General features: G+C 35.5%; 1 protein-coding gene across 3 annotated transcripts; it reads right to left on the bottom strand.

Moving 5' to 3' along the window:
* Positions 1-76,467: 76,467 nt before the first annotated feature.
* DCX-EMAP (Doublecortin-domain-containing echinoderm-microtubule-associated protein) lies at positions 76,468-462,791 on the bottom strand. 3 transcript variants are annotated; one of them, XM_081740217.1, is made up of 19 exons: positions 461,682-462,791; positions 332,820-333,023; positions 321,292-321,408; positions 256,089-256,278; positions 252,236-252,389; positions 248,750-248,899; positions 224,045-224,216; positions 172,465-172,491; positions 157,306-157,401; positions 119,536-119,673; positions 116,969-117,100; positions 111,008-111,136; positions 108,031-108,159; positions 106,489-106,617; positions 100,446-100,608; positions 96,576-96,758; positions 91,962-92,057; positions 80,746-80,860; positions 76,468-77,739 (listed from the first exon to the last, which is right to left on the bottom strand). In XM_081740217.1, the coding sequence occupies exons 1-19, from the start codon at positions 462,531-462,533 to the stop codon at positions 77,586-77,588; spliced, it is 3,330 nt and encodes a 1,109-aa protein (XP_081596343.1). In that variant the 5' UTR covers positions 462,534-462,791; the 3' UTR covers positions 76,468-77,585. The 3 variants fall into 3 exon arrangements, with proteins under 3 accessions (XP_081596343.1, XP_081596344.1, XP_081596345.1); XM_081740218.1 differs by lacking the exon at positions 172,465-172,491 and having other exon boundaries at positions 157,306-157,413; XM_081740219.1 differs by lacking the exon at positions 172,465-172,491.
* Positions 462,792-533,218: the final 70,427 nt, after the last annotated feature.

Genomic DNA, 533,218 nt, shown 5'->3' with positions numbered 1-533,218 from the left:
GTGCAAGAAAAAGTAGGAGAATTGAAATTTTGCAGTAAATTCTTTCTTAGTGTTAACGATTGTTTAGCTTAAATATTGAGTTTTAACAGCTTCGGGCAATAAAAAAGTTTTCGAAACTTGCTCCTATGGATGACCAAAAGACATTTCAGTAAACATATGTTTATCGGCATGAAAACTTGTAACATTTCTGTGTATACAGTCAAATTTCAATTTAACGAACGTCACCGTAACAAAATCTTTAGGAATGCGGAAATTCCCTTCCCGTATTTAATGTATATTAAAATTTTCATTTTAATGAATTCGAACTTTTAGTGTAACGAATAAAAATTTCGTCTTTTTGCCTATACAGTTCACCCTGTTTGGTAGTACAGATATTTTTTAATACAATATTTTATTGAGATGATACGGTAGCCATTTTTCATAACGTACGGGATCGGTTAAATAAGATTGCAATTTGAAAATAATTCATGACGGTTAGTCCATTAAATAAGGTTTTCTCATTTTTAAATGTAAGAAATAAGGAACTAAGTCGTAGCCAACATAGGTTCTGTCTTATTGTAAATATTCAAAATTAACTGCAGTTACATTTTAAGGATTCATTTTAACTTTATACAGTGAAACCTCTCTAAAGCGGACAGCCGCGGGGAATCAAAAATTGTCCGCTATAGAGAGGTGTCCGCCTTCAAGAGGTTTCAGTATTTTTTATGTAAATTAGTGAGCAAGATAATATACAATTAGAAAAAATATTTTTGCATGAATCAGGTATTTACGAATATTACATGCATTATTCTCTCTGTCATCCAATACTCTATGTTCGAGGCACAACATGGAAATAACATATTATAGTTCTCTGCACTTTACACTTATCAGTACTTCCTTCGTTTTCAGTATGGCGCTTTAATTTGTGGGATAATTGGAGTCCTGAAGTGTTCTTTTTGAGACAATATACATACCTGAGGGCAAAAAGTACTAACTTGTCTTCTGGTTGGTTAGAGACTCCAACGGGACAGTAGCATAATGTGTCATCCCTAACGGCGGGCAACTGCCAATCACTTTTGTGTCTAAAACAGCTTGGGTGGGAGTGGGATGCAAGCAAAGGACATAAGAGTGTTGTTAAACAGAGACGCTTCGTCTGGGTTGCTGAGCTGACAGTTGAGGGGGCAAAATGTTGTCACAATGCTTCCTTGGTGATACATGTATGAATTACTAAAAATGTATTTTTACTACACTTTTCAACTTATTTCTAGAGAAAGTGTCCGTAATACGGAGGTAAATAATACCTATAAAAGACAGAAAAGACTGTCCGTGTCCGTACTAGAGAGTGTCCGCTTTAGAGAGGTTTGTCAATATGCTTTTTCCTATTCCAGTTTTTGGGGAATAAAATATGTCCGTTAAGGGAGGTGTCCGCTTTATAGAGGTGTCCGTTAGTAGAGGTTTCACTGTATATGCTTATTTTAACGTAACCTTCTCCCTTAAGAAGTGTTTAACACGTTCTTTTATTTAAAACAAACAGTTGCATAATGAATGGATTTATAAATGCTGCGAGACTATACTTCATGCTGCTGTATTTAAACGCTTTTATTGTTTATCTAATTATCCATATATGTATAATTTGTTTTTATCAGTAAATTCATGTTGAAATAATGTAGTTCCTACAGTGAATATAACAACAAGTGAGTTCTTGAGAATTCGCTTACTTCAGTATAATGAAATTACACTATAACAAATTCTACTATTCAAAGGTCTCCAAGATTTCGTTGTACTCGCACTTTACTTTATAGAGTATGATTATCCGAAGATTGCGCTTTGTTATTAATATTTAGTTAAATTTTTGAGAGGTCAGCTCCTCCTTTTATATACATAAAGGTACAATCTTAGGTAATGTGAGAATGAAACCGTATACAGAGGACATCTATTTCTATCTAGTAGCTAAATCTTTTCATTACAAAAGTCCCGAGAATCGTAGATAATTTCTTTTCACTCGTTCTGTGTGAGTAACTTGTGAAATAGTAAAGCGTCGTGGAAAATCGTTCGCTCGTCCTATATAAATATCCTATCCGCTGTTTGTCACCGAGGTTGAAACAACTTGGAGAAACTGAATTTTTAACAGCAGAGAGAAATAAATCCTGTTTAATTTTTTTTTTTTAATAAGATGGACGCATTGCGTATGCCATTTGATCTTCATTAATCCATTTTAGTGTATTATCGTTCAGACACCAGTATATAATAATTGTCATATACAGAGTAAAATGAGATATTTTAGTACCATTAATGTTACAATAATTTTACTTAACATTGCTTCAGTATGTTTTAACATCATAATATATTTTATTAGACAAGAACTTGAGAAATTCCTTTTTGAATATCTTTTAGGTACGTCGACAACTTATTGTATAGCTTGTGGATATCTAAAGAACACTTGTTTTTCTCTCAGGTAGAAGTATAGTTTTGATGCACCATGTACTGTACAAGTTGTACTATATGCAAGGTTTCAGAACAAAGAATGCCTGGATTTCTAGAAATGCACAGAACACCCACACGACTCTGTCCCTTGTCAACAGACCATAAATATAACAAAACAATAGGTAACCCATGGTTAGAAAGAGGAAAGGAAGTTGCCAAACTATTCCTTTTCTGCATATTTCTTTTATTTAATTTATCACAAAAAGTAATAATAATATGTCTTTATTTCTCACTTGTTTTCCTTTCATTTTATTTTTCTTGTTTCTTCTTTTACTAAATGACATCGGACATCTGGCAACATCCACCAATCATTGTTCTAACAAGGATTGAGTTGCCCCTTTCAAGGCTCTTATGTTTTGAAATGGACAATACATATTGTCTTGTATTATATGAGTGTTATTATTAACATGAGTAAAAGAACTTCCAGAACTTTTTAACATATCGGTATATTATAATTTTGTATTATAATAAACAAGGGGCTGTTAAAATTGTGTTTGATTCAAAAATAATTTGTCAGGATGCTATTACCGAAAGATTAAAAGTGTTTTTTATTCCCTTCTTTTGTAAGCGAAAAAACACTAATACTAAGATACAAAGCATATTAAATAGTTTAAATGACTCACCTTTAATCTCCTTTAAATGTGGGAAAGTTGTATACAGTTCCGATGATCCACTGTTACCATCTTGGTTGTGGTGTGAAGAAAGAAAGAAAGAAAGAAAGAAAAAACTACGCTGCTTAAGTAATTGAATTATGAAGTTGCTACGGACTTTTAGAAAACGAATGTCCATGTAGAAGGGAATGAAAAGTTGTCTATGGAACACTATGTACAAGAGAGAACTGTGCTTTCTGGATTCTTTGAACTGCAGTCAGTGGTTACGAGATCATGTTGGTTACGTCTGATAAAAGAAAACGGCATTGGAAAACATCAATCATTATCAAACTTCCATTAATACAAAGGAGTACTCACGCTGGAAACAATGGTTTCTTATGCCAACAATATTTGTTTTTCTTTTTTTTCTTATTACTACAAATGCGTGAGAACGACGTAGATTTTCTGACTTCTCTGAAGTAAAACATTACAATTCGAAGTGAGCAGAAATCTTCAACTGTTTTGGACAAACGCATGGGAATATACAGTTCGAAGGAACTTCATAATGTAATCACTTAAGGAATGTAAAGGCGCTATTCCGTCAAAACATCATTTGGCCAACATGAAGCATTTGATATTCAACTGAGAGAATACTGTGCTTTATATAGCATGCGACAGTGTGGCATACTACATGTCGTAACCTGTCGGGTCCACAAACTTGGAGCATGCTGCAAAAATCTGCTTGTCGAACAGTTTCGGCCCGGATCCAGCAAGACATGGATCGGTGCAGCAATTTCCGTTTGTCAAAATAAAATGATACATTGAAAAAACAATAAAGTTTATCGAAGATTACCACAATGCTCTGGAATTATGGAATGGTACTGTGATTGTAAATACAATAGAGTGAAGGTACATTGAAACGGCTTGTCAGTAAATATAATCGTAATGTTGAGAATCTGAAAGGGAAAAAAGGCGTTCAGCTTTCCATCGAGAGTGCAAAAGAATTGAGAAAATAAAAAGTAGTCTGCTTCTACAATGAAAGGAAAATCGTTGTTTGGGTATGACCTATTGATCTTTCTACTTGACACCGGCATTTCCAGGAAAAACACTTGGGCGACAGATAACATTGAATAACTAGAAGTACTTAATTTTAAATCATTGAATTAAGTACTTACTATTATTTTTGAAATCATATTTTTATTTAATATCTTTATTTTTATGGTTTAGTGGTAATTTGTGAACTACAAACAGGTTAAGGATGCGGGGTGCATTGAAACATTCACCATTTTAAAAATAATAATATTAGCCAATAGCTTGCTGGACTTAACCACAAAACTGTTGCCTTAGTGAAATTAAGTTCTCTAATTTGCCACAAGTCTCCACAATAGCACATGCTACACATGACAACACGTGTAGCATGCCACACGCTTTGTCCTCATGTTAACAAGCCACGTGCCACACGTAGAAACGTATATTGCCTGCTTCATGCTACATGTCGGCCATTGCCACACCGGTGTAATAGCACCTTAAGTTTTTTTTTCATACCGCACCGAAGATGATTGGATCTCGAAACTGTACGCAATTTCTATACATTTAAAGGACGGTTAAAGGTGAGTCTTTCCAAATAAATCCTGATTAAATTCATCGTTGTTTATAAGCTGTTTATAGTGAGGGAACTATGAATCAAAGTCGGTTGAGCGAGTGAGCAACAAACTGTCGTACATCGGAAAAAGGTATAACGACCATTGAAAATAAACATCAGAGTACTTTAGTGGCGTCTGTTACAGAAAAAACAACAGCAATGAGACGACGACTTCTCCATTTGTCTAGTGGCTAGTACACACCGTCAGTACATGAAGTCCCGGCTTCTGAGCGGATGAGCATTGAACGAACGCATTACGATCGTTTTGATTCCACGCCAAACTATAGGTCCGTATTTCATATAGTCTTCGTGCTAAGAAGGGACGCTAATCTTCAATAAACAATCAATGACGCGAATTGATTGTAAACTGATGAATTTCAGTAGAATTCACTCTTTCCAGTGTTAAAATTTCAGTCGCTACACATTGTTTTAGCATCCTCGCCTCTTATCTCTAGTTCACAGGTTACTCATAAGTAAAGAATGGTAGTTGAGGCAAAATGAAACACTAAAAATTGCAGAGTATATTTTAAAATGGTACTTTATATAGTATAAATGAATACATTCATTTTATTTTTGTCATTAATTTACCAAAAACTCACATTGAATGCGGTAATCTACATTAAGGATTGTAAATAGTACTAATTAATAAGTACAACTGAAAATATCAATAATCAGCACGTATCAAAATGAAGAAAAAGAAAGAAAATTACTAATGATGGAAGTATTAAAATCATAAACATAAAACTGCAGAGAAAATATGGCAATGAATACCGTAGCGGAAAAAAAAGTACGTAGTAAGTAAACCCTATTTTGGTACTTTGATAAAGCTGCAATTTCAACACAACATAACAAATTCAACAACACATAATTGGCGTCTGATTGCACAATATCATAAGCATTTTCTTTAGGTTCATGACACGAGTTATGTCGTCTGTCCGTTAAGATGCGTTTTAGGCAAGAAGACGATCGTTCACCATCTACCGATGTGACAGGATCATATTTGAAGCATCTCACAACCTTAGAATTCTTAGTAACATAAAACGTTCTTTTTATGAGTTTGCTTGGTCAAGAATATATCTCCTCCGGTAGCGAGTATTGAATTATATATCTCACAGGTGAGTTGCGTTTCACGATAATTGCGAGCCATGGGACATTTCCGAAAATGCATTACTTTAAATATGCCTAAAATCCTATTATTAAGACAAAACTAAGGTGCGTTGCAAAATGATACGAACGACACAAGATATTTTTATATTATGTAATTGTAAAGGAAACGGAATATGTAAGTGAGGGTGAATGATAGTGTTGTATTTATGCTACAAGAAAACAGGTAGTGGAGAAGTAGACATATATAGACGACAGGGTGAAATGAAAATGTAAAAAAAACAGCCCAAAAGACGTGTTTCAGAATGATACAAACACAGACACGTTTAGCAAATAAACAGATAGCTAAGTCGCTGCTACTGAACAGAGAGCACTGGATTAGAAGGTGAGATGTATAGCAGATGAGTGATACAAGTGTAAAATAGTGTGCTACGGTGAGGACATCTGTGTGAGGAGACGAGTAAGAGAAGCATAATGGAACGTGGCAAAGTATTGTCTGAATGCGAAAAGGGGCAAATTATGACATATAAAAAAGGTGTGTCTGTTAATGAAATTGCACGTAGAATTAGACAGACTGCTTGTGTAGTGAACAATTTTCTTAAACTTGAGATGCGGTATAGAATAAGAAAATCAGGAAGGTCGCGTAAACTAACGTCACAACAGGAAAGATAGGTTATTCCAAAGTTAAGTTGTGGTGAAATGTTTCTTATGCAGTTGGCACGAGACCTTAACATTCGTGTACATAAATCTACCCTATCAAGAGCTATGAAACGGTGCAATCATCTCCGATATAAGAAGCGCAAGCGTCAGCCACGACTCCACGCACAACACAAGGAGCGACGAGTAATCTGGGCAGACACATGTGACCTAGAAGCAAAACTGGCGCCGCGTAATCTTCAGTAGCAAAAGAAATTTAATTTGGATAGTCCCGATGACTGGCGATACTATTGGCTAGATCTGCGGGAGGAGGAACAGTTGTTCTCTAAGCGACAGCAAGGAGGACAGTCTGTATTGGTGTGGGGAGGGCTATGGTTATTATGGTAGAAGAAACCTCACATTTCCTATATGTCGTTTGACATCAACCACGTACCAAACAATACTTGTAGACAATTTATTGCCGTTTCCATGCGAATTTCTGGTCCCAAATAGATATTCCAACAGGACAATGCCAGTATCCACGTTACTGGAACCACCAGGGATTGGTTTCGGGAGAAAGACGTAATTGTCCTTGATTGGCGTTCCAATTCCCCAGACATAAACCCGATGGAAAATTATGGAAAATATTGTGTTGCTCGGTGTACGCTAACATTACCCAGTACTACAATATCCGTGAGTTCAGAATGCCATCATCGCTGCATGGGATCAAATTGATGTGACTTGATTGCAAACGCTGGTAGACAGCATGTTTGATCGAGTGTTCAAGTTGGTGTTACGCAGTGGCTCATTTGTTGGCTATTAGAACTGGCTTTTTTGTTGCATTCGCATCATTTCGCAACAGTCTTTTTTTTCTTTTTTCAGTTTGCCTAGAATTGTAAATTACTGAACTATCCATGGTCTGTACACATATACTGTTTGTGCATCTCTACATATCGTGTATCCCCAGGCCCGTAGCCAGCCCAAAAATTTAGGGGGGGCCCGGTAGAAGTTAGGGGGGCCCGACCCAATCATATTATACTTAATCACCATATTATAGTTCATTTGCAAGCCTACCGTGAAACCTTTAGGGGCCAGCCAAAATTTAGGGGGGGCCCGCCCCCCCTAGCCCCCCGTGGATACGGGCCTGTGTATCCCATCCATTGCGTGCATTTTCTACAGTTATGTCACATACTTGGATCATTCGTATTATTTTGCAACATACCTTAATTACTACTTGGCATTCTATATATGTATTATAATATTTACCTAGAAAGCAGTTCTCTTCTTTCACTGGTAACACTTCTATATGCAGCAACGCTTTTTATCACAGTCACACAATAACTAATCACCGTGTGAAGAAATTCGTACAGTGACAATTGAATCATTCATTAGTTCAGAACAATAGCTACAATCACAATGCTATAAAATATCAAATAATCAACTTTCAACAAATTACGTTAAAGTAACAACTGGGGGAAACTATTAATAGGTTAGATTTTTTTTAAAAAAGGTTATTCTCTAAGGGGATACAAAATCATTTTTGTAATGAGTCAAAACTTATTTTTTTAAAAAATACTAGTGATTTAATTTTCAGTGGACTATCACTTGAACACCTCAAAACCCAATCAGACGAAAATCAGCTAAAATCCGAAAGGGACAAACATTGAAAACACGAATAAATAGAGAGTCGTGGGTTTCTAAAATTTTTCTCACAAGCGAATGTAGACGGCTTTGAGCCGTACTACCTCAAAACCAAATGATGAATCAAGAGCATTCATAATGCGGAGCAAGAGGGGGTAGTCACCCCTTCCTTGGCACTAGAAAATTTTTTAGAAGTATTCCATTAACACAGGAAATTTAAAACGCTTTAAAATACTGTACATGTAGGAAATAAACATTTATTCTTTCACTGTATTTATTCTTTCATATAAAAATCTCCATTAATGTGAGCTGTTTCAGTCCCAGGGTTTCAGGATTTACAGCCGAAACGAAATTTATATAGAAATGAATTACTTTCCAGTCCGTAAATGTGGTAACAGATATTTTAATGGAAAAAAGAACACAGAAATATGCTTCAGTTTTTAGCATTTATTCTCAGATTGTCACAAATGGACAAGGAGGTGCATTTCCCCCCTGCAAACTACTTTAAGAGCACATTGTGTATCAAATAGACTTTTGTACTACATGTTAAATCGTGCAGAAAGGAGGGTGTCTACCACACGGAAAAGTCAAGAAATTAAGTCGCTGGTCACAGAAAGATATTACTGAATAGTGATAAGCAACTTACTTTCCAATTTTTGTTGAGTGTTTTTTTACACAGTGCTTCACTAAGCTTTTTTTCTTTTCTTTTTAATGAATAATTTATACAATGAAGAGTATCAAGAATGTTTCAAGTGAGAGCCAACTAAAGTCTGTTCCAGGCAACCTGATAGGAAACTCCCCTACCTCCCACAACTTACCACTGCAGAAGGGGGAAGCAAGTCGCTGACCTTCACAGGGAGGGAAACTTTTTTAATAAACAGAATCGTGTAAACTCTTAAATTCGTATGTCAATTCGCTCGCATCTAATGTTGAGAAAGCACTGCTGTTCCTTTTAGCTATCAATCCCGAGTAACAAACAATTAGTTTTAAATTTTTGTCTTGTAGGTATTATTTATGTACTAAAGTTTACCCCACTGTAAAACATTTTGTCTTAATAAATATCGAAAACATTAAAATCAATAAGAGCTCAATCTGCCCAATTTTGTATGAATGTGGAAGTTGATCCATAACACTAATACAAGAACGGGAACTGCATGGTTTCGAAAATAAAATTTTGATAAAAATATTTGGAGCGAAAGAGGCAAACATTCAGGTGAATTAAAACGCTATACATACAAGCTTTTATTTCACAACTACAGGTCACCCAGTACTATAGAAATAGCAAAGTTAATACGTATAAGATAAGCATGGCACGTTGCTTGTATGGGAAATACGCACTAAGTCCTATTCAAAAAGCCTAGGAGAAAGATACGATTAACTGGGCGAAAGAGAAGGCTCCCGGACAATGTAAAGCAGGATCTTTGAAGGATGGTTGATAACAAACATGGTACTTTTCGCAGGTTAAAATCTAATGGAAATGTTTGTTTCTGCTACGATGAGCCTTTGAGTTCTTTAAGCCAAAGCGTGCGTTATTTTTATATAATTGAACGAACTCATATTTATCGTTACTTTTTCTTTCTTATATAATAATTAACTCTTGTTACAACCTTAGACTCTCCTGCACGCCTAAGGCCGCGGTGGCTTAGTGGTAGAGCTTTCACCTGTGGTGCATGGGGTCCCTGGTTCGATCCCAACTCGCGCCAAGTGAACTTTGTAGTGGATAAACACCGCGTGCGTGGGTTTCCTCGGGGATCTCCCTTTTCCTCCCACCTCCTTCATTTTACCATTTCATTAATTTCTCATCACCGCTTCCTTTAGTCTAGCCAACATAACCGTGTGACGTAAGATTTAATTTTCGGTTTTCGATTTTATATTATGAAATCATTGTATCAATAAGTAAATACCCATTGAATTACCAACCCTGCTATTCCAACATTTTGTCACAAGCCCGATTGTGAAAAAGAAGGAAAATAAACAATACAACTGTTCAGTAAAATTTCTGTTAGAATAACACGTTACTTACCTCACTAATACAGATAAAGGTAATTAAGTGGCTTAAAACACGTAGTGTTGTCATGAAAGTTGTAATTTATTATTTAGACATATTTAGATACACTCTAAACTTCCGTGTGCGGGGGCTGATGGTGGAAGACGGAACACTAACATTCACCTGTACTTGAGCGTGGTGAGGGGGGAAAACATTCTTTTTCCTATCAGGTTACGTGAAACAGATTATAGTGTTTACAAAAGATATTAAATAAAATAAACGATTCCAGACCTTTTCTTACAGACTAGAAATTTGGATGCACGGTTTATGACGTCATAATTGCTGAGCATCTACATTTATACACTATACGAAAGATCCTCAAAACAATTGTTAGTTTGTATAAAAACGGTTTGAAGATACTATGTGTCTCACTTTCTACATTTTTAGCTTTATTATTCAACAGTATTTTGTAGATACTATCTGGCTCACTTCCTACTACTGGCTACTTCCTATCTGGCTACTTTTAGGTCTGTTATTTCCGATAATTAGAAGCACTACCACCACCGTTCCCGCTAACAACGCGCAACTTAGTGTTTTTGCTTCACTGGTTTGTTTTTCTTTCAGCCTGCAACACTTCACCACGAACCTTGCATTGTACACGGTGGTCCGGAAGTTGGTGTACCCCCCCCCCTTTAGTTTAACCAGTATAGTGTTAGTTATAGTAGATTGTCTGTACAACGTTACCTTGAAGTCTTAAAGAGTCATAAACATCGGTATGATCACCATCCATGTCGTAACACAGCTGAATTCTGTGCCAAGTTTTCGCAGATGTTTCGCGGAGATACTCCATAGTCACGAGTATGAAGGCGTGTTCTACAGCTGCTCGTAATTCCCACGTTGTGTGATATCGAGTGTTTCTTACTTGTTGCTTTATTAAACCCAGAGAGCATTGTCTGGTGTCGTCAGATCGTGACTTCTTGGAGGCTAGGCAAAGGGAGCTGGTGAAGATGCACAACCTCTTCCAATCCAGCGGCCAGGAAACGTCAGCGAGAACTTGGCGCAGATTTCAGCTGTGTTACGACATGGATGGTGATATACCGATGTTTATGACTCTTACGACTTCAAGGTAACTGTGTACAGACATTCTATCATCACTAACACTATACTGTTGAAACTAAAGGGGATTACGCCCACCCTGTATATACGTATTCTTTGTTGCCATCACTCCACACTGACACCCATCCTTTCACGCAAAACTGATCACGGGAGCTCATACAACACACAACCACTCCGACGAGGTAGTCCATACAAAGTGAATTGGAAGTTATCGTTTCGGATTTTCCCCAAGAGAGATTTTATATTAATGATTGACCAAGTGATTTTCTTCCCGTAGTTAATAGTTTCCAGAGATCTTAATACGCTTAATAAGTCTGAGCAAATACATCTTCTTGTTAATAAGGCCTCTTCTTCGTAACTGCATCTAGATATTCTATCCTTGGTCTTCCTCTTCCTGGTTTTCCTTCTGCCTTTCCCTTTATCAGCACAGTGATCCAATCGGAGTGTCGAATAAGATGGCCAAGCATGCTGTTTCTTCTTTTTCCTATTATCTTCATGATCTGTCTCCTTCATTAGCTTCCTTTAGTACGTCTTCATTCCTTTTCCTTTCGGTCCATGATATGCGCAGCATTCTGCTCCAACACCACATTTCAAATGCTTCCAGCTCGGATATTTCAGCTTTTCTCAATGTCCACGTCTCTGATCCGTACAGCGCCACACTCCATACCAGAGTCTGTGAGCGTGTGGCCCCCCTCACTCCCATTCCATTTTAAATTTCCCAGTTACTCTTGGCTGAATTGGAATGAGGCTTCATGTACTGTTCGTCGACGCAAACTGTGTTTTGGTTTTATCTTTGTATAAGTTGGCAATTCTGTGAGTGATGACTCGTGCTTCCTGTCCACCGAATAAAGGAGGTGTAAAGTGGTTATGACAATCGAAAATATAGTCCCTTGAATTCAAATGCCATCGTAATATACCTTCACTGTTTTTAACACTTTAATTGTTTTGTGTTAATTGCAAACTTATTTAACGCTCTTTGATATTTGTATTTCTGATGAAGAATAGTTATTATGAATATTTATAAAATTTTTTCTGGTGTGCTCAGCGTAAAGATATTGACGCTGAGGCAAAAAAAGCCGCGAAAGGTACTCTAAGTGGTTATGGTGGTCTAGATTGGTTCTACTACAGTGATGCCCGAGAAAAATATCAAAGTTTTGCCTCGCAATCATTGAAGATTTATTAAGTTTGATAATAAAAAGAGTAAGCTAAATCTGCGCAGGTATATAAATATAAATTTAACACAAAAAATATGTTCGTATACCAAGACAACGTTTAATATGTGAAATCACGTAAGTAACGAGGCATGAGCAAAGAACTCGTACAAGGAAAAGGGTGAATTCCGCTTGGAATTGAAAAGTAATTATTTCCATGGAAGCTAAATAATGACTGATCAACGAGGAACAAGAAGCATGAAGAAATCTTCTTCGTAAGAATAATTACATGATCCCCCCCCCCCAAAATCCATCAATTTATAGTGTGGTTAAGTGTGATGCCGAAATAGCGTGTGTTTAATACTGGTGCATCGCGTAATATAAAATTTAGCCGGCATTCGTAGTGCGTCTTCTTCCTTAAAGAAAGAAAGAGAATAACATAAAAAATATATAATAATTTCTTCGCATAAATTACACATTAATAAAGTTTTGGGCTTATGGTGTGTTGGTACATGTTAAATGAATCACTAATAAAATGCTGTAATGTTGTAAACGTAAGTATTATAAACCTGTGTTAAGCGAATAAAATTTACACACTATTTATTTCTTTATGTGCAATTACCTTTACAGTATTTCTGCACAATCACTACAGAGTGGCTGGATGATATGTCTAATGACTTACACTTATTCCGCCGATACTAGCAGGCGTGGTAAGGATGGTGGGCACTCGCAGTCGCAACCTCAATGAAATAGTATTTTGGTTCGAGATCCAACTTAAAGGTTTGCGCACTTTCTGTTGTAGTATCATTATTTGTATTGCAAATGTCTTCTTCACGCCAATTGCTAAAAGCCACCACAGGCAAGCCGTATTGAACAAAAGTTGTTTCCAGCGGAGTTATAAAAATTGGTTATCCCGAATGGGATCAGGTAAGAATCAAACTCTTCCGGTCATAAGAATAACTGCCCTGAACAGGAACCGAACCCAACACAATCCAATTGTGTTACAAAAATGGCGCCCGAACAGGGACAGAACTCCTTTACCGTACATGTAAAAAGTAGTGATTTATGTGTAGAAACGTAAAGGTATAAAGTATCTGACTCGTACTTAGAAATTTTTTTGCAATTGTGAAAAATGGATGCAAGTAACGTTAAGTCACTTTTAGAAGCAATTAAAGCTGAAATGCAAACTTTGCACGAGTCGTTAGAAACTAAAAGTGTTGCTTCTAATAAAGAAATGCAAAATTTACGTGAATCTTTAGAAAACAAAATTGAAAAAGTTAATGAGTCTTTAGAAAGCAAAATTGTTGAGATCAATGATTCCTTAGAAAACAAGATGTTAGAAATTTCAGAGGCAACAAAACAGCAGATCGACGATAAACTTGAGGTGCAATTAGAAATATTCAAAAAAATGCGTAGGTAGATATGAACAAATATCTAAAGAAATAGATGAGAAATATGAAAAAGTTAATGATAAATGTGAGAAAATATGGGGAAAAACAGTTCAGAATTATCAGGAACTCGAGAACATTACGGTCGATTTGGGTAAATGTGAAGAAAAGGCGGACCGAGCTTTTGAGAAAATTGAAGCAATCGAGGGGTCAGTAAATAAGATTGAAGATAATTTAGAAAATAAAGAAAAAATGCTAGTGGGATTAAGTGATACGACCCACAAGTTAGAAAGAAATGTTGTTGTATTGCACAGTAGGGTTGACACTTTGTCACAGAACACTATCCCTCCCGGTATTGATATCATTAGCATGAACCAAAATATTGCTTTGATAGGTGACAGGTTGTCAGGGTTAGAAATCAAGGTAGATGAAACCCAAACGAAGTTAACCTCACTGACTGAACATGCTAGCAGAGAGGGGAGTGAACGTAACTGGCGTAGATTAAGTACATCCGGTGATGATAGGAGTAGCCATAAGTCAAAATACAGCAGTAAGGAAGAAATTAGTAGTGACAACCAAACAGATTGTAGTTCTTCGACAGCTAGTGAGACAACAAAACTAAAGAAGCGTATTAAAGTAAGAAAATCAGATAGGGGTGACGTAAAAAGGGCTAAACGACGAATATTGCGTCACGGTGACATCGAAATGTTCCCGAAATTTTCTGGTTTAGAAGATGATGAGTCACCAACTTCGTTTTTAGAGCAGTTTAAGATCGCAGCGCACGCTGTAGACGTACCTGAATCACAATATTTAGATGTATTAGGGTTTATTTTTACCGGTAACGCTCGTGAGTGGTACAAGTCAAAACTAGGTACATTTCGTTCATTTAAAGATTTCACTAAAGAATTCAAAGCTCAATTTGGTTCTGAACAAGTCATCGCAAGCAAACTCTCAGTGTTGCAATCGCAAGCGTTCAATCCGAAAACTGATGGTACGGTTACGGATTTCGTTCACAAAAGGTTCAATAAGATACGGGGTTTGTCACCTAATATACCGGATACTTTCATCGTAAATACGATTAAACAGTTGATCCCTATTTCTTACCGACGACAATTAGCGTTGTTCCCAAATTTAGATTTCAGTTCATTTTTAACAGCCATACAAAATCTTGAAGCACTATATTATGACAGCAGAAATACTAACGATAGAAACAACTTTCATGGTAGAACTGTACGTGTCAATCAGGTAGACGAAGTGCAAGGGAATTACGAGAATTTTAATAAGAGGGGAAATTATGGTAATGAAAACCACAAAAACTCAGGTAAAGGTAAGTTTGACGGATTCAGAAGAAAGGGAACTCCGAACAAGAGAAAGTTCCATTGGAACAAAGGTAAGAATAATTACAGAAGGAATAATGATCGCAATGAAGGTCAGGGTAATAATCGTAGTAATTACGAAGATGATCACGAGTATGAAAATTCAAATCAAAACGAAAGAGTGAGTTTTGTAAATAGTAACCATGATGAAGGTATGAACCGAACACAGCCAATGTCTACATATACTCAATCTGCACCACAATTTCCGTATTATGGCCCAAGAGTTATGTTTCCACAAAACAAAGATCAACATTTAAACTAAAGTTGCTCTCCAACGCGAGTGCGGTTGGCAGAGTTGGTAATGTAAATGGTAAGTTTGGTACTGAAAGTCAAAATGCACTCAATGATTCGCAATGCGAGCTTATTGTAATTGGAAAAAATGTAGTAAATGTAGTAAGCTGGGACACTGATTCATCTGAAAGTAGTGATGAAGAACAGAAATTTAATAGCCAAGCTAGGTCAGCTGAAATAAAAGTACATATTTTAAATCAACCAGTAGTAGCCTTGTGTGACTCTGGAGCTTCGGTTAGTATTTTGTCGTTAGAGACATGGAAACGTATAGCGTCAATAATATCACACCCTCACTTGCGACCAGCTCCACATATTTTGTTGGTGGATTTTTCAGGTAAGAAAAAGAAACAGGTGCAAGGTGAAACAATATTGTGTATTGAAATAGGGAAAGTTAGTTTTGACGTACGTGTGCTAGTTGTCTCTGATTTGAATACTGAATGCTTATTGGGTAGAAATTTTCTCACACAATCCAAGGCAAAGATAGATTTTGGTGATAATTCTATTACGGTTGAAAAGGAAGGAGAAATTGTTAACGTACCTATGCTAGGTGGTCAAGCTGACAACATGAAAGTTACAAAAATTCTGACTAAAGGTGATGTACAGAAGAAGGTAAATTTTGTATCTCAAGTGGGTATTGAAGCTAAAATGAATGTTACTAGCGACAGCGATGATGAATCAGAAATTTTATTTGAGATTGGAAAAGTTAATGTAGAGTGTCCCATAGTAAATAATTTGGTCAGTGAAAAACAAAAATTAGAAAAAGAATGGGTTAATCACGTTGTTCTTTCTGATCAAGCTTATAATAAAGTTCGTAATTCTTGTGGTAATGAAAAAGAAATGAAAGTGTTAAATCTAGAAGTTGCTAACGAAGATAAATTTTTGTTTGATTACTATTCACAGCAAATTTCAGAAATAGATTGTGAGATCGAAAAATCGCATTGTAAATCGTTAGATAGAGCTGCAGTTTGTAATACATTTGATAGTAAAATTGAAAGTGAATTTGTTCCAATTTCAGAAATACGGGAAAGGGTTATGGAAGCACAATTGTCTGATTTTGAGAAAGAGAAATTGTTCAAATTGTTGTTGAAACATAGAAAAATTTTTAAAAATATTCCCGGACGTTGTACCAAATTTGAATATGAAATTAAGGTAGACACTGATCAACCTTTGGTTAAAAGGCAGTATACATTACCATATAAATTCAAAGAACATATTGATTCGCAAATCGATGAGTGGTTACAATGTGGCGTAATAGAATCTTGTGTGTCAATCCACTCACACCCAATCTTTTGCGTCCCAAAGAAAAACACTAGTAAAATGCGAGTAGTGGTAGATTTAACTGTTTTGAACAAGCATGTAAAAATAAAACAATTAAAGGTAAATAAAATTGATGATCTGTTGTTAAAGTTTCAGGGCGCTAAATACGTATCAAACATTGATTTAGTAGGAAGTTATACACAAGTTCCAATTTCTGAAAATTGTAGAGATTATACGGCATTCTCGTGGAATGGCAAAATGTATAGATTTACATCTATCCCTTTTGGATATGCAAATGGAGGTGTAGGATTAATGGCTTGTCTTTTGGTTGTTTTAGGTCATGCATTGTTTGATAAATTAGTTACGTACATCGATGATATTTCTGTACCAACATTTTCTTTTGATGAACAGTTAGAAATTTTAAATTTGTTGTTTACAAAATTAGAAGAAGCCAATATGACTGTAAATTTAAAGAAATCTTCATTTTGCAATACGAGTTTTCAATTTCTTGGTTTCGTAGTCACACCTGAAGGCGTGAAAAAGGATCCGTCGTATGTAGAAACAATTCGAACATTGCCTCGTCCCAAAAATGTAAAGGAACTTAAGCGAGTGTTAGGTTTGTTCGAGTGGTGTTCTAAATTTGTATATCATTTCGCTCATTTAGCCAATCCATTGTTTGAACTTCTGAAAAAGAATAAAAAATGGGTTTGGACTGACGAATGTGAGCAAAGTTTTACTCAGTTAAAAGCATCGTTAGCTGAAGAAGTGTTGTTAAATCATCCGCTGTTAGATCACGATTTTTGTTTAGTGACAGACAGTTCCTTGGTAGCAGTGGGGAGTATATTATTTCAAGAAGTTAACGGTGAAAAACACATACTTGGTTTCTACAGTAAAACTTTGAATAGTGCACAGCGAAATTTCACTATTACAGAATTAGAGGCGTATGCAATCGTTACAGCCGTACGTAAATGGGGACATTTATTATATGGCCATCACGTGAAAGTTTACACAGACCATAACTCGTTAGTGTTTTTGAATAAAATTCGCCATTGGAACTCTCGTTTGGCTCGGTGGAGTCTTGAACTACAGGGATTTGATTTAGAAATAACGCACATTTCAGGTAGTGAAAATGTGGCTAGTGATGCATTGTCCAGGATAGTTTTAGCTCCTCCTAGTGAAATTTTGGACATAAACAATTTGGAAGTACTTCCATCATTCTTCAGAAATCTCACACCAGGAGAGTTAACCGAAAAACAAAAGGAACATCCTGAGTACAGTAAAATCATTAAATTCCTAGAGAAACCAAATGATCCCTATAGTAAGATGCAAAACAGAAATGTAGAAAAATTTTACAAACTAGAAAATGGTATATTGTTGTATAAGAACTTTCACTTTCCTAATAGTTGGAGAATTTGCATCCCACCATCTTTAGTAAATCTGGTTATTGAAGAAATGCATAATAACCGTGGACATTTCGGGTGCGAAAGAACAGTAAGTTTCATCAGTGAGATTTGTTATTGGAAATCTATGCGGCGAGACGTAATGAACTATATTAACGATTGTCTCGAGTGTAAACGAACTAAAGTCGATACTCGACCCCCGGCGAGACCTTTAGAAACCATACAGGTGAAAGGCCCTAGGAGATTAATTTCGATTGACATTATCGGACCTCTTGTGCCATCTCCCTCAAAGTGTAAATTTATACTCTCAGTTTTGGATGTCTTTACTCGTTACCTTGTTCTTTATCCGATCCGGAACGCTACTACGAAGTGCGTAGTTAAATGTTTGGAGACATTGTACTTTGTGCACTTGGGAATACCTTCAGCTATATTGGCGGACAATGGTAGTTGTTTTATCTCTAAAAACTTCAAACAGAAAATGGAGGAATATGGTGTTAAGATATTTTATTCAACGCCTTACCATCCGGCGTCGAACGCAGTGGAGAGAATCCATCGGGAGACGAACAGGCTGTTTAGACTATTTTGTAAAGATGATCATGGTTCTTGGGAGAAATTTATACCACAAGTCGTTGTGTTGCTGAACTATTCTATATCTAGCAGTCTTGGCGCGAGTCCAGCTAGTTTACATTTGAACATACAGGCTGAAAAACCTATCTTCGAACATTTTGGCATTTTTACGAATGATACGAACGAAAACGATAATGAAAGTTGGGACAATAAATTGGTAATGGCAGATTTTAAAAGAAAAGAAGTGATCCGAAAGCGAAATGAAAGGTATAACTCACAACAGGAGAGTAAACACAAAATACAGGTGAATGATTTGGTTTTTTTGAAACAGACAAACTTAAGTTCCGCAACAGACAAGAAAATTTCCAAGTTTTTCAATGTGTTCAAAGGACCCTATCTTTGTGTTAACAAACCCTCCAATTCAGAAAAGGTGTTCGAATTGTTAGATCCTTTAACTGGTAAATCAATTGGTTCACATTCAGTGGATAGACTTAAGGTGTGGAAACCTACGAAACAAACTCGTAAAATCTGGTTAGATTTAGCAGTAAAACATAGTTCTGAGAAATACCATGATGTAATTTCTAACGAATTTAGAAATTCAGATCTAGAAAGCAGTGTTGAAACTGTTCTTTGCAATGCATTAACTACAACACCAGTATGTTTATCTCAAAGTGTTCAATCCAGAAGTAATAACCAACGAATACATAAAATATTGGAGAAATTGCTAGATATTGATAAGTATTTGAATTTTCTGTACTGTAAAAATTTATGCTCATCTGATGTATTGGAATTTGCGTTAGTAAATCTACAGAATCCTTATGTGGCACTAAATGAACAAGTGCAAGGAATGTAAAAAAAAAAAAAAAAAAAAAAAAAAGAAGTCGTTTCATATGATATATGCAGGCATCTGTGACCCGCTATGCGACTTCCAGATGGCCGTTGATATTTCTTTTCCAAAGCAATGGAAAAACCAGCAAAGAAATATGCCAAGTCATGGAGATGAGGTCTCCCCCCCCTTATGTATATTGGGTAATGTAACATGTTTTTAACGCTCGGAGTAAGCTATTTTGGTAAATCCCATTCTTTATTATTTTAAGTTTTTAACCTTGTATTCTTTAATTCGGCCTCATCTCGGGGAGGTAGAACAAATAATTCATTGTGGGTAGGTTCCTTCGAAATTTAGCCAGGCAGATCCCGTCGAGTGATCAGAGAGAGTCATAACTAAATTATTACGTTGTAAAAATTTAGCTGTGAATCTTTAAGGCGCCGATAAATTTAATTAAATCTCGACAAAACGTATATTACTCAATAGTGTGTGAAATAAAGTTTTTAATATGTAATATGTTTTAAATATTTGTTTACGAATGAGAGATTTCATTTCATATATTCGTGTTATTGTATTATTGTATTGTGTTTAAAGTTAATTAACTAATTAATAGTGCTGTTTAAATGTTATATTTTAAAGGTTTGAAGAATGGAAATATTACATTATTAGGAGTTATTCTGAGAATTAGTTATAAGGAAGCATATATTGATGAAAAGGTTATTTTTGCATTTCGTGTGTTATTTTTCTCAAAATATTGAAAATTTTATGTGTTTAGTATGATAAGAATATTTAGTGTAAGGAGTAATACTACGAGTCAGATACTTACAAAAAAAAAAAAAAGATTGAAATCTTATAATTTAAGTAATGGTGTAAGAAATATATTAGTTGATGTTAGTAAATAGAATATGAATAGTATATAATATAAAATGAAAATATAATAGATAATCAATATTATTCAACTTATATTGAAATCTTGTCTTATAAAAACAAATGTAATTTTATATTTTCGCATATACACACACACATACAAAAAAAGAGAAAGAAAGCCCATTTAAAATAAATAGCCCATAAAATAAAAGCCCATCTACGTTTGTGGAAAGTGTTAGTGAATCATAATGAATCAAATGTTAATAATGGAAGAAACAAGAGGAATAATAACCGGAAAAATAAATTTAAGAAGAGGAAACGCAAGATCCCAGGGTTCTGATAATCTTCAAAGAAGATCATCGTCCATATCGCACGCCATATGTGAGCGTGTGGCCCCCCTCACTCCCATTCCATTTTAAATTTCCCAGTTACTCTTGGCTGAATTGGAATGAGGCTTCATGTACTGTTCGTCGACGCAAACTGTGTTTTGGTTTTATCTTTGTATAAGTTGGCAATTCTGTGAGTGATGACTCGTGCTTCCTGTCCACCGAATAAAGGAGGTGTAAAGTGGTTATGACAATCGAAAATATAGTCCCTTGAATTCAAATGCCATCGTAATATACCTTCACTGTTTTTAACACTTTAATTGTTTTGTGTTAATTGCAAACTTATTTAACGCTCTTTGATATTTGTATTTCTGATGAAGAATAGTTATTATGAATATTTATAAAATTTTTTCTGGTGTGCTCAGCGTAAAGATATTGACGCTGAGGCAAAAAAAGCCGCGAAAGGTACTCTAAGTGGTTATGGTGGTCTAGATTGGTTCTACTACAGTGATGCCCGAGAAAAATATCAAAGTTTTGCCTCGCAATCATTGAAGATTTATTAAGTTTGATAATAAAAAGAGTAAGCTAAATCTGCGCAGGTATATAAATATAAATTTAACACAAAAAATATGTTCGTATACCAAGACAACGTTTAATATGTGAAATCACGTAAGTAACGAGGCATGAGCAAAGAACTCGTACAAGGAAAAGGGTGAATTCCGCTTGGAATTGAAAAGTAATTATTTCCATGGAAGCTAAATAATGACTGATCAACGAGGAACAAGAAGCATGAAGAAATCTTCTTCGTAAGAATAATTACATGATTCCCCCCCCCCCCAAAATCCATCAATTTATAGTGTGGTTAAGTGTGATGCCGAAATAGCGTGTGTTTAATACTGGTGCATCGCGTAATATAAAATTTAGCCGGCATTCGTAGTGCGTCTTCTTCCTTAAAGAAAGAAAGAGAATAACATAAAAAATATATAATAATTTCTTCGCATAAATTACACATTAATAAAGTTTTGGGCTTATGGTGTGTTGGTACATGTTAAATGAATCACTAATAAAATGCTGTAATGTTGTAAACGTAAGTATTATAAACCTGTGTTAAGCGAATAAAATTTACACACTATTTATTTCTTTATGTGCAATTACCTTTACAGTATTTCTGCACAATCACTACAGAGTGGCTGGATGATATGTCTAATGACTTACACTTATTCCGCCGATACTAGCAGGCGTGGTAAGGATGGTGGGCACTCGCAGTCGCAACCTCAATGAAATAGTATTTTGGTTCGAGATCCAACTTAAAGGTTTGCGCACTTTCTGTTGTAGTATCATTATTTGTATTGCAAATGTCTTCTTCACGCCAATTGCTAAAAGCCACCACAGGCAAGCCGTATTGAACAAAAGTTGTTTCCAGCGGAGTTATAAAAATTGGTTATCCCGAATGGGATCAGGTAAGAATCAAACTCTTCCGGTCATAAGAATAACTGCCCTGAACAGGAACCGAACCCAACACAATCCAATTGTGTTACAAGTCTTAATAAATCGTTTACGAACGTCCAGCGACACATTTCTTGATGTTAGTAGTCCTCTTTTCCTATTGAATACTTGTTTAGCCTGTGCTATTCTGGAACTTACGTCTTTTTCATTTCTAGATACAAATTGATTTTTTTTTTCTTATGTGATCAACAATGCTTGTCGAATAGGAATTGCTTTACCGTCGAAAATTGGTGAATATGACAGTAATTTAAATTGTTCCCTGGTGTTTTCTTGTGGTATATATACCGCTGCACCTAATGGTAAGCCTTGACTATTGGGCACATTGGCGAAAATGAAAGTAGTGTTACTTGGCAATTTATGTATGCTATCTAATCAATCAACCGAATAAAAAACTGAGGGAACATATGATTTGAACATAGAGGATGGGTATTTTGCATTATAATGTTTACTATTTGGAGGTTGGTAAGATAGTGAATTTTTGAGTACAGTTTGTCAATTTAAATTCTTTTAATAAGATATGCATATCCATGAAAGTTTGTTAATTCACTTATATTAACTTTCCTATTAGTGTTACTGTATATTATACTTCCTAAATTGTGTAGACATTTTAATTATAATTGCATGGACGCATGGGGGGATATTTAAAATTAACAAAAAATTTGCTACTTACCAATGAATCCTCCTTTGAAAAATTTAAAGGTTTTGACGTTTCGGAACTCTCAGCTGGTTCCTTTCTCAGTGGCAAGGTAAAAAGGATTAAAACGGAAAAGAGGGAAAAAAGGAGTAAAACCAGTTGAGTTGAGTTGAGTTTGAGTTTAACGTCCCGTTCAGCAGCGAGGCTATATGAGACGTGGTCCTACTGATTAACGTGGAATCCGAACCACATGAGCTCCCGCCGGGAATCGAACCCGGGCCTCCCACGCCAAAGGCCCGTACGCTAAGGAGTAAAACCAGGAATACATACCACTATATAAAAGTAACGAACAAAAAAAATCCTGAGAAGAACAGAGTGATAAAAGAATGAACTGAATATATAAAAAAAAGAACGACGTTCTTTTTTTTATTCAGTTCATTTTTTTTCACTCTGCTCTTTTCATCTCAGGATCTCTTTTTTTTGTACGTTACTTTTATATAGTGGTATGTATTCCTGGTTTTACTCCTTTTATCTACTTTCCGTTTTAATCCTTTTTACCTTGCCACTGAGGAAGGAACCAGCTGAGAGTTCCGAAACCTCAAAACCTTTAAATTTTTCAAGGGAGGATTCATTGGTAAGTAGCCAATTTTTTGTTAATTTGTTAATTGTGTAGGCATTTGTTTATTGTTGATGACCTGACCTAAAAACGAGATACAGTAGTAAGTATTATGAAGCCATTTTTGGAATTGTTTGGTCTGTAGGTGTTATACTAACTTCTAGTAATGCAATACATGAAGTACATTTAGGTTGCGATTTTTTTTGCGTGTGTGTGTGTGTTTGTTTGTTTGTTTAAGGTTTGAAATACAATTATTCGTCACCTTTTTTGGGGATTATGAGCGGGTGCCGGAAATTTAATATTTCAGAGTTGGCAACCCTTCTCATAAGCTGCACCCGAACTAGATCCGAAGCTAAGGGGTGGTCAGGGGAGTTCAGTCTGTTCTGTGGCCACCTTCAGCATCGCTGAAACTATCAATTGTTTGTTATTATGTATGTATGAAGGTAAAGTGAACTTAAGTCCCCCAAAATGATCTCGGCCCCTTTAATGTTCTGGGCACGGCACGGGCGTGAACCGAACACTGGGTCTACAGATTACTTAGTTATGAATACTGGCTACAAGGCCTTTCAAAGGAATCATATTCGTTAGCGTCATCAGTTGAGTGACGCCACTGGATTTTAAACCTCGTTGAACAATTTAACGTTTTCTAACATACAAATATCCAATAATATAAACAAATAAGGTGGTGTTGGATGAACTTGAGTTTAATAATTTATTTTTATCTGTTAGCTTAATTGTTTTGCTGTTACTCTGGTTTACGCTTCCAGTATGAGTTAAACATTATTCGGTACATTCATTGAAGCATTGGAATCCAATATTGCAAGGATGTAGTATTTTCCTGAATGAAATTGTACTTACAAAAGCAGATGCTATGTAAAATGACAGCAGAATAAATTAGTTTAAAAATAAACTTGAAGACATAGTGACTTAAGTGGTAGTGAGCTCACTCTAGTGCGCGGGGTCCTTGGTTCGATCCCCGACCAAGTAAGTTTGTGGTGGACAACAACGTGTTCGTGGGTTTTATCGGGTACTTCCTATTTCCGCCCCACATTATCATTCCACCAATTACTCTTATCATCATGTACTTACCTTAATCATCATCTCCCTTAACCTAGGATGTTAAACTGAAATATTTCATTTAAAAATAAATTTTCCTAACACCGTTTTATACATATATAAAGAGTTTTAACGAACTAGAGCGTGAAAGTGTAAGAGATGGTTCCTCACATCAAAATGAGAGAAAAAGAAGTTCGTATGGACCGGTAGAAAAAATTGCACAATTTTGGAACTGGAACAATCTGCAGCTGAAATATGCTGAAATACGTTTTTTTTTCTTTGCACGGTTCTAGATCTGAAACGATGCACTTTTCCTAACAGGTCAATATAGACATTATTATTATTATTATTATTATTATTATTATTATTATTATTATTATTATTATTATTATTATTATTATTATTATTATTTCTGATATAGGAAATGATCTCTTGCAGTTCGTTGGTATAATTCATTAACATCCTTTCTATATATAATATAACAAGAAAATGAAATGAAATATTTCAGTTTTACGTCCCATGATTATGCCAGTGTAGGCTAAGGCAGACGGTGATGATGAGAAATGAATGAAATGGTGCAATGAAGAAAGTGAGAGGAAGCGGAACAGCCCCGAGAAAAAAAGTGTTTGTCCACCATAAAGACCACTTGGCGCAAACTAGAATCGAACAAAGGACCCCACGTATCTTATGTGAACGCTCTACCACTGAACCAACGCTGCTCCTAACATCAAAAAGATACAGCATAATTTTATTTAGCTAAGCTATAAAATAGATTACAGGAAAATGTTATTGTTTTATTTCTTCTCCTACTTTGAGAAATACATTTCATTTTAATTTTCTGCTATCAAATGGGTTAAGGATCGTCACTACAGCGAAATTAAACTACCGCTAATTTTAGAATTTTTCTGCAGTATCTTCAAAACAAATAAAAATATTGGAAAAGCAGAGACGTAGTGAACTAGACAATACGATTTTGCATGTGATACCGTTATCATAATTCACCTATCTGTTTTTGGTATACCGCTATTTACAGAACCCGCAAAAAATGCTAAATCTATCTCCAGTTCCAAATCGAAAACAGATAGGTGAGTTGTGATAATGGTATCACATGCAAAATCGTATTGTCTAGTTCACTACGTTTCTGCTTTTCGAATATTGTTCTTTGTTTTGAAGATACTGCAGAAAAACTCTAAAATTAGCGGTAGTTTAATTTCGCTGTAGTGAAGACACTTAACATCAAATTTTGCACTTTTGGCACAATCTTCCACTTAATACAAATAACTGCATTGAATCTGTATTTCAAGTTCATGGTTACAACCTTAAAGGATGATTAATACAAGCAAGTAAGCGCTCCTTCGTGGTTAAGCGGTTACCGTGTGTGCCTTTGGCGTGGAAAGCACGGGTTCGAACCCGACGAAAGCTCAATGTAGTTCGGATTCCACTTTAATCAGTAGGTTCACGTCTCACATAGCCTCGCTGCCCAATGGGACATTAAATATATGGGCAAATCATTCGATATTTATTAAGTCTTTCATAAATATTTTTCTCCTAGCAACAAAATGTAACAATACCAGAGCAAAAATTAGAAATCTCTTCAACAATATTTTGAAGTATAATGTTAAATGTTTTTCTACGACGTCCGCGATTCTTACATATAAAACTTTGATTCTAGTATTCCATATCATTTTAATAACCGGCTGATTGCAGGCTGGTTCTGCCGTTTAACATATCATTCAAAATTTCCCAATGGAATTTTATCTACATAAGAATTGTTTGGAGCTCGAGAGCGTCGACGAACTGTGTCATCTACAAGTACAGCTACTCCTACTTTTATTGCATAACATAAAAAAGAAACTCATCATAATCAACCATTTAATAACAACCACTTAACGGAACCACAACTGATTCGATAAGTGCAACCATTTAAAAGTGCTCTTACAAGCCTAATGCTCCTACTACAAGAAAGAAGCAACATCACGATCTAGTTACTATCACTCCTGGGATGATAAAATCTATTTACGGATGGATCTATTTACTAATGTTGTGTTCTTCTAAGCCAACTGCTTCTACTGCAAGAAAGAAGAAATCAGGATCTAGTTACTATCACTCCTGGGATGATGAAGTCTATGTATGGATGGATCCATTGACTAATGATGTGTTCTTCCAAGCAAACTGCTCCTACTCCAAGAAAAAATTCACGATCTAGTAAATACCACTGCTGGGATGATGAAATCTATATACAGATGGATCTATTTACTAATCTAGCTATTATCACTCCTGGGATGATGAAATCTATATACAGATGGATCCATTGACTAATGATGTGTTCTTCCAAGCAAACTGCTCCTACTGCAAGAAAGAAAAAATCAGGATCTAGTTACTATCACTCCTGGGATGATGAAATCTATGTATGGATGGATTCATTGACTAAGGATGTGTTCTTCCAAGCAAACTGCTCCTACCGCAAGAAAAAAAATCACGATCTAGTAACTACCACTGCTGGGATGATGAAATCTATATACAGATGGATCCATTACCTAATTATGCCTTCTTACAATCCAACTGCTCCTGCTGCAAGAAAGAAATCACGATCTAGTAAATATCACTGCTGGGATGATGAAATCTATATACGGATGAATCTATCTACTAATGTTGTGTTCTTCCAAGCAATCTGCTCCTACTGCAAAAAAGAAGAAATCACGATCTAGTTACTATCACTCTTGGGATGGTGAAATCTATGTACGGATGGATCTATTTACTAATGTTGTGTTCTTCCAAGCCAACTGCTGCTACTGCAAGAAAGAAACAAAGATGATGAGAGAACATCAAATCTAGTTTCTACCATTCCTGGGATTATGAAATCTATGTATGGATGGATCCATTAACTAATTATGCGTTCTTACAATCCAACTGCTCCTACTGCAAGGAAGAAACAAAAATCACGATCTAGTAACTACCACTGCTGCGATGATGAAATCTATGTACGGATGGATATATTTACTAATGTTGTGTTCTTCCAAGCAAACTGCTCCTACTGCAAGGAAGAAGAAATCAGGATCTAGTTACTATCACTCCTGGGATGATGAAATCTATGTATGGATGGATTCATTGACTAATGTTGTGTTCTTCCAAGTAAACTGCTCCTGCTGCAAGAAAAAAGAAATGAAGATCTAGTTACTATCACTCATGGGATGATGAAATCTATGTACGGATGGATCCATTTACTAATGATGTGTTCTTCCAAGCAAACTGCTCCTACTGCAAGAAAAAAATCACGATCTAGTAACTACCACTGCTGAGATGATGAAATCTATATACAAATGGATCTATTTACTAAAGTTGTGTTCTTCCAAGCCAACTGCTCCTACTGCAAGAAAAATCACGATCTAGTTCCTATCAATGCCGGGATGATGAAATCTATATACAGATGGATCTATTTACTAATGTTGTGTTCTTCCAAGCAAACTGCTCCTACTGCAAGGAAGAAGAAATCAGGATCTAGTTACTACGACTCCTGGGATGATGAAATGTATATACAGATGAATCTTTTTACTAATGTTGTGTTCTTCCAAGCAAACTGCTCCTGCTGCAAGAAAAAAATCACGATCTAGTAACTACCACTCATGGGATGATGAAATCTATGTACGGATGGATCCATTTACTAATGATGTGTTCTTCCAAGCAAACTGCTCCTACTGCAAGAAAAAAATCACGATCTAGTAACAACCATTGCTGAGATGATGAAATCTATATACAAATGGATCTATTTACTAAAGTTGTGTTCTTCCAAGCCAACTGCTCCTACTGCAAGAAAAATCACGATCTAGTTCCTATCAATGCCGGGATGATGAAATCTATATACAGATGGATCTATTTACTAATGTTGTGTTCTTCCAAGCCAAGTGCTCCTACTGCAAGAAAAAATCACGATCTAATAATTATCAATGCTGGGATGATGAAATCTATATACAGATGGATCTATTTACTAATGTTGTGTTCTTCCAAGCCAACTGCTCCTACTGCAAGGAAGAAGAAATCAGGATCTAGTTACTACGACTCCTGGGATGATGAAATCTATATACAGATGGATCTATTTATTAATGTTGTGGTCTTCCAAGCCAAGTGCTCCTACTGCAAGAAAGAAGAAATCAGGATCTAGTTACTATCACTCATGGGATGATGAAGTCTATGTACGGATGGATCCATTTACTAATGATGTGTTCTTCCAAGCAAACTGCTCCTACTGCAAGAAAAATCACGATCTAGTTCCTATCAATGCCGGGATGATGAAATCTATATACAGATGGATCTATTTACTAATGTTGTGTTCTTCCAAGCCAAGTGCTCCTACTGCAAGAAAAAAAAATCACGATCTAGTAATTATCAATACTGGGATGATGAAATCTATATACAGATGGATCTATTTACTAATGTTGTGTTCTTCCAAGCCAACTGCTCCTACTGCAAGGAAGAAGAAATCAGGATCTAGTTACCACGACTCCTGGGATGATGAAATGTATATACAAATGGATCTTTTTACTAATGTTGTGTTCTTCCAAGCAAACTGCTGCTGCTGCAAGAAAAAAGAAATCAGGATCTAGTTACTACGACTCCTGGGATGATGAAATCTATATACAGATGGATCTATTTACTAATGTTGTGTTGTTCCAAGCCAAGAGCTCCTACTGCAAGAAAAAAATCACGATCTAGTAATTATCAATGCTGGGATGATGTAATCTATATACAGATGGATCCATTTGCTATTGATGTGTTCTTCCAAGCAAACTGCTCCTACTGGAAGAAAGAAGAAATCAGGATCTAGTTGCTATCACTACTGAGATGAAGAAATCTATGTATGGATGGATCTATTTACTAATGTTGTGTTTTTCCAAGCACACTGCTCCTACTGGAAGAAAGAACAAATGAGGATCTAGTTACTACGACTTCTTGGATGATGAAATCTATGTATGAATGGATCCATTGACTAATTATACGTTCTTACAATTCAACTGCTCCTGCTGCAATAAAAAAAATCTTGATCTAGTAACTACCACTGCTGGGATAATGAAATCTATGTACGGATGGATCTATTTACTAATGTTGTGTTCTTCCAAGCAAACTGCTCCTACTGGAAGAAAGAAGAAATCAGGATCTAGTTACTACGACTCCTGGGATGATGATATCTATATACAGATGTATCTATTTACTAATGTAGTGTTCTTCCAAGCCAAGTGCTCCTACTGCAAGAATAAAAAAAGGAATCAGGATCTAGTTACTACGACTCCTGGGATGATGAAATCTATGTATGAATGGATCCATTGACTAATTATGCGTTCTTACAATTCAGCTGCTCCTACTGCAATAAGAAAAAATCTTGATCTAGTAACTACCACTGCTGGGATGATGAAATCTATGTACGGATGGATCCATTTGCTAATGATGTGTTCTTCTAAGCTAACTGCACCTACTGCAAGAAAGAAGAAATCAGGATCTAGTTACTACGACTCCTGGGATGATGAAATCTATATACAGATGGATCTATTTACTAATGTTGTGTTCTTCCAAGCAAATTGCCCCTACTGCAAGAAGAAAATCACGATCTAGTAACTACCACTTTTGGGGTGATGAAATCTATGTATAGATGGATCTATTTACTAATGTTGTGTTCTTCCAAGCCAACTGCTCCTACTGCAAGAAAGAAGAAATCAGGATCTAGTTACTGTTACTGCTGGGATTATGAAATCTATGTATGTATGAATCTATTTACTAATGATGTGTTCTTCTAAGCTAAGTGCTACTACCATAAAAAAGAAAAAGGATGAGGAGAGTACATCACGATCTAGTTACTACTGAAGATTACGAGAAAATGGATAGATGAATTCATGTAGCTATCTACTCGTAAATTGGATCTTGTTTTGCTAAAAAGGATTGGAAATTAATTTATCCTTTTGCATGGAACAGCTAGGTCAGGAGAAAATGGATAGATGGATTCATGTAGCTATTTACTCGTATATGGTATCTTCTACTGCTAAAAATGATTGGAAATTAATATACAGTACTCTGTTACAAGGAACAGCTAGACAACGAGAAAATGGATAGATGGATTCATGTAGCTATTTACTCGTATATGGTATCTTCTACTGCTAAAAATGATTGGAAATTAATATACAGTACTCTGTTACAAGGAACAGCTAGACAACGAGAAAATAGATAGATGGATTCATGTAGCTATTTACTCGTATATGGTATCTTCTACTGCTAAAAATGATTGGAAATTAATATACAGTACTCTGTTACAAGGAACAGCTAGACAACGAGAAAATGGATAGATGGATTCATGTAGCTATTTACTCGTATATGGTATCTTCTACTGCTAAAAATGATTGGAAATTAATATACAGTACTCTGTTAAAAGGAACAGCTAGACCACGAGAAAATGGATAAATGGATTCATGTAGCTATTTACTCGTATATGTTATCTTCTAAGTCATCTGCTTGTACAGTACTCTTACTCCTGTAACTTATTAATAAATAAGTGTTGGTCTAATATATGTGGGTTTATTGATTGAATTTTTTTCTCATGTAGTATAGGTTGCATGTTGTAAACAAGAAAACTGTTAACTACTTTCTAGGTTGTTGTAGCATTCTGCTTGATGTACTGTGTATAAACTCACATATTTATTGTGCAACTCAATGATAATAGAAATGATGATGATATCATATTTCCATATTACTGTGGACAAAGAGTTAGCAGGAAGCGGGGCCTCACGTTTACAACTAATTTTCATCAAGATCTGTAGAACCTATATATACAGGGTGGTCGTGCATCAATGACGGAAAATTCGGGAGATGATTCTACAGGTAAAAACAAGCAAAAAATGACATATGAACATTGGGTGAATGCGGCTTCGTTTGGACGCTAGAGGCGTCTGAAATGTCACCTTCCGAGGCGGCAATTTGCAATATCGCAAGAACGGAGAGAAACACGAATGTCGGGTCGAAAGATATCAAAGGAAATCCCATCCGAAGAATCCAATTATGCAAAATTGATTGCGAAACAGTGGCGGCGCTAGAGGGGGGAACAAAGAAAGTGAATGAAACATGGAGAAAAGTGAACAATTTACACTGAAAAATTGTAGGAGGGGATGTTACTTGGAACATGCAGCAACAAACTTAATGAACAAAGGCAACAATGGCTACGCTGTAGGGACACTATGGGAGGCGGAATGTAGGAATACAGTATCTTTGTAACAGAAAGAAATAGCAGTGTCGGATCAAAAGATGTCAAAGGAAACCCCCTCCAAAGAATTAAGTTATGCATAAATGATGGCGAAACAGTGGCGGCACCAGGGGGCACAAACGAAGTGAATGCAACGCGGAGAAAACTGAACAATTTACACTGACAAACTGTAGGAGGGGATGTTACGTGGAACATCAGCAACAAATGTTAATGAACAAAGTCAACAATGGGAGGCGGACACAATGGGAGGTGGAATGTAGGAATACAGTATCTGTATAACGGAGAGAAATAGGAATGTCGGGTAAGAAAATTTCAAAGGAACACCCATCCCAAGAATTCAATTATGCATAAGTGGTGGCAAAGCAATGGCGGCCCAAGAAGCACAAAGAAAGTGAACGAAACGCAGAGAAAAGCTCTAGCACAGATGTTCTCGGATGAAGCATTCATATGGGATGGCATCACAAATATCCGCAATGATCATCGATGGACACCCAACAACCCGCATGCAATTGTAGAGACGAAGCATGATCAGAGTTTCCAATTCCATGTGTTGGCTGGTATTATTGATGACGACGTTGTGAAATAACACTTCTTACCACAGCGATTGAACTCAAACAATATCGCATCTCCAGTTTCTGACCTAGGGCCTACCTATTCTACTTAAAGACGTGCCACTGAGGACACGACAGTGTATGTGGCTTATAATTGATCCCTCCCTTCCCATTCATGTCCCACTATTCGTGCATATCTGAACGAAATATTTCCACGCAGGTAGATAGATAGTGGAAGCAAAGGAGTATGGCCCCCACGTTCACCCGATCTGAATACCCTAGACTTTTTCCTGTAGGGTTATGTGAAGAGTCTCGTGTATACACGGCCCGTGCATGGCATTCAAGATCTTCGCTAGCGTGTATGAGCTACATTTTCCACACTACGGCAAACTCCAGCATTATTGCCAAAAGTCAGAGAATCCTTACGCCAACGTGTAACTGTCTGTCTAGAAGAACAAGAAGGACATATTGAACACCAGGACATATGTTCCGCAGTACGTGCGCATAATTGGATTCCTCGGATGGGGTTTCCTTTGATATCTTTTGACTCGACATTCCTATTCCTCTCCGTTACAAAGATACTTTATTCCTACATTCCGCTTCCCATAGTGTCCCTACAGCGTAGACATTGTTGCCTTTGTTCATTAACATTTGTTGCTGATGTTCCACGTAACATCCCCTCCTACAGTTTGTCAGTGTAAATTGTTCAGTTTTCTCCGCGTTGCATTCACTTCGTTTGTGCCCCCTGGTGCCGCCACTGTTTCGCCATCATTTATGTATAACTTAATTCTTTGGATAGGGTTTCCTTTGACATCTTTTGATCCTACACTGCTATTTCTTTTCGTTACAAAGGTACTGTATTCCTACATTCCGCCTCCCATAGTGTCCCTACAGCGTAGCCATTGTTGCCTTTGTTCATTAACATTTGTTGCTGCATGTTCCAAGTAACATCCCCTCCTACAATTTTTTAGTGTAAATTGTTCACTTTTCTTCATGTTTCATTCACTTTCTTTGTGCCCCCCTCTAGCGCCGCCACTGTTTCGCAATCAATTATGCATAATTGGATTCTTCGGATGGGATTTTCTTTGATATATTTCGACCCGGCATTCGTATTTCTCTCCGTTCTTGCGATATTGCAAATTGCCTCCTCGGAAGGTGACATTTCAGACGCCTCTAGCGTCCAAACGAAGCCGCATTCACCCAATGTTCATATGACATTTTTTGCTTGTTTTTACCTGTAGATTCATGTCCCGAATTTTCCGTCATTGATGCACGACCATCCTGTATCTATCTATCTATCTATCTATCTATCTATCTATCTATCTATCTATCTATATATATATATATATATATATATATATATATATATATATATATATATATATATATATATATATATATATATATATACTATGTGATCAAAAATATCCGGACACCTGGCTCAAATGACTTACAAGTTCGTGGCGCCTTCCATCGGTACTGCTGGAATTCAATATGGTGTTGGCCCACCCTTAGCCTTGATGACAGCTTCCACTCTCGCAGGCATACTTTCAATCAGGTGCTGGAAGGTTTCTTGGGGAATGGCAGCCCATTCTTCACGGAGTGCTAAACTGAGGAGAGGTATCGATGTAGGTCGGTGAGGCCTGGCACGAAGTCGGCGTTCCAAAACATCCGAAAGTTGTTCTATAGGAATCAAGTCAGGACTCTGTGCAGGCCAGTCCATTAAGGGGTGTTATGATAGTGTAACCACTCCGCTACAGGCCGTGCAGTATGAACAGGTGCTCGATCATGTTGAAAGATGCAATCGCCATCCCCGAATTGCTCTTCAACAGTGGGAAGCAAGAAGATGCTTAAAACATCAATGTATGCCTGCGCTGTGAGAGTGCTACACAAAACAAAACGGGGTGCAAGTTCCCTCCAAGAAAAACACGACCACACCATAACACCACCACCTGCGAATTTTACTGTTGGCATTACACGCTGACAGATGTTCACCGAGCATTTGCCATACCCACACCCTGCCATCCGATCGCCACATTGTGTACCGTGATTCGTCACTCTACACAACGTTTTTCCACTGTTTAATCGTCCAATCTTTACACTCCTTACACCAAGCGAGGCGTCGTTTGGCATTTACCTGCGTGATGTGTGGCTTATGAGCAGCCGCTCGACCATGAAATCCAAGTTTTCTCACCTCACACTTAACTGTCATAGTACTTGGAGTGGATCCTGATGCAGTCTGAATTCCTGTGTGATGGCCTGGATAGATGACTGCCTATTACAGTTTACGACCCTCTTCAACTGTTGGCGGTCTCTGTCAGTCAACAGACAAGGTCGGCCTGTACGCTTTTGTGCTGTACGTGTCCCTTCGCGTTTCCATTTCACTATCACATCAGACACAGTGGACCTAGGGATGTTTAGAAGTGTGGAGATCTCGCGTACAGACTTCTGACACAAGTGACACCCACGACCTAACCACGTTCGAAGTCCGTGAGTGCCGCGGAGCGCCCGATTCTGATTTCTCTCGGTGTCTAATGACTACTGAGATCGCTGATAATGAGCACCTTGCAATAGGTGGCAGCACAATGCACCTAATATGAAAAAACGTATGTTTTGGGGGTGTCAGGATACTTCTGATCACATAGTATATATATATATATATAGCGCTCTCCCCGCTGGCTTTGTGGCCTAGTGGTCATACTCATTTCCCTTTATAAAGTTTTTCCGTCTGCAAAATATTCTGGTGAAAATTCTCACCCTGTTCATTGCTTATAGCAGCTACTTTAAAAAAAAAAAAATAAAAAATAAAATAACTCAAATAATACAGACAGCGAATGAAGTTTAAAATACATATTTCACCCTTGTGCCTCGCAATTTTTCAAGAAGGTTCTGTATCAGTATTTCATAGTTTTCTTTTCTTACAAGTAAATCTATCGATGTCGAAATCTAGTTTCTTGAACAACTTGGCAGAGAAATGTAGAATATCAAGACACAAGCGCAAGCAAAATTTAAAGTGCTTCTGTCCATATCGCAGTATCGAAAACCTGATTGATCAGAATAAGACATAACAATGTGTTTTAAATTTGAAAATTTCATTTTATTTGTAAAACGGGTAAAGGGATGAAAAACAATAACACATTAACCGACACGGGAAGAAATAGATATCTATTTGATGGTGTGCTTATCATGGCAGCCATCTTGAGATCGGCCATTTTGTATCTCGCTCGAGTTATATAAATAGGAAAGGGGTCATGTAATATATCAAATTGTGCTAGAATTTTACGAAAAATACAATGGCAAAGTCTATGTTTCCATGAATTTATATTTGTAAGACATAATGAAATGCACATTGATATGAATTCGTTGGTTCAAAGATTTCTAAACAGCTGTGTCTTTTTGAAAAGAATTCAAGTCAGGAAAACCTAGTGTACGCTAGTGAGAACATCGTAGGTAGCTACTTATGAAAGGTATAATCACCTTCAAATCGACATCGACTGCAGACAAAATGAAATGGTGATGAGATGATTACAAACTTAAGGAACTGATAGCAGATGAATGACATATTTTCCATTGGATTCTTCGAGTTAGAAGACAAACCTTCATAAGCAGCCACCAATTCAGTAAGCACTAGTATACAATCGGTTTTTCTGACTTCATTTAAAAAAAAAATATCCACAAGATTTTTCGCAGGAGAGGGCAAAGTTTGTCCTATGGTTTTGCATTTTTAATATAGCTATAAGAGAAAGGATATGCAAAGAAGTCGCACTGAGGCCAATTATTTGATACCATCTCGGTAGTATCACATTACGTAATCAGTAAAAACGCCAGGAACTTTTACTTAGTGCGATGTTCAAAATAAAAGAGAGTGTGCACCCAGAATAATGATATACTTTTTTTACACAAACTCAAAGAAAACAATATTTTTACGCCCAGGGGTGTATGTGAGAAAATTTAGGGGAGTGTTAGGGGTGTTCGGGTGTGCAGGATACTCCCTGAACATAATATCTATTTTTACAACAGAAGTTGTAAACATAAAAAAAACTAAAGAAACTACTGCAGCATTAAATTCAGAAAATATTTGCTTATGCAAGGAACTTAATACAAACTATTCATTTACTTGTTAGGGGGAGGTCATACCCTCCCTTGTGGAGTCCATGGATATACCTGTATTGTAATATGCTATTGTGTATACTTGACAACCGAGAGTAGCAGAACCATCTTAACGCTATCATAGTCACTTGACTGGGGGCTTCGCGAATAGAATGGCATGTATTAATTACATGTATTATGAGCAAAATTTAGTCATAGGGACTACAACACACTTTTTTGCTTTGGGCCTAATATTCTGTTAAAACGGCACTGGGGAGGAGATTAGACTGGACAGTAGAGTAGACTACTCTAACGCGGGGCCCGATTGAGAGCAATGGGTCCAATCGGCTTAAGGCCGGCCCTGGCAGGAGGGGTCAGTTGTCTGGACTAGGTTAAGTCTATACGCGTTCAGATAACAAACACTTCGCGCACGTTACTCCAGTGCAATGTTGAAAGGAAGACTCAAATACAAACCTGGATTAGAACTTAAGACAAAGCTTTGGCTTAACCTCGGTCGTTGAATCTCACAGCTATTAAAATGTTAAAGAAGCACTTGTTTGCATCTTCAATGATAAGGAACTTGTTTGTGACAAAGACAAGACTAGTTTTCATATCAAAACTATGATAACTAACTTAATGGTAGAGGTGTTCGCTACTGTTTGAGAATTGAGTTCGATTTGACAACAATCAAACAATTCAGGCTGGAATTTGTTCTCCCATTTGCTTTAACACCAGCCGCGTAACAACATTTCAAATATAGGAGGGGGCAAGTCTTTTTGTTGCGCCCCTCTCCCAACAGCGCCCCCTTCCCACATCATAGCGCGTAATTTCCACTAATCTTTACAGTATTACTGTTATGTATTTTTTCTCGTGTGTGCGAAAAAATTATTGTAATTTACGAAAACAGCTATGCATTTAAAAAATTAAAATATTAGACTTACTTGAAGTAAAGACAGCTTCTTCACCCACCCAATGCTTTCATTCAACACAAGAGTCGTACATTAGTAAGATTAATAGACCTCATTTGATTTGCGTCGGGATACGTATGAAGTACAGTTTACTATTAATTAATCACTAAATAGTACGACATGATTGTTCCGTATACGTTCGGCACTAAAGTCACATTCTCACTCTCCAGAGGCTGAAGACATATCACAAACACATTTTTTTTCTAAAGTGATCAACAGATTCTCACAATACACCTACACACACACACTTTACTTATTTTACTTTCACACCACATTAATCTTCAAATGTTTCAGTACATAGATTGAACTGCACTTTGTATTGATATACCGGACTAGAGATGCAAAATTGCCGGATTTTTGAGACGTGCTTTATTTTCATTTTAAAAAACGGCTTTAGGAAAGAAAACGGAAATTTTCACTCTTTTGACACAACTAGGATCTCGTAAGTCCCACGTTGGTGGCCTAACCATGATATCAAGCTCTTAAAATTTATACATCTTGAAATGTGTTGTTTGGGTTGCTTCCAGTCAAACTGGCAGACAATCACCGCTGTTCCAGAAACACTATTGTTTCAGATACTCTTCAATCTTATATATAAAAGAGAACGCACAAATCCTTTGTTCCCTCATCACGCTAATACGGCTGAACCAATTTCTTTCATTTTTGGGGGGTTATTAGGATTTGGACCCTAGATGGTTTTTATCATATCACTTTAATTTTTAATTACCAGTGTCTTGAGATAATTGACCATTCAAGTGTCCATAACGTACAAATCCTTTGTTAGTTCATCATAGGTAAAAATAAACGTATTTATATGCAACCCGCATGACCGTGTCACTCGGCGGGTTAACATAAATGACAGGCGATATAATGTTAACATTTACTGCAATCTACTATGGTTTTTATCATATCACTTGAAAGCGAAAAAGTAAAAATTATCTAAGTAACAAAGTTTATTGCGTTCCGGGGTGACCGCAGCGAAGCGGGGCGGGTTAACATAAATGACAGGCGATATAATGTTAACATTTACTGCAATCTTCTATGGTTTTTATCATATCACTTGAAAGCGAAAAAGTAAAAATTATCTAAGTAACAAAGTTTATTGCGTTCCGGGGTGACCGCAGCGAAGCGGGGTGAACGCTGCTAGTACCTAATATTAGAGCCGAAAAGGTTTCATAATTTTGTTCATATTTCAGAAGAAAATGTTTCACTAATAGCAGCAGCATAACATGATTTATACATTATTCGGTGTAAGCTCTAAACTGCGATAAACAAAGCCACATGAAACTAAATCTCGCTGATTTGCTGTTGTCCTACCAACGCTTGTACTCCTCCGCAAAATAGTTCATGTGATTGCATTATTACTTTTACTCTGAAGCTTCATATAAAACTACAGTATTATTATAAACTAGCAGCGTTCACCCCGCTTCGCTGCGGTCACCCCGGAACGCAATAAACTTTGTTACTTAGATAATTTTTACTTTTTCGCTTTCAAGTGATATGATAAAAACCATAGAAGATTGCAGTAAATGTTAACATTATATCGCCTGTCATTTATGTTAACCCGCCCCGCTTCGCTGCGGTCACCCCGGAACGCAATAAACGTTGTTACTTAGATAATTTTTACTTTTTCGCTTTCAAGTGATATGATAAAAACCATAGTAGATTGCAGTAAATGTTAACATTATATCGCCTGTCATTTATGTTAACCCGCCGAGTGACACGGTCATGCGGGTTGCATATAAATACGTTTATTTTTACCTATGATGAACTAACAAAGGATTTGTACGTTATGGACACTTGAATGGTCAATTATCTCAAGACACTGGTAATTAAAAATTAAAGTGATATGATAAAAACCATCTAGGGTCCAAATCCTAATAACCCCCCAAAAATGAAAGAAATTGGTTCAGCCGTATTAGCGTGATGAGGGAACAAAGGATTTGTGCGTTCTCTTTTATATATAAGATGACAAAAATATAATACGGATTATCTAATAATACTGCAATCGAGTGTGGCTAATGAAACAATAGAAATAAGCAGTAAGCATGCGCAGTAATTATGGCGCCAACTCAACTTGGACGGGTCTTCTGCTTTTAAAGTCTGAAAAGCATGAATCCCAGTTCCGCGAGTGTTGTGGTGAAACACCAACAAGGCAAACCTATCCTCACTAAGCAACAATTGTTTACCAGCGAAATTCAAATACTTTTTTCTTTTTTGATCTTTCGAGTTTATTTTCTTTCTTTTCTGCTGCTGCTGTAAGTATCTGGACAACACGAGACAGTATTGTCAAAATGCACGTGTATAATTTGCTCCTCCCTGTGGGGAGTGGGAGTGATACATCACTAGCCAATCGTATTTGTGACAAGCGGAAGGATACAAATATTTTGTTTATCGGAGTTTAGAGCTTACGCTGAACAATGTTTAATTAAAAGCAACCATGCATTTATTTCATTTCAGTTTCGAGGACTACTGTATCTAGGTTAGAACATTCATTTTCCTGCTTATTTTCCTATCTGTGGACACTACGACTCCTTCCTCCATGCCAGTTGACGGTTATTTTCAAAAATTTCCAAATAACTGACGTCACATCTAATGTTAGTTCCTTTGTCACAAGTAAGAGGATCAGTGTTGAATTCAGACATTTTCACCCGGGGCAGGGATGTCAACTCCTCGGAGGGAGTTGTTTTTCTGTATTTTTGCAAGAAAGCAGCATATTTAACAATTCCATTCACATCTTACCTAATATTGAGACTAATTGCTGATAAATATTCAATGTGAGATTATAATTAAAAAGAAAACAATTGTTTAATTTTATCTAAAACATTAAATAAAGACTGGCAAAAATATTTTAGACTAAACTTTAACTGCTATTTACAGTAGCTATTTTTGTTATTATATTCAGTAGTTATTGTTTGTTACTAATGTAGAAGTGTTTAAAAAGATTTAAATTAACTCAAATATTTTTTGTCCTAAAACAAACATACATAGGAATATCTTAACAAAAAGTTATCATTCTTTCTCACACTTCTGATTCTAAATCAAGCATATTAGCCTTGGTTTCTGCACTGCAATAGTTTAGTTTATGAAATCTTCAGTAGGATTAGTGCCGTGTGGAAAATCAGCGCTTGGCGCGAGAGTATACAACGGCACCCCCGTATCTATGAGTGAGGTCGACAGACCAGCCGCGAAAAGTGAGATAATTTTAAAAAGTAAACCCTGCTTTTCCTTGATTTTGAGCACTTTTCATTACTTTCTTTCCTTTCATTTTATATATGTACACATGTGTTTCATTCCTCTGTTTTTCTTTCCTTCTTTTCTTTTATTTTTTCCTCCTGAATTTTGCGCCCCTTATTTCGGCGCCCGGGGCCGTCGCCCCGCTTGCCCCTCCCCCATGGCACGGCACTGAGAAGTATCTTCATCACCTTCAATGGCAATCTTTCACTTATATACTACTGTCATATTGATAAATTCTATATAAATCTCTTACCCAGGAGGGATAACTGTTCCTCCCTGATCCCTCTAAATGACACCCTCTGAATCTCACCCTTTAATTAAATTATTTTTAGTTAAAGAAAGGTGTGTTTACTTTAACAATCGTGAAACACATTTACGTCTGTTACTTCCGATGCGAGAAATGGGATTTAGGCGCTCTATTTCAAATAATGCAAGAACTATACATTTTCAAGAACTGAAGTCTCCTGGCATCAGAGATCATATGGAATGATCGAAAGATCTTCCCTATCTTTCCTTTCCTATCTCAATCTGTGCTAGTGCTACCTACTAATATATAATATAGGGCGAGAGTATAGTACCTACTAAAATACAAACCTTTCTTCAACAGTTAACAATTTCATGTTCTGCCAAACTCGGTCATAGCGTTAAGAACTACAAGTTTTATTGACTATTTGGTATTCTATCTTAGATGTTACATGTTTAATATTTATATAGAATGGGTCTGCGTCATTTATATGTATATTGAGAGATCGGATTTCGTCTGCACTGCACGGAAAGAAAGCAAATAATTGGTTGAAGTAATTTCTACATTTTGTGACTGAAATTGTTTGTGTTTCTCCGGGAGGGAATGAATTTTCTTCGGGGGGGAGATTTCCCCCCGGGCTACTCCCTGGATTCAACCCTGAAGAGGATCCTGTTTACTGATCACTTGAGATTTCAAGGTAAGTTTATTGATATCTATAGTTTAGAATAGTGCTGTCGAATTTTTGTGACATTTGCGGTTTACGGTTTTTTGAGAAAACCGGTTTCCTGAAAACCGAAAACCGCAAACGCGGTTTTCAAAACCGACATTTCGGTTTTATGAAATTTCACTTTTTTTCAAAAACCGGTTTTCGGTTTTTCAAAAACCGATTTCGACAGCACTAGTTTAGAAGCCTAAAATGATGGAAGCTCTAGACTAGCTCTGGATTCAACAGACAGCTGATAAATTATATGGGCTTAGGGTTAAATATTCAACTATATTTTCAATTCATTGTGGTAAATACGTTTTATACGTGCTTACTTGGAAATATCCGTTTTCGTTGTCTGAACAACATGTTCAGACTTGACATCTAAGGTCTTAATGTCTGTTATTGGTGTATTAATAGGTTCTTTCTTTTTCTCTGTCACGTCTTCAGCTTCTGAAATATAAAAAGGATTATTTTATTACCTTCATAGAGCATGTATACACTATTTTCGACAAAATTTCAAGTAAAAAAATATCTTAACTAGGATCGATTGTGAATTTTATTCTTGTCTTAGTCATTTTTCTTGGTTTGTCTTTTTCTGCCTCATGGTGACAATATAAAATATGTGAATATGAAGAATAGGGAAATCTACTGTATAAGTGAAAATGGCAGTAATGTTCCAATCTAAATTTTAAGTTATAGCCGATACTAATAGTACGTCTGGTACGTAAAAATATACTGCACTTTTTGATTACAATTATGCCACTTCCAGGGTTTCTAGATTATATTAAAAGCAAACTTTTCAGATAGGGAGCCACTTCAAAATCTGTGTAGAACACCAAAATGGCGCCTATTCAAGATGGCCGCCATCAACTTTTTAAAATTCACTATATCTCATGTTCTATACTTCCGATTTCAATTTTCTTTTTTTTTTTTTTTTATTTAAAAGCTTATAAGAAGTGGGAACCTTTTTGTCATTACACATTTTTTCCTAAACCTTAAGGTTTCCACACAATTTTCAAAAAACTAAAAAAAATCACTTTCTTCACAAAACATATTGTTTAATAACTATTTTATAATTTGGAATTTCACTTTTCGACCTCAGTAGACAAAGAATAACCACTGTAGCAGCTTTCCATCGAAGGCATGCAAGTTCCACTTCGTTGTCAAACTTCCTGGATAATCGTCGTTTAATAGGCGTTTACTTACGTATAAGCGATCGAGGCATTTTCTAGTGAAATTCGACGATGTCTTATTTTAAAGATTTTTGTGCGTATTTTTATTGAACCCTTTTAAGTTCAATTAATGTTATTATTATTTGACACTATTAATATAACACTGATTAATTATACGTGAAAAACTTTATTAATTATACGTGAAAAACTTTGAAGCTTAGGTTTTCCTTGTAGTCCGACACATCTTCATCGTGTGACTCACTGCTGGACATAGCTATTATTCTTTGATAAACAATTAAATGCTTGTAATGAACGATCGTAAGAATGTCAGTGAAATTCATAGCTCTTGTTGTAAGGTTTTCCACATTGTTGGCCCTCATTACAGTTTGCGCAAAGTAGTGTGCAAGGAACTTTGGTCTTTAAACAAGAGCATCAAACGCGGCATGACACAGCACATCTGCACTTGACCAGTTCTGTACATGCTTCCCAAATAGAAGGCAGAGATGACCAAATTGGCGTCAATTCTCCATCAACCATAGTCCATCCTCATCCTTCCGGTCCTGGAATGTTGGCTCCGACTGAGCAGGCCCGACCCCAGACTTGTCCTGCCTGATATGCTGAACGGAGACAATGTTGTCTTAGTGCCTCTTTAGTTGGTGGTAAGCTTTGAAGAGGATTTTGGCTACCTTTTGAAGTAAAGAGGATTTTTCTCACACGGTTAACTGATAAGTCTTCGCCTTCTTTGTAGTACAACAAAACAAGGAACTTCTCCAGAAGTGATAAAGTTTCTTCAGATATAGAATCTTCCGGAACAGAGGTAGCATGAAAGGCTTTAGTAGCCTCTGGAAATGAATTCCATACATTCCAGAAAGCCTGTTTCCCTTTCATAGCAAACGATTAAGTTACATCTGATCCGGTAAATGCATGGAATCTTTGCAAGGCAGCAGCTTTATCTTTACCAATACTTTCAAAGATAGCGTTAATACTGATGAATCTTTGAGACTTACCAACTCCAAAAAGAAGCCATAAGTCCTCAAGAGCAGCACTTTTCAGATTAATGAAAAATGAGATTGCCAAAACAACTACATCGGTACCTACTGTGTAAATTAATATTTTCTTTGCACCATGCAGAACACTATCTTGAGCGTGCAGAAATATCCTTCCATCTGCTTCTGTTTGTTGTCTGCATTCGACTCCATCGAGTAATGTTTCTTCCAATCTAGATGAACGAATGATGCCATCAATCTAAGTGATTACGTCAGTCCAGCTAAACTTCAAAAGTGCTTGTTCTCCAAGTAACTTAATAATTCTGTATTGTTCTGTCTGCATGAAAAAAAGTTATTCAATTTCTTGGGTAGCATGTTTCCTGGTGCTACTTGGCGACGAATTCCAGTATCTCTCTACTCTCTAACAAACTTCTTTAGGCAAACTGTTGAGTAAGAATACCATGATATATGTACTCTATTTGCTTGGAACTTTGCAACATCATTAAAAATTCTGTTTCTGAACTCCATACCACAGTATTCTCCGAAAGTGCTTTGGGTGGAAGTATGTACTAGTGCTGAGCCCTCGTAAATAATTGTGTCACAAAAACCTTCAAACTGTGGGGCCTCAGTACTTTCTTCTAATATCTTGGTTAGCATAGATTTTTGACATGCTTGCAAAACTCCATTTGAGGAAAGAGAGAATGGAGCAGAAGTGTTCTCATATTCAAAAATACTTTTCCAAATCTAACTCTCTGTTTTGGCTTACAATGAAAGCTCTAGAAAAAAGTTCAACATCATTTCGCAAGTCAGAAATAATTGCTGAGGAAATATTTTTCTGAACATATCCGAATATCTTTGTTCCAATCTTGCGCAGTGGAGCATATATACTAACATTTGCCTCTGTAGACAAACGTTCTTTCACATAATTGCTATATACAGGTAATTCTAAAGCAGTTTCCTCGCATCAACTAGAACTTTCACTCTCTCTGTATCCATCACAACCTTTGTGTCCCAAACTACAAAATCGGAAGCGTTTAATTTAAAAGGGTTTCCGAAATCAAGGAAGCTTTCTTTTAAGGCTTGTTTCTTGTACTGAAACTTTCTCTGGTAAGCAGCATATTGTTCATGGTGAGTCTTACGGTCGGTAATGTTCGTTTTGTTCTGGGCCTCAAACTCATTTACGATTGTAACTAATTCTGGTCCAACAAGCATCCACCTTGTTAACATTGCTGTGTCTTGCAATAGACCTATGGCACCACCATCGCCTTTTATTACAGCATTAATTTGCTCATGAGCTTGGTCTACAGCGAGTGCAGAAAAGGGATTGTTTCTTTTGTGAATCACAAACTGACCATTACAAAAGTATTTGTGTATAATGGGTGCTGTGCCTTTCAGCTCTTTCAAGTCTTTTATATGGACTGGCAACCAACGTATATACAGTAAACCCACGTTAACACGAATTCCAAGGGACTGAAAAATCAGGAGTTCGTGTTAAAAAAATTCGTGTTAACCGGGGACTCAAATTTTATTATTCGAATACATTTTCTCCATACATACGCACTACAGCACACAGACTATTATATATATATATATATATATATATATATATATATATATATATATATATATATATATATATATATATACATCTAAAGTATATTATGTATGTCATAGAAAACACTAGAGGTGGTATCGAGACGAGACTGAGTAATCTTGGTCTCCTCTCGGTTCCAAATTCGAGACGAGACCAAGACTCTTCTCCGTCTTGATACCATCCACAGAATTGTATCGAGACGAGGTTGAGAGTTTCGGTCTCGTCTCGATTTCGAAAAGCACGGCTCGGTCTCAAATACGAGTTAAGATCGAGATCGAGACTAGTTTCGGTCTCAGTACTGTCCTCTGAAAAGTGAGAACACTACAGTAAGCTTATTATCCTATCTTCGAAGATTAAAAAAAAAAAAAAAAAATCCAGGCAGAAAATCCAGATCAAGTTATAAAATTGATAACTCCGCTAGCAGGTTGGGTAACGCTAGTAACGGAAAGGTATTTATGACTGCTGTCACCAGTTTGGAGTTACAGGGGAGAGAAGATGTTTTGTCTCGAGCTGTCGCCAGCAGCTCGTCTGCCAAGCTCCTGCATGTTCAGCGCTTGACGGAGGACAGAATCAACACCTCATAAGAGAGGAAAGATACCTGTTTCTAGTTTTTCTCTTATTTACAAGGCAATTTTCGTCTGTATAAATACTGTATGACAAAAACTGATCTGGAGTGAAATCTGAAATAAGAAAAATGATCTAAAAAAAAAAAAAAACAACAAAGGATTGAAAGTTCGTGTTAAATCAAAACCTTTACTGACTCAAGGGACTAAAAATTAGTTCGTAATTCGTGCTAACCGAAATTCGTGTTAACCGATAAAACTTCCTACAAGATAACGTACATCGATGTCGGGACCAAAATTTTGTTCATCCTAACCGAGTGTTCGGCTTAAGCGAGTTCGTGTTAACGAGGTTATACTGTAGTTGTAATGGCCCATCAAGAAAAAACAAGGTGTTATCTTCTTTAGTGTTTGGATGAAAAGTTTATAGTTTCTTTGCCTAATCGACCTAACGAAACACAAGAGGAGTATCTCCAAGTTTATAACTAAGATCCAGAATCGGAACGTTGGCCACCTGGAACGTTTTTCTTCAGTCCATTGTTCAAATGCGACCTCTGGGTTTTCGTGTGCAAATGCATCCTTCAGTAGACTGTACAAAACAGCAGCTGTAATTTGATGAATTGTTCTTGCCTTTGTTACGTGAATAACTTTAAGAGTTGCTTCTGATACGGCTTCTGTCTTGATTCCAGAGTTTACCACTACATTAGTCCAGCCACTACCCTGGAGAATGTCCTAGCACTTTTAGAAATGCCTGTTCTATATGGAACTGTGCAAACATGACTACAAGCTTCGATTCACCATATGACTACAAGCTTCGATTCATCGATTTCTCTCTTATGAAGCGTGCAACAGAAGCAAATGCCATGCTTTCGCATACAGAGCTGACCGCAACTTCTCTTATTGTGCTTGGTGTTCGTAGACAGTTTGTCAGATTTGTATAGCATTTTCTGTGGTATTTCGCTTCTTTAGCAACTAAATCACTACATTCAAGGAATGCTTTTAGTTCTATGTTATTGGAGACTTCTGCATTTCTCTTCAGTTTTTCGTCTTGAAGGGAAGCAACCTTAAAAAGAGATCTACGAATTCCACCAGTTTGCTTGCATATAAAACATATTTCATCTTCCATTTGAATAGAAACACTAGTGGAACGGCTAGACCGGGCTATGTCTTCATCAGTCTCAGAAGGAGTACATGGACTCTCTGATCATTTCCGTTTCTTAGCAGCTCTGTTAAGTTTAGTTTTATTGAATTTAAGAGCACACTTTTTATGCCACTTCGCTTTGTTTTTTTCTTAATGTTTCCTCAATTCCATCCCTGTCATCTAACTTCTCTAAATCCAAATCAAGAGGCACCTCTCCTATCATCTGGAATTCGATTAAATTTGCTGCAAGAGTCTTGTAGCCAGCACCAATAAGTGGTTTTGTCTTGTGCAACGCTGAACAAACCAAGTCTTCATCTGTAGCATTCTGACAAATGCAACATTTCGTTCAGTCTATAGCTCCGTGAGTTTGATGTTCTAAGCTAATATCTGCCAGCTGTAGTAGTCTTGAAACCATCTCAAATTAATTTAACCTGTTAAGAATCAAGAAAAAATGATGTAAGTCGTATGAGTGGGTAAAATATTAAAGAAATAAAAATATGAGAATACATAGGAAGAAATATTCAATCATATTTCAAGAAATTATAAAATATAATCCACAAAAAATGACTTCAGATTACTTTCATGACAGGGAACATTCAAAATTAAATAAACTTTATATTAAAGAAAAGAATGTAGATTAAAGAGAATTTTCAAAGAATAATAAAATCTTCAAAATAAGACTTCCGCGAACTTCACTAGAAAATGCCTCGATCGCTTATACGTAAGTAAACGCCTATTAAACAATGATTATCCAGGAAGTTTGGCAACGAAGTGGAACTTGCATGCCTTCGATGGAAAGCTGATACAGTGGTTATTCTTTGTCTACTGAAGTCGAAAAGTGAAATTCCGAGTTATAAAATAGTTATTAAACAATATGTTTTGTGAAGAAAGTGATTTTTTTTAGTTTTTTGAAAATTGTGTGGAAACCTTAAGGTTTAGGAAAAAATGTGTTATGACAAAAAGGTTTCCACATTTTATAAGCTTTTAAATAAAAAAAAAAGAAAATTGAAATCGGAAGTATAGAACCTGAGATACAGTGAATTTTAAAAAGTTGATGGCGGCCATCTTGAAAAGTCGCCATTTTGGTGTTCTACACAGATTTTGAAGTGGCTCCCTATCTGAAAAGTTTGCTTTTAATATAATCTAGAAACCCTGGAAGTGGCATATTGTAATCAAAAAGTGCAGCTTTTAGGCTGTATTTGGCACGTACCAGACGTACTATAAATGGAACATGCAAACTAAAAAATTGGATACTCATGCTTGGCGAACTAAAATTTGTTTGTGAGCGAGCTCTCTAGGAAGTTCCAAGTAATATGAAAAGTATTGTTCAGTTCATTAACTTTACAAATAGGTTCACTGGTATAAATTAAACTGTAATCGTACCAGGGGCGGACTGACCAGGGCCGCTAGGTCGCAATCGGGACCTAGGCCCTGTCAAATAAATATTAATGAAAACAATAAAGAAAGAAAGAGAAAGAGAGAAAAGTTAAAACGGAAGAAAGCTAAAAAAAAAAAAAAAAAATCGATAGATTACTGGTTATTATGCTGGCAATATACACCCCTCCTCCATCCTTCCATCAGTAAGTTAACTTTTTCAATAGGGTCCTTTTGTTACTGAATTTGTGGCCTTTCACTATGTTTTTTTTATTATTGGAAACTGTGATTTAGTTTGTGCCTTTGGGTCTTTCTTTCAGTATATTGGACAGATGTTGCCCTTCCTTCATTACATTGCAGTTGGGGCCCTGGGCCCTCTTTCATTATATTGGACAGTTGGGGCCCTTCTTTAATTACATTGAGCAGTTGGGGCCCTGGGACTTTTATTATGTTGGGCAGTTGGGGTCCTGAGCCCTTTTTCATTATATTGGGCAGTTGAGGTACTGGGCCCTTTTTCATTATGTTGAACAGTTGCGGTCCTTTCATCGTTGAAAACTGGAGTTTGGTTTATAGTTGGGCCCATATTTAACCACAGGCTGATATGTCCTTTATGGATGTTAATACATCTTGTAAGTCTATATTTGATAATTTAAAAACGGAAAACAGCGCATTTTTAAAAATATTTATTTTTTGCCTAGTCCAAATGTCAAGTTTATTTAGAACACAAAACATGCTTCTTTTTTGGAATCATCCATAGGAACTTATGCTACAGTGTTGACATAAAAACGTTTCGCCAACATAAATACCATAATTCTATCTAGCTCTGGAATAAAAGTGTTCTACTACAATCATGTGCATAGGCGATAATGCCAATGAAGTAAGAGATTGAAAATAATGGTGTGAGTAATTACTACAGTAGACCCAAAATAACGTGATTGCAATCAGAGGATAGTGCACGACGTTTTACAGTAGGACCTGTTCAGAATAGACGAAATCCTGCAGTGAGCAATGCCTCTTTCTTAGCTTCTAAGTTATTATTTTTGGGTCTACTGTATGAGGTTGATTCACATTTCGTCACAGAGGTGTTTTGATCATGATAAAACCATCCAAGGTACATCAGCAGCATTTGTAGAACTTTACACAGGGTACCTCAAACAATGTAAACAAATGACGTCATTGTAGTCTCAGTGAAATTTTTCTATCGATCTTGGAGTATTCGATCAATATTTGAAGGCTGACACAAGAGGGAATGTTTCAAAGTTAAGGGAAACAAAGGTCGTACTTTGATCATTGTCGTCATTTGTTTACATCGCGTGGAGGTAACCTGTATAAAGTTCTCAAAGTTGGAACGAGGAGGGGTGTAGCCAGCAGGTTTGTGTAGGGGGGCCCGTCGGTATATATCCGGTTCTTTGAAGATATCTCTTGTGTCTTATATGGTTGATGATATAAGACTTCGTGGGTTAAACTAAAAAAAAAAAAAAAAAAAAGTATTATATTTCGTTAGTCAGTCACCTTTTACTATTAGTAAAGCGCTCTCTGATATCGATCATTTTCGATTATTTTTATATTTCTCTCCCCTCTTTCTCCCCAAGTTGCGGGGCTGAATTTGGATTTAAACGTCATCAGAAATGTCACTGTTCGTCTCAGACACGCCGAAAACTATGGATTCGGCACTAATATCGGTCATTTTCAATAAACTTATATATCTCCTCCTCTCCCATGTTGCGAGGCACGGCATCGGAAGTGTCATTGTTCATCCCAATGGCCTCGATAACCATGAGTTCGACATTGATAATGGTCATTTTCGATAATTTTTATATATCTCCTTCTTCCCCCAAGTTGCGGTGCTGAATTGGCATTTAAACGGAATAGGAAGTATCACTGTTCACCTTAGCGACGCCGAAAACTATGGATTCGACATTAATATTTGATCATTTTTATCATTATTATGTATCTCCCTCTCCCCCAAGTTACGAGGCTGAATTTGGTCGTAAACGGTATCGGAAGGTCAGTATTCACCTCAGCGATCTCGAAAACTATGGATTCGACACTAATATGAGTGATTTTCGATCATTTTTATATCGCTTCTCTTCCCTCCGCTAAGCTACGGGGCTCAATTTGAATTTAAACAGCATCGGAATTGTCACTGTTTAGCTCAGCGACCCCCCAAAACTATAGATTTCATTTTAATATCGGTCATTTTGAATCATTTTTAAATATCTCTCCCCTTCCCGCCCCTAAGCTGCATTGTCAAAGTGACATGACAGAAACCATCTCCGGTCCGATCCCCATCTATGTTGAAAATGAGATCGAGTTCAGTCGGGTGGTTCAAGAGTTATTAAATTTTATTTATTTTTTTACATTTTCCATTCCCTTCCCCTCCCCTACGTTCTATCGTCAAAGTGATTTGATAAAAAGCACAACCTCATCTATGTTGAAAATTTTATTGAGATCGATCGGCTGGATCAAGAGTGATGAAGTCACAATGACAGTCACTTATATTTTTAGTTTTTTACATATATCTCCCTCCTTTCCGTCCCCTACGTTGCACCATCAAAGTAAAATTATAAAAATCGCTCCAGGCTTCAACTTCATCTATGTTGAACATTTGATCAAGATCGGTCGGGCCTTTCATATATATCCCCCTCACATCCTCCTCCCCTACATTCTACAATCAAAATGAAACAAACTGTGAAAAACTTTCCAGGACCGAACCTCATGCATGTTAAAAATTTGATTGAGATCGGTTCAAGAGTTATTAAGTCACAAACTTAGTAACTTTTATATTTGTTCATATTGATTTTTATACATCTCCCCCTCCTCCCCTACGTTGCTCCGTCAAAGTGAACTGACAGATAACATTCCAGGCTTGAACCTCACCTATGTTAAAAAAATGATCGAGATAGGTCGTTTGGTTCAAGGGTTATTAAGCTTTATTTATTATTTTATAACTCCCCCTTCTCCCCTCCCCTAAGTTTTACCGTGAAAGTGAAATGATGAAAATACTCCCAGGCCCAAACCTTATCTATGTTGAAAATTTGATCGAGATCGGTCGGGTGTTTCAAAAGATATTAAGTTTTTTTTTTTTTATTTTATAACTCCCTTTCCTCTCCCCTAAGTTTTACCGTCAAAGTGAAATGATGAGAAGACTCCCAGGCCCAAACCTGATCTATGCTGAAAATTTGATCGAGATCGGTCGGGTGGTTCAAGAGATTAGTAGTTACAAAAATAGTCACTTTCAGTTTTATAATATAGATTTATTGTAGTATATTATATCGCTCAATCCTCGATGGGCCGTATACCTGAGGAGGCTAAAAGTTATATTAATAAACAATTATTCAACGTACAAGCATCCGTCCATGAAATCAAACTTGCGATTACATGTACTAAGTTTTCGTCAACGTCATGAAAATGTTATTTCGATATTAATTTTATGAGGACACGTTAAAAATTTCCAACGAATGCTTGAGTCTCGGAGCCAAGGCCATACCTATGTAGTCGACCCTATGGTATACGATATTACCGATATTCAATACTACATTTCTCTTCAATTTTGGAAGAAGAACACCACTAATATGCTTTGAAATGAAATGAAGTATCTAGTTTAAAGTCCCACGATTATGCACCAAGGCTAAGGGAGACAGTGCTGATGAGAAATGACTGAAACGGTGAAATGAAGAAAGTAGGAGGAAACGGGAAAAGGCCGAGAAAATCCACGTACACAGTGTTTGTCTACCGAGAAAGCTCACATGGCGCAAGATGACACCTGTGTAGTTTGAAAAAGAGCAATATCTACAGAAAACGAGAACAACCAATTTAGAAAACGACATACTGTAGTTATATGCTACAGGGGCAGATCGACTCACACGGATTGCATAAACTACTGGGAACACATTCACTCCAGCGGTATTTTTACTGAAGCCAAGAACTTCAAGTGAAAGATGTAATTAATGACTTTTCCCCTTTTTTTTACATTCTATAAAATAGTTCAAGTTGAACCGGTACTTGTGCAAGACTCTTGCGCAAGAGTCTTGGTCTTGCATCAAGATTCCTGGTCTTGGTCTTGGTCTTGCATGCAAGACTCTTGCAAAAAGTGCAAGACCAAGACTCTTGCGCTCATCACTAGAGTGATCTTTTATCGATTAAGGACAACACCAGTCTTTGAGTAATAAAATTATTTTTTCCCCCTTTTACATCTCTTGGACGGTCCGGACACACACGCATTCGTATTTACATTTTCTTTAACATTCTCAACTGGGTTTTCCTCTTCATTACTGAACGCAGTTTCCATCATAACGGCTTGGAGTTCTGAGCACTTTAGCACATAGAGCATTCTCCATCTCCAACAAGGATTGTTTAATAGAGGAGGTTAATCACCTTCGCGGCGCAATGCTCCAGAATGGATACTCAATGCGAGATATAAATATGGCCCTGAAAAGGACCAGAACGAAGGACACTGACAACAAGGACAAAAGTGCAAAAGAAACTGTGAATGAAGAACGGAAGAACACAATCTGCCTCCCATACACCGGGAACACTTCTGGAAAGCTCAGCAGACTATTTGCCAGGTGCAACATCAGGACAATACATAATTACCTCCAGCAAAAATAACCAACCAAAGACGACCTGGGCCTCCGAACTCCTGGAGTTTACCGCATTCCATGTGAATGTGGTAAATCATATATTGGACAAACCGGACGAACCATTGAAGCCAGATGCAAAGAACACAACAGTTACATCAGACTAAACCAACCAGAAAAATCCGGACTGACTGAACATAGTATCAAACATCAACATAAGAATTTGTTCACAGATGCCGAAATAATAGCAAAACGCAAGAGTTTGGGACAGGAAGATAAAAGAAGCCGTTGCAACCACACAAGAAAATACGAACCTTAACAGAGACACAGGATTCCAACTGAGTAAAACATGGACACCAATCATATCCCGCCATTTCAAGAACCAATCAGAAGCCGCCATTTCAACCACCAATCAGAAGAGTCCAATCATACATACATGAGTATATATATTCCATATACTCCATTGCACCATCCATACTGACTCAAGCTTTCGAGCGATCCACACTGATTAATGGTAGCAAGCTTAGTAACGCTAATAATAGATAGCACACTATCCAAACGTGTCATTGGAGAGACAGTGTAGAGAAGAATATCTCGGTACATCACCGCGTCCCAAATTACGAGATTTTCCCGGTCTTTTGCACAGACTCAACAAAAAACAAGACTTAACGACAGTTCTGTCCTTTTTAGAGCTTAACTGTCATTACTTCTAAGAGCCACTTGACTTGATCCCCGGTGTCAGCACCGTTCGCTGTCACCACCCTCGGGCCTTCTTAGAGCCACAAGAGCTAAATTATATTACTCCCTCCCCGACAGTGTTGACAGTTGACGCACTTGAAGGAATAGTTATAACTATCTGTTTTCCTGGCCCTCTTGAGTATCCGAGCTTTGAGTAGGAACTCTCGTATGTACAGGATTTGCCGACAGCCGGGAAGCGGGTAGGGGTAGCTAGTCCCGAAGGGACAGCATCATAGTTAGACCACCTCACAAACACACGCACTCACAAACAATATAGCAATCACTGATACCTTGCGGTGCTATACGAAAGGATTGCCAACACTCAACACACATATACAGACACCTTTCACCCCCTCACCCCCCACATACCTCTCTCCTAGGAGTTCTACTTCAAGCAATCAAGAAGACATGAAAACCGCACAGGACTCCCGCACAACTCTTTCCAACATGAAGCCTCCAGGAAGAAAAACAAAGGATTCAACTTCCGTACGCAAGCCTGATCAGACGCTGAGTCAGCAAAAAACAAGCTGAAATAGATCAAGCCACAACAACTCGCCAACTTCGCAGTGATACCACACGGAATCGAGAGTTTTCCTGGGGATCATCAGAAGAAAGTCCAACTATTGAGGCAGTTCACTCATCACCACCGCCATTCGTCTCTCAAGACAGCCCTTTCAAAGCATCTGATTTCCCTGCAACAATCTCCAAAGACTGTGACGCAACTGCTTTAAATAACCAAGATCTAGGGTTTCAGCTCAATCATATTTGGTCGACCCTTTTTAGGAACAGAACAAAATATTCAGCAAGGTCATTTCCTGTAGCCACAACAATAGCCAATCAAAAGCCAGCATCCCTCAACCAATCAGAATTTAACATTTACCTCAGGCAATCACAAGCCGCATTCATAGCTCCGCCCCCTAAATAGTCACAATATATACATGCCCACATTCCGGTCTCATTATTCATCAATTCACAATCATTCATCGATAACGGAACTTGAAGCTTGTGTGCAAGTGCTCCACGGACTAAGAGAAGCAAGTTGCCCAGTCTACGCGCCGCGAATATAATTTTCGTACAAGGCACACAGGACAATTATGAGACTTTGGAAACTAGGCAGCAGCAGGATAAGAAGTTCGTGATATTGATGTTAATCTGAATAGCAGCTTTAAATTGAGAAGAGAAAACAATGGATAGTACCGCTCTTTTTAGAGTAGTGCTATCCGGTTCTTATTAGAGCCACACTAAAGTTTCCTGAAGAAGTAAACCAGACTCTCTGCTTTACATATGGATTGTGCCGCTCCTCTTAGAGCAGCGCCTTCTGGCTCTTATTAGAGCCACTTTACAGACCTACCGCAGACATGTGACTACCACTCAGACCAAAAACAGACTTAACGAAAGGATTGTACGACTCTTTTCAGAGCAGTACCTTCCGGCTCTTTTCAGGGCCAACGACGAGATAAATTATTATTTCTCCCTCCTCGACATAGTTGACGACTTACACACCGAAAGGATTAATTTGGACTATCAGCACTCCTGTCCCTCTTGAGTGTCCGAGCATAGAGTAGGCACTCTCGGATGTACAGGCATTGCCGACAGTCGGAGAGCGAATAGGCTAAACTGATCCCAACGGGACGTTTTTGTAGGAACCTCACACTAATACACACATGCACACACACAACACAGTAACTCTGGATACCTTGCGGTGTTACACAAAGGAGCCACTTAAAACACAACAAACCAATTCATACATACACCCTACTCCCCACCCCGTCCCCCTAACTGAAAGCAAAGCAAACACACGTTGAGTGACTGCCTACTCCAAAAAAGAAACAAAATGAAGCCACTCAGGAACACTAGTAGCAGAAGCAAGGCGAGCAAGGAAATCTCCAAAGATGACCATCATCCAGCAAGAAGACAAGAACGAAATCCCACACAGACTACGCCGGAGAGGAACATCCAAAACACACCGGAGCGAGGCCCGCCGTCGGATGATGACATTCCACCGGAAGCTACTTTCTCTCCTGCAACGGGATCACCTAACTCCAGCTACTCGGAAGCAGTGAAATCTCCCAGCTCACCATCGGAACACACACACTCACCTTCCAATAAACCTAGACGCACAAATACCAAAAGTGAGTACAACTGCAGCTTCATGGACATGCCTATAACAGCCCACGCGCGGTGCCGCCCCACTGCTAACTGCAACCAAGATGGAAGAAAGACCAGCGAGTTGATGCAACATGACAATCACATAGAAACACGAGAACCACAACTGGAGACAAGAGGAAACACAACCAGACGAACCGAGAAGAGCATGAACACTCACCATCTGGGAGATGGACCTTCTAGCACGTGTGTCAACGAGAAAAACAAACCTAGCAGCCAGCAGAAACCTCAAAGCACACAGAACTGTGGACACAACTCATATGAGCAAAGGATCTTCTCTATCGCTATATTCAATCCTAACCCTCGCAAGACGAACCCGATAACTCTAAAGAAAAAGTTTGCTGAAATCAAACCAGCCATTAAAGCCACTATATACAACCTCAATAGAAACAACGGTGTGAAAATTATCTTCAATACTAAAGAAGACAAGACAAAATTTCTGGATGGATTTACAGTAAAGGACTTTGGAGCTAATGCACAGTGGAACACTAATGACTACACGAAACGGACCAACCTACCACCACAGACGCCACAAGCCACCTTCACATGCGTAGTACGAGAAGTCCCTGTTCATTTAGACATCGCAGAAATTAAAGAAGATATGAAGGAACAACGAATAAACTTTACCAATGTGACACGAATGAAATCTGAAAGGGGACCGATTCCAGTTCTGCGGATTTTCTCTAGAGATTCCGAGACTATTAAGTCACTTATTACTAGCGGGATCAATATTGGGATCGCAAGATATAAAGTAGAGAACTCGAAAACCACTGGACACCCCACACCGTGCACACGCTGCTTCTCATATGGGTACCTCGCAACCAGATGCAACAACGAGGTAACGTGCTACAAATGCAGGAAGAAGCACTCACCAAGAACATGCAACACAGAAGCCTCGAAGTCATTCTGCGCTACATGTACCTCTAAAGAACACAGAACCGGAAGTAGCAACTGCCCAGCAAGGCCGTACCAGAATGAAGACAAACAAATAAAGAAAGTAATTACATTGTCCAACCAACAAGACTTGAGCAAGGAAAACAGAAATAATGAAGAACATAGCGACCCCACGGACGAAGAAACGCCACACCAACACACTACACTGGAGGAACTGAAAAACCAGATATTGCAAGTTCAAGATAACATTCTCACATGGGTGAGCAGTACCCTCACTTTAATTCACAAAGATGAACCCAAAGAACTAATAGACATCCTTAGAAGAACGACAGAAGATATATTCAGCTAGAAAATAAACATTATGACTTTCCGAGAAGGCTTTTTGTACGTTGGAAAACAGTACTACCACCGAAATAAAAAACAAAAACCCCACTACACCAAGGATTACTACACAAACCCATCAGAACCATCCGATGACGAACAATAAAAAAGAAAAAATCAGCAGCAAGCTCCGAATGATGCTCTTCAACATCGAGGGGCTCGCCAAAAAACTGCAGAACTAACTGAATACGTGAAGGACCATAACATTCACATTATCATATTAAATGAGACGATACTCCGAAGAAACCACTCACTCTACATCCCGGGCTACAACACAGTTTGAAACGACAAAGCACAAGCAATCAAAGCCAATGGAGGCACTGCCATATTAGTAAAACATGGCATCAATTACACGGAATATCCCATACCATCAGAAATAAAGTGTGACTCCCAAACCCCCATCCTGATCCAAATCCACACAGAAAATCTTTTCTACCTAGCCACATTCTATAACTCACCAAACCTAAACGTAGACAACTCCTTCTCCATCCTCAACTACCTCTCCCAGTTCAGAAGAATTGTCGTAGCCACGGACATCAACAGTCAGCATCAACTAATAGAAGACCTCATAACTAATAACAATGGAAGAAAGCTGATCGAATACTTAGCCATGACCACACGGATGAATGTCAGAATCCCAGGACCTACGAGGAAAGCGCGCAGATTTAACGAAATAGACACCAAGCCCGACAAAATCCTCACATCACCACAAATGTTAACAAAAACGGAGAGCCACGCTCCTGACTTCGCCACAGGATCAGATCACGCCATAATACCCTTCACAATCCATGGGACACACATAGAAGCAATAAATACCAAAACGATCTACAAATATGACAAAACGAATTGGGAAAACTACAGAAACGCTATTAGTGACAAAATAGCCGACATACAAATAGACGCATCCCCGGAGTCAATTGAAGCAGCCAACCAACGTCTCACTGAAGCAATACAACTAGCAATAGAAAAACACATCCCAAAACATGTATTAACCCGCAAGAAGAAAGACTACCAGAAGCCATCATAATAAAAATCAAAGAAAGAAGAGAACTACATCGTATACACTAGATTCACCCAAACCCAAACACCAAAAATGCCATCAACAGACTACAAAGAGAAATTAAAGAAGACATCATGAAACAGAAAGAACCCAAAATAAACAGGATATGCAGCCACCTAGAAGAACTACAAAAATGCAATCCGAGGAAGTTTTGGAAAACCCTTAAAATGAGGTACAACCGGCGCACAGCAAAGCCGAACCCGCACAGAATCGATAACAGAGACGTACCAACTGTCAATGAGAAAATACAACTCTTCGAAGACATCATGAGAAGAAAATATGCACGAGCAACCAATGAAACCACACAACAAAGAGACATAGAGAACCGAGCACGACTTATTACTAACATTATAAACCACCACCACAACCTGTTAGAAGCTGACAAGCTTGACAACCACCCAGGTGACCATAACATACTGCTAAAAGAGATCACTCATGAAGAGGTAAGAAACGCGCTAAGGAAGAAAAAAATGCACTGCTCCAGGTCCGGATAGGATCACCGCACTCCATATCAAGAAATCTCCGGAAATTCTCTCACGCAAACTTGCAGAACTTTACAATGCCATGCTAATCACCGGATATATACCAACAGCTTGGAAGCAAGCGCACACCATACTTATTCTCAAACCAGGGAAACCACCCACCCTCTCCAAAAGCTATAGACCAATCACTCTAACGCCCACTTTCTCTAAGCTAATAGAGAAAATAATAGTAAACAGGATCCACGAATACATGGCCGAGAGCAAACAACTGAATAAACATCAGGCAGGGTTCAGACCAACATACAATACAATTCAACACACCATAAGAATCTTCAATGACGCACAGGAAGCCTTCAAACGGAAACACAAATTAGGAGCCATGTTCTTTGACCTGAGCAGTGCATTCGACACCGTGTGGCATGACGGGCTGTTATACAAGCTTACCAACCTCAACATCCCAACAACAATAATAAGATGGATCTTCTTCTTTCTAAGGAATCGGGAAACAAGACTCAAGTTCCAAGATAAGCTGTCAAACCCCATACCAATAGAGAGAGGCGTTCCCCAGGGATCCACTCTTGCACCACTCCTATATATTATATATGTTAACGATACACCAAACAATGATAACAATCAGTTGGCACTATATGCAGATGACACGGCCTATTGGACCACATCCCGCATAACTAAAAACATACTAACAAAGCTAGAAAAGCAAGCAAACAGTTTCTCCAAGTGGTGTACAGAGTGGCATCTGGAGATAAACTCAACAAAAACTCAACTCCTCATCCTGTATCCAACAGCCAAAGGCACGAGGAAAAATAAGCACAGATCCATCAAAATCTACAACACATGGATCAAGCCACAAAAAAGTGCCACATACTTAGGCATCACAGTTAACAACAGACTAAGTCTTCACCAACACATCCAGAAACTGAAAAGTAAAGCAATCAAAATAATGCATATACTTAAACCATTACTGAAAAACGGAAACAACACAACTTACGTTAACTCCAGAATTTACAAAACAATAATCAGATCAAATCTCACTTACGGCTCTCCGCTCTTTACGAACCAGGACGTCGAAAGACTTAAACGAACGGAAAGGTACTGGCTAAAAATAACAATGGGAGAAACTCAGACAGAAGAGGCATATCGTATATACAAACTCAACAAGCTCAACGAATTCATATCATACCTCAACAGAAAGTTCGCCAACAGACTAATAGTATCTAACTTTTTCAAAGACCACTACGAATCAATTAGAAAAATGCAGAAAACCCCAGCACTGTTATCGAAACACTAGTAAACATCACTAAATCCTTTTAAAAAAAATCACACAAATAAAATGTTTTTGCACTAAATACCGGCACTTGTGTCTTGAGCGCTTCAAGATTGGATGACGGCCAAGCTGTATCACCAGAACCAACAACAAGCAATGTAAAGATAAGTGCTTGCTTTCAGTAGAATTTATAAACCATCAAACACAACCCCCACCACATACCAAAATCCTAGGCCTTCTAACTCACAACACACAAACAGCTCATAAGAAACACCATGGACAAAGTAGCCCTGATGGCTAGACGTCCCTCCCTCCTGGGGAAAACAGACTTTGACTTTGACTTTGGTCTCATTATTCAATCGTCTTATACTTTAAACGAATGCAACTCTCCACGAATTAAGTGAGGCTAGTGTTGTAAAATTTCCGGAAATTTTGAACCCGTTGGTAAAAAACCGTTTTTTCGGTTTCTTTCCGGAAAAATTGGAAAAATAACAAAATATTTGTATTAAGTTAATTTTACTAGTAATGGAACAGTTTGTTTTTTTTTTTATCCAATGTGTGATAGTGTAAGTTGAGAAACTTCAATATTGCGCATTTCTAAAAAAGAAGCAAACGAAAATAAAACTGCTGTAATTATTTTTGAAAATTAATAGTTTGCATTCATTTCCTTTATATGCCTTTTAGTCATTTATTCGTGGTTGTGCATTAATTACAGGACTTTAACAGCTACATACACATCTACCATCATGAAGCGTTTCTGTTGCAACAAATAGAACTCTTGAATGAAACTGAGCTCTTTGATCTGGTGAAGTTTTGTTAATTTTAACCAAATTACTTCTTAAAAGAGACAGCAGTAGGCAAATTTCACTAATACTCATGCACTAAAACATATAATTACTATTATTTAATATTCTAATATATACTTTTATATAAACTTTATGCACAAAATTTTGTATGTAAACAAACCTGTTTTCTACTGCGACAAATTATATAAAAACGAAACTGACTATATTTGTAACGTAACAAGTTTTGAACCACCAGACCGATCTCGATAAAATTTTCAACATAGATGTGGTTCGGGCCTAGGATAATTTTTATCATTTCACTTTGAAGGTGTAACTTGGATGAAGAAAGGGGGATATATATTGAAAATGACCGATATTAGTGTCGAATCCATAATTTTCGACGTTGCTGAGATGAACAGTGACGCTTCCGATGCCGCTTAAATCCAAATTCAGCACTGCAACTTTTGGAAATGGGAGAGAACATATATATATAATGATCGAAAATGACTGTTGAATCCATAGTTTTCGGCGTTGCTGAGATGAACAGGACACTTCCAATGCAGTTTAAATAAAAAAAAAACTCAGGCCCGCAACTTAAGGAAGGGGGAAGGGGAGGTATATATAAAAATGATTGAAAATAGTCGATATTAGTGCCGAATCCATAGTTTTCGGGGTCGCTGAGGTGAACAGTGACACTTTTGATTCCAATTTAAATTCAAATTCATTCCCGCAAATTGGGGAAAGGGTAGATATATAAAAATCATGGAAATTGATCGATATTAGTGTCGAATCCATAGTTTCGGGGCCACTGAGATAAACAGTGACACTTTCGATGCCATTTAAATCCAAATTCAGACACGCAACTTTAGGGAGGAAAAGGTATATAAAAATGATTGAAAATGGCCGATATTAGTGTCAAATCCATAATTTCCGGGATCGCTGAGATGAACAGTGACACTTTCGATGCTGTTTAAATTCAAATTCATACCGGCAAGTTGGGGGAAGAGTATATATATATATATATATATATATTTTTTTTAAAAATGATCAAAAATGACCGATATTAGTGTCGAATCCACAGTTTTTGGAGTCCGTTGAGATGAACCATGACACTTCCGATTCCGTTTAATTCCAAATTCAGCCCCCTCAGTACTCCTAAACGGGGAAGGTGACGTAAAAGTAATTGAAAATGACTGATACTACTGTTGAATTAATAGTTTTTGGGATACCAATTCATTGGTAACAGTTTTGGTGCCATTTATGTTTTTAAATTTTCCGAGTTTTGCCGCTATTTCCGAAAGATTTTTTTAATGGGTTCAAAATTTCCGGAAATTTTATACAACACAAGTAAGATACGTATCTCCATAAAATATATATTTGATTTTAACATACCAGTATTAACTAGAATGATTTTGGCCCTGTTATTTGAACACTTCCCTGCCACAAAGCGGGAACTTCATAAGATTGCTTAAGATAATGAAACTATCTTTAATTGTATTTTAGTATCTTTTGCACCCATAACATAACATTAAAGGAATGGTGCACATATATTTGTTGATACAAATTTTTCCTATTCGAATACAACAAACATAATCACTCAATAATCTTAACTGTGAACTAGTAAACATAAAATATTTTTCATTTTAAAAGCATAATGTAGCAAAATATTCGAAAATTTCAATTCTTCCCAAATTTCCGTGTTTTTCCAAGCTCGGGGAAAAAACGGTAAAAAACTGTTTTTTAACCCAAAATTTCCGGGCCTTCACAACACTAAGAGAGACAAGTGCAGTCCACGCTAAATTTGAACACCAGTGCACAGGACCAAAAATGAGTTTTTGGAAGAGGCAGTGGACAGATGGTTCGCACTAAGCACAGTATTAATTACCAACGATCGGTTAGGTTATGTATCTAAGACTACAGGTTTGCTGGTTTTTATTAAGACCAGAATTAGACTCGAACGAAGGGTCGTTCTGTTTTTCTACGAACAGTGCTTATCCGGCTCTTTTCAGAGCCAAGAGCTAACGTATTTCTTCTCTCCTCGACGGTGCTGACATTTGGTAAGATTCGTTCTGTTTTTCTAAGAAAAGTACTTATCTGTCTGTATTCACAGCCAAGAACCAGTGCTAATTGCCAGCGTTCGGTTAGGTTATATGACTAAGACGGTCTTTATTAAGACCAGACTTAGAATCGAACAAAGGATTGTTCTGTTCTTCTAAGAAGAGTACTTATTTGGCTCTTTCTAGAGCCAAGAGCTAACGTATTTCTTCCCTCCCCGAAGGTATGGTATTCAGGATACACAAATATATTAAGGGTAGTGAACAACTGAGGTCGATAGAACTTGGTATTTCTCGTGTGTAGTGAGCGAAGAGATGCTGACATAGAGAAGCGGATCTGAAATAGTAGCAGAAATAGAAGAAAGATTGCCGCACATGCAGATATCGCTGTGAAAAGCACAACCAGGGAGAAGCTCGTCATGATTGTGGATATCCAGCGGTGTTATACCAAGCAATCATAGATTAGAGCCGCCGCTTGCAGTAGAAGACGCCAGAGACTTAAGTGATAACACACAGCATAGTCTTTTGAGATAATTCTGTGTGTCTTTCAAGAGAGATTTTGTGAATAATAAAAATTGATCACACAACACTCACCGCTTCCTGAGGAAATGGACATTGTTTTCCGTCGGCTCGACTCCCTTTTGTGGACCAAGATTCGCACTGGCCATGTAGGTTGAACAGCCCTTGGCGACAGTCAGCTGACGGGAACGCAATACTATCTCTTTGGGATAGCATTAGCGAAGTATATATACACACATTTAAAGACATCTATCCTTGGCCCTTATCAGGACCAAATCCAAGTACTACATTTTATAGCTCAAAATCCGGCCCTGTTTAGAGCCATGCCCTGTGCACAAAAAAACGCCTGCCACGAAGCAAGCTATTGAGGGAGCAGCTAACAGGCACACCAAGAGAGGACAATACGAACCCAGCAGGCAACCCTACGCTGATGAAGACGACGCCAGGGGTGAAACGATGGAGTTCCAGGAGCAAAACCGTGGACACAACGTTAGATGCCGATGCGTCGCTGGAGCTGTCAGTGCCACCGATGCCCATCCAGAATGTTAGCACCAGATTCTCCGAACAAGACGTAAATGCCATTATAGGAGAGAGGGCAAACCCCCAGGGAATTCAGTGCAGTTGACGAGAAGGACTACTTCGGGGTGTTCTTCAAGGCAGCAACACCACGAAAAATCTTTCTCAAGATCTTCAGCGCTACTGAATTTGGTTTCCGTGCTCTTCTACGAGCGAGGAAAGAGGCCAAGACGGAGCGGGATCACAAACGCCTACCACACCAAACCAGCATCGTCACACAAAAGAAAGACCGGGTTTCTGGGCCTTATAAGGACCACCATGCCACAGCCTCAGAACTATCTCATGCAGAAGAAGGCCTGCACGCAGAACAGCATGAACCTACCCAACCAGAGATCACAAACGAGAAAACTGATAAAGAAGATGACCACTTCCAGGTAGTCGAACGCAGAGGGAGAAAAAATAAGTCAGTAAGAAAAGGCAACAGAAGTCGCGGCACAAAATCTCACACAGGAGGGAACCAAACTCTCAAAAGAGAAAACCAAACACACACAGGTGGAAACCGGATACACAGAGGTGAAAACCAATCTAACTCAGGTGGAGAATGAGACAAGCACAGAACAGAAAATCAGCCCCTTCCCAGGACCAAAACAAAAACTCAACTACCAATCAGAAGTCCACAATTAGCAGCCAATCTGAAGCCAACCGGGATGGAGGAAGGAACCAGTCACAGAAAACAAACCAGAGGCAGAAGAAAATCCACATGTAATTTGTAATTAAAGCTACAACTTTCGGCTCCACGTCAGTTATCCTGGAAGAACACGATGATAAGCAACACGAAACTGCAAAATCTCCAGATCCTCAACAAGAAGACACCACACAGCCAGAGAAACCAGCACCCACACCGGTGAGAAAACCACACTCTGGCTCTTATGAGGGCCACACAAACATACAGGTGAAAAACCAACCAAGTCAAGTGTCGAAGCCACACACAGTAGAGAAATCCGGCTCTTATGAGGACCACAGAGAATCCACACCAGAGAAGAAACCAGCACAAGAAGAAGACAACAACCACCAAGACAACTCTTCCCAACGTGAAGAAGCTCAGAAAGAAGTACAAAATGACCAGACGGAGGAGGGCGATTTCCAATTAGTGAAGAAGAAAAGTAGAAGAAAACCCAATGCTACTACCAAGGAGTCAGAAAAGAAGCCACAACGAGAAACAACATATACTTGCGTGATCAAAGGGATTCCCATCACAAACAGCATTGAACCAATCAGAACAGCACTCACGGAGCAGAATATTAAATTCACCAACCTTATTGGTGTCCAAACGAAAACTGGCCCAGCACCTATGCTGAGACTATTCTCAAACAGTGCAGCTGACGTAGACAAACTAATAACGCATGGACTAACAGTCCAAAATAGACGCTATAAGGTGGAAAACTCCAAACTACAACCAAGACCGATGCCCTGCTGGAACTGTTACCAGTATGGGCATCGCCGCAATCAGTGTACAACACAGCAAGTATGTTTCCGTTGTGGAGAATCTCACACAGAGGACTGTAGAAAACCTATTAACAAGAACTTCTGCGCTACTTGCAAAGAAGCCAACCATAGAACTGGAAGTAGCATCTGCCCCAAGAAACCGAAGACACATAAACAAAACAAACTTACCAATTTCTCAATAGAAGAGACAACTATCGCAACTGGCCCTTTTCAGGACCAGAACACGCAGAAACCGTCATCGTCCAGCGAACCTCAACATCACATTCCAATTGAAGAAACAATTAACTCAGCAATAGATTCTGCAACCAACGACATCATTATGTGGGTAACTACAGTCCTAACATTAACAACACCGCAAAACGAACGACATAGGATACTAGACGCCATACAAATAGCAACGAAGAAAGTATTCTTGAAAACTATAAATGCACTAACAACAACATCCGGTAAGCTCCATATCACTAGGCCCACCTATGCTGAGAAAATAAAAGAACAACGAAAACGTACTAGCACTGATGTTTCAGAAGTCAAGGCCACCAACAGGAATAAGGAAATCCAGCCTCCTCAAAAGTCACGCAGTAGTAACAGCAGAAGGAAAAGATAGAAGAAGACGAAATAAGCTGCAGCCTGCAACCCGATGACAACAACAGCACAGACATGGACTACGATACGGATATTTTTGCATGTTAAAAAATAACAGATGTCCCACTAACAAAACACTCCCCATTACAGACAACACAGATTTTTATAAACATTTAACAGATGTAAGATAGGTTTGCATTTAAACAGATAAGTTATTGATTTAATACTACAGACATGTTTACATGGATTTTCACCACCCTTCTTATGTGGTTTTGCCATGTAAATACTTATGCATGCAGCATGACCGATATAGGGGGTTTTCCCTGGTTTCCAGGTTTTTTGTCCCTCTCTCAAAACATAATAAGCCTTCTCTCGCGCTTTCCTATCATCTATTTTACCCTTCTTTCCTTCTATTTCTACACATTTAGATTCGCGTGTAAATGTCTCCGTTAAAGATAGAAGCCGCGACATACACTCCCATCCGACAGATACTTTAGTTTACTAATTGCATGTGAGGAGAGGCATGTAGACAGATGGTTGATGCCTTACTCTCTGTCAGGACGCGGGCTTTCCTGAGGGGCGTCCTTAATCATAATTTTTCTGTTTTCTGTTTTCTAGGTAATTAAAGGCTTCCCCATAAACAAGGAACTGAAAAACCTAGAACTACAGAAATAAAACATACAGTTTAACAGCCTAATCAGGATTCAATCAAAAGATGGCCCAACTCCACTAGCAAGGATGTTCATAACACACCCAGAAGACGTGAAGAAGCTGATTACACAAGGGCTGCAGACAGAATCAAAGATTTATAGGGTAGAACAATCGAGAAGTCAACCTCGCCTGTCACCCTGTTGGAACTGCTATGCATACGGACATCGCAAGTATCAGTGTATCAGCAAGAGAGTGTGCCACAGGTGTGGCCAAACACATACAGACCGATGTAACTTGGCAGTAAACAGGAACTGTTTTGCAACATGCAAAGTAACTGGTCACAGAACAGGAAGTAGTGAATGTCCTGTAAGACCAAAGACTTCAACTCAAATCACTAAGCCAAGACTAATCACAGAAAAGAACTTTACAAAAAAAAAAAAAAAAAAAAAAAGGCCCTTATCAGGGACAGGCGAAAACCACAAACAATGAAGCAGAGAAAGATGCACCAGAGAAAGAAAATGAAACCCACAACTACATAACATCTGAAGCAATAGACGAAGCCATAAACAAAGCGACACAACAAATAGTAACTTGGGTTACCTCAATACTAACTATGACTACACTACCAGCAAACAGGCCTAGACTTCCAGATGCAATAGCTACAGCAACAAAAAAAAAAAAAAAAAAAATTCCACTTGACAATAAACATAATGTCAACAACAACCGGCCAACTGTATGTCACCAAACCTCAGCCATTAGAAGCAACCAGAAAGGGAGAAGCAGCGCCAGAGGGGTAGGAGTGACGTTGAGAAACTCAACCACTGATGACCGACAACGACCAAGCGAGGCCAAGGACCGACTTGCAAGCTTAAAAATAACACAATGCGCCATTAACCAAGCTTACCCACCAAACTACAGACAACTAACAATTTAGATTAACTCACACCCAGCTTTTTAAGTTAGATAAATACAGACAGTAAAATAATTATTTTACATGGGTTTTCTCCACCCCTTCTTAGTGTGGTTTACCGTGTAAATAACCTGAGCGTGGACATAACAGATGAAGGGTTTTTTTCCTGGACTCCAAGTGTTTCCGGGTTTTCCCTCCTACTACCCAAGATAATGGTGAGGTGAAAAAACTTCACGCGCTTTCCTACCTTCTATTTTACCCTTCTTTCTTTCTCTAACACACACTGCCCAGTAAATATCTAAGAATAAAAACCACGGCGCGACACATTCGATATGCTGCTTTAGATCTCTAACTGCATGTAGGAGGTGCACTTAGATATAGGTTGGTGCATCACTCAAGGGGGCGAGCTTTCTTGCTAAGGGGTCTCTTTATCTCTAATTTATTTTCCATTTTCCGACCAACTGAACAAAATTCAGGCAGCTTTCAGACCTACGTACAACACCATACAACACGTCATCTGAATATGCAATGACAAACACATTGCTATCAATTTGGAAACATAAACTAGGAGCCCTTTTGTTTAAAAAAAATGAAATCTTTAAGTTTAACGTCCCACAGTTATGCCGGTTAGGCTAAAGGAGACGGTGATAATGAGAAATGAGTGAAATGGTGGGATGAACAAAGTGGGAGGAAACAGGGGAACCCCGAGAAAACCCACGAGCACGGTGTTTGTCCACCACAAAGTCCACACGGCGCGAGCTGGGATCGAACCAGGAACCCCAAGCACCGGAGGTGAACGCTCTACCACTGAGCCACCGCGCCCCCAACCCTTTTCTTTGCCTTAAACAGTCCATTTAATATCACATGGCATGATGGATTAATTCACAAGCTGGCCAACCTCAATCTATCAACTACAATCATCAGGTAGATTTATTCTTACTGCAGAGAGAAACCGATTGAAATTCAACGAAGTATCAAACGCAATCTCCAACGAAAGGTCGCACCTCTGGGAAACTCAGGAGTATACTTGCCTTGTCAGACATGTTATAAGAGTTATTCGTAAATCTCCCCAATATCAGATCATTACACAAATCAGTGAAAGACGACCTTCACTTGCGCACTCCTGATGTATATCGTATACCATGTGAATGTGGCAGTTCACACTTAAGACAAACTAGATGTACAATAGAACAACGATGCAGAGAACACAGAATTGATTCTCCAAACTCCATCAACAGCTGTGCTGAAGCAATAAACTCCCCAACACAAACCATATATAAGTAAAGGACTGGAACAAGAAGAACAAATGTTTCTTCGTAGAAATACCAGTCACAATTCTCAAACGAAAAATATCGGAAACAGAGAATCACCAACATGAGGAAAAAGGCAAAGATAGAGATACAGTCAGAGAGCAAGTATCCTAACGAGACGACACTTTAGTTACAACCACAAACAACTACACGGACACACACCTACAACATCGTAGCTCTGGGAATCTTGAAGTGTTATACCAACGGACTGCTTACCAAGGAGGAAAACAAAGGAAGCATTTCCAGCTATCACCAGAGAAGTCGACACAAAACACTCCTGAAAGGAACCCACCTTGTGAAGAAGACTTGCTCCCAGAAGCTACCTTCTCTCCACATACGGGATCATCTAACTCCGTCTATAGCTATTCTGATGCCGCGAAATAACGTACCTTACGGGATCTAAACAACTGCTCACTCATGAGAAGACGAAGAAATACTCAAAAAATAGCTGAGAAAAACTGCTGCTGCACAAATATGCCCATAAAGTCATACTCACGTAGATCGCATAACCAAGACAAGATCCAAGAAAAGGATGGATAAATATAAAGATGAACAGGAATGAAACAGACAGAAAGGAAAAGAAAACTATGCTATAGAGAGAAACGGAGTGCTATCCAGGGAAGCAACTACACATCATAATCAGAAGAAAACTCAGCAATCAACAGACAATAATAGTCACAAAAAAATAAAAAATAAAAAAAAAAAAATAAATAAAAATAAAATAAATAAAAAATAAAAAATGTTATTTCGCAGTGCTCATTTTTAGAAGACAGAACTGGCCCTGTAAAGAGTGATTAAACAACCACTTCCCAACGCAAAAGTGACTATATATCACCTAAACCACAATAATGGACTGGAAATAGTCTTTGAAAGCAAGACGGACAAGGGAAGATTTATAGATGCCTTCCAAGCACCATATTTTGGAAAGATGCACAATAGAATAAAAATGACTGTGAAAATCAACAACCATAACACACTGCTCAATGTGCTAACCCACAGAGGACTAACTGAGGTACTCAAAAAGAAAAGATGCACTCCTCCAGACCCAGACAAAATCACTGCCATACACAAAGAGATCACATGAGAATTTTACCCATAAACACACACAACTCTATAATGCAAGCCTGAGGACAAGATTCATACCTTCGTCTTGGAAACAGGCTTACATCATTTTGTTTCTCAAAACTGGAAAACTTTTCTAACCAATAGATAGAGGCCTATCACCTTAACAGCTACATTCTCCAAGCTCGTGGAAAAAACATGGCGAAAAGGATGCATGAATATATTAAAGGTAGTGAGCAACTGAATAAAATTCCGGCAGGCTTCAGACCTACGTACAACACCATATAACACATCATCTGAATATAGAGGACGAACAAATTGATATCAATTGGAAATATTAACTATGAGCCCTTTTGTTTGGCTTAAGCAGTGCATTTCATACCACTTGGCATGAAGGATTAATTCACAAGCTGGCCAACCTCAATCTACTGACTACAATCATCAGGTGGATTTGTTCTTACTGCAGAGAGAAACCGATTGAAATTCAGCGAAGTATCAAACGCAATCTCCAACGAAATGTCACACCTCTGACAAACTCAGGAGTATACTTGCCTTGTCAGACATATTATGAGAATTATTCGTAAATCCCCATCCAATATCAGATCATTACACAAATCAGTGAAATACGACTTTCACTTGCGCACTTCTGATGTATATCGTATACCATGTGAATGTGGCAGATCACACTTTAGACAAACTGGATGTACAATAGAACAACGGTGCAGAGAACACAGAATTGATTTTACAAATACCACCACAGTAGTCAAGTATGCAGAAATTTTTGGCATAGAATAATAAAGAAAGCTATTGTTATCTTACATGAAAAGAACAGTCTCAATAGAGACAATAGGTTTCAACGGAACCTTTCTGGTCGGCCCTTTTGAGAAACAAAAGAGATATTCAACAAAGTCATTTCTCTTAGCCACAATGGCAATCAATCAGGAGCTGGCATCCTTCAGCCAATCACAAGCCTCCATTCATAGCTCCGCCCGTAAATAGTCACCATACATACATGCCCACATTCCGGTCTCACTATCATTCAATCATCTCATACTTCAAGCAAATGCAACTCTAAACGAATTAAAGTCAATGCTGAAAAGTGTGAAGCCATACAGTTTACTAAGAAATACAAACGAAAACCAAACAATCAACTAACTTTATATAACACACCAATAGAATGGAAAGCATAAGTTAAATATTTGGGAGTAATACTAGATAAAAGGCTTACCCTTAGATACCACATGAACTCCCAAAGAAATAAGGCTAGTGCTAGACTACGAACCCTAGCCGGACTTTTCCGCTCACCTGCCCTCAATACGCAGAGCAAAGTTATATTATATAAAATGCTAGTTAGGCCAATAGTCACATACGCTGTGCCAGCATGGGCTTTCTCCGCACCTTGTTATATGCGGGCTCTGCAGAGACTTCAGAACAACGCTGTGCGCATAATAACAAATTCTTCCCGATATTTGCCTGTTCTGCGCCTACAGCAGCGTCTAGGGTTGACTCTGATTGAAGATCACATACAGTATTTAGTAAGGAACTTCTATCAATCTGTGAAAACAATAGACAACGACCTTGTGAGCTCTCTGGGTAGCTACACAATTCCAGAAAGCTACTACAAATACAAACGCCCGCTTCATGCGCTAAAATAGAAACAAATTCAAAACACTTTTGAGAAGAATAAGAAAAAAAATGTAAATATGTACATAAAAAAGGTATGACGAGGCCTATTAGGGAGAAACATAACTAATACATCTTACTTAAATTACTGATATATCACTAGTATTAACAAAATTGACAAGTCCAATAGGATACTAATATCAATCATATCCCAGATACTATAATATAACTAAATACTACATAATCGTATATATGTATATATCTTAGTCTCATTTTAGATTGACGCAGTCCAAGGATGAAGAAGACGAGAGACTTGCATGAAAAAAAATAACAAAAATCCCACTAACAAAGCTTGTCCACCAAACTACAGACAACTTAACCCAATAGTATCCTTTTTAAGTTACGGAATCAATACAGACAGTAAAGATGCTTTTACATGGATTTTACCACCCCTTCTTAGTGTGGTTTTGCCATGTAAATACTTGAGCACGAGCATGACCGATAAAGGGGGTTTTCCTGGACTCCATGTGTTTCTAGGTTTTTCCTCCTACTACCCAAGCCAATGGTGAGGCGAAAAATCTTCTCGCGCTTTCTTATCTTCTATTTTACCCTTCTTTCTTTCTCTAATACACACTGTCCGGTAAATGTCTTTGGATAAAAACCGTGACGCGACACAACACTCAACATGCTGCTTTAGATCTCTAACTGCATGTAGGAGGTGCACGTAGATATAGGTTGGTGCATCACTCAAGGGGGCGAGCTGTCTTGCTAAGGGGCCCTCTTTATCTCTAATTTAATTCCGTATTTCCAAAAAACGAATTAAAAGAGGCAAGTACAGTCCACGCTAAATTTGAACACCAGTGCAGAGGACCGAAAGTGAGTTTTTGGAAGAGGCAGTGGACGGATAGTTCGCGCTAAGCATAGTATTAATTACCAACGATCGGTTAGGTTATGTATTTAAGACTACAGGCTTTGCCGGTCTTTATTAAGACCAGACTTAGACTCGAACAAAGGATCATTCCGTTCTTCTACGAACAGTACTTACCGGTTCTTTTTAGAGCCAAGAGCTAACGTATTTCTTCCCTCCTCGATGGTGCAGACGTTTGACAGGATCGTTCTGTTCTTCTAAGAAGAGTACTTATCCGGCTCTTTTTAGAGCCAAGAACCAGTGTTAATTACCAACGTTCGGTTAGGTTATATAACTAAGACGGTCTTTATTAAGACTAGACTTACACTGGAACAAAGGATCGTTCTGTTCTTCTAAAAGTACTTATTCTGCTTTTTTTTTAGAGCCAAGAGCTAACGTATTTCTTCCCTCCTCGACATTGTTGACGTTTGACAAACCGAAAGGAGGAGTTTAAACTATCCGCACTCCTGTCCCTCTTGAGTGACCGAGCACAGAGTAGGCACTCATGTATGTACAGGCATTGCCGACAGTCGAAGTGCAAATAGGATAAACTTATCCCAACGGGACGATTCATCCGAATTGCACACAAGAACACACAAATACACACACACATATATCCAACATCGCAACTCTGGATACTTAGCGCTGTTATACCAAGGAGTTGCTTACACATACTTTTTATATTACTAAATATACTATTATATTGTTTTTAGTTTCAAAGAAAGTCCATTTTTTGTTTCTGTTTAAAGCATTACATGACGGGAAATTAGTTAACAACAGTTGTCAACATTGCACGCTCGAATCCTCTTTTGAACATCGGGAAATCGCTGTGCCTTGCTGTTCTTCTGTACTTCTCGCAGAATAGTCCATCACGTTTGCAGCTCTGTTGTGAACGCGGTGTGATGATTGAACGTTTATAAGCAAGGGGAAAAGCAAACGGAGGGTATGTGTAATATTTAAAGAACATTTCTGGTGACTAATTTGTTACAGAAAAGAACAGGAAATATATAAGAAAGAACTGACACTTATAATATTCTAGGTATTAACATACATCTTTAGTTAACTACAAAAAAATTACAATACTTGGTAGTTCACATAATCATGTGAACTGGATAAGGCGACGCAACTGACTAGTCGTTATCTTTCTCGAATTTCTTTCTGTTCTTTTCAAAGTCAAAAGTAGTATAAATGATTCGAAAACAGAAGGCTTTTATTTGTTGAAGTTTAAACTCACCGTACTTGAGGATATACATTTATGATGTGTTTAAGAAACAGTTGTAAACAGTGCTGACTGATTAGTGAAGAAAATAAGAAGTAGAATAAACTGAATGAGTGAAACTGAAAGAGTTCACTCATATTTACAATTGTTAACAGATTATGTTATTAATATATACAAGCAGATTACGCGCTAAAATAAGTACTTGAAGGTTTATCAATTCTAAACCTACTGACCTATCTGTTTCGCTCTCTCAGATGATCTCAAACTAAAAGCATAAATAGACACGAGTGCAAAAACAATAAAAAAAAAAAGGGAAATACTTTATTTTGTGTACATGTGTATCTTCGCTGAATTAAATTAATATGGAATTAGGAAGGTGCTCTTATGGCAATTGATTATCAGTCACAACTACTAGCAAATCACTAGGCACCATTTCTATATCTGTTCCTGAAGGTCTTTGTCCTTCTTACAGATACCGGAAGACGGAGTTACTTTGCACTAGAATTAAGGAATTTTAAAGGAAATCGCATGTAACTTACAAACGTAATGATTTAGAACGCTGTATTTTAAACTTATAATAGCTAGATATATAGGAAAACATTTGTGTAAGTACATTAGTAAACATTCAATATGACCATAGTTATTGAAATATAAACTTTGATGCAAAGTAACCCTATAGGTGGGGATCTTTGCACAACATACAGAAAAGTATGTTTAACATACGAACATAATGTTTCTGTGCAATGTTTTTCTTTCAGTATTTACACATTTCACTTCCTACACAAACTGCATGCAGTCTACAAATATTGATATTAGAATGATGATACTGGTACTAGTACTTAGTATGAATTATCGATATTTGTAAAGAAAATTATGTATTTTCTGGTACCGGAACAGGAACCACATTCTGATAGTTTAGCATATGCCCCACAAAATTCCAAATCAGGAACAGAAAAAATCTCCATGAACTGATTTGTCTTGGTTGCTCTTTATGTCTGAGAATATCATCCCAAATGTAATCAATGGAATGTTTACGGGGTTTGGGACTTTCAGGCTGAAGCCCACCCAATTTGCTTGATTTCTTTTCTTTTTTTCTTTTCTTTTTTTTTTTTTTTAATCTAATGTTAGTCATTCCTATGCGTATAAGCTTCAAGTTCCCCCACCCAAAAAAAGTCTAGTGATTTCTAAAAATAATCTAAGCTTTTCTGACAAGTGAGTGAAGCCCCTCTCAAACTAATTTTCTGAATCCGCCATTGTTCGTAATTTGTTTTGCAACAAAAAATCCATTGCGGCAGCTACGTAAATAGAAAATTTACCTAAAATTAGAAGGCAGGAGGGTACCAGCAGTAATAATTTCCTCTAAGGGGTTACATTGGACCAGTGCAAAGTAACCCCGATTAGAGGTTGAAACCTCCTTCTCCCAGTTTTATCTTTTTTATGACTTTGAAAGGTTTCACACTTCAATTTCCACTATTGTTTCAAAGTCCCATTATACACAGTAGTATTCTACGAAACTGACTAAACTTTGACGGAAATTCTTGTAGGTGATATCTTTCAAATTTTGCCGGCATTTACAGTGACTGCTTTCCATACCTCTACAACAAACCCTCCGGGTAATTAGAACTGATATTAACCGCCAACATTATAGCCAAAATACAGTTAGATATTCTATCTTATGGTGGCAGTTGAAACTTTCTCTTTACAGTCCATGGTTTTACCGACAGAGGACAGTGCAATTTTTTTCATATTTTGTGCAAAGTAACTCCTGATGTGCAAAGTCTTACGGTATTCAAACTGTTAATTTACATATATTCATTTTCAGGCACGATTTAGTTGTTCATTCTGGCTGGTAATTAATATGCTTATGGTAATTGCTGTAAAGTATGTCTTTTCTTGAATATTTGAAATAATTTGTTATAGTTATTTGAAATAAACATGCATATGAAATAGATAATCGATGCAATTGGCATTTTTGTTTTTTGTCAACAAATCCTGCACAATGTACAGTCAGCGACAAAAGTTCCTTCTGTTTGATGAAATTAGTTTCGAAAATAACTTCAGAAAGGAAGGACAATTTGATACAGTTTCCAGTAAATTAAAAAGAATGTAATTTTCTGTACGTTCCAGCTTTGAAACTCGGTGAAACTGTGTACGATCCACCGTTATTCCCAAAATAAATTTTACCAAACAGAAAGAACTTTTGTCGTTGACTGTACATATCATTTATGTATGTTTAAATGTAAGAGCAGAAACACTCTCAGATCTACTATTTCCTTCTGATAAGATTGTTAGACAGAATGAGTATTAGGCCAGATGCCAACTCACACTTCGTTTAAAATGTGGATGTGTATTTTTTTTTTTTATTTCGTCTGATAAAGTGTTAGGCGAAGCGAGAATTATTGAAATAACGAATTAACATATTGTTATGTTCCGTGAAGATTTTCTTTTCCATTAACCATAAGGAAATCTTTTGAGGAATCCTTAGCACCAGTCATCTTTCTTGAGTATCTTTTTCCTCCTTTTAAAGTTAAAAATAAGTAAATGAGTATAAAGCAGAATACTTCCATTGTTGTGTTCTGTTAAGATTTTACTTTCCGTTCGTTAAAAATACTGTGCACCAACACATGTATTACGAAATGCTTTTCAATCTTAGAAAAGCAATAGTGAGATAAGGATATTTCAAACATATTGCATTTTCCATTATTCAGAGTTAGACATCTTTCTCTTCGACCTTTGTGCAGGGTTTCGTTCAATACAGGTTTTATTACGTGAATTATGTACGCCAATTGACGGAAAAGTATATTTGTTTCATTAAGCAAAACCATCCGCTAAAAACAAGCTTCATTTCACTATATGTTCTTATACTATTTTTAGTGAGTACTATATCTTAATTTTCATACATATTAGATGAATGGGTAAATATAATATTTTGAAATCAAACGTTGTCTACTGTTTATTTCACAATAATATAGTATAAAATTTATACATGAATTATGTATTTTTTTTAAACACATTCAATTCTTAACTTCGTCCCGATTCTGACAATTGAATTCGCTAGACTCAGCTTAAGATACATTTATACATCGGTAACAGTAATCTATAATAAATAAAAACAATATACTTATTATAAGTTTTCTCTTTGTTTTGTAATAAACAACAAATAATGAATATATATAGATATGTTCTATGTATCTAAACATTAACTGTACAATTAAAATAATAATCTAAAATGCTTCACAACTACGTCACGGTATACATTCATGTGAAGCAGAATAATTTCATTAAAGCTACAAATAAAGATATTCTTACAATATCTACAAATATATCTTTTTGAATGTAATTAAATGTCTATTGCATTTTTCTTTCTTTACTTTTTAATCGAAGACATTAGAAAACGAAATCACTTAATTACGAAAGTCAAGAGATCTTGTCACTTGTGTATCATAATCAAAACGTCACTTGTTAAATTCACTTCACTTGTTTGCCAATAATTCACAAGAAACCGCTAGGCTTCCTTCACTTTCTTTCGTTATTAATTCAAAGTCCACTCCTAGCTTCTTGTCACTGGCTCACTAGTAACCAAAACGTTTGCAACTAGATATTTGTCACTGATGCGCTAATAATCTGAAAAATCCACTAAATTCTTGTCATTTGTCTAACAATGTTCAAATAAATCACTGCGGCAGAACTATAGACGGGAAAGAAAACATCCCACAGGACCGCACTTTATAAGGAGCTTATATTCACGAAATATTTCCAAGAAGTTTAAACATTCATCACTTTCGTTTTCTTATTATTTTCTCTAACACTATACATACGTTTCTGTCTCAGGACAGTCAGTCTTCGAGTTTCTCTTTTCCTTTTCCCGTATTCTAACAGTATGTAGATATACATCAAAGTTTAGGAAGATATATTTCTTTGTCTTATGTTTATAAGAAAATAAAATTTTTCGACGAATCTACACGAATAAAGCATAACTGTTTATTTACAAATACAACATTTGTTTGTTTTTAAATTATACACAATTGGTCCTCATACATGCATGTTAAGTAGAAACTAATCATCCACAACTTCCCACAGCATAAGACCAGCATCTGTACCACCAACGGTAACTAAACATTTGTCATGGAACATGAATCGTGCCGTTGCTATATGGGAACTGTATACTTTATCTTCATTGTATTCAGATTTAGGACTTATACATGGATACCTGAAAAGATATTGAGAAGGTCAATTAAGATTTTAGAACAGCATCAACTTAGCCAGAAGACTTTAATTTAACCAATTTACGTGCATACATATAACACGCTATGCTAACAAAGTAAATGTTTATATATTATGAGATGAGATTATATATTATGAGATTATATATTATATATTATGAGGCCCGTATTTATATATTGTGTGCCTCTGTGCTTCAAACAATTTGCTGCCCCTTCCCCCGCACGAACTTGTCTCAAACAAGAGAACAAGCCATGATTTTGCAAACATACCAGCTCTTGTTGAGTAGCAGTTTAGGCATTACAAGTTACAAAAGTTACAACGTAAATTTAAATGGTCTAATTCTCTCAATGATGATTATGATGTGGTGTTCTTCCCGAAGGTAGGTGTTTGACCCAAAGGTCCCTGGGCAAGGTGAACTCATGGTAGTTTGTCATTGCCTTCCGTAGGGGAAAGATGACGCACTACGGACGGGACCTACAGCTTAACTTGGGATCCGAACCACTTGTATCTTCCCCCCGGACCTTCCTTGATTACAAGGCAGAGAGCTTAACCATTCATCCAATGGGGACACATTCTCTAAATACTGGCATGTAATTTAATCAGATAAGCTAGCTAATTAGTAACTACTGTAATTAGTGTGAATTAAACATATTAATATATTTTCTCGCGCTTGGTGGGATTCTTTTAAAAAATTCCAAAATGTTGTCGATCCCAAAATTCTGCTGCCTTGTGCTCGAGCACAGAATAGCACTTACCTAAATATGGACCTTATATATATATATATATATATATATATATATATATTGACTAGTAGAATAGTGCTCTGTAGTAGTTCGTGGGCGTCACTCGAAGAGGTGATTCCTCACGTCGAAATATGAGAAAAAGTTAATTTGATCGTATGGGGAAAAGTGCAAAGTTTCAGAGCTAGGGCTATCCAAAATCACGAAAAAGCTAAATTTAAACAAGCCTTATTTCGAATTTGAGAAACTATTGATGATGGTATTATCAGGTTAAAGGGAGTTACGCATTTGCAATCCAATAATGCATATTTCATCAATGTTCAATGGGTGTACAGAGTATTCCCTGCAGGATGTAATTCCCATGAGTGTCGTTGTCAATCGAATTTTCAGATGTGTTCTAACTTTATGTTTGATCCAAAATAGGCAAACGATAAGCTTCGACAGTAGTGAACAGAAATCCTTTCGCGAGATGTCGGAGGTGTTAAGGACCATCAGCAGCATGATCTCTGGTATTCGTGAAAAGGCGTGCTGCGATGTTTTCTTTCACACTTATATGTGCCAAAATACGTAAAATATACTGTGACGAATTACATCCAAACACACATTATTCCGAACACAAACAATCATAGAGCTGCCGGTTCGTGAAACTTCCGACTTCCTTCCGAAGCATTGGGTGGCCATTGTTGTCAAGTTTTACATCTTGCCTATTTGGATCCACCTTGTAATCAGGGCATATCTGAAAACACTGTTGAGAGCATGTTTGAGAATAGCACCCTGTAGAGAATACCCTGCACACCCATTGAACATTGATGAAATATGCATTTTTGGATTGCGTATGTGTGGCTTCCCTTACGTTGATAAGGACCACCATCCACAGTTTCTCGAATTCGAAATAGGGCCTGTTGAAATTTAGCTTTTCCGCGATTTTGGACAGCCCTAACTATGCTCTTTTCCCCATGGGTCCATATGAAGTTTTTCTCTTTTATGATGTGAGGAATCACCTCTCACAATTTGTCGGTATAGTTCATTAACACCCTGTATATATATATATATATATATTGAGAGAGAGAGAGACCGGCAGATATAGATCTAGATAAAAGACGGACATATCAATACATCACGCTAATTTTCAATAGTAAGTGGTGATGCTAACAGGTGTCACTAGGTACACCACTTGTCTGCTTGATACCACTAGATGTCGCTAGCATGTGGGCAATTTGCAGATTTAAAACTATTTGTGACGATTCAATTACAACTTGAAAACTTCATTGTTTCAACTTAACTAATTCAAAAAGACAAAGGCTGTAACTTTATTTAGATTTGAGCATTAGTATAGGTGCAACCGCGAGTTAAGTAGTGGACAAACTAAAAATAAAATTTAAATGTAAGCAATTAGAGCTCCTAATTGACATAGTTCTAACCTATAGCGTAGAGTGCAACAAATAATAAAAATAACGAACACCATATATATTTCAAAAGATATGCATACTTTGTCCGAAACCACTAATGTCAATCTTCCTTTAAAAAAAAAAAAAAAAAAAGTGTACTGAATGATATTTAATGTGAATTATCCGGATCCTGAAAAAAAAGCTATTTTGTGATTGAACTAAAGAGAAAAGTACTGCCATATAATTATGAAAATTACATAGGTTTCGCTTCTTCTGATTTTTCTACATTCCTAATAACAAATTTCTGATTACATAATAATAATACAATTGTTGCGATGAGAAGTAATGTTTTAGAAAGTTGGCTAAACATGTTTTGTGAATAGGATTGATATCTATGCTGCATAAGAGTTAGAAAAGGAAGCTAAGATAAATGTGCTGTTGTTATTAATATAAGTCTATGTTGAAAAGAGATACCATCTGTGAAATCGACATCCTATTTTTTTTACTGTATAATAGTATATTCTTGTTAATGGATTTTACATAATAAACTACAAACATGCATATGGTGACAAGCTTACGTAATGTTTTATATACGACGTACTATTTGGTTTTATATTACAAAGTATATTTAAAGTACGGATAATTAATTAACGATGTTTAACACATAACTGTTGGCATAAATATAGTTGAAGACACGCATACAATATTCATATTAAAATAAATAATATAATCAGAAAAGAAGCATCTACAAAACTCAATAATAATAAAAATAATTATTAGTCAAAGTTGAGAAGAGTCGACTAATGATTCAAAATAATTCAGCACTATATTATTAGTTGCTAATTATATACAATGATTCTCTACCTGAAGAGTCGCAAATGGCCGTCCGAATCACCAGAAACGAGCAATTCGTGTGACGTGGACCTATGTGCTGTTACAATCGCTGATGTCATTGGGTAAAATCTGTTGTTCCACATTCCTGCAAGAAAACAATATTTATTAGAAACAACTCATTTTTGATTGATGATTTAGTATATTGTTTATTGTAAATTTTTGCTCAACCATAACTTATTTTTGAAGTTGAAAAAATAACTTATTATTATTATTATTATTAACTGCTTCTATCTTATATTTATTCTTAGGTCATATCTAGGTTAAAAGATTTACCTTCTTCTGTAAAACTTCAACAAGGTTTTCCAGTAAAATCAAGGAGTCAGTATCAAAACATTCACTTTTTTTACTTATTGCCGGCATTTGTTAGTAATATATCCAGAATAATTAATTACAGTTAGAGTGAAATGTACATTTTGAATAATTAGCAAAAATTCTCTTTGGAAACAACTGGAAATATTGACCTAGAAGAGGACTTCGCTCTTTTAGTTCTTAATTTGAAGAAACAATATTTTTTCTTTAATTTTTCTATTCTATTATTCTCGCAATTAATCTATTATAGAAATGTTATACGATAGACTTAGATATCATCGTTAATGGTGTAATATGTCAAAAAACAGCAATTTTTCAATTTTTTGTAATTCTGTTGTCAAAATCTCCGGGAACAGCTTCACGAAAGAAATCGTAGATACCGGACCGATAACAAAACAGTTATTTGCACTCTAGCAGTACAAGCAATGTCAAGGGACTTCGAATTTGGTTACAACAACATGTCATATGCTACACCAAGAGCCCGCAAGCCGGAAACGTCCATTTTAAGCTGCTGCTTTCCATTATTGACAGATTCCTGGTAAGTGAGCATTAATTTGTAATCCTTTTGTGTATCAATTAAAGACGAAATAGACTTAGAAGAAAATGAAACAGTTGTAACAAATCAGAAGATTATTGGACATAGCAACTGGAGAGAGTTACGTTAACTTTGATGCCGGGAAGAAGAAAAGAAAAAAGAAAGGAGAGGGCAAACCAATGGAGTGGAAGAGATCAAAGAATGCTCATTCACAACTGCAAAGGAAAGCTTACATTGGCTTTCAAAAAAAAAAAAAAAAAAAAAAAAAAATCTCCAAACAATATGAAGAGATTGCTAAGAGGGAAGCAAGAGTAATGTCGCATAGATGTAATGGTCATTCAGCAACAGGGAAAGTTCCAGACAAAAAATTTCAGTTTCAAGATACTTAAAAATATCATCAAGAAGTTTTTATCGAATTTTGGAACCTCAAATCATGGTAAGAAAAATGTCTGTATCTGGACAAGCACTACAAGGTCCGTCAAAATATAGACGAAATATCACCCAAAGTGAACTTTCAAGGAAACAATTATGTTTTAGATGCTTTTTAAGTGTAAACTTGAATCTAAATGAGTGAGTGAAGAAAACAAGTCAACAAAAACATGATCCTGGCAACAGTATCGATGAGAAATAAGAAGCAATCCTCCATTACAGGCTGTAAATGAGAGAGAGAAAATTGATTTAGAGTCTGTTTGCTCAAAGAATGTATAAGAATTTCCAGAAAAACTGGTGAAGGTTGTCACATTATTGCAGGTCATCAAGCAAAATCTTTATCTGAAACCTGTTTGAGTCAGCTATAGACACTGTCCTTTAATATTCCCGATAGGAAAACAAAAGGGCAGCATCATGGAGAACCTCCATGAAAATGTTTAGAAACATGAACTTGGACATTTTTACACCAAAGACCAATGTATTCAATGCATCATGCATTGTAAGGATCCCCACATCATGACAAAAGCACATGTCAACACAATATGTGTAATTGCTTGTAAATAAGCCTAGCAGACGAGAATCCGACACGGAAGACACCGAGGAACGCCGAAAGAAGACGGACCTCACGAAAAGACCCGAAGAGGACAGATAAAAGCTCAACCACCGAGGGACCTGGTATCAGTCGACCAACTGATAACTTAACCATTACCTTCCTATGTCGCTGTGGACTAGGAGCACCTCTTCCTTACCCTATGTCGCACTGGACTAGGGGTTCCATCTTAAACTTATAATCCTAATTTAACCTACAACCTGCTAATTGTTCTGGAAAATGCCATGAGTGGAAGGGGCACCCGACAAAACATCTAATATCCCTTCACTTGGTCATTGAGGAAGAGACATTGAGTTAGAAACATTTGTATTCATTGTATTTTGTAATAAAATTTGGTGAAGGGAAAAAAGTCGCCCGGACTCTACCTATAAAATCATTGCGATATGAACGGGAGTATGAACGTAGGGAGACTACCAACGACATCGTCAGAAAAAGGACCCAGCATGAGCAGAAAGAGAAAGCAATAAAATTGAAGTGGCTCAGGGACGTGTAGTGCATATTACCGCTGTTACCGGTGGTAACAGTAAAAAAGTGTTCTTATATATCTTTACATTTCATTATCAACATGGGACAATATTTGTTTTCTTTTTTGTCTTTCTTTTCTTTCTTTCTTTCTTTTTTTTTTTATTAAGTTTGCATGGCCAATGCCGCATATATAATGTAAACGAACGTAACACGCCAACGCCAAATAGGAACACTGTGTTGTTGGTACCACGGATCTCATAGGTAACGCGAACCCCGATAGCGGTCATCCACTCCAGAAGCAATCTTCAGGCGCGCTAGCTGGAAGCACGCTGCTCTCTCGTATTTAGATTTTCGGAACGGCCCATATGTTACCGTTCGGCTGCGTGGAACAGGAAAAAATAGGAACGAGCCCTGCCAAAATAAGGAGAATCTAGAATTTCATCAGCGTGCATTTTCTGTTATTGTGTTTCAGTTGCTTCCCTATTTCAGGGGTGGAAACTCAGTAGTGTTTACCCTATTCATATGGTAATTTCATTGTCTTTACAGTATACAGTCTCGGGCAAATATAAGTAACAGGTACTTCATAGTAATAACATTAAACACCTGCTACTGCAAGACTGTACATTCCAGAATGCGTTATTTATATGTTGGCATATTATATTTACCCGACTTTATATATTAATATGTTATCTTTAAATTTGAATAATACAACGGAGAATAAGGAGAAATAAAAATGAAATCTTTCAGTTTAACGCCCCTCGAATATTTTTTTTTTTTTTTTTTTTTAGGCTAAGGGAGACGAAGAGAATCAGAATATATAGCACAGGCTATTGTTTAAAAAAAATTAGGTTTACTCTGATTGAAAACACATTTTCTCACTGATTTAATTCGAGTAATATGTTCCTTTTTTAAAAAATTGAAATTTTAATCCTATTCAAATAGTAAAATATATATGCCTAGAAGAGCAAACATATCAGTATCTGAAGTGCGTCATAAAATATTTATCAACAACATTCATTGTGTTGTATGGGAAATGGTTGAAGAACAAGGGAGAACCACGTTGTTGATTAAAGAAAAGTAGAAATATTTTCCGCGCCCACCATTCATATGTGAACTTATTATTATAGGATGAATGGTAATTATGTTGATAAAAGCTGATTTTTTTAAATTTATTTTTTTAAAAAATTTCAAATAAGTTTCCAACTCTAGCCGCTAGCCTATTAGTTAAATTTACACTTTGCTGCAATTTAATGCGTGAAAGAAAGGAGCGTGCAATCGTCTTTCGTACCGTGTGTGAGTGTGTGTTTAAAATACTTATGTTCGTGGGTGTTATAGTGCTTGTGCAGTAAGTGTGACAATGACTTAAGAAGAAACAAGACTAGAAAAAAAAAAACTAGAAGGAACAAGACTTTTTTTTAAAAAAAAAAAATCCTCAATGGCATTGACTAACGAGTGCAACTGTTCTATAGAAAGTATTTTGAAACAATCTTTTGGTGCGCGTTCGTTTGCGGAAAAAAGTGAAATAATTTCCGGAGGCAGACCAACACCACATTTAAACAATTTAAAATCGAAAGCATCGGGGGGGTATGTGCGTCATTTTAACGCACAATGGTATGCACAATATCCATGGCTGTCTGGGTGTTTAAAGATAACGAAACTTTTCTGTTGGCCATGCCTATTGTTTGGGAGTGACAAAAATGCATGGAATTCTCATGGCGTGGATAACATGGAAAACTTCAGAATCATGCGAAGTCGACATGAAAATTCCAAACAACACATTGCATCCATGTGTTCCTTGGCTACTTTCGGGAAAACAAGAATTGACTTTTCATTAAGTAAAGCATTTGAACTTAACATTGCCAACTATAATGAAAATGTCAAAAGGAACAGATATGTTATGGAACGCTTAATTAGTGCCACTTGCTTCTTAGCTTTACAGGAACTACCATTCAGAGGTAACGACGAATCCTCCGCATCTACGAACAAAGGTAACTTCCTAGAACTATTAAATCTGCTTGCAGAAACTGACGATAAATTATATCATCATTTAAAGACATCTACTGTTTTTTCAGGTACTTCAAATGTGATTCAGAACGACATAATTGATTGTATCTCTGTGCATATAATTAATGAAATTAAAAGAGAAATGACGGGTTCGAGTTTTGTTGCCTTGATTATAGACGAAACCACTGACATAACGAACAAATCACAGTTCTCAACAATTTTTCGCTATGTTACCGAGGAAGGAAATGTACAAGAGAGATTTGTAGGTTTTACAGAGATCAGTGGCGACCGCACCGCAGTTCGGCTGTCCCAAATTGTGTTTGAGTATCTGACTGATTTTCAGTGTGGGAAAAAACTTGTTGCTCAAACATACGATGGGGCTCCAGTTATGGCTGGTGAACTTGGGGGGCTGCAGGTTCTTGTTAAACAAAGATACACACAAGTGCTATTTGTTCATTGCTTTGCTCATAGGCTTAATTTAATTTTAGAAAAGTCCGTTGACAGTATAAAAGAGTGTAAGGTGTTTTTTCAAACAGTGTCGGGACTTTCTTCTTTTTTCTCGAAGTCTTCAAAACGAACAAGTGCTCTGGATTCTGTAGTTAACAAACGAATTCCAACAGCGTCAAACACAAGGTGGAACTATAAAAGTAGGATCATTGATGTGCTGTACAGCTTTAAAGATGAACTGTTAGAACTCTTTAAATCCATGATGGATAAAACCGACGAATGGGATCCTGAAACCAGAGTTTGCGCAGCAGGATATTATCAAAACCTTCAAAGTTTCGACTTCAATTTCCTACTCCAAGTATTTTATGTTGTATTATCAAGATCAGAAATCTTGTTCAACATCTTACAAAAGAAAATCAATGATGTTGGTTACTGCAGAAAGAAAATAAATGAGTTCGAGGAATATCTAAGATCATTAAGAGATAGTTTCGATGATATTTGGTTGAAAATGGAAAGCCTTGGAGAACCTGAAGAGGCACGCTGTTCAAAGAGGCCAAGACCAAATGAAGTGGGATTTAATAGAAAGGATCGTTGCCGACGACTATATTTTGAAATTGTTGATACTCTGAAAGAACAAGTGAGCACTAAATTTTCTGATATTGAGAAATTGGAGTTCCTTGCATTGCTTGACTGTGAAAAGTATGAAATTTATAAAGAGACCTTTCCCGAAAAAGCATTTCAAGTTCTACTCAGCAACTATGGACATTTTTTCAATATTGTGCGTTTGAAAAACGAGCTTGTTTACATATATTCCTCACCTCAATTCACTAATAAAGCTGTTTATGAGTTGAATGTGGAATTGCGATTGGTCGGACTTGCGCAGGCATTACCGGAAGTGACAAAATTATGCTCTTTAATACTAACAATTCCTGCGACAAACGCTTCTGCAGAGCGTTCTTTTTCTGCTCTTCGGCGTATCCATACATACAAACGGAACACGCAAGGGCAGAGTAGAATGAGTGGACTGTCTCTCATATCAATAGAGAAAGAATTACTACGAAAACAGAAGACAAAGCCCGAGTTTTATGACGACATATTAGGTCTGTTCATGAAGAAGAATCGCCGAATTGAATTGAAGTACAAGTAGCCGAGAATGCCGGTGTAAGTTTATTTAAACTTATTTATTGGTTTTAAAACTTAGCGTAGTTTTACTTACAAGGGAACATCTTATATTGATAGTAGCATTGCCCAATTAAACAATGTGCAATCGATAGAGGAGTGAAGAAAAGTGAGAAATCCAAAGTTTTACGGGCCGACACCCAAAAACACAGGAGATACAGAGGAGAGAAGAATCTAGAATTATGTGAAGATAGCAATGCAAAAGATACACTGACACAGAAAGAACTTCAAAATCATTAAAGCTACTATCAATATACGATGTTCCCTTGTTAGTGTAGTATAATATAGTTTTACGAATTTTTACATTTTATTATTATTTTAAAAATTACATAAAGGACCTGCCTTCATTAAGGCACAGGGTGACCACAAAAAGTCCAACATTTAAAAAGCGAATAAAACAAAAAGTATTTCAGATAGAAACTTGTTTATTAAAAAATATAAAATGGTACTGTAAACAGTTTGTAATTTCTTTATTCTGATTTGAATTACTGTGTTCTGTTGTGTGTCGAAATTATATAACAATTGACAATACAATTATTATCAATAATACTCAATGAAACCTCCCATTTTTTGATCATCAGTAGTGCTGTTAGTGGAGGGAACAGAGGAGTAAAAGTCGTCCTTCCGCTCAACACCCTCCTGCTGTTTTCAGTTGCCATTATGATTTGATTAGGAGCTCGTTGCGCGTAAGTAGTGATGCAGAAGCAGCACTGAATCAAGAATTTCCGATCAGCGGGTTTTGCATTGAAAATAAAAGCCATCTGGTCAATCGAAAAGTGCTCGTTCGGCTATGAGACAGTATTTAGCAGACGACGCAAATTTTTGCAGCGAAACATGGAACATTGGGCTTCCTAGCGAGAGTGTAAGATGAATTTTACAAGAAGACCTGCAGTTTCACATAAACTGTTTTAAATGACAAATTTTATTTTTAAATCAACAAGTTTCTTTCTGTAATACTGTTTCTTTTATTAGCCTTTAAAATGTGTGAGTTTGGGGGGGGGGTCACACCGTATTTTCAAAACATAGCAGTTTGAAAATTGATGTTTTAAATATTCGTAGTATGAAGAACGGTAACAATCATCAAAGAGCCACGCCACGCCACTGAAGTGGCTGGAGATAGTGAAGTATATAGTTGATGTCTATCTTGTTTTGTTTTTTTTTTTTTTTTTTTTTTTTAATTCCAAGTTTAAAATGTTTCTGCTAGTTATTTAAAGCAAAACTGAAACTAAGCAGTCTGACAGTTTAATCTCCATTTGAAAGATGTGATTTGTTTCATATGGCACGAAGAGAATGCGGACTGTATTTAAATTGCTCCAAAGTTTATTAAGAGTGAGTCCATTTAAATAACATGGGAAATTTCTTCATCTCCCCTTTAGACCCCCTAAAAATTAAAAATATTCACTTTTGGCATTTTTTCTGTCGGTTAGTCCCGAAAAGCTACAATCATGTCAAATTTAATCATTGTAGCCCTACAGGAGGTGCCCAATAATTTGGGGGTGTAAAAGATATCCCATGTAAATAACATGGAAAAGATTTTTCAGTTACCCATAAAACCACTCTAAAGATGGAAATTTTTATTTTTACTTATTTAGGGCCATTCCACGCGAAAGTGAACCTGAACCCAAATTTTCGAAAACTGTCGAAACCAATGCATTTTTACGTATATATCAAGTAAATAGAACGAAATTTACTTTTTCACAAAGAAAAAATTATTTATACTTAGAATTCACGTAAAATTTTAAGTCTAAGTTGTGAATTTGTAATATGTCAGCTGCGACGAAATTTTTTATTCTTGTTATCGGCAAAATTTTACGGTATATTGTGCTAGTTTGGCTGAAGTAACTTCGAGCTATTCAAGATGCTTCTTTTTGCTACAAGCTGCAGTTGAAAAAGTGTTTACAGGATAAAAATTGTTTATAATATCATTAAAGATATAAACGTCAACTTGAGTGTCCTGCCCGTGACAGAAAACTACCAAAAGTTATTGTACTGAATTACTAAATTTGAAAATGTGATTCGTACTTAGTAGAAGTAACAATTTGCACGTGTACTTCACATTTACCAAATTCTGGACTAATACTAATAATATATTTCGATTTATTTCAATTTGAAAACTTGTCCTGCCCGTGACAGTGGGCATGCAACTGGTGGGAAAGTTTGTGTACATTGGTTATTCATGATAGAAAATGATTCCATGTGTACTAAAATAAAATTTTCTAAGCATTAACATTATTTACTTAAATAGAGGATTATCTATTACTGTCAGTATGATGTTTTAACTTAAAATAAGTGTCATATAAATATTATCATTAGCTCCACCTTTTTGTTGGTTTCAAGGGAGCAGTGGATAGGATTGGAGTACGTACAAAAAGGCCAGTATGGAACTTTGTGAAACAAAAGAAAGTAATTGTAGAATGTGCTGCTGATTTCGTAGCAGCTTTAAGCTCTTTGTTTCAAAATATATATGTTTTACTACTATCATCACCAGAAATTACACACACACACACACACACATACACACACAAAAAAAAAAAAAAAAACGCTTGGAATAAAAGACGGGAAAATGCTCTTGTCAATTGGTTGTCAATTGTTGCTGTCTCCAATCAAAACAGTTTTTTTCCTGCAATTTGACAGCGAAAATTTGGTAGTTCGTCAAACTTTTAAATCAGAGCTTAATCTATGTAAAATCTTTAAATTTCTAACAGACTTTTATTCAGATTCTGAAAATGATGATTTCGAAAGCCATGAAGCTATCTTGAGCGACGACTTAGGTTTGCATGTTAACAAGAATTGTGTTAGACCAGCTGTTGAAGATATAACAGAAGGAACATTTTTGCAGATGAAATTTTTCTCTAGTGGACAGAAAAAGAAAACATAGACATGCAACTATCGCACAAAGCCCAGTGGAAGAGGACGAAGAAGTCAAAGAAATTCTAATGGAGACCGTAAGCGATTGCGGTAAAATTTTAAAGACAGTGTGTTTAACGATGTTTAAATTTTAAAGATGTGTTTTACGTGCATTTCGATCAAATAATAACTGTGATACTAGCAGTGCCGCGCCGTGGGCGGAAGTAGCGAGCGGGGTGACGGCCTCGGGCGTCAAAGTAAGGGGGCGCAAAATTCAGGAGGAGAAATAAAAGATATATATATAAAATGGAAGAAGAAAGTATTAAAATGTGCTCAAAATCAAGGAAAAGGAGGGCTTATTTTTGAAAATTTTCCTACACGTCGCGCCAACCATGGTGACGCTTTGCGGCTGGTCTGTCGACCTCACTCACATTTACGGAAACGCCGTCGTGACGCGTCGTATACTCTCGCCCCGGGCACTGATTTTCCACGAAACGGGCACTGGATACCAACACCTATTTTATATACTGTTAGACAGTGTTTTGTAAGAATTTCTCTACAAGATGGGTGTAAATGGTCAAATAAAATCATTTCCTAAAGTGTAAGTGGTGAGAAATAAGTGTAAGACACATTATTAATTTTATGTGATAAAAGCGAGCCTCGATTAAATTAAATAGAATTATTTGTGTACAATGCTATAGCAGAACAGCAGAAATTGACTTATTTTTGATTTTATTTCATTTTTGAAATCATTCTTATTGAGATTTTGTGTGTTGATTCACACGGTGTCCTGCCCGTGACAACCATGTGTTCTGCCCGTGACACAGTAAAGTTTAGTTTATTTATTAATATAATTATTTGGCAAATTTCTCTTATGTGAAGTTTGTTTAAAAATTTCATCATTTACACATTTCCGTTTAAATAAAAACATTTTGAGCTAAGAATTCACAGAGTTTTGTAACATTCACTTGGTGTGTCGAAAGTCACTTCTCTTTTTTGTCCCCGCCCGTGACAGACGTTTAAGAATTAATATTTTCTACTCTAAACAGAAAAAAATACTGAAAACATCAGCTACATATACTCCTAAGTATGTACTGCTCATATATCATACAATTAGCAGAATTTATGTTGTACTTTTAGAAATATACAACTTTAAAGCATCAAAAATGTAGTGTGAATGTCCTGCCCGTGACGATGGAATGGCCCTTTACTTAGTTAACGCTAACGAAAACGTACAAGCATACCGAAATTCAAGTTTTTATTCCAATTCCAAGTACCTAAAACATGAGATTATATGTCCAAAAAACACCCATTTAAATAAGATGGGGGAAATTCTTCATCCCTCCTTTAGACCCCCTAAAAATTAAAAATATTCAGTTTTGGCAATTTTCCTGTCGGTTAGTTTCGGAAAGCTACAATCATGCCAAATTTCAACTTTCCACGTCAACCGGAAGTACCCCCTTAATTTATGTCAGTTCATGTAGTTTTATATATAGTTGAGAAAGATTAAGATATATAATGGATTTCAATATATGTAATGAGTATTATTGATAGCATTGAAATTTTGTGTGTTTCTAATGATATCCCAAAGTTAGTTTGCTATACTCAAAATACAATTGTGTATCTATATGCATCTTTCTCCTTATCATTGGACGAATCTTATACGCAAGAATTTGTGCAAGTATATGATCATAGTACGAATTACAATGAATTGAATAAACATACTACAATCTACTTATAAGCAGTTCCAGAATTAGATTTATATTTTTCTATCTGAAAGAAAACTTTAAGTTACTCTAAAACGAATATACTCTAAATATTGTAGAATTGGCGTCTTTACATTATAAAATCAGACTAGGTTATATCGAAGGAGTGCAAGTGGATATTTGGGTAATGTACAAATTTGCTCAGTCCTTATACGTGTACTTCTAATTCTAATACCCAATCTATCCTATTGTGCTAATTTTTAGTTTTCAGTTTCCCATATGGTGTTTTGATCCGAAAGGGAGAAATGCCTATCCTAATTCTACTCTGCTTGATTTAGTGGCCTAGTTGTATTACTTATATAAGTTGAACGGAATGTGTACTCAGGCAGAGGATTCAGATAGACATTCGAAACAACAATACAGTTTAATAATAAATATCGTAAATTGGAAGTAGCTTGTTGATTTTCAATTCCATTATGTTTTTTGAGCTAATAAATAAATAATTACACGAAATACTGATTGAATGAAATGACGATTCATTTTCAAAATCAACGCTCTGTAGAAAACAGTGAAAGTAGAAAATATACGAGTACTAAAATTTATGCATTCATGGAATTTGTGTACGTGACATTCCAATATGAGTTTTTACACTTACCCGCTACTAGATATCCAAGAGTACATGTCTGTGTATACCACTTGACGTCCTTCATTGCTATGGCACTCTTCTCCGATGAAAGTGTCCTCACGTCCCCTAGAAATTAAAATATCAAAATTTTCATCTAGAAGGGAATAATTTCTTTAAATTCTAACAAACATCTGAGATTTCAAATGCATTACTGTAAATGTTATATAGATATCTACATTCAGATACTTATGAATATGAATATATATATATATATATATATATATATATATATATATATATATATATAACATTTTAAAACTACTTTCATAAGGGTACTGAAATGTGTTATAAGAATGAGTGTATTAACAGCCAAAACATTATGATTTTGTCAAAGGAGCGTTAAATTAAATATAAGATTTCACATAACAACATATAAAAGAGCTTGGGGAACATCTTTGACTGTAACGGGAGAGCATGTGGTTCGGATTCCACGTTAATCAGTAGATCCCATCTTATATAGTCTCGCTGCTGAAAGGGGCGTTAAACTCAAAATCAACTTACATTTTATATTTTTCTTTGCTTCCTTTCTTGAGTAACATGATCACAGATAGAAAATCATTTAAAATGTTTGTGCATATCCTACTAGTTAACTTGAATAGAACTATGTAACTGCCTTATTTTTCGTTTTTTATACATATTAAGAACAAAGTAAAATAATTGTATATTTCAGAAAAAGAAAAACAATATATGTATAAACAAAGAAATAACGATCTGCACTAATCTTTCTGACAGTATAACAGTAAAAATAACAGTTGCTGGAAAGAAGAAAAGTGAAAGTATTGGTTGGTAAGTACCTAGTCAGTTAGCCATGAATGCTACAGTTACAGTGAAGGTATTTTATTGAATATGTCAAATGGCCATGACAAATCACGGAAATTCACTTTGAATTACAAGGAGTAATAAATATTAAGAAATTAAATTACATTCATAAAATGTGATAGAAGAGGAGAAAACAACATGCCTATACAATAATAATAATAATAGAAGAAGAAGAAAACAACAACAACGACAACAACTTGAAATATTAAAGAAGAAAAAAATCGGTAATCAAGAAAATGAAACGGAAGAACGGAATTGATAAGATGGCAGAATTAAATAAATTATAAATTCTATTGTACAATGTTTAGACTGATGTCATATTTAAGTAGTTTTTTTTTCTGCCTGGCTGTGTGACAACTTACTAAGAACCAGGGATGTAATGGGTTCGAAAACCGGCAAACATTTATTTAATAAAGGTTTTACACAGCTTTTTTTTGCTTTGTTTCTTAAAATCAGAAAAATAAACACACTACTGAACAAGACTGCACTTATTTAATATAAAAACACATTTACATGTGACGTACGTCTGATGAGGATCTTGGCTAGAAGATCGAAACGTCACGTGTAAATGTGTTTTTATATTAAATAAGTGCAGTCTTGTTCAGCAGTGTGTTTATTTTTCTGATTTTATTCGCAAGACGTTGACTATGATTGTGTGTCAGTTCTTAAAATCAATATTAATAAAGAAATAACGGTACGTTCCATCTCTCTTTTCCCATTATAACACGAAAATAACATTTAATTACTTTACTCTAAACAAAAAATTATGAAAATGTACAAGAATCGAAGAAAATCAGGTCATTGATAGAAAAGAAAAAAGGAAAATCGACAGATGGAGTGGGTTCTTTAGTTGCAACGAATTGTATGTAAAGCTATTATAGTAAAGGTCAAAGACAAAAATATTTTTAAGTAAAATGATTAATAGCTGTACTGAAAATGTAACAGTTAGATTTTGTTCCAAGGACCTGATAGAACTGATTTGAATATATAAATGAACTTCAGTATCCCGCGTGAGAGCTCATGTGATTCGGATCCCACGTTAAGCTGTAGGGCCACGTGTCACATAGCTTCAGTGCTAAAAAGGGAGGCTAAGCTTCAAACCAAAACAAAACTTTCAGTTCAATATAGTCTTAGTAGCTAAAGACATATATATTTGAGCATAAGCTCAGAGGCTTTCCACTACCATAGGCATTTGTAGAGGTCATTAAAATTCAAAGAGGAAGAAGATAGAAATATTATCTCCAAATTTTCTATTTAAAATACATTCGCACGGACATATCAGTAAAAATAGAAAAAAAAAAAAATGTGTGAATAATTAACTTTACTACACTGTTAAACTAACATGCTTAAAACTGCCGTTCAAGCTTTAATTTTGCAACTTGATTTCACATTACATTCTTTCAATCTAGAATATCTGAAAGTCACAATAAAATTCTTTCCGAACTAAATGTGGCAAAAACAAAAAACGTCAAATTGTTTGTTCATTATAGTATTTTCTTGCCAGCCAGTTTCAATTTAGGAGAGCCAAAAATACATATGACAGGATGTATTTTTCAGGTACTAATGAGCTAATTAGGCAACTGAAACGACTTATTGGCAGACAATGCAATGCTGTTTGAAAACCAACAAAGAACATAGGAGTCCTGGATTAAACATAGGAGTCACAAGTACTGTATGTTGGAAAGATACTTTCAGAATCCACCACAGAAAAGTAAAGGTGGTGATTATATGAGAAAATTATAAGAGGCTCAAAAAGTGACAATTTCCGTTTTTTTGAAATAGAAACCTCCATTTAAAAAATTGTATCTTACTAAAGACCAAAATAGATCCGAAGAACCGGACAGAGCTGAGGTAAACTGTTAAATTTCATGGAAACTTTAATTCAGTTATACTGTGGTCACTAGACGGTGTAAAAATACAGGTGTTTGAAAAAGAACCCCCTAGTTTTAATGTGTCCTAGAATCTGTACAAAGTGACGTACACTATTCTAGTTTGTGGTGTTTGATTCATCAACTCTCCACGTTTGGCTCTCCTGCAGTTGGCAGGTCTGCTTGACCTTGGAACGGCACCAGTGCTGTTTTCTTTTTCCTCTGTTTCCTCAATTCAGTCCAGGCAGGCGTGCAGTGCAGAGCAACTCAGCAACAATGTGTACTCCGCAAAAAGAAAGCGCAGTGTGTTATTTGGCTTGTGAAAACTGAGTCAGTTATAACAGTGCAATGTAGTTTTAGACGTCAGTATGGTGGTGAACCACCTACAGCAAAACTATCCGTCATTGGCTAAAGTCTTTCAAGGAAACCGGTAGTGTGTTAAAAGCAAAATCACCAGGTAGACCGAGAACGTTTAAAGATGTTGTTGAACAGATCCGTGTTTCTTGTGTTCGGAGCCCGAAGAAGTCATTGGCCAGACGTAGTATACAATTAGGAGTGCCTAAAAGTCCTGTGTATGATGTTGTGCGTAAAAGATTTAAGTTGCGCGGCTACAAATTGCAACTGTTACATAAAATTAAACCTACTGATAAAATCGAAAGGTATGAGTTTAATGCTGACTTTCTACACAGAATTGATGATGATGTCATTTTTTAAAAAAAGATTCTCTTCTCTGATGAGGCTACATTTCATGTCAGTGGAACAGTTAATCGTCATAACTGCAGAATTTGGGGTGCAGAACATCCACATGAAGTTATTCAGCATCAACGTGACTCTCCCAAACTTAATGTCTAGTGCGGTTTTATGGAAGATCGTGTGATTGGCCCTTTAATTTTTGTAGAAAAAACAATAAACGGGGACCTTTACTATGACATGCTGACAGAATACGTCTTTCCCCAAATGGACAACATTGAGGCAGAAAAGGGGCTTGTGTTTTTCCAACAAGATGGCGCCTCACCTCATTATAGTAACCATGTGCGTGCGGCTCTTGACAATCCTTTTCAAGGAGGTGGATAGGCAGGGCTGGCCCAATACCTTGGCTACCACGAAGCCCAGACTTAACCCCACTGGACTTTTTCTTTTGGGCCCACATAAAAAATGTTGTGTACAGTGAAAAGATCAGAGACATCAATCATTTACGGGAAAGAATCGTCACGGCGGTTGGGACAGTTACACCTGAAATGTTAATGAATGTGGCGAGAAGTGGAATATCATCTCGACGTGTGCAGGGCCACAAGTGGATCCCACGTTGAAGTCTACCAACATTAAACAAAACTTGAAGGAATTCTCTTTCATGATATGTACTCATTGATATAAGTTTTCATTCATTTCCATATTAAATTTATACTTAAAACTAGGGAGTTCTATTTCAAACACCCTGTATAATAATATGACCGTCCCTTGCTACAGAAATTGATCAAATTTGGTTAGAATGTGTTGTACATACAAAGAAACGTTTCTCGTACCTTTATTTAAAAAAAAGAAAAATATATATCGTGTAACGCAATAATTTAATGCAATAAACTAGAAAACATATATAGTACATACGCATCTCATGAGGGTGGATTTATTTTTATTTTTATATAATTTTAGATAGGAGATACTAATATAAAACCACATCAGATGATTATCTCTGTATCTTTAAAATGTACAAAATACAGATACTCTTCATTTTCCCCGTGTTTTCCATTTTTTTAGAAATTGTAATTATTCCTTGGCATGAAATTTAGTATATAGTCACCCTCGTAAACATTAATTTTATACTTGCTGCATTTTTATCCACTCATACGCACATTGACAATACAAACTTAACAAACTTTTACGTATTTTTATTACTTACAGTATGTGAGGTCGTAGTCGGAAGTCACTGTCTGAAGGAAGTTACCATCTGTGCTCCAATCGAGATGAGTCAGTGGCTGAGACCCTCTCATTTTATTGAATTTCTTGTAGTTAAATCCGTCTCGACTGACACGGAACAAATACACGCTGCCATTTTGAGATCCAATTGCTATCATGTCTCCCACTGAAATGTAGATATACCAGAATTATATAGAACTGTTTTTATTTAATTTAAGAACGGTTTGTTTTTAAGTGTTACATTTTCTGTAACATTTACACTTTTTGTAGTCGTTAATATATTTAATTTATTAAGGTTCAACAGAATAATTTAAGTTCTCCCTCCGTCTTATGATGAAATTTCCAGGAACTAATAAAAAAATCAGATGCGATTGAGGTATGGCATTTCTCCTTAATGAAGGTAAATCTAATGTGAATTCACTTTCTTATATATATATATATATATATGATTTTTTTCTACCTTTGTTTATCGCTTCTCTTATTCCCTCTATATTTTATTTTCATTTCAAGTTAGTTCACTCGTTCCCATCTTCTTATATTGTAAATATTAGAATCTTGTGTTGTGAAGATCACGATCTTCTTTTCTCTTTTAAAACACGTTTATATTATCTAAGTTTATATTCCAACAGAACGAAAGGAGGAAGATTAACTGAAAGAAAATAGATGTTATTCATGAAAAAAGATGTTGAGTGTAAAGCGTTGGTTAGAAAGCCTCTCGGTCTAGGTCTTTGAGAGGCCGAGGCGAGGATGTAAGGATAATATAAAGAATGATCTTAACCCTCTCAGTATTATTGTCCATTCCGATGGATATGTTTTCTCATGCTTACAATGAGATGTTTGGTATCTTAGATAGAGACCAGACGTTACTGTCAATAGGATAACTTCACATCTAATGACACTATAGTGAGCTATAAGAGTCTTGAAATGAAACAGAATAGAATAATAAAAATAGAATTTTGCTACCATAAAGGAATGGAGAAAAAGCGAATTGAAGGTTTCCTTATTTCTTGTGTTCTTTGTATAAATTATGAAATCATTTTGAATGTTTTACCTTGTTAAATAATCAAGCAGGATCCTTTAAACGTTTGCTTTAAGTAGTATTATAGTATAATTGCAGCTACTAGATGCTAATTAGCACCAAGTTGACAACGCCAGAAATTTTCAAAGATAATGACTAAAGAAAACTTTGTATTTCTTTAAAACTAATTGAATTATAGCTTGTGTTCTATTGTATGTCTAAGACTTTTCTATAATTCAAATAGAAGTATTTTTTTTTTACTTTCTTTAAGTATCTTTACTTATGTTGTAATAAATCTTTATATTGGCAACTTTATCATTATCATTTATTATATTTCAGGTGCTGATACAGTCAGAAATGGCCAGGATATGTACGTCATGAAAAGAATATTATTAGTGACGAAGGAGCAGCAGCAGTGGCTTTACGTCCGAAACTACAAATAATAAGCTAGTTGAATTAAGATTTTATGAAAAAAAAAAAAAAAAAAAAAAAAAAAACTGAGAAAACCATTCCGCCAGATGACAGGTATTCAGTTCAATTAACAGTTTCCATGCCCTACAGTCAAGTAAATCATCCAAATATACAAGTAAGGCAGAGAACTTTGTTTCATGACAAATTGTCCGAATTATCCAAATATCTCGTGACTGAACCAATCATTTTTTAGAATTTGATGAAAAGAAAGAAGTATCTCGATACAAAGTGACTGAATACAGGAAGAAAACACTCATTTATTGCTAAAAATGCTTTGTACACTTGTGTTTTGTTGGAAAGCAATATTGCGTCAAGAACTTCCATAAGTAAGAATTCATCTCCTGAGTGCATTTGTCTATTGGAATGGACATCCTGTAAAATGTAAATAAAAAATACTTTTGAATAATGTTCTTTCTACTCTGTGTCATTTGCATCCCTTTTACCTCCCTTATTGCAGGATTCTTTTTAACGATTAGAAAAAAACAGGTTTGAAAAGGGTTATGAAAATGGAAAATAATCCTCGCTAAATTAGCTTAACACTCAGTAGTAACTCTAGCGATCCCGTTACCTGTAGCATGAAATCTTTGGAATTCTTAAGACAAATAATTAAAAGGAATTAAGTTGTAGTTGTTTAAACGCAGATAATAGTAATGCGTCTTTCAGTTTCAGCCATATTTGATTCAATTCACATTTTTACTGAGGTACCTTTTCATGTTACCATTACTATCATTCAATTACTTGTACCTAATCTTGTCTTTGTACTCGAAGCTCACAGGCCAATGTTACTTCGGAACATCACTTGCTCTCAAAACTTGCTAATAATGCTTCTGTTATATACCAAATAAAGATTAAAATACTTTATTGTTCTAATTGCAGGCTATAGTAATATGCCTATTTTAATATTTACTGAATTACTTTCGTATGGCCCTATTTGTTCGGTTCTCATGAACTAATTGAATTCTAGTTAGGTAGTTCCAGATTATATATAGAATAGTTCCAGAATATATGAGATAGAAACTAATCTAATTAAAACTTCAGGGAGAAATTTGGGCCTTTATATTCTTAAAAATGTATTGAATGAAAAGTATAGTGATCTTTATTATGAACTAATTTTGAGGATGTTTATTTTATTTTATGCATTGGACTTAAAGAAGTGCATTTCGTTTAATTTTCCGTTTTCTTTTATTTTACATCATAATGCACTCTTTATTCACGTTTGAACCTCACCCGTGAGAACTATTATAATAGCGTATTCTCACATACCATTCTTATACATCATGATAATGCTCCAGCCAATGAAAATACATGTGCAGACTAAATGAATAAAAATTCATATGTTATGAGGGTTTGAGTCTTCATTTTATGCCTAGATTCTAGACCCATGGGCAGGGCCTCGTGACAGAGGTGGGAAGAACAATTTTCTGTTCTTTAAGATGGAGGTTAACGTATAGACCTGCGTTATGTATACTGATCAATTCTTCTGTTATTCGCATTTTTTTCATTCATTTTTTTAAAAATCTTGTGTAAGTATGTAGAAAGCTAAGAATATCGATAATATAAGTATGATAAATTGAACCATGTGCGTATTTGATTCAAGATTTTTCCTCTATACTTGTTGCGTGCTTGCGTGCATAGTTCGTTGTAGTATGTTTTAGCTATCATTACTTAATCCATAACTTCTAATATAGTGATTTATTGGGGTTGTTTGTGATGAGGTTGGAATAAGACTTCGTTTTGTTTGAATCGCATCACAGTTTGCAGGAAAATAGCATTTGTGTACAGATAGCTTTGTATGCATTCAGATTGACATTAGCGCAGCTATCAATGCACGGGTGCTGAACAGATTCCAAGTTTGATTCCCAAGCTTGGTTATCACGTTGGTTTATTTTGCCATTCATCGTAATCATTATAAAAGTTATATATATTTTTTATTTTTCCTAGTAATTATCTTCGCATGTTCATCAAATAAGGATCAATTATTATATAATAATAGTACTTAGGTTAGACTTCGCGTAGATTCCTGTATATACCTTGGCAGTTAACTTTGCTTTAATTAGAGTTACACATAAGAAATATTTGAACTCCATTAGTTTAAAATTATTGTACCTAAAAGTATGTTGTATGTTGAAGTGTTTGTCTCACACCATATCTAATATACAATTAAGTATTAAGTACTCCTTCGAGCTTTGCCTTGTACCTATATTAAGATATAGATAGAAACCACTGTTGGTTGACACAGATTATTAACTGCATGTTTAGTAGATGAACTCGTGGAATACCAACGGACCACGAGGTCAAAAGAGAATGCAAACACTTGTATCCTTTTGATAGAAATGGATGATAAATGTAAGAAAATACTCTTACCTGGGTTATAACTCATACAACTAAGGGGAGATCCACATACTCTTATTGTGGCCACATGTGCTCCACTGTCGGTGTTCAATACAACAAGATGTCCTTCATTTGTGCCAACAGCCACCACTGTTCCGAACGGATTGAAACAAATAGACACGCATTCAAATTGAAGCTGCAAGGAAACAAAGGAATTTTATGCTTTTATAAAGCAAAATAAATTATTAGTACACGAATATAAATTTAGAGTATTGAATTTATGTTGCTAGTCAGTTCTCTTCTGTAAAAGAAAGATGCCTTTCTTCTTTGCTTTCGAACCATTTTGTATAATAATAATACAACTTTATTTTTTCTGTTAGTTTTTAGATTAACACATTTATCTCAGAAATGTTTAAATTTTTCTCTGAATCTAGAGAAAATCATTCTTTTCGAACAATGCTTTACTGCGCTTGCGATACATATCAATATTTAAGAACGAGTTTCTGCATGGAAGTGCTCTTTAACTTTTGAAAAATTCGAAAAACACTGACAAATACTTTTGTAAACTTCATAATTTTTTCGCTTTGAATTCTACTTTGGCAATAGCAGACTTTCAATGAAAGAACGTTACCATAGAAAAGGTGGTCTTGAGTAAATTTTCCATGTTTTTAAAATTAATTACGCAATTTACAAATCAATTTACGTAATAGGCAATTATTTGTGTGTACATATAGACGTAGAAACTTACATTAATATGTAAATTAAATATATGTTTTAACTTTCAAATAAGCCTGATTAAAGAAAAATAATCATCCATTCATTGCCGTTAAAATAATTCGTTTATTGAATCATATATTAGTGTTTTAGTAATTGGTTTATTATTTAAATACAGTAGGAGCAACTCAGTTACTGCAGTTGTCTGCTGCATTTTACTTTTAAAAACTTGTAAATTTTCGTTCAAGATATCGTTTGTCATTCTAACTTTTCTCACTGGCATATGTGGAATACATCAAATTCAGATTTAATTGTAAATTTAATAAATGTTGTATGTTGCACACATTTTACGAGTTGATGTACTAACAGTATTTACGTTTGAAAAAAAAAAAAAAAAAAAAAAAACTATAAAGAGTTTTTGGACTATCTCTTTCGCGCATTTTCACTCAAGTTCCCTAGTAGCTATTTGGTTAGTGTATGCGCCTTGGGTGCGGGAAACGCGAGTTGGAGTTCCACACACTACATCAATTCCCGGTGGGAGTTCATGTGGGTGGAATCTCATCTTATAGGATATATGCATAACTCATATAGTATCAGTGCGTAAAGAGACAAATTCTAGATCTACTAACCAATATCATGCAATAAGAATATTTCATTCATTTGATTAGTACTTAATTAGAGTGTAAAAATTTCAAATCAGCAACTTTATTTTGCTTGTAATTGATGTAATTCAAATTTTTGGTCTCTAGCACATTTACTGATTCCATTACAACGAATGTTCACATGTTACTATCGAATTTGGAATTCCAACTAATTAGTTGCGAAGTTATATTTTTACGAAGATAACGTTGAAGTATATAGTTATCATGGTTTATTATATCCTTGTTTTGAGTTGACTGAACATAATGAAAAATACAATTAATTTGTTTTATGCTGATATTCAATTACATAATATGGAAAAGCTTTAAGTAAATAAATCAATGAGGTAGAAACATTTCTGTATTAAATTGCTGTGATTATTTAATGCTTTGTTACCTAAATTGCAAATATATTTTATGTAACAACTAAATCATACTATTATCTTACTATATAATATTTTGCGTTCTAAAGTTTGTACTTTAGAGATTAATAATGTAGCAGCAATATATGGGAAACAAATAATTCACATGCAGTAACTTCGTGATAAACACCTTACTCTATGATTAGTGTTTGACTACGAAGCTTGTAGGAAGAGAAATAGTCCAAAATGTAGGAAGTACTCTAATAATAATTTGTAATAGTTTCCATAAAACAAAACAATGTTGATAGTAAATAATATAAATATCAAATACTCATGAGAAATACTGGGATAACGAAGAATACGAATAAGTAATATCAAGTAATTATGTAATGATATGAAGTATGTATATAGAAGTAATAGAAGTATGAAAATAAATAGTATATAGAAGACATAATGAAAATATTAACAAATGGTAAAAATAAATACATAAGAGAGTAATAATCATAATGTGTGCTCTAATGGATAGTATCTAGATTAACCTAAAACTTCAATACAAGGAATTGGGTTGCTGAGGTATACTTTTAAGTAGTACTAAGCTGACTTGTTAATCATCCAGAAACTGGTTTCGTTAAACATTTTTTTTAAAATCGATTTTTGACTTCGCCTTTGCTATGATTATATGTTTCGCTATATATTTAGCATAATTCGTTTATAGACAAAAAGTTTCAATAATTAGATGAATATATTTAGTTATTATTGTTAATAATTTATTTATATAGAATCATAACTAGCACGTAATTGTAGCGAAGAAAGTGGGCACGGAAAGGAAATTACCTAGCAGAAAATAACTATTTACTTTAATAATAATATTAATATTGTATGTTATTGTAGCTGAAATCGATATTAATGATTTCCTCAAATTATCTCATTATTCGTTTTGTTATTATACGTTTATATATGCTTACAATTATGATACAATTATGTTTAATATTATAACTATTTTGTCACAATAACATGTTTTGTGAAATGAGATACAACACTTGTAGTGTTAACCTGAGCTGATGTAGTACATGACTGAAGCCTGGAGAATCATAAAAGTCTTTGGAGTACAGCCTAAGTTGATGGAATAGGTGTGTGAACCCGGAAGAGTCATAGTGCATACTAGTTTGAACTGATGGAATAGGTGGATGAACCCTGGAGAGTCATAAAAATCTTTATTGTGCCATAAGTTGGTGAAAAAGACATATATGTTAATTAAAATATGAAATTTCTACAACTTCATGACAACCAACAATTCTACTTAGGGAAGCTCCTTTGTGGCAAAATAAATTTCACCAGAGGAAAGAAAGAAAGAAAAGGAAAAGAGCACGGTAGATCTTATAATCGAATTGCAGCTACCCTTGAGTTTTACTCCCTGACTAGGTAAATCGTTGAACCTCTTTAAGAAAACCACCTCTCTAGACGACCGATTTGAATTTGAAAATTTTGGGAAGACATCTTAAAAAATCTTCACTATATGCAGATTTATATATATGTAATAGAGTTTTCATTCTTTCAAACTTGATTTCTAACGAAATAATTTAGATAATAAACATGAGATAGCTACTAACAAAAAACACTGAAACAATCCTGGTTTTAGACATTAAGGACGATCGTTGTGAATCGTTTCAGATAAATCAATACATTTTAGTCTTTAACACCGCATTCATGTAGTTACCTTTATCCCAATAATCATTTCACTGTCCTTATTTTCAGAACATGGGAAGCATGTTAACATCTATAGTTAAGTTTTTATACGTTGTATATTAAGAGTCTATTTGAGATGCTCTACTGAAGATGCTGTTGGAATGAAAGTAGTTAAGTAAAGACAACATTAAATTCTAAATGTATAATGATTTATCTAAAGTTCTCGTATTTATTAAAATATTTTTTAACAAAACCATATTTGTAATCTTATTTCGCGTTAAATATTAACTAGCAAATATAACGTTTATTTTATTTATGAGTGATTAGGGTTACTTTGCTTTTTCATTTTATTTATGTATTTATTTAGCATAAAGTTTATGCATAACGTAGTCTATATTATTGTTATATGTAGTGGGAGGAATGAATTGCTAAAATGGATTTTAATTAAAGTATTTATATTTTCACTTATTTATTATATGAGTTTTAAACATGGGTAATATTATTTCGTATATACTATCAATTTGACTTAACCTAGGTAATAATGTTGAATTGATTTTACTTACTATGAGTCACTTTGGAGTAACTATTGTTGATGTTGCAGGAGTTCTGTTGACATACCAAGTTATGCATAATTGTAAATATTCTAAACAAGCTACAGTTATTTATGGATATGAATTGAATTAAATTATTCTCAATCTTTAGTAAAGATTCACTGTAGTATAAACTGTGTCTTATTTAATATTCTAAAAAGTAATATGAAAGTTAATTTTATTGTAGTCATTGCCAAAAGAGTTTCTTGAGTTTGAGTTTTCGTGTTTTGCGTCCAGATGTAACAGCGAGGGTATGAAAATGAAGCCTACTATTAACATGGGCTTCAAACACGACCGAGCCTTGAATTCAATACAATTGAAGAGTGCACGGATCATCATATATAATAAACTCTCATAGTACGGTATATGCTATTCTCTAGCACACTATCTGGCTTCCAACAGAGTTGAATTACAGGATCACGCCATCGACTCCAGCACATCGACAGAAAAAATCATAATAATTAAACTCCATGGTTCTGAATAATCACAATATTTTAAAACACATTTTTTATGTAGAATATTATATTTTCTTTTAGGTTAAAGTGAACATCACAATGTAACAATCCGTCTTATTTGTAAGATACCTTTGAAAAGTAATATCAAATTAAGTAAGTACTCAAACGATTAATGATTTGACACTGTTTTGTTGATCTCAATAATTGGTGAAAATTTATTTAAGCTTTCACGACAAATATTCATTTTGAGATAGTATTTAAGTTTTATATATAAAGGTAACCAACATAGTTCTGTCTCACCCACCATCTTCCAATATAGATATGTCCCTAAGACGAACCTGGAAGATCAAAAATAGTCCATATCAGCATCGACGACCTTCTGCCAACGTTCTGAGAGGCCATGGATTCGATCGCGGTAGAATTTGTGAGCCGTGAAGTGAAGAAGGTTTCAAGTGCGTTTTGCACTTCTACTAGGGATTTGAACTGGCGTCCTCTAAGGTGATGTTCAAGGTGATAATCGGAGTGTGCAATGTCCGGGGAGTATGGCAGATGCAATAGTATTTCCCATCCAAGGCGCAGAATGGTCATCCTAGCCACGTGAGGCTTAATGTTGTCCTGTAACAGGAGAACCCCTTTGTGATTCAGAAGTGTTGGCTCCAGAATTTCGAGATTTTCTTGAACACGGCTCAACTGCTGACAGTACACAGTTGCATTGATGCTCTGACCAGCTCGTATCAGTTCTCGATGCACGATCCGCGAGCAGTCCACCAAACACACAGGAGGACCTTCTTCTGGTGCAGTGCTGGTTTCGGCTGCTTTGGAACCGGTTCATGGGATGCTAACCAAAGATGACGACACCGTGGAGTTTCGTACAGGACCCATTTCTCATCACATGTCAACACCCTGTCCAGAAATGGCTCCTTCATCCAATGTTCCAGACGAGACAGCAAAGAAACACAGGTGTCTGCTCGCATTGCCTTCTGGCCCGGAGTCAAATTATGTGGGACCCATCGACCCAACTTGCGTGCTTTCCAAGTTGATGGAGGTGCTGCCGAATGTTTTCTCCACTCACACTGAATTGTAGTCCCAGTTCCTCACATGTCTGGTCACTGTTTGCCTCAATTGTTGCCTGAAGATCTTTATTTCGTGCATATGTTGGTCTTTCGGCACGTGGTGCGTCTGTTTCGTCACCGTTCTTAAACTTGTTGAACCACCCCTGCATTACCTGCGTAGTTACGATACCCTCCCCAAAGGCCTGGCATATCTTCGCCCCGCTGCATCGGCGTTTGACCCCAGTTTGAACTCGTACAGCATAAGCGCCCTTATGACGCTCTGTGGAGGTCCCATGTTCACTCTTTCCTTACGTAAGTTTACAGTGTAACTGAACTGCCGCAACCAGGTATGTTGGATATATTCACACCAACAACTGACCTTCGTCTTATCTCCTTTCACGTTCAACTCACGGTGTGAGGGCCAATTGAATACAGACCTCCACAAACAGAACTTTCTTGGTTACCTCTGCATATAGGTTTTAATGAATATTCAACTATGAAGTTGAATTTGAACCTAATTCACTAAACGTGTCATAAGTACGAGTACGAGTAAGTACGAGTAAAATACTTATAGTTTACCTGTGTGTTCCAGATCAATTTACGTCGTCTCCACAAAGCAACATATTTGTCATGACCACCTGTTGCAAATATTTCATCATCTGGATGAACAGCAAGACCCCACAGTTGCTTCGTGTGGCCGAAGACGATCTGCAAAAACAAAGCATAAGGTTAATTCCAACAAAAGGAAATAACATTATTAAGATTAATAGAATTATGTAAACATATTCTTTGGTTTGAGAAATTGTGTAAATGGTCAAAATAAATAAATACGATAGTAAGATTAATAGTCATGATTCCTTATTTATAAACTAAATTTTAACGTTTCTAAATACAACACTCAAATCATTGAGGTAGAGTATTATTAAAAAGAAACTTCAATATTTCGTTGACACTTGTTTAGTAGAGAAAAAAGGATTACTTGGAGTTTATTATATTTCAAACATTCTTTTTTGTAAGGAGAACGAGGTTTCAGAACTTAATAAATAAATCCATTCGTATTTCTTCATTATTCATATTTGAAACAATTAATTATCAAGGCATGAAATATTATACTTCAACTTTCTTATTGCCTTTAGAAATATTATGAAAGAAATTGCTATAGAAATATTATTCAGTATCTATGCTCGTGTTTTGAATATAGAATAAAGGGCTTTCTACTTTTACACTTAATTAATTTATAACATAAAGTAGGAGATTGTTCGTTCTTCGCACGGGGAGAATACGTTTCATTTTGAACATAAAGTTCAGTGGGGGCTTAATTTGGGTTTAAACGGCACCGAAAGTATTACTGTTCACCTCAATCACCCCAGAAACAATGGATTCGACACTAATATAGGTCATTTTCGATCATTTTTAAATATCTCCCCTTCTCTTCTCCTAGGCTGTACCGTTAAAGCAAAATGACAGAAACCATCCCAGGCCCAAACATTATCTATGTTGAAAATTTGATCGAGATCGGTCAGATGGTTCAAGAGTTATTAAGTCATAAAGATAGTCACTTTCATTTTATTTTTTATTTATATCCCTCCTTCCCAACCTTTACGTTGCTCCGTCAAAGTGAAATGATATAAACCATCAGGCCCGAACTTCATCTATGTTGAAAATATGGTCGAGATCGGTCGGGTGGTTCAACAGTTAATCAGTTATTAAGTTTTATTTATTTTTATATATCTTCGTTTTTATCTGGGAACTATTTAAAGGAACGGGTCTAACGTCACAAACCACGAAATGTAGAGCAGTTGACGGGAAACATTGTGACCCCTACTGCTGAAATCACTCCTGTTATGCTGTGAAAGATATTTTCTAATCTGAATTCACCTCTGTGAGGCACAGCAAAGGATCATTTCCAACATTTACTATGAGTTTTTTCTCTTTGTAAGTATTCTGATAATAAATTTATTATCCGAACTTGTTGGGTATACTGACTTTCAGTCCATTCTATAGTTATATATAATCCATTTATAGCTGAGATTCATACGATAGATATATATTGGTGTGTATGTTTTTCCTTCTTACCTAACTCAAGTTTACGCACAAACTTGAATAGATTAAGAAACTAACCTGGTTGAAACGACGTTGTAAAGAACCTTCCAGAATGTTATTTTTCGTTGTTCCAACATAAATATTTCCGTCATTTCTTCCTGGACGTTGGGGATAAATAGTTCGAATCCCACCGGCAGCTTCAGGTAACTGAAAAAAAAGAAAAATAATATTTATTTATTAAATGCTTATAATTTTATTTACTTTTATTTATTTTTTTTAGTTCTAGTATACTTTAGCCTTAATGGTAGAATCCTTATATAAGATTAAATAGTAAAGTTGAATAATAAATATTGCAAGAAAGAAAGTCAAACAATGACAGATGTAAAAGATATTTAAATAAAATATATGCATATTAAATGTAATCAGTAAAATACTGTATAATTATTACATTTTATGTTTGGTTATTTTAACTTTAAAGTTAACTAACTAGCTAACTCTATGGCCTATGAAACCCAGAGGTTCAATGCTTAAAATATGGAAATGCTTATAACACTCATGTGCTGTATTTACAAAACTCTCCATAGACTTCTGTCCTTAGCCAAGCAGATCTAGTTTCTACTTTGTATTTCCATTACTGTCAGACCCATCCTAATATTGTCTTCCTATGTACGTCTAGGTTTTTTTTTTAATTCTCTTTTTCCGATTGGGTTTTTCAGTTAAATTTTTGAAAGCGTTCATATTTCCTTTCATCCTTACTACATGACGTGCCCACATGAGCCTCCTATACTTGATAACAATAACAAAATTTGGTAAATTGTATAAATTATGCAGTTCCTTGTTACGAAGTTTCCGCCATTACTCATTCCCCTCTATCTCTTGGGTGTGAATATTTCCCTCAGGATTCATTGCTCAAATACTTTCAGTTTTCGTTCTTCCCTCAAAGTAAGCGACCATGTTTCGCAACTATATAGCACAACAGGTATAATTATGGTTTTTATTTTTTAAGCTTCAAATTTTTCTACAGATTTCGCGAAGACAAAAGATTTTGGACTAAATAATAACATAAATTCCCAGCTTTCAGTCGACATTTAATTTCTTCATGGATATGGTTTTGGTCTATTAATGTTAGTCCTCTTTATCGAAAGTATTACTTGCTATTTTAATGCATCCATAATTTCCAATTCTCTGAATTTACTTCTAAACCCATGTTCTGCAGGCGTTTAATAAAATCTCTTTACTTCTATTGTTCTCATATCACCACCTAGCAGATTTACATCATCACCACTCGCCATAATCTAATGAATACAATACAGCTCTAGGCCGTGGTTGCTACCTTTGATTTTCTTTATTGCATATTCCAGATAAAAATTGAATAATATCACGACTGTATCTACTTATTTCAGAACATATTCAACTCGAAATCTCATGGAAAAGTATTTTCTACTCGAACTTTAGAGTTCATTCCAACACATCTTAATTAATGTAACTAGCTTTTTGGTATACCAAATTCAGTAAGAATGTTACACAATGTTTCCCTCTTAACCGAGTCTAGGTCTTTCTGATATCAATAAATAATTGTTATACTAGGGTGTTTTATCCCTATTTTTTTTTCGAGTACTTAACAAATGGTGAATATCAGGTCGATAGTTGACCAATTTTCCCTAAATCCGTACTGATAGTCTCCAATGATTTCATTAGCAGATGGGATCAATCTTGCTAACAGAATGTTCGAGATTATTTTATAGCACAAGTAGCATCAGATAATAAAGAACTTTAAATAGTCTTTTGTATTACTAAACGAACTCCTGAAGAAAGGATATAAAATGAAAATAAACAAGATGAAAACAAAGGTCATGACACGTACAACGGCAGGAAAAGACGAGTGGAAAGTAAGTTTAAAAGAAGAGAAAATTGAAGATACTGAAACATTCCCGTACTTGGAAATATAAATATCTCAGACAAATATAATGCAAGAGATGTGACGACATCACGAGTAGCTTAGGGGAAGGAAGCATTTTGCAGAGAGACAGTTATTATCTTTCAAAAACATCTCGATCAAGCAAAATAAATGTTTTATCATGACCTTTATTTATCGGATCAGAGACATGGAAATTGAGAAAAATGGAAACGAAAAATCTGAAAGTTTTGAATGCTGTCTATCCCGTACATATAAGTAAGGAAAATGAAGATATTTTGATATAGATAAATGAAAAAAAGTAAATTATGACAACCAGTCGTTTAGGTGGACCGAAATACATCGGAACGCCTCTCCGAAAAATATTTTTCTGAAAATGTTGGAATCCAGTATGAGACCATATAGAGTTTGCTAAATTCGTAAAGTAAGTTTCGGTATTTTTTTTTCAATTAAATCAGTAATGACAACAATAGAAATAGGAAGGAACTCGATGATTACTCATGTAGTGCGACATTAGAAATGGATTGAAGTTATAATTGCAAGGAATATATAAGAGAAAATGGGATGATAGTACATAGATGAATGGCCGTAATGCCGACCACTAACCAAAAGCTTTGAGGAGGGAAGAAAAAGAAGATAAATACTTATGGCTTTATTTTAAAGAAAATGTAAGAGTTTCATGTCTGATGGTTTGATATATTTTTGTCTTTCAAACAATAGTTGATCGTAAATGACACTTAGAATTTTTCTTGTGTCAAATCCATCTAGAGAAGAGCTCGACCTAACACCTTATAAGACACATTTTTTCTTTCTTTCTTTCTTTTCTTTTTTTCATACATCAAAATATCAAGTTGTATTCCAAATTTATGTCTGTCATCATAGGATCTGCTTAGGCAATTCCCTCATAAATAAGTTTCTTCTATCTAATTTCTACATGCCGTACACAGAAAATTCTTGTGTCCCGACTTCCTTTTTCCCATACAATGCATCTGAGCTCCAACAGAACGAAGCAAGTTAACATAATATTATCAGACGTATGATGAAGTACAACTAAATTTTTATAGAAAAATACCACTCAGCTTTTTGAACAACTTCAAGCACCATCTACTTACAGACTTTTAACTTTAATTTTAAACTTACCTTAGTTTCTGTAATTTTCTTGTAGTTCTGAAGAGAATCCCACGCAATAATTTTTCTGTCCCTTTCTCCGCCTGACAGCAGCGTACCTTCTGACAACATAACCAAAGAACTAATGCCTTTGTTATGAGCCTGAAATGGGCAAAATAATATTTACTTTATATATAGTATATATAGTATAGTATATATATATATCAAAGAATGTAATGTATTAAAATATATGGTTAAAACCTCCATTAATGATATATAGAACTTATAGTAACACAAGCAGATTCCTTAACTGATATTGAGATTCCATTTTTAGAGTATTTATCGTGTATTTAAGAAGCAAGAAGAAATTGTTTTCCAACACAATCTTTGCTTCATAGCAAGATATTTAAGATTATTTAAGTAATGACAAAGACGTATTGCTAAAAATCACTTAGGTAAAATAATTCTTACGTGTATATAGTAAATATGATTTTGTGAATCAGGATTAACAGTATATTCTTGGTGCAGCCTGGAGACAGCCCGACAACTATATCAAGTTATTCTTAAAACTCTACTTGTCTTTATAATTTATGTTATTATTTATGTCCTAGCTTCCATCTACTCTTTGCGAGGTATATGCACTTGGGACTTGACGGAAATTTTCGGAAGGATGGATTGGGATAAATAAGAAATTTTCCTGCTTTTTTCTCACTGTGTGACGCGCCTTGACATCTATTTAATAACTCAAATTAGTGAGTTTCAGATTTCATAGAGACAAAAATATTAATATTTGAAAAAAATTAAATCTTTGAGTTTTACGTCCCACGATTATGCCGGTTAGGCTAAAGAAGACGGTGATGATGAGTAATGAATGAAATGGTAGAATAAAGAAAGTGGTAGGAAACGGGAGAACCCCGAGAAAACCCACGCACACGGTGTTTGTCCCCCACAAAGTTCACTTCGCGGGGGCTGGGATCGAACCCGGGACCCCTAGCATCAGAGGTGAACGCTCTACCACTGAGCCACCGCGGCCCCAATATTAACATTTGTTCTATGCAATATTTGCAATATTTACAACATAATTTTATCCAATATTCAATACTACTATTTAAAAGTAACAATATGATACAGAGTACAAATTGAAACCAAACTTCGATATGAATTGAAAATGTTTCTCTCTTTTATCTTGATATCCTCATTTTTATAGTGCTATTTCATTTTTGGCTGTCCGTTGTTCTAATAAAGCCTCATGCTTTCCGTATATTGAGTCTGTTCTCTTCTAACAAAGTGCAGAAGGATTACAAGTTACTGTTAGGATCATGCGTGTTGCTGTTACTATCTGCTGGTTAATGATATATTTTCTTTAGTATGTAGACATATATAAATAATCTGTTCCAACAGAATTAAAAAGAAAGAAAAAAACTGAAACACACTTTTAGCGCCATAAAAATTCATTTTTCTTGATTTTTGTAGAGAATTGCGCATGAAAATTTACTGTCGAGCATATAATTTTGTTGATATATATATATATATATATAAAATCTTTGGACAGTATTGTAATTAAATAATAAATAAAAGTTTTAGAGTTAATCATAATTTTAGGCTATATCTCCTTAGCCTTACGGTGTACTGTAGCCTTTGTTAGTGTTTTAATGAAAAACAATGAAAAACATAAGGACTGTATACTTTAGTATTAGTTTCATGTTAATAGATGGCGTGGTTATCGTATAATTATTCATTTATAGGTTCACAGAAACAAATCGTTCTTTTTGATTTCCTCGAAAACTACGCATGAGTATTTACACTCACCAAATCATTTTGTTCAACACAATGATATTTATCGATTGGTATATCTCATCTTTGGACATAATATTGTAAGAATTTATTCCAGCTGATACGTTTTTCTTCTTCTCCTCTTCCTTCTCCTCCTCTTAGGAGGGCACGGTGGCTCAGTAGTAGAGCTCTTACTTGGGGTGCGTGGGGTCCGTGATTGGATCCTCAGCCAATTAAGTTTGTGGTGGACAATATCGTGTCCGTTGGTTTTCTCAGGATACTCCCGTTTCCTCAAACTTTCTCATTCTACTAACTCTTCCATCATCATTCACATGCCTTAATCATCCGTTTCCCTTAGCCTAAACGGCATAAACGGCATAATCATTAAAAGTAATCTGTTATCATTGACAGGTCATCTGCAGCAAATTGAGAAACTTTCATGCGACATAACCTTGAGTTAATATCTTTCGCTTCATCTAGAAGTTTTATGCTTTTGAAATATCGACCATCAATTGTAGTTTTTAACCATCTGGAGACGGGTGTGGCATGTAAACACACGTCCGATCGTTCCATTAAGAACGAGTGTGGTATATAAACACACCATCTGAATGGAGAGAACAGATGTGATTTATAAGCTTTATTTACGTTTAATTTATCAAATAAGTCATTCAATACTCAACCCTAAGCTTGGCTAGCTTTCAGAGAGTCTATTTTTCTTTACGTCTCTGAAGAAAAACCGACATCCGTCTCTAAAGGGTTAATCCAGGTTTCTAATTTCTCTTCTGCCATGTTCTTGTATCACGTCTTTTAGATTACGGTTTTTCTCAAACATTGTAGCGTATTTCTTTTCCCCTCTTTAATTATCTTCAATAATATTCTTTTTCACCTCCTTCTCCAACGGTTTTATGTTGGTCCTGTTAATTTTCTCCCTTTTCCCTTGCACTCACATTTCGAAAGTCTGTAGTCGTTTTACATCGCTTTTATAGTGTTCATGTTTTGTCGCACAGATTACAATACTCCACATCAAACATGTAATTATTATTTTACTTAATTTCATTCAAAGATCTATAAAATATACATATTTTCTTCCTAAATTCCTATTTCGACATTCCTATCGGTGCTTTTACTTCACTTCATACTTCACGTTCTCTCTAATTATATTATACTATATAGCGACAAAGAATTAGTTTCACGCTCTAAATTACGTAGATTTCTAAATGTGGTAAAAAGTAAATTCTATTATTCTGTTATCCTCCCGTCTTCTTATTTACTTTTGGTAATATATACATTACATTACGATATTTGTGGTTAAAAAAGGAATTCAGAAACGGAAAAGGATAAGTAATTATCAGAAGAAAAATGGTATACTATAAGCATTTTCGCTAAATGACTTATCAGATAAAAGGTTAAAAAAATACGGGAGGAGTAGAGGAAAGCATGAGGATTGAAATAGCAGGAAAGCAGTTATGAAGTGTTCATGTGATTGCTCCCTCTCTACGAGCCATTTAGAGAAAATGTATGTTACACTATTTTTTGTTGTCTCTGATTATGTTTTCTCTTTTGTCATGTAGTCATCAACTTACAACTTATCGGATTTACGACAATGTTGTATAAGTTAAGTTAGGGGGTTATTATTATCAAGGACTTTAATAATAATAATAGGGAAATATAAGACCAGATAGTCACTTGATAGTGTTTCTAGGTTGTAAGGTGAGCTTCATTGCAATAGAGAACCAGGTGGACACGTGATAGTGCTTTCAAGTTAATAGAGAAAATTTAACGAAGAAAGATAAAACTAATGTAACGGATAAGTCGCATGAGGTGAGGGAGAGAAGAATAATAATAGTAAATAAACCAAAATAAGAAATGTGTGGAAATAATAACAATAATAATAATGAGAAGAAGAAGAAGAAGAAGACGAAGAAGAAATTTACAATGATAAATAAGAAGTTAGATGGGGAATTTAAGCTCTGCAGGAGTAGGGATTGTTTATGCGAACCAAAAGGACAATTAGTTAATGTATAAATTAATAATAATAATTTGTAATTATTATTATTATTTTATTCCTTTCATTATATTTTTCCATTTTTCTATTCTTTTTCCATATATTATACAAGTATTTTTCCTCATTTTTCTTCTTTTCGTTTCTCTTATTTATCCCTTTGCTCTCATGCACTCCTATCGATCTTCAGTTTCATCTTTCTCCAATAAACTCCGTCTAGTTATAGCCTGGTAACATTATCACGTGGCTGTGTGATCCTGCATCCCAACATGACGCCTATCTGGATGCTTCTCAGCTTTTCAGTTCTTTAATTCTTTTCTGTTCTCTCTACTTCTGCCCCTCTGTGTTTGACAAACCGTTATAGCTGAAACCTCTCATACGCTTACAGTGTACCTCTTTAGTGTTTTGATTACGCCTTTCCTATTTACTATTTACTATTTACGAGGCATAGATAGTTTTGTACTTTTAAATAATAAATTTAAGTCTTGTTACTCGTACATGTATATTTTTAACTATATTTGGTATAATTCATACAAGGTTTCATACAAAATGAACGAGGATAATAAAAGTCAACAATGTTGAGTGTGTAAAACTTGTATACGGAAGGGTTCTCTATTTTTTAATATGGTATTATTATCAGGTCTTCTTTATTTAAAATCACAGAAATGTTTGTAAAAAAGAAGAAACACACAGGAGATTTGATAAAAAAATGAAGAGAAAGTGAGAACCGAAATAAACGTGAATTTTATATTGATCTACAATAAATAAAGAAAGAAAGAACAAGCAAATTTATTAATTTTTACTTGTTTTATGTTGAACGTGTTGTTCAATGTGAATAATACTTTCTCTTAATTTGTCTACAATTTACTAATTTCTTATCATGTCTTTTTTCTGACTTCTTTTTTCCTTTTTAGCTAATTTAAAGTAAAGGAAAACTATAATAACACCGTATTAAAAAAACATTAAGGAGATATTTCTTATGGATAAAATAGTTGAAGCAAAGGAATTCTGAAGGAGGAATAGAAGATAAATTACTCATAAAAAATAATAATTAAGACATAAACACACGCAAAAAACAAGCATTTTCGCTAAAATGCTTCATGAGATGGGAGGAAAATTCATTGGATTCGAATTTAGTGTCCCTTTCAGCACCAAAACTATATGGAACGTGGACTTACAGTTTAATGTGGAATTCGAACTACTGCAATGCGTTCAGATTTCAAGCCTTTTCCACTAAGAATCGAATGCAAAACCGCGTGCATCAGGCCCCCGTATTATCCACTAGACCAGAGGAGAGGGCAGATAGAAATATTTTTGTAGTTTACAAATCTAGTAAAGTTAAAGTAATAAGTTTCAGGGTGTCTACTTATGCTGGAAATACTTTAAATAGTAAAAGCTGCAGGAAAATTGGACTTATACTTGAAATATTGAAAAACACTAAAGAAATGTAAAAATATCCTCTTGAAACCCTTCAATATGACAGCCCAATGACTTGGGTGTAAGTACTGATAGGGCTAATTGGCTAATCTTTAAAAACTAGCTAATTCGAGAAAGAAAATGCATAGTGTTTATAATATAAGTATTTACAAAATGTTAATTTTTAATTTATTTTGTATACAGTTTGTGTTCATTTAATATTTATGAAATGTCAAAGCAGTAACACATCTGAATATGTAAGCATGAACGTTAAGCATGTTTCTCTTTCATATTTGTAATTAATTGTTCTTCTACTTGAGAGTATTTCTGTACCAAATATAATACGAATGTTAAAAAATAGTAAGTATATGTAATATGGTGAACTAGATGAGGAAAAGATTGGCCGTGAGAAGTGAGTGGAGGCCAACACACACGATAAAAAGTGAATGTGGATTACGATAGGCACTCTGAAAGAAATAAAGTCGAGAATACACTTACTCTTCTGGTTCTTTCTTTCTTTGATTTTAACCTACTAGTTTCTGTGCATTTTTGTCTTTTAGAATATTAAAGAAGACTTTGCTTTGTCAACGTATTTTACAGGATGTTAAATATCGTAACATCCTGTGGCACTCAGTTTTTTTTTTTTTTTTTTTTTTTTAAGTTCACCGTAGTATACTGGAATTTTTCCATCATGACACTGAAAATATCCAAATTAACTCCAGTAGACACCCTATTTTAGCATTCTCTATAAGATAAAAAAAAAGTAACAATCTCATTATAGAATGTAAATCCATGTTTATTACCTCAAATTCCATTCTAACGTAGTAAGCACCGTCACTATCGACGGAGTAAATCGTGATGAATCCGTCACTGTCGGCAGTCACTACGTCGCCATCTTGCTCGAACTGCAAACTTGTTATGTGAGTCCGAGAAGCCTGTTCACAAACACAAAAGAAAAAAGTTTTTAGGGTCATAAATATATATATAATTCAAAGATTAAGAGCAATAAATCACTTATTACTTTGTTGAAAGTAAAAAAGTAAACGGATCGTAAAAGTTTACAATGTTAAAATATAAAGATAATAGTACGGAACTCCTATAAATTATCAAATTAAGATAAATTTAGATAAAGCAGGAAAAAGGTTTCACTCTTGAAGGCTATATGGCGCCATTATAGATTCAATATATAAAGTTATTTTCTTCAATTTCTTTCAATGAAAACAACAGATTACAATTAATTTGTTGATTATTGATTTTTTAAAATATTAATGTTCTTCTTCAAGAATTAAATTATTTAATTTGCATAAAGATAACTAATACCGTTCATAATAAAACCCATAAATCTAACAGTATTATACAAGAAGAAAGTATCAATTCATTCCGTGATATTTTCAGCCTAACGTTATTTTTAGTCATGAACCCGACATGATGTTACATACGGCAAGCTATGTTGTGTGACACATTTTGAAACGTGCAAACAAGCCAAATCAACAACTGTTTTTATACAGAGTAGTATATATTTATTGTTTATTCAAATGCGTTTAGTTGTTGTACGTACATTATTCTTGCACGGAAACAGTTTGAATTATTTGTCTTTTGTGTTCAACATTCCAATTCAGTAGAGGTTTTATGACACTTGATCTTCAGTTTAACATAAAATCCAAATCACATAGGCTACCACCGGGAATTGAACCCAATTTCTGACATCGAAGGAAAAAGAGATCATTTTAAATAAATTACTCCAGTAATAGAGAATTTGCAAGGTTACTGTGGCCTTGTATCGTTGTCCTCTGAAAATTAGTTGTTAACTTGCAAAAAATATCATATCGAGGATTCCCGAAAACAGTTTGCAGAAAGTATTTTGTACATCAAACACCTAGTTTCCAAAGAACGAAATTTCTTTGAATTTGATATGGTAACCTTAAAGATGCTTGCTGAAGCAAAAGATTGTTTGTATGTAACATTCAAATCAATATTGCGCTTGTTAAATTATCCTTGTTAAATTAAATTTGCACATGCAAGCTAATATCAAGCTTAAATTATTTTTGCAACACAAGCTTGCTTCTTCAATTCAAACTAAGGAAGATGCAAACTTGCCGTAAGCATTTAACCATTCATTATAGATCCTTTCCGTCATAATCAGTACTCCGTTCCATCTTTACGTTAAATACAAACGGGGGAAAAAGTCATCAATAAATGGCTCGATTGGTTCGCTAGTTCTTATTGGCATATTTTCAACTAGACACACTGTATGTTAGTAGTCGGTATACACGAAAATAATCAAAACTATCCTCTGCAAAGAGTTACATTCAGGAGCGATTTTTGACTTATGTTTGAGGATTATCCCACAATTAATACGGAATATATTCAAAAATTTAGTTTGAAAACAAAACTTCCATAAAATGTGTAATATTAAGGGGAAGATCCTTTGGAAATTTACTGTAGTAGCTGCATGAAGATTTATCGATTTTATCCTCTAAATTTCCAGAAAACTTGCAGCTACAAGCTCTTATGCGAAGTAATGTTTCGTAACAGAAAATATATAGTACATTTCGCCTACGGATGTGCATTTTTATGCTAAACATCTTAATTTAGCGACAGTTAAGCCAGCTTACTCTTAGCAACATTCAGCCTGAAAAATCGTACTTTACTAGCATACACAATGACCCGGAAAGAAAATCTGTTAAAACTATAATTGCTAAATTTTATTCTAAGTATGTCTACCCACTATCATGTTTGTCCTGCCTATGTCTCTCTTTGTCTTTCAAAATTATTGCGTTTTCGAAATCTATAAATACCTATTCCTTCGTCTAGTGCTCAACTGCAAGTCACAGAAACCCTTGAGGTCTGCATGGGCCGGAATTTCTAGCCGTAGCCCGGCCCGGCCCGGCCCGTGAATTTATAATGTGAGGCCCGACCTGAGTTCGAAATATGCTTTAGCATTTAGGCCCGAGCCCGGCCCGAGTTCGTGTGATAATCAAATGAGCCCGAAATAAGCCCGAATGACAGAAACTTAATAATTAGCGCAAAATTGTATTTGTATTTACAGCAATTACAAGTTTAATTTTGCAGTTGTGCTTTGAAAGTTTTCCAGAAAGAACGGTCCAATAAATATCATCGTTCAGTATATTTACAAACTTAGACCCGAAAAAGCCCGATAAATATGGTTGTATATTTCAAAATTTACGGCCCGGGCCCGAAGTGATATATGCTTTATAGGCCCCGAGTCTGGCCCGCGGGCCGGGTCGGGCTTAAGCCCACGAGCTCGGCCCCAGCCCGTGCAAATTTCTATTGTATGTCTACAAATTACATCTTATATTTAATAAAATTCACGAGTGAAGGTAAAATCGATGCAACTGATTTTACTTACCGGTTTGACTATGTCCGTTCTTTCAAAGAATCCGTCTTTTCTTCTCGTCCAAAAGGTCAAATGGCCTTTCCCATGCGTGATGATTAAGTTGTCGTCGAGAGGATGGAAGGCAGCGCCAGTCATCTCGTCTTGGTGAGTCTATGAGAAAAAATAGCAACCATAGAGGTTACTACTACGTCTGAAATTTGATGGTGGCATTGGGAAATAATGCAACTGAAAATGTACAAGATGGCTCAAGTTATTCACATAATAGAAGTTAAAAGATATGTATATTTACATTCAAATAGAAGACACTTTACTTAAATGTTTTAATTGTTGCATACGAGAATCGGATGAACATATTTCTTCTCTTAGTTTGTAGCAATAAATGATATTTTTTACCAATATTACTTTCCTCAAGAACCATTACTGTTTGCTTTAAATATTACTAGTAATTTTAAGTCGGCAAATTGCCTGCATGTTTTCAACACGCGATGGCGCAGGTAGCGACATCTATTCGTCTAACTGTTTATTATTAGTATTAGCGTGACGCACAGACCCAGATATTTATCTTTTGTTATTAGGACTATTTGGCTTAAATTTGAATTGTTTCAGAAACCAATTCTTATTGAATTTAAAACTGAATCTGTGAAAAATAAACCATTATACAAGTTTCTTTACTTATGTTTTTATTAAATACTCTAAATTATTAAGTACTGGAGTATCACATTTCTTAACATGTAATGGCCTCTGTTTAATTGAAAAGTATATCTGTGAAGCCATATAAATGCAACGATCTATTGGTATCTTGTAAGTATTTCACTAAGAACCTATAATGTGGTGTAAGCAGTTTCTTCTGAAGATATTCGCAACCGATAGTTTGGTTTTGGGAGTAAGTTTTGTCACATGAGTTTCCGCCGGGAATTGAATTGGGTCTCCCACGTCAAAAAACATCCGAGTCTCCTTAGGCGCCTTTGGTGTGGAAGATTCAGTTCAATTCTCGATGGGAGATCATGTGGTTTGGATCGTTAAGCTGTAGGTCTATGTTTCATATAGCCTCGCTGCTGAAAGGGACGCTAAACTCAAAAAATTAAATCTTATTTTCGGACGGTTTCCTCAAAAACTTCTCAGCCGATTTTGTTCATATTTCATAAATAACCCTATAATGTGGTGTGTGTCGTTTCTTCTGATAATATTCTCAAGGTGTTGTTTAGATGATTAAAAAAAAAAAAAAAAGACGATTTTGCTCATATTTTATTAATAAACACAATAACAACCCTCCTATTGTGACAAATGTCATTTTAGGTGAAAAATCAACAAGAAGTAGCTTAACTATGGAGGTAAGTTTTCTTCAAATTTATCGAAAACGCCTATTATAATTTTGTTAATATTTCATAAATAAACGTTTTAGTAGTAACTGCAACATAATTTAATTTAATAAATGTAAAGGAGAAAGCTTAGTACGGTGGTCCTTATCTTTTATTTCGTTTCTCTTTAAATATGCATTTTTAAATAAAATTCTCGGATATCGTTAGTTAAATAGTTTTAAACATTAAAGACTATTATGCATACTTAATCTAATCTATTCTAATGTAGCTTCAAATTAAATCATTAAATTAGTAAGAATACTATTAAGAGCTTCCTACATTTAGTTTGTCCACATTAAGGATAAAACAGTTTACTGATACCTTGAGTGAAAGAAATTGTGGCAAAACTAAGTAAATAAATGAAAGGTTGATAAAGAAAATTAATAGTTCCATTACGCTGCTAAAATCCTGAATTACTTCTTCAAATATACTTCAATAAATAGAATTTCATTATATGAAGTCTCTCAGAAATTTCCACGTTAGTTTTTGTACAGGTTAATAAATGTTTTGAAATATTCATTATTATTATTATTATTATTATTATTATTATTATTATTATTATTATTATTTTTATTATTATTATTATTATTATTATTATTATTATTATTATTATTATTATTATTATTTAAATATTAGTATTATTATTATTATAGTAGGTATCTTCAGTGAAGATATAAAATTAAAATTGTAGTTACCACGCATACAAAATCTCAGTAATTATTGATATAGAGCGGTTTAAAATTTTTAATGACTTGTGCCTCCCCAAACATACTTATGCCCCCTCGGCTGTTGCGGGCCTGCATGAATATCTGAGAGATAAGAACTGAGGCTATCTCGTATGGAAAAAATGTATTGAAAGTGAATTCTCGTCTTGAAAAGCAGCACATCTGTTTCTCTTGGAAGAGCTCTGTCCCATCTTGTCTGTTGGGCAACCCTGATCCTCTGTTTCCAATATTTCCTTCGAATCGGCGCCTATGAACAATGGTACTTTGAATATATATATATAAATGGCGCCCACGGACTACAGAGTACTATTCTACAAGTCAAAATAAAGCGATATATATGCAATGTATGCAATTATAATTGCATACATTTCGGGTTCTCGTCTGGAGGAGCGAATTGCACTATGTGGCAACGTCGCAGATGGAGAACCGCAAAGAAGATCTACCAATCTATCAAATAGTTACATTAATTCTTTCCAGATGGAAGTTGAAGTCGATATACGTTGACATTAGCATCACTTATTAGCATAACAATCGATGTAACTGCTTGATGGATTTGTAGAGCAATGCTATTGGTTCCAGGTTAATCTGCAACGTTGCTATATAGTGAAATTTTGATTCCGTATAACGGCTGAAGAAGGCTCTGAAAGATACGGCATTATATATGGCATATGGCATTATATATGGTTTTCAGTTTATTTTGATCTAAAAATTAGCAGTCTGTCGTTCGTGTGCGCCATTTTTAGAATAGCCGATATATATAGGGTATATATTGGAAAAAATGAAATGAAACCTTTAAGTTTTACGTCCCATGCTTATGCCGGCTAGGCTAAAGAAGACGGTAATGATGAGAAATGAATTAAATGGTGGAATGAAGAAAATGGAAGGAAACGGGAAAATCCGGAGAAAACCCACGCATACGATGTTTGTCCACCATAAAGTTCACTTGGTGCGAGCTGGGATCGACCCAAGGACCCTATGCATCAGAGGTGACGCTCTACCACTGAACCATCATGGCCTCAGAATATATATTGGGTATATATTGTAGCTTCTTTATATGAGGTATTCATAACCAGTAATTTATCTTCTAGTTAAGAGCTATTAACATATTTATATACGAATAAACTAAACATGTTTTTTAGTCCTTAAAGGAGTCACTCGATGTTATTGCTCGAAAAAAATAAGCGCTCATTGATTGGTGGAAATAATTTAGATTATTACACGAAGATAACAAAGACAAAAGAAGGTTTACTTTATACATAAGTTAAGAGCTCTTAACTGGAAGAGATACCTCATATAAGAAAGCTCCATATTTTACAAAGTATCACTATTAGTTGTGACATCTATGTAAAGATCTGCATAGGAAAATAATTTAAACGCTGTAATCTGAAAAAAAAAAAAAGTTGTCTGCTAGAGCAAGTGAAATATTTGCTGAAAAACACGCATTAGAGCAGCGTTTCCCAACCTTTTTCAACTTGCGGCACACTACGGGTGTTACTTGGATTCTCGCGGCACACTTATAGATATTATTATTTGTAAATATAAAACACAGTGGTATTTTTTCTGTTATTGTTGATCTCCTCACAGAGAAGAAAGCTCGATCACTGGTTTTCCCCCGTGGTAAATAATTATGCTTATTTTTCATTCAAATTTAAAAATAGAAAACAAATGCAATGAAAAATTGGACTCAGGTTTTTAGAAATACGCTTTCTTTTTAAAAACTGTATCCAACCTTTTTACTAAGAAGGAAGGTCACTAAATATCTCTTATTTTTAAAACACAAATGTAGGTAATTTTTTTTGAAAGGATTGAATGATATTTTAAATTTTCAAGTTACGAAATAGTCTGCAACGGCATGATGTAACATCTAAGGCATATATAGCATCTAGGATGCATCTAGGCAGTGCATATATAGCATAAGGATAGCGTATGCCTCGTACTGATTCCTGTAGTAAGCAAGAGGTTTCCGTATATTTGTACAATATATCGCTGTCTGGAGAATGGATTTTTCTCAGTATATGAAACTTAAAATTGTAGATTCATAGTAGAGGTTCATAGTAATGTGAAATACAAATATACATTTTTCTCTACGTTTTGCAATTTGATTGCTATAAAATTAATAATTTTGTTTCGATTTCTCGCGGCACACCAGCGGCCCATTCACGGCACACCAGTGTGCCGCGGCACACCGGTTGGGAAACGCTGCATTAGAGGAACATTACAGGTGAGTCATTATTTTATTGCAAATGTATTACACGCGTTCAATAATTAATTTTCGAGAATTGTTTAGTTTCTAACTGGTTTAAATGCCTGCTTCTGGTTCCCACCTAAAATTTTAGTGACGCATTTTTCGTCTTCATTTCTCTCCCTTTTAAACCATTAACCAAACAAACTTTAATACCTTGCATCCCTTTCTGTTTTTTTTTTTTTTTTTTTTTTTAAGTTTGTTTAACTCACGATAGCCTCTGTTGGATTCCCTGTTAGTGCATTCAGATGTGTGTGTTTTGTTTAAATTACAAGTAATCTTGAAACGGACTAAAGACTGAAGTGTTTGCATACACCCATAAATTATTTCAAGTAGGGCATGAAATTCGTCTGTGGAAACATGAATGTAAAAGCAATGTATTAGTGAAGTTAATTCAGAAGTTTCTTCTTCTTCTGTTTGCGTGCTTATCTTCTCATCATCAGGACATAATTCTTAAGAAGAAGAAGAAAGAAGGGAATCCGTGAATTGAACATCGGTTTTACCGGAAACAAAATACAAAAGAACCGAATGCTGGTAAAACTATCAGAAAATGAAAATATTATTAGTTTTGTTTTGTATAAAAGGAGTGGAATGTATTCGTATTTCCATTTCCATTAAGACTGAAAGTAGTTGTAGTATTGGTAGTATTTTTTTCGATGTTGACTCACTCGACCTTGGTGTTGAACACGCAGTTGAAACGTCTTGTAAGATGTTATCAAAGCACTTGACACGAAAACAGAGAGAAAAGCCTACTTGATATCTTGTGTGAAGTGGATATAGATTTGATTAGTAGTCTTGGAAGAAAAATCAATAACATGTTACAAAGGTTTTGCTTGCAACAATATCATTCAAGAAGCTACTAAACAATATATGATTTTAAATAAATATTAAACAATATTATTCTAAAGGTTAGTATACGATATATATGGCGCTAAATTCGTTGTACAAAAGCAAAGGAGTGATTCCTGAGAGTAAAACAAACAAAAAAGTTCCAATAAACATAGGGCAAAATCCCCATCGTTTACGTGTTATGGGCTGCCGAAAACATGAAAAAATGAATTCTAAAGGTCCATAGCTCCAAAACTATGGGAACTACTGTAGTCGGGTCAAGACTTCACTTAGGAACTAGTATGTGCTTTATCCAAAAATACATGTTTTAGAATCCTAAGGTACTCACGCAACATTTTTTATGGAGATAGTTGGAGAGTACTTTATATCATAGGTCCGTAGTCAAACTCCCTATAAAAAATTGTTGTGGAAGCACCTCAGGATTCTGAAACACACATTTTTGGATAGGGCACGTACTAGTTCCTAAGTAATGTCTTGACCCGACAACGGTACGTCCTATAGTTTTGGAGCTATGAACCTTTAAAATTCATTCTTTCATGTTTTTGGCAGCCTATAACACGTAAACGATGGGGTTTTCGCCCTATGTTTATTGGAACTTTTTTGTTTTACTCTCAGGAATCACTCCTCTGCTTTTGTACAATGAATTTAGCGCCATACAGTGGCGTATTTAGGGGGGTTGCTTCCGGGCTTAAGCCCCCCCGAAATCTTACTTAGTATAGTAAAGTAAATGAAATATCTTGCAGAATTTTCACATTTCCAGGCAAAGCCCCTCCCGAAACAAAATCGTAAATACGCCACTGTATATATATATATATATATATATATATATATATATATATATATATATAAGATTTAAGGTAGACTTAAAAGCCCGGATTTCCAAGAAAGAAAGAACAATAAATTTACCTCTTACGTAACTCTATATGATTTTACAAGTAGTTTATGCATAAACAAGTATATGTTTTAACGTTACTAAAAACAAACAATAAAATCTTTACTCAACAGTGTAATTTACTATACGAGGGACACTCAAAAAGTTCCCGGAGTGTTGTTCTACTTTTGGCATTTGTGATTCAATCACAATCAGTCTTGTACAGTAAAGTCCTTAGATTGCCTAATTATGAATTTGACAAGTATTAACACATCATAACAGGTAATGTACGAGTAATGTAGCTGAACGAAGGGTGTGTGGTGATCAGTTGGTGAAATTTCACAGATCGAGCAACACGCAAACATCAAGTGCATGTGCAAATTGGAAATAATTTGCTTCAGACTTTGATAGTCTTGAAAACAGTGTAGCACCATCGGATGTTTGGCTCTATCCAAAGCTAAAAATAGGCCTTTTCTCGTTTCGCCAGTGCAGAAGACATGAAAACCAACGCGACGCCTAAACTTCGGAAGATACCAAAGAGGACTTTCGTCAGTGTTCTCAGCAATCGCAGTAGCGGTGGAACAAGTGCGTATGTGTGTTCCGAAGATTCCAATTTTAAAAGTGATTAAGTAAATGTGTACTTATATTGTGATAATAAAGAACTACAACAGAATACTGGGAACTTTTTGATTGTCCCTCGTATATAGGTACCTATATCATGTTTTCTTCCAGAAAAAAAAAACATAACAATTATTATTGGCAACGAAAGACATGTTTTTAGCATATTATTATTATTATTATTATTATTATTATTATTATTATTATTATTATTATTATAGCAACAATTATGTTATTTTGTACAGCTCGATATGACCTAGCGACTAATATACGAGGACTATTTTTTAAGTACACGTTGATCGTCAATAGAAAGAAAACTAGTAACTATAGCACCATACATTTTTGATTATTTCCTCTGTACACATTAAGCTACTTTTTCTACATAGTTACCATGATTGTTTAAATATTTATCATAACATTGGACAAGTTTGTGTATACCTAAGTCGTAAAAATCATTTGTCTACAACCACAGTCAATCTTCAATCGCTGTTTTCACTTCTTCATTGGTATCAAACCGCTGACCGCCGAGAAACTGCTTCAAGTAGGGGAAGAAACGATGATCACTCGGCGCAGGTTCGAGCTGTACGGCTGTCAAAAATCGAATCACAGACCTTATTTCATACTTGGTAGGTGCTCAATTTGACGAAACATTTCAACTATCTATACTGAACCATACATACTGGCGCTACAACTGCAACTGGCAACTGATGTCGTCTCATGCCGAAGTCATGCTGGGAAAACAGCGCGGGCCCACATTTCGACAGAAACAACAAACATAGCCAATGACCGCAGTGAAAACAACGTTTGAAGATTAGCTTTTGTACAGACAACGTGGGCATATAAAATCTTGTCGAACGCCATGATAAGTGATTGAACAAACATGGCAGAATAATAGCTTAATGTAATCAAAATAATCAAAAAATAGTATTGGCGAGAGGAAATAATCAAAAATATGTGACACTATCTTTACTAAGTTTGCTTCTCTATTGACAATCGGACCTTACTTAAAAATAGCCCTCGTATGTGTTATCTTTGGACAATATTTTAGTTATCAGAAATTAAACCTTAAGAGATAATTATACTTTAAAGCTATCCCATTAATCGTACCATATACGTATTGTCGTTGTGTTAATTTCAAAATGGAGTTTGATGAACATGTATTTCAGGATGTTTCACCTTAGTAAATGGCATGGCGGTAATAATTTTACGTACAGTAATAATTTTAAGCTTCACATAATAATTTTAAGCTATGGCGTACACCTACATCTAATTTTTGGAAAATATCGTATAGCCACCTAAAATTTAGGAAGTACGCGGGTATACACTACATTCAATCAATAGTATACTACCTTCATTCGAGCAAACAACAACTGCTTTTCATGTAATGTATTTCAAAACAAAAATTCTCAGTAAACAGTTCGTTCGTCGTCAGGCTGTTGCCGCGAATAATATCTAAATTCTTTTAAAATGTTTGTGTTTTCGGAGTGTGGGAATCGAGTTTTCCGAGAATCCCTTCTGTAATAAAGAACAGCACTCTGAACCTGCAGTGGTTTTTCCTCAAGACGTCAGATGCGATCCCTAAAGATCGGTGTAGAACTCTTTCGTTTCTAAAGATCAGTGGGAGATAGAGTTGCGAGTGAGGAGTAGGGCTTATATTCATATGGTGACATAGAAATTTTCCTGATTTGACATAGGAATGACCACAGTTTTCACGCCTTCTTTGATCCAAATTCAAAGTCTGTCAATTGGCTACAATTTTAGTGAGACAATACGGGATGAAACAAGCTCCTTTCTAATCGCGGAAGGAGGTTCCGAAACAATGTGGTCTTTACTTTAGTTCAAAGCTTAAGAGAAAATTAAATGAATATATTTACGCCCAGAAATCGTTGACTTCCACAAAAATTACAACACATGTGAACTATTGTCGATCTAGTTTGAAGCATTTACTGTCGTTTCCAATATCATCAACTACAACAGCGAACTTTGGATTAGTACTGTTTATTTGTAGCCGCAATTGACATCAAAGAAAGCGAAAATTTATTTCTATAAATACTCGGCAGCTAATACTCTAGTAGTTTTCTGGCAACCTAATGAGCAAAAGAAAAAAGGAAAGACTTGTAGCGTATGAGCATCATACTGCAATCTTTGATCATTACAGCTGTTACTTCGAAAATATTTGCTTAGAAGTGTTTAAACTTTCTTTGTGGGTTGACGAATTAAGAGTTGCTTCGCAGTTTGTAAGATGTCCAAGAAGGTGCTAGAAAATTGGTTCAAAAAGAAAAGAGACAATACTTTTATAAATTCCGTTGATGAAAATATAAAAGCAAAGACAGTGAGAAGTAGCGAAGAAAAATCCAAAGAATATATTAATTCGCCAACTACTACTTCAGAGAAAGACGTAAGCATATTCATTTATTTATTTCCTATAACGTACATACGAAGGTGACACATACGGATTTTTTTTTATCTCAACGCAAGCAGCTTTCATCACACGTCACAACATCTTATAGTGCTAAACACCTTGATCTACAGAGCAGTCTCCATAAATGACCAGTGAAGTTTACAAGATGAATTCAATCATCTTCGTTCCACTCTAAGAGAGAATGGCTACAGTCTTATAGATATCAACATGGCCATAAAAAGGGCCGTTACTTCTCAACACAAAGTGATGAAAAAAGTTAAGAGTGAGGATTATCTCTACTACCGTATTGCCTTTCATCGGCCACACCTCTGGCAAACTCAACAGAATACTTGCCTTGTCAGACATTGTATAAAAGTTATTCATAAACAGCTAGCAAATTGATTTTACAAATACAACCATAATAGTCAAGTGCAGCAATTTTTGGGACAGAATAATAAAGAAAGCCATAGTTATCTCACATGAAAGGAACAGTTTCAATAGACATAATAGGCTTCAACTAAGCCCTATCTGGCGGTCATTTTCAGAAACAAAAAAGACATTACGCAACAACACACACATCCGACATCGCAACTCTGGATACGTAGTCGTGATATACCAAGAAGTTGCTTACACATACAAATCACACACACTACAACCTATTCCCTTATCTTTAAAAGATGAGTCATTAGGAAGCAGGATTTGACAAGAATAGATGTTCATTCGTAGAAATCAGAATCAGATTTCGCAAACGAAGAATACCGAAAACAGCCAAACAACGATACCGAAAAAATCAAACTCAAAATACGTCACCACCTCAACTTGATTGAAACTGATAAAGCAGATATACACCCAGGGGGCCATGAGATACTGCTCAATGAGATAACCCACAGGGAACTAACTGAGGTACTCAAAAGAAAAAGATGCACTGCCATACACAAAGGAACCACCTGAAAATTTTACCCACAAGCTCACAGAACTCTATAATGGTAGCCTATGAACATTCCAGAACGCCGACAATAACCAAAAACGTCATCACAGAAAAAAACCTTACCAAAAAATCAAACACAATACATCATCACTTCAACCTGATCGAAACTGATATAGGAAATACAGACTCAGGGGACCAACACATACTTCTCAATGAGATAACCCATATACAACTAACTGAAGTACTCAAAATGAAAAGATGCTGGCCCAGGCCCAGACAAGATCACTGCCATACACAAAGAAGTCACCTGAAAAATTTACCAACAAACTCACCTGAAATCTACAATCAAGGCTGAGAACATTCCAGAACGCTGACAATCAGACCCAAAGGTCATCACACCAGAAAAACTTACCGAAAAAATCAAACTCATAATACACCACCATCTGAACCTGATCGAAGCTTAGATAGCAGATATATACGCAGGGAATTATGACATACTGCTCAATGAGATAAGCCACAGTATCTCAAATATTCAAAAGGAAAGGATGCGCTGTCCCAGGCCCAGATAAGGTCACTGCCATACACAAAGAAATAACCTGAAAATTTTACCAACAATCTCACAGAAATCTACAATGCGAGCCCGAGAACAGGATACATATCTCCGCTCTGGAAACAGACATACAACAATTTATATTCTCAAACCTGGAAAGCTTTCCAAGTAATCTTAAGCTTACAGACCCATCTCTTTAACATCTACATTCTCCAAGCTAATTAAAAAAATGTTAAACAGGATATATGAATGTCTGAAGGGAGTGGACAACTGAATAAAAATCAGGCAGGTTTCAGACCTACGTACACCATACAACACAGCATCAGAATATACAACGACAAAGAAATTACCATCAAAGTGATACATAAACTAGGAGCCCTTTTGTTTGAATATAGCAGTGCATTTGATACCGTGTGGAATGATGGATTAATTCATAAGCTAGGCAACCGCAGTCTACTGACTACAATCATCAGGTGGATTTGTTTCTTCTTACTACAGAGAAGAAGTCCACTGAAATTCAACGAAGAAATATAAAACTCAATCCCCATCCAAAGGCAGCACCTCTTGCAAATTTAACAGAATACTTCTCTTGTCAGACATGGTATAAGATTTATTCCTAAACCTCCAGTCAACATCAGATCATTACTCAAATCAGTGAAAGATAACCTTCACTTGTGCACTCTTGGTGTATATCGTATCATACTTCGGGCAAACTGGACGTACAATGGAACAACGATGCAAAGAACACAACAGATATATGACTTCAGAAACCAGAAAAGTCAGGTGGACAGAATTGATTTTTCAAATACCACTATAACAGTCAAATAAAACAATGTTTGGGACAGAATAATAAAGAAAGCCATAATTATCTCACGTGAAAGGAATAGTTTCAATAGAGACAAAGAGGACCCTTTTCAGGAGCAAAAAAATATCCAATAAAGCCATTTCTCGTGGCCACAACCATAGCCAATCAGGAGCCAGCATCCCTAAGCCAACGAGAAACCAGCATTTCCCTCAGCCAATCATAGGCCCCCATTCATAGCTCCGCCTCTAAATAGTCACTATATATACATGCCTACATCTACGATTTCATCAGATCGTCAGGCGAAGGAAACTCTCCATGCATTAAGAGAGGGAAGTAAAGTCCGAGAGAAATTTTGAACAACAGTGCACAGGGCAAAAAATATTTTATGGAACATGCAGTCGGCAGATAGTTCGCGTTTACTACAGTGTTAATTACCAACGTACGGTTACGTTACTAATTTTCACTGTAAATTACCAACGTTCACTTATGTTATATGACTAAGATTACAAACTTTGCCGGTCTTTATTAAGACCAACTTGGACCAAAACAACCGATCATTCTGTTCTTCTAAGAAAGGTATTTATCAGGCTCTTTTCATAGTCATATTCGACCATGTTGAAGTTTGACAAAGATCGTTCTGGTTTTATCTAAGAAGAGTACTTATCCGGCTATTTTTAGAGCCAAGAGCTAACGTATTTCTTCCCTCCCTGACAGTGTTGACGTTTGACAAACCGAAAGTGAAGTTTAAACTATTTGCACTCCTGTTCCTCTTGAGTGACTGAGCACGGAGTAGGCACTCATGTATGTACAGGCATTGCCGACAGTCGGAGCGCAAATATTCAGAGCATAGGGGAAAAAACCGAAGTGCTGAAGAAGTTATTAAGAAAAGGTGGTGTGAAGACTTATAGAAAAGGAGGAGAAACTTTGTTGAAGTGCATAAGGAAGAAAAGAAAAAGGAAGGAAAATCATATAGAGGAGCAGGAAGAAGGAGTAATATATGAAGTGAAGTGTAGTGAGTGTGACATGAAATACATAGGGGAGACGGGGAAAAGGCTTATGGACAGATTAAAACAACATAAGGATGATGTTAGACTGAAAAGATAATAACGCTATATACAAACATGTAAAGGAAACGGGACATAAAATAGACTGGGAGGGGGCTAGGAGTTTAGAGAGAGAGAACAGGAAGATTATTAGAAAGTGGAAAGAGGCTAGAAGAATAAAGAGAGAACAAGAGGAGAACTTAATGAATTGGACAAGCGGTATGAATATACACGAGCAATGGGAGAAATTGTTGGATGTGATAGAAAAGGAACAAGAAAAGTACATATAGGCTATTAATATTTATTTAAAGTATATATATATATATATATATATATATATATTTCTTATTTAATATTTTCTATTTATTCACTTTTCTTCGTATGTCATCTGTTTAAAGAACTGTTAGAAAAAGTGAAAGGGCTCATTATATTTTTCTGTTTCCGCGGAATTGCCTTTCTCCTCATTGGTTCCCTCCGACCAATGAGAGAGAAGAAAGGGCGTGGCCTTTCACTTTCTAGTGTATATAAGATCTGCTGTCACCTGTCTTTTTTCAGTGTTTGTGTCTGATGAAGAGGACGTTAGGTCCTTGAAACTGTAACATATTGTAAGTATAGTTTTTAATATATTTCATTCTGCTCTGGTCAGAACTGTGTTTTATTTGTTACTCTACTTATCCAGAGCCATGGAGTTTGTTCATTAGGATAAACTTATCCTAGCGGGACGATTCGTCTGCACTTTACACAATAAACACACATATCTAACATCGCAGCTCTGGATACCCAGCGGTGTTATACCAAGGAGTTGCTTACACATACAAATCACACACACTACAACCTATTTCCTTATCTTTAATAGGTGAACCATTAGGAAGCAGGACTTGACAAGAATAGATGTTTCTTCGTAGAAATCAGAATCAGAATTCGTAAACGAAGAATACCGAAAACAGCCAAACAACGATACCGAAAATATCAAACTCATAATACACCACCACCTCAACTTGATCGAAACTGATAAAGCAGATATACACCCAGGGGGCCATGAGATACTCACAGAGAACTATCGAGGTACTCAAAAGAAAAGGATGCACTGCCATACACAAAGAAACCACCTGAAAATTTTACCCATAAGCTCACAGAACCCTACAATGGTAGCCTATGAACACTCCAGAACGCCGACAATCACAAAAAAGCGCCATGACACCAGAAAAAACCTTACCGATAAAATCAAACATAATACAAATAAGGCAGGCTTCAGACCTACGTACACCATACAACACATCAGAATATACAATGACAAAGAAATTGCCATTAAAGTGAAACATAAACTAGGAGCCCTTTTGTTTGAATATAGCAGTGTATTGATACCGTGTGGAATGATGGATTAATTCACAAACTGGCCAACCTCAGTCTACCAACCACAATCCTCAGGTGGATTTGTTTGTTCTTACTATAGAGAGGGAGCCCACTGAAATTCAACGAAGAAATAGCAAACTCAATCCCCATAAAAAGGCAGCACTTCTTACAAATTTAACAAAATACTTCTCTTGTCAGACATGGTATAAGATTTATTCCTAAACATCCAGCCAACATCAGATCATTAATCAAATTACTGCATTTGCGCACTCTTGGTGTATATCGTATCATACTTCGGACAAACTGGACGTACAATAGAACAACGATGTAATGAATACAACAGCTAGGCCTATATAAGACTTCAGAAATCCGAAGCGTCAGGTGAACACAGAATTTATTTTTCAAATACCTCCATAATAGTCAAATACTTCCATAATAGTCAATATTTGGGACACAATAATAAAGGAACCCATAGTCATCTCACGTGAAAGGAATAATTTCGATAGAGACTAAAAGGACTCTTTTCAGGAACAAAAAAGAACATTCAATAAAGCCATTTCTTGTAGCCACAACAATAGCCAATCAGGAGCCAGCATCCCTAAGCCAACGAGAAGCCAGTATTTCCCTCAGCCAACCATAAGCCCCCATTCATAGTTCCGCCTCTAAATAGTCACTATATATATATATATATATATATATATATATATATATATATATATATACCTACATCTATGGTTTCATTAGATCATCAGATCGTCTCTACGAATTAAGAGAGGGAAGTACAGTCCGAGCGAAATTTTGAACAACAGTGCACAGGATAAAAGATAATTTCTGGAACATGCAGTCGGCGGATAGTTGGCGTTACGTACAGTGTTATTACCAACATACGGTTAGGTTACTATTAATCACTGTTGATTACCAACGTTCAGTTATGTTATATGACTAATACCACAGGCTTTGGCGGTCTTTATTAAGACCAACTTGGACTAAAACAAAGGATCGTTTTGTTCCTATAAGAACAGTACTATTTCGGATATTTTGAGAGCCAACCTAGACCGTGTTGATGTTTGACATGTTTCGTTCTGTTTCTTGTAAGAGCAGTACTTATCCGGGTGTTTTCGGAGCCATCCCCGATGGTGTTGACTTTAACAAGGATCGTTCTGTTCTTCTAAGAGTAGTGTCACTGTTCATTTCAGCGACCCTGAAAATTATGGATTCGACGCTAATATCTGCCGTTTTCCCCTCTCCCCTTCCTTCAAGTTGGAGAGTCCTTCAAGTCCTTTATGGCTAAGCGGTTAGCGTACGCGCCTCTGGCGTGGGAGACCCGGGTTCGATTCCAAATACGAGCTTATGTGATTCGGATTCCACGTTAATCAGTAGGTCCACGTCTCATATAGCCTCGCTTCAGAACGGAACGTTAAACTCAAGGTCAACCTACACTCGGGTTGATTTGTTCTCCTGCAGTTATCTGGTCGGATTGTGGTTGGTCGAATACCGCGAAAAACCCTCAGTGTGTTCACAACTCAATTGATAGCTAATAATGCTACCCACCGAACTACTTTGAGTTAGATAAAAATATGTTTCCACTTTTTACTTTAAATAACTAAATTATCCACTAATAATTCTGTACTCTCAAATTGCCCGTTCATGTAAGTATTGATGTAGTTAATTGAGGTGGATCTAAACTACTGGAATTCTTAAATGCACCTGAAAGCAGGAGAAAGAACTCACAATTGGAAGGAACTCACAACTTCTATTCGCAGATCCTCTCCAATGAGTCGGGAGACCAACCATTTGCCCTTCTTTAAAAGGAAAACTTAGAGAGGAAGATTTGCAAATAAGTAGGCGAGGCAGAAGAGTTTGAAATTAAGAGTGAATGTAAGATAGCAACAGAGAGTGAAACAAAGACAAATAAGACTGAGGGAGGGAATCCTTCGGAGTGAAAAGAATGATGGGAGAGGAAGTTCTTATCGCCTTACTTATGGACACCTTGCATGCGAGGGTTCAAGACGAGAAGCATGCAACGTGGTGATTACCCTACCAACCTCGGTCCCACTCGTAAAATCTAGCACGTGACCAAAAATTAAAATAAAAGAAAGAAGAAAAGGTTGTTTTTCTATTGTGGCGATGAGGGAGGGAGGGGGACAGAGGTCACTGTTACACTTACTGTCCTTCGAAAGGCCAAAAGCGCTTTACCATTCACACTATTAGAGTAAGAATTAAGCTATCTTTAGTTCTAAAACAACTATTCATAACAAATTTGTGTATTCATATTTTAGTATTTGTTTGAGTCAGAGGTCACTTGATCAACTAGGAACAAGAATCAATGAAAAAAATGTCTTCTGCTTAAGAATTAATACAAGATGGATTGCTGCAATTTTCATCTTTACTTGAAATCTAAAACAAACGATGAAAGTGAACTTCAGAGTTCATTAATATCTTTCATTGTTTAAGAAAAAATCAATAATTACTATTTCAGTTAAATTCAGGGATGTCCAAAGAGGGGATTTAGGGCGCAGGTTGCGACCACAAGAATATTAAGGGAGACCATTCTTCACTGAAAATGATGCAATGAAACAGGAGAAAGGTAATTTTTGGGGGAGGAGAGAATGATAAACTTGGGGAGTTATGCCCGAGTGCTTTGAGGGGGTGATGAGCACCCTCTACCTAAATTGATTGATTTATTTTGTACGTTATGTCCTAATGCAACTCCGAGGTTATGAAGGACATAACCTACTACGGTAATTCTACACTTACGTAACTAATGCGTTCCGTAAATATTCACGTAATTTGAATTTTAAGTAAGGCGTATCTGTAAATTGGTTAAGTGTAACTTCGTAAGAAACTGCAGTACTCATTAGTACTGTGCTATACATATGTATAGTATTCATATTAGTATTCATCATTATGTATATTATTAAAGGATATTAATTTATAAGTGAAACATCATGCAGCACAATTCACTGGATATAAATTATAAAAATATGACAAATATACAAGTTATAATATATCATATAAAGGTTCTTATATATACAGGGCGTTCATTTATTATGTAGCCTAAGTCCACTGGTGAAATCTTCACACCTAAAAAAAAAAAACGTACGTTCTTCATCATGACGATGTAGAAAAGACAGAGAGTGGTACTAACCAGTAACTTCATCACCTCTCAATACCGAGGTTATGGAAGGGTAAAGCCATACTTCATACCGATTGTGGGCAAAGCCGAGTGGAGAATGCACCTGTACCACTAATTTAATAAAGATTACGTTCATAATATCTTGTAAATGTAGAAAAGTCTGTTAACAATGAACTAACTTAACTTTTAAAAATCGTTTAATTTTTTAAAGATTCTTTTTACCTCTTTTATAGGTTAGCTTTCATTTTTAAAAATAAATATTAATATACAGTTTGTCTTATGTTTTAGATGTAAAGTGCTGCTGGCATTTTGGTAGTTCAAACCACTTCTCTGGCTCAATCTGATGCTCTTCCTCATTCCACGATCTTGGCCTATCTTATTTTAGAATACGTGTTCCTACGTTGGGAGTTGAGATCTTGTGTGTTCGCTTCACAAAATTAACTTTACGAATGTATTGACAATATGCTTTTTGAGTACATACGTAAAATGGTTGGAAAGAGAATAAAATGTTAAATCCACTTCAAAATTGTTTATCTTTTAAAAAATACTTGCTATATATCAAGTAATAAGAATTGATATTTGCTCCCCACCTTTCTGTTTCGTGTGTACTGTAATGTCCCACGTGATGTGTATAAACAATTCCATATGCCAGTGTTTACAAACACCACCACGTGGTTTGGCAAGAGGATTTCACACCAGATGGATTAACAATCACTTACAAACGACGGCTTCTAGCCCCTCCCACGGAGGTAGACGACCACGGAGCAGCAGCGCCACCGCCACCCAAAGAACCCTTTAAATTGGCTGGACGACGGCAATTCTGTACCAGTTTTCTGGTGACCCTCCTATTGTTTGCCACGGAACATTAGGAGTAACCTAACCCCAGGCCTCTAGTCTGCTACGGGACTACGCCTATCCTATCTCCTGGCTTCTGCTACGGGGCTCTGTCTGGGAATCTTAACCTCAGCCGCTTAGCCTGCTACGGGGCTCTGTTGGCCACTTAACCCGCCTTTGCTTGCTACGGAGTATTGGATCCTTAATACACCTCTGCTTAGCCTGCTACGGGGCTCTGTAGAGATCCTGTCTGTGACCTTATGGTCAAAGACTACCTATAAATAACCTTATATACTAGAGAGATTATTTGTACAGTATTTTGTAAAAATACTTTTATAGCGAAACTTTTATAATAAAAGCCGGTAGTGGGAGTCGATTCCGGACACTCTTTTTATTAACGCTTTACCTATACCTATATGGGACAAAGTTTTATAGTGCGCCTATGATTGCGGCCATCGAAGAACAATCGTACCACTACCTTACATACAACTTAACAATGCAACTAATTGTTAGTAGAGAAAATTTCAGTAATATTTTTGTCGATATTTGACATGAGACAGATACTTTCGAGACTAAACTTGGTCTCGTCTCAAATCACAAGTGTCTGTCTCTGTTTTCATCTCAAGCAAGTCTCGATACGTTAAGGGCGGATCCAGGACGTACTTCTGGGGGGGGGGCGGTGGGTTGTAATTAGGGATGGCCAGAACCAGTTCCTAGTGGAACCGGTTTTCGGGTCTGAACGGATCCGGTTCTAGAAGATCCGGTTCCGGAACCGGTTCTTCGGATCCAGGTCTGGAACCGGTTCTTCGGATTTAGGTCTAGAACCGGTTCTTCGGATCCAGGTCTGGAACCGGATCCAGAACCGGTTCCTCGTGGAACCGGTTCCGCTGGAACCGAAACTTTATGGCCATCCCTACGCTAAACCCGATCTGCTGGCAGGCTGTGAACAGTATGCTAGATGAAATGGTGGAAGCGACTGGCAGGCGCCCAGGCGGCGGCAGCTTGTCTCATTTGGCTAAATAAACTGGGTAACTGGCAAACTCATTGGCTAAACAGGCAAACTGGCCAACTCATTTGGCCAAACACCCACTGGTGGACCAAAATTTTTTTTCTGGGGGCACAAGCGGGTCTGAGCGGAGAAGGCACAAGCGCATGGTCCTCTTTGCATTTCTTTTGAAGGTAAACTTTGTGTCTCCTTTACGGGTTTGTGGGGGCTTTCGGATCCAGGTCTGGAACCGGTTCCTAAGATCCGGTTCTAGAACCGGGTTTTCAGATCCAGATTTGAAACCGGTTCTTAAGATTCGGTTCTGGAACCGGGTTTTCAGATCCAGATTTGGAACCGGTTCTTAAGATCCGGTTCTGGAACCGGTTCCTAAGATCCGGTTCTGGAACCGGGTTTTCGGATCCAGGTCTGGAACCGGTTCCAGAACCGGTTCTAAAATCCGGATCTCCGAGAACCGGTTACTCACGGACCCGGAACTCTGTGGCCATCCCTAGTTGTAATGTTGCTACTTGAAACTACTTTCAATAGCTCCAAACTCTGGAATGGGCTTTATATATATATATATAAGAAAGTTTCATCTTGTTCGGGGAGGGGGCAATTGCCCCGATCGCCCCCTCTGAATGCGCCACTGCGATACGTTGAGTCTCGGTTTCGTCTCGGCTTACAAACACCCGTCTTGATCTCGCTCTCGTCACAAAGTCAAGACTACTTAACTACTCGTCGCTCTCGCTACTAATAACAGTACATTATTATGAATAGTACAGAAACAAATATAATTCACAATAACTAACAAGGCATGTATTTGTCATATGTATTACGATCTCTGGTGAGCCTTATAATGTTGTAATATTAATACATCCATCCGTTGGTTACTCCACACGATAACGAGTAATGAAAACAAATTTTTCAGTTCCCGGGTGAAGGTCGTTATCGGGGTACACAGTGGCTTAGTGACTGAATGTGAACTTGCTCTGGTACGTGCGGTTCCTGGTTCGATCCCCGACCAAGTGTTTGTGGTGGTCAACACCGTGTCCGTGGGTTTTCTCGGGGTATTAACGTCTCCTCCCAATTCCTCATCCTACCAATTTTTCCATTATCATTCAATTGCCTTAATCATCGTGTCGCTTAGCCTAAAGGGCATAATCGTTAGACATTAAACTGAAAGATTTCATTTCACTTCAAATTGAAGATGGTTATCTATATCCTATATATGAGAATATGTGCGGAGTCTAATTTTTTTAAAGTCAAAAGTTAAATATTTTTGACGTTAAATTTGTTTTAAAGTCAAAAGTGTTTTTGAGGCTAAAAGTTTTTTTTTATTTTGTTAAGTATCAAAAAATACTGAGGCTAAAACTTCACATACTTAGGTATTAGAAATCATATAAAGCCTAGAGTATTGTTGTTTAAACTGATGCCAAACATATATGCTTCCCAGAAGTTAAAAGGTTTTCGGCTAAACATAAAAAAGTATTGATAATGTTACAACCTGACATACTTGGAGTATGAGAAACTATATCTTCACATATTTGGGCTATGAGAGAGTACAATATAAAGCCTAGAGTATTGTTGTTGTTTGGCATCAGTTTAATCTCAAATATAAGGCTTTTTGATTAAACCTCAAAAAGTGTTCGCGAGGTTAAAACTTTATAAACTTGGAATCTAAGAGGGTATGTTGTACTGACTGCTTTGATTACCAGCATAAATCCATTCATAAATATAATTTTCACGATTTCCTCTTTACAGTTTTTTCCAGCAGTGGTGGGGCCTAGGCCCTCTAGTTTTCTGAGCGGTAAAAATAATTTAAGCTATTATTTATATATTTTTCAAAGTTTATAGTAAACTCAAGATATATCTATCATAGTCTGCGTTCTGGCTGGCCCACCCAGATTTTGCCTTCTAAATCCGCCACTGTTTTCCAGAGTTAATTCTAACTAGTTATGCTTCCTTTTTACGTTTAGGTTGTTCTTTTTCCAACTTCTTCCCATTTTCCTGTGGGGACGTTGTGCCTCCAACTTCAGTGTGTCCCTAAACACGTGCACAATCAGTGGCGGATCTAGCACGGGGCCGGGGGGCCTAGGTCCCCCAGTTTTTTGAATGACAAAAATAATTAAAGGTATTATTTATATATTTTAGAAAGTTTATAGTAAACTCATGATATACCTATCATAGTCTAGGTTCTGGTTGGTACCCCAGTTTTTAGCTCCTCCACCTCTGTGCACAATGTATCCAGTTTATAAAAAACGGACCTGGGAATACGTACAGGGCGTTTTAAAACAACACCGTCAAAGTTTGAGAAGTGATTTCTGACACCAAGATAGGACAAAAAGTATAGACCAACCTGGGTGCAGAAATCTGTCATTTCAGAGTTATAGGCTGCCTAAAACATATAGGAAGTTGTTTGCAGAGGGAGACATAATTTGAAGTAGTCATCAACTCCTATAAAAATTGTTGCAGAAGTACCGCAGGATTCTGAAATATAGATATTTGGATAGCACACATACTAGTTCCTAAGTGTAGTCTTGGCCCGACGACAGTAGGTACCATAGTTTTGGAATTATGGACCTTTAAAGTTCATTTTTTAAAATGTTTTCGGCAGCCTATAACTCCGAAATGACAGATTTCTGCACCCCGGTTAGTCTATACTTTTTATCTTATCTTAGTGTCAAGAATTACCTCCTAAACGTTGTAGGCGTTCTTTTGAAACACCTTGTATAATACTGACCGCTTCGATTGTCAGCATAGATTCATTCATCAATATAGTTTTCACGTGTTCCTTGTACTGGCTTTTTCAGAAATTATTGTAACTTTAGTCACGGTTCCTTTTTACGTTTAGTTTTTTTTAAACATCTTTCCTGCAGGGCCGTTGCCCCTCTTAACTTCAGTGCGCCCCTGGGCACGTGCACAATTTATCTATTTATAAAAGCGGAGCTAGAAATAAGTACGTATTAAAACCATCAGTGCAAATAAAAGCATTTAATTCTCATTGAATGGAATAACGGAAAGTCAGTTAACAACAATGATACATAAACTTTAAACTATTAAAAATGATTAGGGGATAAACGGAACTCTTAAACGAATACATTTTTGTAGAGAATACAATTTTTCAAGTGTTGTATGATATTTACTTTAATATGTATCTACAATTGTTTTCGATTATGTTCGTTGAAAAGCTACATCTTAATACTACGATAGGGTTATGTACACTTTATTCACGCTATGCATGTTTATTCAACATAAAATAAATCATATTGTGTTAGATAAAGTGCGGTAGCTAGAAATCAGCAGATATGGAATAAAAAAGTGTCGTTTTTTTAAAGTATGCATCACATTAATATATTAAATGATCATCTTTTATGCAGGAGGTGCGATAACTTCTGTAGTGTGTGGGCCTACGTATGTTTTATGGTCTCGAGACTATTCTAGCTACCGTAGAGATATTCAAATCTGTACCAATATTTTGTTATAACATATGTGTATCCGCTTATTTTAGGACATATTCGTTATTCAGAGGGTCAAAAGAGAAGAAAATAGTAACGAAAGTTATAGTCACATCAGGGAATAAAAATGTATGTTGAATTAATGATTGAAATGACCTTGATCTTTTTAAAGTCAGTTTTCTTACATTCTGAAACTACAGTAGACTTCCGAATTATTATTATTATTATTATTATTATTATTATTATTATTATTATTATTATTATTATTATTATTATTATTATTATTATTAATATTATTAAGTATTCTGCCTTTTGGCAGGTCTCGGGACTAATTAGATTTTTTTTCAATTTTAATTTTAGGTTTGGATCTGGAAATGTTTCTTCCACGTTTCTCGATCTTCAACTTACTCTGTGAATTCCCAATATTTTCTTCTATTTTTCAAATCATCGATCAGTGTTCTTCTTCTTTCTGTTCCTCGCTTTCCTTCCATCTTTCCTTCTATGGCGGTATGAAGAAGACAATGTGTCCAATCCAATTGACTTTCCTTCGAAGGATGCGGCCTAGAAGTGTCCTTTTCTCTCCTATCCGTTTCAAAACATCCACATTTATTGCTCTCTCAGTCCATTTAATCTTTTCCATCTTACTCCATCACCACGTTTCGAAGCTCTTTAAATATTTCTTCTCTAACTTCCGTAATGTCCAAGTCCCTGAACAATAAAGTCCAATGGTCCATATATAGCACTTGACCAACTTCTTTTTTAGTTCAATATTAAGTCTGCTAGATAAGAGTGATCTTTTCTTATTAAATTCTTCTTTGGCTATGGCAATTCCAGACCTTATCTCTTTGGTACAGTAAGGATCTTTCGTCAAAATACTTCCCTCATATTTGCAGTAATCCACCTCTTCAAGTTCTCTTTGTCCTACTTTCATCCGTAACGGCTCGTCTGCACGGGATATTCTCATGACTTTTGATTTTTCGATGTTGATTTCCATTCCATACAGTTTCCTTGTGTTAACTATTTTGTCAATCATTTCTTGTAGTCCTTCTTCGGTTGTAGCTATAATAACCGTATCATCTGCATACTTGATCTTGTTAACGATCTGCCCTATAATCTTGAAATCTCCAATTCCCATTAATGCTTCCTTCATTAAACATTCACTGTAAATATTGAATAATTTGGGGCGACATACTACATCCTTGTCTGACTCCTCTTCCAATCTCAACACTATTAGTTTCTCCTTTATTTAAAGGCCTAATATTCTATCCGGAATTGATATTTTATCAGTTTCGGATCAGAAGGTGTATTAGGGAAAGTGTTAACGTGATTTGATTTGATTTGATTTGATTTTTTTCAGTTTAGCGTCCCTTTCAGCAGCGAGGCTATATAAGACATGGACCTACAGCTTAACGTGGGATCCGAGCCACATGAAGTGTTGTACACGTGAAAAGACGGAAAGAGAAATAAGTTTATCTCGTAACGTTTCGACTCTTGAAGAATTCTTTCTCGCCCCGTCTCGTATGGATTTTTTTTTTTTTTGCATCTCGGATTGTAATTATTATCCAACATTAACAGTGAATATTTTACGAAAGAAGCATTAATGGAAATTGGAGATTTCAAGATTGGAAGGCAGATCATTAACTAGATCAGGTATGCAGATTGACACAGTTATTATAGCTAGAACCGGAGAAGGACTACAAGAAATGATTAACAAAATGGTTGACACCGGAAAACTATGTGGAATGGAAATCGACATCGAAAAATCGAAGGTCACGAGAATACCCCGTGAAAACAGGCCCTTACGAATCAGAGTAGAACTCAAGAAGTCGATAATTTCAAGTATCTGGGAAGTATTTTGACGAAAGATGCCTACTGCACCAGAGAGATCAGGTCAAAAAATTACCATAGCCAAAAATACATTCAACAAGAAAAGATCACTTTTAACTAACAGGCTTAACTGGACTAAGGAAAAAGCTGGTTAAGTGCTATATATGGAGTATTTGCACTATATGCTTCAGAGACTTGGACACATCTTCTGAAGAAATTGTCTTCTTCATACCGCCATAGAGGGAAAAATGAAAGGAAAGCGAGGAGCAAAAAGAAGAACACAACTGATCGATTATTTGAAAAATAGAAGAAAATATTGGGAGTTCACGGAGGAAGCTGAAGATCGAGAAAATGGAACAAACCTAAAATTAAAATATAAGAAAAAATCCTCATTACTTCCAGGACCTGCCAAATTAATAATAATAGTAATATCCTCGTATATCATATTCAAGGTTCGAAATATCCCAGGCGCCAGGTCTCCATGGCGACTAGAAATACAAGTCTAGCGCCTAGTTAATTTAAGTCTAAAACATTTAGGCCTATACATCAAATTGGATATATATTATTATGGCGCCTAGTTTTCAGGATTGGCCCCTAGGTTGAAAGAAAACTTTACGAGCACTGGTCTTCATTTTGCAATTATTGGCAGGTCACTTGCGACAAACTGGAAACTTCCATGCTCAATGGTCCTCAATTGACTTGTCCTCATTTACGTAAATATTTTCTTATTTAATACCGTCGATCAATTGTAGGCTCTTTCGTCTCGTCCTCTTTTATCTGCCACCGTATCTTCTATCACGTCCGTCATGATACGGTTTCTTTTCAACCAATTTTTATTCCTCTTCTTAATTACATTCTTTGGTGCGGGAGACCCGGGTTCGATTTTCGGTAGGAGCTCATGTGGTTTGAATCTCACTTTAAGCTTTAGGTCCAGGGACTTAAAAGGGACGCTAAACTAAAAATCGAAACAAATTAAATTTAATTACATTTAAACTTACCTATTTATTTTCTGCCCTCTATTTTTAACTTTCTCATTCGTTTTCTGTTCAACCCAGTTCATTTTCTGTACTTTTATCGAAGCCTACATTACAAAAGCCTCCACTATTTGACCAGTTTTGTGTAGTGTCAATGTCTGTTGCCTCGTAGAGTACAACAGTCTACATGAAACATTTTATGAGTCTTTTTTTCTTTAACTTTCTTTTCAAGGATTAGTAGATAGGGGAGCAGGTCATAACTCCCACAGCCAAAACTCCCGCAGGTAGGCGGTCATAACCCCCAACGGTCATAACTCCCACACAAAGCAACGGTCACAATCCCCACATAAATGGTCAAATCTGCCACAAATGGACAAAACTCCCACACGCAGAAATTGTCACAACCACCACACAAATGGACAAAATTCCCACAGAAAAAACGACCACAAAATCGGTCATAATTCCCACACAAATTGACAAATCTCCTAAATGCACGAACGATCAAAACACAATTGTACTTCTTTTTATTATTTTTAGCATGTGAAACTTACAAGACGTGCAACCAGGATCATTTAAAAGTGTGAGAAATTTATCCGATTGTGTGGGAGTTTTGTCCATTTGTGTGGCGGTTGTGACAATTTCTACGTGTGGAAGTTTTGTCCATTTGTGTGAGAGTTTTGTCCATTTATGTGGGGATTGTGACCGTTGCTATGTGTGGGTGTTTTGTCCATTTGTGTGGGTGTTATGACCGATTCTGTTGGCGATTTGACATTTCTTGAGTGTGGGGGTTTTGGCTGTGGGAGTTATGACCGTTCGTGCATTTGCGAGATTTCTCCGTTTGTGTGGGAGTTATGACCGGCGTTTTGACATTTTTTGAGTGTGGGAGTTTTCGCTGAACCTAGACCCGTAGATAGATGGTTGCTTAGAAAGTACTATAAGGTATTTTAAAAAGCTTTTTATGTTATTGTGTTGAGTGTGTATATAGACGACGACGAATAAGAAATTGTTAATAGAAAAAACGCGTTTCTCTGCTGCTTCAGAATTAGTAAAATATTACCACAATTATAGTGGTGTTTGTGGTTCTAATATTTTCGGCAAGCTATTCATAATCCCAAAGAAATTCTAAAAGAACACTGTTAAAAATACTTTCTTAAATGTGAGAAACTGTTTCTTATCTGTGCACCGAGGACATCTTTTCTTAGAAACAAGAATTTGAAATTCTCATTAATGAGAAATGAAGAAAAGTAGATGAGGTTGTATAAAGTGAAACGAGAAAATATAGAGCTAGTTCTTTCCTTATAAATGAGAACTGCCAAATCTCATTTCTAAGAAAATATTGTCTCGGTGTACAAATAAGAAATGGTTTCTCAAATTTAAGAAATTACTTTTTACAGTGAAGTGCGGATGTTCAGCGATGATGTTGGCTGAAAGTTTCTTTTCTTTTTTTTTAATGAAAATGCAGACATTGTATTGCAACGTTTTGTTTTGAGAAAAGGTCCTTTTTTTCTTTGCATGTGGATTTGTGAAGAAAATTTTTAATTAATGTATAACTGCTTGTAAGTAGTTGTTGCGTGCACCCACATACACCAATTTTTGTGAAGCGATATACGAATCATCCTGGAGGTAACGTAGCTCAGAGGTATAGCTCTCTAATCTGGTACTAGTGGTTCTTGGTTTAAATTCAGATCATGTTAATCTGTGGTAGACAACATTGTGTCTGTGAGTTCTTCGGGATCTTTCTGTTTTCTTCTACATTCTCATTTTACCGATTCTTCTGTAATCAATCATTTCTTCCATCACCAGTCTCTTTTAGCCTGAAAGTCATAAATGTGTCACATTAAATTAAAGTTTTCATTTTTACAAGCCACCCTGTATATGGGCATCTAAATAGTCTAAAATTTGTATCTAGAGATCCGAATATAATAATAATCTTCAATTTAATACTCATAAAGATATTACTTTCAATTATATTTTAAGATGAAGATTACTAAAAGAAACAAATAAATAAATAAATAAATAAATAAATAATAAGGTACCTTATGCAAGCCACTATGTACAACCTTCCTAAGAAAGTACATTTAAGTATATTATAGGTTAATTATTCGCCCTATTTATAATTTTATTTGCTCTAATATATCAGAGCCATCTAGTGATAAAATTGGTTTTGTGTTTTACCGCCATAAGTTATAAAAGGTAAAGAAAAGTTCTTCCGGGTCTATTTGCATTTAGATGTTGAATATGTAACCGCACAAGAGTAAAAAAGAAAACAAAAAGTGTTCTCATTTCAGTTGTTATGGTTACCAAGAACCAATAAAAGGTAGGCGAGTGGTATCTTATACCCCTGACCTCGATTTCAATCAGAAAACATTTGAAAAGCTCTTTCAACGACCCTATCGCTACGGAAGTATGTTTTCCTCCTCCCCTTTGTTTTCCACTGTGATATTTCTTTTCTCGTCTGCTAAATTAGTTTCTGAAAATTTTAGGTCATCTGTTATTGCTTACTTAAGTATGTAAAGTTATAATTAAAACCATATTGTTGTTATTAAGAGAAGACTCACTCATTTCACAGCCTAACCTATTTGGTGATTGTTACACATCTACATATTTGCATATACACTTATACCTACACTCACATACTATGTATTGCAGACATAAATTTGGTTTCTTTACTTCCATCAACGCACCACTGCTTTAAAGTTTACGTTGGAAAGCGCGAGAAAGATTTTTATTTCCGCATGCAAATGCTACACTACGTCACAGCACGCTTACTCCACTTTTCACGGCTTGTTGCATCGTATAGGAAGTGGAATGCTGATGTGACAGCCCTACCACAATTCCTGTGCTGTGACCATCATTCTCTCTATATATAAACACAAAATGGGCTATCAGAATATTTTAAAATTTATTACTGACAACGTAGAGATCAGATTGATTTAATTTATTTGGCAACATTGACGACAACATTTTGAATAATATTCTCATCTTTTATAACATAAAGCACGAATCATAATGTTTCTACATTCTTTACTTTAGATTTTGCAAAAAGATTTTATTGATCTGTGATTGGAATCAAGACGAGGGAAGTTGCGCTTGATGTATTGCCGACATTTGACCTATTTTGTGACTAAATGTACAATACACATGTGAATTAATGTGCATTGCTCTATTATACTTTTATTTTGTCTAGTAAAAAAAAAAAAAAAAACTTTTAAAAAATATGTGTATATTCTTAGGCAATTTTCTATTTCCTCGCCAGGAATGTAATACTCTCTATTCTTGTTAATTTATCAGTAATGACTCATGGCCTGTAAAAGCAGTAGTTGCAATATCAAAGGTATGTGCGCACACGCGGGAACGCTCCCTGCTTCCACGTCTTACTTCAATACTTAGAAATTACGAACACAAAATATCATCTCATCAATTTAAGTTTGCGTCACTATTATTACTACATTATTCAGTTACTGTTCACTTTCAATCACAATGAATATTTACTGGTCAGTGTAACTTTAAAACTACTATATCAATATTACTAACGCGAAATGCAGCATGTACTGTAAAGCATAAAGTATATTTTAATAATCACATAACTTCCATTCTATTTATAGAATTAAACGTACTATCACATTCTCCAGGCATAATTGCAATAAAATTAGATAACACTATATGGTGCTTAATTTTTTTTATACAATGGTTAAAATCAGGCTCGAAGCATTGTCCTTGATCTCAAGAACTGTCCTTGAGGAAATAATTAAAATTCAACAATAGTATGCACCACTTTGACGCTCATAGTTCACATGTGAAGCGTGTTTAGATTCTCTCCTTTCTTCACACTCATTTGTCTTGCCAACAAGGATTTTTTTTTTTAAAGTTGAATCAAGCAGTGCTAAGTGGAGAAATTCGTAAATATTAAAGACGTACACTGCTGGTGGGTGTCTAATGTCTGCAACCACTTTTCGACAATACGAGAAGATGCAGGTGTAAAAGTTGTTTTCTGTGCTAAGAAATAGAAATTCCCTGCCATATGCTCAATCTTACTGGATGCTGTTGCAGCGCTCAGGTTTTACAAATGTAAGGTCTTTTTTTAAAATTATTTTAGATGCATCTTTGAGGGGTGCATCAATATTATCTTACACTGAAGAACAAAGTTTAATTTTTATCCAAACACAACTTCAACGTTTAAAAAAAAAAAAAAAACATTTGATATTAAAAAATGGGTAGTTGCACAACCATGAAACTTATAGGGGCAGACGGGTCTAATTAAACTGAACTCTTTGGTTTTACGTCCAGGTCAGAGACAGGGTTTTAGTTCACTGAAGTATTCTCAACCTTTCCCCTGAATTATTTCTTGAAGAATTTTATATATTTATTTTGAGCATGAATTTCGATAAGAAAAGTTTCTTCTGCTATTTACAATAATGATCAAAGCTGATAGACATGAAATGTTGTCGGAAAATATCTGACGAAGTTGTAAGAGATAAAAGAGCACAATAAAGTACAAAAACATTCCAGAATTGTCGCGTTTAAATGCTGGTGGCGAAAACATTGGAAAGGTGAATTAAACGGCAGGACACATGTAATTAAACAAACCTTTATAGCAGATGCTCAAAAGAGCGACCACCAACACCAGACGGCGCACAGTGGAGCATTTACTCTTGAAACCCGGTCAAAAATATTTACCATTTAGTATCATAAAATAATTGATAAATTAATTTGTGGTTATCTACAGTTTTAAAAAACACATTATAGCCAAAATCTGGTCATGCAGTTTTGAAAAGTCAGGAAAATCAGAGAAATTATATTACATTATCTTAATTATTTTTTCAGTGCTTTAAACTGTTTATGGTAAATACTTTAAAACATTTTAAGAGAAAATTCTTAGTTATGCTATTAATTAACATTTGCTACATCAAATAATGGATATAAAGTAACATAAACATAAAATAGAAATAGCAATCCACTTTGTTTTAGATATACTGTACAGGGTATGGCCAAAAGTCTGGACCGGGCTAAATATTTAAGAAACTGTAAATGTAGTCGATCCGAAATCAATTGGGATCAAGGTTGGCGGTATGGAGAAACATTACGACGTGGTTAAGGTTGTCGTCCGCCATCTTAGTGGTCACCATATTGGAATCAACTTGTTTATTTTAAATGGCAATATGGTCATGTGACATATTAAACAACATCCCCGTTTGAAGAGAAACCCAACGGTAAAGTTATTTGTCCAAAATCTGCAATGATTTTGAAGTTGTAAATGAATTTAGGATTGGTAATATTACCTTCCCGACTTAAATTTTGTTATGTGTGAAGCATTGTATGGGCGGAAACTGACTGTCTCTATTTTTATTTCTTGTAGGTAGGATGGGATGTTAACTCGAAAGGAAAGAATCGAAATTATCCTTTTGGCTGGAGGACACTATTAGGATGTCGTTCATTGAATACGGCTGTTAATATTGCTGAACTGCGTCCCCTAAGTCCACATGTTTGTTTCTAGCCTCAGCTTCCTTTTCTCAGAGTTGCTCAATAGGCAAAATAGCATGTTTTATGATTGCTGGGCCATGAATTAAAACTTTGTGTAGGGCAGGAGTCATCGGGTACTAATTATATAGTTTCACATAAAGTTCTGCAGTAGCAGTAGCGATGTTCTGAAATTCTCCACGTCTATTTCATGGCCACTAGAAATTGCCTACAGAATAATCTTGATTTTTTAAAAATCATGTTTAAATCCACACCAGTTATTCGGGCAGCAGTTTCGTGGTCAGCAAAACACCTCACTGAAGTGTTCTCATGGTTCGTATTGCCATGGCCTCGCTTAGGGACGTCCATTCACAAACCCATTTCTTCTCTGAAACTGGTTTGAATTTCTTTTCTTCGTCTCTTTAACTATGGTTTTCCCTTCTGATGTCCCTTGCCATTGTTTAATAGGCTAAGTGTAATATTGATTCGAAAAATCTGATCCTTGTATGAAGGACAGACAATCTAAACAAGGACAGACAACAAATTTCATGAGTCATAATTCATAGTGCAGTTTATGAACTTAAAAGTTTCAGTAAATGTCATTTATTATAGAATTAATTGCATGAAACCCTGCTCGAATAAATTCATTCTACTTTTCTGTATAAACTCAATTAACTAAAGATTGAACTCATAGGTTTATGTCAGGAAACTGCTGTAAGGCCTTCTGAACTCATGTAAAAACCAAATTAGATATAATTTATAAATATATTTTTATCTTTATGGGGCAATTTCGGGCAAAATTTTGTTCTTGGAATACGTTAACAAAAGATTGAACTTTTAAATGCAAAAGGAATCATTGATCAACTAGATTCAGAACATAAACAAAAACAATTATTAACTTGTAAATCATATTTTTTTCTTGCAAAAAGCTCTTGACATTTCATTACATATTTAATTAGCCACCAAGACTTAGAGCTAAAATGTTAATACAGTAGAGCGTCGATTATCCGAAGTAATTGGGGGACATGGGTGTTCGGAAAACTGGTTTGTTCGGATAATCAAACTGTACATGTTTATTTGCCAAAAAGAAGTACTGTACAGTAAATTTATTCATAAAAACAGGCATCTCTTTAAGTATTATAAAGTAACGTACAAAGGCAACTTTTATAGTATGTGGTACAGTATATTAAACAAAAATATGTACATATTACATACGCATTTTGCATGAACTGTTGAAACACAGCGACTGGCGGCTTGGCCGGTCAGCAGCGCCTTATGAAGGCCCCATTAGAAGCAATGTTCCGCCAGCGGTGGCTCAGTGCGGCGACTACTGTGGGAAACTTGGTTTGGGAGTGAGGGGGATGATGGACGGTAGGGTGGGAGAGTAACAGATGCGAGCGAGTATACAGTTCGGTTAAGCGGTCGTTCGGTTTACTGACGTTCGGATAATCGACGCTCTACTGTATATCATAAAATTAAAACTACTATGAATGCCCTTTAAAACAATACAGCTTTTGTTGATAATGATCTTAGTACAATTACTAAAATTAATACCTCAAAAATTGTACGCGCGGCCATACTAATTTAAATTCGCATGGCCAGAAAAATTGAATGACTTCATCAATTTCATTTTTGTTCATTTCATATTTAAATAATGGAATTTATGTTTACAAGATCCGCCAATTATCGAAGAACAAGAAATAAACTTTACTTCATGCATTTTTCAAATTTTATTTCTTCGACTTTTGTCCGGATTTTAGGGTCAAATACTGCACTGTGCGGCGCATGAATGCCCGTAAATGATTTAAAAAATTCAAGTATGTCTCAAATGTTGTTTGCTTATTGAAGTTTAGCTTCCCTTTTAACATCGAGGCTATAACACGTGGACCTATAGATGGAATCCGATTCACCATAATGTGCTCAGTGCTCTTATACTAGGAATTGAACCCGGACACTCGTGCCTCAAAGGTTAGCCATTACATCGACTCTTAGCCATTACCTATGTCTCTAACATCCTCATCTGCAGCAGCGAATCTGGCGACGAGATCTAGCTCGAAGTCAATGGAAGTATTGGACGTGACATTCTTCAAGTACCTTCACAAGAAAAAATCGCCTGGTTAGCTGCTGCACCTAGGAAGGTTTGAAACATACCTAGAATTTTTTGAGCATACACAGACATCCATGAGCTGACGACGTGAGGCTTGCATTCGTATTGGTAGTCGCTCTTTTGAGCATAAGAACAAGATGAAATAAAAGATTTGTTACATTGCATGTGATCTGTCCTTGACTTCACCTTTCCCATCTGTCTTCACCAGCAGTTAAACTTGGCACTTCCGGATTCACATTCTATGGTAGTAAATTTTTATTTCGGTACCCTCTATCATCCCTTGCCGATAGCCCTCGAAGTCCTAAAGTCAGTCAGGAGACTCTTAATTGGTTGGTGAACACAAGGATGCCTACGATACTAGAGTCGAGGCTGTCTAATCTCAAACAGGTGTCGTGAAAGTGGTGTCTCGTGCCGCAAAGTGTGACTGTTTCTATTGGAATTGGGCTGTCTCGTCTCGTATCTTCCTTACAAAAATTCTATCTCGTTTCGTGGGCAACCCTACTTGTGCGGTTATTGCGTGACTCCAATTACTGATAATTTTAACTCTTTTACCGGTTTTCACGTAACTTCCCAGCTACTTCACGACAATGAACCAACATAGTTCTCGAAATTTATTGTTTATGGTTCGTTGGTTGGATTTGAACGTTTTCTTTTCAGCATCAAGGTTATATGAGATAGATCTACTGCTTAAGGTCGAATCCGAATTACTATAGAGATTTGTATTCGAGGGAGGTCCCTTATCGGGAAGCGAATGTGGGAGGAAACTTAAAGAAAGCAAGCCTACGTAGCAACTCAGCTATGAAGGAGAGCGTGTAAATAAAGTCAACATAATTTTTCCCCCAGAGTTAAAACTTAATTTTTTTCATGTTAAAGAGTTTTAAAGTAATAGTAACGTAGAAATACGTTTCTGCATCTTAATTGGGCGACCCAGGATTCGAACATGTGGCCAGTCATCTTGAGGAAATTTTCTAATATCTTTTAGTCATCTAGGCGAACACCAAAATGAGATATTTTAATGTATACATTATTGTTATTATTTTAGTCTAAAATGACAACACAAATTGGAACACTGTTACTAAACAGAATAGACAGGAAAATATCGGTTGTTTCGAGAGTTAAATCCGTGGAAAACGATTGATTGGCATTGGGGCTGGTATATAAGAAGTTTTGTAGGTCAAGAAATAAGCTGTAATATCTCCTCTCAAATAGTTGTTGCTGTTGCTATTATGCGTGTACTGAATGACCTTGTCCTTTCTTAATCCACATCTGATGCAACCATTGACATCAATTCATGCATTTCTTTGTTGCAGGTTATAGGTGATTTAATGAAGTGTCAAGCCGAGAAACGTAAGTAGCGAGAGGACAGTCTGTCTAAAAGTGGTATGCTGGTTTTCATGAAGGAAGAAACCAGTATGAATGACGCTTCACAATCTGGACAGGAGTCCGAATTTGACGAGGATCATTTGAACGCCTTAATTTTCACGTATACACACAAAGTGACACAGATATTGGCATGAAGATAGCATATGATCACACAATCATCGGTAACCACCTGCACGCCATAGGGAAGGTTCAGAAACTTGAATCAACTTCTCATTTGCTCAGTAACCACAACAAATATCAACGTGTAGCCATCTGTCACAATCTGTACCTTCTTGTTTGTTTGTTATTGCTCCGCTTACAACATTATTTTTTCATGATGCATCTACATCAACGTCTACACGGGAAACAATGACTCAGTGCAAACGAAAAGAGGACATCTCGTGTGAAGAGTGACCCCTTCATCGGCTGGTATACTTTCCACATATACGCGGATAATACAGTGCCTATACTTTGTCTTACTTCCGCTTACTTTTAATATTTCCTCTACAGTTCTAATCCAGTGTTTCAAATTCATTGATCTACTGGCTAACGCGCAGACATCCCGGATTCGATTTCCAGTAGGGAAATTGCAGTGGTTCAGATTCTACTCCAAACTGTAGGTTTCATCTGTCATAACCTCGCTAATGACAAAGGATGTCAATACAGATCAATGGATCCAGTGCTTTAAATTGCCCTCGGTACACATTGCTTTATCATCTTTCTAACCGACATAGATAGGGCTTCTGGATCATTTACCGTCTCCCAAAACTGACCTAATCTTCAAATGTTCCTGTTTTTCTACAGAACGTAAGTTAATATCAATCGCAAGATTATTAAAAAAAATACCGCGTTTTAATAGTCATTGATGCTTAAGTAATGGCAATAATCTACTCTCTGTCACTTGATGACTGTTGATCTATAATTAATTTTGATATTTAAGCAAAAAAAAATAGGTGCATAACTATGATTATACTGTAATGGTGCGTCAGAACACCATTTTTAGGGTGTCCTAGCTTTTACTGCAAATTTTCATAGGGTGTCCTGGTTCATTACACATGCTTCATTACACCTCTTCTCTTACTTTTGCTGTTATTACATCCATGACTTTTTGTAATACAGAGGGACCTCAATAACTCGAAGCTGAAGAGAATAGACAAAAATTCGAGTTATCGAGTTTTTCAAGTAAACAAAGTTCGAGTATCAAGCTTACCACAACAAAAATTCGAGATACCGAGGTTCCGCGTTCCTCATTAAAAGTGATTATATAACCTCTATAACCCGAATTTTTATTCGTTCAACCTCTTAGAACTCGAAGTTGTGAAAGTTCCTTAAATTAAATAAGATGACTGGTAAAAATAAAATACTGTGTATGTATTGTTTTGGAGGGGGTTTCATGGCTAATCATGAGTAAAACATAATGACAGGACTAACAACAATGACAATTAAAGACTTTGAGTCAAAACCCCGTCAAGTCCAAAAAGTGAAAGTGTAAAGGAGATAGTTTCACAAGGGTTTCTCTTTATGTGATATTCTTCAAACTTGGCACATATATAGTAGACCGAAAATAAATCGGCACGTATTTTTTTTGTTTCTTTCGGAAAATAGGTTAAGAAGGGAAAAGGACCCCTTTTCAAAAAAACGGTCCTCTTGATTAAAAGAGCCACATTAAAGAAAAGAAACTTTGCCGATGCAAAGATGATTTCAAAGTAGGAAATACGTGTTTTGTCGTTTTTGCGAGGAAAGGGTTGTAGGGGACAATGCCCCCTTCGAAATGACAAAGGACCCACACAATCCTTACGTAAATTGGATTTCGGTGGAATTGCTTGAAACCGTGATGTGTGGTAGATATTGTGATCTTAAAAAATCTCAATAGGCACAATGACCAATCGCTTATCGTTTGGCCACTACAGGGCCACGGTTTTGAAAACAATGAAGGTAACTGTATTCTGGATTTCGGTGGAATTGCTTGAAATTATGATATGTTGTTATTGTGATCCTGAGAAAAAGTCTCAATGGACCACGCATCACTGAACGTTTCACCGCTTCAGGACCACGTTTTCTGGCAGCATTTCGTATTCTGGATTTAAATGTAATTGCTTGAAATCGTAATATGTTGTAGATATTATGACCTTGAGAAAATGTCTCAATGGGCACAACCACCAATCACTGACCACCTGGCAACTACGGCACCACATTTTTTAAGACAGCAGAAGGTAAGGTTTTTTAAAATTTTGGTGGAATTGTATGAAACCCTGAAAACTCCTATCCTAACCTGGAAAAGGGATGGGGAGAGTAGCGGCCAACATCGTTTATTCATAGACAACATTCCGATGTTCATCTTGCGGGACAAAGGAAAACCCTGAAAAGCCCTAGACAACTTTTCTCAGGATCACGACATCTACAAGATATTACAGTTTCATTCATTTACACCGAAATCAAAAATATCGTTCTATTCGGCTGTTTTCAAAAATCTGGACTTGTGGCCAAAAGGTCAATAATTGATGGTTGTGTCTATTAAGACTTTTTTTCACGATGAGAAGATCTACAACATATCACAATTTTACTCATTCCCACCGAAATCCAGAACATCGTTATACTCGGCTGTTTTCAAGAGAATAGCCCTGTAGCGACCAAACGATTAGTTGTTGTTTTCATTGAGACATTTTCTCAGGGTGACAATATTTACAACATATCACGGTTTCAAGGAACTACACCGAAATCCAGAATACCGTTACCTTCCGCTCGTTTTGTTTTTTAAAAGTAGCTCTATAGTGGCCAAACGGTCAATGATGGGTGGTTGTGGCTCTTGAGAGTTTTTATCAGGATCACAATATCTACCACATATCACGGTTTCAGTCATTTTCTTCGAAATCCAGAATATCACTAGTTCGGCTGCTTTCATAAAAGTGGCTTCGTAGTGGCCAAACGATCAGTGATTGGTGATTATGCCCATTAAGACTTTTCTTAGGATTAAAATATCTAGAATATATAACGATTTCAGTCATTTTTACCGAAATCTTGAATATCGTTATCTTCGGCTGTTTTCAAATAGGTGGTTCTGTAGTGGCCAAACTGTGAGTGATTTGTGATTGTGACCATTAGGCTTTTTCTCAAGAACACAATATCTGCAACATATCACGGTTTCAAGCAATTCCACCGAAATCAAGTTTCCTAAGGATTGTGTGGGTCCTTTGTCAATTCGAAGGGGGCCATTGCCCCTTGCAACCCTTTCTCGAAAAAGCGACAAAACACATATTTCCTACTTTGAAGTCATCTTTGCATCGGCAAAATTTCGTTTACTTAATGTGGCCCTTTTAATCAAGGGAACCCTTTTCTGAAAAGGGACCCTTTGCCCTCCTTAACCTATTTTCCGAAACAAACAAACAAAAAAATACATGTTGATTTATTTTCGGTCTACTATATATGTGCCAAGTTTGAAGAAAATCTAATGATGAGAAACCTTTGTGAAGCTATCTCTTTTACACTTTCACTTTTTGGACTTGACGGGTTTTGCCTCAAAGTCTTCAATTACGTAAAACCATAGAGCTATAACTTTGAGTTATCGAGGTCACATCAGGAAAAATTTGAATTATAGACATAAACTTCGATTTGTAGAGGTTCGCAGATATGAAAGTTTGAGTTACCGAGGTTTTTAAATGTGATTATGAAACCCTTAAAATTCGACTGATAGAGGTTTAATTTTTAAACATTCGACTAAGAGAGGTTATTTTAACATTAAATGTTATGGAGAGTTCAAAGGAATGTAAAAAATTCGAATTATCTAGGAATTCGAGTTACCAAAATCCAACTCGTAGTTGTGTGAAATGGAAAATACAAACAGTAGTACGAATACGATAATTACACATTAAACATGTTTCTAACTCAGAAATATATGAACTTACCGCGACTTTCCCCAATAGATGTCCCCACTGCCACTGCCACACGGAGAGAATCCGCTCTCTGCCGCCGTCCACAGCCAAGATGTAACTTCCGCCGTTCTGGAAAGGAAACTTCAATCTTTCAGTGTTAACTTCTGACAGAAGGCGCTGAAATTGTGCTGCACAATTCTAATAAATCTCGCCCCAAAACAAAATGAGATTAAAATGTCATTTATTTGCACAACTATGCTAACTTAAACCACGATTTCTGCCTCTACTGTCATTTTGTATAGCATAGAAAAAATATCAGAAATGTTCTGCAAACAATTGAAGCATTCCACAGAATAACGCTGTATGGGACTTTTCAGGAAAACGGAGAAAACCTGTAGCATGTTCTTGGACTACAGACTTGTTTAGCCTAGACACTACTAATACCATCACTTGGGCAGAAGAGAAACAAGTCTATCAGTATATGTCAGTCATGTTCCGTAATACGACACTCGACTCCACTGGCAACTCAGCACAATCCAAAATGTACCATACAACATTATTTAGTAGGATGCTCCAATTTCAAAAATATTAAACCAAAACGGTATGCTATTTTATTATTTTTGTATACAAGAAAAGCATTGTAAATATGAAATAAATGATTCAAGCACTAATATGATTCGTGTGATATTGTCTAAAGTGTTTTTTTTAAATGGAATATTTAGTTTCACTTTGAGTGCTTATGTCCTTGAGGTCAAAGGATATATATTATGAAAGTGATCAATTGTGGAGGAAGCATGGTAGCTAAATGCTAAAGCATTCACCTCTGTTGCTGGATATCCCAAGTTTGATGCGAAGACTTATTATTTGTAGTAGACCACATCATGTCTGGAGTTTTCTGATTCCACTATTCTTTTATAATCATTTACATTGACACATTCTTTTCTCTAACGAACCTAACCATGTGGCATAAAACAAACAAAAACAAAATGATTCATTATGGAAGATCACGTGAAATGAAAAACTGAAACCGATGAAATCGAAGAATCCAGAAAAAACTCTCAGTGTACCTCAAACTTACGTGGACTGCGGTCTAATCAAGGGCCTCTTTCTTCAGAGATAAGGGGTCAACCAATGAGCCACCATGTCCTGTTTTGCCGTTTAGTTTTGACTTCAGTGATACATTTAGTGAGAAAAACTGAAGAAACACATAACGCTTAGAAATATGAATGAATAACAAACTATGATCGACCTAAATGAAATTGATATAATGAAGTGTATGAAGTACAGGACTGTGCAGATTTAAAATATCGCATCTACAATATTTCTAACTGTATCCACATCTTTATCTGCAACATCCCTGTCTACATCAACATCTGCGGGTAATAAGATAACAGACACATACAACTAATTTTGTGCCATTTTCTATCATAATAATTGTAAATATTTTGCTTGCAGTTTTGTGAATCCTATGATTTGGCGCCAGTCAAATCTATATGTAGAAGCTAATATGAGTTGTTTGTTACCTAGGGTTGCCAAATCTTACGTTTTTTCCATCCACTTTTATGTTTTTTTTAGCTCATTTTGCGTTACATGTTTTTATTTTTCTCATGAAACAATTTCCTCCATTTTTAATACATAAAAGAACTTTTAAAACGTTTTTATATGTTAGTGTGACTTTTTTTTTTTTTTTTTTTTAGGGGGGACTGATTTTTCACACACACATAAACACTGTTAACAACGCATCTCAACGATGCAACTTAGAGTAATATTCAAAGAAAAATGTAACAAGTTGAAGTTTACATTCTACCTAACCGGTACCCGACCTTATGTCTTGATGAATCTTATGGCCATTATGTCTTAGCCATAATGAAAATATATGGTTTTCCTCGCAAACAATTAGTGTGTATGTAATTATATACAAAGCAAAGCTTCTACTTATGGAAAATATCACAACTGATAAAACACTTCAAAACATACTTGCGCTGCTCTCAAGCGCGCACCTGCCATTTTCTTATCTAACTAACCGTTCTGATTGTACCGACATCTGTTGAGCGAAAAACCATACTACAGCATCTTAAATTTCAGAACAATTGTTAATGTCAGTATCCTGATATAGGATGACATTTTTCTGGCGGACTCTTGTAAAGAAAAAATGGTATGATTGAACACATTTATCATGAAAAATGCAGTAATTATGCTTTTAGATGTAGAGGAAGTGGTAAAAGAGAAAAATATCCAGCGGAAGGTTGAAATGTATGTACCAAATAATAAAATCAACAGGGAAGAAAAGCTAACTAACTAACTAACTATTATTGTCTACCTTAACTATTTTTGTTTATGCAATGTTGTGTCTTGAACAAACTTACTTACAGTAATATTAGTGTTATTAACAAAAAAGTGATTAAATGAGAATACTTCAATAATTTTATTATATAATATTAAATATTACATTGTTCGGATGATGCTGAACTACTTTCAACAACTAAATATTAGTTCATGTTTTGAGTTATCAAATGCGTTTAATGTAATTATATGTAGCTTAGAAGCGCCTTTGATGTACGCATGCATTACTTTATTACGTAGCTGCCAATATTTGAAAGAGTGAATTTGCACTTCAATAGATTTCAGAACTATTTCATGCTACTTAAATTAAAAGTTTGGCCCAGGTTACAATGACTTCAACTGACAAAATAAAGAGAAATTAAAGCACAATAAATTGCTAATTTGGTTTTTACCTATTTATAAAACGTACTGTGTATATTTCATGACTACATGCAGCACACTTACGTATCTGGTAGTTAACTTGTCCAAAATACAGACAGAATGTCTAATGTAATAGTGACGCATATCATTGCATAAAATCCTCACTTTCGCACTTTTTTATTTTGTATGTATAGTAGGATGTATCAAAAAAAACTTTTTTGATATGTTAAGGTGAGTAGTGCGGAAAAGTTACCATTTGTGACCAAACAGAAGTCTGATATTTTAGATTTTTTAAGAGGTCGTTTGGGTGGCGCGCATCGATATTGAAATTTTGATACTGATTTAAGTATGCAACACGCACAAAAATTTGATTAAAAAGTCACTCTTTTTCTATTTTATGTATTTTTTTTTTTGCATTATGGTCAATTATTGTTTTGTTTGTGTGACAAATATGTTAAATTTGTACCTCAGAGGTGGTTTCCTATGCTGTTTACTTATAATTCTAGTCAAAAATATCAATTTTTGTGTTGCAGAGGACCAAAATTTCAGTCCACAACATTGTATTTTACGAGCTCCTCAAGTTAGGACGACGAAACTCTGTAGGCCTAAATAAATTCTAGTTAAGCAGCGGACACATATTTCAGAGTTTCCAAAGTTCCGATTTCAAGCGGAAGGGGGTAGAGGCAATTTATATAATGGTTTTCCCCACATTGAGATCAACTTTATCTATTTTTGTGATCGTATGATGGGAAACCGCTGACCTATCACGGGAAAACCGCTGACCTGGTCGATATAACTTTTGGAACAAATTAGTATGTACTTCAAGCTGAGTTTTTATTATATTACTTTAATTAAAAGACATCCTGACCCTCAAGAGTGTCGTAAGGGAACAGGGAGTTCAAAATGTAGGCCAAAATAGAATATCTTATGAATTTTTGTCATTATGGTTTCATCGAGAAAAGTAACCAATGCGGGGATCGGAATTCAGCTCCATAAATCTATTCCTCGTGCGGAGAACTGTAATTTCAGCTAGTGCATTGTAAAGGATCATTAAATTGCAAAGGAATTGTAGGATTGTATTAACGTTTCAATAAAAAGTTATATTTATATCAATAATAGGATATTGAATATTTTCACTCAGTTTTTTAAAGCATATCACGTCAAACGTCTTCATATGGAGAACAGTGCTTTAAAACTTACAATACTTGATTTGAAGTGAAAGTAATGATAGAGCAGAGCTATCACATTTTCATAACAGTTTACTGGTAAGAATGCAATGAAAAAGCAAATAAATCTCTTTCCTTTTGTTGAAGATAAATGAAAACTAAAAGAGGAGATTTGAACGTATATTTCTAAAGAATTTCACAGTCCAAACATTAATATTTTTCTTCAATTTGTCGCAATATTACTTCATTTTACGATGTTTGTTATCAGGATACTACAGTCATCCAATATCTATTCCTTCCAGTGGGCAGTGATGATTTCAGGAGGTGGCACGGAAAAAATCCACACCCAGAGCCACGAAATACCTCCGGTGCATTATATCCTATGTGCTCAATGTGAATTTCCAGTATTTTCGTAATACTATTTATCACCCCCAGCAGATTGAAAGTCCCTCCACGAGAAAATCTAAAATAATCATTGGTTTCTTCTAAAATTGATACATATAATTTATTATTTGGATGTTTTGGTCATCTCTGTACCTAAAAAAAAAAATGACTGACTTAACCAGAATATAGAGCAGAGCAAGAGAAGCCCACTTTGTCTACCACTATAGGACAAGATATCTCTACTATCTTAATATAAGTTGTGAACTCCCTCGTGGATAAGCGGTTAGTGTACGCGTCTTTGGCGTGGGGGACCCGGGTTCGATTCCTAACAGGAGTTCATGCAATTCGGATCCCATGTTAAGCTGTAGATGCACGTCTCGTACAGCCCCGCTGCTGAAAGGGACACTAAACTAAACTAAAATCAAATCAAATCAAATTAATACAAGTTGCCCATGAGATTTTCATACTCTACCTGAACGCAAGCAAGAAATTATTTCCAATAACAAGAAGCGGATCAAATGTGAAAGAATGGTGGGATTTCGTAGGGTTGCCTTGCAGGACTGATGACACATGTGAGGTTGAACAACACAGGACAAGTCAAAATGATGGCCCCGATTTCAGAAATGTATTCTGTGAAATCTAATCAACATATGTTATTGTGAGTCAAACGCTTCGAAAGGTTAAGTTTAATGTGCATGCAGTGTTTTCACTGTCTAGTTCTAAGAGTCAGCAACGAGCAATTAAGGAAAATGGCGTTGATTGGAGAAAATATCTTCCTGTGTGCTTGATAATCATGTAAACAAGTCTGTGATTAGTGTGCAACGGCATTTCCGTACAAATATCGGAGAAACCCACCTACGAGGAAGGCCATTTGTAAGTGTTATCAATATTTCAACATTTCAGAGATTCGGGCTGCATCTGTAAATGAAAATTGACATTTTGATATTGATCGCAACACGCTACAAAAGGTTTGGCAGGAGATGGACCACCGGCTTGATGTATGTCGTGTCACACAAGGTGCTCACATTGAACACTTTTGTTATGTTTGAAGAAATCTTTATCAATTTACCTTTCTTAACACATGAACGTATGTTCATTAGATTTCAAAGAATACATTTCTGAAATCCGATCTATCATTTTGACTTGCCCTGTACACTGTTTTATTTGGAAACTCAAATAGTGTATTGTGCGCAAGAATTAATACAGTGCTGCCAGATCCCGCTATACTATGACAAAAAACGTGTATAGCATTAAATGCGTTTGGATGTGTGTACACGATTCACAGTAGAACACAGGTCCACGAGTCAACAGCTGCTTTTACATTCCTGTAACATTGTCTTCCAGCATAACGAGTAACTCCTTCACGTTGCTCGTATTGTTTTACATACTTTGGATGTTCGTTTTGGAAATCGATGAATCGGAAATTAAGGACCCATTCCTTTACCTCACATCATCAACCTACATCCTTGATTTTTTGTGTGGAGCTTTCGCAAGGACACTGTGTATCATATCAAAGTCGATAATGTGAACCATGTGAAAACAACAATCAACGAGAAATCGGCAAACTTACACCAGACATACTCTACAGGGTCTGATGTGAAATTGATTATTGCCTGAACCTGTGGTATGCTGTGAATGATGCTCAGATAGAAATATACTGATATGCACATGCACTTTATAATATTTCTTTGTCACAGTATGGTGGTTTCTGATAGCACTGCATTTGTTTTCGTTTTGAATAAACTATTTGAATTACCAGACAGACCAGTGCAACATTTAACAATCCTAGTTCCGTTATCTCTTGCGTCGGGACCGTAATACGGCAAATTGTGGAGGCGTTAAAATATTAAATAATACTTTTGATAAAGTGGATACTTTCAAATATTTAGGATCAATATTAACAGACGAAAATCATATTCACGAAGAAATTAAATGTCGACTAAAAGCAGGGAATTCGTGTTACTATTCGGTTCAAAATCTCTTGTCGTCGCGAATTCTGTCAAGGAATTTGAAGCTTAAAATATATAAAACGATAATTATGCCTGTTGTTCTGTATGGTTGCGAAACATGGTCGCTTACTCTGAGGGAAGAACATAGACTGAAAGTATTTGAGAACAGGATCCTGAGAAGAATATTCGGGCCCAAGAGGAACGAGAATGGGGAATGGCGGAAGCTTCATAACGAGGAACTACATAGTTTATACGGTTTACCCAACATTGTTAGGGTCGTCAAGTCTAGGAGGCTTAGGTGGGCAGGTCATGTAGCTAGAATGGAAGAAAGTAGAAACGCTTTCAAAGTCTTGACTGGTAGACCCATAGGAAAACGACCATTAGGAAGACCTAGGCGCAGATGGGAGGATAATATTAAGATGGATCTCGCAGAGATAGGAATACAAAGTAGAAACTGGATCCAATTAGTTAAGGATAGAAGTCAGTGGAGAGCTTTTGTGAACGCGGCACTGAACCTCCGGGTTCCATAGGCCATAGAGTTAGTTAATTAGTTAGTTAGTTCCGTTATCTCTTAACAACAGTCCTAGAAAACACCAAATTCTTTCTCGATGATCCTGCACAGTGTGTTCAATTCGAATTAATTGATCTTATTTGATTTGATTTGAATTTAGCATCTTTTTGAACAGCAAGGCTATATGAGACGTGAGCCTACAGATTAATGTGGGTTCCAAACAACATGAGCTCTCGCCGGGAATCGAACGCCATGCCAAAGACAGGAATCGAACACCATGTGCTAACCGCTTAGTACTTCAAGTTAAAATTTTACGTGAAGATGCGTACAATTTATCTGTTGAAGTTAAGAAAAACATTTAATTCGTAAGCACGATTTAGCAGCAATTTGGATCTTTAGGCGCATTATGGTGTCATTGAATGCTTTTTTATTACGTATATTCGGAAATGAAATCAAGTGTGCAAGCCAAAAAAGAAAAAAGATCAAAAATCTTTAAAGAATGAAATTATGAAGTCTTGCAACTCCTTTCATAGTTGCTTTAAAATAATTATTTTTAAATGAAAAGTAATTCGATGTTATGACGTTATTGAATATTTAAAAAAGCATACACTTCATTCGAATACCATTGTGGGTCATTGCTCAATCTCTTTCTACCGGAAACTTTCCCTTTTCAGAATTTCATTGTTTCTTTCCTATAACCTATCAAATTTTATATACAAAGTATAAAGGTGAATGCTTGTATGTGTGTTCTTTATAAAAATACATATCTTTGGTTTGCTTTACTTCTAGCTTCGCTTTCTTGAGACAACTAAGAAAAAGACCATATGCTATTTAAGACGTTAAGGAAGAGGAATATCAAAATCTATACCAGAAGCCCCTCAAGTTATACAACCCAAACGTCCACAAAGTGTTGCAAGTTGTATAATATTCAGTCACATGTCGAAGGGCACACCTGCTAGTAATCTTAATCTCAATGTCTCATGCTTACTTCTCGTATGCAGAAGGAAACGAAAAGCTATTAAGTCGTCAATTTAACTGTATGATACTTTAAAATATTTTATAGAACATGGCTATTGTATTTTTAGAGAAGTCGGAAGCTTTATCGCTTATATTTGCAAGAACATATGTCAAGAACTGGACGATATCACTATAACTTACAAGAATATGTTTCAGGCATTAGCTAGATATATACTTTATATTAAAGTAAAGAAATATACTTAATATGCAGGTAAATTTAACTTTTCCTGAAACTGTACGCTTTGAAAGATTAGGGAATTTTAGTAAATAGATTCACTACGACAATGCTTGTCTCTATGAATTAGGAAATCCAATTCAAAACCATATTAATCCAGTTTAGTAAAGAGGGAGTGGTACTTATAACAGATTTCTACTAATTTTGATCTTTTTTAGTGGCTTGTAACATTAGTTTCTTAGAAAATTTAGTATCATAAAATCTAGCAATATTTTTTAGATATGTAACATTCAATGGTCCTTAACAAAATCATTCATAGTAAATCTGGAAGTAGGTTTCGTACTTAACATCCAGATTCTCAGAAGAAGGTTTACTATTAAAATTGTACGTCATTAGAAGCAACCAAAAAATAAGAGCTAAAAATATACTAGTTTTTATGCAAGAAAATAGATTTCAGTGAACAAAATAAATGACGCAATAATCTTCGTGCTCTCCTACCTAGCAGAAGCTCTTCTTTGGTCATTCTAATCCTACTCTACAAACGTATTTAATACTAATGTATAGATGTTAAATTCTACATTAAATCTGATATGTTTGTAATTAAACTTTCCAAATAATAACAAACATCGACGTTTTGTCACAGATATCGCTAATTTACAAATTTAAAGTTGTCTAAAATAAGCTATTGTAAATATACGATACTATTGTATTTTTCTGATCCCAACAGTTTATCGATCCCTTGAGCCAATACGGTACGTTTTGATATTAAAAATGCCTATTCTGGAGACTTTGAACATACTATATATTGTATATAAACATGACTAAAGAACTAAAGTAAAATCATGTATATGTATCTAATATCATAAAAGAATGTCGCTTTTGGTGCTTAGAGCATAAAGTGGGCTTTTATTTATGGTGGACAAACACCATGTGCATGAGTTTTCTTAGGGTTCTATCATTTTTCATTTCACTTTCTTCATTTTACTATTTCATTCATAATCATCATCATTTGTCTCCTTTAGCTTCGAGTATAATTAAAAAAGTGATAGAAGTATGTGCGAATGCCTGTTTTTTTACACTTACTTTTTACTTTACTATCTTTGAGAAAAACACTGTGTATAATTTTAAGTCTCTTCGTTTAACATCTATGTTGATTGAAATGCGTTTTTCAACTGGTACGGAACATGGGACAGAAAAACTAGTTGACTCTTCTCACTATTTTGAGGCAATTACCATTGATTAGCTCCAACTAGTTTGAGCTGAAGACAAAGTAAAGTTAAAATCTCAAATCAACGTATAGTGGATGTTAAAAAAGAAAGACAACGTTAGATGCTGATAAGTGGAAGTGAAACTCAAGGAACCAACGGAAAATATTATAAATCAGTGGTTAATAAAAATAATGTATTTCCTGAGCATCAGGGGTAAAAGTGGATCTGAAAAGATAGGGGGATGCATGACGTCACGCCGTCCCTTGCCTATCTTTGCACATTGTAATTTTTTAGGAAGTGAAGGACGCCGTATATATATTTTTTGAAGTGGGAGGATGATGTCATATTTGCTTCTGCTGAACATTATATCTGAAGTGGCTATTAAGCCAGTAAGGTAGGATTAGAGTGAGTGGATCGAAATCCAATCCAATTCCTTTCCCCTGGGTTAGAGTGGATCGAAAATATACATTAAAAACTATAGAAGTATAGGAACTGAGATGAAAGAATTGGTTGCATTTATGATATCACATACAAAAGAAGAATGTAATTGTGACCTTATTACACAGGATTCATTTACTCACGTCAATTAATGTTCCTCTTGTATAAAAGTATATATATACACAGTGGACATTTAATCTGAAACTTTCGTCCAACTTTTAAACTGGACATGACAAAAACGCCGAAATTTTATATGATGCAAATATCGATAAGAAGACATTGTTTTCCATACTTTGTAATACCACCAGATTAACGGTGTTGTCAACTCAATATAAAGTTGAGCTCATCCGTGGCTAAGCGGTTAGCGTACGGGTTCGATTCACGGCAGGAGCTCATGTGGTTCGGATTCCACGTTAATCAGTAGGTCCACGTCTCATATAGCCTCGCTGCTGAAAAGGGACGTTATACTCAAAATGAAATCAATATAAAGTTATATATACAGGGTAGGAGATTTTGTATAGTACACAGCCATTGTTAAATATAGCATATATGATGCCTGTTCAGTTACCATGGTGCGATGGTCAGAGGAGTAACGCATATTACAAAAAAATGATAGCTGTGAAGCTGCACGGCAAGAATTTCGACCTCATTTTCAACTGCTACAGCTCACACCACGAGAATATCGATCATCTCTTTACGAGACTTGTTTGAAAAGCGTACCATGTCAAGAAATGGCGATATGAACTGGCCTGCAAAATCACCAGATTGAGTGCGTGTGATTTCTTTTTATGGGACTATTTAAAGGATCGTGTGTTTGCTACTGGTCCTCATACACTGGACAAACTCAAAGCTGCAATATGTGAAGAGATTCGATCCATTACTACGGACGTACTGCAGAAAGTTATGGGAAACGTCCATTAGCGAATGCAGAGTTGTTATCTCAGAGAGGGATGTCATTTAGAGTACATGATTTTTAAAACGTGAGTTGTTTTTGTTTTTATATAAATGGCGTACACAACGTACTTTCTTCTGTTCAGAATTACGTAAGAATATATGTAATATTACTGTGCATTATAGCATTTTCAAACTTCCCATTTCCGCGCTCCACCCTGTATATATCAAATAGCTCTACATTACAGTATTACATTTCAAATGTACATAATTAACCGGAACATACAATACTACATTTACTATTCAGTGTTACAAAGAATGAACGCTACAGTATCGCCATTTGGAGGCATCTACTGCAGTAACAACACAACAGTATGGAGCAAAGTACATCCAAAATACCATGGTTTCAAATACTGTAGCCATAATATAACGTACTTCTATTGAATAGAAACAAAGTTGCAAGGAATTGAAAATTTGACTTCTTTTCAAAAGACTTCAACACAGTGGCTCATTGGTAGAAGGCTTAGCTCTGGAGATTGCGGTCCTTGGTTCGATTTCCGGCCAAGTGAGTTTGTGGTGGACAACATCGTGTCCGTGGGTTTTCTTGGAATATTCCCATTTCCTTCCACTTTCTCATTCTACCAATTCTTCCATCATCATTCACTTGCTCTAATCATCGTCTCCTTTAGCCGAAAGGGTATAATTGTGGGACGTTACACTGAACGATTTCATTTTAATAGACTTCATTTCGAAAATGTGCTTAGAAAAGTATTATATCCAATCAACAATATTGTTTTCAAAAGGTTATAATGCAGTTTATAACAATATATAAAATTTAAACAGTTATGCAGATAAAAAAATATGGATAGAGATTGCTATATTGCTTAAAGTAATGGATTTGTGTTAATTTTTTATAATGGTTTTTGCTCCGGTTTTATTACATTACAGCAACATTTTTGGTAGTTGTAATTACAACAAATTCTCGGATTTACAAAATTTTAAGGGGTGTTATAAAGTTTACTAATGTTTATCATATCCCAGCACGGTTTCAGATATCAAATTGCTGTAAACTACGTTGTGATCTTTAAGTCTATTAAAAACAGACTCTGTGGAAAAGGTGTAACCGATTTTTCACGTTAGCCATCCTGAGTGGGGCTTTTCTTGGGTTTTCCTCATCCACACCAGACAAATGCTGGGATGGTACCTAACATATAGGTCCTAGGCTTCTTCCCTTCTCCCTCCCTTTCCCGGATAATATGCTCGTTGAGAGATGTCATTTTTCATACGTGACGGGCTTAGGACGCAGGTGCCGGTAATGATCAGAAATATGTATTAGTATACAATTAAAATAAAATCATTTATGTAATTGGGTATGACGCTTGTTTAAGCGTTTTTTAAATATTTGAACATTTTAAATTTTCAGTCCCTTGTAACTTTTGTTCCTACTTATTTGAAATACGTCGCATTGTTGTCATAGCATTCGATAATTAGGTACTTCGGATGTGCATTACTTTCGATATACATATTACATTATTACTGCCCTACCTAAGTAGAAGTTTACAAAGCTGGGATTTTGTGACATTGCAACGTCCTTAATTTGGAACATTGAATAAGAAATGTGATATAATAAAATTTTGTTTGATATATGGATTTTTACAAATGTAATAATCTGATGTAGTAGCGTGTGAGAAGTATAACTTTATCTTCAATTGATAACATTAATAAACTGGTGGTATTGTCCAGTATTATCAAACAATTCCCCCTTCTCAATATTTCTTTGGTACAAAATTGGATCGTTTTTAAATCTATGAGTTTAAAAGTTAGAAAAGCGTTTCAAGATAAATGATTCACCCTGTATATGTATTGCAGGTAATATTGACTATACTGCGAGTAGTTAGATGCCTAAAATAGTGGGACACATGACTTTCATGAGAAGTACGAACAAAGCGCGTAGTGTGTTATTTGGAAAGTGCCTTTGATTACTGTAGGTGGAGAAGCAGATGGAAGACTAATGTAAAACATCTGAAGAGGTGTAGATTGAAATGAACTCCTAATACTATTGGATTAGCACAGGTACGTTTCTTTTAGCAGCATTAAACCTACTGGTTCCATAAGCCATATGATCAGTCAATGTATAAATTCAAATACATACTTATAATCGAATTACAACTAAAGTTCGTGGTACATAGAAAAGATGAGATTTCCTGTCAACTTTCTGCTCAAACAAAATGGAGAAAACGGTAACACTGAAGAAAATCATAGTAACCTATACCGCTACTAGATAAGTGTTAATGTCGTTCATCTGTCTCTGAGTTCTTGTAATACTATGTGCATGAGGAAGCTAACGAGATAAAAGAAGTACTATGTGCTTCAACTCGTGTAAAAGATACTATTGCTTAGAACCATATACATATACAGTTTCATTGTTTAAAAAATAAATTACTAATAACACATTAAAAAAACATAGTCCAGCAGGTTTGATGTGATCATATCTTACATTAAAAAAATGTAGGTTCACATATCATAAACCACAGTATTGAAATATTTGAACATTTTAAGTTTTCAATCCTTTGTAACTTTTGTTCCTACTTATTTGAAATACGTCGCATTGTTGTCATAGCATTTGATAATTAGGTACTTCGGATGTGCATTACTTTCGATATACATATTACGTTATTACTGCTCTACCTAAGTAGAAGTTTACGAAGTTGGGATTTTGTGACATTGTAACGTCCTTAATTTGTAACACCGAATAAGAAATGTGATATAATAAAGTTATATAAATGTAATATAATAAGTCCAGCAGATTTGATGTGATCATATCTTACATTAAAAAAATGTAGGTTCACATATCATAAACCACAGTATTGAAATATTTGAACATTTTAAGTTTTCAATCCTTTGTAACTTTTGCTCCTACTTATTTGAAATACGTCGCATTGTTGTCATAGCATTCGATAATTAGGTACTTTGGGCCTGTAACGCAATTCACCCGACCGCCTACTATGGATTTTGATAACGCACATACCTTTAACCTTAGCGTGAACCGGAATGATACTTGACTTACATAAGGAAACAATTCTTTCTTAATTTAATAGAAGAGTAAGTTATGAGATATTTATAGACAAATTTAAAAGGTTAGAACAGCTTAACATGACATCCATGTATATAGTAAGGGTGAGATACTATCTTATATATTTAGCCATCTTGTATTAGGAAATAATTACAACCTATAAACGTAAGATATCTTAATTTCATATAAATAACCAAATGAGAATATTCAGAGACACCTCACACATTTACCTTCGGTACTAAAACAAAACAAAACAAAACAAAACAAAACAAAACAAAACAAAACAAAACAAAACAAAACAAAACAAAACATAACAAAACAAAACAATGTAAACTCATCAAATAGGTCTTTTATTAAAACGTCATTACTTCTACACAATTTAGCATCCACCACGCTAAAGTGGTAAAGGATAAATAAAATAATACAGTAGAGTCTCGAAAACTCGGCCTAATGTGGGCCGAAGGGTGGCCAAGTTTGTGAAAATGCCGGGTAATCGGGAATAACTTAAAAGAGAAGTACGAGTGTTTCCTCAGAAAATACAGTATATATTGGTATGTATTGGTTGCTTGAGAATACAACAGAGAATAAACTGCCAAATTACCCTTAGACAAAGTAAAAGTACATACTTTATGAAGGCATAGAGGTTTTACTATACCCGCAAATGAAAATTAATGAATACTCACTATACAGTAATTTGCCTGATAAGGCAGACCCCAGAAAAATACTTGAACGAGTCTGCGCTCGGGGTTTATCACCCTGCCAGAGTGTGACCAAGTTATCCGGACTGCTGGGTTATGGACTGCCGAATTTTAGGGACTCTACTACATCTAGATTAAGCATTTAACGTGTCAGTGATACAGTGATCTATTTCAAAAAGTATTTTAAATTAGGACCACCTCTACATCACTACATGAATAATACTATCACGTAGATTTATAAATGAAACCTCTTCTATGGCTATTTTTTGATACTCGTTCTACTAATAAATACAATAAACTATTCATTAGTCTAATCATCTGAATCATTTTACATAAACACCCGACAATCTAACTAGTGATTGGATCATTTAAGCTCTCGGAATATATTAATTAACATAACACATCAGGCTCAAACTGTACTCTCTGCAATATTCGTCACTCAATAGTGTTTAAGAACCTAAACTGACTTTTTAGAAATTAATTTAAACAGTTTCTTTATAACTGGAAGGAACTTTTATTTCAGTTTTATCATTCTTAATTAATTAGGGTTCAATGTTCCTCTTCAACACTCAGGCTATATGAGACGGAACATCTTGCTTAAGTTCGGCATACTATATGTCATTACTATTCCGGTATCCGAGGTAAGTACTCCTCTCAGTTAGTCATTAGTGTAAGAGATACAAGCATTCTTCTTGCAAGACAGAAACAATTCATTATCATTTCTGACATTTCAGTGCTTACATTAGTGCAGCATGAAGACTGTAGTGAAAAGAAAATAATTAATCCACTTGTAAGTGGTGGTGTTTTTACATTGAAGTATTTAGTGATTCACATGTGAAAACAAAACATGAATTAAAACCATTGTGCTGTGAAAAATACTGATGCTATCTCCAAAAATACAGTGTAACAGAAAAAAGTACAAACACAATGCTTGTTAGAAAAAGTTTAATGTGTCAAGTTAGGTTTTCGGTTTACATACCTGAGTTAAAATATTTTCCATAGCCGGCTAAAGAAGAAGAAGATAAACTCAACATAAGATTTTTTGTTAGGTTTAAATCAATTAGATTCTTAAGTGTGTTTCAGTTAATTTTAAATTCTCAGATTAAATTTAATAGCTAATAATATAAGTTTTCTGAAATTAATGACATACATTAAAGTCTCTTATTGAAATATATCATTTTTATTTTATGCTCCTGTAATATTATATTCATTGATTCTCCCAGTTTAAATTTAATGGTTATATACATTTTAATTAACTTTAATGTAATATTTCCAGTTATTTCTGATGCATTTAGTCTTACATTTTAGCGACTAAACATAAATTTATCTTCATTTCAATTATAGTACAAAATATCACTTTACTTTTCGGTAAGATTTAGATTTTATTTTATTTAACAAGTGATTTTATGAAATGTTTTATTAAATTGTCCCAGTGTCAATTTCGTAAATTATTTAAATGTTAATGCGTGAAAAGAATACATAACTTCTATCGATATAAATGTTTTTTTTTTAAATAAATATCCAAAATTAACATTAAACAAAATACCCTGCATTCTTAACGCAAGAAAATACTATTGTTAATAAATTGATTTTCGTGAATATTATTGCTGACTTACATGTTTTTATATTCGCATAATTGTACAAAAATGCCATAGTAAAGAAAATTACCAAATTTATCGAGAAAGAGTTTCGTCGTAGAGATATGAAATAATAATTAAAATAATTTAATAGCTATATTATTTATGTTTCCTAGAGTATTAATAATATTTTGTGTAATAATTCCATTTACTATTTATTAATTGAAAATAGTAAGTGTATGTTACTGAAAAAATGAATATTAATATAATGTTAGATATTTTATTTTAAATTTGATCAACTACTACATCTTTGAAACAATAGGATTGTTTTGACTGACTAAGGATTGGACAGAAAAACGAACTGTAACATTTTATTTATTTATTTTTAAGTTCATAAAGTTCTCTGCTTTAATTCTTTTTATATCCTTGGTAAAGGTACAAGTTGTTTGGTTATTATAAGCTCATGTATTTTAGGTGGTACTTTCAATAGAATTTAATAGGATTACAGTTGTTAGTAATATAGAGTGAAAACAGACATTTAATTTTACGTTAAAGAAAATATAATATAATTATATCATATATTGGGTAGTCATATATATATATATATATATATATATATATATATATATATATATATATATATATATATATATATATGGTCTAGGAATTAATTCGTGCGGTTTTTAATAAAAATTGAAGCTTTATTTCAAAAACAAAGTAAATGAATACGTTAACAAAAATATTGTCCATCGCTAGCCACTACTTTCTCCCATCTTTCAGGCAATTTACGGATTCAGTGTCGAAAGAATTCCTCATCTTTTGACGCAATCTAATCAAAGATCCATTTTTCGATATTTTCTGAAGAAGTGAACCGCTGTCCAATTCATGCAATCGATCAAGTAGTAGTCAGACGGAGCAGTGTCTGGTGAATATGGCGGGTGGAGTAACACTTTCCATCCGACATTTTCCAAATAGGTTTTGACCGGTTTTGCGACATGTGGTCGAGCGTTATCATCTTGATAAATAAGTTTATTATGCCTGTTATTCCATTCTGGTCGTTTTCAGGCCAGAGCTTGCTTCAAACGCATTAATTGTAGTCGATAGCGGTGTCCATTAATAGTTTCACCAAGTTTCAGAAGTTCATAGTACACCACACGTTTCAAATCCCACCATATATACAGCATAACCTTTGCACAATGAATATCTCGTTTCGGTTGTGAAGGACCTGGTTCACCTTGCTTCACCCAGGCCTTTTTTCGTTTAGGATTCTCGTAATGAATCCACTTCTCATCACCAGTTACAATTCGATGCAAAAATCCCTTCCTTTTCTGTCTTTGAAGCAGCAATTCGCAAACGGTTTTTCTTCTTTCAACGTCTTTCTTTTCAATTCATGTGAAACCCAATAAGACATCTTTTGAATCATTCCTATGGCTTTGAGACGTTTGGAAACTGTTGTTTGCTCAACTCCAAATGCTTCTGCAAGTTCGTCCTGCGTTTGACACGAATCCTGATCAAGCAATGCTCTCAATTCTTCATCTTCAAATTCTTTTGGCTGTCCAAATTGCTTTTGGTCTTCCAAGCTGAAATCACCACCTTTAAACCGTGCAAACCACTTCTGACACGTTCGCTCAGCTAGAGCATGGTCACCAAACACTTCCACTAAAATATGATGACTTGCGGTAGCACTTTTCTTCATGTTAAAGCAATGAAGAATAACTCCCCGCACAAACACTTCATCAGGCACAAAATGCGCCATTTTCAGTTGAAGAAAAAATGTTGTTTCCGCTTCAAGCAACTGACATATACTAAACAAGATGCTCAATGACAGTAGTTTTCAACGCATGTTTGGATCAACGAAACTATGGGACAATAAGCTAGTTACGCCATCTTTTGTAAAAACGCACGAATTAATTCCTAGACCAAATATATATATATATATATATATATATATATATATATATTCGTTTGAATTTTAGTGTGATTGTAAGTTGATGTAAGCTTTTCCAATTTTGTCTTTATTGGGGACACTTCGTCCATAGGTACTTCATCCAAATGACATTTAGTCTAGAAACAAGTAGCCCAGAAGCAATTCGTCTAAGGTCTTAAGGATATTTCATCCGAAAGATATTGCATCCAATAAACATTTGGTCCAAAATATAATCTGTCCATAAGACATTTAGTCAAAAGGATAATTCGTTCAAAAGACATTTAGTCCTGAGTACAATTCCTCCATAAGACATTTGGTCCAAAGTACAATTCGTAAAAAAAAAAAAAAAAAAAAAAAAAGTTAAAAGTATAATTTATCTATTGGATATTCCGTTCAAAGGACGTTCGGCCAAAAGCATTTGGCCCAAAGGACATATGCATTTTGCACAAACACATTTGCCCGAAAGTACATTTCAACTGAAGACATTTTTAGTATTTGAATTTTGTAATTATTGTTGTAGAATTTACAATGGAGTTGTAGATCGGAAATAGTGGTTTAACATGGTTACTTGTTTTCCCTACCAGGTGCAAATAACACAACTTCTTGTTTTCACTAGCAGATAAAATGACATTTTGTTTCCCTTCTGTTCTACTAAAGGAAAAGAAGAAGCAAAAATTATATGGTTTCCACCTACAGCTGAAATGAACACATTTAGTACTTAGGATTTAGATTTCTGGGCTTTCAGCGTTTATGGCCATTCTAGCCTGTCACGTATGAGACATGACGTCCCTTGGCGATCACACTATCCGGGGAAAGGGAAGAAAGAAAGGATTGGGGAAGGAAGGAAGCGGCCTGGGTCTTATATGTTAGGTACCGCCCCGGTGTGAATGAAGAAAACCCAGGAAAACCTTATTCTGGATGGCTGGCCTGAAAAAGTTTTCTTTACACATTTTCGACCGAGTGCCCCCACCGGGAATCGAACCCGGGACAGCTTGCACCGAAGGCGAGAGCGTTAGCGAATATGAACACATTGCGTTACTTATTGTAAACATAACGAAAGTAAACATAACGTGAACACAAGGAATCAATTTATTTTCACCTGCGGTAATAAGGAGTAATTATGCTGGACCACTATTTCCGATTTATAACTGCTTGTGAAAGCAACCAGTTAGGTTATTTGCACCTACTGGTGCATGTAACTACTTTGGCTGGTGATTTCATTCATTGTGCACAATGCAAAATAGGATTATACTATATTGGGTACCTTTGCATAAATATTTTTGTCACAAACATTTCATATAAAAGAAATAGCATCCGTTAGTGTTCCATTAGAGATTGGGTTCGAGACTGTAAAGAACTGTTACAAGAAACGATGTTGTAACTAGAAAAAAAAAAAAAAAAAAAAAAACACGAACTGTTCACAAGTAATTAATTTTTACCGTCAACACCTTCAAATGCTTCTCTCTTCAAATTTATATACATAGATGAACCCTATTTTCATTTCCTGAACATATACAGTATTCAAGTTTTATTGATTAAATATCAAAGTACATTTCAAAATTCGATATGTCATTGAGAAGACATCTCGGAAGTGTGTTTCTTGTTATTTGTTTTGTTACGTAGATATTTAGTATTTTTAAGCAACACATCGGTTCAGTAATACATCAGTTTTCATTCCAAATACTAATACCAAATACCAGTGGCGTATTTACGATTTTGTTTCTGGGTTTTTTTTGTTAACTTTCGTGGGGGGGGGGGGTTGCCTGAAAATGTGAAAATTCTGCAAGAAATTTCATATACTTTACTATAGTAAGTAAGATTTCGGGGGAGCTTAAGCCCGGAAGCCCCCCCTAAATATGCCACTGCGAAATACTATGTATTTTGGCGAAATGTAGTTGGACAAAATAAAATTTGAACCAAATGTCCAATGGAAGAAATGTCCTTTGCACGGAATGTTCAATGAACAAATCGTTGTTTGAATCAAATGTTTGTGGGCAAATTGTGCTTTGAACAAAACGTCTTATGGGCGACTGTATTTTGGACAAAATATCTGTTGGATGCAATGTCACTGGACCACCAAATGTTACCAGACCGAATGTCTCCGGAAGATGTTTGGACTAAATATGTTTGGACGAAATGGGTTGTCACCCTTTATTATAATTCCATTTGTTTTTTTAAAAAAAGTATTCCAGTCTTTATATTCATTCTAGTTTGATATTGTTACTAATGATATAGGTATTTTCCTTGTATAAATTGTGTATAAGTGGTTGTGATAGAGAATGCTATAAAAGCCTTAACTCAGATAGCAAATAAGGAATAAAGATAGAAAAAGCATTTAAGAAGGATATCTTCAATCTAACGTATTGAACGGCACACCTGAAATCAACAAACTAGTGACCTGAATAACTTGTATCTCTTCACATAAAACAGTCTCAATGTTTCGTATCATCTCCTACAAACATTTGCTGTTATCACTTTTATTTTGAACGTTGATAGCTCCAGCCTTTATATAAAACTTCAAAATCATTCTCTCAAAGGAGCTATCCTCATTAACTACGCACCACCTTGCAAAGATGGTACGTAAGGTTAGAATAGTATAATTTTCTTGGAAGGAGTTTACAATATTTAGCCAGATTGCGAGAATTGGGGGTTTCTCGTTCTACAGTATCAAGGGTATGGCGAGGGTACACAGAGAGCGGTAAAAGAAAGAGTAATTGGGTAAACTACAACGAACAATGATCGTGATCGTGATCTTTGAAGACTGAGCCGTATTGTTCATAACCAGTGCCAATGAATCCTAGTCAACTTGATCACTCAACTCAACCAGAGGTCCACTCGTTCAGTCGGTATATGAACTGCAAACTGAGCCGCCATATTCTACGTGTGCATTGCTCACTTCATCATAGGGGCTTCAGAAGTCGATGATCTGCGAAGCACCACTTCTCACTGTACAACACTACACCTAGTGTCCTGCATGGGTGAAAGAACATTGTGACTGGACATCCGACGATTGGAAAAGAGTAGCATGGAGCAATGAACTTCGATTCCGACTGTATCATGCAGGAAGTAGACTACGAATATGGCTCGAGCCCCATAAAGCCTGGATCCAGAGTGTCAGGTTGGAACTGTACAAATTTATGGTGGTTGCGTGGTGGCAATATTTGAGATATTTGGTACATGCACAACGCAACCTTGCTACACCCAAGTGTAGAACTGCTAGACGACGTCTCATATAGCCTCGCTGCTGAACGGGACGTTAAACTCAAAATCAAATCAAATCAAAGAACTGCTAGACGATCACTTGTATCCCTTCATGTCCCTTTGCTATATGGAGTATACCAGCAGAACAACTGCTCCTGTTACAGCTTTAGGTTGCCTAGCACCTCATTCAAGGAACATTTCACTGACTTCTTCCGACGGAAACGGCCATCAAGAACCCCAGATTTAAGTCCAACTGAATTCAGTTTGAATACTTTGAAAGTGTGCTAACACATCATCAACCATCGATGTTTACTGATTTATGGGAAATTCGGGAAGATGTTTGGCAGGCTATACCTTCAGACCAGTTCCTAGACTTCTTGAACTCACTATCAAGGCAGCTGTTATCACGGTTAAAAGAGCAGTATCTCGTTACTTTGTCTGATATCTCTAATTCAGTAATACTTTTAGTGTATATACTATGTGTTTCAGATAACATAGTCAATGCTTATAAATAACAAACCGTTGGAGATAAAAGGATTAAACAAAAAAAAAGAAAAGAAAAGAAAAAGAAATAGAAAAAACGTTAGTTAAATTGATTTTGAGTTTAACGTCCCGGGCATATGAGGGCAGCTATATGAGACGGGGCCTACTGATTAAGGTGGAATCCGAACCACATGAGCTCCTACCAGGAGTCGAACGCGGGTCTTCCACGCCAAAGGTACATACGCTAACCGCTTAGCCACGAAGGAGCTTGAAGAAATGTTAGAGGGCTCATCAAACGGATGCTTTCATTGCCCCACATAGATCCCTATCCGGGACCATCCGAAAATTTCAAATAGTAAAGTTTGTAACGTAATTGAACACATTGTGGAAAAACAAGCAACTTTTGTATAAAAATAAAATTAAAATATTACTTAGTGATATACATTTTGGGGCTTCCTTCACTCGCTATGGCCAACGAAAAATGTACATTGACTGTGAATAAATTCATATCAGTACCGCTAGGAGAGGATTGAATTGAACTTTGAGAATAAATGTTGCCATTCTGTATCAAAATTGGATTATTTTTACGAAAATTGTGGTGGAAATTTATTTCCTTATTATATTTATAAGAAGAAGCTTTCAAATTGGGGTGAGTTTATTCTTTCTATCTCTGTTATCCCCAACTGATTTTACTCGAATGAAGAGTATGCACTAAATTGTGTCAAACTGTATTTTTACTACAGTTTATACTGGAAAATTATTTTATTATCACATGTATGCAGGGGTGTACTCATGGCAGGCAAATGAGACCCGCTTCTTAAACGACTTTCTGTCCTTCCCCCCAAACGAAGTTCGACTATTAAGTATTTATTTAAACATATTTACTAAAGTATATGACGAATGTTTATAATAGAGTAAATAGAAATACCCATTCTTCACATGGGAAGAATAAGGTTTAAATGAATATAAAACCAGAAATTTGAATATTGTAAAAATGAGTCCCTATTTTTCCATTTAGCAGCAGAGTTGTTAAAAAACACTCCAAAACGTGTTTATTCATGTTTGATGATGAGTTTATATGTATTTCCTGTTCAAGTGTTATTTTTCTAGCTATAATAGTATTATATTTATGTTAATGAGTGAATAGTTTTTCCAGATAATAGTATTGGTATAAAAGAAGTCTAAACCATGTCAACACATTATAATAATGAACTTCCCCAATAAAATAATTAGTGCAATAATGATCAATGACACAGCCAGGAACCGACCATGGAGCATAGTATCGCCATAACGAAGAAATGCGCTCTCTCTCTCACACACACACACAAACACACAATCACATATACCAAGCATTATGTGACATCATTCAAGCATTATTGTGTGAAATGTGGGTCATATGATCAGCCAGAGTACTTCATGGGTTCTTGTAACACGGAATTTAGTATTTTATTTCAGTAAACAGAGGTGAGGCGAATTTCAAGTGAGACAGGTAAGAAAGAAATTACGTTCTTTTCAGTGTTCTTTAGTTACACAGTATTGAAATAGTGGCGAAGTTTGCTAACAAGTATTAAATTAAACTTCCTGACGCTACAGGTATGAAAAACTATGGCCAGCCAGATGGCTCACGTTCAACTGGATGATGAGTGGTCAGCGCGTCAGTTCCCAGATGCCATTATTTCAGGCTTTCTGGATCAGAAACCTTGAATTTTTTCAGTTTAACGTCCCACGATTATGCCCTTTACGGGAGTATCCTGAAAAATCCACAGACACGATGTTGTTCACCATAAATTTATTTATCCTGGAATCGAACCAAGGATCCCACGCTGTAGAGATAATCGCTCTACCACTGACCACCGTCCTCCTTTCTGGATAAGAGAAAGTTTACTACTTGTTAATTCAGATAGCTTTCCAACTGCCTCATGATACTGTGTCAATATCAGAAAATTTTAGTGCTACCAGCGAGAATAAAACCAGGAACCATGCACACTGAGGCAGTGCACGCTAACAATGCGGCTACACCGGGGTTACATAAGAATAACAAAATTTTAACATTTACTTTCATTTTTAATTCTCTCTACCGCACTCACAAATGGTAAATTATGATGCCTATGGTAACGAGAAAGAATTGAAAAAGATTAACAGTACAGCATATAACCAATCTGCTGGAATCTTATATGGGTTAAGCATAGAGCTTATGTAAAGTAAGTTTTTCTTTAAACAAGTTTGTGTGAAGCTTTTTTGCCGTGACAAATTATCAATATAAATGAGTGGTAATGTATCTATATTAAAGAGTCACAAGGTGAACACACTACATAAAAGCACAATCCATTTCAGTGTCACTGTACTAAGGGGAAGGGGGAAAGAGGATTAAGCCGAGTAAGCGCCCTGCCTATGCCGTTGATACTGATTAATTACCAACTTTGTTACTCTCATTTACCTAACTGAATGTACACAGTTGCTATTTTATTAACCCACTATACTATTACATAACTGTCTAAGAATAATCTTATTTTTATTTCGAATTTTCTCTATTTTTACCATTTATAATTTCGAGTGACGATAGGAGAGAAGAAAGTGTGGGAACGTGAAACAAACAAAAACGAATTCGATATTTCAGTTGACTTACACATTACATGGCGAGATACAGATTTTTTATTGTCTGTTCATCAGTTCGTTCGTCCCGATGCACAGATGTTCACTTACCTAGAGGCCATAGCGTTTAAGATATCGAAACTAAATTTAAAACAAACATGTAAGTCTTTATAAGACTCCTAGGGGTGTTATTTGACCTAAAAATAAAGACAGTTTACTGAGGAGTAAACATTAAAATTTGCTATTTTCTCAAAATCGGCTATTTCATAAATCAGTGTTCACTGAGAGCCCCATAATACGATAGAAGTCAATTTTCTAGGAAAAATCCAGAAGGGCTAATTTATTCTTGGCTGTGTGTTTTCCATATTATTTTCTCAAAAATAACACAGGCAATTTTGTTCATATCTTGTAAGTAAATATTTCATTAATAACCTGACAATATTACATAACTCGTTTGTCTCGGAAAAAATCTGTGGTAGTTTATTCGTTTATCCTGAGGGTGAGCTATTCTCAAAAACAAGACTGAGATGATTTTGTTCTGTATCATTAATAATTCAGCTGCCATGAAAATATTTACAGGGATAGTTTCCTTATTATTATTATTATTATTATTATTATTATTATTATTATTATTATTATTATTATTATTATTATTATTATTATTATTATTATTATTATTTATTTATTTATTTCCTCAAATGCGATTCATGCTATTTTGTTGATACCTCATAAACAAATATTTCATAAATAACTCTAATACATGATAGTCATTTGTCATTAGAAAGTCCACAAATGGTAGTTTACTTTTGACGCTAGGTTATCTTCGAATGAAATTTCCGTAAAATACAATTTTGTTCGTATTTTATAAATAGACCTTTCAGTAATAACAGCAGCATAGCACGATTTACTTGAAGAAATTAGAGCGAGAAAGTTCAGTGCGGTGGTTCTATATCTTTTATTTACACACATAAAGGCAAAGTCAAACAAATGGACTTCCTAAAATATTTTTTCCTTTTCCTTTGAATAATTGGTACATTTTCTACAATGTGTCATTCTAATTTTGACCAGTATCAAAGTCCATGTACAAACAATAATAATAATAATAATAATAATAATAATAATAATAATAATAATAATAATAATAATAATAATAATAATAATAATAATAATAATAATATGAGTAATGTATATTAATATGTAGTCTACGCACATATTCTTAAACAAGATTTTCGGTTCTCTTTTAAAATGTAAAAGTCCGGCCCCTCTGTAAAAGTCTTGTGCTCCTCGAGATAAACTTGCTGGGTATAACCCTGCATGTATGTTTGCAAACTTTCAACATGGAGTTAATTTTACTTTCTTTTACCTACATATTCTTGGGTTATTTCAACCCCAAATAACCTTCTTATATTTTTAGGTTACAGGAATAAACATATACCAAGCTTCATTATATCCGAAAAAAAAAAATACGTAAGAGATAGGGAGGCATATATGCAAATACCTGTTGCATTGAATAGAAGAAACTTGCTTCAACTATTTGATGAACAAGATGACAGTATTCAGAATTTTTAGTGTCAAAATTACTCAAGTGTATCATATTTCTGAAAAATGAAAGTCTTCACAAGTGTAAATTTCCCAATTGAGGGAAAAATCTCAATTGATCTTTTAAGCAAATCTTCATTAAAATTGTTTTGCGAAAATTTAATTCAATCCACACCGCACAATTCATGGCCTATAACTCGGAAAGCAAAAGTCTGTACGCCATAATATTTCACACGCTTAAATAGGAGATCAAGGTCTACAACAATACCAAGTTTGATCCAAATCGGAAGAATTCGGATGAACTTTTGTACGATGTATATTGCCCTTGATTTTCAGGAAAGAAATTAACCGACGATTTTTTTTCTATAAGTTATTTTCATTGGAATTTTGTCAAGTCTGAAGTAGAATTCTATTACAAATATAATAATTACTTCCAAAACCCAAATTGAGGATCAATTTGAGCACACTACAATATAAACATTGCAACTGTCACAAACAGTATAGTGTAGTAGTAAAAAAATACATTAAATATTTAATTTAAGGTTCCACGATTTTGTTCTTCAGGTTAAAGGACACAAATGATTTTGAAAGATTTAGTGGAATGAGAATGTAGGAGAATACTAGAGAATATCACAGAAACTTGTAGACACAATGTTGTTTACCACAAACTTACATGACCTGGAAATCTAGGTAATATTGCTTATGTATATATGTTTTTGTATAAATGAATGAATTCAAATATTAGATAGAGCTCTGTTATTAGTTTTCAATAATTAGTTGAATCACATATATACAGTATAAATTGAAAGAGTAATCCATTGTCAGTACATTAGTGTGCCACTCAATTATCCAAATAAAAATTATTTTTATTTAATTTTTAGCACATATAGAGTTTTGACAATATAGTCAAAATAATCTATTAATTTTCGGGTCAGGAGCGCGATGGCTCAGTGGTAGAGCGTTCACCTCCGGTGCTTGGGGTCCTTGGTTGGATCCCAGCTCGCGCCGTGTAGACTTTATGGTGGACAAATACCGTGCTCGTGGGTTTTCTCGGGGTTCTCCCCTTTCCTCCCACTTTCTTCATTCCACCATTTGACTCATTTCTCATTATCACCGTCTCCTTTAGCCTAACCGGCATAACCGTGGAACGTTAAACTTAAGTACTTCATTTTTTAATTTTCGGGACAACTAAGACGAAAACATATTCTGTAAAAATACTTTTAATATAATAGAAGTGAACCTAACATAATTTTGCATCTCTAAATGTTCCCTTTTTTGTAAATACCCGATTTCTTTTGAATCTATTCTTTTGGACCAACAGGTTATACTATATTCTTTTTTAATTCTCAAACCATTCTTAGGGTTATTATTTGATGAACATGCAATGTGTAACGTGTTCCTTAGATTTCAGATTGCGTTTCATTCAAAATAACCCGGAAATAATCAATTAATGAATTATTAACATTAGAAAAGAAAGAAAAGAATCTGCTCATTTCTGGACTAGTTAAAATGAAGAATATTCTGCAAATATGTTTTATTATTCTAGTAAATTAAAACTAATCTAAATTTCTCTTCAATGTTAATAACTAGTTTCCTTGAGACCTAATATTTTGTATGGCTATATTCTTGTCCAATTCTTATTTCCATTCTTATGGTGTTATTCGGTGAACATGGAATGGTTTGCTTATAGACTGAGTTTGAATAAAAAATACGCAATTAACGAATTTTTCACGTTTTTGAAAAGAAAAGTGAATAGACTCTTAAAATGTTAAGAGAAGAATTTAGTTAAAGCTTAAAGAAACTCAATTGACAGCCACATATCTCGTAGAAAAGCTGTATGAACTGGAAGCTCATATTATGAAGGATAACATTTGTGGTTGTCATGGTAACCTATTTCCTGTTGCTTTGAGCCTGCGCTAATTCTTATTCTCCGCCCGGAGAACCACGTGATAACATTTAGCTTCAGAGTTTCGCCAGGGACAATGGATAGGCTTGCCAAGACACGCCTAGCTTTATGTCTTTATCAGTAGAACAAGATATCATGAGAACAAGACGAAGCTGTCATTTTGTATTGAACTTGCATTAACTCCTGGATAAAATTATTCTACGTATATATAGAACAACTCTTATTTAACGAATTGTTTGGGGATTTTTTTCTTTATTTCTTAAATAAGGGTTTGATATAGAAGAGAGCGCATCATAAAGAAAAGTTTCATTAAGATGTTTCATATGAGATATTAATGGTTTAATACATTGTGTGTTTTTAAAACATTGGATCTGAATGATTTTGATTTATAGCTTTAAGGATTGCACATTCAAAAAGATTACAAAGTAATAATATTAAAAATTGAAAAGCTTAAAACAGATTGTTATAAGTCAAATCACTGAATTCAACCAAATGCCTTCAATATATATATATACACTGTCAGTGTTTTCACCCTCTCAAATCAGAAAAATATCATACTCAAATCCAGAGTGAAAACGATCGAAAACATAAAAGTAAAGCTACCAAAAACCTGAAGAAAATTTTGGTTTGATTTTCAGTTAAGCGCCCCTTTCAGCAGTGAGGCTATATGAGACATAAACCTACAGCTTAATCCGAACTACATGAACTCCTGCCGAGAATCGAACCCGGGTCTCCCAGGCCAAAGGCACGTATGGTAACCGCTTAGAAACGGGAAGCTCTTCTGAAGGAAAAGAATTGCTAATATGAACATTATTGTTACTTATTGACAAAACAAAAATATCGAAGTATTGACTCTAGTTTTGTAGATTGTTATGGAAATAATTATATACAAGTAGGCTTAACGGTTTTAGTAAATATGGTATACAGTGAGCGATTTTTAGACTTCCAAACTATGCTATCCATAAGTGTGTCAGAAGACTTATAGAATGGCCACATTCGTCTGTCCACCTGTCTGTCATAAGATATCTGAACAAATACGGTAAGAGACATCGAGATGCGAATTTTTGCAATTGATTTTGCATCCTCAGTATAGGCTCTATCTCCTTCGCTAACTTTTTTTTGAAACCTTAAGTGGCAAAAATAATTAAATTGTTTCCGGTTTCAACGTTGATGCCATAGAACAGAAACGATAATAGATAGCGAAAAGTAGTTTTCGAATCGATTCATCGTTCCAAGAAAACATATCATAAACACCCGTAATACTCCCACCAAAACCGGAACTGGTTTAAATTTACAAGTATTTACGGTTTTAATACTGATTTCCATAGAACAAAAACGAGGAGAGATAGCGAGAACTGGTTTTCCTAAATTGATTCTGCGTCCCAAGAGTAGATTTCATCTCCTCCCTTTACTCTCAAACCGGGAGTACTAGAATCAACCGTTTTCGGTTTTAACTTTAGTAGTCACAGAACAAGAACTATAAATGCGAAAAGCGATGTTTTGGATATCATCTTCGTTGGTAGCACCTTACTAAAACCGGAATTGGTAGAACTTCACTAGTACTTCCGGTTTCAATATTGATCTTCACTGCATTAAAACGACAATAGATGTCGAGAACCAGTTTTTCGGAATAGATTCACTATCCGATGAATAGGTTTCATCTTTTTCGTTGACCCTCTATTCAAAGCGGGAGTGATACAAACTATCCATTTCCGTTTTCAACTTTTACCTCCATACAACAAAAACGGCAATAGGTAACAACAAAAGGTTTCTTCGAATAGATTCCCGAATTAAGAAAAGATTCCATCTTCTCATCTCTCTACTAAGACCGCAGAAGATAGACATTTAGATCCTTATGCAAAGTTGTTTTGACGCGTGATTAGTGCCATACTAAAGAGCTCCACTACCATATGTTTTCTGCAATAGCCAGGCCTTTAGTATGACGCTAATCATAAGTCAAAACGACTCTGCATAGGGCCTTTAGTATTTAACAGGTTTCACCTCTTACTATTCCTCTATTCCAGTCGGAAGCTGTAGATCTGAAAATGAAATTTTTGAGTTTTACGTCCCACACTTATGCCGGTGAGGCTAAAGGAGACGGTAATGATTAATAATGAATGAAATGGTGGAATGAAGAAAGTGGGAGGAAACGGGAGAACCCTGAGAAAACCCACGCACATGGTGTTTGTCCACCACAAAGTTCAGTTGGCGGGGGCTGGGATCGAACCCGGGACCCCAATCACCAGAAATGAACGCTCTACCACTGAGCCACCGCGGCTCCGCTGTAGATCTGTTTTAATATTGAATACATCCGTAGTTTCACAACAGTGAAACGGAACTAACTTGTTTATCAATTATATTTCCCACTAACTAATGAAATTTATTCCGCTTTATTTTTCTTTCAATGCAGGGGGTTTCTAATGTGGTCTTTCTTAAATGTGGATTTCAATGCATTATGTGTATAACATTATTTTCAGGACCAAACAAATATTTCGTTAAATACTGGAACGTAAAAGCGAGGGTCTGCTATATCGCTTTAAGATTTCAACATTTTTTTTTTTTGAACGCGAGAAAATGATAATATATGAACATTGATAATAAAATTTTATTCTGTATAAATTCATAAATACTCAAGATTTTACGGGAGAGTAGTTTTCTTCTAGCCTAAAAATTAACCGATTTCTACCCATTTCATCATATCTTTCAAGGCAACCACGACTTTTCTGAAAGTTAAAATGCAGTTTCATTACAGTTTATAACTCACATATACTAGGTATATATTAATGTTATTTGTAAAATAAATTGACAAAATATTATTGGAAATTGATTTTTAATAATAATGTTAACTGAAGTACCTATTCTTTACAAATGAAGAATATATTTATGGAGAAATATTTGCAAGGTATATTTCCCTCCTCTTTCCCCTTTTGGGACACTATTTAATTCAAAATCATAAAAACTTAGCTCCACCCAAGTGCTATATGTGTTCAAAAATTCATTTTAAGTAATGCAATCATTATCCTTTGTGAAAACTTTAATCTCCTTTATGCCAAACTTAATCTCACTTTAGTTTATATACCAAGCTTCATCTCCCTAGCTTGAGGAGCTAATGGGATACTCTGTTTTTGACCTATACTCTCATATCAATTTAAGAGAATATTAATTTCGAAAAGTAATCCTTAAGTTATGTTGATCCTGTGAATGCCAGACCTCAGGGTGGCACGTCTGCCTGAAATGTGGTAGGTATCATCCCGTTATGCGGTACAGGTGTCCTCTTTGACTGTGATAACACAATGAACGGCCGTAGCGGGAGAAACACATAATCAGACTGTTGTGGTTCATGGTGTGTGCGGTGCATATCGGTCATAATGAACGTGTCCTAGGAACAGACGATGGCCGAGATAAGTGACGTAATGCGCAATTGGATCATCGGTAAATTATAAATGTTGCAAAGTCAACAGGATGTGGTTAGGGACACAGTCAAAATCTCGCGGACTCAAAACTTGAGGCCCAAAACCTTGCCTATATTCCCGCCGCTCAAACCCTAACTACCGAAAACTTCCCTTGGCCAGAACCTTACGGGACGAAGTCTCCCTTGGCCAAAATCTCGCCTCGCCTCGCTTCTTGGGTTCTAGAAATGCTTACTACCAAATTAGAAGCGTAAAAAAGAAATGGGTTCAAATTCAAAATGAAAGGATATACAATCCCTTAAAAAAGAATAAAACAAATTTTATTCTTCGAATCTAGTTTTGTCCTTCATTTATTTTTTCCTGAAAAATTATACACATTATACATTGTGCAAGATCAACCGAACTGACCCGATCAGGATCAAAGTTAATATGATGATAGACCTTGACCTTCTATACTAGAGTATGATACATAATGATGCGCACGCTTACAGTTTCCTATAGCTGTAGGTGGTCAAATTCTGCGTCATGTATTTCATAACAAAAATCCATACATCAAACTCATCCGATTGGGATCAAACTTGGCATGGTGCCAAACCTTGATCTGTGTGATAGCGTGTGAAATATTACGTAGTGCAGATTTTGAGTTTCTGAGTTATGCAAAGCGATTTCTAAATCACTGGATATAAGAAAACTTTAAAAAAAAAGTCATTTAAATAGCAATCATAGGTCAGTCTTGGAGAGTAAAAATAAAAATCTATGTGTATTTCACATGTTATATAATTATCTATGTATTGCCTTTTAAGTTTGTAGATATAGCGATATACACACTACACTAAAAATGATTTTTTGTGGGGTAAGAATTGGGAATAGATTTCTGGGTTTTCGGCATCAATGGCCATGTTAACCCGATACGTATAAGGGATGATGTCCCTTGGCGATCACACAGCCCGGGGATTTGATACGAATAAAGGAAGCGGCCTGGGACTCATATGTTAGGTATCATCCCGGCATTCGCTTGGTGTGAATGAGGAAAACCCAGGAAAACCTCACTCAGGCGGTGACTGGCCTGAAAAAGCTTTTCACACTATTTCGACCGAGTGTCTCCACCAGGAATCGAAGAACTCCTTGTGGTAAGGTTTTGTACTGACGGGTCTCATTCCTAGGTGAGATTACGTCCAGTCAGGTTCTAATCAGGCGAGATTTTCTTTCGTAATATTTTGGACAGCGAAGTGTAGGTTACACGAAATTTTGGACAGGCGAATATTTTCTTTCTTTTGGTGTCGCATTACTATACCACTATAGTTTAGGCGTTTCACTCAGCTAACCACCATTTTTGAAAAAAAAATCTTAGTAAAGAATTTAAAGACAACGAAGAAATAACAAAAATGGAACGTAAGCCAGGTAAATAATATCTGCAAAATGCTATTACATTAACTAATACTGGTTTCCAACCTTTTAGTATGATATATAAATTACGGTACCGAGCCATTATGAAGTCATAAATCGCACATCCAAATTTCTGGTCTGTAAGTAAATGTCTCAAACCGTTATTAACCCCTTGCGTCCCATCCGTCAATTCGCTATGTGCGTGCTGAAATATTGGTTTCATTTACTGCTAAAAGACTGTCTAGACCGTTATAAAGGTCATAGTTATTGTGCGCGCATGAGAGCATTCGCATTACTGATAAAAACAATTATACGTATTGTGCAACATTTGGACTAAAAAAGAAAAATTCTGATGTTCTGAAGGGATTTGTGTTGCTTCAGGCTGGCAACACTGACCGGAGATCGAAGACAAAGGATTTCCTTTCCCGATCTCGAAATAGGTTCGAAGTTGCTAATTTTTGTCGTCAAAACAAATGTAATCGAATTAGGTCTGCCACCTACTGAGACAACACGTTTTTTGTCTTTTCTGTCAGTAAGGTGCTGTCACCTAGGAAGCAATAGCAGAACTAAGCCTTGCCTTTACTGCCACTAACAAATTTCAACAGCTCCAGGATTAATAAGACCCATAATAAGGGATACATTTTCATAACATCCACATGGTTGTCACTGGTATGCAAGGGATTAATTTATTTAATATTGTTTCTGTAGTTACTATCTGTCTCACTTTGTACATTTTTCATATTTTTCATTGACTTCAAGTTAATCACTAAAATTTCAAAAAGTGGAAGTAAGCTTAGCGAAGACCCGTAACATGAGGCAATATTCTCTACACATTCTGTATACCCTTGTAGATTAGGGATGACCAATTCTGGAATTTTTACTTTTCGGAATCCGGAAAGTAAAATCGGAAAATTCCGGATTTTGGAAAAATTCCGATATCGGAAACATTCCGGATTTCGGAAAAATTATGGAATTTTTCTGAATTCTGGAATTTTCTAAATTCCGGATATTTTTTGAATTCCGGAATTTTTCCGAAATCCAGAAAGAAAAATGTCCGATTCCGGAAAAATAAATGTTAAGGAATCCGCATTCCGGAAAATTTTGGCTATCCCTATTCTAGATATGTCTTTTCTTTCTATTGATTTTTGTAAAAATAAACACTTATTATTTCTCTCCTGTGATAATGCTAGTTACACCCCTTGCCCAGACATACATATAAAACCGCAATAGCCTATTATTGGGTGTTTCTCTCCTTAGGGCAGGTCACATGGTTAGAAAAAAAAATGGGAGTGGTTTGGATAATGATCTGTCTGATATGCACTTTGTAGACACATTTTTCCCTATTCTTTCCAATGCGCTGTTCGAAAGCTCTAACAAGGTACTAATGTAACAAGAATCGAGGTTTTAGTCTGTAATTTATTCACGTAAATTGCACCAATTAGCTATTAAAAAAAAACTTTTCTCCGTGACCTAATGTCTCAGTTAAAATCTTAAAGGCAAGTGACCTGTACATAATTTTCACAATTGATTGTGCAGATAGTATTTCAGTCGTCTCCCCCTCCCCCTTCCGTCCTACTGCACTTTCTTACATTCTTCTTGGCTTTTCAACATGTCTTGCGAGACTGCACATCAATAAATCTATGTTCAATATATTTTCTTGAATCTTTTTTTTTCTTTCCTGAAAAATCTTATTCGTTTTGCGTTGGGTATATGGATAAGAAGGAGCTAAAGGTAGCTCAGATCTTTATCTGCCCCACTTGAGAGGGTCATGCAATATTCATGAGTACGTTGCATGTTGAGGTTGGGTTTAGGGGGCGAGAGCAGGAAGCAATGAGTGGAATGGTGACCATACATTACATCGTTTGCACGTGCATTGAGGGCTATGACGTCAGAAAGAGGAATGTTTTAGTGGTCAGTTATATGGACACATCCACAGTTTATAATAGGAAGAGGAGGTTCCCCAGCAGGCACGGAATGCTCACCATTTCTCTTGTAACATGTATGAATATGTATGCGTTGCAATAAATGATTAATGACGCGTTATGAGCCATTGACTGATTGCAGAGCAGAAATATGTCATAAATGAATACTATCAAGAAATATAGAAATGAAATCTTTATAAGCAAGTAAATGACTCAACGTTACAATACTGATTTGTAACTGAAAAATCGAGGTTGTACTAACGAAAAAAGATGTTTCATTGTCAGCGGGATTTCTTTATAAAAATTCTCAGGACCATCCTTTTCTTTCCATGTCTCTTGGATGACCAAGGGACGTTAGTCCTGGGATTTCAGGATGTCCATAGAAACTCAGATATCCAGTTAGGTCTCGGAACGGGACTTCCTACGTGATTCCTGTAGGATATTTCTATGTTGTTTACAGGATAATCAAAGGGCATCCAAATATTGTTTCGCGACGGGTAAACCCCATTGAAATCCAAGTGAAATCCCAGGACATCCGCATTATCCTTAAATGAAATGAAATGTTTGAGTTTTACGTCCCACGTTATGCCGGTTAGGTTAAAGGAGACGGTGATGATGAGAAATGTATGAAATGGTGGAGTGAAGAAAGTGGGAGAAAACGGGAGAACCCCAAGGAAACCCATGCACCTAGTTTTTGTCCACCACAAAGTTCACTTGGCGCAAGCTGGGATCGAACCAGTGACCCCGTGTGCATTATCCCTAAAGTTTTTACTGAATATACCAGGACAGGTATGAGAACTGAGTCGTACTTCGGACATGTGCTATGTGTGTTATCATTATAAGAATTCTATCATTACTGGCGTGGATTCTAGAATTACTTTGTTTCAACTGTACTGTATATGGTTTTGTTAGAAAAATGTGATTCTAAATTTAACTTAAACTTTTACCAGTAAATGCGCTTTTAAGTACAGTACATACAGTAATGCCGTTTTATTACGCATTTACACTCAATCTAACCGTCCCCACATTTTTTTTTTTTTTTTTTTTTACAAAATTATATCCAGTAGTTCAACATTGATCGGCGCTCCCTGTACCAACATCATTAAATCTGTTTCTAACTAAATATATTTATTTTAAATAATATAGTCGACAGGTTTTGCCACCCCGTGCAAATGCACGTGTTGCACATATGGTAGAGGCGGCTCTAATTATCACTTTCGGCTTCAATGTGTTATATAACTACTTTCACAATGTGAAGTGAAACTCATATACCATTATTGTATTTGGTATGTGAGTATCTAATTACACTGTTCAAACAATCTAGTTTGTGTAAAAGATAAGTTCCAGATAGAAGTTTATAGGGGCTCACCCACCGGGTTTGGACCCACAAAACTTTGTGACACTTTTAAAATTAATATAGCCGACTTTGGACTCCCTCAACAATAATTTGTCGGTACACGTCTGGAACTTCACTTAAACGTATCACTTAATTTAGAATAATATGAAAAAAAAAAAAAACATATAAAAACTTATTGATAGGCTGTGTGTAATCCTATCTTGATTCCTGGATTTTTCCTATTTTTCTTTTTTTTCTTAAGGTTTAATGAAGGACAAAATTTCCGCTTTCTTTTCTTATGCACATACCAAATACGAACTTTTGAATGAAAACAGATGTTTCAGCTAGTTAAATGATTGAATGATAAGTTTTTTTTTTGAAAAATTAATCAGAAGTTAGATACGTTACATGTAATTTTCTACTCTATTAAATAAACTTATTTGTTTGTTTTATTAATTGGAATAAACTACTATTTCTTTTTCTAGTTAGTAAAGTCGTTAGTGGCTTAATCACAACTGCTTGAGTAAAATACATTCACTAACTGGCTTCAGGACTTTGAAAACAGTTACAGAAAAATGCCGTTGTGACAGAAGTCAGTATAACGAAATGTTAAGAATTTTGAAGTTATTTTTTTTAGGCTTCTTCTCTTTTTCCTGTTTAATGGGTATTAAAATTTTTATTTTAACGAATTTCGAACTTTCAGTAGAACGAATGGAAATTTCGTCTTTTGCCTATATTTAACTTTATTTTTTGAAAATATAATTCACACTTATCCTACTTTATACACATTTGTTATGTACTGGTAGAGGAAGTGTCTCAAAGTAATAGGCAGAGCTTGACGACTCTTGTGCAGACAATAAACATGGCACGTAATCTCCAAGAGTTTCTTCTCTTACAAAGGGGTGGACCAAAACCTGTGTTAAATTCATGTGCGGTGGTTTGTGACTATCTTGAACCATGTTTTGTATCTAGGAGTGTTCAGAAGGAAATCAGACTCTTTTCTCTGAAAACAAAAGTCCAGAGCATTGTGTACGTACAATGTAAACATTTGTTGTGCTGGAAAGGATAGAAATAACATTTCCAATTACTGTACATCACACTACTTCGTATATATATATATATATATATATATATATATATATATATATATATATATATATATATATATATATATTTCTAATTTTTCTCTTATCTAATAAATGTTAAGCTTCTGTGTTGTAAATTCATGTTGACATAATTACAGTGGATATAACAGCAGGTGAGTTATTGAAAGTTGACTTATATCAGTATAACAAAATCTCACAATAACAAATGTTTTGGGTGTCCCTAAAAATTTCGTTATACTGGTATTTTACTGTATTCACAGATTTTCATTCAGACATTCATACGCGTCTCCTCTTAATTCTTCCATTTCCCGTGTTAGTTTGCATTATATATATAGGCTGGTCATAAATAACATAATCAAAATTTGAGAAATGATTCCTTCGGAGAAAAGCAAACAATACATAGAACATGCTAACATGGGTGTACAAATGCGTTATTTTGGAATAATAGGGCAAAAATTTATCATAATGATACAAAAAGTGCCATAACTCAAGAACGACATACTGGATCAAAAACTTCTTGATTATTAATGCACCAGTGGATGTGAAGCAGGGACAGGAAAAAAAAAGGAATAGTTTGAAATGGAATAAATAAATTCATAAAGTATTATACAGAAGAATAATCTGATACACACATCAGATTCACTGGTATATCATTAAATGGAATCTACGGTTCAAAATAAATTAAGAAGTTGTTGTTTTAACTCAATCTTGTCCATGGTCGTGTGAGGAATTTTCCTCAACGTTTGAAAGTGCTGTTTCCGGACACCCTGTACATATATACAAACTAACGGTGAAAACATAAACGTTTGTTACTAGTATAATAGAAGAAATCAAGAAAAATTACAAACTATTACCATTAACAAATTTGATCTAGTGAATATTGTTTTGAATAATATTCATTATTTTATTTTATCAGGAAAAGTAATCAGTAAAAGTAAAAAGTAATCTTACAGACGCTATTGATCTCAAGTATATTAGAGTCCACCTTAAAAATATAGTAATCGTTAATACTATGCCTTACATTAGAAAACGTGTTCAAGAAAACATAACTGATCTTTTCAGGATCACAATACATTTTAAAGGAAACTAGTAAACATTTTATTTTCATTTCATTATACTTAAATGATAAGCAATTGGTATCTTAAAAGGAATTATAAAAAATGTAATTTATCTTATGTTCATGCAATTGTTACTTTTCTATTATGTTTGAAAGATTGAAGATCGAAAAAAAAAAAAAAACTATTTCTAATTGAAAAAATAATCTCAAATCGCGTAGAGTGTAAGTGAAGAAAAACTTCATTTCAGTTGAACCCTGAAGTATTTAAAGTGGCTAGCATGCGTGCTTTCCGTGCGTATGGTCTTGGGTTCGACTTCTGGGAGGGCCTATAAGGTTTGGGTCCATGCTGTTTCATCAAGTAATGACGCTGAAACGGGAAAGTAAACTCCATGAAACGAAATCAATAAGATACATTTACTTAAGTTCTATGATCTGTGAATTTGAGTATTAGATTAGTTAATTGTATGTTATTGTTAATTGTTAATAAAGTACGAGTTCTGAGTTTATACGAGTTCTTTTAAAGGGCATTTAATCAATCTTAGTAATAACACATTTTTTAGGTTTGAGACATGTGCCTAGTAAGAAGAACCTCACACTGTCACCGATTCAGTCAGCTTGGATGAGATTGAAACATTTCTAATTTTTTAGAGTGGTAGTATGTTTAAGGCACCAATGAAATCCAACCTACTCTATGCATATGGATCTGTCCGTTTGTCTATTGACAGCAGCAAAATGGTAAGAGATTTTTTAAAAAAAGTATGGAGTCAACGTCTCAATAATATCTTCGTCCTTATTATTCTGTTTAAACAGGGAGTGGTCTACTGTAACACCTGTCTCACTGGGCTAGTGACTAGCGAATGCTTCTTTGACGCTAAGATCACGGGTTCGACTCTCGTTGGGAGAGCATGGAACACATTACGATAATTAAAATTTCAGTTTAAACTATAGGTCTTACCCAATATAATCTCGCTGCTAACACATGAATACGTAAACCCAAATCAACCCATCTTACCACAATTTATGGTTTCAACATCGATCTTCACAGAGAGAAAAACATATACGAGGGTCATCCAGGAAATAAAGACCGTTTACTTATACAAAATGAAAAATATGTCATTTCTCCAAACGATAGCTTACACCACTGCCCTTTAACTCTCTATTGAAACTGGAAGTGGTGTAATTCAATTCCTTCCGAATTTAACAATAATCCCCAAATACGCAAAGGAAAAAGAGATAAGAAGAAATGGTATCTTATAGTGGATTCAATGTTCCGAGACATGTTTTATCTCCACCCTTATCTCTTATCTCTCTATAGAAACCAGAAGAGATAGATATCTTACTTTCATTTCTAATATTCGGCCTCTACAGTTTGGAAGTCTACTGTAGTTTGAGATATTAAACCTTCTTTAAATTGCAACAAAGTAAGTAATTTATCAAGAGACTGTCAAAGTAGTGGTGATAGCAATGATAAGGAGTTGGCTGCTAACTTGTTTGATCCACGTTTGTGTATAAGTTTCTTCGATTCTCTCAGATTATTTTTTAGTATAATTTTGTTTGTTATTACCATAACTATTCATTTGTTATCTATTGTTCTTTAAAACGTTATATTTATGATACTTAAAACAAAATTAGTTACAGTATTTTTAATTTAATAGTTTTTAGTATTGGAAACAAAACACAAATAAAATTTGAATATAATGTAGCATTGATTAATCACAAAATTAATATTAATTATGAAATAAAATATTAATACAAATTTTAAAAAATGTTACACTAATTCACAAATCCTGGGGGAGTATAAGTTCCTACTGATTTGATACAGTTAGAAGGACGGGTATCCAGACAAATAAATATGCAGTAAGTTCAGCCCTTTAGACATGGGTGTGGCATATAAACACATAACTAACCCTTCCATTAAACACAAATGTTGTACATAAGAACATAATATGAACGGAGATAACAGATGTGGCTCATAAAGCACATTTGCATTAAATTTATCAAAAGTCAATTCTATGCCTTCCAGTATAATAAAAATTCAGTTTGAAACTTGTTTATTTTTCCAGTTATTTTGCGTCTCCGAAGAAAGACTGATTTTAAATAGTTAATCAGTGCACGTCTATTGATCATAATCTGGTCACCTATTATTTTTGTTATCAGATAGGTATTCATGTGCTGAAATAAACACCGACATGATTATTGCCCTACTGTCGTCATACAGTACTGAAGAGGGCTCCGGTGTTAGATTCTGACAATTTATACCACTCAAAATAAGCATTGAGAACTGAGCACTAGAAGTCACCTGAAAGGTTCCCCATGAGTTAACCTCACAGGCCCGTAGCCAGCCCGAAAACGTACGGGGGGCCCGGTGGAAGTTAGGGGGACCGGATCCAAAAATATTAGTTCATCCCATATTATAGTTCGTTTGCAAGCCTACCGTGAAAATTTTAGAGGGGTCCAGTAAAAATTATGGGGGCTTCCCCCTAGACCCCCCTGGATAAGGGGCTGTAACCTCATAACAATCTTGCTCCATTGATTCAAAATCCTTCTTTAGGGTCTGTACTCTGACCAGATGTGGCTGACAGGGCCATCAATATTCATTAACAATGGTTCTCAAAATGTCATCAGTAAATACTGTCATCACACAAACAATTCCATAATATTTCATATCACAGGCCACTTCTAGTCAGTCAGAAAATTAGGCAGTGTGGTAGTCTATATATTATTACATAAACTCTTGAGTGCACATCTTTCGTTCTTAGATTTCCAATCAGTGGCGTATCTTACATTCTCGTAGACCCCACGTTGCGAATGAAAATTGTGTGCTGAGGCTTGGGAGGATGAGAACAGAAAACGTTCGGTGCTTACTGGGATAGGTAGTAGAATTGAGGCTGGATAGACGGCCGAGTCAGCAAAAAATTATCTTGTTTTCCTAGAATTCTGTGTCATTTCCTGGAATTGGTAGGCAAGTTTCGACAAGCCTTTGGTTGCTATGTTCATAGCCTTTTACGGCTACCAGAGAAGTGCGTGGGAAAATTTTGGTTTATCTGAACCTGTATGAGAACAGTTTGTTGTTATGGTGATAGTCTTGGATGGGTTCATCGTCTTGGGTGGTCATACTCTTGGAGGGATCATAGTCCTATCAGTTATCATGATCGAAGTTTTCCAATTGATTGATTGATTTTTGCTTTTCGTTAGCTAGATGCTCTTGGCCTTCATAGTCTTGGATGTTCATACTGATGGCCGGATCAGAGTCCTATCAGTTATCATGATCGAAGCTTCCCAATTGATTGATTGATTTTTGTCTTTTCGTTATGAATTTGAACCCCTAAACCCCTCCACTTCCTCCTGCGAAGAACGTAAGGGAACGTTGTTACTATGCTCATACTCTTGGACGGCGAAGCTTCCCAATTGGTTGATTGATTGATTTTTGCTTTTCGCTATGTATTGAATAGCTAAATGCTCTTGGACGGCTGAAAGTTCTATTAGTTATCATGATCGAAGCTTCCCAATGGATTGATTGATTGATTTTTGTCTTTTCATTATGGATTTGAACCTCCCAAACCCCCTCCACACCACTCCCTCCTGCGAAGAACGTAAGCGAACGTTGTTACTATGCTCATACTCTTGGCCGGCTATCGAATCTTGATGAGAGTTCTTCCAGTTATCACGTTCGAAGTTTCCCAATTGATTGATTGATTTTCGTCTTTTCGTTATGTATTGAATAGCGAAGAGCATACTTAATGTCTTAAAATATTCAATGCTTTCTCATCGAGAATCGAACCTGTACACTAAACGCAAGATCAGTGCTTCACGATTTAGAGTTGAATTAATTCTTGCATGAAAAAAAAAAAAAAAAAGAATTTCATGTATTGGTTTTAGCGTAGCATATGATATGTACATTGTTCGAAGCTCTTCATTTCGAAGCACTATAACACTTTCAAGTGTTCAATGCCCCCTTTCTCTCTCTTTTTATCATCGAGAATCGAACCCGGACCAAAGTGGTATTAAAACATAAATAACAACCATAAAAATAAATTTAAAAAATACATCATTACATTATTATTATTATTATTTTGGGAGTGAAAGTGAAGCAGACAACTAACCTTGATTGTAGCTTCGTTAACTTATGAAATAAAGATTGTACATCGGAATCGAACGCGAGACCAGTACTTCACGATTTAGAGTTGAATTAATCCTCGCATGAAAAAAAAAAAAAGAATTTCACGGAGTAATCCAACTTGAGGTGGGCACTCTATCACTGAACGTCAGTGCCTCGCATATAGATTAGATTTTATTAAAAAAACTTTTCGTCCTATTTTTTTTCTAGTCGTCTTGTATTGGGTAGCTAGATTCCCCCCCTCACCCCCGCAGACCTATCTTGTAATGCTAAGAATAGAAGTTCCCAGATTTTCTGCGAAGAGTTTGAGAAGTTTCTTACGAAACGTCTGGAAAATTTTCGTCTGGAACCTTCTCAGGAAATTGAGTTGATAAGATGATTGATGTAGTTCATGGATGTTTTTTAAAGGTATTGGTAGCGGAAGCACTTCTCATAGCATATCATAATGTTTTAAAACGTAGGATGAAAAAATGTGTATGCTCAAATCAGCAGGGTTGATTGTATTGCATGTGAAAAGTATTATATGAATATTCACATGATGTTATCTGCTATGACAAGTAATTAAAATCACTTAAGTTGAAGCCGTGATGAAATATTGCGCTATAACATTCCCATAGCACAAAAGATTACGCCCCACGAAATGTCTGTAGGTTATGAACTATTTACGTTATCTAATTTGGTCTTGGGATTCTCACGAATTCACTTGTAAGTGTTCATGGGAATAGAATTTGTTTGCAGACTGTTCTTTGATCGAATAGACCTTAGTTGCTCAGGGGAATATCGCATTGCATGAATCGTGAATATCGTATTTTCAAACGTATACAGCATTTGAGATTACATGTATGTTTGTTGTCGTCTTCACATACGAACATACTCACGTGCGACTGAAGATAGTGTAATCTGAATGCGAAAACGCTGAGTTTGTGTAATGAAAAATAAGTCTGTTAATAGATAAGATTTACTAAAGATGATATTTTGATACATCTATCAAATAATGTGTGTGAATAAGGAAATGAAATTGAATAAGGATATTAAATGTAGCAGGGGAGAGGTGGGGAGATTTTATTCGTTTGGAAAAGCTCATATGTTTCTTGAAAACAGTTATCATAATAAACTTGCTTTATTTTTGACTTCCAATGCTCTCCCATCCGTAAATCGAACTCAGGATCACGTTCACCACATGTCCGTGTTAGCTATTAGAACAGCTGGAGGTGGTGAAAAGATGAGCAGAAGGCACAGCGGCAAAGCGCTTACATTTGGTATATGATGGTCCCTAGCTCGACTACCGAATATATTAGCTCATGATGCCTTAGCATAATGGGCATAATCGTAGGACATTAAATAAATAAATTTGTGATGGACAACATCGTGTTCGTTGATTCTCATGTGGTATTTCCGCTTCATCTCATAATATCATTTCATTTAAAATACCTTAATCATCCTTTCATCTTAGCCTAAAATAGATATTCGTGGGGCGTTAAACTGAAAGATTTCATCTTTATCGTTGCACACAATTGTTTTCCCGATCATCATGTGTAACATTCTACATTTAGTCGTGTTTCTGTTCTTATGGCTAGGTTTGGAGATTTACATTTTAATAAAAAATAAAAGAAACGAAAAATCGTCTTAGACGTTCCTTAAGTAGAATTACTTTGAACAAGAAATCTTAATTCTGTGGCGAAGGGTACGTCCCTCATGATATAGTTCATTCTCGAGACGAGATAGAATACATCGAGAAGCAAGATCGACGATACTTTTACAAAAATTTATGATGAGATCCAATGTCGGACAGAACTCCTTATAAAAGTCATAGAAAAAGGATTCATTCTGTTTTCACTGTTGTAAATTAAGGCTTTAATTGGAAGATATCCGTTAAATCGTGTAATATGGCAACTCGACTTGGAAGTACAAGACATCACATACAAATTTTGCCTTCATGTGTTACTAGACTAGATGCTCAGTATAATAATAAGGGCGTCAACGCTTCTCTCTCTCTGTTTCAGACCAATCTCAAAGTTCGTGAAGAAAAATTTATTACTTTTAGATTCATTTAAATATATGTTAATTAGTTTAAATAACTTTTTTCGGTATTCCAAATTTTGTTTCCCACATATTCGAGTCGTAGGCCTTTCTCAAGTTAATAAATAATTGATATGTATGGATATAGCATTAGCCCTTGTTTAGTTGTAAAATTAGTGTAATAAATCTTTTGCGCCCATGATAAGTAAATTCTCTCATTACACTATTCGTTAACTTACTTAGTTGCAAATTTCATTATTTATACAATTCAGCTTATTTCGTTTACGATTTACTTCCTATGTGATCAAAGAAATGATCTTTGTTCGTGGGATTTCTTAAGACATCATGTTCTCACACAATGTTAAGGAAAATCGATGAGCTTGAAAATTTTCAATCCTGTGTGAATGTATTAAGTTTTGTGTCTCACGCAGGAGAGTCCTTTATTATTATTATTTCCATCGAGAGATAAGAAAGGTATCCTGTGATTTCTTAAGATAATGAGGACAAGGTGATTTAATGGTCATACATATAGAATACGTCTTCGAGAGTGAACATATTATTCATTAGTTAAAGGTGGCATCAACGACAATGGTGACTAAGAGAGAGTGTTTGCTGTTAAGTGTCCAATATGGACTTAGTTCAATGAAAACAAAATTAATTTGTATTGGATTGGATAGTGATACATTTGAGCCAGTGATCCGTATTGGTAAAGGAATTATTTTTGGAGTCGAGTTAAATTTGTCGGAGTGGGGAAAACTTGTACATTTGATCCCATTTGTTTCGGATTATTTAAATTCGCAAGTTGAAAGTACATCTATAAATTCTCTTGGACGAAATAATGAACTGCTGTTGCGAAACTTGATGGGTGAGAAAATAGTTATAATAGAGAAAAAAGGTACACTTCATGCTCCTCGAAACAGTGTATACTTAAATTCAAGCGAATGGTTTCATTTTTTGGAAATATTACCATGTATTGAGCATGCTGTAAAAAAAAGTAAACTTTGCATTGAGGTGGTACGTGAATATTTTCAATTGTGTACAGTGACTATTCGCAATCATGTAGAATCGCAATGTCTTGCATGTACTGGACTTGAGGCAATTCATACGTGTGTAAATGAACAAAATATTATTAGTGAAATGAACAATAGTTTTCCGAATGTATCTTCGGCTTTGAAGAAGGACGGTGATATAAACATTGATGATGAAAGATTAAAATTGGAAATGAAAGTATTATGTAAACAAAAAATTATAGAAGCAATCAGGGATGAATTATTTGACACAATTCAAACACAATCATGGTGGGGGGAAACTGATACTCAACCTGTGGATGACATCGATGAGATGGATATGTGTTGATAAAAAAAAGAAGAAAAAAATATTTTTCAGTGTAGTGGTTTTAGTGAAAAGTGATATATATTTTTATGACGTAAATTGAGTGACAAGAGGATATCTAACTGTCTGAAAATTATATACATTATCAAATTTATTATACGAATAGTGAAATGAAACACGCAAAGAAAGAAAACATATGTTTCAGTCTAGTGATTTTATTAAAGTGATATATTTTATACATTTCTGAAAAATGTATCATTCATTAGTGAGTAACATTTTACGTTGTATGCAAAAATCGTATTTGAATTCATTATTATGAAAAGAAAAAAATATGTTTTTCAGTGTAGTGATTTTAGTGAAAGTGATATATTTTATACATTTCCGATTATGTATCATTCATTAGTTCACTAATATTTTACGTTGTATTAAAAATCGTATTTGAATTCATTCACCAATAAAAAACTAATTGAAGATAGAAAGAGAGAGAGAGAGAGAGAGAGAGCTAATAGGTTTAGATTTAATCTTGTACATTTGTTTGGAAGTTTTACATTTTAATAAAAGTAAAAGAAACGAAAAATCATCTTAGACGTTCCTTAGGTAGAATCACTTAGAGCAGGAAATCTTAATTTTGTGAAAAGTTATGTACTAAATTCACCGTTCGATTATTATTATTATTATTATTATTATTATTATTATTAATAATTTGGGGAGTAGATTCGTTTGATATAAATCGACAAGTACATTTTTTTCAAATTCGAAATGAAACAGAAACATCCGAGTCTCATAGACAATACTAGTTCACTCAAGTTTTAGCCCTCAGACACTGTTTTAATGTTACATGTGGCATATATCAGTTGATTTTGAGTTTAACGTACCGTTTGGCAGTGAGGCTATATGAGACGTGGCCCTACTGATTAACGTGGAATCCGAATCACATAAGCTCCCGACGGGAATCGAACCCGTACCTCCCACGCGAAAGGACTGAGAGTTGATCATTCCTTAATGTCAGTTCAGAAAGAAGCAGAATACAGGGAGAGCTAATCTTTGATATCGCGGAATCTTTCTTTGAATTCATTTTTCCAATGCTGAAGCTTCTTGGTATGTATCCTGTACAAAGCAAGTGTCTTGTACTTGTTCCATACTTAACACAAATTGGTAAATGTATGAAGCCTTCGTTTTGTAACAGTTTCTCCCAGAGCTGCAACTTGTGTTCTAACGTTTTATTTACGTAATGTTTGCAGTAATTATGTTTTTTCCTTAAAGTTTCAAATTAAAATGTGACAAATATTTCGTAATATCATCTGCCATGAAAGAAACATATTGTAACCATAAAGAATCCGTCAGTAAGTTTGTGCTTTGTTCTTTGATTTGAAGAAAATTGCTAATTTCATCTCTCAAGTTCTAGGAACTTTTCAGACCCGTGGAGCACAGGATACCCAGCACACTTCTCTGCGATAGGGAAACCTAGAATATTTATGCAAAATCTCCCAAGAAAACAGCAAATTGACGCTGGTTTAAGCCATATGAAGTTGATTTAAGAACATTGTCTATGTGAACTATCTTTGAACGTATCACAAAGTGACCCAAAGTAGGTATACATACCTGCATTGATCAAGTATGACATTATATGCTTCGGTCTATTCCGAGTTTAGGCATAAGTGAAAAGGAATTAAGAGCAAATAATGGAGAAGCTAAGTCAATATACTGCAATGCAATAAGTAAATGAAAATTCCATGAGCTGATCAGTACGGGGATGTATATATACTTTTGGGCCATTATATATATATATACGACTACTTCTTTCTTGTTTTCTGAAGGTGAACCAATGGTCACAAAGAAATGATTCAAGGGCCACATGCAACTCACAAGTTTGAAATACTTGTTCTACAGTTACAGGTTAATTCTGTTACCGGAAAAATGGCAGATCATTTGTATTTGAAGTTTCATTGCGTTATTTTCAAATCACAAGTGTATTCTCAAATTTTGAACTTCAAAGGACAATGCTTTTCAGACAACTGATATAGATCTACCAAAATTTAGTTTTTATTAAGTAAGGAATATTTTAAGAAGATATTAGTAGAATAAATTATTAACATTCCAGTTCATTTCAAAGAAGAAAGAAAAATAAATCCTCTATAAGTCAATGGACAAAAAAAGAAGATGACACACAACACGCAACATTATCCAACATTTCTCAAATTGGGTTAAATTTCCATTATATGGACTGAAGTTGAGGATTTTGAAAGACTTTGAGGCTCAATATGAACCAATTATATACAGACTTGATGCCACAAAGAAAAAAACTATGTAGCGTACGTAAAATCGTAGGTTACATGCGTAAATCTTAGGGATAGGCGTAAGTCGAGTCAAATGTAATTTTCTCGAGTTGAGTTTCGAGTCGAGTTACTGTTTTCAGGTCGAGTTTCGAGTCGAGTCGAGTTTCATAAATGGCTCGCTCCTTCAGCTCATTTTAAGTCGTTTTGGAATCATGGCCTTATTAGACTGGAAAAGGAAAACCATGAGAAATATAAGCAATAATGTGAAATACTTTTAGTGTTTCTCACGACTTTTTTTTTATTAAATCCGTGTTGATAGAGAGAAAGGCAGAAGGACGACCAAACATAGAATATCTAGATCTTTGATAACGTCACAGGTTGTAATTCCTCTTTGTAAAATAATTCATCCAGTGGTTCCTTTGTTCCTATCTTCACTGTCTGACAAAATATGACACGATTCGAGAAACTTTTCGGTACGAAAAAGAGATAAGTCGCAAATCGACAAGTACATTTTTTTTTCAAATTCGAAATGAAACAGAAACATCCGAGACTCATAGACAATACTAGTTCACTGAAGTTTTAGTCCTCAGACACTGTTTTAATGTCACATGTGGTATATATAAAAGCTTTAAATTGATATAGTAATTGCACGAACACGATGTATTTTCAAACTCAAGACAAAACAGAAACATCCGAGATTTATGAGCATTACTAATTCACACACATCCGAGACTTATGAACAATACTAGTTCGCCCAAGTTTTTGATGAGGAAGATGCCCACATTAGACAAAATTTACAGAAAATTCGGAATATTAAGGAATGTTGGTGATCTGACCTAGAACATACCTTTTCATTACAGTAAACAAAGAACAGGAATGAACATGAATTGTACCTCAAATGAAGTGTACGGGTTCGATTTTAATCACAGTTCCCATGAAGTGAACTTTGTAGTGTACAAACATCGTGTGTGCGTGAGTAGAGTTTATGTTTCTAACTTCTTATTCAAAGATTCACAAGATAGGTTATTTCTTATTTAAATGCTTCTTTCAATATTCCTACTCTATCTTTGTTTTTAAATCACGTTCACATTTTATGTTTTATCTAATAACTACAGAGATATAAAAGTAGAAACAAAATGTACAAATGAAGGGGGATTGAAAGATTTATTATGAAGATCTAACGCTGAAACCTCAAAATACTATTACTATGGTAACTAGTATTGCCAACAAAACGAGAGAAACTTCTCGATACAAAAAGAGGCAAGTCTCAATTCAATAAGTACATTTTCAAATTCGAGATGATACAAAAACATAGGTACGTTCAAAAAAGTTTGTGATAACTTGATCCAAGATCCAATATATTTTAGAAAAAACGATATCGAAATTAGAAATTTGTACACGCAAGCCCATTATCAGCGATGATTTTTTATTTATATTACACCTGTTAGCAGTGACTTTCGGGAATTGCTAGAGTTAGGAGGATATAGATATTTTTTTATCCGTAGTGTCATCACTTATCAAAACTTGTTGACCATTACGTGATGCAACTTTTTTTCGCATTAAAGATTCATCTGAAAATTTCAGATTTGTGCAATTTTTCGAAGTGTAAGTGACCAGTTACAGTTACAGAATTGATTAACCGAATATAAGTCTAGGTACATCTTTAATAGCGTAATTCAAATTGTGGACCTGATGTCAACATGTGCAGAGTTATGTAAAATGCATCATGTATTATATCACAGAATACTACATTGCTAGATCTAATCACTTTCTCAGATTTGTTCAAAAAACGTAACACAAGACTATTGTAATTCGTCATCTGAATTACCTTTTCTTATTTGTCTTAAAAAGCAATACATCTTCGCGGATAAACATTTAGTGCCCATACAGGCAGTTGAGAAAATTTCTTTTCCTACTTCAGTACCGACTTGACAAGTTATCAAATTATAACTATTCCAAAGATAACGTGAAAACAGATTAATTCATTTGTTCACGAATTAGTGCGAAAAAGAAAATTTGTCAACTGAAGAATACTTTCTTTTTCGTGTATACAGGAAGATTATATGGCTATACGTAATAATGATGCTACTGTATCTCCAACAAATATAGATCAAAACTTATTGGTCATTACGTGATGCAACCTTTTTCGCTAGTAATTCAAATTGTGGACCTGATGACGGCATGTGCAGAGTTACATAAAAATGCATCATGTATTATGTCGCAGAATATTACATTGCTACTCCTTCTGTATATAGGATAGGTCAGTGTTTCTTTCTTTAGATATATGCTATCTTTTGCTGTTCAGCATTACGTCAGAACATCACGTTAACACTTCTCAGTTTTGTTGATGAATGTCTTGGTTTAATATTTATCTTCACACGTATGTAGTTCATTTTTTTTTTTAAAGTAAACTTGCGATGTTTAAAGATGATGATGGTGAACATGTACAATAGATTTCAATCTTTTAATGAAGTCATTCGATTCATTTTTATTGTTAGACATTCGTTTTGAAAAGTAATTAATTTTCTAAGAAACGATTACATGTTACTCTTGTGTACATCACATCTTTGCAAATACTATCTATTGTAACCACTATCGTTTTGAATCAGGTCCAGTTGGAACAAAATTTTCTAAAAGGGAGCATGGACATACCAATTTTTGGTTGCTAATCATGGCTCACATGTTCGCCAAATATTAGTAATTTTAAGCATTACCTCATTAGCCTCCTGTCTCCTTGGTATTATCACAATGGAAAGTTCGCTGACGGTATTCGTAACTTTTTGTAAAAGAGTGATGAGTAATCACAATTTAATTTTTTAACGGCCATGATGGATCAATGGTTGAGTCCCATTGGTAGATTGGCAGCAGTCAGTCCCAAATGTAGGGAGATGGGCAGTAGAAGTTAGGAAAGACCCAATTCAATCATATTTTAGTTCATTTGCAAGTCTACCGTGATAATTTTAGGGGCGCTCGTCATCCCTGTGGATAAGGGCATGGGTAAAGTGAATACTTCTGGTGCTTGTGGTTCCTGTCTCAATCCGAGTTCATGTTAATAGGTAATTGTGGTAAACAAAAAAAACTGTGAGTATTAGTTCTCCTGTTTACTTCTACTTTGTTATTTTTCTAAAGCAATTATGTCAGGTTAGAAGAACATGTATCTTTTCTTTCTAGTACGTGTATTGTTCTTCTACTCATAAATTCAATGGATTTCAGGATGCATGATGTCTCAGTGATATAACGTTTATTCACATTGTCATTCTATCAACTAATATTTTTTCGTCTTAATCATATGTCCTTTTACCGAGAAAGGGTATATTTGTGGGGGTATCTTTATTTCTCCGGGGGGTTTGAGGAGCGTGCTGGCTCAGTGGTAAAGGATTTACAACCAGTACTTCGTTTTTCATATGCTGAAGCTTCTTGATATGCATCCTGTACAAAGCAAAGCAAGTGCTGGAACTTAATGGCGATCCGTGCCTCATTTTGTCAATCATCACACCTTCAGTTAATTACTTTAAAAAAAGAAAGATAACGAGTTCGGAATTTGCTATAACTTAGTAGAATGAGAATGTATGAGTAGATCATGAAAACTCACGGACATCATGTTCGGAGATGAAACTAGGGACTGCATGCACTTTGCTACAGTGCACGACAATTAGTAATAAATTATGCTCATTATGTTGAGGAAGACGAATGATTAAGACAAATGAATGAATGAATGAATACTTAGTAAAATAAAAATATATAAGTAGACCATGAAAACTCACGGACACTATGTTCGAAAGTCGACCACACTGGGCGGCAATTAGTAATAAAAAATTATAAGCTTATTTGATCGGAGATCGAGCTAGGGACCGCATGCATTGGGTTGCGGAACAATGCTCCACTATACTAAGTATTCATCTGAAAGAATAAGTCATTGCTTTATCACTGAACCACACACAAACTTTCACATATTTCTTACGTTCGAAACGTAAGAAAATATTTCAGTTTAACGTACCACGATTATACTCATCATACAGATAGACAGACAGAAAGATATACACTTAGATAGTACTTATTGTCTTTTCGAGTGTAGAATAATACGCGTTCAATACTACACAGATACTTGTAGTGTTTGAGCCTCGTCGCCCAAAGCTTGGACCTCTCCCAACAAAAAATTTCTTGATGTACGCCTGTGTACATAGCTAGTATACGAATTCTATGACGGGGGTTCTGAGCATTTTAAAAGAAATTGATGATAATAATAGGGAATATTTTAACTACTTTTGTCCTTTTAAAGTAATATCACATACAGCTTAGACTATAATATAGAGAAAACTATACAAAGTTCAACTTCCTAGATCAACTTAAAGAAATAGAGAAATGTTCTCTTATTTGAGAATAGACAATTGTTTTAACTTGAAGATTTGTGCCCCATGTTGAAATCGTGGGGTGCTGTGGATCAGTGGTAAAGTGTTCACCTTCTGTGATTGGGGTCCCTGGTTCGATCCTAACTCTAGCCGTGTGAACTTTGTGGTGCATATAGCCTCGCTGCTGAACGGAACGTTAAACTCAAAAATCAATCAACATCATGTGTACATAGGTAACGACATCCGAGATGTATAAGCAACACTAGTTTTGTCAAGTATTAGATCTCAAACACTGTTTTAATATTACCTAAAACACACACACATACATATCTTCGCTTCGTGTTGTCTGAAACCATGACCTAAGATAATGTTGACGCGACAGCTGGAGAATAACATTGAAATACAAAACATGTTCTGTTATCTTATTTTTCTGCTCTTTGCAAGTAGACATTGCAGATACAGAAACTCTCTCAGTTCGTTGACTTATGTATATGTATTTAACGTTAGATTTCACTCTTATTAACATTAGAAAATTATGAAATTAACTTGAGTGACTCAGTGGTAGAGTGTTTACCTCTGGTGCATGAGGTCCCGTGTTCAAATCACGTCTTTTTTTTCTATATACTTGTCATTAATTTTAGTGACCACAAATCCCCTGCTTCCTTTACAACTTAACGAAAAGATGCTATTGACCGTCCCCGGAAAACCGTCCTTATCATTTCATTTTTACGTTCCAGAGGGCACGGTGGGCTCAGTGGTAGAGCGTTCACCTCAAGTGCTTGGGTCCATGATTCGATCCCAGTTCGTGCCCTATGAACTTTGTGGTGGACAAACATCGTATGCGTGGATTTCCCTTCGGAGTTCACCAGTTTCCTTCCACTTTCTTCATTACATCATTTCATTCATTTTTTTTCATTATCACCTCTCCTTCATTAGCCTAGTAGACGTAAACGTAGGACGTAAAACTCACTTTTCACTTGTCCCATCGCCGTCACTCAGCCTAACCGGCATAATCGTGGGACGTTATACTCAAAGATTTCATTTCATTTTTTTTTCGTTCCAGAGGGCAGGGTGGATCAATGGTAGAGCGTTCACCTTAAGTGCTTGGGGGTCCCTCGTTCGTTTTCCATTAGCATAGTACACATAGCCTAACCGGCATAATCGTGGGGCGTTAAACTCAAAGATTTCATTTCATTTTTTTCGTTCCATGGGGAACGGTGGCTCAATGATAAAGCGTTCACCTTAAGTGCTTGGGGTCCCTCGTTCGATCCCAGTTCGTACCCTATGAACTTTGTGGTGGACAAACATCGTATGCGTGGATTTCCCTTCGGAGTTCACCAGTTTCCTTCCACTTTCTTCATTACATCATTTCATTCATTTTTTTCATTATCACCTCTCCTTCATTAGCCTAGTAGACGTAAACGTAGGGCGTAAAACTCACTTTTCACTTGTCCCATCCACACAGATTATACTATTTTCATTTGCTAAAACGCACATATCTTCGCTTCGTCTGGACTCTACGTACTAAAGATACATAGACAAACGGAGAAACAAGTAGACATATTATCAAAAATTTAAGACACACAAGCTATGATTATTATTACATCACTCACATCATAAAGTTCCGTCTTTCAAAATCATTAGTTTAACAGTCATAATCGTGGAACGTAAAACTCACTTTGTGTGTTAGACAACATTGTATCTATGAGTTTTCTCTTTGGCTCTCTTGTCAAACTATGATTTGACCTCTCTCTCTCTCTCTCTCTCTCTCATCACAGGTGGGGGACCCTAGTGAATCAATGGTACAGCGATAATCTTTGATGTATGGTGTATCCAGATTGTAATCCAGCCTAGACAAGTGAATTTTCTGGTAGACAAAATTACTAGTTTAACAGACATAAAAATTGGACGTAAAACTATGATTTGACTCGAACGAATATTTCTGATGTATTGGGATCCCTAATTCGATCCTAGCTAACAACAAGTGAAATTTCTGGTGAACAAGAGCGTTCATCTTTTGTGCATAGGTCCTTGAGTTGAGCATGAAGCCCTCCTTCCCCCGTGTTCAACTTTTGCTTTCAACAAATGAATTTTAAGGTAGACAAACACCGTATGCGTGGATTTTCTTCGGAGTACTTTCGTTTCCTCCCACTTTTTGAGTGTACGTTGATTGAATGGTACAGCGTTCACCTCCGGTGTTTGAGGGGGGGGGGGCCTGGTTTCAAACCCCTGCTCCCTCCGTCAAGTGAACTTTCTGTGTTGGACAAACAACACGTGCGTAGGTTTTTTTCGGTGTACTTTCGTTTCCTCCCACTTTCTTTATTCTAACATTTCACTCATTTCTCATCATCACCGTCTTCTTCAGTCTAGTCAATATATTCATGAAACTTAAAATTGGAAGTTATTATTATTATTATTATTATTATTATTATTATTATTATTATTATTGTTATTATTATTATTATTATTATTATTATTATTATTATTATTATTATTATTACTAAAAATAAACCAAGAAGTTCCGTTACTAGTGATATACATATATCCTAATTACCAGTCTTATGGCGGCTCCCTTTCCTAAATTTAGGGGGACACAATGACTCATTGGTCTATTCATCTTCCTAGCATATGCTACAGACAGACAGACAGACAAACGTCAGCCGGTGTTCGCTGACATTTTGTCACTTCAATGCAACGTTTTCTTATCATCGCTTGGTTAATAAAGCGGTAGGTAGGTCAGTGTTTTGCTTTCCGATAAGCTAATCTTCTCTTCTCTTGAATACGAAGCAACAGACAAAGAAAAAAAAAGATACTGGGAAAACACATTTCTTTGACGCTGTATATATGTATGACTGTCTGTGTCTGTAGAATCTGGTTTCTTTATCACACACGAAACAACTATGAATAAATACACTTTATAACTTTATTCTTTTTTTTTAAAGACAAAGACTAAAAAATAAAGACAAATATATTATTTTACTCTAGTTCGATTCTTAGTGAAAGAGCATTAAATAGTTTTATCTTGTTTATTCATGTACCATACACTTACGAAAGACCACGATCGTTTGGGATCCGGGTTCTATTCTCGATGAGAAAGCATTCTTTTTTTTTCTTCGCAGAAAATCTGGGAACTTCTATTCTTAGCATTACAAGATAGGTCTGCGGGGGTGAGGGGGGGAATCTAGCTACCCAATACAAGACGACTAGAAAAAAAATAGGACGAAAAGTTTTTTTAATAAAATCTAATCTATATGCGAGGCACTGACGTTCAGTGATAGAGTGCCCACCTCAAGTTGGATTACTCCGTGAAATTCTTTTTTTTTTTTCATGCGAGGATTAATTCAACTCTAAATCGTGAAGTACTGGTCTCGCGTTCGATTCCGATGTACAATCTTTATTTCATAAGTTAACGAAGCTACAATCAAGGTTAGTTGTCTGCTTCACTTTCACTCCCAAAATAATAATAATAATAATGTAATGATGTATTTTTTAAATTTATTTTTATGGTTGTTATTTATGTTTTAATACCACTTTGGTCCGGGTTCGATTCTCGATGATAAAAAGAGAGAGAAAGGGGGCATTGAACACTTGAAAGTGTTATAGTGCTTCGAAATGAAGAGCTTCGAACAATGTACATATCATATGCTACGCTAAAACCAATACATGAAATTCTTTTTTTTTTTTTTTTTCATGCAAGAATTAATTCAACTCTAAATCGTGAAGCACTGATCTTGCGTTTAGTGTACAGGTTCGATTCTCGATGAGAAAGCATTGAATATTTTAAGACATTAAGTATGCTCTTCGCTATTCAATACATAACGAAAAGACGAAAATCAATCAATCAATTGGGAAACTTCGAACGTGATAACTGGAAGAACTCTCATCAAGATTCGATAGCCGGCCAAGAGTATGAGCATAGTAACAACGTTCGCTTACGTTCTTCGCAGGAGGGAGTGGTGTGGAGGGGGTTTGGGAGGTTCAAATCCATAATGAAAAGACAAAAATCAATCAATCAATCCATTGGGAAGCTTCGATCATGATAACTAATAGAACTTTCAGCCGTCCAAGAGCATTTAGCTATTCAATACATAGCGAAAAGCAAAAATCAATCAATCAACCAATTGGGAAGCTTCGCCGTCCAAGAGTATGAGCATAGTAACAACGTTCCCTTACGTTCTTCGCAGGAGGAAGTGGAGGGGTTTAGGGGTTCAAATTCATAACGAAAAGACAAAAATCAATCAATCAATTGGGAAGCTTCGATCATGATAACTGATAGGACTCTGATCCGGCCATCAGTATGAACATCCAAGACTATGAAGGCCAAGAGCATCTAGCTAACGAAAAGCAAAAATCAATCAATCAATTGGAAAACTTCGATCATGATAACTGATAGGACTATGATCCCTCCAAGAGTATGACCACCCAAGACGATGAACCCATCCAAGACTATCACCATAACAACAAACTGTTCTCATACAGGTTCAGATAAACCAAAATTTTCCCACGCACTTCTCTGGTAGCCGTAAAAGGCTATGAACATAGCAACCAAAGGCTTGTCGAAACTTGCCTACCAATTCCAGGAAATGACACAGAATTCTAGGAAAACAAGATAATTTTTTGCTGACTCGGCCGTCTATCCAGCCTCAATTCTACTTAGGTGTATTAATGGAAGAGGTCCAGATTATATTTTTCACTGTCGTTCAAGTTTTAAAAAATCCACCAATGCTTTCAACGGATTTCTAGCGCACTTTTTGCTTAACAGAATATTTGACGGCATGAAGAGCTTCAAAAATTGTATCAAAATATCCTATCTCGGAGTTAGTTTTTCAGTCTATATCGTCAAGGAATATAGTCATTGGCGGAACACCATATATGATCAGTGGTAATTATAGCAATTCCAGTTCTAATCCCTTCCAGTTCTACAGTTAATTTCAGCCGCCAACAAAATTCACTTAGGTTAGCTTACGCGCCTTTGGAAGGTCCGGGTTGGATTCCCAACGGAAGCTTATGTAGTTCGGATCCCACGTTAAGCTATAGGTCAACGTCTTATATAGTCTTGCTGCTGAAAGGGACGATAAACTGAAAATCAAATTAAATCAAATCAAACTACACTTAGTATGGAATATTGTAGCTTCTATTGTAAGAGAATGACGATAGAAAGACGAATATTTATCGCTATGAGCTTTATTCTCACTCTGATAGGAGCTGAAAAATGATAATAACAATGGAGTAAAGTTTTTTTTAAAATCATGACTTGAATCCGGATTCACTAATTAAGAAATCAGTTCTTTTACCCTTTTCCGACGTTACTGCTGCATAAGTTTAACAGTCTCTTTATAGATTATACTTTAAGAGGTAATTTAAAGAAGCTTTCATACCTCACAAATGGAGATAATTGGTGCCTCAAATCACGTAGCATTTTAATCAATTAGAAATTTGTTTTAATCTCATTAAAGCATAATTTAATCTGTGATATAGTTACAGTGCGTGACACCTTCTTCTAAGTGGCATGTCTCAAAAGCTCTCGTGGACTTTTATTTTGGTAGCACAGGTGAACAAAAAGTGCATTCGTCAGGTATAAACATGGGTGACAAATAAATATAGCTAGAAGCATTTATTGCTACCAAGTTGCGTAGAGTGAAATTGCTGTCCTAAAATACCGAAACAGGAGCTTTGTACAGAAAAACGTTCTTCACAGAAGCTTGCTGTAAAACACTGGGAATGTGGACTCAACGTGTGGTGAAATTTCACTGTGGTTTCTGGGATTACATTAAACTGAATACCTGGTCCCAAGAGACAAACCTCCGAGGGTGCCATCTCGACGGTCGTGGCTTTGAAGGAGAAAAGAGAGAAAAATGGTAACATTTAAGGATATTTACTAGCACCTTTGTGTTTATAATGAAATTTGTGTAGATTAGATATATAATATATTCACGAAGCTTAATTAGCCTTATCCAATAGTGATTTACCCCTGACACATTTTATTTTACCAATAACTTCTAAATTAGTGAGCCAATTTCAGTCTCGTCTTAGATATCATAAAAGAGAAAACCACTTTAATTTCACAAAAGGTCTATGTTTAGTCAATCCATTCAGAAGTTATTGACAAAATATACTAAAAATAGGGGAATCAAAGTTTCAACATAAACATGTGTATTTAGAATATAGAATAATTTTCATTTCCCTGAATTCAGACATATGAAATGTGCCACATCGTTAATTGTATACGAGGAGCAGTCAGAAAGTTCCCGGGGTTTCCTTTAATTGTTTGTTACCACAATATAAGTACACAAGTTATTCAATCATCTTCAAAATAGACTCCTTGAAAAAGCACGAACTTGTTCGATCGTTCCTGCCATTGCTGGAAGCAATGCTGAACGTCGTGTTTTGGTATGTTCCGAAGTTCAGCCATCGCGTTGGATTGAATGTGTTGTACGGTGGCAAAATGGCTCGTAAGAACGAACATTCCCCTCCTCTACCAGCCTCCCTACTCACCATATTTAGCACCAGCATATTTCTGGCTCTTCCCCAAGATCAAAAAGGGCCTCAAAGGTAACCGTTTTGCCACCGTCAAAACCAAGGCCACCGCTGAACTTCGGAACATACTAAAACAAGACTTTCAGTTTGCTTCCAGCAATGACAGGAGCGGTAGAACACGTGCATGCGTTCTCAGGGAGCCTATTTTGAAGTCGATTACGTAATTTGTGTGCCTATATTGTGGTAATAATTAGTTACAATGAAACTCCGGAAACTTTTTGACTGTTCCTCGTATTTTCAATAAATTCTTATAGTACTTAATGTATTTGTTTTTAATTTGAATTATGTTATGACAAAATCCTAATGAGTTCACTGTTAGGTTTTACAACGTTAGAATAATAAGAAAGCAAATAATTGTATATGAAAGTAATCAAGAACAGAGATTTACATTGTATGAATGAAAATGGTTATACTTTCTAAGACTCTACTTTCAGCTTAGAAACACGTCTTTATACTATGACGTCAGAAACTTACCGTGTCATTTTTTTTTAGCTGAAATTATGATATCAAAAGCTATTATAGATAAATTTTACAGAACGCTTCCTATGTTATAAGGCGTCATGTCCTCTATGACTGTTGTTTAACAATTCTTGTAAGAAGAAAATGGGAGTGGCGAGAAGTTTAGGACAATGTGAACTAACTCTTTGAGGTCTTCACTAAGATTCTCCTTACTTTATGTCAGGGCGCAAAATTTCCGGTCACCAGGTCGCCATTGGCGACTAGAAACTTAGAGCTGGCGACCTGTGTTCAGTAGGAATGATTTCTGCTTAAACTCACAGGGCTGCGCAATTTCTGTTTCGCACGAAAATGATTGTCACTGAGTGACAGAAAACACGGAATGTGAATGTTGTAATTCACCCCTCCCTTCCCACCTTACAGTGAAAACTTCATTACGAGATTCCCAAATTTGCTTCCAATTGTCACATTTTGTGCAGTTCTACCCGTGAGTACTGTTTTATGTGAGAGAGGCTTCAGAATTCTCAACAAAATTAAGACTGCCTACAGGAATCCATTGAAGATTGACATACTGGATGATTTGCTGACAATTTCCATCAATGGCCCTTCACTTACGGACTTTGATCCAAAAACTGCAATCGACAACTGGTATTTTAGTGCAGAAAGAGAGAGTTACACAAATGTGAAGTCTTAAGGTAAGATATTTTTTTAACATGTATACGAATTGTTCAATTCAAAATTGATTATCCTGAATCTAATTGGTTTTGAAATCTTATGCCCTGATGTAATCTCTTTCTTTGTCAAAGCAAAGGTCGTAGGGGGAAGGGGGGCCTCTTATAATTTATACGTGAGAGAGACTGGCGACCGTCATTTTTGGATTGGCGAGTGTGTCTGACATTGAAATTTTGCGCCCTGCTTTATGTTATGCTTTTGAAAATAATTCAGTAAAAATGGGTAATATTATCATTTTGAAAAGTGGGTTATTATATTACTTAGAAATAAAATGAAATCTTTAATTTAACATGTTCTTTTTAGTCGAAAGGAGATAAATGATTAATGAAAGGATTATGATAGAATTGGTGGAATGAGAATGCGGGAAGGGACGAAGGATCCCAAAAAACCCACGGATATGATATTGTCCACCACAAATTCACACCGTCTGAGTCGAATTAGGTATTTCTCGTGCTAGAGGCCCATTGAGCTACCATGGTTCAATATAATACTTGGAAAATGTTATTAAATGAATTATTTTTGTTACGACCTCTCATTAATTACGAAAATTTGATTGCTCAACATTTACATCATAAACTGCGTATTAAAATTTCTAGACTGTGGGAAAATACTTTTAATACATTGACTAGTTCATTTAATGGCATATTGCAGATATTATCTGGCTGACTTTATGAATTTTCCACATTTTTAATAGTCTTTAAGTTACTAAATACATTAAAATAATAATTAATGGGAAGAGTAAGGAAGGCATTTAATCCTCCTAATGAAATTCACGTCGTTTCGCATTCTTTTTCAAAATACATGTAAAACAAATGCCAATATAGTATTACAATTGGAGAAACAAAGCGGTCTACAACATAATAAATCCTATAAAAACAGAGTAGTAGCTACTACTGTATTTTCAGCATTTGAGGACATGATAATATTATGATGATAATTTTATGTAGTCATAATATTTTCATGTCATGTTTGTCAGATAGAAATACCATCTCCAAAGGTTTTACCAATCTATTTCAAAGGACTACTATGCTGCAAACCATTTTTTACCGAAGTTTTAACATTTTCTTACGCTTTACAGTACTTTAAAAAAAATAAAAGGGGGGAGAATGCTGATTCTTACCGTGTCAATAGAACTCATAGATGTTCTATAAACACATCATATCTTACAAGTTTGAATACGAAGTGATTTCACTTTCATTTTGCGTTTAAATATTCGTTCTACAGGCAGGAGTTCTCACAGCATTTGCTAAAGAGGGGTCAAAATTTTGTGCGTAATGAAACGCATAACAGACACAAATTATCAGAAGTAGGTTTCAAGTGTAGCCTGATAGCAGCAACCTATCTTAGTCGTGGTATGGAATGGTAAAGGCAAAGGACTTACCCATTTTTTTTATCGGCAATGCAGAATGGCAAGGACTTACCCAAATGCAGAATGGCAATTGTTTTGTATAATATTTTGTCATTATGAATACATTTTGCATGCATCAAGCTGGTTAAGTAGTAGTAGGCCTACACCAAGAACAACAAACAATAAAGAACCCATGAATTATGTAAGATATGTTGCATAAAATAAAGGAAAGGAAGAGCTTGAAACAGAATAATAGAAAAAGCCAAAAATATGTTCAAAAAACATTATCAAGGAAAATAGAAAGAGCAAGAGAAGAATTTTATAAAAATGTAAGGATGTTGAGAAATAGAAAGAATTGAGAAAAATGAGAAAATGTACAGAAATATTTGTGCAAATTCAGAGAAAACATAGGCGCATGATCTTTGGTAGGGATGAACTATGTAATTTATATTTTGAAGACGAAAATGCAGTAACTAATGAAGACAAAGGGTTTACAAGACAGCGGGATGAGTATTAGGAAGCAATATCCGAAACGAGGTCGGGAGTGGCAAGTGAGATGGGCAATATGCCGATTGAATTCATTAAGAATACAGAGGAGAAGGGAAAGGGAGAATTGTTTCGACCCTGTCATAAAATATATTATCTTTACTAATCAGAACGGGAGATATGATCGAAAGATTCAAGACGACAATTGAATTAGTTCATGCAAAAAGGGCTTCAGTCACTAAAATGGCGAAATTGAGTTAACATCGGATTTTTGTTCCTATTGGGGACACGTATGTTTCTATGCATAAAGAGCTTCAATTTCATTGGTCTAACATTTTATAAACAGATGTCAACTTCCATTATTCTAGGCAACGTGGGCTTGAGTCAGTGACTGAAGCCCTTTCTGCACAGGGAATTATATTTCTTTTATGTTAGTGGCAATAGCTACTGATTTCGTCCAATTCAGTTGGCAGACCTAAAACGTCTAAAACCTGGCAAAACAAGCCTTAATACAGTTTTGTGTCAAAAAGTACAACAAATTAAAAAGTAAATAAAATTACATGCGTACAGGACACCATCTATAATTTATATGCAAGAAGGGCTGCAGTCCACAGCGGAAACCATTTTATTTTACCATGGAAATGAGCATTAAAATGGTTTCCCTATACAGCATTCGCTTAATGTAATTTTTATCTACACAAAAATTGGTTCATCTTGATTTTATAGTTTCAAAATTGCAATGGTTTTCTTATTTTTCTGAAAACTAAGTTTGTTTGATTGAAGCCCTTTTTGTGTTAGCTGATTCAATTATGCCATTGGCAAAATAACGAAACTGAAAAGATGTGAGGACTACAGAATCATTAGGGAACAGAAACCTGTACACAAGAACAAATGAGGAAATAGGATAAAAACGTTTTGGATTTACAATGGGTCACAGCAAGGGAGATAATATTTGCTTATTAAGAGTGATCAGTGAAACTTTATAGAATAAGAGGACGAAGTGTATGCTGTTTATTAACGTAGAGGGTCTTCGACCGAAAGGAGTTTTACAGACAGTTGGGCTGGAATGAATGTACCATAAACTCATCAGAAACTGCATATGAACCAAGAAGTGAAAGTTACAATACGGAGAGAAATCAAAGATGAAAGGGTTCATGCAGCATCTTACAAAGTTATTTAATATCTACTTGAGGAAGACAAAGCAAATGGGGATACTTTGACAAAAAAGGTATTTCGAAACGAGATAGAAGAATAAGCACACATGATTTGCAGATAATGGAGTTCTTATCGCATGATGTAAGAGGAAAAAAAATATTATAATGTTAGGAAATTTGAAAAAAAAATAAACCTAGAACAATATCGGATAAAATAAACGCTGGAAAGTTAAAGGTTACGGTGGTTAGAAGGAAGTAGTCTGTATCAAATATAGAAGTAGTAGGAGATAAATTAAAACAGGCGAGTAACTTTTATATTATTAGATTTATAATCAATGCTATGCATAAATGTTGGAAGTTTTATAGAACGACTTTGTCCGTCCGTCCGTCTGTCGACAAGTATTACAGCAAAACCGATCGAGATGTGTTTTCTTGCAATCGCTCTTGCAATCAATGCACCTAGATAATGTCACACTGTAATATGTGTTTAGCTGCTCTTCTATGCATGTTTTCATCGAACTCGCTCCATATTGCGTCTCATTATCCACAATGTGTTTTGTTGCCAGTGCCCCCTACTCCCCCTCATAACTGCGAAAGGGTTGCAATCGAGGGTTTTTTCCCGCCTATGGATCTTCTTGTTCACTAATACAAATCGATTGATCATAGTTTCGTTCCACATTTCGTGTGACACCAGGAAAAGTTTCCTTGTAAGGAGAAAATAATAATACTTGAAGTATGAGAGATTGCTTACAACATGTTTGAGGAAGAAATGTATCTTAAGAAATTTGGTGAACGGGAAGTAGGAAATAGGACAAAGATGCAGGACAATTTCAGCATCAAGGCGAAGAGAATAGCTGAAGACCATGGTAAATGAAAGCTTCTAAGAAAAGTGACCAATCTATGATGACAGAATATCGATAATCATTATGAGTGAAGTTACCTCTGTGGACCTTTGTGGAGTAAACGTAGATTGGGTTGAGGCGACCATTGAAACGATTTCTTCCTTTTTTTCCCCCTTCGAGCGTAGTTCTGCTATTTCGTCCACTGTTTTCCAAATTATGCATAAACATAACTTAAGGATATATACTGTATTTACCGGCATATATTTATCCTGTTGATTCATGTTGAGAAGTATCTTCTTTTCCTTGGAATCAACTTGAACCTTTTGTTTGATCTTACTGTTTGCTTCTTTAAAGCTATTTATGTATCTCTTGCTTTGTGAAAATTAAATTTTATGACGTACCCTTTTAATAACCATAAATAAAATTTAGTTTACTTGTAATATTAAATTTACATTCGGGAATGCAAATACAGTTTGTCAAAATAAAGGATATTCAGTTAGGTTTAAAGAACAAATTAGTATAAATCAAAAAATAAAAATCGACTTTCACGTGAAAGGAAAGAGTATACTTTCGCATGTAAATCAATAAACTAAAAAAGAAAAAAAGAAGAAAAACTATAAGGACGCAAGTACCGATCATCCTTAATGACACGACACTGCCATAAGAATTATTTCGAAGTAAAGAATGTTACAGATTTCCATAGGATAATGGAGAAATTTTAAAGTAATGTTTTAGTCATTTTCTTAGAATACTGGAGTTATTGTAATGCATTTAATAAAATAATCCTGTATAGTGCATCGTTCCTAGTTTATATATATATATATATATATATATATATATATATATATATATATATATATATATATATATGGTGTTCTAAAAATGTTACCCACTGACCACAGAGCACTATTCTACAGGTCAAAATAAAGCGAAAATGTTAAATGATTTTATACCCTTCGGGCCTGCGAAATCAAATTTTCAGATTAACAATACTCTACGAATCTATCATGCAGTTACATCGATTGCTACACTAATAAATGGTGCTAGTGTCAATCTATATCGACTTCAACTGCCATCTGGAAGGAATTGATGTAACTACTCGATAGATTGGTAGACCTACTTACTGATTCTTTATCTGCTACGTTGCCATACAGTGCAATTCACTTCTTTAGACGAGGACCCGAAATATATATATATATTTCTAGCTTTATTTTGACTTCCGTATATATATGCAAGAGGACTATTCCCTTCGCTTGACTCAGAAATTTAATTTTTACGTAATTCCTTGTTGTTTGTCCCTGTCAAACCAATTTAAGAAGCCACCTTAAGATGTCAGAATGTGCATACATGAGATAAAAAATGATTGACATGCAAATGAATTTTTAGTAATGAAGCCATCTTGTATTCGAAGTATCCCTAATACTCAATCTGTCCTTTCATTCCAGTTCCGTATTTTTCAGTTTTCTACACAAAAACTTATTGTCAACTGATCACTCTGCTCGTGCTTGATTAGTTTGGTAGCCCCTGGCGTGATAAATAGGTAAGAACCAGCTGTCGTGCAAAACACTCAGTTAACCCAAGACAACCATATGTACAGAAAAGTGGAAATTAAAAGTTCTGTAACACAGAACAAAGACTAATGGATGGATACCTTTTAGCTTCTGCCGTATGCATACGAGATGTTTATAGCTTCACTCCAGGTATGTGAGTGTGTTTATGTATGTGTGTATGTGGTATTTTACTTCCCAGAAACTACTCGCTGGATTTACACCAAATTTGGAGGGAAAGTAGTCCATAGTCCAAGGAATAAAGATCGCTTTATTTGGCAGCCGGGTTTGATCAGGGACAGGCTCGGCTTGTGTGTGTTACTTTATTTATCTGTAACTACTGGCGAGATCTGAACAAAATTTGGTGCGAGAGTAGTCCATCGTCTAAGGAATAAGGATTTGTATATTTGGTGGCCGAGTTCGCCAGGGTCAGGCTCGGCTCCACTTGTATGTGGCACTTTATTTCTCGGTAACTATTGGCCGGATTTGAGCCAAACTTTGGTGGCCAACTAGTCCATCATTTAAATAATTAAACTCGCTATATTTAGTGGCTTACCTCGCTCAGGGACAGGCTTTGCTTCCTTGGCTCTGAGTTTCGTTCACTGACTTCCCTAACCACTTGCCCTATTTTTCGATTGATGAATTTTTTTGTGTACTCAAGATAATTGACCTCAGGATTCCAATCTGAATTTGGATTTGGAATTTGGAAATACTTGAGTGGTTGACACGCTTCTTGCTTCACATCATAAACCTGGGTTCATACCTCGATTGGACACACATGTTTCGGATTCCGTATTTCAGTTTTCCTCTCACACAGTGGCTTCTTGTGAAAGCAGTCGCATTATTAAACATAATAGTTTTATCGCTTCAAACAAAGAGAAGAAAACTTATGCATACAAGAATTAAAACATTAGGTAAGTTTCTTTACATTAGTTCGAAGCTACTGAAAGAGAAAAACGTATGTGGCGCACGTAGAAACATAGGTTACATGCGTAAATCCTGTAGTTTTTGGACTTAAAGTACAACTATATATAACATCTGCAGCAATCGTATAACTGAAAACATGTTTTATAATATTGTCTGTATAATTGTTCCATCTATACATACTTTCCGTATGACTGTATATAGGAGGTAAGATTCTCATATACAGATGGACGTATATAACATATATCTGACGTATGTAACATACGTATATGTATGTAATATGCAGAAGACTGTTAAATGTTAGACATCCCGCAGCTGCATAATGTAGCATTTACGCGGGAAAAAGGCAGTACGTATGTAGCATATGGATAATGTATGGTCCGTACAGATTTTCGTAGTAAACATATGTATGAAGTATATTTGTCCGATTAACTGATTTTTCTCAATATATAAAACTTTTACTTTTACCAATGTGACTTCCTTTACAAGCCGCCTCTGTTCTTATATGACCTAGGTTTTGCAGATAGATGTTAAAATCTTTTAAAAAATCCAATCTTGGACATTTCGATTCTCTCGGAAAATAACAAGTGTCTCCCTATGCCTGTTTTAATTAGAAGGATCATCTCATAACTATATGATATCCATATTCCGTTTCTTGACCCTGGACACTCTAGGACGCTCTAGGTATAACTCCAATCTTTGTTAGCATAACAATAAAAAAAAAAAAAGATAGTAAAGATTATGGATGAGAAGAAATAAGTAATAAAATAAAACAAACTGATCAAATGTCATTGAATTTAACTGGGGCTTCTACTGGTTTAAAATGTGTTACTATGAAAGGATTCGCATGCATTATCTTGTCTTTGCTATGTGTATACGTGTATCTCAAGAAATTTTATAGCTTTATCTAGTTCTCAAATTCTACAAGTGACTCGGCGAACTCATTCAAACGCATTGATCTGTAAAGCGACGCCCCTTCTACTACCACGATGACTTACCAACTGTGAGAATGCGACAGCCGAGACGCCCACTTCGAACTCCCCCATTCCGAACACGTAGAGCGTCTGAAGGGAATCGGTGCTCCAGATACGGACATGCGCCTGCGTCTTCCGATTGCGGCCTGCCCGCTGCCCGGTTGCTACCATATCCCTCGAAGGATGGAGGTCTAAACTGCAAGAAGAAAAAAAACACTATTGTCAATGTACTGCAAGAAATTGGCATCACCATTTACTGAAAAGAAAATATGTATACAAGGAAAAATATATTCTCGAACAGTAATGTGAAAACAATCCTTACGTTACAACATACGTTCAAAATACTTAAAATTTTATGTAATATTACATGCAGTCGACAACAAAAGTGCATATCTCTGTTAAGCTAACCAAAAAATGCTCATTCTTCACCCAGAGAGAATATTTTTGTTTGAAGTATTTGAACTCTCTTCTCCGTTAGAATACATATTTCAATCCAAGCGTAATCACAAAACCAATATGACATTTCCTTTTTGACATACATTTTGAACCAATATCCACCCTAGGACCAATATCCACGCTTTAATAAAGGTGACATAACAAAAATTTAGTATGAAGTAGATACTATGATCACAGATTCATTTCAAACGAGCTATCACTTTTCCCATAATGCGAACACAAACAACAGAAAACGTCGATTTTAGTGTGACGAAAAATAGTATAAATTCCTCCTTTCACCTTTTTAAAACAGAAATTTTCAAGACCACTGGATGTGTCCAGTTATTTTTTTTCAATGAGGAGATTATAAACCGAGTTTCATCTTCCAAGTTTTATGGGCTCGTTAAGATACTCAATTTCTTGGATAAATTTTGACCTTTTCCCCTTGAAATACACATTTTAATCAAAATAACACGATAAAAACTCAGTTTGAGATAGATTACACTGTACAACATGGAAATATATGCATGAGAAAATCAAATTTGTAATTACTTTTTATGCATCACATACCAATTTTGAGCAAAAATCAAATGTTTGAAATTTTGTGCTGTAAAATACCGTATTTTTAAAGATGATGAAATAAGATTAATGTTTCGCTTGCTTATTGAAATTTAGGGTACCTTTTCAACATCGAGGATATATGAGACTTGGGCCTACAATTTAAGGTGGAATCTGAGCCACTGTGTCATTCAATTCTCCTACCGAGAATCGAACCCGAGACCCCGTGTATCGAAGGCGCGCGTGCTACCCACTAGACCAGCGGGGAGGGCAGAAATGTGCTTAAGATAAAAATTGTTGCACATGTAATATACCTTATAATATACGTTCATTTAAACATCATCCAACCGAGAATTTTTCTTCTTTACTGAAGGAATACGCTGTTTAAAGAGGGATTCTCCTCATCCCCTCAATTTTCTCCTACTGCGTAAGAGTTTTTCTGCGTTATAATAAGGAACACTAGTTTTTCATGATTCTCCTCACTCTTTATCTTCATTTCAGTTAGTAGCGCATTAACATCTAGTAATAAGCGAGTTCATATTTGTGTTGCCTATTTCTGTGAAATATGTTCTAGCATTTGAGTAATTTTTTGTTCGATTTTATTATTTACTGAGTGGTGTTTCGTTGGGAGTGGTCGGATTTGCCGTGTTGTATCTTTTTGTGGTAGTGTGTGCTGTGTATCTGGGTTTCAAGAAAGTTCTGAATAAACGTTTAGCTACATGCAATGGAGTGTAATGTCCCGTACGTGTAAAAATAAACCTGACTTATTTTGTTATATGCGTGGTAAACATATTTAAAACTCAAGAAAGAGCCTTACACCTTCAGTTGAAAAGGCTTATGAACTGTACTTTGGCTGTAGGGTTGGAGACCAGGATAAGTCTTGGCCCACTCGCACCCTTACTACAAAAGTGCCACAACTCAAAAATTGTCAATTTTAAGTTATGCATATATTCGGATTAGTGAGCATGCTGTCTATCTGGCAATATAAGAATCATGGCCCTAGCTTCTCTAGAAGCTGCACGAGAGCGCAAGTTTCACTAATGTATTACCAAAGTATTTCATTAAAGTGAATGTATTACCAACACTTTCAAATGCGATTTACTCAAAACTAACTTTTTTGAGTTGTGGCACTTTTGTAGTAAGGGTGCGAATGTTGCATTACGTGTTCCAGGAATTTGAGAAACTGGCAACAAGGAAAACGTAGTTCTATGAAATTTGCTGTTCCTATGATTTGGCACGAACAAATAAATAGATCACGTAACTGACTGCTACTTTTGCTTGACAGATTTAAAAGGCTTTTCCTCTAAATCTAAACATCAGATTCAGTACCCTAATTTAAAGTCAGCTATTCGACCAGTTTCCCACAGTGAAGATCTTTCTGTACCTAAAGCTGCGAAACATTACACTATTGATTTAGAAGAAGATACCTCAGACGTTCCAAGCAACAGGGAAGATGTAGACTTTCTGCCGTTTACATTCCAATCAACGTCACCTCATTTGATCACACAAGAAGAGCTTAACAATCTTGTACGTGACTCAAATCTTCCTAAAGGAAAAGAGGAATTGTTGGGTACCAGACTTTAAGGTTGGAATCTCTTAGTTCAAGATGTTAAAATAAGTTTGTTTAAAAAAATGATAGTCATTTTGAGGACTATTTAGTTGAAAATGGAGGCATTGTTTATTGCAGAGATGTAGATGGCTTGTCCCATTTGGCAGAGTATATCTGCAAGAAGTCAGTACAGAGAAGAAAATATAATGCTCGAGGTGTTAAAAACTGACTTACGTCTTGAAATAGACTACTATATTCCTAACGTCCATCGAGCTATTTTGTTTAACAGTAGAGTCTTTTTAGTTCTATATATGACCTTGTGGCTTTAATCCTTTTGGGCACTATACAGAGTCGTTTTTAGCGCTGTATTAAGACCTTGACTAATGCATGATGCTAACTTACATATTTATAAACACGTTAGTGAAGGTAACGACGATTTATATTGAAAAAGGCCAGTCACGACTTTCCCGCAGAGTTATCCAAACACAGGAGGAGCAATATACATAAGACAGACCTATTCTCTAACTTAAGCGGTTTGGTTTGGTCATTGACCAATCAATCAGCCAATCAGGGCTTCTTATTTTATATACAGTATGGCGCTAAATTCGTTGCACAAAAACAGAGGAGTGATTCCTGAGAATACAAGAAACAAAAAAGTTCCTATAAACATAGGGCGAAAACTCCATCGTTTACGTGTTATAGGCTGCCGAAAACATGAAAAAATGATTTCTAAAGGTCCATAGCTCCAAAACTATGGGTCCTACTGTAGTCGGGTCAAGACTTCACTTAGGAACTAGTATGTGCTCTATCCAAAAATACATGTTTTAGAATCCTAAGGTACTCACGCAACAATTTTTATGGAGGTAGTTGGAGAGTACTTTATATCATAGGCCCGTAGTCAAACTCGCTCAATAAAAAGTGTTGTGGAAGCACCTCAGGATTCTGAAACACGCATTTTTGGATAGGACACACACTAGTTTCTAAGTGAAGTCTTGACCCGACCAAGGAGGTCCCATAGTTTTGGAGCTATGAATTTTTAAAATTCCTTTTTTCATGATTTCGGCAGCCTATAACACGTAAACGATGGGGTTTTTGCCCTATGTTTATTGGAACTTTTTTGTCTGTTTTACTCTCAGGAATCACTCCTGTGCTTTTGTACAACGAATTTAGCGCCATACTGTATACAAGACTGATTTATTGATATGTATTGTACACGTAGACAGTAACAAAGTGAAACATTAACCGTTTGCAGATCACACAACAAAGCATGGAGAGATTTGTTAGGAATCACTACAAAGACAGGAAAAGAATCAAATGGATCAGAAATATGACTGAAATGTCAGCTATCATCATGAAAATAAATGCATTGAAGTTGCAGTGTGTTGGACGAATGACCAAGGAAACTTCCTTATACAAGGTGCTGTGACAAAAATAAATAAATAAATAAAATGAAAAATAAGATTGCGGAATAACCTGAAAAAGAATTGCCTAAAGATGACTGTGGAGAAAAATAGGAGAGACATGCATCCAAGAAACCAATCTATCATGTCATATAGTGTTAGTATTTCAAATCCAGAAACAATTTCTATAGGTTGTAGTATAAACGAAAAATAAACATAATCTCTATTAAACACGTACGTCGAACTAATGTTCTGAGAGAACATTTTCGCTTCCGAAGTGTTGGTTTTCTCCGTATCAAGAAGAGAGAAATCAAATCACGAATAGCCAGACTTCTGTATTTCTAAGAAGGTTTCCAGAAAATAAAGTAATATGATTGCCCAATCTCTTTATTGTTTGCTTGATTAAGTTTTACATTCAAAGGTTATTTTGTATAGGCTAAGAAGTAGGTAGGAAGTTAGGAAGTGATTTTAGAAGGACTGATCCAATGAGAATTTGCGAGAAAATGAAAATATCCACCGTAAAACAAAAACAAGAACAAGTGCAATAGATACAATGTTCTTCATCACAAACTGTCGCAGATCTAAAGTGGGATCCCTTGCTATAAGATGTACACTATCACTGAGTTACCAGGTATTCCTTTCGCTCCATCCATGTAGCGGACAACAGATTGTTTGCAACGTATGGGGGCTGATGGCGCATAAAAGCTACAATACTGGTCAAAGATGGAGTGGGTCAGTGGGTCAGTGGGTCGTGGATCAACAGCATGTGACCCACTGTGACCCACCACCCATCATGACCCACTGCGGCCCACCGACTATCTATTGCTCCATCCATTGCTCCATCTATCTATTGTTCTATCCATTGCACCCGATATATATGATTCACGTATTCCTGGACATTACTGTATGTGAGAAATGGGACGGGGTTCCGTCATGTTGGAACCAAATGCCTTGACGAAGTTCTAGCGTAATCTCCTTCAAGAATTCTGGTAAAGCGTTTGCTAAGAAATAAAGATAAAACTATCCATTTACTAGAGTTGGTAAAAGATATGGACCAATAAGATAATCTCCCAAAATACCAGACCAAGTATTTACTGTGAACATGTATTAGTGACCGAAAGGATTATGGTATTCGAATTTCCCTTGTCCCATACATGACTATTCCGGCTATTCAATACAATATCTTTTATAAAGCACGCTTCATTACTGAAGAGTATCTCCGTTGAAAATACAGGATTATGCTCACACATTCGATGAAACCACTCACAGAAGTTCACACGTGGACCGTAATCATTGTCTAGTAGAGGCTGTACTTTTAGTAAATGATACATACTTAACTACTTTTCTCGTAATATTTGCCATACAGTGATATGATTTGTTCCTTGCGCTCGCGCATAAGCTACTGTACTACTGTTTTTGGTACACACTCTTCCAAAACAGGTGTAAACACCGGTGTCGCACACCGGTAGCATAGACCCAGTTCCGCGTAGCCGCGCTAAGACATTCTCAAACATGGCATGATAAGGTGTTTGTCTCGCGAGGCATCTTGCTTGATATAATCTGGCTGCCTCTCGCCCACAACGACCAAACTCAATTTGAAAGTTGATCATTTTAATCCTACCACTCAACAGTCCTGATGTGGTTGAATAATGTGCTGACTGAAAATAACTAATAGGGTTGAAAATGGAACGTACACAAAACTACCTGCTGCTGACATCTCGTGGATTTTGGACATACGAATTCAATGGCATAGAAGGACTATCACTTTTGTACCTTACAGCATGATAGCAGGACGTCATTTGGGGAGAGCAGGGGGCAACTACCCCGTTCTGATTTTGAGAAATACATATACTTTCATCACTTGTCTACCAATATATCAATCACAAATTTGAAAACCTTATTAGCTGGGGGACCTTGCCTCTAAGCAAAATATGAAATGACGCCACTGCATGATAGTCAGAAAAGAAGAGGCGTAACAGCCAACACAATTATTCCACTTTACCTTGAAACACTACATGTTGTGAGAACACTGAAATGCAAAAGGTGTTCCCCCCCAAAAGAAATTTCACACTTATTATCAGCCATTTCAGCATGCTCCATGACAGCTGCATTCAATATGACCAACATGGCGAGGAAAGAGGCCAACTACTGTCTCGATTTTCGTATGTTAGTTACTGTATTCGTTATGTTACGGTTTTTATCATCTTTCTCAGTACCCACACCACTACAAATAAGGTCATGACCTACCATTGGCCTCGATACTTCCATTTTCTCGCAAATCCTCATTGGATCATTTTTTCAAAAATCATTACGTATTACTGTCTCCTTTAGCACACAAATCATGATTGTGGGTCATGAACCTGCAGATGTAAAAAATTCATGATTTATTTTCATTTAATTTCATCACGATTTCATTTAATATCCTTTTATCCACTACATTCAGTCCCAACTGTAGGGCAATATACCAAAGTCGCCATTTTAAATTTGGTCAAAACATAGATGGTCTATCAATGACTCTTTGTTACTTGGTGGAATGTTGTTCCCTCTGTCATGAATCGGACCCATCTATCCTAACGGAATGTCCGAGACGCCCCACTTCCTGTGGGGAACTCCCTTGCGCCGCCACTGAATGATTCAGAATCATACATTTTTGGATAGAGCAGATCACAAGTCTAAGACAATAACATGCCGCCTCAGCTCGATAGCTAATAGTTTTGGAGATATTAGCCCCCAAAGTCCATTTTTCCAAGGTTTTGGGCAGTCCTAGCTTTGAAACTATGCACTTTTGACCACGGGTCCATATGGACTTTTTCCTTATTTTAATGTGAGGAATCACCTTTTTCAGCTTGTCGGTCTAGTTCATTAACACCCTATATATATAATACAAGAGTACCTTTATTAAACTCTTGGGGGCACGGTGGCTCAGTGGTAGAGCGTTCACCTCCCGTGCTTGGGGTCACTGGTTCGATCCCAGCTCGCGCCGTGTGGATTTTGCGGTGGACAAACACCGTGCTCATGGGTTTTCTCGGGGTTCTCCCGTTTCCTCCCACTTTCTTCATTCCACCATTTCACTCATTTCTCATTATCACCGTCTCCTTTAGCCTAGTCGCCATAATCGTGGGACGTTAAACTTAACGATTTTATTTCATTTTTATTGAACTCTAACTTGAGGTTACATGCACGGACTCTAAATCACTGCTATAATTTTAAAAATATTTTTGCCATTATTAAACAAGAAAAATAAAATAATTTCACGCCATTAGCAGTTGATAAACTTAGTTTTTGAAATTTGAATATTAAGACTATAATTGGAGTTTTTGATATTTTTTTCAAACTTGAGGCCCTTTGTTCGAACTGGAGATAAAATATAGGAAGTTTTTCAATATTTTCCCTTTATTAGGATTCGAATACCTAACTTTTCCGCACTATTCGAATTCGATATTCCAAAATTTACCTTTTTCAACCCACCTGACTATCTAATTGAAAATATCTCACCTTCAAATATGGCCATGTTCAGATAGTAATTTAATGTCTTTTTTTCACCACTCTCATTTCTGGAATGAAGACATCTGCTTTTAGAAGGTGCTGGTTCGTTATATTCCAATTTTAGTAATCTTCGAAATAATTCAAACGTTTTATCACTTTCTTAACTGATTTTTAATACTCAACCATGAGAAGCGTACATAATCAACTTTCTGCATATTCAACAAGATGTCTACATACACACATTTTTAGAAGGTGCTGGTTCGTTATATTCCAATTTTAGTAATCTTCGAAATAATTCAAACGTGTTATCACTTTCTTAACTGATTTTTAATACTCAACCATGAGAAGCGTACATAATCAACTTTCTGCATATTCAACAAGATGTCTACATACATACACACTTATTTACTACGTTGCCATAGCAACAACTCTCTTTTTAGTTAACGATTACAAAATAATCTCTCGATATCTCTACGTGTCTTTCTTTTCTTTACATATAATACTGCTCAAATAATTCGCCTCTGATCCCTTTTTATAAGCTGGCACAGATTGCTAATATTATATACAACGTTATCGTTGTAGATGTCATCCGGACGGGACTTCCATAATAGTTCTACTATGAAGGAAAGAACCCTGGGTTAAAGATTATAAAGCACCTACCTTTTGAATAGCCCTCGTATATACTTAATATCACCTTTAGTACAAATATTTTACTCTTCCATTTATATATAATATATTATAACATTACACATTTTTATATTTATCAATATATATCAATACTAAAAACGTCGATTTACAATTATCATGGATGAGGCTATTCAAAAATTAAACCTAACTGATAGTTTCCTTCATGCTCAAATTACAAATAAAGATCTTTATAATATTAAATATTAGTAGGGTCAGAAGGCAACAAAATTAGAACATATAAACACATTGAGGATTATCATTTAACACATTAATAAACTTTGAAAAATTAAGAGATTCGATATTCATTATTCTTATTCTTTCCATATAATAAGTTGCATCTATTTTATATATCTGTCATTACCTTCATACGTTTACATTAAAATTATGATCTTTTATTTTTAAATATTTATAATATTCATATAAGTAATTATGAGAGAACTTTGCAAAAGACATGAAACATAAATTAACATTTCCTCAATTAATGTTATAAAAGGAAATTGCAACAAAACTATAAGGAGCAAATTCAATATTTTCAGTTGACTGCCATAAATTAACTTCGTTAATGTTCCGTAAATGATTTGCTTTTTACATATTTAACAAGATATGTCATAATTACATATGCTTTCAACGTACATTTTAATAATAAATCGACTGAAGAACATATTAACCATAGACGTAAGCAAAGGTCAATTTAATACAAATCCATTGGACGCCTCTTTGATAGTTCAAGTTATACGTTCGAAGGGTTCATTTAATCAACATTGTATAGCACAATCTTGTGTACGTTCTTGTCTTTCATAGGATGTTACCCTATTTTGATTCCTATTTACAAAATTCCTGCCATCTGCAAATTGATTTTGTGAAAATCGACGATAATTATTACTTCTACTGAAATTCCTGTTGCTATTTCTAAAATTCCTAGCTCCATTTCTATGATTAGGTTGCGTTTGATTACCTGTACCATTATAGCTATTCATTCTATTATTAAAACTATGCACATTAGAATTACTTCCAGATTGTACATTTATATTACGAACAGAAGCATATTGTGTCTGATTACGTGCATAATTACCCTGACCTCTATCATGCATTTTATTGTTATTCTATATCGCCGACTGACTTTCATAATTCTGAATAAGCATAATTAAATGGTTGAAGTTAATGCACTGCGCCGACATTAACAACTGTTGTAGTCGAAATGGTAGATACTACAATTTCTGTAATACTCCTGTGTAATTTTAGATTAAAATGTTTCGTTCGCAAGACGGCATCTCTATTCGCTATCATAAAATCATTTTCATAATTTGATAGAAGAGCATTCTTAAAATCTGAATATGTACGAAGACTACCCCTGATAGCTTTGAACCATGTTAAGCAGGGTGGTAATAAGATATGCGGCAATAATTTTAAAAACTGAGACTCATCTACACCCATGAGCTCACATTCATCCTGAAATTTTTCAAGAAATGCCCTAGCGGGGATATCTTCCGGCACACCACTAAATTTAGTAAGCGACTTAACTTCGCTGAATCGCAACGGTTTACCTGTATTTGTCTTCATACCTCTATTGGAGATGTGTTTACGCTTGGATGTTTGCCTCACTCTTCTTTCTCTTTCAGTACTCTCTTCACAACTCGAAGATCCGTCAAGTTCCAAAATTGGTCTGGGAGGACGATTAGGTACCCAACCTGTAGATGTAGGATGATTCCTGTATCTATTATCCTGAAATGGAGTTCCAGGAATACATCTCTCCTTGATAAAGTTTACTTCGTCTTGCAGTAATTTGATGTGATTATCACGAGCATTAATCGTTGACTCTAGAACATCTATTGACTCTTGAACTTCCGTGCTTCTTTGTGTTACTTTTTCCATTTTTTCATCGTACTGCTCAAATTTTTCTACTACCTGTTGGTTCATCTGACTCAATTGACGTTGAACAAGATCCCATCTGCTTTCATTGCATTGTTCCAACCTCGCTATCTATTCATCAAAATCCTTAGCTAGCTGGGTTATCTTCTGGTCCAATTTTTCATCAAAGTGTTGAATTTGCTCTGACTGGGTCCTAATTTGTTGGACTAATTCATCACCTTTTCGTACTTGGTCATTAATCTGCTCAGACTGGTTCCTTATTTGCTCAGACTGGTTCCTTATTTGTTGGGCTAAGTCTTTTAAAATGTCAGTCAAATTTTCATTAAAATTCATTTCTGGACACACACTCTGATCACCGGTTATATTACTACTTGTTGTACTCATAGCCATATTTCGGTGAATCACTTTGCCACTTCTCAATAAAGTAACACTAATGTCACGTTGAAGATTTGCCGTTTTTACTAATCTTCAAAACGACACTTTTATATCTCCCGGAGTTGAGGCACCAATTTTTAGAAGGTGCTGGTTCGTGATATTCCAATTTTAGTAATCTTCGAAATAATTCAAACGTGTTATCACTTTCTTAACTGATTTTTAATACTCAACCATGAGAAGCGTACATAATCAACTTTCTGCATATTCAACAAGATGTCTATATACATACACACTTATTTACTACGTTGCCATAGCAACAACTCTCTTTTTAGTTAACGATTACAAAATAATCTCTCGATATCTCTATGTGTCTTTCTTTTCTTTACATATAATACTGCTCAAATAATTCGCCTCTGATCCCTTTTTATAAGCTGGCACAGATTGCTAATATTATATACAACGTTATTGTTGTACTTTAACATGTTTCATTCTTTGTTTTGATGTATCCGAGAATATTAAAATACAATTTGATGGTAGTTTGTCCACAAATGAGTTCCAAATGTGATCATAAATGTTATCACAGTTTTTCTTCTTGTTTATGTCTCTGTATGTTATTTAGAATTGGTTATTTGTGAGAGTTAAATTCGTATCGTAGTCACACGCTTATGTTAATGAGGGAAATTTGTATATTTGTTTTTCAACTGCTTCCAAATGATTGTATGCCTTTTTTATCTAAGGGAGTTTGTTTTCATAGGAAATAGTTCATTCCAGTAGTACTTTTTCTATTAAAAATAACTTTCTGATTTATGGTTTGAAAATCTGGATAGTAATAGTTTATTATTATTATTATTATTATTATTATTATTATTATTATTATTATTATTATTATTATTATTATTATTAATATTATTATTATTATTATTATTATTTGCTAGCCATCTATAGATAGTAGTGTCAGGTCTCACCATCTCACTTCTTATCTTTTTTTAATCCTAAGTTGAGATTTTATATCTTCGAATGCATAGATAGGAACCAGTCACCTGTATCACTGAGTTTAGTTATAAGTACTTTTTTTAATTTAGTAATTTTAATGTAAAAAGGAATGAAAATGATAGCAGTTGAAGGAAGATGCCGGATTAATCTCGGGTCCCCACTTTCTTGTTTCTGCACCTCATATGCACTAATTGTTGTATATAGCTTTCGGCAGCTGTATTAGGCTTTTTAATTTTAGCTTGTAGCAATAGTATTTAGATGTCCTTCCGATGGGTTTTTCCTCAAGAGCCGCCGCAGTTAAGGTATTAATATAAATTAATGAAAGTCATAGTAACCAAAAAAGCTTTCTGTCGCCTTTTCACCCACCATCTTCGAACATCGATATGTCACTTAAGACGTACCTGGAAGTAGAGGTCTGCACGTGCCGGAATTTTTAGCCCGGGCCCGGCCCGGCCCCGGCCAGGCCCGTGAATTTACAATGTGAGGCCCGACAAGAGTCCGAGCTCGTGTGATAATCAAATGAGCCCGAAATAAGCCCGAATTATAGAAACTCAATAATCAACGCAAAATTGTACTTTGGTTTACAGCAATTAGAGGTTTAATTTTGCAGTTGTACTTTAAAAGTTGTTCAGAAAGAACGGTGCAATATATCGTTGTACAGTATTTACAAAGTTAGGCCCGAAAGGGCCCGAGAAATATGATGTACATTTTAAAAATTCACGGTCAGGGGTCGCCCCGGACCCGAAGTGATATATGCTTTGTAGATCCGAGCCCGTGCAGACCTCTACCTGGAAGATAAAAAGAGGAAACATAAGCATCGATGACCTTCTGCCAACGTTCTAGAAGGGTATGGATTCCATCGCGGAAGAACTTCGTAGGCTGTGAAGCGAACGAGGTATCAAGTGAATTTTGCACCTCTACATGGGATTTGAACTGGCGCCCTCTAAGGTAATCGTCCAAGAAATTGACAAGGCGATACTCGGACGGTGCAATGTCCGTGGAATATGGTTATGTAATAGTGTTTCCCATCAAAGGCGTAGAATGGTGTCAAGGGTCATCCTAGCTACGTGAGGCTCAGCATTGTCCTGTAACAGGAAGATCCCTTCGCGATTCATAAGTGCTGGCTCCAGAGCTTTTAGTTTTTCTTGAGCACTGCTCAACTGCTGAGAGTACACAGTTAATTTAATGCTCTGACCGGTTCATGGGATGCTAACCAATAATGACGGTGCCATGAAGCTTTGTACACAACCTACTTCTCATCATATGTCAACACCCTGTTCAGAAATGACTCCTTACTCAGACGAGGCAGCAAAGAAACACAGATGTCTGCTTGCGTTGCCTTCTGGCCCAGAGTCAAATCATGTGGGACCATCGACCCAACTTGAAGTGCTTCCCAAGTTGATGGAGCTGCTGCCGAGTGGTTTTTCCACTTACACTGAATTGTAATCTCAGTTCTTCACATGTCTGGACACTGTTCGCCTTAATTGCTGCCTGAAGATCTTCATTTTGTACATGTGTTGGTGTTCTGGCACGTGATGCGTCTTTGAGTGTTTCGTCACCGCTGCACTGTCTGCGTAGTCACGACATCCTCACCACAGGCCTGGCATATCTTTCGCCCCGCTGCAGCGGCATTTGACAACAGTTTGAACTCGTACGGCATACATGCCCTTTTGACGCTGTTTGCAGGTCCCATGTTCACCCTGTCCTAGTGCTCTCAAACGGGTCGGGTTACGGGTCGGGTCGGGTCAGGTCAACTCGGGTCGGGTCAGTCGGGTCGGATTGTCGGGTCAGGCTACTCGGGTCGTGTTGTCGGATCGGGTCAGTCAGGTCATCTCGAGTCGGGTTGTCGGGTCGGGTCGGTCGGGTCAGCTCGGGTCGGGTTGTCGGGTCGGGTCAGTTGGGTCAGTTCACTTTGGTCAACTGAGTTTAGGTTGAGCTTAAACTTGGCTGGAGTCGAAAGCTGCTGTTTTTCACTAGATGCCTAATTAAAAATAGCAATTTTCAATTGATTTTATAGAAACCATAAATCTATTTTGAACACTTGCAGCTAGTGTCTTTATGGTAAATGCTTATTTTTGTACTTGTGTGTACTTTAATTTTCAAATGTGGAAGATTGATTTTACCAATCGACTGTAATATTAATATCTACGCCAATATGGAGTCTGGATTTAGAACAGCGTTTCCCAACTGGTGTGCCGCGAGGAAATGAAAACAAAATTCTTAATTATATAGCAACCAAATTGCGCACATAGATTGTATTTCGAAAACATAATTTTATTAATGTTGAAAAAATGTATTTATTATCATTGTTATGACCATTGTTGCTTATTTATTGTTAAAGGTTATTTCGTAACTTGAAATTTTAAAATCTCATTCTATCCTTTCGACAAAGAAACACTCATACAAATTACCGCCATCTATTTTAAAAGTACAAGAGATTTGTTCGTCGTTTGTTATTTAGTGATCTTCCTTAGTGAATTATTGGATACGGTCTTCGAAAAAGAAAGTGTATTTTTAAAAGACTGAGTCCTATATTTCATTGGAATTGTTTTCTATTTTTGAATTTGAATGGAAAATAAGCATAATGCTTTACGATGGACGAAAATCAGTGATCGAGCTTTATTCTCTATGACACAGTGTTGCCACAATCCTAGCTCTGGAGCGGGCTGAAAAATAGTACCAAATTGGAACAAAAAGGGCTGAATTCATTATTTTATATCAGTGTAATACATGGCTCTATAACACGAAACTAAAAGAGGTACAGTTCTAGAACATTCCCCCTTCTCTTCCAAGAGTATAAATCAAGAAACTACTTTTTTAAAATTACTTTTCAAAGACATCCAAAAAGTAGGGCCTCGAAAAACCGTGGAAATAAATGAAACTTTTCTCACATGTAGGAAATATAACAGAGGCTGCAAATTAAAAGGGAAAACGCAGTGGCGGATCTACCTAGGTAGAAGGTAAAAACGGGGGCCAGGCAGAACCCAGGCTATGATAAATAGTTATATCATGAGTTTACTATAAACTTTCAAAAATATATATGTAATAGCTTAAATTATTTTTGTCACCTAAAAAAGTGGGGGGGGGGGGGATAGGCCCCTGGCACCAGGCTAGATCCTCCACTGGGAAAACGGTTATCATCTTCGGTATGTATTGTCAGAAAATCAATCGCGCCTTTATTTCAAAGTGAAATAAACCAAAACGGCATTCTGGCCATATATGAAAAAATATATATAAAACGAGGAACAAATCAATCATCTCCGAGTTCGTGTGTAAACAGTACGTTAATAAAAAATAACAAAGTATAATTATCCATCTTATTCTCGCTTATTTCAAGACCGAAGGAGGATAATAGACTGTAAGGAGAATATAAGGTAAGTAAACTGACATTTGTAGAAAATGTAAAACCAACCCAGAGTCCTGGAACCTTCCCTGAAACACATCACAACACATTATTAATAATTTTAAGTCACAATAGTATGAGTAACGTGAGGGTAGGAAAAGTCTTACTGACACTTTTGAAAATGTGACAAGTACCGGTATATGTTAAATGGTGCTGAATTGAGTAGAATTGTACCAACTTTTTGACAAAAAGGGCTGAAAATGCCAGCATGGTACCAACGGGCCGATGAATGACAAAAAGGGCTGAATTTGGTACAATTGTACCAAGTGTGGCAACACTACTGTGACAAGGTCAGTAATCACAGAAAAAAAAACACGACGGTCTATTTACAAATAATAATAATAATAATAATAATAATAATAATAATAATAATAATAATAATAATAATAATAATAATAATAATAATAATAATAATAATAATAATATCTATGAGTGTGCCGCGAGAATTCAAGTTACATCCGTAGTGTGCCGCAAGTTGAAAAGGGTTGGGAAACGCTGATTTAGAACAAAACTAGAAGTTGTTTAAGCAAGGCCAAAAGATAGATTGGATATGGACGACCAAGCCCAAGCAGGGCCGCGGTGGATCAGTGGTAGAGAATTCATCTCTAGTGCATGGTGTCCATGGTTCGATACCAGCTTGTGCTAAGTGGGCTTTGTAGTGGAGAAACGCCGTGTAGTGGGTTTTCTAGGAGTTCTCCTGTTTCCTCCCAGTTTCTTCATTCCACCATTTCATTCATTTCTCATGGTCACCATATCCCTTAGCCTCGGTGCAGAATCGAGGAACCTTAAACTGAATATTTCATTTTATTTCACCAAGCCCAAGGACATCGATACAAGAACAAGATAAAGATTGGATATGCAAGACGAAGTGCATAGAAATCTTGCTCTTGGCCTTGTTTTGGTGATCACCAAGTAGCGATGAGCGTATTTTCTTGCTTTCCGTATAGTATGAAAGACCATAATCAAAATCACACTTGGTCTTCATTTGTACCGATGAGGCGAGCATTCTTGGCTCTTGTATAGCATGAAAGACCACCAAGACTACGAAATGCACTACCAAGACTAGACTGTGCAAGACAAATAATAAGACGCAGTATTGATGACCAAGACCCAGGGTGCAAATTGTTTGAATTTCAATTGTTGGGCTGAAAGTGATGAAATAAAATTAGTACTTTATAATTAATTATCATACTGTACTTTTAAATTTCAAATGACAAAATTCATATTATGTATCTTCTTACTTGCAACTATATATACTGTAAAATACGTTTTAATTACCGAGAAAGAAAAATCAAAGTGGCACGGGTCCCGGAATCATAAGAACCTATTTTGGAATGAAAGTTGAAGGGTTGGAAAAAATCACAGGTGCTCTCCTGTTTCCTCAAACCTTATCATTGTAGTTAAACGGTTTCCTTTTGTCTCCGCCAAGAGACTCTTGCTACTGCCTTCCGAGAAGACTCCCTGCCATTCGAGCAGGTGAGAACACCGACCTTGCAGAAAAATTTCGTCACATAGAACTAACTAACTAACTAACTCTATGGCCTATGGAACCCGGAGGTTCAGTGCCGCGTTCACAAAAGCTCTCCACTGACTTCTATCCTTAGCTAATTGGATCCAGTTTCTACTTTGTATTCCTATCTCTGCGAGATCCATCTTAATATTATCCTCCCATCTGCGCCTAGGTCTTCCTAATGGTCGTTTTCCTATGGGTCTACCAGTCAAGACTTTGAAAGCGTTTCTACTTTCTTCCATTCTAGCTACATGACCTGCCCACCTAAGCCTCCTAGACTTGACGACCCTAACAATGTTGGGTAAACCGTATAAACTATGTAGTTCCTCGTTATGAAGCTTCCGCCATTCCCCATTCTCGTTCCTCTTGGATCCGAATATTCTTCTCAGGATCCTGTTCTCAAATACTTTCAGTCTATGTTCTTCCCTCAGAGTAAGCGACCATGTTTCGCAACCATACAGAACAACAGGCATGATTATCGTTTTATATATTTTAAGCTTCAAATTCCTCGACACATAGAACTAAAGCAAGAAAAAAAAAATTCTCCCACGTCGGACATTGGTATCAGTTATAAAAAGAAATAACCAAACCTCAAAAGTGCTAAATATTCATTAAGATTCATATACAAATCCTCCGCTTGATCTAGCTAATGGTTAAAGTGTAAGACTTCGGTACAAGTGGTCTGGGTTTAATTCCCAATGGGAGTGCATTTTGGCGTTCACCCAGTGTCGTGACCATAGTGCTCTCAAACGGGTCGGGTCAGTCGGGTCATCTCGGGTCGGGTTGTCGGGTCAGGCTACTCGGGTCTGGTTGTCGGATCGGGTCAGTCAGGTCATCTCGCGTCGGGTTGTCGGGTCGGTTCAATCGGGTCAGCTCGGGTCGGGTTGTCGGGTCGGGTCAATCGGGTCAGCTCGGGTCGGGTTGTCGGGTGAGATCAATCAGGTCGGATCACGGTTCGGGTCAGTCGGGTCGGGTCGGGTCAGTCAATTCGGGTCACGGGTCGGGTCGAGTCGGTCTTCAACCCGATACGACCCGACCCGTTGAGAGCACTACTGTCCTTACTCAAGTTCATGTTGTTACTGAACTGCCACAACCAAGTAGTATGTTGGATATACCCACACCAACAACTGACCTCCTTATCTCAATTCGCATTCAACTCACGGTGTGAGGGACAATTGAACACAAACCTCCACAAAAAGCGACAGAACTTTCTTGGTTACCTTTATATGAGTTATTTGCTGTATAATTGTTTTAGATTAGTAATTTTATAATTAATTAGTTTTTTATTAATCCTTTGTGATTAGTTAAGCAGTGTAGATATGAAGTTGATGGAATGACGCTTTTAAAAAGTAATTATTTCATTTCCCATGATACTTTTTCTCTGAGTTTCTTCCATGTTCACAGTCCTCTCCACCCTGAAATCATCAAATCTAACGGTAAAATATGACAGAGCAATCGTGTAAATAGTAAAGATATCACAAAACAATTACATGACACATGCAGTATATTTTGAAGCATACATTGTCAATCAAATTAGAATAATATTGTGTTCTGGAATGACAGTACTCTACTATGCCATGATTTCTAAGAATTTGTCGAGCTCCCTCGTGGCTAAACGGTTAGCGCACTCGCATTTGGCGTAGGAGACCCGGGTTCTTTTTCCGGCAGGTCATATGGTTCGGATCCCACTTAAGCTGTAGGTTCATGTTTCATATACCCTCCCTGGTTAAAGGGATGCTTAGCTGAAAATCAAATCTAAGACTTTGTCCAATCAGTTCAATCATATTTATAAATAGAGTAACCGGAGACTACTAGTAAAAGTAATATGAGAGAACTGGTCTAGAGGTATAGAATATTATTATGCGCAATTCATCACACAGCAAATTGTTTCATCCAACCCGGGTATTACTTATCCACATCGTACCGATACATCCGACTTATTTCTTCTTCATTTAATTAGTTTTTATTTATTTCCTGATTCTTCACCGTTACAGAAAACTGCAATGGTGTAGCCATTTGGACAATTGTTTAACCCCCATTGAAGGCAGAATTTATTCTAGTTCCATTCTTTTTTTCAGTAATGCAGCTCCGTGGTTCATTCAACTTGTAGAAAAAAAGGTATCTACAGCCTGGTTCTGACCAGATCATCACACGTACTTTTGTGTGTCAGTACAACAGAAGACATTGCTCGTTTTATAACCCTAGTTATCGAGAACAAACGATGAACTGTTGTAAACCTTATAAGATTTTTTCATGGTACTATCGAAATAAGTGTGACAGATCACTTGCGGTTACCCGATTCATGTTAAATTTCCTGACAGCTTGATAAAGAGAAAACAGAGAAGACCTGCATAATAACTACCAATCGTCATCTAAGAAGCAAGTGTGCAATCAATGCTGACAAGGAACTGCATCAATGTTGCCAATTTGGGGTACAATTTGCTAAATCTAGGGGATTCGACTTCCAGAATAACGACAAAAAACAATATTTCCGATTAGCAACTTTTTTGGTGATTTTTAAATGACGATTTGTCTACTTATTTACAAACCTAGCGACTTTTGTATTGTGAACAAACCAAACACTGTTACTCGGAAGCACTTTTAATACGCCATTTTCCTTCTACTTATTTGAATCAGCCCAAGCTTCAATGAATTCGGCAAATATACAGCCTATATTGTGTGTGAAATCTCCAAAATCCCGATATATATATATATATATATATATATATATATATATATATATATATATATATATATATATATATATATATATATATATATATAAAGGGAAAGACGGAGTATCACGAATAATTTCTAGCGACTTTTCACCCAGATTAGGATCATTTCATCTTCTATTTAGTGACTTTTTTGTGTCAACTTTTTGGCAATACTGAACTGCATGTTAGTCTGTGTGCCTAAAAACTACACTGAATTGAAGTCCAGGCCGAGGATCGGAGACAACGTTAATAGTAAGTCCCGCACTTCATAAATTCATGTTGCATAAGGATTTTTTTGAAGGGAAGTAAGTAGTCAGCATTTATTTCTTGAACAAGATCATATCTATGGCACATATTTAGGATTTAATTACAATCCTAGTTTACTCCCATTTTGTAAAAGTTCTTTATTTTGCTTACTTTTGTGTACATTCTTTGTATACATTTCATCTAACCAATAACTGTACAGTATATCCAGAAAGAGTTCATTCACTCTGTGAGTTTTTATGATGAAAGTCAATGTTCGAGAAATGATAACGCATTTCAATTTAATAATAATTAACAATAATAAACAGCCATGGAGTTCTTTTTACGAAAACAAAATTTTCTCCTTTTAAGCGTTATACAAAGGGGATATCCATGAACACGTAAAGTGAAAGATTTTGTGATAACTGAAAATTGATTTGAGACCCCGATAGAACTTAATCTTTCCTTCAAGCCCTTTATATTCCTGTGCGTTGTTGTCAACTGAGGTTTCATGTTTTCTAATATTATCGTTGGTACCAAACGCCCACACTCGCACTGTTAATTTGCACGCTATTCTCGAAGGTCACTACCACCCTCTCTTCCCCTTCACTGCTACGAGTCGAATGACCTTCGGGGACTTCAGGAAAATTTTCTTAGTCAACCGATAGCATGGGACAACGACTGATTAATAAGTTTCTCATATTCTGCTTTAGAAACGAGTTAATAAATAACAAGTAGGAACATGATCTCTATCTTAATTTGTAGAAGAACGGATACCTTTCCTTGAATTAACACTTGAAACAATGGAGTGTTGAGATAAGCTTAATAAATAAAGTAATTCAAACGTTCTAATTGCGACACGAGTTAGTGGTAAAACATTCATTTCTGGTGTTAGGGGTTCCTGATTCGATCTCAGGTCAAGTAAGTTTGTGGTAAACATTGCGTCCATGCGTTCTCTTGTTTTCTCCAATTTTCTCATTCCACCAATTCTTACATCATTCACTTTCATTAGTGACCTGTCTCTTTTAGCCTAAGGGGTCATCTACATATTACGTAACGCAGCAAGGGGGATGGAGGGAATCTGCCTTGTGTTACGAAGTATGACAAGGGGGAGCAGATGGTTTACTTTTTCGTTGTGTAATGTATGTTTTTCTTTGTTGTAATACTTATTTTCATTCTCAAATTTAGATGCAATCTTTTAAACAAATAATTTTATTAAGTTTTTTTTGTTTTTATAAGTAAATAAATATTTCTATTGTTTCTAAATAAAATGAATCGTGCAGAAGAGATTCGAAGACGCTACTAGACATCAGCATAACTGGTGAAATCTACGTGTATTCAGTGTTGCCAGACGAGTCAGTTGGAAAAGCAGGAGATTCGAAGATAAGAAACAGAAGAAAGCAGTAGACACATACAGTGGTGGCGTTTGAATGTGAATCCGGGGGGGGGGGTAATAACATTTGCCATTATTAAGAGGGCAGTAGTCAAAACAAGCAGTCCAGAATTCATTTCCGATGAACTACATTGAGCAAATAAAAGGGAAAAGTCCCGATTTATATTAATATTATTTGATACACACATGTGTGAAGTAAAACGTAGTGAAAGAGCAAAGTGGAGTGGGAAAATGACTTTTCATGCACGTAGCGATAACGTAGCTACATGGTGTAGTCACACGTGATCACGGCGTAAAACGATTTCTTGCTGACGATCGTGGAGAAACGATCTAAGCCACTCTTCCAACCCAAGTCCCAATCTAAACAACGCTTATTTGTAAATCTTACAGAAAGTCATAAAAACGCTAACCATAATGCATATAGAAGATGACGTACAGTTGTATTCTTTGGATTCATATATACAGTAAAGCTCTATAGAGCTTTGTGTAACAGAGAAATTTCGTCTTTTTATGTGAGGTAACATTGAAAATTCAATATTATTAGTAATATATTTTTTCAACTTCTCGAAGTAAGGAAAAAGCAGGAGATTGTTAACTTTTCATTTTCTTTCGCAGTAGATCAGTAGAACGTAGAAAAAGCAGGAGATCTCCTGCAAAATCAGTAGATCTGGCAACACTGCGTGTATTGCAATGCAATAAAAACCCGTTTTGTGATTATCCGCACATTGTATTTAACACTTTCGATCCTGGGCTAATCTAACCTTGTTTATTCTAGTATCCTGGGGTTTTTAGGATTTTTTTTTAAAAAAATATAGCACATTGCTAAATAATAATAGACGCACTAAAAGCATTGCAAACAAGTTTTTGGACTTTAGATTTTATTATGAATATGTAATTTGGTGATGTCAGAAGGGGTAGTTCGCTACACTGTTGTTTGAAATATGTACTTTTTGAACAAACGAAAAAAAAAATTACAATAGAAAAATAATACTCCCCCTGCGTGTGAAGTGTGAGCAGTGACAATGGTGTGTAATAAGGAGCGGGAAATATACGGGAACTGACTGCTGAGTTCCGTTACTGTGAAGCGACGATTCTGCATGATGTTTTCCCGAACAAAGTTCACAAGATCGTCTGTGATGATGGTTGACCTCCAACTGTGCTCCTCATCATGCACATTTTAGCGTCCTGCTGCAAAATGTCTACACCAGTAACGCACGATCTGCTTGCTCATGACATTAGGTCCATAGATCTGACACAACTGACGATGGATTTCAATCGGCACTATGCCCTGTGCATTCAAAAACTTGATAACTGCTCGCACTTCACATGCGGCGGGAGCTGGAATAGGAACCCATTTCCATCTTCAACCACTGCCATGACGCTTCTGAAAGCACTAAGAAGTTCCTCTGGAGCATACGCCAAGCTAAGACCTTATTCTCTTACGTCAAGACAGTCGCTGCGCGCCACATACGGTTTCCTAGCTATGGGACGCATGGCAAAGTTACTTTCTGAATGGGCCTCGTACAAATATGTTCATATGGGTGTTCTCATGTACAGTATCGTGATGTTGGGGGCGAGCGAGGCGACGGCCCCGGGCGCCGAAGTATGAGGGCGCAAAATTCAGGAGGAAAAAGAGAATTTATATATATAAAATGGAAGGAAAAAGTAATAAAGAGTGCTCAAAATGAAGGAAAAGCAGGGTTTATTTTTGAAATTTTTCTTGCGCTTCGCAGTTAGTCTGTCGACTTCACTCATATATACGGGTAGGGCGCAGTTGTATACTCTCGCCCCGGGCGATTAATTTCCATGGCACGGCACTGCACTGTTTGTGTACTAGTCTGCTCTTTAAATTTCAAAATCAGGATCTAAATCTGAATCATCAATTTCACCTTCCGAACGAAATCTAAACTGTACTCTTCTAAAATCTACATTTCTTCTATATTCATTTTAGTTACATCAAAACGATAACTTCTGTAAAGTTAAATAGTTTTCGAAACAAAATATTCCATGGATATTATGATAAAAAGGCCTTGTGTCCATCTTAAACACAAACTAAATACAACTTTCTTACAAGGCTGTCTATAATCGTTATTAAATTTAACTAGAAATGTTACAGTTTCGGAAGTATATCACTTCCTTCTTCAGACTACTACTCCAACTGAAATTTTGATTCTCCATGTACATTTCTCTATTTAAATCAGAAATGCTAGAAACTTATTACTACATCTAGTTTCAATATTGATTTCCATTGAGTAAAAATGGTAAGAAATAGTGAGTAGAAGCTTTCTTTAATCGATTTAGCGACTCAACAATATGTTCCATCTACTGGATTAACCTTCTAGCCAAAGCAAAAATAGAATTAATCTTCTAGTTTCAACATTGATCGTCATAGAACAAAAACGGTAAGAGATAGCGAGAAGTGCTCTTGAGGAATCGAATAGTTAGCTCTCTATTTAAACTAGAAGTAGTAGAGATTAACAATTTCTCGTTTCAATGGTGACCACATTAACAAATATGGTAATACATTGTGTACACTTTTTTTTATATAAGGAGTTTATGTAACAATTTTCACCTTCCTAATATGATAGACTCATGAGATATTCTATTTTTCGCATACCTTTTAAATCCTTCTTCCTTATCTAATTTTAATGAAAGTGACGGCATAAATACCCGGGTCGAACCAAGTGTTAACTACGTTTAATAATTCTCTGGAAACAGTTAAGCCGTTTTCTCGTGACGACGAGACATAGAATCTCGACGACATTTTTATATCTTGAGAAAATATAGAAATTGAACTCATCCCGTCTCCCACCGAAAAGTTGAATTTTGAAAAGCTCTGAGTAATATGTCCATTTATTTTTAAAGAGGATTTTATATACAGTGTTTCAGCTCCCTAACTTTCAAGCTTTCTCGGATACTGTATTTTTTTAAACATACATTTTGACCTTCCTCTTCGCCCTTAGGATAAGCATTTTAGTAAAAGTCATGTGATAAAAACTCAATTCAAGGTAGATTTAACCATATTCAAAAATTAATTTCAAACCGTTCATCCGTTTTTCCGTGATGATAAGACATATATGTTGATCCCACTTTTAGTATATAGCGTAAGTTCTCGTTCTTCACACAGCAAGAATCAGGTTTAACTATTACATTTATACTCTGATGTGTGTGACTCTTTTAGGCACATTTCATGCATTATCGACAAACTTCTGCCTGGCTGAGCGATTGAAGATGGCAGCGAGGCACGAGCTCTACCAGTTCCCACCCCTTTGTCTCTCTTTCTATGTCCAATATCAAGAAACAAAGAAGCGTGTCCTTAATTATTATAAATGATAACTCTAAATAACAAATTTCATTTCTCTAAACCGAAGGGATTCCGAGATATGAACATTACACATTATATAGAAATTGTACAATCCCATTTCACCCAAGTAAAGGTGTCTAACTCGATATCCATTAAATTTAGAGACATGAAGTTCTTTGTTTTGCCTTTTTATTTTAAGTAAACGAAAGACTGTTTCAGCATATTTTAATGTTCGACCCATATTAGTAAGCTATCTTACCTGCTTTCCTCACTTCTACATCAAATATGAAAAATCACTTGATTACTTTAAATGACAAGTCCAAATATTAATTTTATTGTCTCTAAACTTATGAGATCTCGAGATATGGACATCTTATTATAACAGTTGCCACTCTTGTTTTCTCTCCTTCCTCGTCAAATTTTCGAAGATACTTTCTTAGTGGTATTTTACGTCACGAATTCTATGTATTTGCCAAATTTCAAGATTCTAGCTTAAGCAGTTTAACCTACACATTAATAAGTCAGTCAATTAGGACGTCTTCTTTCATGTATTGTATAGAGGTTAGGTAATGACAATTTTTCTACTGCAGGCATTGCAGATTTCTTTTCCTAGTAAGCTTTCTGAGACCAATTTTGTGTTTGGAATGAAATTACCTAGTTTTATTTCAGGAACATACAATACAACAGGTTTTTCGCGTAAGCACAAGCATTATATGACAAAAAGAAGGGTTTTAATACAGTTCTAACCTAATTAGATATTGTTAATATACAATAAATTTATAGTAGAAAAATATTGTCTCTACTCACCATTGGATGTCTTCGGTGTGTCCTAAGTAATGCCTCTGAAGTTCTTCGTCTCTATCGTACAAGACTACTACAGCAGCTACGTAGTACATTAACTCTCCGGTTGGCAGTACCCACAGATTCTTTTTCGTGTCGACGCCCCTATAACCGAATCTGTTACACAGAGTTAAGGAAACAATGCATGTACTAGTTGATGAATTAATTAGTAATCAATCAATGGGAAAGTAGAGGGAAAAAGAGAAGAGAGAGAATGAATAGGGAAGACAATTGAAAACAGAATAGAAAATGGTTCAGATCTTGAGAAATAAACTACATAATTTCAGAACTGGATTGGAAGTATTCTGATAGGGAAATGAGCAAGAAAAGACAAATCCAAAATAAAACTACTTAGGGCGATCTTAAATAGAACAGTTACTTCAAGACAAAAACTATTTCATAGTGCATGTGAGCTTATGAAGTACGAGACAAATTAGCTATCAGTGAAATTTTATTATTCTTATATATTATTTATATTTCCTAGCCACACAGACAGTAGATTATCCAAATGCCAACGCTGGCCATATGTTGTGATTAGCAGCTTTGCCGAGTATTTGTCAACCAACTCAATTGCTAACATAACTTATGAAAAAAGTGAAATTGCAATTGGGAATGCGAGATCAAAACTGTTGGATAAATGAAGGCAAACTGTTGCTGGGCTAACATGCACTTTAAACTACATTAATCAAAATATTGTTATACTTTTTTTTTTTTTTTTTTTTTTTTTTTGCAATTACCAATTTCCAAACACGACGACCATTAGCCTACGTGGAGTCTTCCAAATGTGCTGCTAGGATGATGTTTGTCAACTACCATTCTGATGATTACTTGCGAAGGAAAGGTCACATCAGAACCATAATACCAACTATGAAATTACTCTCAACGGGAATAAGGCAATTCAGAACTGCAATACCAACTGTGAGATTACTTGCGAAGGAATTCGGGCACGTCAGAACTATAATACCAACTATGAAATTACTTGTAAAGGAAATGGGACACTTCAGCACTATAACACCAACTGTGAGTCTACTTGTAAAGAAAATATGAATTGCAATACAATCTATCACAGAAGTGCTCAATACAGTATAATAGGAATTCAAATTCGGTATATTTGTTTCAAGAGGACACTTTCATATATGTCAAGTTCGAAGAACTATGTTGGAAATTGGACGGACTCCTTGGCTGCAAGTACACACTGTTTTTTAAAAAGTCACCACTCTATGAAAATTAGTTGTCAGAAAAGAAATGAAAACCGTTTATTAATTTTCTAATGTGTTTTTCTTTCTAAAAAAATAAAATGAATATTTAATACTTTATTTATACTATTCTTATATTCTGATTATTCTGTCTTATGCAGTGCTATAACTTAAGGTTTATAGAGTACAGCTGTATTAATTGATGTTGCTATCCGATTATTATGTCTTCTGTGAGTCTAGGGAGGCCTGTACGATACAGTTCCAAAACAATCTCAATCCTGGTTTTTATTATTCTTACTATCTATTTGTTTGTCGTATTGTACTAAATGTATCTGTATATATTATGTGTTATGTTCATTATTAATATATATATGAGTGTGTGTGCTTATGATTGGAGCGTAATCTTGGTCTTTTCAATGTGTGGTTTTTCAATTATTTTTCTATAAATACTTAATATTATTATATTAATCCTGATGTTTGCATGGTCAAGTGGGAGACAAGGCATGATTAGCCTTAACTTCGCCATGTAAAATAAGACTAAATAAATAAATAACAGTAATTGATATGCTTTTCAAAACCAATTAAATTATCCAATCTGCAATCTTAAATCGAGACTATATTGCGAAAGTACTTACGTTGTACTTTCCGACTTTAACAGAAAGCCACATGCAACTGCAGGTAGGCAATACCTTGATATTGCAAATTTTTCTATAGGTAACTGATATTTATGACAAATAAGAATATAGAAATATTTAAGATATACAAATATCGTAAAATTTCTCTTCAAAAGAGAAAATTATGTATGGGTATTTTATGAGAGGCTACGATATGAAGAATATGTGTTGCTTCGTCCGTTATTCGTTTTCTAGAAGTTTTATCGTAGAGTTCAAGTTTGACACAAAAGTATTGATAGAATTAGTTCAAACATTAGCTGAAAGCTTGAAATAAGGATTGATCTGCGAATTTACATGTCTGGTTCATAACACAAATTGGTGGTGGTTGAAAACAATCTTTTAAGTTTTGAAAAGATTTTTAAAACTAACTGCTAAACAAATTAAAGACAAAGTATTTGTTAAGGCTTTCTTTAATCTAAGTTGGAGTCGCAGAGTCTTTATTTACTTAAGGAATGCTTAAAATGAAGCTTAGATTTTCTGCAGTCGTTTTAGTGAATAACTGTTCACTTTCAGCAAGATGGAGCACCTCCACACCTCACACTTGTTGTTATAACGTTTCGGATAAACAACGTTAGAGCCGATGGATTTCTTGTACGAAAGAGATGAGTGCTACAAACTACGTACAATTACAGACTTCACGATAAAGTTAAAAGAATGCCGACAAACTTGACAATTTAGATAATCTAACACCAAACATGCTATTGGTGCGTATCTCAATTGAAAGTATGGAAAACTCCTGCAAAACTAAGTTGATACTAAGTAAGCTCAAATGGAACTGATGAGGGAAGCGTCACTACTTGAATATAGGACGAAATAGTCTGTCACATTCGAGAACCTTGCTCAAGTAAATCGACAACACAGATACTGTACTGCAGGCAACCGGAAATAGAGAAAGATTTCGGTTTGTGATTTTTTTGATTCTCCTATTCCATTCCACACTCCTCATTTCACCAATTATGACAAAGCTATTCTTTGAAAAAAAGTTCACTAAAATCAAGACCTTTTCCTGATAACCTGTACCAACTAACAACTCTTTACCAAATTTATATGTTAAAGTGAAATTAAATAAAATGTTTAACGTCCTCTTTTATAATGTAATTTAAAGTAGACGAACAATAAATTCAAAGAACCAGAGGCTCACATACAGTAAAGTCGAACCACAGGTTCACCAGCACACGGATAATTGTGCATCACAGGCTCATACTTTCTGAGATCAATCCAGGGACACTTCTCGGCATAGATGCAGCAGCGCCATATCAGATTGTGCTAGGGGAGGGACAAAATACTCTACCTACATAAACGTTTTACGTTTTTTATTTGTATCTTAGTATACAATTGATTGAAAAGTATGTATTTCTCAAACTCAGGGGGAAGTGATTGCTCCCTGTTCGCCCGAAATGACGCCCCTGCATAGAGAAATGCCTTGTAATAGAGCCACTTACCTCCCAATGAGCAATTATCTTTCAGAAATGTATCAGGCTCGGATTGAAGGGAGCCTTTCTAGAAAGAAAGAATACTTTTATCATTATCATGTAAAATGTTTTACCAAAATATTTGTATTCTTTATAAAACTGGAAGGATACACCCATTCGAGTTGAAGTTTCTTTTCCGGCGGCGCTGTGTCCGGTGGAGGATGATGGATTGGAGGGTAGAAAGTTCTTCTGAGCCCTCGAATGGAAAGACGGATTGGCTCTTCTCGTGGAGTGTCATCCTTCAACACTTCCACCAGCGAGTAATCTGAAAGGAAGAAAGATAATATTATAAATATTAGCAATGATTTCTTTTAGTTTTTTTTTTTACATAAAATATGCATATATACAAAATATAACGTACCAGTTGTTGTTTTTAAGTTATGTGCTTGTCTGAAGAAGAAAGAGTTTCACAAGGACATTTCACAGCCCAAGATTGAGGATTGGTTGATGATTTCTCTTTTCACCATCAAGCAACATGAGAGATAATGTGCTGTTTAAAGTAACATTAGAACAACTTCTCGGTTTTTTATTCGAGGAAAGCTTCATACCTCATGTTAATTATTGACAATACGTGAAATTTTATGATCAGGGTCAGAAAGTCAAAGCGTAACGAGGAATTTGAATTCCCCACCTACTTTCAGTATAAACAACTGCAAAATACTTCCCTTTGTCCAGATAAAGAAAAAAGTCGAAATTTTATAAGCGCCTATATGTTACAAGATAAAAGGTGTCTCATTAAAAAGAGGCGGAATCAATATGCTTAATAAAATACTGTATATTTTTAGAAAATTGTAAAGATTTTTACGTTATTACAATGGGGAAATACTCCGACTTAAAAATGAAATATATCATTCAGAATGTGTCACCAACGACTTTTATGCAGAACTTCACTTTCTCGATTTAATTTAAAATTACTGCTGTACATATTTGTTCACCGATGTAACTGATGACACGTTGAATTCTCTCCTTGAATTCCTGCACTGTTCGGTATGTACGGTACGTAGACGTTTGAGATTTCAAAACTCCCAACAAGAAATACTAGCAAGGAGTAAAGTTACATTGCATAACTGGGCAACTCTGATCATGACTTCAAAACAGGACTTCATCCGCGAATTTCTCACACAGCAAGACAATCATCTTGTGGGAAGTAGCATCATTTTGTTATTGTAACATTTTCACATTGTTGTGACGTAAAAATATTAATCATTCTTATCCAAAACGACATTCTTTTAAGCATATTAAGTCCATTGCTATTGTTGGGACATCATTTAGAAGTGTTATAAAACCACAAATTGATTATTGTGAGAAGGTGAACAATAACAAATCAACTATTATCATGCACAACTCCGGAAACGCGAAAAAAGTGTTTGAACTTATTCTTGAGGATAGATGATAGACAATCCGTGATGTTTGTAATACAATTAGAGAATCATACGGGACATATAAACACATTCTAGCGAATGACTGAACATGAGAAGTTATTGTAGCGAAGTTTATTCCTCGTTATGAGGTTACTTTCAAGCAGAAAGCATGAATATCGTTCCTGCACCAAATCTATTCTTTTTACTTAGCTCCTTGCGATATCAACCTCTTCCCATAAAATAAAATTGCAGATAAAAAGGTAGTGTTTTATCTCCAAAAAAGCTGAATTGAAACAGTTCTTAAACACTACAGTCTACGGGCTTTCAGCAGTGCTTTTAACAATAAAAAATCGTTGAAATCTTACATAAAGCCCGAGGTGAGAATATTGATGATGACGGTGGAAATTGATTTTTCTGATTTTACCGAGAAATTCTCAGAAATCTTTGGTAACGACGTTTGCTTGGTTAAAGCTTAGGGTCTCATTTCAGCTTAGGCTATATAAAACGTGGATCTACAGTTTAAGGCGGAATCCAAACAACCATAATATGATCAAGTTTCAATGCTCTCTCACTATGAATTGAATTCGTGACCATGTGCTCCAAAGGTGAGCGTGCTAGCCACTTTTTTCTTCTGCGATTTGCTTAACAACTTATCATTATGTTTTAGTTCATTTTACTCGATTTTCCAGTAATCAATAACGAGAGGAACACGAACACAGAAACATCGAGGACAGTTAAAATTCCAAAGGCTCTCCCACCGGAAATAGAAACTGGGACCACGTACACCAAAGGCGCACGCACTATCCATAGACCAGGCTGGAGGGCACAAACCACTAGATCAACGGGGAGAGTTCATAAAAGGATTCTTTTTCTCACACTTCTTAGTTATATTGCTTTGGCAGGAAACAGTTCTTAAGAAATCTTTGATTTTTACGTCCCATGTTTATGTCGACTAGGCTAAATGGGACGGTGATGATGAGAAATGAATGTAATGACGGAATGAATAAAGTAGGAGGAAACAAAAGAATCCTGAGGAAACCTACGCACACGGTGTTTGTCCACCACGAAGTTCATTTGGTGTGAACTGGGATCGAACCAGGGATCCCATGCACCAGAGGTGAACGCTCTGCCACTGACTTCTTAAGGTAATATAAAATACACAAACACTTAGATTCGAGTCTTCTTTTTCTGATTCACTCTGTATTCTTTAAAGGATAATAAAAAGTAATACAGGATTTATGAAGAAAATCAAGATACTGAATTCATGTGAACAAAGAAAGTTAAATTCCAGATTATACAGTATATTTGTATGAAACATAGCGAAGGTCACTGCAGTGAGACTCAACGTCACATCTCCCGCCTTTTCCCTAATATTAATGGTTAGCTTTTTTATTTTCTTAAAGGAAAGGAGATTCCTTTATATTCAGAATCGTGTTTGACGTCAAACAAGGCGAAGACAATCTTTAGCTTACCTATAGCTATTATGCATTCTTTTTCAGTTTTCGACATCACAACACTGTAATATGGCCAAGGAAAAGTTCGAAAATAACAAATATTGATTCATTTTTTTCCTAAGTGGAAGTTTGCTTTCATATGCAACACCAGCAGCTGCTCACGAGTTTGCATCCAAGTTTCTTATATTTATTTATTTTAGCTTCACATGCAAACTTCAGTTCACAAATAATAATTCGCTAAGTGATAAACTTTTATCCTGCACAGTATGCAAAAGTCTTTTCTTGTTAAACACGCCATATTGTTGGTATTTTTTCATAGTTACTTACATACTGTGAGAAATTAAAAAAAAATAGATAGCTTGCTAACCTTGCATATTGTGAAAAATAAAATGTTAATAGTTTTATAACGGTTGAAAACGTTTCGTTGGGTTGAAATACGAAAAAATAACAATACAATATGTTCCGTCAGTCAATAACTTCTTTACTATCACTGAGGCGCTCTCTGATATCGGTCATTTTCGATCCTTCTCCTCCAAGTTGTGGGTGTAAAATTGGATGTAAACGACATCGGAAGTGTCACTGTTTATCTCAGCGACCCCGAAAACTATGGATTCGACATTAATATCAATCATTTTCGATCGATCAATTTTATATATCTCCCCTCCCCTAAGTTGCACCGTCAAAATGAAACTATAAAAAGCATCCTAGTCCCGAACCTCATCTATGTTGTAAATTTGGTAGAGATCGGTCGGGTGATTCAAGAGTTATTAAGTCACAAACATAGTCACTTTCACTGTTATTTATATACATAGATTGGTTGAATTGTCAATAATTAAATGTATGGCAATCATAATGAATGCAAAGTAAATAGACTAACATTTCTTATTGGTACCGATAGATAAACAATATGTGGAAAGCGAAAATTGATCTCGAAGAAATAACTAACTATTCCATAGATAGTCGTTGAATTGGAAATAAGTTTTCTTTAAAACGGTGCGTAAAATACATTGGGCAGAAATAAAACACAAATAACCATATAAATTGGGATGCAGAAAATTATGCGATGACGCAAATTACACGAGTTAATATGGTTAAATACGACCCAGAAATTATGAAAACAATGTAGAAAATTAAGGGAAGTTCATTTACCGGCTCCTCGTAGATCTGGTTCGCTGTAGATCCTTCTGCTCTTGCTTCTGGATCTCTTTTTCTCTCTGTCCTCTAAAGACTTGGTAGCTCTACTTCTTCGGCCAATCGAACGCATTGGTCCCTCTCCCGTACATAGGTAAAACGTATCTACGTCCGCAAATTCGTTTCGGAGCTGAGAGAAACTTCGCACCTAAAAAGACATACAGAAAAGAAAAAAAAGAATTAACAAATTTATGAAATTTCTGAAGATAATAGATGTAGACGATATCTTAAGGTAGAACATTCATAAAAACATTAAAAGTTCAACCGTATAAAAAGAGGCCTGTATATACAAAAGGTTACAAAAGAGGGTACTCATAATATTTAAGAATTGAATTTAAACTTTTTTTACATTTGAAAAGTTACATTGTAGTTAAAGGAACCGAAACGTTCATCTTTGCAGAAACGAAAAAACTTACATATCTTATATCCGGGAAGAAGGCAATAAAACAAGATTTACTACACCAAGAATATAACGTCGAAATTATTATTATTTTGTAAATATTCAAATTTTGTGTTTTATAAATTTATCTAAATATTTTACGTCTGGCTTGAATACAAAATACACAAATGTCTGATTGGAATAAATTAAACCAGGATTGCATTCGGAATCTATTTCAGATTACTAAGGTTCACCTAAAACTTATTTTATTCTACCAGACAGGCACGTGAAACTCTCAGATAAGGGAAAATAAAATCTCCGAAGCTATAATAACCAAATTTTTATGTTGGTTGGGTATCTTTCATAATTACAAAATTGATATAAAGCTCAGGAGATAAATGCAATAAATATTTAAGTTTTATTAAGTAGCTGATCAGTAAAGAAGCACAAATTACTATTGATAATTTTTGCATGTTTAATATTTCATCAATGAATATAAAATTTTGTTCTATTGTAAAAATCTCTATATTGAAAAATACCAAGACTAACTAGGAACATAACTGAAAGCAAATATTTCACCACCCCACAAGTAAAAGTAAATAGCAAACGAGAAGTGGCAAATCTTAGAAACTTTTAGGAATACAAATACGAAGTCTATATTGTGTAATACAATAGCTTGAACAATTATCTGTTGTTCTAACAGAGCTAGTACAAGAGTTACAACGTTTAAACAATATACAATACTTCGTATTATATTCTGTCGACGTTTTTCTTATCGACGGCTAATAATAAGGAGAATATCGTTCAATGATAATATAAAGGTCTAACAGGTCAAGGAATCTCCAATGTTCCCTAAAACTTAGTCTATCGCACCACAATAATTCCGTTTTGTTGCAGCACTCCCTGTGGAAATCAGAACGCCCACTTTGAGAAACAATGAGGTAGCCAATACGTGCGGAGTATACGGAAGAAACATCATTGTGGTTTATACAAAGCTCCAGAGCAAGGAAATAACACAGGACAGAACATAGGTGGAAAGTGAAGCTTTTGCCGTGCCAAGAAGACAACTCGAAGAGATGTTCCGTCGTCAAGACTTCAGAGCAACCATAACCTTTGGTACCCAACGAATGACAGAGGTGTCATTCTATTGAGGAATTAATCGCCTCTCTTCCTCTTGAAGAAAAGCCAGCACCTTGTGCGCTAATAAAAGGAGAGGCTCCCGACTTTCGTTTAAGAGGCCCATGTTCAAGTACGTATGAGGAGAAGCCTCAATCGACGCGTGGTCATTATGTAGACAGAACCAATTGGGCTACTTCACAGCTATTAAATTTTGAAGCATATCAACGTAATCATTCAAATTATTATGCGTGAGATACAGTAAAGTTTCCTTTTTACCTATCACTTCTGTCTTGGATTACTCTATTTGTGAATTACTGCAATTCATTATCAGTCCCAATCTATGTTTATGTGCTGTACTAATTTGGTCTCAGATAGTGTTCTGTCGCTATGGTGTGTACTGCAATACAGTGGCTTACTGCAGAAGCTGTTTTTAGACCCCCCCCCCCCACACACACAAATTACAGTACGATAAGAATATTTCCGCTAAAATTAAAGTGAAATTATTAGCGTGTATGTATCTTGTTGCTAGATACTGGTTCGGAATAGGATGGGGCACAGGTGCTTTGGTATTTAGGCCCTACCAAGCAAAGCGTGGAGAGTCGAGAGTGACTTGGATGAGAAGGAAGCGAACTTCAGTAAAAAAATAAAACGCTGGTTGATCATAGCATTTGCTGGGAGTTAAGTTTAAAATTTGAATCATATTATATAAAAGCAGTATTTTTGGGCGGCGCGGTGGCTTAGTGGTAAAGCGTTTACCTCCGGTGCTTGGGGTCCCTGGTTCGATCCCAGCTCGCGCCGTGTGGACTTTGTGATGGACAAACACTGTGCTCGTGGGTTTTCTCGGGGTTCTCTCGTTTCCTCCTACTTTCTTCATTTCACCATTTCATTCATTTCTCATCATCACCATCTCCTTTAGCATAACCGGCATAACGTGGGACGTAAAACTAAATATTTCCTTTTCATTTACACCAGTACTTTATCTTATTGTCAGGGTAAATCTAAATTACATACTTCAGGCCTATTTTTGTACTGTCCCAACTGCTTATGCAACCAACATAACTAAGTGGTGGGTTTGGTTGCCTACATAGTCAGGCTAATTAAGCGTTCGTGAAATATACTGTAGTCAGTGATCCCCCAAACCGTCGATCATGATTTATAGTAGTTCGCGTTAACGCTCCGGTTGGCTAACTTTGATTCCTCCACTGAACTGACGCTAACGACGGGAAGCGCTGACGACAACAACTGCTTGTTCCTCCCCCGCAACTGACATTGTCAGCCTCATCTCACACTTGATTTTATACGCGTGTGGTTGTGGAAGTTATGTTTTTCCTATGTTCATTAGACATTTGCTGACTTGGGTAGTTTGATTTTGTATTTACTAGAAATGTAAGTTTATATTCAACAACTAGATGTAAGATTTTTTTTAAAAAAAGTTCGTAGTTCTTTTGGTTGGTAGATGGCAGTACGATTTAAAAACGGTATAATAGCTCAGACGCTTCATAAGTTTGGCGACCACTGCTGTAGTACTTATTATGCAGTGCTGATGCTTCTCTGCATGGACAATATATATATTATATATATATTTCGACTCGATCAGCCTGTTGATTAAAATCAAAACTGTTTCATGCAGAGGGCGTAATAAAATACGTAAGAGGAACTGGGTTAGGATAGAGAAGGGAAATACAATAGATAGCAACATATTTAAATATCCCTACGTCGATAAATGACGTCAACGGAATTCGATTCAGATTTTCATGAATATGAATCACTGATTGATTTGCCACGAAGCTTCCGCCTGACGGAATTTAAACGACCTTCTCAACACGGATATACAGTATTAGCAGCACAAGAATAATTATTTTCCAATCGTAGTTTTAAAAATGTGCAGTACAACTGTTCGTTTCTCATTAAAATTTCTCATTAATTTTATCTTAACACTGCACCATATTTTAAAATGCATTCTAATTTTAATTAACTTCTTTACTACATCTTATTCGACGATAAAATGGCGTCTTACAATATATCAGATAATCGCATTGATAAGGAAATTGAATACTAAAGAATGTTGTAAATTACATTATATTGCTTTATACTTTCCTAAATACCGTAATATTGAAACCTAGAAAATTTAATAGAGTGAAAAATGTTAAGAAAGAAACTAAATAAAAAAAGAAAGAAACAAAATTCATACTTAACATATATAGCCTAAGACAAATTATTTATAATTTTAAAATCAGTAGTAATAAAACAGAGGCATTTATTTTGAGTCGAGTTGATTTTGAATTTAACGGCCCTTTCAGCAGCGGGGCTATATGAGACGTGATCTACTGATTAACGTGGAATCCGAACCAAATGAGCTCCCACCGGGAGTCGAACCAGGGTCTCCCACGCCAAAGTCGGGTACACTAACCGCTAAGCCACGAAGGAGCTCGCATTTTTTTTAGTACAAGCGCTTGATTATTTGTTTATCTGAATTTTACATCTTATGGCTGTGCTTTACAAGCCTACCTTTGAAAATAATTGTCATTCCTAATCGCTAAGAATGTTATGTTTGTAATACAAGTGATTCTTCTCCTTCTAAAATATTATTCTGAGACTGGATTCGATTATGTTAGAAAAAAACTTAGAATTTATTCTTACTTACTATTGTAAGTTTCTGGGTAATGGCCTGGAAAGAGGACATGGTATGCCACAGAATCAGTTTAGTAACACACAATTGGAGTTGTATTCTTTATAGTTGCTAAACAAGTATGTTTTACAAAATTAAATATCACATTTTATTTGATATTTAACAGAAATTACTATTACGAAGGACAATAAAGCAGTCACATACAGTATTTTTATAAGTGGTTACAAAGAATGAAATATAGTTGGAGAGGATGAAGAACATAATGGACTTTACTGTAGCAATTTGGCAACCACACTTCGCTAATGGAAGAAGAATAGTGAAAAATGACCGGAAATATAATCAAACGCATGTTAATTTTCTTCTTGGTTTAGCCCCGGTTTGAAGACCGTGGATTTGACAACAAGTGTAACATCAAAGACGGATGGCAGAACTTCCGCTGATGTAAATTTTATCAGAAAATTTATATACTCACAAAACTATTTTTCGTGAAAGATTACAGAAAACCGAATACATTGTTAGTTTAAAATCTCAAATTTCAATAATAATAACAATAATAATAATAAGATAACTCTATGGCCTATGGAACCCGTTGGTTCAATGCCGCGTTCACAAAAGCTCCCCATTGATTACTATCCTTAGCCAACTAGATAAATTTTCTACTTTGTATTCCTATTTCTGCGAGATCCATCTTATTATTGTCTTCTCATCTGGCCCTAGGTCTTCCTAATGGTAGTTTTCCGATTGGTCTTCTAGTTAAAAACTTTGAAAGCGTTCCTACTTTCTTCCATCCTGGCTACATGACCTACTCATCTGAGCCTCCTAGATTTGATGCCCCTAACAATGTTGGGTAAACCGTATAAATTATATAGTTCCCCGTTATGAAGTTTAGACCTTTGCCCATTCCCGTTCCACTTGGGTTCGAATATTCGTCTCAGGATCTTGTTGCCAAATACTTCCACTCTACATTCTTCCCTCAGAGTAAACGACCATGTTTCGCAACCATAAATAACAACAGCCATGATTACCGTTTTATATATTTTAAGCTTCACATTCCTCAACAGAATTCGCGACGACAAGAGATTTTGAACTGAATAATAACACGAATTCCCTGCTTTTAGTCGACATTTAATTTCTTCGTGAATATGGTTTTCATTTGTTAATATTGTTCCTAGATATTTGAAAGTATTCACTTTATCAAAAGTATTATTTGATATTTTAACGCATCCATTATATGCCGTATTACAATCCCGATGAACTTCCATGTATTTAGTTTTCTCAGCATTTACTTCTAAATCCATGCCCCTGCAAGCATTTAATAAGACCTCTGCATTTCTTTCTATTGTTCTCCTATTATCCCCTATTAAATTTACATCATCAGCATACGCCATAACCTGGTGAATACCGTTCAACTCTAGGCCCTGGTTGCTACCTTTGATTTTTCTGATAGCGTACTTCAAGAAAAAGTTGAATAATAATGGCGACAGTGCATCTCCTTGTTTCAAGCCATTCTCTACGTAAAAGCTCGTGGACAAGAATTTTTCTACCCAGACTTTACTTTGGGATTCATTTAAAATATCTCAATTGATCTAATTAGTTTCTTTTGTATCCCCAATCCTGTAAGAATGTTGTGCAATGTTTCTCTCCTAACCAAATCGTATGCCTTTCTAAAATCAATAAATAGTTGATGTACCGGGGTACTGTACTCCAACTTCTTTTCGAGTATTTGTCAAATGGTAAATATTTGTTCGATAGTTGATCGATTTCGTCTAAATCCGCACTGATAATTTCCAATAATTTCGTCTGCGTATGGTGTTAATCTTGTTAATAGAATATTTGAGAGGATTTTATAGGACATTGACAGAAGGGAAATACCTCGATAATAATAATAACGATGTTCTCATTAATTTATGTTTATTTTCAAGACACCAACAAACTATTGTAGTGCAGAATTTTATTTTTTTTATATCAGATTTGTTCTTAATGAAACCATAGTGCCTATTCAATAGTTATTTTGTGCTTTTACGGTACTTAATTTAACGCCTCTTTGTTACAACATTTTTAACAGTTTCAATTATGATTGCAGTTTATTTCTGACGGCAGCTTGTTAGCACCCTTTGGATACTGTTCAATTCCATACAAGGAGCGTGCCCCAAGATTGGAAACCACTGATTCAGAGACTCTTCGGACGAAGTATATAACCAACATATTTCTCTCTATATGTTTCATTTTGTTGAAAGGAATGAAATCAAATATACAGTACAGTATTTTGAATCCACGCTTAAATACTCTGCTCTCATTGTTACTCGCAGTTAATAGGCATTAAATGCTTCATGATAATCCAGATTGTAAGGCAGTTCTTATACCTGGATATATGCAGATCCTCATCTTTCTGCATACGTTGCACCATAATTACGTGCACAATAATCCTTAATGTGCTAACAGGGTTTCTCCTTGTCTCCAGAGTAGTCCGTGGACAGAAGATAACTTTATTCATTATACCAACCAATATTGGTTGTACTAATTCTTTTCTTTCGTGTTTCTTGTTTCATTCAACTTGTTCTTTAACATCACCGGAGTGTTATTTTAACACAATTCAACTCCGATTCTGTGTCAAACCGGTAATACCGAGCCGAGTGAGCCACAATACTTGACCCTTGATGCTGAGATAGCTCGGCCAAGTGGAAGTCATACTAGAACCACTGGCCTGTGTTAAGCTTGAGTTGTATTAATAGTATCATTTCTTTCTATGTGGAGTTGAAATCATCCAGGTGACAAATTAGGCTCCGGGTCGAGTCCACATCTTAAGCTATGTAAGTACAACTCCTGCAGTGAACCTCACCGTTATCCGGATAGGCAAACTGTTGGCGCCCGCACGCTGATACCTATTCCATACCGAAGAAATAGTTACGGTGCAGTTTGCCTAGGCGAGGTTTAGTTGTAGACGATATTTCGTCCCTCATGACTTCATCCGCAAGGTTTATGACCAGTGAGACGTTCATCCGCGGTGTTGTTGTGGGAAGTTTCGGCCATGAAGGTTTGTACTGAAATCCCGTCACAATCATTACACCAAAAACTTATGACTTTTTCCAGCCCTGACATTCAAACCAGAAACGAGAAGTGTAATGTTGAGCTACTATCTCCCTGGCAACCGTTACTAAAGCGAAAAATGAGGCAATACTTTACAATATTTTATAAAAGAGCATTTTATTAACATTTATCACAAAATCACGTATGTTTTATTTACCAGTTCCGGACAATAGTATCTAGAATAAAGTGCAAAAAGTTTTGCTATCTTCCACGAATAAGACGTTAATAAAGATAATTTCTGAAGTACGTATATTGATACATTCAAATTATCATATTATGTAAGGGTTATCTCCCTCATTTCTCATTTTTCTACTTCAGTAATGCAAAATGCATGAAACCATTAGCAATTATGCAGGGTGTTATAAGTTGGTCATGTATATGGATGGCTTATCTTTACTTATCATCTCTAGTGAAGAGTGAATGCTCTGTAAGGGGGCTTTGTTCATTGAGGCCTTGAACCAACACGTGACCCTATATTTCCGTGTGATACCGCGAGTTCCCTTCTATCAGAAGAGAGAAGGAAAGCCATCCAAATGCAAATGAATACAAGGAAAGAGCTTCACGATTATTCATAATGAATATCTCAAGGACATGGGTTCTCGCTTCTACCTTCAAATTCATGTTTTTAGTTGTTTCCGCACTCTACGAAACTTCCTTTTCTCTCTCTCTCTCTCTCTCACTCTCAGACACACCCATAATGTTTATTCCAACAGCAACTTTTATTATTATTATTATTATTATTATTATTATTATTATTATTATTATTATTATTATTATTATTATTATTATTATTATTATTCATTGAAAAAATACTGACATTCAGAAGGAAAGCCTAAACCCACAGAAGAGTAAGTTCAACGTAAGAGTATGTAATACAGTACATATAAATAATTCTAGTGGTACCGTTTACTGTAGAAGTGAGAAATGTTTTAAAAATTGAGGATTCCATCATCTTAGCTCTGATCAATTTTTATACCAAAAAATAACATTAATTCTTAAGGTCCTAAGAAAAAGACACGCCATGTTTAATAAAAACTGTACTTCATTTTTAGTTAAAAAGAGTAAGAGAAACTGGTTGGGACATTAGCTGAAGAGAAACTGTATCATGAACGATGGACATGGGTATGGTGGTAGGAAAGAGAGGGAAAGCTAATGAGGCTACAATTGATTGTCGGTATTAAAATACAAAAATTGTACGTAAACATGAAGAGTTTAGTTAAAGATCGTAGAGCATGCGGCTGCGGCAAATGACCTGCTAATAATTGCAGAATACCTATGAAAATGATGATCATAGTATATGTTTCATCTGGTCTAACTTTTCGTTTATTTTCAACCCCAAGAATTTAGTTATGGGCTATGTTGTATTAAAACTACTTTGGCTTTTTTTGGTGGAAGAATACATACGAGGGGAGACCCCCCCCCCCAAAAAAAAACGGACTGAAAGCGTGCAGCTGTTCCTAGGCGTAGTAGAGAATTTTTCCGCTAGGTAGGTCTAGTAGAGACCTTCTTAAATCAGTTACTCAAACGACGTCTGCATAATGTTTGATTGTAGTGTTGTTTTTCTCAACTGTTCTCGTTTGCCGTCTGCGAAATTGTTGAGAGAGATTTAAAGGAACAAAAACTATGATAGAAAATTTGCTTCTTGCTTGCAGCGGAAGATTACCAAATGCTTTAACAGGCTTTCAAGAAGGACGCTATCAGCCCACACAAGTTTTCGAGTGGTTGGAGTGGTTTAAACATGATGAGATCAATGTTGAAGATCATGCTCGTTCTGGGCGCTCATCATCATCTCAAAACCTGGAAAACAATGAAAAAATCCGCCACAAAATCAACAAGGATCGTTGTTTCGCGATCGACGAGATTTCAGAACAGACAGGAGTGAGTTGGAGCTCGTGTCAGCGGATTTTTGATGAGGGTTTGTAAAAGAGACGCGTTGCCGCTAAGTTTGTTTCTCAACTGCTCACACAGGATCTGGATGCTTGGGCTCTCACGAGAAGGCTATCGTTCCATATCCCCAGTATTTAACAGGCCTAGTTCCGTGAGACTTTTTTCCCGAGAATGAAAATATTTAAAAAAAGAAAAAAGAAAAGAAGGGGAGCATTTTGATGTGGAGGGTGTGTAAAGAGCTTAGCAGAGGGCACTGGATGATATCAAACTTGAAGAGTTCCTGAGATGCTTCAAACAGTGAAAAAGAAGACGAGAATATCATCGCATCTAATGGAGATCACTTTGAAGGAGACTGAAAGTATTTTGTAAAAAACAATAAATTATTTTTTTTTAGAACAAAGTCCAGTTTCTTTTGGGTCCCCCCTTGTATTTTGTTTTTGACTCATTTAATATCAATCCTTTTACTTCAAACAATCATTTGATATTTTCTTGAACATTTGTCACATATTGTTTTAATTCCTTTATACTTTCTCTGTAACAAGCTTGTATCATCTGCATACAGCACGGTTTGTATGTTTCCTGCGTTCGCTAGAAGATAATTTATTTGTGTTTGCTAGAAATGAAACAAGTGTGCGATCGTGATTGTAGCAGTTCTTGACAATCGTGCTCTTCGTGTTCTTGTTCTTGACAATCTGTTCTTAACAATCGTGCTTTTCGCCGGTTGGTGAAACTTTCAAGAGTGAACAGAAGAGAAGGTACGAGATCTTTTGGTTAAAGAAGTGTCTATAGCAACAATAAAACGAACTCTCATCGAAGTGGGGAGAAGGTTGCGCTTTGCGGCCCAAAAGCTACTTCTGACTGCTGCCAATCGAAAGGAAGGATACGAATGGGTGAAATATAATTTGCATTGGACCGAAAAAATGTCGGAATTCGTCCTTTTTCATATGAGACAACCTTTCAGGTATTCTCTAATCGGCCTGTAATGGTGCCCAGAACGCCAGAAGAAAAATTTAAATCTGAATGTAAGGCACTGAAAGTGCAAAAAGAAGACTGATCTCAAATCATTTGGGGTTGTATGACAGCCAAAGGTCCCGGCGAGATAGCCATGGAGAATGGTTCTGTAAATACGGGTAGATACTTTAATTTGATGGAGAAATATATGATTCTGTCAGTGACGAAATTACTGGGAAGAGAGGAGTTGGTTGTGCCAACAAGATAATGAACTTTGCCATGTCTCCATAAACGCTAAGTGGTTCAACGAGATGAAAATTCCTCTGCTGGAGTGTCCAGCACGATCGGAAGGTATGAACCCAGTTGAAGATGTATGGAACTTGATAGACCGAGAATTAGCAAAAGGATGATTGGCTCTGTCCTGAAGCTCCGGAGAGCGATTGCTTAAATTTAGGAAAAATTAAGGACCAAAAAGGACTTTTTGAGGAATTGCGAAGGTCAATGTCCAGAGTGTCTATCGGTCACGAAAGTCACGAATGTAACGAAAAAGTCACGAAATCAGAAAACGGTCGTGAAAGTCAAGAAAAAGTCACGAAATTTAGCTTGTGGGTTACGATTTTTTTATTTGTACAAATATAAGTACAGACTGGAGAATTTTGTTCTATATAACATCAAAATTCCCCACTAAAGATGTATATGGTGGGCTTTAGACGCTGCCAAATCGCTAGCAAAGCACACTTCTATCGCATGGATGAAAATTTGGCCTAATTCGCACCCAAATTCACTTCTGAGAATGTACCAAAATTTTATGATTTGGTAAAGAAAAGGTCGCAAAAAAGTCACGAAAATTCATTTTGGAATTTTAGTAGACACCCTGATGTCAGAACCTATAAGAGCGCTGTACAACGCAAAAGGTGGGCCAACAAAAACAAGAAATATACTGGAAAACGTGCAGTTTTACAGATTTTTGCAGATATGATATCTCTGTTTTCACGACATCACTTGAACGTAAGAAACTTTTCATTTAAACCAAGTTTATTTTTATTTTAATCATACTTTCTTAAGGAGGAATTGTATATTTTTGTTTAAAATAAACGTGTGACTGCATCTAAAATGAGAAGAGTTTGTTCATTTTCAGCAAATTATCTAAAACTGAAAACTATTGCTCAAAATCGGGGAAACCACCAAAAACAATTTAAAACAGTGTTTTCGTATGTAAAATAATTTATTCTTTCAGCATATGTATTTTTTCAATAAAACAACAAATGTGACCGCAACAGTCGAAAAACACGTTTTGAATATATTTTTGAGTACTACAGTATTTCGTAAGTAAACTACACTTTGTATAAAAATGATTATTAGAGTTTGGTCCCGGATTCGATTCAGTGCGAAACAATGGCGTTTACCTAACACGATAAGTTAATTAGAGAGTTATTTGAATTAGAATGTGGTGAACTCCAGCTTAAGAGACTTAGAAACAATAGGCTTCAAACTGATGATTAGGGCAACCAACTTTATGCTTTATACAGCTGTATATTATTTTTTATTTTTCTTTACATTATGCTTTATTATGCCTTTTTCCTAAATTATGCTTTAATATGCTGTTCCTTGAATTACACTTAATTTTTACCCATTCCTATTATACATTTGTTTTATTTTATTCGTTTTTATTACACAAACATTAAAAAATGTATATGAAACTATTCATTTTTCCTCACTAAAAATAATATCAATACAACATACTACCTCATTTTGTGCAGTTCTCCTTAAGCAGTGTTTCGAAAAAGAAACTTGTACCTGCACAATAGACTTCTCATATTTAATGAATTCAGAACAAAGAGTACAAAATGGATTACCGCCTTCTACTTTGAAATAGTCAGTTGAGAATTCTCTTACTCTCTGAGATTGCATAAACTCTTGATTTTAGCATCTTGGAATAAGCACAAGAGCACAAGCAGTCTTGCCAGCCTTTCAACACGAAGTGAAAAAAAAAATAATATTACGCGCAAAGGGAATTGGCAATTGATTTCCATTGTTTGCGGCATTGATAACAACCTTTGTTGATCATTTTTTTGTTTGGCACAAAATATACGAACAGTTTTTCTTTATTATACACATATACAAGGTTCTGGAATAAAAAGCATTAGCATTATGCTTTTATTTCTGTAAATTATGCTTTAACTTGAAGAGGTCGATAATTTCAAGTATCTGGGAAGTATTTTGACGAGAGACGCTTACTGCACCAAAGAGATCAGGTCAAGAATTGCCATAGCTAAAGAAGCACTCAACAAGAAAAGATCACTCTTAACTAGCAGGCTCAGTATTGTACTTAAGAAGAAGTTGGTCAAGTGCTATATATGGAGCATTGGACTGTATCGTTCAGAAATTAGAGAGGAAATATTTGGAAAGCTTCGAAATGTGGTGTTGGAGGAAGATGGAGAAGATATAATGGACAGAGAGAGCAACAAAGGCAGCTGTTTTAAAACGGATAGAAGAAAAGCGGACACTTCCAGCCACCATCCTTCGTAGAAAGGCCAATTAGATTGGACACATCTTGCGAAGAAATTGTCTTCTTCACACCGCCATAGAAGGAAAGATGGAAGGGAAGCGAGGAATAGGAAGAAGAAGAACACAGCTGATCGATGATTTGAAAGATAGGACAAAATATTGAGAGTTAAAAGAGGAAGCTGAAGATCGACAAAAGTGGAAGAAACATTTCTAGGCCAAAATCTAAAATTGAAAAAAAAATCCTCATTAGTCCCAGGACCTGCCGAAAGGCAGAACACTTAATAATAATAATGCATGTAAGATTAGCAAATTTGGATACGTAAAGTGGTCAAAATTACACATGTGGTACCAACCATAGGTGAAAAATTCCATTTTGATTTTACTATTTTACCGCTTTTTATGCTTTATGGTTGTCCTACTGATAATTGTCCATTTAATCGACCACAACACTTTGTTCCTTGTAACGACAGATTGCTTAGTTTTTAGGTTATTTTTTAGTAGACTAAATTACTTTCTTAGTAAACTGACTCAACGGAAAGTCCCGAGCCAATGTCTAATACGCAAATGTCACTTTGATGAGAATCTAGATTGCTACACGGTTTAAATGTTTGAAATTTGCATAAAGTATCCCGCAATATATGTTTAACGTTATTTTTGATTTCATGACAAGGAAAATTCACCATGTTCGTGCTCCATTTTCTACCATATCTCTCCTTTGCATCAATATTCAGAATATTGGACACACATTTTTATTACAATACACGGAACATGTATAACTCGTAATTATTAAAAAAATGTATTCACACTTCAAATATTTTCCTTCGTATTTCTAATACATGTTTTTATTTATGAACAAATCAATACTATAAATGAAGAAATAAATACGTGCAAGTAAATACTAGAGCAGTGGCGTCTCTTACGGGAAGTCACTTTGAAATTTTATCACTATAAACTAAGGGAAGTAAACTTGCCTGAATAATTATCCGTAATGCATATTTGTTTCCTTCCATGTGGCTTGTGGTGATATAATTTCATTTTTTAACGATGTGATTTCTCTCAAGACTGGTACCTACTAGATTCGTATTCTTTGATGAAAAAATACTTATATATCTAAGGAAGTCTTAACAGAAAAAACATAAAACTACTAAAAAGTGTCTCTTTGCCTCACACCTTCAAAATGGAACTCTCAAAATTCGTAAAAGTGAATTAAAATACCTGTCTGTCTCTTTGTCGACAGATATTAGAGGAAAATGGTAAGCGAAAAAGGATTTTCTTATATGGATTCGGAGCTTTAGGAATAGTTTTCTCTGTTGTTATCCTTTTATTGTAACACGAAGAAACAGGAGATTACCATTATTTGTTTCAATATTAGTTGGTGCGTTAATTGGGGTTTGACATTTATTTTCAATATCAAATCCTAAGAGATGGAACGCACTGCTGAAAATAACATAGGAACTCATCCAGGAGTTTCTATCGAACGAAGTTACTCGCCGGAAATCAAACTCGAGCTCGCGTACACTATCCACTCGGTCACGATGGAATAGTGAGAAGTAGTTTTTAATTCAAGTGTATTAATATTTCGAAGAGTAGAATTCATCTCCCCGCGCTTATCCGATACCACGGCTGAAACTAGATACAACATATATCTGTGATTTCCGATATCAATACAAGTGAGTTAAGTTATTATGCCACTTCAGTTGTCAACGAAAGTACAACGTTTCACAAAAGTTACATTTTTGGTTCCCAAAAATGCGTCTGCTAGGCCAATAAAAGCACAGGCTGGTTCTCGTTTATCTTCGTGCAAACACAATTTCTTACCTCTTTCATTTTTAATGCACTTTTTATTTTGGAAATTTAAACAAAAAACGTTTAACCCTTTAAGTGGTTATGACGTAGTACTTTGTGAAGGCATCCACCTGAGAGTACACATTTCCAGAAAAACTGTGTCAGTTAAAGGGTTAATGAAATGAATTTTTTCAGTTTTATGTCCCATGATTATGGCATTTAGGTTAAGGGAGACGATGGTTAAGACATGCCAATGATGATAGAAGAAATGGTGGAATGAAAATGTGGCTGGAAATGGGAGTATCCTGAGAAAACCTACGAACACAATGCTGTCCATCACAAACTTACTTGGCTGGGGATCGAACTAGGAACCCCACGCACCAGAGGTAAGCGCTACACTTCACTGTTATGTTTAGTGATAATAGTGCATTTTAGATCTGTGAACACTTATGTATGGTGCTATTTATAATAAAATATTTTATGCTGAGTTGGCAACACTGCTTCACTTATTGCAACACTGTTTATGGTTTTCGATAGGGCATTTTGTTATCATTATATTGTGTAACTTTAGTTTTGATTGCTTTAACGATTTTCAAGATATTTACTTTAAACGTACATAATTCCATGATATAATTCTTCGGATAGGCCTATTCAAATTTTGAATCCCCGTAGCTCCTATCCTTCTGGTCATAGCACCTTAAATTTTACTCATGTTCATTTCTCATGATGTTCTATCAGATGTGCTATGTGACAATTAAATTTTAGCGACAATTTGTGGGACCCTCCCGTGTTAGACCAAGTCCCCAGCCCTCCGTAATTCCGAAAGCAGAAAAGTATTCATAAATTGAAGGTCGCCATTAAGACGTCAAACGACATAAAGATAATAGTATTTGCGTACAGCATAAGTTTGAATGCTCGCAGCTGTATATACAACTAAAGTCATGACGTACTCAAGAGATTAATAAAAGTAATTTTCACTTTTCAAGTACGAATATCAGTGAGTACGAAGGATCAAAATATGCACATATATTTACTATGTAAAGCGGTTGCTAGAAGCATATAGAATTAAGCGAATACAAAATCGAATTGTATGCATTACTGTTAATTATGTTCTACACTCTGTAAAGAAAAAATAGCAACACTTGCTCGGACATGGTTTTGGCAACATACTTTAATCAATATGATTTTTTACATGAATTCCTGATAATATTACAATGCATATTCCTAATTAGCAGTTCATTCTTAATACTTGCGTCAGAGTTTCAGACTTTTGACATGAATTTAAAGAATTTATATGCATATATAAGTAGCTATGTGTGTTTTGAGCAAAATCATTTATAGGAAGAGTTATATATAAAACTGGAAAAGATCAACAACAATAGCAGAAAACAAGAAATAGAATTCCTTAAGGGTAAGACATATTGTGTACAAACATCGGGAAGTACGATACACCAAACTAGTATTTTGTATGTGCACTATGGGCTTTCCGCAGTGCAGCGAATCATCGGAGCCCTTTGGTAACAAGGCTATTGCAAAATGCAACTTCGATATCAGGGAATAACACCCGGATTATCTGTTCCTTGAATTCCATTCTATTTCAGATAGTTGTCTATTGAATCTTCTATTCATATTGCTCCACAAATTTTCAACTGGATTCATGTCGGGTGAGTTTGTAGGCCACATGAGTCTTTAAATAGTCATGTTCTTGAACCACGTATTAACGATTTTTGCTCGCTGGCATGAAGCATTATCGTCCTGGAAAAGGAAGTAGTCTACATTTTTTCAGAAAAGTCATCTTTAGCTGTTGTAAGAACTTTTTGTAAGAGAATTTGAAGATATTTTCGTTCTGACGTCTTTAACGGTGAACCATGCCCATACCATCACTCAGTAACTGAATATTTGCATATCTTAAACAAAATCCTTGTCAAGTTGCTTGCTTGTTCGTATCCACAACTTCATACTACCATCGTTTCCCACTATTCTAAACTTCTTTTCAACGAAGAAAACGACATGCTTTCAGTTGTAATAAGTCCAAGTTGCATATCGACTCACAAAACTACATGTTGAAGTCCTCTGTGTTTTGTCAGTTTCGACTTTCTACGCGGTTTCTTCTTTGTAATATTCTCTTCATAGAGTCAAGACAATACAGTTGTACGAATAACTGCAGTTTCAAAATCATGTCAAACTACAGAAGCGATTTTTGGGGAAATCACTCCATAAATCTGCGGTGATATTGATTTCATTTAGCAATCTGCTCTGGGTGATGCTTTCTTTTTTTCACACTGTTGAAGAAGGGACGATTTGTTATGCTGTTTCCACTTGTGAATTACTCTTCCTGCCGTAGAATGATGGATTTTCAGTATTCCATCTATTCCTTTAGATAGATTTGCCTTAGCTGCGCAAAGCAAGAATTATGTCTTGTTCACATGGCAACAAGTCACATTTCTTACCCATCTTATTTGCTTACAGTCCACATGTAGCAACATTATCACACACAAACAACGCTGCACAACAACAAGTTTGCCACATGACACTGTCCAAACAATGAGAAAGCAAAGAACAATCATAAAATGCTATTTACCTCAGTCTACACATCACAAATGCAATGCAGAATTCACTACAATAATTTACGAGACACACTCAGTGCCATCTATCGAAAATATTACTGATACACAAACAATTGACAAGCGATGTCGTACACTACAGGTGTCACAGATAACGCAAATGAACTATCCCACTCTTCATTTCCTTCTATTCCTCTTCTAACGGGCTGCAACTGTTACATTATACTCAAGTATAATCTGATATTTTAGTAATATTCTATATTTTGTCATTATTATCATGTTATGTGGGTACAAAAGTGTATATTCTGTAAGTTCTCATAGGTTCTGTATTATTTTCAAGGAAATTTTAACGCAGGGAATCTTCACAAGGAAACTCAAAATTTTAATTCTGAAATTTCTTCAAAAATTATCATTGAAAAATTCAGCCATGATGACTTTTGGCAAATCCCTTTGTTTAGGTAGTAATTATTTTTAATTGGAGTAGAGAAATCTCAGCTTCGTTTGAGGCTCATTCCAGATATCATCATTGGTTCGGTTTCTTTTGATGTGTCGAGATTTAAGATGCTATCCTTTTGTTGCGTCATCAGAGAGCCAATTAGAGCTCTTCTCCTTGTCTTTCTACAAAAGCTGTATTGAAGATAGGACAGGCATTTCAGTTCCTCGTCCATAAATTGTGGGAAAAAATTTGGAAATCATCACTAAAGTCAATTTAAGTTAGCGGAAATTGTGTGACTAGTGAATGACTAAATTGGAGGAAGTGTTGAAAATTTTATTTTTGAAAAGCTCAATGGACAGTGAATAGAGTACCCAAGCAAAACTCGTGGGGAAGCTGATTGGTGGCAACCATGATGCAGGGATAGTTGCTGAAGATGAACTTTTGTGTTTTAAGCACCAAGAGATTTTCCTTTAGGAAAATCGGTGCAACCAACAAATCAAATAAGTAATTAGAATTACAAGGATTTAGTGCAACTGTATGGATTCGACAAAAATCTGGTTTGGTCTTATCAACTAGAAATTTCGGTTTGGAAAACAATGATGGTCTGCCTGTGTAAATGGTGCGTTTGCAAGATCATCATGCAGTTTTAAACTAAAGTTAAGTTTCCCCAGAGACTGCAATCACACTTTTCTGTCATGTGAGCCCGGATATTACTCGAATTAGTCGGTAAAAGAATCACAAACAAAATGACTTGATTGTCGCAATAGATGGGTTTGCGCTCCTTGTGAGTGCAAGTCTCATCCCAACTTTATGTATTAACTTTTAAGTAATGTAATTCTAAAAGAAAACAAATTTCACTCGGAACTACAATTGATTTTAAGAACAAAAATACTGCTCATAAAGTATACATTTTAAAATTTTAAACCACTTTTGACTTGGTAATTAGAAATCCGAAGAAAACATCTACGATTCCCAGTTATGTATTATTTTTACTTCAATAACCTGGTACAGATATACTTTGAACGTACATCTTGATAACTTCTGACAACTGATTTTCTTTCGAAAACTCGCGGAAGTTATGCTATCCTACGAATAGGAATACGACTTAAACGTTTAATATTTTCTTTAACTTATCTTTATTTTATTTTGTCTGAAATCAATAACATTATTCTGGTTAGTTTGAGTAGTAAAGTTTGACATCCTTCTACGTCTTTGTATTTCATATGTGTTATGGGCTATGAATCCAATGTGAATATTTTAAGAGTGATATATTTTCATGTTCTAGGTTAAGGTAATTTAGGTTAGAATAGTGTAGGTTAGGATAGGTGTAGGTTAAGGTTACTGTATGTGCCAATATTTTGATTCTGTGTTCCTGTATGTTTTGCAAAGTAAAATGTTAGGGAGAAAAGACACAAAAAGCGACAATGCACAGAGGGCAGGTGACCAAACGTGTATAAATCCTGTCGCCGGAGTCACTATTTGTTTTCAGAAGCACAAAGCAACAAAATAAGAAACATTTAATATGAGAAGTTCTAGCCCATTCACTACTGTATGAAACCTTAGTATAAATTGAACGGATAAAGTATATTGATGTCAACTTGAAGTCGAGATACCAAGTATTATGATCCTCTCAGATGTCAACATATCTCATTAGTTTTATCAGTGGTACTATTCATTGAAAATTATTCAGTAAGAAATTCAGTATGAAATGAAACATTATGTCTATGTCGTAAGAGTTTTCCTGTTTAACTGAAAAATCGAAATGTGTAGAAACATTGAAAGAACTTTATTTTTTTTTAAATCTTCATATTGCTCGAGATGGAGCTGTAGCATGTGTGTAAACAAAACACAAGGTTTTCTTTAATAAAATGTAGAAATTGTAATCTGAACGTTTTCTTTCGAGTAGAATTGGGAATTTGAAGAATGCAGTAATATCGAATAGCATTTATAGTGAAATTTAGATATGTAGTCAAGGTGCAAAATGCATGGGCAGTATTAAAGGTATTTTAAACTTCCAGTGGAAGATGAGATTTTACAAGTTTCGAGTGAAAAGGTTCTTGATGTGACCGACATAAGAGACGACCGAATACTGTGATTTTCTTTTTAAATCTTCAGTCTTCTTCTTCTTCTTTTTTTTTTTCAAAATTCTCAGTTTGGATGATATTTTTTCTTTCCGTTGCACTAAAAGAAATTCTGTTTTGAATGTTGTGATTCTTTTTCTAGTAGGGTATTCAAAAACAAACATCAGGTTTTCCGTAGTCCTCATTGTCAGCATAACTTAAAAATGGTTTACAACCTTTTTCACGAGGGGTTGCGAATGACGGACTGCAGGACTGGATACCAGGCTGTGAGTTGTGATTGAAGAGGCTCGGGAATTATTCTCTTTGGGCAAATTTGAGTTCCATTTTCCGGTGACAACTGGTTTTGGTGAATGGATCGGTGATTGTTGGTGGCATGCCTGCACCGGGCCCAGTAGGTTCGCGACCACCAGTCAGTGATACATTTACACACTCCATGGTCCGAAGGAAAGTGAACATCATTAATTATTATTAATTATTATCATTATTTTTTTATATAAAAGTTACACAACTATGGTTTTCTGTGTAAGTTAGCTTGAGAATTGCGGTGTCGCTATTTTTTTCTTTACAGAGTGTAATCCATTGTGTCTACTTCCATTTACCTTTAATATACTAGTTAGTTCGCTAATAACACAACATAATATTTTCTTTTTATACAAATCGAAGGGTGAACATATTTTTATTACAACTTTAAGACAACACTATAAAATAGTATTATTATCTTGATCGAAAGTTTCTAGAGTAGTCTGAGCCAAAGTTACTACCATCCTTCTGTCTCCACCACGTGCGGCACTATAAGTGAGTTGTGCCACTATAAATTGTGCTAGTTTAATTTACACTGTATTTTACGCCTTTAAATGCGAAACAAATATTTCCAACTTTCGTGTGATAGGAGGTAGCTAATAGTATATATATATCTCCTTCTTTTATGGTATAAAACCCATGGATTTAAAAAGAGAATACTCATAGCTTCCATAATCTGTTCAGTACGATTCGACCTACTTTTACACATTGCACTGTTACTATTAAATAACTGTTGTTTCAATAGTCCAATTAAATGTATGTCGACCTTGTTGGGTCCTTCATTCAACTTTGATTTGATAAGAATCACATACGTTTAAGTCCTTCTTACTTTCTCTATTTTATTTTCGTAATTGTTATAAAGTAAATTGATGGATGGCATGATGCAAGGGGATGACACGAATAGGGAGAGATCAAAAGTTATGAAACTTCGTTACGTGACGTTATCAATGCTTTCTATCTGTTGCAACTGTTCGTCTTAAATAGCCTTTATGGCTATTTCTCACAACATGTCAAAAGCATGTTAAATTCTTTGCTGGATAACACTATATCGTAACCAGTTTTATCTCTAATAGATATTTTAATTGTGCTTTGCTTTTAACTGAAATAGAAGTTGTAAGTAATTAACGTTAAGAAGCGACTCTGTTTTGAAGTGGGCTCCCACTAAAAAATTATCAGATGTAATCACGTGTCCTCTAAGTTATGATATTTTACTTTGTTTACAGAGCTGCTTAAACATGAAATTACCATGAAAATTATTTAGGTTATATGATTATGATTTATATTATGATAGAATATTATGAAACATATGAGCTACATTAATGGTGTATCATGAAATCTATCCTTAATTTTCCACAGGGCTCTATTGGGTAGTAAATGCTAATAATTTCAGCACATACCTTAAAAGGAAATGTTAAAAGGAAAATAGATTATTGTATTATGATGTTCTTTTTGAAACAGTTAAAAGAGCTGGAACTTCAGTTTTATACTTTGTGTTGGTAGCTAAGCAAACTTGCTCAAACATATCGAGGTATGTTTGAATATGTAACACTGGGAGTTATCTTAACTCCTTGGTGTTAAAGCCGAAGAAAGATCATAGCTAGCCACGTGGTTACAATTAAGAAATTGAATAATCAGTTTAAGGGAGAGGATGATTAAGGCAAGTAAATGATGGAAGAATGACTGGAATGAGAAAGTTGAAAAAAACGGGAGTACCCAAGCAAAACCCACTGACCATGAACTCACATGGGGCCGCGGTGGCCAGTAGTAGAGCGTTCACCTCTGGTTCCTTGGTTCGAACCTAGCTCGCGCCAAGTGAGCTTTGGGGTTAAGTTTAGAGTTGCCCCTCCGTTTTTCATAAAAATTAGGAAAATTTACAGGAGAAATGAGGTAAGAAATTATGATTTGGAGTTCTTATGTTATGTTTACATGTGTAAATTTGGTAGTGAAGTTATGTTTAATGCGAGGAAAGATGTGTGGAAGTTGGTACTACTTGCAAGACGCGGATGATTTCATGATTCAGCAGCATGCCCGTTTTATGTCGAGAACAGAACCCATCGAACCCCTGCGAGGCTTCTAACCCGTTCCTCCTACCACTACTACCCCTACTCCTACTACTTATACTATGGATCTGTATAATAAAACTGCACGTTTTAATGTTTCTACTGCTTTTTTTGTAGGTTTGAAACTGGAGGAGCGACTCTAAACTTAAGCCGAGCTTTGTGGTGGACAAACAAAGTGTGCGTGGGTTTACTCGGAGTTGTCCTGTTTCTTTCCACTTTCTTCATTCCACAATTTTGTTCATTTCTCACAATCATCGTTTGCTTTAGCTTCGCCGGCATAATCGTGAGACGTAAAACTTAAAGATTTCATTTCATTTTTTACAAACTAACGTGGCTGGGGATTGAAATAGGGACCCCACGCACCAGAAGTAAGCACTCTACCACTTAGCCACCGTGTTTGATATCAAAAATATTATCTTTATATTATCTTTATAGTAGGACGCATTGCTTCTACCCCACGGGGATGACCTGTGCATTATCCAGAACTAGAACTGCCTTGAAATCTAAATTATTTTTTCTTTAAATATATTTCAACTCTGGGAGCAAAAGAATTAGAAACCAATGCTTAAAAACGGTAACAATAACCCACGATCTCTTATTCTTGAGCCAAAATACCGCTCTTCGCGTGCTCTTCAATATGTGTTTAAGTCGTTCTTGTTCTTATCTTTAAAGCACGAAGGTTTAATGATCTGTAGAGCATAAGTGTCCTAATTAAAGAGCAGATTTTAAATTCAGCTGCAGATATTTCACTTTTTGATATGAACGTTTTATTTGACATTTTAGCCTCAGAATAAAACTGATTTATCCGCATTTAACACTGACTTAGGTTAGCATCTGAATTCTGAAATTAACTTCAAACATTCATTTCAATAAACTGCCGAGTTCCCTCGTTGTTAAGCGGTTAGCATACGCGCCTCTGGCATGGGAGACCGCGTTCGATTCTGGTGGAAGCTCATGTGGTTTGATCCCACGTTAAGCTGTAGGTCCACCGGTCCACCTATCATATAGCCTGCTGCTAAAAGAGATCTAAACTGAAAATCAAATCAAATCGAATATACTACTGCTTCTGTAGTGTTTGGAGATGCACTTTCGTCCTCAATTTTGATGTAGAGTTATTATTCTAATCTCTCTAATCTCTCTTCTGAAACCGAAATCACTTCCGGTTTCAACGTTAATCGTTATAGAATGAAAATGGCAACAGATAGAGAGAAGTGGTTTCCTGAGATCAATTAAACGTCCCAAGGATAGTACATTCCATCTCATCTCCACTCTACTAATCGCACTATCTAAGGCTTCGATTTCTGTTTAAGTTTGGAGGGAGTTCATTTAGGTTTATCAGGCATTTAACAAGACGTCAACGAGGATTTTGATACAAATACGTAGCCCCAAACAAATTTTTAGAGAGTTCCGGGCCTTCTTGGCTCCCAGTTTCAGCGCCCAATCTAGTTCGCATTCACTGTAACCCTCTTGTCTTTCTCGAAGAATATACACTCACATTTGCTCGTTTACGTTCAGTGTGTGCGTGTGTTCTGGATTGTCTTGAAATATGGGTGTCATAGAAAATTACCCATGCCTTTATGCTCTTGCAAGAAAAAGCGTCACATAAAGAGTAAAATCATGTCTCGTACACGTCAAATTTCATAAAATGATGCAATGGAAGAGGCACAGAACGTTCATAAAAATGTTAACAGTAGGAGTGTTAAACAATAGACCCCATTTAATATGGTTCGTTGGTGGAAAGAAGACGTGAAACTCCCGTCAACCAATTATTTTTTTTATAATAATGAATCTAACTAACATTTCCATATCACAACATTACTACTACTACTACTGCTACTACTACTACTACTACTACTACTACTACTACTACTACTACTACTACTACTACTACTAATACTAATAATAATAATAATAATAATAATAATAATAATAATAATAATAATTCTCGCCTTTATGCGGAATCGGATTTGATTTATAATGAAAGTACATGTGGTTGGTATTCCATATTATGTTGTAGGACAACTCCTTACAGCTAGGTCTATAGCTCCCGTGCTGAAACCAACAACCTGCTGTCTAAGACATTAGCTGACGATGACAGAGATTAGTATTTCGTGAATTTGATTCTGGTCAGAGCATGGGTGTTACGTCTATTCTCATCATTCATCTCTCTTCACCTTCTTAAGCCTAAAAGAAGGATCTGTGAAACGTAGTAGTATACAAGTAGCAGTGTACACCACACAAAGGAGTTTGGTTTGTAAGGGGTGATATTTCCTTAATTAATACTGAAGCTGAGTGGTTAGTTATAGTATTAGATTCTACCGATATCGGTTTTAGTAGAGACATTACATTGGAGATGCAATATATTCTTGAAACACTCAATTGATTACAGAAAACATTTTCTCGCTATCTATTACAGTTTTTATTCTATAGTAATTAAAGATAAAACAGAAAGTAATTGCCACTTCCAGTTGGTGAATCTCCTACATCTGTGAACGCGATTCCTAACTTTCGAGTTGAGTTGATTTTAGTTTAGCGTCCCTTTCAGCAGCGAGGCTATATGACACGTGGACCTACTGATTAACGTGGAAGCCGAACCATATGAGCTCCCACAGGGAAGCGAACCCAGGTCTCTCACGCCAAAGGTGCGAACGCTAACCGTTTAGCCACGAGGGATCTCTCCTAACTTTCGATCCTCCACATCCTGGTCGATATTGACGATGATTTGTCAAATCATTCTTGAGTGTTTTTATGTTTCTCGCTGCACTGACAAACGGACACAGAAAGTAAATAAATAAAGTAATTTTGGTAAAGAAAATGCCTTAAGAATTAATAAATACTACAATAATAGATATAGCACTACCGATAATATTTGCGTCTTGGGGAGTGATTATTATTGATATTTTTGTGAAACAGAACAAAGCAAGTTAGATGGATTGATTAATTGTATTTTACAATATTTGTCAGCAGTAAGGATAGATAAGACAATATCTATAATTTAAAGTGCAATCTATGTGTAAAACATTCATTTCTGGTACAAGGGCTTTCTGATTCAAACCCAGTCCATATGAATTTGTGGTAAACATCATCATTCCGTGAATTTCCTTGGGGCTGTGCCGTTTCCCTCTACACTCATCATCTTTTTTTTTTTTTTTTTTTTTTTTTTTTTTTTTTTTTTTACAGTGATACATTTTTATTAATCAATCTTCCCGTTTATCGTACAGGACGTACTCGTGAGGTCGAAAAAGTGTAAAAGTTTTCTTTAGGCCAGCCATCCTGATTGAGGTTTACCTCATTCCCACGAGACAAATGCCAGAATGTTACCTAACATTTAGGCCCCAGACCGCCCCCTTCCCCAATCCTTTCTTTCTTCTCTTTCCTCGGATAGAATTATCGCCGAGAGACGTCATCTCTCATATGTGACGGGCTAATATGGCCATAGACGCCGAAAGCTCAGAAATCTAATTCCTAATTCCTAAAAACTTGGTACTTCGTGCACCAAAGATACGAGCTCTAGTCACTAGGATAGAGAAGCAGACAATAGTACAACTTCGAAATAAATGATAAGTTAACAACATATAATTTTAGCATATACTAAGGTTTTGCTACTATAAATTTAACATTAGAACTATGGACACATGATTCTGTATAACAGCGTTTCCCAACCTTATTCAACTTGCGGCACAGTATGGGTGTAACTTGAATTCTCGCGGCGCACTCATAGATATTATTTGTAAATATAAAATACCGTGGTATTTTTTTCTATGATTACTGATCTCCATCCCACAGAGAAGAAAGCTCTATCACTGGTTTCCCCCCGTGGTAAATCATTATGCTTATTTTCCATTCTAATTTAAAAATAGAAAACAATTGTAATGAAATATTGGATTCAGGTTTTTACAAATACGCTTTCTTTTTCGAAAACTATTTCACTAACATGTAAGAAGGAAGCACTAAATAACGAACGAACAAATAAATCTCTGGTACTTTTAAAACACACATGTAGGTAATCTGTATGCATGTTTGCTTTGTCGAAAGGACTGAATTTTATTTTATCCTCATCACGGATATGCCATCAAATGATGCCACATACAGTATTTATCGGGAAAATAATCGGAATTTTTTTTCACGAAGAAGAGTGTAAACCGAAGGTAAGAATATTCCGAAGCACTTGTTTTTACTTACCTTCAGTTTGCACTCTTCGTCGTGAAAAAAAAAAAAACGGATTATTTTCCCGATAAATATCTGGCATCATTTGATGCCATATCCGTGAAGAGGTTAAAATTTCAAGTTACGAAATACTGTAGTCTGCAACAATAAAGAAGCAATAATGGCCATAACAATGATAACAAATACTTTTTTCAACATTAAAAATGTAGAGAAAAGTTACACAGTATGAAACTTAAAATTGTAGATTCATAGTAATGTGAAATACGAATATACATTTTTTCCTTATGACTTGATAGCTATTAATAATTTTGTTTCGATTTCCTCGGCACACCAGCAGCCCATTCACGGCACACCGGTTGGGAAACGCTACTGTATAACATAAAAAAAAGGTGTAAAGATGACTACATATCCAAAGCATAATAGTGAAACCTTTCAGTTTTACCTCCCACGGTTATGGCGGCCAGGCTAAAGGAGATGGAAATGATGACAAATGAATGGAATGGTCGAATGAGTAAAGTGAGAGGAAACGAGAGAACCCACGCATACGGCGTTTGTACACCACAAAGTTGACTTGGTGCGAGCTGGAATCGAACCAGAGACCCCCGGTACCAGAGGTGAACGCTCTACCACGGACCCACCGCTGCCCCTCAAAGTATAATAGTGTAAAAAGTTTAGAAATAAAATATTAAGTTGAAACTCATATATTTCCTTGTAATCGTCACCATTTTAAGTCGAGTTATAGTAAAACATATAGTTAAAAAAACAGCAACTTAAAACTCGTGTTAGCGTCTTGTATATAGACTCAGTACTCTTTCCCATTCTAATTATAAATAGACATAGTAATATTTAAGAGTTATCGTTAGTCATACCATGAACATAAATCGAATTTAGATTGAGCCCGAGTCCAACCATATCTAACTCAAATGTGGCAACTATTTGGCAGTTGAGCAGTCATGCCAGACAGGTTTCAGATTTAAATTCGTGAAAAGTAGGAATGAATATTAGAAAGAAACCGAAGACGTTGTTTTAATTCTCGTTCTGTGCTTCACCGTGCGTGCGACCTACAAAACAACATATTTTTAAGTAGTCTTAGCGTATAGTGTGAAACTTTTGAAGCGGGATTTCTTTTTTAAACTTGAGTTTAAACTATTCGGTTGAGTGATCGAAAATCTAGTTTTAAGCCACTTGATTGATGAGTTCCGCTGTCCAATGCAAGACTTATCGATTGAAAATTATCCGGAGACATTTGCCATTAACACACTGTATCATTAAGGTTAGCATAGAAGACAAGTAAAATCATGCTTGATTCTCTACGTGTGTGTCTCGTATTTAACAGTTCTCGGGTTGAGTTACTGGTAATATTCATTACATTAAAAGTTCTATTCATTTGTTGACTTTAGTTTTGAGTTTTGTCTCATCTTTAGGCTAAAGAAGACGGTGAACAAAAAATAGGGATACTAAAATTACTGCGACCTAGATCGATTTAATTCATTAAAACATGCGGCCTGAAATTGCGTACTCAGTTTCACGTGTCACTATCGATGGAGTCGTGTAATCCAGGGCGATAATGAGCCAGTTGTTGATTATGTGTATTCAAAACAGGATCTCATTCTGAGAGCAGATCCTAACGCGCCTGAGAAAAAGCAGATACAACTGATCATAGAAGGGTTATTGCCCGACTTTTCCAAGGTCGTAATTCGCAAAAAATACAATACGGTGGCTGCGTTATTAAGTGATTTAGTAGTGGAAGAGAAGACTCGGCTATTACTCAACAGGAAAGAGTTGGAAAAATTCTTTAAAAAGAATTCTGCGGTCTTGCACTCGCCAGTGCTTCCGCCAAGTCAAGTTAACAGTCAGTTGTGTAGGAGTGCGGAGTCAGCAGTTCAAAGTCCGTTTTACAGGCCAAAAAAATTTGTGCAGTCAGCCACAGCACAAAAAGAGCAGACCAGGGCAATTAGCGATCAAGTAAATGACTCGCAACAACAAATAGCAAAAATGACTAAAAATATCCGCGTTAACGTCAAATAATGAACATCAAGGTAGCAATCAAGCACAAAATAGGAAAAGTCAGCAAAATAATGTAGGTCAGGGTAATAACGAAAAAAGTGATAGTCGTCAAAACCGTAGGAATAATAACAACAACAATAATAAAAACAATTTAGGTTCTTCCATGCAATCCTCTTCACAAACCCAGGGTTCGACTCCTAGTAACAGTCCTATTGTTTATTATAAATGCAACATGCCTAACCATATTGCACGGTACTGTAGGACGTCTTTAAACTCAAAAACAAAGTAAATGACAGGGACAATCCTCGGAGGTGCGTTATAGTCCTCATTATATCATCTAATAAATTACCACATGTTTCTGCTCTTTTAAATGGTCAGCAAGTTAATATCATGAGAAATTCTGGTAGCCAGATAAGTTATCTCGGAAAAAATCTAGTTCCGAAGAACGCGAGACGTTATTGTCTTAGCACAAAATTAAAGGGAGTTACGGGAAAAAGCATTCAAGTATCCGAAATTGCCTTGTTAAAATTTTTCCTGGGGAACAGATGTTTTACACACGTTTTAGGATAATTCCGAATTTTAATTATGGTCCTCTGATTGGGGCGGATTTCTTAGGAAAACATAGAGCTATCATAAGTTATGATAAGCAGAATTTAACTTTATATCGTTTTGGACGTGCTCCATCCAGGAAGTTACCCAGCATCTCCACCATTTTACGGGTGCTTAATTTGAAAAGTATTTTAAAGAAAGCTGTGTCATTAATGAGAGTTTTTTGGGATGTTTTTTATGGGTAGAACGGGTCTTGGGACCGGACGACACCCGTTTGATTTTAAGAGAAATAAAAGCGAGGATTTTAAGATATTTGAAGAGAGAGAGAGTGTGTGGGTGAGGGATGAATTTTAATGTCACAGTACCTGCTGTTCCATGTTTTCTGCTGGGCTTTCTGATATCCTCTTGATGATCGTCTGATGTTTCGCCTGTCGTTGACCGAATTACTGGTTATATGGCTCGTTTACTAAATTACTCTCTCCGATGTTCTTTAGTTAGCTCCAAAGATTATTTCCGACCGACTCCGCTGACAGTCTCTTGACAACTTCGCGACTGACTCGAAAGATAACTCCGAAGACCAGCTCTCGACAGACTCTGGAGACTAACTTCGAAAACTAATTTTAAAAACTAACTCTGCAAACTAACTTCTGACAGACTTTGGTGACTAACTCCCTATTTTCGGGTTGAAGAGAGTATTTAAAGACCAAAATTTGCTGGTATACTTGCTGACTTCAGACACATGTAGATGTGATGATTTTGTCTTAACAGGTACTCTTGACGTCAGAGATGGTTAGATAATTGGGAAAGGAGCTCTCTTAGCTTTATTATATAAAATACACATTGACATAATACATTACATAACATGAACACTTCCACGATTTAGCAACGAAATCACAAAACTACGGAAGAAAACATAGACTGAATTTTCAGACGCAAATGAATTTTATTAACTAAGTCTTCCGAATGACTAGTGTTCTTGACACATACAAAACAGTTTTATGTAATTGAAAAAAAAAAAAAAAAAAAAAGAAATAGCCTCACAACACTGATGGTAAGTCTGAATGAAAATTATATTTCTCAGGCAGTCAATAAATTAATATGTGGGAGTTCATTATAAATCAATAAATAATAAATACTGGTCTCTTCACAATATATATAAGGGCTTTTTCTCCTGGAAATGGTTTACAAATTGGAATTGGTTATTGCATTTACAAAAGTCGTCAATCCTATTATCTAAACGTTACTTCCTTGAAATTCGCTAAGAGGAACAGAAAAGAAATATAAACTCCCTATTCAGGATAGCTGTCGTTAAAAAGTCGAAATAGAGATCACCTAATTATTTACTTACTCTTCTGAGCGAGTGACTTATTTATATATAGTTTATTTATTTAATTTGCATAAATAATAATAATAATAATAATAATAATAATAATAATAATAATAATAATAATAATAATAATAATAATAATAATAATAATAAGACCATTAGAATATTCCGCTCCTATTTCGCTTAGAAGCTCTTTTCTGACATTTTGAAACCTGTTTTGCAATAATTTAAAACTATTATATTTAAACGGAATTCTTAAGATAATCCGATTTAAAGTAACCTAAAAATGTTTTCTAAAGCTAGGAGAGCATGATTAGAAAATATTGTGCAATATATTTGTTTGACACAACTGTTTCTTTCGTGTGGTTGAAATAGGAATAACTATATATACATATATAGAACTAAAAGAAAGGAATGCACAACACATTTGAAAGAAGAGAAATATTTTTTTAAAGAATTATATCAATATAAATCAATATTAAAATTTTTCCATTGGTTTCTAAAATAACCTAGAGTAACATGAAAAAAATTCCGCACGTGAATTGCCGTGCATTGTCATGGCGACGCAACTACACAGAAAAGATTCCGAAAAGATTTTTTTTAGACGCGAGGGGACGCCACTCACTTGGTCTGATTCAAGGACAACCTTTTATTATTTATCTTTTTTTTCAAAAAGAAACAAACAACCTATTTCTTAAAAGATTTGTCTTTCTCTTCTGTGATGAACTATGGCATTCTAATCTGGATTTGGTCTCTGTGTTACTAGCCTAGACATTTAATTTGATCAAGGTCTGTGGTGGTTTCCGTTCTACAAAGCTATGAGATAACCTGGTTTCACAAGGATAATTGCCTACGATTATCTCTTTTGATTGATTTAACGCTTCGATGCATCACTATAATTGGGTTGCTGCAGTTCTATATTATGTTGTGTCTTCTGCATTCAAAACGACACTGACTCACGCAAAGCCTACAGAATGTTTGATAGTACCGGTAAATTAAAGACCACGAGGTTGGAGAAAAATATGTTTTTGCTAATGTTTTAGAATTAGAATTTGGCCAAATGATTGAGAGCTTAAAGCAAGATAATACTAATCTCACTTTCACTCTTACTATTTAATATTAATATTATTCTTTCACAAGTTTTTCATAGAAACTGCAACACTAAGAATTAAGAGAGTAACTGGAAATGACAAAAGATGCTATTATAATCATAAGATACTTTAGGATAATTGGGAATATGTCGGAATGTGTTATATAACTAGGAAAAATAATTGAAAAACAAACTGATCCAGAATAAACTTTTCTGTAAGAAGCGTGTAAACAATTATAATTGAAGACTTTGGGGAAAAAACCCGTCAAATCCAAAAAATGAAAGGGTAAAGGAGATAGCTTCACAAGGGTTTCTTTTCATCCGATTTTCTTCAAACTTGGCACATATCATATATACAAGACCAAAAATAAATCGACACGTACTTTTTGTTTCTTTCGGAAAGTAGGTTGAGAGAGGCAAAGGGCCAAGCCCGCAACCAGCCACAGAGGTTTGGGGGTTGGCATGAATATGTTGGGGGGCCAAGTCATTAAAAGTTCTCTTACAAATAGCTAAATTGTGTTTTCTGTATTAATAATAGCATTTTGTGTTAAGGTCTGGAGGGGACACGGAAAATTTAGAGGGGGCCTGTCCCCTAGCCCCCCTCTGGTTGCAGGCCTGCAAAGAGCCCCTTTTCAAAAAAGGGTCCGCTTGATTAAAAGGATCACATTAAAGAAACGAATTTCTCAAAATAGGAAATATGGATAAGGAAAGTTTTTGCGAGAAAAGGGTTGCAGGGGCAATGCCACTTCGAAATGACAAAAATAAAAAAACAAAAACAAAAAACCCGCACAATCCTTACGGAAATTGGATTTCGGTGGAATTGCTTGAAACCGTGATATGTTGTAGATATGGTGTTCCTGAGAAAAAGTCTCAATGGCCACAACTACAAATCACTGACCGTCTGGCAACTACAGGGCCACTTTTCTGAAAACAGCTGAAGATAACGACGTGGTTCTGACAAAAAAGCCTTAATGAGCATAACCACCAATTATTGATCGTTTGGCCACTACGAGGCCACTTTTTTGAAAACAGCCACAGATAGTGATATTCTGGATTTCGATGAAAATGTCTGAAACCGTGATATGTTGTAGATGTTGTGACCCTGAGAAAAAGTCTCAATAAGCACAACCACCAATCACTGATCGTTTGGCCACTACAGGGCCACATTTCTGAAAACAGCAGAAGGTAATGTTGTTCTGGATTTCCGTGGAATTGCTTGAAACCGTGATATGTTGTAGATATTGTGATCCTGAGAAAAAGTCTCAATGGACACAACCACCAATCAGTGACCATTTGGCCACTAAATGGCCATATTTTTTAAAACAGCAGAAGGTAAGGATACCCTGGAATTTTGGTAGAATTGTATAAACCCTGAAAAGTAGTATCCCACAACCCGGAAAAGGGATGGGGAGAGTAGCGGCTAACATCATTTAAGCATAGACAACATTAAAATGTTCATCTTGTGGAACAAAGGAAAACCCTGGAAACCTTAGACAATTTTTCTCAGGATCACGATATCTACAATATATATCACAGTTTCATTCATTTACACCGAAATCAAAAGTATCGTTATACCCGGCTGTTTTTTAAAAAATATGGACCTCTGTAGTGACCAAACGGTCATAACTCGATGGTTGTGTCCATTAAGACTTTTTCTCATGGTGAGATCTTCAATATATCTTAATTTAACTCAACCTTACCGAAATCCAGAACATCGTTATACTCGGCTGTTTTCAGAAAAGTGGTCCTGTAGTGACCACACGATTAGTGATTTGTGGTTGTGTCCAGGGTGCGAAATCATTTGAAAATGGTGGGGGGAAGAAGTTCAGCGATTCACACTAATGCTATTGAAATATTAATGGATTATTATTAATGGATTAATAATAATAATAATAATAATAATAATAATAATAATAATAAATGTTTAAACTAGTCATCATTGTTATTTAAAAATACTTTAATGTTATTTATTCATTTAACCAAAATTGGTACACTCATCTACTGCATTTAATATCTACTGCATTTCGGTGCGTATGGTACAGGGTTAGACTCCCGTGGGAGCACATTACTCTTGTGTTTATCATCATATTGAAGACTGCATTCACGAAAATAGCGGTATGAGATTTAGAAGTAAGAAATAATAGCTCCTGAGAACTGTTGTGCTAACCAAGCATTAGATCTACTAAGTTGAAATGCTCCACCTAGCCAGCCATAGATCCCCATGAGCTGTAGAGTCAGAGTATAGTTTTCATTATTATTTATGAAATTTTCGTTTCTTCGCTAAGTATGTAGTGGTTCAGTTTGGTCGTTCAGATATCCGGTCACCTTTCTAAATCTAAATGATACCTACTATGTATCTATATTGTATTATTAGCAAGAATATATTATTATAAATAACAGATATGATTTCAATACAAATATTTGATAGACAACAAAAAGCCGTGTTGCCTCAGTGGTAGAGCGCTCACCTCAGGCGCGTGGGATCATGAGCAGCAGTAACAGCATTCCGTAATTTTAAAGGAAATCTACTGAGTTTAATTATCAATAAAGATTGCAAGGTACTCGCCAACATACGGATTATTTCGGAACACCACTGAATCCAAGTTCACAGGCAGCAGTTGATAATGGCACAGAACGAACTTTCTGCGTAAAGGGTTTAATAACTTGAAAATCATTCACCGACTTAGAACTTGACTTGTACTCTCCCCATTCTGACACTGTAGAACCCACGCTTGGTCTAGTGGCTAGCACGCTTGACTTCGGTTATCGTGGTCCCTGGTTCGAATCCCGGTGGGGTACAGTTGAACGACCAAAGTGGTTCGGATTCCATTATAATTAGTAGGTCCACGTCTCCTTTAGCCTAGCAGGCATAACCGTGGGACGTTAAACTAAATCAAACCAAATCATTCTGACACTGCAGTATCAGGATTTAATCCAAACAATTGAGCTGCTTTATATACGTCTTTATATACGGTTTTATATACTGTTACATGATGAGAGATATGGTTCCGGAAGTCCGTCGTTCGATTCTTGTGGATGTCACATTTATTTTTTTTCTTTCCTTCAAGAATATTTGAAATGTAGCCTCAAGCTTCTTTGAAGCAATTTGTAATACTTTTCTGGTTCATTAAACTAGATGCAATGGCAGAAGTCCTTTACCCTGCACATGTCTACACCTTATTCCTTGTCCTGCCTTTTTTCCCCTTACTTGCTACTTTTCACATTTCACTTCGAGTCATATGTCAGCTATATTTTGTTTTGTCACTTTGTTGAGTCAATATTCTGAAATTGACTAACATGCCAGGTAATGCTCTTTTTACTGAGTGAAGTGATTTATATCCGCAAACATAAACATTATTTATTGTGGAAATACTTATTTTCTACGTTATCAGCTATATTGGTGAGTTCACATTGGACGATGTCACCTCCTGTGAGGTTGATTGAGGGTAATGTTTGTGGTACTGAACTTTGGAGGTTTTTGTCCTAAACCTTCTAGAACTTTCTATTTTACGTCAAGACAACGTGATTGTGGGTGTTCCCGAACATTTAAGTTTTGTTGCCTTTTATGGAGAGAAGAAGAAAAGGGGTTGGGTTTTGTAAAACCAGCCTTTGAATAAAACCACGAACACCGAGTTTATCGAGGAAGTGGGAGTAAGATTTTGACGGAGAAAACATCGTTAAACGACACGTCATGGAGACACTTCGATACTTGAAGGTATTGTAATTAGCTGACATATTGAAGGAACTTTATATTTAAAACCACTGCAATTCTTCAAGACCTAACATTCTAGTCTACCTACCCAAATTCTGCTGCATCTTTTGAAATATGTATTTTGTGTATTTCATTTATTATTACAACATTAACCCTGTTAAAGCTACATCCAAAATTTAGTATCTTTTGCATTACATAAAAGAATTATACAATTTAATTATTCATGTTCCCAGCTTTTCATAAAAGCTGGTGGTGGAGACAACATCCCCAATCTGTTGGGCAACCTTTTTCTTACTGTATTAGGTTGCCTTCAGTGCATTCCTACTCTATGTACGGTGATGCAACATGGTGGAATTGATGCTGTGTTTTTTTTTCTTTCTCTGTAGTACCTTGCAGCTCTACGTAATTGAATTTTAGCAGAAATTGGTCTGGTGGTTTGGTGTAAAGTAATTTTAATATGCTATATTTAATTTGTGCTTATAATTAGTATATTTTTATGTTGCGTCATTTTGCAGAAGGCTATAACATTAGTGATGAATTAGATATAACTGAATTTTTTGAACCTATTGCTTCCTCTTCTCCTGGACGTGTTCATTTTACAAGAAAGTGTTTAGATAAGCTTAAAGAAAATTTACGGTTTTCCCACTCGCTATCTAGTATAGAAGATCCCTCTGTTTCGGTTTTTCAGAATAGTGACGGTGTGTTTCAATCAGACATGGCTGAAGGTGGACAGACGGATAACATAGGGGTTTTGTCACATATTCTCAGGCCAGAACCATTTTATGGGCGGATAGGCGATGATGTAGAGAGATATGTTGATCATTTTGAAATATTAGCCCAGGTGAATAACTGGTCGGATTTGAAAAAGAAGTGGATTTTAGGTTCTTTGATGAAAGGTCCTGCGGGTTATTGGTTTGACACACTTTCGAAACAGTCAGACTTCCCTGATATGACATACGCGCAATTTAAACAAAGGTTTCTTGATGCATTTAAGAATTCTTTGTTACCTCAGTTAACGGAACAGGAAATGAGGGCACGTGAGCAGAATGAGACTGAATCTGTAGTTTCGTACGTATATGCTAAGAGAAACCTTATACTTCGTAATGACAAAGATGCTCCGGTTACGAAACAAATTCAGCTCATTATAGACGGACTTATTCCTGAATACATGCGGTTAGCAATAAAGAAGAAATACGATACTGTGGAAGCATTGCTTCAAGATTTACTTGAGGAAGAAAAAGCTCGTGTGTTGCTTGAACGTAAAGCAATAGAGAAAATCATGAAGAAAAATCCATTCTTAGCAAATTCTTCGATTCAGTTAAATCCTCCGGAGACTACAGCTGTGCAACAAACACATTTAGTGCAAACTCAGCCTTCTCAAGTTCCGACTCGGACTTTGAACTCTCCTGTTTCCGCTTCACAGACGAGAGAAGAGTACAAAGATCAGTTAGCTGCAATTCAGAAACAGCTAAATCAGCTTACTCTAAAAGTAGATGAAAGTGAAAAACATACTGACCAGCGCAACTCATTTAGACGTAATAATAATAATAACAACTTTAGACGTAACTTTTCCTCTCGTAGGGGGAATGGCCAGAGATCACAACACAGTGAGTCTCGTGACCAGAATAATAGTGGCAATTCACGGAATTTCAATAGACGTCCTATAATTTGTCACAAATGTGGCAAAGAGAATCATTTTGCTCAGCATTGTAGGAGCAATTTAAACTAGTACACAGGGTTGATGATGAAGGGCCATTGACTCTTAAGCGTGTTAAAGTCCCTATATACATAGAACGAACTCTACCACATATTAACGCTATTATAAGTGGACAAGAGGGCCCTATTCTTCTTGATTCTGGTTCTCAGATTTCGTGTATAGGCTCTCACATGGTTCCACGTGGTGCTAAGTTAATGGGCACGCGTTCATTTTTAAAAGGAGTTACGGGGAACACTTTGTCAGTTAATAAGATAGCTCTAGTTCGATTCCGGTTGAGATCGCATATTTTTTGTCATCCATTTAGAGTGATTCCTACGTATACACATCCTCCACTTCTTGGACAGGATTTTTTGCTTGCACACAAGGCTAATTTAGATCAGAATGATTTGACTTTAGAAGTTACAAGGTTCGGAAAAATTCCGCCATCAACGTTGCCAACTTCTCCTCATGTTAATTATGTGTCTCATGAATTTGCAACTTTAATCACACCAGTTTTTAAGGTTTTGTCTTCCGTTTGGTTGCCACCCCGTACAAAAACATGTGTTCCAGTCACCAAATGTTTTGATTTAGTGGGTTCTAGAAATTGGTTGCAACCTAACAAGTTTTTAGCAAGTACTGTCAATTTGTTAGTGCAAGAGTCATATGTGGATAGTATTAATTCACATATTTGGGTAACTAACCCCACCAAGAAGCGATTTCTTTTATGGCGCAATAAGATCTTAGGTAATGCGGTAGAAGATAGGGAAGAACATTTGTGTACTAACCTTACGCTTGAAAATGGTCCTCAACCAACTAAAAGTGATCAGTTTGACTGTACTAGAGTAAATGTGAATCCTGAACTGTCAGATAGTGAAAAACAACGTTTTTATGATCTAATAACGGAATTTAAAGATGTTTTTAGTTGGTCCCCGGACGATTTCTCTCAAGCCCGCGACTATGAGCATGAAATTCAACTAAAAACTGACCAGCCAATAAACGTCCGTCAATACACTATTCCGTATCATTTACGTGAAGCTGTTAATGAACAAGTGCAGCAGTTACTTAAACAAAAGGTTATTAAAAAATGTAGTAGCCCTTACAACAGCCCAATCATTTTAGTTCGTAAGAAAAATGGATCTTATAGATTTATTGCTGATCTTAGACAGTTGAACTCTTGTATTGTACCCACCGTCTTTCCCGTGCCACCTATTCAAGACATTTTGGTACGTTCTAGTGGGAAAAAGTATATAAATATTAGTGACCTCTCGAGCGGTTTTTTTCAAGTGAAATTGACTGAAAAAAGTCAATTATATACTGCATTTTCGATTCCTGGTGACCAGCAGTATTGTTTTTGTTCGTTACCACAAGGGTGCATTACTTCTCCAGCTGCTTTGAACGATCTGATGAAGTTAACGCTTGCTGGTTTGGAGAAATATTCCGTGTATTATTATCTTGATGACATAGTGTGGGGATCGGATACGATTGATGAAGTTATTGAAACCACCCGAAAGTTATTCGAGAGATTGAGAAGTAGAGGTCTAAAACTTTCTCCAGAAAAAACAAAGTTAGGACACTTTTCTTTAGAACTTCTTGGGCATACTATTTCTTGTCATGGTGTGTCGATCTCTGATCGCATTACGGATTCCATTCGAAATTACAAGCGCCCGAGAACTCAGAAACAACTGAAGAGTTTTTTAGGCCTGTGTTCTTTTGTGCGAAATTATATAGACAAGTTTTCAACTTTAACTGAAGATTTACAAAAACTGCTTAAAAAGGATGTTCCATTTAAGTGGACTGCGGTCCAGCAGCAGGCATTTGAGCGGCTTAAGGATGCCATTTGTTCAGCTCCAACTCTTATGCAATTTCACCCGCATAGAGACGTATTTGTTTATACAGATGCCAGTGTCCATGGATTTTCTGGATGCATCCTACAACCTGAAAGTGACGAAACAGACGCTCCATTGGTTCCTATTGCGTTTTGTAGTCGTGCTGTGGGTCCCCATGAAAAGAAATATCATCCTTTTGAACTTGAATTAGCTGCATTGATCTTTACTCTTCGACGCTTTCGCTACTTTTTATTAGGTAGACATTTTTATTTACGAACCGACTGTAAGGCCTTAACGTATCTTCGTCAGACGAAAAATGTGGCTAAATTTGCACGGATTCTCGCTGAATTAGAGCAGTATAACTATACTATTTCACACATTCCTGGCAAGTCGAACACTTTGGTAGACAGTTTGTCAAGAAATGTGTTAGCGCCTCGAGACATCAACGACGAACAGAAAAATCTTGAAGATCCGCGAGTTTTCCACATCGAAATTGATGACACATTGAAAGAAGAACAGCGAAAGGACCCATATTTCAAGGATATCATTTTGTTTTTAGAAGGGCAAAATCTACAGGATTACACCACGGAACGGCATGCGTTGCGTTATGAAATGAAAGATGGAATTCTTTATCGTAAACATCGTGGTCCATCTGGCCCACAGTGTCTTGTTGTTATTCCAGCTACTCTTCGTGAAAAAGTATTTTTTTCCGCACACACTTCAACGTTGGGATCGTCACATTCTGGTTTTTCCAAGACATACCAGTTGTTACTGAGAACTGTATATTTTCCTCATATGAAGAAATTTATTGCTGCCCGGTGCCGCCAGTGCGAAGTATGTCAACGCCACAAGAAAGTCCCAGGATCGCCTCCAGGAACTCTTCAGATGATGCCATCGGTGGCCCCCTTCTATCGCCTGGGATTAGATGTAAGTGGGCCATACTCAGACGCTAATATTTTACGTCACAAATATTTAGCAATTGCAGTTGATCATAATACAAGATATGTTGTTACTGCTACTATTGGTGACCAGACAGCAGCAACTTTAGCTGATTTTCTTTATAATCACGTAATACTTCGATTTGGTCTTTGTAAAGAAATTGTACTGGACAGATCAACGGCATTTACTGGTTCCCTATTTCAGGAATTATGCAATATTTTGGACATAAGGATGAATTTTATAAATCCATACTATCATCAAACGAATGGTCTTACGGAAGTTATGGTCCGGAATTTGGAAGCGTTGTTAAAAAGGAAAGTGGATCCCATGAACCATGGAAGTTGGGTAGAGCATGTTTCTGCTGTGACTTTTTCTCAAAATGTGACCGTGAATCAATCCACGTCTTACAGTCCATTTTATCTTCTTCATGGATTTGAACCATACTTAGAACATCAAGCAATTATAAATGGACCTTGTTTTCATATTTCCAACGAGGAACGTTTAATAACTCTTCACGATATTAGAGAGAAAGCACAGGATAAATTATTTGACAGGTTTCGGACATCACAAAAATCATACGAGAAACATCATACAACAGTGACGTATAATGAAGGTCAACGTGTGTGGATTTATGATCCAACTAGACGTCGTGGCCACGCCAGAGCATTTTCAGGAGTTTTCTTTGGTCCAGCAATAGTTGTTCGAAAGGACAACGCTAATTCTTATTTTGTTAAATATAAAACTTCGAAAGGCAGGGAAAAGATCGAATCGATAGCCATTACACGATTGAAGCCCTATTACCCAGATGTCACACCGAACGAAGAAGATGAAGAAGTGTTTCGTGCAAGTAATTGTGTTCCTGACTCGGAAGATCAACGACCCAATGAATCTAATCATGCTGCATTAACAATAGAATCTGAACCATTTACTGAAAGTTTTGCTGTGGTCGACGTGCTAAAGTTACCAACTATTACTCAAATGAAATATAAATTTCCGGTTAAAAAACCGTTGTATAATTATAATGAGGAAATTAACGATAAAATTAGTATTTATCATGGAAATATTGCCACACTGAAGTGTGATGCAGTCGTTAATGCTGCAAATGAAACTTTAACACCTCTTTCAGGAGTGGACGGTGCTTTGCATTTTGCAGCCGGGCCACAATTACGAGAAGTTTGTGTAAAACTGGGTTCTTTGAAACCTGGTGAGGTTAAAATTTCTCCTGGTTTCAACTTGCCAGCAGATATTGTTTTATTTACATGTGCGCCAAGAGATAACAATAAGCGTATTTTACGTCAATGTTATGTCAACTGTTGTCAGCGAGCTATCGAAAACAATTATAGAACTTTGAGTATTCCATGTTTAGGAACAGGCGCATTTCATTTTGACAAAACTGAAGCTATGAAGATTGCTTTGTCAACAGTACGTAATGTTTTGGAGAAAAATTTAGCTGATTTTGACCGAATTGTTTTCTGCGTTTTTGACAAAGACAACAAAGATCTCTATTATGACAATATTTCCATCTATTTTCCTATGACTGAATATAAGTCTGTTTAGTTTATTCTAGATAAGACATATAACGGGAATATCTCCGTTAAAAAAAAAGCTTTGATTAGATTATGTGTTTATTTTTCTCTCGCTGAGATAATTTACATCTAATCTCTGTTAGACGTTTTCCCTTCAATTACGGAATGGCCATCCATAATTGATTATTTGGGATTTTTTTTTCTTTCCATATGCGCATATGAACTAATATTTGACATATTGATAGTGTTACATTGGATACTATTTATTCCCTAATTTGACATATTTTGACTTAACGCCTAATTTGTGAATTGCCAACACCATCTGCAATTAAATGGATTTTGTATCTTTGATACTTTATTTACCTGAACTACTGTTACTTATTCAGAATACATTATTTACATAGTTATGAGCTCAAAAATCACTATTGTGATTTCTTTTACTAATTTTGATTTTTCATGGACATGACTAATCCTAGGATTCTTAATATATTTATTTTACCTGAATTATGACATGATTTTATATTTTATTATATTTTACATTGGATGCTTGTTGTTTGATACTATTTAGTGTGACTTCGATACTTAATAATTACGTATTTAATGTGAAGAGAGGGAATAATAATAAAGAATTGAGACATATATATGTTAGTTTATTGAAAAAAAAAACTTATTTTTTCCAAGTATTTTTTTAAACAGGTGTATTTTATTTCACTAACGAACTTGGATTTAGCTTATTTAAGAGAAAACATTGTAGATTTTTTTTAATAATTATGCATTTATACTGTATTATTATCGTAATATTAAGGGAATAGTTTTCTTTTGTTTTTATATTTTGTATGTTTCTTTGTATTATACTTTCAGATGATCCTGTGCTTCTTTGTAGCATATGTTTCATCAAACTTAGAGGTATCCATATCGAGTGGATTCTATTTTAATGAACTGCATGGGCAAATTCTTTATCAACACTCAGCCCCACTTTTTTTTAATGTAAGTTTTGAATTTCCGCAGGCTATTCCTGCTTCATCTATGTTTAAAGATTTACATTGTGCCGATAATTCCTCTTACCCGATACAGACGTGTAGTCTAGCCTCATCTTTGGATGCCCTACATTCTCACCTAGCAAATAACTTGTTGACTATCAACGAACCGTATAGGCATAAGGAAGGTTCTCGTTCTAAACGTGCTTTATTAGGATTTGTAGGAAATCTTTTCTCCTATTGTTGTGGTGTAGCTACGCAAGGTCAATTATCATCCTATCAGAAAAAGCAGGATAAATTGGAAGAAACTGTTTTACAGCTTCGTCAGCAATTATTAGATAATTCTATTTATATTCATAATGCTTCTACGGAACTCTTAAAATTTCAATCAAAATTAGGCCAGAATTTTCAAAAGATGGAAGTATTTTCGAAAACGCTACTTGACCAATCCAAAATTTTAGCTAAATCATTGCAAAGCCTTTCTGATAGAAATCAACTTCAACTTTTTTCGCTTTTGGGCGAGATATATCAATTAGCTATGCATATTTTAAAGATGGTAGAATTACAAAAATATGAAACAGCTGTTCAAAGTTGCCGCTTGGGAAAATTAGACCCAACTTTAGTTCCCTACGATGTGTTGGAAGCCCAGTTACGTTTATTGGAAGAATCTTTGTTTACCCATCGAATGGTACTTGCGATACCGTCTTCTGATATTGATGTGTATTACTCTGTGAAATTATTATCCTGCACAATCACTGATACTTACATTTATGCTCAACTTAAAGTACCTCTTAGAGAACGTGACATTTTGTTTAAGTTGTATTCTGTTAAAGCGATACCTTTCGGCTACCACAATCAGACTTGCTCTATTAACTTGGAACCAAGTTATGTTGTGTTTCAATCACAAGTTTTGGCCCTACCTTTAGTTGGTTCGGACTTGCTATATTGTAATCTCCAAGTTTCTAACTTGTGCAAAATTCCTTCTCATATAGCTGTATCCTCACAGTTAGCACGTTGCATATTTAATGGGTTTTTCGGAACTACAGTTCATGACATTATTTCTACGTGTTCATATGTATGCCGAGATAATACGCAGTCTCAACTTTTGGAATTGAAACCACACACGTATGTTCTTACTCACCCACCTTCTACTGTACAATTGATTACTGGTGCTAATACAACTTTAATGGACATTTCAGAAAAAGCAAGATTTGGTTCTCTTTTGATTTTGCTACCTTGCAACATGCTTTTAAAAGTAAACGCCCACCTGTTTGCTAAAGCTGTATTCCCATGTTTTCAACCTAATGCTGTTTCCCCAACAGTTCTCCATTTGTTCCCTGCATTTCTCGCTTCTAATAATTTTATTCATTTAAATCAACGATTTAAGTCTCATGAAGTTTTTAACTCCTCAAATTTATTGAACCTTAATTGGAGATTTTCTGTGCCCCATTTAAACATTTCAAGTTATTCTGTGGCTCCTATTGTACCTTATAAGCCTATATATTATAGAGAAAATTTTATTCCAATTTTCCTTATGATATGGAATGTTATTTTGTCTATCGCGGTAGCTTATCTATTAAATCGTCAAGGATTTTTCTTATGTGCATTGTGCTTTCGTAGTGCAAGAGCTGAAAATATTTCATTGGATCAAGACGTTTTATGGATTGTAGTCCACATTATTGAGATTACTTTACTTTTATTGGCCCTTTTCTTACTGTTTAAGCTGTACAAACGACGTGTTGTTGTTCGAAGAAACCCTCACCTTGTTCGTGCTTCAAGCTTGCCACCCCCTCCTCCCCCTGCTACTTCTAACACCGAAAATGCACGATCATCTTCCAATATTCCTATGTCTGTGTCATATTTGAATGATTATACTACGTATTATTGATCGGTTTTAACATTTTGCTTTTATTTATTATAGTTCAATCTATTTTATTGTTTTTTGTTGATTATTTAATTCACTCTTATGCATATGTGGATTTTACTATGTATATTTTATATTTTGTGGTGGATTTTAAGGAATTATATATATAAATGTACATATATGCATATATTTTATTTATTTTTTTTGCACTATATTTTGCGTTTAAAAGAAAAAGGAGGAAAGAATAACAAAAGTTAGTGAAAATTATTATGAAGTATTGAATTTAGTAACTTTTATGACCTATGACGACATTGTATTGTTTCGTTGACGGACAATTTTGGATTTTGTTCCACGTATACTAGTTTGCTACCAGAAAAGTGAAGAAATACCTTAAGAACAATTCTACGGAACTAATACTTTATTATAGTTAATGTGAAACTTAGTATGGTGAATATATTATTTTGCGACGAAGAAGTTAGTTAGTTGTGTTATTTACATGGACAATATTTACAACTGTGTTAAAATATGATATTTGCTACAGACAGTAAGTGAACGATTAATGATTCTACAGGACGATTACAAATTGAGTGAATCTACGGAAATATACAAATATTTATGTTTTTGGTGGTTTTGGTGTATACTTTTTGGGGAACAAAATAACTAATTTATTTACGCACTGTTTATATGTGAATATAAAATTTGTGTTATACAACATAACCTTTCAATTTGGATTTCGCCATCCTCGAGATAAAATCTACTACTTGGATAATGATATACTGGACATTGTGTTTGGACTACTACGATATGTTTTCTTCGATTTTACGCTACCTTCTGTTAACAGTGATATTATGGATGCAGAATTTGAATTTGTTCCCAGCATTTTGCAGAAAAATGGATGTATTTTTTTTTATTTTACGGACAGTTTGCTGATTATTTTACGCTGGTATTTCCTGGACTACAAGCTTATAAACTACAGTTATTATCACATATTGCTACAGTTCTTCGAATTAGTCCGTGTTTAGTTAGATATAGCAGTGGTAATGGTCTTTCGTTCTACTCTCTCCACCCTCACAAGCGAGCCCAGGTCGCTATAAACCTGTATTCTTCGGTCACTTGAGACTTAAAACACCTCAAGTTTTTCTTTTTCGAGGATTGAGAGTTGAAACCCTTTCACAGTTTTTTTTATTCCCCTCCCCCATCTTCTATCTTCTTTGGTTAGCTAGTTAGCCCGTACACCAAATTAGAGTGATTTTCTTCAATTAGAGTTTTTTTTTTTAAATATGCTTAATATATTTTACATTCTCTTTGCACTATTTACTTCCTTGCATAATATAACATCCCTCCCTCCCTACTGTTTAGTGCTAGGACCATTTGCACTTTAAGATTTACCTTTCCCCTGTTGTTTTCAGTTTTACTTTGCTGATTGTCACTTGATTTCCCTTTATTCTTTTCTCAATGCATTTAAATATAAATATATTTTAAATTACAACCTATATTATAGCGTGTTTACTTTTATCGAAGTGTGCTTTCTCATCTCCTTGCACTTAAACTATTTTTTTTATTGTACTAGGTTTAATTTAAAAATTTATGTTTTTGATATCATTTCTATAAAAATTAATATATATATACATATACTACTGTTTTTTTTACTTACCATATCTTAATCATTTATAATAAATTTGCAACAACTTATTTCCACTCATTATATTTTTTCTTTATTTTCTTCCTCCATGCTGATGCCAAGTGTACTCCCAGGTAGTTGTGAATCATCTTGCTTGACTCTGCGAGTCTTCGATTCGTTACTGATTCATACTAACCAGTTCCTTTGGAGTCGGAAGATTGCATTATCGAACGACCGATTCCTTCTACAAGATGCCAGCGCCATTGTTTCTGGGTTTGTACACTTATCGTGATTACCTGTATTAAGATGCCATCTACAGGTTATTTTTGGTATTACGATCTCATCTTGTGTTTATTTTGGATATCAGTTATTTAAAAATTCGTTTAGTTTTTTTCAGATTCCATGTTTTTCGTCCAGACTCTGCGATTTTCTCGATTCATGGACTAAAAACATTATTTTGGGGGCGGCCATGTTACATGATGAGAGATATGGTTCCGGAAGTCCGTCGTTCGATTCTTGTGGATGTCACATTTATTTTTTTTTCTTTCCTTCAAGAATATTTGAAATGTAGCCTCAAGCTTCTTTGAAGCAATTTGTAATACTTTTCTGGTTCATTAAACTAGATGCAATGGCAGAAGTCCTTTACCCTGCACATGTCTACACCTTATTCCTTGTCCTGCCTTTTTTCCCCTTACTTGCTACTTTTCACATTTCACTTCGAGTCATATGTCAGCTATATTTTGTTTTGTCACTTTGTTGAGTCAATATTCTGAAATTGACTAACATGCCAGGTAATGCTCTTTTTACTGAGTGAAGTGATTTATATCCGCAAACATAAACATTATTTATTGTGGAAATACTTATTTTCTACGTTATCAGCTATATTGGTGAGTTCACATTGGACGATGTCACCTCCTGTGAGGTTGATTGAGGGTAATGTTTGTGGTACTGAACTTTGGAGGTTTTTGTCCTAAACCTTCTAGAACTTTCTATTTTACGTCAAGACAACGTGATTGTGGGTGTTCCCGAACATTTAAGTTTTGTTGCCTTTTATGGAGAGAAGAAGAAAAGGGGTTGGGTTTTGTAAAACCAGCCTTTGAATAAAACCACGAACACCGAGTTTATCGAGGAAGTGGGAGTAAGATTTTGACGGAGAAAACATCGTTAAACGACACGTCATGGAGACACTTCGATACTTGAAGGTATTGTAATTAGCTGACATATTGAAGGAACTTTATATTTAAAACCACTGCAATTCTTCAAGACCTAACATTCTAGTCTACCTACCCAAATTCTGCTGCATCTTTTGAAATATGTATTTTGTGTATTTCATTTATTATTACAACATTAACCCTGTTAAAGCTACATCCAAAATTTAGTATCTTTTGCATTACATAAAAGAATTATACAATTTAATTATTCATGTTCCCAGCTTTTCATAAAAGCTGGTGGTGGAGACAACATCCCCAATCTGTTGGGCAACCTTTTTCTTACTGTATTAGGTTGCCTTCAGTGCATTCCTACTCTATGTACGGTGATGCAACAATACGTTACTGTATAAACCACTCATGCTATTACGATCTTTATTTTCAAACACTGAAAAGCACTTTAGCACATTATTAGAAGGAAACCTTCTTTCCACTTCGTCTACTAAACCGTGGATTACCTGCCCTCTTATTTGATCAAACTCACTATCATCACTCCCTGTATCAGATGCTTGTCTGCAGTGCACTAAATACTTGCAAAGACTTTGGTAGACATCATCTTTCATACGCATTTCTCTCAGAGCATGGATCGTAGGTTCAATTTTTTCTCTATTTCATTGTACGAAACTGCTTCCTTTTGCATCGATTTACTAATATTAAAAGAAAACCGAGCAATACAATGTTCTTTTTCCACCGAGTTTTTTTTAATACCACTCAGTTTAAAACTGTCTGTTGAAATGGTCATTATTTTCACACTCCAAGAGTAGGAATTGCATTATACAAGAAAAATATGTAAAAGCTGCCAATAATGCATCCTTCTCATTTGAAATCCAACGCATATAAAACAATCGTTTAATTTTCAGCAGTCCTGCGGCATCTGTGACTCGCGATACTTTTAAGTTTTGCAGCTGTAGATGACTTATTGAACACCTTGTAAAGTTCGCCTAACAAACGTTCAAAGTTGTGAACAGCATTTACAACACCAAAAGCTCTTTCAGAAACAAGATCCATTCGATATGCCATGCAGTGTACGCTAATTAGTCACGGGTTGACTTTTCTTCTAATTTGAGCAGCAACACCTTCGTTCCTCCCAGTAAACACTGTATCCCCGTCCGAACTAAATCCAACAAGTTTTTCTTTAAGATTAAAAATATCTATGCCATCTTCGGAAAATGAATGAATAATTTTCTCTTCAAGGGATTTTGCATCGGCATTTTCTACAGGCACTAATTTATAAAAACGACAACAAGGTTTATTTTCTTCGTCCACTTATGTTACATATAACAGCAAGTGCTTATCCGCAAACCTGTCTGTAGATTCGCCCACTGAAATTGAAAAACAACCTGTTTGTTTGAGAAATTTTACCAATTGTGCACGCAATTAGTACGCTAGAGAATGAAGGTCTTCATCTCGACAATAACCGAACAACCGAAAAAGTTAAACACCTGATCTTTTTACAAATAAATTATGTTTTTTAAAACAGCATGCCTTTAAAATTATTGTTTGAAAATTTTCATTATAGACCTACTTATATTTTCCTATTGTGTCCCCCTTACAGATTTTGGTGAGGGGGAAACGCAAGTGTAAAATTTTTGGTGGGGGGGAAATCCCTCCCGCCCCCCGGGATTTCGCACCCTGGTTGTGTCCATTAAGACTTTTTCTCAGGATTACAATATCTACAGCATATCACGGTTTCTGTCATTTTGACTGAAATCCAGAATATCAGTATATTCGGCTCGGCTGCTTTAAAAAAAAAGTGACATTGTAGTGGCCAAATGGTCAGTGATTAGTGGTTGTACCCATTAAGACCTTTTCTCAGAATCAGAATATCTACAATATATATCACAGTTTCAGTTATTTTCGCCGAAATACAGAACATCACTATCTTCGGTTGGTATCAGAAAAGTAGCCTTGAAGTGGCCAAACAGTCAATAAGCGGTAGTTGTGACAATTAAGGCTTTTTCTCAGGATCACAATATCTACAACATATCATAGCTTCAAGCAATTCCACCGAAATCCAATTTCCGTGAGAATTGTACGGAGTTCTTTGTCATTTCGAAGGGGGCCATTGTCCCCTACAACCCTTTTCTTGCAAAAACGGCTAAATCCGTATTTCCTACTTTGAAGTCATCTTTGCGTCGGCAGAGTTTCGTTTCTTTAATATGGCCCGTTTAATCAGGGGGACCCTTTATTCTAAAGGGGCCCTTTGCCCCCTCAACCTATTTTCCGAAAGGAGCAAATAATACGGGTCGATTTATTTTCGGTCTAGTATATGTGTGCCAAGTTTGAAGAAAATCGGATGAAGAGAAACCCTTGTGAACCTATCTCCTTTACACTTCCACTTTTTTTTTTTTACTTGACGGGTTTTTGCCCCAAAGTCTTCAATTGTCTCTACTTATGATACGGATAGATATTAATTAGGACTCGAGATAGATATTAATCAAGTTTGATTGTTATTCCTGACTACTTCTTTCCTCACTCTATCAGTTTTATCCTTCTTATTGTAAATCAAAATAATAAATATCCAATGAAACATGAAATAAAATTTGTTGAGAAATACAAGTGATCATCAAAGAAGATAAAATATCTGAAAAAAAAAATACAACCTGCTTGATCAATACATCGTGGGGTCACTATTAGCCTAGATAACAACTTTAATTTGCCTCTAATGTAAGTCAGGCATATAATCAAAGAGGATTTTCAGAGGCATATTGTATCATTCCTTATACAGGGAAGCATACAGTTCAGTCAGCGAAAATGCAGGAGAATATCTGTTCCGGTGTCACAGGGATTTTTTACCCCCGGAAAGTTTTACCCCCTGGAAAATTTTACCCCCTGGAAATCTTTACCCCCTTGTCGGTTTCTGGTAACTTCAAAGGAAAAGTCAAAAGTCACATCAAAAATTCATATAATTGAATGTGATCTCTCAGTGTATGCACTCACTTTGGTCAAGATGGCTTTAAATCCGAAGATTTGGTAGGGGGGTAAATATTTCCTAGGAAATTATTACCTCCCTATCGGTTATTGGTTACTTCAAAGACAAACTCAAATGTTACATTATAAATTGATACCACTCTGTAGTATCTCTTAACAGACACAGTCACTTTGGCCAAGATGGCTTTAAATCCGAAGATTTGGTAGGGGGGTAAAAATTTCCTAGGAAATTATTACCTCCCCTGTCGGCTATTGATTACTTCAAAGACAAACTCAAATGTTATATTACAAATTGATACCACTCTGTAGTATCTCTTAACAGACACAGTCACTTTAGCCAAGATGCGTTTAAATCCGAAGATTTGGTAGGGGGTAAAAATTTCCTAGGAAATTATTACCTCCCTGTCGGCTATTGATTACTTCAAAGACAAACTCAAGTGTTATATTATAAATTGATACCACTAAGTAGCATCTCTTAACAGACACAGTCACTTTGGCCAAGATGGCTTTAAATCCGAAGATTTGGTAGGGGGGTAAAAATTTCCTAGGAAATTATTACCTCCCTGTCGGCTATTGATTACTTCAAAGACAAACTCAAATGTTATATTATAAATTGATACCACTCTGTAGTATCTGTTAACAGACACAGTCACGTTGGCCAAGATGGCTTTAAATCCGAAGATTTGGTAGGGGGGTAAAAATTTCCTAGGAAATTATTACCTCCCTGTCGGTTATTGATTACTTCAAAGACAAACTCAAATGTTATATTATAAATTGATACCACCCTGTAGTATCTCTTAACAGACACAGTCACTTTAGCCAAGATGGCTTTAAATGCGAAGATTTGGTAGGGGGGTAAAAATTTCCTAGGAAATTATTACCTCCCTGTCGGTTATTGATTACTTCAAAGACAAACTCAAATGTTATATTATAAATTGATACCACTCTGTAGTATCTCTTAACAGAAACAGTCACTTTAGCCAAGATGGCCTTAAATCCGAAGATTTGGTAGGGGGGTAAAAATTTCCTAGGAAATTATTACCTCCCTGTCGGTTATTGATTACTTCAAAGACAAATACAAATGTTATATTATAAATTGATATCACTCTGTAGTATCTCTTAACAGAAACAGTCACTTTAGCCAAGATGGCTTTAAATGCGAAGATTTGGTAGGGGGGTAAAATTTCCTAGGAAATTATTACCTCCCTGTCGGCTATTCATTACTTCAAAGACAAACTCAAATGTTATATTATAAATTGATACCACTCTGTAGTATCTTTTAACAGACACATTCACTTTAGCCATGATGGCTTTAAATGCAAAGATTTGGTAGGGGGTAAAAATTTCCTAGGAAATTATTACCTCCCTGTCGGCTATTGATTACTTCAAAGACAAATACAAATGTTATATTATAAATTGATACCACCCTGTAGTATCTCTTAACAGACACAGTCACTTTAGCCAAGATGGCTTTAAATGCGAAGATTTGGTAGGGGGGTAAAAATTTCCTAGGAAATTAGTACCTCCCTGTCGGTTATTGATTACTTCAAAGACAAACACAAATGTTATATTATAAATTGATACCACTCTGTAGTATCTCTTAACAGACACAGTCACTTTAGCCAAGATGGCTTTAAATCCGAAGATTTGGTAGGGGGGTAAAAATTTCCTAGGAAATTAGTACCTCCCTGTCGGTTATTGGTTACTTCAAAGACAAACACAAATGTTATATTATAAATTGATACCACTCTGTAGTATCTCTTAACAGAAACAGTCACTTTAGCCAAGATGGCTTTAAATCCGAAGATTTGGTAGGGGGGTAAAAATTTCCTGGGAAATTATTACCTCCCTGTCGGTTATTGATTACTTCAAAGACAAACTCAAATGTTATATTATAAATTGATACCACTCTGTAGTATCTCTTAACAGACACAGTCACTTTAGCCAAGATGGCTTTAAATCCGAAGATTTGGTAGGGGGGTAAAAATTTCCTAGGAAATTAGTACCTGTCTGTCGGTTATTGATTACTTCAAAGACAAACACAAATGTTATATTATAAATTGATACCACTCTGTAGTATCTCTTAACAGAAACAGTCACTTTAGCCAAGATGGCCTTAAATCCGAAGATTTGGTAGGGGGGTAAAAATTTCCTAGGAAATTATTACCTCCCTGTCGGCTATTGATTACTTCAAAGACAAACTCAAATGTTATATTATAAATTGATACCACTCTGTAGTATCTCTTAACAGACACAGTCACGTTGGCCAAGATGGCTTTAAATCCGAAGATTTGGTAGGGGGGTAAAAATTTCCTAGGAAATTATTACCTCCCTGTCGGTTATTGATTACTTCAAAGACAAACTCAAATGTTATACTATAAATTGATACCACTCTGTAGTATCTCTTAACAGACACAGTCACTTTAGCCAAGATGGCTTTAAATGCGAAGATTTGGTAGGGGGGTAAAAATTTCCTAGGAAATTATTACCTCCCTGTCGGTTATTGATTACTTCAAAGACAAACTCAAATGTTATATTATAAATTGATACCACTCTGTAGTATCTGTTAACAGACACAGTCACGTTGGCCAAGATGGCTTTAAATCCGAAGATTTGGTAGGGGGGTAAAAATTTCCTAGGAAATTATTACCTCCCTGTCGGTTATTGATTACTTCAAAGACAAACTCAAATGTTATATTATAAATTGATACCACTCTGTAGTATCTCTTAACAGACACAGTCACGTTGGCCAAGATGGCTTTAAATCCGAAGATTTGGTAGGGGGGTAAAAATTTCCTAGGAAATTATTACCTCCCTGTCGGTTATTGATTACTTCAAAGACAAACACAAATGTTATATTATAAATTGATACCACTCTGTAGTATCTCTTAGCAGAAACAGTCACTTTAGCCAAGATGGCTTTAAATCCGAAGATTTGGTAGGGGGGTAAAAATTTCCTAGGAAATTATTACCTCCCTGTCGGTTATTGATTACTTCAAAGACAAACTCAAATGTTATATTATAAATTGATACCACTCTGTAGTATCTCTTAACAGACACAGTCACTTTAGCCAAGATGGCTTTAAATGCGAAGATTTGGTAGGGGGGTAAAAATTTCCTAGGAAATTAGTACCTCCCTGTCGGCTATTGATTACTTCAAAGACAAATACAAATGTTATATTATAAATTGATACCACTCTGTAGTATCTCTTAACAGACACAGTCACTTTGCCCAAGATGGCTTTAAATCCGAAGATTTGGTAGGGGGGTAAAAATTTCCTAGGAAATTATTACCTCCCTGTCGGCTATTGATTACTTCAAAGACAAACTCAAATGTTATATTATAAATTGATACCACTCTGTAGTATCTCTTAACAGACACAGTCACTTTGCCCAAGATGGCTTTAAATCCGAAGATTTGGAAGGGGAGTAAAAATTTCCTAGGAAATTATACCCACATGTCGGTTTTTGATTACTCCAAAGTAGTGCTCTTAAACGCGTCTCGGGTCGGGTTACGGGTCTGGTCGGATCAGGTCAACTCAGGTCGGTTTGTGGGGTGGGGTCAGTCGGGTCAGCAAGGGTCGCGTTGTCGGGTTAGTCTACTCGGGTCGAGTCAGTCGGGTCAGCTCGGGTCGGGTTGTCGGGTCGGGTCAATCGGGTCAAGTCGGATCGGGTTATCGGGTCGGGTCAATCTGGTCAGCTTGTGTCGGGTTGTCGGATCGGGTCAATCGGGTCAGTTCACTTTGGTCAACTGAGTTTAGGTTGAACTTAAACTCGGCTGGAGTCGAAAACTGCTGTTTTTTACTAGCTGCCTAATTGAAAATAGCAATTTTCTATTGATTTTATAGAAACCATAAATCTATTTTGAACACTTGAAGCTAGTACTTTTATGGTAAATGCTTATTTTTGTAATTGTGTGTACTTTAATTTTTAAATATGGAAGATTGATTTTTCCAATCGACTGTAATATTAATATCTACGCCAATATGGAGTCTGGATTTAGAACAAAACTAGAAGTTGTTTAAGTAAGGCCAAAAGAAAGATTGGATATGGACGACCAAGCCCAAGCAGGGCTGCGGTGGCTCAGTGGTAGAGAATTCATCTCTGGTGCATAGTGTCCATGGTTCGATCCCAGCTTGTGCTAAGTAGGCTTTGGGGTGGAGAAACGCTGTGTAGTGGGTTTTCTCGGGATTCTCCTGTTTCCTCCCACTTTCTTCATTGCACCGTTTCATTCATTTCTCATGGTCACCATATCCCTTAGCCTCGGTGCAGAATCGAGGGACCTTAAACTGAATATTTCATTTTATTTCACCAAGCCCAAGGACATCGATACAAGAGCAAGATAAAGATTGGATATGCAAGACGAATTGCATAGTAATCTTGCTCTTGGCCTTCTTTTGGTGATCACCAAGTAGCGATGAGCGTATTTTCTTGCTTTCCGTATAGTATGAAAGACCATAATCAAAATCACACTTGGTCTTCATTTGTACCGATGAGGCGAGCATTCTTGGCTCTTATATAGCATGAAAGACCACCAAGACTACGAAATGCAGGACCAATACTTGACTGCAAGACAAAGAATAAGACGCAGTATTGATGACCAAGACCCAGGGAGCGAATCGTTTGAATTTTATTTGTAGGGCTGAAAGTGATGAAATAAAATTAGTACTTTATAATTAAATATCATACTGTATTTTTAAATTTTAAATTACAAAATTCATTTTATGTATCTTGTTACGTGCAACTATATATACTGTAAAATATGTTTTAATTACCGAGAAAGAAAAATCAAAGTAGCACGGGTCCCGGAATCATAAGAACCTATTTTGGAATGAAACTTGAAGGGTTGGAAAAAATCACAGGTGTTCTCCTGTTTCCTCAACCCTTATCAGTGTAATTAAACGATTTCCTTTTGTCTCCGCCAAGAGACTCTTGCTACTGCATTCCGAGAAGACCCCCTGCCGTCCGAGCAGGTGAGAACACTGACCTTGAAGAAAATTTTCGTCACATAGAATTAAAGCAAGAAAAAAAATAATTTTTTCCCACGTCGGACGTTGTTAATAGTTATAAAAAGAAATAACCAAACCTCAAAAGTGCCAAATATTCATTAAAATGTATATACAAATCCCCCGTTCGATCTAGCTAGTGGTTAACGTGTAAGACTTCGGTACACGTGGTCCGGGCTTAATTCCCAATGTGAGTGCATTTTGGCGTTCACCCAGTGTCGTGACAATAGTGCTCTCAAACAGATCGGGTTAACCCGACGCGACGCGTGACCCGACCCGACCCGACTCGGATCGGGTGAGCTCGGGTCGGGTTACGGATCTGGTTGGGTTGGGTTGTCGGGTCAGGTCAATGAGGTCGGATCACGGTTCGGGTCAGTCGAGTCTGGTCAGTCAATTCGGGTCACGGTTCGGGTCGGGTCGGTCTTCAACCCGACCCGACCCGACCCGACCCGTTGAGAGCACTACTCTAAAGACATCAAATGTTACATTATAAATTATTACCATTATGTGTTGTTCGTTAACGGAGGCATTCACTTTGGTCAATATGACTTTATGTCCGAAAATTTGATAGTGGGTAATATTTTCCTGAGATATTTATACCGCCTGTCGGTTATTTGTTTACTTCAAAGATAGTATCAAATATTATATTATAAATTGATGCTACTCCGTGTTATTTCTTAACAGACGCAATCATTCTGGTCAAGATTGCTTTATGTCCGAAAATTTGGCTTCATGACCAAAAACTTGATAGTCGGTATTGTTTTCCTAGGAAATAATTGCTTTTCATGTTTTGCACGTGATTTGCTGTCTGACGAGGGTGTCTTAAGAAAAAAATGAAATGAAATCTATTAGTTTTACGTCCTACGGCTATGCCGGTTAGGATAAAGGAGACAGTGATTATGAGAAATGAATGAAATGGTGGAACGAAGAAAGTGGGATTAAACGGTAGAACCCCGAGAATGCCCACAAGTACGGTGTTTGTCCACCATAAACTCCACACGGCGCGAGCTGGGATCGAACCAGTGATCCCAAGCACCAGAGGTGAACACTCTACCACTGAGCCACCGCGCCCCCAGGTGTCTTAAGATGGTTGCAGTGTCAAAGTGGTAATTTCTATTAATTGTTTTCTTATTATATCAATGAAATTTGTATAAGTTGCTCTTCAAGAGGAACAATTCAAATCTTACATATTAGCGGCCTAGTATAAAAGGAGGAAGAAACTTTCCTCCGAAACACTGCACTGTTAAAAAATATTTCATAGTTTCGTTCGTGAAAGCAGCTCTTGACTTGTTCTACTAGTAGTCGAGATTTAAGGATTTAGTAGCATCGAAAGGAAAATATTGATTTTGAAACTCGATTTTACTCTTTTGACAGTGTGGAACACGTAGGAAGAAAAATATATAGAGAATAAACAATCTTTTGAAACAAAGGTAAGTAAATCTAACTTTAAATTTTGTTATTTGCAACTGAGAAAGCAGACTTTGATTCCAAAATATAACCTAGTTTGCAGTGTAAAATATTAGATATTAGTTGCCTTATAATCTTGATAACTACTATTACACAGTTTATAACATAAATGATTGTAAACATAAAACACATCTTTCAATTAAAAACAACGTTGTTGCAATTTATTCCTCTCTCTGTCCCTATATACACATGGTAGACAATTTATCGTGATCATCCGCTATAACGGGTTTAGACAGAAATTCACAAGTGTTGCCAACCAAATATAAATTTATATTTTTTCAAATGGCACTACGTCAGTTTATTACACATTTCTAACCATGTTAAATGTAAACTTAAAATACTACTTTTATTAATCAGTGTTACAAGTTAAAGATATTATGGTATCACAAACATCCGAAGTTTGGAAGCCTCTAACGCAGACACAGCACAACAGAGATGCACAGGATAATGTAGTTCGAAAGAACTTTAGCGCTGAATATCATGGTCATGGTATGACATTTTTCGAATGAATAGAAACGAAGTTACAGGGGTTGAAAATTTGTATTTTTTGAAAGTCTTTATTTACAAAAATCTTAAGTAAATATTATATCTAGTTACATGTGTGGTTTGCAAGGAATGTTCAAATTATTTTACCGTTTACAACACTTCGATTTCTCTAACCGTACCGGAGATATAATAAACATTGATAAAGTTGTCAACACTGTTGAAAATGGCGTAGCTAGCTAGTGCGAGCTAGCCACCAGAACAACGTACAAGGCTTGTAAAAAGAAGATTCTCAAGTCGTATGTACAACCGCTGAACTTAGAAACTTAAAGCTTGGTCAGTACATGGGATCTGAGACGTGATATATCACAGAGAATCGATTTTTGGAATTTCAAAGCGGAAGCGAAGAATACGTATGAAAATTATCTTATAAAAACGTGTACATTTTCGGGCTCTATTAAACCCGAGTCATCAAATTTGATATTTCAACATCTCCTTTAAAATAAAAATAAGTTTTAGCTTTCTTTATATATTACCTCCCTATGAACTTTCGAAAATAAAACCATCCTTCATCGTCCCCAAAGTGAGTGCGTCTGTTGACATAAATCGGTATAACATCAATTTATAATGTAAAAATTTGACCTTATCCTTGAAGTAGCACAGAACCAATACAAGAGTATAAGCACCCCTATAAAATTTCTGATATAAAGACATCTTACCGACAATCAGTACGTCTGTTAAGAAATAACAGGGTATAATATCAATTCATAAAATCATATCTTGGCTAAAGTGAATGTGTCTGTTAAGAGATACTACAGAGTGGTAAAAATTTATAATATAACATTTGTGTTTGTCTTTGAAGTAATCAATAGCCGACAGGGAGGTAATAATTTCCTAGGAAATTTTTACCCCCTACCAAATCTTCGGATTTAAAGCCATCTTGGCCAAAGTGACTGTGTGTGTTAAGAGATACTACTTAGTGGTATCAATTAATAATATAACATTTGTATTTGTCTTTGAAGCAATCAATAGCCGACAGGGAGGTAATAATTTCCTAGGAAATTTTTACCCCCCTACCAAATCTTCGGATATAAAGCCATCTTGGCTAAAGTGACTATGTCTGTTAAGAGATACTACAGAGTGGTAACAATTTATAATGTAACATTTGAGTTTGTCTTTGAAGTAGTCAATAACCGACAGGGAGGTAATAATTTCCTAGGAAATTTTTACCCCCCTACCAAAACTTCGGATTTAAAGCCATCTTGGCCAAAGTGACTGTGTCTGTTAAGAGATACTACAGAGTGGTATCAATTTATAATATAACATTTGAGTTTGTCTTTGAAGTAATCAATAGCCGACAGGGAGGTAATAATTTCCTAGGAAATTTTTACCCCCTACCAAATCTTCGGATTTAAAGCCATCTTGGCCAAAGTGACTGTGTCTGTTAAGAGATACTACAGAGTTGTATCAATTTGTAATATAACATTTGAGTTTGTCTTTGAAGTAATCAATAGCCGACAGGGAGGTAATAATTTCCTAGGAAATTTTTACCCCCCTACCAAATCTTCGGATTTAAAGCCATCTTGGCCAAAGTGACTGTGTCTGTTAAGAGATACTACAGAGTGGTATCAATTTATAATATAACATTTGAGTTTGTCTTTGAAGTAATCAATAACCGACAGGGAGGTAATAATTTCCTAGGAAATTTTTACCCCCCTACCAAATCTTCGGATTTAAAGCCATCTTGGCCAAAGTGACTGTGTCTGTTAAGAGATACTACAGAGTGGTATCAATTTATAAGATAACATTTGAGTTTGTCTTTGAAGTAATCAATAGCCGACAGGGAGGTAATAATTTCCTAGGAAATTTTTACCCCCAACCAAATCTTCGGATTTAAAGCCATCTTGGCCAAAGTGACTGTGTCTGTTAAGAGATACTACAGAGTTGTATCAATTTATAATATAACATTTGAGTTTTTCTTTGAAGTAATCAATAGCCGACAGGGAGGTAATAATTTCCTAGGAAATTTTTACCCCCCTACCAAATCTTCGGATTTAAAGCCATCTTGGCCAAAGTGACTGTGTCTGTTAAGAGATACTACAGAGTGGTATCAATTTGTAATATAACATTTGAGTTTGTCTTTGAAGTAATCAATAACCGACAGGGAGGTAATAATTTCCTAGGAAGTTTTTACCCCCCTACCAAATCTTCGGATTTAAAGCCATCTTGGGTAAAGTGACTGTGTCTGTTAAGAGATACTACCGAGTGGTATCAATTTATAGTAGAACATTTGAGTTTGTCTTTGAAGTAACCAATAGCCGACAGGGAGGTAATAATTTCCTAGGAAATTTTTACCCCCCTACCAAATCTTCGGATTTAAAGCCATCTTGGCCAAAGTGACTGTGTCTGTTAAGAGATACTACAGAGTGGTATCAATTTATAAGATAACATTTGAGTTTGTCTTTGAAGTAATCAATAACCGACAGGGAGGTAATAATTTCCTAGGAAATTTTTACCCCCCTACCAAATCTTCGGATTTAAAGCCATCTTGGCCAAAGTGACTGTGTCTGTTAAGAGATACTACAGAGTGGTATCAATTTATAATATAACATTTGAGTTTGTCTTTGAAGTAATCAATAACCGACAGGGAGGTAATAATTTCCTAGGAAATTTTTACCCCCTACCAAATCTTCGGATTTAAAGCCATCTTGGCCAAAGTGACTGTGTCTGTTAAGAGATACTACAGAGTGGTATCAATTTATAAGATAACATTTGAGTTTGTCTTTGAAGTAATCAATAGCCGACAGGGAGGTAATAATTTCCTAGGAAATTTTTACCCCCCTACCAAATCTTCGGATTTAAAGCCATCTTGGCCAAAGTGACTGTGTCTGCTAAGAGATACTACAGAGTGGTATCAATTTGTAATATAACATTTGAGTTTGTCTTTGAAGTAATCAATAGCCGACAGGGAGGTAATAATTTCCTAGGAAATTTTTACCCCCCTACCAAATCTTCGGATTTAAAGCCATCTTGGCCAAAGTGACTGTGTCTGTTAAGAGATACTACAGAGTGGTATCAATTTATAATATAACATTTGAGTTTGTCTTTGAAGTAATCAATAGCCGACAGGGAGGTAATAATTTCCTAGGAAATTTTTACCCCCCTACCAAATCTTCGGATTTAAAGCCATCTTGGCCAAAGTGACTGTGTCTGTTAAGAGATACTACAGAGTGGTATCAATTTGTAATATAACATTTGAGTTTGTCTTTGAAGTAATCAATAACCGACAGGGAGGTAATAATTTCCTAGGAAATTTTTACCCTTTACCAAATCTTCGGATATAGAGCCATCTTGGCTAAAGTGACTGTGTCTGTTAAGAGATACTACATAGTGGTATCAATTTATGATATAACATTTGAGTTTGTCTTTGAAGTAATCAATAGCCGACAGGGAGGTAATAATTTCCTAGGAAATTTTTACCCCCTACCAAATCTTCGGATTTAAACCCATCTTGGCTAAAGTGACTGTGTCTGTTAAGAGATACTACAGAGTGGTATCAATTTATGATATAACATTTGAGTTTGTCTTTGAAGTAACCAATAGCCGACAGGGAGGTAATAATTTCCTAGGAAATTTTTACCCCCCTACCAAATCTTCGGATATAGAGCCATCTTGGCTAAAGTGACTGTGTCTGTTAAGAGATATTACAGAATGGTATCAATTTATAATGTAACATTTGAGTTTGTCTTTGAAGTAATCAATAGCCGACAGGGAGGTAATAATTTCCTAGGAAATTTTTACCCCCTACCAAATCTTCGGATTTAAAGCCATCTTGGCCAAAGTGACTGTTTCTGTTAAGAGATACTGCAGAATGGTATCAATTTATAATGTAACATTTGAGTTTGTCTTTGGAGTAATCAATAGCCGACAGGGAGGTAATAATTTCCTAGGAAATTTTTACCCCCCTACCAAATCTTCGGATTTAAAGCCATCTTGGCCAAAGTGACTGTGTCTGTTAAGAGATACTACAGAGTGGTATCAATTTATAATATAACATTTGAGTTTGTCTTTGAAGTAATCAATAGCCGACAGGGAGGTAATAATTTCCTAGGAAATTTTTACCCCCTACCAAATCTTCGGATTTAAAGCCATCTTGGCCAAAGTGACTGTGTCTGTTAAGAGATACTACAGAGTGGTATCAATTTATAAGATAACATTTGAGTTTGTCTTTGAAGTAATCAATAGCCGACAGGGAGGTAATAACTTCCTAGGAAATTTTTACCCCCCTACCAAATCTTCGGATATAGAGCCATCTTGGCTAAAGTGACTGTGTCTGTTAAGAGATACTACAGAGTGGTATCAAGTTATAAGATAACATTTGAGTTTGTCTTTGAAGTAATCAATAACCGACAGGGAGGTAATAATTTCCTAGGAAATTTTTACCCCCCTACCAAATCTTCGGATATAGAGCCATCTTGGCTAAAGTGACTGTGTCTGTTAAGAGATACTACAGAGTGGTATCAATTTATAAGATAACATTTGAGTTCGTCTTTGAAGTAATCAATAACCGACAGGGAGGTAATAATTTCCTAGGAAATTTTTACCCCCCTACCAAATCTTCGGATTTGAAGCCATCTTGTCCAAAGTGACTGTTTCTGTTAAGAGATACTACAGAGTGGTATCAATTTATAATATAACATTTGAATTTGTCTTTGAAGTAATCAATAGCCGACAGGGAGGTAATAATTTCCTAGGAAATTTTTACCCCCCTACCAAATCTTCGGATTTAAAGCCATCTTCGCCAAAGTGACTGTGTCTGTTAAGAGATACTACAGAGTGGTATCAATTTGTAATATAACATTTGAGTTTGTCTTTGAAGTAATCAATAGCCGACAGGGAGGTAATAATTTCCTAGGAAATTTTTACCCCCTACCAAATCTTCGGATATAGAGCCATCTTGGCTAAAGTGACTGTGTCTGTTAAGAGATACTACATAGTGGTATCAATTTGTGATAGAACATTTGAGTTTGTCTTTCAAGTAATCAATAACCGACAGGGAGGTAATAATTTCCTAGGAAATTTTTACCCCCCTACCAAATCTTCGGATTTAAAGCCATCTTGGCCAAAGTGACTGTGTCTGTTAAGAGATACTACAGAGTTGTATCAATTTATAATATAACATTTGAGTTTTTCTTTGAAGTAATCAATAGCCGACAGGGAGGTAATAATTTCCTAGGAAATTTTTACCCCCCTACCAAATCTTCGGATATAGAGCCATGTTGGCTAAAGTGACTGTGTCTGTTAAGAGATACTACAGAATGGTATCAATTTATAATGTAACATTTGAGTTTGTCTTTGAAGTAATCAATAACCGACAGGGAGGTAATAATTTCCTAGGAAATTTTTACCCCCCTACCAAATCTTCGGATTTAAAGCCATCTTGGCCAAAGTGACTGTGTCTGTTAAGAGATACTACAGAATGGTATCAATTTATAATGTAACATTTGAGTTTGTCTTTGAAGTAATCAATAGCCGACAGGGAGGTAATAATTTCCTAGGAAATTTTTACCCCCCTACCAAATCTTCGGATTTAAAGCCATCTTGGCCAAAGTGACTGTGTCTGTTAAGAGATACTACAGTGTGGTATCGATTTATAATATAACATTTGAGTTTGTCTTTGAAGTAATCAATAGCCGACAGGGAGGTAATAATTTCCTAGGAAATTTTTACCCCCCTACCAAATCTTCGGATATAGAGCCATCTTGGCTAAAGTGACTGTGTCTGTTAAGAGATACTACAGAATGGTATCAATTTATAATGTAACATTTGAGTTTGTCTTTGAAGTAATCAATAGCCGACAGGGAGGTAATAATTTCCTAGGAAATTTTTACCCCCCTACCAAATCTTCGGATTTAAAGCCATCATGACAAAAGTGAGTGCATACACTGAGAGATCACATTCAATTATATGAATTTTTAATGTGACTTTTGACTTTTCCTTTGAAGTTACCAGAAACCGACAAGGGGGTAAAGATTTCCAGGGGGTAAAATTTTCCAGGGGGTAAAACTTTCCAGGGGTAAAAAATCCCTGTGACACCGGAATATGAGCTTCAGAGCTGACTGAACATAGATGTCCAATAATATTGAGGTCTGGGGATTAAAAAGACCAGGTAAGGTGTTGTAGTTCATCCCTGTGTTCATGAAACTACTCTTTTAATAGCTCCAGAAGTAAGAATTGGCGCATTCTCATCTTTGAAAATTCCGTCATTGGGTGAAAACATCTCGACTACAGGATGCACATGGATATCTACATCATCGCATTGTCGCTGGCAGTAGTACTCTTTTTAGTTTTTTGACCCATGATGATGCTCCAAGGCTAAGGAAGACTTTGATAGTAATAATAATAATAATAATAATAATAATAATAATAATAATAATAATAATAATAATAATAATAATAATAATAATAATAATAATAATAATGATAATATAAAGAAAGAAATGATGAAATGAAGAAAGTGGGAAGTAACGAGAGAACCCTGAGAAAACCACTATACGGTGTTTGTCCACCACTAAATTAACTTGGCGCAAGCTGAGATCGAATCAGGAACCCCACGGTCCGGAGGTGAGCGCTCTAACCTGAGCCACTACGATCTTCTTCACGGGCAGTAGTGAGTCTTTTGAGTGTAATCATAAAATACCAGAAAATTGCGGCCAAACCCATCCCAGAGCTGATGGGGAGTAGACAGTTTGGAGTATAAGCTTGTTTATATGTTTGCCACATATAACAATCCATGTTATTGGAAATGTGTGAAACAAAACTCATAGAACTACATTATGCGTTTCAATGATCGGCGGCCCGTTTGCAGTCTGGCTCAGTTTTCTCCGCGCTAAAGCGTTGTTGGTGGTAATTAGCGGTTTGGAAACTGCAACCTGGCTGCGGATTTTAGGTTATGCAACAGGTCCCGGACTCTGATCGCAATAGGTTGTTCCAGATACTGATTGAGATACGAGGTCTATTTGTCACATTCTCTACATGGTTCTTGATGATAATTCTCTTTAATGCTCGATAATATCTGTTACTGACAAGGCTTCTTTTCCGTCCACAATTTTTCTTCTTCAATTAAGTTTCACCATGAGTTATATAGTTTTGTTATGGGATCATGACCTTGAACAATGTTCCTTGCAAAACACCTAACACACTCGTCACTTTACAGATACTTGCACCATTTTCTGAAACTAAGGCCTGTGACAAACATCTTGGCATTTCAGCTCAACGAATAAAACGCAAGCTCTGGCGTGACGTTGCCAAGTGGTAAAGGGGTGTGGCTATAGGTAAGCAGCCAGACTACAGCGCGATCAGGTGACAGGGGATAGACGTGGATGTGTGCAAAATAAACGTGGCAATACCGCTGGCCTCTCATTTGCTAGTAGCGTTTAAAGGGAACTTGGAGTGCCGCCTTCAAATGCCAAGATGTTTGTCACGCCGTATAAGAAAGCTTTCCCGTTTTATATTACAATCGTCTACTTACTTCAACACACTTCCGCACTACACTGCCTGACATACTACAGACGAGACAATCATCTAATATACCACTAACAATGGCTAGACGCTACCACGCACCCATAGTGTTACCATTTCGCATATCTTACTATGTTGCAAACTATAAATCTTTCTATTATTTTGATAGGGAGCATTTACAGTGAAATATCGTGCAAATGTGGACACTGTATAGATAACGTACATTTTTTTAGAGGGAAATCAGCAGTATGAAAATACACTCCGGTATTATTTTTGTGTCATCTGTTTCGAACTTAGATGTTTCCATACTTCAGCCTATAACTAATGTCTTACTTATATTTATAATCAAATTGTATATATATTTTCTTCCCAATTTCCAAGCCAACTGATCCACCAGAATGCGAATTCTTAACAATTATTCAAACATTTATTTTGCTCTCTTTTTAATTTACTCTAATATGGTTCTTATCTTCCTTATTTGAAGAGTATTTTTTTGTTTCACAAGAAAATTTTCTTAATTTCTTTGTATCTTTTTGTAGTTACTTTTAGCAGCATTTTTATATCACATTTTATATTGGTAATGCACAATGCGCAATACCACAAAAGCCCACAATAGTATTGAATAAGAATAAAAATTATTTATTTATTTACTAGCAGCGTTCACCCCGCTTCGCTGCGGTCACCCCGGAACGCAATAAACTTTGTTACTTAGATAATTTTTACTTTTTCGCTTTCAAGTGATATGATAAAAACCATAGAAGATTGCACTAATGTTAACATTATATCGCCTGTCATTTATGTTAACCCGCCCCGCTTCGCTGCGGTCACCCCAACCCGCCCCGCTTCGCTGCGGTCATCCCGGAACGCAATAAACTTTGTTACTTAGATAATTTTTACTTTTTCGCTTTCAAGTGATTTATAGCGCCTGTCATTTATGTTAACCCGCCGAGTCACAGGGTCATGCGGGTTGCATATAAGTACGTTTATTTTTATATGATGAACTAATAACAAAGGATTTGTACGTATGGACACCTGAATGGTCAATTATCTCAAGACACTGGTAATTGAAAATTAAAGTGATATGATAAAAACCATCTAGGGTCCAAATCCTAACAACCCCCCAAAAATGAAAGAAATCGGTTCAGCCGTATTAGCGTGATGAGCGGACAAAGGATTTTGTGCGTTCTCTTTTATATATATAGATACATATTTCGGGACAATACCCGAATCTGTGGCCTTATCCCATTACGTATGAGGGATAACGTCTCTCGGGGAGGGGGAGGAAAGGAAGCGTCCTGGGACCTGTATTTTAGGTACCACGCCGGCATTTGCATAGTGTGTATGAGGAAAACCTAGAATATTCTCACTCAGGATGGCTGGCCTAAAAAAAAGCTATTACACATTTTAGACTGAGTGTCCCCACCGGGACAAAAGTAAAATAATAAATGAGATACTCACTTCTTGACCGGAGACTGTGTACATTCGCTTCGCCCCTACCATCTTCAGCACCTGTCCGAGGTCTTCGAGAACTTCTTCAAATGGCTGGGTTGTTCTCAAGTTAAGCAGCACTCGACACTGGAATAAAATAATATACATATGTAGAAACACTTACGTTTTCTTCTGTGTAATTAATGTTTTTTTTTTAACAAAGAACAAAACATTTGATTTAGTACTTCAGTGTTGTTAATTTTGGTTTCCAACTTGTTCATTATAAATTTTAAACTTTTGCAGCTTTAATCATGTAAACACTTTTAAATTATAATGAAATCTGTAAGAGCTTAAAATTTACTGTTAAGTGTGGACAGTTAAAAAATAAACCATTTAAGAAACAACGAAGTTGGTCGAAAATAGAAAGAAACCGACTAATCGATAAACTCTTGGGATGTTGAACCTTGAGCTTTCCCTATATACGAAGATGCTCTGGTACTAAACTATAAACGATATTGTTTACTTATTTTACGTATTTGCCGCACTTGACTAATTAGATATGTTAGAGCTCGATGGTTAATTCAATTCACAAATCAGCATCATCTTGCCAAAAGTAAGAGCTCGTAATCTGATGATAACGTTTTGTAAAGTGTCAAATTCAGTAGTTACAAACGTATTGATAATGTATCAGAAGTAATCTCCTTACTATTAAGGTTTCAGTCAAAATGCTTGAATACTTTTAATGTTTAGTATATACATTTTCAGATTTGTGACCTTTCGGTTATGTAAGAACGTCATGTATGAGGGATGATGTCCCTCGGCGACCACACTACTTGGGAAATAAGAAGGAAGCGGCCTGAGAACATTATGTGAGAAATCCCATCATTTGCCTGGTGCGAATAAGAAAAACCTCACTTAGAATAGCTGGCCTGAAAAATCTTTTACACTTTTTCGACCGACTGTCCCCACTCGGAATCAAACCCGAAACCACTCGCACCCAAGTGAGAGCAATAGCGATTACGCCACGCAGGACCACGTATAGGTACATTTTAGGTAAATTGGTGTGTGATCGTGGGGCGCAACCTATTGCACGCGTTCCCCTGAGAAGTATGCGGCTTTCAACTGTCCTCAAAGTTCCTCTGTTTATGCCTGCCAGGTTGGATTGGGTAGAATTTAAAATTGAGGTAAGTGTTACATAATTAAGTGAAAAGAGCCCCGGTTGGGACGAACTTAAATAAAAATGAAGAAAGTTAGCCAAGGTGGCGTAGTCGGTATGCCATTTCTTTACCAACTAGATAGCCAGGATTCGATCCCCGGTATGTTATATATTGTTGTACCCTTGTCTCAAAGCTGATCATGGATTCACTTAGCCTCTGCAAAATGTGTATCAAGGGGAAACTGTAGGTAAAAGGGGGGCCCACTTTACTCCATATGATAATATACTAATATGATGTATAAATGAACATGGGATAGATTCAATGCATAAAAGAAGTTCTTAAAATAAACAAAAATGTCTTCTGGACCCATTTTCGTAAAGTGTCTACCATTAGGAGTAACAGAAATAGTATGTTCTCTTAAGGCTTTAAGTCGTGTTAAATATTATCCTCTCAATATTTAACATATTACTATTTAAAAAACAACTGAAAATAATTTAAGGTGCTACTGCTGCCCTATCATCTGCATAAAATATATTTTCCTAAGAGAAACATTAATGTAATCTGGACCTTACTTCCTTAAAACGCCCACCGGGACCCTGAACATAATCAAAGTGTTCATTAGGATTTTACATTGTAGAGTGCTTTAAATTTCAACGGGGGTTTAGGAGGATAACTTCATATTTTTCAACGTGGATGCTTCTCCTCCCAAGGAAAAGTTCTAAGTTATGGCACTTTACCTTACATAGTACATATTAGAAGAACCAGCACTCAGTAAAGTCTGCATGGTATTGGAGTTTAGAGTACTTTTCAACATTAATGCTATATGAAAGACACGAACCTACTATTTTAACGTATAATCCAAACCACATAAGCTCTAAGCGGGAATCGAATCCCTGACTCCCGCGCCGAAGACGCGTATGGTAACCATATATCCACAATAGGAAGTTTTCAATAAACTCTGAAGTAAAGTAAGTTTATTGAATTGACCTAAACTAATGAAGTAAACTAATTGAAGACCTCGATGCAGAAAGGGGACAACTCCAGTTGTACACTTGGTTCAGGATTGAAGGAAAAAGTGTATTTCTTTCAATCAATATTTGTACTTTAGCTGCAAACTTTTTGTAAAGAAAGGTTTTACCCGTATAATAGCATCTCTCTTTGCGAAAACGTTTGGAGAGTAAAATGAAATAAGTTGAGTTTTAACCCTTTGTTTTCAATCCTGAACCAATTGTACAATTGGAACTGCCAAATTCTTGTACCTGGATCTTCAGTTTTGATTAAGCAGTCTTAATGCACTGAAAAATTGTTACGAAAGATGCAGCTAAAAATGTTAGGAAGTTTAATCTTGATTTTAAAAAATTATGAGCAGTGGCAAGTTCTTTAGTAATACTGTTTGCTCTGATTGTGCACTATATTCATACAACTATAAGTTTTTGTCTGAACTTTCTGTATAAAGTTATAGATTCTCGCTGAATTTACTGGTACCTGAAATTATGGTGGAACAATACAACTATTGTAGAATGTAGTCTTCCTCAAAGCCTTTTCTAGCTTGTGTTGCACGAAGAAATAGGGATATTGTACGTTGAGTCAGTAAACATAGCAGCAGTAAACGGTGCAAAAGACTAAAAAGTCTGCCAAAATGTTGACATATGCCTTAAAATTATTCACGAAATAAACTGTGTTTAATGCATTTGCTAGAAGAAATATGTTGATAAGAGAAGTCCAGGAATTTTTTTCTTTCAAGGTAACCGATGTAGTTCCAATACAAAAAAGGTAGAAAATAATATTATACGGCAAATATTGTGGTTCAAGGTCAAGGAGATGTTTATTCTTTCTCTCGTCTATTCTGATTGATTGGGAGATTGTTCGTGTTTTTAAACTTCCTCGTCTCCTTTATAATGAGAATATGAGCCTACTCTGCTACCAGTATGACAACGCAGTGTTACCGTGGCATGACCTTGAACTACACAACTTACTGCCTCTAAGTTTGCTACATAAATTTATGTATAGATTCGCCATAGACACGATTTCTCCAAGAAACACACAAAGGAAACTGGAAACTGCGACTAAAGATTGGACGATAAAAATAGGGTAATATATTTTTCTATTTTTATTACTTTGAGCGACGATAGGAGGCATAGGATAGGTATTCGGTGATATAAGAAGAGGAAAGAAAAAGAAAAAAAACAAAGGAAAGCACTGAGGCTATTTTGCCCCGTCACGATAAGGCCAATGGCCGACACAAGCTGCACACTAAAATTCGTAATAAAAATTCTTAAAAAAAAATGTGAATCAAATATTAATCTACAAATTAAGAGAACAACTACAACAAAAAACAATAAAAAGTTAAACAGAGGTTGCAAAAAGGATAAGGAAATAAACAACAGAGTATAAAATATATAACAAGTAAATAATTAAAGAGAAGCAATAAAAAAACTCAACAAGAAAAATCTAAGAGAAAAGTAAAGATTGAGTCATCCCTCAAAACTGATTAAGATGTTTATACATTCTAAATGTTTTCTGAGGATGTGCCGAATACTCGGTGAAACAAAACAGTCTTCGCAATACGGATCGTTAATGCCACGCACTAAATAGGAATGTGTGAATATCCAATACACAAGCGTGTCAGGATCACTCCATCTTGGCAAAACATCTCCTCCGACTAGACATGATTAAACAGTTGCAATAATGTAAACTGTAATTTGCGTGAGACGTTTCGCACATGTCGTAAAATAATAGATAGAACCCTGGAACATATTGGATGACTTAAGTAAAGCAGAATCGAATTCAAGAGCCATGAAGAGAACGTGGCGGTGCTAAGGAAATTTAAACAGTTTTTCTCGAAACAATTACGAAAGCGATTAAACTCGGACATGTAGTGTGCAAAGTAGATATAGACGAAAAATTTCGACCTAATGTGTTGGCTATCTCTGTATGGTTAGTCTTCAGAACCCCATCTCTGCTAGAACAGGAACAGGAACACTAAGCTGGAACAGTGACTATTTATGATGCCAATCTGACGCCAGACGATGCAATGAGAGAGGTTACATATTTTTTAATTTGGCACTTCAAAACTGTAACCAAATGTCTAGCATGGACATGAAGAATGCAAAATTGTTGAAGATTTTTAATAGTTGGATGCCAATTAACATCGACAAGCCAGGAAAGCTTCATTGATTTCCCCAGACCTCCATGGAATTCGCCGTCGTGAGCTGTCGCGTCCGCATTTTGGAATAAACCCATACGCAGCATTGATAACAGTCTGCTCAAACAGATCTACAGCAACTCATACAGAAAAATCATCAGGAGGACGAAACTCACTGAGCTTTCGGAATGTTGATCAATCCAAGTTTAATCGGATAAGATTATATGAATTATTTAATAAGCAAACCTTCAGTTATCACTAGAAAATGATCATTACCACAGAAATCTGAAAGCGCCCTCCATATGAGGGAGCCCATAATAGAAATACTGCACTGGGAGAGATCAATGCACGAATAGGTACCGTATTCAGTAGAAAAGTGAGTATGACTTCCATCATTAGGGACGATCATCCCACTCCCACTCACGAGTCCCGTCACCTGACGCTACGTCATCAGTGCGAAAAGAACTCTATAGACGACAGTATGCATTCAGATCTCCGACTATCATCGGTGGCTCAAGTTGATTGTAAAGCTGTATCAAATCGGGTACCGAGATCCGGTGAGGGAAGAAAGCTCGCATCAACACTGCTTGCAACTTGAAGTTTATGTTAATAGACCGAGACTGAAAGTCACAGTTCACTTGACTGTCAATGATTAAGCCTCCAGAAACGCGATCATAACCATGTTTATCACATCTGTAAATCGTGTAACGAGATAAAGCAGATGACTGGTAGGCTGGAAGTTGGTTTCCTGTAACCAGATAACAGCTGGTGTGTGGTTAAAATTCCTCAAGATGACTAGCGAAGGAGTGAAGATTCGACTGTAGAAATGCCATAGTTAAAAAGATAAACGTTTAATACGAACCTTTCTTCATGAGCCAATTAACGTCCACTAAATATACATCAGTTCTTTTTCCACCATATCCGATTTCAGTGAAATCGATGATGCCTTGCGAACTGTTGGAGCTTTTGGATTTTTCTGTGAAAGGATAGAGTCGTTAGGACGCCGCCTAGCTAACTTAGTTTGATGCCAACAACATATGGGGAGTGACAACGTGGTGGCGTTAGCTTGAGACCACTGTTACGAACACGAGATACAAGGGTTGGGGGATAAAGTGATGGCTGTGATTTTCGGTGCAGGGCTCTTAGCTGGGGAGAGCTCAGATTGTGTGGAACGTCAAACGTCTGTCCAGTCACAGATTTCTGAGAAACAGCAACAACAAAGACAAACGGAACAGAAAGAGAAGTTGGAATGCTCTCTTTTAAACGATGTTTCGCGTTGACAAGAAAAATCTTTTCGACAACTATAAGCTCTCGGATACGCTTTTCATTATAAAAAAACTGGACAGTCCCTAGACCAAGCAGAATAATCACTCTTACAGTTGACACAAGACGGTTTGATCGCTGTATAGGGATCCGTGCAATAAATTGCCAGCCACGATTCGCACAAATAGCAACTGCTGCACTACATGACGTGCTGATAAGCTTGAAATGCTGACATTTAAAACAATGAAGAAAATTGGAAATGTAAGGTGGAACTTTCATACTATTATAGCCAGCTTTTACAAGTCGTGAGATCGTAGGCAAAGTGAAAGTAAGAATCAGTGACTGAATTGGAAGTATTTCACCTAACTTTTTGCTTGTAATCCGAGTTACCTCTACAACATGTTGGTCTTCCAGTTCATGTTTAATCTCCTCTTCAGTAGCGTTCAGGAGATCCCAATGTAAAATACTCTCTGACTCACATTCAGTAAACGGGGATATTCTACTGATACGCGAACCTGTTTAATGCTACCCAATTTAAGTAGTTTTGCAGTTTGTTTCTCATTCAATGTTTTCGCTATCAAAGCGTCATTCGCAATTTTCAGATATCATTAACTTGTCCAGCAATATAGTTGATAACTTTGTTTATAACAAAAGGGAGCAGGTCCTTAATACTAGTCGAACGGTTGGATTCAGCACTCTGTCAACATTCTTTTCTTTACTACGTGATATCGGACTACAGGAAGCAGGATACTTGTTTGCTCCACATTTTCTTCACTGGATTGATTTCTGATCTCACTCATATCACATTTGAACTCCTTCGTAGGATAGGCCTGAATCAAGAGGATAAGCCCGAACCCGAAATAGATGAATTTTTACACATATGAGCTTTCTTTTTAACATTTATAAATGAAACCGTGTGGTCGCTGCAACATCACACCAAGGCCTTATGAAGAACCAGCGTGGAGCCAACAGGGTCAAGGAGAATACAAGTAACACCAAATATTTTAATACAAAATATGAGACACTGGATTCACTCTGATGAAATGATTCAGATCCACCTCTGTTAGAAGAAGATAACCACTGTTCTTCTTTTATCAAGTCTCCGACTGATCACCCGCGAGTCCGGCAGCGGTAATCGCAACTGAGAGGGTAGGCAAAGAACATTGGAATGAAGGGTAATCATATGAATTATGAAAGAACCTTTTCTTTCAGTTCCACATCCTTCCCAACTATGATGATCTTTCTTTTTCTACTCATATGAGGGGACTAAAAAAAAGAAAGGAAAGAAAGAGAATACGAAAAGTTTTGAGATTTCAAAAGATTTATACGCTGATTTTTCAATGTTTGTTCATCCATTCGTCCCGAGTATGTACACACGTCTAGAAGTCGTATGGCTCACATATCCTATCAAAATTTTAAACGTAAAGCTTTTTAATAAGACTTTCCAGAGGGAAGGGAGTTTCAATTTCCCTTCTACCCTGAAAAAATAAAGGTTGTTTACTGGTTGGAGTGATTTTTTAAAAAGAAAAACGGAGATTCAAAAATAACTCTACTTTGCTTTTTGTTGTATTCAACTTATGATTTTTCTTTGATTTCTGTAGAATTGAGAGTATCTTGTAAATTTTATTAATCTTTATGTCTGTGAGTGGCAATTTTTGTATATTGTATAGTCACTGTTTTCTCTTGTTCTAACCTTAGAAGTTTACTTACTTTAAATACTGCGTTTTAGCTTTCTTCAGATATCTCATGCACATTACGCGTAACTTGGACACTTTAGCAATAACCAGGATTAAAATTTCATTTACCGTATTAATTTTTACGTGATACACAAAGAACATTGTAAGTGAGTTTCTAATAGTATCGTATATGTTCTTAGGGTTAGTTTTGACTATTTTTGTACTTTTGAAATATAAAATCATTTATTAACTTTTCATTGATTCCATGATCATGTTATTCATGTTTATTTATCTCGTAAGAAAATTAAATTGTTAGTGAAACTTTAGATTTAAAAAAAAAGTGGTATTAAATTTAATAACTTGCTTATTGTTCTTTCTGACTACCCGAGTGGAACATTTCAAAATGTAAGATTCTGGAATTCAAACTACCACTATGAACTTTTATTGCAGCTTACAATGTTTCGACGATATTCTGCATTTAGAATATTCAATATGAAAAAACAGAAAATAAAATACTTAGACATTCCGAATCTTTCAAACAGTTTGGGTTTTATGTAAATGTCACTCTATAAATTTATATTCGTATAAGAGAGCACATCCATTGACTCACTCAGTGATTTACTTATCAACAGACCTCCAAACTATTAGGTATTGAGTCTTAAAAGAAGACCCCCTCGCTTCCTAGGTTTTGCGAAAGACTTCTATTAAGGAAGGATGTCTTGAATAATTTTGTGCCGTTTTCTAAACTATTAAGTCCACTGAACCTTCAAATTTTGTATAAATGTTGTTCTTACATCCAAGGTTATAGATAAGACGGATTTTGTAAAGTGCGACTCCTAAGGCTGTATAGTGGGCCTTAAAAATATTTCCCGTTCGCCACATGTCCACAACTGTCAGGTATATGGCAGATATGTTATTTTTTGTATTTAAAAGAAGCAAATATTACTTCAATTAGCTATACAATCAACTAGAGTTAACCAATGCATGTCTATACTACTGTCTTTTCACAATTAACCTTTATTTGGCTTATACCACCATATCAAGCCATTCATCTACTACTATACACTTCCAATTAAACAGTTGATTTTTTGTTCTCCAGGTCTCCGAAAGAAATGAGTGCAGAATCATGAAATTTTTTATTCACTTGCACGTATTTAACATCAAAGACGAAGAGGAATTGGACGCAGAAAGAAGGTAGGATTAAAAAAGATATATAATCCGTAGTAAGACATGTGAAAATACATTGGTTATGAATTAAATTATCTTGAGTGTTAACTATGATCATTACCTATTATTCATCGAGTTTTGCGTCTTGTGATTCTGCTCTTTGGGATAAGGGCAAGGGAGAGAAATGAAAGGTGATAAGGAAATAAATGGCACTAGGGCAATGCATAACACCCATGCTCTAAACGGGATAAAGAAAACATGAAATTTATATCCTAGACAATGTTACCCTAAAATGACGTTAGTGTTAAGGAAACGGTGGATCATTTAAAATGAAACTTTGAACCTGTTTTTTTTTTACTTAAGTTGAAGTGCATAACTTAAGGAACGAAAGAAGTTTTACATTTTTCATAAAGAATACCGGCTGCGTCGCCTGGAATGAATTTTTGAACATTTTTTGGGCATTTTTTCCAGATTTTGAGTACAGGGGTGTTGCAAGTAAAATGTAACATGCGAAAGATAACACGGTCTCATGAAGTTGGAGAACCTTTGATATAAGTCACATTCCAGTAATTTTTACGTCAACTGTGTCTGGATCCTAGTACGTAATACGTGCTAAACTTGAGCAGAAGTTGTTCATTTACAAAACACTTGGAAACGATTGAAAAGCTAAAGATATCTATTAACATGTCAGAGCATCCCTTATGTCAATACTATGTTGACAGAAACACTTGTATTTATAGTACTAGAAGGCGTAAAGTATTAGTTTGATGACAAAAGAATAAACAGTTAAAAAGTTATTTTCAATTGATTGCATGTTATAGAGTACGTTATCACATCTGTTGTCGTCAAACAATCCATGCATGTCCAACAACACGCAAAGCAATGAAAGGCAATTGGTTTCATTTAATCTATGCTCAACCATCGTGAAAGCTGTGTGCATTTCTATCACACGGTGTATTATGTACTTTTATTTATTTTCTTTTTTGTCAACCGAAACGCAAAAAAGCAAGAAAAATAGAACATGTTGATGAAAGAGTGAGATATATATATGTAAGTAAAGAAAGTCTTGATAAAACTTGCTCCAAATCCTAAGTGAGAAGAAAAACGAACGAAATCAAGCGCCACTTAAAAACCCAAAGCAACGCTCTCACGTATCTCGTGACTTGGCCAAGTGGGTTACCTGCGAGCGATCGTAATCTCTATGGCTTTCAGTCACAGTAACTGCCCCCTTCAAGTCTGTTGAGCAAACGGTTGAGAAAAGCCTTGCCACGTGCTCTTCTCCCCTATTTTGTGTACAGTATTTGTCAATGCCAACGTGGTTTAATTGGACCCTTTTCGTATATTATTAAATTTTAGACCTTTCTCTGTTACACGCATTAGAGATAATAATAGTACACAAAGATTTTATTTAAACAAAATGAGGCCAATCTCTGATACGATAGGTTAACGTGGAACTGCTGTATCGAAAAGAATGTTTCATTTGATTGATTGTGAAATTATTGGGGGTAACAGGTGAATGTAAAGTAGTCCAGTTCGAACGAAAATTTAACATTTGAGGTTACAAGTTTATTCTACGGTTTGAAAATCGATTGAACTAAATACTTTTGTTTGTAACAGGTTATTAATTTTCTGATAATTAATTCAAATTATATATGTACGCAATATTGAGAGGTTTTGTGCTTTCATTGTGCCATTTTTCTTCTTCCGGATGTGGAAATCTGACCTCTTTACTTCATATTTATTTTGATGGTAATTGGCGAAATACAAAATAGTGTAAGATTATACAAGTAGTTGTATTTCACATGTGATTCGCCTGGGTTTATTCATCAATAATGTACAATACAATTTATTCCTTTTGTTATTTTACAGATTAGATTTTATTGTCGTAGTTATAAGAGTTCGAAACTATATCCTTTTTGTTTAAATAATTTGCTACAAGCCTTAAAAGACCAAAAAGTTCATCCCTGCGAAAATCATGCCCCAAGATCGTGCTTTGCATTATCCTACCAAAGTCTTGACCCACCCAAAGGTCTCTTTTTTAAAGGATATTGTCAAATGATATCATACATATATTGCTCATTTATCCGATGCAAGCAACTTACCCTTGTAATATTAGCCTGGGATGCCTTGGGTTACAAAAGTACCTAAGAAGGAAATGTAATTTCAATGGAGTTTCATACTGGCCTAAAAAAGAATTTGGTCAGTCATATGGATTAACAACAATACCTAGTAGCTTACTTTAAAGTGTGTGTGTATCGATCGAATTATAAATGAGTATAATAAAGATGTATATTTAATTAAAAAATGTTCTTTTAATAGTGAGAATGTCGACAGTGTGTTCGAGAAAGTATAGCATGTTACTATAGCATGTTACTGACATTCTACAAGCATGTTACTGATATTTTACTTTTATAAAGTATGCATAAGCAATTAATACAGCTATTATGAAGCCCTAACATGCCTTCACACATCGATCATCCACTATTATCCTCAAATGAGTATATCATAGAAACTCCAAATAACTTCATTTGCTCCAAATCCCCTAAGATATTTCATAAAGTTTCATATAAGAATCAAAAGCAAAATTACAAACTATGTGAAGAAAATAATACATGTTTAAAACTACTGCAAAAGCGATCATGTATAGTGTTTATATAAAGTTTAAATATTTACAGTGCAGTTTTTTTTACTTAATAGATCAACCACTTTTCTTTCGGATGCTAACACGTACGAGTGGTTACAAATTGAAAGCACTCTCTTTTCACACTTTTCAAACCTTCTAGGAATATAGTAGCTTAATCACACTACATGCTGATTTTTTCACGATGATTCCTTCTGCCCACAATATTATCAGTAGATTTTTTAAAATCGAGGGCTAATGCCACAATAAGAATGTGCAACACTTGAACCAGTTACACACAAAACTGCTCACGAAGTTGCATCTGAGAAAGCACATCTTAAGGTACACTTAACTTGACAAGAGATCTTTAGGCTTTTTCATTACTATTCTCATTGTCCCGAAACACACAAACTTGAACAGCCTATCAAGGTAAGCCAGTGAAATGAATGGTGATACCCGATGTGAACATCATCTTGCACATATCAATTATAGAGAAGTATTAATTAATTGACGTGTAGAGATGTACTTACTTGTACCGAATGGTCCAAATTGTTGATAATCCTAATGATACGCCCAGAGCTTGGTTTCCCACCTGGAGGACTATCGATTGGGGCTGCCTTCTTGCTACTCTTCCAATTGGATGTTGGTGGCTGGAACTTGATGACTTTACTGGAATCCATGTCGGCTCGAGAGTTTTGATACCATACTCCATTCTTTTTCCCGTAACTTGCGGGCTAGAAAATAAAAATAAAAGATTTTCAGTTAATTCCTATATTTATTGAGGTACTGATGGTAAGATATTTAAGACTGCTACGAATATGGATTGCTACCAAATCATTCACAGGGATGTTTATAAATTTCCTCGAAGTTTAATGTAGCTGATCCCTGACTGTAAGAGAAATTTTAAGTCGATCGTCAGAATTCAAAGGATGGAGACGTAAACAAGGAGACAATGGGGCGCTTTACACACATCCAAGAACTCAATCAATAAGAATGTTCTTTTCACAATAGTTAGAATTGTCAAGATATTCATGTTTGCGGTAAATTCGTATTATTTGTTTATGATTTCCTTTGGGGTTTTGATGCATTTTGAAATTATGATGAAATTCTCAATATAATAAAACATTAACAATGAATCCAGTTCAGAGAACACTATATATATATATATATATATATATATATATATATATATATATATATATATATATATATATATATATATATATATATATACATACCTCATGTGAAGTAAGACTTCCAATTCGTCTACTTTAAAAATTTGTAAATAATTACGTTTTAATCCAGGTTAAAGTTTGCCGCGTTTGACTGAAAGTGTATTGACATCTCGCTTCTTATTTAGGTGTACGAAGCATGCGGCATTATTCAGTTGTAGAAATAAATCATTTAATCCAAGAAAGGATTTAAAATCATAACTAATCGCTTAAATCAATTAAACTTAGCACTTATCTTCAGTTAAAGCATTTTACGTATTATATGTAAAATAAGCCCATGAATTAAAGTGTAATCATCCAAACATTACGAGTTTTTTTAATGCAGCCATTAATTTATAGCACGGAGAACCTGTACGAATTTTCTAAAAATACGAGAAAGATTTTTCACGTGTTTAGAATGGAAGATTACCCTTCTCATCGACCTAAAAGTAAAGTTGAATTAAATTATTGAAGTCACGTATTTCTCTATAAACTATTGATTAAATTTCAATCCTGTATGAAAATGAACATGGGACCTCGCACACTCAAGAGCAAGCTACGTGGCTTCAGGCACTGACGTATCTGTAAATCTTCAATCGATTGTCAACAATAAAACACAAAGTATCGTTCGGAATGATTATTGGAGTTGTTTTTTTCCTACTAATTCCACTTTTGAATTCTCAACTTAACTAATTTCTTTTTCAAGGTCAACGAGGCGATGTATTTTGAAACAATTATATGTTGGTTATAATAGCCCAGTAGTAAATGGACTCAAGAATTCGAAATTTTAAAGTATAATGAATAATAGTTGAATAATAGGTAAAGCCTTGATAAAAGTAGGGCACCGGGTTGTTTGGAACGTTTCGTAGGCACATTTTTAGGCAGAAATAAACGAAGAAAAAGTTGTTCCCTCCACAACTCGTGAGATTCGAAGGCTAAAGTCCATTCTATTAATTTAGCTAAGTGTGAAAAGTTGCTATATTGAATAATTACCAAAATGTTGACACTGCATTATAATTTTTCACAAACTTCATTGTAAAGTTTTAAAAGTATGCCCGCTACTATTAAATAATTTTAAAACGAAATAATATAAGCAGTTTTAATAACTATATAAAACAAATGTGAAACCACATTTTATAAACTAGCACACTGAAAGCATTAAATTAAAATTTTCTATTTGTTACTTGTGTATGGTAGACTGTTAGTTCGACGCACAATGAAAAGTAATCACTCAAATTATTTGATGAATAAATTATTAAATAAATAATTAGAATAGTTATTTATCTACAGTATAAAAGCGCTACTCATGTTACGAACACAATTCACTACCAAGCCAAGGGTATAATTTTGTAGGTCACGAATACTGATAAAAGCAATACCCAGTAACAGGAAAGCACCTCTAATGATCACTAAATTGTTTTTCACTACGTTTGTATCTTGTATCTAAGAGTGTTTATGTTTGTTTACTGTGCAATTTACTAGCAGTAAGTACTGTATACACTATTCTTACACTAGGAATTGTATGAGCGTGAGAAAAAAAGGCTAGTACCGTGCGAATTAGTCGTGTCTTAACTACCTCTAAGATCTCAATATCGGGATTTTGTAGGCCTAACACATAGAACGGATCGTCCATATTACCGAACACCTGACCAGACTAAATGAAAAACCTAAACGTGACACATTACACTTTGTAGTGGCCATCCACCAATTGAGACCAGCGCTGCGCCTGCGCGACGCACAAGGTCACGGCGTGTGTTTCTTAATGCTCCCAATTCACGAGATATGCAAAGTGAGTCGGAACCACGCATCTTAGGCGCACCCGCATCATATGGAAGTTTTCCTACGCTTGCTCCCTCCTACCCTATTTGCTCAGTCCCTTTCTCCCACTATGTTAACTACAGAAAGTACAATATCGCAAAAAAAAGTTTGATTAACTAGATTCTTTTTTGTTTCTTTGTACGTATTGATTATATAATGGAACTGTTCAGGGCTAGCTTAATAAATTCATTTAAATATCAATTTTTTCCTTCAAATTTCTCTGCAGTAAAGAGGATCAGAAAAATGTAATGTAATGCATATGGATGAAGCATTTCCTGCATGCCTATTCAAATAATCGAATTTGTCTGAGTTCTTTATTGTGGCCTTCTGACCTTGTTTCATCGTTTGTTTTAGGGGTATTGTAGTTTAGAACATGTAGAAGGGAATTTATAATCCTCTAAATTAATGAGATTTGGTAGATGATCTATGAATACAATGAATATTCATTGAAAACTTAAGAAAAAGTTGTTGTAACAGTTGACATTTGTGATTAAAGACCGATTTTATATGTACGAGGAGAGGGTCAAAGAATAAGTCGAGCCATTCTGAAATCCTTCTAGTATTTTTTCAATGGATATTGATGATTTGTAGATCAACTGATGGACGTTGATCAGTTTCCTCCCATACAGTCCTAAGATAACAACCTCCGGTTGACGTAGAAGTTATCCATTTTAATAGTACCGATAGTTTTTATTTTTATACTATTGGCGTTAATGTTGCCTTGTTCAATTTCAGTCCACATGGGTTTATGGTGCATAATATCGTATCCCGTTTCTTCGTGCATTCTTTTTTTTACCTATTCTTTCATAATCGTTCATTTTCATAAATCAACTGTCTCTTTTAGCTTAAAGGATATAATCGTGAGACGTAAAACTAAAATGTTTCAGTTTTTGTATTTAGTTCCTTCCTCGTTCTCCTTTCACTATATTGCCTCAAGTCTATTACAATAAGATTTCTAATTATCTAACTAGTCTTTTCATCGTCCTCTAATTGGTTATTTCTGACCATCACGAATTATTCTCAACACTTTCTCATTGATTTATCCTTCCACCCAGGTAATTTTCTCTAGTCCTCTCCATATTCACATTTTGAATCTAAATCATTTGTTATTGCTTTTCCGATATTTATTCTTCCATATGGTCTAGTAGATAGCACATGTACTTTAAGTATATGCGGTCCCTTGTTCGATTCCAAAGGAGAAAGCATTGAGCTCTTACGGTAGTTTGTATTCCACCTTAAATTGCAGGTCCACGTCCCACATGGCTTCGGCATTGAACATGTCCAAATCAACCAATCAGCATTCAGTCTTCTCAAAATTCCATTCACAGGTTCTGAAACATGGATATTTAGTAATAGCTTATATAAAATTTATAGTACATGGTTTCTTTTTGAATGCTAGCTATACAAAATACTTTCTGCGTCTCAAAAAATGCAGCATCTTTTGTGTATTAGAAGATTTTTGATTAAATTTATCTCTGGTTTGATTCTATACACATACACACTGGGTATATATGTATTTATGTAGCAAAAAGTATTGAACATAATGTCAGAGACGTCTTTCGCTAATAGAAATATCACTTTTGTGTGAAGCGTCCCTGCGTTGTTTCAGGCTATACGGCTTTGTAGTAGATACCTTTGTATTCGAGGCGTTTCTCACTGCTTTCTGTAACATTAATTCAACCATTTCTTTCCTCATCACTCCCTTGAAATTATCATTCGCCTCCTTCAACCTAAATGGTATGATCAATTAGACTTACTAGAGATTCAATTTAATTTAATTATATAATGTAGTCACGATGTTGTAGTTGATAAGACGTATGCTTAACAACCGGACGATCAGTGTTCGATTCTCTGTAGGGAGAGGGTTATTTAGTTCTTCACTTGTTCCGATACGATTTAGGAATCACCCAGTCTTTGAAACAGGATCTCTGGGGAAACGTGACAGGGTATACTAGTAGTTGGACGATGTTATTTTGCATGAGGTACCGTTATCACGAGTCACCTACTAGCTTTCCGTTTGCAGTTATTTAGAAAGGCGAAAATAAATGCTGATTTTCTAAATGGCTGGAAAACGAAAGCAGATAAATGAGTTATGATAACGGTATCTCAAGCAGAATAATATTGTCTAGGGAGGTCTGTTCCACTTTTCTATTATCTTTTATCTATTTGAAGATATCACATAATTACTGTAAAATTAGCGGTATTTTAATTTCGCAGTAATGAAGCCTCTTAATTACTATCTCCCTTAGCCTAACGGACATAATCGTGAGATGTTAAAGATTTCATTTCATTTCAATGTACATATCAAAGTAGAGCAAGTTTGGAGCTTGACCTTCCCACTATTTGTGTTTCTCATCACTGTGCCAGAATATGGAGCATAGGTTTTGTCTTTACTCAATATAGAGTTGAAATCAGTATTATTCCTCTACAATAAAGCCCAGAATACTGGCAAATGCCAAATATTAAAGTTGATAAGTTTACGAGTTATTTTATTTGCTTTTAATTAATCAAGAAATTGAGGAGTTCTCCATAATCATCATTCGTTCCAATGTAGAGATGAAATCTACTAGATGGTCAAACTCTAAAATATTATTAGTTTTTAAAGAAACAAAGTCTTATCCAAAGATGAGGTAATCAAAAAGAGAATTTTCGAGAAAATAAAAAAAAAAGAATTTTTTCTTACCCTAAAAATTGATAAATACATTAGCTAAAAAGACAAAACTGATACTAATGTGGACATTAATCAAGCATTTCCTTATGGCTCTAGAAAGACGACAATATACTGTGCAACATGGTTAATGAGATATAGTACAAAACTATGACTAAATCAAAAATTTTAATTTTTTAGTTATAACATTTGATACATAGATGAATCGAGAGGTCACATCAAGCAGAACAAAATGATACGCGTAAGAGTAAATTCTGATGAGTAATTTTTGAGAAAATTGAAGAAAACTTTTATGGGTCTTAAAAATATGTCGTTGAGTTGAGCTGATTTGAACGTTCCTTTTAGCAGCGAGGCTATGTGAAACGGAACCTACTGATTAACGTGGAATCTAAACTACATGAGCTCCCGCCGGAAATCGAACCTAATTAAAAGTATGTCGTTCGTCTCCAATCTGAAAGAGTTATTTTTTTTTATTCTGTTGAAATATATTATTTATTTATTTATTTATTTATTCATGTGCTGTGCATAGAAAATAAACAGTGATAAGTAACAAACTGTATCTATTGTTGTCTGATTTCTCCTAACACTGAAGCGTTTTCAGGCCAGACATCTTGAATTGGATTTCCTGGACGTTCCACATTTAAACCAAGCAAATGCCAGGATGGTATCTAACATATAGGTTCCAGGCTGTTTCCTTTCTTCTCCTCTCCTTTCTTCTCCTCTCCTTTCTTCCCCTCTCCTTTCTTCCTCCCCAACTGCCGTGTCGTGACAAAACGCTGTAACTTTGGCGAAGAAGTTTTGCGAAAATGAGCCTTAAAGTTTTCATCCGAAAATGTGATTTGTATCGTATAGATCCAGTGTATCTTGACTTTGGAAACACGTGGTCACATGTAATGTTACGTAAATGCATGTTGTGTGATTAACTTTGGTGAAAATTGATTGGTTGGCCATTATTGCCTAGTTACACTGGTTCTACACGATACAGATCACATTTTCGGATGAAAACTTTAAGGCTCATTTTCGCAAAACTTTTTCGCCAAAGTTACATCGTTTTGTCACGACACGGCAGCCAATTTCTCGGACATTGTGATCGTCAACAGACTTCATCCCTTATATGTGAGGGCTAACGTGACCATACATACTGAAACCCCAAAAAATCTAATTCTAAATACTAATCCTAACAGGCACCCACATTTTTCCAACAGAGAGGCTCGTACTACTCATAAATATCTTAAAATTTATTATTTGGGTAAGTTTTCGTATTACTATTTTAATCACTTGTGATAATTTCATTAGTAATAAGTTCATTCATTTTAACTTCAATTTTTGAGCTGCAGAGGCGCATCAAAATTGTTACTTCAAAGAGTAACCCAAATAACTTCGGCATCTACAAGCGACAATTTTAGATTAAAGAAAACTTTTCCTTTCTCATGATTTAACATATAATATTATTGAATTTTAAATGAATGTTATAATAGTAAGAATAACTATTGAAAAAACAAACTAGAATTTTTTCCTTACAATTTTCAAGTTTTGGAAATTTCGTTCTGCAAATAATGACAAAGTTATTCACTCAGACAAAACTAACGTTTATGATATTAAAATAGTTTTTTTTATTATTGTGTGAAGATTACTAAAACAATTATTGTGGAGGGAGGTCCCTGCACTCTCAAGAGTACAGTCCTTGCGCATGCTCACTGATTCACAATCATATTTCTTGAAGGTAACGTATATTTCGGGGAGGGTTTTAATTCTTCCTCCTTGAAGTGATATTAAATTAAATTGAGAATAAACGTCACTCTTGTACAGGGCACATCCTTTAGCAAATCATGTCCCAGGGCACCCTCTCAAATGTTTAATTTGCACCATCGGAATAAATTTTCTGGAAGAAGTCCTGGTTCAAAAGATGCTAGAAATCGAATACTTTGGATAGATTCGAGCTACTGCATTAATACAGATTGCAGGTCATAGTAAGTCCGATACTTTCTCGATGCAGTGTTATACAAATACCCAAATCAAGTTAACAACATAGCGCAGATTTCATGTCACTACTTACCAATTTAGGGGCTTCAGTTTTTTTCAGCGTAGGTCAAACTTTATCTAAAAGAGTTTGCACTGCACATATGCATAACTCATAATTAACTGCAGCTGGACATCTCCCTGGATTCTCTCCGTGTAGCGATAGAGAACTTAGGAAACCTTGAGAAACTTAGCACTAACGTCAAAGAAATCCATTGGAAACTAGGAATAATTGCCCTTGACTTTCCTCCTCTCTATCTCATATTAAAAGAAAGAAAAATAAAGCAAAGGTGACTTCCGAGTCTAGAATACAGTCACGAACAGTAAGCGAAGTCAAGAAAATCGAAGTCGATGCACCTCAGCAGCTGGTAGTTTTCTCGCTAAAGTTCTGATATGCAAATAATTCTATAAATTATTTGCGTATTTTACTTATATTACATTGTCTTGTTTCAGTTCTTGGTAATCAGACTCTGTAAAGTGAAAGGAATTATGCTTTTTGACGGATATATTATAGTTGAAAAAAACATGGAAATATAAAGTGTAGCTCTCTTGAATTGAAGGTGCTATCCTAAAATTTTCCATTGAACCGTTAAATTAGAAGAAATAAACTTGATTAACAAGATAGATACAGGAATCAAACCTAAAATATACTTCATTCTCAAGGAAGCTACAATTTTTGCTCATTTAAATATGTCACTCTGTAATTATTTAGCTTTACGTCTTACTATTATTACACACGTGCTTATGGAGACTGAACATTTATTGTGAATGTAATGGAAGACCATACACAAAAATGAGGACTTTAATCTATTCGACTTTCGAAACGTTATGTTACTTTCCTAGAGTCTATTCATTGCCTCTAAGATAAAACTGCATAAAATACAAGGAATGTATTATACATTTAAGCTACTATTCGGGAGGAAGTTTGTCGATTACATTGATATCTGCAATAGATTTGCTGCATTGGTCTCCCTATCTTTTATAGAACTCTTTAAACTTAAAACTCTAGTCAAAACAATGAAAACCTCAAGCGCATTCGGTTGGTTGGAAATTTTAACATCTTTTTCAACAGCGAGGCTATGTGAGACGGGACGTAATGTTTAAATTGGAATCGAAACCACTACTTGGGCTTGTATTCGAGGGATGTACCCACCGAGAATTGAATCCGAAGCCGTACGCACCGAAAACACAAAGGTCATTTTTTTTCAATTTTAAAAAGTCGTCCCAACCAGAATACTTGTTTCCATAGTCTTCTAATTTACCTTATTCAACATTTTTCTTAATGCAATACGACAGGGACAGGATCACATAAACCTCAAGGAAAGTTAAAAAGGTCCATGCTCTTCAGAGAAACCTAGATGAGACGAGGCAAAACTTTTTCAATAGACAGCTCGATATGCGATATCACTTCCACGACACATTTTCCAGACAAAATACTGACAACTTTTAAATCGTGTATATACCTACCGACTAAATTTTCCCTAAAATTACACCAAATGACTGGAAAAGATACATTCTGCCACTAGAACCTTAGACTGCTCAAGTACACCAAACCGGTTGGCCACTTGGGCATTACATAATTCTCATCCAAAATATCCTAGAACATAAAATAGTATATTTTCCTTTCCTTATTTTTGGCTCTAGTAACAAATTGATGAGCATTAGATAAATATAAATTGTTTTGAAACAATATTAGCTGTGAGAAGCTTAGAAAAATACAGTGAAGAACTAGGAATATGTATAGTTAAATAATTACATCAAAACGGTAAAACGGTAAAACGAGTAATCTGAAGTTGTCCTAAATTTAATTCTTGGAATACATCTATCACAAATTTTAATAAATAATAAAAAAAAATATGTTTCTCTTTCAACTACTTTTCAGTTTAGTCTTAACTCAAGAAAAGAACTACATGTCTTTCTATCCCCCTTTCTAAATGGATTCTGCGGAAAATATATAGAATTGTGCCAAAATTCTTCAAATGTATCTATATCAATGTATATACGTATAAATGTATCTATCAATGTATATATAAATGTATCTATCCATGGGTCTAATAAAATTGCTCAATTGCTTGTACGATATTGAATAGATTTGAATAAGTGCAGTGAGTCACTGGCATATCTACAGCCAGGGAAAGTCTAGGAGCCACAGTCCCAGCACTAGAGTTGCATACGAGATGAGACGAGGCAAAACTTTTTCAATAGACAGCTCGATATGCGATATCAGTTCCACGACACATTTTCGAGACAAAACTTTTAAATCGTATGTATACCTACGGACTAAATTTTCCCTAAAATTCCATCAAATGACTGGAAAAGACAAAATTTGCCTTTTCAAACCTTAAATCCAAGTTAAAATTTAACTCAAAAGTTAATGAATGAATACTTACAGAAGCACACGTATCTTCTATCCGTATTAATGGCAGCATATCTTTCGTTGAATTTCTTTTCCAATATTTGCAAAATTAAATGACACATTACATGCTGCACTAATACTGTTTCTTACACAAGCTCATTAAAAAGGTTAATTTGTCAACTCAATCTGCACCACTACATTGAGGCACACTTCTTTAAATGAAAGGCACAAACATGTAAATTTATTTGACAACATATTTCTTCTATCACAAAAATGATTTTAAATTTTTAGTTTAAGGTTTTAGTCACGTTTCTACAGAAATATATTCTCGAATTGCCATGTTTTGCAAAATTATGATTACAAACTTCAAGTCTGTGGATAATAACTCCTCATATAATATAGTTGTGGAACATAATATATGCTTTTCATAAAATGAAACATGGAATTAGTTCATGTTCTACGGAACACTGAAAACAATACAAATTAGATAAGATTCACACGAAAATCGCCCCAGTTTCAGTGGAACGCTTATTCAAACTCTTCATGTGTCTGGATGAACAACAATGTAATCTGTGTGTTTAGATATCTCTGCAAAGAACATAATGACCTACGAACACGAATATTTCGTACCCTACTTCCTAACTACAGAAACTAGCACCTTGTAGAAGCGCGTGACGCAGTCGCACTGTTACCAGACATACGCGCCATGCTGACGCAGTTATCGTTTGTAAATTATCATCACAGTACGGATAATTATCATAATATAAAAAGGAAATTTATAAACACGACATGAAAATTAACATGTGCAGGTCAGTGCATATGATAAATATTTATTTACATATTTTAAAACAGGGAAACATAATTTAAGCAAGAGAGCAAAAATGTTTCATTTTCACTGAATTTTCGATATTGTTTTACGTGGGTCTGGTAATACTGTATTGAAAACTCAGTGCGTATGCATTTTAAACTGTACATAAGGAACTCAGTGAATAATTGTGTAGAATTTTCCTAAAATCAATCTTATTTGATATACAAACTGTTAACTTTATATTATTCCTAGACATGCATTGTTAGATTTGTGTGTTAGAAATTACGTCCATAAAATGTCGGAGTATTGCTTTAAGAAGTGTATCATGAAATATAGCAAGGAGGGGGGACAATTTTCTTTGACGAACGACAAAAAAATAACAAGGTATACAGTATTACGGGATGAGGGCCTTGATTTCGTGTCCGTTACGGAATATGTAGAGCAATATTTAACATTATGCAGTCACGAACAAGTTTATCATGGAGGCACCGGCTTGTGATTAGCATACAGATACAACGAATGTTATGGGTTCTAGATTACATTGAATTAGCGGGTGTATGTTTATTATGAATGAGATCACAGGAATTGTTATTGAATTTTTGATGTTCTATTTACAAAATTAGGACTCTCTGCACTGTAATTACCGACACAGTATCAGTCACGATGATTTTTTAGTTTATTTCTAGATTTTTTGCTCATATTACGACAGTTAAAGAAAAACCTAATTTTATGATTTTATTTAAAGATTTAACTATTCATCTTGTTTCTAAAATATTAGCAAACGTACTCATGCAACATCAACTATTTTGTAATGTCAGATTTCAACTTGTCACCTTTATGGATGTCCCTGTTTAAAGATAGAATAATTCAGAACGTACTTAAGTTAAGTATCTTGAAATTTAACTTAAACTTTCCGAGGGTTTGAACAACAAAGGTGATGTAACATCAATTTGCCTTATATACAATATATTGCAATATAAAATTGAATACTAGTACAGCCTTGTTGAAAGTTCTTTTACCAAATCCATAAATGTGGTTGATTTGTGTTTAAGATAAAGATCAAAGTAAAACTATTGCAGTGGTGGCTCTTGAGAGGAGTTACATGGTTAAAAAATAAAATTTTACTGCTAAAACTAAGGGAACAAAATTTACCTAACGCCCCAACGCCTGTATACAAGTGTATACTACAAAGGAAAGCATTTTTTTTCAAATTAAGGGTCTTCACTACAGCGAAATCAAACTACCGCTAATTTTAGAGTTTCTGTAATATCTTGAAAACAAACAAACATATTCGAAAAGCAGAAACGTAGTGAACTAGACAATACGATTTTGCATGTGATACCTCTACCACAATTTACCTATCTGCTTTTGGTATGCCGCTATTTACAGAACCGGCAAAAAATGCTAAATCTATCTACAGTTGCAAATCCAAAGCAGATAGATGAGTATAACGGTATCACATACAAAATCGTATTGTCTAGTTCACTACGTTTCTGCTTTTCGAATATGTTTGTTTGTTTTGAAGATATTTAAGAAAAACTCTAAAATTAGCGGTAGTTTAATTTCGCTGTAGTGAAGGTCCTTAACGACAAAAGTTTAATATGATTTTCCTGAAGAGCCGCCACTGAACTATAGTTATATAATTTTTAGTAATAAACACGAATGGGAATCTAGAAATACTAAATAGCAGTTGTAGTTGTTGGTGAGAAAAGTTTTAATATATCTAAACGAAGTGAGTGTCCTTTCAAGTGGAACTACGATAGACTTTCAAATTATGAGCTCCAATATTCTAATCAGAAGGAATAGATTTAACTCAATATGCCCTTCTTCTTTCAATAAGTGGATAAATAGGAAAATGGAACATACTCTTGAAACGCTGAATGTATATCAAAAACAATTTCTCGCTATAGCTTACCGTTTTACTTACGAAAATTCAATATTGAGACTGAAAGTGACAGGTTTCAACTTCCGGTTTTAATAGAGAGACTAAAGCCGAGATGGAACGTATTTTTAGGACGCTGAACTCTTAGCAAAGAAACCGTTCCTCGCTATCTATTACTGGTTTTTTTCTATGCGAATGAAAATTGAAGCAGAAGGGGTAATAGATCTATACTATTTCCGGTTTTAATACAGGCAACAGAGCCAAGATTGAACATCTTGTTGGGATAATAAGATTCATATAAAAACTGTTTTACACTATCTATGACCATTTTAAGTCTATGAGGAACAATATTGCGCGGATTGGAGGAAATATCGAGAACTTTCGTTTTTAGTAAAGAGTTAAGGACAGACACACAGCCTATTCTCGCAGTGCTAAATTTGTATAAAATACTGCTTGTCCCTATATTGTTTTAACCATTTTTCCTCTATAACAAAGAATATTGAAATCGGAAATATAGTTTTCTGCCAATTTCGGTTGTAATACAAGAATTAGAACAAAAATTGAACATATTTTTAGAACCTAAATTTATATAAAAACTATCTGAAATGTTCGCTTCCCGCACAGGAAGAATAATGTATACAAAATACTTGACAATAAAGATCTGAGTAGAACCAAAATAGGCCATCTGAGATGTCTTTCGTTTCATGAACTAAGCCGATTTATGAAATGTATTTAAATAAATCTCTTGTCCCCACAGAATAAGATTTTCAATGGGAATGTTACCCTGTTTGTGTAGGCAACCAACACTGTTCTAAGGTACGATGTGTTGCATATGCTATTGGGTCCTAATTTAAAAATGTGCACATTTCCCACCACAACTCTATGGAAGCCAAAGGTGTCTTAGCAGCACAGCATTCTCTCTAGGCTGCAAGGCATATATATATATATATATATATATATATATATATATATATATATATATATATGACAGAAAACATAAAGAAAATCTTCGATTCCTGATGGATGCTCAGGTTGTTCAGTTGCCACATTAAGCTGACATTCATACAACTTCGGTGCTGAAGGAGACGCTAAACTGGCCAAAACTTGTCTTATCTTGTGTTTGTAGAGGATAACATCGTGTCTTTGAGTTTTCTCGGGGTTCTCCCCTCTTTTTCCACATTCTAATTTCTTTTATCTTACATAATCATCCACTTTCATAAATCATCTGTCTCTCTTAGCCTAAAGGGCATAAATCAAGGAACGTAAAATTAAAAGATTTCATTTCGTTTCAATGACTAAACAGTTTTCATTTCAAGAAAGCAGAAAGATTTGTTAATGAAAACAAATTAAAACTTCTTTTGCTCTGAAGCAGAAATTTTGAGTGCTAACGTGAAAAAAAAATACGCTAGTAAATACTTCAATCCATATGCTTTCAAAACTACTTTCTTTCATTGATTGTGTTGAATGCTTCTTTTTATACGCCAACCGCATACTTTCATTGATTTAAATATGAACGAAATAATATATTTAAAAATATGGACGGATTGTCCTTTGATTATTAATACAATTTGATTTTGCACAAATTTTCTTTTCAAAATTCTTCTTTTCAATTTCCCTGGTTCATTGAGAATATTGTTGCTCCATAAATAATTTCAGGACTATTTGATATGTTTCCGAAATGGCTCACAGACAGGCGTACACAGAAATTTTTGTTCGAGGTGGATCCAATACTACATGACACTATGTCTATGTAGTATTAACTTGGTATTGTTATTCTACATCCGAGAGAACGCTAAGTGATTTTCAAAAACCTTTTTACATACTCTAGGAAAATGTATTTTTTTTATAAAAGAAAAGAAAGAGTACAGATTTAGTGTAAGATCAAATCTTTAGGCCACGTTAATCATTACTCTGTTAAAGCAGGTATAGGTATATTAACAAAGCGTACAAATGTCCGTTGAGTTACTAAGATTGGACGAGGTCTGGACGGGACCCCATGAGTGCGTTCTTGGTGCAGATAAAACACAAGTATTAAAAGATTTGGGAAGATTTAAGGGGCACAGACCAAGGGCGCCGATCCTGGGAGCAGAGGGGGTCCAGGCCCCCCAAAACTAATGTGGGCCACCCGATATATTTTAATGAATATGTATTTTTATCACACCATCAGAATAATCTATTTGTACAGTGATTCCAGATTTTCGGGTCTGCCAACCTTAAATAATATTCCATCTTTCTTCTTTAAAAAAATTTCAACATTTCTTCAAAAATCGCTGAATAACATTCTAAGGATAGGGTTTACAGAAAAAAGAACTCGATACTGTTTTCTTTAAAACTTGATTTGCTGCAATTTAAAGTCTATATTGTTTTTGTAGCTGAAATATTTTGCGAAATACAAGCTTTTAAAGTTTAGAGTTTTTTAAATTTTCGACTTTTCTTTAAAAATTGCTGAATATCACCCCAATGATACGCTTTACAACAAGATGTATTCAAATCTCTTTTATTTATAATCTAATCTTGTGCAATATAAGTTCAATATCGTTTTTGTAGATTTACTATTTTGTCGAGGTGCGATAAATAACTTCTGAGCGATTTTGTGTATGGTGACAACCATTGTAATCAAGGAATTTGTAAAGTAACTGTCACGTATCAAGTAAGAGATCTTTCATTGTCAATGATTAAGGATAAAGCAATCACATTTTTACCGGGACCACATGGTGACGCCCAAGGGCGCCCATGTTGTGGCTCCCAAGGAGGAGCAAATATAAGCGAGATTTCAAATATAGTTGCAAATTTTGCCATAACTAATGTAAAAATTCTATTGGGCTTTCGATATTCCCAAGTACAATTTGCTCTTAGCGGGGAGGGAGGGAACGCCCCACATTGCCCCTCTGATGGGCGCCCTTGGTGACGCCGCTGTTGCAATGAAATGATTGAGAAATGTTTAACAAAGAAATGATTGAGAAGCATCCTACCTTGAATTTTGGGTTCCCATCCTTGAATTTGAAACGAAAACTTTTATATTTTTGTTCGTTCACACCGTCAACGTTTGTCTTTATGTGCAAATCAAGGTACAGCTTGCCCCTTGATTTTTTATTATAGATCATACACGTTATTCCCGTTGGCTTCCAGTGCACACCAGAGACATGAAGTGTATTTCATATAGCATCAAGGGTTAGTTTCAGAGTTGCTGGTCATTTCCGAAGACTAGCAGGATTGTAACTTTCCGGGACTAAGCCACAGCAAAATTGCCAAAAGTGACTATTTTTAGCTTTTAAGGGGTCTAAAGGGGGATGATGAAATTCCCATGTTATTTAAATGGGCGTTTTCTTGAAATACGAAATCTTATAATTTAGATAGTTGAAACAGGAAAAGCAACTTGAAATTCCATAGAATTGTGGAATAATAGGTACGAGATCGTAAGCAGAGCAAACGCACGGGCCCCCAGATAGCCAAAGGCTAGAATATATATATAACCTATTGTAAATTTGTCACTTCTTAAACAATGTACCTATGCCCGAAACTGATCACGAAGGGGCTGATACCAGAATATGACTTCACATATCGTCGTTATAATATAGGCGTATTTAAGAAATTGCGATTTTGCGTTAACTTCTTAATAATACGATACCTACCGGTTGCTGTAAGAATCTTGTCATAGGCGACTGAGGCTTCATTCCTGGGATATCGAGTTGATTAGAAGGCAGAGTGATTAGTATATTTTGTAAATTAGTATTAAGTTACGACATTAACTCATCATCCCAATTTTGGAGACACGCCTATTAGTTATTTCAGAAACGACATCAGATGCATTACAAAAGGATGCCACTTACACAAGGGTGCCGATTTCTCTGTAAATTTGGGGGAGGGGGAGGCTCATTCAGATGCAGAATGTATATATATGAGGATTTTAAGACAAATTGAATTAAAATTATGCCAAATATTGTATATTCATAAATACAATAGGGGGCCCACATGAGCTTTGAGGGCGCCAGGATCGGCGCCCTTGCACTTACATCAAGACTAGCAGTGTTGATACAAACGTTATTGTGAAAGTGATAGACACATTTTCCAAAATATGAACTTACAAACCTAATTTTTAACTTTGGGTAGCATTTAGTAAGGGTAAACACTTTCGACATTATCATATCAATGCTATTTGCCGAAAGCTCGTAGAAAATATATCACAAACACTACTTTTTTTTCAGAACTTGGCAGTGGCAACAAGCCTAGAGAGAATTTCTTCACACAAATTCAACAATTAATGGTGATGCATAGCCTACCCCCATTCAGGGTGCTCTCATGAAACAAACAAATCGATTCTTCTGACAATGTAGCATCTGGCAAAATTGTTCTAAATCGTTCCAACATCCATTCTTTTCCAGCGAAATTGAGGATGGTATTCGAATTCCAGCGAAAACGGAGAAACTTAGTAACCGATATGGGTGCCTATATTCAAAAGCAAGTAACTCTGTAGGGGATTAATCAAGTGTGGCTATAAAGCTGTACTCCTCTACTCTAAAAATAAGCGGCTTGAAAGAACATAATGATAAGGGCCCCTTCCGATGAAATTGAATTATTAAATGGAATGGGTTGTGATCAAACCACAGAAGAGCATGTATGTAGTTTGATTTCAGAAATGTACTTGCAGATAGTAGGGATAACTTGTTTGGTATATGTCATTGCATTGAATTCCACTGGGATGGTCAATCTTCTTTCCAAATTATTCGAAAGTTAGAAAATGTGACATACCCTTCGCCCGAACCGCTTAACTGTTTTTTTTTCTGTCTCTCTCTCTCTCTCTGTGTGTGTGTGTAAAGGCTATTTGTCTGCAGCTTTTTGTCACTGCAAAAGCCACCGTGGACAATGAAGGTGTCTCTGAACTGTAAATTCAGTTCAGAGTTACAGTTACCTGTCATTAAAAAATTTTTTTGTTCAAATATTGTTTTTATATATCAATTTAATTCAATTTTTGTCATGTGGTTAAATATATTATTTAGAGACGTTTAATGCTTGTATGTAATGCATTTTTTTTATTTCATCCCATTGTAACCTATCTATGTTCTTTTTAACATGAATGATAATTGGACTCATTTTTTAAAACACTAACTGTGTTGGCATAATCTGCAAAAAGTAACAAAATATTGCAGGTTCGTACAACAACGAATTAAAAACAAATTACATTTTAAACAAAACATATTTCAATACTTTTTGGTGTAAATTCTACCATTGGGCTATCAGCAAGTTTTTTAAAGAAAAGTCGAAAATTTACAAAAGGTCAAAACTAAAATATTGTATCTTGAAAAATATTAAAACTATTAGAAATATTAAAATCCTACCGTTGGAGAGAAATTCAGCGATTTTTGGAGAAATATTGAAAAATCTTGAAGAAAACAAAGATGGCGTCGTATTTAAGGTTGCGGACCCAAAAATTGGGCATCTCCTCACAAACTGATTTTGATTGTGTGTACAAACTACGTAAAATCTGTTACTTTAATCGTGCTGGTCACCATTCTGACTAACATTCGCTTTAAGCCATCCCACTATTATAACTTTGTATTATTACCTACATTAATAAACCAATTTGAAGCTATTGATAATTGTTGCCATATAATTGCAATGCACGAGTATTTTTTTTTCAATGACTAACTTTTAACACTGAGCGTCTATGAAACATGTGGTGAAGAAGGTATGAAGACAACAAAAGTACATAAAAGTATGAAAACAAAATAACGCTCTGAAAGACTTTTCTCAGTCAATTTCCAATATTGCCAAGTGAACTGAGATTAAAGGTGATCATGAAAGCTTGGAAAATGACAGAAGAAATGGACAACTAAAATCTGTTCCTACACCAAATTAAGTTCAAGATAAGCACTTCAGGATAGCCGATTAAAGGTGAGTGACATTCTAGATACTCTATGTATTTCAAATAGACGAGTATTTCACAAAGAATTGTGTACGAACAAATTGACGACAAACAGTGCACCGCGACCACTAAAGCTTGAACTATAACGAACCAGAATGTAAATTTCGAAGGACAACTTAATCCATTCTAAGAGAAATCTAACTAGTTTTATGTTGATTCATAAGCAGAGATGGGATATGGGTACACTACTACGCTCCAAAAAAGATATAGCAAACAAAACAATACAGTTTTTTTTCTTTTTGCAAAAGATATTATCATTAGCTATGTTCCACGTGATATAATTAGCGTTGAATGCTATAGACCAATCACAGGAAAATAACAGAATAAGGCTGGGAAACTAGGATCACGACAAAGCTAACTAACTCATATTCGGGAATCATTGCAATGATCAAAAACAAATACTTGAGGAATAATTTGCTGCCATATCTACCTTAGTCAGCACATTTGGTTCCAGTAGATTTCTATCTCTTCCCGAAACAGATACAAATGCCTTAGTGAATTTAGATGTTCTTCAGACGAAGAGTAGAGGAGTGTTATGCAGGCGTGGAGGAATCAGGTTCCCATAATGTTATAAATAATTAAGCAATTGTTCGACTAAGCGTATTTGTATCAAGGCAGGCTTTATTGAAAAGTAAACAGTGTTTTCAAGAGGTAAAGCATTGTTTCGTGTGTAATTGTAAGAACTTTCAAATGATCCTAGTACATTAGAAGGAAGTGAAAACCTGCTGCCATCTACTATAAAATATTTAAAAGAAATTCAAACCACTTGGCGTATTAGCCCAATTATGGGTCCAAGCCAGCTCCGTCGCCATCTGTCAGCGACCGGCTAAACTACGTCCAGCCTAGCGAGACGAGCACGTGATCAGCGCGCTGCGTCACCCAGTGACTAACTGGCGTATCGGGAGCGTATCTAGACCTAGGGCCGTTACGTATCTCATTCACATGACTCCCCAGTTTGCCTCACGACGATGCGTGAACTAGAGACCTGCACGGGCCGGGCTTGGGCGGGCCGACACTGATTTATCTTCAGGCCGGACCGGGCTGGGGCCGATTAATTGCAATTCTTTAATAATTATTGACTTTCGTTAAACGATAATTAGAATAAAGGCAAACGTTGAAGAAGTGTGTCCGTGGAAAATGTTACAAAATGAAACTTTTATAAATTATCGGACCCGGGCCGGGCTTGGGCCAAGAATTTTGAAACACTTATCGGGGCCGGGCCGGGCTCGGGCCGAAAATCTCCAAAACTTTTCGGGCCCGGGCTGGGCCGGGCCTAGGTACATTCGGGCTGGATTGGACAAGGGCCGAAAAATTCGGCCCGTGCAGGTCTCTAGCGTGAACACAGAAAATTGGTAAGCGCGAATCCCGGGAATCGAACCCAGGGTCACTGGATGTGAGTCGAACGCTCTAACCACTAGACTAACACCCATTTACTAAATATTTGCTCAGCTTTTTCTAACCTTCATTGGAAGTTAATAATATCCTCAAATTATAACAATTATTTACTATGTTTTAAATAATTAGCATACTTCTTTAATTTCATTATAATAGGCTAAAGCACTTCAAGAACACGAAAAAAATATTGTTATCGAGTTGAGTTTTGTTTAGCAAATACACCTTCAAGTTATTAAATAAACTTGTTATTTCCAAAGGATATTGAATTAGATTAATATTGCTGGTGTGTAATAACCTTTAGAATTTTAACCACACTCAAACAAACTTGTGGTTTCCAAGGCTTTGCTCGCCACAAATAATTTGTTGTTTTCCTTGAGCAACCCTTGCAACGCAATAGAGCTGTTATTTCTAGCCGTGGCAACGTTATTCATTCTGTTGTTTTGTTAAAGGAAAACTTCACGGTTGAGCCATATCCTCAGCGAGAATCTTTCCAAAGTTTCCGACGCTCGCACACAACTTATCATGACCTGTCAAACCGAAGGCCAAATTCCCTATGACAGATCACTTACGAAAAAATCCGGTAAAAAATATAAAATCGATTTTCATTTTTGTGAAAATAACATACGGCTTTTCTTATTACGGTAGAGATTAAGATGGGATTATAGTTAAACAAAATACAGGTTTAACGACGTAGAAGCATATACGTATATGTAACTAATAAATTTAGCACATTCGAGTGGTGCGAAACATCTTTTGATAAAGAAAGACTTTTTACTCAGTTTCTTTTAAAAGTCACCTTATCTCTGACATAACATCAATTGATAATGAATTGCTAATTGGCTCTTACAGTTTTGAACCCTTTTGAACTGTACCATTAAGTCAGTCATTTGCACCTGGCAGATAGTGTGACGTAGGAGAGCAGTTTTACAAAGTGAAAAAAAGTAGAGGAACACAATAAAGAAAGCAGGAGAGGGGATGACGTAGGAGCATGGTTATACAAACTGAGAAAAGCAGAGAAACACAATAAAGAAAGGCGAAGAGGGGAAGACGTAGAGGCATGGTTTTGCAAAGTGAGAAAAGCAGAGAAACACAATGAAGAAAGGAGGAGAGGGGATGACGTAGGAGCATGGTTATACAAAGTGAGAAAAGCAGAGAAACACAATAAAGAAAGGAGGAGAGGGGATGACGTAGGAGCGTGGTTTTACAAAGTGAGAAAATCAGAGAAACACAATGAAGAAAGGAGGAGAGGGGATGACGTAAGGGCATGGTTTTGCAAAGTGAGAAAAGCAGAGAAACACAATGAAGAAAGGAGGAGAGGGGATGACGTAGGAGCGCGGTTTCGCAAAGTGAGAAAATCAGAGAAACACAATGACGAAAAGAGGGATGGGATGGCGTAGGAGAGCAAGGATTGGCAGTGTACGTACAGCCATGGATCCGCGAGTAGTAAGTTCGCAAAACCATCAACTATGCCATCAATTATCAAGATCAGTATAGGTGCAAACTTCTTCCCCTCTCAGTGAGAAGGCGAGCAGTAACTGTGACGACACAGAGCAGTCAGTTGGAAATGCCTGCACTAAATCCTTGAAGCAAACAGTTTCATCTTCTAAGAAGGTTAACAAACCTACTTTTAAATAGTGATTAATATATTTTGTGTATTGGATTTAGAATATTACAATGGAGTACGTAAGTGAAATAGAATAAAGTTTGATATATCAGTAATGAAAATAATTGTTTTTAGTTTAACGCCTCTTTAGGTTAAAGGAGACTGTGAAATTAATTTTTTTGTGCTTTCCCCTCAGGGAATTCGTGTTAGTATTCAATTCAAAACCTCTTGTCGTCCCGAATTCTGTCGAGGAATTCGAAGCTTAAAATATATAAAGCGATAATTATGCCTATTGTTCTGTATAGTTGAGTGTGAAATATGGTCGCTTACTCTGAGGGAAGAACGTAGACTGAAGGCAATTGAGAACAAGATCCTGAGACGAATATTCGGTCCCAAGAGGAACGGGAATGGCGAATGGCGGAAATTTTATAACAAGGAACTACACCATTTATACAATTTACCAAACATTGTTAGGGTCATCAAATCTAGGAGGCTCAGGTGGGCAGGAAGTGTAGCCAGAACGCAAGAAAGTAGGATCGCTTTCAAACCCTTAACTGAAAGTCCAATCCGAAAAGACCATTAGGAAGTCCTAAGTGCAAACTTGATGACAATATTAAGATGTATCTCGTAGAAATAGGAATACAAAGTAGAAACTGGATCCAGTTGGCTAAGGGTAGAAGTCAATGGAGAGCTTTTGTGAATGTGGCGTTGAATCTCTGAGTTTCATATACTATAAAGTTAGTTAGTGCTTACCCACCACGAATTGAATCTGAGACTATGTGAATCAGTGGGGAGGATATAATACATAACATTTATAATTTTACAGAATAAGTCATTTGATGTACATTGGAATTGTTTTTGGTACGTACTTAAATTGTTGGGTATGTGTTTACGTCCTCCGTCAACATCGAGGTTACGTAGACGGAAAAATACAGTTTAGACCGGCCGCAAGTCCATCAGAGGACAGCACAGTCGAGCCAATATAGAGTATGTGAGAAGGGTAACAATTTTTCGTACCGATTATTAGCTCAAACGCTTATTAGACAAAGGCTTCTCCAAATTCATGAGTGCGACGCACAATCAATGCATTCAGGCCTTTCTCTTCGCATCCTCTTCTGCCTCATTATGTCACGCTGTGGTTGTCCTCCCTCTGGTCAATATGAGTCCGCACTCGCTCAAAAATATGCAAAAGCTTTTTCAGGCAAGAGGTTTCCTCAAGTGGGTTTTCCTAGGTTTTCCTCATTCACACCAGGCAAATACCAGGATGGTATCTAACATACAGCTCCCAGGCCGATTCCTTCCTTCCCTTTCCTCGAATAGTGTGATCACCGAGGATCGTCATCCCTTATATGTGACAGGTTAACATGACCATAGAAGCCAAAAGCCCAGAAATCTAATTCCTAATTAATGTGTTGCCGGCCTTACAGTGGCATTTGAACCAATGACTTTCTCGCACTAGGAATCCAAGCCGGGTCCTCAGGAACAGAAGACACGCGCGGCTGCGATTAGAGTAGCAAGGAGGGCTACTACACAGGCCCGCAACCAGACAGAAAAGTTGGGGAGGGCATGAGTATATTAGGGTGAAACAAGTTCTCCACATTAATAATACTGAGATCTCGTATGTGTAGTAACCTTAATTAATTCTCATCATATTTTTTCAGTGTAGCTCCGCACTATAAAATAATGATAATAATAATAATAATAATAATAATAATAATAATAATAATAATAATAATAATAATAATAATAATAATAATAATAATAATAATAATAATAATAATAATAATAGGTATTTCAAGAACGTTTATTAACGTGTTAGACACATAAAATGTACAAATAATAACACTCCTATTGGATGCTTGAGAGGCTTGCTATAATGATATTCTGTTTATTTCACCATGATGTATGCAGTTGGATGTTTTAGTAGCGTAATGAAGCCACACCAAATATCGTTCAACTGTTTTTTCCCTTACCTGGGGAAGATAAAAGTTAGCTCTTAATAGTACTCTTATTAATTTATTGATTGCAGAATGAAGATAGATTGGATTAGATTAAGTATGTATATAATATTCTTTACTGTTTAAAACTATTTAAATAATATCCGAAAAATTTACTTAAAATGTGCATTTAAAAAAATAAGTAAAAAGTACGTGGGGACAACTGCACTAACTTCCTCTTTCGGTAATATTATTAGTAATAAGTGTAATATAAACGTCAAATAAAAGTAAGGAAGGATAGGAACGGCGAAAGAAGCCTTTAGAAGGAAGAAAAGACCACTTGGTGGGGCTTTGAATAAAGAGTTGAGAAAAAGACTCGTAAAATGCTTCGTGTGGAATATTGTGATGTATGGGTCAGAAACATGGTCCATTAAACAAAAATGATGAAAAACGGCTGAAAGCTTTCGAAATGTGGTTGTGGAGAAGAATGGAGAGAATTAACTGGGTCGATCTGAAAAGAAATGAGAGGGTATTAAAAATGGAGGGGAAAAAAGAACAATTTTAGATATTATTGAGAAGAGACATTGGTTAAGAAGTAATTGTATCTTGAGGACCGTGCTAGAGGATATGGCAGCAGGAAAGAGAGTAAGGGGGCAAAGGAGACTACAATTAATGGACGATATCAAAACAAACAAGTGATATGTTAAAACGAAGAGGTTAGAGGAAGACCGTGGAATATGCAAGCTTCTCAGTAGCAGTAAGTGACCTGCCAATAATGGCAGAATACCTATGATAATGATAATTATCATTGATTAAATTAAATGAATTCATGCTGCATATATAACTAATACATTTCTTTACGAATTAAGAACAAAATTATAATCGGTGTTTTCGGAAAACTTTGAAGAAATCTCACCGCAAGACTAAGCTGCTTCTTGTTGGTTTTTAATTGAAATGCCATATACCGAAATATATGAGTTGTAATTGTGAATATTTATAAAATGTGAACCAAATCGCTACAGTAGAAGTTTTCGAGTCTAAAAGAAACTCATTACAAGCATAATTACCTCTTGTAGATTTTCTCGAAAGAAATGATGCCACATTATAAGTTGTTCATAAATATTTCTTTATGAAATACGAGGCTGGGCTGTTGTTGGGAAAACATCCGAAAAAGGAAGATTCCCACAGAAATAAAATACGCATTGTGGATATTTTCAGGAGAAGTGATTTATGCTACATTGTACGGTTGCTTAACGAAATACAATATTTATAAAATGTGAACAAAATAGTTTGAGCAGTTTTTGTGAAAACCATTTGAAAAAAGATATATTCTTATTGTTTTCATTTGAAAAGACACATGCCATATTATACTGTTGTTAATATTTGTTTGTGAAATATAAGGAAAATCGTCTAAGCAGTTTTTGATAAAATCGTCTACGTATAACTGATTCCTAGAGTAAAATCCTTGTAGACTTTTGCTTGAGAAACCACTTGTGTCACACAAAAGCGTGGTAAACGAAACATATAATTATGAAATGTGAACAAAAGCGTCTGAGACGTCTTTTGAGAAAATAGTAAAAAGAAAAAAAGAAAAAGAAAAGAATAAAAGAACACTCAACTTCATGAATAAAGTAACCCTTCTCGATTTTTTTAAGGGGAAATGACATAGGTCACTTATAGACTAATTAATTGAAAATTTGTCTATAAAATATTAACATTTTTTAAAGTTTAACGTCCCATGCTTATGCTTCGTGGCTAATGCAGACGATAATGATTAGAATTAGGTATTTTAGGTGCGGTATTAAATTTATTTTGCTACTAAAATGCCCAAATTATATCGTCTTGCAAAGAAATCATTAAATAAAGAATTCCCAACTATGTTTTGGTTGCACCTTTTCGCATTTTTTCAGTGCAAGCACGCTTTTGTACCTCTTCTCAATGTCATCACATTCTTACACTTTTATACTAATTTGATATCGCAATTCGCTTTTCTAATAAACATTGGTAAAATTTGAAACACTGCTTAAAAATTATGTAATTGCTAAGAACTTTTTGTAATTACAACTATAAAAAACTGTTGCTTTAATGTTATAAAAGTAGATGAAAGAAAAATTTTCCAAAAAGTAATTTTCACAGAACTACATCATTTTGAGCACAATAATAATTTCTACCCATGTTATTCATATTCCGAGTCGGAATGAGGTTTTAAATTGCTATAAACAGCGTTATGCGCTTTATGTTTACTGCTAACAATCCATGTGGCTAGATATGATACTTATCTGAGCATTTTTTTCTTTGAAAAAAGTACCCTTTGAAAAGTACCAAAATAAAACCCTTTGAAAAAGTAAAATTTTCAATTCCTTGTAGCTTTGTTCCTATTAATTAGAAATAGTCATATTATGGTCATAGTATTCTGCAGTAAGATACTTCCGATGTGTGTTGGCATATCCCTCTAATTTACGTTATTATTGTTGTAAAGGGCTCCAAAATTTGGATATTTACGGATTTTTGTAAGACTCTAACACTAATCTTCTCGTTGTAAATTTCTAACACTAAAAATATACATCATGTTGTAACATTTTGTTTGGCATGTAAATTCTCAATATGCAATAATTTGACGTAGTGCCTTTTTTCTTTAAATATAAACTTTATGTTGGGTTGGCAACATTGTTAATCTGGTGGTATTCTGTAGTGCCCTTGTCGATATTTTCATGTAAAATTTCATTGAATTTAGCTATTATTTTAAAAGTTATAAGGGTGTTCCAAGATAAATGATCTATCCTGTATGTAACTTGAATAAAAATAATTCACATTTGAAAATTAAATGAAATGAAATCTTTGAATTTAACGTCTCATGCCATTTATTATGTTCTTTAGGCTAAGGAAGACGGATGATTGAAGCAAGTGAATGATGGTGGAAAAATTAATAGAATGAGAAAGTGGGAGGAAACGGGAGTATCCAGAGAAAACCTACGAGCATGATGTTATCCACCACAAACTTACTTGGCCGAGGATCGAACTACAGCCCCACGCACCTGAAATAAACGCTTTAGCACTAAGCCACCGTGTCCTAGTAATTCATATTTGCATGCACCTTTCTCTTTCTCTGTTCTTGATTGTACACTAGTCATTATTTTGTTAATGCCGCCTAATGACGAAATATGTCCTTAAGATCAGTCATGCTTACAAACACTTTAATTAGCAAGAATCTCAACTTTAATCCTTTAGATGTAATATATCGACAAACATGAGCAATCTTTACTTGTTTCAGTATATTTTTACATGCCAAATACTAGTTTACCTTATGTGTAATTGTAGAGTTTAAATATTAATTGGTTGTTCGGTGTTTTTGAACAAAGCTATACATTGGTCTAAGAGTAGTAGACAATTTAAGATAACTACGCGTAGTCGTTGCATCCAAGCCAATTAAAATCATGCTTAATTAAAAGCTTTAATTGTTTACATTTTACGAATTTATTTTATATTACTAATAGATAAAATGCCCGTTTTACACACGAAGAGAATAATTTTATAGAAAATATTTGAATCCACTATTCCCTTAGGACAAGTATTTCAATAAAAGTGTGATTATGAAAACTTATTAAATACTCGTTGTTCCATATATTTTGAAACACCCTACAGCACAAAATGCTCCTTTTGATCAAATTGGTACTACTTATTTCATAATTATTGTGTTTCATTAATTCACGCAATTGTTTTAGCTTAAAAGGCATAATCGTTAGGCGCAAAATTTGATTGTTTTTGATTTCGGTATAATTATTCAGTATACTTTTGATAAAAATTTATGCTTTTGTAATATAATATTGTATGTTTTCTCTCTAGTGCCTGTTAATCATTGACACTGCTTAGAGTTGAAATCAATCAATAATTTACCATTTTTCGACAAAAAGAAAACATTTCACTATAAATTTTGTAAAAATTCTTTGCTTTTTTATATAACATATTGTGTGTTTCGTTTAACTTAAAGATGTAAAATATGAAAATGAAATCTTTCAGTTCTACGACCCACGGCTATACCCGTTAGGCTAAAGGAGACGGTGATGAGAAATGAATAAAATGATGGAATGAAGAAAGTGGGAAGAAACAGAACCCCGAGGAAACCAACTTACGGTGTTTGTCCACCGCAAAGTTCACTTGGCGCGAGCTTGGATCGAACCAAGGACCTCATGCACCAGCGGTGAAAACGCTCTACCCCTTAGCCACTGCGGCCTCTAACTTAAAGATGTGTTTAGATTAAAACTTTGTCCTCATGTTTCTGGTTAAAATGAGTGAGAGTGAATTTATATTAAAGCATGTCAACAGTAACTTTACTGAAACATACCCACTTTCCATGAAACATTGCATATGATTATCTTAAGAAATATCGATGAAGTATGTGGGTTTTGGTTTACATTATTCAGGAAAGCGAATTCAACCCTTCAACTTTAAGAACGTATTGTAGTGTAACTGATTTTTTTTAAAAAAATCATGAATTTTCATGGAACAATAATGCTTTTTCTTGTAAACTTAAGGATTACTTCTTTTGTTTGAAGTAGGAATGGGTGATATAAAATGGTCATGTAATTAAAAAGAAACATACATTTATATACTATATATTTTTAAACCTTGTATGTATCACTTTGCTCTACATTCTTATATTGATTCCGCCTAGTATTTAGAAAGGCTAAAGGAGATGATTGACAATATAGTTGACACTGGGAAACTATATGGATTGGAAATCAACATGCAAAAATGGAAAGTCATAAGAATATCCCTTGGAAATGCGCCCTTAAGGATTAAAGTAGAACAAAGAGTACTTGAAGAGGTCGATCATTTCAAATATCTAGGAAGTATTTTGACGAAAGACGCGCACTGCACCAAAAAGATCAAGTCGATGAATTGCTATAGCCAAAGAAGCATTCAACAAGAAAAGATCATTCTTAACTAGGGGCCTATTGGACTAAGGAAGAAATTGGTCAAGTGCAATATATGGCTCATTAAACGTTATGATTCATAGACTTGGACATTATGGAAGTTAAAGAAGAAATATTTAGGTAGCTTTGAAATGTGATGTTGGAGGAAGATGGAGAAGATAAATTGGAAAGAAAGAATAACAAACGAAGATGACTTGAAACGGATAGGAGAAAAGAGGACGCTTCTAGCCACCATCCTTTGTAGAAAGGCCAATTGGATTGGACACATCTTGTGAAGAAATTGTCTTCTTCATGCCGCTATAGAAGGAAAGATGGAAGGAAAGCGAAGAATAGGAAGAAAAAGAAAACAAGTGATCGATAACTTGAAAAATAGAAGAAAATATTGGGAGTTAAAAGAGAAAGCTGAAGATCGAGAAACATGGAAGAAACATTTCCAGGCCGAAACTAAAAATTAAGAAGGAGAAAAGAAAAATCCTCATTAGTCCCAGGACCTGCAAAAAGGCAGAATATTTAATAATAATTTTATATGTTGATCCTAGTTTGTAGATACATCTTCCTATTTTTATTTTCTCCGTATAGATTCCTATTTTGATAAGTAAAATGATTTACAGGAAGTGATTGAAAGACTGTTCTCCTTCTACATACAGTATGTAGGTCAAAACAGGTTCAACTTCCGCCTTCACTACTCGTTATATTCCTGTTACGAATGGAGACTTAATTTTATTTAACAACTCTTAAAGAATCAGATTAGCAATTATATCTTGTGACATAATCTCTACTTGAATACATTACTACAGTACAATTCTGTCCGATCAGATATTTGATGACGAATAATAGCTTAATATATATTTTATTATAAGACAATTCTATTCGTAACCTAAATACCAAATTAATCTCAAGCACCTTTGTTCATTTCCTTATGGATATCGTGATTTGGTTCTTCTTTTTTCAAATGGACTTTTGAAATTAGTTATGTAGAAAAGAATGTAAAAAAAAGTTCAACAACAAGAGTAATGTTATGTTCAGTTATCGTGTCCAGGAAGTTATATGTAGCTTATTCATATGCATGCGTTCTTTTATTTTAGATGTATAACACAGATTTCACATAAACCTACATTCTCCATTTCAGGAGAAAACATTTTAGTGATAATTTAGGAAAATGTGTTTCGTATGATTACAATCTGCTCCAATCTATCAGAAACAATCAATGTGATCTGCACTAAATCTTATATTGTTTCTAACAAATATTGTGTATACGTTTTACTGAGGAATGCCATTGTTCATTTCCTGTATAAAATTTAGAATTATCAGTATTGGTCCTCATTGACCTCATTGTTTAACAATATCTTCTTATATAATGATGTATTAATATATTATTTCTTGAAAGCGCTACATTAATAAATGTATGCTATTGACTTAATACTATTACAACTAAAATGTTCCTGTACTATTAGAAGATTAGTCATTTGATGTAAACTATGCATGTCCGGCGCATTACGCATTCTACTAACCCAGTTTTATTGAAATGAAGTACAAAATATTCCTTCATGTCTTCCATGAAGAACAATCTTATTCATCTTAATTTTTTCTGACATTATATCTTGTATCACTCCACTTTAATCTTCAATGTTCTTCTTTCTCTTACGTCTCAATTTTCATTAAGTTTTTGTTTTATTTTCTCCGTTTTTCTTCACCGATGCGTTTTCTTTGCTTTTTAGTAGTGCTGACATATTTGTTCTACATAGCACAACACCGAATTTCTACATTTCATTTGCGTATTACAAATTAAGCTTTAATTCTTGAATTCTTCGTCTCCTATTCCTATATTTGTTTTTGTTTTATTTTATAAAGTTGTCAGCTCTGCTAATAGTAGCAAATTTTACTTGACCACTACTACAACTTCAATAAAATCTGGGGCCGTGGTGGAGTATTCATCTGTGGTGCGTGAAGTCCCTAGTTCACTTCATTCATTATCATTAATTCCATCACTTCATTCACTATCATAATTACTGTCTTTCTTAGCCTCGGTGCATAATTGTAGAATGTTAAACTAGAAATTTTATTTCATTCCACTTAAGAAAGAACATTAAAAAGTCTCAAAAGTAACCTCAGAAACCCAGTGGGCAAGATCGAGATAACAGTCATTTTTCTGAGTATTTATAGAGATATTATTATGGAATTAGTCTCAAAAGCGACAGTCCTATTAGCGACAGGAACTGTTATCTGTCATGTGAGCGATTCATTTACATTGAGATGATGGAAGATGATATGATTTTATCTCGTAAAATATGTTTGCTTCTGGCGTTATTAGCGCCCGAACAACCTTGGTATGAAATATGTAGTCCCAGTGATACTGTTCGTCAAATGTATTTTTCCTCTACTGTGAGTGCAAATAAAACTTATTTTAATTTTGAGTTAGATTTGACATAAAACATATCATAACTTAACGAGACAACAGGGATATTTCCATGAAAAGCATATTCCTAAAGATAAAACAATCCAAAAGGTACACAAACTCTTTAAACTACCGTCCCCCCTATTGTAAGCTACTAAAATGTAAACTAATTACTTAATTTGCCTTCCTCCCTTGTTTTGACTCATGCATAAAAGCTTGTCATGAAGCAATCTGAAATAATCCCTTATAACTAGACAAATTGTTAAGTCCTGCGAGAGATTTGTAACTTGCGTAATAATTTCTTCGAATACACCGTGTTTTTAGATTTCTTTGATATCCTCAAATGGTGAACACCTTTTTCCCACGGGCACCCGATGGGAAGGCAGGGTTCGCCCCCCTGGCTCACAAAAATGTATACGTAATATACCAAACCACGTATATTAAATACCAGATATACAAGACGTGATACAGCAACCATGGAGATGCCCCTCCCTAGAACATTTTCTTTGGGCGCCCATACCTCTTTCTGATTTCTTTCTTGTGACATAAACATATTCAATCTAAACTTATGCTCCGTATCCTTTTAACATGAAATTTTTAATTACATTAGAATCATAGACAAAGGCGGAGCTACTCTAAATATTTAGTTAGTTTTCCCCTTGATAGAGTCAATGTATTCGTATAAATTAATTCGAAAATATAATATTAGGAAAAACGTATAAAAGATTGTTAGTATAATGAGAGCATTCTCACGTATTAAATTCAGGTAGAGCGAAATTTTTCATAGTACATTTTGTTAGGTTCTAAATCACATTAGTATAAAACAAGTTAAAGACGAGAGTACCTTATCTTCTTCCATTATCTCAGTGTGAACGAATCTGTGACTCATAGGGCAGTTAATAGATCGAATCGGTCGCTCATAGGACAGTTAACAGTTCCTGTTGCTTATAGGACTGTCGCAAGTGGGAAGACATCTTATTATGAATTCTAAGCGAGTGGTTTCTTAAGTTCGCGCAGAGTAATTAGTTGATCTAGATAAATCAATGTAAGAATACATTGCATGTCAATAAACCGTGCAATTAAATAATGGAATTTATCCCATGAAACTGCACTTTTACACTAGACAGAGCAACGAGATCTTATTTTGTTTTTGTCTTTCATTTGATTTTTCTAAAGAAAAAATTCTCAATCAAAATAAATAATTTTATATATATCGGGTGTTCTAAAAATGATGCCCACTCACAAACAATTCTCAATCAAAATAAATATTTTATATATATATCGGATGTTCTAAAAATGACGCCCGCGGACAAAGAATGTTTCACTATGTGGCAACTTTGCATATTAACATAGAACCATTAGCATTGCTCTACGAATCCATCAAGCAGTTACATCGATTGTTATGCTAATATATATATATATATATATATATATATATATATATATATATATATATATATATATAGAAAGATAGATAGATAGATAGATATTAGGGTGGTCCTTATTTTTCAACTTTCGAATTTTTTAGTTTCACCCTCTTAATTGGCTATTTTAGGGACTAGATACGGAACAGTTCTCACCGATACGGATAGCCTCTTAAATAGATGGAAAGATTTCTTTGACGATTTGCTGAACACGCAGCCAAAAACTAATGTGCGTGGAGAAAAGGAGATACACACCGCAGAACCGTATATTCCAGAACCCAATCGAATAGAAGTGGAAGCCGCTATAAAGAAATTGAAGAAACATAAATCTCCGGGTGTAGATGAAATTCCGGCTGAGTTAATTTTAGCTGGAGGCGAAAAATTGTGGAACAAGATACACAAACTCATTCTCCTTATCTGGAACAAGGAAGAATTGCCACAAGAGTGGAAAGAATCAATCATTGTTCCAATTCACAAGAAAGGCGACAAAACTGACTGTAATAATTATCGAGGCATTTCTCTTCTGTCAACATCCTATAAAATACTTTCAAATATTCTGTTAGCAAGATTGACCCCATACGCAGATGAAATTATTGGAGATTATCAGTGCGGATTTAGACGAAATCGATCAACTATCGACCAAATATTTACCATTCGCCAAATACTCGAAAAGAAGTGGGAATACAATACCCCGGTACATCAACTATTTATTGATTTTAGAAAGGCTTACGACTCGGTTAGGAGAGAAACATTATACAACGTTCTTACAGAACTTGGAATACCGAGAAAGCTAATTAGATTAATTAAGATATGTTTAAGTGAATCCCAAAGTAAAGTCCGGGTAGGAAAATTTTTGTCCACGAGCTTCCACGTCGAAAATGGCCTGAAACAAGGAGATGCGTTGTCGCCATTATTATTTAACTTTGTGCTGGAATACGCTATAAGGAAAATCAAAGATAGCAACCAGGGCCTAGAGTTGAACGGCATTCACCAGGTTATGGCATATGCTGATGATGTAAATTTAATAGGGGATGATAGGAGAACAGTAGAAATAAATGCAGAGATCTTATTAAACGCTTGCAGGGACATGGGTTTAGAAGTAAATGCAGAGAAAACTAAATACATGGAAGTGCGTCGGGACCGTAATACGGCAAATTGTGGAGGCGTTAAAATATTAAATAATGCTTTTGATAAAGTGGACACTTTCAAATATTTAGGATCAATATTAACAGAGGAAAATCATATTAACGAAGAAATTAAATGCCGACTAAAAGCAGGGAATTCGTGTTACTATTCGGTTCAAAATCTCTTGTCGTCGCGAATTCTGTCGAGGAATTTGAAGCTTAAAATATATAAAACGATAATCATGCCTGTTGTTCTGTATGGTTGTGAAACATGGTCGCTTACTCTGAGGGAAGAACATAGACTGAAAGTATTTGAGAACAGGATCCTGAGAAGAATATTCGGACCCAAGAGGAACGAGAATGGGGAATGGCGGAAGCTTCATAACGAGGAACTACATAGTTTATACGGTTTACCCAATATTGTTAGGGTCGTCAAGTGTAGGAGGCTTAGGTGGGCAGGTCATGTAGCTAGAATGGAAGAAAGTAGAAACGCTTTCAAAGTCTTGACTGGTAGACCCATAGGAAAACGACCATTAGGAAGACCTAGGCGCAGATGGGAGGACAATATTAAGATGGATCTCGCAGAGATAGGAATACAAAGTAGAAACTGGATGCAATTAGCTAAGGATAGAAGTCAGTGGAGAGCTTTTGTGAACGCGGCACTGAACCTCCGGGTTCCATAGGCCATAGAGTTAGTTAGTTAGTTAGGGACTAGATAATTTATACTGTAGCGAGAGGCTGCATTTTCTACCAGCTACCCGCTGGTAGCGTATCTTCTTGTTTAAACTGCTGAAACATTAATCGAGTTGTTGTGCAATACTTGAATTTAATATTTTTAAATAAAATGTTGCGTGTAACGACGTATCTCACTAACATGTCTATTAATGAATTGATGCCTTCCTTTTCTATGAACTTGGACATTGTTCCGCCATGGATTTAAATGAATTTAAACTCTACTGGCTTAATACTGCCAGTAACAGTTTAAGATGCAGCTTGTCTAATACAGTTTCTAGCAGTTCATCTCTTAAGACTTACCTGAAACTCACTGAGACCTTCAATTTTTATATGGCAGAAGAATGGGTATTTTTCCTGGTTGTAAACATGGGAATTTACGACGCTAGATATCCAAATCCGAAATCTTGATGTTTGTGGTAAATTGTCAGTTAGAGGGAGACAATTATGTGTCTCAGCGTTATCTAGTAGGAAGTGTTCTGTATAAGATGATGCATATGTAATTTCTACATTTGTGATTATACAAAGTGTTATTCAATAAACATCACAAAATAAATGACATTCTATTATTCTTCTGTCAATATTAAGAAAACAAATAAACCAAAACAATTTGAAATAAATCGTATGTGAATACTCACTGAAATTTTGGTTTACAATTCATAGATTACAGTTAGTTCCACCATAATATATCTATATACCTTCATGACCAAACTTGTAGTGGAGGTAAGACTTAATTTATTTAGAACGCGTGTAAAATGTTTTCCTGTATAAATTTATGGTTACCGATTAATCAGTCATCGAATTTAGAGCTTAGACTTCTGCAAAATATCACTAATTATTATTTAAAATAAGAATTAGAAAAAATACATGAAACAAACCAATTAAACGTTAAGTAAATAGTGTGTGTACCTGTAATATAATTTTTAAAATTCATGGAAGGCGCATGTTCCTATGCAATGAGAAATCTCATTGCATAGTTTCATTACTTTATTTATTCTTGTACACTTCAAATACAAAAAGGTCTATTTTTTCCAACCTATATTAAGCCACCAGAGCAGAGGCACGTACGATGATGAAAAAGGGATAAGCCAAAGCTGTGTATTGGACATTGCTCACTTCCATACTAATAGATAGTTTAGGTTAGCGACATGAAGGTTGTCTTAGACTTTTAATTTAAAATAACTAAAAACTTGTAATATAATTTTTAAAACTCTATTCCTTACTGTTAGAATGGAAGAGAAAACATTCGAGGTCACAATTGTTAAAATAACATGGCCATGTGTCAAAATCTGCTAAGGGCAGAGACACGTTAATTAAAGACATGTTTCAACGTTTTTGTGTGTTTTTCTTACAAGGGAAGTACTTGAAGTTGTTGCGTGTCTTATATATTGTTCGAAAGGTCATACCGAATACATCTCACATGTGAAATATATCCCTTGAATGGGTCCCGTAGGGGGCGTGGCGAGCATTTGAAGATCAGAACAAGGCACGCTCAGAAAAACCAGAAAACTTGGACAAAATAGGAAGCTACGATGCAATTGTTTTGAGACCTGCTTATATAGGTTTAAAAGGTAGCTGAATATGAATGTGACTTCCAATGCTTACATATCAAAATGGCGGATACAACATGGCGGACACAAATTACAAAAACAAGCTATGGATCTGAAATTAGGTATATAGAGATATTCGACGTCACTATGTATGAATCGAATACCAAAAGTATAAAATTAAATATGGCGGATCCAAGATGGTAAAAAAACGCAAAACATTGTTATGGAACTGAAAGCGGGTAGGTAGAGGTTTTCGTGGTCGCGGGGTACGAATCATATGATGGATCGAATATGGTCGTATCGAGATGATCCTGGGCTTCATTTCGGTCTCATCTCGATTTAGAAAAGCACATCTCGCCCTCGAAGTAGAAACGAAACCGAGTCTAGTTTCGGTGTCGGTACTACTCACAAGAGTGGATATTTGTCGTACATATGGCTCACAAGTGTACACGCCATAATGTGAAACCGGAAAGACAGCTGTGGAAGCATAACAATGTTTTAAACTCCAATGTAAACTTTTCACTGCCATTGTTCAGATCTTCAGATATCTGCAAATAATCGCAACGCACCCTACACTCGCCATTCAAGTGAGATGTTACAAATGTAAAGTGTACGCGGTGCGAGCTTTTCAACGACAATAACACATGCCGAACCCCCGTATCTCTTCGAGCTCGGGGGAGAGAGTTGTTAGTAAAATACTTATTGTCTATGATTGCAATATATTCGTATCATAAAACTTTCATGTGCGCTACAAAACCTGCTCTGCATTCTGTGCCTCAATTTTGACATGATTGTATAGCAAAGTGCGCTTATTGTTTATTGCAAAACATCACTTGCCCCTACTTGACCCGTTATGTACTATATGTATTTTTCTACTAGATGTGTAAGAATCACATACGTCCGTTCTGTACAGGTTTTGACACATTTTGTCCACCATCTTGCATCTGTCATATTGAATTTTACATTTTGGTATCCGATTCATACATAGCAACGTCGAATATCTCTATATACCCAATTTCAGGTCCATAGCTTGTTTTTCTGTAATATGTGTTCGCCATGTTGGATCCGCCATTTTGATTTGTAAACATTTGATATCAGATTCGTGTTCAGTTACCTTTTAAACCTATATATAGTACGTCTCAAAACAATTACATCATAGCTTCCTATTTTGTCCACGTTTTCTGGTGTTTCGGAGCGTCCCTTGTTCTGATCTTCAAATGGTTGCTATTTCACCTACAGACCCATTCAAGCGAGATATTTTACATGTGAGATGTATTCGGTGTGACCTCTCCAATGATATATAACACATGCAGATCCCCGCGTACCACTTTACCTACTTCCCTTGTAAGAAGATAAGAAAAAGATGAGAAGGGGAAAGGTACATAATTGTTATAATAAGATGACCGTATCTTAAAACCCCTTATCATCAGAGATATGTTAGAGATATGAGAGGTGTGAGGCCATAGGTCGAGCAAATTCAGTGACCTGGGGACGAAGTCTCTAGTTAATAGTAGCCTTCTTCTCCTTCCTATCCTAGTATTATTGTTGTTAATAATTCCAATATAAATCAGTTGAGCACGTTTTGTCTGAATTTTATTGAAGAAATAAGTAGCGGTGTCAGGTGAATACCAAGGGAAGGAGTTTGATTTGTATGGCGTGATATTTTCTCAATTAATATTGTAATATTCTTTCAGTCTAAAGAGGTAGAGCAATTACTGTACACGAGAATTTGGACTTTCCCATCATCTTTTATTATAAAATTGTCTTCTTAAACACAAAGCTATACAATAAACAGTTCCACTAATAATTTGGGTAAGATAAAGAAAGGAACCCAATGACCAAGCGTCTTAGGGCTTTTGCAGGTGAGGTACCTCTCGGTGACCAAACGTCGTGAGAGGGGTTAGGCTTAGATGTCTCTCTCGGTGCCGGGCGTCGTGAGAGAGGATAGGAACCCAATGACCGTGCGTCTTAGGGCTTAAGGATAGGGACCTCTCAGTGACCAGGCGTCATGAGAGGGTTTTAGGTGGTTTGATCAACCTGGATAGATTGATGCTCGATGATGCGTACCGCTCTCTTTTATCCTGGAGTGTCGACTGCCATCGGTGATCTCCGTATTGCAGACTGCTGGCGAATGTGGGCGACTCCTCTTCGGGTCCGTCATCTGCGTTGTTTTTTGTTTACTATTGGTACGTATGGTACACATGGTTATCGCATGTTATGGGGACATACCAAAAGTTGTAGTATATTTCTGACGTTTCCGGTTTCAGTAGAGAGATTAGAATGGAGATGGAATGTAATTTTAGAATATTTGGTTGATTGCAGAAAACTTCTCGCTATCTGTAACTACTTTTACTTTATAGCGATCAACGTTAAAAGTGGAGGTAGTTGATTTGTGCACTTCTGGATCGAATAAAGGACTAGAAGAAAATGTAATACCTACTCTTAGAACGCTAAAATATTTCAATAGAACCACTTCTTGCTATCTCATCGATTTTGCTCCGATTTCTATAAAAGCACTTCTTGATATCTCTAATCGTTCTTACTCTGATTCACGTAAAACCTGTTTTCATTATCTCTCATTATTTTTGCTCCGATTCCTATAAAACATGTTCTCGCTATCTCTAACAATTTTGGCTCCGATTCTCATAAAACGGATTGGAGTTAAGTGTCCCTTTCAGCATCAAGGCTATATGACATGTGGACCTACAGTTTAATGTTGGATCCAAACTATATAAACTCCAGCTTGGAATCGAACCCGAGCCTCCCCGCTTTAACCAACTGTCGACGAGGGAACTCTTGAAGATTGATGTACAGTGCACTACTATATGATAGAATTGTCTACAGACGACACTTGTCTCAAAAGTTGGGGATCATAGGCCAAATCTATTATGATTAAAGATGCGATACAATGAACTGAAAGGAAAGTGGTTGGAAATAAGGTTTTTACCTATTCCGTGGAATTTTTCCAACTCCACCAGTCGTTTGGACTCGACACTGGTAAGACCTATATTAAATGAAAAAAAACAAAAAAAACAACGCTACCAGTTCAGCAGGCTGTTCTCTTACGCTCTCACCATATCAACAATATTGTTGGGAAACTAATTTAAGGTATTCTTCGGTATCCTCACACAACAATGTGCACGTTTAACGTGACATTTTTTCGTATCCTCACGTTCCGTTCGAACAGCCTGTTGAAGTTGAAACGTTACTTTTCCATTTAACATAGGGCGCCTTACCAGTGTGAAGTCCAAATAACTGGGACGATTGGAAAGAATTCCATTATTTTGGATTAAAAACTATCTATTTCCGATAATTTCTCTCTCTCTCTCTCTCTCTCTCTCTTTTTTTTTTTTTTTTGTATTTTTATTCATAATACTGTTGGCCTATTTTCCCGGATTTTTGATACACCCAGTATAATTTTCAAATAATGTTGTTCAGAGAAACTCATAACTTTAGATTTTGTAAATGGTTTTAATAATATTGAAACAGTCAAGATGGGTAAAATAAATTCTACAATTATCATTAACGTCTAATGAAAACAAAATGTCCAAAGATCAGACATACACCAATTGGTAGATCTCAATGAATACAACAAAATGACAGGCATCAGTGTAGCTCATGCGTATTTAAGAGAAAATTGAAAAAACAATTTATTTTGCAAACCTAAAAATTGACGCTGAACGAAAACCAGGCCGTCTATTAAGATAAAATTAATACTAATATATGCCCTAATGAATTAAATATCGACGAAAAGCAGGGAATTCTTGTTATTCTGTTGAAAATCTTTTGCCGCCGCAAATTCTGTTGAAGAATTTGAAGCTTAAAATATATTAAAAAATAATTCATGCCTGTTGTCCTGTATGACTGGGAAACATGGTAGCTTACTTTGAGGGAAGAACGTAGACTGAAAGTGTTTCAAAATAAAATTCCGAGATGAATATTCGAATCCAAGAGGAACTGGAGTTGGAAATGGCGGAAGCTTTATAACGAGGAACTGCATAATTTATACTGTTTACCAAACATTATTAGGTTCATCAAGTCAAAGAGGGCAGGTCATTGGCCCTCCTGCAGCTAGAGTAGGAACGTTTTCAAAGTTCAAACTGGAAATCCAATCGCGAAACGACCATTAGGAAGACCTCGGTGCGAAACGACAATATTAAGATGGATATCACAAATATAGGAATATAAAGTAAAAACTGGTTGGCTAAGGACAGAAGTCAATAGATAGCTTTTGTGACCTTAGCATTGAACCTCCGGGTTCCATAGGCCATAGTTAGTTTATAACTTCATGAAGCTCTTCATTATGATGTCAGCAAGAGGACAGTATAGTTAATGAGATATTACCCAAATTATATGATCAATTCTTAAGTTTTATTTTCTATTTAACTACAAGAACCTTCCCAAGATAACGTCGAGCTTAACAAAATGCCAGGCTTAACGATATATTCTGATGCGTAGTTTCCGAAAAATCAACAAAATCGTTTTGTGGCGCTAAAAATACTCGTATGTTGTTTCTTATTTTCTGAGGTACTCCCGTTTCCTTCCACTGTCTCATTTCACCAATTGTGCTATCATCATTCACTTACCTTAGTCATCCTCTGCCTTACCCTAAAGGATACAATCGTGGAATGTTAAACTATAAGATTCCATTCCAATAATAATTGATAGTTATTGAACATGTTGTAGAACATGTTGTTTATAGCTAAATTTATGTGTTGTATATCTAAAAATTATAGGTTCAATTTCAAATCGTGTACTTTCCAAACAGTGATGCAGATACTCTTAGCAGTAGCACACATATCCTATTATTATGAACAGTTCTCCTATTAGTTAGTATCTTGCAACAACTTTCTATGTTATTTCTACTTTCACTATAACTCGTGTCTGTTTTCCGAAACTAGAAACCATGAGTAGAAATTTACAGAGTAATCAAAATTTCATAATGTAAGTAGTTAAATTTCTATAATATCCACCACACTTTCATTACTTCAAAAGTACATAGTCTAAGTTGCAATATACCATATTCAAGATATGTAAGATAAAATATAAACAGTGTGCTGAAATCAAAAATAATTAAAATCATCTGAAGAATAACACAATTGAACGTTCCGTTATACATAAGATATTCAAAGTTTTTTCCTTTGATATCCCCGTATCCGAACTTCCTGCATGTCCTAAGATGCGGACAATTTGGGAAATTTCTATTTAGATAGAGCTCATACACTGAGGAAAAAATTGTATGTGGCGTACATAAAATTGTATGTTACATTTGTAAATCCTGTAGTTTTTGAACTAAACGTACAGCAAACGTATAACTGAAAACGCATGTTTTATAATACTTTCTGTATAAGTGTTCCATCTGTACGTACTTTCCGTATGAAACAATATAGGCAGTCAGGATCTCACATACAAATGGACGTATATAACATATCGTTCCTTTGTTTGCAAAGTGTCGTATCTCAAAAAAATCTATTTTTGAATTAACACCAGCCCCGATTTTCCCTTTAGAAGCTCTATAATTCTCTTTAATAGCCGTATCTAAATTCGTAAATATAACTGTGGAATAAGCAGTTTGATGTTCAACGCTTCTCAATTGTAGAGAATTAAATTTCTCTCGAACTACCGTAACTTAAGGTACGACAGTTTGCAAGAAAAATTAAGATAAGTTTCTCTTGTTCACACAGAGTAGTATCTCAAACGACTTGCTATTTGTGTATGTGTGTCCACCTTAATGTGTAGTTTGTTTTAATATATTGTTTAAGCAAGCAGGGAATATTTATGTGCCTTCACAACTGGTCCCTATGATCAAGCTGGCTCGTGGAAAGCAGCCTTTTGAGGTACTACAGCATAGTGACTTCCTCAACTTCAAGCAGCTTTCCAACTAGGTTAGTTATCATGAAATCGCCTAAACGCTCTCCCTCCCCCTTCCGCAAACCAAACCAAAACACTCCTCAACTACACATGATATTGGTGTCACACAGCAATTCTCCTATTCCATTTTTTATTAAAGTGGTAAAGCTTGATTTCAAAATTGCATTACATAATTTAATTTTTAGTACAAGATAAAACATCAAACTAATTAGCGTTTGATTGCCAAATAATCTAAGAGTAGCATGCTTGACATATTCTTATAGTCTTATCATAGTAACTGCAAACCACAATGTTTCTGGAATTATATCGGGATGTGCATATGTGTAAAATGAATCAACAGTCTGTTGCTTTAAAACATAATATGGCTCATTCCATGTCAAATGAACCAATATCAGATTTTATGGTTGCCCTTACATCATGGATTTTCTTCATATTTTGTCTGTGGGTAGATACCTATGAGAAATGACCACAGGAATATTTGCAGATTTTTATCTCTTAAACGGACCTCAGGAAAAATAAATGAAAATCTGGCATTTTCCGAGACTTCTGCCGCGGAAAAATCGACATGTAATGTTAAAAATTCTGTAACTCCCTTATTTTTCGGCCAATTGAAGTGTTTCTGGTGTCAAATTAAAGCTAATAGTCTCTACTGTTCAGAACTACTGTTGAATCAGAAAAAGTGGTTCATAGAAAAGAGATACAAACTCTGAAACACAATTTGTATGATTTATATGTGATTTTTGTAAAAAATCATATCTGCTAAATCACTGAAAACACAACCTCCACATTTTAACCTCAGATTCACCTAAATATGTATGTTCAATAGTGAAAAAATGAAAAGGGTGTTTTTTGTGGTTTGTCAGTAAGAAATTATAATGCAGGGACACGACTTATGGCACGTTATTAACATTTAACATTAACATGTTATTAACTATATAAATGTTGCATTTTGTTGGAATGTTTACTACATTGGTTACATTTGGCTTGGTTGAGATGAACGCGTAACGTGCAAAAATTAATATATTGAAACATTATTTTATGAATACGGAAGGATATCATAAATATTGAAGGAAGTCAATTGCAATGACATTCTCGCTCACTCACTCCCCACTCACTCCCACGTTACTATTACTAGTGGGTCTAATGACCAGGTGCCTCACGTGAATTTCAAAAATTGCGCCGTATAGAGTGGATGGCCGCCATTTTGAAAAAGTTTGCCGCCATTTTGAAACTGTACATTGGATCACTTGATTGTTAGATACACCAAATTTTATATGTCTTTTGCTTCTATTCTCAAAATTTCAAGTCAAAGTACTGAAAATTACGACCTGGAGTGTAGATGGCCGCCATTTTAAAAATCGACCGCCATTTTGAAAGTTGACATTGCTCCACTTTAATGGTACGCACAGTAAATTGTATATGTCTCATGCTTCTATTCATAAAATTTCAAGTCGAAAACCCGAAAACCGCCCTATAGCGTGGATGGCCACCATTTTGAAAATCTGGCCGCCATTTTAAAATTTTACTTCTGTTCTATTCTATAAAGCAAATTTATAGAATCATACAAATTGTGTATTGAACGTTACGTTATTGACTAAATATATTGCATCAACACGTTTAACAATTTATGTGTTCTGAGTTATAAAAGAGTTAAAATGTAATGTTTATGCAAAATAATATAGTAGATATTACAATGAAATTAGTTATTATGTTTCCAAAAACTATATATATTTGTAAACAGAAAATCAGAAACAAAACGAAGATAGAATTGGAAAGCGGTACAATGAAAAACAGATCTTTAAAATGTATAATTATAAATTTAAAATATATGAACATTAGAAGAACTATAACTAAACCACTGTTATACTGAGTTGTTGACAAGATCTCTTCGCACGTGTATGGTTCCTCATCATAAAATTCTTCTTCCACCCTTGCATATAAAACTTTGATTGATGAAGAACTTTGTGAAGGAACTCATAAATGATAGTGACAGTTTTATGTACATGAAAAGTGTTTCCTGAGATCACTTACGCTAAATTGAAAGGATTTTTTTATTGGGTTCCAAATTAGAAAAGTCATTTTGGACGAAACGTTTGAAAATCTTCTACAAGGAGCTGAGTTAGCAGCTTGGTAGTCCTTTAAAAACTTCGTACACGGGTTTCTTGGAAACAGAAAAGAAGAAAATTACGAAACATTGGCCAGAAAATTTTTAAAATGCTACAAAAAAACGCAGTATGTCCTTGAAAATTCACTTCCTTCATTCACATCTAAACATTTCCCCTGACAATCTAGGATATGTTAGTGATAAACAAGCGGAAAAGTTTCTCCAAGGCATTTCCGTGATGGAGAAGAGAAACCAAGATTGTAAGGATCCTGCAATGATGGGAGACTATTGCTGGTTCCTTCTGCGCGAGAGTAAACAGGATTATAAGAGGCACCAGAAACACAAGCGTTGTAAGGAAGGAAGAGGCATATCTCGTTAGAATGTAAGGTATCAATGGTGTAGATATAGCATGACAAAGGGGGACACTTAATAATGAAATCATCAACAAAAATTTGAATAGATATTTTCAAGGCCTTTTATAAACATCTTACCTCCGTGAACCCCAATTTTTTTCAATTCTTCTCTACGCTATTGTTACGAATGATGCAGTAAGCTAATTTAAAAAGAGTTGCAAGATTTTATAAGTATGTTAAACCTTATAGGCGTGACCATGTAACAATCATCATCGACACGTTTTAATGTACGTATAATACAGTAGGACCTCGATTATCCGACAGAGTTTCCGGGCTATTTCTCAGCCCTATTTAATCGATCTGATTCAAATTTTTGGGAATATAACTAGATATCCTTAGAAGCATACCTTTCAAATTTGCTGTAAATCGGTTGAATAAGGGCTGAGAAATATCCCGGATAATCGTGTTTGTACTGTCTATAATCCGAACACTAAATCTGTTCATATCCTTTTGAACCTGACGTGAAAGGGCATTTTTAATGGTAATTTTCGAAATCAGTGGGGCCGTTTCCTTAAGAATCGCGTATTTTGACCGCGGAAGTATAAAAAAAGTTTTTATTTGTGGGGCAGTGTAATATTTTCTTGGAATAATCACTCAAATAAAGAATAATTATTGAAAATGTCATTCAAATAATTAATAAATGTAAGAATAAGAATTCCGATACTTATTTTACTATTAAACAATTGTTTGTTAACATTGAATTAATGATTAATTATCCACATGATTAATTCAAATAACAAATGTTTATTAGAAAAATATCAATTAACGAATATTTGATCGGATAATTGTTTCAGTTATTCAAAGAATGAATGATTGTAAAATACTAATTGATGTAACAAATAATTTTTGGATAATTTTCAATTACGGAACAATTTTTCGTATTACTATTCAATTAACAAATGATCATTTAAACATAAATTTGTAATTTAATTAACGGTTTAATGCTTAATAATTAATTATTCAAATAAATAACTAATTGCTAAAATAGTAAATATACGGATGTCACTAATCGTTTTTGTTAGTATAGGTTTCCGTAATTAGTATTGACTCTCTAACAAGGTTTCAGCTTCTCTTCTGCTTATAGTATTCCACTTCTTGAAAGAAACGGATATCTACATATTAAATCGTGATAAGTATTGAAGTATCTTCTAAATTATGATTATAAAAGGTGTCTGGTTCTTGAAATTGGAATACATTCTTAGAGCTTAGTAAAATTTGGATGATTTTTTTAGAGTATCTCCTGGAAACAATATCAAATGAAATTACGGAAGCGTTTGTGCGAAAGGACTGCCTTCAGGCAAATCACAAGACCAATCCATCACCACCTATCAAAAGTTCTTAAAAACTAAAGCGCATCGAAAATGAGCATTTACGTCATAAATTCAAAGCGAGGTGAGTTGCGCAAATATCATTCCTACCTCAGAACATATATATATAGTTTTCATTTGCAAAACGTTGTGACGTTACTTTCACCACAGTAATTACAAAATGCACCACGCTAAGACAATTTGCATTGCTGTTTTAAAATTTAGTGTTAACGGTGATTGAACACCGTAAATTTTGATATAAAAATGTAGTTCTTTTTGTGACATTGAAACGCACTAGTTTTAAAACATTATTGTAGATATTAATATTCGTGTATAATATGTGTGATATCGTTAAAATTGATATTGCATTTCCTAAATTATTACCGTTTCTGGCCTCGGGTAACCAGACGTTGGGTATACAGGGTTGTCCTGTATTTTACAATATATTTTCCTGTCCTGTGTGAATGCTGTATAGGATGCACATTTGTCCTGTATTTGCTTACTACTGTCGCTAGTTTCAATTGTTAAACCATACCAAAAAGAGTATTCTTACCTCAAGGAAGAACCGTATCATTACACTCTCTATTATTTTATCCTAATCGATCTTCATTTTGGACTCGAATTCTGAAATCGATATTTAACGAAGAGTGACGCATCATCCCGATAATCATGAACTGTTTCTAGCATTTACGTTTGTATAGTATGTGATGCATATCACAGGCGACGTTCAGGGTGAGTTTCGTTATCAGATATCTAGTAATATATCAACGGGGAATTTAAAACAAATACCGGTGTCCAAGCAAAATTCAAATGCCGCAGTCTTTTCGTCCTTCCAGGGTTGGCGTCAGAGAGCAGATGTGAAACATTTCCAACATTGAATAACTGAAGTCCCACGTGAAATAGTGGTGTGAGCTACTGTTGCCGATCGGGGAACACGTTATAAATACTAATACACCTTTCGGCATTATCAAATACAAGGTAATATTGAAATGCGTTTAACACGATAAACATCATATCCATGGTTCTTCTCGAGGCTATCACATTTCCTCCCACATTGTCATTCCACAAATCATCCGTCTTCTTTATAGGCTAACTGACATGATAGTGAGACGTTAAAGACTTCATTTCATTTTAACACATACTCGGCCAATACTACGACTGATCGATTTCAAGTAACATCTGTAAATCACGAAAATCATTTTTCCACCTGTGAGTGTTTAAAGTTGCTACGCCTTTTATTTTGTGAAGCAATATTGCAACAAAGAGATGCTCATTGTTTCGTCGAGATAAAAGACAGGTTTCTTTTCTTTTTAACTTTCTTTTCTTTTTAACTTTCTTTCTTCTTTCTTTCTTAAAACCACTAATGGGTTGAATTAATGCTGCAGCCATCAGCCATGTCAGCTATTACACTATACATTGTTAAAAGGTATAAAATTGTTTTAAGCAAGTTGATAAACACTATGGTTTATAAAACAATATGGCGCAGACATGTCCGAAAACACCCGTGTTAAACTAATTGTTATACACTGTAAAACATTGTAAAAAGTAAGATGAACGTTGTCAGAATTGTCCACCCTCATTTAAAATTTGTTTCACACTAAAAAGAGCTATAAAAAACATTTGTACAAAATTAAAATTGTATTAATCCAGAGCTCGAGATGGACCGTCCTATATCGGCGCCATTTAATCTCGAACTCTCCAACTTTCTCTTTTCTTTTTTAACTTAATCGCTGTGTTACCATGGATGCCTTTGTCCTTATTGACTTGTCAACAACTCTTTATATTGTTGAAGGAGAGATTGATTATTTAGCAGTTTCCTGTTTTCAAAAATATAAGCATTTTGTCGGAGTTATCAAAAGTTGTTAAAATCATATTAAACTGTATTAATTGAACAATGCATATCAGTTGCTTCTGTCTTTATGTAGCTCATTATAGTATCATTGTACTTGCTTACTATGAATTTAAGATAAACTCAATCTAGCCCCATCAAAACTTGTCCTCCTCTCTTACTGTTATGGCTACAGGTGTGGTTTAACTTCATTCACCATGTTCCCAAGTATATTTTACAAAGTAGATCTTAAACCTAATGCGTTTTTGTTCACATATTATGCGTTCCATCTCACCATAAATTTAGCAACAACAGATTCAATTCAGTGTTCACCACAATCGAGCTTTCACTATACAAGTACTGAGTATGGAACAAAATTAGGTTGATTTATATTATCATCACAATAGATTGTATCATACGATTTGTGTAAAATTGATAAATGTTCAGTCTACTTTTTCTCTTTCGTATAGCATTATATCATTATCAGATGTCAATGAAACTGGAACTTGAATTGACTTTCGCGTGTTATTACTTCACTTTTCAAATCCGCCAATCAATTCTCAGAAGTCGTGTTTTACCTCAAAACATGCTATTCTACTTCCGAGGCCATTTCACGTGGATGAAAGGACACGCGTTGCGAAAATAGCATTTCATATGGAACGAAGGCTTTAATAGTCGTCATTTATGAAACATGTTAATAGATTTGATACCCTAAAGGGAGATTATAAGGTACCACTAAGGAAGGATTCTTGGAAATTCAACGTCGAAGAGGGAAATGGCGGTTGCAGTTATTATTAAGAGATGTCTATATCTCGGAATCCGTTAAGGTTAGAGGTACTCAAATTGGTATTGTTCTTTAGTTACACGGAAGCCCCATAGTACCTTCTTGAGTTCAGGACATCGAGGCTCCGCCCATAAGGTACCAATTATTTCTTTACGACATCTGAAATGCTATAGACAACAACTTTATACTTTAGAGAAATTGACAATGAATAGCTGTGACTGACCATTAAACTATAATAATACGATACACCAAAACACCGAGTTAAGTTTCAAGGTATCATATAATTAAGAGTGTCGAAGTAAGATTTTACACTGAAAACTCAATCATTTTAGACATGGGGTTCGTGGTTCGATCCCACGTCGCGCCAAGTAAACTTTATGGTGGACAAACACCGTGTGCGTAGGTTTCCTCGGAGTTTTCCCGTTTCCTCCCACTTTCTTGATTCCACCATTTCATTCATTTTTTATCATAACCGTTTCCTTTAGCCTAACCGGCATAATCGTAGGACGTAAAACTTAAAGATTTTATTTCATTTTTCATTTTTTTCAATTATTTTAGCAAAAGTCAACTTTAATCAACAGAAATAAACTAGTAGTTAGAGTTTTTTTTCGCAATCGGAGGACATGGGTTCGGGCTCGGTTGCCGGTCATCCTAATTGAGATTTTTCCAATATTTGTTTACAATTCCACCAGGTGATGGGATGATACAGTCCTGTTTAAAAAATCTAGACACCTCCCTTGCTTTAGAATGCGATATTCTGGAAACTGTACGTGGAAAATTCTAATACTTTGATTGTAAATAAAAATCACCATCGGCCAAAGGAAGTCCACATTTGTTTGGTTTTAACCAAACTGTAATTAAATGCTCAAGGTTTTTGAAAGAGAGGCGGGTGTCCAGGTTTTACTCCTTTAGAATAAGACTGTACTTTTGAATATAAGCTCTATACTACTTCCTTCCTCTTCCATCCCATTCCTGTTCTTAATATAGTTGAGTGTTAATATTCCCAGTGAAAACTGGACTCGAAGACTCAATCGATAACTTCGGTAAATCTCTACATCTGTTGTGTTTGGGAAAATGGGAACAAGTTCAGGGTTTAAATTTTGAGATACAGACGTTTAAAGAATTTTACTCATTTTATGAGTGGCTCGTACTGACATAGAATGCTGTTCTTCAATATCTATGTTTCAAACATATAAGAACAACAATCAAATGTCAGCACAATCCACTAACAAAAAAGGTTGAAAAAATTTTAAGATCTTGATCTGAAAATTATGTGTTTGGACTTTTCTCAAAACCCACAGTTATACTAAAGAAAACATTCTGATAAACTGGCTGATCTATCAACGCTAGGTCAAGCTACGTAAGTAGGAACTTGAAATTTGGAATGTGCAAACAATTTGTGACGTAAGGTACCATTAAGAAAGAATTATTGGAAATTTAAAGTCGAAGAGGGGAAATGGTGGTTGCAGTTATTATTAAGAGATGTCCACATCTCGTAATCCGTTAAGGTTACAGATACGTAATTTGGTATCTGGACTCTCATTTAAAGTAACTAAATATGTTTTCAGCGTTTTAGATGTTTCACCTAGAATGGAAAAGTGTTTTTGAATGGTTCACTAAGATACCCATACAAGATGTTCGAATTTCATGCGAGAAGTAGAGTTTAAAAGGATTCTATATGACGGAAAAGTAAGAACGCAGAATATTGCTCGCAGTAACACTGAATCGTTTGCTACTAAGCAAATAAATAGTTCTTTTCTATGTTAGCTATCCCACAGGGAAGCTAGAATAATAATAAGTGAGTTTTATACAGCTCTCTAAATATTTGTCTATTTTTTGTAATTTTCATTAGCCCTAGTAAGTTATATTATTATTATTATTATTATTATTATTAATATTATTATTATTATTATTATTACTATTTAAAATAGTTATAGCAGTTTCATCATCCAGGGGTATCCATCTCCCCAAGATAATCAGGTATATCCCTAAATCCCCTCTTAACACATCTCTTAACAAAAGCAACGTATCAGATTAAACACACTCAATTTTTCTGAACGTCAATACTCCTTTTCTTCCTCTGTTAGGGTATGTTCTTGATTAAAACATATTGTTGTATAAATTATAAGGTTTAAAAATGAAATGAAATCTCTAAGTTTTACGTCCCACGGGTATGCCGGTTATGCTAAAGGAGATGGTGAAGATGAGAAATGGTGGAATGAAGAAAGTTGAAACGGAAGAGCCCCGAGAAAACCCACGAGCACGGTGTTCGTCCACCACTATAAGGTTTAAAACCGAATTTCTAGTTGTTCATAGAATGGAATGAAATGTTTAAAGTAACTAACATTCCACAGCTATGACCTTTAGGCTACAGAAGACGGATGGTTATTGAAAATAAACTATTATGAAATATTTGGTGAAATTATAATGTGGGAGGGAATAGGAGAACTCATAGGTGCGATACTATCCATCGTAAAGTCACATGACCTGAGATTGAACTCGGAGCACCTTGCTCGTCCAATCCTTAAATGACGCGCCACGTCATGACTTCTTTTGAGGCCACCGCAGCGTTAACAATCCTCACTATCAGAACGCAGAAGGCATTCCACTATTTGTCCTGAATACAACCACAATCAACAAGAAGTATTTCAAGGACGTCTACTACTACACTGCTTCCCTATGAATTTAGCCCATAATTTTCCATGGTCATTGAAACACTACATTTGTAGGTTGTTAATAATTAGCATATTCTGTCTAAGAAATTTCCCAAAATAACTTGCTATAAATCATTCTCATCATCTGTGCAAGCAGTGAAACAGATTTCCAGTAATTTGGTGCACAGAGTCCCTCGTTTGATTCCTAGTATAAAAGCTTTGAAATTTGATCACATTACGGTGGTTCGGATTACATATTAAACTGTAGATCAGCGTAACATATAGCCTCAGTACTGAAAAGCGACATTAAGCTCCGACCAACTGGTCAGTTATTTTTGCAATTTGATGAATAAAAAAATGACAAATTAAAAATAATATTGAAATTACTCCTTTAAGTAACGGACAAATAAGCAAGCAAAAAGGTATACATACAAACATACCTTATGCTTTATATACAAGAATTATGAATCTTTATAAGTTAAAGCTAGCTCGTCTCGAAAATTTGTCGTAAAGGTGAGGTCAAGACTCGAAGATTAGTAACAGTCATACTATCTAAGTAACACTATGATTTATGAAACCCGGAGATGCAACGCCGCATTCACAAAATCTCTCCATTGACTCCTTTTCTTAGCCGACTGGAAAGAGTTTTTACTTTGTATTCCTGTTTCTGCGAACATTCTAGAATCACACAAAACTTTTACCTTATAATTATTAATACTGTTTTCATTAGTAATTATAAGGTAGTTAATATCCGAGAATTAAGAAAATTGAAATTTATTGGTGAGCATATTAATTTACACAACAGACTATATTTGTTTGTTCAAACCAGAAGTCAAAGCTTTAAAATAAAACGAAATCGAACTGATTCAAGTCCTGAGTTTCATATACTTACCAGAAAGTAACCCCTTTCCTGCGGAATTGAAATGCAATTTCTAGTTTAACTTCCCACGTTTAGACACTTTAGGCTAAAAGGGGTGGATAATTAATGGTGAAAGGAATGATTCTGAAAGAATTGGAGGAATAAAAGTATGGGAGAAATAGGGAAACGGGAGAGCCTGAAAAAATTATACGGATTCAAATGGTGTCTGTCTACCACAAACTAGGATTAGGAGTAGGAATTGGATTTCTAGGCTTTCGGCATTTATGGTCATGTTAGTCTGTCACGTATGAGAGATGACATCTCTCGGCTATCACACTATCCGACGAAAAGGAAGGAAGAAAGGATTAAGGGAGGAAGGAATTGGCCTGGAATCTGTATGTTAGGTGCCAGATGTGAATGAGGAAAACCTCACTTGGGATGGCTAGCTTGAAAAAGGCTTTTACACTTTTTTCAAGCGAGTGTCCACACCGGAAATCGAACCCGAAACCGCTTGCACGACAGACGAGAGCGTTAGCAACTACTCTACGCGGGACCACACACCACAAACTCACATGATCTGGGATCGAACCATGGAGCTCTCCTGTTGAAACAAGTCGAAAGAATATTAACTAGTTTACTTGAAGAATCGATTTTCAATATCATTTTAAAGGCAAAGGAAGTGTTATGGGAAAGTACTTGAAATAAACGTTTTTTTTTTTTTAAAAAAAGTTTTTGTTGTGTGCATTATAAATTTCGATCAACAGAAACCAAATTACATTTAAAAATTCGATTTCCTGTCTCTCGTAGTTGAAAATTCCTGCAGTTAGTTATTATAATATTAATATATTGACAATTTTTTTCTCTCTCTCTCTCTTGTTTCTACATACTTTAACTCACAATGGTTCATACATGTTCTGGTTCATGCTTGTCCTAAAATCTTGAAACCTTAATTTAATTTATTTCCCGATGTTATACGTACGGGGAGTCACTGGTTCGTTTCCATTTTTAAAAATATGTTTTCCTTAGAAAATAAAATAAATCGTATTAAAAAGTAGAAAATAATTCTGATAATAAAATTACTTTAAAAAATCCGTTTATGCATGATTAAAAAGAATAGCATATGAAGTGCTCTGATATACGTACTTACCTCTTTAACCAGCGAGGACTCGCATAGCGGGAAAAGACTGAATGTTGGTTTTAGTGATACCACTGTTTAGAAACGGACCATAGGTCCATGATCAGCCGTGACTTTGTTTTTTGCACCCTTCTCTCCTCTCGTTTATCAAATAAAATTAATTCACTGTCTCTGCGACAACTAGAGAGATGTGTTCTTTGCTTTCGGTTCTTTTGACCCTAGCAATTATTGCATCACGACAGTATGGTCCTTCTTTCCTGTGCGCACGGGCGTCTCTGACGGGGAGGACAGGGGGTACGCGTCCCTCCAAATATTTTGAGTACGAAATAAATGGATCAATGCTGAAAGTATTTAGATCTATATGGAAGAAGTAAAAACATAGGCAGAACAAATTAAAGTTATGTCTGTTCTTAAACATTAGGTTAATGTGATTAGAATGTTCGCTTGACGTGTCACTTTTAAACAAGGATTTTTTTTTTTTTTAAGTTACGCTTCTTGATTACTCAAAGAAGTCTTGGTTGCAGGTACACAATTTTTTCATTGCTTAACCGGCAACAATTTGTTTCCATGACAAAGGGAGACTGGAGAAGGGAAGGAAAGGATGTATAGAAAGTGTATCTGCGAATTAAGAAGGTAAATCTACAAAGACAGGGAAATATCCAATAGAAGTGAAGGTGACAAGAGGAATTTAAAAAGAGAAAAATTTTAATATTACATATAAGAGTAAACTTCATGCAAATACTGTAGAAGGGCAGCAAGGTACAACTACTATGACAATATGGAAACTAAAGATAGAAATGAGTGTTTAATGAGCGAATTGAGTTTGAGGAAGATAAAGAGAATACATTGAGGAACCAGATGACAGCAAGAATAAACTGTATATTTTAGACATTAAAACGGAAAACGAAGAAATCGAGAGTTTTTCATTGGACAAGTTCAAAAACATACAGCGAAATGAAGAACAAAAAGGTAGATAATATACCTTTTGTGTTTATTTAAGAATACAGAAGAAGAATGCAAATCAAAAATTCAAAATTCACAATCAAATCACGTGTCATCGTAAGACTTCTTTCAGAGACTGAAGATTTTGTTATCTAAAATATCGAAATATATGAGGACTATAAAACTACACTGCTGCAAATGCGTTTAAGAACACTGAGCAGAAATTCATCGGTCGGAATGTCAACGTGAATAAATTACCTAAGAACTATATTATATATAAACTTATTTTTTTTTTCCGGCAAGTAGTCCACCAGTAATGGAAGAAAATTACGATGAATTGAGTTGTTAAATGTAGAAAGAGCGGATGCCATTAGTAGATTCTAGTTTACTCATAATTTTGATGTAACTTTAGTTGGGGTCTACTAGCTTTCTAGTCGTCTTCGTCTTCCCCAATTTTAACATGTCAGAGACGCCCATGCCTGTGCGTATCAGCCAGAAAGCTCTTTTTACTTTAGTAATTTATAAATTTGTTTGTATTGTAAAATATGATTATTATGATTAACTCCGAAGAGACAGAGACTTCGCGAGGAAAGGGCTGTTTCATAAAAATTTTATAGGCAGTGGTTTAGATGGAGAAGATGATGAGGAAGAAGATAATTTGGAACAAAGGAATCATAATATGGACACTGAACAGTCTAGAGATTCTGATGAAAAATACTTCGATGCGAATACACCATAATATCAATAGACGGAAAAGACGGCTAAATTAAATGGAACTAATTTTCCAGAAAGAACGCAGGAGATGAAGGCATAGAAAAAAATAGTAACACATTTACCGGGACCTGTTCGTCAAGCGCGAAATCTTGAAGCTCTACTGAAATCTTGGATTTTATTTTTTTCCAGATGATGTTCTTGAGAAGTTGTTGCAGCATATCAATATATTTGGATTTGTGAGCACAGAAAAGTATTTTCCAAACAAAGAGATTTGTATTTCCTCATATTAAAACCTGTTATTGGTTTTCTTTATTTGGTTGTGGCTTTGAAATATAACCACACTAACCTAAGGTACCAATGACAAATGATGGCTCAGGAATAGAAAGGTTCAAACAATTATAAACGTGTGTAAATGATTTAGACAGCATATAAAAGTATGAGATATTTTAAGATGTTAACATTCTGTTAAAAGTGTCAAATACATTTAATCAAAAATTATTTCATAAGTGATCTTTTTCTTTTAAAAAAGGCAGTTTCTGCGTGTTATAGCACTTATTATTACAAGCGGTCGGAAAGACCGCGTGAAAGTTCTTACGTTATAAAAATAGTGCAAGTTCTCCCTGGTAATTGGAAGTATATGACAGCATTACGTATGCTCATTTTTTTGAATTGAGCATAAATTGATTTTTAAAAACAGTTTTCTTAAAAAAAACAGAATTATTTATTTTACTTTTAGTACGATTGGTTTTATTTTTTACTGTTTACTACAATACAGTTCATTTTTTAAGAAAAAATATTTTGAGTCTGATTTTCTCTTTGATCAGGGTAGTTCAAAAAAGTGAGACTACCCAAATAAAATTGGAACAATGTAGAATACATAAACCAAGTCTATAGGTGTAATATGTCAGTTGTTGAAAGGTATCACATTGGATCTTGGTCAAAATTCTTTTATGGGATGTGGTGGACAAACACCGTGCTCGTGGGTTTTCTCGGGGTTCTCCCGTTTCCTCCCACTTTCTTCATTCCACCATTTCACTCATCTCTCATCATCACCGTCTCCTTTAGCCTAACCGGCATAACCGTGGGACGTAAAACTCAAAGATTTCATTTCATTTTTTTTCTTTTATGGGAACACTTTGGGGAGAAGGAGATAGTGCGTGTTTTCAGAAAAAAATAAGTTAAAGTAATTCGCCTACAATTCAACAACCTTGCATAAAATAGCCAATATTGAAGCAATATAGTTAAGAATGACGTAATGTGTGATTAGGTACCTTGTACACAATATCAGACCCGAAATCATTGATGAAAATGATTGTGCTCTTAGGGGTGCCCTTTTCTCAAAACCCTTGTATTAGAGATCGCGCACGTGGGTATGTGAGATCGCGCACAACGGTGATTTTGCAGAAACAACCTAGTATGAAGAAGAAATTATAAAATATGTTCTAGGAACGTGACACAAGTAACAGCGGATATTTGTGTGTTACTTAATATCGGAACTAACAAAATATAAACTGTACTAGCAAAATAACAAACAGCCTTGAAATGGACAGTTATTTAACGGATACAACAGCATTGAAAAGAACATTTGTCTCAGAGCCGTAGGAAGAGCACTAAGACAAGAGAAGCTGAGATCATTTCTTTGGAGACTGACTTAAGTTTACCTCTCATGCAGTGGGGCTACTTTCCAAGAAACAACTGAAAAATTCAGGGAGCTGAAGATTGTCCTAGGGGGGTCAGTCCCTCTAATAGCCCCTTAGCTATATGCCTGATGTACCTATAGAAAACAACTGTAGTTATTGTATATTTCTTCATTACTCACTCTAGTGTGACATGTACGAACAATATGATATCTTGCATGCACAATCACTCCAATTATTGCATTCAATGAATGTCTGCGATATTTCTCCAATTTGGGTAGTTGGTCACGAACCCGCATAGCTTGGGTGGATTTTTTCAGACCTACAGTAAACTAAGTATATCACTAGTTTCGACAATATCACTTTTTGATTATTTGGCACCACAATCTTTCTATGAATTTATATTAAATGTTTGCAAAAATGTTCGCACACATTGCTCTAGTCACGCAAATCATGGAGCACATTTCTCAGCAAACAGCTTCTATCGACACAAGAATTTAACTGATGACTTTATTTCCAAATTTACTAATTTTCCGTTTGTCATAACTTATCACACTCTTTTCTTCTCTCCATCTGACCCACGTGCAAATTCTCCTACTGCGCAATCTGTCCTGACTTTACATTAAGTGAAATTGCTCTATCTTTATTTATATTTCATTCATAATACTGGTGTGATGGCACCTAAATAAAACTGAAATGTTTATTAAAGGCTCATTGGTTGGTTGGAACTTAGCGGCCTTTTACAGAATCAAAGCGCTACGAGGAACGGACCTACAGTTTAAGATGGAATCCGAATCACTGTAATGGTTCAAATGTCAAAGTTTTCGAGCAGGATTCCGTCTAGCCACTCGACACACTAGCCACTAGACCAAATGCTCTCAGAAAGATATCAGTGATTAGGTTTGATTCACATTTATTCATAACAAAGTTATAGTCGATTTTGTTTCTTCGTAATGATACATACATATATTTTAGCATTAGGTATATATATATATATATATATATATATATATATACATTTCACAAACATTTTATTACTACGATCACAACTGGCTATCAAGATATTCATTAACTTAATATTGATCTGTTATACAATTTTGAAAAGTACTTAATATATATCATTACATTCAATGAACTCTTATGATGAGGATAAAATGTTCGCTATATAAGTGACGATATATACTTCTAAATGAAGCTATTTGTTCGGTACTACTTGTATTCTAATAATGAAAAAGATGCCCATTTTATGTCCTAAATATTTACAGACAGGGCATAAATTTCCTGGACATTACGTGGACGCCCACATACCGGTACTGTGGATTACTGTCCAATACTGAAATGAAATGAAATATTTTAGTTCTATGTCCCATGATTATACTGGCTTTTTAAAGTAGACAGTGATGATCAGAAATGAATGCAATAGTGGTACGGGTAAAGTGGGAGAAAACCTTAGAACCCCGAGAAAACCCACGCACACGGTGTTTGTCCACTACAAAGTTCATTTGGTGCGAGCTGGGATTGAACCAGGGACTCCAAGCACCAAGGGTGAACGTTCTACCACTGAGCTACCGGGCTGTCCAATATTGTTTGATTAGGAATCTTGTTATTACAAACAAGATAATAAAGTTTGTTCGCTGGAATATAAGTTATAACAAAAATAGTTCAATTATCTATATCCATTCTTGACTCTGAACCTATTTCTCAATTCTAGATGACCACTACCTCCATCCACTTGTAATAAATTTTAAAATGTAAAGTAAAAGATTCGAGAAGTTCACACGGAACTAACGATTTAGTTAGCTACTTTATAGAATTCGTTTAGATGCTGTTATTGTTTTAGATCTTTTTCCTTATCACGAGAGCTCCTGGGTGTTTGCCCTATTTTTAGTTTTTTTTTAAAAAAAAAGAAACAAAAGAAAAAGAACTTCCTTCTCCGTTCTTTAATTGGCATCCAAGAGCCCTCTGTTGAAATTTCTCTCAACTACGAGTGCTACTGGCGCAATCACGAAAGTTTCCTTGGCTTCTAGTATTGATTTGTTTGATCTTCTGTTGAGATTAAAAAGCATCTACTGGAGCATAGGAGGGGGAGGGGCGAAGGAGTCAGGGGTATGTGAAGAACAATCATATGTTTCTTACATCATATTGCGCTTCGTGTTGCGTTTTATGCAATGTTCAGAGAGCATTAACACGCAATATTTCCAGCAACGGTATCTGTGTCCTAGTAGGCAGAATTATTACATCTTTCCTAATTGTATGTTCAGTTCTTCTGTATTTTGGAGAAGGTAATAACAAAAATGCTATCACAAACATCTCTCATGCGAAGAGAGAAGGTTTCGCTTTTAATTACTTCAATTGAATGTGGGAATGGTACCTTAATTTGATGCCCGCTTATGATTGTTTCTATTTAGGATCAAGTTCATACTCCCGACATCCAGAACATACTTAAATATCTCTCGGAGGGCATATTTCATTATTTTGATAGTGTATTTACTCGTTAAACTAAATAGATAACTTAATACTATTATAATACGTGACAACAGAAGTCAATTCTCTTAACTACATGTTAAGTGGTAGAAATAATCTACTAATTTTAACAAAAACCTTTTAAAAAATCGTGGAAAAGATAGCAACTGAATAAAAGATAGAGCAAGAGCGAACGAATTAGGTTAGACATTTAGGACATTCATAGAAAAAACATTATATCATTTTAAAAAATATTCTTCTAGGAATTTTCTTATGGCATAATTTGCTATGAAATTTTTGAAATGAAATATTTCAGTTTTTCGTTCCACGATTATGCCTGTTAGGCTAAGGGAGACGTATGATTTAGGCAAGTGAATGAAGAATTGGTGGGATGAGGATGTGGGAGGAAATGTGAGTTGTAATAGTACTATATGAATACTACTTTTCGAAATTTTGAATGGGGTATTTCCGAGCTCTGGGAGGGATCACCGTCATAAATATAAATTGATTTCATTAGTTGCTGCTTAATCTATTATTGTAGTCATGACACACAAAGAAGATAACACCATATAAATGAATAAAGTAAAGTATTTCAGCTCGTGAAGATTTTCATTTCGCGCACTGATATGGATACGGATGTTCTACTATGGTTGCTTACTTTATATGCACACATAGCTCATCAGGTAATTTGCTTTCCCAACTTAAAGAATGCAATAAATACATCTTTACATCATCTTAACTGTTTCCAAATAAAAAAAATACAGGGGTGTGCATTTGCTTAGGAGTAAAACAATGATCTCTAGTGCGAGGGGTCACAGGTTGGATCCTAAACCATGTGACTTTGTGATGGGCAACATTGTGTTGGTAGGTTTTCTCGTGTTTCCTTATCCCATTCTATCTTTTTTCTTTTTCTTTCTTTTTTTCTTTTTTTTTTACAATCATACATCTTCATTAATCATCGGTCTCCTTTAGCCTACAGGGCATAATAACCATGAATATTAACTCAATTTCATTTTCTAAAAAAGCACCAATAAGGTCTTGAATATAATTTGTTTTGCTTACAGATTTTCAAATCATCATTAAAAATATTTAATACTTACTAAACTCCTTCGAGGAGACATACTCAGTTGTAGATTTTGATTTAGGGAAAATGTTGAATGAAAGTCTTACTTATACTCGAGGTTAGCATAATTTCCTCACACTTTTCGCACGGAATTCCAGAACATTTTCAGACATTCCACGAAGTGTAAGGAGGGGAAAGGAAGTGGACATTGCAGAAGTTAGAAGATTTAGCTAAAGTGGCAACACCTAAAAAGGGCTACGACAAGAAAATGAATTTCAAGGATGTCTTTGGCTTTCTGAAACAAATATAAGGTCATTGCGTCGAATATGCGTCCCCTAAGGACAAAATGAGCTTTTAGGCACAGATGGAAGAAAGGAATCCGAAAATCAGTATGCAGTTTAATACCTCCGTAAATAATTCCACTAGCAAGCACGAAGAAAAATGTTTGAAGAAAGGCATCATACACCAAAATATGCCAAAGGGTGGTAAGGGCGCATATTTGCCTATGCTGGGGTAATATGCGCACCGTGTGTAATCACGTTTTCAAACCAAAATATAAAACTACTGACAAGCAATACATCAAATATCTGACACTTTAACTTAGAACCACGTTCTGAAATCATACAATGAAGCAATACTGCAAACTTACATGGTGAAAATATCAAGAAACTATGGAGAAACTTTCATGAAAAGAAACAAATTTATTTTTTCTCTTTGTAACACAAAAACGATCTTTTATTACCACTGAAGTACTTTCCCTGTATTAATAAATCATAGAAGTACTTCAAAATCCTTCTTTCAAGTATTATAACTTCTAACATAGGAGTGGAGCATCTGAACTGTCTTCAAACTCTTGTGATGAGAAACATGAATTAAACAGTTACAAACAGTATAACTATCTTATTTGTAGCACTGATCACATTTCATGTATTGGGCAGATACACACGAAACATGATACCACAGTATTTGATACACTGTATTCACTCTTGACCTGTCCGTTTTCTTCTGTGTAAAATTATCCATTATAGACACCATAATAATTGCTTTTGTTACAAATTGACGATTAATAATGGCATGCGATGCAATATTTTTGCGTGTTTGTGACTTTTCTATTTCACCTTTCCTGTTTTCTTTCGGAAGCAGTAGCCTTAGTAGTTTCTGTCTGAGGTAGCACAGTCATTTAATGATCAGATGTAAGAACAGTAGCACTTTAACGTTTACTTCCCGTAGTAGCAGGAGATGATATGTCATTGTGGCAATGGATGCAATGACGCAAATGACGTGGTTGACGATGGCCGTTGAGATGTAGGGCTGTTGTCATCGGACACACATGAAATATTGCTGCATAACACATTAGGTTCAGTTTGAGGCAATGGTGCATTCTCATTATTCAAATTTCGTACAAGCTGGCTCTCCTGATGGCATTGGCGATTTTCTTCTTCTGTTGAAGATCGTAAATCCGCAGATCGACTGTAAGCAAATGCAGGAACAAGTACCAGTCGCACGAAAAGCGCTGAGTGCCTTACCAATAGTTGCAGATTTATCCCCGCGACTATACGCACAAGGAAGTAAACAAATCCCTTTCGGTCAAACCTACAGGCTGAGGTATATTCCTGCGTTTGTATACTGAAAAAATATATTATAGATTTGAGTGCTACTCACGTTATGCAACACATTTTGAGGTCTAGGGAGATCTAGGTACCTCGAGACGAGAAGTTACTTAGAAATTTTCCGGAAGTCGTAAGATGGTAACGACTGTAATAGGTAGTATTTCTTTCGAAATCTACCAACAAAAAACTTAGTGGATTTTTAAAGGTTAATTCCACCTCTCGTACTGCTTACAATTGTAGTCATCTTGAAGTTCCATAGGGAATTATACTCATCTTATTATTATGCAGGGTGCGCGTTTTCCCCCAAAGTAGCAGGGCGCGTATTTCCCCAAATACAGTACACACAATTATATGTCCCCCTGCAGCGAGACTAGCATGCTGCTCCGAAAATTGCCAACTTCCTGTGTAAGCCATGAATTGCTTTCACGGTAACTACCGGAGTCGCAATCCTCTTTGCTTGGCTTTTCTCCTAAAGCGCAATACACAAACACTTAATGTTAGATCCGGCACTTTTTTGATGCCACACATACACATTCATACAATAAATTGTCAACAACATAGCTGTAGTTGTGAGCGAAATTGTTCATTTTGTGCACCAAAACATAGCAGCGGTATGAACGTCCTCCTGTCAAATAAGAACAAAAACTTAACATAGCAGCTTTTGCCACATGCTGTCCGTTTTCTTACGAGGTGCGCATATTCCCCTGGGGCGCATATTCCAGCCAATGACCTTATCTTTAATACTTCGCTGCTTAAGTGTACCCAGAAAACATACTGAGAATCACCAGACATACTAAGCATGAGGTAGATGGTTCTATCTTATCTTGACTAACGGCTTACTGGCAGTGATTTCTCAAAGATAAGAATTTCTATTACTTTAGACGAGATGGCAATTCCCATCTTGCCTAAAATGGTAACGAAGGAATTTCTGTATTAAATTATTAACCATATATATTCAAACTGCGACATTTTGCACAAAAAGTGCATTTGGATCAGAGTGGCGGATGAACGCAACAGCTACTGCTGGTTCGTCAAATTTTGTTCCAGTGAAACAGCATTGCAAAAGGATCCCCTTGGGTATTGCAAAAGTATGTTCGGATGAGCTCATCGGGAACACAATGGAAACAGACCATTAGAAAAGTGTTCGTGCCACTGCTACCCCATACCTCTGTTGTTTGATTGCTTCGTGCAATAGGTAAGGCGAACAGGTTGGGTTCATGGTTACCACGTGCATTGAAACTGGCCAACAAGAATCGCCGTCTGAAAATGCAGTTCACCGGGTGTATGGATTAACCCCAGAGTTTCCTGTATCAGATTGTCACTTGACGAGGTGAAAATGGATCCGCAATAATAATCATATACGGGCAGAACAAAGGCTAAAAATCAATATCTAGGACGGTTTCCTAAACCATCTCTCCACTAACAGAAGACCATTCCCAGTTCCTGATATACTGGAAATGGTCTTTCATGTCTTTCTCAGACGAGGTGAAAGCATCAATGCAGATGTTATAGTGCTGAACTCCATGAAATGCACCACTATCATCCAGAAATGTCCAACAGACGTGGTATCCTCATTGGACGATACTGCTCGCTCACATGGCACTCATCTGATCTAATCTCTCCATGAGTTAGTGAATGAATTTCTTCCTGATCTAAAGGGAAGCTTCTTCATGGCTAAGCGGTTACCGTACGCGCCTTTGGCGTGGGAGACCCGGATTCGATTCCCGGCGGGAGCTCATGTAGTTTGGATTCCACGTTAGTCAGCAGGTCCCGTCTCATATAGCCTCGCTGCTGAAAGGGACGTTAAACTCAAAATCAACTCAACTCTACTTCCTCACCTACAGTATTACCCAAATATATCTCCTATAGATTACTTCCCATCTTTTCCGACGTTTATATAACTTCTTGGAAGGTGAAAACATTCCAATGATGGGATGGCGCAATGTGTAGTTGATGAATTCTTCACATCGCAGACTACAGATTTCTTCCCTCATGGAATCTAATCTTCGGCTAAGCGATGCTAAAAGTATGTGATTGTAGATGGTTACTATTTTGATTACCCAGTTTTAATTTTGTTACATATAGAAGTAACGCTTTTAGGATGGACATTTCATTCACACCAACCTAATATTTCAAGCCTAAATACCATAATATTTCATACATTTGCAAATCAAGTCAATGTGAAAAATTTGATCCAGATCGCATGAGTTCCATTCATGTCTTTTTCTTTATATATATATATATATATATATATATATATATATATATATATATATATATATATATATATATATATATATATATATATATATATATATATATTCAAAATTTTACAAAAAATAATATTTCACACGCTTATATAGCAGGTCTAAGGCCTACTACCATGCCAAATTTGATCTGGATTGGATGTATTCAGGGTAAGTTTTTTTTAAAAAATTATTATTATTTTTGAAAATGTGACTAAAAATTTAACCGGCCATAACTTTGGGACCAAAAGCCTGCAAAATACAGTATTTTAACATGCTTATGTATATTAGGTCACGTTCTACCACTACCATTCCGAGCATGAAGAATTCGGAAGAACTCATTCGATATACAATATTGTTAATTTTTCAGGGAAGCTTCCACTGAAGGACGAAAATTGATCGTTTCCTGCACCTTTTCTCTCTAAATACCTAGACAACTGCTATTTACTAATAGTTCTTAGATGTGTAGATTAATTTTATTTCTAATAGATGATAAGGATCATTTTATTATTATTATTGTTATTATTATTATTATTATTATTATTATTATTATTATTATTATTAATAATAATAATAATAATAATAATAATAATAATAATAATAATAATAATAATAATAATAATAATAATAATAATAATAATAATAATAATAATAATAATAATATTTTGAAACTATCATGGTATTTTATTTGATATAAAATGTTAGTAAGTGCGGCGATGTGTCGTTGACACCTGTTTCTCTATGTAATGTGTGTAGTAAATTCTAAGTATATATAATGTACAGTACCTAGCTGACGCTGGAAATCAGGATGTTAGTATGGTAATATAGATACGTGCAGAAATCCTGAGAATAAAGCAATATTGTCGCAAAGAAATTTTGGACCCATTCACATTGTTGATTCTTAGTCACAGCATTGATATTTATACAAGGTATATTGATAAGCAAGCTGAAAATGCTCGTTCTTCACATAGGAATATATTTGTAAGCCTTTCCCTTGGTAGCAAAGAAAGTAGGTCAACGGTGAGAAATGGTAGGATAGGCAGCTGCCAATCGTGACTTTGGTTTGACCAAGTTCTGATATTTTTTGTCAAAATTGAGTTATATACAGTATGTAACACTAGGAATTATCTTTGTTCAAATTATTATTGTAACTTGAAAAATAGACGGTCTACTAATTTGACAAAGTTCTAACTGCAGCTTGAGAAGCTGTAAGTTACAGAAGTATTCCTCTTTATATATATATATAATTTACTGTGTACTTTCTATATTACCTGATCTACATTAAAGAGATATAGTAAGAGGGGGTTACTTTACACACTATTTAAGGAATTTTAAAGAAAATCGCATGTAAATTACAAACGTAATGATTTAGAACACTGTATTTTAAACATAGAACAGATAGATATATAAGGAAAACATTCTTGTAAGTGCATTAGTAAACATTCAGTATATAACCATAGTTATTGAAATATTATTTACACATTTCACTTCCTACACAAAACTGCATGCAGTCTACAAATATTGATATTAGAATGATGGTACCGGTATCAGTAGGGTTATTTAGGGAGATCTCGACATTTTAAGGTCTGGCAAAGCTAGTGATCATACACGCACGCGAGAAGAAACATTAAGTACGTGGAAGGTTTGTGTCGATTCTCAGTGACAAGTTGCATACGCAGAGAAGTTAATTTTGCCTGTTGCAGGGGAAGCAGAAGCCTCTAAAATTGGTCCATAAAGCTTTTTTTTAAAGAAAAAATATCAATGTCATAAGTTTCAGTAAGTCAAAAATAAGGTATAGCTGTGATGAAAGGAGGCAAAGAGTTGGTATTATTATAGAGTATACCTTCTGTGTGCATGTGTATAAGGATGACAAACATTGTTTGTTACAGTGACAACTCCTACCAGCTTTTGTTTATCAATGCGTTTAGGGGATAAATCGACAGTGATTATAGGTAGATTTCGACATGTAGTTCCTTTGTTATAAGGAAAGTCATCAGACAAAAGGACTACCGTCTGGTTTATCTTAGTGTATACATCATAGGTTTAGGTTACATAACGAACACGCTTTCTCAGGTTCTGGGTCATTTATTCTAGTATAAACCTAATGGTAAAGTACCTTTGGTTTTAACACAGTACATGTGTCAAAGACCCTGATATATTAAAGAAAGCCTCTAATGCTCCAAGTACACAATACTCAAAATTGTCAATCCTTAATGTATCTTTCTTCCGCAGTTTGAAAGACAATTTCAACTTATCTTACGACAACTTTGTTCGTAGTAACCCTGGCAAAATGTTGTGAAAGAAGACTATGAGAAAGTCAGTATCAGTTGGAAGAAATCAGCCTCTGCTGGATTCTTCGCATTTGGATTCCGAAAATGATTGTGTAAAATTATGATTTTCGATTATTGATTATTATGTGTAGTGAAATATTGGAATACAATATGTTGCAAATAGAGTTATTGTATTTCAGTTTAGTTGTAATGAATTGCAGCAAAGTTTGCAAATTGCTCATATGTAGATAATAGAAACCTTACATCTAGTACTTCATTGCGTTTTATGTTTGTTGTAAAGGACAGTGTTTTCAAAGTTATGAAGGATTTCATTGTTTATATAGTGTCGACATCTTCCATAGTAAGTGTCGAGTTCTCCCGCAAGACTTCCAATATCTACTGATCCTCACCATTCCGTTTATGTGTTCTTCAATTTGCAAGTACTGCATTCACGGGCAAGATTTTGTGTTTTATAGCTAGGGCAAGGATTATTGTCAAATATTATCGCTTTTGCAGAATATCGTAACTTTCAGAGTAGTGTCGAGTTGTTGCTTAACGTGTCGAAATGCCCCTAAATAATCCTACTTAGTATGAATTATAGATATATGTAAACAGTGGCGTATTTACGATTTTGTTTCGGGCGTGGCTTTGCTAACTTTTTTTTTGGGGGGGGCTTTGCCTGAAAATGTGAAAAATATGCAAGATATTTCATATACTTTACTATAGTAAGTATATTTTCGGGGGGCTTGAGCCCAAAAGACCCCCTAAATACGCCACTGTGTGTAAATTATATATTTTCTAGTACAAAAACCACATTCTGATAGTTTAGCATATGTCCCACAAAATGCCAACTCAGGAACAGAAAAAAATTCCCGTGAACAGATTTGCCTTGGTTGCTTTTTATGTTTAAGAATATCATCCCAAACGCAATCAGTTGAATATTTACGGTGTTTGGGGCTTTCAAGCTGAAGTCCACCCAAATTACATGATTTCTTTTATAAAAATCTAATGTTAGTCATTCCTATCTATAACTTCAAGCCCCCCCCCCCCCAAAGTATAATGATTTCTGAAAAACTAAGCTTTTCTGAATGAAGCCCCTCTCAAATTACAAGTATTTTTTCTGGATCTGTCACTGTTCGTAACTTATTTCCAACAAGAAATTCATTCCGGCATCTATCTAAATAGGAAATTTACCTAAAATTAGAAGGTAGAAGGTACCGGTAGTTATAATTTCTTATCTAAGGGGTTACTTTGGACCGGTGCAAAGTAACCCTGATTAGAAGCTGAAACCACCTTTTCCCTTTAATCTTTTTTATGACTTTAAAACGTTTCACACTTCAATTTCAACTATTGCTTTAAAGTCTCATGAGAAAATTCTTGTAGGTGATATCTTTCAAATTTTGTCCGCCTTTACGATGATTGCTTTCCGTGCCTCTACAACAAACTCTCCGGGTAATTAGAATTGATGTTAAGCGATAATATTATAGCCGAAATACAGTTAATTGTTCTATATTAAAAGCCAATATTATAGCCAAAATACAGTTAGATGTTCTATTTTACGGTGGCCGTTGAAACTTTCTCTTTACAATTCATGGGTTTACCGACAAAGAACTGTGCAACTCTTTCATATTTTGTGCAAAGTGCAAAATAACCCCATCTTACGGTAATTAAAATGTAATATTATAATGTAATTATAATGTAATGTAATGTAAAATGTAAATGTATATTTATTCTATTAACTTACCTTGAGAAGTAAATAATTATATTTTTCTTCTACTATTCATTGTTGAAACAGTGTCATTATTGAAGGTTTGGATATCTATTTCAACAATAAGTGATTTAAACAATGAAGAAAATGTAAAACAAAAATCGGCACGGATTGCTCCCTTCGAATGGCTATGAAGTTCGTTCCCTCAAAGTTTGAGGTCTCTAGGTTGAAATTTGTAAGTGAAGTAATGAATTTCCGTGAAAGGTAAAAAATGCATGAGAGATACGAAGGCTGTAGTGATATCTATTGGTACAGCTTTCTCGTTTACACCAACCTTAATACGATGCCTGTTAGTCATATTAATGTGTCATACAACTACTACACCAATATTTAAAAATTTCATTTTCTAATTTAATTTCTCCTTGCAGTGATCCTAGTGTGAATATTCCACAGAAAAATGTAAGAAAGAAAGTAGCGAACCCTGCCATCTGGAAGAGTAATGTTATCAAAAGAGCCCCGATGCACGCAAGGAATATGTGAGCAAGAGGGTAAAGATAGTGCATTGTAAAGAAGTGAAGACTAAAAAAATTGTCAATCTAGTTGTAGCAAGAAAATTAGTGCCAATGAAAGATTTGATATTCATGTCTCATTCTATTCTTTGAGAGATGCAACAGAAAGGAGACTTAAAAAAATACGACTAGTCAAACTACAACGAATCGACCTAAAAGAATGTGTATCCAGGATAATGAAGAGAAATCAAGCAAAAATGGAGACGAGACTGACAATCAAACAACAAAGAAAGCTAAATCTCGTAGGAAGTATTCTTTTCATTACTTCTTCAATATTAAAGAGAAAAGGTACAAGTGTGCAAAACATATATATGTACTGCACACAAAATCAAACCTATGAATACAAACACACCTACTGTAGATCAAAAAGGAAAAAATAGCAATGAACGTCAGAAACCAGAAGGCGAAGCAGATTTTGCAAGAGAACACATAAAATCTTTCACAACAGTGGGATCAACTACTGCCGACCTAATACCGGTAAATTGTACGTAGGAAGTCATCTGAACATTGCAAAAATCCATGATTTCTACATTGAGAAGTACCAGAATGAAAACAAAACACCAAATAAGAAATCAATGTACTACCGAATACTTGGAACGGAGTTTGACTTAGGTTTTCAGTTGCCTAAAAGTGACAGATGCGATGTGTGGCTAACGTATAAGGTAACGAAAGAGACAAAAACCTCGAGCAGTGAGCTAAGGGACAATTATGAGACACATATTTTGCGCAAGGCCCAAATGAGAGAACACAGAAAAAGTGAAAAAGTAAACAGTATAAGTAAACAAGAGTATTCTTTAGATCTCGTAAGTATATTGAAAAGTGTAGACCGTAACAACCCATACCGTGCTATTCAGATGAGGGCCGAGTGACTTTAAAAAGTTTGGGAACCTAAACCTCTAAATTACAAAAACATTCCATTCACTCAAGTAGCTAAATTAAAGTTTACTCAAGAATTCACTACCGTATTGTTTAAATCAAGCCATGGCAGTTACGAGCGTAATGCAAACATCAAATTTCTAGAAACTCCAAGACGACAAACTAAAATGTCATGTTTCAGTAGTAGTTTGAGTGTTTTTGACATCAAACCAAAACAACAGAAGCATTATGTGAGGTTTTCAGAACTAAAAAAAAAAGACGTTATAGAGTTCCTTATATTCATGCACCTGGAAGATAGGGCGTATTATAGTGCACAGTTAAACTTGTAACTAGTATTCGACATATACTAGTATTCATATCTTATGTAATTAAAATATGAATAGTTAATCTACTCAATTTCAATTATACCCTTATCGTCCTAAGCCATACCTGTTTTTCTCGTCATTTTGGTTTGACAAGACTCTAATTTCAGTTAGAACATTGTGTCTTTGAAAATGATCGTTTCAATAAGACAAGATTCTAACTGCATTTTACTGATTGTCCAAAAAAAAAAAATAAAAATAAAAAATAAAAAATAAAAAATAAAAAGAATAAAATAAAAAATAAAAATAAAATAAAAAAATAAAGTTCCATTTCCAACATCAATTATTTAAATCTAAAACCTTGTAGGTAGTTAATCATTGTGTAAAACAGTAAAACATTATAATGATTAGTTTATAAATAAAACAACTATAGCCTAATAAATGTTTAAACGCGTTTTGATCGAAATTAGTCATGTGCAGTTAGAACCTTGTTAAGCTAAGGTCACGCAATGTTAGCCCAGTTCAATTGCAACATTTGCCAACCAGTTCAATTGTAAAAGTAACCCCTATGAAAGAAGCAAAATTACGATTGAGTGTGCGAGCTCGAAACTGTTTGGACGAATGACAATAAACTGTTGTCACGCCTATCTGTCTCGTGAGGCGATCTGTGAGTCTTCGTAGAGTCCATCTTTCAAACACGAGACTTGGAATTGGTCTGGATAACGGTACTTTTGACCCGTGCAATTTAGAGTACGTTTATTTTATTTTAGCACGCTTCCTGCCTAAGAATGGATCTGTCTGCAACGCGTTGTTACCACACCGCACTGAGTTGCGAGTTACAATACTCTAGAAAACAACAAAACGCCACGCCACTCACAAGTCACTGTAACACACTTGTTCGCGTGTGGCAACTAAGCACTTCAAATACTCACAAAATAGCAACGATCTCATTTAATGGGCTGGCTGACAACTAACGTCACCTACACGACAAAGCCAATAAGACGGCTATTAGATTAAAACGTTCACGTGAGTGCTAGCAGAAAGTACTTTAAAAGCCAACCAAGTGCACTGGTGGGAAGCGTGCCAAGGTAAAACAAACGTACTCTAAGTATGGACCACCTCCAGAGATGTTCCAGAAATCTTCTTTATAGAAACGCATCAGGTCCATGAGGAAGAAGGAGTGCAAGGAATAGAAGATGCATTAAAATACATTAGTTATGGGAGATCTAACAATAACAATGGTAACCTGGATCAACAAACTGAATCTGGTAAACATATTTAAATCATCTGTAAGATAATTTATGTTAACATGCTATATTATAACATTCCACCAAAAATATTATTAAGTGTGTGTGTTAATAGTAATGAGAGGTACACTCTGAAGTCGATTTTAGCATAACTACAGTAAATGACATGTTACAGTTAGATTATTAACAGGCATATTGATTGATTTCAAATTATTCCAACAAGTGAATTTGACTGGTACGTACACAAATGTGAACGAGCATACAAACATCAAATATAACATCAAGAACATTAGTCAGAACTAGCAGTCAATATGATCAAGATGTTAGTAGGAAGTCACCTTTCTCACCTCAATCATAGGTTGCTGGGCAACATGGGAAATTTTAAAACATTTCTTTTCCTTGGGACAGCTATTTTGTACTTTGATAAGGGGGTTCGAGACTACATGGCGTTGATATAGGACGATCCAACTCGAGCTCCGGTTTAATACAATCTTAATTTTATACAAATGCTATTTTGTAGTTCTTTATAGTGTGAAACAAATTTTAAATGAGTGTGGACATTTCTGACAACAATAATCTTATTATTTACAATGTTTATAGCTGTATAACAATTAGTTTAGTACGGGCGTTTTTGAACAACATGTCTGAGCCATTTTGGTTTATAACTTCGGTTATGACCAAGACAATATATAGTGTATATCAATTTGCTTAATTCAATTTTCTACTTATTATCAATTTCCAGTGTAATAATCGACATGGCTAATGGTAGCGGCATTTAATCTATATACCACAAAGAACAAGAACAAGTACTTTATGGTTCTACAACAAGAACAAGTACTTTGATAAGGCAGGGTAAGACAAATAAGAAAATGTAATATTAGTAGGAAATATAAGTGTGCCAAATTTAATTTCATGCACGAATGGAGTCCGGTTGGTAATTAACATGCAGAACAAGAACAAATGTTAGCTGCTGAACACGATAATTATCATAGAGTAAATATTATTATAATTCCATAAGCAGAGAAGAACGTACATAAGTGAAAAATATCAGTGTAAGCTTTTCAGTGTTATTTATTCGACGTGTATTAATATTAGTTTATTTATTTCTTCATTATTTAATTCATCATAATAATTCATTTATTCACTTCATAATTCCTCATTTATAATTATTATAATTTATTCGTAGCAATATCCATATTTACTTGTATTGATTCAATCAGTTAAGTAGATGATTCGCTTAACTGAATAATAACCATTGTAAGTACTTCCAAATTCAAAATTGTTCTGTGCTTGCTTAGGTAGGAATTGTACAGCATTAAATTATGTCATGTATGGTTTCATAAGTTAATGTAAGTTAAGTCTCATGCAGAATAAAATAAAACAAAAACTGAGGTGTAAACTAGCAATAACTAGATGTATTTAATATATTCAGGAAGTTTTCCAAACATCGTATTGATTGCGTTTGATCTACACATGTCGACATGGACGTTCATCTTATATCTATTAAGTAAATTAGAAAACAAGAATTTTGATATTTTTTGGTCAGAGATTAAATTTTGATGAATCTCATGCTATCTAGACAGCTACAAGAGACCACCATTTTAATAATTTCCAACTCCTCACAAAACCAAAATGTCGATTAGTCTTTTAATGATTTGAAATGTCTTTCTACAAGATTCTAGTCCAAATTTGTTGGAATTGTAAATTTATAATCGTTGAATATATCTAGGTACTTTCAGCGTTCATTGAGACAAAAACCTTCACATTACCTGACTTTTGAGAATTTTGTTTTTCTAAAATATATTTTGTCTTAATGGTACAAATCAACTTCCGAGTCATTAAGTGGTTTTGAATACATTAAATTTTGGTGAGGTTAATTTTAGTACATACAATATATTAATAACAAACATTTAAAAAATAAACATTACAACAAATAATACAACAATAAACAAGAAAACAAGATACAATAGTATATACTGTAAAACCAGCAATAGCGGGGTATTACACTGTCGGTTGGACAATATTAACTTTCAACCAACCATGTCTAACATTAGCTTGCATAGGGCCTACCAATTAATACTTCAGTTGATTATTACGATTGAGACCATTTTTAGTGCTATAAATTGTTACGCAATTGATTTTGCTGGTATGGTTCCACTTAAGGTACCTTCTATCCTCTTACGATTATTTTTTTTTTTCAAAGTAAGTCTCCAGGTGGAACCAGCTGGTATGTTCAAAAATATTTCAAACGGTTTAACTGTTTTCTACCGTAAAAGCGACATACATTTTTTAAATGTTATAAAAATAGATTTTTCTCTGTATGACTCGCCTACTCTCGCTCGCAATCATTCCTGCATTTTCCTGTGGGTCACGAACTAAAGTCTTTCGTATGAAGAAGATTTTAGTACGAGTGGGAAATCTATAATGGCACAACATTTTAAGTTATAAGAAGACAGTTCATGTAAGTAATCGTGTACGATAATACCTATACCATTGTACAGCTAAAAAGATAGGAAGGTTTTTTCCTGCAATAGGAGCATTTTTGCAAAGAAACACCACATTCACACTTATTATGTGGGGAAAGGAGGTGACGCTAAAGATTGTTAAATGGTATGCACTAATTGAAAAAAGCTTCTTTTTAAACAAGAGAAGAAATCCTGTAAATTTGATTTGATTTGAGCTTAACGTCCCTTTCAGCAGCGAGGCTATATGAGACGTGGATTTACAGGTTAACGTGGGATCCGAACCACATCAGTTCCCACCGAGAATCGAACGCGGGTCTCTCACGCCATATTAACCACTTAGCCATGAGGGAGCTCAAGACTTCCTATAAAGAAACAATATATTGACACCACGTGGTGACAACTGGAGGCGCTAATAGAAGCCATTTATTATGTGATGGCAAATGGTGGCGCTCAAGATTGTTCAACTGGATACGCCAATTGAAGCCTTTTTGAAGTAATAAAATAATTCCTCACAAGAAACAGCACAGGAAAATACTGTTTGTCTCCTTTTATCGAAAATAAATTGAAATGATTTTACTATATAAATGCTACTATTATTTTTAAAGCACATACATTTTAATAAATATGCTTTTGAATGCGATTGGAATGTTTGAGTAAACGGTTTAAATTCAAACTGTAGTCCTAAGTACAATACTCGGACAGGTTGCATGGAAGTCAATAATTTCTTGCCTCTATTTCTGGTACAATAACAAAGCACACACAACTCCGCCCGCTCTGAAACACCTTTGTTAGTACAACGAGTGAAAGTTCGTGCCACAGTTTCTTGCCCTAGATCGGCAAAACGTGAGCACGGAAGTGTCAGTGAATCTGCAGTTTGGCGAGAAACTACTTTTTCACAACGAGGTGAACAGTCTAACTCGATGCTTTTGAGAAAAAGGGTTCACTTTTCCTTATACTGTAATAACGCATACGAATATGAACATTTTCCTAATTATTCTCGCTTATTTAATAGAATTAACTTATTTTCGTCACACATCAACATCTACTTTCTAGATCCCGGCCATCTTGATTTTTCCTGCTTGATAATCTCAACGAGTTTAGAGTGCAAATTTAGTTATTTCCAAACGGATGATTTAGGTAATTTTAAGTTCTACGATCATTAGCGTTTAATAGGGGATAAATGTCTAAAGATGAGATATAAATTTCAATAAGCTGAACAAAATGCTCATGTGTAGATTTTGAGAAAATTTCAAAAAAAAAAAAAAAAAAAAGCTATCAATTTAACGTTCGATGATTGTGTCCTTTAGGTTAAGGGAGACGGGTGATGAAGACAAGTGAATGATGATGGAAGAATTTTTGGCATGAGAATGTGGGAGGAAATTGGAGTATCTCGAAGAAAACCTAGGACACGATGTTGTCCATTATAAACTTACTTTTCTGGACATCGAGCCAGGTAACCCGCACACTAGAGGTAAGCACTCTACCACTTTTTTTTTAAATAAAAGATCAATTGATTATTTTTCAGTTTCTTGAGCACCCGAGTTATCTTCGTACAGTTTTCTTTTAACCTTTACCAATGTGGACAGGAACACGAACATAAACATATCCAGGACAGTTAAAATTTCAAAGACGCCCCATCAGGAATCGAACCCGAAATTACATACATTAAAGGCGCACGCGCCAGCTACTAGACTAGCGGGGGGGGGGCTATTTAGGCACAGTACTCCCTTGGAGAAAATTGAGAACTATTTTTTTGTAAATCTAAGAATTAATGCTGTACTGTAAACATATCTATTCAGATGAAATTGATGCTGAAGTACACTCTTATTGAGCTTTTCATTAAGAGATTAGTAAGACGACAATATACTGTACAGTATACTCCAAAATTATGATTAACCCTTAAGCTTTAATTTTTCTTAATGTATAATATCGTCCAAAGATGAGGCATATACTATTAATCAATAATGAGTGTGTTATAACAAGCGAAGAGAACATTTAATACCAAAGATCGATAATCTAAGTAGGCCTATAATTTCACACCTTTTGGCTGAAAGAAAAAAAAATGAAATGAAATTCTTAAGCTTTACGTCCCACGTTTATGCTAGCTAGGCTAAAGGAGACAGTGATGATGAGAAATGAATGAAAATAATGGTGCTATGAATAAAGTGAGAGGAAACGGGGAACCCCGAGAAAACCTACGCACACGATGTTTGTCCATCACAAAGCTCACTTGAAGCGAGCTGGGATCGAACCAAGGATCCCTTGCACCGGAGATGAACGCCCTGAGCCACCGCGGCCCACTTTTGGCTGAAAAGTTTACATGTTACATTTTATCTATTATAGATAATTTGCTATAAATTGGTATGGTAAAGACGGGGCAAACGTACATGCTAAGCAGTTATCTGTTGCCTGTATGACTACGAATGACCGAAGAAAACTCAAGATGTTTGTTACAAACCAGTAAGCTCTCTACAAAGTAAAGGTATAATAAAAAAATCAGCTTGTCAGTTAGTCAAGGATATATTGAACAATTAGTATATAAGAGTGCAAGATGTCCATATGCCCCATGGGTTGGGGCAGAAGGACAAAAATAGTGGGGCAAACGGACAGTTACAGTTTACAAACCTCTAACACTCTTACAATGAATACATAGAAAGTAAGCATCACGACCGTTTGGATCGAATTCTACATGGAACCAGAAAAAAACAATGCTTAACATTTTCATGAGTTAAACTTCTAGCTCTAGCATAGAACAATGATTGCGCTACACACACACTAAGTGTTTTGTGACGCTGTAGGAAACCACGCACTCAATCTTTACCAGCCATTTTTACATCATTATTGAATGTGTGTTTGTATTTGTTTGCAACAGCAAAGTTGTACGCCAACTTTCGAAATTCGTAATTCGTAAAGTTAACCCAAATCCCATTTCATCCAAGGCGAGAATGTTCTATGATTTCCAAACTTTCGGATTATGTGCGATGACATAACGCTCCGTCGTAGTTTATTACATTTTTTGCATGCCCAGACAGTTCTCATATGACACAGGACTCACCTGCAACGATTTGCAAATTTGGCGGCAAAGTGTTTAAATGGGCTAAAGCTAACAGATTGTGGAATATCTACTGGCAATTTATTTCATACACCTCTGTAGATCACCTGTTGACATCAGGGGGTTCCGAAACAACAGTGAATAAGTTTGGGAAATGTATTTACGAAAATAACAAATATATTGTGATTTGAGGACATTTAACACCCACCCTACAGCTCAGATTTAACAGTGTAATCTTGGCAACAACAGCTGTGTCAATTGATATAACGCATTGTCGTAGTTTATTACAAGGGACATTGAAAGTTGTCACTGCAGTTGACAGACTGTCTCCTTTACCCTAGCCGGAGTAATCATGGGACGTAAAACTTGAGGATTTCATTTCATTTTCATTTCATTTGCAGTTTGACAGAGCCACCTTGTCTTCGCGTATCGCTCTATGAGCAGCGGCCATGGACGCATCTTCCCATTTGCATCTGTCTGTTGTGCGAGATCGATGAAGTACCATCTCCGGAAAAAAATTGTAGTACTAATAAGAAACCCGCCTCTTAAGTAATATCACACAAAGAAATATTGTTTTCCTACTTCATATTAACCATTTACGTCACTGTCCATTTGCCCCGCTAATTGCGTGTCCGTCTGCCCCGCATACACATTGGTTTCAAATATTTCTGACCCTACTCAATAGAGGGTACGTAACGTTCATTTACTCTAGTGGCGCGTGTGCCTATCCATGCTATTGTCTGCTGCTCTTCCCGCGAATGTTTAGCAACTTTCCTTCCTTGTCAAATACTTAATTTCTGAAGTCGAGTTTTTAGAAATCACGTTTTGGGACACTTACTTGTGTGTAATTGTTGCCGATTTCCTCACAATAGTGCTGTAAACACACGATATTTAGTGAATTCCACTCCTGCGATGTGAAGCACGAACTATAACCATACACCACACACGACTCAAATCACTGTTACCAGGTTAGTATATTTCCTATTACTATATTTCTTAACTCCTGTCGGTCTGCCCCTACCTGCCCCGTCCTTACCATATTTAAATATAGAACAACGCTTTCTGTAAGCACAAATGTGCATGACTATGAATTTACGTAAGTTTCGCTAGCTAAAACATTTTGGAAAACATGGTTAGGTCTTCTTGAAAGCGGATTGATCTGTTATTTCGTTCACTGTATCCGTTGTTGGTTTTAAGTTTAAAAAAGTGAACTGGACTACATTGACTCTCCTAGCGTTCCGTTGTAGGTGTTCCCTTTGCTTTGATAGAATCTGAATCAGCCTCTGATTATGCAATCGCATGATGATTATAGGTATTTTGCTTGAAAGGTGGTTGAATGTAGAATTACTAATTAAGGCTTTTTAATAATCACTTTAAAGTGAATTCTCTGGCGTTATTGGCACGTGAGGAATGATAGGCCAATATTTTAGTTTGGTGGTCCCATTGTCATTATTCGTTCTCGCCTTATAGACTGGATTTAGACACTTTTTAACTAGAGAAACTTCCTAATTGCTTTACAATGACGAATCAACACAAAAAAATTCTATCTCCATCATGAATAGAATTTAGCGGTATCTATGGCTTTTAAACCTGTTACGTATGAGAGTGACGTCTGTCGGTGATTCCACTACCTAGGAAGTGCGGAAAGAAAAAGGAATGTTGAAGGAAGAAAGCGGCTTGTGATCTTTATGTTAGGTACCATTCCTGCATCTACTTGGTGTGAATGAGGAAAATCCAGAAGAAACCTCACTCAGAATGGGTAGCCTGAAAAGCCGTTTACACTTTTCTGACCGAGAGGTCCCACCACGAATCAAACAAGAGACTGCTCGCACTAAAGGTGAAAGCTTTAGGAACTTCACTACGTGGGGCCATTTCAATGTGAATATAATCTGTGACTTTTCACAGTAAATACATGTACGGTAAGCATTGGGTTACACCGAACCCACGTTAATCGTAGTTTGTAAAATGAAAGAAGAAAATAAAAAAGTCAAATGTTGAAATATTACCTGCGACATTACTAGTAACACTCTATGACATAAATGAATATTTGGTTATGGTGGTCATCCATACTGAAAACGTGTAAAAGATAACAGCCTTAAGGTTACGGCCTGCCTGATATGGAAGCGCCGCGTAACCACGTGGCAAACGTGTATGGTTATTCTGTGTGTGATTCCAAGCTGATTCCCGGAACGGACTTTACTTAAGATATAACCTCGAGTAATGGTTTGTATTCCACCTTAAATAGAACGTCCCATATAATTTCTGAGCTTAAAATGAGTGTTAAACTCCTTTCAATCAATCAGTAATCAACATGGAAGATATTTAATAGAACTAGAAGGACTTAATTTTATCTGTTTTACTTTAATCCTTAATGCTATGGTATCATAATAAGTTATGGGCACTGAATATATATTGACATATTTAAGTCATTCCATATTTTAGAAATTCGAGAATAAAAGTTAAAATAAATATTTTTATCAGATGATAATATTGGTCCCATGCAGGTGCACATCCAGAAATTTTTGTTGAGAGGGGTCCAAGCTTTTGGGGAGAGGGTCTAATACTACAAGCCACTACGTCTGTGTAGTATTGAAGGGGTATTATTCTGCACTCGAAAGGACGATAAGTAATTGTAAAATATTTCCACCTATATTTTCACCCAAAAATGATGAAACTAGATTGTTTTCATATGAGAAAGAATACAGATGAAGTGTAATACCAAATTTTCATGCTACATCAATCATTTTCAGTTAAATAAGTATAGTTGGGAAAGTGTACAAATGTATGTTGAGTTAGAAAGTTTTTCTTGGGGAGGGGGGCCCCTCGTGACCCCTCGTGAATGCACCTCTGGTCCCATGCTACGGTAAAACAATATTGTTCCATGCTCTGGTCCCATGCTACTTGGCAACATTTCAGGGCTTTGGTTCGTTTTCATGGCAATCGGACTATTTTGTTTGATTTTGGTAGTGGTAAAATATGAAAGCGCTGACGTAGAGATTCTCTTAGACAGATCAATAACAATAAATAGGGCTATTTGAGAAAAAAGTAGCTTCCTTCTATAAATACACCTTCCCATACTCATTATTATGTGAAAAGTAAAACTGACAGTGAAATTTGTTGGGATTTTCTATTACAGAAATAAAACATAAAACTTACAATGCAGATCGTTTATAAAAACATTATCAGAGTTTACCCACATGTTCCGAACGAAAAGGATCATAGGTATTTTATTGTAGTTACCTCTGAATATTTTGAATATGAAGGTCTACGAGGTGAAAATATACTTGTCTCATAAGAAATTAAATAGAAAATTCCAATGGGACATCAAAATGGCATCCTATTAAAGGTATACCTCGATCGTCAAATGTCGTGTAAAATGTTTATCATTTTCTTGGCATGCTCTCACTGTACCTACTGTCTATTGGTTGATTTAACGATGGAATGAAAAGTACATGCTTACTTGAAAATAACAGTGACTTATCAAATGCTTCGTATAAGGTATTATAATGATACAGAAGTTTGACATAATAAAATATCCCCCACAAATCTAGGCTTACTCATTTTCTAACACATAATTGATATTGTGAAAATTTCCGAAATTCTTGTACAACTAAACTCTTTCCGTCTGTTCTCATTTAATATGACGATAAACAAGTTTTAAAAATAGATCTATAGGTGAACCACTTTGGATAGAGACCACATACAGATCTTTGTTTGTTTAAAAATGCTTATGTTGAGTAGACTTTTCAAAAGAGACATTAATTGACTTTTTCTCGTATTTAAAAATTTTGAGCCAATACTTGCTACAGCCCTTGCGACGCTTGTGGTCGAATATTAGTAGTCAAAATGTCAACTCGTTAAATTGCTAGAATTATTCAGCATTTTGTAGAAATATCTATTACGATTGAAACAAAATGATGGACTCAGAATTTCGTAATATAGTGTATTGTTAGTGTAATATAGTAATTTTATACATGGTGTATTACTAATGGTCATGTAAACGCGAATATGGAGAAGAATGGTTAGCTTACTTTGCTTACCTTACGCTCTCCTTTGTAGAACCTTCATACTTCATGTCCATCATCCTCCATATTCGTTAGTCATATGTGATTTTCTGTCTCATTCCTTTTGCGATTTCATATGCAACTTTGAATTCGTAAACCACATTCCTGGATTAGGGATATGGACGCTTATACTTTCACTCTAGGTTTATATATATATGTGTGTATGTAGTACTTCATTTCTCAATAACAATTGATCGAATCTTGACCAAATTTAGTGGACAGATAAAGCATGGTCAAAGGAATAACAATTAATGTTTGTTGGTCAGACTTGGCAAGGTGCAGGCTCGGATCGGATCGACTCTCCTTGTATGCGGTGCTTTATTTCTCGGTAACTACTCAGCGGATTCGAACGAAATTCAATAGGCCTATCACCTAAGAACTAAAGTTCGCTATATTTGGTGGCCTGGCTTGACCAAGATCAAGCTTGGCTGAACAACAGAGTTTGTGTTCTAGAGGTTTACACGCCGGGAGCTTGTGAGTTTATTTCACTATGGCTTTTTAATATTATTATTAATAGCCACATTCTCACCAATTTACATTTATTTCCAGCAAGATTTCTTCATACCATTTAGGGCGGTATTATTTTATACCAGCTTTGTTCTTAATGAAACCACAGTTCTTAATAGTTATTTTATGTTTGTACGAAGTGTTGCCCGCGAGGCGAGATAAATAATAAGGTTTTCTCTTCTCGTCTAGTAAATTTTTGTAGAAGTCTCGTTTCTCTAAGAATTATTTCTCGTATTGTCTTGTTTCCTAAATTTATGATCAAAATTTATAACGTGTTTTTTTTTCTTAATTTCATCTAGAACTTACCAGGATCCTTCCACATCACGAGAGATCCATCATATTAATTATTGGAGTATATTATCCAAATACTCAAAAAAAAAGTGGGAATACAATATCCCGGTGCATCAATTATTTATTGATTTTAGAAAGGCATACGACTCGGTTAGGAGAGAAACATTATACAACGTTCTTACAGAACTTGGAATACCGAGAAAGCTAATTACATTAATTAAGATATGTTTAAATGAATCCCAAAGTAAAGTCCGGGTAGGAAAATTTTTGTCCACGAGCTTTCACGTCGAAAATGGCCTGAAACAAGGAGATGCGTTGTCGCCATTATTATTTAACTTTGTTCTGGAATACGCTATAAGGAAAATGAAAGATAGCAACCAGGGCGTAGAGTTGAACGGTATTCACCAGGTTATGGCATATGCTGATGACGTAAATTTAATGTGGGATGATAGGAGAACGATAGAAAGAAATGCAGAGATGTTATTAAACGCTTGCAGGGACATGGGTTTAGAAGTAAATGCAGAGAAAACTAAATACATGGAAGTGCGTTGGGACCGTAATACATCAAATTATAGACGCGTTAAAATATTAAATAATACTTTTGATAAAGTGGATAGTTTCAAATATCTAGGATCAATATTAACAGAGGAAAATCATATTCACGAAGAAATTAAATATCGACTAAAAGCAGGGAATTCGTGTTACTATTTGGTTCAAAATCTCTTGTCGTCGCGAATTCTGTCGAGGAATTTGAAGCTTAAAATATACAAAACGATAATCATGCCTGTTGTTTTGTATGGCTGCGAAACATGGTCACTCCTCTGAGGGAAGAACATAGACTGAAAGTATTTGAGAACAAGATCCTGAGACGAATATTCGGACCCAGGAGGAATGGGAATGGGGAATGGCGGAAACTTCATAACGAGGAACTACATAATTTATACGGTTTACCCAACATTGTTAGGGTCGTCAAGTCTAGGAGGCTTAGGTGGGTGGGTCATGCAGCTAGAATGGAAGAAAGTAGAAGCGCTTTCAAAGTCTTGACTGGAAGACCAATCGGAAAACGACCATTAGGAAGACCTAGGCGCAGATGGGAGGACCACATTAAGATGGATTTCGCAGAGATGGGAATACAAAGTAGAAACTGGATGCAGTTAGCTAAGGATAGAAGTCAGTGGAGAGCTTTTGTGAACGCGGCATTGAACCTGCGGGTTCCATAGGCCATAGAGTTAGTTAGTTATCTTGAAATGTTGATGAAAACTCTTTATTGTGTAATCAATTTATAGTTTTTATTTATAAATCATGTAACAATAAAATAGTGTTTGAGACCTAAGACTTAGATGAACTAGTGTTCATCACTAGAGTCGTGAAATATCCCGTCTCGTACTGAAAACGAGTAGAAAAGTAAACAATTTAAAACGGTATCGATCATGTTAATTCTCGTCTCGTTTTCGAAGACGAAGACGAAGACGAAACAACACTCTGCTCTCTAAAATTACCATGCGCAAAATGGTGGCCAGTCAAAATGTCAGCAAAGCCACCATTGTAAAGTCTACGGTCATTCTCATAAATCTGAAATGGTGCGACAGATATCAAAACAGGAAAACATGTGAGTCATCATTTCGAAAACAGTATGATTGAAAGTAAAAAATATTTGTCCTAGGGTCCTCCACAAGGTCCCAGATGAGGTCCTGCTCAAAATTTTCAAATTTCAAGGGGGTCAAATAGAATATTGTTTGAAAGCTGTTGTTAAATGAAAAAACTACATGTGTATGGAAGTAGTTATTCACTGTGCATGTAAAATGAACTATGATTTAGCACTTTTGTCAAACCATTTCCGATGCTATCTGATACAATATTCGGTGAAAATGGGAAAACTTACAATTAAACATGCATATGACTCGCACCGTACATGCATTCGGACCAATAATAATATTACAGTTTCTTAATGAGCATAGTTTGTGCTTTCGATTAGTGTATAAGCTACCTTCCACTTCAATATAATAATCTCCGTCCCTTTTCGTTGTTTGTTCTTGTCGTTTCTTTTCTTTTTCTTTCTTTCGTTCTTTCTTTTTTTACGCATTAATGGGCCCTGAAGAGCAGAATCTCACAGTAGGCGCATTTCCTTTCTTTACGTTGCGTACACGAATTAAAGTGAAAACAAACGAACACTCGACTACAGAAAAAGAACTAAAACGCAAGATGTTTCCACAGAGTTATCGTAGAACGTCCAGACTTCTTCCACCTACTTTCATTTAACAACAGTTTTCAAACAATATGCAACTTGACCCCCTTTGAAATTTGAAAGTTTTCAGTTGGGAGTTCCCGTCTGGTACCCTGTGGAGGACCCTAGGAGAAGTATTTTTACTTTCAATCATTCTACTTTCGAAATGGTGACTCACGTGTTTTCCTGTTTTGACATCTGTCGCAAAATTTCAGGTTATGAGAGTGGCCATAGACTTTACAATGACGCTTTTGCTGACATTTTGACCGGCTACCATTTTGCACATGGCAATTTTAGAGAGTAGAGACTTATTTCGTCTTCGTTCATTTCCCAACAGCTTTTCAACGATACGCTACTTGCTCTCGTCACCATTTGCAAATTGTTAGTTGGACCCTGCCTGGGACCCTGCGGGTGGCCCTGGAACAACAATTTTTGCTTTGATACATTGTACTTTAAAAATGATCAAACACGTGTTTTCCTGTTTCGGCATCTGTCGTACCGTTTGCGATTTCTAGGGGTGGCAACGGATTTTCTAGACACCCTGTATATTAATATAACTCGCACAGTATATGCATTCGGAAAATTTTTTATTACAGTTTCGTAATAGGTGTAATTAGTGCTTTCGATTGGTGTATAAACCATCTTCCACTTCGTCATATAATCTCCCTCTCTTCCCTTGTGAGCCTCACCAGCTCGCTAGACAAGTTTACAAGTTATGCTGCTCGGGGAGCGAAGCTATTTTTGCTTGGGATTGCACTCATTGTTGGGAAGGTGCGAAGGCTCACCTCTGGGAGTTTAGTTTAACGTTGAAGGCATCTTTCAATCCTAATATGTTATAAAATGATTTCCTTAACACAGATTAAGAAGTTTCTGTGTAGAATGATGTATTTCCGTTAGTAATAACTTGTTTAATTTAGGTATGTACTCTCAGGAATTATTCCGAATAGCAGTTTTTTCTTTCCTACATGTGGCCCGGTCCATAATAGCATATAGAATATAAGTCTGATACACTAAACATATGTAAAATTTACAAACGCTACCGTACAAGATAAAATAATTATGTTTGTGTGTATTTCATAGAATCAGTGGAGATTTACGATTTTGTTTCGGGGGGCTTTACTTGTTTCAGGAGGGGCTTTGCAAACTTTATTCCTGGAAATGTGAAAATTCTGTAATATATATAAAACAATAAAAAGGTTGCGATAAAATTTCGGTGAGTGCTTAAGCCCGGAAGCGACCCCCTTAAATATGCCACTCAACAGAATACAATATTAAATATCTTGCGCTGATTCAAATAAAGTTCCTTCTGAGCATTATCAAGTGAAGTCATTATCAGGTGGTGCATTAATTAAATGCAGTATTGTACTTACTTTAAAGTGAGAGGTGCAAGTAACAAACGCTTATCCAAGTAATTTGACAGCTAACCGTAAGAATGTATTTTCTTTTTCTCTCTCTCCATTTTCAAATATGCAGAAAATGAAAACAGCTAGTTAGGAAGAAATTCCACTCATCCCATTGCAAATCCCAGACAAAAGAAAGTATGAACTGCACTTCAAAATATTTGTAGTGGAGTTAAATGGGAATATTCCATTAACAAATATTGCGTGTTTTCCTCATATAAATATTTGTTGAATAATAATAATAATAATAATATACAACTTTCCGTCTACTTTTGCTTATATGTTCATTCTTTCTTGTTATACAACAACAAAACTACTACGTAACATGCACATGAATTCAACTCTAAACAATGTTAGAAATATAGCTAAGAAAGTTCTTTAAATTAAATAGATTTGGTAGTTTTTTTGTTTAACTCAATAAGGAAAATAGAATTCTGAGTGTAATTTTAAATGTTTTAGGGTCTACCCTACTTGTGGGATTACACTTCGCCATTTGACACACAGCCCTTATCGTACTTCCCATAATCTAGTTAGAAGTTTGAAATCGAATTTTAGATAGTATTGTCACTGGCTAGCTTCTTGCTTAGTCAAAATAAATTTGCATTATATATAAATTACCTATTATTTTAATGAAATTTGTTACATGAAATGAAATGAAATGCAATTTCTAGTTTTATATCTCGCTTTTACATCCATTAGGCCACAGGAGACGATGATTAATGGAAGTTAGTCACAGAGGAGAAAAACGTATGTTGCATACGTAGGTTACATGTGTAAATTCTGTAGATTTTGGACTTAATGTATGACTATATTTAACATTCGGCAGCAAAAGTATAACTAAAATGTTTTATACTTTCTGTATAAGTGTTCCATCTATATGTACCTTCCGTATAAAAGAAAGAACTATGTATAAGTGGTAAGAATCTCACATGCAGATGGACGTATATAACAGGGGCGGATCCAGAGGGGGCGATCGGCTCGATTGCCCCCCAGAAGTGGAAAGCTCATATATATATATATATATATATATATATATATATATATATATATATATATATATATATATATATATATATATATATAACCTATCCCAGAGTTTGAAGCTCTTAAAAGTAGCTCTAAGTAGCAGTATTACAACCCACCGCCCCCACAGAAATTCGTACTGGATCCGCCCCTAGTATATAACGTACATATACGTATGTAATATACGGAATACTGTTAAATGTCAGACATCTTGCAGCGGCATGATGTAACATCTAAGCGGGAAAAAAGCAGTACAATGTAGCATATGGGTAATATATGCTCCATACAGATTTCCGTAGTAAACATATGAAGTCCGTATATTTGTACAATACGTCGCTGTCCTGATAACGGATTTTTCTTAATGTGATTTGAAGGAATTGGCGAAATGAAAATGTGGGAGGAATCGAGAGAACCTCGAGAAAACCCATCGACAAGATGTTGTCCAACGCTAACTCACATTGCCTGGGATCAAACTCTAGACCCTCAACACCAGTGGTTGGTACTGTATCACTTAGGCACGATGTCTCTTTAATGAAATTTGACTTATAAATATTAACATTGTAAATCACGGATTTTAATTTTCACGACGTGAGAAGCATTTAAATAGATTTCAAGAAGGAATTAGCAAAAGCCAAAGCAAAATTACATTTTTTAAAAGAACGGAGAATACTGGTTGTTTCAAAATGAATATCGGAGTTTTAATGCTTTGTAGTATTTAAGAGCAACTCAAACACTTTCTGCTACAAGTGTTCTATGTGAGCACTATTCATCACACGAAACACATCGAGTTCATAGGCGAGTTTTTTTTCCAAACCTTGATCAGTGTATTTGGAGTAATTGTTTCAACAACTGCTTCAATTTTCTTCCTTAAGTCGGGTAGGTCAGCTGGTAGCGGAGGCACATACACTTGACTCTTTATGAATCAAATGTAAAACTTGAATGGCGTTAGGTCTGGTGAACGTGGAGGCCGTCGCTAAACAAGGCCCATAAACTTTCCGCCCGGATATGATAAAAAGCACATTCAATTGAAGGGAGTCTTGTTACAACTGTACTATCTTGCGGATATTTGATGACATCCAGATGCGAAAATTATGAGTTTTCGCATCGCCACTTAGGTGAAATGTCTCAATTCATCACTGAAGACGACACGTTCCAGAAAATCTTCATCGTCACGCAGCAACTAGTCGTCATCTTTGCTATTAGGCCTTTCTAACGTCAGAAAGAGGAAACAGTGCGCGTGCATGCGTGCGTACAGAACTGTTTGAGCTGCTCTTTCATTTGATGTATTATTTTTACTTAAAAGTTAATCGTAATAAATACCACACAGCCTTAAAATCCCGATATTTATTTCGAAACTTTCTGTATTTCCATATATCAATCGGTAGACTAATTAACAAATATGGCACAACTACTCAACTTCCTTAATGAAGAAAAATATTTAAATTGCATATCGTGATGAAATCACACTTATTGACGCGTTTATCACAGTACATGCTATAAATACATGAATGAGAATATTTTTGCCCTGTGTATTCATCCTGGACTCATGTCTGAGAGCTTTAAGGTTATTTTTCCTCTGTGCTTGACAGCTGATGAGCTTCTCGTAGAGCCCAGTCACGAACACACAGCTGATCTCTTTGGCATTGACGTTGGCAGCCAGGGTTCGTGTGAAACTGATCTAGACATTTTGTTAATAATCTGTCTTCATTCATAAACTTCATAAATTCTCTTACCTCTGGGACACACAACTCTTGTCATACTAGTTAGAAATTTGAAATCGAATTTTGGTTGGAGTTGTATGTCAATAGCTGACTTTTAACACGTTAACTGCTTCCAAACGTGGATATACTTCACTTCTTTTATTCTCAAACTTTCTGACAATGCATACACTTATGGAATATTTAATTCAACGTCTAACGGTTTATTCCTAAAACGAAACGGACAACAGATAACAAGGAGTCGCAATGAAGGACTTGTTAAAATGAGAATGTAAGAGAAACGAGCAATTTGAAAGAATTCAGGTATACGATATTGTCTGCAACTTTTTGTATGGGCTGCTATGGAATCAGAGTTTTCTTGTGCTAGAGGCAATGCTCTATCATTGAAACATTGTGAACATTTGATGGAGCGATATCAGGTAGTCTAAAAAGGAAGCCTTTGGCACACGAGATGGTATTATGCCCCAAAATCTCAGGGCATATGAGATACAGCGGCTCAGGCCAAACGCCATTAGACAATTGACAGTTGAAGTTAGTAGATGACATGGGAAGGAATTGTGACTTGAAGACAAGTACACTTTTCGCGAAATAAACCTACATTTTACAATTATATTTCGACGAAAGCGCAAATACTGCGCAGGTCCATGACGAAATTTGTACTGTTTCTGAGCAAGATGGGTTATCGAAAGCAACAGCAAAAGATAATTCAATCGCTTTCGTTATCGAAATTTTGATGTCCAAGTTGCTCCTTTAAGTGGGCGACCAATCACAGAAAAAGGAGATGGTATTCTGGCAAGAGTTAAGCGAGACAGACAGATAAGTAATAATGACATCACCGATGGCCTAAACATTCAAACACCAAACAGTACTAAATCATTTGGAGAAAGTTGGCTACGAACAGAATCTCGACGTTTGGATATCACATGATCTGATTCAAAATCATTTACTCGATCGAATTTCTATTTACAAATCTCTACTGAAACATAACGAATTTGATCCATTTCTGAAGTGGTTGATTAAGAGTGATGAAAAGCAAATAACCTACGAAAGCGGGAAGAAGCTTCATAATTTGTAGCAAAGTCTACACTGATGCTCAGGAAGGTTATGATGTGCTTTTGATCGGGCTGAAAGAAAATCGTGCATCAGGAACTGCTAGCACCCGATTACATTGCTGACAATTAGTGCTTGTGCATTTAGCAACTCAAAAGAAACTGCCGGAACTGGTCAACAGAAAGGGGGTCGTATACCATGCTGACAATGTCAGATCGTATACATCTTTAACGACACGTCAGAAATTGAGAGAACTTGGCTATAAGATCTTAATGTACCCGCCGGTATCATTTTCTTCGGTCTCTGGAAAACTTAATGAATTGTGTTAAGTTAAATTCAAGAGATGCCTCAGAAAACCATGTATCACTCTTCTTTTAACTGGAAACAACAGAAGTTCCATTGCAATGGGATTATGTAGTTACCGGAAAATGATAGGACATCGAATAAAATAGTGCATATGTGCTTTCATACTGTTATTTTCAAATCACAATAAATATGTTCTGAATATTGAACTCCGAAAGCTCTATACTTTTAATACAGCCTGATATTTCGAATTAATACAATTACATTCCATCCACTAGTTCTTAATCCTGATGTTTACTTCACGATTAATGTGGATGATTTACTTATGAGTCAGTCGACCTGGAAATCAAAGTTTTCCTTACTACATACAGGAAGCGTAATTGAGCAATGGAACATGGGTTTTTAAAACAGAAAACATATACTGTAGTGTTGCAATGATTAGTTAGACTAGAGGTGCCATTCAAATTGTTTAACGAAAACTTAGATGATTACTATAGCAAGTAAATTTAGTATTAATATCGTAAGGTTCTGCTAAGCAAGTAGAAGGTAGAGCAATCACACACTGGAATCGTTTTCTCCTCCTACCAGTTTTATTACAAAGTTTCCATATATATATATATATATATATATATATATATATATATATATATATATATATATAGTATAATACAATTTTCTCTAAAGGAAATATAAAATTCTCTAATAACTAGGAAATATAAGTGTCCCAAGGCCTACACAGCCTAGGGAAGGATCCCCACAGAGTTCCACGCAAACTAAGTGGGGTGCATTTAGGATTCTCAATACTTCACGCAAGAAGAGAGAGGTTAGAAGATCACAAAGCTCCACGCAAGCTAGAGGGTTGACTTTAGGAGTCCCATATATTTCCAAGCAAAGTAAATGGGAAATATTTAGGAAGCTTAGAGTCCCAACTAAGCTAAAAGACTTGGGTAGGGTTTGACCAGCCAAAGACTGATGCCAGATGTGGAGCTTCTCTTGGTTTATAACTGCTCCACTGTAGAGGTGGTGCTGGACTTCTTTCTCCATCACATCATCAGTTGTGTTGCTGATGATCTGTCATCTGCATCTCGTAGTGGCCTGTAGCAAATGCACGTGGTGTTGTTTGTAAATATGAGAACATGTTAATATTTACAAATTGAACCAATATGGTGAATGTTATATTATTACTATATGATTATATTATTATAAGTTTGTATAATACTGTGTGTCCACAAAAACATTCCCTGATTTGAACTGATTTTACAATGAAATTTTTTTTTTGCAATATGTTAGTAAGTAAGGTGTCAGAAGGTGTAGCAACTCAAAATATTTTTGTTTCTTCTCATAGGTTGTAACGGTTACCTATTTTTCCGCTAGAGGGCAGTAAATCCAAGATGGTGCTCTCCAAACAGCAACGCAGCTGGTATGAGTTAGAATTCCACACAAAGAAGAGGGTTGTGTCTGTTCAACGTGCGTTCAGACACAAATTTGATGTGGAACCACCTTCGAACAAGTCAATTTTGAAGAAGGATTTCGTGCCTTAGAAATTCTGTACGACTGAATCACAGAAGCTGTAAATACAATCACGTCGGATATGTTTTCTAGAGTTTAGAATGAGCTCGATTATCGCCTAGATGTGTGCCGTGTGACAGATGGAGCACACATTGAACATATATCACATAAAACTTTATGAGTTGTTACATGTCTACTCTAAAAAATAACACAATATTCCCCAAGGTTTTCATTTTATAACCAAATAAAATCGAGGAGTGTTTTTATGGACTCTAAGTTTTACGTCCCACGATTATGCCGGATAGGCTAAAGGAGACAGTGATAATGAAAAATGAATGAAATGGTGGAATGAAGAAAGTAAGAGGAAACGGGAGAAACAGGAGAAAAACACGGGGGAAGGGGTATTTTTCCATATTTTTGCAAGAAAGCAGCATATTTAATAATTACATTGCAATGCACATCTTATCTAATATTAAGACTAATTGCAGATAAATATTCAATTAAGATTATAATTTAAAAAGCAATTGTTTAATTTTGTCTAAAACATTAAATAATTTTAAAGACTGGCAAAAAACTTTTAAACTAAACTTCAATTGCTATTTACAATAGTTATTTTTGTTAATATTTCCTATTTACAGTAGTTGCTGTTTGCTATTAATGTAGAAGTTTGTTAAAAGTAAGATTTAAAATAACTGAAATATTTTATTTTCCTAAAACAAACATACATAGAAATACAGTATATTAACAAAAAAATTTCATTCTTTCCCTCACTTCTGATTCTAAATCAAGCATATTTGCCTTGGCTTCTTCGCAGCATCCACATCAATAACTTACTAGGGATGATACCATACAGGGACCAAGTACCTGAGGAAAACCTATATATCGTTTGAAAGCTTTGGCCATGAGAAGTACGAAACAGTTTTCAAATCACGGTCAAACCCACAAACTGACTCTATATGAAGCTAGTTTGTTGGTGTTTGTGACCCTATGTATGGTATATTCGACAAAAATAAAAATGAATATTACGATGCATCACACGTAAGCCCCTGAACATATCATGTTCCTGTTTAGCTCACTGCTAGAACGTGACTCGAGTAAGGGTTTGATAATATCACCTTGCACCCAAACATAACCATTTCGTCAGTGTTGCCAACGAACTGTAAATACAACGTGGCAGATGGTTTCTGTACCACTCGATGTATATCCATGAACCGTGGCATAAATATCATTCGTCACTAGAGAAAATATATGTCGGACATATTCCTCTCCCAAGGACCCCAGTTTGTCAGTGTTGCCAACCAAGTATAAAAATAAGAAATTGCAAAACAGGTTCCGTACGATGAGACGTTTATACACCAAGCTTGGCAGAAACATCACACGAACTATAGCAAAAAGATGTTGAGTGTGGCTGTCTCCCAACCATTCTACGTTGTCAGTGTTGCCAAAAACTGTAAATATCACAATGTTGAAAATGGCGTGAATGTCATTGAACGAATATATGACAAAAGTGATAGAAGCAGCATTGGACAATGGAAAACATAGTGTGAGTATCCTCGTCTCCCAGGCATCTCAGTGTTGCGGGTATAATTAGACTGTGGCCCATACTAGGTTTGTAGTATGTTAGTGAACCCACAAGCACCCATGTTATCAGTTATGGCCGCCAATCCGGTAAACTTCATGCGAAAATCTTGAATGTTTGCATTGATTGGCAACACTGCCTCACTGGGGTGCTTGTGAGACGGGGCATACACTTTGTTTTCCATTGTCCACTGCTGCTTCTCTCACATTTGTCATGTATTCTTTCAATGGCATTCACGCTATTTTCAACATTACTATATATTTACACTTGTTGGCAACACTGACAACCTACAATGGTTGGGAGACAGCCACACTCAACATCTTTTTGCTATAGTTCGTGTGATGTTTCTGCCAAGCTTGGTGTATAAACGTCTCATCGTACGGAACCTGTTTTGCAATTTCTTATTTTTATACTTGGTTGGCAACACTGACAAACTGGGGTCCTTGGGAGAGGAATATGTCCGACATATATTTTCTCTAGTGACGAATGATATTTATGCCACGGTTCATGGATATACATCGAGTGGTACAGAAATCATCTGCCACGTTGTATTTACAATTCGTTGGCAACACTGACGAAATGGGCACGTTTGGGTGCAAAGTGATATTATCAAACCCTTACTCGAGTCACGTTCTAGCAGTGAGCTAAACAGGAACATGATGTGTTCAGGGGCTTACGTGTGATGCATCGTAATATTCATTTTTATTTTTGTCGAATATACCATACATAGGGTCACAAACACCAACAAACACGCCTCATATAGGGTCAGTTTGCGGGTTTGCCCCTTGATTTGAAAACTGTTTCGTACTTCTCATGGCAAAAGCTTTCAAACGATATATAGGTTTTCCTCAGGTACTTGGTCCCGGTATGGTATCATCCCTAGTTAGTTCAGTACCCTACTGAATATCAACAACTTAAACGTTAAGTAACTTCAATAGCAATCTTTCACCTATATTAGTATATTCTATTGATAAAATCTATATAAATCTCAAACGCAGGGGGAAAATAAGTGTTCCTCCCTGATCCCTCTAAATCCGGGATACAAATAACCACTCACCCGGGGCGAGTGGTTCATCGATGCGGGAAAGTTTTTAACAGTAGAGACTATAAAAGTCACGATTGGGATGTGGGCTTGTAGCTTTCTTCTTAGGCTAGTAAAATTTTGTTACTTATTTGCATCCCTGCTCTAAATGACGCCCTCTGAATCTCACTCTCTAACTGACTTCAATTTAGTTAAAGTAAGGTGTGTTTACTTTAACAATCGTAAAACACACTTGCGCCTGTTACTTCCGATGCGATAAATGGGATTTAGGTCTCTGTATTTCAAATAATGCAACAACTATTCATTTTCAAGTACTGAAGTCTCCCATCACATCAGAGACCATATGGAATGATCGAAGAATCTTCGCTATCTTTCGTTTCTTGTCTCAATCTGTGCTAATCTACCTCCTAATATATATAATACAGGGCGAGAGTATAGTACCTACTAAAATACACATTTTCATCAACAGTTGACAATTTCATGTTCTGTCAAACTCGCTCATAGCGTTAAGAAACATAGGTTCTATTGAATATTTGATATTCTATCTTAAATTTTATGGACCTTATGCAGATTCGTTTTGACGTATGATTAGCGTCATACTAAAGGCCTGACTACTGCATGAAACATATGTTAATTGAACTCTTTAGTATAGCACTAATCACGCGTCAGAAAGACCCTGCATAAGGCCCTATATGTTTAATATTTATGTAGAATGGGTTTGCGTCATTTATATGTATATTGGGAAATCGGATTTTGTCTTAACATGCACAGAAAGAAGAGCAAATAATTGAGTGAAATAATTTCTACATTTTGTGATTGAAATTTTGAGAGTTTCTCCGGGTAGGGAATGAATGTTCTTCGTGGGGGGATATTCTCCCCCCTGAGTTACCCCCTGAATTCATCCCTGGTTTGCGTCAGCGCAACTCAAACTTTACATAGCAGTAATCTACACAGAAAGCTAATAGCATGTTATAGAAACGATGTTTGCCTGCATATCGACACAATTACATTTCAATTGATGAAATTATGTAGAAAACTAAAGTGTTATGTCTGACCTGCAGCATGTCTTATTTGTCTAGGTAGAGAGGTAATTTTAAGAACACTTTCTGGGAATCAGATAAATTTTAACAACCTGTTCGGGCGAACCGGCTGAATGAGATTACTGGTTAAACGTCCCCTTGAACAGAACTAATTTGACTTATGAATAAGAATTAGGAATCAATCAAAATGTTAAAATCATAGTCAGTGATCATATGAAATGATCGAAGGATCTTCCCTATCTTTCCTTTCTTATCTCGATCTGAGCTAGTGCTACCTACTAATATATATAATATAGGATTAGAGTATAGTACCTACTAAAATACAATTTTGTAGTAGAAAATTAATTCTAAAGAATGCTCTTTTGATATTTCTTCGCTGTTCTAGTGTTAAGAATGACATTAAAGATTAGAAAAGGGAACATAGAATGCTGTGTTCCTTGTCTAGAAGCCTGTACACACTCACCAACATATATGAGTAGATTGTCTAGCTGGAATATCGTATCATATTCTTCAATTACGTATCAGATCACGTCGTCTCTACATGTTTCCATTTAAAGAAGAGCAACTTCGACGAATATGCAGTTTCCTCTCCTAACACTCCTTTTTAATAGCAACATTCTTACATACGGATAAAATCAAACATTTGATAAATCAAAACTTACTTAGAAAAAGTTAGATCATAGTTATTATATGAGCAATTGCTGAAATTAATATCCAGTGTGTAATGTAATAAGACACAATAGCTAATGATTCTCGCCTAGATTAGCTACCCTCGGACGTTTATCAGGAAGCTCATTAAACATTATTGCTCCCTAATATTGTATTGTAAGATATTTCATTTTATTTATAATGATAATATAGGAATTTGCACGTTGCAATATGTCTGTTATTACCACTCAACAACTCATATAAGTGAAACATGAATTCAATAAATAAATATATAAATATATCCTCTGTACCTGTACATGAAATATTTTTTTTTATTATTTGGCGAGATTGTCTATAGTAAAAACTTAAAAGCACAAACATAACGGATATTCAAAAAACCCTAATACTAGTGTTCAGGAAAATCTTTGATAGAAAGGCCTTTCTTCCAATCGGAGTAAATATTTTATTTCCTGAAGTTTTATAAATGAACGGTATGTTAGGTAAGGTCAGAAGAATATTACTTCATTGAGGAAATACAGCACCTTCTTTTGAAATTCGATAATAAGATGAAAAATAAAGCAGATAGATCAAAAGAGCCTGACTGCAAAAAAGAAATAAATAAAATAAGCCTTTGTTGCTATGGCAAGAGCTCTTCCTAATCACAAACTTAAAGCATCAATTAAATGACCGAACTTTGACCAAATTGTACTTGGCTTCCAAATACTTAATTTTCTCTACTAAGAGTTCAATATTTCAAAAGAAACCTAACTTCGTTATCCAGGAGACTGTCATACTTAACCTTGGTTCTGTACTAAAGAAAAAACTTTGGTTATATATTCGGAAATTAATTTTTCCGAAATATATGCCTCTTGAATCAAAGTTGAATTTCAGGGCCTATTTCCCAGCCATTATTATAGACTGATATTAAATTTTCCAGATCTTCGGATCCAGCTCGAAACAGGCCGCCACCCGAAATCAAATTTGATAGCACGGAGCTTAGATACTCCATCCTAAAATTTGCTTAGATGTGAAGCCTACATAGGTATTATTATTATTATTATTATTATTAATATTATTATTATTATTATTATTATTATTATTGTAATATGTCTAAAGCATTTTGGTAAAGGGCAAATAATATTTTATTAATTTTGACATTATGTTGGACCTACATCTTATTGTGATCCGAACCAGAAGAGCCCCCGCCGCAAATCAAAGCCGGATCTCCCACGTCAAAGGCGAATACGTTAACCGTTTACACACAAGGGAGCTCTATTTCATGCTAATTATGTAAACTTAAGATGAATTGAAAAAAACTAATATTGAGCTTTGCATTAACAAATACAAACAAAATTGATAGGAACTAAGAATAAATTTATGACGGGAAGTATATAGCGCTGTAAGTCACACAAAATATTCAATCACCTAGACTACCATTAATAAGATTAATAAAACATAACTTTGTTTCCTGTACCACGTGAATGAAAAATTTCGAAGCTACTTCACAAGGAAACATTGGCTGACGAAGGGTATTATTATATATGCAACACAAAGTTCCATTTTGTTATTATTCGTTGTCATCAGCATGTAACCAATTCACTAGTTAACAAAGGTTTTGTTACATAAAAGGAAATACCTGTTCTTAAAGGAACTTTTTGCGCTGAATTCGAATATGCACTCGGTTTTTCTCCATCACATACGATTTTCCCGTAACAGAGGGATTTTCGGGAAAATCCCTCAAAAATTTCCCTTTTCGTTTATTTTACACCCCAAGATCTTGTCCCCTTGCATATACTAACATAGAAATTATACCTAAGTATACTTTGATTCATATTTAACAAACCCTCCAAGTTTCGTAATAATCGCTTTATTCTTTCTAGGGAAATAAATATGTTTGTATGTATACTGTGTGTACTGTTTATTGCACCTTATAGTAATGCTTTCAGATCTCTTAAGTTGAGATAAACGTTTTGCTTTATTACCACAAACACATATATAAAATATAATACAATATAATTTACAAGTGTGACAATTTACAATAAACAATAATACAAATGTACCAAAAGGTCATGAAAAGACAATCAAAACTATCACAATATATGAAACTTCCATTGGGTTACAAAAACGTACACTACTTCCTTCTTTTGTAAGAAATGTTGCATTCTCTAACAAGACCCCAACAATAGTCCCCCATCATTAAAGGATCCCATCGTCCCTGGTACCTTTTCTCCATTGCCATTATATCTTGGTGGAATCTTTCCCCCTGTTCGTCGCTGAGAGCACCTAGGTTAGCAGGAAAGAAGCTGAGGTGGGAGTGCAAAAAGTGGATTTTTAAAGACATCCTACAACCCAACTCTTTGTATTTCTGTATCATGTCCTGTACGATTTCTGTGTAACTCTCAGCTTTGTTATTGCCCAGAAAGTTGCGCACAACACACTTAAATGCTATCCAGGCAGCTAGCTCAGCACTGTTTAACTTGCTGTCAAAGCTATCATCAAGCATTAATTTCCTAATTTGGGGACCAATAAACACTCCCGCTGAAATCTTAGCATCACTCAGGTTAGGGAACTTATCTCGCAAATACTTGAAACCTTCACCAGATGTGTCCATGGCTTTGACAAAGTTTTTCATAAGTCCTAACTTGATATGAAGTGGCGGTAGTAATATCTTATTAGGATCTGCCAAAGGAGCGTATTTGACGTTGCATTCTCCAGGTACGTAATTCACTCTAGGTTCCCATTCCTTCACTTCATAATGTTTGTCATCAGCTCGGCTATCCCATAAACATAAAAAACATTGGTACTTCGTGTAACCGCACTGCAGTCCTAATAAAATACCAACTACCTTGAGATCACAACATATTTGCCAACAATGGTCCTTGTAATTTATAAGATTTAGCAAAGTTGACATGGTGTCATAGGATTCCTTAATCTTCACTGAGTGCGCAAGTGGTATAGAAGGTTTTTTATTTCCATTATGTAAAAGGACAGCTTTAAGGCTGACCTTTGACGCGTCGATAAATAACCTCCATTCTTCTGGAACGTAAGGAATTCCTAGCTCCGCCATCAACCCATTTATATCCGTACATACGCACACATTATCTTGCATTGAGAAATAGCTTGAAAATTGAACATGCCTTTTCCTGTACACTGATATGTTCGTTTCTGCATCCAATAAGTTCCACTGCTGGAGCCTTGATCCCAGAAGTTCCGCCTCTTGTTTTGTCAGGTGCAAATCACGGACTAGGTCATTAAGTTCACATTGCCGGATGAAATGTGGCTCGCGAACACAGTCAGGGATGAACGTTGGATCCTTGGATGTACATGTTGATGTCGATGGTTCATCAAGGTCATGATCATCATCAGAGTCTTTTGGCCATATCTCTTCCCAGTTGTTAGGGGGCTCGGGAAGTGGAAGTTCTTTTGCATTCTGTTACATTTGATAACAAACATTGATAACCATTTCATGAACAAAACGAAAAAACTTGGAGAATTGTATATATATGTATTAAGATATACATATACTGTACGTTTAAAAAAAATATACGTTGGAAGTACATTCTATTTTTATACACGTTTCTAATTTACAGAGAGCAATACAAGTGTGTTGTTGACTATTGTAAATATTCATTTTTATGTCTGTGTTTGTAGTAATAAAGCAAATCGTTTTTACCCCAACTCAGGAGATCTGAAAGCATTACTATCAGGTGCAATAAACAGTGCACACAGTATACATACAAATATATTTATTTCTCTAGAAAGAACAAAGCGATTTTTACGAAACTTTTAGGGTTTATTAAATATAAATCAAGGTATACTTAGGTATAATTTCTATGTTACTATATGTAAGGGGACAGGAGCTAGGGGAATAAAATATCTGAAAAAGGGAAATTTTTGAGGGAATTTCCCGAAAATCCCTCTGTTACGGGAAAACTGTACGTGATGGAGAGAAACCGAGTGCATATTCGAATTCAGCGCAAAAAGTTCCTTTAAGATCAGGTGATTTTTCTCATGTAACAAACAAAAAGTTTAAACTTGTTAACTAGTGTTATATATAAAGAATTAGATGAGAAATCTGGAAGGTAAATGTCGTTGATTAGAAAATAAATCCTGAAAGTACATACTTCGAATTGGGAAAGTTTGCTAAAAGAAAGTATCGTGTTGAGAAAGAAGATGGAAGAACAAGAATTTTAGGAACGATCTAAAAAAAAATGCAAGAAAATAGTTTTAGCCAATAAATAGTTTTTCGATCAAGGGACCACAAAATTTTCGAACGAGCCTTAAACCGAGATTTCGTATTTTTTGCGGAATAAGCACATCATACCCAGTTAACTGATAATTTGGGTTTCGCTACACTATATGTAGTTCTCCACATATAAGGTGTACAAGAAAATTTTTGGTTGAATGAAATATATTGGATTTTTTGGATCCTGGGCCACAAAATTTTTGAATGGCCCCTAAATCCAGTTTTCGTATTTTTTTACGGAATAAGCACATCATACACTGAGTTAAGTGATAGTTTGGTTGGTTACACTGTATGTAGTTCTCCAGATATAAGGCGTACAAGAAAATTTTTGATTGAATTAAATATATTCCATTCTTTAGATTAGGGGCCACAAAATTTTTGAACAGACCCTAAATCAAATTTTCGTATTTTTCACGGAATAAGCACATCATACTGAGTTAAATGATAGTTTGGGTTTCACTACACAATATGTAGTTCTCCAGATATAGGGTCTACAAGAAATTTTTTGAGCGAATGAAAGATTTTTTGGATCCTGGACGACAAAATTTTTGAATGGCCCCTAAATCCAGTTTCGTAGTTTTTACGAAAAAAAACTCCAATATATTTTAATTAAAATTTTTCTTGTACGCCTTACACCTGGAGAACTACATATAGTATAGCCAAAGTGAAACCGTCACTTAACTGGGTCTAGGTCAATACCCCCACACTCAAGAAATATCAAAACGCCCACACGATCGGTCATAACTCCCACACAAATGGACAAATCTCCCAAACGCACGAACGGTCAAAAGCCCCACAAGCAAAACTCCCACACTCAAGAAATGTCAAAACGCCCACACAATCGGTCATAACTCCCACACAAATGGACAAAACAGCTACACATAACAACGGTCATAATCCCCACATAAATGGACAAAACACCCACACAAATGGTCAAAACTCCCACATGCACAAAATGTCACAACTGCCACACAAATGGACAAAACCCCCACACAATCGGACAAATCTCCCACACTCTGAAATGATCGTGATTGCACGTCTTTGTTGCGGCTCTTTATGACGCCCACTTTAGTGTTTCTGTCATTAGAAAACAGTGCAAGAAGAGTAGTTGCAACATCAGTTTAAGTGGAATAAAAAATGTTAATAAAAAGTACAAGGGCAAGACATGCAACCAGGATCATTTCAGAGTGTGGGATATTTGTCCGATTGTGTGGGGGTTTTGTCCATTTGTGTGGCAGTTGTGACAATTTCTGCATGTGGGAGTTTTGTCCATTTGTGTGGGGTTTTTGTCCATTTATGTGGGGACTGTGACCGTTGCTATGTGTGAGAGTTTTGTCCATTTGTGTGGGAGTTATGACCGTTGGAGGTTATGACCGATTACCAGTGTGGGGGTTTTGGCTGTGGGAGTTATGACCGTTCGTGCATTTGGGAGATTTGTCCGTTTGTGTGAAGTTATGACCGATTGTGTGGGCGTTTTGACATTTCTTGAGTGTGGGAGTTTTGGCTGTGGGGGTTATGACCGTTCGTGTATTTGGGAGATTTGTCCATTTGTGTGGGGGTTATGACCGTTTGTGTGGGCGTTTTGACATTTCTTGAGTGTGGGGGTTTTGGCTGTGGGAGTTTTGACCTGTTCCCGTGATGTACTTACTTCGTAAAAAAAAAAGTACGAAAACTCGATTTAGGTGCCAATCAAAAATTTTGTGGCCCTGATCCAAAAACAAATTATTGACCAAGGTCGCAATCTTTTGATCCATTTTTTGTATCATTCCTAAAATTGTTGTTTTAAGAATTTTAATGGTAAGTCTGTGAAAAATTTGTTTATAGTTGATCGCAAAACAAAATTGCACTAGTGTTGTCATATCGCAATCTTACAAAATGAATATGTAACACCAATTATTATTGAAAACTAAAACTCGGATTATCCCTTACATTGACGTAAACCGATATTTAATGGAGTCTCTTATTCTATTAGTTTATCATTCTAAGAGTTTTGTTTCTATGGCAATAAATGTTTGAGTTTCGTACAGCATAGTACAATATTAACTACTGAATAAAACCCTTAAAAACTTAATATTCTGTGCATCCTTATAAAACAAATACATAGGTACGCAGTGTACAGAAACTTTTTTTTTTAAACATAACAATAAAATCATCCAATATCACGTTCAATTTATCTATTTTAAGAATGAACGAGAGTTGGAGGACATCTACGGAAATGATAAATTTGTTTAGATAGAAATGACATGAAACTCTTACTACTTTCTCTAAGATTATCAAGAACATGAAAAACAATGTCTGGGAGTTACAGCGAAGTACCCGACAGCACGCATATCTATTTTGTTTTGATAAAGAAAAGAAACCATGCTATCTTTGTTTGATAGAGGAGTAGAGAAAGAAAGAGGTGGTAAATCCTTGACCCCAATGGATGTGGTGAGGACTTCTCATTATTTTTGACCACATTTCGTGCTGTGGTGCTCTCCTTTTTTCAATCTCAACAGCTGTTAGTGGTTTCCGTTTCGGAGAAATTGACTCCCGAACTCAAAACACGTTCACTCATACTCTTTAAACAGATTCTTTCCACAACACAGTAAACAAGAATCTTAACACTTTTTCTCTCGTTCATTTTAAGCGCTTGAAGACGGTTGTTAGTGCTTTTATTTTCGCTTTATTAACTTTTTAAGACAAGTAAAAAGTTTTTACGCGCGCTACTACAGAGCTCTGATTACCTTTCCCTCCAGTGCCATCTGGTTGCGTTTTCTTTGTTAAGAAAAATAAAAGCAGATGAAGGAAACTAAAAACTGTAGCTGACACGCACTTAAAAACTAGAGCTGATGAAAGGGACGGTGCAAATAGGGAAAGAGGTCTTGGGAAATATGAGTAAAATGCAGGTGACTGATTGTAGATCACGAATACTCGTATACAACGTTTTTTTCTTTGTCTAATTTACTCGTGAAATTTAGACAATTTGGATTTGGTTTTCGAAATATAAACAATTATAGTGGAGAACGCCAACTGTAAGGGATATGGGGTGACACATTCTATAGGCTATTAACATTGACTATATTATATGCATAATATTTGAATTCCTTACTTGCGAACGACTTCTTTAAAATCCTTGTGTCAACGAATGACATTCGACCAGATATTTAATTGGTATTCACATGTACTTAATTAAATTGTAAATGCTTTTCTGACTTCCACTTTACTCAAAATATCACGTGTTATCTTTTTAACGGGGAGAACTCTCTACAAGTCGTACCATCAGCAAAGCATTTTGTGCTTGATTCAAAATAGTTGTTTTTATTTTCATAGCTAGTAACCGTAATTCAATGAAATTTAGGAAATATGAAGCCCAACGCCTGTATTACAGTATTTTGGTTAGATGATTGGATTAGAGTTTAGCGTTTCTTTTCAGCAAATAAGGCTACATGAGACATGAACCTACAATTGAAAGTAAAATATGAATTACTGTAGTGCATTTAAATTTGGAATTGCTCTCAATCTGAGATCTTCTGAACCAAGGGTGCGGACACTAGTAGGCTACCTTTTTCTGTAGCTACTTATAGCTGGCGTCTCGATAGGGGCAGTTAAGTTAAAAAGGCAGCACTTTTTACCAGGGGCGGATGAAGACTTTTGGGGTCCTGGAGCCAACTATTTCAAGGGGGGCCCTATGTTACAGCGTATAAATTTTCTTTGCTGCCTTCCACAGCCTAATAAGCTTATCGAAACACCGAGAGCTATGCTGTAATATTTTAATGTGCTCCAAGTTTACAATAATTAGTTTAATTACATTCATTATTAACAGTTAAATGCTTATATACTGCAGTGTAACACACAAATGCCAACCGCAAGGCAAATGATCAACCTCACAAAATAAGTATCGTGAAGACACAGGTGGAATAAGACTTAACTATAGTGACACTGCAAGCGTAGCGGGCAGAAAAAATAGCATGGGTCGGAAGCCTATAATATAATAAGTTAATTGCTATATTTTAGTATTAAAGAGAAGAATTTTTGGAGGCCCACTGAGCCTGGGCTCCATTGCCTCCGCCCTTAATCCACTTCTGCTTTTTACTGTAAAACGTCGGTAAAATTTCCAGATTTTATGGATTTGTGGCACAAGTGCACGCCGTGTCTCAAAACTCTGATTCACTTTAAAGATAGTAACCGTAAATCTAAGGTTATTAAGGTACAAGCAACAGCTTTTTAACTGAAATTTATTTTTTTTTTAATATTTCAGCCTAACGTCCCTCGATTATGCTCTTTAGCCTAGGGGGAATCATCAGAAGTAAGTGCTCTACTGCACCGTACCCTCATAATTTTCTTTTCTTTCTTTCTTTTTTTTTTTTTTTTGTTGAAAAAAGAAGTAATTTTAGTAACGCTGAATTCAATCTCAAATTTAATCTGCAAACGCTTGCCGTTCAGATAACTTAATATTTCTAATATTTCTTAACTGCGCTACGGAATTGTAGAAACAAAATAAAAGAGAAAAAACAATTTGGCCTGTTTCCACGCAACCCACAGAAACACGCATGAAATATTTCATGGGTAAAATATGTTCAACTAATGAGCTTTGTATTTCATACTCCTCCCCACTAAAATAAAGAACTTTTTATCACAGTTCAAATATTTTATTTCATTGTTGCTTTATTTCCTTATCAGTAATGTTTCTGTTTGGTAAAGCCCATGAAAATTGCGAGCCATCTCAATCACGTCACAAATTTAGGCGTCAATTTTTAAGTTTCTCAAAGGGTGCTCAGGCTTCGGTACTAACATAATATATTCTTTTTATTATCTTTTATTAGTAGATCCAAATACACCATTAGTTTCTAAATTCTTTCTGAGAAGGGAGAAGGATTACCAATAGCTGCTGAAATAATGTGAATCTTGAAATGATTTTTAAATTGCAAAGACTAAAAAAAAAAATATTTATTTTAGCACGATTTTCTAAACTTTATATTGAACAAAATTTTTAAACATTAAGATATACTTTGTGAATTCAAACGTGTTTTAGTAATATTGGACAAAATAATGAGACAGAAAATTATTAAAATAATTATTATTACAGTCAAACCTTTAGAACATTTTGGAATAATTTGAGTGAAAATAGAAAGTGATTCAACTGTTCTGTAATTTACGTAAAGCATATTACATTTTTAAAAACCTAAATTAACAACATCAAACACCAAGTTCTTTAAAGAAATAATTCTACAAAATTACATCCATGGGTTATTATTATCATTGTAATGTCATATCGCACGATCCTTGATATGCCCTAAACCTGAAGAGTCTAAAATACGTATTGATAAGTGATTATTCAACACATATGCATCCCTATCTAAAATTTAACCTGGGATCACATGCACCATAATTTATTCTTATTATTCACTGCATGAAAGTGTAATTTCGAATTAGATTCCAAGCAAAAATTGAATGGGTGCTCAGCACCCACTACATACCTCCTATAGGTGTTTAAGCTCCGGAGCACACACGTAATCAGCGCCTATGGTCAAAAACCATATCTCAATATAGGGACATTGAAGAAAACGGTGCTAATCAACTCGTTACTGGTAGCAAATATACATTCACTCATTTTACCCTAACTGACGAAAATTTCACAAAACCATAGTAAGCAGTGTGTCTTGGAAACAGATCATAAATTTAAGACCATCATTTATTGACAAAGGAATATTTTTTCTTTGGTGTATTGAAAGAAACATGTTTTGTTTGATATAACTTTAATTTGCACATTTGAGTATATGAGACCATTCAATAAAATACTGGTTAACTGGCAACATTGAGAGAAAAAAACATGATTCTCAGTTACTTCCTGTTCTTCATTGGCGTCTTTAAGAAAGTCGATCATTTCGTGAGAACGAATGCTTATCATATTCTTGGGTTATGTAATAATATGCAAGAAGATCGTCAAACGCACACATTTATTGCTTCACGTGTTCTATAAGCCATAACAGTTGCGTTCTGAAGTGCTATAGCGTGCAAAACGAAATTGCTACTGCGTTTTCAGGTACTGACCCTCTAACCGCGACACACAAAATACACAAGTTCTTTTTTTTTTTTTTTTAATTGTGTTCATGTTAAGCTAAGGTCTTCAGAGCAATTCTGAAATAAAAACAACAAATAAACAGAGAATAAGGTTTACGAATGAAGTGATTAGAGAGATAAATGCGTATTTTATTTATTCTTGAACGAAGAATTAACAATGAGACTTGTCAAATACTCAACACTGCAGCGTTCACTTCCATAAGAGTTCTGATTCGACACTAGCCATGTAAAGTTTGTGGTACAAAACTTTGTTTCTTCTCAAGTCTCTTTTCGGGGTTGTCAAAGTTATGGATTGATTCTTCTATTACCTTTTACTTGCATTTATCATACACCTTCACAGTCTGAAGATTATATAAGGTAACCAAGAAAGTTCTGTTGCTTTTTCACCTACCACCTTCGAACATCGATATATCACGTAAGACGTACTTGGAAGATTAAAAACGATGAACGCATCGATGACCTTTCGCGTACGTTCTGGAAGGCCATGGATTCCATCGCGGTAGAATTTGGTGGGCCGTGAAGCGAAGAAAGTATCAAGTGCATTTTGCACCTCTACTAGGGATTTGAACTGGCGTCCTCTAAGGTGATTGTCCAAGGAATGGAATAGGTGATAATCGGACGATGCAATGTCCGGGGAGTATGGCGGATATAATAGTGTTTCCCATTCAAGGCGTAATATGATGTCCGAGTCATCCTAGCTATGTGGGGCTTAGGTTGTCCTGTAACAGGAAGTGCAGGCTCCAGAATTTTGAGTTTTTCTTGAACAAAGCTCAACTGCTGACAGTACACAGTTGCATTGATCCTCTGACCAGCTGGTAGCAGTTCCCGATGCTCGATACCGCGAGCAGTTCACCAAACACACAGGAGGATCTTTTTCTAGTGTAGTGCTGGTTTCGGCTGTTTTGGAACTGGTTAATGGGTTGTTAACCAATGATGACGGCGCCGTAGAGCTTCGTACAGGACCCATTTCTTATCACATGTCAACACCCTGTCCAGAAATGGCTTCTTCCTCATGTGGGACGCATCGACCCAACTTGTAGTGCTTCCCAAGTTGATGGAGGTGCTACCGAATGGTTTCTCCACTCGAACTGAATTGTAGTCCCAGTTCCTCACATTTCAGGCCACTGTTCGCCTCAATTACTTACTGAAGATCTTCATTTTGTACATGTGTTGGTCTTCCAGCACGTGGTACGCCTTCGAGTGCAGTGGGTTCTTAAACTTGTTAAACCACCGCTGCACTGTCCGCGTAGTTACGGCATTCTCACCAAAAGCCTGGCATATCTTCCGCCCAGCTATAGAGGCGTTTGACCCCAGTTTGAACTCGTACAGCATATACGCCCTTATAACGCTCTGTGGAGGTCCCATGTTCACTCTGTTCTTACGCACGCTCATGGTGTAGCTGAACAGCCACAACCAGGTACTATGTTGGATATATCCACACCAACAACTGATCTTCGCCTTACCTCCATTCGCATTTAACTTACGGTATGAGGGCCAATAGAACACAGACCTCCACAAAAAAGACAGAACTTTCTTGGTTACCTTTATAATAGCAAGTGTTAAACGAAAGATGTAACTTTTTTCCCTTCGCTACTTTTCCCTACTATTTTCTCATTAGGGTCATGCTTGTAGGCCTTGCAAGACTGTAATATTTATATGTTCGTTCGTACGTCCCTCATTCTGCATAATAACTCTTGAACGAAAGCGTTTTTCTTTTTAGTAGGCAGATAGAACAATAAGTATTTTACTATTACTTATCTTCTTTTCAGGTGCATAATAATACTTATTGAAGTTAGGTGTAGTGGCTTGTAGTATTGGACCCTACTCCAAGCTTGGACCCGTGTTAACAAAAAATTCTGGGCGCGCGCATATTTTCATAAATATAATTTTCTCATTCTTTCTCCACAGCAGCACTACGAACAGTTAGAGTCGATTTTTTCATTACTTATATGTACTATAGTATTTATGTTTGACATGGGTAGTATAAAATACACGACTTTTACCTAACACAGTCATTTCTGGCAATGAGGAGTGCCGAATTAGTGTAAGTTCTGGACTACTTTCTAAGAAGTTCTTCTTTTTAACTTATCTAAGATTCTTGGTAGTCGGGGCCGGTGCGGTGGAACTGTGATCCAGATCTCTCGGAGATAAAATAGTGGTGGGGAAGGCCTAAACTTTGAGGGTAAATCTTAAGACTTCCGTACTTCATAACCTCGGTGTTGAATATAAGCATACGAAAACTCAAACTTACTATAATTTCTTAGATAGATCTATCCGTACATGCTTTTTTTGTTTGCCATGAGTTCGTATATGTCCATGTATAACGAGATTGCGTCCTGGCGTTCAAAAATATATATATTAGAAATGAAGAAATGTCCCGTAATTTCTGGATTTGCATTCAACACTATTATTCTTAGATTTAAGTATGTAAGTGCCAAAAAGTCGATAGCTATCGTCATTAAAATGTCAAACAAATTGGTTTGGCAATACAGTTCTGTTGTGATAATTGTATTGTACTCGTAGTAGATATACACTCGACCGTTTTAAAAATAATATACCATATACCCATGTACCCTGTATATGGTTGATCTTTGGTAACTTAGGGGTGAGTGAGTATACACAGGACTATAAAAATATTAGCTGGATATACGCCATACACTTTCGTACCTGCCCCATTACATCCCAGCGGACAAGGAATAACTAAGCATGGCTTACTTGATATTACACTAATCTAGTATGACAATTTTAATTTTTTTACTTATTCATCTGCCTTCAAGATACCTAAGAGGGAGTACGTTTTCACAGAAAAACTGAGAATATATTTATTATACCATGTAAAGAAAAAGAGAAAGAAAGAAAGGTTATTAACCCTAGCTGAACTCGTCAAATTTGCGAGAATTACGTTTCTGAAGTTCAAAATTTCAATATGAATTTTAAACTTCACACATTGTTTGCGTGATGTTAGAATTCTGTTCTAATGATAAATGACCATGTAAAAGAAAATAAAGTCTTTTAATGATCACGTTAATTAGAACCTGGATTAGTGAAAGTATAGTGTATTTCACACGAAATATTTGATTAATTTTCTTCGTGTCATCATCATTTAATTTCAAACAAAATATACTTTCACTTTTCCTTCAAACTTTTTTTCTGTAATTACTGTTATTAATGTTATCTTACGGTCCTAATAATAGTTACTTCACAGATACATCTCCCTTCCCACTCTGACTTCTATTGTAGATTCAATTCCTTTACATAAGTTATTATTATTTTTGTTCCTTCGACTTCTTTTTAAATCATATCTCGTTCCTAGAAATTACTTGTAAACTTCTGATGTTTAAATTATAGACATAACCAGTGGCGGCGACTGAACGTTAAAAGTAGGGGGCAGGATATGATCTGAATATTTGTATATCAATGTTAGTTTTCCTTGTTGTTTCTAACATTTGTTTTACGAAAGGTTGTGTAACTAATATGATACTATCTTTTTCAATTAAAATACCCTACATCGTATTTCATATTTTATTAAGTAAATTGACAAGAACAACGCAAGTGGGTACTAGTCCTTTGTACTCTTAAATTACGAAAGTGTAAGAAGAGATTTGATTCCTTACTCACGAACATCTTAAAATTATGTCTGGAAAATTGTGTGATCAGATTATTTAATAACAAATTTGCAAAACAAATAAATAGAAAGGACAATATTAATCATTGTAATGAATAATGAGGCTTGTTTTGTAGAAGTTATATTGAAACTGGTGATTAATGAAATACTTATATTTTTAATTCCACACATGCCATTAAGTGTATGTTATTACTCTTAGAAAATGAAAGACAGTAAATACTACAAGCATATGCTACGACATTTAAAGTAATACGCAATTGCAATATTAATTGCTTTTAATTGCACTTAAAACGCAATTCCTATAGCTTTCTTAACTCCACGGGAAGACGAATAACCAATACGTGCTCACGCGACGGCAAATATTACCTAGGTACATGGCACCATTTTTTCTATGAATCAGTAATACATACAAAAACTTTACATTTCCTAATGAAACTATATGCATTAAGGGATCACTTAAAAGAGTGGGGGAACTGCCCCTCTTGCACCCCTAATTGCCGCCCCTGGAGATAACTATGCAGATAACTTAAATTGGAAATCAATAAACATCGTTTTCAACCCATGAATCATTTCCTTGTATTGCAATTGGTGAATAAAATATGTATATTTTTAGTACTATTATTTCCAGTTTGATCTCCCTTTATAGTTTTATTACTTTCAGAAATTTGAAAAACATTATTGGTATTAAAATAGAATGTTAAGATAAAAATATAGAGAAAGTACAAATGAATTGATTTTCAATGTGCATGGGATTGGGTGGGATAAATAACCTCACTTACTGCACGTATCTCATGTTTACAAGGAGAAATATCTTTCAAAGCCTTAGTATGACGTATGTTCTTTCGAAGGCATTCTGGTTTGGAAAATTTTATTGGAATCCAAGCAACAAGCCCGCGTTTCCTGCAAGAGAAAAAGTTCCATGTATGTCTACAGCTATATAATTATGCTACATAAATATTTTGATTTACTTTATTGAGAAATCACTTCTTTTCCTGCTTGATTTAATTTTTACAAATTAAGAGCTTTTAGATTAATTCATTCCGAGAGTCATAAGCATGAAAATATAATTAAAACAATATGAAATCTCGGAATTAATTTTAATGAAGGATAAAAATTCGATCTTATTCCCCATCAAATTATAATACGCTAACGGTCTTGAATGCCTTAGTCATTTATGCTTTCAAGCCCATTGATCGATATGGGAAATTATATTTCTGATTTCTCTCTAAATAAACAACATATTTGTATTTGAATGTATTGGAAATTCTTTTCTAATTTCTATCAAAATGTATCATCTCATTATGTCGGTCGTAATAACAACCCTATTTAGAATGGCCACATAACATACATTTCCTACGTCAATTACGTTCACAATGTATGAGTACTTCTAAGGAAGCCAATGTGTCATTGAATGTATAAACTTTTCGTTAACACAGCACTTTACAGTTTATATTCGTTGCCTAAAATTGAACTAATAATCTAACCAAGACATTGATGGTGGATGGAATACATTAATAAAATGGAAACTATCCGAAGGGTATATAACCCTAGTTGGAAACCTTATGGAAGACCGATTGGTGAGGAGACGAACAGAGACTCTGATTTAATGTTTAATTGCCAATCGCAGGCGGAAGTGAAACTATTAAATTCTTGGTACATGTTCGAAATGAACCTACTGTTGCAAGAAGATGAATTGCTTCTTTAAACTTATTGTTAAACATAATACATTTATACGTATCTGAACTCTCAAAATGCATAATCTTACAATATCTGAAGAACCAGTTCAAAATGCTTTATCATAATAACAAAATAAAAGTTTTTTTTAAAACTACCATGTAAAATAAAGTACTCAGATAGATAAAGCTAGTTTAAATATGGTAATTCTACACATTACTCAAAGTACATTCGTATGAAGTAAGAAAAGTAATAAAAACCACTATAGTAATATTTGTTATAATAATCAAGGTTCCCCATGATCCATGGTATATTTAACTCCTAATATATTCCTATTACACTACCATGCCTTAATCACACTGTAATACCGCTCCTCGTGTGAGCTCAAGCAGTACCGGACGTGGTCCGAAAGAAGATGGGTGACAGTTTGCACTGACCAGATAATGTTGGCATTGTGGCGTCCGCTCAGCATAATGAGGAAAGTTGGGGAAATACTTGAAAGAAAGTACTAGCAAACTTCGGTCAAGAAAGCGAGTTAATGGTGAGCCGACTCGATGTACGGAACACATATCAACCCATGAACTTGAGTGACACAAGTCTACTGGTAAGCGCTATCCTCCAAGGGGCTGTAGCAGTGTAGTTTTTTTTTTTAATTCTTCCAATAAAAGTACTAACTACTTATAAATTTATTCAATATATTTCACTTGAAATACCATCACTCCCTTGGTGTTATCTTTGTAAAAATTGTATATTTTTTGTGCAAACATTCAATTGCCGACTGGCTTAATTGATTCAACTAATTTCTCCTTGATTCTCCCTACCCTAAAATTTCGACTACATTGCACGTCGTGACTCGCTTATGGGTACCTCTTGAACCAACATAGACGTAAGACCAAAATTGCAGACAATGGTAGTATTCTATCTTAAGAAAATACTGTATTATTGTACTCTATAAAATATATACCGATTATCAAATTAATTTTGTAAATAAAATGGCGAACTTTATGGAGAACCTGGTAAGGAAGAATGACCGGTCATTCCTTTCTAGACGAGTAAAATAAATATTTTATTCTAATGTTTTTTTTTTTAAAGTAAAATTCCAACAGTCGCTGTGAAATAGCAGACATGGCACAAATTGGTATAGTTTTATCAAAAATTTAATAAACAAATCTCTCATTAAACGTGAAAGTACTCTTCTACTATCCACATACGTATGCTACGGAGTTGCACAAATAAGTGTTAGCGGTGGCTCAGTGGTTGAGCGTTCACTTCTGGTGCATAAGGTTCTTGGTTCGATTCCAGCTCGCTCCAAGTGGACTTAGTGGTGGACAAACACACGTGCGTGGGTTTTCTCGGGATTTTCCCGTTTCCTCCCACTTTCTTCATTCCAATACTTCTTCATTTCAATCATCCCCGTCTTTTTTAGCCTATCCGGCATAAGCGTAAAACTCAAAAGATTTCAAATGAGTGTACTTACGATGACTTGATATCTGTACAGATTTTGATCGAATGGGGGTGCGGGGATTACTATTACATGTAGAAATTATTTCTTTTTGCTGACTAAATGGCTGAGGTATCCAGACATCTCGCTCCATTTTTTTCTTTTAAAATCTTTTTCTTCGGTTGTAGAACGGGACGTCAAATACCAGGCAAGTTTTAAGACTTAACGTAATATTTAATGTATGTCCCTATCACGCTTCATTTTTACTGAACGTAATACATACAAGACCAGAATTGTGTGAAAATAGGAATAAGAGTCACCGTATATTAAAGATAAACAGGTAGCAGTATCACGTGTACACCACGTGAAGAAGTGTGGTTTGTATAGCATGATATTTTCTCAATATTGAAACCGATAATAGTAGTAGATTTCTACCGCTTCCGATTTTAGTGGCAGACTAAAAGTATTTGAGAACAAGATCGTAAGACGAATATTCGGACCCAAGAGGAACGGGAATGAGGAGTGGCGAGAACTTCATAACGAGGAACTAATAATTTAGCATTTAGGATCATCAAGATGACGAGGCTCAGGTGGGCAGTCATGTAGCGAGAATGGAAGAAGGTAGGAATGCTTTCAAAGTTTTAACTGTAATCCAATCTTAAAACGACCATTACGAAGATCTAAGTACAGGAAAGAGGACAATATTAAGATGGATCTCGCAAAAAATAGGAATACAAAGTAGAAACTGGATCCAGTTGGCTAAGGATAAAAGTCAATGGAAAGCTTTAGTGAACGCGGCTTTGAACCTCCGTGTACCCTAGACCATAGAATTAATTAGTTAGATTGGAATGAAGATATAACAAATTCTCGGAACGTTTAATTGATGGCAGAAAATCCCTTGCTAGAATCTATTACCAATTTTACGCTATATCGATCAACATTAAAAGCGGAAGAGGATGATTTCTGTCACTTCCGGTTTGAATACAGAGTTAAAAGAGAAGATGGTCTATTCTCAGAATGATAAATCGATTCCACGAAAATACTTCTTGTTACCTCTTATCGCTTCTATTCTATGTAAATCAATATTGGAACCGGAAGTTGTACTGGTTTCCTATCACTTACGATTTAGTAGAGTGTTAAAGATGGAGATGAAGCATATTCTTGGATCGGTTAATCGATTGCAGGAAACCGCCCCGTTTTTGTTCTGTAGTGATTCAACGTTAAAACCGGAAATGATTGATTTCTACCTCTTTAGGTTTGAATATTACCTGAAACAACAAACTATTTTCTTAACTTTTGATCCTTTACATTCTGTTAAAAAAAAATAATGGTGACATACAGTATATAGAAAAGATTTGTCAAACTGAAATCCTTAAAATTCAACTGCGATTGTGCGCTTTAAAAGACAGAGTGTATCAAAGAAATATGTTTTGCTATCAATATTGTATGTTAACATATACAATAGATTTCCTTTTATACAACAAACATTCTTTAAAATCTACTATATCTTTGTTTACCCACGTAAATTTTCTTCTGTAGAGCATCCGTACTTTCAGTACATGTATACTAGGTTTAATACCTGGTGGAATACATAGCCTTGGAAAGAAGTGAGGAATATTTCAGATCACAGTGTAATATTAGATTCCTCATTTTATTTTTTCGGAATTGCGTGAACTACAATACACAATGTCGAAATAAATAGACGAGTGTTGCAAAAACTGAAATTGGTGTTTATATCACCAATGGTGCTGTTTATGGTGGTTTATACACCTTCTACAAATGTTCACCAATATATGCCCCTTTGGTGACACGACATACATCCAGACGATACTCGACGTCTTTTTTTGGGGGGGGGGGCTTTCCTCCATTTTCGACAGGTACTAATCATGTACTGCCCCACTGCTACACCCGATCGCAAAGATAATGGACTCGTGCTGCCACACAATATAAACTTGGTGAGTTTTGTGGTTCTTTTTATATATCTTCCACGTGTGTACGTGTAATACTTTTGAAAATGTAGTCTTTTCAAAATGACTGAATCATTTACGCTAACCCTGTATTAAAGATAGAGGAAATCAAGAATCACACAAGAGAAAGAAGGATTCGATTTCTATTGCATAGCACACACTCACTCACTCACACACAAACTTCACAATCATTCACTGTCATCCGTCTCCTTTAGCCTAAAGGGTATATTCGAGGAATATTAAACTAAAAATATACAAGAAAAAGAAAATTATTTTGCAGTTAATCTGAGATTTTCGACAAAACGTTCAACCCTCGTGCACAGACTCTTTGGTAGCTGTAATGTAGTATAATCACTGAGTTTGTGTTATTGCAGAACAAGGCTTTTCTGTAGAGTCACGCAAGTGTCACATGCTTGGTGAAGATCATATATGGCTTTCCTGCTGTAGTGAATTAGCATTTTTAGACACATTTTTCTACGAATTACGTAAAACCGGGTATATGTTAATGCTTATTTGACAGCAAAAATGGACACTTGTCTATACAATATATGTTAAAAGAAATGACCCAGACAGTGGACAGATTTTAGTATAGTTTAATACAATGCTTTACATAAGCATTAATAAATATTCTGTAAAAGAAGACAATTCTGGGTCGGTTACACAGTTTTGCTGATGACTGTAGAGAAAACTTTATTTGAGTTGCACAGTCTATATTAAGAATGTTGTCAGAAGCGACGTTATAGATCTACTTTTATAAGACTATTGTTATTCAATTCTGCACGGATCTGTACAAAACAAACAAAATTTATTGCGAGTGTTAATTTGGATTTGTTAAAAACATCGTTCCAAGTACAAGACATGGTAGTAATGAAATAGTACTGTGAACTATTAAGAAACATTTTCTTTGAATTGGTGTAAAATAGAATGTTACTATGCGTAACCAAAATGCAATTATTTTCCAATTAAAATTATTTAAGATTTGTTTACTACACTCCGTTCTCTTAAGATTATAACTGATGCAGTGATAAATAAAAAAAATCCCTGGTCAGTGCCCTGTTCGGAGCTAAAGTGCGTGATGTTCAGAAAAGAAGATAATTGAAGTGGTAATGATAGCGTGACTTGTGATTAGTAATCAGGGCTTTTTGTATTTGATGCCCAAAGTTGAGCATTCCCGGATAATGTTCTCGTGAGACTAGCTATACACAGCTCGAGTCGAAGCTTTTAGTCTTGAGACTGAAGCCTTAACACATATCTTTCGTTATAGGAACTCGATTTTCTTATAAGAATATTTATATTCTTTCCATCACAAAAAAGGAAACGAATGAGAGAGCCTTAGAAATGGTGGAGAAGAAAATAACAATTTTAGACATTATTAAGAACAGGAAATGAAACTGGCTGGGACATTGACTAAGAAGGAATTGTATTAAAATAAACGTGCTAGAGGATATGGTGAAAGGAAAGAGACGGAAGGGGCAAAGGGGACTACAATTAATGGATGATATAAAGACAAAAAATTGTACAGGAAAACGAAGAGATTAGCGGAAGATCGGGGAGCTTCTCAGTTGTGGTAAGTGACCTGCCAATACGGGCAGAATACCTATGATGATGATGATGATGATTATGATTCCATCACAAACGAAGAATGATTTGTGGTAGTAATTTAAGTTCTAGATACGAAAAACATTTGTTTAGATTTAGAGGATTCTCGGCTAAAAAATGTAAATGATCACAATTCAATTATTTTTATCTGAAAGGAGTTGATTTTGAGTTTAACGTCCCTTTCAGCAGCGAGGCTATATGAGACGTGACATTCTGATTAACGTGGAATCCCAACCACATGAGCTCCCACCGGGAATTTTTCTGAAACGAGGATGAGGGTTGAGTCCAGAACATAAAGAACTGGAAGACATGTACGTATGTTACACATACTTTAGACCAGGCATGTCAAACTCGTGGCCCGCGGGCCGCATGCGGCCCGTTTATGTCTCACTATTTATTTTGCATAAATAAATAAATTAAAAGAAGGAAACACGCGGCCTGCTGACATCTCAAATAACTTTTAAATGGCTCCATATAAAAAACCAGTTTGACATACCTGCTTTAGACTTTAATTGTAGTACAAAATTTTAAAAACCTAAACTTAGTTCAAACTAACTTAAATACTAGTTCATCTCACGGGAAGTTTTATGAGATAGTATTTGAATCTTATCCCCCCCTTATGGTACACATTTCATTGAAAATATGATAAAAACCTGTAAGATAACGTATTTTTGGCATACATTTTTGAACCCCCCTTACGCACTTAGGATACTATTCTTAATTAATATGACATGATAAAATAATGCTGGAGTAGAAACAAACTATATTTCAAATTTCATTTGAAACAACTAAGAAGTTTTCCGTGATGCAATCACAAGCAACAGACAATGTCGATTTCAACGTAGTGAGAAAATATTGAAATTGTTCTTTGCCCCTTTGAAAACGGAATTTAAGAACGTGCTCGGTCGCATGTTTGCTTTATTGTAATGAACAGTTCATATATTGAGCTTTATCTTCCTAACCTGAAGGATTCTTGAGATATTGTTAATATTGAACCTCCAACTGCTGTTAGTATACACTCTTTAATCAAAATGATAATTGAAGTCTAGGTTGAGATAGGTATTAAGTGTTCCAACATTAATTTCAAAGTTTTCAGTCATTTTCCTTCATGCAATCACTAACAATAGACAATGTTGCTTTTAATGTGCAGAAAAAATACAGAAAATCCCCCTTTCCCCTTAACCCTCCTATGGCCTTTTAAATCTACACACGCTCGTCCTTGGGGTCTATCTGGCCCCAATTATTTACTTTCTCGTAAGGACATTCAAACATTAAAGATAGACTAAATAAAACTTAATCTAATGTCTTGAGGTGGCTTAATACTACTACTACTACTACTACTACTACTACTACTACTACTACTACTACTACTAATAATAATAATAATAATAATAATAATAATAATAATCATCATCATTAGTAGAAAAATACAATATTAGACATTGGGGTCAATATGACTCCAAGGTCTGATGTGTTACCTTTTTATTTAACAACGTTATTTAAAATAATTAACTTTTAATATTTGCATTACATAAAGAAGTAGACTAAGTCGAATAATACTAAAATAATCCGTAACCGAAAACATCGTACAAAAAAAATATTATTTATGAAATAGGCGTCCGGTGGGATCATATTGACCCCAAGACCATAGGAGAGTTGAAACAGGAATTTTCAAAAACGTTTCGATACGTTTGCGCTTATTTTAAATTACCACACTGAGAAAAATCCATTTCCGTATCCGTTTATTCAAATATACGGAATCCTTATGTGTACTACAGAAATCTGTACGGAGCATATGTTATTCATATGCTACATACGTACTGTCCTTTCTACGCTTAGATGTTATATCATGTTGCTGCAGAATCTCTTACATATAGCAGTCTTTCGTATATTATATACGTCAGCTATATGTTATATACGTCCATGTATATGTGAAATCCTGACCGCCCATATACAGTTATTTCTTTCATACGAAAAATACGTTTACTTGGAACACTTAAACGGAATATACGTTTTCAGTTATATGTTTGCTACAGGATGTCACATAGAGTTGGTTGTACGTTAAGTGCAAAAACTACAGGATTTATGCATGTAACCTACGTTTTTAAGTACACCACATGCGTTTATTTTTTTCACAGTGCACTTTAACTGCCGAGCTTCATCTGCTTAATACCAGGATTCATCTGGTACTCTATTCTGGGGAAAATATTTGAATTCCCATTACGTACCGGAGCATATATATGTTTAGAAAAAAGAACATTTCCTATTTTTTATTTTTTATTAATTTTTATTTATTTATTTATTTATTTTGAAACAAGCCGCGACAGTTAGAATGGCACGTACCAAGATGACAGCTAGGAAATCTACTGGAGGCAAAGCTCCTCGAAAGCAGCTTGCCACCAGATCTGCAAGAAAGAATGCTCCAGCTACCGGTGGAGTGAAAAAGCCCCATCGTTACAGGCCTGGTACTGTGGTTCTGCGAGAAATTCGTCGTTACCAGAAGAGCACTGAATTGCTCATCCGCAAGCTGCCCTTCCAAGGACTCGTTCGAGAAATTGCACAAGATTTTAAGACAGATCTTCGCTTCCGAAGCTCAGCTGTCATGGCTTTACAGGAGGCAAGTGAAGCTTATCTTGTAGGGCTTTTCGAAGACACCAACTTGTGTGCTATTCACGCAAAGAGAGTCACAATCATGCCTAAGGACATCCAGCTTGCACGCCGTATACGTGGGGAACGTGCTTAAGATTAAAGTTCTGGTATTGAGTTCAAAAACGTTTTCGTAACAAAAGAAGTTTTCTGTCCGAATCTCGCGTTTCTAGATATATTAGCATGGACTGGGCATCTTTGAGTGACTTTTTCATAAAATAGTACATATCTTTCTTTGCCCACTTTCCTCTTTTAAGAGCAGGATTTTTGAAAATGTTAAAGTACGATTTCCTTTATTTTTAATTAAGAGTTTTAACAAATCTCGTACCTACAGCTTAAGCGAGTCCTTACACTAAGTATTTTCTGAACAAATAGTGGGAAATCTTAAAATATATATAGAAATTGTTCCCATTTCACCCTTTAGAAGTGGACTTTTTTTTTTTTTTTTAAAGGTGAAATACATATACCGTTATTATTTTATTTAAGAGTTCACATCTTCAAGTTGTATAAATCCCCACACTGGAGACTTTCTTAATAAATAAATGGAGATTTGGGCATAATAGAAATGTCTCCTCTTCCTCTCCCCACTCAAGTACGGAATTCGCAAAAACGCTGAATCACTATTTGTATTTAAGAATGTAAATACTGAATTTCACGTCTCCAACGTAAGCGAAATCCCATATTCGACACTGTGAACAACTAAAGGGAAATGCCAATACTATGGAAATTGTCCCATTTTACTCCTTAGGAGAGGAATTTCAGGAAAAGCTTAAGTACAGTGCAGCCCTTATTTTTAAATAAAACTGTATATACCAAATTTCAGGTGTCCAACTTAAGCGAATCCTCATATTTAGCGCCTTCTGATTAAACAAAGGGAAATTTTTAGTATTTTAGAAATTTCCTCCTTTCCCTCCTTAGTGACAGAACTCTCAAAAGCCCTGAAGCAAGCTTAGCCATCCTTTACTTCCTTTAGGAAAAGCATTTCTAAAATCCTTCTTTATTCCTTGCTTTCGTGACTGAAGGAATATTGTGTTGAGATTTCATGTTTCTATCTATAGTAGTATGCCCTGGACGATGATAAGTCACTCACGTCTACTTTTTTATATAACAATGTAGCGATATATTACTTTGTTACCCCTGTTACAATATTGTTTCTGGTTACCAAGTATTGCCTAACCTGTTAGGGGATGTTATATTTATGGAAGACATCCTTATCTCTAGGGGTGTTATCGTTGTCTTACCCCTACAGTACTTTTTCCAGATTGTAAGTCATGTAACTACAAGCTTGATTCAAATTATTTAAGATATTCCAGAGTTATGCTGGAACATTTATACATAAATATACACATAACCATTTTTATGTATATTGAAGTTTTCTTGCAACTTTGCTATTTACTGAACCAAGACAAAAAAGACTAATATATTACAATTGCAAGTCCAGCAGTTTTGAAAATTCTACTTTTAAGAGAAAAAAGGGGTAAATTTCTATTATTTTAATTTCACACACACATACAAAATACCTCAGAAATTTCTCGAGTCAGGGAGATGAAACTTGATAGGCTATATTAATTCCTCATCAGTAAAATAATTTGTGTTATGGCTGTTCGTACTTACGTGAAGCAGAGCTCCAATATTGCGTATTCGTTCCAATAAAATTTACAAGAAATATATGCAAATCTGAACGAATTAATTGAAACATGTTTAAAATTCAAGAGCTAATAGTAAATTTATGTTCTTATATTCTTAATCACGGTATGCTATTCTCTGGCTAGTGTTGTAATGACAGCTCTAGTGGGATGTTAGTATGAGTTTCACTTTATTAGATGGCCGGTTATTGTTAGTCACAAATGGCATCAATCTAAGCGCTAAATATTTATTTTGCTCGTTTTCTCAGAAGCTATGGATGAGAATTTACTCTCACGCCTCTCTTTTGTACAGCTCAATGAGAAAAAGTATTGAGGCTTTTCCGCACGAGATGGCGTTACAGTTACAAATCTCAAAGTATATTAGTCGCCGTGGATTAGACCTAATGTCATTGAACATCGAATATTTGAAACTAGTAGAGCGCAAAAAGTGTTAGAATTCTAAGAATTAGATGTAAAGTATTGCGCCTTATAGACTAGTAAACTTTCCCCACAACTACTTTACTTATTCAAAAATAATTTTGATGAAGCTGCAAATATTGCGCAGGCTCTTGAAAACATATTTGCTGTTTATGGGGAAGATACGTTATCAAAAGCAACAACCAAAAGATGGTTCAGTTTTCAGTTGCTTTCATTCTGAAAAATTCAATTTCCAAGATGTTCCTCTAAGGAGGCGACTAACCACAGCAAATGTGACGAATATAACGACAAAAGTCGAGCAAGACTGGCATATAAGCAGTTATGACATTACTAAGGATCAAAAGATCCATCACCATCAATGTTAAACCATATGGAGAAGTGGCTATCAAAAAAATTTCAACATTTAGGTGCCACATGATCTTGCTCAAAATTATTTACGAGATCGAATTTTACTCTGCGGTTCACTACTGAATCTCGAGCCATTTCGAAAGCGGCTCATCACGAGTGATGAAAACAATAACTTATGACAACAATGTGCGAAAAAGATAGTGATCGAAGCGATGAGAAACTTCATAGACTATGGCAAAACCCACTCCGGCTCCAAGGAAGAGTATACTGTGTTTGGTGGGATTAGAAGGACATTCTACATTACAAGTTGCTGCCACCTGTCAGAACGACAGACTTGAACCTGCACTGTTGATAATTATTGCGAGTTGCACCTAACAATTTAACGGAAATGACTGGCATTGGTCAACAGAAAGTGTGACGTACACGGTGACAAGGCCAGACCCTATACATCTTTACCGATCAATCAGATATCGAGAGAAGTTTGCTGGGAGGTTTTAATCCATTGTATATTCCGTACCTTGTACCATAAGACTATCAGTTCTTTCGGTCTCTGCAAAACTTATTGAATGGTATTATATGACCTTCAAAAGAGATCTATGAAAACTACGTATCATAATTGTTTGACCAGAAACTACAGAAGTTTTATAGGGTTGGAATTATGGTATAATGGAAGAAATTGCAGATCACTGAACAAAATGGTGCATAAGTGGTTTCATAATGTTACTTTCAAACAGTAATAAATTGACTCAAGCCTCAATACTTTTTAGACATCCTGATATGTCTTACCTTTGAACAATTGTTTTCCATCATACGCGAATATTTTGAAGAATTTGTACTAAAGTTCATAATCACACTAGTAAAGTGATTTCTTTTTAAAAATTGATATATTGTTTGTATCTCACTTGGAGAGAACGATCCATTGAAGTTTTACTGTATTTTCTATGAATATATTGCCCTGTCCTGATCATACGACCCTGTCTGGATTCCGTATTTTTTTAGTGCATTGCTGGGTTCAATGGTAAAAACTACTGAGTTGAACCTAGGAAGTCACTTCTGAATAAAATCCGGAATACAGTGAGACAAAGGACTATTCTTGGTTAAACTTCTGTCCGACGTTTTATAGTGAAAGATCTATAACAACTACCAGAAGGACAAGTGGAAGGCCTGGTATGGATAAGAGAAGAGGTAGGTACTGAAATTCTCTATAACTATGATACGACTTTCACTCCAGATCATTCAATAAATTTGTTATCAAAAGGGAAATACATACATACGTGAAGAGCATAAACTTACATTTATTTTAATTCAATCAAATATTATTTCATTACTGCATCCCCAGTGCTCACTCTCTTGCAGAAGTGGTCCCAAATAAATAAACATACGTATTGTTAAAGTAGACAGCAGGTTTAGCTGTTACACAAGATTTGTTTCTTATGTGGTATGTAGGATCTTAGCTAGGGTGGACAGTTGATGCAACTACCTTCAAACTCCCTGAAGCTTGAAGTTGTTTGTCCAGATGAATATAGTTCAAGAAGTAAGCAGTCAAGAATATACTAGTAATGTGAACTCAACTTAGGCCTCCCCTTTATCAGGGTTCCTGCTACGGTTCTGGTGCTGTATTATGATAGACATATTGCCGACCAATATGTATCAGTTATATATATATATGATCATTCATAGCATCTGCAAGTGGCAAATCATGTCAAAAATAAAGTGGGTTTAGTAAATAAAAATATACCATGATCGAAGCAGCATATAAATTAAGTCAAACATTTTACACAATACTTTCTGTAGTATGTATAACAAAAGATTGGAGTACTTTTATGGAACGACTATTTCGAAATTTTCTTCTGGACTTCTGTTCCAACGATGGAACAAGTGCTTTCATAATCAATATACATGATATGCCATAAAACAAGTTGATTTGAGTAACGAGAGAAATAATATATAAACTAAAACACATTTTTTGTAGGAGAAGGCTGGTCATAAACTGGTTAGGATCTCTTTTCGGAACCAGAGGAGATCTAGATCTAAGCTTTAACCCTTTCACAACTGTGATTGTTTCAACAGTTTTACTCACTTTTCTTTGGACGTCTCTACCTCCTATCGTAATTAACACAGACTAAGGGCTTATATTTTGTTTTATTCGTAACAGGATAAAGTTTTAAATGGATGTAACTACTATTGTATCAGTCACTGGGCTAACTCAAATGGTGTTACAATAAAAACTGAACTTCATTTCTTTCAGGACAATTTAATAAAAATTAAATATAGCGCGTTATATTAGAAAATATGAATTTCAGGCATCTTCTTCTTCCTGATGATAATATTTGGAAATATGAAATGTAATAAAAAAGACTAATACAAATACAATTGCTAAAATACTAGCAGTAAATCCAGAATTAATGCATTGCGTGTAACGATACTTCAGATATTTACATTTTTCTTTGAAACAATGCTAAAATTAAAACTTATGCAATAATAATGTCTTGTGGAAAGTGTTGTTACGGTTCTATCGAATTTAAAAGAATCGTAAATTCTGAAAGGACAGTCGTATCAATGCGCACTAACTTGTAAAACAATCACACTTTGAAGTTTATATTGGCGACGATCTGCGGCTGTGAAGTGTCAGATCCCCAAATATGTTGTGTCGAGTTCAAAATCTCTTGGAACTGTTTCTGGAATTCCAGAATTGTATATTGATGATATATTTTTCTTTCTCTTACGCCATGCCCGTTTAGAGAAGATATCATTATAAACTTCTGCTTTAACATCCCTTCACAACCAGAACTCGCAGACTAAATGTGAAAATGCGTGATTGTCTTGTTGAAAGGAAACAGAATTATGTATATCTGGTGGTACCCTCCTTCAGACAAGGCATTGTTGAATGCAAAGTTTAATAAGATGCTGTTTGGTTACAGAAGATTCATTTCTTGACTTGAAAAAACTAGATTTGAGGTCTACAACTTATGGTTGCGTAATGTACGCCTTGTACGTATTGTGCATAATTTATGTGTGCCTAATAGACCACTCTGGTACTATAACGAACGAACAGTTTGGTAAGAGGATGATGATTTGCAGAAGATTTATTTCTTGGCCTGAAATGTTTCCAGATATGAGAGCTGCAACTTGTGATCATGGAGAGAAGTTAAAACATAGCATATGTTGAAAAAATCATAAATATGCATAAACTACAGTGGGAAATCTCTTTGGTTACTTAGAACATTCCAAGTGGAAGTAGTTAACATGTGATTTTGAGACTCAGCGAAAGATTATTGCAGTATTTGGGCATCAATTGAGTTAAAGATATGGGGTTAAACAGCTCCGCGAAGTTTCTTACGTAAAGTGGAAACGAACAGTATATTCCCATTAGTAAATTATTTTGTTCAATAACTTGGAAATTAACTGACCAGTTGGAATACGATTTTCTGGTATGTCCACAGATATTAGTAATTCTATGTCAAGAAATGTTAATTCAAGTTGGTAATTTTATTTCGATTTTATTGATGAATTAAAATCTATCGTTGTGAAAGTATCTTTGCTTACAACTGTAATAAGATTATTACGTAAGTATAACCTACGCTGTAATGGGGAAACGTTTTTATATACAACTAGAGATGTATATTATAAGTGCAGTATCAAGTGCAACATAATCTTTTAACTTTTAGCAACTGCAACTTAAATGCTGAAAGATGGAAAACTTGAGCTAGAGTTACTTTGCAAAACGAGGCAATTTTATTGTTTTAATTTTGAATTCGTTGACATGTATAAAAGTAAGAGATAACACACTGAATTGCATCCAGTTGAAATGCATATTCATAAATTTATTATTAGTCTGGTACAGAACATAATGCAGCACAAATGTGCCAATAAGCAAATATTAAAATACTTTAAATTAGCAAAGCTTATATATGTGCATTAATATCAGTCTTAACAAAACTTCCTGGCTGGTATTTTCTTGATTTAAGAACTCAGATTAACATGTCTTTATCATTGAAAAAGTTTTTACTTCCATCGTTGATTCTGTTCAAATTACCAACATTTTATATATTTTCTTAGACATTAGTTACATGGTTATCTAAATGCATGCGCTAGATTTATTTTAAGTACTGGCTACATTTGTCGCAATTATTATGAGTGGGAACATAATAAGAGAAAAAACGGTTAGTGTTCATAGGAAAAAACGTCCTTTCATATCATTATTTTTCTGAATACGTGTAAGTCGATTTTTCTTTCTTGTATTGTAATTGTCAGGAGTCTCACATGTGTGTTTAGTTTACTATATGCAACTTTATTTTATAGGGGAAAAGATATGTTCTGTTGATTATTTCTCTTTGAAAAGTTTTGACTTTAGTAAGATCTTTTGAGAATGCAATATTTCATCACTGATATGATTTAGAGCTTTCTAAAGAGTACAGCACACTACAATAAAACCTGTTAACTTGGCTATCGCCTCTATATTGGCCTCTGAAGTGGCTTGCAGAAATTACAACATTTAAAATATAATGTGCAAATGTCAAACTAATATTGATATTTATTATACTCGCTATGTTTTATATAGCGTGCTTATGATTAATATTTACCATATATTACTTATAAAATGCAAGATTAAATGAAAGCAATAACTTGTTATTCCATTATAAGTATATTATAGTCTATAATAGTTTTTATCAGTCTAAGTAAGCGAGTTTTTAATGCAACCGGTAGTGGCCAACACAGACAGGTTCTCTGTACGATAGTGGTATAGAACAGTTCAGTACAGAAAAGGTGTTTGTGTAAAAATTTTACACGACTTCTATATTAAAATAAAACTCTCTGTTAAATAGTCTTGAATGTAGGTGATGTGATTATCCTTTCTCTTTTAGTTAAGTCTGACCAAAACTATTGCGAAATGAGTTTCGATTAAAACGTATGAGTTGATTACAAAATTATCTGCGAACCCACCGATTCAACACTTATTTCTATTAATAGTTACACTTTAATCGTCAGATGCATCATGTCCCTCTTTCTCAAAATCCAAATTAAAAATAACTGCACGTTTCATGTTTATTTTCAAACCCATGTAAGTACTCAAAACGGAAGGTAAAGTAATCCAATTTATTAACATCAAATAGAATTAACAGAGGAAAATTCATACATAATCTCATAATGTATTAGGGTGCATTCTTTAGTAGGGAAAAGAATAGACTATAGGTAAGAGCTTCAAACTAAAGTAGGAATTGCAACTGTTTAAATGCAAGAAATGCTTGTGTATTCAAACTCCTGGCTATCTGCTGGTATGCTATTATATTCCTAATTGTCAAATCGTAAATTTTAATGCTTTAGTCCGTAATACAGACATTGCAGAGATAAAGAAGGTAACGTTTTATATGCTTCAATTTCATAATACACAAGACGGGCTAATTTTTGTAAGTGTTCTCGGGTTATCACGCAGGTGAAGATATTGACATCCGGCGTTCCGAATGCAGACATTGCATTCATCTTCAGGGATTGTGAAGATTAATACAATGTCTGCATTCCATGAAGATGAATGCAATGTCTGCATTCGAAACGTTGGAAGTCATTATCTTCACCTGGCTGATATCCCAAGAGCATACTAAAATCACGTCACCCGAAAAAATACAATTATTTCGTCAACTCTGACAAATACATATACAAAAATCTTGGTGGCTGCTTGTAAATATTCAAATTCCATGAAGCCAGAGACAAATAAAGAATAAATTTAAACTACTGTTTTCAAAAATAAGTTTATCACATGTAATTTCAATTCGAGTTTAGTCAATCTTGTTTATGCTAGTTTATCTTCTTTACGACTCGTCATGTTGAAAAGTTACCTATGTAACATTTGCATGCCACTGTAATCTCCTTCACACACTACAAAACTGTCTTGATGTTTCGTTTATACTTTCTACTGTTTCTAGTAAGAGTCAATATATAAATTAACATCCGATTTATTGACCATACTATAAAGCTTATTATTTCATATCAAATTTGTTCTTGTATTAATGCAAAATTTTAATATAAGAATATTTACATAACAGTGGCAGCTCATGTGCTTTAAGCCCCACATTAAGTTGTAGATATTAGTCTTACATAACCTCATTACTGAAAAGAACACTAGATTTCAATCCAACTAGCCAAGTAATAATTATGTAGAACAATCGTATCATTTTGTTGTGAAAAGAAAATGTATTGTAAAATAAATACTTCTAATAGCAGTAATCTTACAGTATACTTTTCAAAGTATTAATCTTGCACTTACTTACACGTCAGTAACAAGATCTGTTATAACCATAATTAACCTTGTACTACTAAAGAATTTACAGTTATAATCCTCAATACAATTTTAAGAAAAAAAGGCTGTGTATAAAAGTAAATGTAACGGGAGTTCAGTTTCCTCTCAGAAACAAAACATATAAGCAAAATTTGGAGGGAAGTGTCAAATTAATTACATGTTACTTTTCTTATTACTCTCGCAACTAAATGAAAGAACAATGGATGTTGACGTAATGTACAATTAATAAGAAGACTGTGTATGTTTTTTAATAATATTATGCACGAACAGCAATATGTGTAACTTGTGCAATTGACGTGTAAAACACATATGACAATAATAAAGTGCAAAAGTGTATTTTCTGTAATCAAGTTCCTTTACCAATAGATTGGTCGAATCAGGATTTAAGTGTTATTAACCTTTTGTTATTAACAAGACAAATGAAAATATTTAAGATTACGATCTAAACCTTGAGCAATCAGTTAATTTAAATATAATTTAGACACACATATACCATATAGAAACCTCTCCCAGTTGTGATTGCAAAATACTGTCAATATGAACGTTTGCTCTAAGGTTTAACAAAGAAAGCAAATTTGGTAAATAACATTTGAGCATGAGTAGTAATGTAAGTACTAGAGAAATATTAATGTTGGCTAATTAAGTTTATGTGAATTGGTAGAGAAATTCACGAAAGGAAAACACAACTTATCTGTACTCTTCTCAATAACTGATTCGTAGTGTATTTTGTACACGAATATAGTTTGATGTTAACAATAGTTAATACAAAGTTTAATAAAATAGTATTTTCAAAGATTTACTTAATTTTGTCATGTTTGTTTGATTTTGTAGTATTACAACCTGCTCCATATTAAGATTAATATTTACAATGTGGTGGAAGTTAAAAAAGAATTCTTTTTCAGTCATTTTGATTCCTAATATAAAGGAAGTCTATTAATTTTATATATTGAAAATGTTTAGTTGAACCGAGTGATAAATTGTTATAATTAGATATTAATGTCCATATACGAAATATTATACTTAAGGATGTCTTCGTGGGAATGTAGGGCTGTAGTATACATTTTATATATACTTTTTTTTTCGTTTGAACAATTAATTATATACAACAATGTAAAAATAAACTATGTAATAGTGTTCGTAAAATTTGAACTCGGAATTACCTTTTTCTACAGAAGCCACTTTTTAAAAAAATTAATGACTAGTCAGTTATTATGCTATAAAGGTCGAAATGTGGAAAAAAAATCTACAGAACTATACGTATATAGAGGATGAATTATACATAGAACTAAATTTGTAGCATTAAATATGTAGGCCTACTTTTTCCGCAATATATTGCATATTGTATTATAAAGACTATAGACAGTTCAAATTCTTGTTCTATATATTATTTTATTGCACAAAATAACTGTTTATTCCATTAATAAATATTCTGAAACTGACAAAAAATGAAAAATCAGAAAGAAAGAAGTTGTATATTAAGTGTTTAGATTCTAATTTTATAAATTGAATATTTAAGGTCGCAAAAAACTATAATGGTTTTAATGTATGATATGATGTTAATATTATTCTTGCACTTTAGTTAGACGTTACTACCAAGTTACGTGTTACTGCCAAGAATAACCTAATCTTCTGTTTTTATTACAGATTTGTTTTAAAAAGATGCATGAAATGAAAAAACCTGAAAATTGGTTCTTGATATACTAATGAAAAAATGAAAGGAGAATAATAAAACTTTCTTATCGGCCGGCAGATTTATAGTTACGAGATCAAACATTATAAATAACATGTTTTGATACAATATTATAAAGTAGGTAGCTGAGGAACATTATGATTCATATTTACAATTAACGCTTAGAGCAATAATTCCGATTTGTATATATTTGTTTCAATGTTTATTGTTTCGTTTGTCGATATGCTATGTATGCAGTTTATCAATAGTTCTAATCTAAATACCGTTCTAAACTCTTAATATGAGTAACAAAAACAATACGTAGGCGTAATTTATATTTTAGATGACAAGTTTTACATGTGTTGAGTTAGTAAATGACTTAAAAACAATATGCGATTATGGAATCTAAAATAAGAATACTAAATGAGTTTAAATCAAGGGCGATTTTAATCTAGCATGATTTTGTCAATAAATTTCATTTAAAATAAAATTACAAAAAGAACTTGTGCTTGAAAACATAATGCAAATTAAGAAGAAACTAAATTTAAAAAGTCATCATAAATTAGTACAAATTTACGATAAAAGTCATAATCAAGTTTTTATTGTTCACTTTCAATGATTAATGGAGAGTGAATTAAATGTTAATTTGACTGCAGTAGTACTGCCTGCTTACACAATGCACATGCGCAGCTCACGTCAATGTTCGGATGAGAGAAATAGGACTAGTTTTTTTATATAAAAAACACTCAAAAACTAATGCAGTGTATTTTTTAAACAATACGAAGCCAAACATATTTTTTATATTTAAATTTTTATAATATATTCTAACTGCATACATAAACGATAGCTTTTGCATTTGAAAAAAAAAACAGTATTCAATCTAATTATGTTTTTTAAGTAAATGATTGTTCATTTCGTTATTGCTTTATTAGGTCGGAATTTGAAAGAATTAATACTACTTATACATAATTAGAGGTACTTTACGATTGTCTACTTTGTACTATCTCTGAGTATTATCTGTAGAATCATAATTAAGATACAAATCACACTTTAACAACACACCCAATATAACTGAATGAGTTAAATTAATGTTTTTATTACACTGGATGAAATATATACCTTGTGTGTGTTAGATTTGTTTGTTTGATATTATTTGGAGATAACGCTGCTCAATTGTTCATCGTGATAATTAATGCGCATGCTTGGTACACTGTAAACTATTTGTTTATTTTGAATTCTCTACGATATTTGATTTACAGCATTTTATCCATGTACGTATGAAATTGAACACTTTCATTCACTAATAAGAGATTAATTATAGCACACCTATATATTTAAAAAATTGGAAATGTATCTCATATGCAAATGAACACGTGACTTTTATTCTCGAATATAAATGATATTTTTCTACTTTTTTTGTGATGTAACACATGCAAATTTTTAAATTTTAATATTCTTACCTTAAATGTTTTGTACGATGAACAGACGTAGGCTCCTCCATCCTCGAGTTCTTCCAACCTGTATTTTCGTTCACCATCCATCGAGAAAAGGTACCGCACCCCGCGGGGCAAGTCCATTCTAAGAGAGAGTTTGTCGAACAAGGCTTCCATGTTAATGATATCCCGCCCCGGTTTAAACCTGAATTCAATGCCTGGGAAGAATGGGTCTCCATTTTTAAAGAAAGTCACTCTCCGAGCTTTCCAGTACGAGATATTAGAGTACTTGCTTGGGACGTCCATCCCGGGCTGAGTGCTGCTGAGTCCCAGCAGGCTATCGTCCTTGGACGTTCCACGATGAGAAGATTTCGCGGTTCGTGTCCGACTTTTGCTGCGCGGTGGCGGTTTCTCACCTTCAACCATCTCGCCACCGCCAAACTCGACGGGGCTGGCCACGCGGGAATGCACGGGCGTGTGCCGTTGCCGACCCCAGTAGGACTCTTTTCGCACCCCTACCGGCCGGAACGACACCTGCCCCTCGTCCTCTTCCTCGTCCACCTCGTCCCGTTGTTTATTATTTCGTGGGTCCTCCACCGAATCTGTGTCCTCAGTTACACTAACTGAGGGTGCCGCCTCGTAATCAACTTTTAAACCTCTTTTGATATCGTCACCACCACGCGATGCATCCCCGTCTATTCGCCTGACCTCACCTTCGCGAAGTGGTGGAGCCGGAAGTGCCGGAAGTTGGTCCTGCTGGATTTGTAAAGTGTCCTGGGATGTTAATGATGAGTCTTGCCCCAACGTTGCTTGTTGGAGCCTACTAGGAACACGAGGTTCTGGGTACTGAGCGAGTTGAGAAACTGGGCGGGTCAACATGACTTTAGGGGGCGCCCTATTTTAAAAATAGGGCGGCACATAGCTGAGTTTCTAACAAAATTGTATCTGTTTTTTTATACTTGCTATGGAGTATAGTCTAATAAGCACCAACACACTACACAGTCACTAACACACTCTCTCTTAACGATATGCTGTCCCAATGTGATAAGTCAATCAGAACAGTCCTCGGAGAACTAGGAAGCAGAAACGTCTTACAACCACTTTGAGATCCTTTGGTTTCTAAAATCCAATTCGTGATCGCTGTGCCACTTCCCTTTATAACTAACGCTCTCGTGTTTCCCCCGTGTTTACATGTATCTTGGTCAGCGCGGTGATGCCAACTTGTTGCACCATTTCTAAACAATACAAGGTCGATTCCGCATGCGTGTGGGTGGTGAAAGTCTCCATCTGGCAACGCTGCGACTAAAAGAACTGTTGAATCTGGGCAAAGGGGAAGGGGTGAAGTGTGGTAGGGAGCAGCGAACGCCAAGTGGGAAGTGACGGCCCAGATTTTTCGGAGCGACCGGACGTGCGATAGGAAGTCTTGGGGACCAATCACGTCTCGCGGAGCGCCACATTGCGTGGTTCAAGCGGGAATCCCCATGGTGGGCGAAACTGCAATGGCCGTACAGGAATGAGTATTAGAATGTGTCACACATACACACCAAAAATAAAAAAAGAAACACTAAAACACGCTGGAAGAAAGGTGATAAATTCCTGCATGACTCACACACGTAACGACCGCCATTTTCTTCCTGCCGTATTTTAAAACTAAGAGACAAGAAAGAATTACGCGTGAAATCTATATTTAAAACTAAAGGGAATATAACGTTTTTGATTGTAATTAAGAGTTTACTTTTACCGTTCTCATATCTGCCGCAAATTAAGATTCAAACAACTGCGTCTAAACGTCACAACGAAAGAAATCTCACTGCATCAGTACAAAATTAATTTTCTGTTTCACGTAACCGTCTTCTAAAAAAAAAAAAAAAAAAAAAATAGAAATGAACCTTTAGCTACATTGATTTTCCATAACTTAGATTAGCATATTCATGAGGGGTCAAACGCGGTATTATTGACCACAGTGGAAATGTACGTTTAAAAATGAAATTCTCCCTATTAACAACTGCAGACAACTTTGCTCACTGCTCTCCTACCATATTTAATTCTACTAGAACTGATATTATTTTCTAATTAACTTCAGATATAAAGCATTTTGTGTGATTTACAATTTAGCAACATTATCCGTGGAATCGAGGATTTTTCAAACTAAATTAGTTTAGATCAACCTTTGTTTAAGATAATATTATGCTATTAGTCTGGTGGAATGGATGAAAAGTCTCAAACTACTTTGATTAAATTGGTGTGTTCCTGTGCTCTAACTAGAGTCTTCTAAAGGTTATCAGTTATCTGCAACCACAGAAAAATTTGTTTTGCTTATTACACAATTCAGGAATTCGTATATTGAATGAAGATACGTACTTTTTAGAATGACTTTTAAAAGCTAAAGTAGCCTGTTGATATCTCTTATTTTTCTCATCCAAGAAGATGTATTTATAAGTGGTTTGTGTGTGTGTTTGTGTGAGTGTCAAGAAAGAGAGAGAGCAAAGTTCTCGTCTGGCATTTCCTCATAGCGTGAAAGGGGAAAGTTTTCCTTTCTGTAGTATTGATCGCATTCGGTGTGAATGATTTTAATATGCAGCCAGCAAGGAGATTCTAACTCCACTCACTCAAAAACCTACTTCAGATCTCCTGTTCTTTTTTAGGGAAAGTGATCTCTCTTTAAAACTTTGCTTGCTAGACAAAGAAAAGAAGGTGAAAAAAAATCTTCCCAAGATGTAATCACGAATATTATCACGTCTTTATGATTCGGATGTGGAGTTGTAGATATTTCGTGACGGTACCTTGTTTATCTTCTTCAATGAAAGATAAGATGATAGTTCATTTCATTTACAGAATCTGTGAGAACTAGGAAAAATAGAGGGGGATTACTTCGGGAATAAGAAGCATTTATTTCGCTCTATCGAGTTAGTGGTTAGAGTTCTGGTTTCGTAACCGGGAGGTTTTCTAGAGATCGCTCCTACGGCAAACCATTCTCATTGTTGATTTCAGGACTTTCTTCTCAATTTTACGAGGCGAATGGTGAGACAGTACTTTCAAATTTAGATCCCTCAACTTCCTTTGCCATTGTAATTGTTGAATTTTAATTATTTCCATATAAATTGTGCTCGAATAGTATCCGGAAGTTTTTCTTAACGCTATTGAAGACCTGGGTCATCTTTGTTTATTAGACCATTGATTTATTGGGATATTATTTTTTCTGTTTCTTATGAAGAACTAGAATCTTCATCGTTTGATTTTAGTGATTCCTTGTTCAAATCTGTTTAAATGTCCTTTACTAATTATACTAATTTATAAATAGTGAAAATTCATTTTGGAAAAAAGGCAAGAGACATATAACTATTGTAGACTTGGAGAAAATGAAATATTTCAGTTTAACCTCCCACGATTACATCCATTAAGCTAAGGGAGACGGATGATTAAGTCAAGTGACTGATGATTAGATAAATGGTGGAATGATAATGTAGAAAAAGGGAGTACTCCGAGAAAACCCAGGGATACGATGTTGTCCACCACAAATTAACTTTGCCGGAGATCAAACCAGGGACCCCACGCACCTGAGATAAGCGCTTTCCCACTGAGCCACTGTGCCCCATTCTAAAGTTGGAGAAGAAATAAGTAAAATTATGTTATTAAATCCAGTTAATTTTAAGGGGAAAAATCCCATATAAATCAATGGTTTAGAAAACAAAGTAGCTAGGTACTTTAAACTAGTAAATAGATTAATGTCACTATATAAATATAATCTTTTAAAAGTAATTCACATGTATTATATTTTGTAGTGTGTCCACGAAAATAAATTGTAACCTGCATCATATGGTTGTTTTCGTGCGGCTTTAGTGACCATAATTTCAAGTTTGATTATCAAGATGACTCAAAATGTTCGGCATTCAACAATCATAGTGATAGAATTAAATGCTACTTGAACTAAGGTAACTGTTATAGCAAAGTGCATGATCGGCATAGTGTAGTAGGAAAATTTTACATTTCAATTTTCGACTTCATGCAATAATATACATTTCTCACAACTGTACTATATATGAAGTGCGTTAAAGGCTCATTTCAGAAGCAACGAACTGAATAAAAACAGAGATGCCAAGGCAAAGTGTTTCCGAAATGATCAATCAAACCTTCTGTTTCAAATTATGGGTGCATTCGAATAAATTTCGTATTTAGAGTACGAAAAATATGAAAATACGATATACATTTTTACATTTGTAGACAGTGAAATTTAAAGTAAAAAGATTATTTTATTTGAAAAAGCTCACTATGTTCCGTCTTTGCAAATACATTCTCTTTAGGAGGTGTGGAAGTAGTAGGGGTCCGCGTATGCGCGAATGACTCATCCTCACTCTCTTTCATGACCAGGGTCAAAGGTCAATGACCTGGCCCAGGGTCAATGACCTAGGGGTACCTAGGACCACCCCCTCTAAATTTTGGCAGGGGTACCTTGGCCCACCCCCTAAATTTTGGCAGGGGTACATAGGACCACCCCCCTTAAATTTTGGAAATTGCCAAATCTAAAAATTTGGTATGGTAGCCTAGGACCATAGTATGTACCTCTATCAGTATTGGGGGTCTATGTCGTTCCCTTTTATGGGTAAAAAATTGCCAAAAATTCAAATTTCGGGGGTTTTTGACCTAATTTATCCCCTTGGATGAGGTATTATTATCCTATATAGTTATATGGGCGTATACAGGGGTCCATTACCTTTCATAACATATGGGTATATTAATGCACCCCTTGAAAAATTTGGGAGGGGTACGTTGGCCCACCCCTTAAATTTTGGAAATTGCCCAATTTAAACATTGGGTATTATAGTACAGGACCCTAATATGTATCATGATAAATTTGGGTGGTCCACCTCATTCCCTTCTAGGGGTACAAAATTGCCAAAATATAAACGTAAGCAATACGTTGTACCATGTGTTTGGTCTTTTGGCCCAATTTGTCCTCTTGGATGAGGTCCTATTACCTTATATGGTTATATGGTCATGTATAGGGGTCCATTACCTATCATAAGACATGGGTATATTAATGCACCCCTTGAAAAATTTGGGAGGGGTACTTTGGCCCACCCCTTAAATTTTGGAAATTGACCAATTTCAACATTGGGTATTATAGTATAGGACCCTAATATGCATTATGATAAATTTGGGTGGTCCACCTCATTCCCTTCTAGGGGTACAAAATTGCCAAAATATAAACGTAAGCAATACGTTATATCACGTGTTTGGTTTTCGGCCTAATTTATGTGCTTGGATGAGGTCCTATTACCTTATATAGTTATATGATCATGTATAGGGGTTTATTACCTATCATAAGACATAGGTACATTTGTGCACCCCCGGGAGGGGTACAATGGTCCACCCCTTAAATTTTGGAAATTGACCAATTTAAACATTTGGTATTATAGTACAAGACCCTAATATGTATTATGATAAATTTGGGTGGTCCACCTCGTTCCCTTCTAGGGGTACAAAATTGCCAAAAATATAAACGTAAGCAATACGTTATACCACGTGTTTGGTTTTTGGTCGATTTTATTCCCTTTGATGGGGTGTTATTACCTTATATGTTTACATGAGCGTATACAGGAGTCTATTACCTTTCATAAGACATGGGTATATTGATGCACCCCTTTAAATTTTGGGAGGGGTACCTTGGCCCAACCCTTTAATTTTGGAAATTGCTTAATTTCAACATGTGGTGTCATAGTACTGGATACTAATATGTATCATGATAAATTTGGGTGGTCCACCTCGTTCCCTTTTAGGGGTACCAAATTGCCAAAATATAAACGTAAGCAATACGTTATACCACGTGTTTGATTTTTGACCTAATTTATCTCCTTGATGAGGTCCTATTACATCATATAGTTATATGGTCATATAGGGGTCCATTCCCTATCATAAGACATAGGTACATTGATGCACCCCGGGAGGGGTACAATGGCCCACCCCTTTAATTTGGAAATTGCTCAATTAAACATTTGGTATTACAGTATAAGACCCTAATATGGATCACTATAAATTTGGGTGGTCCACCTCGTTCCCTTTTAGGGGTACAAAATTGACAAAATATAAACGTAAGCATTACGTTGTACCACGTGTTTGGTTTTTGACCTAATTTATTCCTTTGGATGAGGTCCTATTACCTTATATGGTTATATGGTCATGTATATGGGTCCTCGCTATCATAGTACATGACCTCAATATGTATCATGATAAATTTGGGTGGTCCATCTTGTTCCCTTTCATGGGTAAAAATTGCTAAAATATAAACATAAGCAATATGTTGTACCATGTGTTTGGTTTTTTGGCCCAATTTCTTCCCTTTGATGAGGTTTTATTACCTTATATGGTTATATGGTCATGTATATAGGTTCATTTCCTATCATAAGATATGGGTACATTGATGCATCCTTTAAAAATTTGGGAGGGGTATCTTGGCTCATCCACTCGGTTTTAGAAATTGTTTAATATAAGCATTTGGTATCATAGTACAGGTCTCCAATATGTACCACTATAAATTTGGATGGTCCACATCGTTCCCTTTTCATAGGTAAAGAACTACCAAAAATCAAATTTCGGAGGTTATTGACCCCTATTTAGCATGTTATATGGTTTATTACCTTTATATGTTTATGTTCCCTTTTAAATTTGGGAATTATCAAATAACAAAATTCGGTAAACGTTTTCTAAGACCCCATTGTAGATGTTGATGTTCCTCTTATGGCCAAATATTCAAAATGTAAATATTATTGACCGGCTTTATTATTGAATAAGTACAGGATTTATTACTTTTTTCATAAGACACAGGTGTATTTGTGTACCAATCTTAAATTTTGGAAGGGTACATTTCTTATTGTCGTATCAATAATTGGTAATTGTTCATTGGGTAAATCATTACGATCACGTGATCGGTTATTGACCTATGATGGGATTAGGAGTCCAGGACATTGGTACATTGAAACTTTGTAGGATAATTTGAGAATGCGTCATTGGTTTTGATTATTCCCACCAAATATAAACGTAAGCAAGACGTTGTACCACGTGATTGTCCTTGATGAGGTAGTGTACAGGGATTCATTTCCTTTGTTGTGGTACTTCTTAAGTTTGAGTACACACACACTTCTAGAAAACAGTTGGTTCTACTCAGGTAAACAATTGACGGACATTATTGACCTTATTGAACATATAATGATATGATTAACTCTAAGACTTAGGTATATCAAGAGAAGTATTCTTTAAATTTGGGAATGGTGATAAACAGAATTTTAACATGAGGTGCGAAATTTGAAACAATACATTGAACTTTAGTCACAGCTCATAGTTTAAGATCATTGGTGGTGATTGATTTGAAATCTGATAGCTAACCTTATTGAATCTTATGACTCATAGACGAAAGGCAATACATGCTACAACAGTTTAAAATTTAATCATAAGGTGATGTAATCTGACACTAGCAAAGTTATTGTGTATGCAATTTGATTGGATGATCACTATCTTTCCTGCAATCTGATTGGTTGATCACTATCTTTCGTGCAATCTGATTGGTTGATGATTTTCAAATCTTTGCTGTATTCAGTTTTAAGTTTAACATTTAAAAATCTTGGTTTCGTTCAACATTTTGCACTCACTGATAAATATGATCAAAACCGTTTATTTGTTAATCGAATAGTTAAAAACCGGTTAAAGTTTGACGGTTAACCGTGAAACGTAAAATTTTTTGCTTGAAACTTTTTGTTTAAAAATTCTTGCTTTCAAATTTTTGTTTGATTTTTTTTGTTTCAAAATTTTGTTTGACATTTTTCGTTTCCAAATTTTTTGTTTAAAAATTTTTCGTTTGAAATTTTTTGTTTGAAAATTTTTGTTCGAAAATTTTGTTTAAAATTTTTTGTTTGAAATTTTTCGTTTCCAAATTTTTTGTTTGAAATTTTTTGTTTCAAAATTTTGTTTGAAATTTTTTTCGCTTCAAAATTTTGTTTGAATTTTTTTCGTTTCAAAATTTTGTTTCAAAGATTTTTTGTTCTAAATTTTTGTTTCAAAGTTTGGTTTGACATTTTTAAAAGTTTGTGCACTCATTAGTAAAGAACCAGAACTGTTTAGAACAAAAACCTTTGACAACATTGTGGTGCACGTCAGAACCTGGGGTTGTACTTGAAATGAAAAAACACAATTCATTGAAATGGATCATTTTATTACACTCCACATACATCCATACCAGATATATGATCTGGATATTGTCGATACAATGTATTTTGAACTTCTTGCACTAGTTTGTCTTTAGCATATAATTTTAATTCCAGTTGAAGTCTTTTAAGGTCTATTGCAATATCAATTGGTGGAAACTCAATGTCCATTTGATCACAAATAAACTGTTTATCAATACAATTATGCACCCACGAACGATGTTGACAACCATCACAATATCTAGATACATGTTGTACAATATGCATAACACATTTTTCAAAATAGTACTTTTTCAGGAATATACTAGTTTTGTTGCACACTTCCACTGCATGTTTCACACACTGGAATACGTTGATGAATTTGTTCCATTCTGTTTCCGTTAGATACACCATGTTGCGAGGGACATGAGATGTACTCTTTTTACGTAACAGCACCATCTTCTCTTCGAGGACTGTACGTAGCACCACTTCATGATTTGAGCCTAATGATTTGACTATGGTCACATTTAGCTCATCATGAAAATAATCGTTCATTTGGTCGATTCGTGAACATAATATTTGCCATTCTTCACAGGTCAGTTGTACACCAAATTGTTCTGCTTTGCCCAATCGAATCACAGGTTCAAATGTTCTAGCACTGATACCAATCATCACATGTTTTGTTTGAAATATATTTATTGGATAATAGCTTGCGAAGATGAACTCTTTATCGTTAGAAGTACACATCTTTCCTCCTGAAAAGCACTTGCTCAAATGATTTCGTGGGATGACACTGTATTTACTGGTTTATAGTTATTGCTGGGCTACTTGTCTGCAGTTTCTAAACACGCGTGATTTGATGAAATCATTTACCAAGATTACTGATTTACAACAGAATGTACCTTATAGAATCTTAGCTAGCCAAATGATCCCTACAAAGTTTGGAGTAAGAATCGTAGTGAAGCTTGAAAATGATAAGAATATAATTTTACCAGCAAGATATTTACCCATGGAGGCATCAAAACAAGAAGAACTGCTGCGTTTCTTAAATACTGGATCTGTATCTTTATGTTACAAAGGATTCTTGGGTCGAAGTCATCGTATACAGCCGGATTCGTCAGCAATTGTGATTCAAACGTCAGACATAGTTGTATGAATTTGGTTGGTCGGCATGACGTCAGCAACTGTGATGAAATCATGAATCAGCACATTCGACATCAGCAATAACTATAAATCAACCAATACAGTGTCATCCCACGAAATCATTTGAGCAAGTGCTTTTCAGGAGGAAAGATGTGTACTTCTAACGATAAAGAGTTCATCTTCGCAAGCTATTATCCAATAAACAAAACATGTGATGATTGGTATCAGTGCTAGAACATTTGAACCAGTGATTCGATTGGGCAAAGCAGAACAATTTGGTGTACAACTGACCTGTGAAGAATGGCACGAATCGACCAAATGAATGATGAGCTAAATGTGACCATAGTCAAATCATTAGGCTCAAATCATGAAGTGGTCCTCGAAGAGAAGATGGTGCTGTTACGTAAAAAGAGTACATTCCAAGTCCCTCGCAACATGGTGTATCTAACACAAACTGAATGGAACAAATTTATCAACGTATTTCAGTGTGTTAAACATGCAGTGGAAGTGTGTAACAAAACAAGTATATTCCTTCAAAAATGTGTTATGCATATTGTACAACATGTATCTAGATATTGTGATGGTTGTTCGTGGGTGCATACCTGTATTGATAAACAGTTTATTTGTGATCAAATGGACATTGAGTTTCCACCAATTGATATTGCAATAGACCTTAAAAGACTTCAATTGGAATTAAAATTATATGCTAAAGACAAACTAGTGCACGAAGTTCAAAATACATTGTATCGACAATATCCAGAACCACTATCTGGTATGGATGTATGTGGAGTGTAATAAAATGATCCATTTCAATGAAGTGTTTTTTTCATTTCAAGTACAACCCCATGTTCTGACGTGCACCACAATGTTGCCAGAGGATTTAGTTCTAAACAGTTCCGGTTCTTTACTAATGAGTGCACAAACTTAAAAGATGTCAAACCAAAATTTTCCAAACAATAATTTCAAACAAACAAATATTTCGAACAAAAATCTTTGAAACAAAATTTTGAAAAAAAAAATTTTTGAAACGGAAAAACTTGGAAACGAAAAAATTCAAACAAAAAATTTCAACAAAAAATTTTAAACAAAAAAATTCAAACAAAATTTTGAAACAAAAAATTTCAAACAAAAAATTTGGAAACGAAAAATTTCAAACAAAAATTTTAAACAAAATTTTGATACAAAAATTTTTTTAAATTTCAAACGAAAAATTTTTAAACAAAAAATTTTGAAACAAAAGTTGTCAAAGAAATTTCAAACAAAATTCTGAAACAAAAAATTCAAACAAAAATTTGAAAGCAAGAATTTTCAAGCAAAGTTTCAAACAAAAAATTCAAACTAAAAATTTTACGTTTCACGGTTAACCGTCAAACTTTATCCGGTTTTTTAACTATTCGATTAACAAATAAACGGTTTTCAAAAAAATTCAAACAAATTTGAAACAAGAGTTTTCAAACAAAAACTTTCAAACAAAAAAATTTTACGTTTCACGGTTAACCGTCAAACTTTATCCGGTTTTTAACTATTCGATTAACAAATAAACGGTTTTGATCATATTTATCAGTGAGTGCAAAATGTTGAACGAAACCAAGATTTTTAAATGTTAAACAAAACTTAAAACTGAATGCAGCAAAGATTTGAACATCAGCAACCAATCAGATTGCCCGAAAGATAGTGATCAGCCAATCAGATTGCACGAAAGATAGTGATCCACCAATCAAATTGCATCAACAATAACTTTGCCAGTGTTGTAGCATGTATTTCCTTAAGACTATGAGTCATAAGATTCAATAAGGTTAGCTATGTATCCCTGTACACTACCTCATCAAGGTCAATCACGTGGTACATCGTATTGCTTACGTTTATATTTGGCTGTAATAATCAATACCAATGACGCATTCTCAAATTATCCTATAAAGTTTAAATGTACCAATGTCCTGGGCTCCTAATCCCATCATAGGTCAATAACTGATCACGTGATCATACTCATATTTGACAATGATTTACCCAAAGAAAGAGATACCACCCAATTCTAAGAACAATTACCAATTATTGATATGACAATAAGAAATGTACCCCCTCCCAAAATTTAAGATTGGTACACAAACACACCTGTGTCTTATGAAAAAAGTAATAAATCCTGTACTTATTCAATAATAAAGCCGGTCAATAACCTTTAAATTTTGAATATTTGGCCATAAGAGGGACACCAATGGGTCCTAGAAAACGTTTACCGAATTTTGTTATTTGATAATTCCCAAATTTAAAAGGGAACATAAACATATGAAGGTAATAAACCTCTGTACATATCCATATAACGCGTTAAAACCTTATAAGACGGGGTCAATAACCTCCAAAATTTGATTTTTGGTAGTTCTTTACCCATGAAAGGGAACGATGTGGACCATCCAAATTTATAGTGGTACATATTGAGGTCCTGTACTATGATACCAAATGCTTATATTAAACAATTTTTAAAACCGAGTGGATGAGCCAAGATACCCCTCTCAAATTTTTAAAGTATGCGTCAATGTACCCATGTCTTATGATAGGAAATGAACCCATATACATGTCCATATAACCATATAACGTAATAGAACATCATCAAAGGGGAAGAATTGGGCCAGAAACCAAACACATGGTACAACATATTGCTTATGTTTATATTTTAGCAATTTTTTACCCATGAAAGAGAACAAGATGGACCATCCAAATTTATCATGATACATGTTGAGGCATGTACTATGATACCGAATCCCCTCCCTCGGGTGCATCAATGTACACATGTCTTATAATAGGAAATGGACCAATACATACATGGCCATATAACCATATAAGGTAATAGGACCTCATCCAAGGGGATAAATTGAGCCAAAACCAAACACGTGGTTGTACTAAAATTTGGCAATTTCGTACCCATGAAAGGGAACGAGGTGAATCATCCAAATTTATACTAATCTATATTAGGGTCCTATACTATAATACCAAACATGTAAAAGGGGCAATTTCCAAAATTAAAGGGGTGGGCCAAAGTACCCCTCCAGGGTGCACAAATGTACCTATGTCTTATGATAGGAAATGAATCCCCATACGTGACCATATAACGATATAAGGTAATAGGACTTCATCCAATGGAATAAATTAGGTAAAAAAAAACGAAACACGTGGTACAACGTATTGCTTACGTTTATATTTTGGCAATTTTGTACCCCTAAACGGGAACGAGTTTATAGTAATATATATTAGGGTCCTATACTATTATACCAAATGTTTAAATTGGGCAATTTCCAAAATTTAAGGGGTGGGCCAAGGTACCTCTACCGGGGTGCATTAATATACCCATGTTTTATGAAAGGTAATGAACCCTGTATACGCCCATATAACCATATAGGATAATAACACCTCATCAAAGGCGATAAATTAGGTCAAAAGTCCAAACACGTGGTTGTACTAAAATTTTGGCAATTTGGTACCCCTAAAAGGGAACGAGGTGGACCACCCAAATTTATAGTAATATATATTAGGGTCCTATACTATTATACCAAATGTGTAAAATGGGCAATTTCTAAAATTGAAGGGGTGGGCCAAGGTACCCCTCCCAAATTTTTCAAGGGGTGCACCAATATACCCATGTCTTATGATAGGAAATAGACCCCTATACATAACCATATAACTATATAATGTAGTAGGACCTCATCCAAGGGGATAAATGGGCCAAAAGAACAAACACGTGGTACAACGTATTGCTTACGTTTATATTTTTGACAATTTTATACCCCTAAAAGGGAACGAGGTGGACCATCCAAATTTATCATAATACATATTAGGGTCCTATACTATAATACCCAATGTTTAAATTGGTCAATTTCCAAAATTTAATGGGTGGGCCAAGGTACCCCTCCCAAATTTTTCAAGGGGTGCATTAATGTACCCATGTCTTATGAAAGGTAATGGACCCCTATATATGCCCATATAACCATATAAGGTAATAGGACCTCATCAACGGGGATAAAATCGACCAAAAACCAAACACGTGGTACTACGTATTGCTTACGTTTATATTTTGGCAATTTTGTACCCCTAAAAGGGAACGAGGTGGACCATCCAAATTTATCATAATACATATTAGGGTCCTGTACTATAATACCAAATGTTTAAATTGGGCAATTTCTAAAATTTAAGGGGTGGGCCAAGGTACCCCTCCCAAATTTTTAAAGGGGTGCACCAATGTACCCATATCTTATGAAAGATAATAGACTCCTGTATACGCTCATATAACTATATAGGGTAATAACACCTCATCAAAGGGGATAAATTACGTCAAAAATCCCCGAAATTTGAATTTTTGGCAATTTTTTACCCATGAAAGGGAACGACATAGACACCCAATACTGATAGAGGTACATACTATGGTCCTAGGCTACCACACCAAATTTTTAGATTTGGCAATTTCCAAAATTTAAGGGGTGGGCCAAGGTACTCTTCCCAAATTTTTCAAGGGGTGCATTAATGTACCCATGTCTTATGAAAGGTAATGGACCCCTATACATGACCATATAACTATATAAGGTAATAGGACCTCATCCAAGGAGATAAATTAGGTCGAAAACCAAACACGTGGTATAACGTATTGCTTACGTTTATATTTTTGGCAATTTTGTACCCCTAGAAGGAAACAAGGTGGACCGTCCAAATTTATCATAATAGATATTAGGGTCCTGTACTATAATACCCAATGTTTAAATTGGGCAATTTCTAAAATTGAAGGGGTGGGCCAAGGTACCCCTCCCAAATTTTTCAAGGGGTGCACCAATGTACCCATGTCTTATGATAGATAATGGACCACTATACATGACCATATAACTATATAAGGTAATAGGACCTCATCCAAGGAGATAAAATCGACCGAAAACCAAACACGTGGTATAACGTATTGCTTACGTTTATATTTTTGGCAATTTTGTACCCCTAGAAGGAAACAAGGTGGACCGTCCAAATTTATCATAATAGATATTAGGGTCCTGTACTATAATACCCAATGTTTAAATTGGGCAATTTCCAAAATTTAAGGGGTGGGCCAAGGTACCCCTCCCAAATTTTTCAAGGGGTGCATTAATATACCCATGTCTTATGAAAGGGAATGGACCCCTGTATACGTCCATATAACTATATAGGGTAATAACACCTCATCAAAGGGGATAAATTAGGTCAAAAACCCCCGAAATTTTACTTTTTGGCAATTTTTTACCCATGAAAGGGAACGACATAGACCCCCAATACTGATAGAGGTACATACTATGGTCCTAGGCTACCATACCAAATTTTTAGATTTGGCAATTTCCAAAATTTAAGGGGGGTGGTCCTATGTACCCCTGCCAAAATTTAGGGGATGGGCCAAGGTACCCCTGCCAAAATTTAGAGGGGGTGGTCCTAGGTACCCCTAGGTCATTGACCCTGGGCCAGGTCATTGATCTTTCACCCTGGTCGTAAAAGAGAGTGAGGATGAGTCATTCGCGCATACGCGGACCCCTACTACTGTGGATGATAAATAGAAAGCATTAGCTAGAATAGATTGTTGGCATTATTCCAGCAGGTGTACGACAAAAATACTAATTTCACTCTATTTTCGCATTTTTAACAGTAAGAGATACGGCTTTCTGTCGTGCAGACATAGTGCAGACAATTATAATCACATAATTTATATAAGTGTTCAAGGAGTAAGGAAATATATTTTCAATTTTCTTTCGGCACATAGTGTAGCTGATTTTGGAAATTTGTTGTTAATTATAGAAATCTAGAGGAATTCATAACATAATTTGTGTTAAAACGAGAGTTTCCGCATAGATTTACTGATTTGGTCTTAATTCGCTTTGGCAACATCAAGATGATGGGAGAAACAACACAATGTTTAAAGTAGGACCTTATCTATTACTCGTATTCATGCGAGGCTTTGTATCCTATTGAGCATCGAACTCGAAACCACGCATATACGAAGCACGCGCGTTAGCAACTTGGACAATAAGGGTTACATGTTTGAAAACACTTTTAAAAATTTGAGACAATATTAAAACAACTTTTAATACCTATGAATCTACAGGTCAGTAATTACGGCTTTTGCTTTGTAATCTGAAGGTCCAGGGCTCAATTTCTACAGACGGCGATTTAGACTAATATTTTCCAGTTCCACCCGGCAAATCTTTATAGATTTCCTTCGGAGAATTTATTTCCACGCTACATTATAAAATTGCTTCGCACCTGTATCTATAAACATATTAACACTAATGTAGTTTGAAATTCAAATAATGGTTCCTTCGAATGTTTATTAATGGAATTTTCGAATAAAATTCATTATTCGAATAATTGTTCACATAATTATTTGGAAAAGGAATAACAATTCAGACAATTATTCTAATAACGAATAACTATTCGAACAAATATTCACATTACGAATAAGTATTTGGGATAACTATTTGGATAACGAATAACTAATTGGACAATTATTCGAATATAACAAATAATTATTCTAACAATAATTTGGATAACGAATAATGAATAACAATTATTTGAATAAAGAATAAGTATTTGAACGATTATTTGGATAACGAATAACTATTTGAACAATTTTTCGGATAATAAATAATTGAAGCCGTTAGAGGATAAAGGCGTTATGTAACAAATTGTACATTTCGGGAAAATTGACTTTCACAACTATATCTGTTAATATCCACCCTTCATCTTTTCCAAATATCTTCACTGGGGCGAGGTCTCATTAAATGATGTGTTATATGCCATGACTAACATATAACACTTGTATGAACCGCCAGAATTCAACGTTTGGAACACCTTTATCCTCTAAGCGCTTCAATTATTCGAAAAAATATTCAGAAAATGTATAAATATTTGAACAATTATTCAGATAATGAGCAACTACTCAAACAATTATTCGGATAAATTATAAATATTCGAAAAATATTCAGATAACGAATATCTATTCGAATTATTATTCGGATAACGAATAGGTAATTTGTCAATTATTTGCGTAACGAATAACCATTCTAAAAATTATTAAGATAACAGATGAATATTCGAACAATTATTCGAATAACGAATCACTATTCGGACAATTATTCAGATAAATAATTATTTGAATTCTGAAAATGACTGTTCTTTTATTCAAACATTTCAATAGCAGCGAGAAAAGTGTTCAGTAATTTCCTAAAGTTATTATACGAGGGCTATCCAGAAAGTAGATTACGTTTTGGAATAAAAAATCAACAAAGTATAGGAAACAAATTTTATTATATACAGATGAAAGCCACACACAAATACTACTTTTCGACATAGTCACCATTCAAATTAAGGCATTTATCGTAGCGATGTACGAGCTTGGAAATTCCTTCGTCGAAAAATTCGGCCGCCTGCGACTTCAACCACTTCGTTACCTCTTCTTGCAGCTGTTCGTCGTCATCAAAACGCTGCATAGCCAGCCACTTCTTCATTGCTGGGAATAGGTGGAAGTCGCTCGGTGCCAGGTCGGGACTGTACGGCGGATGAGGAAACAACTCCCACTGAAAAGATTCAAGAACTTCACGCGTGACATTTGCCGTGTGGGGCCGGGCGTTGTCGTGAATCAACAAGATCTTAGAGCTCAACATTCCTCTGCGCTTGTTTTGAATTGCTCTTCTGAGGTTTTGCAGAGTTTGGCAATACCTTTGAGCGTTTATTGTAGTGCCTCTTTCCAGGAAGTCCACCAAAATCACACCTTTTCTGTCCCAAAAAACAGTCGCCATCATCTTCCTTGCCGACATTGTTTGCATGCATTTCTTGGGTTTTTGGGGAGAACCTGTGTGCCCCCACTGCATTGATTGCAATTTCGTTTCACAGTTCACGTGTTTCACCCATGTTTCGTCACCAGTAACGATGCGATCGAGTAAAGAGTCACCATCCTTATTGTAGGCGTCCAAAAAGTGCAACGCTGCAGCCATTCGCTGATTTTTGTGGTCCTCTGTCAAGATTTTTGGAATCCATCTTGCACAAAACTTGTGGTAACCAAGCTTTTCGCTGATGATTTCGTGCAACAAACTTCGCGAAATTTGTGGAAAACTCAAAGAAAGTTCCGTTATTGTGAACTTTCGATTTTCACGGACTTTAACATCGACTTTTTCGACAAGTTCGGCAGTCACTTTGCTGGGTCTCCCACTTCGATCTTCGTCGTGAACATTGGTTCGGCCATTTTTAAATCTTATGACCCACTGTCGCACTCCACCTTCAGTGATAATGTTGTCCCCATACACTTCACACAGCTGCCGATAGATTTCTATCGGTTTACAGTTTTTTGCTGTCAGAAACCTTATTACTGCACGCACCTCGCAGCTCGCGGGATTTTCAATTAACGCAGACATTTCAAACCGTCACAGTATCTTAACGGAGCACAGCACGAACCTCTCACTAGCACGGCTAGATGCCGACTGAGCTGCGCAACGCTCTGACCCCAAGATGGCCGCGCTAGCCCCGCCCCTAGCGGACACAGACGAAAACGTAATCTACTTTCTGGATAGTCCTCGTATTTCTAAGAACAGTTCAACAATGACAAACTTCATGGAAACATTGTTACTTGAAATAATGGTACATGTTTATGTTTTATAGACATACATTCTAAGATTTTCATATTTTCTTTTATTTTCTGCAGTATTGTTTTAAACAAATGAGAACATACAATACAAATTTTAATGATCATCCTCAAATGAAAATCGCATAACGCCAGCCAATTTCTATGATTTAGTAAACTCTTTTCGCAATTATTCGTCATGTGTCATACATCTGCAAATATTAAGAACTTTATAACCAAATGCTCATCAACAATAAATACATTTGTTCCAGCTGGATTTATTGTTATTATCTAACATGGTTGGCAAAATGAAATATGTCACTTTGGTAGTAACGTTTTGAATTTACCACTCCCAAGGCATCCTTTAAAATGTACTTCTTAAAATATAAACTAAATATTATTAATAGTTTTTGACGTTTTAACCCCTTATCGCATGCCATGTCATATATGGCACATATCCTTTTTTCACTTTAGCTTTTTTGTGATTTATCAAAGGCACCAAATGACTGTTTTGTCTGCTGTGTGAGATATTGACGTGTATGAATAAGAGATTTTGTGACATCTGTTATATTCTTTGTGAGTTGTAAGTATGTCATATATGGATGGCACTTACTTAATTCTCGTCGGAAGTAAGGGAAAATCTAAAATTCAAGTTTTAATTCATTTTTCAAGTTCCCATATGAGGATTTCCAATACTGATTATTTTTTTTCGCTAAAAGAAATAATCATGCAGAAAGGGGTTAAAGAAATCTACGTATATTGTACGATACCTACAGTTTAAAGTGGGATCTGAAGCACTGTAGTGTGTTCAATCTACTAACATTTCTTATCAATCCTGGGACCTCGTGTATGAAGGCATGCGTTCTATCCACTAAACCAGAAAGGAGACGTTTAGATATTGCAAAGTGACATAAAGTGTAAATATGTTTATACAGTGGGACCTCGATAATTCGAAGCTAAATGTAATTGTTAAAAATTCGAATTATTCAGTTTTCGAGTAATCAAGGTTCGAGTTATCAAGGTGTCCACATAAAAAATTCGAGATATCAAGGTTCCACGTCCCTCTTCAAAGGTGACCTTATAACCTATATACTTCGAAGTTTTATTCATTCAACCTCTATAAGTCCAAGTTGTGAAAGTTCCTTAAATTAAACAAGATGAGTAGTAAATATAAAATTCTAGACATGACTAAAACAAAATTACAGTATACATTAGCAACAATGACAGAACTAACAACAATGACAATTACGTAAAACCATAGAGTTATATCTTCGAGTTGTCAAAGTCACATCAAGAGAAATTTGACTTACAGAGGTTAACTTCAAGTCGTAGAGAAACGAATATTCGAGTTACCGAGGTTTTTAAATATGATTATGAAACCCTTAAAATTCGAGTTATCAAGGTTATTATTTTTAAACATTCGAGTTACAGAGTTTATTTGAACATTAGGTGTTATGAAGAGTTCAAGTGAATGTAAAAAATGCGAGTTATTGAGGAATTCGAGTTGTCGAGGTTCAATTGTATTATAAATGCAGAAAGAATGAAATGTGTAGGATAATCCTTTGCATGTATAAAATATATTTTAAATATTTAAATTATACTTTTTTCGATTCAAGATATTACTAGGATTGTGCACTTTACAAGATTTTTCTATTAACCCAATTATAGAAATTAAACTTCAATTCAGAATTTTACCAAGTTTAAATTGCAAATATGGAAATTAATTATAAATGAATAATAATCAGGTAAATAATATTTGAAAATACGTGTTTATGCTCCTCAATAAACTCGTTATAAATGTCTCTTAATTAGGGACCTTCTAGTGCAATGAATTTCAACCTGGGGGATGCGCCCACCGGGGGAGAAGGCGTGAAGAGCAGAAAAGGAGGCGCTTGTTACTGACAAGTAAACAATGAAAATATGTATAAAACAACACTTGTAATGACAATTCACAATTTAGCTTTAGTACTCTTCATAAAAGCTACATGTTTGACGGGGGTCGCAGTGGTTCAGTGGTAGAGCGCTTATCTTTAGTGCATGGGATCCCTGGTTCGATCCAAACTCGCGCCAAGTGAACTTTGTGGTGGATAAACACTGTGTACGTAGGTTTCCTCAGGCCACTCCCACTTTCATCATTCCACCATTACTTTCATTTCTCATCATCACTGTCTCCTTTAGCCTACCGTAACCACGGGACGTAGAACTCAAAGATTACATTTTCTACATGTTTGACATTTTGTCCCTGCCATGGGAGAAAGGTTGTCGTGAAATATGGAGGATTTACGAAGGAGGCGACAAGAAAATAAGGTTGGAAACCACTTGTCGTTTTTATAGAATCAATTTGGCCGTTAAGGATATTGAAAATATTGATACTTTATGATATTTAAATAATTTGTTTCTTCAACGGATGCTAGCTGATAAGACAGAAATTGTAAAAATGAAATGAAATAGTTTAGTTTAACGTCCCCCAATTATGCCCTTTAGGCTAAGGGAGGCGATGATTAAAGCAAGCGAGTGATTATAACATTACAGCCTCACCTTAATATGATAATGGAAGAATTGACGGAATGAGAAAGTGGGAGGAAACGGATGTATCCCGAGAAAACCCACAGAAATTGTAAAGAAATATGCTGTTCATTAAAATATAATTCCATTAGCTTCATCTTCCGAGAATGCAAAAGTAACAAAGGGATCATTAGTTCTTTGACCTAATTTTAACTAGCATTTCATTTAAGCATATACAATCACTTATTTATATTGATTTTATACTTTGTGTAAAAATCTTGTACGTAATCGCTAAACAAGAAATTGAATTTCGACGTTGACAGGCCTTGAAAATAATAAATGGTGCCAACGTGTATCTTACCCACGAGCGAACGTTATTTAACAACTTGGTCAAGGATTTTGCGAAGTGGAAACACACTTTGAAGTCGTTTGATAGCAACAACAAAACATAAAGTGGACCTCATAAAGCAAGTATTTGTCGTGTCTCATTCCAAGTTCATTATTGACTTCTTAACGATCTCCTCTGTAATGCAAAACAGGAAGACATAGAAAAGTTAAAAATAAAACAATACATACAATAGTTCTGGAAATGTCATTTTAGTTGATGGATATTTTTCTATATACGAGTCTAACGAGGGTTAGATTATGAATCAAAGTTTAATGGCGGATAATTTGAGACGCTCAATTATTCGGAAATCACCCAAGTCTTTTGATCTATATTATTTTCAACTCTTAAATCAAGAATGACTGAAAAATTATGAGAGTAATACGGCATTGACTGTCTATAAAAATGATTTGTTTCAACTGATTTCTTTATTAATAACAATGAACCTGTTAGTTTAGAGAAAAACTTAGACAATCAAGAAACGAACGTATAAAGAGAGTTACCCTTGAGAAGGGCGAATGTTTATTTTTATTTTTTTTAAATTTTCGTTACTCTTTCTCGTGAAAATTTATTGTGATCGTTGAAGCGACAACGACATTCTAATTTGACTGACCTAATGACTTACTTTGAAAAGACTAAAACAAAGTGGGTAGACTTGTGGAAAAACTTGTGTTCTTTAGGATGCATTGTACTTGCTTTGAGAAACTTTTAATGAAGTGATTTACAGTATGTATTAGAAGGTGATGAAAAACCACACACATTATAAAATATAGGAAACCACGAAAGATTCCCAGCGTAAATGAATAGTGATTGCACATATACTGAATTTTGTCAAATTATTTCTCCCTTTTATATACATTTTTCTTTCTCTTATCACTATTTTTATTAAATATTTCGTTGCTACTCATTATGTTTCAGGTTATTTTCTAAGTCTACAAGGATTTATGTAATTCAAGTCCTGTGGTTTTTTGGGGAGTTAACAACTTATATTTTATGCCACGTGGAGATAACTTTGATTTTAATCTGTACACCAAAGACATAAATGAGATGTGCTAACTAAATATTCCACTTAATTGTAGTTATTCTTAGTGTTGGGCAAATGGACTTCGACATCTCGATCTACAAGACTGTAAGTTTCAAAGCTAGCCTGGTTCGGTTGCCCGATGCCTGAAATGCTATGCAACTTCCAGCGACCGCTACGTGAGGCAGGGAAAACTAACTAACAGGCTTTTAGGCGGCTGAAAATACGGTTTGACCTGGATGTTGTAATCCTTGATGTATAATGTGCATCATTCCCTGCCACTCAGGGATTTCTTGTTTAAAGTTTAGCGAGTGTTCCCAAAGTACATCAATTGTATTATCGCAGTTGCCAAGTGATGGGAGATCTTTGAAAACAACGGTGTCACGAACATGTTTCGCAAAGCGATATTCTAGGATTGGAATTTTACTCTTCACTGCCAAGTCCTGATTACTTACATTTCTTCTCGGAATGACTCGATTCGTCTTTTGTCCTGGTGTGAGAGCAGCTATGATCTCCATTCCATGGAAGGTTCCTCGACCATCAAGAGTAAGTATATTGTGGTCGACATTGTCTGCAGCAAAACAGAGTCATGTCGGGCATTCTTATATCACCTGTCAACATATCTGGAGCAACTGAATCAGCTGCGTTCTTTTCAAAACGCAGAACTTCTTTATAAGGAGAACTAAATCCCAGAGCATGCAGCGTATCCACAAGGAATTGAGATCGATACAAGTGGTGAACCTCCACTGCAAGACCAAGCTGTAAGGGAGCAACAACAGCACGTGGTCGGGCTGCCTGAATAACTGCATGACCTATTCCTGTCACCTTCCGATTTATATTTTTCCCTATAAAAATACCATTCAACAATCTCCGCAAGGAATCAGGTACGAAAGAAAGGGCTGATTCTAGCTTAAGAGAATTTTCAGTTGGATACTGATCTGTTAGAGATGGGATGGTGGACCTTATATCGCTTTTAATAAGGCGGGCTGCTGTTTCGATGATAGCGTTTTTCTGTGATTCTTCATCCTTTGCAACAGTGCTGAAGTAAGATCTGAGAATATTTGATGTAGTTTCTCTCATTGTTACAATATCATGGACACCGTCTCCTTGAGCAAAATAAATATTTTTGTCATACTGTTGTTTTAACTTTTCTTTGATGTAACTCTTCCCAAATGGTTCTGAATCTTCCCTTTCCAGAAATTCCTTCATTTTATATTGTAGGTGTGAAACGGTCAATTGTTCATCGTCATTATCTTCTAGGTAAGAGCAAACTTTCAAAAATGCTTGCTCTTGATCTTTGTTTTTGGGTTGGCCAGGTTTACTGCGTTTCGCCTCTTGTTCTTTCTGAAACTGTAGCGGTATGCGAAACCCAGAACGAAAATTGCTGCTATAAGAGTGGTGGTAAACACAATCAGTGGCGTGCAGGTCATGTCCAAAATATTCAATTCTTCCTTTCACGACATCCGCCTATTCATCTAAACGACTATTACAACATTCAATAATAGTGTTCACAAATACGTCTGTCTTCACATAGCTGACACAATCACTTCCTGGTGTAACTGTAATACCGCAGAAGAAACAATCTGTTTGGCTGTTGAACGTACCTTGATATGCCCTGGCACTTCTCTTTGCTGGTTGAGAATATTTCCTATTTTTGCTTTTAATGTCTTTCGGATTGAGGTACCGTTGTCTGCATTTTGTGTGTACTTTTTCTCCTGCTGAAATTAACAAATCATCTCCTCTTTCCGCACTTGCTTTATTGATTCCTTCAGCTCCCTTCTCACGAACTTGTACAATATCTGAAGAACAAATTGGTTGTATTAAGCGCAAATTGGAGCAAAGTTATATTCTACGAAATATATTCTAAGACCCTAACAAAATGTGGACACCAACGTTACTTTTATATAATGAAAACTATGGGAGTTAAGTATTTGACGACCTTCTTGGACCCATCTTGAAAATTAGTCCTTTTTTAGTTATCAAACTTGGTTAACCTTTTAGTATGTTGTTCAGTGTATTCGATATTACAAAAAGAAATCGTTGAGAAACTTTTAGTAGAAGCATTTGAAGGTTAACTCGTGTTTCGTCGGCCATCTTGGGCGCCATCTTGAAAATTGGGTCTTTCCGGTGGTCAAACTTGAGTAAACTTCTAGTATGTTATTCAGCGCTCTCGATACTACAAAAAACCGTTGAGAAACCTTTTGTAGGAATTTTTTAGGGTTAATCCGTATTTTGACGGCCATATTGGACGCCATCTTGAAAATTGGGTCTGGGTCTTTCCGGTGATTAAACTTGGGTAAACTTTTAGTATGTTATTCAGCGCTCTTGATACTACAAAAAACCGTTGAGAAACCTTTTGTATGAATTTTTTGAGGGTTAGGTGGTTTTTCTTTTCATATCTGCAGCCGCCTATTTCATAAACTGCCAAATCCTTGAGAGCTCTATATTCTACTAGTTTTCGTTAAGCGGCTTAGCTTAATTTACTAATTTGGACATTAATTGTTTTTTGTCACTAGCAAAAACTTAGAACAAGTTTAGATGTAGCAAATAAATCTTTTGTCAATAATCATGAAAACTAGAGTAATTCCTAACTTTCTCAGTTAGATCTATTACAGTGAAAAGAAAATTTATATTGTGTTGATGGGGCCGCGTGATAGAGCGTTCACCTCTGGTGCATGGGATCGTAGGTTCGATCCCAGCTCGCGCCAAGTGAGCTTTGTAGTGGACAAACACCATATGTGTGGGTTGTCTCGGGGCTCTCTCATTTTCTCTCACTTTCTTCATTCCACCATTTCATTTATTTCTCATCATTACCGTGTCCTTTAGCCTAACCGGCATAATCGTGGGACGTAAAACTTAAAGATTTCATTTATATTGTGTTGTTGTGCCAAGTAAATGTACTTTGTTCCTTAGATTAAATGCTCATTCCGTTTTCTATTATAGAAAAAGTTTCATGATGTGTAGATGTAAAATATGGAACCTCTATAAATTAACAGAAATAACACACCTTTGAATCTGAGTGCTAATATCTTAGTTGTCATACCTTGATAGAAAAACAAACATATTGAAACATAAAGTTGTGTAATATTAGCGTTATGCATTATTTTATTTTCTCATGTAGATTAAAAGTTTCAGCCTTTAAGTGAGTCATTCAATCCAAAACGTCTCTTGTCCACTTTTCTGGAATGGATTTTTTCCCGTGGATATTGCTTTGCTAATACCTAAGTTCAGCTGATTTATCCCATTAAAGGTATTGACTTTAGAGTTTACAAAACTTATTTTACTCGTTCTCAGATGGGAGAGCTCCTTCGTGGCTAAGTGCTTAGCGTATGCTCCTTTGGCGTGGTAGACCCGGGTAGGATTCCCGGCAATAGCTCATGTGGTTCGGATTTCACGTTATTCAGTAGGTCCTGTCTCAAATAGCCTCGCTGCTGAACGGGACGTTAAACTCAAAATCAACTCAACTCGTTCTCAGATGTACTAATTAAGATTATAACAAATCAAAACAAGGTTTCTCGAAAGGTGTGTAAAATGTACAAGAGACGTTTTGGAAACGGGTAACACAAGTAATCTCCTTCAGCATTTATGTTCAAAGGTGGAAAAAATGAGAACAATCTTCCAATGAGAACAATTTATGGAATTACTTGGAGATTGTTTGTTTCAATACAAACTTTTCATACCGTGTGCTTCAAAATTTAGTGCTCAATGCTATAACTTTTGGACTATTTGCCCCATAAACTTCATTCATATCTTTTAAAATTTTATGGTGCTTCATAGGGAGGTACTGCAAAGTCGGCCTTATCATAATACCGTATTTCCCCTATGAACGTGGGAAGAAGTAAACAACGAAAAAATACTGGTGTTGGATCTAGTTATTATATATTTAATACGTACAGAAATCTTCAAAATCTTGATAAGGACAGAGAGAGAGAGAGAGAGAGAGAGAGAGAGAGAGATAGATAGAGAGAGAGAGAACTCAAAATATGAATCTCGAAAGTAGTTACTATTTTAAATAGGAATAAAGCTCAGTACTGAGGCACGGTGGCTCAGTGGTAGAGCATTACCTCTGGTGCGTAGAGTCCCTAGTTCGATCTCAGACCAAGTAAGTTTGTGGTGGACAACATCATGCTCGTGAGTTTTCTCGGGGTATTTCCGTTTCCTTCCACTTTCTCATTACATCAATTCTACTATTATCATTCACTTGCTTTTATCATTGCCTCTCTTAGCCTAACAGACATAATCGTAGGACGTTAAACTAGAAGATTTCATTTTATTTTTCAAAGAAATCAGTACTCAGTGTGATGTGGTAATATCATATTGAGCTGGCGTAGAGTGTTCATTAGTGTACTTGCACCGCAACAGTAAGTCTTGGGTTCGAATCTAATGACTGCCCATTCTAAATTACATTTCATCCACGATTTCCCCTCAGTTACACCAGGTCGAACTCTTGTTTCTATCGCGTTGAAAACTTTAAATAGAGGTTCCCACAAAGGGGGGCTATGACGCAAACTGCGTCATTGAAATATTTGGGAGGGTAAAAATCTATATAAATATGTTTGAGGGGCTGTAAATATTAATTGAAAAGATTTTTTTTTTTCATGGAAGAACGCCTGCGGATAGACAATTGAGGGGGGCTGCGTCATGGACATGAGGGGGAGGCACCACTGCTTTAAGATTAAAAGACGAATAACAGTCAGTACAGTTTATAGAATTGTACTGAAAAATGTAAGTATTAATTTTAGGATTTGAAATTCCTTACTGAGTATGTAATAATATATGTATAAAATTCGACTTATACTTTTCGTTGATTGTAAGATGATATGTACGAAAGGGATAAGATATTAGTTATACTGAAAACAATCGAGAAGTTAATTGTCTTAAACAAGTTATTATCCAGAGACTTTAAAAAGATCATCTTTAAGCTGAGAGAGTTCAAACTTAATGCCTAATTTTAAATTAAATGATCTTTAGGTTTAATTTAGAGTTTAAACGGATAAACTCTAAATGGATAATCCTTAAGGCTAAAGCTAATCGTACACTCGTATATCATTGATCTTGTGTGGAATGGAATCACAAGAAACGACTGAAAGGTTCGAAGTGAGTTTTGGAATATAGTTTCGATCTGCCTCGAAGTGGGTTCCTATCATGACACTTTACTGAGAAGCGTATCCAAGGGAGAATGAGTTTTGAAAATTTATGAGGGAAATAGAGTATCTCACGAGCATTTTAAGTTAGCAAGATAAAACCTGGTATACAAACTCCTCATTGAAATAAGAAGATATGTGTTTCACTGTGTTCGAAAATTCCAGTTTTAAGGCGAAAGGGGGCACTTTCTATGTTTTTCGCCATATTGAAATCGACGTCTATCACGGGAAAAGGCTGAACCATTTGAAATGAATTTTGAAATGTATGTAGTGTTCATCTCAAGCTGGGTTTATATCATATAATCTTAATTAAGAGGAATATCAAATTTATCCCAAACATAGAATATACAACGGGATTTATCATTACTCTTTCACTAGCAGAATTCCCGTTCTTCGCACAGAAAGAATACGTTTTATTTTGGATATAAAGGGCACCAAAACTGTCACTAATGAACTTAGGGACCTCAAAAACAATGAATTAGACACTAATATCGGTCATTTTCAATTATTTTACATGTCATCATTCCCCTTTGGAGTACTAACAGAGACTCAATTTGGATTTAAAGGCATCAGAAGTGTCACTGTTCATCTCAGCGAGCCCGAAAACTATGGATTTGACACTAATATAGGTCACTTTTGATTACTTTTTATACCTTCTCCTCCCCCAGTTGTTGGGTAAAACGGCATCGGAAATCGCACTGTTAATCTCAGCGACCTCGAAAACTATGGATTCGGCCATTTTTGATCATATATATATATATATATAAAATATATCCTTGCACTTTCAAAATGAAATAGTAGAAACATTCCAGGCCCAAATATCATCTATGGTGAAAATATGATCGAGATTGGACGGGTGGTTCAAGAGTTATTAAGTGATAAATTTTGTCACTTTCATATATATAGTGATAGTGATAGATAAATATTGTCACTTTCGATAGATAGATAAAAAGATTGATTGAAATGTGTAATCTAAGGAGGAAATGGGGTTCAAACGTTATCACGAAAACTATTCTCCCCGTGTAAAAAACGAACATTAAAGCAAGTCAATATTAAACACGAGTAGATAATTTATCGAATAAAGAGACTGGAAGGAAAGTTGACAACTCCGAGAAGTCCTCGGACAAGATTTGTCCACTATAACTCTCACATATCCGGAATCTAACCTCTCGGACCTGAAGTAAATGCTCTACCTCTAAGCCGTCGGCCTTTCTATCATCTTAGAAAATGAAATAAATAGCTCTCTTCTACCTCTTCCGCTAATGAGAAGAACTAAGGAAATAAGTAAATCATGTCGAAGAAAAGCATTGCAATAGAAATTTCAATTCTTCGTCATGCCTTGATAATTACTAAGTTAGATTAATAAAAAACAGAATTGCAAAGAATCAGTACATCTTTATTTTTAGAATATCGATTACTTAAGAAGTTATGAACAGTATGAAGATGCTTTGTGCTATTGTTGACGCCTTAAATGTTATGCAACCAAATTTCAGTTTCGTAATGCAAGGCAGTATAACTTTTCAGGATTAAATCGTCTCCTCGTCAACCACAAATGTAAATTAGCTGCATGCATGAGTCCAAAGTAATTTTAAGAATTGTAACGATTTTTCCAATACAAGTCTTTACATTTTATATACTAATTCTATTATTAATATTATTATTTCCAAATTAAGTTATGAGTAAATATGAGGTATCTTGTGGAATGACTGTCCGCCCATGACTGTTTGTTGACGGATGTCTGAGCAAGAACGGTATGAGGCAGTGGGAAATGGTCTTCCGTATGGATTCAAGGTACCAAAAGCATGTTCCTTCTCGGAACAGTAGGGTCGACGGACCTTGCTTTTTTCCCATGTGCTCCTGTTACATCTGCTTTAAGAGATATGTGGAAAAATGTAATGCTATTTCCGATAAGTTATACGAGATGTCTAGGGTTTAGTTAGTGATGTGAATTAAGTATCTAAGAATGCATAATAATTACACCGTAGTCGGCAAAACTTGAAACTGGAAGCGATGGTAAAAACACTACTGGAGATGGAAGCGATATAAGAGTGGGATGGAGTCTATTCTTCGGATACTTATTTGTCCACCTTTGCTGTTCAGCATCTAAAAGTACATAATAATATGCATCTCATTTAAGAAAATCTAAACCAGAAGCACTGAACAAAACGCCGTTTTGAAGCATAGATGAAATAGAAGGATGTGGTCGAAATCGAACTTTTTTTTAGAGAAGCTGAATAGACCCATTCTCCTTCATTATTTCCTAACGTCTTCTGGTGCGGTATGAGATTTCATGTAATTAGGGACTGAAGTCTCCCGTAGTTTCATATAGTGAAATGAAATCAGTTATTATTATTATTATTATTATTATTATTATTATTATTATTATTATTATTATTATTATTATTATTATTATTATTATTATTATTATTATTATTATTATTATTATTATTATTATTATTATTATTATTATTATTATTATTATTATTAATGTTGATTCGTAACATGAAGTAATTGAAGCAGAGAAGGAGACTCTCATTCATTTAGACCTCATGAAGGTCACTTTTATCTTAACTTCATTAATGAAAGTAAGGATGAGTAAAGTTGTGTCCTAATTTTTATTTTGAGGCTGAAAATGTTGTTGAATGAGGGTGAATCCCACCTTCCACTGTAGACCTACGTGTCATAAGCCTCGGTATTGGGAAATTTCTAAACTTCAATTACCAACAACAACAACAATTGCTACCCACGTTTCTTTTGGCCACGAAGCTGAAACGTGTGTTACAATCACCAAATGGTATCAACCCCCCCCCCAGCCCAAAAAAACAAAAAACATTGTAATAGAAAACTACTAGATGCACAGCTTTTTGCAGCAATTTCATATTTGGTTCAGAGAATCCTTCACTGGCGAATTATGGAACATTTACTTACACAGTTCAGACTGTTTTTTTAAAAAAGTATTTTTCGAAATTAAATTGATGTATTATCTAATTAGTCAAATAAGCAAAAACTTAATTATAGCTTAATTTTGCCTTTACTTCTGAGAAAACGTTTAATCAGTTCTGAGGAAAGGGTATGGTATTGCATGTGGTTCAATATCTGTTGGACCACATTGCTTTAAACTATTAACATTTACAGTATTAGAAATGGAATTTGAAGAATAATTATTTTATTAAATAATCAATTATGTAAAACATAAAAACTTAAATGTTCGCTACTGAATAGTTATATTTACATAATGTGAAACAAAAGCACTCTAAAAATACAGACTGCACACAGGCTAATACCGTGAATATGATCTCATATTCTTTCTTGGCAACGAAAGTTTGTGATTGGTTGTAAGTTTCACAATAAGAAGAGCGAGTGAGGTTAAATTTTAAAGAAAACAGTTAGTGAAGTTAGTTAAAATATAAAAGGTAGATATATATTCTTCGTCAGTACCAAAACAGAAGTAACATGTGTAATCTATAGAAGTAATATTTTAGCTCAGCTACGAACTTTCAGCTCCTTTAAACCAACTCTTAGAAATATTATATTTATAGTATGTATAGTCATAGGAACCAATCTTTTAGAATTCTCTGTAGAAAAATTCTGACAACTACAAATGACTTTCTTCTTTTAAACATTTTTATAAATTAATTTGTTTAATGAAAATTGATCTGGACGCACCTCATTGGCAGGACTGGGTGGATAGAGATAATGACCCAATAAATATGGCATAGTAAAATCAAGTTGTGTCCCTTCGGTGTTTACATGAAAACCCGACAGTACAACTCCACAGTACAAATTACGTGATGCAACCAACAGCACAGGTAGATGAGCAGGACTATCTATTTCTCAGGAAAGAAGTTTTTTCGCCTAATTTTCCTTGAAACAAGTTTGACCTCGCTTGCACCATAGAGAAGAAAAACGTGATTTTCTTTGGCCCTCCTGATGCGCTATATCCTTCAAGCGATCACGTGATCGTAATAAAGGAAGTAAACAGACAGTTGTTTTCTGGTTTTACGGAAGAGAACTAAATCCACTCCGGCCTTTATTAATATTCATACGCTGGGAAAATAAAGATGCAAAAAATGTAGGAAAAGCCTAAAAAGCAGTGTTTCCATACTGCAAACAGATTCCTACTTTTCTACTTACATGACACACTTACAGTCAATGGGGAGAGGTTAGTATATTTCAACTATAAACTACGTTATCTTGGCAAGTAGTGACTATTACGATTTTTTTTGAAAAAGATGTTATATTAAATCTGTTATTAATTACCACAAGTGAAATAGAGCAAATATGTAAAGGAATTAACATGTAATGCACGATTTAAAAGAATTATGCGAATTAATCACTTCGCCCCAAAAGTGGGAACGGAGCGGGTAGACATATGAAGCCAAATGAGTACACTATAATAACACTGGAGAACAGTTACTACTACTACTGGTATACTTACAAATAAACTGTATTTTAGATACACTGTGAGCTCTGAAATCACATTGTCAGGCATAAAGTAAAGAGTTCATCTTGAAAAATTGCGATTTCAGTATCTAAAAAAAAAAAAAAAAAAATCTATATACTTAGTCGGATAGTGTAGAGCAAAGTAAAAGCCCAGAAAAGGTCCATATACACCATGCACGTTTTCATAAATATCATTATCATACGGTAGATTGAAGTGAAGTGGAGCTTACTTGTGGCTTATTTAAAACTTACTTGTTTGTAAAGGGAGTAGAGTAAAATATTGTTGATTCAACATTGGTAATAACTTCTAAGATTGTCTTCAATTTTGTGAATTTCCTAAAATTAAGAATTTTTTTGTACACAACATTCAAGTTATGATCAGTGAGTTAACAGTAAAGTGGTTTACCGATCATCCATCAAATAATCTTGAATTAGTGAGGTGGATTTCTATTTGTGTATTAATTTCAAGATTTTGTCAATTAAAAACATTAAGTAGATTTCGTTAAGTTGTTGTGGTTTCCTTTAGAAACTAAAAATGTGAAAAACTAAATGCCAAAAGACAAACTTTATTGCATTGTGTGAGAATCTGCTGTAAAAAAATATTCTTCCATTCCCAGGAATTTCTGTCATCAAATCCAAATATCCTTTCCTTGTTAGGGTTCATTTCTTGCGAACATATCATAAGATTGTTAATACAGTAATTTTACAAAAAAAAGTTAAAAATGAATTAAATTAAATATGGTATAACTCATGGAAGTTTTGTAAAACTGCAGAAAGTTTCTTTTCATAATTATCTCTGAATTTCAACTTTGAGAAGAAATCACGATGTTTTGTCCAACAGAATGCAAATTATTAGGTTCTAGTAACGATTCTAAAACGGCAACGTTTCATGGCAACTAAATGGTAACATTTCTTAAACTTGTACAGTGGAGTCCACTTTCATTAATCAGAATGTTTTACCGACCATCCCATTTTTGCTCCCTTGGAAATACATTTTCTGAGCATATATTAATATCACTATCCTTATATTTTCAAAAAGCGTTTATTACAATTTCCTTAATTTTATAGGCACTAACATACATATTTATTTCTTAAATAATTGAACGATAGCACGAATATTTTATAATAATATATTTATATAATCTAAGCTTATATAATCTGTTTCTTATCAAATTATCGAATTATCAATTAGCATAATCACTATTTATTTGAAATTCTCAACTATATTGTGTAATGCGCAATTTACCTGAATTCTATTTTTAATGCTTTTTTGACTAATGTTTAATCTAACATGTAAGTGAAATACAACTTCAGATTTTGAATACCACTTATAATTCGGGAAACCTGCTGCAAAGAATTCGAATTTTCACTGCAAATGAAAGAACAGATTCCATCACGTAACGGAATTATTTTTATTGATCTTTCAGTCTTTCTCAGTCACTGTTATCAAGATTAGAAGACCAGTAATCATACAGAATTTATTTTAAAGGTGTTGATTCAGGTTAAATCACTCTAAGCTTATCAGATTATCAACAGGCTGTTTGCTGGATTGATTGATTTTAAATTCTCTTTTTAGTATCAAGGGTGTATGAAATGAAATTGGAAATAATCAGTACTCAAGTTTCTATCTGTGGGTAAGTGCTTACACCAATTACCGAATCCCGGACCACGAACACGAAAGTCATATGTATTGGCCAATCTACCACGAATGGGTGCATCATTAACGCGCTTTGATATTCAGCACTGTAAGAAAAAGAAAAAAAAACACTTCATTCTCAGGGCTCCCAGGATCGGAAAGTAGCCCACGCTCATTAGTCGTTTGAGACTTATTAAAGATAACGGTAACAAGTAAATCCCAAACATACCACTTTTCTCGTGGACACAGGTTGGTCTCTTACTGTGAATAAATTAGGAAGCTAATTTAATTAACACGTAAGATAAATCAACTCAATTCTGCAGAAATAAATGATGGCGTTAGAAGCCAAGGTACTAACTTCGCATCTCCTACACTGTTAAAAATACTCTCTTAAATCAGAGAAATCGCCTCTTATCTCTGCACCGGGAATATATTTTCTTAGAAACAAGAGATTGAAATTCTCATTAATGAAAAATGAAGAAAAGTAGATGAAGTTGTATAAAGCCAAACAAGAAAATATACTGTTACTTTCCTTATGAATGAGAATTGCCAAATCTCATTTCTAAGAAAATATTGTCTCGGTGCACAGATAAGAAACGATTTCTCAAATTTAAGAAATTATTTTTAACAGTGTAGTTCTACGTGCGCTATATGATTAGTCATAGCCTTTCATTGGCTGCAAAGTCAATAATTTTAGCCTTATTCGATACAGGCGTGCACCTGGAATTCTTCGTTGGAAGATGATCAAAGTTTTTCTAGAGGGGGTCCAATATTTCTATGTAGTATTAAACCACTATTATTATGTATCAGAAAAGACGATAAGTACTTGTTAATTATTGTCACCTACGGTGTATATTCTTAAAAAATCTGATAGAACTGGATTATTTTTATAAGGAAAGAAAGAGTACAGGTGAGGAGTAAAATAAAATCTTCAAGCTACATCAGTCGTTTCTCTGTTAACCAAGTATAGTTATGTTAAGAAAGTGTTAAATGTTGGTCAAGTTACAAAGTTTTGGGGAGTAAGGACCCGGTGAACTGCTATGGGTGGGCTTCTGATTTGATATAATTATCATATAATAGAAATGGAAATACTTTAGTTCCGTATTTGGTAACACTGCGAGATAGCGTGTATATTGAGCAGAAATGGGAACAGTTACAAATCTTTTGTTGCGTAGTGGCAGCTCAGCCAGTTGCTCCACTGCAAAGTTGAAGGTAATTTATTTCACTCAAAAGCACAGCGAGACGGAAGTATTCAAAGCATTAATGCATAGAAATTGACGAAAAGAAAAATGAAAATGAAATGAGATATTTCAGTTTTATGTCCCACGGTTATGCCGACTAGGCTAAAGGAGACGACGATGATGAGAAATGAATGCAATGGTAGAATGAATAAAGTGGGAGGAAACGGGAGAACCCCCAGAAACCCCACGAACACGGTAATTGATGTAAAGTTACATATAGATTTTACATATGAAGAAAAATGGAGTTGACAAAATAATGGAGCTGACAAAACATGGGTGTCATTTATTAAGGGGGGAGGAGCAAAGTCTCTCCTGAGTTATATATGTATTAATAATAGAGCAATATACGAACGAAACATGTAGAACTACACTTATTGGTGGAGAACCATGTCCTTTCCCACTCTCTTCCAAAGTAAAACCTAAAATGAGGCTAGTAGACAAAACAAAATTCTGGTTAATGCAATAAAACGCAAATAAATAAACGCAAATAATTAAAAAGAAAAAAATGACAGAGTAAGGTCAGATGTTCCTGATTGACCATAAGTTCCTACACTGAGTCTATAGTGGCTGAATATTATCCACAATTAGCTGAAATACTCTTTTTTCGCAAGGGAATATTATGTTTTTGACATTTTTCTTTGAGAAAAATTTAAACCCTTTTTCCTTTAGGACAAGCATCAAGTGAAATTATTAAAAGTCATGTTGGTCCAAGTACTATGTTCAAAACTTTATTTCAAATAGTTCACTCGTTCTTCCGTGAAGATATGACAGACAAGTTCGAAGTCAAAAAATAAAAATTGTCCCGCTTGTTCCGTTAAAAGAAGCATTCCCGGAAATATACTGGCACATGTCTACTTGTATTAAATAAGGAGCTGAAATATCAAATTTGACCTCTTTAACATACCTCTGACCTTAAGGAATTTCGAGATATGGGACCATCTTATTATAACATATGCAATTTCACCCTATTTTCTTCCTGTCTTATTTCTTCCATTCTGTTTGAAATATCAAGTAGAGCTAAAATAAATTAAATGAAGTCTTTCAGATTAACGTCCCAGTTATGCTGAATACGATAAAGGAGATGGCAGAGAAGAAATGAAATGGTGGAATGGAGAAAGTGGAACAAAACGTGAGAACCCCTAGAAAACTCACACACGGTGCTTGCTCATCACAAAGACCAATTGGCGGGAAGTAAGATCGAACCAAGAACTTCACGAAGGTGAGGCATCTACTACTAAGACAATGTGACCCCTCCAAAAAGGCTGAAGCATGTCTTTAATTATTTTAAATGAAAAATCTAAATATCAACTTTTTTTCTATAAAGGGCATCCAAACTGTCACCAGTCAGGTCATAGACCCCGAAAACTATGGCTTTTACACTAACATCTGTCGTTTTCGATCATTTTATGTGTCTTTTCCTCCCCTTACAGTAGGTGTACTAGGGGGGGGGGTCTTAGCCCGACAATAATCTTTTCCAGACTGCAAGTACGAGCAATGTGGGTACCAAGTTGAGTTATAATTGCTCTAGGGGTTCCAGTAGTGGTGTATCTAGAACGTGAAAACTGGAGGAGACATAGATAGCATCTTAAATAGATGGAAAGATTTCTTTGACGAATTGTTTAACACGCAGCCAAAAACTAATGTGCGTGGAAAAAGGGAGAGACCGTAGAACCGTAGAACACACCGCAAAACCGTATATCCCAAAACCTAACCGAATAGAAGTAGAAATCACTATAAAGAAATTAAAGAAACACAAATCTCCGGGTGTAGAAGAAATTCCCCGAGTGAAGATACACAAACTCATTCTCCTTATCTAGAACAAGGATGAATTGCCACAAGACTGGAAAGAATCAATGATTGTTCCAATTTACAAGAAAGGCGTCAAAACTGACTGTAATAATTATCGAGGGATTTCTCTTCTGTCAGCATCCTATAAAATCCTCTTAAACATTCTATTAGCAAGATTGGCCCCATAGACAGATGAAATTATTGGAGATTATCAGTGCGGATTTAGACGAAATCGATCAACTATCGACCAAATATTTACCATTCGCCAAATACTCGAAAAGAAGTGGGAATATAATACCCTGGTACATCTACTATTTATTGATTTTAGAAAGACTTACGACTTGGTTAGGAGAGGTGGAATGGTTCAGGAGTTATTAAGTTTTATTTATTTTTATACCCCACCCCCACTCCTCATTTCTACCATCAAAGTGTATAGCCTAAACCAGCCCAGCCTCGAACCTCATCCATGTTACAAATTTGATCGAGATCGGTCTCGCAGTTCAGGAGATTTAGTCACATACATAGTGACTTTCAATTTTGTATATATAGATTGCTAATTTTCATATAAAAGCTATGAAGAAAGTACATTTCTATTGTACAATTAATTTGTTACCTACATTTTAGTTAAGACATTCTCGTACCAAACGAAGACAAAAAAAGAAAGAATAGAAAAAGAAAAGAAATAGAAATGGACATATTTGAAATTAAACAATGCAAATAAATCTAACGAGGAAACCGATTCAAGTGTGACACGAAATTGTGAATGAATTTATGAGCAAAAGAAGTGCTTTTGTGTATAATTAAACCCATTAGAGGAAAAAAACTCTCGATCTCAACCGTTCCGGAGATATAGTGGAATAAGGGGAAGATTGGTGCTCTGATATTTTGCGAATTTTCGGCTATGTTGCGAGTGAATATGTTTGAAAATTGCATTGAAACGTTAAGAAAGATGCACCAGAGTGGAATAAAAGTGGTGTTGAATTTGAGGTGAGTGGCGTAGCTTTTACCTGGGACCGGAAAAAGAAGGAGGTTAAGGAATAACAAACGTCATTGACACGAAGAATAAAATTGTATGATATTACATGCTATTACATTATTAACCGCGATCAAGAGACTGGGGTCGCGATTTTGGTACCAAAGGGTCTCAGTTATGATCATGTGGTGTTAGCACCTGAAGGAAGGGCTATACGTTGTTATCTTCAGTCCATATGTTTCATAGCTTTGTATGGACATTCTATGTTTTTACGTACAAAAGAGAGGAATGAGTTTTATGTAACTACCATTGCTTCCTTACTTCCTCCGGGAATGCCTCATTCTATAACTGCCGGAGATTACAATCCAATTGTAGATCCCGAGATTCTCTGACGCCTAACACGCCTTGTCCTACTTTGTCGGAGCTTATTCGTGTCCTAAAGTTAAAAAACGCTTTAGTTGTGTCAAACTTAAAGCATGTATTCACCCACTGCACTACTACGACGAAGAGTAGAATCGACCGAGCATACATTTCAGAGAGTTTATGCACTGCGGTGATACAACAAAATACAATTCCAGTGGCGCTGTCAGATCATGCCGCAATTTAAGTAGCTTTCAAAATGCCTTTCTTGCTACCACCAGTTCGTGGCGCTTCCTATTGGAAATTAATACTGAAATCATGTGTCGCACGTAGGTTGTAGCGGAATTCTCGCGTCGATTACCTTATTGGTGCAGCATGCAGTGGTACAATCCCTCTGTAATTTTCTGGTGGAATTTATATTGTAAACCTAAATGACGCAGTTTTTTCAATTGGAAGGTCGGGTCACGAGGGAAGATAACCACTATTTACATGAATTTTTATATCAAGCTCTCTGCGAATTTTGGAATGCTCCGCCTTCTCTGAAGAACCTGGCTTGCATTAACGGTATCAAACACCGATTGAAAACGATTTACTCCCATACTTCGATCAGTGCGTATTTGTCGAAAGACTTTCATCATCGTTTTCCGGCGGAAACTATAACTACTTATCATGTTGATTAGATTTTTGCGACAACGGCGTTCCACAGCCATTCACTCTCTCATTCTGGGAGATGGTACTACCACTACTAATTGTACGCAGATTTTACAAGAGTTCACGCGCTATTATACAGACTTTGCACATGCGCGTCCCATAGACTACACATATGCCCCGGAGTTTTTGTTCACGTTATCTCACCATCTCACGGATGATGAGTATCAGACATTGATCAATCCCATTAGTGAGGAGGAAATTTTCGTAGTCCTCAGGCAGACAAAGGGCCGCAATGATCCCGGAGAAGATGGATTAAATATCCAGTTTTATAAACAGTATTGGTCTCACCTCAGTCCCTCTCTTATAGCTTTATTCAATGCTTTGTTACGAGGCGGAGCAGTGGGTCGTAATACCGCCATCATAGTCCTCATTCCGAAATCCCGTGCCGCGCATTATGTTCAGGACTATTTCTTTATTGCCCGTCGATCTTAAGTTGTTCACCAAAATGCTTCCAGCCCGGCTTCAACCAATCATCCGTCACTACATTAGTCCTTATCAGACAGCACTTTATGCTACGCATAACCTTTCATATACTTCTTTCTTTGCGTGATATCTTTTCTTATTTTCATTTTCGGCAGGTGTCCGCGGGTGCATTAGCTGTAGATTTAGAAAAAGCGTATGACAGTTTAGATCACAGTTTTTTGTTGCAGGTACTGGAAGCCTGGAGGTTTCCTTTAGCCTTCCGCACGGTTATTAATAATTTATATACCACGGCCAATTTCCGCATCCAAATTAACGGACACCTGTCCCCACTTATTCCGCTGAAACGTGGACTAAGGCAAGGATGTTCTCTGTCGACGACACTTTTGCACTCGCATTGGATCCTTTTACTCAGGCAGTTGGCCACCCTGCACCCCACTGGACCCTCCCGTTTCTTGAGTCAAAAATATATTTGTGTATACGGACGACGTCACAATAACCAGAGTGGATCCTGTTCATATGGCGCTGTTTTTTGCAGAGTTGCAACGTTTCGCACTTTGATCTGGATTACAGTATAATGTACAGAAAACTAGCCTATTACAGTTCAATGGTTTTCATTTATCTGCTAACGAGCCTGGGGTGCCGTGTGTACATCACATCACTTCGTTGAAGATCCTAGGTATCCCGTTTACGTCACAACATACTTCCTTTTTGAGGAGATTTGGTCCCCGTTGTTGTTACAATTTCGCTGGCTTTTGTTTTCCCAGCGTTTCCGTCGCCTTCATTTAATTCATCGTATCCACTTTATCAATATTTACATTGCACCCAAACTATGGTACCGGGCTCGAATTTTTCCATTACCGGAATTGTTCGCAAAGCGGTTTGATTCTTTATTTCTATGGAATATTTGGCGTGGCTTCTATTTTCGCATTCTACGTACAGGACTCTATGTTCCCGGTTCATTTGTCGACGACCTCCACATCAGTTCACAGTATCATATGTTTTGTTTCCGGATTTTCGTTATTTCCCACAGACCAAACACCAAGCTGTGCTTTTTCTTGTGGCGTCTATATTCATCGCCATGTGCCTTTGCTGGATTCTCGCACCTACTTAGATTTTTAAAACGCACTCCCCGAAAGCGCTTTTCCCCCGAGTTGGACAGGCAGTATTTTTTGGTCGATTTTTAGAAGTGGTGTTGCACCAAGCTCCTTCCTTGTCGTAAAAAAAAACAGTAACTACTCTTGATGTAGGTTTAGAGTTTCGTTTTTATTTTAGTTTTAGCGATTACTATTGTACATTGCGTTATTCCTTTTCTTGCATGTAAGAACTATTGCATTGTATTACATTCGGAGTAAGTCCGTTTTTGTACACTATTTGTATAAAGACAAGCACATGAACAATAAAAACTAGTAAGTAATTATTTAGCGCATTGAACTTCTTTTTGGTGGACCCGGTTCAAATCCCCGCCAGGCTCAAACATTTTTAAATGTTTCTATTTCAATTTCAATTCATGCTCAGTGTGACGAGCAAGATCTCCACTCCAGAAAGAAAAAGATGTTGGAATGAGAAGAATAGGAGTAGTTCTATCAATGGAAACAATGATTTACAAACTTATTTCCAGCAGTTGCTCTAGATTTGATATTTTCATCTACTTTCAAGCAATTTGTGATTCGTGCATGATCAGTGTTTTTATTTCTTTGAACATGCAGTATATAATGAAATAATGCATTACATTCACAGCACAATTTTACTTGCATAAAGTCCTTACTCAGTGCTACCAACTGCTGTAAGTGCCAAGAAAAGTTACGTGTAAGTTGGGTTGCATCTGTCCAGGTGTTTTACAAACTGCAAATTATCTGGACTCCAGATAATGAAATTAAAGCACTTAGGGGGGAGATACTTTGTTGGTAACTGTACATTTGTAGCTTTTCATTATGATACAGTTTGGACTTTTTATATAGGGTGTTTCTGATAGAAATTTAGCAGTAAAGTAGCATTCATTCATTTTCTCTTTCTTTCTTTTTCATTTCTTTTCGTTCTTTCCTTCTTTCTTTTTGTGCAGTTTGCATTAGTAGTCTGGAATGGAAAGTATGACCTACGCTAATTACTGGGTTTATTAGAATGTATTTCGGATCAATACGTCCAATGAACGCTATCGAATTTGGAACCGAATTACGCCGAATGACATTATCCTAGATGTGTCTCGGAGATCTACAGTTCTACTGGAAGTTGAGTATTTTATTTGACCGCCAAGATTCGTATTCATTTTGAAAGTGACTTAATGAATGTTTCAAGATTCCTCTATATTATTATTATTGTTATTATTGTTATTATTATTATTATTATTATTATTATTATTATTATTATTATTATTATTATTATTATTATTATTATTACACCATTTCTCGGATCTAGGCCTGTGCGATATGTCGATATATCGATATCGTCGATATTAATATTGACATATATGAACATTCGATATCGATAATATATCAACATCGTTATATCAATATCCTAAATTTCCGATTTCGATGTTGGGAGGGCTAGGTATAGGGGACCCCTAAGACTTGAGATGGATGAAGAAATAAAACTTATTTTTTTACAATAATGTCATCTAATGAGAATTTCTTTATGACCACAAATTGCACTGATAATAAATTCACTTGCAAAGGGCCTGTGACACATCCATAAGGTGTCTGGGCCACAACAACCGATTTTGATGAAACTTTGTAGACTAATAGGACACCTTGCAAAACTAATGTAACTAGCAGGAATTTGTCGTAAAAGCTGTAGTTTCTGAGATACAGTCAATTCATTAAAGGTGACATTTGTTGTGATATCTCGAGAACGGCTCCACCGAAATCAAGCAAACGTTGCAAGCCATAGTAGATACATGATAGCTTTAAAACGAAATTAAAACGAATTGTCTGCACCTGCGCAGAATGCGCAAATAATTTCATGCGCATTTCCCTTTAGGAGTACTAATGGAATCTGAATTTGGAATTAAACGGCATCGGAATTGTCGTTGTTCATCTCAGCGACCCGGAAAACTATGGATTCGACATCAATATCGATCATTTTTGATCATTTATATATATAAGTTGCACCATAAAAGTGAAATGACAAACATCATCCCAGGTCCGAAACTCATCTATGTTGAAAATTTGATCCAGATCGGTCGAGCGGTTCAAGAATTACTAAGAAGTCAAAAACATAGTCACTTTCATTTTTATATAGGCTGTATAGAAGATAGGTGCACCTAGGCACAGTAGAATTACGACAGTATAAAAACATCGTATATAATAAATATGAATATTAGTTTTGTCAAATTCGCTACTAAACGTACGGCACATCCTTTACTATTTTCTCCATTGCATCTTTGACGTAGATTCAGATTTGACTGGAGTTCTAAGGAAATACAAAATAAAATATCCATACTATCTTACTCCTCTTAGAAGCAAGGTACCAAAAGTGATGCTATTGCACATTTGGATACAACTATTAATGTGAGCTATTTTGTATGCCGACCAACAAGTAGTTGAACGAGAAACATATTACAGTAAAACATCGTTCATCCATAAAGCTTATTTCTGAAAGCCATCTAGCCTATTTTCTTCAAAGGTTGTTGACAACACTGGATCAAAGTTCCAAGTAAGACTGGTGGATATCTTACAGAGTGTAATTAGTGCAGGCCTTAAGGTAAGTTCTACAAAAATAGGACCAAAATACTCAGGTGACCAGCTTAGAAATAGGTGGCCAAGTTGACAAATTTCACTCTATTCGGATAATGAATATATATTCGAACAGGGCAGCTTACATAGTGTAATTAATTCAAGTCTTAGGGGAAGTTCTACAAGAATAAGATCAAGATACTCAGGTGACCAACTTAGAGAACTGGCCACGTTTACAAGTTTCACTCTATTCTGATAACGACGTATATTCGAACAATTATTCCAATTTATTTTCGAATATTTATCGAATAACAGCAGAAGAATTAATTATCTTATTTCAATACTTTTAAGAGTACTAGTTCGTGTCGAAGGATAAAGTCATTGCTATAAAACCTATGTATAGAACTTCTGGATGAAACAAATTCATATGAACTAAATTTTCTCTCTCACACTTACAGTGTTACCATACCCCTCGTTTATCCGGGTATGTCCTCATTTTCAAGAATAAATAAAACGTTCGGGCGGGTTTTCTCCAACGATTTTATCCCATTTGTTTATGAATTGGAGAATATCGAACTTTCAATTACAGTTCTGTCTACACTCTTGCGAATATTTATTATCTATGGACAGTGGCGTATTTAGGGATGGCTATCGGGCTCAAGACCCCCCGAAATAGATAATTTTATATGCAGTATATACAGGGTGTCCAATATACAATGCAACCCTGAGTTTGGGATAGTAGAACTTTTGAACCTGAAGTGACACACGAATAATGGTTATACCAAAATGAAGACTTGTTTATGCATATATTTTTAAACTAGGAAGCAACGATTGAATTACACTAGGAACCACACAGTGTTGCCAGATGTAACCGACGGTATAAATCAATTTTTTTTTTTTTGGAAAACATGTAAATTGACTCATTACTCGTACATATGGATGTTCTGTCGTTAATTTTCAGTTTGTTTAGTTGGAGTGGCTTGGGAACTATGGAGCAGAAAAAAAAGAATTTTTCATTGCCACCGATAACTAATCGGATGAGGCCTCTGTAACGGGTAACTAGGGAAATCGTAGTTTTCATAAATTAAGACTCTGAATTGACAATTTTTCTGATGTGTCAGTGCATCAAAATGTGTGTTAAGGATCTGTCTACATTATGCAATTCCTGAAAACAATGAAAAACAAACTTTGAAATTATCATGATGAAACGTTTACTTACATGCACCTGGCAACACTGCTACTATCAGAAATGAGTTACCAGCTCTACAGCGGATGCTGCGAGTGTCCCCTGATTCATTCAAACACTGGTTCACACTTTTCACCAGGTTGGCAGTAATTTTACGAAGATTAGAAGTGTTAATGTTCTCAATGGCACTGCGAACGTTCGTTTCCAGGTCTTGAATAGTTCGAGAATTGTTTTTGTATATCTCTTGCTTTAAATAGCCCCATAGAAATGAATAGCTGTGTTGCCGGGTGCATATAAGTAAAAATTTTATCATGATAATTTCAATGTTTGTTTTCATTGTTTTCGGGAATTGCATAATGTAGACAGATCCTTAATTAGAGATGCAAAAAAGCCGGCTTTTTTGAATCGATGGTTTTTTTCACATAAAAAGCCGGCTTTTTTGCGAAAAAAAACGAGAATTTTGGAAATTTTGGCTTTTTTCATTTTCATGATTTTTCTATCTAAATAGCTTTCTTAAAGTATATTCTATTGTTAGATAAGAATTCCAAGACCTAAATGCCATATTTCGCTCTGAAATTCACCATCAAGATGGATGGAGCACATGTTTTACGAATTAAAACTAACATGAAGAATGTAGTATTTGAGGGCAATTTTAGAGGCTATTTAACTTTTGAGTTATCGACATTTTTCTCTTCTCTAGATCATTATAGTTTGTCATCAGTGTTTCATTTCTAAGAGCTTAAGTAGTAGGGGTCCCGTTATATTGAGCCGAGTCAGCAAAAATTTTTGTGACGTCATAGGTCAAAGGTCAATGACCTTGGCCCAGGGTCAATGACCTAGGGGTACCTAGGACCACCCCCTCTAAATTTTGGCAGGGGTACCTTGGCCCACCCCCTAAATTTTGGCAGGGGTACATAGGACCACCCCCCTTAAATTTCGGAAATTGCCAAATCTAAAAATTTGGTATGGTAGCCTAGGACCATAGTATGTACCTCTATCAGTATTGGGTGTCTATGTCGTTCCCTTTTATGGGTAAAAAATTGCCAAAAATTCAAATTTCGGGGGTTTTTGACCTAATTTATTCCCTTGGATGAGGTGTTATTACCTTATATAGTTATATGGGCGTATACAGGGGTCCATTCCCTTTCATAAGACATGGGTATATTGGTGCACCCTTTGAAAAATTTGGGAGGGGTACCTTGGCCCACCCCTTCAATTTTGGAAATTGACCAATTTCAACATTGGGTATTATAGTACAGGACCCTAATATGTATTAGGTTAAATTTGGGTGGTCCACCTCATTTCCTTCTAGGGGTACAAAATTGCCAAAAATATAAACGTAAGCAATACGTAGTACCACGTGTTTGGTTTTTGGTCGATTTTATCCCCTTTGATGAGGTGTTATTATCCTATATAGTTATATGGTTATGTATAGGGGTCCATTACCTTTCATAAGACATGGGTACATTAATGCACCCCTTGAAAAATTTGGGAGGGGTACTTTTGCCCACCCCTTAAATTTTGGAAATTGACCAATTTAAACATTGGGTATTATAGTACCGGATCCTAACATGTATTATGATACATTTGGATGGTCCACCTCGTTTCCTTCTAGGGGTATCAAATTACCAAAATATAAAACGTAAGCAATACGTAGTACCACGTGTTTGGTTTCGACATAAGTTATCCCCTTGGATGAGGTCCTATTACCTTATATGGTTATATGGTCATGTATAGTGGTCCATTATCTATCATAAGACATGGGTACATTTGTGCACCCCTTTAAATTTTTGGGAAGGGTACCTTGGCCCACCCCTTAAATTTTGGAAATTGCCCAATTTCAACATGCGGTATCATAGTACAGGACCCTAATATGTATCATGATAAATTTGGATGGTCTACCTTGTTCCCTTTTAGGGGTACCAAATTGCCAAAAATATAAACGTAAGCAATACGTTGTACCACGTGTTTGGTTTTTGGCTCAATTTATCCCCTTTGATGAGATGTTATTACCTTATATGGTTATATGGTCATGTATAGGGGTCCATTACCTTTCATAAGACATGGGTATATTAATGCACCCCTTTAAATTTTTGGGAGGGGTACCTTGGCCCACCCCTTAAATTTTGGAAATTGCCCAATTTAAACATTTGGTATTATAGTACCGGACCCTAACATGTATTATGATAAATTTGGGTGGTCCACCTCGTTCCCTTTTAGGGGTACAAAATTGCCAAAATATAAACGTAAGCAATACGTTGTACCACGTGTTTGGTTTTGACCTAAGTTATCCCCTTGGATGAGATCCTATTACCTTATATGGTTATATGTATAGGGGTCTATTCCCTATCATAAGACATAGGTACATTTGTGCACTCCTTTAAAAATTTGGGAGGGGTACCTTGGCCCACCCCTTCAATTTGGAAATTGCTCATTTTATATATTTGGTATTATAGTACTGGACCCTAATATGTATCATGATAAATTTGGGTGGTCCACCTCGTTCCCTTTTAGGGGTACAAAATTGTCAAATTTTAGTACAACCACGTGTTTGTTTTGGCTCAATTTATCCCCTTGGATGAGGTCCTATTACCTTATATGATTATATGGTTATGTATATTGGTCCATTCCCTATTATAAGACATGGGTATATTGATGCACCCCGGGAGGGGTACTTTGGCCCACCTCTTTATTTTGGAAATTGCCCAATTTAAACATTTGGTATAATAGTATAAGACCCTAATATATATTATGATAAATTTGGGTGGTCCATCTCGTTCCCTTTCATGGGTACGAAATTGCCAAATTTTAGTACAACCACGTGTTTCGTTTTCACCTAATTTATTCCATTGGATGAGGTCCTATTACCTAATATGATTATATGGTCATGTATAGGGGTCCATTTTCTATCATAAGACATAGGTACATTGATGCACCCCGGGAGGGGTACCATAGCCAATCCCTTAAATTTTGGAATTTTTTTAATTTAAGCATTCGCTATCATAGTACATGACCTCAATATGTATCATGATAAATTTGGGTGGTCCACCTTGTTCCCTTTCATGAGTAAAAAAATGCCAAAATATAAACATAAGCAATATGTTGTATCACGTGTTTGGTTTTTGGCCCAATTTATCCCGTTTGATGCGGTTCTATTACCGTATATGGTCATATGGTCATGTATATAGGTTCATTTCCTATCATAAGACATGAGTACATTGATGCACCCTTTAAAAATTTGGGAGGGGTATCTTGACTCATCCACTCAGTTTTAGAAATTGTTTTAATATAAGCATTTGGTATCTTCGTACAGGTCTTCAATATGTACCACTATAAATTTGGATGGTCCACATCGTTCCCTTTCATGGGTAAAGAACTACCAAAAATCAAATTTCGGAGGTTATTGACCCCTATTTAGCACGTTATATGGTTTATTACATTTATATGTTTATGTTCTCTTTTAAATTTGGGAACTATAAAATAACATAATTTGGTAAACGTTTTCTAGGACCCATTGGTGTTCCTCTTATGGCCAAATATTCAAAATTTAAAGGTTATTGAACGGCTTTATTATTGAATAACTACAGGATTTATTACTTTTTCATAAGACACATGTGTATTTGTGTACCAATCTTAAATTTTGGAAGGGGTACATTTCTTATTGTCGTATCAATAATTGGTAATTGGATAGTATCTCATTCATTGGGTAAATCATTATGATCACGTGATCGGTTATTGACCTATGATGGGATTAGGAGTCCAGGACATTGGTACATTTAAACTTTGTAGGATAATTTGAGAATGCGTCATTGGTATTGATTATTACAGCCAAATATAAACGTAAGCAATACGATGTACCACGTGATTGACCTTGATGAGGTAGTGTACAGGGATACATAGCTAACCTTATTGAATCTTATGACTCATAGTCTTAAGGGAATACATGCTACAACACTGGCAAAGTTATTGTTGATGTAATTTGATTGGTTGATCACTATCTTTCGTGCAATCTGATTGGCTGATCACTATCTTTCGTGCAATCTGATTGGTTGCTGATTTTCAAATCTTTGCTGCATTCAGTTTTAAGTTTTGTTTAACATTTAAAAATCTTGGTTTCGTTCAACATTTTGCACTCACTGATAAATATGATCAAAACCGTTTATTTGTTAATCGAATAGTTAAAAACCGGATAAAGTTTGACGGTTAACCGTGAAACGTAAAATTTTTAGTTTGACTTTTTTTGTTTGAAACTTTTTGTTTGAAAATTCTTGCTTTCAAATTTTTGTTTGAATTTTTTGTTTCAAAATTTTGTTTGACATTTTTTTTGACAACTTTTGTTTCAAAATTTTTTGTTTAAAAATTTTTCGTTTGAAATTTTTGTTTGACATTTTTTCGTTTCCAAATTTTTTCGTTTAAAATTTTTTATTTAAAATTTTTTGTTTCAAAATTTTTTCGTTTGAAATTTTTTGTTTCAAAATTTTGTTTCAAAGATTTTTGTTCTAAATTTTTGTTTCAAAGTTTGGTTTGACATTTTTAAAAGTTTGTGCACTCATTAGTAAAGAACCGGAACTGTTTAGAGCAAAAACCTTTGACAACATTGTGGTGCAATAGTACACGTCAGAACCTGGGGTTGTACTTGAAATGAAAAAACACAATTCATTGAAATGGATCATTTTATTACACTCCACATACATCCATACCAGATAGTGGTTCTGGATATTGTCGATACAATGTATTTTGAACTTCTTGCACTAGTTTGTCTTTAGCATATAATTTTAATTCCAATTGAAGTCTTTTAAGATCTAATGCAATATCAATTGGTGGAAACTCAATGTCCATTTGATCACAAATAAACTGTTTATCAATACAGGTATGCACTAGCCGGAACTGTTTAGAACAAAAACATCTGGCAACGTTGTGGTGCAATAGTACACGTCAGAACATGATAATGCAACGTCATCAGTTTTGCATCATATATAAGTATCGTTGGAGTTAGTATTCATGATAACGTCATCATGGCTACTTGTCTGCAGTTTCTAAACACACGTGATGTGATGAAATCATTTACCAAGATTACTAATTTACAACAGAATGTACCTTATAGAATCTTAGCTAGCCAAATGATCCCTACAAAGTTTGGATTAAGAATCGTAGTGAAGCTTGAAAATGATAAGAATATAATTTTACCAGCAAGATATTTACCCATGGAAGCATCAAAACAAGAAGAACTGCTGCGTTTCTTAGATACTGGATCTGTATCTTTATGTTACAAAGGATTCTTGGGTCGAAGTCATCAACTTGAATTTAGTACACAGCCGGATTCGTCAGCCATTGTGATGAAATCATGAATTCAAACGTCAGACATAGTTGTATGAATTTGGTTGGTCAGCATGACGTCAGCAACTGTGATGAAACCATGAATTCAAACGTCAGCACATTCCTTACCAATGACGTCAGCAATAACTATAAACCAGCAAATACAGTGTCAGCTCATGAAATCATTTGAGCAAGTGCTTTTCAGGAGGAAAGATGTGTACTTCTAACGATAAAGAGTTCATCTTCGCAAGCTATTATCCAATAAATATATTTCAAACAAAACATGTGATGATTGGTATCAGTGCTAGAACATTTGAACCTGTGATTCGATTGGGCAAAGCAGAACAATTTGGTGTACAACTGACCTGTGAAGAATGGCAAATATTATGTTCACGAATCGACCAAATGAACGATTATTTTCATGATGAGCTAAATGTGACCATAGTCAAATCATTAGGCTCAAATCATGAAGTGGTGCTGCGTACAGTCCTCGAAGAGAAGATGGTGCTGTTACGTAAAAAGAGTACATTCCATGTCCCTCGCAATATGGTGTATCTAACACAAACGGAATGGAACAAATTCATCAGCGTATTTCAGTGTGTTAAACATGCAGTGGAAGTGTGCAACAAAACAAGTATATTCCTGAAAAAGTACTATTTTGAAAAATGTGTTATGCATATTGTACAACATGTATCTAGATATTGTGATGGTTGTCAACATCGTTCGTGGGTGCATACCTGTATTGATAAACAGTTTATTTGTGATCAAATGGACATTGAGTTTCCACCAATTGATATTGCATTAGATCTTAAAAGACTTCAATTGGAATTAAAATTATATGCTAAAGACAAACTAGTGCAAGAAGTTCAAAATACATTGTATCGACAATATCCAGAACCACTATCTGGTATGGATGTATGTGGAGTGTAATAAAATGATCCATTTCAATGAATTGTGTTTTTTCATTTCAAGTACAACCCCAGGTTCTGACGTGTACTATTGCACCACAATGTTGTCAAAGGTTTTTGCTCTAAACAGTTCCGGTTCTTTACTAATGAGTGCACAAACTTTTAAAAATGTCAAACCAAACTTTGAAACAAAAATTTAGAACAAAAATCTTTGAAACAAAATTTTGAAACAAAAAATTTCAAACGAAAAAATTTTGAAACAAAAAATTTTAAACAAAAAATTTTAAACGAAAAAATTTGGAAACGAAAAAATGTCAAACAAAAATTTCAAACGAAAAATTTTTAAACAAAAAATTTTGAAACAAAAGTTGTCAAAAAAAATGTCAAACAAAATTTTGAAACAAAAAATTCAAACAAAAATTTGAAAGCAAGAATTTTCAAACAAAAAGTTTCAAACAAAAAAAGTCAAACTAAAAATTTTACGTTTCACGGTTAACCGTCAAACTTTATCCGGTTTTTAACTATTCGATTAACAAATAAACGGTTTTGACCATATTTATCAGTGAGTGCAAAATGTTGAACGAAACCAAGATTTTTAAATGTTAAACAAAACTTAAAACTGAATGCAGCAAAGATTTGAAAATCAGCAACCAATCAGATTGCACGAAAGATAGTGATCAGCCAATCAGATTGCACGAACGATAGTGATCAACCAATCAAATTACATCAACAATAACTTTGCCAGTGTTGTAGCATGTATTCCCTTAAGACTATGAGTCATAAGATTCAATAAGGTTAGCTATGTATCCCTGTACACTACCTCATCAAGGTCAATCACGTGGTACATCGTATTGCTTACGTTTATATTTGGCTGTAATAATCAATACCAATGACGCATTCTCAAATTATCCTACAAAGTTTAAATGTACCAATGTCCTGGACTCCTAATCCCATCATAGGTCAATAACCGATCACGTGATCATAATGATTTACCCAATGAATGAGATACTATCCAATTACCAATTATTGATACGACAATAAGAAATGTACCCCTTCCAAAATTTAAGATTGGTACACAAATACACATGTGTCTTATGAAAAAGTAATAAATCCTGTAGTTATTCAATAATAAAGCCGTTCAATAACCTTTAAATTTTGAATATTTGGCCATAAGAGGAACACCAATGGGTCCTAGAAAACGTTTACCAAATTATGTTATTTTATAGTTCCCAAATTTAAAAGAGAACATAAACATATAAATGTAATAAACCATATAACGTGCTAAATAGGGGTCAATAACCTCCGAAATTTGATTTTTGGTAGTTCTTTACCCATGAAAGGGAACGATGTGGACCATCCAAATTTATAGTGGTACATATTGAAGACCTGTACGAAGATACCAAATGCTTATATTAAAACAATTTCTAAAACTGAGTGGATGAGTCAAGATACCCCTCCCAAATTTTTAAAGGGTGCATCAATGTACTCATGTCTTATGATAGGAAATGAACCTATATACATGACCATATGACCATATACGGTAATAGAACCGCATCAAACGGGATAAATTGGGCCAAAAACCAAACACGTGATACAACATATTGCTTATGTTTATATTTTGGCATTTTTTTACTCATGAAAGGGAACAAGGTGGACCACCCAAATTTATCATGATACATATTGAGGTCATGTACTATGATAGCGAATGCTTAAATTAAAAAAATTCCAAAATTTAAGGGATTGGCTATGGTACCCCTCCCGGGGTGCATCAATGTACCTATGTCTTATGATAGAAAATGGACCCCTATACATGACCATATAATCATATTAGGTAATAGGACCTCATCCAATGGAATAAATTAGGTGAAAACGAAACACGTGGTTGTACTAAAATTTGGCAATTTCGTACCCATGAAAGGGAACGAGATGGACCACCCAAATTTATCATAATATATATTAGGGTCTTATACTATTATACCAAATGTTTAAATTGGGCAATTTCCAAAATAAAGAGGTGGGCCAAAGTACCCCTCCCGGGGTGCATCAATATACCCATGTCTTATAATAGGGAATGGACCAATATACATAACCATATAATCATATAAGGTAATAGGACCTCATCCAAGGGGATAAATTGAGCCAAAACAAACACGTGGTTGTACTAAAATTTGACAATTTTGTACCCCTAAAAGGGAACGAGGTGGACCACCCAAATTTATCATGATACATATTAGGGTCCAGTACTATAATACCAAATATATAAAATGAGCAATTTCCAAATTGAAGGGGTGGGCCAAGGTACCCCTCCCAAATTTTTAAAGGAGTGCACAAATGTACCTATGTCTTATGATAGGGAATAGACCCCTATACATATAACCATATAAGGTAATAGGATCTCATCCAAGGGGATAACTTAGGTCAAAACCAAACACGTGGTACAACGTATTGCTTACGTTTATATTTTGGCAATTTTGTACCCCTAAAAGGGAACGAGGTGGACCACCCAAATTTATCATAATACATGTTAGGGTCCGGTACTATAATACCAAATGTTTAAATTGGGCAATTTCCAAAATTTAAGGGGTGGGCCAAGGTACCCCTCCCAAAAATTTAAAGGGGTGCATTAATATACCCATGTCTTATGAAAGGTAATGGACCCCTATACATGACCATATAACCATATAAGGTAATAACATCTCATCAAAGGGGATAAATTGAGCCAAAAACCAAACACGTGGTACAACGTATTGCTTACGTTTATATTTTTGGCAATTTGGTACCCCTAAAAGGGAACAAGGTAGACCATCCAAATTTATCATGATACATATTAGGGTCCTGTACTATGATACCGCATGTTGAAATTGGGCAATTTCCAAAATTTAAGGGGTGGGCCAAGGTACCCTTCCCAAAAATTTAAAGGGGTGCACAAATGTACCCATGTCTTATGATAGATAATGGACCACTATACATGACCATATAACCATATAAGGTAATAGGACCTCATCCAAGGGGATAACTTATGTCGAAACCAAACACGTGGTACTACGTATTGCTTACGTTTTATATTTTGGTAATTTGATACCCCTAGAAGGAAACGAGGTGGACCATCCAAATGTATCATAATACATGTTAGGATCCGGTACTATAATACCCAATGTTTAAATTGGTCAATTTCCAAAATTTAAGGGGTGGGCAAAAGTACCCCTCCCAAATTTTTCAAGGGGTGCATTAATGTACCCATGTCTTATGAAAGGTAATGGACCCCTATACATAACCATATAACTATATAGGATAATAACACCTCATCAAAGGGGATAAAATCGACCAAAAACCAAACACGTGGTACTACGTATTGCTTACGTTTATATTTTTGGCAATTTTGTACCCCTAGAAGGAAATGAGGTGGACCACCCAAATTTAACCTAATACATATTAGGGTCCTGTACTATAATACCCAATGTTGAAATTGGTCAATTTCCAAAATTGAAGGGGTGGGCCAAGGTACCCCTCCCAAATTTTTCAAAGGGTGCACCAATATACCCATGTCTTATGAAAGGGAATGGACCCCTGTATACGCCCATATAACTATATAAGGTAATAACACCTCATCCAAGGGAATAAATTAGGTCAAAAACCCCCGAAATTTGAATTTTTGGCAATTTTTTACCCATAAAAGGGAACGACATAGACACCCAATACTGATAGAGGTACATACTATGGTCCTAGGCTACCATACCAAATTTTTAGATTTGGCAATTTCCGAAATTTAAGGGGGGTGGTCCTATGTACCCCTGCCAAAATTTAGGGGGTGGGCCAAGGTACCCCTGCCAAAATTTAGAGGGGGTGGTCCTAGGTACCCCTAGGTCATTGACCCTGGGCCAAGGTCATTGACCTTTGACCTATGACGTCACAAAAATTTTTGCTGACTCGGCTCAATATAACGGGACCCCTACTACTGCTTAGTACTCTAGCTTCTAGCGCAAAAGTTAAACTTATGTTTTTCTATATATCCGTCAAAGCGTACGTTTTTTAATATATCCGTCAACCCGTACTTCCACATTTCTGTTATACTGTAGCTGTGCAACGATTTAGCAATAATTTTCCGGATACAATCTTGAATACTAATTTATACAAATAATCACTAGCGGATTGAGAAAAGTACTTTGGGAGGGGTTTCTCTGATTGTTTCATTTTCTAAAATGTCCTAATTTTATTTGGGAGGAGCTTGAAGTTTATGAGTACAGGCATAATATTTCGTTTCGTTTATATATTTAGCGATAATCTTCCGAATACAACCTTGAAGATTATTTTATTTTGAGAATCAGTGGCGGATTTAGAAGAGTATTTTGGGAGGGGTTTTTCTTACTAATGTTTAGTTTTTCTAAACATTCGTAACTTTTATTTGACGGGAGCTTAAAGTTTATGAGTAAAGGCATAACTAATAGATATTTCCTTTGCTTTAGACATAACGTAATTTTGGGGAACAGGCTTCAGCCCGAAAGACCGCCCCTCTAATCTTCGCAAAGCCGTCACTGCTGGTGATTAGTAATAATAACGATTTAAAAACAATAAGAAAGGAAGTCGGCCAACTCACAGTACACGCAGTATTTCTACTTCACAGATGGAATGAAGAAAAGCTTTGTCAGAATGGTCGAATGCTGGGTTGAATCCGAACTTCCCGATAGAAGCGCAAAAGCTCCACTCAGTCATGTTTGTTGTGCAGTTGTATTTATCTTAACTTAAATATATTCCGTAGTCCTTTTTTGTGTGTGTGTGTGTGTGGTAGTGGGGTGGGGAGAGTTCCGTAATGACATGAAGGGTGTGAGCCAAGAACATGGTAACCAACAAATTTTCAATTGCTGAGTTATGCAGCACCAGATAGACAGCAACGCATAACGCTTCGTTTAATCCTTCATGTATAGTCTTATGTGATAAATCAGCTTTCCGACTTTCAAAATGGATTGTGCAGCAGAAAATCTCTAATTTCTTAAAATAGTAAAATTGTGGGTTACCATGTTCTTGCCTCGCGCCCTTCATATGTTGAATCCCTCTTGTTAAAAATTCAGAAAACTTGAGGACTGAGTAAACCGTGATGATGGTTATATAAAACTATAGAATTTCAAGAATATACAGAACCAAAAGCTCTAGATGTGCAGCCTTCAAGTGTATCATATAAATCTAAGTATTTCTCTTATGTTTTATTTTAATTTTATTTTGTTCCAAAAAGAAGGTATGGAATATTTTGAAGTAAAAATACTACATAGAATTTTCCTAGTTATTTGTGTATTTTTTTAAAAGAAGTATTTACTTTTAGGGTTGGCTGCTTTACACCAGCTGCTTTTTTTTTAAAAAATAAACAACTGGTTTAAACCAAAATAATAATAATAATAATAATAATAATAATAAAACGAAAAATGCGAATCGTGTGAACTTCATGGTGACGTTTCCACACATCAAACAATCTTCATTAGTTTTATTTCCTTTTCACCTTTTAATCAAGGTGTCCCATGTTCAATTCTCGGTCGAACCACAATCCTTCTTTCATGCGTAAACAAAGTAGTGGTTCGGATGTAACTTTAAGCGAAAGTCTTCTCCTTGATAACCTCGGTATTACGTAAGGATGTTAAGCCTAAACTACGAAACGAAACCAAATTGTATATTTCTGCATGCCTGAATGCCTGTTGTTTTATAAAGAAGCCAAGGTTGCTTAAATATATTGATAGAAATTGGCATAATTTATCGATTGCCTACGTAGCTTCCAACATTAGCATGGATTGGACTTTCAATGATATGTACGTACTAAATTTGTAATTTAATATCTCAGTTTTAGCGTACTGATTATGATATGTTGACCTTTAAATTATACATGCAAAGCAAGAACAGGATTTTTCCGTTATTGTTTTACATTTAGAGTAATGACGGGATTTTCCCGATGGCTAGGGCGGGAGTTTCCCCATTTAAGAAATTTACTGACCGGATTTCTTTAAGCTTATGTGACCTCTTCCAGCATAACCCCGTTGTTGCATAATAACACCAAGGCCAAACAAACTTATTTCTGTCAATATGTAATATAAATACATAAAGCAAAATATCTAAACCCAAAAAACCTGGTTTAAGACAAAAAAAAACCTAGTTTAAACTCCCCCCAAAAACCGGGTTTTTGGCATTTTCAAAAAAAAAAAGAAAAAGAAAAGAAAAAAGAAAGAAAGAAAAGAAAACAGGGTTCTTCCCAACCCTGCTTACTTTTGTATATAGGAAGTTAAAAAAAAAAAAACATATGCATTGGTTAATCCTTTGGAATTCATAATGTAAATATGTTGAGAAGTAAAATTGTTTGAAATATCTTTTCGAAATTTATGGTTTATTTTCGAGGTTTATATTATTATCGGCATCAACCACTAATTAAATGACTTTTTGTGTTATAGAGAAGCGAAACAAAATCTGCTTTATCAACTTAAAGCAGAATTTTGAAAAAAAAAAAAAATTCCCAAGCAAAAAAGCGAAGCAGAAAAAACCGAGTTTTTTTCAATAAAAGCCGGTTTTTTTCCGAGCCCTTGCATCTCTATCCTTAACACATCTTTTGATGCACTGAAACATCAGCAAAGTTGCCAATTCAGAGTATTAATTTATGAAAAGTACGATTTCCTTAGTTACCCCTTACAGAGGCCGCATCCGATTAGTTATCGGTGGGAATTCTTTCTTCCACTCCATAGTTTCCAAGCTACTCCAACTAAACAAACTGAAAATTAACGACAGAGCATTCATGCATCCATATGAGTCAATTTACATGTTTCGCAAAAAAAAAAAAAAAAAAAAAAAAGATTTACACCTTCGGTTACATCTGGCAACACTGTGTGGTTCCTATTGTACTTCAATCGTTGCTTCCTAGTTTAAAAATATATGCATGAACAAGACTTCCTTTTGGTATAACCATTATTTGTGTATCACTTCAGGTTCAAAAGTTCTACTATCCCAAACTCTGGGTTGCATCGTATATTGTGCACACTGTATAATAACTATACCTACATAGACTCAGTATATATAAACGCACTCAGGAGAATGTTCATAGCCCTCCCCCCCCCTCCCTGACCACAAAGGAAATGTGTAATGGTCGAACCCAGCTCGGAATGTGGTCATCTGCTAAAATTGCGCAGTAAAGAGACAGCTATAATTTATCTAACGAAAAGTTGTCTAAACTCTAAAGAACGATACGTTGTATGTTTACTACTTGTAAATTTTTGGGGCGTAGAGTATTTTATATATGTACTAGACTGATTATGCCATTCGAAGAAGAAAAAGAAAAAGAAATATGTTAAATATAATTATATAAGATCGATATAAAGAAAGATGTTTATATGTTTGTACATGTTTTAAATAATATGATTTTGGATATGAGATTGTCAGGGGCAACCAGAATCATGATGTAAATAAATGGATGAATTGCAGCAGAGGAGTTATCGTTTTCTTAAGGTTCAATAATAATCATAAAGAACCAGAAGTGTTTAATCGTTGTAATAATATATTAAATAATAAGAAAAATGTATTATATATAATTTTTAATTGTTAACGCCTACGCGGTCCGCGCTTTATTATCCATAGCTGCAGGCTGATTGTTGTCTTTGTCCCATGGGGCCAACGAAGAAGAAAGAAGTCGAGCGATCGATGAGCGGAAGAGAAAAAGGTCTTTCAAGCGATTCAATTGTTAATTTTCTTTAGTTTAATGAACTGCAAACCTTAACCACAGTATAAGGAAAGGTAAAAGATTAAAGAGTAGCAAGGCCTTTTGTACCCAATTGTGACTAGTTCAAGTTTGTAACTTGATTATGATTCTGAAAAAAAAAAATCGACCTTCCGGTCGATCATGCAGCAGAGGCAGAAAGGGAACCTCATACTGAAGATGAGCAAGTGAACACCAATGAAGAGTCTTCAGGAGTGGAATCCTGTGCGAGTGAAGAAGTCATGAGCTGCGATTATGCAACGTCCCAAGCAGCTGCTCCACAACAATCAACCAACCAATTACCTGTAATGGCCACAGATATAGTGAATGTTCTGGGGACAGTAGCTGCATTAACTGGAGCGGACGCAACACAAGCTGTTGAGCATCTTTAAAATGGTAACCAGTGGCAATGGAGTGAACAGCGCAGTGGCTTCCATCGTTGGAGCGATGTTTTTCTCCACCGTTATGAACGTAGTAACTGACCGCCTTCGACCACTGGCGGCAACTGCTCGTCAGCAGCGAAGTTCCATCTACTTTCGTCAGAATTTTGATGTTCACTTAAGCCCATTAGAAGAACTGGATGGATTCTGGGAACCTATAATACAAACAGCAGCAAATAAGACCAATGAAATAGGAATTCTTCCTCAAGCACCAAGACAACGCATTTTGACTTCCATCTACATAGGAGACAGACTGCATTGGTTGTCCATTGCGTTTGGAGGTGCATCAATTATTTGCTGCAGTATCAACAGTACCAGAAGTTTAATATTTGGCACCTGCAGTCTTGTAGCTTCAGCTGCATGTTCTCTTTACTTCAAGTACAATGATTGTGAGCCATTGGAAGACTACAGTGTTGATAATGAACATGTGGAAAAACAGGTGGTTATCAGTGGAGAAAGTGTTACCAGAGACTTCTTAGTAATTAAGAAAACTGAGAAACGAACTCCTCGATTCCTGATAGCTATCAGTGCGTTCAGTGTAGCTGCTTTATGTGCCGCGAAAGGACGATGACTGTAAGTGCAAGCACATAGACTTCGTTACTTGCGAAGAAATTTCTTTTTCATATAATTGTTGTGTATATAATGTTGTAGACTGAAGAAACTTTATTATGTTTGTTCGTGTGTAATTAGTTGAAAATTCCAGATGGTCCTGAATATTGTGAACAGTCCAATCAAATCAAAGAAACAATGAACAGCATAAATACATGATCACTTTTACTGACAGAAGTATACTGAAAATATTTCTATGTAAATAACTGGATGCAAATTATTGTTACATTGAAATCTTTATTAGTACTATTTTACAGTGTTAATAAAATGTTATTATATCTTACTGTGCAAACCCCTTAAATTAAGTTTAATCGGAATCCACTTCTGAAACTTGTAGAGTTGAGTATAATGTATCAGATTATAAAAAGAACCATAAAGTTTATGTATAAAATAACTTAGACCTGCAATGTTTTCACAGTGTATACACTGCATATATACAAATGATGCGTAGAGATCATATTCGTGGGCATTGTGACATTTTGGCATTAGTTTAATCTGTATTCAAACGATGAGAATCCTTTTTGTATGTGCAGACCAATATGGCTTCTCACGAATTAAGAATGTGTTTCAGTTTTTGTCACATGATGCCACCACTGCCTTCTCACGAACAGAATAAATGTCCATAGTAGCTATTTTTGCGAGGTATCTGGGAATTGTTTCGATCATCTTGATTGGCTAATTATCTGCTTCAGCATTCGTCATTGGTTATTCCATTCCGAATTAAAAAATGGATTGTCATTATTAGTACAACTTCACTGTTTACTCTGTCCACGAATTATTAAGAATATGTTTCATTTTTATTACATGATGGCATCATTCAGAACCATTTCAGAGAGCTCTAAAAATCCTGATACCTTCCAACATATGAATGTTTGAAAGCCAGAGTAGGATCCCTAACTTTGTGAAAACTGATAAAAAGTAAAGTTCGCCTATTACAGCGAATGTATTGGCGCTTAAAAGCTCATTGAAAATGATTTGTTGTTTAGTACCCACGTCCACTGTCAAGGCAATATACAAAAGTAACCAAGAAAGTTCTGTCACATTTTCACCCACCACCTTCGAACATCGATATGTCATTCAAGACGTACTTGGAAGATCAAAAATAATTCCCATCAGCATCGACGACGTTCTGTCAACGCTCTGGAAGGCTATGGATTCCATCGTGGTAAAACATGGTGGGCTGTGAAGCGAAGAAGGTATCTAGTGCATTTTACACCTCTAATAGGGATTTGAACTGGCGTCCTCTAAGGTGATCATCCAAGGAATGGAACATTTGATAATCGGACGGTGCAATGTTCGGAGAGTATGTCGGATACAATAGCGTTTCCCATCCAAGGCGTAGAATAGTGTCCCAGATCATCCTAGAGCTTAGCGTTGTCCTGTAACAAGAGGACCCCTTTGCGATTCAGAAGTGCTGACTCCAGTTTTGAGTTTTTCTTGAACACGGCTCAACTGCTCGTACACAGTTGCATTGATATTCTGACCAGCTGGTAGCAGTTCTGGATGCACGATGCAGCGAGCAGTCTACCAAACACACAGGAGGACCTTCTGGTGCAGTGCTTGTTTCGGCTGTTTTGGAAGCTGTTTATGGGACGGCGCCGTGGAGCTTCGTACAGGACCCACTTCTCATCACATGTCAACACCCTGTCCAGAAATGGCTTCTTCCTCAGTTGAGACAGCAAAGAAACACAGGTGTCTGTTCGCGTTGCCTTCTGGTCTGGAGTCAAATCAGGTGGGACCCATCGATCCAACTTGTAGTGCTTCATTCGCAAATTGATGGAGGTGCTTCCGAATGGTTTCTCCACTCACACTGAATTGTAGTCTTAGTTCCTCACACGTATGGCCACTGTTCGCCTCAAATACTGCCTGAAGATCGTCATTTTGTATATGTGTTTGTACTCTAGGACGTGGTGCGTCTTCGAGTGTTTCGTCACCGTCCTTAAATTTCTTAAACCACCGCTGCACTGTCCGCGTAGTCACGACACCCTCACCAAAGGCCTGGCATACCTGTTCCGCCCGCGGCGTTTGACCCCAGTTTGAAGTTGTACAGGATACACGCCCTTATGACGCTCTGTGGAGGTCTCATGTTTACTCTCTCCTTACGCAAGTTCACGGTGTAACTGAACTGCCACAACCAAATAGTATGTTGGATATACCCATAGCAACAACTGACCTTTGCCTTAACTCCATTTGCATTCATTTCACGGTGTGAGGGGCAATTGAACACAGACCTCTACAGAAAGCAATAGAACTTTCTTGGTCACTCGTGCAACAAAGGTACAACACGCGCTTGTGACTTTTTAAAGCTATTTTGTACTTAATACGACAAGGACACGAACATGGAAATATCAAGGACAGTTAAAATTCCGACTAAACTTTTCCACCAAGCATGGAACACAGGGCCATGTATATACAAACATGCTTATTCCTCTTTGCATGAAATATACTTGTAGAAAATATGTCACATGGATATCCAATTGGAAGGGGTTCGATGAACCCACTACTTCTAAATCATTTTTAACTTATAAGTTACTAAACAGAAATGCACATTGGTGATATGTATTTATCAAAGAAAGAACGATAGATAATAAGAAATGTTCTCAATATTTTAATCAAAATTTATCAGGTGTTTTATAAAGAAATTAGTTTTTGTTGTTGTTGTTGTTTCGTAGAAACATCAAAATATTTTATTCTACCAATGGTAATCAGACTGATAGTTTTCTCTCTCCTTTTACTCGTACGGACCGACACTATTGGTGAACATGACAAACATTGTTGCCAACAACGTGAATAATAATGCCGCTAATAATACTGCAAGAAGACGTAGAAAAAATTAATTTTAATGGAAATAATGTTAGTTTAGTCGCTAGACAACATTTAAAATGTCGTTATATCTCAATTATAACAATTGTAAATGAGCCAGTTGTTGTTGCTAAAAAATCTTTACAAATTTCTAGATCAAACGACAAAGTTGCTACTTTGGTAATTGTGATAACAAGAGACAAACGACGACAGTCAGTCCAAAAGTGTAGGGGGGGGGGGCAATAGAAGTTCGAGGGTCCTGATCCAACCATATTTGCAACCCTACCTTCAATATTTTAGAGGGCAATAAAGATTTAAGGTGGTTGTTCCTGCGTCCCCTCCGCCCCAGTGCATACGGGCCGGCTGGCTTCTGTAAAGTGGTGTTAATTGTGGTCCGCTGCTGCTGTTGCTCTATGTAGTTTTGAATTTTCTTGTTTTCCATAGAAATAATTTCTTAAGATTTGAATTTGTCTGTATAATGTAGATTTCGGATGTTGATTAGTCCTTGTCCTCCTTCGTTACTTGGTAATGATACTCTTCCTTTAGCAGCTCTTAGGTGCAGTATTCTGTTCTCTGTTAATATTATTCTGGCTGTCGTTTCAAGATCTTCTAGTTCGCTTTCCGTACATTTTATTACTTCAAATGAGTATGTTAGAACAGATACTGCAGACGTATTAATAGCTTTTACATCTTTCAGTCTCTGTTGGCAGTTTTGTGTTATTTCTCCTTTTATATTTTTGTCTCCTATTATTTGAACTGGTAGAATTCTAAATACTTGTATACTTCTTTCAGCTTCATAGCTTTCATTATCTCTTCTGTGGCTAACTTATATTCTTACCTTATTTGTTTTCCTCGGTTAATGTGTATTCGTTTGTATTTTTCTATTTCAAACTTCATTCTTACGTCTATTGAAAACATTTCGATGATCTTCAATTAGTTTTCCGTCCTCGCGTATAGTTTAATATCCACATGCATTAAGTACCTTTTTTAAAGTTCTGTTTGTTTGTTCACACACCTTGTAGTTTTGTTGTTACTCTCTTTCCAACTCATACCGTCTTTAGATTCCGTGTACTTTATACTTAGCGTCTTTGCGTTTTTTAGACTATCAGCACCACAGTGTGAACTCGTGCTAAAATATTGTGATATTTTTAACACTATTCCAAACAACTAGAATACTAAGTGCAGCTAATACTAGTCCCGCCTCGTGACGACCTCTGTTCCCTTACTGTAGCAACATCGAAACTTGAGACAGTGAAAGGAAACTTTACAGATATACCAACCTCATACCAAAGAAAGTAAAAATGTAAGCTCCCTAAAAGAGGCATTATGGGCCAGTATTGTATAGCACTTCAACTGTATTTGCTGCGCAAACTTGATTATTCAAATCAGAATTCGGAAAATCAGACTTAACCTTAAGCTTTCATATTATTTGGGTAATATCCCTTATAGTATTCCCAAAGGAAATATAGTATCCCTTAAAAGATATTAATCAGTTTTATTAGCACCTTTTACATGGGACTCCCCTTACTATATTTCCATGGAAAGCTTATTCAACACATATTTTATAGTCATCTTTCTCATGTTTTTATTACTGTAACATTTTGTGAAAATGACATACCAGTCATTTGTTTATGCAGCAGAACCCTCCTTTCACATATATGGCGTGTTGTTATTCGTACTTTTCCAATGGCTAGGAATGTTATTTGCTTAGTTTCCAATAAGTTACGTAATGCTTTCAGATGGCTTAAGAAACTCGTAAGCATTATCCTTCTCATCTATACTTTCATTCTTTACAAGACTGGATCGAAGAAATACAGGACTCACTAACATATATGAAATAGGCTAAAGATTAAAATGAACAAAAAAAGTTGCTTTTATAAAGTTTCTCAATGAGATTTTGCTTTATCTAGGATAAACAGGGATTAATCTTGGTATAATACTAGACATGCAATATGTTTCTTGTTTTGAGTTTAGATTTTAATATCGCCCGCGTAGAGTAGTTGCCAACGCTCTCGACTTTGGTGCGAACAGTTCTGGTTCTGATTCTCGGTGAAGTCTCTCTGAATTAGAAATGCATAAAAACCTTTTCAAGCCAACCATCCTGACTGAGGTTTTGCCTTATTCACACCAGGCAAATGTTGGAATGGTACCCGATGCTCAGTTCCTAGGCTTCTAAATTCTTTCCTAATTTCTTTCTTTGTTGTCTACTTTTCCGGGATAATGTCATCGCTTATATACAAGGTGTGTTCAAAAAGTATCGAACCTTATTTTCCCCCCCGCATAAACCAATGAAGCGCGGAAGACACTTCAGTGTAGGTATAGAGGGGACACTCATGCGCAGTCGTACCTTTTTCTCACTTCTGGAGAAAGCGTCAGTAACTGATAGTCAGCCAACGAATGAAGACATGCGGTGAGCGGTCGTTGGATTTTCTTTTTTCTTTTTCTTTTTCTTTTTTTTTTTTTTTTTTTGGAAATGATAGAAAAACTTGAGCAACGATATTGTATCAAATTTTGCCAAAGGGTTGGCGATACCCAAGCGGAAAACATTCAATCGGATGGGTACATTCAATTTTGAACGAGAATGGCAGGAAGAGAGTGTCCGCGAAATTTGATTCAGGTTTCCATGGCCAGACACAAAATTCATGTGTGTCGTCAGCTTCCCTACTCACCCGATATAGCTCCGTGTAACTTTTGGTTATTTCCCAAGCTGAAATATCACTAAAAGGGGTCCTATTTGAATCAAGAGAAAACATCATGTGGAATGCGACGGCATGGTTGCTTACCATTCCAAAAATTACGTTCCAGAAGTGTTTCCAACAATGGCGGAAGCGCCGGGAGAAGTGTGTGCATTACTAAGGAGACTATTTTGAAGGAAATAGTATTTTTGTCATCCAAAAGGTTAGATAATTTTTGAATACACCTCGTATGACGGCCTAAAATGGGCATAGAAATATAATTCCTAATCCCTGTTTTATTAATGATTAAACAATTTAAGTGGTAATTTATTACATAAAGAGGAGCAAGTTTCTTGTTTCTACTTAGAATTTTTCTCAAATATTCACAATGAATATGAGTGCCATATCTAAGGTCTGTGCGCTTAAGGAGTGAATTCGGTCAGTGAAAGCGGGCTGATTCTGCATATAAAATAATAATTTACCACAGCGTTCATTGAGATATTTCATGGTCTAGGTGTAAAGATTGCCATTAGACGCAAAATAAATTTATTAGGGACCACTGGGGAAGTATACTCTTTGAAATAAACAGTTACAAAAAGAAAGAAGGAGAGGAAGAAGAGAAAAAGAATAACACCTATTTCCAAATTACGGGTGAACATATCCACTACAGGATAAATTGAGAACCTCCTCTTTTCCTAAATTCGGTTGAAAATTATTCAACTTTAGGAAACTGATAATTTAATGAAAACAAAGGTGATTGTGGAAAATGCAAGGATCTTATAAAATAGAGGATCTGCCCTTACAACAAAATCTTGAAGCCATACGTCACAGTTTCACTACCCCTACTCTGCCCACTCCGCCCAATAGGACCGCAATGTTTTGAGCCAACAATCATGGCGGAAACGAAAGTAGCCAATCAGACGAGGGCGGAAACAAGAGTAGCCAATCGGACGTGTTTATGCTCGGTTGTTTTTTGGCTTCATCGATTTAATAGGATGAAGATACATATGGGCAGATTCTCTATTTATAACATCATTGGGAAAATGGCTATTATTGTTTTTAATTTATCATTTTATAAAATATTGTCATTGATTACGTTAAACTCATTTATTTAACTTTTGTCCGTGATTCTATTTTTACTTCATTACTCTTCTGTATGATTTGCAAAGGACAGTCAAAGGAAACTTTGGATATTTGAAAATTCAATTATTAAATTAAGAATTGTTTATCTGTAAAAACGTAAATTACGAATGTGTTAAAATATCGAACAATACTTCTGATAATGTGAATACTTTCAAATATCTAGGAACAATATTAACAGACGAAAACCATACTTACGATGACATTAAATGTCGACTAAAAGCAGGGAATTCGTGGTATTATTCAGTTAAAAATCTCTTGTCGTCGCGAATTCTGTCGAGGAATTTGAAGCTTAAAATATATCGTCGCATGAGAACCAGACGAACGTAAATGCATTTTCATAGGTTTACAAGAGAGAGGACAAAAATATTATTTTCTTAGAAAGATGTTTTTAATAAGATGGTAATAAAGCTACGTTACAACAGATGATCAACAAGGACTTCCAAACTTATGCCCAAACATGAAGAAAACAAAAACTGCATTTTTGGAGTGACGTTCCTCTGGTTCTCACGCGACAATATAAAACACTAATCATGCCGGTTGTTCTGTATGATTGCGAAACATAGTCACTTACTCGGAAGGAAGAACATAGTTTGAAAGTATGTGCGATCAAGATCCTGAGACGAAATATTCGGGACGGAGAGAAATGTGAATGGGGAATGGCAGAAATTTCATAACGAGGAACTACACAAATTATACGGTTTACCCAACATTATTAGGGTCATCAAGTCTAGGAGGCTCACTTGGGCAGGTCATGTAGCCAGGATGGAAGAAAGTAGGAACGCTTTCAAAGTCGTAACTAGAAGACCAACCGTAAAACGACCATTAGAAAGACCTAGCCGCCGATAGGAGGACAATATTAAGATGGATCTAGCAGAAATAGGAATACAAAGTAGAAACTGGATCCAGTTGGCTAAGGATAGAAGTCAGTGGAGAGCTTTTGTGAACGCGGCATTGAACCTCCGGGTTCCTTAGGCCATAGAGTTAGTTAGTTATCCGTAAAAGCTGCTTAGCAATTCCGTCTTTGAATGTGTTTCCACGTACCGAAGTCAACTACTTTACACAAATCATCGTGTAAGTTCATGAAATTGACAAACATGATGAGAAAAGTATATTCCTATAGGTACACGTGCCTGCTATTTCATCGTAGTACTCGCGTCGAGTCGTGAAGCTTGGGCTCTAAACCAATCATAGAAATATTTGCTTGAGCTCCAACACATCGGAAAACTTCGGTACAATTCGTGGAGCCGCTTTCCGAGCGCACACTTGGGGAAACGTCAAACAGCTAAAATTCACCAACAATGTTGCCAAACTTTGAAGACATAGTAAACAAGTATATAAATAAAAGCATTTAAAATTACCTATAATAACACTGCACAACAATAACTACTGTAACAACTAGTCTAAAATGGTAATAATAGCTCAAATAGTAACAACAAAAACATAACACAACAAAAAAGAATTAGCAAAAGGGAACTTGACGCCAATCCGACAACACTGTACTCTCGGGAGATGTTTTTTGTGTAACGCGAGAGAAGACACTGACAAAATTTGATGGATGGGGTTTGACGACCGGAACACATCCTCGTGTTCTATTGGGTGGTGAAATTGGTAGATCTAGGTCAAGCTTCACGACTCGGCGCGAGTACTAAGTACAGGAAGTGCATGAACTTAGGATTAATTCAAGTACTAAACGACTTGGATTCACTAAGTCCTGGCATTGTGACGCTAAACACTGAAAGAAGAGGACTCCGTATCCAACTATGGATCTGACTTGAACATGAGAGTGATATTGAAGTGTATCACCTACAGGACTTCTATTAGATCAACATCTATAAGCCCAAGGTACATACTCACACCATATTTGTCAATACCTAATCGTGAAACAATACTTGGAACAATTCTACAGACACGAATAAATGTAAATTACAGGCATTAAAACCATTCTCCGAGACTCAATTCTTCTCATTTCATCATAAACAGAATTTTCATGAATAGAGGTAAATATCGATGTCTAGATTTCTAAGAAAAAGTTGGTTATTACTTTGACTACTATACCTCTCCCGAACGTCCTTTTTTTTTATTTTAATCAAAGGTAACTTATAGCATAACCCCAATATGTTATTTATAAAAGAAGTAAAAGAAAAGTAAACAACTCTCAACGAGGTTCATCGCCGTAATTTTAGAGAAAGCCACTAGACTCTATGCATCTTCAGAAGGTCTTTTTTTAAATATTATCTCACATATCCTTGTAAGCCAACCCAAAGGTCTTTTGCGCTACAGTTTTCCAACAAGAACTCTGTACTGCGAGTTTTCCATACAAGCGATCTCTCGGTGCTTCTTAAGACATCTTGATCCAACAACTCTATCATATTCAGTTAGGCGTATGAATAGTAGAGTTAAACGGTATATACTTTCTCCAGTTTCCCGGTTGTAGTTCTCTTTTGATTCCAGACATTTTTCTCAAAAGTGTTTTCGCAAATATTTATTTGTTTGTTTTGTTCATCCTGATGTATTTTGCCTTCATTAATTTTTGTCTTTATATCTTTAGCATAACACGAACAGTATTATTCTCTTGCGGATTTTCAATTTTGAGTTTTTCAATGTTAATATTAAGTTAGTTGGATTCTACTTTAGCGTTATTTTTAGCAGCGAGCTTATGTGAGACGTGAATTTAGAGCTTAACGTGGGATCCGAACCACATTAGCTCCCGGAATGGAACCCAGGTCTCCCGGATTAGTACTGAGGACATAAGATTTGTACCTAGTTGTAATATGCATTTCTTGCTATCGATCTACTTTTAATTTCTGCAACAACTTTATTGTTATTCGTTACAACTGTACCTAAGCATTTAATAGTATTCACTTACTCACTTCAATTATTTCTGTCATCTCTATTATCCTGGTTTTTACTTATTACCAGGAGTACTTGAAGATAAATCTAACATAACATGGTAAGACGTTTTGTGTTGAAAGTAAATAATTCAAATTGGATATTGGGATGATCATATTTTAAAATGCAATGTAGAAATATTAGGTCAAATACTTACTTAATCCACCATTAGAAAGGAGTTTATTTTAAAAGGGAACATTTTCATATCCATCTCTGTTTCTTTTTTCAAATTAACCTTAAATAGTTTCTGAATCCATGGAATGAACTCTGTTGGATTACGCGACGAGGATTATGCAAACAGAAAGATTTTTAGTAGAAATCACAATGTAAAGTAAACCGTGTCTATAGAAAGGAAATATGTCCACCTCGCCCATTCACTTCTACTGTATATTTAGTAATTGTGGAACATTTCATCCTGAAGATTGAGAAACTATTAAAGGAATGTTGAAACTAAGTTCTCATATATTTAAAGAATGTTTCGGGTTTTAGTTCCAAAATGCATGCAGGTGAGTACCGGGTCCAAAATTAGGGAAAAGTAAGGAAATCTAAGAGCCTAGTAAGTGAACAATTACCATCATTACCAAACATTGTTACGTGTTTATTCTCGAAATTTTTATATTTTGTTCTTTCAATTTTAAATATAGACATGGGAGTATATTATAGTTGTAGGTAGGGGTTGGCGCTTTTGATTACAAATGTTTACTCCTGCAGTTTAATAGTAAATTCGTTTACTAATATAATAATTGTAAAGTTATTTCCAGAGTACAAAATGGCTTCAATTTCATCCGTATTTTTTTTATTATTTGGATTCGCTCCATTCTGAAAAAAAAATTGAAAAGTGTAAGGTTTAAGTTCAGATTCTTTTGGGTACTAACTGGGATGCTACTGCAAACTGGTTTCAATTGTTCTGTGACATAGTTGAAGAAATCAAAATTTTAATAAGTTGTAAATAAAATCAATTTAAGATGGGTACATTGATTTATGTAACATGTTAGTTATTAAATATTTTACTTGTAAGCTTTTAATGTATTACGAAATATGCTTACGAAATATTAAATTAAAATTTACTTCTGTTTTAAATTTGCAACAATTTTAAATTACATTCATAATAATAGTTTAAACAAGACCTGATTTTGTTTAAAATGTAGAGAACAAGTACTGATGGATAGAGTTTAAACTATAAATAATTTTAAATAATATTTGGTTTGCTGGCATTTATATAAAGATGAATGGGAAGAAACAATTTCGATTTTACGCTGTTTACAGTAATTAAGTGGAGGTATTTCAGTGAACTGACTAAAGTTGATTGTTTAACTACGCTCAGACAACCTTTATTTAAAATATGTTTGTAGTAATTTGTTATTAAGACATTCATCTTCCATATATTTAAGATTGCATATAGGAAGCAGCGACCCAATGTATTTTTGAAATATTAAATGAAAAATTATTTTGAAGATGTAGGCTTCTGTAATGACATAAAATGTTTCTAACTTAACACAACATTGGAATCGTATCAGGACCGTAAAATATTACAAGGAATTGTGTTTTAAGATACTTTATAATGCGATATTGATACGTTATAATACGATATTAACAGAGAATATATTAATGGGACTTCTTATTAAATTAAAGAATTTGCTACTAATATATCTTAATAGTAGGAATACAAAGTAGAGATAGGAATACAAAGTAGAAACTGGATGCAGTTAGCTAAGGATAGAAGTCAGTGGAGAGCTTTTGTGAACGCGGCACTGAACCTCCGGGTTCCATAGGCCATAGAGTTAGTTAGTTAGTTAGTTAATATATCTTAATATTAATCTATAGTGGAGAGCAAAATGTACGAAGGTGAGACATAAGTGTATTCAATGCACAAGGGTATTGAGTTCCATTTCGATCATTTTGGACATGATTCAGCTTTAAGGTCTCTATCTGAAGCTTCTTTCAGAGCTTAAAACATCTATATTCAGATCTATAAATTTTCCTTTATTTATTCTCCAAGTATTAAATATGAGATTCACGTTAATTGGAGAAGTGAAGTTCGGTTCAATAAACTCTTAAATAAAAATAAGAAGTCATACATGTTTGACATCACGGCTCTGATAATGTGAAAAAGACTTAGGAATACAGAACAAACTTTATGTATCTTTATCCCACACCTTTGTTAATTGGATTTGATTCCTTTTTGCTCTGACGCCCCATGTATCAGTCTATATATCTCATTGAGCCAAAGAAATCATGCGTGAGCAAGCTCACATCCAGAAATTTTTGTTGGGAGAGGTCCAAGCTTTGGGAGGGGAGAGGGGGTAGGTGTCCAGTACTACTATGTTTACGTAGTATTGAATGGGTATTATTCTGGACCCGAAACACAATGAGTAATTGTAACATGCTTTCATCCATATTTTCAGAAAAAATGATAGAACCAGTGATGCCAACCTGAAAGAATATGAAATCCCATGTCGAGAGCCAAAAAATCCCATTTTATGTGTGAATTTCCCACGTTATACTAATTAAAAGTATGCCATAATATTAGAAATTAAATTTCTCTGTGTTAGTATTAGTAACTTTTTACATTATATAAATGAATAAGCAGTAAATTTCGATCTCCTCAAAAAATCCATATATGCTGCTTATTATTCCTTTCCGAGAAAATAAGGTCAAAAGCTTTCACGATATGGAATTTTTCCCACAGGTTGGCATCACTGGATAGAACTAGTTTCTTTTCATTAAGAAGTATAGATGAAGTGTAAGATCAGATTTTCATGTTACATCAATGATTTCCCTGTTAAATAAGTATAGTTTTGTTGAGAGAGTGTACAAATGTATGTTAGGTTAGAAAGTTTTGAGAGGGTTTCGGACCCGGTGAACAATCCCGTAAGTGCTCCCCTGTGAGTTATAATAAATAATACTATTGCTCAGTTTTTGAGAAAATTTAGAAATACGATTTCATTGGTTCTAAAAGATATGATATTCGTGGCCAATATTAAAGGCTCAATAACACGCCATCTATTAAGGTCAAACTGATAATAACACATACCAGATTAAGATTTTCATTATGCCAATAACTGCAGGACAATGCTCACTATAATTAAGATATAAAAACCTAAAATTATATTATTAACTCTTAAACTTTAATTTCAAATTAATGTTTTCAGTTTAATTTATATTTTTAGAATTGTACATATTTTTTGTAAGTAATAAAACGACCTTGAACAATGATACATTTCGTATCCCAATTCACCCTTTCCCACTAAGTTATCGTTTGTTTACATCTGGTAATGTAATTTCATCTAATCAGAGTAACTAAATGACAAAAAAGAAATATGCAGACCTGAATAAGTATTTCCTCGAAATTATTCTTTGCTTATTTTACTTAAAATTAACTCTAGATGTTGTAGATGAAAAATGTAGGTTAACGGGGATTTATTAACAACCTAATTCCAGCCTTTAATTACCTCGACGGATGTTTAATGGAGAATCAATAAAAAGCTTTAAAGAAAATTAGAGATTGTTATCCGAAGCGAATGTTGGTCTTAGAGGATGCTTTGTTAATTCCTTCAGTCACTCTTCAATGCATCTTAGTTTTAATATGGATCAATTGATGGCCAGATAGAACAATACATCGATAGTCCTAAATTATAAAAGAGATTGGGGAAGAT

This window comes from Thermobia domestica, chromosome 15 (genome assembly GCF_964235325.1).
Source record: "Thermobia domestica chromosome 15, izTheDome1.hap1.1, whole genome shotgun sequence".
NCBI lineage: Eukaryota > Metazoa > Arthropoda > Insecta > Zygentoma > Lepismatidae > Thermobia > Thermobia domestica.
Note: the sequence above shows the minus strand (reverse complement) of the source record. Positions and strands in the feature narration are given on the sequence as shown.

Coding starts and splice junctions, on each gene's coding strand:
- DCX-EMAP (XM_081740217.1), bottom strand. CDS start 462,533: ATGTTGACCCGCCCAGTTTCTCAACTCGCTCAGTACCCAGAACCTCGT. Junction 252,390..256,088: donor ACCAGATCTACGAGGAGCCG/GTAAATGAACTT, acceptor TCTTCCTTTCAG/ATTACTCGCTGGTGGAAGTG. Junction 106,618..108,030: donor TACAACGTCGTTTCAACCAG/GTTAGTTTCTTA, acceptor TTGTTTTTGCAG/ATCGTCTTCGGCCACACGAA.